Genomic DNA, 576,716 nt, shown 5'->3' with positions numbered 1-576,716 from the left:
GGATCCCGAGCCTCATTCAGTCATCAGTCGTTCATCCTTCTGCTGTGTGGCAGGGGTTGGGGACTCAGTGGTGACCAAAGCTGATGACGGCCCTGTCTTCCGTGGGGCTGACATTCCAGTTGAGAAGCTGGACAGGAGTAAATGAATGAAATAATCTCCAAGAGTGATAAGATGCTGAGGAATACAAAAAACGAGGTGGTGTGAAAATGTTGAGGGAAGCAGCTTCTTTAGCTACCTGGGTCCTGAACGTCTCCCAGGGTAGGAGGCACTGGGGCGAAGGCATCACTCAGAAGTAGGTCTGCTACAGTCTAGAGAAAGAGTAACAAGGGGGCAGGGATAGCACATGCAAAGGCCCTGAGGCACCAGTGGGCTGGTGTGGTCCGGCCAGTGTGACTGGAGCACAGTGGGCAAGGGGACAAGGGTGGGAGGGAGGTCAGAGAGTTAGGCAAGGGCTAGACTGTGAGAACTTTGTAGGCCATGGCAAGAAGTTTGGGTTTTATTCCAAATGACATAGGAAGCTGGAGAAGAGGTTTAAGCTGGGGTGGGACATGACCTGAATTGTGTTTTAGAAATTCAGTCTGGATTATTCTGTGGAGAATCCTAATAGCTAACAGTGGCTACAAGATAGGTAGGCATATAAGGTAGATATTACTATTACCCAAATTTGTAGATGGTGACAGAGAGGTTGATGAGCTGCCCAAGGTCACACAGCTATGGCATAGAAAAGCTGGGATAGAAGCCCAGCGCTCTGGCTTCAGTCTGCATTCCCAACCACTGTACCACCCAGCCTCTCCTGCACAGTCATGGTACAACTGGTCACCAACTCCAGCTCGGACTCCAAAGTATATGCTCATAACCCTCAAGGTGCACTGCCCCAGAGCCTGAGGGAAACACAGGCCCAGAGAGGTCCTCCCAAGATCACTAGCTTAACCTTGGATCCTCGCACCTGCCCCTGCGATCCCTTTGCTGCCTCCTAAATTAATCCAGTGGCTGTTGACTGAGCATCTTCTGAGGGCAGAGCTGGGGGTGGGTGGAAGTGGGGGAGGGAGGTACAGACGAACTGGTCCTAGGTTCTGTCCTCCCCATCATCCCAGCTGCTTTCCCAGGCTCCCTTTCTCCAGGATTGGGCCCCGGGCGTAGACCTGGATTCTAGCCCCCATCCTCCCACTTCCAGGTGCACCGTCTAGTCTACTTCTCTGACTCTCAGCTTCCTTATCTGTGAAACAACCCCGCCCCCCATAAAAGATGCCATCACAAGGCTGCAGAGAGAATGACGGGAGCAAATGAGCAAAAGGGCTGGGCTCACCACCTACATGTGGCAAATGGTCTGCGCATGCGAGCTTTTCTGTTTCTTTTCCTTTTTTTTTTTTTTTTAACCACATCTATTGTGGGACATGACCTGAATTGTGTTTTAGAGATTCAGTCTGGATTATTCTGTGGAGAATCCTAATAGCTAACAGTGGCTACAAGATAGGTAGGCATATAAGGTAGCAGTCCAGTCCCTGCTCTGTCATTTACAAACTGTCACCTTGGGCAGTGTCTTCACCTCTCTGTGCCTCAGTTACTTCATCCGTAAAATGGGAATGACAGCCATGCCTGGGTCACAGGTTTGCTGTAGGAATTAAGTCAGCTGATGCAGATACGGCTTCCCGTAGGAGAGGCAGGCTGGCTGTGGTGAGTGCTCTGGGAGTATTAGCCATGTTGGGACGTTTGGAAGCCAGCCCTCTGGCTGAGGATAGTAGCAGAGTTCAGTGTCACTCTCGTTTCTCCCTGGAACCTGAGGGAGAGCCGTCGTAGCTCTCTGGCAGGGAAGGGACCCAATGCATTGTGACTTCTGGTGGGGAGACTGTTCTGGTGTCACCAACAAGAGGCTCCCTGGGACTTACAGCTGGTGATACATCCAAACCTCCAAAACCTGACTTCTTTCCCCTTCCTTTGCTCCCTGATTCTCTCCCTGGGAAGCTCTGTCCTCTGCAGTGAGGGGCTTAGAGGATTAGGGATTTTCTCCAGCGTGAGACAACTTCACATACAACCTTTTGTTGGTTTGTTTAGAAAGGGAGAGAGAGAGAGAGAGAGAGAGAGCGCGCACGTGTGTGTGCGTGCATGCACGCCCGTGTGAGAGCTGGGGGAGAGGCAGAGGGAAGGGAGAGAGGAATCTTAAGCAGGCTCCAAGCTCAGTGCAGAGCCTGTTGTGGGGCTGGATCTCACAACCCTGAGGTCATGACCAGGAGTCAGACATTTAACTGACAGAGCCACCCAGGTGCCCTAGACAGATAATTAATAGAAAGGGGGAGCAGTTCCCAAACCCAGGCTGGGCCCTATTTGGGGGGCCAGGATTCACTCTACTTCCTGTGGAGTCTGGCCCCTTCCAGGCCCTAGACCTCCCCAAAGAGACCTCTGTCTCAAGAGCCAGAACCCTTCCTCTCTGGCTTCCCTAAGCCCCCAGAGCCCCTTCATCCAATCTTCTGTTTATTCAACAAGTATTTACTGAGGGCCAGGAAGTGTCCTCAGCAGGGGGCAGACAGCTAAGGACACACACAAAAAATTCCTATTCCTTTGGGGTCAACTTTCTGGTTGGAGAGAACAATAAATATGGGAGACATATAGTTCTTTCAGACGTGAGAAGTACCTTGGAGGAAAACCAGCAGGGATGGGCATTAGAAGTGCCGGGTGTGATGGGGAGCTTGGTCTTTTTAGGCCAGAGAAGGCCTCCCTAGAAGGTGATATTTGAGCCAAGACCAGAGGAAAAGAGAGGAGTGGAGGGGGAGGGCTCTCACAGCATTCTGCCAGGTTCAAGTGTATCTGACATGGCCCCTGGGAGGCCACGTGCTGACACCTCCCTAGTCCCCCAACTCAGTCCTCGGTTCATGAGGCCGAAACCTTACGGAGCCCCTCTGGGGCATCAGGACAGGGCTGGGGCTCGGGAGGCACAGACAGGAAGTCTCCATCGCTGCCCCGGCCGGTTTAATGAGGAAGACTCGGCAGCAAACTTGAGATGGTGTCAGCCAGTGAAGGGGGGAGGCCGAGTTGGTGAGATGGGGAAAGTGTGGCTTGGAGGAATTAGCCAGGGCCGCCCCTGGTTTACCTTAAGCAAAAAAAAGAGAGAAGAGGAGGGGAGAGGAAGAGAGGGACGGGGAGAGGAGAGAAGAGAGAAAAGTAAAGCAAAAACTAGAACCAAAGGAAAAATTCACTGAGAAGTGTTGTCAGGGACCCTCCAGGGAGAAGATGGCCCCAAGCGGCCCCAGGCAGGTAAACTACCAGCTTAGTGCCTTTGGTGAGCAAACACACTGACCCAAAGTCAGCCACGTGGCTTTCATCGCTTCCCAGGGCCTGGGAACCTGCTGGTTGGCCAGATCTGGGTCAGGGACAGGGCCCTGGAGCTAGGCAGTGGGGGCGGAGGTGGGGGCGGTCCTTTGTACCCAAACCAGGAGACTGAGAGACAAAGCACAGGGAAAGGCAGTGCCCCAACAGAGGGCGGGGGATGCCATAGAACAGAGATGTACCACCCCAGGCCCTTTGGGGAGGTGACCTCGAGCTGGGGCTGGGGAGGATGAGTGGGCCTGGGGGGGGTGCACAGGGGGTGCAGGGGAGGGCAGAGGGACATGAAAATGGATGGTGTGTGCTGGGAACAAGTCGGGGGAGGGGGGGGATTGAGGGGGAGGGAAAGTGGGGACAGAGTTGGGGGAGGGGAAGTGACTGAGGAGCTGGGCTGCGGCCCCCAGCTCAGGTAGGGCCTAGGAGGACATGAGAAGGAGTTAGGACTTAGCAGAGGTCGTGGGAGCCAGGAAAGCGTAAGGAAGGGAATGTGCTTCCCTAGTCTTTCTAATGACCCTGACTCCTTGGGGGCTGTCCTTCTTCGTTGTATGAGACACTGTTGGTTCGCTGTTGGGGTTGTTACAAAGATGAGTTGAGAGACTGAAGTCTTTGCACAGGGGAGCTGCGCCGTAAATGGCGCCGGTTATTATTACTATTTTATTTCACTATTCTTTTTGCTCCTCCGCTCTTAACCACTGTGACCTGAATCTGCCCCAGTGCATTTTCCAGCAGGACCTGTGGACAGTCAACTTGGCCTCTGAGCCCCTTGGCTGGGTTTCCTTTCAGCTCCAGAGGAACTGAGGAAATAGCAAACAAATTCTGTTTTCACTTAATTGCTTCACATGGCTTCAGGGAACCTTCCCTTCTGGCAGCAAGCTCCAGGAACCGAGGGAGAAGGGGCAAAGGGAGGTGAAGACAGGGCAGGACCCCCTCATCTTCCTAGGGTCTCACTGATGGTCCTGAACAGGAAGCACACGGCCAGCCAGGGAAAGGAGGGGCTGAGTACCCAGGAGGGCGGGGTGGGAGGGAGAAGGGTGAGCAGAAATGGGCACTGAGCCTTCCACCCACGAAACTCCTCCCCCTACACAAAAATCGCCTAACAGACACGGGGAGAGGGAGAGGTAGGAGAAGCCAGCACTAAGTCATACTATGCCAAGGTCTGGAAATGGGGTGGTTAAGGGGGCGGATTGTGGCACCAGACCACCTGGCTTTGAATCTAGGTTCAGCTCCTTGCTACTTTTGACCTTAGACAAGCCACTTCACCTCTGGTGGTCCGTTTGTTCATTTATAAATAATTCAAAAGCCCACTCCATGAAGTTATATTAAATTAAAGATGTTATTGCACTTAAAGTGCTCAAAGCAGTGCCTGATTCAGAGAAAACACTCAGTGAATCTGGCTGCAGTATTATGAATGTTCTTGTCAGGCCCAGGATGGGCGTGAGTGAGATAGATACTGCTTTATTAATCTAGATGCTTCTAGAAGTATGTAAGGGCAAGTATGGGAATTAAGCATTAAGAGTAACCTGTACCTGCATTGCCAGTATGGGGGCTGCAAGCCACATGTGGCTGTTTTTACATTTCAATTCATGAAAATTAAATACAATTTCAAATTCAGTTCCTTCATCACGTGAGCCCATGTTAAGTGCTCAGGAGCCATATGTGCTGGTGACCACGCCCTCTGCCCAGTTCAAGCCTCCCAACACTTGCTTCCATCCACTGAGAATGAAATTCATTATTTTCTTCATGACCTAAAAAGTTCCATGTGACCTGGCCCCTACCTACTTCTGCCTCATTATCTCCTATGGTTCTGGCCACCCTGACCTTACTGAAAACACAGTGATTAAAAGCCAGCACTCTCCAGCTGCATCAGTCACGCACTTGCTGTGTGACCATAAGAAAGTTTCTTAACATCTCTGAGCCTTGGACGATGATGCTAATAATAATGTGTTTTAGGGTTGTTGTAAAAAGGAAATGGGTAGGGACACCTTGGTGGCTTAGTCAATTGAATGTCTGCCTTTGGCTCAGGTCATGATCCCAGGGTTCTGGGACGGAATCCTGCATTGGGCTGCTTGCTCATCTGTCCTCCTCCACGGGATTTGAAGAGGCAGCTTTTCCTGGACAACATTGATTGATGGCTGTGACTCATAAGCACATGGAACCAGTCAGACCTGGCCTTTCCCTGCCCTCCCTTTTGAAATCACCTCCAGCCCCGGAGCCTCCTGTAACCTCTTCTCTACTTCGCTGGCTGCTGTCACCTACCAAGCTGCCTGCAACTCCCAGGCTTTCAAAAAAGAAGCACACATTTCCCTTGAATCACCTGAGGGGGCCCTTTATGTGAAATTCTTTGTTGGGGCGCCTGGGTGGCTCAGTTTTTAAGCGTCTGCCTTTGGCTCAGATCATGATCCCAGGGTCCTGGGTCAAGCCCCACATCGAGCTCCCTGCTCTCTCTCTCGGACAAATAAATAAAATCTTAACAACAACAAAAAAGAATTAAATGAGTAAATGTGTGTAAAGTTCTTAAACCAGGGCCTGGCACTTCGTGTCCTGTATGCACTGGCTATTAATATTAGTGGTTATTGTTCAAACATACCAAAAACTGTCTTGCCTCAGGGCCTTTGTTTTTGCTGTTCCTTCTGTCTAGAATGTTCTTCTCCCAGATTTTACATGGCTTTCACTCACTCTCACTCAATTCAGATCTCTGCTCAAATCTTCTCTCTTTGAGAGGTCTTAACTGACTACCCTATTTAACCCAGAACTTCTCCATCCTTTTCAAATCCACTTTCCCTGCTTTTCAGAATGCTATCTATTACCACCTGAAGTTATATATAGATTTACTTATTGTCTGCCTTTTCCTACTAGAATATCAGGTGCTTGGCAACACCACTGTATTGCCAGCTCCAAGAACACTGTCTGGCATGTTGTAGATGCCAGATAAGTAAGTTTTTGAATGACTGGATGGGCGGATGCATGGAAGGATGGGCAAGTGTGTGGATGGGGACACAGGGGATGGAATACAAAGACTGGTGGCTGAATGGCTGTATTGTGGGGAGATGCATCAAGAAACCAGATGGATGGTGAATTTCAGAGTATTTGAATGGACGAATGGATGGATGAGTGTGTGCTAGCTGGAGCCAATGGATGGACGAAGGGGGGGTGGATGGGTGATGAGATGGAGTGGATGGATGGATGGATGAATGGATGGAGGACAAGTGATGGATGCATGAATGTGTGCATGGGCCGGTGGATGGCTGGATAAATGGGTGGAGTGGATGGATGGAGGGATGGAGGAATGGAGGAGATGGATGAAGAATGAAGAGGGTGGCTAGACAATGGGTGAGTGGATGGATGCATGAACGCATGCCGGAGTAGGTGGAAGAGTGAATGAGTGGATGGAGTGGGTCAGTGACCAGGTGAAGTGATGGACGGATGGAGGGATGAAGGCAGGAGTGGATGGATGGATGGGTGGGTGGGTGGATCAGTGGGTAGAGAGATGAATGACAGTAGCTGGGTGGAGGGGCGGGTGGAGGAAGGAAGGAGTGGATGGGTGGATGAGAGATGGATAGATCAATAGGTGAATGGACAGGGGAACAGAGTGGGTAGCTGGATGGATACAGGAGGGCTTGACAGATGGAGGGAAAGTCCAGGGATGGATGCTGTGGCAAGGAACCATCCTGAACTCTGCTCCTGTTGCTTTTGTTTTCCAGGCCGTCCCCAACTGCTCCTGCCCCTGTGTGCCTCTGTGTCTCTGCTGGGTGGCTTGACTTTTGGTTACAAACTGGCGGTCATATCAGGCGCCCTGCTGCCTCTGCAGCTTGACTTTGGGCTATCCTGCTTGGAGCAGGAGCTCCTGGTGGGCAGCCTGCTCCTGGGGGCTCTCCTGGCCTCCCTGGTGGGGGGCGTCCTCATCGACCGCTATGGCAGGAAACAAGCCATCCTCGGCAGCAATGCAGTGCTCCTGGCAGGCAGTGTGAGCCTGGGCCTGGCTGGGTCCCTGGCCTGGCTGGTCCTGGGCCGCCTGGTGGCTGGCTTTGCCATCTCCCTCTCTTCCATGGCCTGCTGTATTTATGTGGCGGAGCTGGTGGGGCCAAGGCAGCGGGGAGTGCTGGTGTCCCTCTATGAGGCCGGCATCACCCTGGGGATTCTGTTGTCCTATGCACTCAACTATGCCCTGGCTGGTGTCCCCGGGGGGTGGAGGCATATGTTCGGCTGGGCCGTGGCTCCTGCTCTGCTGCAGTCCCTCAGCCTCTCCTGTCTCCCTGCTGGTACCACTGAGGCTGCACCCTGCAGGGACCTCATTCCTCTCCAGGGAAGTGAGGCCCCCAAGCTGGCGAGGCCGAGCTACTCCCTTCTGGACCTCTTCAGGGCCCGGGATAACATGCGAGGCCGGACCGTGGTGGGCCTGGGACTGGTGATCTTCCAGCAGCTAACCGGGCAGCCCAATGTGCTATGCTACGCCTCCACCGTCTTCCACTCGGTCGGCTTCCGTGGGGCCTCCTCCGCCGTGCTGGCTTCCGTGGGGCTCGGCGCCGTGAAGGTGGTGGCTACACTGATGGCACTGGGGCTGGTGGACCGAGCGGGCCGCAGGGCGCTGTTACTGGCTGGCTGTGCCCTCATGGCCCTCTCGGTCAGTGGCATCGGCCTTGTGAGCTTGACTGTACCCATGGACTCCGGCCCAGGCTGCCTGGCTGCGCCCAACGCCAGCGGGCCGTCTGGCCTCCCTGGAGACTCGAGCCTGCCCCAGAGGCCTGTCACTCCACACCCCCCACCAACGACCCGCCAGAACCCAGGGGAGCCAGGCTTGCCAGCCTCTAAGAAAATCAAGACCCTCACAGCCCCTCCGTGGCCTGTTTTGGGCACCGCTACCCCCACGTCCCCCTCCGCCCCGGAGCGCGCCGCACTGCACTGGGCTGCGCTGGTCTGCATGATGGTCTTCGTGAGCGCCTTCTCCTTCGGGTTTGGACCAGGTAGGCGGGTGATCTCTGGGAGTGACTCTGCAGCCCCCCCACCCCCACCCAGCGGGAAGGTCAGGGACCCTGTCGGTCAGGGTCTCAGAGGGACACTGGAGGTGGCTCGACCGAAATGCTAGGGAAGCTTACACTTTAGGGCTCCTTGCTGATGCCGGCACTCCTTCCACGGGCCTAATTTTCTGTTCGTAGACTTTAGTTTTCTTATAAAGGGTCCCTAATTATTTAAGTTTCAGGCTTCATGAAACTTGAGTTTGCCCCTGGGTAGAACACTCAACGGGTTTACTCGGAAGGGGTTCTGGGGGCACCTGCATGGCTCAGTGGGTTCCGTGTCTCCCTTCTACTCAGGTCATAATCCCAGGGTCCTGGCATTGAGCCCCACATTGGGCTCTCTGCTCAGCAGGGAGTCTGCTTCTCCCTCTCCTGCTGCCTGCTGCTGTTTCTCCTGCTTGTGCTCTCTCTCTCTGTCAAATAAATAAAATCTTAAAAAAGAAGGGAGGGAGGGAGAGACGGAGAAAAGGTTTCTTCAGCGGTGTGGGGGAGGCCGCGGGAGGACTGGGTGTCCCGGGGCCTGAGATTCTGATGAGTCACATTGTTGGGGGGCTGCCCGCTGGACCATGGGTGCCAGGCCCCGGTTCCCGCCCCAGCCCATGAGTCCTCCCTGCGTTCCTGTCCTAGTGACCTGGCTTGTCCTCAGCGAGATCTATCCCGTGGAGATCCGAGGCAGAGCCTTCGCCTTCTGCAACAGCTTCAACTGGGCGACCAACCTCCTTGTCAGTCTCTCCTTCCTTGACCTCATTGGTGAGTCCTCTGACCTAAGTCCATGGTCCAGGTCCTTCTGTTCCAGGAACAGTGGCCTGGGTGGGCTCTTCTTGGCTCAGCAAGGTTGCATGGCCATCCGCAGCTGGAAGGTGGCAAGATTCTGATGCTCAGGCCTGGGGCATATACCAGCCCCTGGAGTCAGGGTGGGTGGGGGTCAGCTTTACCCAACCATGTGGACAGATGTGGGGGAGATGGTTCCTTGAAGGAAAAGTGGGGTGCTAGTATCAGCAAAGTGGGGACAGAGGCTGGCAGACAAAGACAAGGAAAGACATGACCCTCGAGGCTTCGATCCCTGATAATTCCAGGCCCCATCAATGAGGGGGCCGATTTGATTGACAGCCTGGGAGTCTAAGTTGAAGGAGGGGAGGAGCCTCCGTCTGGAAGCCGGCTCTGATTGGTGTAGTAGGGGAGGGAACAAAATCCCGGTGGGGGGATGGGGGAGTCTGAAGGCCCGAGCGTGGACCTGTGGTCCCTCCCGGACAACACACGCGTTTGCACAGACGTGCACGCGCATGCACACACACAGACGCCCATTGTTTTTATTGTAGCCCGAAAGCCCTCACATTAAAGCAGGGGAGTTTTTGAAAATTTCCTTCTTGTAGCCGCAGAATGATTCTGTAAATAAAACTGTGAGGAATGTAAAATTCTCCAGGCCCAGCAGTGGGCGGTAGTCCCTGCCCTCACTGGTGAGAATGTGGCTGAGACCAGCAGGTACTGGGCTGCCCGCTTTTCGCCCCCTTTTCTATTCTAAACCGGCTCCAACAGGCTCGTGCCCACCTGCCGGCAGGACACTTCTAGTGTGGGTGACGCTCTGATCTCATATCTAGTCTGGGTGACGCTCTCTCTTCCTACCTCGCATTCGAGCCCCATCTGAACCATGGTGGGGTGCGGTGGGAATGATCTCCGCCCAGAACACCGGAAAGGGTCTCTGAGACGCTAAGATGCTCCTGGCCCAAGGAGCCAATGTGGGAGAGGCTCCTTCCCTGTGAGCCCCAAGGCACACAAGTTCTTAGGGCTCAGTTATGCCCCCATTTTCTGCAGCCAAGCATTTCCTCCTCAAAGGCACAGCACCACCACCACCCCCCCCCCCCCCACCTCCAGCATCCACCCCTCCGTGGGCTGTGGGAAAGCCTGGTACAAGTTCATGTCCACTGTGCTTGTGTCCCAGCCCCACCCCCCAACCCCGTCTTAGGGAAGCCAAGCTTCTTCCTGTTGCCTCAGTCTTCAAGCCTCCCCTTTAAGTGGAGTAAATGAGGAAGAAAGGGAGAGAGGGAGGGGGAAGGAGGAAAGGAAAGAGGAGGGAGGGGCTTACTAGAATGGTACCAGACCCTTCCCATGCCCATTTCTCACATGAGGCCGCCCGTCTTTCCCAAGCCCCCCGGGGAAGTGAGAACCCTAGAACCGAGCCCCGCTCACTTCCAGTCTAGCTCTCTCCCCGCTGGTGTGAGGATGAAGTGGAGACCTGCCTGGTCAGGGGAGGGTGCTCAGAGGCCACGACCTCTACAGGTGAGAATGGCCATGACTCTGAAAGGTTATCTGTGCTTCTGCCTCAGCAAAGCCCTTCTCTGCCCTGGGCTGCCGGACTTCACAGGAGCCGGGGTCGTCCTGGGTCTTCACCCGAGGCTCCTGGAAGAGGCGAGGGCTTGGGAGCCGGCTGGGAGTCAGACACAGGCTACACGGGGTGACACTCTGTTCCCTGGACAGTCACTTCATTCACCCAATAACCAGTTTGGTTTTAGTTTCGGGGCTGGGGTTGGCCGAGGCGGGGTCCTGTAGTTATGCTGCGTTGAAGTGAATGCTGTTGCCCCCTCCATTCATGGTTTCAGATTATGACCTCAGTCTGGTGAGTGTCTGAGAGGTAGGTGACTTTCCCATACCAACCCGATGCCCACGCCTGTGTTTGCGGGTCTGGGCCCTGGCCCTTTGCCTGCCTCTGGGATAGCCAATCAGGCTCCTGCTTTAAGGGGCTTATCTGACAGCTTGTTGTCGTAATTCTTTACATCGAACATCTGGAGAATGTGCTTTGGGTGAACTGATTGGCGTTGCTCACCCTGGAACCAGCCATTAGGCCCAAGCTGCGCCCCTGCTCACGCTTCTGCTCTCCTGTTCCCAGGTGCCATCGGCTTGTCCTGGACCTTCCTGCTCTATGGGCTGACTGCTGTCCTCGGCCTGGGCTTCATCTATGCATTTGTCCCTGAAACAAAAGGCCAGTCCTTGGCAGAGATAGACCAGCAGTTCCAGAAGAGAAGGTAGGAGGACACAGGGCTCGGAAAGGACTCAGCATATCCTGAGCAAATCCGTTCAGGGTTTACTCCGTGTACTTTCCCTTTCCAAGAGGGTGTTTTTCTCCTCCTCCTGACCATGTTACAGTGCCTGGACACTGTCCGTTTTGTCTTGTCTTCGTAAGGGAGCTGTTTTCCTGGAGTTGTGTCTTCCTAAAGCAGAGTTTCACTGGACTTCAAGTCCCAGCTCATGGGAATTTCAAAAACATGCAGTTACGGAATCGCATGAGGTCAGAGTAGCAGGATCTTAGAGTCTTGGAAGCTTAGAGAATAGAGCTTAGAGAATAGAGAATAGTATAACTGTGGCCTTTTAAAGGCACACATGCAGAACTGTGGGCTTAATCTACTCATTCAGCTGGTGTTTATTAAGTCCTTACTATGTGCCAGGCCATGTGTGGATCTTGGGAAATGTGGCCAGGTACGATGGGCAAGGTCCTTGTCCTCATGGAGCTTCCATTCTGGTGGAGAAGGGGGACAGAAAACAAACAAGCCAACAAATGCAGCAACAAGAGCATTTGGCTAGTGATATGTATCTGAAGAAAATGAAATAAGGGAATAGGTTGAGAAGGCCTGATTGTAAGAGTGGGGAACAGTGGGGGTTGTGGCTAAATTAGAGTGGGAGGCCAGAGGGGACAGGCCTCACTGAGAAGGTGCAATTTCAGTTTGTGAGAAGGAGACAGCTATGTAAAGATGAGGGGGAGGAGAATTCCAGGTAGAGGGAACAGCAGGTGCAAAGGCCCTGAGGTTGGGAGTGTATCCCGCATATGCAAAGAACCCCAAGGAAGCCAATGTGGCTGGAACAGAGGGAGGGAGGGTGGCCAGGAGGGGTAAAAGATCAGATCAGCCAAGTTGGCAGGAGCTCAGTCATGTAAGGTCTTTGGATCATAGAGAGGAGTTGAGAATCTTAGCATCATGGGGCCTTGGGCTGTTCAAATAAGAGAATAATAGGAGCATCAGAAGACACCTAAAAACACTACCATCCTACATATCCTTGGCAAATGCCCCTGGTTCCTTCTTGTAGTAAGGGGAGTCGGCAGCACCTAACTGCCCGTTCTATTCCTAGGAGGCCCTAAATGACTGAAAAAATAAATCATTCTAAGCGGGAGTCGGAACTTGCCTCCTGCACTGCCTGCCAAGTCCCACCCCCACCCCCCAGCCCCTGAAGGGATGTAGAACTGGTCCGGCCTAAAAGCCTTTCACCTGCTCCATTCCACCCCAGAGGGATCTCTGCCAGCGGAACACCCCAGTGTGTTGGCTGACCCCTCCACAGGCCCCTTGGCGACCCAGTCCTTCTGGTTAGGAAGTAGATTGGTTGCTCAGGATAGTCTCAATGTGGGGGGTCCAGGGCTGGGGTGGCGGCTGTGCTTCGAGAGGTCATCCAGGGTCCCAGGCTCCTCCTCTCTGGGTGCTCTGCCGCCTCTCTGATAATGACCTTTCCCACATGGCCTATGACGGAGAGCCACCACAGGCCTACAAGAGGGAAGGGAGAAAGGGGATACAAAGCCTGGAAAAGGCACCTGTCATATCCACCAGCATCCTTTGGACAGAACCTGGCTATACCTACATGCGGGGGAGGCTAAGAAACAGGTGCTTTCATTTGGAGAGCCCTGTGCTCCACTAAAATTCAAGGGTACTGTTACTAGGCATAAGGGGGGGATACAGATACCAGGAGCCATCTGGAATCTCTGCCATCCTGACTTTCTTGGGAGAAGATTCCAGAACCCCTCCTCTGGGATGAGGCGCTAAGGAGGCAGAAAGGCAGGTAGAAGCCACATTTGGGAGAAAGCAGGAGGTAATTGAGGGGGAGGGTCAGGCTGGCCCTGGGGACTCGGGGTCGCATGGCAGAGCCTGGGCCAACCTGTGGGGCAAGGAAGCTGAGTCTGCCATGACTTTAGGAGGAGACAGAAAATTAAGGGGGCGTTGCCAGGGTCTGGCAGTCCTCACTTCAGTCCCTATAGTTCAGATATGAGTCCCTGAGTTCAGAGTCCGCAGAGACAGAGACTTTCTACTCTCTGCTTGACAGGTTCGCTCTGAGCTTTGGCCCTAGGCGGAGGTCCGCCCGCATTCCATACACCCGCATTGAGGTCTCTGCAGCCTCTTGAAGAGCCCATCTGCCTGGAAGATGCTAGAACCATGGCTTTAGCAGATAGTCTCCAGTTTCCTGCTTGCCTGGCCCCTGGAGCACGAGTTCTCGGAGGTCCTGTAAGTGATCCCTGCTCCAGAGGAGGTCTTTGGGCCCAGGTGAAAGAGGAGAAAGTTTGAGAACCCAGATGTCTTCCTTTTGACTCTCAGGCTCTGAGGGGTCCTGAGGATCTGCCTTCTTGCCTCAGTGTCCCCACGTCTTTGCACATTCCCGCAGTACTTATAATGACAACATCTCATGGAGGCTGTTGCTTTCTCAAAGAACCTCTAAGATCCCAGCCCTGGAAGGAAGTTTCCTCTGGCCTCACCCCCAAATCCAGATGAGGAGACTATATTCTCTGCTCTGTTTTCCCATCTGGCTGGGACTTTCTGGTGAGGGGAAACCTGCTTTTGTCATTCACCAGCAACTCGGACTGGTGGAGGGAGAAGATGCGTGAGTTCCAACCTTGCTTCTCTGGTGTCATGGCTGTATGACCATAGGCCTCAGCTTTCCCCATATGTATAATGGGCAACCTGGACCAAGGAGTTCTTAAGATCGCTTCCTCTGCCAATGAGCTGGAATTCTAAGTGCTGCTAAGATAGCGCGTATCCAGCATGGCCCCTCCTCCTAAGTGGTGGGCCATCTCTTTAGTGAAGTCAGTTTTAATTAGGGGAGCCAGCCGTAAATAGAATTCCAGAATCGTGGGCACTAAAACCCAAGAGCTTCCACGGTGCATGAAGCCAGCTCCAGGAGCTGTTTCCAGGATGTGCAGGAAAGCTTTGCAGAACGGAGGTGGGTTTGGAGGCCAACAAGCCCGGCTGTTGGCATTGCCTGTCTCCTGGCCGCTGTTGACCTTGGCTTGCTAACAGTTCTCACTAGCCTCGGGTCCCGCATCTGCAGAATGGGGATGATTAAGCCCCCGGGGTGTACTTAAACCCCTGTCTTCCTGCAGGGGGGTCTGCAGCTGGTCCTATTCAGCTAGTCGGGGCCTGGCAGGGAAGGGTGGGGGTGGGGGGGTGAGGTTTCTGCTCACCTTGTTACTCAGGTCCCCACCTGTGGGACATTGTTCAGGGTCAGACCCTGACAGGTGAGTCAGATGGAGACTGAGCAAGAAGTCAGGCTGGAAGTCACCAGAGGAAGGGCCTGGCAGGAGTGAGGTGCCAGATGCTGAGGAAAATGAAGAGCTAAAGCAGACTGGGGAGCCGGTGTGGGACGACGCTTCGTCGTGCCTGCCTGCTTCATACCCACAGGACTCTCGACTTCTCTCCTCTGGTTCTAGATGCTTCCCTTGCACCCAGTGATGGGCAGGAGGCCCCTCCCATTACCTTGTGAGAGCCCCTTCTTACATTTTTGGGACTTTGGCCAGCTGGCTGTTAAACAGCCATTTAAGGATAACTTTAAATTAAAAAGTTAAAACTTTAATTTAAAGATAACTTTTAATTAAAAATTTAAAACTCCTTTTAAATGATGGAATATTTCAGTCAATTATATTAAAAGCCAAAGTAATAAATACTAAAACCTCATCACTTCCTTACTTTGCTACATTTTACTGTCCTCTGGCCTCCTGAGGTGACATGCATGTAGTCTGTCTTAGGAGAGACACAGGGGAGATCCTCCGCGTCTCCCGATTCTGGGTACGAGGCGTCATCATGCCCACGGGGGTGACGTGGCACCACAGGGATGGGGGAACCCTACAAGGCAGCTTGACTTGTTGTTTCCTTGATGTTCCAGCCTTAAGCGTGTGATGGATAAAATGTTAATAATGTAAATTAACCTTGCGCGTGTGTCGGTCAAGTCTGTAGCTGAGACATGGCGAGTGGCCCTAAGAATTGAGGGAATAGTCTTTCACTTTCGAATGCTATTGCCCAAAGCAACATACAGGTGGCTCACATCATCTCTGAAGGTGTTCTGACCCACATCTTCCTTGTTTTACTTTCGTCTGACTCATTAACGTCAACAACGCCTTCCCGTCGAAACTACGCCCGCTCTGCAGAGACGAGACGGGAGGGGCTCCTTTGCTGAGTCGGATTGCTGTCCTGCATTTATTCCTGGTCTGTTTTTGTCAACTGATGGCAAAATTGCAGTGATAGTTGGTTCTGGATACAAGAATTTGGCAACAAATCAATTCATCTGCAAGAATGAGTTGGCTCTATAGAACGTATAAAGGATATTTACGAGAGTGTTATTATTTGTAAATCTGTAAATTTTGTGTAATAAACAGATAAAATCTATACACACACTTACCAGCACACCATTCCTTTTATCTGACCTCATGGGGCCTTCAGATCCAAATGTCTCTACAAAGACCCCCAGGACTCTCTCAATTCCCCTTTCCTGTCAGCCTAGAGAATGCTTAGACTAATCTTAGAGTGGTCAGGGTTATACACTCAGTGGTCAGACAAGGAATGTAAACGATTAGACCCCTGTGGTAAGACAGCAGGGAGCAGTGAGGTCTGTGGAAAATGGCGAACACAGGCCCTCTGTAAAAGGGAGAGCTGACCAATTCCAGCTGGCGCCTGCCATGCCCATCATGGCCTGACCATCTGTACTTTCAAGGAAATCCAAAAGTTCAGACCTTGATGCAAAATTTCCTGATTTACTCATAACGGCAGCTGATTCTTAAGTGAAAAGTAGCTTTTAAGCTCAACAGAACACGCCTGTGGCTGAATCATGCATGGCCTTCCGTTTGTGCCTCGGCTCTTGATAACTTTCCCTCTGAGGCATTCCTCTCCTCTGCATTCCTGAAGCCCCCAGCTTAATGTCTATAAAGAGTCATGGCTTTGGAAATCAATGCCAAGCACATCGAGTAACCCAGCAGTGTGAATTGAATGAGTCAGAGGAGGTGTTCTTGAACATGGAGGATGCATCATGGAGGGAAGAAAGGGTTCGTATCTCAAACATACAGAACTGGCACAGTTAGGTGTGGGACTCAGGTGATGGCTCATCTGTGTAACAGGGATGATACTATTAACTATTTAGAGATGACATATATCAATCACGAGTTACGAGCAGGGACCATTGGTGCCCACAAATGGTTCAGTCCCAGCAGCCCCCCCCGGGAGTGTCTGGCCCAGAGGGAGGAGGATGGAGAGAGCAGGAACCAGGTGGCCGTACATAATTGGGGGGAGGGGCATCAGAGAAACCTAAAAATGTGTGGTACCTGCTAGGTGCCCAGTAGTCTTTAACACTAACCAGAGAAGACGCATGGTCTGTTCCATGATCTCCAGGGCGGGTGATGGGAAGTTCTCTTTCTCCCAGATAATCTCAAAATCACTTCAGGAAAGCATTTTCTTTTCTTTCTTTCTTTCTTTTTTTTTTTTTTTAATTTTTGTTTATTTATTTGACAGAGATCACAAGTAGGCAGAGAGGCAGGCAGAGAGAGCGGGGGAGGGGAGGCAGGCTCCCTGCTGAGCAGAGAGCCCGACTCAGGGCTCGATCTCAGGACCCTAGGATCATGACCTGAGCCGAAAGCAGAGGTCTTAACCCACTGAGCCACTCAGGTGCCCCCAGGAAAGCATTTTCAAAACTCAGTATTATGTGCAGCCTTTTCACACATGTGCCCATCAGAGTACCTTGCTGCTGTTTGCCAAATAGCACTACACAGACTCCTTACTGAATAATTTATTTTTTTAAAGATTTCATTTATTAATTTGACAGAGAGAAATCACAAGTAGACGGAGAGGCAGCCAGAGAGAGAGAGATAGGGAAGCAGGCTCCCTGCCGAGCAGAGAGCCTGATGCGGGACTCGATCCCAGAACCCTGAGATCATGACCTGAGCCAAAGGCAGCAGCTTAACCCACTGAGCCACCCAGGCACCCCCTAAGTAATTTTTTTAAAGTGATTTGCTTTTCAGGATACCTGGTGGTACAGTCAGTTAAGCATCTGCCTTTAACTCAGGTTATGATCCCAGCATCTTGGGATCGAGTCCCCTGTTGGGTCCCTTGCCCGGTGGGGAGCCTGCTTCTTTCTCTGCTTGCTATTTTCCCTGCTTGTGTGCGCTCTCTCTCTAACAAATAAATAAATAAAATCTTACCCCCCCCCCCAAAAAAAAGTGAATTGCTTTTCAACTTAAATGTATTTTAAGAGGAAGTTTTATTAATTTATTTTTGGGTGGGAGGGATAGATGGCCTAATCAGTTAAGCAACTGACTCTTGGTTTTGGCTTAGGTCATGATCTCTCTCTAAAATAAATAAATAAATCTTAAGAAAGAAAGATCTGGGGGACGAGCATCCCAGGCAGATGACCCCACATGTGCAAAGGCCCTGAGGTAAGACTGAGCTTCTCATATTGGAGGGACCTCTAGGAGTGACTGGAGGGGAGAGCAAGGAGGAAGAGGTCCACAAGGGTTGGATCCTGAAGACCTTCCTGACCATAGAAAGCATTTCAGACGCCTCTTTCCTTCCTTCCTCCCCTCCTTCCTTCCTTTCTTTCTGATTTTAAGTGAACTCTCCACCTAATGTGGGGCTCAGACTCACAACCCCAAGATCAAGAGTCGCAGACTCTGCCGACTGAGCCAGCCAGGTGCCCCCACTTTTTCTAAATGGACTGGGAGGCCACTGGAGGATTTTGAACAGTGCATTGACATGGTCTGACCTAATGCCGTAAAATACCTACTGTTGGTGAAGTTGGTGACTATAGAAAATGAGTATCAATTACAGAAATAAGAAACCATAAAAATTCTATGAAAGCGGGGCACCTGGGTGGCTCAGTGGGTTAAGCCTCTGCCTTCGGTTCAGGTCATGATCTCAGGGTCTTGGGATCGAGCCCTGCATCGGGCTCTCTGCTTGGCGGGGAGCCTACTTCCCCCTCTCTCTCTGCCTGCCTCTCCGCCTACCTATGATCTCTCTCTGTCAAATAAATAAATAAAATCTTTAAAAAAAATTTTTTTTAAATACTATGAAAGCAACATGACTTCAACTCTGACTCTTATCTACTGAAGGCCCTACTGTAATGAAAAAGGGAGCTTAGAAAGTATAGGAGAGGCTTCAAGACAAAACAGCACCAACCTAAGACTGTCTTGGTCTGGCTTGGAAGAACAATGATGTGACGCAGTGTATTTGATGTGGGAAACAAAGGCAAAAGAAAAATTATTAAATTTCCTAGTACTTACAGCCCATTGGCAAGTCCTTGAAACAGGCAGGGTGACCTTCCTCTAGGAACTCAGCTGCCTCGATGTTAATACTTCACTAAAGGCAAGAGGCAGTCTTAGCCCAGTGCCCCAGGATCCTGTAAGTCTACCTTAACATATAAAAATTCCTTTGGAAACTTCCTTTATCTCTACCCGGCAAGATGCATGTTGGCAATCATCCTCCAAACTGATACACATCTGAAGGGGCTCAGGACTCAGGTTTTACTCAACAGTAATAAGTGACCTTTTCCCAACACTAGCTAGCCCTCTCAAGGTCCTGGAAGCCTTGCTTCTAAAATTCCTTAGAGACTTACACTGTCCCTAACCCCCTTCCCAACTTGAAAGTATATAATGAATGGGCCGCTCCTCAGGACCCCAGTGCAGCTCTTTCTGCCCCCGGGTCCTGTCCCTGTGCTTTAATAAAACCACCTTTTTCCACCAAAGATGTCTCAAGAATTCTTTCTTGGCCATTGGCTCGGAGCCCGAATATTTTCCCTGCAACTTATTTATATGATGTTTGTGAGCCTAAACCGTTACAAAGGGCCACGGGTCATAAGCTTCTCACTCTTCAGTAGATACCAAAGGTCAGGCAGCCATAAGCATCAAGAAAGAGGTAGCGTTTGTTGTTCCCACATCAGCCCCTCCCGGAGAGCAAGGTTCATGGGGTCACTGTGGACCCAGCTGAGAGTGAGGTCCGTGCAGCAGATGTCATCAGAGGCGGTTGTGCCTTGGGTTCCTCTGGTGGAGGAGAAGGCTCTGTAGATGCCATCGTTATCTGCCTGGGACTTCCGCAGGACTGGCCATCCAGAGGTTAAGGATGCATAGATACCAGATGGGAAACCAAACCTTTCCCATCCCTGAGACCATCACACCAGGGAGGGGAGTTTCCATGCCCACCTTGTAGATCAGGGAACAGAGGCTTATGAGGCTGAGGGCTGACCCTCTCCTCTCCAGGCTCCTGCCAGCCTCCCAGCGACCCAACATCTGCGTGGATGACCCCTCACCAGTCTGGCCCCTCCTGGGGCGTCATCTCTGTGGTCCCACGTTCCACCTGACCTCTTCCACCTCGCATCCATGGGATATACCTTAAATATACTTTAAATGTTTCATTTCAAATATCCGACTTGCGCATCACCATATCCTAACATTTCCCCTAATATTCTAATGCTCCCCAAGGTGACAGTTCTCTGACCTCACCGAGATCTTTGACCTCCGCCTGCCAGTGCCCAACCCCACTGCTTTTCCAGCATCCAGGAAGAGGTTCAAGGGCTTCACTCTCCCTCTTGTCCAAACTAGATCCCAAATCCCAACCCTGTCATCAGCCCCACAGACGCCCTTCTGCAGACCTGCGGGCTGAGAAAGAAAGCTGTCGGAGAAAGGTCATACAACCTGACAAACCAGTTTCACTTGAAACCCGTGAACTCAAGACAGACTCCTCTCATTTAAAAGGCAATATACAGGGGCGCCTGGGTGGCTCAGTGGGTTAAGCCGCTGCCTTCGGCTCAGGTCATGATCTCAAGGTCCTGGGATCGAGTCCCGCAACACACAGCCTCTGTGCTCAGCAGGGAGCCTGCTTCCTTCTCTCTCTCTGCCTGCCTGTCTGCCTACTTATGATCTCTCTCTGTCAAATAAATAAATAAAATCTTAAAATAACATAAAAGGCAATATACAGAATGGGAGGAAATAAAGCTCAGGGACAAGACCTGTGGGCAGAAAGAGCTGCTGCCCCAGGGTCGTGGCAGGTGGCTGATTATATACTATGGAGTTGGGGGAGATAAGGAAAAACAGGAGGGTTTGAGAGAACTTTAATTTGCTAAGGAGGACCTACAAGATAACCCAGGCTTGCCATTGTCAGTTTAAGGTGGTTTTTCCCCCCCCCCTAGCAAGGTATTAACAATAAGATAGTTGGGAGATTCCCGGAAGAATGTCACAGCGGTCCCAACAGGGAGTGGGGGGTAGGGGGAGGTGCACGGTGTCTGCTTCTGCTTTGTTTTCTCCCTTTCTGTTCCCTCCTCAAACCTCTCCCATCCCTTCCATCTCCCCGACTCTTGGCGGCTGATCTGGCCTCAGATTTCACTGGATGAGCACAAGTTCTCGGAAGTGGGACAGACGCTGCCCCCCAAATCTGTTCTCCCTCTTAAGCAATTGCACTAGAGCCCCAGTGTTTAGCTGGAAACAGGGCTGCCCAGACCCCACACTGCAGCCCCCAGATCCCCTGGCAGCCGGATGTGGCCAAGTGACTGAGTGCGGGTCAGTGTGTGTGAGCAGAAGGGCTGAGGACAATATCCAGGCAAGCCCTGGGGCGGAGAGGACTAATTGTCCCCCAAATCCACACTCTCCTTTTGTCTTTTAGCGACAGAAATCCCTTTGTTGTAGTTGCATGCGTGGCTAGTTAGCTAATGACGGATGCCATTTCCTAGCTTCCCTTACAAGAGAAGGGGTCACGTGACTAAGTTCGGGCCAATGGACGCCTTTGTCGAGGTCCTTATGGCCATGCCACCCATGGCCTGTCCCCCAGGTCAGGCCAGGAGGGAACCAGGGCTGGAGGGAACTGGGTGGCCCTGGAGGAGAGAGGGACGGCATCACCCAAGGAGGTCAACAGGCTGCAGCTCTCCTGTACCCGCCACCCTAGGTGGGAACCCCCCCACCCCCGCCTCACCGAGCCCTGGGGAGGAGGCCACAGATGTGAGTTGTCAATCTGAAAGAGATTTTTCTGTAACATCAGTAATAAAAAAAAAAAAAAAAGTTTTAAGACACCATGCCCAAGAAAAGAATTTCTTTTAAAGATTTTATGTATTTATTTGACAGAGAGAGACAGTGAGAGAGGGAACACAAGCAGGGGGAGTGGGAGAGGGAGAAGCAGGCTGCCCACGGAGCAGGGAGCCCGACTTAGGAGTTGACCCCGGGATCATGACCTGAGCAGAAGGCAGACGCCCAAAGACTGAGCCACCCAGGCACCCCTCAAGGAAAGATTTTATTATCTTTTTATTATCTCTAGAGAAAAGGAATTTATGAAATTATTGTCCTAAGAAAAAAGTCTATACCAAAAATGTAGTAAAACAAGGATTAGGCAGATAACAGCAACAGTATTGAATACTCATTGTTTTTCCTAATTTGGGGATGTTTGTCCTATTTGCTAGCTTTTTTTTTAACATGCTAGATTTATGGTGCTTTCTTTTCTTTAAATAAATACTTTCAAACTTAGTTTTGTGACCATAGTTTACAAAACTCCTATATGTTTGTTTGTTTGTTTGTTTGTTTAAAGTGAGACTCCCTGAAATTGAATCAGCCTGGGTCTGGAGAGGAGCTGTGAGCCACAGCCCAGAGAGCCACCCCCAGGATCCCCCTGAAATGCCCAAAGCCTGGAGCTCAGCAGCGGCCGTCATGGAGAAGCTCTAGTGACCATCTTTTTTGGCTTACAAGGCTGGGCGGGAGATTTCCTCCAAAATATCGTCACACGCAAATGTCAGGGCACCTGAATCTTCGTCTCTCCCTGTAGGAGAATCCCTTATATTTCCCTCTAGCAAATTCTTCCACGTTTCCATGCCCAGCCCTTGCTCCTGGGGCCAGGGTGTGAGCTAGGATTAACATGTACTTCTTGAATATCTGGTTGTGACGTTGCCTTCTCAATTATTTGTCCTCTTTAGGACTAGGGTTAGGGAATGTCCAGAAGAATCCAGAATTTATTTCTAGGCTCATTAAAAGAGATGGTAAAAAAAAAAAAAGATAAAAATCAACCCAGATTGTTGGGGCTGTTTGAGCCACTTTCTTCTAGTAGTTGGGAAGCTCTCACACGGAAACTGAAAGTGAGGGGGGCTCCTGGGCGGCTCAGTGGGTTAAGCGTCTGCCTTCAGCTCAGGTCATGATCCCGGGGTCCTGGGATGGAGCCCCGAAGTGGGCCCCCTGCTCAGCTGGCAGCTTGCTTCTCCCTCTACCCCTACACCTCCCTCTGCCCCTTCCCCACTACCCCGCTCATGCTCTCCCACTCTCTCTCTCTCAAATAACTAAATAACTAAGTGAAACTGAAACTGAACAGGCTTAAATTACAAGGGAATTTCTGCTCAGAAATTTACAGGTAAGTGTAGCTTGACGCCTTCCAGCATTTTATTAGTTCTGATTGGGTTAAACATCTAATTCGGAGCCAGCCCTGGTGGGCCAGGAGATGCGGATGCAAATTAGCTTAAATCAAGCAGGAGCTGGCCATGGGGTCCTGTTACTATTCTAGAGGGGCACTTACAAGATATCACACACCAGGTGGCTTAAAACATCAGAAATTTCTGGAGGCTGGAGGTCTGCATCAAGTGTCAGCAGGGCCATATTCTCTCTGAAGGATCTCAGGAAAAATCCTGCCTTGCCTCTTCCAGCTTCTGGCGGTTGCCCACGACCAATTCTTGGTGGTGATGGGGTTGACGCTGCGTCCCTCCCATGCCTCTCCCGATTCTCTGTAAGGCCTCCTTCCTGCTCTGTCTCCGTTTAATTTCCCTCTTCTTAGAAGGAACTTGTCACCGGACTCAGAGCCCGCCCAGATGCTACCTGACCTCATCTTAACTTGATTACATCAGCAAAGACCTTATTTCCAAATAAAGTCACATTCACAGGTTCTGGGTGGATGTCAATTTTGAGGAGACACTATTCAACCCAGTGGAGGAGCTCATCACCCTAAACCCTACAGCTGAGAGAGGAAGAGGTGACACCTCAAAGGAAAATCAGGGTACCTCCGGCCTGAGAAGAGGACTAGATGCTGGTTATCACTCGGCACACTTCTCCCTACAACATGTCAGTCATGTGTGTGTCCAGCTCTGCTTGCACACCCCCACAGATGGAGAGATCACTACTGAATCAGGCAGTTTGTTGCACTGGTGAGCAATCTTCAGGGGGTAACCCTGCCCTGATGTGCACCATAGGTTTTATTTACTGTCTTGGTTATTATTTGATCAAGGATCGTAGGCTTCCCTGGCACAAAGCTGATCTGAAAGGAGTTACAGGAGGGCGGGGTGGAGGTGCAAAGGGGTTACATAAAGAGATGACCAGGTCAAGAGGGAGGGCCCCAACAGGGCACAATGTGTGAAGCAGGAGACCCCGATTTGAGGTCTGCCTCCATTACTTGCTGGTTTTGTGACCTTGGGCAAGTCAATTTGCCTCTGTGAGCCTCAGTCTCCCCAGCTATAAAATCGAGATGGCGGAAGGCCCTACATCAAAGGTTTGCTGGAGAAATAGAAATACCAGATGGGAAATCACTTTCTCAGCTGTGAAGCTCTGTGTGCCCACACGGAGTGGAGATCCTCCAAAGCGTTCTCCTCAGAAGTGGACAGGGCTTTCTGCCCCACGCCAGGGCTGCCCCCGAGATCCCACTCTGACCCAGGGCCAGACTCAGTTTCCATTGTTGAATACTTTCTCATCAGTGGCTTAGGAGGAGGAGGGAATTTCGACATGAGACACAGAGTTTTCATAGAGCCATGCCTTGAAAGTGTTTCCAGACCCTCACATGCTGGGCTCCTGCCAGAATACAGAAGAATGATCATGGATGGTTGGATACATGGCTTTGGAGTTTTTCCACCTCATGAAATTCTGAAGTGGAAAAGCTGACATTTTGCTTTTAATAGATCCTCCCAAGAACGTGAAGAGTTCCCAAGTAGGTTATTAGGTGAAAGCTTCATATTCCAAATAAATAACTTTAATCAAATGTAGTTCTTTTTTTTTTTTTTAAGATTTATTTATTTATTTATTTGACAGGCAGAGATCACAAGTAGGCAGAGAAGCAGGCAGAGAGAGAGGAGGAAGCAGACTCCCTGCTGAGCAGAGAGCCCGATGTGGGGCTCGATCCCAGGACTCTGGGATCATGACCCGAGCCGAAGGCAGAGGCTTTAACCCACTGAGCCACCCAGGCACCCCAATCAAATGTAGTTCTTAAGAATTGTTTTATTTAATGTTATAAAGGGTGGCATACCAAAATATCACCCAGAAAGTCATATTCATATGAGTCTATTTTTATTATGATAGTTGAGAACTTTAACAGTTTAGCACATAACAATATTGCCTATAAAGTCAATACCTTCCACAATCTGTTATTCCCTACTGGATTTGGCAATACAAAGTGACTTCTTTCAGATTTGGGGCGTGGTGTAGTCCCAGCTCTCTGGATTTGACAGACTGGACTGGTGGTTACTGAGACATGATCCCAAAAGCTCTCTCTGCCTCATTGCTGTTCTTGCAATAATAAATACATTTATTTTTAAGCTAATCAATACAATGTCGGTATCTAAAGAGAGTTTTTTAAGCCCCCAGTTTATAGAGAATAACATGTGCTGTGTGCTTCATTGATGAGAGGGATGGATACCCACCCAGTTACAGAACTACCCCTGTCACAGAGTTTTAGGGATGCCAGAAATAACTATAAAGTGGGCATTCCTCTCTTCAACTTTCCAAAAGCCAGTGCCACATCTAAGGCCAAATGTCCACTCCCGTCCGAGTGCCTCGGCCACTGCTGTGTACACAAACTTTCTACTCTGCTTGACCAACCATCACAATATGAACAAGGTTTCTCTCTCTAGGGAGTAGAATAAGAGGCAATTTTAATTTGGTTAATATGCTTTTCTGTATTGTCAACAATTTCAAAAATAACCATATCAAAATTTGTAATAAAAGTTTAAAGAAACTCAATAAAATGTACTACGAACAATAAAGTCCAAGTGAAGGCTGTGGTAGGTTCCATCATTGTTGCGCAATACTCACTCCCTGCCCCCTGCCTCACGGGGTGGGGGCGGGGCGGGAGTCTGATCACGTGACTTGCTCTAGCCAATAGGGGGTGGGCTGAAGTCACAAGGTGCCCGTTCCCAGCCTAGACATTAAGCGGCTTTGGAAGGGTGTTTTCGTTTCTCTCCTCTGGGACCGGGATCCCACATCCCTCTTGCTCCAGCCCGTCCAGCTGGATTGCAGAATGTGTAACCTGTTTCAGACCTGAACCTAACCTGCAGCGTGAAGCAAGGCTTTACCAGCCACCTCAAACCATTCGAAAGCAAAAAAGAAACGTTAGTTTAAGATTTGCGCATTGTTTGTTATGCAATAAGTATCCGCTAATCCAGAGTCCAGTCAGGTAGGAAGTGTTTTTACCTCACTCACTGAGTTTACCCTTGCTGTGCCCAAAAGCCCTAAAATAAAATAACAGCACAGGGGTGGCTTTCAAAAATAGAAAATTCTGAGAGAGACAAAAATACAAAGCACCCACACCCTCCCCCTCCAGGATAGCCCCTGACAGCATCTTGCTGTCCATCCATCTAGCCCCCTATCTCTGATGACAGATGAAGTCAGATTAGGAAGATGGGTAAAAGGCAGCCTCCTCCTTTGAATTGTTCCGTTGGAAACCTTGGGGGTTCTGATGGAAACCTTGGAGGCATCCCTGAGTACTCTTTTTTGCTCTCATGTTCAGTCTATCAGCAAATCCTGCAGACTCTGCACACTCAGCCTGCAGACTCTGCACACTCAGCACACTCTCATTATCCCTCCATCACCACTGATGGTGATACAGGATACCCACCACCACCACGACCATCTCTCACCTACAAGATCGTACTAGCCTTATAACCAGCTCCCTGCTTCGGTCCTTGCCTTCTCTAGACTCCTTTGAGCAGCCACAAGGATCCTTCCAGAACGTAAAATTCAGTCCACGTCATTCTTCTGACCTGATGACCTCATGGCTCCCCCGTCCCCCTTACTCAGAGGAGCGCATACCATGACCTTGTCGGCCCTTCCCTGGATTGCTCACCCTTTCCTCTCTGGCCTCAGTTTCTCTCAATCTCCCCCTTGCTCAGTCAGTTCCAGCCTTCACTGTTCCCCCAACACATCTGACACCCTTGGCTGCCTGTCCTTAACTCTTTTTGTATTTTTTGGTGGGAATGTACACAGGGCAGGACCTTGTATGGCCCACCCCCTTGCTTTCCTATGTCTGTGAGTCTGAAGTCATCTCCTTAGGAATACCACCCCTGGCTACACTAGCTAACACATCACACTCACACATGCACGAGCACACGCACTGAGACTTCACATTCCCGAATCCCTGCTTTATTGCCCCACCTTGGCCCCGGGCCCTCTCCGAGATACTGTATATCTGAATTCCCGCTCACTCGTTAATTTGTTAACCATATCCCCTGCAAGAATAGAAGTTCCACGAGGAATTGCCAGGCATGTAAGTAGACACTTAATGAATATTTTTATTGAATGAATGAATAAATAAGTGACTGTAAAGTGTGTAGAATGTTTCAGATACATAGTAAAGGGGAATAGCTCCACAGAGATTTAAAAAAAAAAAAAAAGATGTTTTCTTCCTCTTACATTGTAGAGGTCGTAAAAAGTGGATAAAACTTTTTAAGATGGGAGACGCCTGGGTGGCTCAGTGGGTTGGGCATCTGCCTTTGGCTCAGGTCATGATCCCAGGGTCCTGGGATCGAGTTCTGCATCCGGCTCCTTGCTCTGTGGGGAGCCTGCTTCTCCCTCTGCCTGTTCTGCTCGGAGCTTCTGCTCTCTCTCTGACAAATAAATAAAAATAAAATCTTTTTTTTTTTAAAAAGATGGAATGCAAATGTATAAAGTCACAAAGGCCACTCGTAGAATAAGCAAGAATGTGACGGATAAAAACAAGAAGGTTAAAGGAAGAAGGAGCAGCGGAGGGGATGTATGTGAGCAAAATTCTGCATCTCTTACCACTGGAAATTGTTTAGAGTGGGTAATTTAAGAAGCAGTACTTTAGATTTATTTCTTTTTAAAAAAAGATTTCATTTATTTATTTAAAGGAGAGAATAAGCAGGGAGATGGACAAAGAGAGAGGGAGAAGCAGGTTCCCCACTGGGCAAGGAGCCCAACTCAAGCTTGATCCTACGACCGCAAGATCATGACCTGAGCTGAAGGCAGAGGCTTAACCCACTGAGTCACCCAGATGTCCCAACATTTAATTCTTAAAGCAGAGGCCTCAATGATGTAAAAACTGGACCTCAATCATATTCTGTATGGCCCAGACATTGCTTTTAAAATTTTCGAGTTAGTTGCCAATTGAAGTTTAGGACATTTTGTATATGACTTTCTCTTGAAAACGATCTGGCCACTCTGGGCCTGCATTCTGAAATCAAGCCACCAGGTGGCGTAGAGTATCAGCCCCTTCCCTTGGATGCAGCTTGAATCTTTGGTTTGCTATAGACTCTCCCCGCTTTTCTCTCCTGGTATAAACAAATAATGGTAAGACTTAAAAAAAAAATAGTTGGGGCGCCTGGGTGGCTCAGTGGGTTAAAGCCTCTGCCTTCGGCTCAGGTCATGATCTCAGGGTCCTGGGATCGAGCCCCGCATCGGGCTCTCTGCTCAGCAGGGAGCCTGCTTTCTCCTCACTCTCTGCCTGCCTCTCTGCCTACTTGTGATCTCTGTCTGTCAAATAAATAAATAAAATCTTAAAAAAAATAGAAACAAAAAATTCTAACAGTAGTTTTCTCAAATCCGTGAGGTCTAGGAGTGTTGCAAAGATAGGAAAGGAGAGTAGCTCATTTAGAATCTTCTACCCTGTTAGAGCGTTGATACGAGTTTAGGGACATGCGCCTTTGTATAATGAAGGCATCAGGTTAAAAAAATTCACTTCAAATATATTTTTCACCTTAGAAAAATTGCAAAACACTGAAAAATATAAAGATCAAGGATAAAAACTGTCCTACCAGTTACTAACAACACTTTGGTGTATCTTTATCTTATCTTTTGTCTTTTATAAATTGAGCTAGTTAGAAATGCAGACAGACATCTGGATAGGTGGATATTTTCACTGAGATCACACTGTATGTAAAACGTTGAGACATTTCCCATTCTAGATCGTTGAGTATTTCACATGAGGCTGAATTTATACCCGTATTGCCTTTGCCAATGTTAAAAACTGTATCAGCAATTTCTCCCAGCATCTGGCTTTTTCTTTACTTCTGAGTGTGTAGAAAATTGAATTATGTGCGTACCAAGTCAACATTCCAGTTTTCCTGGCAAAGACTGATTCTGCCAGTGGAAACAGAGTGTTTTCATTTTCCTTCTCTCTCCCTGTCATTCCATGCTTTTCTGGTTTCTCTGTGTGCATATTTTCCCTCTGGATTTGGCACTGTGAGGTTGCTAAGTTCTTCCAGATTTGGGGTCCAATGTCATCCTAAATCTCTGGGTTTGATGGGCTGAGTCGGTGGTTTCTGACCTATGAAGCCAAAAACTTTCTCTGAGGCTGTCTCTCTATCAGATCGACATCTCGGGACGTGGGTGAATCTGGCTGCTATGTTGCCTTTGGATACCCAAGTCCATTGCCTTCTCCTGGAAGTTCACCTGCACAGTGCTGGGCACAAAATAAGTCCCCAAGATCCTTGATGGTTGAAACCAGATTAGGTCACTTCTGGCAGGAGATATAACAGCTTTGCTCCAAAACAGCCTTCTTTATTAACATCCTCCGATCTGAACAGCATTTAAGGCTTTCTGACAGCCCCTCACCAGTGGCCATACTGACTTCTCTGATCCTGTGGTGGGTTAGTTTTTGAAGATAATCACAATGTGACCCGCAAGCCAGCGCCTGAGGTTTCCAGCCTTCCGGGGCCACCCCTTCGGTAGCCTGACCTGAAGCCTCATTCTAGACGATGTCGGAAGGCCGGAGTTCCCAGCGCCCACCGTCATTGTATTTTTGCCTTGCACCTCCGGGGCACTGAAAGAGCGGAGGTCCGAAGGTGCCTGGGCAGCCCTCCTTCCCCTCCCGCTGCCCACCCACACGCACTCCTGGGTCCTGGTTGGTAGGATCTGTCAGGCAGTTCCCGTAGCTTTCCTTCTAGATAATGATAGATGACAATATGATGATGAGAACAGTCTCATCCCCTAGTCACTTCGAAGCATACCAACGATCTAAATTCAGCAATTAACATGTCACCTCTTGTCACAGTTCCTAATTTTATTCATGTTCCACCTCTCCCCTACCCCACTCTGACTTTTATCCTCCCCACCACCATCGGACTCGGGAGGTGAAGGCCTCACTTGGCCGGTGTTATTAAGGATGCGGCATCGTGCTTTCTGGGCCCAGGGGGTGTTTGCAGCTGATCCTTCTATTATTAGGGTGAGAGAGAGAGAGAGAGAGAGAGAGTGTTGGGGGGGTTCTTGACAACTCCGCCCATTGGGAACATCTGAATGAGCTTCCTGAGATGCAGGGACTGTCTCCTGTGGTTGGCCCCTAGACCCTTGGCCCCCTGGGATCCAGCACCTTCCTCTGTATTCTTCCCATTTTCAGGTAGACCTCTCACTGGGAATCCCAAGTGACCCCAGTCCAGCTGCTTCCATGGGATTCAGAACCAGTTCCTGGAAGAGACTCACGCCTTTGACCCTCTCTAGAGCTACTTCCTCCTGGGGCTGGCAGTCACGCACCATAGCGCAAAGGCTAAGCAGCCACCATCTTGGACTCCGAGAATTTTCTAGGCCTGGATCTGGCACTAGTTTGTTCAGGAGACTGGGGGTGCACAGTGAGGTCCAAAGCAGTGTCTCCCCAAGTCAGCCCTCTCTTTCAGCTTCTCCGACCTCCTCAAGGTAGGCCCTGAGCTAAGGGTCCCAAAGTCAATTTGGACCCATCCCCTTTGCAATTCCCGCACAGATGGAGGGAAGGGCACCTGCTACCCATCGTGTTACTCCTGGCCTCTGGGGTTTCCGCGCAGCTGAAGGCAGAAGGATTCCCATCCCCACCCCCCGCTGCCTTCATCTCTCCTTTCAACACTTCGGACATTCGGGCCCCCCTTCCCCTCTCTGCTCTGCCTCGCACCTTCGACAGCTGTCATCTCCAGCTGGCTTCAACTCCAGTATGGAACACAGCTCCATTTCCTTTTCGCTCTCTGGCCCCTTTGGGATGGTACCGCTCCTACAAGGCGGAGGCCACAGACTCTTTTCGAAGGATGGAGTGGCAGGACCCAGGACCTGCAGCTCCTACCGGGCTCACTCCTATTCACCCTCTCCTCTCTTTGGGGATCCACCCCCATCTCCTGCCTGGCCAATGAGGGCATTTCATCCCCCTGCCTTCCTGGCTACCGTGATTGGCTCAAGATTAGGGGCGTGGCCAAAGCAGAGCCAATCAGAGCCAATAATATTGCATCTTGGGGATGACCGCTAAGGTTGCGGAGGGTGTCTTTTTTTTTCCCCACCGGATTCCTAAGGGACTAGGATGTATTGTCAAGGGGAATCTGGTTGAGAAGGAGGCCAAGATCGCAGGCAGAGGGAAGATAAAGAACATTTCTTTTTTAAGATTTTATTTATTTATTTGACAGAGATCACAAGAAGGCCGAGAGGCAGGCAGAGAGAGAGGGAGGAGGAAGCAGGCTCCCTGTAGAGCAGACAGCCCAATTCTGGGCTCAATCCCAGGACCCTGGGATCATGACCTGAGCTGAAGGCAGAGGCTTTAAGCCACTGAGCCACCCAGGCGCCCCGATAAAGAACAGTTTAGATATGAGTCAATAAATTTCTTTTCGTTCATTTAAGCCAGTTCATGTTATTTTTTTCTTTCACTTGCAAACAAGAGAACTGGGTGATGCTGAGAGAGGAGAATCGTACCCCAGGAGGAAAGGTGATTAAGCATTTCGTCTGCAACATACCTAGTCTTTTTTTTTTTTTTTTAATGATTTTCAAAGAGTTTTATTTATTTATTCGAGGGAGAGAGAGAGCAGGGGGTGGAGGAGAGGGAGAGGGACAAGGAGCTCCATATTAAGCGTGGAGCCCCATGCAAAGACGAATCCCGCGACCCCGAGATCAAGACAGCAATGGAAACCCAAAGTTGGCCACTTAACCCACTGAGCCACCCAGGCACCCATGAAACATGCCTCCTCTTAAATATTTCCTTAGCTTAACTCTCGTCAAGAATTTCATGAAGTCATCTAGTCAACAAATATCTCAGAAGCACCTCAGTTTCCCCGACACCCGCAAGTTACTCACCATTACTCAGATTTTATCAGTAAAGAAATTACACAGTTACTCAGATTTTATCAGTAAAGAAATTCAGGTTTCAGCAAGGTCACGAAGCCCGTGCAATGTCTTCCACTGGGGCTTGCCACCAGCCGTGTCTGACTCTGAAGTCCTTGTTTTCCCATCAGGCCGCACCAACTGCTCTGAGAGGTGCTGCCATTAGCAAGCCATGCCTGGTTGCTTATTGGATAGCATCCCAGGAATGAGCTCCTCCATCAGCAGGGCACAGACTGTGCCACCCCCAGGGGGTTGGCAAGGCCTGTCAAGGCAGGGGTGGGCGACAGCCTCGCTGCCTCCTAGAGAGCCTTGAAATCATGCCTTTGTGGACCAGTGAGTCTGATTTTTCCCAGAGTCTTTCATGCGACTTAACACAATGCCTCGCATCCAGGAGGTTTTCCATCATCATTTCGAGTGAAGGGAACAGTGGGGGAAATGTCTGCTCTGCCATTAGCGCCAGGGTTGTGACTCCCGTGGTGCAGATTGTCCCTGGAAAAGGACTGCATACACATGCAATTCTGTGTCTAAGCATTTATCCCACAGATATATTTGCACATAGACTCCCCATCAGGGCTGCATCACAAGGTTGGGCAGGTTATGCACTGCTCAACATGGAGAGGCACTTTTCACATCATGGGAGACAGAGTAAGAGGGAGATAGCTTTCTTTCTTTCTTTTTTTAAGATTTTACTTTTTATTTGACAGACAGAGATCACAAGTAGGCAGAGGGGCAGGCGGGGAGGGTGGGGGAAGCAGGATCCCGGCTGAGTCGCTGGGATCATGAGCTGAGCGGAAGGCAGAGGCTTTAACCCGCTGAGCCACCCAGGCGCCCCGGGAGATAGCTTTTCACTCTCTACTTTTGTGTGCTGTGTAAATTTTTTGTTTTTGTTTTTGGCATAGTCATATATAATAACAGTCCAAAGAAAAACTTCATATCAACTGTGTGATGCTGTATAAATTTCTTAATACATTGCTTGTCACATCAGCCATTCTTATTATTATCATTGTTACTATTTTTTAGAAAGATTTATTTATTTGAGAGAGAGAAAACATACACACACACACACACACACACACACACACACACACGCCAGTTGGGGGGAGGGGCAGAGAGACGAAGATAAGCAGACTCCCCGCTGAGGGAGAAACCCCATACAGAGCTCCATCCCAGGACCCTGAGCTCATGAACTGAGCTGAAACCAAGAGTCAGAGGCTTAACCAACTGAGCCACAGAGGTGTTGGGTTCTGCTATTTTTAAAGAAAACCTCAGATGTTATTACACCACATAGACACATGAGGGCGCTCCAGGCATCTTTTGAAAGATTTCAGAGCTGAGTGGCTGGAGGCTTTAACTTTCAGAGTGCAGGGGTGGGGGAGAAAATCCTGGGAGTCTCCTACAATAAGGGCTATTCTTGGCTCCATGTTCGTCCCGTGGGCCAGCCGTGTCCGTGAAATAACAGGGCCGATTTCCCGATTGCTTCCCTAGTCCCCTAGTGGAAATCAGGGAGAGAGTCGTCCGTAGGTGGCGGGGGTGGGGGTGGAGAGCTGGCGTTGCCCGAGCAGCCCTGGGGAGCCACTCTTAACCGTGGACCCTTGTGTTCTTATCTATGCAACAGGACTGATGAAACCCACCTCGCTGGGCTGATGTGAGGGGGGACCAGGGACTCTCAGAAACTAAGAGAAGCCTGAACTAGCCTCTCTGTAGTGAAAAACTGGAAAGGCTTTTACTAAAAGAAATACAGAAAGAAAGGGTGGGGGGAGCCCAAAACAATTACCCAAAGTGAAGTCACTTTTATAAGGTCAGATTTTAAAATTCACATCTCTCTCTTTCACGCACACACACACACGCACACACCCCACAACCCATCAGTACTAGGTAGAGACAGAGACAGGGATCGTGGGGTTTATTTTTAAGTAGTCATTAATGTGGTCTGATAGTGGACTCAAGTTTAATGATTTTCTATGATCTCTTCTGCTATCAATTCTGGAGGTGCTTCTCTGTGACTTGGGGATAACCTTATTTAAAGATAACACATAAAATCCTTCTCTGGGGCCCATGGCAGACTGTGTCTCTGCTTGGCAGCTGTCCTCTCTTTCTTCCTGGCTAAGAGAGCTCTCATTTTGTTCCAGCATAGAGCAGATGGCCGTGTGCTCAGTAGAGATGATTTACCCCCTGTCCCAGGAGGTGAGTTGAAATTGGTTTAAATTATTCCCTTTTGCTAACGATTGGTTTATTATTGGGCATATGTGCCTTGGTTCTGGCCAATGAGAAGTAACTGGATATTTCCTGGAGGCTTCTAGGAGCGATTTTGCTGTGTGATAAGACAGAGATATTTGAGAAAATTCTTTTCTATCTGTCCTTTCTTTGGACAGTATCAGAATATATGGAGCTACAGCAGCCATCTTGAGACCATGAGGAAAAGACCAAGAGAACTGGGGAGGCCTGGATCCTCATTTCATGTTTGACATAATGGAGATGCTGAATTCACCAACCCTGGGACCATCTGATTCAGGATTTCTTGTTATATGATATGCTTTTTAAGAAAACTTTACAGTTTAAACTTCTTGTGGATGATGTGATGGGCAGCCAAAAGCACAGGTGATGATACGAACTTCCTGATGAACAGAATGAGGCAATGAAAACGCCTTCTTGGGCAGAATGCAAGCATTTGCATTTCTAACAAGCCCGGAGAACCCCATTTTGCACAACATTTGTCTCAGCTGTTTCTTAGGCTGGAACAGGACCCTGCAGGTTAAGTAAAACTCAGGAGTCGGGCAGATATGTTTCAAATCTCATCTCAGTCCCATGCTGGCTGTGTGACTCAGGGCCAGTGAGTCAGTCTCTTTGGACTCCAGCTTCCTGGTCTGTAAATTAGGGATGATAAAGGAACTCCTGGCTTTCCCCCTCACACATGTTTCTCCACCGGACACCCCCCCCCATCTCTGTATGTGACAGGTCCATTCTTCTAGAAGCTCGGCCCTGAGTACATCATGAGTCATCTTTGTGGGCTCTCATTCACCCATACCTCACACCTGATCGGTCGGAAAAATCTGTTGGTTCCACCCTCAAGGTGGATCTAGAATCAGACTCCTGCTCCTCACCTCCATTGTGGTCACCTTGGCCCAGGCTAACATCATTTCCCTCCTGGACCATGGAAGAAGCATCCCTGTTCCTGCTCAGGACCCCCCTTGGCTCCCACCTCACTCACAGTAAGAGCTGAACTTACTCTGAACTAGCCCGAAATCGCCCCACAATCAAGATAGAGAACAGTTGCATCACCTACCAAAATATCTGCCCCTTTGCCAACACTCCTTTCTCCTGCATCTATTGGCCATCTGTTCTCTGCCCTTGAAGTTTTGCCTTTTCTCAAATGTCGTAGAAATGAATTGTGCAGTCGATAGCCTTGGAGACTGGCTGCTTTGTCTCGGTGTAATGTTTCTGAGATTCATCCGTGCTGTTGCTTCCCCTGGTTTTGTATCATTGAACTTTGGTCTCCCCCGTGCCGCTGTGTATCTATGCTGGTGAGGGTATCTGGCTCATTTCTGGTTTGTAGGGTTTTTTTTGTGTGTGAACAGAGCCTTTCATTTTTCTAGGTTCGACACCCAGAGTGGGATCACTGGGCCATATGGTGAGCGTGCATTTAGGCTTGGAAGAGCCCTCTGGAAGGTTCCCCAGAGTGGCTGCTCCCCTCTGCCTTGCCACCTGTGCTGTAGGAGACTAGAGGCTGCTCTGCATTCCCACATCTGGGATCATCTCACCATTGCCCCTCTCCTCCTGAGCCTAGAACCTGGCACACAGTAGGTGCTCAACAAGTATGCACACAGTAGGTGCTCAGTGAGTGTTTGCTGAATGAATACATGGGTGACTGGAAGCAATCACACTGGATGGTTATCAGGGGTCAGTGGATACAGTTTGTAAAGTGCGTGGCCCAGTGCCTGGCCCTGAAATGCACTCAGGACCTGAGGGGTCACTGGAAACATCAGGGGCCCCCTCCTCAGGGGCAGAGTCCCGAGATCCAGAGGACAAGGTCCCGCTGCTCACCCACCTCCTCTGTTTTGATCTCTGGCACCCTGAGCTCCAGGCTCTGGAGCTAGAAAGATCTTCTCTCCCCAGGATCCGAGGAGGTAAGATCCCCCTCCTCCCTAGCAGAAGCCCCAGAGAATCTGCAAACACCTCCATGAGCCAATGCTGTGGTCTCTCCCCTCCAGCCAAGGGAGAGCCTAGGGAGACTTGGATCCCACTGTATTTTCCTTGCCTCCACACTGCAGGATGGAAAGTCCACAGGCCGAGGAGTGGAGCGCGTCTGTTTTCCTAGCTGGCCCTGTCCCCTTGAGGGGCACAGCGAAGCCCCCCCCCCCCCAGCTCTGCTGCAGGTCCTTCCGGTCGGGCCAGGCTGTTCGGCCTCCCTCACCGCGCCCACAGGGACCTGTGTGCAGAATCTTCTCACCACTTCTGCTTTTTCACAATGACCCTGACCCTTTCTGCTCTTGTTTTTCTAGGTTAATTGAACACGTTCTCCTCTCCTAGCTGTGGAGGCCTGTAGACAGCGCCAAGCACAACAGACCCAGCGCGAAGGGGGCCTGGGAGACCTGCCCCACCTCTGCAGCCTGGGGCCTGTTCAGGCAGAGCCGGGGGACAGGCGTGGGGACCAGGAATGTGAGCTAACCTCACGTGTGCGTGTGGGCTGCAGCCAGCTGGGGTGGGGACGCAGGCAGAGAGGAGGGAGTCACGGGCTCCCTTTCGGTCGCTCTCTGTTCTTCCTCCCCTCCCAGACCCCATGTTCTTATCAGAGCAAACAATCCCTAAATAATTCTTCAATCATTCACGTGGGTATTTTCTGAGCATCTAACAGCAGAGTGTCGGGAGGGGAGGGGGGGTCTCATGATACAAACCGAGAGTGCAGTGGTTCTCACCCAGGGACAGATGTGCCCCCTGGGGGGAGGGATCTGGAGACCCTTTGTTGTCATGGGTCGTCATAACCAGGGGGCAGGGTGCTGCCGGCATCTAGGCCAGAGGCCAGGGATGCTGCGAACTTTCCTACAGGGCAGAGGGCAGCCCCCCCACAACAAGCAGTATCTGGCCCAGAACGTCAGTAGTGCTGAGGCTGGTGGACCCTCATTTTCCATTGTGCGGATGAGAATACTGAGGTCCGGAATAGTTAAGTACTATGTCCAGGGACAACAGGCAGGAGGGGTCAGAGCTATTTCAACACAGAAAGCCGGACCCTGCTGTCCTCCTGTGGGGGCGGGAGCTGGGATGGAGGGGCTCATTCAGAGTAGAGGAGGAGCAGGAGGTGGGTGGTGGAGTTCTGGGGGTGTTCCACAAAGGACGGGGACAGGGGAATTTGGAAAGATTCCCAGGGGCCTGGGGCAGTCTGTCATGATCCCTCCTCTCATCCACGTCGAATACCGGGAAAACCCGCTTCCATACTTTGGCGAGGCCCTTTCCCCTCCCACCCCCAAATGCTCCCCCACCCCCAAATGCTCCCCCACCCCCAAATGCTGCACTTGGGGCCTCTCCCGGGAGGTGCCCTGCAGTACCAGACAACGAGCAGCAGAGGGCGCGAGAGTACCTTCGCTGCCTTTCCATCGCGCTCTTGCTCCGTGTAAATAGGTGTGCCTCAAGGAAAATGCGGAAAATACAAAAAAGCAGAACAAAGAAATCGACACTGCCCCTGTTCCCACCTCCAGGGACAGCTAAATTTTTAAACAGTCAGTGAGTGTTTTCTTCCTGTCTTTTTCCCAGGCAAAGCCGTTTATGCTTTCTGTTTTGTTTTGTTAGTTTTCCAACACAGGTGGACTCAACATGATTTTGTAGCCTAGCTTTTCACGGAATGTTCTATCAGAAGACTTTTGCATGGTCTGACAAGCTCTTCAAATCCTCCGCAGTCGCTGAGTGATGGCTGTGGAGCGGGTGTTTTATGTCACCATGTACCAGGCTGGGTTGTGGGGTGGGGAGTGTCTCCCCTTGTGTGGGGAGACAGACAATACCCAGGGTCGTTTCAAATCTGGAGCTTGCCATGGTGGCAGGGGTGGGGGGAGCACCAAGGTGATATGTTGGGGAGCTCCTGGGTGGTGGCCCCAAGGGACAGTCTTTCAGAGGAAGGGACATCCAGACTGGGATCTGATGATGACAAGGAGTCAGCTTGCCGAAGAAGGAGCTGCCGATGTGGGTTTCCATTGGGGACATGCCTGGCGTGTTGAAGGATAGGCTGGAAGGGGGTCCTGGTCTGGAGAGTGGCGAAGGGAGAAGAGTGAGCTACAGCCAGGCCAGGCCGGCTTGTGGACCACAGCGGCGGGGATGTTGGTCTTCATTTTAAGAGCAGTGGGGGCAGCTCCGGGGGCTTTAAAGACAGCAGTGATCTCTCTCCATCTTCTCTTAGGGCAAAGGAACGGCAGAAGAAGAAAGGGATTGGAGCAGTCCTCCACGAGGTGACCTTGGCTTGGGCCAGGTCGGGGCAGTGGACAGAGACATGATCAGACTTGGGATATGGTTTGGAGAAAGATTCCTGGGGCTTGGTGAGGGATGGGAAGTGAGGGGCAGCAAAGGGATGCCTCTGGGTTTCTTCTCTGTACCTCTGGGGAGGGGAGGTGCCCTTGCTCAACCCTCCCCTCCCTGCCTCCCCGAGCTCACCAGCCTGTGCCCAAGGGGGGCATTCTGCTTTTCTGCTGACACAGTAAGAGAATAAAGAGGAATGTGCTAAAAGAGAAAAATAAAGACTCCGTGCAAGGAATCCCTTGCATTCCACTTCTAAAAATTATTATCTATGTGTTCTTCAGATTGCAAAAATAATGACCAGTCATTGCAGCGACATTTGTAAAAATACAGATCGTCACAAAGCAGGGGACAGTAGGTCCCCATGATACCACCATACAGAGACCCTCAGGGGGCATTCTCAGGTCTTTTTTATACCAGTATCTTTATCAGTATCTGTATCCATGCCTGGGTTTATTCATTCAACAGATTTATTTTTGAGCACCTCCTGTGCATAAGCCCCTTTTCCTGCTAAGGATGTAGCAAGAAATAAAAATGTGGAAACCCCTGCCCTTGTAAAGCTGACATTCTAGGGGGCAATAAGCAAATAGCGGGTAAGTGACAGAGTCTATTATAAGCGGTGGGGGGAGGCAGGGAACAAGGAGGAGGGAGCTACATGCGAGGGGTGGGGGGGTTGGAATTTTAAATGGAGTGATTGGGGAAGGTGTCACTGAGCAGGTGACATGGATTGGTGAAGGGAGCTCGCAGGAGGACGCCATGGGGAGAGAGGAGCACATAAGTGCAAAGGCCCTGAGGAGGGAGATCCCAGCCAGATTCGGGAAGAGCAAGGTCACTATGGCCAGAGCCCAGCGAGCGGGCCAGGCGGACAGCGGAGGTCAGGATAGGGAGGAAAAGGGTGAAGCCAGCCATTGAAAGAGTCACAGCTTTACTCTGAGTCTGTGTGAAGCCACAGCAGACCTTTTATTTCTCTGTAAACATTTTCTTATAAACCAGGTAAAGGCAGACAGTGTGAGGAGGGGGCAGGCAACGTTAGGCAGTCAGGGAAGGCTTCCTGGAGGAGGTGACATTTAAGCTGGGATTTAATGGATCAGGAGGAGGCAGCCATGGGAAGAGTTGGGTTCAACCCGTGTATTTAAACTGCAGTCGTCCTCCTTCCCATGCTCACTGCACTTCTCAATTTCCCCATTTATTTTACTCATTGTCTCTTCACCTTGGAAGGTCAGCTCCCTGAGGGGTGTTTTGTTCGCCAGGGAACGCTAAGAGCTAAAACAGGGTCTGGCCGCAGTAGCAGTAGGGGCGTCATGAATCTCTGCTGGATGAAGGAATGCTGCGCTTGGGTGCAGCCTGAGGTCTCTTGTCTACAGTGAGTTCCAGGAGCCCCCTGGCGATCAGTCAGAACAGGCAAAGGAGATCAACCCAACTGTCGTGGGGATTCAGCGACAGGAGTCTTAGGAGTTGTCCAACAGCGGTGAGGTTCCAGCTGAAACCCAATCCACCGGCTTCTGGATCAGACGGAGTTTGCCTTAAACCCAAGTTAAACCCATGACATAAGCTGGGTGACCTTGGGCAAGTCAATTAGCCTCTCTGAGCCTGTTTCTGCGTCTGGAAAGTGGGGGTGGATAATAGGTGCCTCCCAGGGTTGTCGAGAGGATTAACAAGGTAACATAGCTAAGAGTTCCAAAGATCACGGGATAAATAGGGAGCAGGGCTGTTGAGATCCATCTTTAGAACAACTCCCCGTGGGTCCAGTGTAGGCAGGATGGCAGCTGAGGTCAACATGCAGCTACCAGAAGACCGGGGTCCTGGGGGAAAGGAGCAGGGTCCCTTCAGAGCCTTTGCGCTTGCTGTCCCCTTCCCTGTCGCACAGCTCTCCTCTTCCAACTCCGGGATTCGGGTCTCACGTCGAAGGTCAGCCGCTTGAAGCGGTCGGCCCTGGCCAGCCTGTCTAAAGTCCCTCCTCGTCCCTCCGGCCACCCTCCTTTCCACCCTCTTGTCGGTCAGTTCCGCAGCTCCCATCACACCTGCCCTGTGTCCTGGTGAATGTCCGTCTCGCCCTCCCTGGCCACACGCCCCCCAACTGACTGGAACTCCATGGGAATGGGATCTCCCGTTGGACCACCGCAGACACTTAGTGGTAGAATGAATGAGTGAGTGAATGAATGACTTAGAGTGAGGGGGAGAAGCCGCGGCGCGAGGGAAGGGGACTGGAGGGCGGCCAAGAGGTTGCACTCCCGAGACGGAGTCCAGAGTTTCAGACTGCGGAGGAGGGAAGTGTGGGAGCAGATCCCCAGGAAATACCACGCCTCCGTGCAATATTACAGGGTCTTAAGCGTCGCCTTAATGTGATTTTTGCATAGTGGGAGTAATAAAATGTAGGCGATGTCTGCTCAGAACACACTCCACGATTCAATTTCCACTCTGTTCCCGAGTGTTTTGTTAACTTGTCTGGTCCCCGTGGGTTGAGAACTAGCTTCGCGGCGTGCTAGCATCAGGCTGCCGGGAGAGGTGAGCTGCTGCAGAACTTTCCAGGTCTTTGACAGCAGCCCGCGACAAGAATGACAATTTAAATGGTGCCCCGATACAGACATGAGTGCACAGACTCAAACGTGCATACACACGGGTTACAGGAAACTGTACTTACCCTTCAGGCAACACACTCCATTTTTTTTTTTTTCTATTTCACTATTTGAAGTGTGGGCAAAACCCACCAGCTTGATGGCGTGATCCATTTAATGGGTCACAGCTTGAAAATCAGCAGGATCAATGCCTTCGATGAACAGATGCAGAAACTGAGAAAGACTCAAGGTGGGCCGACAATCTAGCAAATTGGGCAAAGCCAGGGTGAAGGAATTTCTACTTCCCTTCCGTGTAGACGTCTGGGAGCCTGGGAGTCTAGGGGACAGTAGAATGGAGGAATTTCAACCTCGAGGATAAGGATTTTGTTTCAGTGTCCTATCTGCTCCATGAAACCTTCCCTTAACCCCCTCCCTATAAAACCCCCCTCTACTGCCTGATTGTCTTTACACTGTTTATCACTAGCTGACAAGATTGTATGTATTACTTTGGGGTTTTTTTGTTTGTTTGTTTTGTTTTTTTTTTTTGGTCTGTCCCATCCCTACTGTCAAAAACATAATCTGCATGGACACAAGGACTTACCTGTACTGTGTTCCGCTGTGTCCCCAGCACCCGGAAAAGTATCTGGCACACAGTAGGTGCTCAATGCGTCTTTACTAAATGAACAGAGCCGCGGAGCAGCTGGCATCCAGGCTTTGATGAAAGCAAGTCTTGGACCACGCCCTGCTCGCACAAAAAGGCATTTATGAGGTACCATTCAAGCCGGCCCAGAAGCCCCGCAGACTTCCACATCCTTGTTTCAGAGCCTCAGAAAACGCTTTGCAGGAAATGCTCCACTGGGGCGAAGGCAACAGCATTCTAGCAACAGGATTTGTCCAGCATCCACGGAGGTCAGGACGTGGGCCATTTCGGGAGCAAAGCTAGGGGGAGAGCCCTTCGAGGGCAGCGTGCTGTTCCCCAGATCTGCTCTGCTCAGCAGAACTCTGCAAGGATGGAAGGTGCTGTTCCGGGTTGTCCGCTACCCGAGCCTCGAGACACATGTGGCTTTGGAGCCGTTGAAACATAGCTAGTGTGACTGAGGAATGGAATTACCCGTTTTATTGAATTTTGGTCCATTTACACTGGAATTGAAATAATAACTATGTGACTTGTGGCCATACTCAGACAGCGCAGCCCTCCGTTACGAATCCCTGCTCGTGCGAGAGCCGGGAGCAGCTCTCCAATGTTTTCTCCAGTCCCCTTATCTCGAGTAGCCCTGAAGTCACCGAGGACAGTGCATTTCTTTTTTTTTTTTTTTTAAGATTTTATTTATTTATTTGTCAGAGACAGAAAGAGAGCGAGTACACAAGCAGAGTGGCAGGCAGAGGTGGAGAGAGAAACTGACTCCCTGCTGAGCAAGGAGCCCAATGCGGGACTCAAATCCAGGACCCTGGGATCATGACCTGAGCCGAAAGCATTGCCTTACCCGACAGAGCCACCCAGAAGTCCCATCTTTTTTTTTTTTTTTTTTAAGATTTTATTTATTTATTTGACAGAGACAGACACAGCGAGAGAGGGAACACAAGCAGGGGGAGTGGGAGAGGGAGAAGTAGGCTTCCCGCTGACCAGAGAGCCCAATGTGGGGCTCGATCCCAGGACCCTAGGATCATGACCTGAGCGAAGACCTTTAATGTCTGACCCACCCATGCACCCCGAGGACAGCGCATTTCTAACACCCTCTGCTCCTCATCAGTCATGACTTTCACCAATGGCCGCTTATGTCTCAAGCCAGTCAGCAAAGCCTCTGGCATTAACCAAACAGAAAGCCCATGGAGACGTAGAAGGTAGAAGTCGCTGCCTGTGGGGTGCGGTCTCTCTGATTGCTTGATGGGGGCTCATCCCCAGGGAAAAGGTTCCTGATTCAAACAACTGGCCACCACAAGAAAGTGGAGATGGAAATAAACAAATACATTTATGTCCTCCTGTCTCTGCCGAAGTAGCAGAAACGTGGAATAAATTTGCATGTAATTTTGGTTGGGATGGATCTGAGAGTGATAATGGTGTGGGGGCGGAGGAGGGGTCGGTGGGTTGTGGCCCAGCCCTGCTTCCCTGAACAACTCAGTTTTGAAATTGAAGGCCAGGCGAGGACCATACGAGAAATCATCACAGGCAGAGGTAATCATAAGTGCAAAGATCCAGGGGTGCCCTTGGTTGGTTTGAGGAACTGATCAAAGACCAATGTGGAAAAGAAATGAGGACCAACGACTTTCTGCCTGTGTTGTCACAACAAGGTTTTCGGATTTTGTTTTCCCACCAGATTTTCCCACCTTTGGCTTGAGATGCTGGCAAGTACGGGGTTAAGCAAGGCTCTGAAGAAGCCAGAGATTTCCATTTGAAATAAAATCCTTTGTATATGCTTTCTGCTATCGGATCCAGTTTACTATTGATATTCTCTTAAAAAAAAAATAATAATTTCCATTAGACGGAGGCCAGAATGCCCCGTGAAGCCTAGTGGGTCTTCCAATTGATTCACAGAATGAAATCTTATCTAAAATCTTTTTATTTTATGCTATTAAGGACACAGGAGGGAGCAGCTGAGTAAAATTTTGCCCTGCCAGGTTAATGCACGGGGTCAGTTGGAAGTGGCCCCAGGGCTGTCTTAAAAAGATTGTCACTTGTGATTTCCCACTATTTTGTTTCCCGTTACCAGTAATTGAAAATTTTTTTTCTTCCCTTCGGGTGAAGTTAATGGATTGACACCTCCTTATCCACACCTCGGATCTTTACTGGCAACTCCTGCCTGACGCTGACATCTGCCCCTGCCAGGGACCCTCAGGTGGAGTGGGTGGGCAGCGTGGTTTGTACTCCTCCAGCCGGCAGGTGGTAGGGGGAGGGGTGAAGGGAATTAGGGGGTGCCCACCATCCCACGACCACAGGCCGCAGGGCTCAGAGCCCTTGGGGAGTGGCCTCTCTCAGTTGACCGTGGGAGAAGCCAGGGAAGGCAGATGGGAAGGGGTGCTCCTTCTTCGAGGAGTCAGCCCCCGGGGCCGCTGCGGCATGGAGCAAGGCGAAAAAACACAGAAGTTCTACCTGATCCAAAAAGAGGAGACATCTTCCTCCCTCTCTCCTTCTCTCTTCCTTAAGGATAATAAAAGGCTTTGATTTCTGTTCTCCAAATTATGTACCCTCACTAGAGAACATACAGAAAGTGCTGCGAGCCACCGCCCCCTTGACCTCACTGTTCTAGCCCCACCAGGCTCCTCGCTGTCTTTCACAGATTTCTGTACTGCGGTCCCCCGCACGCTTCCCGAAACTTCTCCCAGATAGGCTCACTTCCTCCTCTCTTTCCAGTCTTTGCTCAGCTGTCACCTTCTCAATGAGGCCTTCCTGTCACTGTACCTGAACTTGCAACCCCTCCCCCAAACCTGGCACTCCCTGTCCTTGCCCCCCCCCCGCCCCCCTTTATCTGGTTCTCCCGGTAATCTCCAGCCTGCTCTACATCTTACTTATTTGGGTGTTTACTGTCTCCACCCGCCAAGGAGTTTTGCAATTTTTTATTTACTGCTTTTGTCTTTGGTGCAGAGAATAGGGCGGGGTACACAATAGATGCTCAATAAATATTTATCAATGAATGAAAGAAGGCGGTAGGAAAAGTCACCCACACTTTTCCTTCATGTTCAACTACTGGTTGAACTGGTGAACTACTGGTATCTTGGTGCATTTGCTTCTTCTTCTTTTTTAAGATTTTATTTACTTATTTGACACAGAGAGCACAAGTAAGCAGAGTGTGGGGGGAACAGGCTCCCCACTGAGCAGAGAGCCTGATGCAAGTCTTGATCCCAGAACCCTGGGATCATGACCTGAGCCAAAGGCAGAGGCTTAACCCATTGAGTCACCCCGGCACCCCCTTTTTCTTTTTAATATGCAATCTTTTGCTTTCACTTCTATAGCACTGTTGTTCCATACACAGGGGGTACATTTTAAAGATAGACGCCTTGAGAGAGAAACCGCAAAAATGCCCACAAAGCCTGCTAAATTGCTCTCGAACGGCTTCGTCTACACCGAGGGTAGCAGGCTTACATCTGGGAGGCATGTTGCATGGAAATGGTGTATCTTGGGACGACAGAGTATCATGCTAATTCAGGAAGGTGACACCCGAAGACGGTCCCCCAGGCTCTCACCCCACTTCACACTCAGTCAGTGGCAAGTTGTCATTAAATTAGAGGAACTGCCTGCATGATTTGAGTGATTTTTTTCTCTTTCCTTTTTCGATGTTTTTGATCAAGAGAATACAGGGGAATTCACGTGCATGAGATGGGTGGACACCCAACGTCCTGTATACAGCTCCGATCATACCAGATAAGATCATTTTTTAAAAAGATTTTATTATTTATTTAGAGAGAGAAAGAAAGAGAGGAGCGAAAGCGCATGCGAGCAGTAGCAGGGAGAGGGAGAAACAGGCTCCCCTCCGACAAGGTGAGGCTCCATCAAGGACCCTGGGATCATGACCAGAGCCAAAGGCAGACACTTAACTGACTCAGGCACCCAGGCGCCCCCAGATATGATCTTTTTTTATCTTGTGATATGATCGTTTTTGAATGCTACTTTTTGTCTTAGTGGTATTGTGTCCCTTTTCTACGTTTTGACAAACTCTCCACAAATACCTTCTCTAAAAACAACACACTGCCATCCGGGTATGCGCTCATCCTCTACCCTACTCAGCCTATCCCGTATTCTTGGACATCAGGATTGTTCCTCATTTTTCTCAGCGATAAATAATACAGAAATGAACAGCTCTGTGGACAATTCTCTTACTGAATTTCAGATTCTTTCCTTGGGTCAAAGTCAGGGAGCTTTCTGCAACTGGGGGCCCAGGGAATCGGTGTCAGTAATCTGACTCAGTCAGGAGCTGCAAAGAAGATCATTTTGTCCTGGAAGTGGGGCTCGGGGCTGCCCCCGGCCACAGTGTCCTCTAGTTTAAAAAAAAAAAAAAAAAGTTAAAAAAAAAAAAGAGAGAGAGAAATTGAAAATAGAGCTTCCCTATACCCTGCAATTGCACTACTGGGTATTTACCCCAAAGATACAGATGTCGTGAAAAAGAGGGGCCATCTGTACCCCAATGTTTATAGCACAAATGGCCACAATCAATAAACTGTGGAAAGAACCAAGATGACCTTCAACGGATGAATGGATAAGGAAGATGTGGTCCATATACACTGTGGAGTATGATGCCTCCATCAGAAAGGATGAATACCCAACTTTTGTATCAACATGGACAGGACTGGAGGAGATTATGCGGAGTGAAGCAAGTCAAGCAGAGAGACCCAGTTATCACATGGTGTCCCTTAGTATAGCATAAGGAGATACACGGAGAACATCAGGAGTTGGAGAGGAGAAGTGCGTTGGGGGAAATTGGAGAGGGAGACAAACCATGAAAGTCTGTGGACTCTGAGAAACAAACGGAGGGTTTTGGAGCAGAGGGGGTGAGAGGGCGGGTGAGCTTGGTGGTGGGTATTGGGGAGGACATGTACTGCATGGAGCACTGGGTGTGGTGCATAAACAATGAATTCTGGAACACCGAAATTTAACAATTAAATAAAATTTGTTCTAAAATTAAAAAAAAAAAAAAAAAAAAAAAAAAAAATTGGGAGGAGCGGCAATTTGACCACTAGGGGGCATTGGGTGGGAATACGGGCTAAAGAGAATCAGTATTATCCAAGATATAAATTGGAGCAATAAGGGAGGAGAATGAGTAATAATATTATGCAAAATAATGCATCTCTAAGCCTTCAACAACCCTGTGAGGGAGGGATTCGGATCCTCCCTTATTATTGTTTAAGAAGTGGGAACTGAGGCTCAGAGACGCTAACCGACGCACCTAGCATCACACAGCCGGTGAGCAAGAGAGCCAGTATTCAAACTCAGGCTGTCGGGCGCCAAAGCTCACATCTATGGATATATCACCTCAAAAATCACCACCCAGGTCAAAAGAATCCAAAGTTGAAGCCCGGAAGGCGCAAGCTGTCCCCCATCTGAAGGACAAGAGTAGGCCGGCAACACAGGAGTAAATGGTGCAGAAACACTGAGAGGTGACACAGAGGCTGCTATCCGCTTGTACTAAGGTGGACGCCCTGGTCATTATGGTAACTGCCAGGTGTGGCCATGGCATGGGGTCTTGGTTCCTCCACCTTGCTGACTGCCTGGGATGCCTGCCTAGAAGACTTCGCCACCGAGTCCTCCGCTGGGTGCCATCGCTGACGGCCAATGGGGAGCTCTAGCTGGAGGGGCAGGGAGATGGGCGGGGTCGGGAAGTGTACACCCTGGCCCCGCCCACCTCTCACCTGCACAGGCTGCTCTCCAGGTTCCAGTTCTTCTCTTCCTCCCCACCCCATCCAGCCTTAGTCTGGGGCACTATTCTTTCTGGTCTTCCCCTCCCTTGCCCACACTTCGGAAACCGAAAACTCTATTCAAACGACCCCATTGCATCGTGTCCTCTCTCGTCCTTGGACTCTGACTACTGGAGACGCCTGGTCACTCCCATTTATTCCTCCCTCAGCGTTCTAAGCCAAGATTGCAAACTGGTGGCCCCTGTAGGTTGAATCACGCATGCTGAATTAATTGATCCATTCAGGGCTGGAACATACTTTCAAATTAGTTTGCAACCCTTACCTACTAGGAGGGATCACATGAAGTAGGTGCTAAGTTTTGATCTGACCGCACGGGGCCTGCCCTGGTGGCCGCTGTCAGCCAGCACCCAGGAGCGGCCCATCCATTGTCTTTTAAGAAGGTGCACTGAGGGGCGCCTGGGTGGCTCAGTGGGTTGATCCTCTGCCTTCGGCTCAGGTCATCATCTCAGAGTCCTGGGATTGAGTCCCATATCGGGCTCTCTGCTCGGCAGGGAGCCTGCTTCCTCCTCTCTCTCTCTTCCTGCCTCTCTGCCTATTTGTGATCTCTGTCTGTCAGATAAATAAATAAAATCTTAAAAAAAAGGAAAAGGTTATAAAAGAAGGTGCACTGAGCCACCCATCCCAACTTTCCTATTTCCATTACCTGCCTGCCTCCTTTAGGCAATGAGTTTACGACCTGGACTTGTAAAGTTGTTCAAACATTGCCTGCCTTTATTCGTGGGGGCAGAATCCAGAACTCAGGCTCTGGGGAATAGCGCTGGGGGCAGTCGGTATCAGAGAAAAGCAAAGGCAGTGGTGGCCCAGGAGCTTGGCGGTTGTGGTGGGCTCCTGGGGAAGCAGGCAGGCCGTGCTATAGATCTGCCTGAGTGGGAGTCACTGTGCTTTGATCGTGGGTGAAGCTAGTTAGATTGGGGAATAGTGGCTTCAGTAATTAGCCGGCAGTAAGAGCTGAGCAGGAACGTGAAAGCCTCTCACTGAAAAGTGTCTCTCTGTGATATTGAGTTCAGACGGAACCAGTCAGAAGGCTCTGGATGAAATGGCCACCTTTGCCTTCCTCTCTGGAGGCCTCCATTGGAGTTCTGGGAGCAGGTAATAGGGAGGAGATCAAGGCTCTTGACCTTCTAATGAGATGATGCTGCCAATTTCCCCCGGATTTGCTTATCAAGTTTACCAGCTCATACTCACCAAGTGCAAGGTTTGGCCTGGAAAGCTCCCTTCTTTGTCAATAAGCCAAGAAAGCTATTTGGAAGGTTCTCAACACCCTTTCTCCAAATCTCAGCACAAGACACAGAGCTCGGAGTGAGCGTGCAGAGTCTCCGCGTTCGCTCTGGGGATTACACTGCACGCGGGGCCCCCCAGGGGGCCCACCGTATTCTCGCCTGGAAAGTTCAGGGAAGGTGTGATTTTGCAAGCCTCCTGGGGGACACTTTTTCAGCCTTGAGGTCTGCAAGGAGGTACAGTGATCATTATTAGCATCGACATTTGTTCTGGGGCTGTGACAGACGTCAGACCTAGCCCATTCCGTAGAGCTGGGGGCGTTAGTCATTTCATGAACCTTTCAGAGCCGGTTTGACTCATCTGTAAAGGGAATGCTGGCATCGTAGCTCACTCCCGCCTGCTCAGAGTATGGCTGAGACCAGCACAGCAGCCCCCCGTGGAAACTTAAAGAAAGGCAGAATCTCAGAACTCACCCTAGACCTGGTGACCCCAAATACATATTTTCACAAGAACTCCAAGTGATTCGTATGTATGTTACAGTTTGAGAAGTACTGATCGGATTTCTAGGGCTTGAGGAGTCCATTCAAAACATTGACCTGGTATATACTTATTGAGCACTTACTATGTGCCAGGCTCTGTCACAAATGCTGGAAGTACAGCGGCAAACATGATAGATCGGTCTTGGCCGTCCGTGATGGACTCTACCCTCTGATGGGAAAAGTCAGGCGAAGAGGCAAGACAATTATGTAAAATCTGGGGTCTGCTCGTGATAAGCCCAGAGGAGAAAAATAAAGTGGTGCTCCCAGATGGGAACTGGCAGGGACAACTATGACAGTAGGGTGAGTGACAATTTGGTGACCTGTGAGCAATGACCTGATGGAGATGAGGAAAGGCATGTTCCAGGTGATCTAACAAGAACACACAGACACCCAGAAGCAGAAGCAGATCTGTGCTTGCAGTCTGCACAAAGGGGCGGAAAGAGTGAAGGGAGAGAGGAGATGAGCTAGGACAGAGATGAGGGTAGGGGCAGATGACAGGCAACTGTACAAGTCACCAAGGACCCTTGATTCTCCTCCAGCGAGCAGGGATCCCCCGGGGCCGGTGGCGTAAGAGGCAGCGGCATATGGTAAATATTCAACTAGGGGCAATGACCATTGCGGTTGTAACCGTTGCTATTATTCAGAATGTGCAAACAGGTTGGACTCACCCTTGAGGTTTCAGCTTCGATGTTCCTTTTCCAGAAAGCCTTTCTTGACTGCCCACGCTGGAGGGGGAACCGCCTTCCGAGTGCCCGCAGCCTTCTGAAAGCTCTTGGGTGGGGCTGGGTGTGGAGAGCTGGGGGGTCCTCTTCACGGTCGTATCTCAGAGCCCAGCGCTGGACTTGGCACCTAATAGGTGCTCAATAAATACTTACCATTGAAAGAATGAACAGACACAAAGACTCAGGGTGTGAAAGGGTGGGCGTGCTCAGGAAGGGTGAGAATGTGGCTGGGGAGGAGTGGCAGGTATTGTTAGAAACAAACATTTCAGCGTTGCCCATTCAAGGCACCCTCTGGAGCCTGACGCACAGGAGAAGGTTGGGACCACAGCCCAAGCCATCTCTGGTCACACACTGCTGGGTGAGGTGACCCAGAGGTCACAGGAACTCTGTGCCACAAGATCCTAGCATTCTGCGCCAAATCTGGCAAGGCTCCTGCCCTCCAGACTCAGGGCCACCAGATGGACCATAGGCCCAGGCTTCTCCACAAAGCTTTCCCCAAAACAAGGATGTGTGGGGTCCTATGGGCTGGGGGATGGCCCCACCAGGCAGCACTAGGATAAAAACACAGCGCGCATGCTCCCTGACGGAGCAATCCACTCCTAGCGCCAGAGCCCAGAGCGGCGGTTCTTAGCCAGGACAGTCCTGGGGACAGGGTACACTGGAAATGCCTGGAGATATTTTCAAGATTGTCACAACGGGAGACGTGCTCCCGGCTTCGAAGGGTGGAGGCCAACAATGCCGTTAACCATCCTATGCCATGTCACTGTGGCCCTCATGACAGAGAATTACCTGGTCCAAATGTCAACAGTCCTGATCGCCCCCTAAGGAGCCCTTTATAGACAGTTTTCTAATTGCTCCCTGAATGAAATTTGACGGCCACAACCACACTGCCTGTACCGCAGGTCTGTTCCTGGGCTGTGAGGAGAGCTGTGCTTTCTACCCAAGAACAAGGCTTGTAAGTGTCCCTCGCAGGTGATCAGGTGAGCAGAACAGAGCTAATTCAGATGCTGGGATAGTGCTTGGCCTTGGAAAGGAATTCCTGACCCAGGCTATGACACGGAGGAACCACAAGGACATAGAGCAGAAAGGTGGCTGCCAGGGACTGGGCCAGGCAGGGAAAAATGGGGTGTCATCGTTTCATAGGGACAGAGTTTCAGTTCTGCAAGAGGAGAAGAGCTCTGGGGATGGATGGTGGAGATGATCCCACAATAACGTGAAAGTGTTAAAAGGCCGCTGAACTGTGCACATAAAAATGGCCACGAGGGTCAGTTTTATGTTATGTGTATTTTATCCCAATTTTTAAAAAAAGAGTCATATTTTCCAGCCACCCCCAAGAACCAACTCTTCCCCCCTCCCCCGAAAATGCATAGTAGAGGGGCCCTTGCGCGGGTCACGTGTGTTTTGATGTTGCCAGCAGCACGGCTGGAGCGGGCAGGTGGTGGGTGCCCCTCCCAGGAGGTGTCTGTCTCTCTCTCTCTCCGGAGAATTGTGCCCATCTGGCCATGCAGGGCGGAGGTGCTGATGGAAAGATGCTCGAAGTCATCACAGCCTCACGGATGCCCCACAGCCACACTCTCCGGGATTTCAAGAAATCCATAAACAGCAAGATCGGTTCTTTCCTTCCTCAGTCTATGACTCAAAGCCAATTTCCAAACTGACCCCTTTGCTAGATGCTAGATAATCCATGTATCCTGCCTGCTTGCCGCCCCCCCAAAACCCAAGATTCACTGATGCCCACAAGCCTGCGCTTTATTTTCTTTGCTCTCACTTGTAAATTCTGCTTTTGTTCCTTGAAACAGTCTAGGAACATGTGTTTTCCTTGGGTAAGAACTAGATGACATGCAAATAACTAAGTCTCTGAGTTATTCTTTCACAGTTAGTAAAATGTGCAGACGCACCCCATGGAAGATATTGAAAAAGCTACAAACAATGTCCCAGTGTGCACAGGGCATTGTGGAGTCTAAAAAACACAGTGCGATGCCATTGTATAGGAGTTAAAAATAGATACATACTAAGTAATTATAGGTGTCTTGCAAAACACTCCTAAAAACAGATGGAGACGCTCAAACATACGAGGGTGGGGTAGGAGTGAGGCGTGGACATCAAAGGAGCTAGAGATACTGGTACACAAGATGTGAACCTTGCATAGCTCAGGATGGTAATGTGGCAAGCTCAGGCCTCTGTACCTGGGGTGGAAACCAAAACAAATAAAAATAAAGACGAGGGAACGTAGTCTATTGCAAAGGGCCCCATGTATGATTTTAAAACTCCTACATACATAGCAACGCTTGCATATCTGAGGCAGAGTCCTGCACAATGAAGGAGATACAGAAAGCACATCTGAGCAGCTGGCAGTGAGGGCAATTGGAAGTGGAGGAAGGAATAAGGAATAAAGGAGGAGACACACCCCTGAACGGATCAGTCAAGGGTTGGGACTTGTCTGGAGCAATTGTGATAATATGTCATTAACCAAGGAGGTTGGCTAACCTGCTCAAGGTCCCCAAAACCCCCACCCAAATAGGCATATGGCACCATGCCTGATTCCCCGTATTTGTTAAGACTCCGTTGTTAAAGTGGGTCATCTAGTGCTAGGATGATGTAGTTGAAAGCAGAAATAAGGGAATAAAGCACTGCACTAAAAAAATGCATCTCGGGGCACCTGGGTGGCTCAGTGGGTTAAAGCCTCTGCCTTCAGCTCAGGTCATGATCCCAGGGTGCTGGGATCGAGCCCCACATCTGGCTCTCTGCTCAGCAGGGAGCCTGCTTCCTCCCTTTCTCTCTGCCTGCTTCTCTGCCTACTTGTGATCTCTGTCTGTCAAATAAATAAATAAAAAAATCTTTTAAAAAAATGCATCTCATGTACCCATTTGTGTAAAATTATATCTGAGGAGGAAATTCAGCAAAAGGATTGAGAAAGAAAAAGCAAGAGCTAACTAGAAGACAGAAAAGTGCAGCCAGACTGATATTCAAATCCTTACATCACATTCCAAATTCCCAGGGAAGGACTCTGATTGGTCCAGTGTGGACCCAAGGCCACCTTTGGACCAATCCGCTGTGACCAGGAAGCAGACTCGTTGGATATAAATACATCTGTTCCTGTTTTATCTTTGTAGCTGAGGAGATGAGAGAAAAAGTGCAGAAACCTGAGAGCTGGGGTAGCCAGTCACATAAAGCAAGTTTTCCACTACTTTTTTTCCCCTCTGAATTTCTAGAAACTTTGAGACGAAAGGTTAGCGGCCGTAGTGGAGCATGAACCAAGTAAGATCTGGAGGGAGCTTAGGAGTCAACAGGTGAATGAGTCGGGGAAGGGATATGCAAAGGTTCTGTGGTAAGGAAGGCATAGCTTGGAAGCATCGCGGATCTCTGGATAATTCTAGTGATTGTAAGTGGCTGCACTGGGAGGAAAATAATGAGACAACGCCGAGGCATGGGCGGGGCTGGAGCGTAAAGCACATTGGTCGCCCTTAGGGGGTGAGGAGGTCAGCGAGTTTATGGGCCGATCGCAGAGGGTCTTGGGCGCCATTGGAAGGCTTTGGCTTTTCCAGGAATGCGAGACAGAAGTCACTGGTGGGTTTTGAGTGGTGGTGAGACAGAGTCTGACTTAAGTTCTAACAGGAAGGAGGTACCATTGATATCCGCGCTCCGACCCCCCTCAGACTCCGCCAGGCCATGAAGCAAACAGGTTTCTCGCTCTCTTATCCCGAGGAGTTTCCAGGATGAGGATTTCAGCCCCTCACCCCAAATTACAGTGAGGCCATCAGTCCCCCATCTTAATCAGATCTCTCCCACCCTATTAAGCAATTTGGGGCTGTTTCTAGAGAAGATTTTGTTATTCCCCTAAATCTCTGGCTACCTCGTTTAGACCCGGTGTTTAGGCGGAATGCAATTAACACATTCCAAACCTGGTTTCGTCTGAAATCCAATCAATTGTAACTCGTTTTCAAATCACGCCGCTTTCTCTAATTGTGAGCTCCGGCCTCCACAGAATAGCCACTTAAGTCAATTATTGCCTCGCCTGTATGAAAATTGTGCTATTTGTGTCGGCAGCTCCCCCACATTACTGATGAGCTTCCTTGAGCTAATGGAATAATGAAAACACAAAACAGATTTACTGTGCTTAATAAGAGAAAGAGATAATGAAGGCAAATTAAAATGGAAGCTCAGATCTGCATGGAGAACAGGTAATGCAGTTTCTCCTTCTAAATTAACGCTCGAATTCTCAAATGCTGATGGAAGGGAGGAGGGGGAGGAACTGAACATTCTTTGAGACACGAGCCTGCTTTTGGAGATTGGTTTTGGAGACTGTGGTCCTCTATCCCACTTCCTGGGCTTTAGTCACGGGCACTGTCGGGTCCTAACCCCACAGGTGTACCAAGCCCCTTCCTCCCCTCCCCCCTTCCCACCCCCATTTACTGGAGCAGACTTGCTTTCCACCAGCCACCATGTTATGCTCATTAAATGAACCACTTAATCCCCCCTCCCCCGCCCAAATGATGTAAGCTTGGCAGTGTCATTATCCTCATTTTACAGAAGAGGAAATTGGAGTTAATAACCTGTCCAAGGTTTAAAACTGCACATGGGTCTACACCAGGGTGTCTCAACTTCCCCACTGTTTTATCTGGGGCTGGGTTACTCCTTGCAGTGCTGGGGTGTCTTGTGCCCTGTAGGACATCCGGTAATGTTCTTAGGCTCCATCTGCTAGATGCCGGTAGTGCCCTGGCCCCACAGTCATGGCAGCTAGTGTAGACCTCTGGTTTGAACTCAAGTGGTCTGACTTCAGCCTGTGCCTTTGGCATCTTCCTCTCAGAGCTGATGTCTGCATGGTGCATCTGGAGAACTTAGGCCCCAGGTAAGGGGCCCCTAATCTCACCAAAGGTTTTGTGCCCTAAACATGGCATGAGTGATCAGGCCTTCCTGTCCTGAAGGGACACTGGACATCTCCTTAGGGGAGGACTGTGGACTGGTAAGAATGGCCTCCCATGACTCAGGCTACCCCAGACCACAGGATATTTGCACAGGACTTGGATGGGAACACCCGGAACTGAGTTTGGCTTTCCCTTTATGGCATGTGGCTTGGAGACCAAAGGAAACTGTTAAAAAAATAATACAGAACAAAAAAATTACCTGAGTCTGTGGACTATTAATAATCTGAGAACAACACTCAGTAAGAAGAGTACCTAGCACAGAAGTTGGCACGGAGTAGGTGCTTAGAAAATGATCAGTCTTTTCCTTGTTCCTTTCTGCACTTCAGCTTAGTGCTGGCCTGGCCAAGAGTCTGTTTGAAGTAGATCCCACCCACCACCACCAAATGCCACAGACCACTGTCTGTTAGTGGCTTATCTTTCTTTTCTGAGCCCAGTGCTTTGCTGTGTGATCTTCACCAGGTTGCTTGACCTCTCTGAGCCTCCACCTCCTAGGGGTTTGGGCAGGATCTGTGGATGCCCTTCTAGCTCCAAAATGCTAGGCACGTTCCAGCTTCCCTCCCTCTGTCAACCCCTTCTCTCCTCATTTCCTCCCCCACCCCCACCTCTCTGTCCTCATTCCTTCTGTGTATACTGTTCTCCACACACTTCGTGCACACAGCTGCACACTGCAGACTGGATGATGATGTCCTGGGGCTGGGGGAGCAGGACAGAATCAAGAAGACCCCCTCCTTTTCTGAGGGCTTCAGGCTACATACCAGGGCACTCCGCTTTGCCTATCCAGGAACCTTCTCGCACAGGTAGATCTCAGCTGACGTCTGGTCGACAAGCTAAATATTTATGGAGCTCCTAGGATTTCCCGCCACATTAAGCCCGCTGCTTATCTCTCGTCTGCATACAGCCCTTGTCTGTTCACCTTCGGTCAGACAGGTCCCAGAATCCTCTGGGCTTCAGGCACCGTCTCTCAGGAGGGTGATGAAACCGTGTCCACCTCTAATCACTTCCAGGAATAATAATAGTTCCTTACCTTGTATAGGGTTTCTCAAAGCCATTTGCCCATGTCATCTGACTAGCTTCTCACAATAACCCCATGACTTAGACTTCATTTTGAGTTCTGTTATCGTGAGCGCTAAGCCACCTGTTCCAGGCTTCAGACCCAGGGTGGGGCAGAGCCATGGCATCCCCTGTGGCCTCCCCGGAGGTCTGCTCACTGGGGGCCAGCCTGTCTGTGGGCCTCTGGACAAGAGTATCATCGGAGGCCCACATACCAAATGTCCAATACGCAGAAGTCACGAGCAAAGCTGAGCATGGTTTTCCTCCTCTGACCTTGGCTAAATATATCTGAAAGGCCAGGTTTGAATTTAGAGATCTAGGACTCCTCAGAGTTTTGCACTGGAATGTGCTAGAAGCCACACTGTGCATGGCCTTTTCAGTTTCATGGAGTCAATAAATTTTCTTTATGCTTACACTGGCTTACGCTTCTGTCCCTTATGACTAGAAGTCCTGATAATACGTGGCTGTGGAAGACAGACCAGGGGACAGGAAGGCAGCTCAGCAGTCCCCTTGTGAACCGTGAAGGTCAGAGACCCACAGTAATTTATAACATTTTAGTTTTTTTTAAAAATATTTATTTATTTGACAGAGAGATAGAGAGCATGAATAAGCAGAGAGGCAGGCAGAGGAAGAGGGAGACGCAGGCTCCCTGCTCAATGGGAAGCCTGATGCAGGGCTCGATCCCAGGACCCTGGGATCATGACCTGAGCCAAAGGCAGACACTTATCCGACTGAGCCACCCAGGTGCCCCAATTCATAAACTTTTAGATAAAGGAATAGTAATACAAAGTTGAATGCAAGAAGGGAACCAGGGAAATGTATAAAAGCTTGCACAACACACAGACACGCCACACCTTTTTAAGGTAAGAAAACAGTACAGAAATACCTTGAAATTGTCAGCTGTAACTTACTGTCATCCAGTGTCTCTCACCCAGGGTCGCAACTCCTAGGGACCTGATCTCTTTCCTTTGCAAATGAGAAAGTAGAGGCTCAGAGAGAGGAAGCGACCTGCTCAAGGTCTCAGAGCTAGGGAGAAGGAAGAACTTCATCAAATCATCAAATAGTTATTGATCATATATCAGGCTCAAGAGCTTGTGCTTAGTATTGGGATGCTGCAGGGCACGGGCATCAAACCATGGCCTACTCCCTGTTTTTGCAAATAAAGTTTTATTGAAACAGAGCCTTGTCCATGTGTTTCTGTGTTAATCTGTGACTGCTTTTGTGCTGGGTGGCAGTGCTGAACAGCTGCCGTGAAGGCCACGTATTGTGAGAGGGTTGGCCTCAGTCTTGGTTTCTGACTGTCTATGAGGCAATAGATGAAGTCCTGAAGTTTTCACCATCCTCATTGGAAGACCCAAGGACGCCTGGGTCAGAGGGGCAGGCGCCCGGCTCATCTCTCCCCTTGGAAGGGGTCAGGGCAGCAATCTTGACTTCAGAATCTTTATTGGAAAATAAACACCATTAATGTACAAGAAATTTCATCAAGGGTCCAGTCAAAACATCCCCGTGTGGGATTGATGCCATCCTAATGGGCTCCAGATGTCCCCGGGTCTCAGTGCCCCGGTGACCTGAAGGAGGGAAGCAGGCCCTGGGGGGAGACACGTGGCGGGTTTGAAACTCCAAGATCCATCTTCCCAGCCCAATTTCTCTATGTGTGGGCAAGTGTGGGGGACCCCTTCATCCAGCCCTGCTCAGCTTCACCAGACCCCATCCGTCTCTGCCCTCAGTGGTCTCTACAGACCGTCCTCTCGAATTTATGGGGTCAACCCAAGAAAATGCCCAGCCTGGGGCGTCATGATCCCACTGGCAATGGGAGCTGAGGGTGAGTTCCTGCTAGTCCCCCTGGCCATCCAGCTGGAGAAGCTGGAGGCCTGGTCGAGGCCAAAGGCAGGCCATCTATGGCAAGGATCACAGAAGGAGCCGTGAGAATTGCCAGAGGCCAGAGAGGGAGACGCACGCTGGGGATCAGAAAGGCAGCCCCAGAAATTGCTCCTTGGATTCTTTTTTTTTGAAGGTAACTGTTCAAAAACTTGCCCTTAGGGGTGCCTGGGTGGCTTTGTGGGTTAAGCCTCTGCCTTTGGCTCAAGTCATGATCCTGGCGTCCTGGGATCGAACCCCGCATCAGGCTCTCTGCTCAGCGGGGAGCCTGCTTCTCCCTCTCTCTGCCTGCCTCTCTGCCTACCTGTGATCTCTGTCTGTCAAATAAATAAATAAAATCTTTAAAAAACAAACAAACAAACAAAAACATGCCTTTATATTTAATGACCTGAGCTGACCCCTGGTGGTCACCTCCCTTCCCGCCACACATCTGTCACCACCGGGCTGCAGCTCTACCAGCTCTATCGCCTGCTACTGTTCCCGGAGGTGGGTTCCACCGCCTGCAGCGCTCTTCCCTGCAACATGGGCACTGCCTGCCCGTTCCCTTCAGGGGCTCATGGTGTCATTCCCAGAGCTGCTTTCCCTGACCCTCTCATCCTGATGTTCTGGCCCTTTCCTCGTTGCATCGCTTCTTCACAGCACTTGTCACTACCCGCTGGTAGCTTGTGCGTACCTGTGTCTCTCTCCCTAGATGTGTGTGCCGCATGGGGACTTGGGCTCAGTCGAAGCTGTGTCTCCAGCACTCAGAACAGGACCCCACACTTGCCAGGCGCTCGGTCAACATCTATTGACTGCCGGCTGTCCCGATACGCTCTCCACGTAAGCATGTCTTAGCAGTCCGTGTGGATTATTTCAATAATCTGTCAGACAAGATTTGTGCCCCTGGGAGAGTTGAGGCTCCCCCAGCTGCCTCCACTCCCTGTGCCCCCTACTCTATGCCCCCAGAGTCAGGAGCGGGTGCCTGGGTCCCTCGCTGAGGCAGGTGTGTTTGACGTGCTTCCCGAAGCCGAAAAGGGCCCGAGAGCCGGGAGCATGTCTCACACCCTCCAGCCTTCTTTCCTCACACCCACGGGGCTGCCAGGGTGTGTGTGGGGTCACTGGAGGGGGCCCAATGACAATAAAAGCAATCATACTGGCCAGCTGGCCTGGAGTCCTATTTGAGCCTCACAACAGCCTAGACAGAAGGCTGCATACATCATTACCCCCCCCCCCAGCAGAATAGGAAACTGAGGCACAGAGAGGTTGGATTCTTGCCTGGGGTCCCTCAGCTGGCAAGTTACTTCTTCCTGTGTTGACCCTCTTCCTCCAGGCTCGGGATGCGGATGCCAGCTTTATGGGGCCAGGCATTCCCGTCCTGCAGGGTAGCCAAGGCTGGCCACACCAGGGATGCCCAACACACATCTGGGGAATAAATCGATGTTCAAGGCCCATTTTACCTTTGAGCACATCAAGGAGCAGCAGAGCAAGGGACTTGCTAGGGTCCAAGAAGTCAGCTGAAGTCGCACTGCCCTAGGGCTGCCATAACGAAGGGCCACAAATCTGGGGGCACAAAACAGCAGAAATGCATTCTCTCTCGTTCTGGAGGCCAGAACTGTGACATCACGCTGTCGGCAGGGCTGGGCTCCCTTCCAAGGCTCTAGGCGAGGGTGCTTCTTCCCTCCCCAATCTTCTGTGCCCCCAGCATTCCTGGGCTTGAAACGTCCTCCCTCTGTGTCCACAAGCCTTCTTCCCCATGTCCCCGTGTCCCTCTCCTTCTTGTAAGGACACCGGTCACAGGATTAAAATGCACCCCGCCTCCAAGTTGACTTCATCTCAGGATCCCTAACTAATGACACCTGCAAAGAGCGGATTCCCAATAACAGTCAAACTCTGAGTTTCCAGGTGGACATGAACTTGGGGGACACTATTCAGCCACTACAGTGGCAGAGCTGGAAAGAACGCAGGTCCTCTCTAGCCGCAGCCCCTCAGGGCTTCAGGAACTCTGCGTTGGGAGGTGGGGCGGGCTCCCTGCGGCTGTGGCTGTCAGTCTCCCGTGACCTTGTCAGGAGGGAAAGGGAGAAAATAAACTCTGGGGTTAAGGAAAGCAGTGAGATGATCCCGGCTGACCCCCATAATCCTCTCTTTGGGCTCAGCTTTCCATCATCACTAGAAGGTTCTTTTTTTCCCCCTTCTTCTACAGAGTTTCCCCAGAGAAGCAACCCTTCCAAATTTAATAAACCTCCCCCACTCCCAGCTTTCCCTGAAATCATGTAATAATAGCAGGATGATTTTCAAATGTCTTTCTTGACCCTATGATTGATGAATCCCACTGAGAACAAAGGGGGAGGCAGGAGAGATGGTGAGTGGACAAGGATGCGGCTGTTTGTGTGTTTGAATCTGTGCACGGGTACCTGTAGGTGAGAGTGTAAGCCGCTAGCATGTGCATGTGTACGGGAGTGCCGGGCCAGGAATCTGGGACTGCGCAGGAGTGAAAGCATGCATAGTGTGGCGGACAGGTGAGCGAGCACCTGTGAGTAATCAGAATCTTGCGTGAGAGTGTGTGTGCATGTGCGTTTATGACGCATGCGTGCTTATGTGCACGTGAGCGAGGATGTGGGGGACTATCCTGGAGCATATGGGCCCAGCAGAGGATGTGAGCATGCACATATGAGGACACACGTGACCACGTGTGAGTGTGTGTGTTTACCTGGCCACAGGCCGATGTGTGTGAATGTCTGACTGTGTGTATATGGGCTCTGGGAGTTTGAGCTTATGGGTACATGATTAAGAACGTGCATAATCTTCACGAATGGCAACGATACTCATTGATACTGAATTGTATAATTTTTTTAAAGATGTTATTTATTCGTTTGATAGACAGAGATTACAAGTAGGCAGAGAGGCAGGCAGGGAGAGAGGAGGAAGCAGGCTCCCCACAGAGCAGAGAGCCCGATGTGGGGCTTGATCCCAGGACCCTGAGACCATGACCTGAGCAGAAGGCAGAGGCTTTAACTCACTGAGCCACCCAGGCGCCCCTTGAATTGTATACTTAAAAATTACTAAGAGACTAGAGCTTTAATGTCCTCACCATAACAACAAGAAGAAAGGGATAATTATGTGGGGTGGAAAATGTGTTAACTAACCTTATTGTGGTAAGCACGTCACAATACATACATGATCAAATGGTCACATCGTATGCCTTAAACTCACACAATGTTTTATGTAAATCATATCTTAATAAAGCTGGAAAAAATTCACCAGACCAAAAAGAATGTATGTAACTCTGAATGTCATGTTGATAATCATAGTAATACCCCATCCCCTGCACAGTCTGCTCACTTCCCATTTCCTCTCTGACCTCATCCTGTACCGCTCTACCTCCTCATTCTCTCTCCTTCAGCCACACCAGGCTCCTGAACACAGCAGGGTCACACCTGCCTCAGGACCTCTGCACTTGCTGCTTCTCAATGCTTGGATGTTCTTCCTCCAGAAACCTCCATGGCTCCCTCCCTCCCCTTTTCCTGGCTCTGCTCAACGGTCACTTTACCAGAATCCCCTGCTGTGATCACCACCTTCATGCAGCAGCATTTCCAATCCTCTGGCCCTGGAGTAGGATGGGGTGGGGGTGGAGGTGGCAGGGTGGAGGAGGTAACAGAAGAACATACCAGAAAGAGGGAGTGGAGAGGCGGCCAAAGGTGGACCATGAGTTGGTGACTAGAGAAAAATTTCACTGGCTTGACAAGATACCCCAGATCGCTTAAAATTCTTTGTTGTCAATTTTTGGAAGGGAAATCTTTTAGAATGTTTGCCTGGAGGGGAGTTTAGAAATCATCCAGCTTCATGCTTCTTAAGTGATTTGTGGTCATGAACTAGCATTAATCCTCTTTGGATAACAAGTGACAAAAATATAAAACCTCAGACTGGCTTATGCCAAAAAGCAAATCTGTTGGCTTATGTAATTGTAACATGCAGAAGTAGAATCAAGCTTGGTTGGACACAGGGGCTTCCCTCTGTTATCAGGACTCGTCCCCCTCCACGCCTCAGAGCTGTTCTATTTTGTGTTGGTTTCCGACCCCAGAGGCCCTCTTTGCATGGTGGCCTCAAGTGGCTTTGGACTTCCAACCAGTTCGCTTAGCAACCCGAGTTTGTATCACTGTAGCAAGAATTTGAGGCTGGCTTGAGTCGGCTGCTCCCGCCACAATGATGGCTCAAGGCATAGGGCGTAGCGAACACAGTATTTTTGCCTCTTGCATTTTGCCAAATGCTTTCACCAAACCACCTAACCCTGACTTTTCTCTGGGACAGCACCTTCTCCTGGACTCACAGTCCACAAGCCAAAGGGGCAACCAGTGCTCCTGGCCACCGTGATTGGTTCAGGAAAATCACACGCATCTTGTTCTTCTCAGGCTACTATAACCGTTGATGGAGTGATGTACAGAATACACCTTGTCTCTCACAGTTTGGAGGTTGGAACGTCCAAGATCAAGGTGCAGGCAGGTCCAATAGCTGATGAAAGCCCTGCTTCCTGGTCACAGACAGCCATCTTCTCATTGTGTCTTCACCAGATAGAGCAGCCAGAAGCCAGCTCTCTCCTGGAGTCTCTTTCTAGAAGGACACGAATCCCATTCAAGGGCTCCACCCTCATGACCTAATCACCTCCCAAAGGCCCCACCTCCTAACTCCCTTACATAGGGGATTAGGACTTTCACATCCGAGTCTGGATAGACACAAATGTTTAATTCCCAAACACATGACTTTAGCCAAGCTAAGCAGGCCAATTCAAGGGCATCCAATGGCTTTCACTTGGGCTGGGGTCACATGAGTTGGCTTCTTTCTCCCTCCAGATGTGGCCTCATGGGGGTGTCAGGCTGGGGCTCCATCAGGCACCTCGACATCCCTTTGGGTCATCCCATCCTGGAATCCACCCCATGGAGGCAGCATCCAGAGGTGAAATCATCTGAGCTCTTGCAACAAGGCTGTGGCTGAAGCCAGCCCACCCTCCTGGACTTTCTAGTTACAAAACCCAATAGATTTGGGGGGAAATGGGGAGCTCACGTTGAATGGGTACAGAGGTTCTGTTTGGGATGGTGGCAATGTTCTGGAAATGGATGGTGGTCGTGGATGTTCAATACTGTGAAATGTACTCAATGCCACTGAACCATATAGTTAAAAATAGAGAAAATGGTGAATTTTATGTTATATGCATTCTACTGCAGTAAAAATACCAATAAGTTCCCTTTTTGTTTAAATCTGTTTGAATCACATTTCGCCTCTGACCACCACAAGGCCACAATGTGCTGTTCCATGCCTTCGGTATGGGGAACCATATCTGTCCTGTGCCCCATCCCCAGTGGCTTCCCCTGGCAACTGACAAAGCAGCTGGCTGAAGGTTTGGGCAGGTTCCCCGTGCTCATCTTTGCGGGGTGTCATAGGTGTGCATTGACAGGGGCTCTTGTCAGAGAGCTCAAGTCCGAAGGTGTGACTCAGGCGTCGGTGGCATTCGGGCAAACCACATGGGGGGCAAAGCAGCTTCCCCACAAATCCCAATAGATTCATTCCACAAACAGCCCGTCCCGAGATCCACACCCCTTCCCCTCCCTGGCCCCCCCGGGGCTGGTGAGACCCCCTGACCTGCTGGGCTGGAGGAAACTCCAAAGATTTCCCACCCCAAGGGAGCAGTTCTCTCCTCTCCTATGAGAAAGTGGACCAAGACGGGGCCAGACAGTTGTCCCACTCACCCACTCTGCTTGGCCCCAAGTGCCTTCCCAACCGGATTGTTACCCCCTGGGGCAATTGCATATGATTTCCTGATGACGGGACGGATGCTGTTGGATCCCAAGGCCCAGCTGGGACAGGCAGTAGGGCCTTCCCTCCCTCTCTCCTCACCTTGTCTGGCTCCTTTCCTCAGCCTCCTCATCTCCAAATCGTTACTAAAGTAACAAGCAGCATTTCCGGTCCGGCTGCAACACCTCTGATGGGTTACTGTTGCCATTCTCACCAGAGGACTTGCCCTCCCTGATCAGGGCTAGGAGGGATCTGACTCAGACAGCCCCCTCTCCATCTCTAGAGCTCTCCCTCCTCTGTTCATTCATTCATTCATTCATTCATTCATTCAGGCCACACCAACCTACCTGTCCTCATTTCTGACCTTTTTCTGTTTTGATCTCAGCGGCCCCATCACGTTCATCCCTTTCTGTTTCTCTGACGTGCCCCGCCCCCTTTCCCAGGCTGACCCCCGACCTTTGCACTGGCTATGCTCTCAGCCCAACACACCCTTTCTTCAGAGCCTCCCATGGATGGCTTCTCCTCTGCCTTCAGGTCTATGTCAGGTATCACGTCAGAGGAGCCTTGCTTGACCACCCCCCACCCCCACCCCCACCCCCCCGTCTAAGGTGGCCTTCACCCCACCTGGCATCAGCATTATAGGCTGATTTTCTTTATTAACTGGTGTACTTGCTTATGATCTGTCCATCCCAACCAGAGGAAATGGGGGCGTGGGGGATGTGGTCACTTCGTTTCTGGAGATCAGAGGCAGTTTGGGCCTCAAGTCAGCTTGCTTAGTTTATCATCTGCCTCCCAGAAATGCCAGATTCTTGACAGGATAAACATCGCTAGGTTCCCCCATGACACCCCCAGCCCCAGAGCAGTGTGGGAAGGGTGTAGTTAGTGCTCGATAAAGATCTGTTTGAATCAATGAACACATGAACAAAAACATGATTTCTAGAGCAGTCCTTCTCAACCAAGGGGGGTTTTGCCCACCAGGAGACATCTGGCCAAGTCTGTGGAGATATTTATTATTATTATTATTATTATTATTATTATTGTCACGACTGGGATGTCTACTAGCATCTATTAGGTGGAGAACAAGGATTCTGCTACACATTCTACAATGCTCAGGGCAGCTCCCCACAACAAACGATCACCTGATCTAAAATGTCAGTAATGCTGAGGCTGAGAAATGCTGGTTCAACCATTCTGCAATGTCAGGACTCTGAGTCTGTGCCTCTGTGATTTTGGGGGTTCCCCCCTGGCTGCAAAATGGTTGCCATGACTCCAAGCATCACATACACTATTCCAAGAAAAATAAATTCTCTCTCTCTCTCTCTCTTTTTCTCCTTCTCTCTCTCTCTCTGTCTCTCAGAGGAAAATCTTTCATTATATGGTCCATGACACATAGTGGGCCACATGTTCACCCCTAGTCTAATCACTGTCTAAGGAATACTGAGATGTTATGATTGGCTTAGACCAACTGACTCATCTCATGGGACTGGACCCAGGGCCTTGGAACAAAATCAGGGTTATAGGAGTGACAAAGTAGGGGAAATGGCTGTCGGGTAGTCAACTCAACCAACAGTGTTACTGAAAATTATTTCATTTTTCACTTCTTATTGCTCCTATCACCAAAACCAAAACCAGCCAAGCAAGTAAAAAATGCTTTGCTCTTTCTTCCAGGTACTTCCCACCCAGAACACCACCTTTGCTGACCTGACCTCATTCCTCAGCTTGCTGGAGAGAGGAAGGCGGCTCTTTCCACCATCTAACTGCATTGTATACACCATCAGACTGCATTGTATACAAGTTTGCCTTTGAAGCCTGCTCAATCAGATACCCCTTCCAGGGCCCTTTCAACAAACCAGGCCCCCACTTCCCACCAGAAGACCCTTGCTGGTAAGGCAGATCTAAGCTGCTGGTAGTATCGGCACAGACATCCAAGTTCACCAGAGAGGCCTGATCCCAGAAAGGCAGGTGGGGGTTAAGCAATGAGGCGGCCACAGATGCCAGACAGCTGTGCACATCTTTGGAGCAGAGATGAAAAACAGATACTTAATGTATCTGGTTAGAAATGCGGATTTTCTGGTTTGGTTATGCCTGTCATTTTGAATGTGTCTCTTCTATTATTTACAGCATTTGTGCACCTGACCTTGTCAGTTTCGCCCCGAGAAGCAACTCCGTGAGCCACCCTCAGAGGCTGGCTCAGAGGCGCAGGGGGCCTCCCTGCCCAGCCTTACTTGAGAGGGCCACGTCTGCTCAAAGATGCTCAGGCAGGGAAAGGTTCAGGAAGCTGCAGATGACCTTTCTCAACCCAGGGCAGAGCTGAAGCAAACTGATTCTTTATTTTTTTTTTTTTTAAGATTTTATTCATTTATTTGACAGAGATCACAAGCAGGCAGAGAAGCAGGCAGAGAGAGGGGGGGGAAGCAGGCTCCCTGCTGAGCAGAGGACCTGATGCAGGGCTGGATCCCAGGACCCTGAGACCATGACCTGAGCTGAAGGCAGAGGCTTAACCCACTGAGCCACCCAGGCGCTCCACAAACTAATTCTTTGATTCCACCCTCCTCTGCCCACACCCCCAAACCTGCTGATAGCCCCAACATCCAACCAATACCCAGTCCCATGCTCTCAAGGCTATCCTTGGTTCCTTTTCTCCTCTCATCAGGAAGTCCTGCTAGCTCTTAATAAAACATGTGTCCCAAACCCAACCACTTCTCAGCACCTCCACAACCATCCACCTGGTCTGAGCCCCGGACATCTCCTACTTACCGCACTGATCTCCTGCTTCGGCTCTTGCCCGCTTTGCAAGCCGGTCTCCACACAGTGACCAGAGAGATCTTTTAAAAGAAGCAGCCAGAGCAAGTCCCAACCCTGTTTAAAATCTGCTCATGAACAAGTATTGAATTTTGAATAAAATCTGCATTCCTGGCTGTGGCCTCCAAGCCCTGCACCATTGGTCCCTGGGAACCTCCGCGCCAGCCACAGCTCCTGTCTCTGCCCTAATTGCTGCAGACTTGGTCCTACCTTACAGCATAGAGCTGGCTCCTGTCCCTGCCCGGAACACTCTGCCCTCCGACTGGTCCTGCCATTTCCTGCACGGGCCTCACTCCTTGTCCTTCACAGCTGTACTCAAATAAATGAATATTGCCTTTTCTCCAGATAGATAGATGGGTAATTCACGGGGAGACAGAGTGATGATAAGAGCTAGCTAGCTACCGGTTTGGAGATACAGGTATATGTACAAAATTGACAAACTTGAAAAAAAATATATATATATATATCCCCAAGGATATTAATTGTGTTATTCACCTCCTCCATATCCTTAATTACATTTAATTACATCTGAACACTTTGGGGCTTCATCTCTGGGTGGTCTAGAGGGCAGAACTTGTTGCTCACCTGGAACACAGGTATTTTGAACAAGAACTCTGAGGTTGTGCTATCCAGTTTCAAGTCCCGGCTTCACATTTGCTGGCCGTATGCCCTTACGGAAGATATCTAAATACCTCTTTGCCTCAATTCCCCTATCTTTCAGTGGGGACAATAATGGGGCTCCCCTCCAAGCTGTTGTGAGAACCAAACAAATATGTGTAAAGAGGACCCTGAGATCGTGACCTGGACTGAAACCAAGAGTTGGATGCTTAACCCACCGAGCCACCCAGGCGCCCCATTTTTGATGACTTTTTCCGCTGCAAGTTTTCATTGTTAGAGTCATCAGAATTAAAGGCTCTTTTTGGTGGGAGTTTCTCTTGTTCGTGCAACTTCCCTCCTTGTCCTTTTCAAAGCTCTTCACCTTGAATTTTAATTTGTTGGACCCCAGAGCCCAAGCACTTCCCAATTTTCCATGCTGCCTGTCGGACTCAAAACTCGTGCCTGCAAATCCTGTGTGACCAAGATTTATGTCCATGTCCATAGCTCATGCGTGCCCATTGTCAAGATGGGGTAATTCCTCTTGATGGATTTCTTTAAAAGAAGAGCCTTTTGAAGGCAAAGAAAAAGAGACTGACTGAGAGGTATAGTGGACATCTGTTGTTTGCATCTGCCTAGAATCCGTACCTTTTTCTGGCTACGGAACCCCACTTTCACCTGGGGACTCCCCAGCCCCCCAGTCCTAGGTTGTGAGGACTCATCTCCCTCAATGCAAGTTTTGGCCAATCGGAATAGCTCACACTCCCGGCCACAGTGGTGGGTTCAGCAGTGGGTAATTGACTGAGGTCATCTGAAAACATTCTAAGCCAGGACATTAGCTGGAACATTTTGGGGAGAGATGTCATCTTTCTGCTGAAATTTATAAGCTTAGAGAATAAGTCATGGCATGGCCAGAGGCCACCTTTGCTACGAGATGGGGAAAGCCTGCTTGAAAGAGGAAGCAGAGTTGAGAGAGAGAGAGTCAAAAATTCATTATGACATCACCTTTGGAGCTACTGGATTCAGCTATGCCTAAACCCTGCTACCTCTGTGGTTGCTGTTGTTGTTTTCAGATACGTGACTTAATATAGTCCTGGTTTTTGAATAAGACAGCTTGAATTGGATTTCCATCACAACCAGCTGAAAAGCATCCGGAGTAATACAATGAGCGGTAGGTAATTTACCTAGATGCCTATTGAGAAAAAAATATCCCTATCAGTCATCTGTTGGCCCTTGGGTAACCTCACAGCCTTTCCTTCACCCACTCTGTTCCAGCTACCCTAGCCTCCTGGCTGTTGCTGGAGCATACCAGCTTGTCCCACCACAGGGCCTTTGCACTGGCTATTCCTTCTGCCTAGAGGGGTCTTCTGCCTGATCCTTACACAACTGTTTCCTCCTCATGCTTTAGGACTCTGCTCAAACTCTGACTCCTCAGAGGGACCACCTCGGCAAGCCTATCCAGATGGTGTCCCCATCACCAGCTTTTCAGATTGGCTCAGCACATCTGTGTCATGCTGTCCTGTCTATTCAATTCCTTACTTGGTCACTACTTGTCTCCCCCTGGAATTAAGCTGTTTTCACCACCATAGCCCCATTGTTCCAAACAGTGCCTGGTTTGTGGAAGATTTTCAATAAATATGTTTGAAATAATGAATGAAGGAAGGTTGAGAGGGAGGGAGGAGGTAGGAAAGAAAGGAACTTAGGAGAACAGAGGCAGGGAAAGGAGGAAATGAGGGGGAAAGGGGAAAGAATGGGAGGTTCGTTTCACACAAATGCTCCAGACTAAGAGCCTCTCCCTTTTCCCCACACGCTCAGACTTGGTCCAGAACCAAACTCAGAAACAAGAGCCTTTAAAATCCCATTTTGGAATGTCCCTCTGGCCTGCCACTTAATTAAATGACCCCATAATGAAATCTCTCCCCACTGAGTCCATATTTAATAATTAATTGACCTCTCCAGCCCAGCCACACTCAGAGTCTCATCAATTATGCATCTTTTCCTTCTGCACTCAACACACACCTTCCAGAAAACAGGGCCCAAACAGGAGAGGCTCTGAGTGGTTGGAGGCAACAGGGAGGGGTCCCCCCCGAGGGGTAAAGGTCGTCCACAGTGTTGACCTGCTGGGGACAGATCGGGAGGGATGGGAGAGGGGCAGACCCAGTCTTCGGCCTGAATCTCATACTATCTGTGGGTCCCGCTTTAAGAAGAAAACAAAATCATTAATACAAAATCAGGCACAAAAGTAAATATTTACATAGAAAAAAGAAGCCAATTATTTTCTTAGAAGCTGACACAAACCACAAAATCCAGCAAAAAAAAAATATATTTTTTTATTAACCGCCTGGTACACTTTAAGAGTCATTAATTCAGCAAGTCTTTAAGATTAGTCACTTCACAAGAAAATTTGAAATGCTTTGAGATGTCGTAGTTCATGTAGGGAAGATACTTGGGGCCACTTCCCCTATTGACCACAGATGTCTTGATGATCCCTTCTTTTTTTTTTTTTTTAAGATTTTATTTACTTATTTGACAGAGAGAGACACAGCAAGAAAGGGAAAGCAAGCAAGGGGAGTGGGAGAGGGAGAAGCAGGCTTCCTGCAGAGCAGGGAGCCTGATGCGGGGCTTGATCCCTTGACCCTGGGATCATGAAGGCAGCTGCTTAACGACTGAGCCATCCTGACGCCCCTTGATGATCTCTTCTTATAAATATCATTTCCCACAGGGAGAAAAGAAAATGCAACTAATTCTTTCTTCTAAATTGTTGATCAGGAAAAAAAAAAATGACAGTTTCAAAAAGTTTCCTTTGGTTTTGTAGAGCATGCTAGGTACAGTCACATGCTGTAAACTTAGCAAACATCAGTTTGCTAAGACGATCGTAACAAAACACCACAGAGGGGCTTTGATAACAGAAAGTGATTTCCTCCCAGGTCTGCAGGTTGAAGTCCAAGATCAAGGAGGCTTCTCTCCCTGGCATGTAGACGGCAGCCTTCTCCCTGTGTCCTCACGCGGTCTTCCCATGTGCATCTGTACCCTTCTCTCCTCTTCTTAAAAGGACACACTAATGACCTCATTCTAACTTAGTCACCTCTTTAAAGACCCTTTCTCCAAATCAAGTCACATTCTGAGGTCTTGCGGTCTAAGACTTCAACATAGGACATTAGAGAGGGACAATGTTCAGCCCATAACACAACCATTTGTAGAAGGGCTCTTGAATTTGGGAAAAGTTCTATCACGGGTCTTTCCTACATGACCTAAAATATTTCAAGGCCTTTCAAGTTTTCTCCATACAGTGACTAATCTCAAATTCTCACTAATTGATGACTTTCATCAACTAGTTTGTTGGTGATGTCCATCCATGCACAATAATGATGACTCTGGGACCACAGTGGGCAGAAGGAGTTTTCTGGGAAGCTGTTCTCACACCTGGAGAACACGCAGTGACTTAACCATGCCTAGAGATGGCTGTGAGCCCCCTGACATCTCTCGTACAGCCAACCAAATGCAATCTCAACCAAAGTTCCCTTCAGCCAAGACCCCTAGGATCCCTAAGATCCCTAGGAGAGAGACAATGGTCTTAAGGGATACTAGTCAAAGTATCATAATTGTGCAGATGTTACAAGCATGCAGCCCTGTGACTGTGGTATTAGGGTTCCTCGCAGGGATTTGGGAGGTGCCCAGGCAAGCATGGGGCAAGTTGGAGCATCAATTTCACAGGAAATCTACCTCCAGGTGCGTCTAGGTCCTGAGCTTCCCTTCCCCAAACCCCATAGGGTTCCGGCCAGCCCAGAGTTGCAAAAAGAGAGACAAAGCAAATGAGTCTTTGTTTTGTAATGGGGGTTATATTCATTTCCTGGAGTCACTGTAACAAATTACTACACACTTGGTGCCTTAAAACAATGGGAATGTACTCTCACAGTTCTGGAGGCTAGAAGTTCAAAATCAAGGTGTTGGCAGGTCCACCCTCATTCCTAAAGGGGAGAATCCTTCTTGGCCACTTCCATGGCTTTGGGCAGCACCTCCCAGTCTCTTCCTGCGTCTTCCCCATCCTTCTTCCCTGTGTATCTGTGAATCTTCTCTTCTCTCTCTCAGGGGGACACCAGTCACAGATTTAGGGCCTACCCTAGTCCAGGATGATGTCCTCTTGAGATCCTTATCTTAATTACACCTGCTAAGGCCCTTATACCAGTCCTGGCGAGAGGACTTGGATGTATCTTTTTTGGGGGACACTAGTCAACCCCCTGCAGGGAGGGTCATGGTCTTCGGAGAGCAAACCTAAGCCTCACTGGTTTCATTGGAAAGGAAAGGTCACCTACTGCCAACTGAAATCCCCACAGCATAGCTCTGCTTCAGGGTCAGCCTGATATCCAGCATTTCTATCCAGCACCAGTAGGTGAAGGTTCTGGAAGCCAATGGTCCAGAAGCAGATTTTTCTCCAACACAGCAGAATGGTCCAAACCTCAATCACACTCTCAATTTTCACGACGACGTCCATGCTCACAAGCCATTTAATTAAGGTTTTACTATTCACCCAAGGCTTCTTTCAAATGGTTTTTATTTTTTAAAAGTCAGCCTCATCCAAAGCAATAATATCTATGAAACAATCCCCATAAAGGGTTTTGACATGCCTCTTCTGTTTTCTTTTTGCCCTGTACACACTCAAATGATCAGAGGGTATTGATCTCTTGCTTTGGGGGGTGGGGAGGCGGGCAGGTCTCAAAGCCCTAGTCAATTAATCCTCACAGAAACCCTGGCAAGAGCAAACTTCTTATTATCCCATTTCACAGCTAAGAAAACCAAGGTACAGAAAAGGCATGTAACTCTAGGCAGCTAACACAGGAGAAAGATGGGCTGCCCGTAGGGAAAGGGACAGAGAATAGAAAGATAACAGACCAACAGTCTGGTTCTTGGTGTCTAAGGGGTGAGTTGGAAGGGTAGGAGTGGGGAGAAGAGGGAGAAAGTGGAGTCTCTGAGGAAGGGGCTCCTGGAAGGCACATTGCAGAAATCTTAACCCTTTCCAACACTGCTTCCCTTTCAGTATCGTGATACAACATGAGACTTGAAGAAATGGAGACTCAGTAGGAGATGATGGGAATTCGAGGGCAGCTCCTTCCATCTGGTGGCTCTGCCCTAATGAGCTCAAGGCTGTTATCCCCTTTTGTGCCATAGCCCCCCTTTGGCAAGGCCACCGGCATGGGCCTAATGCAGGACTTGACTCCACGACCCTGAGATCAAACCCAGAGCTGAGATCAAGAGTCGGACGCTTAACCTACTGAGCCACCCAGGTGCCTCATGTGGAGAAATATTTTTAAATTTAAAAAATAAACTATATAGGATCATAAAGGACATCATTTATATTGAAACATGGTTATTAAACTATATCTTTCAACTTGTCACATAGCAATATGTATGCTTTATTAACCCATTTAAAAAAAAACAACAAAAAACAAGACAAAGTGGCAGGTCTAGTAACAACCATAATTTCCAAGTAATGGTGAGTATAAATCTAGGGTCAGTAAACTATGGAGTGCAGGCCAAATTGGGCAAGGCCTGCCACCTGTCTGTGTAAATAAAGTTTTATTGGCACACAGCCACAATCATTTGGTTACAGAATGTCTAGTCTGTTTTGTGATCCAATAGCCGGGTTGAATAGTTGTGACAGAGACCATATGGCCTACCTTATTTACTATCTGCATGTTTACAGGAAAAGTTTGCTATAAACTATGCTTCTGATACACCTGCAACAACTAACATATAATAGGAAAACATTTGTAATTTCTCCTGGGGAAAAAAGTTACAGGCTTTGCTACTACTATTGTGGCTTGCTGACTACATTCATAATTGAAGGACATGATGGTCTCTAGCCAGAGGTACGTGAAAATAGATGCAATTTCTTAAACATTCAAATTCAGGGATACTTCCCCACAAGAGATCTATGGCTAGAAGGCCATCTGTGGCCTTCTAGCCATAGATCTCTTGTGGGGAGGCATTGGACTCATCCCAAATTAGGAAGTCCAGCTTAGGAAGTTCTAGGGCCTCAGAGGTTCCTCCCACCCCCCCACATCCTCTGCAACTACAGCCCAAGAGGGAGGTGAGCAAGTGTGGAAGACTGTAAGAGGTGCCATGACCCAGGCCTGAAGGTGGTATCCAATCCCTTCTACCATATTCTCTTAGAACTCAGTCACTGGGTCCCACTCAGTTGTAAGGAATGAATGCTGGGAAGTATAGCTCAGCTGCATGTTTAACACAGATATTGGGGAGAACTAGCAACAAACAAATACACAGTGTGTCGGATGGTGATAAGAGCCGTGGAGACAAAGAAAGCCAAATCAGATGAACAGGGAATTCTAGCAGGAACTGTGATTTTAAATAGTAAATTCAAGAAAGGCCCCACTGAGAAGGCAACAAGGAACAAAGATCTGCAGATAGTAAGCATGTGAGTTGCCGGGGAACAGTGTTGTGGGTGGTGCGACTAGCACGTGCAAAGGCTCTGTGTTAAGGGCAACTGTGATGATTTTTAATCCTCACTGGGAGTTAGCTGCACTACATATTTTAATTGTTTGTCTGTTTCTCGTCTGTATCCCCAACTAGAATGCCAGCCTCATGCAGAAGAGAATTTTGTCTGTTTCACTTACTGCTGTTTCCCATGAACTGGAGCAGGGCCTGGCACATAGTAGGCACTTTATTGTGATATGCTGCTTCAATGTGGCCATCTAGGCACATACCAGGGAAACGGAGTATGAAAAGAAGATAGAGTGTCATGCTGGAGCAAGGCCACTGGAAGGATCAAATGTTTATTCTTAGGAAAAGAGAATTATTGAAGTGTTGATTTTTTTTTTTTTTTTTTTTTTTTTTTTTTTTTTTTTTTTTTTAGCAGCCATGGATGAGCTCACGTTTTCATTTCGAAAAGTTCACTCTGGCGGCTGTCAGTGAAAACCTGGCAAAGTGTCTGATGCTGGGAACGCAGATTCCGGTCCCCTGGCCTCTGGGGCAGCCACGTGAAGGGGTGTTTGAGAGGTGAAGATGGAACCAGGAGGACCCCTGATCCTGGATTTGCTGAGAAGAGCCTCATATTGGGCCTTTGGAAATTAAGCCTTAATGAGCTCTCCTCTCAATCCCAAAGACCACAGAGGGAGCAGGAGATGTGAAGAGGAGGCTCACCACCCCTTTGTACCCGAGGCCACATTGCTGGTCCACCTCTGTCTGCAGGGCCCTGGGGACCCACAATTATACAAATCAGTCCTGTCAACATCTTAGGAAAAACACAGTTTGCCTCTCCATCAGTCTTTATTTTTAAAGATTTTATTTATTCATCTGACAGACAGAGATCACAAGTAGGCAGAGGGAGAGGAAGGGAAGCAGGCTCCCTTCGGAGCAGAAAGCCCAATGCGGGCCTCCATCCCAGGACACTGGGATCATGACCTGAGCCGAAGGCAGAGTCTCTAACCCACTGAGCCACCCAGGCGCCCCTTGATGTCTTTTAGAGGATGGAGAGTGCTCCAAGAGACAGATGCGGTCAACATAGACATGAATATTAGGATAGAAGTTCAAAAGGCTGCCACAGCATTTCCCATACATACTTGACCCAGCAAAAAATGGAAGTGGAGGGGTCGCTGATTACCACTGAGTGTCTCTCTTGGGGACATCCACGAACTGGGAGTCCCTGGCAAGCTACCACCTGCTGGTTGTCCTCCGTGCCAGGCCGATCCCACCTGGCTCCTCTCCACCCACGAGTGAGGTCCCAGGAGCTGTGATGCTCCTTGGGGCTCTAAGTTCCTGTAGGGAGGAGACTCTGGGCGCGACAAAGGAGTTAGGGGTTCTTCCTCGCTCTGCCTTCTCAATCACCCACTTTCTCCTGCGATCTCACTACCCACCCCCACTCCGCATCCTTCCCCACCCCCCCCCCCCAGGTGGGGAGGCCGCGGTAATGACCCACCCCCGACAGCTGCGCGCCCGCTAAGCTGCCTCTCCCTCCCGGGCCCCTGCCCTCCTCCCCGACGCCTCTGGAGACAGGTTCGCACCTGCTCGGGGCCATTTCTCATCAATTAGGCCTTGGCAGCGCTTGAATGGGGCCCGGCGAGGGCGCGGCCCGCGGCCCCTCCCCGCGCCGCCCGGGGCCTTTCCCGGCGGCCCGCAGCACACAGATGGCATCCCGCGCGCAGCTGCCCGCCGGGCTCGCGGGGGCCACAATCCGCCAAGTGTTCGCAGCCCCCAGGTTGGGCAGGGGGCCGGGCACACCTGCGCCGCGCAGATGGTGTCGCTAGCGGCAGCAGGCACCGGGGCCCCTCCGGGGACCGGGAGGTGGGGGGACGAGAGCGGGGCCCCGCACCGGGTGGCGGTTCCTTTCGGAGCTTGGGATCCGGGGAAGGGGCCACCGAGAAAATGGCATTATCGGAGGGCGGTCGCTCCAAGCCACGCCCTCGCTGCCCCCCCCCCCCACCCGCGCGCAACGGGCCAAGTGGCCTCTCCAGGCTCCCTTGCTGCAAAGGAGTGTGTCCTTTTGTCCCTTTCGGTAACCTAAATGCCCAGCACCAGGGGACTGAGGAGGAAATGTGTGCTCCACTTCTGCCGCGCTCCGACAAGCAGCCGTGGAAAAAATATGCTACAGAGGAAAGTCAAGTCCCAAAGCAATATATTCAGCATAATCCTACTCTGGGGTCCAAGGTGGAATTCGGGCTCCATCGCTTGGGAGCTCTGCAGGCTTGGTCGGGACACTTTGTCTTCTCCAAACTGCGTTCTCTTATCTCTAGCATGGCATTCTAACAGGTTGCTGCAAGAGTTAAATGAGCTTGTGCCTTCAAAATGCCTCGCTTAAGACCTGGCACACAGCAAGCATTTAATAAAATAGTTCTTATTTCTTATTATAAAAATAGCACCTACTCCCGCTTAAGGACTCACACTTTATCAAATTATATAAGATTTAAAGTTAGTGACCCATCTTTCTCCTCCACCTGAGTTAACCATTAGCCACAGTTTTGTGTCTTGCCCCATGACTCTTCCCAAAGTGTATGTACCTGCATAGACTCCAAAATCAAATGAGAGGCAGATTAATTTAGGACTTGAAATCCTGGACTGGAAGGGTGCCTGGGTGACTCAGTCCATTAAGCGGTCGCCTTCAGCTCAGGTCATGATCCCAGGACTCTGCATCTGGCTCCCCATTCAACAGAGAGCCTGCTTCTCCCTCTTCCTCTGCCTGCCACTCTGCCTAATTGTGCGCTCTCTCTCGCTCTCTCTCTCTCTCTGTGAAATAAATAAATAAAGTCTTAAAAAAATATCCTAGACTCAGGGGGGCCAGACTGATGGCACGCAAAATACCCAACTCTGTTGTTACCCTGCTGTGTGTCCTGGGAAAATGACTTAACTTCTCTGGGCCCTAGTTTCCTCATCTATCACCTTGCAGGAAGGTTGTGAGGTTCACTAACTGAGCTAATGCACACAAAACAGTTTGAACAATGCAAACAGAATTATTAGTTTTGTTGCAGATAGTATTTTGTAACTTTTTTCCTGAATATTTCTTAGATGCATTTCTGTGCCAGAAAAGTAAAACAATCGTATTTCTTTTCACAACCTGTTAGAATGTGCCAACCTCCCATGGACCACTGCAGATTTAAGCAGTCCTCTCTGAGAGACTTTGGGGTTGGCTTCCCCAGGCCACGGTGATCGCCACTGAATTTCCATCTTTGTGCCCTGCTGTGGGATCTTCTGTAGAGCCGGGTCCTAGAGGTGATATTACGGGCTAAGTCTCCATGTGGTTTGGCTGTCCCAAGTCTGGAACTAGGGTGAGGTGACTAAAAGACTCAGGCACAAAATTTAAGAAGACACTTAAAAAAAAAAAATCAGTGATCAAGGGGGATCATATGTTAATGCAATATTTTTTAAAAATAAAAAATAATGCTAAAAACAGTCCATGAGAAACAAAAGATCACAATTTTACCCATGGGATCTGCAGCGCCATCCTGAACTCTTCTAAAGCCTGTGGCCAAAAGAAACACGTGCCTCATGCCTCATTTTCTATATTCTTTAATGGCAACTTTTTAAAAAAGATTTTATTTATTTGTCAGAGAGACAGAGAGAGAACAAGCAGGGGGAACAGTGGGCAGAGGGAGAAGCAGGGTCCCCGCTGAGCAAGGAGCCCGATGTGGGACTCCATTCTAGGACCCTGGGATCATGACCTGAGCCGAAGGCAGAAGCTTACCGGACTGAGCCACCCAGGCATCCCATTATAGGAATCTTTTTTCTAGAACATTTATTGAAAAAATATACTGAAAAGTTGAAAACTAGGTGTATCAAACTCCTACCATTATTTTATGTTTAAACATTTTGTGATCCAGAATATGTATCAGTTTTACTCTCCTGACCTTAGTAATGGAAGCACACTCATCAAAATATTCTCCTAATCTACTTCTGCAAAGAAATGACCCATGAAAAAAAAAATTACATAGAACATATATTTCAGGGATGCATATTTTTTCCTTTGGCCTCAGGCTCCAGTATGGCCTAACAAGGCACTGACTCTTTGATTTGCCTTTCTGAAGAATTACAACCATTGACACTCCTACGGACTGCAGACTGGGTTTTTCTAGCATCTTTTGGGATTAAGGGGCTTTCAGTGGGGGGAGTCATTTGGGAGCTGGTGTGCCTACCTGGGCTGGCTTTCTGTTCTCCCTCCCTCACGAGCCATACCCACAAGGCTCTACAGAAGCCCGGCCCAGCTCAGGTTACCTAGACTGGGACTGAGGCCTTATCTCAGATCTGCAAAGCCCCTGTCAGGCCAGTTGGTTCTTAGGGAAAACTTTCAGCTCTGGGATAGACAAACTTGAAACACCCTGGAGCTGCCTTGGGTCAACAAAAGCAGCTCCTGAGTTGCCTAGACGTGGGATCCCACTGAAATGATCTCATTTGTGTTCCCTGGCCTGCTGCATGGCCCGCAGGAGCGGCTCTGCTCCTCTACCTACTGGTTCCCTCCGTGGACGGGTCGCGGCCCTCCCTCCAGTGCTGGGAGTCAGTCACAGTCCCTGGAGCTCAGAGGGGCAGCCAGGAGGGTAAACAAAGAGTTTCCAGGACCCTTTCGAGTCTGTTATCATCTCAGCACATTGTCCCAAGAGAGGTGGGAGCGCTTGGGCCCTCACAGACTTGGATGTCAGCAGGCATCTCAGTCTTATGTCCCAAGCAGGCATAGCCATAGAAGTCAGAAGGACAGTGTCTACCACAGCAGGACTGTTCGAGGTGTTTTTTTATACTACCTCGTTGGTTCGGTCCTCGTTGGGTCCCTGTGAAGGGCTTTTCAGCACCATTTTCCAGATGACATGACTGAGGCCCACCGGGGCTTCCTCCCCTTGCCTTAGCTCCTGCCTATGGTAAGGGGCAGGCTGGGATGTGAACCCCGAGTCTGCTCCCAGTGGCGACCCTGTGAAGTTCTGTCCCTCCCATGCTCCCACTCCCAGAACCCGGCACCACCAAAACAAAACAGAAAACGAAAACCAAAAGACCCAGGCCCCATTTCTACTCACTCTTACCCAGTTTTTGGCACAACTGACTTCTCATCACCCAAGTAGCAGACACCCAGACACCCTGCACCTGTGGGTCCCCTGGAAGCAGTCACTGACTCAGAACCGGAGGGCTCATCATCTTGAGGTAAGAGGGGATGATCGAATGGGAAATGGGGAACGACACAGGAAAGAAAAGCAGCGAACACAGCGAGTCCTATCAGGCCAGCGACCACAGGGGTGACCACATGTTCCCCTATGCTCAGTCCTGGGGAACGGTGCCCCCCCCCACTCAGCTATCCTGCCCACGGGCAGGGGGACCTGGGCTGTTTACACACTAACATCCGAGAGTCCCTATTTGGGGGCTGCTGGGGTAAGGCCTTCCCCACTTTCAGGGAAAGGGGCTCCCAGGTACGTAGGCAGACAGCAGCAGTTCTAGAAGTTCCCAGAGCACCCAGGGGCCACTTTCCTTGTCCCTCTCCTCCTCATCATCCCTTCTGTCCTTGTACACACAATGTGAGGGGCTGAATGCTTGTGTTCTCCCAGAATTTGTAGGTTGAAATCGAATCCCCCCTGCGATGGTGTTCGGAGGGGCAGCCTTTGGGAGGTGGGTCATCAGGATGCAGCCTCTGTGAAGGGGATTCGCGCCCCTCTGAAAGGGGCCCCAAGACCTCGCTCGCTCTCTGTCTTTGCAAGATGCGGATAGGAGACCTGGGCACTTTGCAATGTTCACAGGGTTTTCACCAGAACCTGACCATGCTAGCCTCAAACTTCCAGCCTCTGGGACCATGAGAAATACATTTCTGTTGTTCAGAAGCCACGAGGCAGGCCACATTGTGTCACAGGTGCCTGATCTGACTAGGATGTGAGAGAAGTCAGAGAAGAGAGGAGCTCAAGAGAATGTGTCAGCAAGCAGGTTACCACCAGGGACACTGGGAGGTGGCACAGAACCCGTGCCTCCTATAGGGAGAGGAAGCAGAGCTATATATCCTCCAGACTCCTTCCCCCTGTCATCGGGTAAGGGCCAAGCACGCTTCTGGGGCCAGTAAAGTTACAGGCAGCGAATTGTGGGTGTTTGTAGCCAAAGTTCTTTGGTGAAAGGCCATCAGTTCAAGAGGATGTAGATGGGGCTCCGACAGGGGCTGCTCCAAAGAGCTTACTCATCTGAAGGAAAACCAGATGCCCGCCACCATTCATTAAACACCTACTGTTTGCCCGGCATCGCACTGAGTGATTTCCTTGTAGATTTCACTGCAAAACTTGCTCATGTAGCGTCATATCCAGACGAGGAAGGCAACGTGCAGAGAGGGTAGAAGTTTGCCTAAAGCCACATTCCCAGTGGAACAGGGCGGATTCAGGATTAAAACCAGGTCCACCGGATTTGCCAGACCCAATACTTTCCCCCTTGTGCAGTTTCTCTGGACTTCTCTGCATCTCTGGGATTCGTGATTCTCACCAGTCTGGCCCATCGGGTGATGCGCGTACCACAGCTATTACAACTGCTGAAGTGAATAAAATGCTAATCCTCATCAATAGATTAAACTGAGAAATTCTTAAACCAGAGATCTGCCTGCAATAAAAGCAATTGGGTTGTTTCTTTGTAATTTGACTGCTCACATGAGCCCAGGAACCTGCCTTATAGCTTTACAAATCTGTGATAATTTCCTTCAACTTTTCCATTTTATTGCTGCCATTAAAATCCCGTTGTGTTCTTAAAACAGAAAAAAAAAATGATTAAAACAGATGTGGCTCTTAAAGTTACAATATGAATTTTACAACCCCAGGTTTTATGGTACTGAGAGAAATTTCAGCCACCAGGGTCAGAGGCAAGAAAAATGGGGCCGGATTTCTGAAATGGGCTGAGGGAGGGGAGAGGGGTTCAGAATGACAAAGACAGCCCACGGAGCTAATTTCCTGACGTTTACTTCTCACTCCAACCTTTGGGACCAACTGCAGAATGTCACCTTGGCAGCATTTTCTCTGCTCCCCAAAGCAAAGAGTCCCCACAGCCACTCAGGTTTGACTAAGCCAATTTCCCTCGCTCCGGCTGCCCTTCCCACCCCCTACCCTCAAAGCATACTTTCCAATTAAAAAGTCAGCCCTGGTCTTTGTTTTGTATTTTCTTTTTTTTTTTTTTTAAAGATTTTATTTATTTATTTGACAGACAGAGATCACAAGTAAGCAGAGAGGCAGGCAGAGAGAGAGAGAGAGAGAGGGAAGCAGGCTTCCTGCGGAGCAGGGAGCCCGATGCGGGGCTCGATCCCAGGACCCTGAGATCATGACCTGAGCCGAAGGCAGCAGCCCAAACCACTGAGCCACCCAGGCGCCCCTGTTTTGTATTCTTGAGGCAGGATTTTATCGTACAAAGAGCACCAAGATCTAAGTTCTGGTCCCAGATCTTCAACCAAGGCATCTTTGGATTTGGGCAAATCACTGAACTAGGTGTTTCAATTCTCCATCCACAAAGCCAAGCCAACCTCTGGGTTCTAGGTGGTCCTGTGACTCCATCACCTCATCTGTAAGAGCTCAGTGCCTGGCGCAAAGTACACGGAATAGTTGTTGCCCGAAAAAAGAAATGAATTCTTAAATTTATCTCTATCCTTCCCTTTAGAAAAATGGAGGTGTTATTGACTTCTACTACAAATAAAAAAAGAAAATGACCATGAGATGAATTTCCCTTTTTTTTTTTTTCAAAAAAGTAAGTGATTGGACTGGCAAAGATTTAAAGTCAGTGCTGGCAAAAATGTGGGGAAATAGGGATTCTTCTCTACTGCTGATGGGAATGTAAAATGATACAAATAATCATCACCAAGAGGCTAAATGGGCATATCCTTCGAATCAGCAGTTTTGCTCCTGGGAGTTTATCCTAAGGAAATAATCAGGAAAAACATGAGAAAATACCCACAGCATAAAGTTCAGGGAAGAGAAAAAATTATATATAGATATAGATATAGATATGGATATATAAGGTATCATTCCAATTTGATGTTTTAAAAAAAAAATAGCTGTATCAAGGGGATGCCTGGGTGGCTTAGTCAATAAGCATCTGCCTTTGGCTCCGGACATGATCCCCAGGTCCTAGAATTGAGCCCCACATAAGTCTCTGATCAGCAAAGAGCCTACTTCTCCTTCTGCCTGCCACTCCCCCTGCTTGTGCTCTCTCTCTCTGGCAAATAAATAATTTAAATTAAATTTAAAAATAAATAGGGGTGCCTGGGTGGCTCAGTGGATTAAGCCTCTGCCTTCAGCTCTGGTCATGGTCTCAGGGTCCAGGGATAGAGCCCTGCATTGGGCTCTCTGCTCCCTCTCTCTCTGCCTGCCTCTCTGCCTACTTGTGATCTCTCTTTCTCTGTCAAATAAATAAATAAAATCTTTTTAAAAATTTTTTTATAAATAAATAAAAATAGCTGTATATAAACTAATTAAAAGAAAAACTCCAAAATGTTAAATAGAAGAATTTCTGGTTGGTAAGATTGTTTTGTTTTCTTCATTATATACTTGAATGTTGGCTTCATTTGGCTCTTCCTTCCCGTCCTTGCTAGAATATCACCACATCATTGGGTTGGTCCTTGACCAGCTTACTGGAAACAACAGACCCTGGCTCTATAACTCCCATCCCTCTCTTCCCCTTACCTTGTTTTGTTTTCTTCACTGCTGGACATTGGGCTGTACCTGTGTTTCCTCGCATTCCTCGTCTGTGCCACACAACTTAATGTCAAGTCCATGGGGATGGTCATCCCAGCATCTAAGCAGGACCTGACATAAAGGAGGCACAAAACCGTGAATGGCAACTTGAAAGAATGGATGGTATATGCAAATACATACTGAAGGGTAATCTACTGCAGAGTTGGTTATAATAGGGAAATTCTGAAAACTAACCATCTAATGGTAGGAAACTGGTTAAATGTAACACAGTCCATCTTGACAGTCAAGTCCACATAACACTTTCCTCACATTTTTAAACATATAAATGTGCAAGCATGTTTGCGTGCATATGATTGTATCTTTTCCCCTGACAACAAAAGCAATACTGCTATTTGCAACAAACCAATCGACAGAAATTAGCTTGGGGAAAAAAAAAGAGAGAGAGAGAGAGAGAAAACTTCACACTTACCCAGAAAGTCAACTCACACCTTAAGCTTCAGTCATTGAGTAACTATCTTCCAATATACTTTTTTTTTTCTCATGCTGATACAAACAAATGTCAACATACGATCCCTGCCCTTTCTCAGATTTGATTCAGCAACATACATTACGGATGCCTCTGCAGGTGGACGTACAACTTGTTAAATTATCACTCTATGTCCACGAGGACATTCAGACTGTTTCCAGGGTGTTACCTGTACAACGGATACCGCAGTTAAGCATCCTTGATCATGTCCTGAAACAGTGGGAATTATGTTTACACAGGATAGATTTCCAGTGTAGGATCAATTTCTAACTGTGGCCTTTCTAGGTTAAAGTTTTCAAGCATTTTTAATTTAATAAAGCTGTCATAATACTTTTAATTTAATAACACTTTCATAATATTCTTATGTTAATAATACTCTTTTTTTGAGAGAGGGAGAGTGAGAGAGTGTGAGCACCGGTGTGGGCGGAGGGACAGAGAGAGAGAATGCAGGCTCTCTGCCCAGCCTGGAGCCCAACAAGGGACTCAATCTCATGACCCCAAGATCATGACCTGAGCCGAAATAAGGAGTTGGAGCCTTGACTGACTGAGTCACCCAGGTGCCCCTAATTAATAATACTTTTTAATAATAGTTCAAAAACCACCATAGCAATTTATTCCACTAGGAAACAGTGGATAATTTCTTCACATCTTTATTGGTTCTGGGTGTTATTCATCTTTTCACCTTTTGTCAACAAAGGAATATAAACTACTGTGTTACTATTTAGATTTGCTTGACAGTGAGCAAGGTTGCAAATATTTTCATGTATTTTGGTCGTTCTGTGAATACCCTTTGTTCATTATTGCTACAGAAATGTTTTATCTTTTTTTGTTGATTTCTAGAAGCTCTTTGTAGATTAGAAATATTTATCTTTTGGGCGCCTGGGTGGCTCAAACTTTAACCCAACTCAGTGGGTTAAAGCCTCTGCCTTTGGCTCAGATCATGATCTCAGGGTCCTGGGATCGAGCCCCGCATCAGGATCTCCTCTCAACGAGGATCCTGTTTCCCCCTCTCTCTGTCTCTGCCTGCCTCTCTGCCTACTTGTGATCCCTGTCAAATAAAATTTTTTAAACAAGAAATATTGTATCTTTGTTTTGTCATTTTGTTGCAAGTTTCCTACCATGCTATCCTAAATATATATAGTCTCTGAAGTATTATCCAAATGTTTCTGTTACTTTTCTACTTTTAGATATTTGATCCATCTGGAATATTTTGTATATAATATGAGGTAGAGTCTAACCTACCTTCCTTGTAAATGGGCAGCCACTGAAGACAATATCGTTTTTCTTTTTTTTTTTTTTTAGGTTTTTTTTTTTTTTAAATAGATTTTATTTATTTGACAGAGATCACAAGTAGGCAGAGAGGCAGGCGGTGGGGGGGCGGTTAGGGGGAGAGCAGGCTCCCTGCTGAGCCAAGAGCCCGATGTGGGGCTCGATTCCAGGACCCTGAGATCAAGAGCTGAGCCAAAGGCAGAGGCTTAACCCACTGAGCCACCCAGGCGCCCCTTTTAAGATTTTTTATTTGTTCATTTGAGAGAGAGAAAGCTAGTGAGAGTACAAGCAGTGGGGAGGGTCAGAGGGAGAGAAAGCAGACTCCCTGCTGAGACCGGAGCCAAAGGCAGATCTTAACTAACTGAGCCACCTAGGCCCCCAAGGCTGTATCATTTTTCAATAAAACATCCTGTTTCGGGGCGCCTGGGTGGCTCAGTGGGTTAAGCCGCTGCCTTCGGCTCAGGTCATGATCTCAGAGTCCTGGGATCGAGTCCCACATCGGGCTCTCTGCTCAGCAGGGAGCCTGCTTCCCCCTCTCTCTCTCTCTACCAGCCCTCTGCCTCTCTACTTACCTGTGATCTCTCTCTGTTAAATAAATAAATAAAATCTTTAAAAAGAAAAACAAAAAAACATCCTGTTTCTACCAAATTTAAATGTCACCTTTAAGTAAACAAATAAAGAAATATAGAAATACATATAAATAAATACATGTATTCCCATATATACTTTGATTAGGAGTATAAATGCCCTCTGTATACCCAGATTGATTTCTGGAGTTTCTATAATGTCCTACTAATCTTATTTGTTTATCCTCATGTTTTTCCTTCTTTAGCTTTCTAGAAATATAGCAACCAGGGTCCCAGCAGGAAACACATGGCCCAGTAAGCAGGACTATATGGCAGGGTTTAGTAAAGAGACTATTTGCAAAGGGATAGGCAGGGTTTACGGAAGTTAACAAGCAGTAGCATGGTAAGGGACCAGGACAGGGGTGCTATTATTGTCCCTAGACCTGCAAAAGACCTGGGGTGGTGGGAAGAGAAGACGGCAGGCACTAGCTCACACTTGCTGGCAAGAGCCCATTGTCAGCATTTCCTTCCAGCTACCTGAGACTTCCTATGGGTAACTTGAAATCACCCATGGTGGGAATATTTACACCGAGGAAACTGGCAAGTGCTAAACTTCAGGTCTTCCTACCCCCAGAGCCTGTTGTTAACATTTACAAGCACAGTGCTGGGAGGAAGGGTGCACCAGGATTGGGAGAAGGAATGGACATCTTGAATAGGACACAGTCTGCCCACCGTAGCCCAGCAGGGAAGGAAGGGAATAAATAAGCTCACTTTGATCTTTTCCTACCCTCTGCCCTTGCAAGTACCTCCTTGCAAACACAGCCAGAAGGGTCAGCTTTCAGGGGAATCAGAGAGGGTAGAGAGCATCAGATCCAGATGGAAATACCCAGCCCAGCGCCCTCTGACCGTCTGGGAAGACAGATTGTCTCATCCCCACCCTAAATCCAGATTTTCAAAAATTCCTTAGAGATGTTTCCACATTCCCACCCCACCCCCCACCCAAAACAAACCTTGTTGAGATAAGGATTGGAATTTTATATAATTTAAAGATGAATTTGGGAAGGCTTGGTGCTGTGAAATTAAATCTTCCTATTTAAGAACACAGGGTATCTGTCCACACTTGCCATTCAGTTAGGCTTCTGTTTCTTCTGCTTCAATTAACTCTTAGGGTCGTTTCCATATGTCCATATTTTTATTGTTAAATCCCACTGTATTTTACCATTTTGATCACAGATATGAATGAAATATTTTTCTACATTCATTTTCTAACCTGTTATTCCTAATAAAAACTATTGAAGGCTTTATCTTTAGAGCATAGTCAAGTAATTTATAAATCAATCACTTAAAAATACTCATGTGAAGGATATTTTTTAAATAGCCTCTTGAGTTTTCTAATCTTATAGTTGTATCATCTGCTGAAAAAGAGATAATTTTGCCTCTTCCTTTGAATATTGACACAACTTATTTCATTTCTGAGTATAATCGCATTAGCTAGAAACTCTGAAATAACAGTGTAGACAGTAACTACTCTGCCTTATTTTTCATTCTGCTAGGCCTGATTCATGTTTCACGGTATCACAGTATGGCTACTGTGAGTTTGTAGGAATTATTTTCATTCTATTCATGTAGTCTCTTTCTATCCTCAGTTCTACTTAGAGTTTTTTCTAGCAACAGCTGTGGAATTTTATCAAGTGCCATTCCAGCATATTTATATAAGCCCTGGTTTTCCTCACTTAATTTATGGAGGTAATGATGTAATGAATTACACTGTCAGATCTTCTAATGATGAACCACTTCTGCCCCCTGAACCCCCTGAACCGGACATTATTTGCAGATAATCTATTGTTCTTTAATGTGTCACTGAATTATATTTGCTGACTTTTTTTTTTTTTTTGAGAATTTCAGCATCCCTATGCATAAGTAAATATGATCTAGAGTTTTCCTAATTGTGCTGGGAATGACAAACCTGGTTATTAAGGTTCTTCACTGCTTCGATAAATGATTTGAGGAATTTGGCCTGAATTTCTGCGGAAACATTTTGGTAAATTTTTAACAACTTCACTTTTTCCTGTGGTTAGTCATCTTTTAACATTTCTTACCTCTTCTTGAGTCAATTTTGATTCTTTCCTCTAGATTCTCCATGTTTTTGCTACGAAGTCCCCCAGCTATTTTATTATAATTATTTTACTTTCTCATGTCATTATATTTCTCTCTCACACCCAGTACATAGTATTTTTTTTTGTTTTGTTTTGTTTTTCCTCAAGAAGACTCACAAGGGATTTTGTAGTTCATTTTTCCCACATAAAGAACCAGGATTTGGCCTCATGTTCTGTCAAAGGAGTGGGGTTCTGTGAGACAGGAAGGGACTTGGGGTACAAAGGGCAGTGCAGCCACTTGCCAGCTGGGGGACCCCAAGAAATCATTTCAGCTTGGTGAGCCTTGGGTTCCTAGTCTGAAGAAGAATATGCCTCAGTCCCAAGGCAGTGATGAAGATAAAATGGGAAACAAACAAAGAAACAAAAACCCATAAAGAACTCAGCACAATTCCTAACACACAGTAAGACCTTGACAGCAATAGTAATAGTCTCCAGAAAATTCTCCAGAGAAATAGAACCAAAAGGAGATAGAGGTGTGTGTGTGTGAGAGAGAGAGAGACAGAGAGAGACAGAGAGACTGAGAGACAGAGAGAGAATATAAGGAGTTGGTTCATGTGGTCATGGAGACTGACCTGTCCCAGGATCTCAGGGGGAGACAGCAAGCGGCAGGCCCAGGAAATCAGTTAGAAAGATTGGCAAGAAAAAGTCACCCTACCTGCTCAAATGCCACTGTCCCCACCCCCCAGCTGAACACAGGGGAGTCAGCAGGGCCAATCAACATAGTTGAGTCTCCTGGTCCCAGTCATTGGTTCAGGGAAGGGTGCGTGACCCGAGATACGGAATGAGACTCAATCTTTCGGATTTGTTTGAAATTATTGAGGGAAAAAAGATCTCTTTCCACTGGATTGGCTAAACTGGCAGGACATAAGCATGGAGCCCCTGGAGGTCATCTTGCCATCCCAAAGCCTGCTTGAGAATGAAGCCAATAAAGAAGGAGGAGGGTCAGAAAGATAGAGTGAAAGCAAGTCCTTGGGGCCTTCATTGAGCACCTGGATTCAGCCATGCCTGGAGCCTTTACTTTTGTACTCACCCATTGTATGAACAAGTAAGTTAGTTTTAGTTGAGTTCCTGTCACCTGCAACTAAGAGACCTGAATAACTGAGGGGTAACCTATGAATTTATTAGCAGTTGATTTTTTGACCCAAGGAATCCCTCTCTCTGTTTCTACAGACTACAATGCTTCCACCATTGTGTCCCTAATCCCAGGGTATGGAAATTGTCTCTTCTCTTCTCTGTCTCCCCCGGAAGGCTGCAGCTACTTGAACCCAGAAACCTGGTTTTTTTGTTTTGTTTTTGTTTTGTTTTGTTTTTGTTTTTCATTTCTATGTCCTCTAAGCCCAGTCTAGAGTCCAGAACCAATGGTTACTAGGAATCCACAGTATGGTAAGCCCACTCCTTAGCATTAATGCTTCCCACCACCTTAGGAAGTAAGTAATGTTGGGGAGCCTGGGTGGCTCAGAGGGTTGGGCCTCTGCCTTCAGCTCGGGTCATGATCCCAGGGTCCTGGGATTGAGCCCCGCATTGGGGTCTCTGCTCGGCGGGGAGCCTGCTTCCCCCACCTCTCTCTCCCTGCCTCTCTGCCTACTGGTGATCTCTGTCAAATAAATAAATAAAATCTTAAAAAAAAAAAAAAAAGGAAGTAAGTAATGTCATCCCCAAGTAACAGGAAAACTGAGTCACAGAGTAGACACTTTCTTAGCTATTTAGTAGGTGACAGACCTCAGATTTCAACCCAGGCCTTCCTGATTTCAAAGCATCATTTGGCGCATGTTTGTTGAATGAATGAATAACCCCACAGGCTGACCTTGACATTAATCCTCAGAAATTTAAGCTTGTTAGATCTCACCCATAGATCCTGACATTGGAGAACCTTCAGGATTTTTCTAAAATGTGCCATAGAGTTTGCAGTTTCTAGGACAGCTGTTCCACAGCTGAATTGGTACCTCCTTTTCAACAAGTCTTCAGGGACCCCAATCTGTAGTTCCCTCAATTGCTGTTCTGAACAGCTGCCTCTTACCCCTCCGTTCCCTCAGCCCTGGCCTGTCTTCCCGCTAAAGCAGCTCTCAACAAGTTGTGTTTTTGTTTCCTTTCGTTTTTTTTTTTTTTTTTTGGTTGGGGGGAGTCTACTTCCCAAATCCCTAAGACATTAATGCTAGGACTCCAGAAGACCTCAGTCACTGCTCTGCGGCCACTTTCAATGCTCCTGTCCTGAGTCGTCCGCTCCCTGGCTCCTGTTTGATGCCACTCTGTCTCGGGTTCCTTGTGACACACTGAGTTTGCTTCAGTCCCCACACAAGGCCATGCCATCTCCCGCAGCAAGGTCTTTGCAGACGCCCTGAAGTTCTCCCGCTTGGCCTAAAGCCCTTGACATTGCTTGCTCCTACTCATGGTGCAGAGTAGCCAAATACAACTCCATAGGGAATTCACCAAGTGCCTCCAGATGGGAACATCCGTCTCCCATTTTACCTGTCCTTTATCTTCTGTACTTTTCCTTCATATTACCCAACACACCCCTAATTACCCACATGTCTAGTCCCTGCACCCTTCTAGGCTCTACACACCATGGGGACCAGGACATTGTCCCTGCTGGTTCTTAGCTGCATCCACACCCCTGGAACAGGGCGTGACATACCCTAGGAACTCTTCAGAGCTGAGTCCACCCTTCCTGTCTGTTCGAAGCTCCCAGCTTAACCTCTGCTCTTTCTCCCATGAAAATCTTATCTCCTCAAAGTCAATACAAACAAGGGTAATAAAAACAAAGACTTGTCATGTGCCCACCACACGTTCAGCACTTCTCACAAACCCTATAAAGCGGAGTACAATGATTGTCTCCATTTTACCAACAAGGAAACTGAGGCCCAGAGAGATTAAGTCAGTTATTCAAGGTCACCCAGCTGGTAAGGGATGGAGCCAGACAGTCTGACCCCAGAAAAACCTCATATAACCACTAAACTATATAATAATAACTTCCCAACATTTTTGACTGTGACTCATAGTAAAAAATACTTTTTATATCATGACCTAGTTCACACATATGCACTCACCCACAAAAGACTGAAACAAAAGTTTCACAAGGCAATCCTTACTTTTATTATGTACCCTGCATCCTGGCCCCTTAAAAATATTAAAAATAAATGATGGCCATTTAAAACAAACAAACAAATTAATTAATTAATGATGGCCATGACCCAAGGTGATTTATTGGTTATACATTTTCAGTTAATTAGAATTAGGTACACGCCATATTTAAATATGCAATGCAGCTTTTTATTGGGTTTTAAATTAAAATACTTGGCGCCTTGGTTTTAGCCAACAAAGCCTGTGTCAGACTTCTATCCTACTGAACTAAAAGTAAATAAATTTGTGTTGTTTTAAGCCACAAAACTTGTGGTCATTCGTTACAGCAGCAACAGGACACTCATACAGATACTCAAGAAACTGGTAACATCGGTTGCCTCTGGGAAGGGAGACTAGTTAGTTAAGGGATAGCAGTGGGACAGTATTAGGTGAGAAGTGTGTACTGTTTGAATTTTGAACTATGTTAATTAATGTATTATTTTAACAGAAAATTTTTTCAAGTTTGGGGGTTCCCTTCAAGCCTCCCCTAAACTCACTGTAGAAGTCTGTGATACACTCAATCCCATCTGTGATGCACTCAATCCCACTGGCAACATCAGGTAATTGTCTCAGCATGAACCTCCTTTTTTCCCCAGCTAACTCAGTTCTACCACCATCTAGGAAAAACTTTCTCAGCAGAGCCCCCATCCACGTGGTTTAGATAGGTCTGAGCCCCAGTGGTGGGCATGTGATCCAGGCTCAGCCAATCAGAGCATTCTCCACCCAGCCACAGTGATAGGTTCCAGGGTGGACACATGACCTCATCCTAGCCAATGACTATATTTCCTCTCCCTGTGGTTGGTGAACGGTCGAGAGATGGGTCTGTGATGCAAGAAGAATCTCCAGGATGAAAGAATCAGAGTCAATCTTAAACTCGGGAGTTTTGTTTTAAGTATCAGCAAAAGGAGATGTTGAACTAGCGGCTGTAAACCTGGGGCTGCTGGGTCTATCTTTGCCACCAATTTGGGGAAAGACCATCGGAGAATGAAATTAAGACAGAGGAAATCAGAGCCAAGGGACGAAAAGTGACTACCGTTGCAGTGATTGGACACCTGGATCCAGCTGTGCCTGATGCTACATATACATCCATAGGCCAGTGAAATCCCTTTTATGACTTAGGTCATTTTGATTTTTTTTTTTCTTTTTTGGTCTCTTAGAGCCAAAACAAAACATTGATATGCTCCTTATTTGCAGATGGGGAAACAGAGACCCAGAGGAGGTACTTGACTTGTCCAAGTGCCCACAGGGAGTCTGTGGCATAACTGGAGAGAGAGTTTGTTACTGACTTTCTTTTGTTGCTTTTGCCACCAGGCCACAGTTCACTTCCTCCAACCTCTCCATCACCGCCCGTCCCCACCCTCCTAGCCCTCACACACACCTCCTCATCCTAGAATCTGATCTGATCTTGGACCAGATCTCCTTTCCCAACTTAAGGGAAACAACTGAGACATGCCCCCCTCCATGTGAAACAGAGAAGGTTTTATAAGATGCTCCAAGTCTCCGTATTCGGGAGGTGGGGGTGGGGGGGAGTGGTGTGAGCGACCTGGAGACTATCCCCCAAACCCACACAGCTCACACCCAGCATGGATGTGGGATCCCAGTCTTGGATCTTTGTGCAAAAATCACACTTGGGGTGTTGTGAAAATGTGTAAAACCACCAGATGTTGGACCTGGATGATTCCTGAACTGGCAGGAGTGAGTCCAAGGATGGGGGACGGTTTGCTGGTCTCTCGCGGGCTGTTGTGTTCGTTTCTCGAGAATGTCAGGGATAAGGGAAGGCTCCTATGGAAAAGGGAAGACTTTCAAGTGTGGTGGGGTCTGAGGGGGTCCTTTATTAAAGAAAAAAAAAAAAAGTACCGCTCATGCACTGACCAATCAGAACAGACGCAGAGAACAACTCAACCAATCACAACCATCACCAGGCAAAATCACCGGCTCCCTGAGGTAAGCTCCAGGTCGAACCTTCCTGCTCTCGCCAAGCCTGCACAGTCGAAGCTCCAAGTTGTCGTAGCTCGGCTGCGTGAGCGTCTCCTCCGTGTCCAGGCAGGCTGTGGCCTTCGCAGGCGTTAGCTGGGATCGTCCTCACTCCCTGCAAGGCTTTGAAGTAAGTGCTATGTTACTTTCCCTTAACGGCCCGGGTCGCTGAGGCTCCGAGAGGTTGGTTAATTTGCTGGTGAAGAGCAAGGCTGGGCTTCAGCTCCAGGGTCCAAAGCCCCGGACTGTCCTGGCTCTGTAAATTTGCAGGGCCCGGTGCTAAAAGAGAATGTGAGAACCCCAATTATTAAGGGCGCCTGGGTGGCTCAGTGGGTTAGGCCGCTGCCTTCGGCTCAGGTCATGATCTCAGGGTCCTGGGATCGAGTCCCGCATCGGGCTCTCTGCTCACCGGGGAGCCTGCTTCCTCCTCTCTCTCTCTCTGCCTGTCTCTCTGCCTACTTGTGATCCCTCTCTGTCAAATAAATAAATAAAATCTTAAAAAAAAAATTATTAAGAGGGGCGCCCGGGTGGCTCAGTCAGTTAAGTGTCTGCCTTGGGCTCAGGTTGCAGTCCCAGAGTTCGAGGGATCGAGCCCCGCCCACATCGGGCTCCCTGCGCGGCAGAGCGGGCTTCTCCCTCTTCTCTGACCCTCCTCTCTGCAATCTCTCTCTCTCTCTCTCAAATTGAAAAAAAAAATTAAGAATTTCAAGATGGTGACTGCAGAGCATTATTAACCCAAGTCCGGGACCGACTGCGGGCAGGCCCCGTGGGACTGCAGGTCACACACGTGTAAAGCTGAGCCATGGTTGGGAATGGTGCCCAGGAACAGCCACAGGCCACCTTCGCACTCCACACTCGCACTGGAAGGAGCACCAGGAGGGAGGAAGAGAAGTGAGGAATGGGCTGGGAAGAGATCTCAGCACAACAATGGAATAGTAAGCCCAAGGCTTCAACCCTCCCCCGCCCCATTGTCTTCCTAAGGAGACTCTCAGACCTTGTTTTCCTAACTCACCTCCCCTCGTGGACTTTGGATACGACAGCTGTACTGTTTATCTGTGTTTTGCGCATAAAAAGGATAAGAATTTTCTTGTCATCAGGAACCAGTTTTCAATCCCTTGGGGGCAAAGCTCCCTCCTACCCCGTGTTGAATAGGTGTGGTCACGATGAGAAAAAAAAAAAAAAATCATGGGCTTTTTATGTCTGAGGCAAAGATATACACTCACACCTAAACAGAGATGCAAAGTTATCCGTGTATTAAAATTTCATGGTGGGGAATGATTAAGAAGAAAATGTTGAAAAACGCCTTAAGATAGAATTAGAAGCTCTTCAGCAGTAATTTTGAGAAGACTGAGAAAATGGTCTAGCCTGGTGGTTTGGATTTGCCCAGAAAGACCTACCTGACATTGGGGTGGGGGAGTTTGCAAGTATCATGTGAGTGATGGGTGGTCTCAGGGGCACTGTGGGTGGGAAAGGGGGCTTCTTTCCCTCTGGCCCTGAACCTCAGCAGGCAGCCCATGACCCATGGGCTAAGGGTCTCAGAGTGGCCCACTGGTATGCTTATTTGTCTTGCCACACTTTTTTTTTTTTTTAAAAGAATTTGAACTCATTGCTAATATTTTAAAATTGGGAGATTTTACATAAAATAGGGATTTATGGCTTTTTATGAAAAATCAGAAGATCTGAAGACAGGGGACCCTATTTGTGCCTATTAACAACAGTTGGCTGGAGTTGATGTGTGACTGCCTCGTTCAGAAATGTGTAACCTCTTCAGTTTGCCACAGTCCACACCCCTCCTTAATGTTTCTCAGTGCTGAACTCAATCAAGTGTCTGTTCCATTTGTGAATTTGTACATTACATCATTTTTTATATGACCAGTGTATTTCATTTATTAGAGATTTTATTTAATTGTCAGAGCGAGAACATAAGCAGGGGAAATGGGAGGCAGAGGGAGAAACAGGTTCCCTGCTGAGCAAGGAGGCTGATGCCGGGCTCGATCCCAGGACCCTGGGATCATGACCTGAGCCTAAGGCAGATGCTCAACTGAGTCATCCAGGCACCCCTGTATTTCATTTATTTACACTCCCTGTTTGGCCCCTACGGCAGAACAGAAGAAAGGAGGGAACGGACTATAGGATGGAAGGCAGTTTAATTCCCATCCTTATTTCTGTTTATTAAAGAGTCTTCAGCAATCAGTAATAACTTTTATCAAGCACTGACCATGTGCCCAATTCTATATGAAGCACTGAGCTGTGCTAACTTAATTCTCCCCATATCTCTATGGAGTATATATAATATAATTATCTTCCTTTTCCTGATTAGCATACCTGAGCTCAGAAAGATGAAGTAACTCACCCAAGGTCACACAGCAAGGTAGTGGCACATTCTAGTTACTCTTCCTGTATAACAAACGACCCCAAACTTAGTGAGGTAATAGAGCCACCATTCTGTTGTTCTCATGTATACTGTGGTTCAGAAATTCGGAGAGAGCGTAACAGGGATTGCTTATCTGTGCTCCACAATGTCAGGGTCCTCATCCGGGAAGACTTGAAGGCTGGGGACGAGTTGGTGGCTAGGACTGAAACCACTGACTCCCATGTCTGACACTGGGGACAGATGGCTCAAATTCTCTACACACCTGCCCACCAACTACATCCCCTACCCATGGCCTCCCCTTCTGGCCACAGCCTCCCCACATGGCTTGGGCTTCCTCACATAATGGCAGCCCCAGGGAAGTAGAGCTTCTTACCTGATGGCTCAGGGTTCTAGCCGGAATGATCCAGCAAAGGAGAACAACATGACCTAAGCTTGGAAGCCTGTAGCTTCACTCTCGCCATGTTCTATTGGTTATAAACAAGTCACAAGCTTGAAGATCCAAAAGAAGGGACCGTAGACCCTAACTCTGGATAGAAGGAGGGTCAAGGCTACCTTGTAGCAGGACATGTGAAATGGAAGATATTGTTGCCGCCATTTTGGAAAAATGTAGTCTACCACCTGGCAGAACCAGGCCACAGACTCAGGCCGGTGGCTCCAGGGACACTGTTCTTAACCACTCCACGACATCGTACTAGAAGGTAGTGAGAATCAGGTGAGAGAAAACACAGAAGCCGCTCAGGACAGGGTAGGGCACAGTAAATGCCAAGCTCCGCAAAGGTTGCTTTCCTGATGTTGTTCACTCTCTTCGACTTGCCCCTGCACGATGTTACTTCACCTGTGTCGTACCTGACCACGTACTTCTGGAGACCCTGCATCCACGGGTGGAACCCAGGAGAAAGACTGAAGTTAGTCGCCTCCTCACAATCTCATCTCTGGATGAGAATTTCTGAGACCTCAGCCTGGAAGTGGCTGCGCCGTATGTCTGAAAACCCAGGCAGAGCCAGAGAGCTTTGCCCCCGCCGCAGGCAGGTGACCCAGGGAACTGAGGTTCAGAGTTGAAGAGTTCAAACCCAGCACAGTTCCTGAATGTTCCTGGGCCCCAAAGAGTAACCCGAGAAATTGTTTGTATCAGCGAGGAATGACTTAACTTTTGGCAAATCCTAGAAAACAGCCTCTCTTCCTGTTTCTAGGGGCCTTCCAAAGAAAAGAAACAGTTTAGGTTTTGTTCAGCTCTGTGGTTGACTGTAGAATCCCACCCATGCGGCATGGGGGACCTGTGGGCGAGGTCTCCGCTCCCAGGAGCAGCGGGAGGGAACATTCAGGGAGTGCAAACCAGACTGTTTGGTTTTCTCTGGCCAAGGGGGCCTTCTGAGTCAGCTGCAGAGACCACCGTGGGGTGGAAGGGTCTTAAGCACTGATCGCAGAGTCTCCACTCCAAACGGCATCTTCTGATCCATCCAGGCTTTTCTCCTTCCCACCCCTGGTCCACCTCACCTCATTTCACTTTCCACCACCTTGCCTTTGCACACCCTGAGCCACTTTCCCGGAATGCCCTCCCACAACTAAACAAACCTGTCTGAACTCTCAGTACCCAGGTGCACTCGGTCTACCCCGCGAACCCTTCCCTGGAAACCACAGTCTGGCAAAAGCATTTCTTTCCCTCCCTCAACTCGCTACGCGGTGTAATTCTTCATTCTCTAATCCAGTGGATCATTTTTAGGGAAGCCGTTCTCAAGGCTTGCAGCCTCCTGACCCCTTGACGTTCTTAGAAATTAGAGAGGAGCCCAAAGAATTTTTGCGGACATGGGCTGTATCCATTGATTTTTGCCATACTAGAAATCAAAACAAATTTCAAAAATACTTACTAATTTACGTGAACAAGACAGTAACAAGTCATGTTACTGTCAAGGGGATGACATCATCGTATGTCATGTCACTTCTGGAAAACTCCGCTGCACATTTGTGAGAGAATGGAAAAGGCAAATAATATCTTGGTATTGTTTTATCAAAACAAAAATAGTTTCAACCTCGTGGACTCCCTGAAGGGCCTGGGGGGAGCCCAGGGTCACTGAAGCCCTTTGAGGGTCACTGTCTTAGAGTATTTTGAGGCGCTAAGATCTTTTTCCCTCTTTCTTTCTACACACAAGCCTTCTCATCTCTTATCTATCATTGGGGTAACTTAAGTATTTATTTTGCTGGTCCTGGTTACCATTTAAGGAAAATTAAATAGGTAAGGATTGGCAAGGAAAAGAAAGGGAAGAACACGCCAGGGTACCAAGCACAGATTCTTCGTAAAGACTGCATATCAGCATAAATATTTCTGTCATGCATTGTCCAAGGTACAAGCAGGGACATGGCTCTAGGTATAGATGTGAGTACAAATGTGGGTATGTGTCTGTTACCATAGATGGTGGTCATAAAGTTTTGAAAAATAGTCTATTACAAGACTTTCTGTGGCGGTTCCTCAGTGGAAGGCAGTGTTTAGCCCTGCGTGGGTCATTTTCCCCCAGTGTTCCGGGAAATGGTATTTTGGTTGCACACGGGGCCTGGATTGTTAAATAACACTTTGTCACATACTGATAACATAAATAACCCCTGTTCAGTTATCTTTCAGCTATTCTGATTACAGCCAGGAGAGTGTCTCACTTGGGGTTAGGATGTGTTTAACGCTTGCTGGCTAATACTTGCTAACGGCCCTTTGTAACCAAAACAGAGATAGCTTCCAGCCCAGAGCTCTCAGCTGGCCACAGCATCTAGGTGGGATTGAACAACAGTGTTTTGGTTTCATTAAAAATACATGTATACATACACATATATATAATATTATAGTTATTGCCTATGTGTTACAGTGAGGCTGGTTTTCCCTTTTTTTTTTTTTTTTTTTTTTTTTTTTTTTTTTTTTTTAGATTTATTGATTTGACAGAGAGAGGGAGCATAAGTAAGCAGAGTGGCAGGCAGAGGGAGAGTGGCAGGCGAGAGTAGCTGAGCAGGGAGCCTGACGCAGGGCTTGATCCCAGGACCCTGGAATCATAACCTGAGCCAAGGGCGGCCGTTTAACCAACTGAGCCACCCAGGCACCCCGGGCTAAGAGATTTTTTTTTTTTAAGATTTTATTTATTGACAGAGATCACAAGCAGGCAGAGAGGCAGGCAGAGAGAGAGGGGGAAGCAGGCTCCCTGTTGAGCAGAGAGCCCAGTGCAGGCCTCGATCCCAGGACCCTGAGATCATGACCTGAGCCAAAGGCAGAGGCTTAACCCACTGAACCACCCGGGTGCTCTAATTTTCCATTTTGAATAGAGATGTAACCTTTCTTATCTAAGTGCATTTATTGCAGTAATAAAAGAAATTGACTTAAAGAAATACTTTAAGAAAGTAATTTTGCAGACGGTGTGCATATCAGGCAAAAAGTTTTTAGTCAAGGGCTGCCTGGGTGGCTCAGTGGATTTAAAATCATTAGATTAAACTTGTGGATTTTAAATCATGAATTTTAAATCATTGTCATCTCAATTGCTCCCAACCAGCCAATGATCTTAGTTTCAAATTCAGATTCCCCCCCCCCACCAAGGGAGGATTATTGATGATGCTTCTACTTCAGGCCATCTTAGAGGGTGAGCAATACCCAGAAGGAATGACAAGGACCAAGATCATGAGCTGAGAGTGACCCCATAGTGTCGAAGGAGCTGCCAGGTGCATGGAACCAAGGGAGCCAGAGAAGGGGTCGGAGTTGGGCAGAAATGGCCACTGAGGTCTTGTTCTCCATGATCAGAACTTATGCTTTTACTCTGAAGGAGATGGGAAGCAGCTGGAAGATTCTGCACAGAAAACAGGATGTTCTGTCCTAGGTCTTAGTAGGCTTACTTAGGAAACTTGAAAATAGATCATGGCGGGGGAACTAGTGAGGGTCCCATACAGTGAGCCACATGCAAGGTGATAATTGGCTTGGGTCAGACCAGGAGCTCCACTGGTTCATACAAAGCCTGAAATGCCTGTCACGCAGGAAGAGTAGATGTTGTGAAGACAGGAAGGGGCTGACTCTGGAATGCAGGGGGAAGTCTGGGTCGGAGGTGAACAGTGGGAGCTGTCGCTGGAAGGATGGCATTCAAAGCCCAAAATGTGTTTACTGAATGACTAAAGGCTGCTGCGGGAAGACAAACTTTCCACTGAAAAGGAAATTTGAACTCTAAAAACTCAGCTTCTCAAGAAATGGAGGAAGTGTTTCAGCCCAGGCAGAGAACGTAGAACCCCATCGGACCCCAGCTGGAGGGTAGAGATAGCACACGGGCTCGGGCGCGTTGCTGTGGACTGATTGTGTCCCTCCCACCACCCACAGATGTGGAAATCCTCACCACCCCCCCCAGGGTGATGGGCTTAGAAGAGGGGCCTTTGGGAGTAGACTTAGGATTTGTGCCCTTCGAAAAGAGACCCCACAGAGCTCGCTCATCGCCTCTGCCACGTGAGGCCATGGAGAAAAGACATCAGCTATGGCCCAGGAAGCCAGTTGTGACCAGACCCCGCCACATCCGGAGGCGCCATGACCGTGAACTCCCAGCCCCCAGAACGGTGAGAAACAAGCTGTGTCTGGAATTTTGTTACAGCAGCTTGAACAGACTGAGACCAGGATCCAAGCTGGGGCAAGCCACCAGCCCTGGCTCCAAAACGACACCAGACGTGTCTCTTGGAATTATAACTGAATCAGAGGTGTCTCCTTCTTCTCTAAAGTATTTCCCTAAGACTCTGCCTGCTTCTGGCCTTCCCAGTGCGCTATCAGTCTTTCTCAGCAAGGACGCAGGTCTGAAGAGCTCACCTCTCGTGGCTGATGTTAGTTTAATGGCCACATATTCCTTCCATCCAACATGCACACCGCCTTGCCACATGACTGCTACTTCTCTCATCCAAAGGTTCCATGTATTTCTCTACCCCTTTGAATTGGGGGCTTGACCCTGTGACTTGATTTAACCGATACAGTACCGTGGGAGCCCCCTGTGTAAGCTCCAGAGCTTGTGTGCTAAGAGGACTTGAAGCTTCTGCCTTAGCCTTCTGGGAACCTTGAGGCCATCTTGTCAGGCTGTTGGGCTCTTGGGGGATGAGACATTCCAAGAAGGAGACCTAGGTGCCCCAGTCAACAGCCAGCCAGACATGGGAGGGAGGCTTTCGAATACTGGGTTCCAGCCAGACTCCCGGCTCTATACAGGCACACTGGGGCCCCAACAATTCAGTAGAGAAGCTGCCTCCCCAGCCTACAGAACCACGAGAAGGAAGAAATCATCGTTGCTTTATGCCAGTAAGAATTGGAGTGATTTGTTACACAGCCCTGGATAACGCACCGCTACTGGCCTCATCTTCCTCATCCGTGAAAGGGACTAGCAGTCCCCATCTAGAAGACTTATTCTGCATATTAGCCAACTTCCTGGATGCGGAAATGCTTGTAGTCTGGAAAAAAAAATCAAGTGTGTGTTTATTGTTAATAAACCTAAAGATGTTGATAAAACAATATCTAGGACCCCCTGGAAAGGTGACCTGAAAGTATTTTGGCACAGAAGATAAAGATAATAGCTAACAAAAATAGTGTTTGGGCACCTGCCAGGCACTGTTCTAAGCCCCTTCACGTATTAACTCATTTGTGCTCAGAATAAGCACGTATAAGAGATTGGAGCCATGTTTTTACAGATAAGGAAACAGTTCCAGAGAGTTTACAAGCTTGCCCAGGATCACCCAGGTAACACATGGTCTAGCCCAGATGATCCAGCTCCCGAGCCCTCAAGAGAAAGGGAGGCAGCATCTCTAAGAGAAGCATATCCGGAGGCATTCTAGAGAGCACAGGAGCAGAAAAAGCTGTTTCTCCACCATTCAAATGGGGATCAGCCTCAGTTTCAGTTTCAGGAGGGTTTTACGGCAGGGTTCTGGGATCTTAGTTTCAAAAGCCTTGGTCCATTTGCAGAGAATGGGCTTCCTCTAGACCAAGAAGAGATTTCCACAAGCTAGGGAAGAGAAGAGAGAGTTCCATGGGTTCTAGAGCCCCTGCCGTCCTGCTCCCTGGCAAGGCCCCGGGGGATATGTTAGGATCTCACCGGAGGCTCCTATCCCTCTCCACACCTGTCATTGTGGCCCTGCAGCCCAGCCACGGTCCCCTGCCCCAGGCATGAAAGGGTCATCCGAGCCTTGGTACCTCAAGGGGCCCTGTGGGCTGGGCCAGTAGACCCCTCATGTGTAACTGGTGTGTACCAGTGACCAGTACTGCCTTACTGCAGACTCCCACATCTCCGGACAGCCCAGACATGTGGGCCTGATTAGCCCCAACCATACTCCAGGCTCAGGACTCAGATGGGAGCTGAGGCGTATTTAGGGAGCATTTGAAATCGGCTTACAGCAGGCAAGCAGGGTTGCCTGATAAATACAGGATGCCCAGTTAAATCTGAATTTCAGATAAGTAGCAAATAATTTCTCAGTAGAAGTCCCAAATATCGCTAAGAAGAAATTAGCTGAGCAATGCTTTTGGGGGCTGTTTTTAGTCTGTCTGTCCCCTGACCGCCCTCCTCCCCACCCAGTATTTGGCCATACTTACACTAAACAGTTATTTCTCTAAAATTCACACACAACTGGGTATCTGGCATTTCTGTTTGCTAAATCTGACCATCCTAACTCCCAAGATGTTTACCATAACCGCACACCGCCATGTGTATTTTTTGAGAACGAACCAACTGTTCTAACACTTGGCTAATATTCTCTTTAAACCCATATACTCTTCCATTGAGTTAAAGTTAGTCTTAAAAGGAACTTCATGTTGCTAGCAGAAATGGAACTATCACTTTAAGATATCAGCTGTCTCAAGCAGAGGTAGCAAAGAAAATGATATTCAGCAGGGGTCCAGCAGTGTTATTAAATCTAGCTAAGTACCTTTGCCTCCCCTTTGTTCCCAAAAAAGATGAGTCAGTGTTAGAGAGGTGTTAAGGACACACTAACCCCACAGAGAGACCTGGGATTTAAGAGAATTAAGGAGGGAATACATTTCTCTCCATGGGAGAGGCAGTGTTGTATAGAGCCAAGCCCACATTCCAGAACCTGCTCTCACCTACAATCATTTTGGCCTCACACACTCTGGGAAATGCTGATGGACAGAACATAAAGGAATTTGACACTTGTTGCTTACCTGAGTGTGCGTCTTCAGATTGGAATCCATGGCCCATGACTGACGAAGTTCAAAAATAATGAAATATCTGGGCATTTCAGGTGCATGACCCCACTCATCCCTCCCGACCAGCACGAAAGCCTTCTTCCTTCTCGGTTCTTCTAATGCAGCAGCAGAGATATCCTGTCCCCAAACCACCCAGTCCATCGGTAGCAGGAGCTGTGTTCTTAGGGGCTTCCATTGTCTCCCTGCCTGCATACACTCTTCTCCCAAGCTGCCATGAACCAGGCCAAGAAGGAAAGATCTGAATAAGTTAAATCTTTTAGGCTGTTTTGCCCTTTTCTCCTCCTAATCATCCACACACCACCCCCCCCTCCCCACCCCAGCCCTGCTCCCAAGTTATACAAGACTTGGAAAACTCAAAATGTCCAATTCGAAGGCAATAAAAATTTCCACATTTCCCCCACCAGACAAGAGATTTTGATCTGAGTGTTTCCCACAATTTGCAATAATTTGCTTTATGAGACGCCCCAGATTCTTCTCTCTCCTGATGAGTTACCAAAAGCCAATCCATCTCTCAGGAGGGATGAGTTTTAGCCCAAAGAGAAAACACTTGTGTAATTTCGTAAACACCATCCAAATCAAGCAGAGATGTTCCAAATTTCTCTCTCTTTTTAAAAAATTCAATCAATACTTCTTAATTTGTAATTTTATTTATGATTAGAACAACTTGAAGCCTCCCTAACCCTTGGGGGAAAAACCCCACATCTTTAACCCATTTGTTGAAACATACATACACATTTCTTTCTGGTCTCGTTTAACCATTATCCACGCATGTCATTTGTTGGGGGCAACAATATAGTTACAGTTTCGTGATTTGCTTTTCTACGCTTTTAAAAATATTGTATACGCCATGGGTTGGCAAACTTTCTCTGTAAAGGGCCTAATATTTTAGGTTTTGTAAGGCTCTGGGTCTCTGGCAACTACTCAAGGCTTCTGGTGTAGCATAATAGTGAGTGAGTGGGTGTGGCTGAGTTCCATTGAAATCTTTATGCAAGAACAGGTGGCCCTCCCACCACAGTTTACTAACTCCGGTACACTTTATTTATTTTTTTTTTGTAGAGAGGTGGGGAGGGGCTGAGGGGGAGGGAGAGAGAAATCTCAAGCAGGCTGCACACCCAGCATAAAGCCCGTTCCTGGGCTGGCCTGGGGGTGCGGGGGTGGGACTCGATCTCAGGACCCTGAGATCACTACCTGAGCCAAAATCAAGAATTGGATGCTTAGTTATGCAGGTTAGTCAGGTGGTTAGGAGATGAGGGTTGGTACCAGGGGCTCCTGAGTTCCAAAATGGGCTGTTGCTGTAGGAGTGATAAGATTGAGGTGTGCAAATCAAGGAACATCCCTCTGCGGGGGTTTCTCCTGTACATAATGGGAAGATAAGAGCTGGGTCCAGGCGTTGATGGGATTAAAGCAGCTCCTGGGTGTAACACCCTCAGCCCAGTCCTTGGCGCCCAGGACCATCCTCCAGAGCCGGCCCTGCTGTAAAGACCGGCTCCCTCCGGCCAGGCTTCTTGTTTGTCTTCCATTCCTCCGCGTGTTGGTCCGTTGAGTAAATACACTTTAATCTGCTTTGTTATTTTTCCCAGACTGTCTACTTTAAAAGATCATTCAACACCCTAGAAGAGTTGAGGATGAAGTGGGGGGAAGCTGATTTTCATTTTTGGATGAAATGTCTGAGTAACTGTGTGTGGTGGGTGTTGTTTAAAGACACAATCAACAGTGAAATATTCGTGCTTAGGAAGAATTTTCCTCCCTCCCCCGCATCAAGGAGGCATCTAGTAAAAAGTGGAAATGCATCACAGAATTCCCTGGGAGGGGGCTGGGTTAGGTAGGCTCTTCACTGGAATAAAGAGAAATTAAAGAAACTTAATAAAATCGCAATGGGGTCCTTCGAACCAAACAAAGGAATTTGTTATAGGGAACCAGAGATGTCCTGTGGTTACAGAGTGCAAACAGGCAGGCGGGTCTCAGCAGGTTTGAGACCAGAATGAAAAGCTACTGGGGCCAAGACAGTGGCACCCGTCATTCTGGGCAACACGGTCGCTCCTCTGTGCGGTTCCCTGCAGAAACAGGCACATCTTGATTTTGTCCTTTGAATCTTTTCTCTGTGCAGCCCCTTTCCTCACATTGAGGACTTGAGCCTTATTGTCAGAGGGTAGAGACGAGGCGTTCCTCGATAGGAGAGAGAAGCAGGCAGCCTTGTCCTAAATTTCCCACCTTTGGTTTTGGCCAGGAGAGGGGGGCCTTGAGTCAGACAGGTGTGGGGAAGCCTGGAGAGAGAGAAGCTCCCATGTCAGTGCCCCGGTTAAGACTCGGGAAATAGTCAGTGTCAGAATTCTCAACACAGTGAATCAGACATGGACTCGGAATTTCTCAAAAGTGATAGCTTTAGCCTCCTCGATAGAGGTTTAGTGATTTTAATTAACTCAGCAGTCTACTGGATCAACAAAAATTACTAACCACCTACTATACACCAGGCACAGAGCTCGACACAGCCGTGAACGGCACTGGGAGACTCACACCAGTTACTCAGCATCTAGGGAGAGAATCAAAGAAGGAAACGAGAAACTACCATGCAATGGTATGAGTGTTAATATGTGGAAAGTGCAGGATTCTGGAGAAGTACAGAAGAGAAATCCAGCCCACACTTGAGAATCGGGAAAGCCTCTAGCTATACATGGACAATAAATAAGAGTGAATCATATAAAAGGGAAAATTATTCTTGAGGAACTTTTTAGTTGCAATTGACAGAAACTTTGGTCATATTGCTTTAAGCAAGCAGGAAAATACATTGGCCTGCATAACTGAAATACATTTTGGCCCATGTGAATGGGAAGTCCTTAAGTAGTTATCTTCAGGTACGGCTCGATCCAGATGCTCAAGCGATACCAGAAAGCTGTCTCTATCTCTTGGATCTGCCTTCCTCTAGGTGGCTTCATTTTCAAGCAGGGTCCCTTCTCATGGTGGCCAAGACATCCATAAGCATCTCCAGGCTGACCTCCTGTCCACTCCAGACCTCAACAGAAAAACACCTGACCAACACACACAAGTCCTGAGGTTGACTCTAGTTTGGCCAGGTGTGGATCCTGGTTCATGCCTGTAGGTTGGTCACACCTACCCAAATGATGTGAACAGAATCTGGGGAAAGTAAGTCCCCAAGGACACCGAGATGCTTTTGCCAGAAGAGGGTATTATGCTGGGCTAGAAAATATAACTGATCTCTGCAGAAAGAAGGAAGGCAGGAACATTCCAGATAGAGGCCCTGAAGATCAAAGACAATCTGTGATGCTTTGAAGGAATGAGGGAAAACTCAGGATGTGACATACTATATCTGATCACACAAGTGTGCAGTGTGAGTCTGGGAGGCCAGGTCAGCGAAGCCAGGTCCCAAAGGCAGGTCCCAGCATTCGACCTAAATCTCAAGGGCAGTGGGAAGCCACTGCGGGGTTTGAAGAAGGGCAATGAGGAGTCAAATTGCCCTCACATTTGATGAGTTAAGAGCCTTGTGAGGAGTGGGGAGAGAGGAGGAAGCGTTGCTTTGCTTTTCTTTCTTTCTTTCTTTTTTTTTTTTTAAGATATTTATTTATTTATTTATTTGACAGAGAGAGATCACATGTAGGCAGAGAGACTGGCAGAGAGGAAGGGAAGCAGGCTCCCTGCTGAACAGAGAGTCCGATGTGGGGCATGATCCCAGGATGCTGGGATCATAACCTGAGCTGAAGGCAGAGGCTTTAACCCACTGAGCCACCCAGACACATGGGAAGCATTGCTTTTCAAAGCCAAATCTTGAAAAGACCCCCGTTAGCGCAAACCATGAAATTTGGGGATCACATTTTACAGTGAAAGCCGTTCTGATGATCTCTACTCCTCGAAGTGGTACAAAAACCCAGAGATGCTTTTCCAGGACAAGAGGACCCTTTGCTCCCATGTTCTTTGCAAGGATTCTTTCAAGCAATTTCATTCCTTAGTTGAAAGAGATGTTTGCTCCTACCAGGGGCCACTGGGGCCCCAGTGCCTCCATCAAATGGGCAGTGTCAGGCCACAGCTGTCCTCCACAGGAGGACAAATCCCACCTTGGGAGGAACCCTCGGGGGGCAGCCTCAGTTCCGCTCATAAGACAGTGTCTGCAAGTCTGTTTCTATGCGTAGTTAAATTGCACAGAAAGTACAACTGGATTTGTCCCCGGTTTTCCCATCAGGGACACTATAAAGTAGAGGCGGAAGTTAATTGAGTTCAGAGTTCGCTGTGTCATGTCAGGGAATTGAGACTTTGGCAAGCAGCTTGTGCACAGCATGTGTGCTGGGGGTAAGGTTTGCACACGACCTCCCTGGGGGAGAAGAGTTTTCTTGCACCAGGAGTGCAATCCTCAGAAAACAGGCTTCTGGGGTTCCAAAGGGGCTTTCACCTACCTTACAGGATCAACGTCTCATTTTGCTTCTAGGGACTTCCTTGCAATAGGGCACGTTCATCCTATTCAAGAAAAAGTCATAAAACCCCCTTGCCTCCCAACAAGGGCTGTAAAGTCCAAGGGTGGTGAACAGGGACCCCAGAGCCAGACTGCCAGATCACTCTTTGGCTGGAGCCACAGCATGGATCATTTTCCCCTCAGGGCCTTGATTTTCTCATCTGTGAAATGGCACATGCAATCACACTTCTTCAGAAATGCAACGTGAACACGTTAGGATATAGCAAGTGCTTAGAACGTTGCCTGGTTCGGGGCAAGTGCTGTTGGATCGTTGGTTGTTCATTGAGAGCACTTCTTTGCTAGGGCTCGGCACTTAGTTCTTTATGGGCCTCATTTCATTGCATCATTAAAAAATAATAATAATAAAGATAAAAATGCTGCAGTTTAGCAAAGTTGGATTTACCGTGAACCTGGGGAAGCTGGAACATCAGGGCCCTCCCCTGCCTGCTGGCTTCCATAGCCCTGGGAGGGGACCCTTGAAATAAACTCTCAAGGGCATGTGTTGGGCTATGGGCAAAAGTAAAACCTGATTCCATCCCTATTCTTAAGAAGGACTCGCCCAATCTAAGCTTCAGGCTCTATAAACCTGGGCCTTCCCCTGGAGGTTAGGATTCTTACTTCCTTCTCACCTACGAGAAGATGGGCTCCCGGAGGTCAGGTGACTTGCCCAAGGTCACACTGCTAGAGAGGACCAGAGCCGAGAGGGCAGTGCAAGTCCATCTGGCGTTCACTGCTGCCTACACGTGTGGCCATACTCAGCCATGGAGCTCCCCTCCCCCCCGGACCGCCAGCCAGGCCTCTGTTTCCCCATCAGGGTCTGGCCCAGATGGCCCTCCCAGAGTGTGGCTGTGGCAGGCCCAAAAGAAGCATTTTCTGGGTGAATGGATGAATGATTTCCTAATCTCTGTATCCCACATCCAGTCCAAGGACAATGGCTTCTCTTCCCGCATTGTGGGTGTCTTAGGAATCACAGTGGCATTGTTAATCTGGTGTGACACCCGGCACCACCAGCCCCCAGCCTAGGAAAGGGTGTGGGCTCTCCCTCTTTGGGATCTGAGCTCAGAGTGACACAGATGAGTTCACTCCTGCCTCCTTCCAGAGAGTCTTTGGTCCCGCCTGTTTCTCTCCCTAGTTCTGCAGCCCTCCTGACGTCTAGGAGCATGTGGCATCCATGCCGTGAAATCTTTTACTCACGATCACCAAGACTAGGGTCCCAGGGCTTAAATTCAACAATTGCAATCAAGTGACGCCTGGCCTTTCCCAGCATTTGACTCCTCACCCTGTCCACACATCCGTAAAAGTGATAATTCAGATATTCGGGGAGGAGGGGGGCAGGAGCACAAGTGATTTAAACATTCTGCAGTCCCAGCACCTTCTAAGGAGTGAGTCTCCCCCACAACGTCTCCCCGCAAAGATCACCCAGCTTCTGCCTAAACCTTTCTACGAGTTCATTTCTTCATTTTCTTAGAATGTTTCCTCCTATTGCACTGCAATCTATATTCCTCCTCCTTGCTCCTGCATTATCTGGCCAGTTAACAAATAGGAATCAAATGCTTGTCTTGCTTGCCTTTCTTTGTGTGGAGTCTGTTTCAGAATGGGAAATGCTTGGGATGGGGATGCCGAGGATCTGTATTTCTATCCTGGCTTCTTCCTCCTACTATTCCTCCACATTTTCTTCCCTCTCTTCTTTCTCTTGGGGAAAATTCACCAGTTTACCCACCAGAATCCAGGTAAGTCCCATATTAGGCAGTGCAGCTATTAAGATCACTAGTCCAAAGTCCTTGCCTTAAGCCCAGACCTCCCCTAAATGAAGCAGCAATTCCCCATTCTCATTTACTTTATGTGTCCACATGAAGACTTGCACATAAAATGTTGATGGCAGCATTATTTGTGAGAGCCCAAAAGTGGAACCAAGTGTCCACCAGCTGGTGAATGGATGAACAAAATGTGATCTATCCATACAGTAGAATATGACTTAGCAATAAAAAAGGAACTCGTGTTCTGTGCAACAACACAGATGCATCTAAAATGATGCTGAACCAGAGAAGCCAAATACAAAAGAGAAGACATTGCAGGCCTCTGTCTATTTGAAACTCTAGAAAAGACAGAGCCACTCTGTAGTGACAGCAGACCATGGTTTCCTGGGGCCAGGGTTTGCTGGGGACACAAGGGACATCTGGGGAGTGATGTGAAGGCTTTATTCTTGCTTGTGGTAGTAGTTAAACACAGATACAGGCATTTGTCAAAACTCATCAATGTGCACATTATACCCTATTAAAGTTGATCTTTTTTTTTTTAAACCTGCCCTGACAAGCTCTCAGTCTGATTAAACTCTTACCTGAGCATCATTCAATGACACTGTAAGTTCTGACTATTTTTAAAGGTTAAAAGTTTTTTTAACTTCAAGATTACCTTTTTAACTCTGAAGTTACCCAATAAAATAAAATAATTTCCTTAACAATGTCAAGTATTCAGAAGTGTGTGGAGCAACGGGAGTTGTCACAAGCTGCTGGTGGAAAACCAGCGATTACCTGGTGTGCACAATGCAGCCCATTCCTGGGTGCCTTGAGACAGGTGACCCCAGGACACTTGCATGAGGATGTTCACTGCAGTGTTGTTTGTAATGGTGAAATATTACTGCCGGCAGGGGAGGACTCTGAATGTCCCACAGAATGGAAACTACATACTGCTATCTACAAGCGAACACGATGGCATAGACGAAGGGCCATCAGGATAGAGACATCTCAAAGTCATTGTGGTAAGTATAAAAAGCAAGTTTCAGGAAGGTACCTATTAATGCCATTTATAATGACTTTTATTTTTTTTTAATTATGTATTTATTTGAGGGAAAGTGAGAAAGAGAGATCACAGAAGGAGAGGGAGAAGCAGACTTGCTGCTGAGCATGGAGCCCAATATGGGGCTCGATCCCAGGACCTCGAGATCATGACCTGAGCCAAAGGTAGATGCTCAGCCAACTGAAACACTCAGTCACCCCTATAAAGTTTTTTAAAACATGCACTATAATGCTGTACTTTCTGTATAGATGCATATATAAGTGGTAAAATTACAAAAACAGGAATACTCATAAGTAAATGTTACTCATAAGTACTCAGAAATAATACTCACAAGTAGATATTTATGAATACTCCTAAGTAAAATACTCATTAATAAAAATTACCTTATGGGATAGTGTTGTGGTTAGGGGCATGGACCCTGGAAATAGACAGCTGAGCTGTTGCTTCCTACTCTATGATACGCATCATTTTTTTTTAAAGTTGTGTTTTTCAAGTAATTTACCCAAGAGTAATTATTTCAAGCAGTTTTCCCCTCCTCCATTACTAACACTGAAAGTTGGTCTCCTCTCCTTTCTTTCATCATTTGAAAGATGCTCTTCCACTCCATTCTGTGCTCTGTAGATTCTCATGGGTATTAGTGATCAAGTCATTGCCCCTGTGTGTAATATGCTGTTTTCCTCCTCCAGCTCTCAGGATTTGCTCTTCAGTGTGACCCCTGTATGGCCCTTGTCATCTTTATTTTTCTTGGTGTTCCTTGAGCACCCTGAATCCGTGAATTTGTGTCTTTCATCAAATTGGAGACAGGGTCAGCCAGTTTCTTCAAAATTGTTTCTGCTGGCTCATTCCAGCTCTCCTTTCCTTCGGCCTATGTCTCCCATGAGATCAGTTTCAAAGTGTGATTTGAATCACCTGCAGGGTGAGGAGGTTTAGGGAAGGCTTAAAAATGCAGATTCTTGGGCCCTGCTCCAGACTTTAAATTGATCTCTAGGACTGAGACCCAGAGAATGGGGATGAGTCCCCTCATGTGAGTTTTATGCACCGCAGAGTTTGAGAACGACCACACAGTATTTACAGGATTTTGAGGAGAGGACCCCGTCTTATTCATCTTTCAGATGCTCCTGACTTGTTCCACTGTGGTTCACCCCCACACCTTATACACGGATAGGCATTCAATACACATGCTCACTTTCATGTAATATTTATGCTAATATATGGGATGTATCCATAATTCAAAAGGCATTTCTTATCCCAATCCTTATCTCATCAATAGGTCTTAATGTTGAGGTGGTTGTAGTTCATACCAAGTTGATTAAGACTCAGATTTCTGGTTACAGAAACATAACCTTAACGGGCTTAACCAGAACAAAAGAAATTTGTGAGCCTGTGCAACTGAAAAATCCAGTGCTTGTGTCAGTTTTAGTCACGGCCAAATCCAGGCACTAATAACACATCAGGAGCACCTTTCCTCTCTGGCTCTCACCTCTTCTTTCCTTTAGGTTCGTTTTTTTCACATCCAGATCTCTTCCCATTTTGAGATAAACACTGTTGTCGACAGTTGTGGGCTCACACGGTCCTCATTCTTTTGTTCCCAAATGGAGCAACACTTCCCCCAACAACTCCAAACAACAACCCCCAAAAGACAGACTGGCCTGGTCGGATGCGGGTGCCCATTCTTGGACCAAAGTCGCTGGCTGGGGAGATGGACGACTCTGATTAGCCCTCCTGAGTCACATGGTCAGCCCCGCAGTAGAAGAGGCAGGGCCATGAAATTGATGGCCCCTATGTGGGGGGAACGAATGGATGCTGAGCACACAAGGTAACAGATGTCTCCTTCCACAGTTTTCAACATAATGGATATGAACTCCTGTCGATGCCTTTCAACTGAGAAACTTTAGAATCACATTTGTAAAATGGGCCCCCTCCTTACATCAGGGAGGTTAGAGCAAATTCCATAAACCAGTCATTCTCAACCCTGGCTGTAAATCAAAATCCCTTTGGCATGCTTCCTAAAACTACAGATGCCTGGACCCCTCCCCAGGCCTAAAGAAGCAGAATCCCAGTGGGTATGACCAGACACATTGTATACAATTTGATGTGCTGAATGGTAATGGTTTTTCCCAGCCGGCATACAACCCCTTTCCCCTAGAAACTGCACTTTTCCTTCCAAACCCCTTTCACCAAAATTAGTCCAAGGATTGTGGGGGATGTACCCAGTACTAAGAGGGAGCACATGACACAGGTTTGGCCAAACAGAGAATTTGGTCCCTCTGTCCACAGTCTTCTGTTGGAGGATGGACATTTAATGCAACGTAAGCCAGTGAGACTCAGTCACAGAGTTTCACTGGAAATCTTGAGAAAGAGAAGTCCATCCTTTCTTTCCATCGGAAGCACAAGCCTGCAGGGCCTCAGGGCTATGACACAGGGAGAATTCACCTGAGAGTAAAGCCTTCAGTAGGCAAAATCAAGCTGAAGAGGGAAAGCGATGATTCTAGAGATTCTTGGGGCAGCTGTCCAAGAATGAGCCAACATGCAGAAGATCCTGACAACTGAGAACATCACAGAGAAATGAGGCCAGAGTCCTAAAGGCGTATCACTGCCTCACTTGCAGTCTAGGAGTTAGGAGTGCTTCTAATCTCGCTTGGGAGAGAATTCAGTCTGGGTTGCATTTTTCTATTGCCTGTGAACAGAATACACCCGGTTCTCCATTCATGTTCCAAAGCTTGCTTATTCATTCAGCAGCTGTTTATTGAGAGTCTACTACATGTCAGCACTATCTTAGACACCGGGGATACAGCAGTAATCAAAACACCCAGGCTCCTATTCCTCATGGAGGTTGGAGCTGGGAGGGTTGACAGGCAATTGATGACACTCATTTGCATTCATGCATACATAATTGGGGGTGGGGTTTAGGGTGTTCCAGGTGTGGGAGTGGTCAGTGCAAAAGTTCAGACTTGACAGTATTTTCAAGGAACAGCAAGGAAGCTGCTGTGGCCTAGAGAAAGGGAGGGTGGGAGAGTGGGGTATGAATAAAGTCTAGACCCTCACAGGGGCCAGACTGAGGGGTCTGTGGGACTCTCATCAGGACTTTGGCTTTTTTCCTGAGTGAGAATGAGGCCATGGCAGGATCCTGAGGAGAGGAGGTTCGTGGTTTTGTTTTCTTGTTTTTTTTTTTTTAAGATTTTATTTATTTATTTGACAGAGATCACAAGTAGGCAGAGAGAGAGGAAGGGAAGCAGGCTTCCTGCTGAGCAGAGAGCCTGATGTGGGGCTTGATCCAAGGACCCCGGGATCACGACCTGAGCTAAAGGTGGAGGCTTTAACCCACTGAGCCACCCAGGCGCCGTGGGTCATGGCTTTTGTAGCCTAGGGCAGGTCAGCTCCCTGAGCCTTGTTTGCCTCATGTATGAAATGAGGATGAATTCCGTTCTGCAAACACCACAGTAATAATTTGCAGGCAAGATCCACCCACGAATGCTCACCCATGAACGCTTGCGGAGAAACAAGATACTTGCATCGCTTCCGAGTATCACCCCCACCCCCAGCTCTTTATTAATTACAAAGGGGAAGCTAGTCACTTTGTGGTGGAGAATCCCAGCAGACAACCACCTTGACCAATGATCAAGGTTAACATCATCAGTAGTAAGATCTATCAACATCGCAGAGTCCCTGATAAGGTGTCCTAAGGGTGCAAACAACTTCCATAGATTTCTTGCCAAAAGTTCACAACCTTAATCTGTTCACAAGAAAACATCAGACTAACCCAAAAGGAAAGACATAACTGACCACTACTTACTGCAAGTGTCGGAGCCATGAAGAACCAAAAAGATGGATAAAGTGTCACAGATCGGAGGAGATAAAGAGACAAAACATCTAAATGCAATGTGGCTTCCTAGATTGCATCTGGGGACAGAAAAAGGACAAGAGTGGGAACGTTGGTGACATTTGAATAAGGTCTATAGTTTAGTTACTACCATTGCACCAATGTTAGTTTCTTGAGATTAGAGATCGATACTGTACTATGGCATGTAAATTGTTAACATGAAGAAAAATGTTAACGTTAAGGGAAGCTGGGTGAAGAGTACGTGGGAGCTCTCCATACCATTTCTGCAGTTTTTCCAAAAGTCTGAAATTATTTCAGAATGCAAAATTTAATTTTGGAGTGCATAATAGTTCTTTCCGTAGAGAGATGGTTTGTGGACTGAATGCAGAGAGTCCGCAGTCTGGTGCCAGCTGAGCGTTGTGTAAATGCGAGGGATTCTTACTGCTCGCTCCTTTACATCTGCTGTCAAACACTTCCTCACACGGCACCAACATGCTTGCCATTGCTTGGTGGCTTTTGCTGTCTCCTGCACTCAGCAGTGCCATTTCTGTTTGCGACCAAGTGAATAGAACTCCTCATATCAGTCCTTATAAAGGAAGAGTTTCAACAAAAGCAAAAACGTGCCTTCTGGCTGCCTGCATCACTCCCACCATGAAATAGAAACCAGAGCCTCCTGAGTGCTGAGTGCATGGGACTGACCACCCCGCCCCCTCCTCCCCCGAAGCAGATGGCATCATTTATTTGAAAGGTCCAAGAGGAGAAGGAAGAAAGCATCCACTCTCAGACTGAGCCGCCAAAGTGTTGATGGCAAAGAGGCCACCTTTGGTCTTATCCTGGATCACATTCTACCCTCAATCAGTGGCCTCCAAACTTCTGATTAGGCAAAATATTTTGAAACATCTCCCGCCTATTTATTTTTCACTTAAATGCTATACACATACCACTGTAGTGACATATTCTGTGAATGGTAAAGCATACAAAACATATAAAGAGGAAGTGATGAAAATAATTATTTTGAAAAAATTCTTAATGACAAATTATTACTACTTGAAATGGAAAACAATGTGATTAAATAGCTTTCATTATTTTTTAATTCTTAGTTTATAATTATAAGGTACAGTGCATCTCCCTACTTGAATGGCTGTAATAAATGAGAAAGTAACCTCATAAAGATGTCTTCCAACTCGCTGTAGTTATTTAAAAAAAAGATTCTTTTCATCTTCCAATTTCACACACCCATTTTGCAAAGGTTTTGGTTGAAATTTGTCTGGTTACCTCTATCTTTCCTGAGGTAAAGCTATTGCCCTTGAAAACTAATAGAAAAATACTGAGTTTTTACACTTCTAACCCATGAATTTAAATCCCACCGAAACGCTAGTTTGTGGTGATTTTAATTATATTAGGAAATTCTGTTTCCAAGATTTCAAAGGGTGTGCAGTTTGAGCGTTTCTATAAGTTGTACATCATTTTGAATAATGTAAATATGTCAATAATAAACCCTTATAAAAGATTTTCAGACATGTGTTTTCAAAATGTTCTTTCCATTGTTCAATTTTCTTTTAAAAACAATCGTTTTTTCTTTCCTTTTTTAACTGCCACCTTTACCTTAAAGGCCTGGATTAAGTATGTGGCTGACCAAGTTTCTTGAGGGAGAGGAATGGGAACTCTGCCCTCTTCCTGTGCTTGACTTACTCCTCTTACCTGCTTCCCTAAGGAATCTCATTGGCCACTTGTCCATTGCCATTTGGGAAGGGTTGATTCAACTAACTTGAGTGGTCACAAAGGCCCCATCTGATCCTCCTTTGGCTGTGCCCTCTCCGCGGGGGAGCCGTCAGCGAGCCTAAGGGTATGTGGGCACCCAAGGTCCATCCTCTGTCTCCCAGACTATGTACCCTTGAGCTGTCTGAGCTTCTATCCCACAGGTATCCTCCCCAGAGCTGACTGCCTCACCAGAGCACACACCCTGCAGTCCCCGGGGAGTGGGGGATGCTGGGACAGAGCTTGGACACACTGGCTAGCAAGTGCAAACGTGTGCACAGAGCTCCTCATGGCAGGATGGAGCTGGAGGTAGAAAGAAAAGGAAGGTGGGCTAGGGGTTGGGTAATTTTCCAACCAGAACACAGAGAAGTCCAAGGATTCTAAAACTGAGTCCCTGAACCAGGCACTGTATGTCAGCATGAAGGTATATTTGCAAAAGCATGAGGCTAGAACACATTTGATTTATAATTTTTAAATTTAGATATAGAACAAGTGGGCTGCTTTGTATTATTGTCCTGGGTCCCACAAATTGATAGGGGCAGTTGATGGGGCAAATTGGTGTCCCTCCGCCATCTCTTTTACATGGGCAGCCCCTGGAAGGCCATTTGATGAGGCTCCCCTTCTCCCCTAGAGTCAGGCAGTATCTCACTGGAGCTCACATTTTAAGAGGTCTCCAGTCAGCTGCTAGCCCACAACAAGCCGGTTTACCAGCTTTGAGGCTTTCCCAGTTAGAGACCACTGTGCCCACCAATTCTGGGAAAGGGGGACTGGCATAGATCTCAAAGTCCAGACCCACCAATATGAGATGATTCACTTTGGGGAACTGAGAAAGAGAAAAGTTCTTAGATCCTCCCCAAACCTAAAAACCCAATCTCAAGGCCCACTCTAATGACTTCCATGGCCAACATGAGGGATATTCCAGAAAATATGGGGGGAAAGTGAAAAGTTGTCCAAGAATGGAGAGTGCACCCAAATAATTTCTTGGTAGCTTTTGTTGCTTTTCTCTTTTCTTTCTTTCCTTCTTTCTTTCTTTTTTTAAAGATTTTATTTATTTGACACAGAGAGAGACATGGCAAGAGAAAGAACACAGGCAGGGAGAGCAGCAGGCAGAGGGAGAGGGAGAAACAGGTTCTCCACTGAAAAAGGAGTCTGATACGGGGCTCTATCCCAGGCTCAAACCCTGGGATCATGACCTGAGCTGAAGGCAGATGCTTAACCAACTGAGGCACCCAGGTGCCCCGCTTTTGTTACTTTCCAAGTAGCATATCTTAATTGACCTAGCTTCACGCATCACAGAAATAAACAAATGGGTGAAAATGGGTTGCAGCCAGCCCCTCGGCATTGGAAATTGCCACCTCTTCCCTCTGGATGTCTCCAGCACCCTAAGAAACCCAAGACTATCTCACAGTCGAGGGGTACCACTGCCAACTGGAATATTAAATGTTAGCAAAACAAAATTTCTTTCTTATTATTTTAGATCAAAATGATACTTAGAAGTTCTTGTGCTGTCTTCTAGGTCCCAGTGGATGATCTGCCCTACTCTACCTAGGCAATACTGCCCTCAATCACAAATTCCAATTAGAGGTAACCAAAAAGCCTTGGAGCCAACTTTCTGCTAAAACAGATGCCAAGCAATTAAGGTTTCTCAAAAAAAAAAAAAAAAAAAAAAAAAAAAAAAAAGAAGAAGAAGAATATTCATTAATACATTTTAGTCACAGGGCACATAGGTGGCTCAGTTGGTTAAGTGACTGCTTTTGGCTCAGGTCATGATCCCGGAGTCCCAAGATGGAGCAAAACATCAGGCTCCCAGCTCAGCAGGGAGTCTGCTTCTTTCTCTGACCCTCTCTCCTTTCATGCTGTCTCTCAAATAAAATCTTTTTTTTTAAAAAATGCATTTTAGTCACATAGCTGAAAGAGAAATATAAAGATTTTCAACTCCTGGTAATGAACCTGGAGAAACAGATACAGGGTCACAGCAGATGGAGAAATCGCTTAGAAGTCAAAGAATACAACTTTCTACTTAAAAATATGTTAAGTTTTGAGGCTCTAATGCACAGCACCATGGTTATAGTTAACAATACTGTACTATATACTTAAAAGTTGGTAAAAGAGCAGATCTTACATGGTCTTGCTATAAAGAGATAGTAGTCATGGGAAGTGATGCAGGCCTTAGCTAAGACTAGAGTGGTAATCATATTGTGATACATGAGTATCAAATCGACACACTGTGCACCTTAAGCTTATACAGTGTTGCATGTCAGTTACACCTCAGTAAATCTGGGGGTAGGGGAGGTCAGAAGCCTGGGATCTAATTCAGTTCAACCTCTACCTAACTGTGTGATTGCCTCACTTCCCTCATTTGTAAAATCAAAGGGTTGGACCTGATGCTCTCCAAGTTGAAAAGCTTAGCTATGCCTCAAACGAAGAGCTGCAAACTCAAATTTCTGTAGAGATCGGGGTAAAGAGAAATGAATGAAGAAGGCCAGGTGTGAGACAGCAGGGAGCAGTGGACACTACCCAGCTCCATCAGCCGATGCCATTTTAGGCAGGAATGTGAGCCTCATGTCAACAGATGTTCCAGTTGTTGTTTTTTCCAGGAGAAGCCAGGAATCCAGATGTTAAGTGAAATGTGTTTATTATTAATGATGGCACTTAATTTAAACGCAAAACTCTTTTTTTGGAAACAAGGCAGGGGACCAACAGAATCCGCCCTGAAGTCAGTTGCTTTAGAACACTTTGCACACTTGGAGACATCTCAACTTCACGGGCAACATTAGCGGGAAAGTAGTTTATTTCTGCCCTGTCCTAACACCCTTCGTGTTTGCCTGGGCTGAGGTTTATTTGCCTGGGATGTGGCTCTCTCTAACAGAAAAACATTTGTTTGAACTGTTGGGGCAAATCATCCATTTGCTGAGAGGCAAAGGACAGCCAGCCTTCCCCTCCCCGACAAACATTTCACCAGACCAACTTACAAAAGCATTTGCAGATTTGTTTTTCTTTCTGTTAACCGGGCCACAGTCATCTTGGGAAGGGAAGATGCTCATCTGTCCGGATGGGGTGCAAGGTTCCATCCCAGTGCTGCAGAGCCAGCCCCTACTGGCGAGACCCTAATGATCACAGTGGAAGTCCCACTCAACGCTAACACGCGGTGTCCATGGGAAGACCACCTCTCCTCTCTTGCTCTGTCTCCCACCCATCTTTATTATCTGAGTCCACTTCTTGGTCCACATTTCCCTGTTTTTGGAAGGCTATCAGGTGAATTCTTACCCTCTTTGCTTCACTCAATTTCATGCAAATGATTGAAGCCTAAGTGCACATTTCGAAGGGGAGTCTTTTTTTAATTTGATCCTTCAATCTTAACTTTGCCCTCCAAGCATGCCAGAGATACCCAGAGCCTCAATTTTTAATATAATTTTACAAAAGAATTATGGAGAAGAAAGGAATCCAAATGATGGACTTGATTTTTTTTTAAATAATCAAGCAGGAATTAATTTTTCAAAATAATTGTCTAGAGGTGATTCAATTTCACACACTCTTTAAATATGTATTTGTCAGTGCTCTATGGCTTGAAGGGACAATTTAAAATTGGTGTATATAGTAGGCTCTGAATCATAAATAAAAATTCCTGCAGTTAGGCTTTGTCATTTTTGCTACAAAACTCCATTTTGAAAAAGAAATTCTAACTTCTTGATAAATCCCCTTTCTTCCCCTCCCCCCATTCCAGTGTCTAAATAATTTTATCAGTGGAAAGACAGGATTGCTTTTTAATAATTGCAACCTAGAGATGTTATGACAGGCAGAATTTTAAGATGGTCTCCATGATCCCCAATCCCTGGTGTTGATGGGTGGGAAAAAAAAATCCCCTAGTCAGGGGGCTTGGTGGGAAGGACTTGTGACTTGCTTCTAACCAATGGAATTTGGCTAAGGTGATGTGATGTTACTCCCTTAATAATTATATTATGTGGCAACAGTGATCGATGTCATTCCTGTGATTTTTTTTTTAAGATTTTATTTATTTTTTTGACAGACAGAGATCACAAGTAGGCAGAGAGACAGAGAGGGAGAGAGGAGGAAGCAGGCTCCCTGCTGAGCAGAGAGCCCGATGTGGAGCTCGAGCCCAGGACCCTGAGATCATGACCTGAGCTGAAGGCAGAGGCTTTAACCCACTGAGCCACCCAGGTGCACCATGTCATTCCTGTGATTATGTGTGTGTGTGTTTGTATGAAAGAGAGAGACACTGTCTGGCTAGCATGCACTAGAGTAAGAGAGTATGGCCTTGAAGAAGCCAATCTATGTGTGAACTGCCTATGTTGAGTGTGAGCTCCCAATGGTGAGTGTGAACTGCCTATGGTGAGTATGAACTGTGGTAAGTGTGAATTGCCTATGGTGAGTGTGAACTGCATGTGATGAGTGTGAGCTCCCAGTGGTGAGTATGAATTGCCTATGGTGAGTGTGAATTCCCAGTGCTGAGTGTGAACTGCTTTGGTGAATGTAAATTCCCAATGGTGAGTGTGAACTGCTTTGGTAAGTGTGAATTCCCAATGGTGAGTGTGAACTGCCTACCAGGAGAACTGCATGGCAAGAAACTGCTGGCTGCCTCTGAGATAGAGGACAGGCTCCAGCCAATGGCCTTTAAGGAGCTGGGTCCTCAATCACACAGCCTCAGTGAAATAAAGTGTAAACAGCCTGACTGAGGGTGGATGGGGGTCCTTGTCCAGTTGTTAAGTCTGCAGGTGAAAATGCAACCTGGCTCCACCTTGACTGTAGCATGCTGAGACATTGTGCAGAGAACCCAGCTCAGCTGTGCCTGTACTCCTGACCCACACAAACTTTAAGTCAGTAAATGTGTCCTGTTAGTTGGTGATAATTTGTTACACAGCAATAAAAAGCTAATGCAAAATCTGTTTGTGAGGACTTTTGTAAAATGGTCTAATCACAGAATTCTAACGGTGAAAGAGACATTTAGTCTGACCCCTTCATTTTCCAGATACAGCAATGGTCATGCGCCAAGTTGGTGACAAAGCCAGGAACCTGGAATCCTTACTTCTGGGGAATGGATTTTATCAAAAATCATATACCTAAAACCAGAATCCTGAGAGCTGGCATTTTATTACATGCAGGTCTGTGCTATACAATTTGCATAAGCTATTTCTTCTAACCTAAAATAATTTCTTTTATTTTTTTTCATTTCTCTTTTAAAATGATTGATTTCACAATTTATTTTTAATTACTCCAGTACTATATTAATATATTACCATCTTTAAAAAAATCAAAGAATACAAATAAAGTAAAATTTCCCTTGATTTTTCTTCCATCCTTCCTCTAAAACCAATCCCCCTTCCATCTGAGGAACCACTGGTATTAGTTCTGTGTGTACATTCCCAGAGTATATTTAGCAGATGTTTCTTTTTTCTTTTTTTAAAAAGATTTTATTTATTTATTTGACAGAGAGAGACACAGCGAGAGAGGGAACACAAGCAAGGGGACTGTCCCTTGTCTGTTAATTGGGTTTCTGATATCTTTTGCTGGACAGTTTTAAACCTTTTGCAGTCAAATTTACCAATGTCTTCATTATAGATTTTATCTTTTGTTTGCTTGTTTATTTTCATTATTGCTGTTAATATTGCTCAAAGATTCTGCCCTGCCCTGATTCTGTAGAAATAGTCCTATGCTTTTTTCTAGCACCTTTATGCTTTCTTTTTTTCTCTTTTCTTTTCTTTTTTTAAGATTTTTCTTTTTTTTTTTTTAAAGATTTTATTTATTTATTTGGCAGAGATCACAAGTAAGCAGAGAGCAGGCAGAGAGGAGAGAAGGGGAAGCAGGCTCCCTGCTGAGCAGAGAGCCAGATGCCGGGCTTGATCCCAGGACCCCGAGATCATGACCTAAGCCGAAGGCAGAGGCTTAACCCACTGAGCCACCCAGGTGCCCCAAGATTTTATTTCTTTATTTGACAGAGACACAGCAAGAGACGGAACACAAGCAGGGGGAGTGGGAGAGGAAGAAGCAGGCTGCCTGCGAAGCAGGGAGACTGACCACTAGATCCATGTGGGGCTCTATTCCAGGACCTCACAAGAGTCAAAGGTAGATGCGTAATGACTGAGCCACCCAGGTGCCCTTTCTTTTTTTTCTTTTAATGTGTGCCTTTTATTATCCATGGAATTTGTTTTAATTACTGTAGAGGGGTAAGAGTTAGCCTTTCCAATGGAGAACCAGTGGTGCTGATGGCATCAAGTAATCCACACCTTCCCCACTGAGCGGCACACATTTGCCTAAGTACGGGTTTGTTCCTAAGCTCCATATTTTATTACATTGGTCTATTTATCTGTTTATGCCAACACCTCTCTGTTTTAATTATTATGGCCCCACTATCTGTTTTGATATCCAATCAGCCAATTTGTATTCATTTTCAAGATGTTCTAGTCAGATATTTCCTGTTTCGGTTGAATTATTGAATCAGCTTAGCACATTGAAAAAATAGCAATGCAAGCATCTGCATGTCTTTACATATCTGTGCGTACACGTATCTGTGCATCTGTATGTTGCATGTGTACGTGTATACATGTCTGCGTGTGTGTGTATATGCTTCTGGGTATGGCTATGTGTCTACGTGTCAGTATGTACTCATGATGGTAGCTCTGTCCACTGAGGGAACCTGAGAGCAGAGACAGAACAGCAGCCACAGGAGGCACACTTGGTGCTCAGCTCTTGGTTTCTAGAAATTCTTTTCCACTAAAAGGAACTACAGAATTTTGGAGAAACGCCTAATTCCAGGACTGAGTCAAGACAAGTAGAAGATGAACCTGAACATCTTATTGCGTGAGAAAGGAAGGAAATGTTCAAAGAATAATGAGGCAATATCAAATGGGCACAGAAACCAGGACGCCCACTGACCGCATCTGGGACAGTCTGGACAGGAAAATAAATAAGAGAGTAACAAGTGAAACACCCTGCATAAAAGAGTATGAATAAATAAGTTAATAAATTGGAAGTTTGATGAGAAACAGGCTATGTAGGTAGTCTCAAAGTATTATCCTCACAAAATACTTATTAATTAAAAAGGAAAGAAGAGTAACTTGATAGTGGAGAAGCTTGGCGGACACCACCTTAATTATGTACTGGAGTTAATAGCACCGTTAATGGGACAAATTGAAAACAGGTGCTGTAAAGAACACATCATCGCTTCTACGGTATTCTTGCCAAAGAGAACCTGAATCGAATCATGAGAAAACATCAGAGTCATCTAAGTGAGGGACATTCTGCAAATAACTGATACTTTAATAGCAAAATATTGACACCATATTATAGTATCTAGAGTTATATACTATATATCTCATGTACATAGTATATTTAGTATATAGTATTATATATACTATACTTTGGAACATACTGTTTTCTTTTAAAATATATTTTTATATGTAAATTTTTAAATTTTTTTTAAAGATTTTATTTATTTGACAGACAGAGATCACAGTAGGCAGAGAGGCAGGCAGAGAGAGAGGAGGAAGCAGGCTCCTTGCTGAGCAGACAGCCCTATATAGGGCTCGATCCCAGGACCCTGGGATCATGACCTGAGCTGAAGGCAGAGGCTTTAACCCACTGAGCCACCCAGGCACCCCCTTATTTATTTTTTTTTAAGTAGGCTCCATACCCAACATGGAGCCCAACATGGGCCCAAACTCATGACCCTGAGATCAGGACCTGAGCTGAGATCAAGAGTTGGACGCTCAACCGACTGAGCCACCCAGCTGCCATATATATATATATATATATATATACACACACACACAAATATATATATATAATCTTTTAGTATCAATCTTTGCAAATCTTTTTAATATATAAATGCTTCCCAATGATTCTCTGAGTATTTACAACATGTGTATATACAAATATGTTCTTCTTAAAACGTATAAATGTACTATTTATGACATTCTACCAATGACATTTCTCATATGCATGGATTCACCTCCTTAGGTAGTCAAAAATATGGATATACCAGGTTAGCCATTTCTTTCTGACTTGCCAGTTAGTTCTTCCCTTTTTACTCTTATAACCAACGCTCAACAAACATCATCTTGCCCATGCTAACTATAGAGTATTTATGTGTTTCTGTAGAAAGGAGATGGGTAACAGAATTCCTGGGTGATACTTTCTTTTTTAATAGGTACTTCCAGATTTTTCTCCTAAGTGGCAACACCAATTTGAGTTTACAAGCAATATTTCGCAAGAGAAATCATGATGCACACAAAACTCAGTAACCTATAGAGTATAATGTTGACTGTGGCGGAGTCCTTCACTCTCTGTTCTCCCTTTCTACCACAGTAATAGAATATTTAACTTGCCATTGTCTGCTGAGATAAAGTCTACATTTTGCAAGCTCCCATGCAACTAGGCATGGTCATATCATTAAAAAAAAAAAAAAAAGATTTTTAAAATGTATTTCAGAGAGAGAGCACGTACAAGTGGGGGGGGGGCGGGGAAGAGGGAGAAGCATACCCCCAGCTGTGAAGGAGCCTGTTGTGGGACTTGACCCCAGGACCCTGAGATCATGACCTGAGCTGAAGGCAGACGCTTAACTGAGTGAGCCAGGTGCTCCAGGCATGGTCATATCATTAAGTTCTGACCAACAGTGTGTGAATGAAGATGGTGTGTTCAACTTCTGGGCAGTTCCCTTACAAGAAAGTAAAGAGCTTTACAGCTCTTCCTCCCCTTCCTACTGGCTGGGATACAGATGCAATGACTGGAGTTAGGGCAACCATTTTGGATTATAAAATGGAAGCCACATTTTGATGATGGAGAGCAACAAGACAAGGATCCTGTGTCCCAGATGATTGTGGAGCCACCAAGCCGGCCATCCACTGAGTACCCAGACTTTTAAGTGAGGGGAAAAAAAAAAAGACATCCACTTTGGAGGGATGTCTTTTGGTCACAGCAGTCAAGCTGATATCCTAAATAATAGAGTCGCTGAACGCTGAAAGAGAATTATCTGGTGAGGAAAGCAATTATTTCAATTGGGTCAGAAAAAATTATTTTTTTGATCTTTCCAACAATTCAGTGAGGAGGAAAGTTTCTATATTGGTATTTAGCTGCCATTAATGTTGTGAATTGTTAAAAATTCTTATTGTACAACTATTGTATTCCTCTGGGGATTTTTTTTTTTTTTTTTTACACTGTTGGAGAGGGCAGGCCAAGGGATCAACTCTGTTGAAGGAGCTGGGGGGAAAAAATGCTGTCCAAACCAACTGGGGTTTTGGCAATGAATACACATTTGTTCACCAATTAACATTTGTTTAGATTCCACTGTTTTGAAAAATTAAGTGGTTCAGTATTTTAAATTTGTTTCTAAGCCCAGTGTAACAAATGACCTTTCTTCTCCTTAGGTTACTGAAAAGAATTTTCTTGTGTTTGTGGCTAATTCCTCAATGGCAGAGGCCCAGATGGGGGACAGGAGGGATGCTTAGGTCAAAAATAAACACGGGATGAGAGAAGGATCCTGGATTTCCTGTGTCTCGTTCCGTTGTCAGCCATCCATTCTGTTACATCGGAGTTTGGGTGGTTTTTATAGACAGAATAAACTACACACAAATTCTAGGAAATAATTTTGAATTACCAAAATTACAATTTACCAAACCTAGTTTTGCCCCTTGGGCTTATAAGTTCCCTCTTCAAGTCTATTGTTTTATTTCTAAGAATAGAGTAACAAAAATCAGCTTGTTTTTCAAGAAATCATTGGTTAATATCTGGTCCCATATGAGCTTAGCTAATTAAATGTCTGAAATTTTAAACTACATTTCTAAATTTGGTATTTTGGGTTTTCTTTGCAAGCACTTGAACTGTCCAACATTTGTACTTAATCAATTCTTATAAATCTAACGAATGACATTTATACATCAGATCTTAAATTACCTTAAGTGTTCCAATGATTGCATACAAACTTAGCCAGACTTGAAAAAAGATTGTTTAATTTTTCATTGCTAAAATCATGGCTAAAAAATGTTTCAGCAATGATTCAACTATATTTAATTGCAATCAACAAGTCTGACCAACATGTTCCTTGAGTAGTTTAAGTCTCTTAAGCAGAAGTCTCTTAAAATATGTAAATTACAAAATATGAACAGATTCATTCTTAACAAAAAAATATTAATCTGATGATTTTGGCCTTGTCGAAATTTTTCACATTTATATCTGAATTGCACCTCAGTTAAAATATGCTTCTGATAAAATTCCTTTCCCATTTAGGACATGTTTATAAATATTCCTGGGGTTTAAAGATGCCTGTCTCCCGTCTCCCAGAGGGATTACTACCACCAGTTCCTAAGGTAGCTGGCATTGCTTCCAACTTGACTTCTTAACCTGGGGTCTGTGTATAGAATTTGGGAGTTCTGTAACTTGAATGGAAGAAAAGTATCTTTATTTTTTCCTTTTTTTTTTCTTGAGCTTTATTTATTTTTAAAGAGAGAGAGAGAGTGAGCACAAGCAGGAGGAGCAGAAGGGCAGGGAGAGAGAATCCCAAGCAGACTCTGCTCTGATGGCCAGCCCAACATGATCTCATGACCCTGAGATCACAACCTGAGCCAAAAATCAAGATTCTGATGCTTAACCAGGAGCTCCATCTAGGTGCCCCAAAAGTATCTTTATTTTCATCAGCCTCTAAGTGAAACTTAGCATTTCCTTCCAAATGAATGTGGTGACAAACCCACAGGAGAATTAGCAGGACCCGTGACTCTGTTACCAACAGCAATCACAGGTAATTTCATATTTACATCATGGCTGTTGCAGATATCTTGAGATATCTTTTAATCTCAGCACTGCTGCAAAATTAGGGAAGTTGTAGGGTCTGCTGCTAGATCTTGTTAGTAACTGTGTTAATAAAGAAACTCATATGACTATATCACAACGCGCATATTTTTAGCGAGCTTCAATTGAAGTATAATAAGGTGGGCGTATTTAAAGTGTTAAATGTTATCGTTTTTGGCATCCGTACACAACATGAAACCATCAGCACAATCAAGACATTGAACTTTTCCATCACCTCCAACAGTTTCTTCATGCCCCTCTATAATCCATCCTTCCCCCCTTCTCATCCACAGGCAACCAGAGCTTTGCTTTCTGTCACTATAAACTTATTTCCATTTTTAAGAACCTTACATTAATGGAATCTTGCGTTACAAGTCTCTTCCAGGAGGGGAGGGAGTTTGGCTTTTTGCTCAACATAATGATTTTGAAATTGATCCATACTGTGTGTATATCATACATTCCTTTTTAGTGCTGAGTAATCCACTGTATGGCTGTACCACAGTCTCTTTATTTGCCTGCTAAGGGACAGTGAAGCTAGTTCCTGTTTTTTGCTATTACAAGTTAACTTGCTGTTAACTTTCATGTGTGAGTCTTTGTGTCGATTTGTGTTCCCCCTTTCTCTTGGGGGTCAAATGGCTGGGTCCTATAGTAGAGGGATATTCAACTTTTAGAGAAACTGCTGGACTGTCTTCCAGGTTCTAAGATATGAGAGTCTAGTTGCTCCATATCCTTGCCAACACTTGGTATAGTCAGTCTTTTTAACTTCAGCCAGTCTAATAGCTATGTGATAGTATTTCATTATAGTTTAGTTTGCTTTTGCGTTCTCCTTCTAACTAATGACACCGAGCATCTCTTTGTGTGTCTCTCAGCCATCTGTGTGTCTTCCCTTTTGAAGCATTGGTTCCAAATTTTTCCCTTTTTTAAAAATTGAGTTATTTATCTTTTCACTATGGCGTTGTAAAAATCTTTGTATATTTGTTCTACATTCTCATGTGATTTTTGTATCTGTCTGATGGATCTGTCCTCTGCAGCTTCCCTTTTCTTTTCTCAAGTTTGCCTTTGGAAAGAAACACAAGTTTTACTTTTTAAAAAAGATTTTATTTATTTGTTTGACAGAGAGAGAGAGAGAGAGAGAGAGAGCACAAGCAGGGGGAACAGGAGAGGGAGAAGCAGGCTCCATGCTGAACAGGAAGCCCGAGGCGGGACTTGATCCCAGGAGTCTGGGATCATGACCCAAGTCAAAGGCAGGTGCTTAACCAACTGAGCCACCCAGGTGCCCCAAAGTTTTACATTTTTAATGAAATCCAACTTATGAATGTTTTCTTTCATCCCTTGTGCCTTTTGTGTCCTGGGGAAGCTTTGCCCAGCCCAAGACTGGGGTGACATTTATCTAATGTCATCTTTTAGGAGGTTTATGGTTTTAGGTTTAGGGTTGATTTTTCTGAGTCACATGAGGTTAGAGTCTAGGTAATTTGTTATTAATTGTCATCAGTGTTCAGTTTGTTGGCACTATATGTGCATGATTTTTCTGTATTTAGACGCTTTTTGGTGGTGGGGGAGGATGTCCTGAGACTCCACCAGACTGGCAAAGAGGTCACTGGTCCATGTTCTAGAGATTCCAGCAGAGTAAGAACAGCCGATACCCAGGCAAAGTGTCCTTAGTCTCCGCACAGGAATCCTTTATAGCAGCCCACGTGGTTTGGAGAGACCCTTGCTATGAGAAGGGTTGCTCACTGCCCCCAAGTCAGCTCATGGAAGTTTGCAAACACCTCCCCAGCAAACGTCACATGTTCTTGGTCCTCAGGACATACCAAAGTCATCCTGCTTAGGTAGGATGGTTGTCTGTCCCAGTTTGCCTGGGACATTCACTCTCCAAAAGTCTTTAGATGGACTTTTGAACTTGAGGAGCTCCAATAGTCTTTTCAGATAATCCCTCTGCATTCAGACCACAAATTCTTTAAGAATGTAGAATGACATCTCGTTGGATTGTGGAGATCTCGAATGTGTCGCGGTCAGCATTTCTAAGCTCATTGCCCTGATACGTCCCGAAGACCCGTTGGCTCTGTTCACCATCAAACACAGTAGCTGGCCAAAAACAAGAAGAAAAGAGAAGCCACATGTATCAAAAAGCCAGAAATCTTGTCATTCGATTTGCTTTTCCTCTCTAGGGGAAAAAGAAAGGAAAGAATTGCAGGGGTTTGAAGGAAAGTGCAAGGAGATGACCTGGTTTAGAGCTCTGTGGGTGGTCTTCACGCCAGAATCGGTTTGAGAGCTGATCATGACCAAAGGTCTGGGCAACCATCGAGGCATTTGTTCCATTGCTGGGTTTTACGAGCAAGGGGGTAAGGGCTCCATCTTACTCTCCTCTCACTGGGCATGTTCTCTGTAGTCTGCTAACTAGTCTCCAAAGGGAAACTTGGACTTCATCCCTCTGGGCTACTCTCCATTCCCCACCTGTGAATCCTCTGGGCCTTTGCTGAAGAACAAATTGAAAGGGAGAGCCTAAAAGAAGAAGAGAAGAAAAACTTGATTTTATCTTGAGCTCTGTTCTCAGAAGAATGGGCTTCTGGAACACCCTTATTTCTGTTTATTAATTTCAGGATGGGTGGTAAAGGAAATGGAAAAGGGCCACAAGCCCCTGGTCATTTTGTGTGCACGGCATCAAACCCATGCCGTATCCATCAAACCCATGCCATATCATTTGTATCTGCCATTCATCATTTACTCGGTGCCTACTCATGCACCAGGCACTGTTCTAGGCCCTGGGGATCTAGCCATGATCCCCAGCAAGTGTCTCCTCACATAGAGCTGAGGTTCTAGTGGGAGAGACCACCGTGAATAGAGATAAATAGGCAGATACGAAACTCCGGGTAGCAGTGTGATAAATGTGCTGAGTGAGAACAATGGGGGGCAGTGGGATAAAGATGCCATTTTGGACAGGGAGCTCAGGGAGGGGCTCTCTGGGGCAGAGGCACAGGGCAGAGATCTGAAAGGGTTGGAATGAAACTACTGGCCTGGCTCAGGGAGGCGTAGTGCAGGCCAAGGGAGCAGCCTAAGTGGGGGTCTTGATGTCCCTCTCCATGTGAGAATGAGCATTTTCCATGGAGCACTGGTGATCCTGAAATTCTGGAGCTCTGCCTGAAATTGTACCCAAGAGTGGATAGTCCCCCTATTTGAAGTGGGAAGAATTATAATGCATGACATGTCAACCCAATCCCCCAAACAATTTCCTAAAGTGGAACTGAACACTTAACAATCTAGACCGACTATCCAACTAGCTTGTTAAGATGATAAAGTGCCTAAAGGCTGGCTTCCCGATCACCACGCCATTTACTTAGGTTGTGCACATGGTGACATAGCCACGTCCGTTTGCAGGTCCCCTTCTTTGCTCCTTGGTGCACTTCCCAAAATGTGATTCAGTGTTGTCGCAGTAGTACCTAAAATGTTACTTTCCCTGTGTGTCCTGCTGTCCTACCTGTTATTCCGAGAGAAATGCTACTCAGAGTTTTGAGGATACAAATAGGAGTTATTTTTTTATAAATACTCATCTGATCGTTTTGAGAGTCATGCCTTCTATGAAGTTTAGATATTAAATACAAAGAGGCAGTCTACAGGGAAACTACTGACCAGGGAGATGTTCAAAGTATGCCTGTTTTGTGCCCTTGGGTTAGGGAGAATGTAATATTTTATTTTTTTGCCAAAGGGGGATTTTTTAAATTTCACATTGCCAAAAGCTAGCTCCCCCAATCCCTCCCACATTACATATTTATTGTCTCTCTTTTTCTTTAAAGATTTTATTTATTTATTTGAGAGAACACTACAGAGAGAGAGAGAGCATGAGCTCTGGGGAGGGGCAGAAGGAGACAGAGAAGTAGACTCCCCACTGAGCAGGGACCCAGATGTGGGGCTTGATCCCAGGACCCAGAGACCATGACCTGAACCAAGGGCAGATGCTTAACTGACTGAGCCACCCAGACACTCCTTTATTGCCTTTTTTATAAGGACCCATGGGAAACCTTATCTCCTGTACCAGTATCAGGCAAAGTTCTGATAGCTTCAAGTAGTCCTGCTTGTTTCTATCTGGTAGGCATTGAGATTCGTGAATGCAGGGAAGCCCTTTGAAATTCATGGTTTTCAATCTTGACTCTGCAGAATTGGGTGTTGCTTCAAGACTGTCTACAAGTATCCACAGGAGAGAGGTGTGATACTGGAGCTGGGATCCATCAGTTCCTTTTTCAGTCCTGAACTTCTCCACATGTTTGTTTTTGAGCAAAAGAAAATTTGAAAGCCACTGATGTACTTGATCATCTTTTCCTCTTTGCCTTGACTGCCAGGACACTCAGCATCTGATTCTCAGCCCACCACTCAACAAGCGCTCAGGACCTCCTAGCCCGCATTTTGACTTTCTTTTCTTTTCCTCCCCGTGTTTCCCCTTCACCTGCTTTTCCTGTTTTAGTTATTCTGTTCCCATATATTTATGCTTTTGCATGCTGCCTCAAATCCCTTTTGGAAAGAACCAAGGTTTAAATGAATGCATTAAAAAAAAAAAAAGGAATACTTTTTCTTTGCAGGTGGGAAAGGAATGTGTATAGAAATAAGACATGATAGGACATAGAGAATACACATATGTGCTTGTAGGGTATGTATATACATGTTGGATACTTTGTGAAGTTTGGAGTTTTCCAAGTCAAGCTGGTCTTCTGGCTTTTGAGAACATGTACTTGGAAGACTCTGGTCGGGGGAGGAGGGATTGTTTTACTCCAGGGTAGGCTCACCTGTGATCTACACTCCAAAGAGTCTGCTTTATGGTTTAGCATTTTCGGATATTGTCTGGGATTATTTTGCTGGTCATTACAAAACGAGGACAACTACGTCATAAGACAAAAAAATCAAGGGGGTACAAAGGGACAGGAGGAGGGCTCTGGTACATAGAAAGGCAGCTGCATTTGGGGTAATCTTCAATGAGCATTGGGAGCCTTAACTCCCATTTGGGGTTCTACCTCCTCTGCTGTGACTCAGTGGTCAAGTTCTTATTTTCCCAAAGGTGGGGACTCTCCCCCTCTGCTGAGCACTGGAATCGCCCGGGAGCTTAAAAAAAAAATACTGATGCCTCAGTCCCTCCCCCGAGAGAGTCTGGTTTAATTGGTCTGGGGTGGGGCCTCAGCATGGGGAGTTTTGAAAGCTCCCTTGGAGATTCTACTGTGTAGTGGGGGGTTGAAAACCGCTGCCCTAAGAAAAGGAAAAAAAAAATAAAATTAATAAGCACCTGCCTCCTGTTTATCTCTCAGGGTGCCGTGGGGCGTGGCTGCGATGTATGAGATAATGGGCCAAATTCTGGTGAAGGAGTAAAATGATGTGAGGAGCACAGATTAACCCTTTGTACTCCACAGAGTACCCTCAGCTAATGTGTTTGTTGACATTTCTCCCATGATCTGCAGGAAGAAACCCCGTCTGGCCTGACCCAGCACACAGATACACACACACACACACACACACACACACACACTTAAACTCTAATTGCATGCAGTTCATTTCATATTTTCTAGGCCAGTCTACCCCATTCTATTCCTTTAGGAAAAAAAAAAAAGAAAGAAAGAAATTCTACCCACCACTACTGTTTAGATAAAGTTCTATGAAGGCTCATGGGCGAAGAAAAATTAAACATGTCCGGAGAGCATGAAGACACCCAGTTTATAAGGACTTGGGGCGTTCTGCAAGATGCTATGGGGAGTGAAGATCTGTGTACAGTAATAATGGTTGAGCTTCACTAGTACCAACTACGGTCATGGTAGAAAGTGTGTACAGGCATGGTCTCAGTGAATTATCACCATGATCATAGAATATGGATACTGGTGTCTCCATTTTAGAGATGAGAAAATCAAGGCCAAGTTCATGTGCCTGTTCTGCTTCTAGGAATAGAAAAGTCATCCAGGAGCTACAGGTCTGGTGCTTACTCAGCTCATGGAAAGAGAACAGCCATGCTTACTGATACATTTGCTTCCACCTAAAGTTTTGAGAGTAGAAAGAAGAGAACCAGCTCAGACCAGAGGCGGATGAATGTACAGCTGGGCCTCCAGCACATATAATGTGGGAGCCCTATGGAAGAAAAATAATAAAGTCCAAAATTCGGTACAAAAGTGAATATCTCTTTGAATTTAAGAAAATCCATCATGACAAATAGAGATTTTAAGAAGCTGAAAAATACCACAAACATCACAAAATTCCCAACTCAACTTTTCCTCAGCTGGATCTCCGAAATGGCAGTGACCACCCCCATCTCGCCTATCGGGATCCAGTAGGACAGGGGGAATCAGAACCGAAAGAGACAGTGGTCTTTACTGACTGCAACTGAATGTCAGTATGTTGACAGGGACCTAGAAGTGTGTTCGCAAGGTCACTTTTCATGTCAAATGTACAAAATGTCAGAACCTTAGAAATGGGACCAGCCAGCAAGGGCCCCAGAGCTTAAGGTTCATTCGCTTTCCTAGAGCGCCACAACTGGAATTGAATCTGGATATTAAATCTCAAGATCGGGCGCCTGGGTGGCTCAGTGGGTTAAGCCGCTGCCTTCGGCTCAGGTCATGATCTCAGGGTCCTGGGATCGAGTCCCGCATCGGGCTCTCTGCTCAGCAGGGAGCCTGCTTCCTCCTCTCTCTCTGCCTGCCTCTCTGTCTACTTGTGATCTCTCTCTGTCAAATAAATAAATAAAATCTTTAAAAAAAAAAAAATCTCAAGATCAAGGGCGTTAGGATCAGCGGGACTTGAGTTTCAGCCCTGGGCTCAGCTACTCTCTGCCTTCTTGGAGCTTGGACTTGATCATTGGTAAAATGGGCATGCTTACAGCATCTATCTTTGGGTCTCTTTGGGGGATTTTATGAGATGAGGACGGGTCGGGCACACTGGATAAGCTAGAGTTGCCAGGTTTAGCAAAGAAAATATTGGACATTCAGTTAAATTGGAATTTCAGGGAAACAGTAAGTTTTGAATAGATTACCACCTATTGCATAAGACATGTTTATGCTAAAATTTCTTTCTTTTTTTTTTTTTTTTAAAGATTTTATTTATTTATTTGACAGAGAGAGATCACAAGTAGACAGAGAGGCAGGCAGAGAAGCAAGCTCCCGGCTGAGCAGGGAGCCCGATACGGGCCTTGATCCCAGGACCCTGAGATCATGACCTGAGCCGAAGGCAGCGGCTTAACCCACTGAGCCACCCAGGCGCCTTAAAATTTATTTCTTGATGCTCTGAAATTCAACTTTATCTGAGGACCCGGGTTTTTATTGAGCTTAACAAATGGCAGTGGTTGCTCTTGATTTTGGACGGAAGCATCCTGGGTGCCCCACAGTGAAGTGGTCGGAAGGGAGAAAAGAGCTGCCTAGATTCCATTCCAGACAGTTTATCGTGGGGACGATTATTAAAAAGGTGATCAGGAGAGGATGGAGTAAGTGGGGTGTCTCCGTTGGAGTGTGTGTGTGGAGGGCGGCTGTGCCACTGACTTTGGGTAAGCCAGTTAGGCTCTTGGGACGTCAATTTCCCTATCTGTAAAGTGGGTGAAAAGTAGGTTTATGATTCTGACCGCTCCCCCCACCCCCGTAGCACTAGCAGTGGTCTTGTTCATAATTCAAGTGTCACCTCCCCGGAGAGGTCTAAGATCACCCTCCCTGCACCCCAGCACATAAGTCCCACGCCCCATAATAATTCTAACTTTCTGAAATTACCTTGCTTCTCTACTTGTTTGTGGTCTATCTCCCCATGTGCACAAACGAATCTGCCTGGCTCCAGCTGAATCTCGCGGGGGCTGTACCCGACACGCGGATGCTCAGCGTAGGCTGAAGGAATGAATAAGTGGATGAATGAATGAATGAACGTCGGAGTCACTGTCGAGGTGCGGTTCTCAGGGGCCGCGCCTGGGTTGCGGAGGGAGGGGGTGCGGGCTGTCGGTGGGTGGGGAGGAGGCTGCGCCCTAGACTCCTGCAGGACCGGCAGGAGCGGGCGCGCTCGGCTGGGCTGCAGGCGCGGAGAGCAGCGCGGCGGCAGCGGCAGGGCCGGAGCCCCGCGCCGCGGGTCCCGTCGCCGGGGGTGTGCGCCCGCCGAGCCCAGCACCGCGCCTCGGCGCCCCCACGCGCCCACGCAGCGGCGCGGGGACCGGGCGGGGGCAGAGGGAGGGCCCGGCCCGGGGAGGGGAAGGGGCCGGTCCTCCCCGCGCAGGCAGCGGCCGCGGCAGCGCAGGAGGCGGAGGCAGCGGCGGCGGCGGCAGAGCAGCACGGTGCCCGCCGCAGTCAGCCCGGCCGCGTCGGACCCGCGCCCGCCCGCGCCGGGGCGCCCTCTCCACTGCGCGCGGTGAGTACCGCCCGCGGCGCCCACCTCGGGCCGCCCGCCGGGCTTGGCCGCGCTTCGCCGGGCCCGGGCTGACGCGGACCGGTCGCCTGGCGCCTCGCTCGTGCACCCTCCGGGCCCGGGCCTCCGCAGCTGTCGGGGCGCACGGGGCCCCCAGGGCACCGCGGGCGCGAGGGCGGCGGGGACGGCGGGCGGATCCCGTGCCGGGAAAGCCGGTCTCCGGGCCTCAGTTTCCTTTTGCGCTCGGAGGGCAGCGACTCAAGTTTGCACTCCCGCGCGCGGGACAAGTGCATGGCGCGCCGGCGGTGTAGACGCGGTGGGCTGCGTTTGGACCCTTTCATGAAAGGGCCCGGGTCGTCGGCGACCCAGGGTGGTGCCCCCAGCTCGGTCCGAACCTCAAGAGGCGCGGGGAGCCCAACGCACGCCTGCGAGCGCTGTGTGGGGAGCCCCCGGGATGGGGCGGGAACGGCCGCCCCGCCGCCTTCCACCCGCATTTCTGTTCGAAAGTCCGGCTGTGCCCGGCCTGCGAGGGGCCGGCTCTCGGGGCTTTGTACCCGGGCGGGCGTCCCGGCGCTTGCAGAAGCCGGAGTTGAAAACTTAAAAAACTTTGCCTCCGAAGATTGTTTAGAACGAGGCTAAGGTTTTGCTGTAATGAGAGAAAGTGGAAAAAAGAACTGTTTTTTAGCCTTGCAGCCTGGAGGTTCAACGGCCCTGCTGGCCTTAGCTCCTCAAATACATTTCCTGCCCTCAAATAGTTTGTGAACTCCAGGAATCCTAGGAGAGCTTGACCCGTAAAAAATACTCTAAAAAATACTCGCATCGCACAATCCTCCGAGCGCCTTTCTCAGGGGCTCCAAGGGAAGCGCTTTGGCTGGGAGGGTCGCGCGCCTCCCCAGCGCAGTTACCGTGACTGCTGCTCTGGTCAGAGTTATTTTTGCAAAGAAAGACTGAGGCTGCATCTTTATGGATACCATTTTCTTTTCTCCCCTCTTTTCCCGAAACGCTACGTAATCTTTAATTACATATATATATATATATATATATATATATATATAATGTCGAGAAATAAATCAGCCCTGGTGGAGGTAACTTTTAATGACGAGGTGCAGCGAAATGAGTGAGCATCAGAGTCTGGTTGTTAGCAAGAGCAGAGGGAACGGAGAATGATTTACAAACATCAAGTAAGGATTTGAGTGCTGAATTATGTTTGAGTTACGGAGCTCCCTTCCAAAGGAAATTATAACCAGCGGACAATTGCTGTATTTCCAACTAAATCTGTTCATTTCACGAGCCTTTTTCTTGCTTGAGTGAGATTTCTACTACCAGAGTAATAATACTGAAGTCATAGCCAGATTTCCAGCCTCTGGGCCTTTTGGGGAGGTGGGGGCAGGGCAGGGAGTCCTCCCTTTAAAAAGAATCTTCGGGAAAAATCTTTCAGGCACCTTTACCCAAGAAATGTTCGTGTTTTCCACTTTCTCCCCCCATTTTAAAACCCCTTAAACATTCTACTTCCTTGCATTTAGACATCCTCAGACTAAGTTAATAAAAGAAGGTTGTCGTAAATGATCATAGTTGACTCTTGCTTTTGACGAAACCTAAAATTGTGTTTGCATGAAAAAAATCTCCTTGCCTTTGGAAGAAGCTCTACGTTTGGCACTTTTGACCAATACGGCTAGATCCGAAAGGGCCTGAACTTTTTAAAAGCTGTTCGCAGGTCCCACAACGACTTGGTAGTGAGACCATTCTTCCCTTGTAATTTTAGCTTCGCAATATTAGCTATTTTATCTTAAAGGACTTGGCATTTTTCCTCTGCCTTGAAAACAGCTCGCCTCGTGTTGTAGCTGTGTGGAGAGTACTCTATAAACAGATCAGTCTCTTTCCTAACGTTAAGTAGCTAAAGGAAAGGAAATAAAATAAAGAGATGTTATCCCGATTCTTTGGGATTTTTAAAAACCAGATGCTTTCATCACTTAAGTTCTAAAGTCTTCTTTTCATGCCTTTTGTGTTGTATTAAACACATCATAAAGAACTATGATTTGTTGACTTGTTATAGGATTACCATTTGGCAAAAACACCCAAGACATGCTGTTTCAAATATGTGGTCTTACTTCTGCTTTAAATTGCACGTACAAAATTGCAAGCCTTGTTCCAGACGGATAAATTGATAAAATGCTAGCTGCTGTTGGAACGGGGCAGAAGTCCTCAGCAGAAGCGTTCTGTGGTAGAGCTGAGTACATTTTGAATTGGGGGAAGCTAGATAGGGGGACCCCGGCAGTTTGTGAAAAGGTAGACACGGTCCAAGCACGTCCACTTTAAGACTGCTTTGGGTTCCCCCATGACAAGATGACTCCTTCCCCGCAAAGAAGAAACATTTCCTTATTTTTTCGGTTACTTTTCCAAAGATAACTTGTGTTCGGGCGCGAGAGACCAGAGTTATGCAGAAATCCAACCGTAACCGGCTCAGAACGAGGACTCGTTGCGGCTTTCTTCCACCAGATGTTTTTTAGGTGTCCTCAGCTGGAATGCCCAGTTTGAAACTAATTAGGCCAGCAATAAACTCCTTGTATAATAAAATCGCAGGCCGTTATGGTCCATAAGCGGGGCTCCCAGCATCTCCTGACAGATGCCTCTATCCGGCAGAGAGACAGCCCATAGCTGTCAGCAGGGAATGAAGGGGCAGGAGATATCTTGTTTAGACATTTGCTCGTCCCTGTATATCCGCGCACACCTCGAACAGCATGTTCCCTTCTATGGGGCACGGGTGGTGGAAGTCGTATCTAGGTAGGGTTCTGTCTTTGCTGGGCAGGCCTCCTTACCATAAAAAGGCTCGTGGGAGAAGTTAGCAGCACAACCTGAGGCAGTGGCCACAGGTCTGAGGTGTGTGTGTGTTTACACATGTGTGTGCAGGCTGGGTGAGAAGGCTTTCTCTCCCATGGCAGAGTGAAAAACTCATCTGCTTCTCACCTAGGCACAGAGAAAATGCGAGGCTGTCGGGCCTTATGAGGCATTCCTTGGGGGACAGGAGAACCCCCTTCTCCAAAGATATTTTAGAAAGGGGGCATTCGCCTGCCCATGTGTTCTCCTTACCTGTGGGGTTTCTGGAGGTGAAGTGGCTGGTTATTCCATTCACTCCAAAGGCTGAACCTTGTGACTCTTGCCAAGACTAGGTTTTGCTGGTGGGAGGATTTTTTTTTTCCCCTAGCCAACTGCTCTCGAAAAGGAGTTGGTGGATTCCGCTCAAAAGGAATCTCTACAGAGAATTAACCCCGGAGTTGAGAAAACACAGACTGTTGACAGAAAACACACACATACACACTCACACACACTCCCCACCTTCCTCCCCCATCCCCACCCCCCAAATCATAACAGCTTCCTGAATGGCCCTTGCCCCACACCCTTTATGGTTAGTGGCAATTCAAACAGTCCCAAACAGACACAGCCAAAAGAAGATTCTGGTAGGGAAACAATTAGCAGACACCTTGCTGGAGACAATGCTTTATTTTCGCTATTTGAAGATCTTAACTGGCCTAATGGTGTTTGACTAACTAACACCTCTTCTAATCCGAGGATAAACCCCCTCCATCAGGTGGCAAATACTTGAAGTGACTGGCTCAGACCCACTTGTCCCTGTAAATGAATCAGAGGGGGCAGGAACCCGTTCTTCATGGCATGGGATTTAAAATCAATTTCAAGGTACTAAAGTACCCGCCAGGTGTCTTCAGGAGAGAGAGAGGACCAAGGAAACCATAGGCTTTTAAATTTGTTTTTGCTGCTTTTTGTTTTTCTTTTCCTTTTTTTTTTTTTTTGTTTTGTTTTGTTTTTAAGATTTTATTTATTTGAGAGAGCACGAGAAGGGGAGAGAGGCAGAGGGAGAGGGAGAAGCAGCCTCCCCCCTAAACAGGGAGTTCATGCTGGACTCAATCTCATGACCTTGGGATCGTGACCTGAGCTGAAAGCAGACGCTTAACCCACTGAGCCACCCAGGCACCCTTTTTGCTGCTGTTTCTTCTTTTTTCTTACTCTCCTCCTACGGGTGTCTGTCCTTTCTCTGCATTTGCAAATTTTATCTTTGTGTTGAATAGTCCTGAGATGAAAATGCGTGCCATGTATTGAACACTTGTGTGTCAGGCCTGAATTCTTACATTATTATTATTATTACTAATTAGTATTATTATCATATCCCAACTTTGTTAACAAGGGGACTGAGTCTTAAGTCAAATGCCTCATGAGAGGCTGCAAAGCGAGTGAAACCAGACCTGAGGCCTTCAGACCTCTGCAGACTATGCCTTACCCATGAGCTATGAAAACCTTGGCCCAGAGAACATTCCTGCCCTCTTTCCCTTGGAGAGAGATGCCAAATTAGGCTGGTGTGAAATGCATGGAATGCAGTTATTTTCTGAATCTGCCCTGTTGTTTTGTTGCTGTTGTTGTTTTATACAGAAGAAAAATCATATTGACTATCGAGAAGACACAAACATGAGCCTTTCTGAGTCATGATATTCGGCAGGTTGTGTACAGTTCTGGAAGGGAAAATGTTTATTTTCAGGGGCTAATTTGATTTGTTCCTTCGATACTATAATGTTACGCATTTCAGTTCCTAAAAAGAGTCAATAAATTTACAGGCAGTGGTAAGGCCCTAAAATGTTCCGGTAGGCAGTCCAAATCGAGTTTACTGGAAGGTGCTGGATCGCGATGGGTGGGTTGTTGTTTGGGAGAGAGATTATAAACATTTGGAGAGTGAAGAATAATTTGGAACAGGTGGTCTCAAGAGTCAGGTAACTGGAATGATTTATCTTCGCCACTTTGAAGGTTAAGGGAGGACATCGGTTGCCTCAATGCGGGACAGGCAGGCGGAGGGTCAGGGGGGGCCCATAGGACCCCCGTTTTGGTACAGAGCCTGGCAGGATGGATGAAAGGGTCGGGGCCCCTTCCCTGTTGCCGCTGCCCTTGGAAGATCCTGGTTTAGGGCACAGATACGCCCGCTCATGCTTTTTATTTTTTTTTTTTGCCGGCTCTGCCTCTGTGTTCAGATGTGTGCAGACATTAAAAACAGGAACTCTGATGAATAAATAGATAGCCCAGGGAGACAGGTTTTCATTTTACCAATTTTGAGACTGTGCACACGGTCAGCTCCCTTTGCCCGAGAATGCTAACTTAGCCAGATTTCGAAATGAATTGAGTATTTAAGAGTTTAGAATTTAGTCTATCATTTTGTATCAGTCGTATTGTATCAGTAACATGAAAATCTGTGTGGTTTCAGGAGCACTGGAGTTCTTCCCCACTCTCTTTCCCCTTTGAGTATCTAGTAAAGTTAGATTTTAAAAATCTGCGTGTTCCCAGATGTCACATATCTGTACGTACCGACTCACAGTCATTCCGAGGAGAATTGTGAACTCCCTGTAAATTGAACTGGACGAAAAGTGATAAAATCGACATTTTTCCTCCAAAGAATGAGGAACTGGAGGGTCTGACTACTGTATGCATATAGCAGCTTACTTTTGTCTTGCATCCGCTGAATCTGTCATTTCTCCTTTCTTTTCTATTCATCTCCCAAGAATGGTCTTTCATAACTGAAATGTACAGCTCATTAGCCAAAAGACATTTTAATTTCGTAAAGAAAAATCATGCCAGAGACAGCCGAGTCTGTTTCAACCATTATTGTTCTGTAGCGTGCATACTTTGGGTTTCATGGTAAGATGTGGGTTTGCCAAGAAAGAAAATTACAGCAAGAAACTATGTTGAAAACATATACACTTCTGTTTAAGAAATGGGAAAAACACGGAAAAATTCTGCACAGTAATTGCTTTAACGTGAGTTTTAAATGTCATTGTTTGACTTATGTCAAAAAGTCCCTCTTAGCTAATTCTCACATATGCTGTTACCAAATAGCTCACCTTAAAAACTGGCAATTGTTGGCCTTAACTTTGATGCTTTTTGAGGCTTTAAGAGATATCTTTAGTCCTAGTGGAAAGATTCCAAATTTTTAGATTGTACAGGGCATTTTTTTAAGGTTATTTAGATATCGATTTTATTTTCTTGACCCAAAATAAGAAAATATGGGGAATTCTCAAAAGCTTTTTACAGGCTGCTATTATGACAAGAGAAGCCAAACCAACATGTATTAGGTCATGAGCTCGAAGTTGCATAAATAAGCCCTATGAAGGTCACCAAAACAGAGCGAAAACCACCAGTTCTCCTTACCTCGGCCAACTTTGCATTCCTGCTGGTAAATGTGTTCGGCTGAAGTAAGCGAGGAAAGGGGCTACACAGCCCACGGTCGAAAGATCTTGATTTGATTTGGCTTCTGAGGATGACTGAAGACGTTCTTGGGGGCAAGTGAGGTGGGGGGGGGTGCTGGAATTCCCACCCCCCTCAGACCCCTCCCCCCTCCCAGCTCCGCAGAAAAAGAAGGTTCCGGGGTCACCCCTTCTTCCAAAGCAGAAGTCTCATTCCTGGCATTTGGATCTGCAGCAGCCAGAGGTCGAAATGTCTTTTGTTCCTTCTGGTCAGTTTCTTTACCTCCCATCCCATTCCCGTAGGAACTGCCTGATTAAGATATTTGCTGTTCCCAAAGCAATTTTTTTGTGCCTACGAACACATATGTGTTTTTTAGCACGCGGGGCACGCCGTGTAAGCACGAATCTTCAGGTCTTCGTTGATGGGCAGCTCCATGAAATACACAGAGACAGAGAGAGTGTCCACTGTGTCCCCAAGTTTGGTAACAACCTCAGTGCTGATAGAAATCTCAAGCAGGGAAGAATTCCCCTTTCGGAAGAGACAGAAAGTGTGTCAATGCAAAGGGAGTGTTTTCTTTTGCGGGTGTGTAGTATTTGTATGGGGACTTTTGTTTCAGGGTGTTCTAGAAACCTTTGTCTCTCCAGCAAAGGTATGAATGTCCTTCTTGGTGGGGAAGGTGGTGGGGACGGAGCACAGGAGGCAGATTCCTGCACCTCTGGCCTTTTGTGTGACCAGTACAGTAGAGGGAAGTGGGGACTCGCGGCCGGGATGGTGTCACGCGGCATGACAAGTTGTGACTTGCTGCTTGTGTTGTAAACAGAGTGTTGGCCCCATCCGGCTGGGGGAAAGAATGGAGCCGGGGAGATTATTCACTTCTGGTCTGCCAAGGGCTTTAGCTCTCTGGTGCTGTCCTCTTGCCACCAAGACCACTCCCTGGAGACTTGAATGTTGGGATGTGCGGCAAAGGAGAGGAGAAAGAATGTCTTAAACTCAGCAAATGTCTGAAACTCTCCAAATGTCTTCCGCGTTGCGCTGGCACCCACAAGAAAGACAGAGTGAGGAAAGGACACAGAAGCAGACTTTGGGGGGAGGAGGGAGAGACATTGGAGGGCTTGCTGGTGGTTGGATCTCGAGTGAAGAATTTTCTGACACCTTGAGGCCCCTGGAATGCCTTTCTGGAGCATCTTTAGAAACCTGATTTTGGAAATGTCTTTTCCCACATCTGGGCTGTGCTTTCTTTGTGCTTATTTTCAGCAAATTGGTCTTGTTTGTTTGTTTTTTTAAGAAAACGTAAGATTTTTTTGGAAATAACAAGTAGCCCATATTTATTGAACACTTAGTATGTGCCAGGCACTCTGCTAAGCAAACACATTTCTGTCTCCAAATAGCCTTACGTGGAATGTGCTCTTATTATTGTGTCTATTTTACAGATGTAAAACTTGAATCTTAGGGAGGTAAAGTAACTTGCCCAAGGTTATATGGCTCATGTTGGAGCAAGGATTGAACCCAGTTTTGATGCCTAACCGCAAGGATATCCGGGCTGCCCCCCTTGGTGTAATACTACCTTTCCTCTGCAAGTCTGGCCTGAAGAGTCAGATTTTAAAGTTCGTCTCCATTTGTTTTGCTTGGGGGATATTATCTGGTGGTCAGGTACAAAAGTTGGGCTCAGAAATAAAAGACATCTGCTCATTCTTGCAGAACCTTGAGCCTGTCCTTGTAGAAATCAGAGAAGGTTTAGCGTTGGAGTATGCTGAAATGGTGGCCACGTTTCTGCAGTTAGCTGGCCTCAGCAACTAGGCCTAGGGCTCCTTCTGTGCTAAAATCACAGAGCTGAGTGGTTGCAACAGAGACTGCATGGCCCTTTACGGAATAAGTTTCCTGACCCCTGAGCTATTGCAATATGACAAGACAAATTTTGTTGATAAGGAAGAACATGCTCTTGCCACACTGCATAGACGATGTCACTGACTTTTGACTTGTTGAGTGTCTCCTCCATGCCTGATCCATTGCATGGTGCTGAGGGAGATTCACAAATGCATTCATTCTTTCATTCATTGATTCAGCAGTATTTACAGAGCTGTGTTCCAGGTGCGGGCTAATTACTGAAGGTCCAGAGGTAAGAAGGACCCGATCTGGCCCCTCTGTTAGTAGGATCCTAATGTGTCTCCACCAACATTGCACACTGCCTCTTTTTTACCCTTGAAGAGCCAAAGGGCAGTGATATGACTTCTTGAGCTTCCCAGGACTCAAGCAGCAGGTTGAAGAAATAGACCCTACTTCGTAAACCCTTACTCAAAGAAGCCTTGCTTAATTCAGTAAGAGCAGTATACCGACCGGCTTCTGTGCCTGGAACAGTGTTGTGCACCGTGACCTTCTTTCTGCATTTGTCAAGTGGTGGTGGGGAACAGGTGGTCTTGGCGGGGAGTGGAGGGAATCAGGCTGTCCGAATTTAAGTGTTGGCTTTGACCTACAGCCTAGAGATTAAGAGCGTGCACCCAGGAGCTGGGCTGCTTGGATTCAAATCCCTGCTCTGCATAAACCAATTATTTAACTTGGAGCCAGTTACCAAATTTTCTGTGCCTTGGTTTCTTTTCTTTTCTTTCTGTAAAACAGACTGGATAACTGTGTACCTTCCCCAAAGAGCTGTGGAAATGGAGTAAATACATATAAAGTGTTTGCAACAGAGCATGGCAAACAGCATGAATTAGATCAGAGTTGGTGGCTGTATTTATTATTGTTGTTGTTGTTATTTACAAGCGGCATGAAACTGGGTTTCCATTTCCTCTCTATAAAATGGAGATGCAATAACTGCTCCTAAGGGCCATCGTGAGCATTTTAAACATTTTCTTATTTATCTATTTGAGAGAGAGCGAGAGCACAGCACAAACTGGGAAGAGGCGGAGGGAGAGGGAGACGGAGAAGCAGGCTCCCTGCAGAGCAGGAGCCTGTCACAGGGCTCAGATCCCAGGACCCTGGGATCATGATCTAAGCTGAAGGCAGATCCATTGTGAGAATTTATTTTTTATTTTATTTTATTTTATTTTTTTATTATGCTATGTTAGTCACCATCCAGTACATCATTCGTTTTTGATGTAGTGTTCCATGATTCATTGTTTGCGTATAACACCCAGTGCTCCATGCGGTACGTGCCCTCCGTAATACCCACCACTGGGCCAACCCATCCCCCCACTCCCCTCCCCTCAAAAACCCTCAGTTTGTTTCTCCAAGCCCATAGTCTCTGATGGTTCATCTCCGCCTCTGATTCTCCCCCTACCTTCATTTTTCCCTTCCTTCTCCAAATGTCCTCCATGCTATTCCTTATGCTCCACAAATAAGCAAAACTGTATGATAATTGACTTTCTCTGCTTGACTTGTGAGAATTTAAATGATCTGCTCAAGCCGGATCTTCTTGCCCTTGAGGTTATAGGGAATCACAAACTTGGTCCTCTAGGTCCCTTCAAGTTATTGGTCAGTTGGGTCCTTTCTCAATATCAAGAGACTCTGGGGCAGTGGTTAAGAGCATAGACCATGAGCTAAGACAGACCTGGTTTGAGCCTCAAGCCCCCCACTCACTAACTCTGCCATCTTGGGCTGGGGGCTGACTCTTCCAGCTTCCCAGATGGTGGAGGCCATGGTCGCTGTTCCCTGGGTGGTGGTGAAGGCTGGAAGAGGTGACACCCATAAACCACGGAGCAGGGTGTTTGGCACATAGTAAGCACTCAATAAATGGTAGCCTGTGTTATTATCACTCCCACTCTTTGCTGCTCCTACACCCCCAGGAAAGCATGGAACATTAGTAAATTTTAATTTGAAAATAAAAGAACACATTTTAAAACTGCCAAACAGATTTAAAATAATATTCATTAAACAAAATTAAAATATTCTATTAAAGCCAGACTTTGGGCTCAGACCAAATTTTTATAACCCAAGCTTAAAGGCCAAGGAGTCCCCCAGCCACAATGGGGACATTGTGATTGAACTTGAGACTTCAACGCTGCTATTGAGCAGTCTTTGAAATGCACATTTCCCCGTTAAAATAAAAGGGAAGTCATGGGAAGAAAAAAAATGAGGTTCTTGCTCACCCCAACAAACCTTAATGAATCGAAAAAGAAAAACAAAAGATTTCTCATTTTTTTCTTCTGCTGCTTTATCCTGCCAAAGACGCATGGCCCCCTCCTAACCCCACCTTTGAATGGTTCTCGCTCAGAATGTTCCAGATCTGATATGCTCTACATGCTGAGCTCGTCTAAATGCTGGTCTTCACCAGATTTTACAGATGATGGTGTATCACCGACAGTTGGAGCGTGAGAGCCCTCCTGCCAGGCTTCACATCCCATCTCTGTGGCTCCTGGCTGTGCCTCAGTTTCCCTATTTGCTGAACAGAGATAAAATAGCTCCTGCATCTGGCTGGGGTGAGTGCATCTAAGACTCAGGTACACTTGTCCATGTTTAGCCTGGTGCTATTTTCTGGTCAATGAAACTGCCCCCAAATTTTGGGACTTTGGAGAATTAGAGAGTACAGATATACCTTCATCTGAGAGTTTTTTCTTTTTGTTTTTAAGATTTTATTTATTTACTTGGTAGAGAGAGAGAGCACAAACAGGGGGAGCAGGAGGCAGAGACAGAGGGAAAAGCAGGCCTCCCCCTGAGCAGAGAGCCCATGACTTGACCCCAGGACACTGGGATTATGACCTGAGCTGAAGGCAGATGCTCAGCCAAGGCATCCCAATCTGAGAGTTTTGAATGAAAACCATCTCAGTATGCAGGGAGGGGAAGGGAGAAAGGAAGAAGTAGGTTTTTAAATCTCCCACATGGGCGCCTGGCTGGCTCAGGGAGTTAAAGCCTCTGCCTTCGGCTCAGGTCATGATCCCAGGGTCCTGGGATCAAGCTCCGTATTAGGCTCACTGCTCAGCAGGAAGCCTGCTTCCTCCTCTCTCTCTCTCTGCATGCCTCTCTGCCTACTTGTGACCTCTGTCTACCAAATAAATAAATAAAATCTTTGAAAAAAAAAATCCCCCACAGGAGTTTTGGTGTGTCTGACACTTTGACTAAGCTTGTTTAAGCCTCTCAAAGCAAAATCCCATGACACACCTATTTAACAAATAGGGAAACTGAGGCTTGAACCACTCCAGGGGCTGCTCAGTGATATTCCATTCCAGGAACAGATCCCCACTTGCAGCCCTGCTCGCGTGCACACTTCAGCAATCCAGAGACTTCTCCCTCGCGGATTGGTTATTTGTGTCCGATTCCTACATTTCAGTAACAACCTTCATCCTCACGGAGCCTGAGCCTCTGTGGCTTTTGACCTGCCTTGTTATTGAGAACGAATGGATTCTTTCTTGAACAACAAAAAGAGAAATTGATGGTCGTGGGCTGCGACGTTCTTCTCTAGGGGACATTTTTGGAGAACCTCTGCAGTTTCTTGCCAACCAAGGGAGGGGGGTGACCTCGTCCTCGGACCCAGCCAGGCCCTTGGCTGTGATGTGAGGCCACGACGCAGGTTGTCAGCGGCTGGGGGGCTGTTGAAGAGGGTGTGGGATGGACTCCCCTCTCCGTCGCCCACCTGCTCTCTGACGTAGGGCGGGAGACTCATGTCCTCTGAGCCCCAGACTCTTCACCCGATCATAGCACACGTGCTGTCCATATCGGATTTGTTACACAGCCTCGGGCAGCTGTGGTAGGACACACTTTGCAGTTCTGAGAGCAGCATTCTTAGATGTTACGGAATTGCATTACCTCTCCCCCTCCCCGAAGTACTCCAAAAATCAAGCGAAAGTGAAGGCAGCTCACCCCTGGGAATACTCCTGACTGTTCAGGTAGCTACCTTCTTGGGGTTTTACACATTCGGGAAGAATCTATAATCCTCCGAAGGGCAGTCTTCCTTTTAATGGGGTGCATGTACCCTTTCCACATTAACTTGAAACATGCATGGAACTTTTTTCTTTCTTCGGAGTTCTGTCTGTATTTTATTATGCATTTAGAAAAGATGTAACAGGCATCTCAAACCAACGGTTTCACAAGTTTTTACGGGTTAAGAGAAAAAAGGTTTAAAACTCAAGTCCATCAGGTAATTACTAGCATAAGTGGCACAAAGGACTGGCAGAATTCCTAAGTGACGTTGAAGAAACACCAAACCGAGTGTGTGAAATACCGCCATTCGCAGAACCCTCCACTAGTCAGAATTACAGTTCTGCGCTCTGTTCTCAGGGGGAATAAGATGGAACTAATGAGATCTCTCAAGGATGTTGTTAAAGTCAACTCAGGGCACCTTGAGGTCTGGCCTCATTTAGTCTGTGTTATAGATCTTCAAAAGAAGAATGACTCGCCTTTCAATGAATATCATCTTAATAAAAATGACTTCTGAGTGCCTACAACATGCTGGGACCTGTTCTGAATGAGTATAGGTATCAACTCATTTATTCCTTACAACAATTCTATGAAGGAAGTGCTATAATGATTTCCATTTTAGATGAGGAAAGTAAGGCACAGAGAGGTTAAGTGAGTTGTTCAAGGTCACACAGCAGGTAAGAAGCAGAGCCAGGCTTTTAAGGCAGGAATGTGGTTCTAGAGGTCATCTTCATAACTTCTGCACTCCCCTACCTCTTTAACTGCCATAGAAAGACTCAAACTTACCTTCCTTTTGACCTTACTTAACTGGACAATTTATTACTTCTTGACAGGCATGAGAGAGAAGCAAAGGGCATGTGAAACTTAGCTATAATTTTTTTTCTTTCGTTTTTTTTTTTTTTTTTTTTTTTTGCATATGCTGTGGCTTCAGGTGCTGCATAACACACCTGAGCTGGACTGTCAAGGTTCAAGTCCAGAGTCACTCCTTACTAGCCTCATGACCTTGGTTTACATAACTTCTGGTCTGTTTCCTCATTCTTTTTTTTTTTTTAATATTTTATTTATTTATTTGACAGAGAGAGAGAGAGAGAGATCACAAGTAGGCAGAGAGGCAGGCAGAGAGAGAGGGGGGATGCAGGCTCCCCGCTGAGCAGAGAGCCCAATGCGGGGCTCAAACCCAGGACCCTGAGATCATGACCTGAGCTGAAGGCAGACGGTTAATGACTGAGCCACCCAGGTGCCCCCTCCACCCCCGTTTCCTCCTTCTTGAAGGGAGTCCACATCCTAAGGGTTAACAGCATTCACCTGCAGAGAGAGCCCCTGAGACACAGCCCGTGATGGTTAAATGCTTCTGGTTACCTGTCGAGGGGCAAGGTACTCTCCCTGTGGGGCATAAGCTCTTTGGTATGGCCCGGAGTGGGAGACCAGGGGAGGGTACCCGGAATGAGAGGCTCGAGCTGGCAAGTGGCTCAGGTTTTTTCCAGATGACTTCGGATAGAGCCAGGGACACTGGCTTTCCTCATCCCCACGTGAGAAGCTGCCAGGACAAGTCCTCCTCGGGCAGCCTGGCAGGCAGAGCCGTCTGGGATTAGAGTGTGCACGGATGAGAAAACTGTCCGAGGCTGAGCAGAGACCCTAGTCCGTGCCAACGCCAACGCCAACATAGGCCCTTGCTTCGGGATCTGCATTTCTCTTCTTGTCCTCTTTCTTCCCTGGTGGACAATGCCTTTTGCTCCAGAAGCGTCTGCGTGGTCTTCAGTGACCAGGTGGGCAGACTTCGTGGGTTTGGCTCCTTTCCCTTTCCTCCTCCACCTTACCCGCACCCCCGACCTCTGTCTCTCCCTTTACTCCTGAATATGGAAAATGGAACTTCTTCATTCATTTGTTCATTCCAGAATACTTAGAGGGCACCTGCCGTGTACCAGGAAGTACTCTGGACACGGGGAATACGGTAGAGAACAAAACCAATCAAAGTCTACTTACTCCCTCCTGATTTTTTTTTTTTTAAGATTTTATTTATTTATTTGACAGAGAGAAATCACAAGTAGACGGAGAGGCAGGCAGAGAGAGAGAGAGAAAGGGAAGCAGGCTCCCCGCTGAGCAGAGAGCCCGATGCGGGACTCGATCCCAGGACCCTGAGATCATGACCTGAGCTGAAGGCAGCGGCTTAACCCACTGAGCCACCCAGACGCCCTCCCTCCCAGATTTGCCCTGACGTGGAGAAAGACCAAAAACAAACCCCCAGATATGTAAAGGACACAGAATGTCAGACGGTGAGACGTCTGTGGGGAAACGTCAAGAGAAGGTGATCAGAAGGTGCCCCAGGGTGGGAGTGGGGGTCTCTGAGCCCAGCACTGAAGGACTGAGGGAGCCCTGCTGTCACGGAAGAACATTCTAGAGAGAAGACATGGCAAGCACAAAGCCTTGAGATGGGAGTTGCCGGGCGCCAGCGTGGCTGGGCCAATGAGTGAGGGGTTGAGGCACATGAGGTCACGGTATAGGGACCCCATTGGTTGGGGCCCTGCTCACAATCCAGCAGCCATTCTCCCTCAATCGGGCTGGTCCACAATCAAAGTCAGTATCACTTTTGAATGATTAAAAAAAAATACACAGTACCTAGGGGCCCCCTAGGTGGCTCAGTCGTTAAGCATCTGCCTTTGGCTCAGGTCATGATCCCGGGGTCCTGGGATCCGGCCACATGCTGGACTCCACACTTAGCGGGTGTCTGCTCAGCGGGTGTCTGCTCCCCCTGCTCGTGCTCTCTCTCAAATAAATAAAGTCTTTAAAAACAAAAATACATGGGACACGGGACCTACATCTGAAACCACTAAGTGGCCGCACAGGTAATGAAGTTAATGAAAGGGACGTGGTAACTAGCTCGGCGGAGCGTGGGGGGGGGGGGGGGAATGGTCCTCTGTTCCCAGGTGTTCTGATCTTTCAGAAGACAATGAAATCGGGATTTTCGGAGACACGCCCCGAGTTTTAAGTCAGCGTGAGAAGCCCGCAGAACGCACATCCAGGCTGTCGGTCCGTGACTGCCCTTCCAAGTGCCACACTAGACCTTGGGAATCTCCTTTCCGTGAAAAGCTACGAAGGCTTTATCTTGCTGTCTCTTTTCTTTTTACCAATTCCCGACCAGAAGGATGCCAAGAGATGCTAAACGCTGTTTCCAGGAAAAAGTAGGACTCGAATCTCGTGGGAACGGGGGTGAGGGGGCTGAGGCTTCTTCCAAGGAGCAATCTTCCTGCTTCATTTTTATGTTTTTCTCAGGACGTTTTTCCTGCTCATCCCTCATTGCGGGTAATGACAACGTGGTCCCAATCTGCCCTCCTTCAGGTTTTCATTAGTTTCCTGATGATTATTATTTTGTCATCTGGGGTTGATTTAGGAGTGGTGAAATGTTTGCAGGTTTCATAATGCTTGTCAGCCACTGTTTAGAATGGCAAAGGATTTCTTGTGTTGCGCACATTGCGGGGGCGGGGGTGGTAGTTTCCAATGGCTACAGACATGAAAGAGGGAAAGGGGCAGAGCCCTGAAGGACGGCCACATCAGGGGCGTGGAAGTTGAGTCAGTAAGTTGGGGCAGCAGGGGTGCGAGTGGAGAGCTGTCAGTGCTTTAAAGACCTGACGTGCCCACCGCTGAATTCATAGTGTCCCTTCTTCACCCCAAAGCTGGAGTTAGGCAAAAATTGGGCTAAGGGGGCTACACGGTTGTTGAGATTGTTCTGGATGGAAATAACAGGAAATATCTGGGTTGGCTTAGGTAAAAGAAAATTGATTGACTTGGAGAAATGAGAAATTTGGGGGAGTTCTGGTTTCAGGGATGGCTGGATCAAGAAGTCAAATATTGGTGTTGTGCCCATACCTTACTGGATATCTGTGTCTGGGAGGATTCTGTACTCTGCCATGTGTCACCTCTGGATGTAGGGATGGAGTGCAAGAAGGGTAGGCTCCCAAAGTGAAGTCAGCAACATTTTTTTTTAAATTTTATTTATTTATTTGACAGAGAGAAATCACAAGTAGACAGAGAGGCAGGCAGAGAGAGAGGGAAGCAGGCTCCCTGCCAAACAGAGAGCCCAATGCGGGACTCGATCCCAGGACCCTGAGATCATGACCTGAGCCGAAGGCAGCGGCCCAACCCACTGAGCCACCCAGGCGCCCCAAGTCAGCAACATTTGCTGGAAGGGGAAGGTGGACGGGTTCCTTGTGGACCCCACAACTGGTTTATAATGCATGTCTACACATGCCCTGTCCACTCCTCGTGGACTACAGCGCCGATTGTGAAATGTGTCATTTTTGCAGGCATGATGCTGCATTTACCCTTTACGTGTGTCCTCTCCTTTTCTCTTCAAACACTCCCATAAGGTTGGTGCTTTTAAGACATGCTGCCGTTCTGCCTCCCATATGCTCTTGCCTACAAGCCTAGAGGACTATCTTTTATTTTATGTTCATGGGAGGGTCATCTTTTTTCCTAGCGTCTTGTACTAAATTAGCACTCGGTATCCCAACATGAGAGATGGTCTGGACTTGGGAGGAAAAGTTAGAATGGAGTCGGTGTTCTTTGGAGTGGAAGGAGTGATCCTGGCTGTGCTGTGCTTACCTTCTCCAGCCTCTGGCCATCAGCCTGCAGTTCCTTTCCTCCTCTGACCTTTGCCCTCCGTCACGGCACCCTCTGGATGTCTTCCTGTTCCATCTAGTGGCACCGCAGTAAAGTCCAAGGCAGCACAGAGATCGCAAGCCGGCAGCCAAGATGCGTTTTGTTTGGTCTGCAGAATATTTAAAATAGAAAATAGAGCCAACATCTGAAAATCTGGATGTTTCACACAAGAAGACAGATTTCTGGCTTCCATTAAAAAATCAGAAGATCTGTTAACGCTCCCATATTCCCACATTACTTCAATGGACTGGAGCTGGGAAACCTCTTTTAGGTGGATGAGTCTTAGCTCACCATGGTCCCTGCCCTGCCCTATTGTCTCCCCAACACGGGGGCTCAGTGTGAGCTGCTGTCGACCTGACCATGGGGATGGTGCTGTTGGCTGCCCTACAGTCTATGTAAGAGAGAAAGGACATCTCTCCCGTAGTCAGGTCTCCATCAAAACTCTGAAAATGAAGCGTAAACCAGGTGGGTCACTAGTACAAACAAAACGGGAGGAAAGCATGTGTCTTCGGGTAAGTCAGGGCTCCTCAACCCCGGCACTAGTAACATGTGGGGTTGGCCAATTCTTCGTGGACGACGTCCTGTGCATCCTGAGATGGCGTTTCACATGTCCACATAGGGGCCAGTCCCCCTTTCAGGAGTAAATCGTTCCCGAACGCCGGGCTCCCATCACTGGTTTGGTACGCGGCATTGCCGTCAGGGAGAAACTCTGTTCTTGCTCTCCATGGTGCCCCAGCAGGCCTGCGTAGGCTTGGCAGTAAAGGTTATGAGTTGGCTGATGTCGGTTTAATCATAGGTAGACTTGCCAACCATTGAGGCCGTTTACGACTGCCTGTCTAAGATGTTAGAGAAGGAATTCAGCATTGGACGAGAGGCCGAACCGTCTTCAAGAGTCTTTGGAGACCCTTTTTGCTGCGAGGGGCCATGGCAGATGCCACTTTCAATATTCTCCCAAACACTAGGGTCTGTTGGGGAGCGTGGGCAGCAGTCAAGGCTTGTTGAAGAGTGAGGGTTGGGGAAGAAGGACCAGAGGACTTTGGATGTCTCTTCCAGCTCCGGTTCTGAGCTGCACTCACAGAGGGCACTGTGGCAAGGCCGGCCCAGCGTGTTGCCCTACTGTAACTTGGTAGCTCCTAGGGGTGGTCTGCGGTGGAAACCCAAGGGGGCCCTGAATGTCCAGAGCGGGAGATCAGTCCCCTGAGCTGGTGCTGTGTGCAGTGCGGTGTTTTCTCCTGGGCCTTTTGCCTGTGCCTCGGATCCTATCAAGGATCTGAAACACTGTCCCTGCTTAGGTCTTGCTTCGTTATAACAATGGGTAGCAGGCAACCATCCAGCACACTTTTACTGAATGCCCACTGTGAGGCAGCCGCTGTTCCAGGCACTTAGCAAGCCACTGAGAGCAAAACCCACCAGATTCTTGCCCTCGTGGAGCTTATATTTTTCAGGGATGGCAAAGGACAGTGGACCAGAACACGTGTGTGTGTGTGTGTGTGTGTGTGTGTGTATACACATACATACTGTGTGTGTGTGTGTGTTACAGGAAATGCTGAGTGCTATGGAGAAAAACAGAGCAGGGAGGGGGAAAGGGAGTGGTGGGGTGCAGCCGGGAAGAATGGTGTTTTTCGTCTAATTTTAATTTAAAATCGAATGGTCACTGCAGTGACACGCCAGTCCTCTGGCTCTCTGGAAACAAAAGGCCCTGATTTGTAGCATTTGCCACTTTCCATGGGGTGAAGACTCCCCCTGTGGCCAATTTCAAGCTGGGCTTTCTGCTCCCCCAGCTCCTGCAAATCTAGGGTGGGGAAGGCAGAGCCCTGAGTGGCCCCCGGGTGGGGAGCCAGGGAAGCCAGGAAGCCACCCTCCCCGCAGCAGAGGGAGGGGAGGGGGCCGGGAGCCATGGTATAGGCCATTTCGGAGATTCAGGGCATTTTGGGCCACCCCTGCCTTTGTGGCCTCCACTCTGAGTGAGGGCGAGCGGGGAGCCCCCCGAGGGCTCTAAGCAGAGGAGGGACAGAACCTGGCTTAGAGCAGCATCCCTCTGGCTGGTGTGAGAAGAGCCTACGAAGGATTGGGAGGCTGTGGAGGCCAGAGGTTCTGGTGACTTGGTGGGGGACAGCATCAGGGACAGGGCTGGGGAGGAAAGGGGAGACAAGCAGGTGGGTAGCAAGGCTCGGGATGTATTTGGAAGGTAGAACCAGTAGGATTTGCTGACAGAATGGATCTGGGAAGGGACAAGAGTCCAGGGTGACTCTGGCGTTCGGGGCTCGAGCATCTGGGAGGAGGAGCTGCTGTTTCTCGGAACGGGGATGGGCCATTGGGGAAGCAGCTTGGGAAGGAAGGTTGGCAGCATCTTCCGTCAACCCGGCCTTGAGCAGGTGCTTAAAGCCACACCGTCCCCTTCCATCCTCAGAAGGGGGTCCTTTTAGTATCCTGCCTTAGAGAAGTTGTGGCAGCCACTCGAGAAGGAATGTGCCCGAAATGACCCTGCTGGAACGTGGCCAGGCCAGATGTCCCAGCCCTCCACTGCCCTGGGTCCCACCGTGTTTTCTTGGCTGTCCCATGTCTCCTCTTTGTTTTGAGGAAAGGGAGGAGGCAGAGAAACTTTACGTGGGACCCCCCAACCCCACCCCGAGGAGCTGAGTCCCTCTCCCTTGTGTGGAAAGAGCTCTCCAGGGGTTTCGGCAGGCGTGGGCTGGCTCTGCATGGTAGATCCTTTGCCAGCCCTTTGCCATGAAAAATTCGTCAGAGTCACCCCATGAAGATTAATATTTCATGGCAGAACCCACACTTTCTAAAACATTTTCATTCAATTTATCTAAACTTTTAAAAAAACACACACACAAAATATGCATCCCCATGTTTGTTGCAGCATGATTTTATAATAGCCAAGATTTAAAGAAACAACCTGTGTCCACTGATAGACGGATGGATAAAGAAATTGTGGTTCTATGTTTACAACTGAACATTATTCAGCCATGAAAAAGAATGAAATCTTGCCATGTGTAACAACATGCGTGGACATCAAGGGTGTTAGGCTGAAGTGAAATAAGTCAGATAGGGAAAGACTAATACCATATGATCTCTCTTATCTGTGGGATCTTTAAAAAAAAAATTCAGTAGTCGGTAGCTTCAAAGGCTTTGGTTTTGTGCAGACATAGGCTTAAATCCAGACTCGAGTACTTAATAGCGTGGCTGCCTGAGCCTCAGTTTCTTCATCTGTGGAATGGGTGTGTTGAGAGTTGAGAGTTGCTTGGGATGAAATGAGATAATGCATTTAAGGCATTGAGTACCGTGCGTGGCGGAGTTGACACTTACTGATTGGGGGGCGTGGATCTCAAGACCATTTGAGAGAGGGAATTAGAAAGTCAGGTTTAATTTTTAGACAAAGGCTGGCTTACCTTGGAAGCTGCGGTGGGCACAAGGGGCTGTGAAACTCGGGGTGTCTGAGAGCTTTGTGGTTTGGCCTTTTCTTATTTGGGCGGAGTAGGTCATGGAGGTAGGAGGCCTCTCTCTGTGCTTCTGCTCTGCTCACCAGGCAGCCCGTCCCGGGACACTTACTTGCTCTCTGGGCTCCCGGAGGAGCCGACCTCAGCCCCAGTCTCCTGCCTTGCGTTGTCATTTGTCGAAAGCAGAACAGCATGTTCTCTTGACAAGCAAATCCCCAGATGTGAGCCCATCTGGGGCTGCCACGTTTTTCCGGATGGAATTCCTGACTTGGTGTGTTGTGTGTTTTTTTAAAAACACGCCCACTGCCTCCAAAAACCTCAGCCGGGGAAGAGAAACATTTCTCGTTGAATTACTGCTTTTTGAAATGGTGTCAAATTATGCCCCACTTTCATGGTCCAGATACACCACTCTTTCCACTTACTGCTTTTGCGGAGAGGCTGCTAGATGGCAAAGCGTGGACAGAGTGTAGACCAGCCCTGGTATGCTACAGATGGGAGAACCGAGGCTCTGAGAGACCAAGGCAGAGGTGGCCCGGGGCACTAAGTCCGTCTCAGAGCCTTGGCCAGACCCAGATCTCTGGATTCCTAGCCGGTTTTCTTCCTCCTTCATCAGAGGTCACGAACGAGCAGCCTGTGGCCACCTCTACCCCCACCCCCCAATGTGCTTTCTTTGGCCTAGGACTCTTTTGACTTGAATGAGTTGCCAGCGCTTAAAAATCAGGCGAGTCCGTATAAAAGCCTCGATTTCTGGCTTCTCTAGGACCATGGGGAGCTCTGCATTCCTCCGTGGTGACAGTGGAGGATCTCATTTGCCACAGGTCCCACCCCTCCCTCTAGCATCCCTGGACACTGGGGCGAATGTCACTCGCCATCGTGGCGTTTCCATTCCTGGGTCTCTTCTGGTGGAATGAAGAGGAAAACCACATGTTTCTTGAATTTGTGTCTGATAAGAAACTTTGTTTCTGATAATCAGAAACAAAGAACCAAAAGTCAACTAAAGTGGCTACTTGTTTAAAAGTGAATGGTAGGGTTCCTGGGTGGCTCAGTGGGTTGAAGCCTCTGCCTTCGGCTCAGGTCATGATCCCAGGGTCCTGGGATCGAGCCCCGCATCGGGCTCTCTGCTCAGCAGGGAGCCTGCTTCCCTTTCTCTCTCTGCCCGTCTCTCTGCCTACTTGTGATCTCTGTCTTTCAAATAAATAAATAAAATCTCTTAAGAAAAAATAAAAAAAAAGAAGGAGTTTGGGGATCCTTCTTAAAAAAAAAAACGAACGGTATAGAGCATGACTTATTTATTTTTTTGTGGCAGGGAAGAAAATGTCTATGAATTTAACATGCAAATAATACATCAGTGCCGAAAATCGCCAGCCTCCTCCACTCACTGACGCCACCGTCCCCTCTCTGCCAGTGTTGCGTCTGTGGCCCTGGCATCCCAGGGCCACAAGTCCCAGTTATTTTTTCTTAAGGCAGAATTAAACTTCTCTGACCTAAATCTGCCCCACTTCTCTGAAACCTAAAATACCATTAAACCGAGTTCAGAAATTTAAAAAAGTTAAAATCCTTAATTGCTCAAGAAAGGGCATGGGTGAGAGTGTGTACGTGCCTGTACATGTGTGTATGTGCCCGTACATGTATGTGCGTGCATGGTCACATATGTGATGTGTTGATTTATGAAGGCAGATGGAGTTGGATGGAAGTGTTTTTTCCCCTGGGTCTGGGACCGGCATTTCTGGACTTCACTGCAAATTTAAGCCGGGGTGTGAAGCCAACTGTTTTTTTTTTTTTTTTTAAGATTTTATTTACTTATTTGACAGACAGAGATCACAGGTAGGCAGAGAGGCAGTCAGAGAGAGGGGGAAGTAGGCTCCCTGCTGAGCAGAGAGCCCGATGCAGGGCTCTGATCCCAGAACCCCGAGATCATGACCCGAGCCGAAGGGAGAAGCCAGCTGGTTTTCACTCTCCTTTAATGGTGTATCAGTGGGCAAGGCTAAGGCGGGATTCAGATCGCCTTGCTTTCATTAAGGGGCACTTTGAGGGGGGGTTCATGGAGAGAAGAGTGGGGGATACCAAGTTTTCAGAAGGATTGTCACTTTCTTTCTAGGACAGTTGACCAAGAGAAGAGGGGCTGGCACTTTCGGAATGCCGGCCATGTGCCAGGCATCCAAGTGAAGATTGTCTTCCCTTTTCCAAAGTGAGCTCTGGAACTTTTTTTTCTTTTTTTTAAAAACTGATGTGTTAATTTTTGTGTGTGTTAGGACAAAGTATAGAGAGATGACTTAGAAATTACCTGAATGAGCTGTATTTCTTAGAATGAGGCTCAGTTCATCTAAGGGGGGAAAAGAATCCATTTAAAGAAAAATATGTAAATGGTACAGGTGGTTTGTAGGTGTAACAGATCATGAATGATGTGATGTGATCGTCACAGCACTTGGGAGCGGTCAGGTAGCCAGCCCACCCCTGTGTTTGTAAACCTTCCTAACACCTTGCACTTCCTCAAAGCACTTAAAGTTGTCATTAAACACTTAACTGTGTAATGGCTTGCACAGATCTGTCTGACCCCTTTAACGTAGGCAGTGCCTGGCATTTCACTGTTGTGTTCCCAGCACCCAGCAGAGTGCATGGGCACACAGCAGGTGCTCAAGAAAGAACATTACCCAGACTCCTGCAAAGTCGGAATTGCTGAGGAAACCGAGGTGCAGAGGGACTGAGTGGTTCACTTAACATACCGAGACCAGGCTATGGCAGCATCAAGATTTGAACTCATGACTCTTGGCCGCATGAAGCCTGGGAACTTTAGGTCAAACAGCTACACAGAGGACTCAGACTGTGACAGCTGACCCGTAGCAAAATGAGGGAAATGAGGTGTGTGCAGAGTATTCCATGAAGCTAGACTGGTTCAGTTTAAAGAATGGTTTCTTATTTTAATTTTCTTTCCATTGACGGTGCTAATGGTTTTTTTCATTTGTTTTTGACTGCAAAATTTCTCACTTGTTGTTTTTAAACACTTTACTTGACAGATCTGAATGGCAGCCCTTTTCTGTGGGATCCCCCAGGTTTTTCTGGTTTTCAAGAGATTTTTCTAGTTGGTAGAATCCCGGAGTCTGAGAGTCCTCAAACTCCAGTCTCCCCTTGAGATGTAAATAGGTCAGTCATGAAACCCCTGTCCCCAGCCTCTGACTTCCCCCAGCTTCAAGTCATCGGTTTCCGCTTCTGGGAGTGGAGAGCAGGTATGCATCCCTCCCATCCAGCCCCAGTGATAGGAAGACAGAACCTGGGGCAGTGTCTCCAGGACTGGCCCTCTGACCTCTCCAGGTGGCCGGAGCCTGCCCTTGCATGTGTCCGAGGAGGCACGACTCACCATCCCTCTGGGAGAAACAAGAGCTACCCGGATGCCTGCAGTTGACTGACATGTCTTCATGGTCTCTGCTCACCTATTTTGGCTTAGCACAAGGCACATTTCCTTTTCTAGATCAATCCAGACCCTCTCCTCTAGAGGTTACATCTAACTGCCTGCCCAGCAAGGTTTGAAAGTCTGTCCCTGTTGGCCTCCAGTCACTTCTTCCCAGCCTGGAAGCTGGCCAGCTCTCCATACCCTGCCAGGACATCTAGCTGTAGCCCAGCCTTGGTCAGCTTTTGACTGGGGAGTCTCCGGGGGTGGGGAGGCTGTGCCAGCAGCTGTGGGGACCGGGGGACAGAAACACCCTGGTCCTCCCCCAAAGAGCTCGGAGGCGAGTAGGTGAGACAAGGGAGGCCCAGATGTCTAGTTTAGCATTTGAGGTTCTGGGCTGAGAGCTGGAGAATGACCTCTTTTTTTTTTTTCTTCTTAAGATTTTATTTATTTATTGGAGAGAGGGAGAGAGAGAGAGAGAGAATGAGCAGGGCAGGGGAGGGGGAAAAGGAGAGAGAGGAACAGAGGGAGGAGGGAGGAGCAGACTCCCCGCTGGGCCGGGAGCCCTACCTGGGGCTCAACCCCATGACCCTAAAACTTCAACCTGAGCTGAAGGCAGACATTTAAGTGCTTAACCGACTGAGCCACCCGGGCAGCCCTGGAGAATGACCTCTTATGCCTGCACCACACTTCACAGCTTACAAAGCGCATCCGTGACTTACTCTGTCTCATTTCCACGTTTCTTCCTCGGCACCGGACGATGCCTGGCCACCCCCCCTTCCCCCCTCCCCCCCCCCATCTTCCTTTCTTTCCCTTCCTTTCTGGTTCCCGCTGCATTCGCAGGCCATCACCTGACTCCCCAGTTCCAGGTGTAGACCTGTGTGCCCCGGTGTGGACCTCCATGTCCACAGCATTCCATCCCTCTGCCCTCTGGGGTTGTTCAGGCACAGGTATGAGTTGAGTCGGTCCCCGACCTGGGCTCTTGGCTCTGGTTGGCTTCGCTGGGGGGACTGTGGCCTTCCTGCTGGGAGGCCCCTGGGATTAAACCCAAGGCACCATCCGGAGGCACACGATTCCCGATGACATCACTAGCGCATCTTCCTAACGCTGGGTTAGAGAACGCCTATACCAGGGGTCATTCGATTATTTTTCATTTACTTAAAAAAGTTTCAATGGGCCTTTCTCCCCTAGCTGCAGACGAATACAGTTGGCTCCATTTACCCGTTGCCCTGCTTCCTCTAATCATAATAAAACTCCATTTCATTTTTAAAAGCTCTCTTGAAAGCCTTTTCATAGCAATTGGACTCATTTCTCCGCAACAGTGCTGGCCTAATTTTGTCGATAAGGGATCTCAGGCACAGAAGGGGAGGGAAGAAACTTAGCTTCCCCCTCCCTTTCTGGGGGGTACCCTTACCGACTTTCAGTTTGGGGAAAACCAGTTTTTGATAACTAGGGCACCTGTACCCCAGGGGAGGGGACAACAAGGGGATTTGGTGAACAACCCGAGCCCCCAACTGCATCGTAGAGCCGCAGTTTGGGTAATACTAGTAGTAATTTTAGATGCTTAGGAAAGTTCTGGATGGTGGGAGACGAAAGAGTGAGCTGCCGATACCCACGGGGAGTGGAACGGGGAAGGAGGCCGACTTTTAGTTTTCACTTTGTATACTTTGCTGCACATTTGGAAAACTTAGTAGGGACGTGGCTTGTTTTATATTCAAATAAACAGGGAATTTTGCAATGTAACAGTAGCTGGCTTTCATCTGGGAAAATCAGAGCATCAGACAGTGAATTACAAACCAAACATGAGGGGCGCCTGGGGGGCTCAGTCGGTTGAGCGTCTGCCTTCAGCTCAGGTCATAATCTCAGGGTCCTGGGATTGAGTCCCGCATCGGGGCTCCCCGCTCAGCTGGGGAGTCCGCTTTTCCCGCTCCCTCTGCCCCTCCCGCCTCCCGTGCTGGCTTACTCTCTCCCTCCAGTAAATAAATAAAATCTTAAAAAAAAAAAAAAAAGAACATGAAAAAACATGAATCCGTGAGCGTATACCGGTAAGTATACAGTATACAGATAAGTCCGTAAACAGGGGAGAGGGAGGTTTCCTGTCCACAGTGGAGTGACAAAGGCCAGCTGGAAACATGGCAGAGCGCCAGTTTAGACATACATCAGGGTCCAGTGTTTCTGGTAAAGACGGATCCAGTCGGGAATTATCTGTGGGCACTCAGTCTGGGGTGAGGGTTGTTGACAAGGGGTAGGATATCTGCATGCTCGCGAAAGCTCTCCCCACAGATGGCTTCTTGATTTCAAGGAGGAAGATCGTTCACTGTGTCGTGGAGAAATCAGCCCATTGACTGGGTGTTCAGCATCAGCATGATCAGTGAGGGAAGGCTGGATGTGATGCCGTGAGAGGCACACACCGTCCCCCCATAACGTTCTGGCCAAGAACGCATAACCAGAACCTAATCATAAGGAAGCAACAGAAGAGCCCAGAATGCAGAACATTCTGGTTCCAAAAAGGCACCTGATTCTTCAAAATCGCCAATGTCATAAAAGGCAGAGGCAGGCTGAGGAAGGATTCTAGATTAAACGTGCCTAAAGAGACAGGACCGCTGACTATAGTGCTTAATTCTAAACTGCTCCTGAATGGGAGGGAAAAGCGCTATAAGGGAGGGACATCAGTTGTCTGGGGACAGATTCTAATACTGAGAGAGCATCAGCATGGATTCCGTATCAGCGTTGAATTTGCTGATGTTGACGATGGTCTTGTGATTCTATAAGAGAATGTCCTTTCTTAGGGTTTAGACCCTGAAGTATTTAGGAGTAAAGGGCAAGATGTATGTAACTTACTCTGAAATGGTTCAGAAAAAAATAGATGGGTGTGTGTGTGTGTGTGTGTGTGTGTGTGTGTGTGTGAGAGACATTGCAGTTGACAAATCACATGAGATATGATGCTAACAGCAAGTGCATCTGGGTAAAAGACACACACGTGTTCTTTTTATGAGTAAGTTTGAAATTATTTCCACATGAAAAATTTTTAAATCACTACCAACAAAAGCAATCTATATCTGCCTGTCTGTCTATATGTCTGTCCCTTTATCTGTCTCGTAATAAGGGTGGTACCCGGCATTTACAGAACAGGGAGACAAAGGTGCATTTTTATGCCATTTACTCCTCAGAGATCCCCAATATCTGGCATCTGAGTTACCATGCTCCTCTTCACAGAAGATGAAGCAGAAGCTCAGGGAGGTGAAACTGCCCCCCAAACCTATAGCACATCTGTAGCAAAAGCTGTGTTCTCACAGAAGCCCGTCTCTTATCCAGAACCCACACTCTTACCTACTAAACTGGTCTGTTTCCAAAGCCTGGGACACCTTCCATGTGAGGGTGTTTCAATGTTATGCCAATAGAGCATTGGATTACGTGAAATAACGTGTGGTTTTTAAAAAAAGATTTTATTTATTTATTTGACATACAGAGATCACAAGGATGCAGAGAGGCAGGCAGAGAGAGAGAGAGAGAGAGAGAGAGAGGAGGAAGCAGGATCCCTGCCGAGCAGAGAGCCTGATGTGGGTCTCGCTCCCAGGACCCTGAGATCATGACCTGAGCCAAAGGCAGAGGCTTAACCCACTGAGCCACCCAGGCGCCCCTCACACGGTGATTTTTTTTTTTTAAATCTCCTTTGCATTCCCTTTCAATTCTTTTAAATCCACGAGAAAGTCTCAGATTGGTGCTTGGTGGTTAAGAACACCGAAAACTTGCTGATTCTCACTGAAAAGACAACAGAGTCACCGGACAGGCAGTAGGCTCTGGAGGGGCCGAATATATTGTTTGTGGGTTCACCATATTTATTCTTCTAATTACCTGCTAGTTTGGGGTAACGTTTTATATTTGTGATTTCAAAAATTTCCTTTTTAGGGAAATTGATTTAAGTTTAAGTTTTAAAAACTGAGTCCATTAAAAGAAAATATTAAGGAAGTGGCAGTGACACCATGTCAGGGACATGAATATGACCAGAGTTTGGGAAAGACAAAGGTTTGAGCAGCTGCAGATGGAAACCTCTCTCAAGGTTATGATGTTTTTAGATCAAGGTGACACTTTCCCATTAGTAGTCCCCACTATCTTTTTCTTCTTCTTCTTCTTTTTTTTATAAAAATATTTTACTTATTTACTTGACAGAGAGACAGATTATAAGCAGGCAGAGAGGCAGGCAGAGAGAGAGGGGGAAGCAGGCTCCCCGCTGAGCAGAGAGCCCGATGCAGGGCTCGATCCCAGGACCCTGAGATCATGACCTGAGCTGAAGGCAGAGGCTTAACCCACTGAGCCACCCAGGTACCCCAGTGGTCCCCACTTTCTTAACATGATCATTTAAGAAGGCCCTCATTTGGGTCATTTTCACCGTTCCCTTGTCCCTTCCTTCAAGGTTGTCCTGGGAATAACTGAGCCTTCTCTCTCTCTCCAATATATGACATTTCCATAATGTGTTCTGTCCCGAGTTTCCAGAACCTTGAAGGAATGAAGCATAGGAGTACCAGGCTAGAAATTCAGCAGTAAATGGTATTAGCTCTACACCAAAGTATCATCACCCTAGTAGATTAAACAATAGAAACTTGTTCTCTCTGGAGGTGAGAAGCCGAAAAGCAAGGTATCAGCAACGCCATGCTCTCCCTAAGGTCTTATCTCCTCCTGGCTTCCAGGGGTGGTCGCCAGTCCTTGGCATTCCTTGGCTTGTAGCTGCAAACCTCCCATGTCTGCCTCTGTCATCACACGACCTTCTCCCTGCGTGTCTTCACATGCTTGTCTTCTTAGGACACCAGTCATACTGAATGCAGGGCCCCCTCCTCCACTATGACCTCCTCTTAACTGATTACATGTGCAAAAGACTCTATTTCCAAATAAGGTCACATTCTGAGGTGCTGGGGGTTAGGGCTTCAACAGATCTTTTTGAGGGACATAATTCAATCCATAAAGAGGCTTATGCAAAAAAACTCGAGGAGTGGGAAAGAAAGAGCGATGGCGGCCCCACAAAAGCACATCCACATGACAGAAACACCATCTGTGAAATCAAAAGGTAAATGACAAGCTAGGGAGCATACTTGTGGTGCCTACCACAGAAGAGAGGCTGGTTTTCTCTAACATATGAAACAGAGTTCCTAGAAGTTGATCAGAAGACAGTAACAATAATTTCATAGACAAACAGATAAAAGATAGGAACAGGCAGTCCACAGAACAAGAAAGTGGAAAAATGTTCTGTCTCACTTAAAATGAGAGAGATGCAATTAAAACCACACCCAGAGGATTGGAAACAGTTCCAGGTTTGCTAATGTACTCTGCTGGTGAGACTGTTCTTGCTGGTCAGAGTGTGTGTCTGAATGGCCCTGCACACACTTTTTGACTTAGTGATACCACTTTCAGGAATCCATCTCGATTGTCGTGCAAAGTAGCGTGTGCAAATCTTTAGCATGGCATTATTTGTAACAGTGGAATTTTGGGAACACACCAGATGCTCAGATAGAGAACTGGCTCCATTCGGTACGGTTTATTTGCGCAGCGGGCTACCGTGCACTGTCAAGCAGAATGCAGATACTCTCTAGACACTAATTTGGTTAAAACTTCCGGGAAAATATGACAAAAGGAAGTTGTAGTGTATGTTACTTTTTGTTGAAAAAAAAAAAGTAGGAGTGGAGTGAATAAGAGTATACATGTATATTTCTTCTATTTACATAAAAAACTTGGAAAGGAGGGGTGCCCGGGTGGCTCAATCAGTTAAGCATCTGCCTTTGGCTAGGGTCATGATCCCAGGATCGTCATGGGATCAAGCCCCTTGTTGGGATCTCTGCTCACTGGGGAGTCTGCTTCTCCTGCTCTGTGCTCGCTTTCCCTCTCTCTCTCATTCTTGCTCTCACTCTCTCGGAAAGGAAGTTAATGAAAGTGTCTGAGGAGGGAAAGTGTACTGGTAGAGAGACATTCCTTTATAATTTTCGTTTTTGGATCACATAGATGTAGAACCTATTTTGTTTTGTTTAAGATTTTATTTATTTATCTGACAGAGAGAGAGATCACAAGTAGGCAGAGAGGCAGGCAGAGAGAGAGGGAGAAGCGGACTTCCTGCTGAGCAGAGAGCCTGATGCAGGACTCGATCCCAGAACCCTGAGATTATAACCTGAGCTGAAGGCAGAGGCTTAACCCACTGAGCTACCCAGGCACCCCTGTAGAACCTGTTTTAAAAAGTAATCCAAAATAAATGCAAGACCTTGGTAGGGGAAAGCTTACCATGTTTTGTTGCACATAATTGCTTTGCACATCCTGAAGTCTCTACTTTTACTCTGGGAGAGAGCGTGCACCACGGGATAGACGAGATGAGTAGATCAGTGCAGGTCATCTTGTGGCCCATAGTGGACAGATGAGCAGACATGGGAGCCCTGTGTCTTGGGCAGGGAAACGGCCCGCCTTTACTTCAGCCATTTGCCTTTATGGTAGCCAAGAAGTGCCTCGGAGAGGTAGACTCTTGCTCAGCGTGGCTGTCCTAAGTTGAGTTTGCCAACATCTAAGATGGTCTGAAATTCAGCAAAGTGTGGGAGCAGAGCTGGCGCTATGCACTTGGGCCACCAGAGCCTCTTGGCTCAGGCAGGAAGAAGTTACCCCGATGCTGGTGTGCAGGAGGTTTTGTGGAAGAACAGGAGCTCAGCAAATAGGGTGACATACGAGCCTCCACACCCCGCGATTTCCCACCATGGCGTGGACAGTGGCTGAGTGCTGTGGCTTCAGAGCTGAATTCCCGGCACACTCAGCCTCTTACTGATCATGTGACCTCAGGCAAGTCACTTAACTCCTTAAATCCTAGGCTTTATCATCTGTGAAATGGGTATGTTGATAGTCCCTCTCTCCTAGGGTTTGTGAAGATCAAATGAGGTAATGCAGCGACATGTGCACAGTAGGATTTCAAGCAAGAGAACACGTACAATTACTACAAATAATAGTAACAGATAATACTTATGTCACGCTTGCTGTGCTGTGAGGACACTTTTCTGGGCCCTCCACATATATTTACTCCCTCCTACGACTCTGAAGTAGATATTTTCATCATCCTCACTTTACGGATGAGTAAATTGAGGTATAGAGATTATACAGCTCTGTAATGGAGACAGTGGGACTGGGACTCAGGCGGTCTAGCTCAGAGATCACTCTTTTTGGCTTCATCATTCCGTTGAGTGAGTTCAGGGGTGGGAGTTTGAATGGACGGGAACATGGGAACCCAAAACGGTCAGCAGAAGTCTGGTGGGGCATAAGGCTCTGATCTTCCCAGTATTGCTTTCACCACTCTGTTTTTGTCAAACAAAAATGACGATGACGACAGTAGTAACATCTACCATTTATTGAGCACCTGCTAAGTGCCAAATACCATGAAGGGTGTCTTACGCATCTCATTTTATCGTCAGCTGAGCCCTTTGTGGTAGGTGCTATTGTCCCCATTTTGTAGATGAGAAGACTGAGGTTCAGAGAGGTTCAGAGTCTTAGGTTGCCAATAAGGGCAGAGATAGAATTGGAAGCCAAGTCTCACTGATTCCAGAGTCTGGATCGGTCACCACCCCTAGTCTGTGCCCTTGGGACGCTTTTTCCGGGTTGAGAGCTTTTCTTTGGGTGGCATCTGCCACATCGCTGGGCACATACAATCACTAGTGCTTGGGGTGGTGATATTACTTTTGCTCTTGGAAAATTGACCTCGGTCATGCTGGGGTCTCCCTTCCCTCCTCTGCCAGGTCAGGATGCGGAGGGGAAGGGGATCTTCCAGGCACTGGTTTGTGGAAGGGGTTCCAGAAGGTTGTGTGGCCCAGAAGTGGCTCCACGCCGATGTCAGGGGCCTCTACCTCCAAACTACAAGCAAATTCTTCCCTCCAACAAGAGCACATTGTGTTCTGGCCCTGCTCTCCCACCCGGGCTCTACTTTAAATGCGGATCCTGCTGCCAACAGCTACTTTTAGCAAGGGCAGACTATCATAAGGAGAGAAACATATGAGAAAATAGCAAAATGGAGGCATTGTTCCTGAGGGTTTGGAACAGGCTCAGGGAACTGTGGGGTAGGAGAGGCCTGGAGACGTGCTCTGCCATCACAAATAAGTCGTACAAAAAATAATAATAATAATAAAGTCACTTAAAGTGTTTCCTTAAAGCTGGCAGGAAGGGAGGGCTGGCAGAGCTCACCCTCCAAGGGTTAGGAACCCATAATCCTGGGGACCCTTATCTGAAGCAGCAGGGAGCTATTTGGAGAAGAGAATCACATGTGGAGGCTGGAAGAGGACAGTGAGATTGGTGGAGTGATCGTTAGGGAAAGAGGGCAGAAGAAATGTGTGGCTTGAGAGAAGAGGCCCTTTTTTGAGGAAATCAGAGTTCTCAGGAATGAGCTAGGACCATATGAGTAACGGACGCAAGGATGGTTGCAACTAGTCAGAGCTTCTCATGCTGCAAGGAGTTGCTTCATACAGTAGTGAGTGGACCATCCCTAGAAGCATTCAAGCAGACCCAGGGTGATGTTCCAGGGATGCCAGCATTAAAGTAGGATGCAGAACTTGAGCAGAGAAAAACACTGATTCATGTGCCAGGCCAAAGAGGCTTGAGTGGTGAGGTTTTAATCCAGAAAGTGAAATTGATGTTTATTTAAAGGACTGTCTTTTGAGACTGTGCCCTTCCTATATTTGGGGTGTTCCAATGTCCATTATAAAATTACCAGTCTGTGAAGTATAAAAGTCTGCAAATATCAGGATTAGGCAATATTCAAGTCTTTCCCAATGCTAAGATTCTGTAATTCTAGGAAATATGCTTCTGATTTGGGTGAAACAGGATAGGGCAACGAGTGTAAAATCAAGCCTAAAACTGATACGTCAAGAAATGGCCATGTCAGCATATTATTGAGAGATGTGGAGCTCATTACCAGAAAGAACAGCTGAAAAATTTGACAGCGGCTGGCCCCGGAGTCTGAGGCTGGAGGTGAGATTTCTCTTAAGTATCAATCTTGTACTATGATGCGAATTTCAGAGTGACATGCGTGTATTATATGATCTTAAATCAAAATAATACACCTTAGAAATAAAAGATAAATGATAACAGCTGCCTTTGGATTTTGTACTAAGAGCTTGTTTGCTATTTTGGTACTTAGTCCCGTCTTAGAGATGAGGAGACAGGCTCAGAGAGGGGAGGTGATTCGTTTTGCTCTACAGCGAGGGGGCCTGTCCTGTATTTTGACTTGAGAACCCAAGTCAGACGCATATACACAGTGCTTCTCAGTTTGGCCTGGATGGCGGAAAGGCAGAGTGAGAGACAGCGGATTGTCTTGAAGAGTCTGTCTCACGCCAGGCCCCTTGCGAGGAGCCTTACCTAAATATCACACCATCTCGTCCTCTCCGTGACCCTGAGAAATAATAGTCTTCACTGCGGGGTTTCTCAGCCTCGCACTGCGGATGTCGGAGGTCAGATAATTCCCTGTTGTGGAGGGCTGAGCCCTGTGGGATGTTCAACAGCACCCCTGGCCTCTGTTCGCTAGGTACCAAAAGCATCCCCGACTCTCCCCAAGCTGTGACAGCCAAAGATGTTTCCAGACATTCTTAGATGTTCCCAGAGAGGCAAGACCACCTCCAACTGAGGACCACTGGCTTTCTGTGACCGGGCATGTCCTATATATTGTCTTTTCTTTTCTTTTCTTTTTTTTAAGATTTTATTTCTTTATTTGAGAGAGAGAGAGAAAGCACTGAGGTAGAAGGAGAAGCAGGCTCCCCACTGAGCAGAGAGCCAGACACAGGGCTTGATCTCAGGACCCTGAGATCATGACCTGACCAAAGGCAGATGCTTAACCAACGAAGCCATCCAAGCACTCCTTATCTCTTGTTCTTAATCACCTTGCCATCATGACATCCATTTTAGAGACAAGAGTGTTGAGGCTGGCAGGAGAGGAGAGATGCACCCGGGGTCACACAGTGGTCAGTAGTAGAGCTGAGCATCCAGCCAAGTCTTTTCAACACTGAACCTACAAAACCAGCTGATGAAAATCTGGGCCCAGACTCAACCCCTGGTAGACCCCCAGGCTGGCACTAAAATGCAGATTGAATCTTTTCTTTTTTTAACAGCTGTGTCTTAGAGAGCAGGCGCTGGTGTTTCATGAAGTTATTTATTTAGTGGACATTCTGCTTTACTTTTTAAAAGATTTTATTTATTTATTTGACAGAGATCCCAAGTAGGCAGAGAAGCAGGCAGAGAGAGAGAGAGAGGAGGAAGCAGGCTCCCTGCTGAGCAGAGAGCCTGATGTGGGGCTTGATCCCAGCACCCTGGGATCATGACCTGAGCCGAAGGCAGAGGCATTAACCCACTGAGCCACCCAGGTGCCCCCTTTTTAAAAAATTTTTATTATGATTTTTATAATTTTTTAAAGTCGGCTGAACAGCACCCCATGCAGACGAGGTGCAGAGCAACGGGGACTCTCATTCATCGTGGGCAAGAAGGCTAAACGGTCCAGGCGCTTGGCAGGCCGTTCGGTGGTTTCTGTAAAACTAAACATCCTCTTACCAGACAATCCAGCACATGTGCTCCTTACCCACAGGAGTTACAAACACGTCCGCACAAAACCTGTACACGGACGTTAATAGCAGCTTTATTCATAATTGCCGAAACTTCACGCAACCAACATATCCTTGGCTGGGCGAGTGGGTAAGCAGACTGTGGAGTATTACTTAGCACTAAAAGGAAATGCACCCTCGAGCCATGCAAAGACATGGAGGAACCTTAAATGCATTTTCCTAAGTGAAAGAAGCCGATCGTATATTGCATCATTCCAACTGCGTGATGTTACGTAAAAGGCGGAAGTGTAGAGCGGACGCCTGGGTGGCTCAGTCGGTTAAGTGTCTGCCTTCGGCTCCGGCCATGATCTCAGGGTGGTGGGATGGAGCCCCACGTGGCGGGGGTGGGGGGGGTCCTCATTTGGCGAGGAGTCTGCTTCTCCCTCTCCTTCTCTGCCCCTCTACCTCCTGGTGTGCGCGTTCACTTGCTCTCTCAAATAAATAAAATATTTAAAAAAGAAAAGGCGGAAATGTGAAGACAGTAAGAGGAGCTCTGGTTGCCGGGGGTCAGGGAAGAGGGAGGGATGAGTAGGCAGAACGCAGGGGATCTTCAGGGCAATGAAACTTCTCAGTGCCATACTGTCATGGTGGGTGTCTGTCATTATAGTATCCATTCGTCCAAACCCGTGGAACTTACACCGCCAAGATTGAGCCCTAATGTAAACTATAGACTCTGGGTGATTTTCATATGTCCATTTCGGCTCATTAATTGTAAAAGATGTGCCACTGTGGAGGGGGGTATTACGGATGGAGGAAGAGGCTACACATGGGTTAGGGCCGGGGATATATGGGGAATCTCTGTACCTTCCTGTCAGTTTTGCTGTGAACTTGAACCCGTGCTGAAAACCTTCAGTAGACTGGAAGCGTGGTGGCTGAAAGCCTGGCCTCAGAGCTGAATGCCTTTATTTTGTCTGCTCACCAGCTCAGGAACCCCGGCATGCTACACTTAATGCCTTTGGGCCTCAGTTTTCTCCGTGAAACGGGGCTCATGGTCATAACTCAGGGTTGTTGTAAGGACAGAGATAATCCGAGCAACACGGCCCCTGGCAGGTAGGGGTCGGCATCAGTAAGGAGCAGCTGTTGTTTGCCAGCTTTTAAATCTGTTTCACACAGTCAGATCTGGAACTCAGACCCCAGTGACCTGTTTCAAAGCATCGTTTCTGAAGTGGCTGACTCTGCTCCTTTGCCGTTGGGCCCTGGGGTTGCAATTTGGGTGGATTTTCCGCTGACCACCGAGCAATCATCTCCGGGCTACAGGAGTAGCCAGATTTGGCTGGAGCGTCCCGAGGAGAAGCCACCCAAGCTGATCGAGCATTTGCCTTCCCCACCAATAGGCGTCTCAGGAGAATTATGGAAATATCTTTGCACATGGAAGAGATTAATTCATGTGGCCACAAATAGCTCGAACACTGTGTCCTCAGCGCCGTGATCTCCTATCCCCTGAAATTGACTCAGGGTGCCTGCTCGGCAGCCAGAAAAGCCACAGGGCTGCCTTAACTGCCCAGCACGCTTAGCTGGGGGACCTCTCTGGAATTGTGGGGGGCGGGATGAGATTAAGTGGTTTGATTGTTTTGAATTTCAGCCCTCCGCACACACCATAGCCTACTTCTGCCCTCCCACGCGTCAGCCAAATGGAACTGCCACATGGCTCCCTGAGTTCCCACCTCCAGCCCTTGTCTGCCTAGTTCCTGGACTCAGTATACCCTCTTCTTATTCCCATGACCACTTACCAGGCTTCACATTGGTGAAATGCCATTTTTCAAGCCTGGTGCCATCACCTCAGTTTCCCACTAATGGATCCTAGATGGCTTTCAAGGGTGTGGAATCTGGAATGGGGTTAAAGCCCCAGCTCTGTTAAGGATAGGCAAGGGGCTTACTCTCTGTGACCTCAGTTTGTGCCCTGGTAGGCTGATTGGTACCTTCACCATAGGATCGTTTGGATGAGGGAAGGCACGGTGAGGGCTTGGCACTGTGCCGGTAAGCATGTGGTAAAGACCCTACAGGTGAGCTCAGGGCAGGTGCAGAAAGAGATGACTTTAGATGGCTGGAGGCCATACCTCCAGGAATTTGGCCAGTAAGGAGACAACGTGCCCACATGGATTTAGGCAGCAACATAGGCAAGATGAGCTTAGTGTCAGCTCCCTTATCCCTAGTCCCATGGGGCTCTTCCTTCCCAAAGATTCCTTTAAAGTCGCAAGATTGACTCTTTTCGGTCAGTCATCAGTGCTGGAACCAAGCACTATAGCCAGGGATGGGATCAGGCTCTGATTAGACAGGTTTGGGCCACCTGCCCGTCCCTTTGTAAATGACATGATGGAGCCTAGGAGTGGTGTGCTCCATCCATGATGTGGACAGAGGGAGAGGTAGGAGGGATTCTCCAAGGGGAAGTCGGGATGCTGTTAGAGGAGACAAGATGGATGCTGGGCAGGTAGAAATGTCAGGTGTCCGCCAGACCCTCGAAGAAGATGGCCCGTTGGAGCCTGGTTGTACGGACTGAATAAGAGTTCCTCTGCTAGGATGGAGGAACTGGAGTGAGGGAAAGGGAATTTCAGGCAGGGGAACAGCAGGAGCAAAGGCCCAGAGGCACGAGACAACATGTTTAGGAAACCTAAGGGAGCTCCCGTGAGTGGGGCACGGGGAATGGGACTGGGACGTGGGTAGGTGGACAAAGGTGGAGGATTGAGTAGGGTCCTTGGATGTGAAATGACTCAAAGAGGAAAGAGCTATGGTTCAGTTTGTGTTTAAAATTCATTCATTCATCTAATACCTATTTACTGAGCACCTATTATGTGAATAAACAAAGTCCCTGGTTATATTCTAAAGATATCTAAGGGCAATGACAGGAGACCAGACCAGCGATGCTGAATCTGAGGGCAGGGAGTCCAGTGGGGAGACTGGTGTCCCAGTCCAGGCAGGAGAGAAGGCTTAGCTGGGGGCTGCAGCACATTTCCCCCATCATGACTCTGCTGAAATCCAAATCTGTACTACATAGAGTGAGTGCACAAGGCAGGATTTTCAGGCTCCTGTTTGATGTGCCTTCGGGGCAGCCTGCAGGGAACTGTTTTGCACCATCTGTTTGCATAAGCTGCCACCCCCAGAATGAGCCTAGATTTGAACCCTTGTTGCTCTAGGTACTCCTGCCTGTGTGATGTGTATACCTCCCTGGGCCTCAGCCTCCTCCATTAAATGACTCAGTATGGCACCTACCTGGGGGAACCTTGCTAGCATGGTCCATTTCCATTTATTGGAAATGCTCAATAAATGGTATTAATTACTATTATTACCACGATCTCTACAGGGCAGATCACCTCCTGATAATCATCATGGAAAATGGGGACCATGACATCACGTACCTTAGAGGAGAGGTAAACCACTTAGCGTGTGACCTTGGGCAAATGACGTCACTTCTTTGTGCCTCAGGTTCCTCATCTGAAATAGGGCTAATATTAGTATCTGCTTGTAGGGCTGCTATATGAATTAAATAAATTATGTTCATTGCTTAAAAGAGTTCCTGGCACATGGTACCGTCTCGATATATGTCAGAGAAGTAAGGAATAGTGGTAGTGGTATATTCTTACTGAGTAGGAGGAGAAGTGATATTTAAGGGAGGCTATGACATAATAAAGGCTTATTAAGTGATCGGTATCATCGTTTTCCCATCAGATACTTTGAGGGGAAATGACAGCATCTAGTTTGGGGGACACACAGGACACCATTTCCTCCCACAAAGGCAGATGCTTTTCTCCCAGAACACATGGATATTAAGTATTGCTCCTTGGGTGGGGTGGAAAGAAATGAATTGGGGAAAACGGCTCCGAAGCGTGTACAGACAGGACTGGAGAACGAGGCTGGCCCCTCCCACTGACCCACTTCTCCCAGGATAACGACAGGGGCGTCCCCCAGCCCTGGACAGTTGCTCTCTGAAGGCAGCTCGAGCTGTGTTTCAGTTTCCTAACAGGGATTTCTTTGCTCCCTCGTGCCTGGAATCATTTGTGGCTCCACTTACAAGAGTAAAGCTCTTACGATCAGCCCCAGTTGAGTCCCGGAAGCAGTGATGCCTGGGAAGCAGTTTGAAAAGGTCAGCTGAGGGCAAAGTCCACAGTGATTTTTAAGTGGCCCAGCTGAGTGCCAGGCTGAATGGGGAACCCTTTTAATTTATGACAGTCTTATCCTGTGAAGAAAAAGATAACCCAGCTTTGGAGCAGTTTGATCGCCAAGTAATAAATCTCTTTGTGTTTATAAACAGTACAGATATATCTAGCTCATGTTTCCAAAGGAAAAAAATCTCTGTTGGCTGGGGTATGGGGGTGAACTCATGTACATGAACCTGTAGGACGAACTTCATGGAGAATAAGGATTTTATAACCGTTACACCTTTTTAATTTCCAAGGATTTGATCCAGACTGCCTGACATCCTGACTTCCAAGGCTGTGTGACCTTGAACCTTCCAAGGCTGCGTGACCTTGAATGAGTTATTTCACCTCTCTGTGCCTCCGCTCTAGAAGGGAAGGAATAATACTACTAGCTTCTAGGATTGTTTTAAGAATTCAGTGGATTGCTACACGTCAGGCAGTTAGAACAGTGCCTGGAACAGTGGACTCACTTAGTTACTTTTACCTTATACACACTTTGGTTTGGGGTTAGTGGCAATTTTCTGCCTGGCCCACGGGAAAGCCAGTGGAGAGAATGGCCTTGTGGGTTGCAAAAGAAACCTATAATCGTCTCTTTCTCCTTGGTGTTTTAGCCCAGTAGTCCAATGCATGCACTTCATCATGACTAGATTTTTTTTTTTCTTTTTTAATCCAACCTTTTAGGACATGCTTCCAGCGAGGCATTCTGGAATTCTTGAATTCCAGAGATTTTTTTCTGGCCACATCAACTAACAGAGGAACTCTTCAAACCCGAGAGAAGCCTGCAAACCACTGGTTAGAAAATCGACTTATTTCATTCATTCATTCTGCAAATATGTCTTGTGGGCTTACTATTTGCCAGGTCCCTGTGCCAGGCTTGGGGCACAAAGTAAGCAGAATGTAGTAAAGCTAGCTTTAGGGATCCAGGCCCTGATTTAGGAGCTCTACATACCTCCATCCATTTCATCAGCAGCATCGCAGTCCTGGGAGATAGACTCCCATTTGACAGATGAGGAGACTGAGGCACAGAGGGTTCAAGGCAACCCCACAGACACACAGCTGGTCAACAGAGTTCAGATTCAAACCCAGGCAGCCTGGTTCCGGTGCCTGCACTCCTTTTTCCCTCCAGCTTTTTAATTTGGAAAATGTCACACTTCCAGTAAGTTTACTGGCATGGAACCATGAACATTACGTACCTGTCACATAGATTCACCACCTATTAAGTTTGCCATCTTTGCTTTAGCTCTCTTCCTCTATACATTTGTGTTGAGCTCTTGCAGATCTCCAGATTCTTTACCCCTAAATATTTCTGCATAGATAGTAATTATCTATTGCTGCACAAAGAGTTACCCCCCAAATGAAATGGCTTAAAGAAACAGGTATTTTTTTCTATCACTGTGCCGTGGGTCAGAATCTAGCTTAGCTGGGTCCTCCACTTCAGAATCCGTTGCTAGGCTGGAATCCAGCATCAGCTGGGGCTGCTTTCCGGTTAGGCATCATTACACTCACTCGTTTGCCTGTTGGTGGGAGACCCCAGCTCCTTCCCCGTGGGCTGCTTCATACGGCTGCTTGTAATCCCCTGGTTGGCTTCCCCAAAAGCCACGGATGAGAGAGAGAGAGGGAGACAAAAATAAAAGGCAGGGGGGACAAGGTGCCAAAAAGGCAAAACCGAAGCCACAGTCTTTTGTAACCTAAACTCGGAAGTAATAAATCACTTATGCCAGATATTCCTTGTCGCATTGATCAAACTTGTACTGTGTGAGAGGAGCCCCCCCAAGGGTGTGAAGACCAGGAAGCAGAGACCAGTGAGGTCTCTCAGATGCTGGTTAACATGGGGTGTCTCGCTACACGATCCCAATACTCTGATCACTCTCAGGGCATTTGCTTCTAACACTGTACAATGGTCTCATTTACTCCACATCCATGGCCTTCCTGTTGCTCCGTGGAGTCCTTTCGATGAGATCTTTTATCCAGTCTAGGGCCATGCTTTGCACTTACTAGTCCTGCCCCTTTCCTCTTAATTTGGGGGCAGTTCCTCAGTTGTTTGTTTGTTTGCATTTTTGCTTTGTCTTGCAAACCACTGACTTATTTTTTTTTTTAAACAATCTAGGCCAGTTATTTTGCACAATGTTTTCAATTTGGACTTATTTGATGTTCCTGGTGCTTGCTCAGGTTAAACATTTTTGTCAGGAACATTGGCATCAGTGACATTGTAAATTCTCCCTTTGTAATCTCTGACTTGGGTCACCCAATAGGGAAGATGGTCCTAGAAGGAGTAACGTTCCGTGTGATAAGCGATGCTAATAACTAGGGGGCGTGCAGGATACCACCAAGGACACATAGGACATCTGGCCATATAGACCATAGGGCATCTGACCAAGTTTGCTTGGGGGCAGGGCTTAGGAAGACTTCCAAGGGCAGGTAACAGCACCAGTGAGTGGATGAGTGGCTGTGACCCAGAAAAAGAGGGGGAGACATTCTTGGGAGCAGGAACAGCACATGTGACAGCCTAGAGATGAAGCCCCGCCAACTGGCAGAAATGAAGGAAGTTCTGAGAGGACAGGGGACAGAGACACAAGGATGCCATTGGGTAGAGGGGGAAGGGACAGTAGCCAGCTCCGGTAGGGCCTGGTAAGTCATGTGGATCAGTCACAATCTTAGCTGCAAATAATAGAACCCAATTCAGCTGCTTTAAACAGAAGTGGAGGAAGGGCCAAGGGAAAGGCATGGTGGCCACACGTGGGGGCTGCTCCAGGGGATAGTGACCCTGCATGTCTTTTAGCTGTTAGCATCACTGTTCACACAACAGGTCCCGGACTCTAGAGACCCTTCCTTGGCCCAGGCAAGGATGTGTGGCTGCTGGAACATCTACCCTTGCTGCTTCTGAAAGCCATCAGCCTTTGCCACCACGAGGATGGATTCTACGTGGCCCATCACCTCCTCTGAGTCATCGACTTTTAATCTAAGATCCAGGAGGTTGAATCTGAGTGGTGGGTGCTAGGTCCCATGTCTGCATCCTTATTCAAGGGAGGCTGAGAAAGCAGATTTCTCGCATATATAAAGTCGGAATTCCCCCAGATGGGAGGAGTGTTCAAAAGTAGTGCTAGCCAACAAGAGAGATGGTTGTCCATGTCATATAGTGAAGACTTTGAATGTCATCTCTGAGCCCCAGGACACCTCTGAATGATTCAAAGCAGAAAGTGCAGTGGCCAGACTTTGGGAGGGAACAGAAGAGGGTCAAAGGGACAGCTGGAGGCTGTTGATCTTGCCAGCAATACGTGAGAGTGTGTCCTAAACTTGGTATTGGCTTTGGGATGGAGAGGAGGGATGGATGGAAGAAAAATATCGAAGATGGGAGTCTCCCTCTGATTGCAGAAGTGAGAGGTAGGCAAAGGCAAATGATCAGATTTAGGAACAAAAGAGAGGTCAGAGGCCAGTGTCTTTCAGAGGTGGGGTTATGGCGGTGGGGGCTGTGGTCTGGGATTCCATGCACCGGCCGCGTGAGGATGGGAACTGCTCCTTCACGGGCAAGTTGAATCACGCGGCTCAGATTCTGCATCTCTTAGGAGGGGTTAGTGCTTGGGTTGAAGTTCCAATGCTACTCAGCTGGGCAAGTTGTTTGGACCCTCTATTTCCCCAGTTGCAAAGAGAAACCGGCTAATTGGGCTCTTCCAGACCGACCATTTCAGGTCAGGACCAGAGAGAGCTGAGGTTTGGGGTTAGCTGACATTTTCTTCTTCCTCCTTTGGTAACTTGCCTTGATTGCCCTTTGAGGAGCCCCTCACCCGCTGTGAGGCAGCATGCTTTTGCCTCTGTTCTAATTCGGTGTTGTGCTCTTTCATTATTTCGAAATACCAAATAATGTGGGTTTTGCACAATGGTATAGCATCATCCTATTTTGTTATTTTATCTCTTACCCTATAGTTTCCTGACAAGCTTCCACAACTCTCTCTGCTCCTCGGCTGTGAATTGCCGGTCCCGATCCAAACATTCCTCCCCCATTCCGGGTCCACCTGGATCCGGCGGGGCTGACTCCCATCTGCGCACCCAGGGGCCGACAGGTGACTCGGATCTGGCCAAGGAGCGCTCAGCATCAAGCTGGTGATGGTGATTGGTCCGGGGTTGCCATGTGACCTGAGCTGGGCCAATCAGAATAATTCCCGGATTGTAGCTGGTACTATTTGGGGGAAAAACTAGGGTGGTGTCCCCCGCGCTGGCTCGTCCAGTCCCAAGCTCTTCATCCTCAGTCCGAGTTTTCTGGATTTCAGGTACCTGCCATCAACCAGTGGGAAAGCAGATGATTCTGCTTCTGATCAGTGGCAGGAGGTCAATAGTAGGCTAAGGTTATGTCACTACAATTAATGGCAGTCACGTCACTTCATCTCATCAGGTGGACATTTTGTCATCTCACATTGTCCCAAGAAGGGTGAGTACAGGACAGTAAGATATAGAGAGACCACATTCGCGTAGCTTTTGTTACGGTATACTGTCACAGTTGTTCTATTTTATTGTTAGTTAATCTCCTACTGTGTCTAATTTATAACTTAAGCTTTATCATAAGTGCGTGTGTTTAGGGAAAAAACATGGTATATACAGGGGTCAGTACTATCTGTGGTTTCAGGCATCCATTGAGGGTCTTGGAACAGATTCCCCTGTGGATAAGGGTGGGGGGGAACCGTTGGACTGTCTTTCCACTGGGGTTGAGAAGCTGGCAGAGCGTCAGGCTGAATGCACCAAGGATTATCTTTGCCAGCAGCTTGGAGCAGAGAATGCTTCAGAATGAAGCCAACAGGGGCATCTGGGTGGCTCAGTGGGTTAAGCCTCTGCTTTCGGCTCAGGTCATGATCTCAGTGTCCTGGGATCAAGCCTCTCAACGAGCTCTCTACTCAGCAGGGAGCCTGCTTCCCTCTCTCTCTCTACCTGCCTCTCTGCCTACTAGTGATCTCTCTCTCTCTCTGTCAAATAAATAAAATTTTAAAATCTTTAAACAAAAAACAAAAAAGAATGAAGCCAACATGGAAGAAAACAAAAATGAGGGCGGGGTGGGGGGCGGTGGTGGTGAGTAATGACTTTATTACTTTTAAATCCCTTGATCAAGCTGTGTCTGAAGCTAGCTACTCCTAAGGTCCAGTTATGTGAGTCAATAAGTTTCCCTTTTTACTTAAACCAATTTGAGCTAAATTTCCTGTCATTTGCAACGGAAAGTGTTCTGACTAATACATGAATCTTCCAGAGAAAGAGAATGATTTACTGTAAAGCCTTACCACAGAAACTAATTTGTTTGCAGCAGAAGTTTGCTATGAGAAAGCAGGGCCGATATTCTTAGAAATCAGAGTGCTTTGATTTTTGCCCTCTATTTGTAAGGGGTGGAACAGTGAAAATTCTAGCTTTTCTACCTTCCATAATGACTATTCCAAGGAAGCTCAAGTCCCAGGTCCAATTATTATTGCTGGGAGAGGGGAGAGTAAAATTTAAAAATGTATGTTAAGCATAGGGACAGTATTGGGTATATACTAAATGTTCAGTAAAACTTAGCCATTCGTAATTATTATTAGATGAAAAATATGTGTGCCCAATGTTGTGCCAGGCTGTGGGGGAAGACACACAAGAAAAATGATAGCCGCCCCTCCCCCACTATCTCAGAAATCTTCATAGAGGAGAATAGACTTGCTCTGGCCTTTCAAGAATTCACCCAAATTTAAAAACATAAACAGATAAAGGGCTTTCTAAACAGAATGGGCAGAAACACACATCCGTACTAGTAATAGGTTAACATTTATTGACCACCAACTGTGTACCAGGAGTGACTGTACTGCTTTCTTCATGTCAACTTGTGTGAGATGCCTGATGGCCCTTGCAGTGGCCACTATGATGAACTGTTTTACAGAAGAGAACACAGAAGCACAGAGAGGGGAAATCATCCCTCCCCCCTCCCACTCCCCTCCCCACTACCCTTACCATCATTTGGGTCCTAAGTGGTGACCCAGGACTGAATCCCCGCTGGGGTATCAGGATCCAAAACCCACACTCTTAACCATTCTGCCGTTACTACTATTACTAATAAAATAAATAAAATAACAGAGAACATTAGTTATTGAGGTCACACAGCTTAAGGCCCAGGGACAAAAGTCAAAAGGTGGTAAGGGTATGAAAGAAAAGGCACAAAGATCTAGCCCTCAAGGGGTTAAACACTTTGCTCCATGATCTGTGATGGCAAGGGCCGAGCAAAGGACTCTGGGAGGGGAAGGCGACAGACAGCTGGTGGCATGGGCGGCGGTGGCCAGCTGTCTCCCACTGACCAGGCCTCTCCCCGGCGAGGCCTCAACAGCTGTGCGAGGGGAATGGCGCCTGGCGGCTCCAGCGGCCTGCAGAGCGAGCCGGTGACCCCGAGGTGAAGGATGCGCCTGCCGGCCCCTCAGCCTCCTGACTCACCATCTGTCTCGCCACCTGGAAGTGCCACTTCTGGGTAAACAGGGGAGCAGCCTCAGAATAAACAAGAGGAGTTGTGCAAGGTGCCCCCATCTTTCAAAAGCCTGGCGCCTGCTGTCCGCCAAGGTGTATTTGGTGGAGCAGGTCGGTCGGGGCACCAGCACGGAGAGCAGCGTGCCCGATGGTGCGGCGGGACGAGCTGGGCCGTGCAGTCCCACGGGCCCAGGTTCACATCTGGGCTTTGTCCCCCACCCCAACACACACCTCCCACCCCCTCCTTAGCTGTGTGGCCTAGGGAGGCTCTTTCATCATTCTGGAGCTCAGTTTCTAAATCCCTAAAATAGGGTGATGATATCTCTCTCCCAGGACTGTGCTGAGGCAGTAAACGCATTACAGTGCATAAAGCCTCTAGAACACTTCAGTAAGCCCTGTTAAGAGAGACGGTTCAGCTTGGTGGTTAAGAGAACAGATTCTGCCACCTACGAGCTGTGTGACCTGGAACAGGTTACTTCCCCTCTCTGTGCCTCAGTTTCCTCATTTGTAACATGGGGATGCTCATAGCCCCTGCCTCAAGAATATGCCGTGAGGATTAGATGAAATATTATAAAAGTATTTGAGGCTCAGGGGTTGAATACATGGTAGACGTTGCCTCTTAATGTTATGAAAGTGTTTGTCGATCTTAAAGTGATTGTCACTAGAGGTTTTTTTTTTTTTTTTAGATTTTATTTATCTGTTTATTTATTTGTCAGAGAGAGAGCATAAGGGGGCAGAGTGGCATGCAGAGGCAGAGAGAGAAGCAGGCTCTCCGCTGAGCAAGGAGCCTGATATGGGACTCGATCCCAGGATTCTGGGATCACAACCTGAGGTGAAGGCAGCGGCTTAACCAACTGAGCCACCCAGGTGTCCCTCACTAGAGTTATTATTAATATTCTCTGTAGAACATTCCTCCCAAGGAGGGGGCAGTGGACAGTCTGAGAAAAGGCACTATTTTATAACAGACCCTCTTAGAGAAAAGACGGGGAATGGGACAAAGGGCCCACTGACATTTGGTGACATTTTTTTGTGTAGTCAGGGGAACTTAAGAGCTGAGTTCACCCAGCTCCAAACTGGGGTCTCTCAAAGGGCTCCAGCAACTAGCTGCGCAGCCTTGAAGGTGAACTTATATGGCCGAGCCTGGGGAGCGATGCACCCAGGCTCCAGAGAGAGACTTGCTGGGTTCATGTCCCCTCTCTGACACGAGCTGTGGGACTTTGGGCACGAACAAGTTATTTAACCTCCCTGTGCTGGGTTCCCCCAGCTGTAAGATGAGGACCCCAGCAGACCTGCTTCCCAGGGAGGATTCTGTGGGTGAGTCTACAGAGAGCAGTGGTTCCCAGTCGGGGGTGACTTCACCCCCTAGGGGACATTTAGAAGTGTCTGCAGATGTTAATGTCACAGCTAGAGGGAGGCTGCTTCAGCATCTGGTGGGTAAAGGTCAGGCATGCTGCTGAACGTCCCACTGTGCCCAGGATGGCCCCACGATAGGGAATAATCCAAGCCCCAAGTGTCAGTAGTGCCGACAGAAATCCTGACTTAGTATATGGAACTTAGCATAGTGCCGGTAAATAGTTGGTGCTCATGTTTGTTGAATGACTGAAGGAACTTGATCTCTCCAAGGCTCAGCTTCTCCTGGCATGGAAAGAATATATACATGTGTGTATAACGTGTGTGTGTGTACATATGTGTATCCATCTACGCATACACACATGTTATACACACACACTAAACACACACACACACACACACATTACAGATCCGCCATGAGATTCAAGGAGAAAAATCCATGGAGGTACCCTGCCGGAGGCATGGCCCTCTGCAGACTGGGTAGAGTCCAGATCCGACATCTGGGCAGCATGGCTCACCCAGGAGGCCGGCTTGCCTCAGCTCGACATGAATTTCTTGTCGTTCAAACTGGTTTCTCCCCGAAAGATTTCAGGGGTGACCTGTACGCCAGCAAACAAGGATGGGGCACAACACGCCAAAGAAAACTAGAGTCATTTTGGTCGCTGCAGTTCTCCCTCCTCGCTAATTGCCGAAGCTCTAAGAATTTTAAGGGAAACTTAATCCACACGTTGTTGCCTCCTGTGCACGTAATTCATCAAAATGCTTTTCTGTAACAGAACCTCTCTGTGGCTTGAAGCCCTCCCTGCACTTTTATTTTTATCTTCTTCTGTCTCCACACACCTCCCCATCTCTCTCTTTTCTTGCTCATTAAAAAGATGCCTTTTCTCTCAAGTACAGGAAGTTGGCTTGTGCCAAAAACGAACAGGGTGGATGCTGAAAGCTCCCAGGGTGAGTGAGCTTGGAGCCTCCAAACGCTAGGCCCTGAGCAGCTTTCGGACCAGACGCCTCCTCCCTGTTCTGTCTTCTCTGGGTGGCCCCGGGGAGCCTCAGGGACGGCTTCGGTGTGTGTGGCCAGAGATGCTTACTCCCGCCCTGAGGACAGGGTTGGGGATTGGGGACAGGATGCCCAGGGGTTCCTTCCAGCGGTGGCACCTCTGATTCAGCGACAGGTTCACAGGGCGGCACGAGCTTTGGGCCACGTGCGGCCTGGGTCTCCTGGTCTGGGCTCTGGGGGTTCTGAGGAGCAGTTCAGAGTGTAGGGGTGAGGAGTTTATGGTGGGGGGGCACAGAGTGTGTGTTCGGGCCTGGGGCTTAGCAGCCACTGGCACTGCTGGCTCTTCGGGGCATCTCCTAAACCTTGCATCTTCCTCTCCAAGGTGGAGAGAGAAAGAGCACCCACTCTAGAATGTTGTTGGGAAGATCCCAGCAGCTCTTTGCTAAGTGCTCCCAGCAGGACCTGACGTGTAAGTAGGGCTCTGAACCCTTTGTATGTTTAGGCCTTGCTGTCCTTTGTTTGGCCTACTAGAACAAACGACCATCAGCTGGGTGGCCAAAACAACAAGCACCTATTTCTCCCAGTTCTGGAGGCTGGAAAGTCCAAGATCAAGGCGCTGACAGGCTTGGGTGTCCAGCGAGAGCCCTCTTCCTGCTTGTCCCGTGTCCTCATGTAGTAAAAGAGCGGAGGAGCAAGCGAGCTCCCTGGGGCCTCTTGTAAGAGCACCAGGCCCATTGGTGAGGATTCCATTCTCATGAGCTCATCGCCTCCCAAAGGCCCCGCCTCCAGATAACCCCCTACTGGGGAATAGGCCTCCACATACAGATTTTGGGGAGACACAAATATTCAGACCTTCCCTAATTCCTGCATCCCGTGTAGTGAGAAGAGGTTTCAGCTCAGGAAGGAGGGCAGGAGAAAAGGTAGAGATGGTCCGTGTACCATGTCCTGGCAGGTCGTTGGGTTCTTGAAAAAGAACTTTCCTCTTGCCGTTAGCAGTGGGAAGTTCCTCCCTTTCTCTACGTGGCCTTAGCTTCTCTGGGCCCCAGTTTACTCCTCTGTCTAATGGGGATAATTAGAGTATCTGCACCCTCAGGGTATGGGGGATTGAAGGAGACGTTCTATGTGAAGAGCCTAGAACGGTGCCTGCCATTTCTTTAGTGCAGCTGGACAGCTGGCCACACTGAGCCAGGGAGGCGGGACTCTCATTAGCTCCCTGGTAGACCTTTTCAAAGCTCAAGTTCCCTGTTTTTAACCAGCTTCCAACATCTCCGAGGGTTCAGCCACCTCTCCTGGGCCTCGGTGCTTCTGTTCTGTAGAAGGAGAATGATGCCACATGCTGTCTACCAAGTTCCCAGAGATGTGCCGCGGGGCATTTGCGAGCTCAGGAGCCCTGCTGGAGCGCAGGCTGCCACAGGGGCTCTTACCATCCTCCGCATTCTCCCGGGCTCTTGGGGGACATGGGAAGCTTGGATTTATGTAAACTTTTCATGACGGGACTCCGGTCATGTCAGGGTATTTGCTGGTTTTGGACGAGGCCTGCCTTTCAGTTCCGTGGCCTGCTGGGCCCTTCTGGGTGTGTTGCAGGAAGGGAATGCATCATTTCTCCTACTTGCTGAGTCAGCTTTTGCAGCAAGTTCTTGCTAGGACAGTTGTGTGTTTCGGTTTAGCTTCTCCGACCTTTTGCAGGCTTCGCTGCAGAGGGCGGAGGTGCTGAGACAATCCGAGCAAGTCTTTGGCGGCCAGAAGTGGGCCTGGCAAGGTCTCACTTTGAGGAGACGCTGGGCTGTCCTGCTCCCGCCTGCAGTTCGGTGCCTGGGGTCTTGTGTGCCGGGACTCAGGGTGCACAGAAGACCCTGAGCCCATAGGGTCTCGAGAATTAAGTGTTGACCTTGGGATATGGGTCCCGTTTCCCAGTGGAGGTTAGTCTCCATCCCCAAGGTTGTTTGTCTCAAGAGTCTGCCTGTATTTGAACTTCCTCCTCTGGACCTCGCCCATTGTATCCCAGTAGGACCATCAGACCCTCTGCCAAAATGGGCCCTCAGTGGGGAAGGCTGCTCTCTCCTTACTTCTAAGCTCAAAACCCTGGGAGGTCTTGCCTGTGGAGATGGGGTGCGTGGCTTTGTGTTTTATTACTATTTATTGTTCTTGTTATTTTAACATTTATGAGCACGTCTTAGCTGTGAACTCATTTCTTGAGCGTCACTGCGGTCAAAATCTCTCCAGGGTGCTGGGCCAGGGGTTACTTTGATTCGTTTTTGGCTTTTGCCCTATTTACTTTATTTAAAATATCATCCTGCTTGGGGCTGCCTTTGTTCTAAAGGCTTTTCTGGATATGGCCCTGGGTCCACCCTAAGCCCCTGCACACCATTGTTTGAATGTGACCCGGGGCACGCATGAGCAAACATCTTCTGTAGAGAGCAAGATAGGAGAATTTGAGGCTTTGCAGTCTCTGTTCTCTGTTGCAGCAACTCATCTACAGTGTCATGGCAGGAAAGCCACCACAGAAAACAAGCATATGTGCTGCCAAAGTGAGCACAACACAGAAAACAAGCAAATGAATAAAACTTTATTTCTGAAAACTGATGGCCGCTGGAATTTGGCCCACGGCCATAGTTTCCTCACCCTAATGTCGATGATGGCAGCTCTGTTCTTCTAATAGGATTTCATCTTTGATTCTTCCATGGATCTAAAATGTAAAGTCATTTTTACATTTCAGCCTGATTCTACCTCCTTGTTTGATCTCCTAGAGCAGGAGTCAGCCGCCTATGGCCCACAGGTCAAATCTGGCCACCTGCCCGTTTTGTCAATAAAGTTTTATTAGAACACGGCCATACCCACTGACTTCCGTACGGTCTGTGGCTACTCCCCCCTTGCTCACATCGGCAGAGTTGAGTAGTTGTGACAGAGACCTCTTGGCCCCATAACCTAAAGTATTTACTGTCTGGCTCTTTACAGAAAATGTCCCTCACCCTAGAGACTTGGAGAATGGCTGGAAAGCATCCCTTTTTTTTCCCACATACACAAAGTATACAACCTAACGTCTTCAAACTCATCTCCTTAGGCCCTTGATCCCAAGTTCTCTCGTCTAGTCCCCCCAATATTTTAGATGTTCTTTACTGGACACTAAGCTTTTTCCACTGCTTTTAAACCCTTTTTGACCAGGAATCTCAGAAATGTATCTGTGACAACCTTGTAGTAACATAAAAAAGGAGAACAACACATGCACACAGAAGACACACCCCTACCACCAGCACCACACAAAACACACATAGAAGTAAAAGTTTCTAGAAACAATACTTACTCGTATTATATGCAATACACTCTCATGTTTTCTATTAGTATCAGTCAGGATTGGCTTGACTCTTCTGGCGTAACAAATAACCCCAAATCTGAGTAACTTTAAGTCAGCAGACATTTATTTATTGCTCCTGCTCCGTGTCCGTCATTGGTCTTCTGGAGACTGAAGCTGCAGAATTCACACATTGGCTCTCCAAGAATGGGTCCAGAAGGATCATTTGTCATTTCCTTTAACACTTCTTTGGTGCAGGATTAGGGCTGAGTTCAGGTATAGCTGGATCAGGGCTCAGGTGATGCAGTCAGGATTTCAGTTGCTTTCTGGCTCTGAGCTTGGTTTTGTTCTCCACTGTTTGGGGCTCGATCTTCATGCTGCACATGGATAGATGGTGTGAGTGGCTCCATCAGCACTTCCTGTCAGGCACACAGTAGGTGCTCAGCAAATATTTATTGGATAAGTGGATTGCTTATGATTGGCTTAAACAGTTGATATTTTCAAGTGTGAAGTTGATATCCACTTTAAGACTTCTGTGCATTCATCTATGTACCGCAGAGAAGCTACAAGTGAAGCCCATGGCTTTGGTTTCAACCTCAGGCTGTACCACTTACTCACCACGTGGCTTTGGGCGAGGGTCACCAACCCCGTTTGCCTCCATTCTACATCCATGCAGTGGAAGCTAAGAATAGCACCCACCTCATGGAGTTGCCAGGACATTGAAATGAGGCCACAGTAGTGTTTACCATTTGCTGATGGCTCACCGAGAGTCAAGCACTGTCCTAAGAGATGTACGTGTATTCTTTTACCAAATCCTCACAACCACCCAGTGAATTAGGCTGAGAGGCTTGTGTAAGGTGAGTGCCAGAGTCGGGGTGCACACCCAGCAGTCTGATCCCAGAGCTCGTGCTTTTCCCCACTATGGGTGCGAAGGGCTTAATTAACACAGCGCGTGGCATGTAGCAAGCACAGTAATTGAAAGTCATCAATGAACGCCTGTTTGAAGGTGAGGGTGAGACACGGAAAAGCTGTGCCCAAAAGGAGGTGAAGCCCAGTTCCCACTGCTGAGCGTGGCCCAGCCGTGTCTGTCCAGCCCCACTGACCCCCCTGTGGCAGGCGGTACCTACACTCACCCTGCAGGAACCCCACGCCGTGTCAGTCCCGCTGGGGTGGACACAGGGCATCCTAAGACTTTTATGGAAGAAGCTGCATTCCCAGTTGTTTTAAGATGCAGAACTTCAGCCATGTCCCCAGGGCAATCAAGGTAAAGGAGTCACTCTGTGTCTCCGCGTACGGAAAAATGGGGCTTCGTCAATATTTCCGATTCATTCTATTTCAGTTTTGTGCAACTTACATCACTCCATCTTCAAGTGTCCTCCCATTCTAAGAAACCCAATGTTTGAAGTCCTGGAACTCTGTTTTAAAAAAAAATGTGTTAATACTATTATTTCTAATAGTAAAATGTGGAAAAGGTAAAGAGATAGTTGAGTAATCATAATAGCTTAATGTTTGCCTAATATTTAGTAATGTGCCTCTATTTGGTGCTTTATGTGTACTAATTCATTTATTCTTTTTTTTTTAAGATTTTATTTATTTGACAGACAGATCACAAGTAGGCAAAGAGGCAGGCAGAGAGAGAAGGGGAAGCGGTCTCCCTGCTGAGCAGAGAGCCCGATGTGGGGCTCGATCCCAGGACCCTGAGATCATGATCTGAGCCGAAGGCAGAGGCTTTAACCCGCTGAACCACCAGGTGCCCCTAATTCATTTATTCTTCATGACAACCCTCCAAGGCAGGTTTACTACTAACCCTGTGTTACACATGGGGAAACTGAGGTCCCTCAGTAACTTCCCTTAAGCTAACCCAGTGAGTAGAAGGGTCCCACAAGCTGTGTCAGTAGCCACCACGCTATGTTAATCCAGTTGTGACACTGACCTGAAGGAATATGATACTCTCATAGGTAGTATGTATAAAAAATCCTGAAGTGTGTTCCCCCCATCCCTTTTGCCCTCACCCACCATACTACAGCTGCTCTGTTAAGCTTTCTATTCCTTAGACACTCCCAGCTCATTTCCACCTCAGGGCCTTTGCACATCCTGCCCTGCCTGGTTGCTCTTCCCTTCCTCCTCTACACATCTACTTATTAGTCCAGATCAGGTATTGGCTTACAGGTCACCAAGAGGCCATCCCTGGTCATCCTGTCTGGAATATTTGTGTGCCCCCCTCCACTCATTGTCTATATCCCCCACTAGAATGTCAGCTCTGGGAGCACTGGGACTTGGTTGACTGTTCCATCCCCCAAATCTCGAAGAATGCTGGGCACATAGTAAAAGTTCAATAAATCCTGTGGAAGGAGAAGAAAAAGAAGAAGAGAAAGGGAGGAAAGAAGGAGAACAACTAAAAAAAAAAATACAATCCATAAATTTAGGAGCTTTTTAGTAAAGGAGACATCCCGCTCCCCACACAGCTGTGTTTCTCTCTAAATCCCAACTTATTTTGACTTGTGGTTTATAGACAAAAGATCTGCATAGCAAACAGGCTCTGGGCAGCTAGCTCCCTTTGAGGGAAGACATTCATGTGATCTCCATGCTGCCTTTCTCCAGCAATACCAGGCTGCTGAGTGACCTGTGTTAACACAGCAGCAGTCACATGGACCAGTGCTCCTTCCGCTGAGCCGGGGAGCGACTGAAGACACTCCGATGTTTCACCACCTCATCCTCTTTGTGGTCACCTTCTCAGCCTGGAGCAGAGCTGAGTTCACATCAGCCATCTCGCAGGGCAGCGGGCTCCCATGACGCTAGGCTCTTACTATAAGGCACGCGCCCTGCCAAGGGGCGGCTGGACTGTGGTCTGCGGGTCACAGATTTTTGGCAGAGGACTTATTCTAGGTCCTTTTGTTTGTTGGTTTGCCTTGATTTGGGGGTGAGGAAGAAGCAAGAACAGTACCTTCGGTGATTCTAAAGGTCAGACTAGAATGTCAGCATACCCTGTGGGCGCTTTCTCAGCCTTGGTGGTCATTCTGGTGTTTGCTGGCTGAGCAGGGCTTTGCCTTTTATTTTCTCTTCTTGTCATTCTTTGTTGCATTATTCATTTTCTTCAACACTTGTCCATGTAGTTGTTGTACATTAAATGAGCACCTACTGTTTGCCAGGCAAGCCCTAGCCTGGCATTTTGAGAAACAGAAGAGGTATAAGAACTGACCCTCAACAAATTCCGCATCACCAGCAACAACCCTTGTACTCTCAGGTTCAAATTTCTTGCAACATTTTTCTTTCTTCATTGGTTATTTGGGATACAGGAGAAATTAACATGCTCATCATGAACCAATAAGATGACACTGACATACAAAAAGAAGTGGGTATTCCCAGGTTCCCTCTTCCAACATGAGCACCGTCCATTGTTGGATGGGTGCTCCCGCTTGCCATCCATGGGAATCATAATATGTATGGAAATTCTCTTACAGGTTCATGTGGTTTTCTTTGCCGAAGTTGGACCAGACTTTATGCACTACAACTAACTGTGCAGCCTAGCTTACCTGTTGTGATATGTGACCGTAAGGAATAGCACACTATCATAGGTAGCGTGTATCCTGTGGACATCTTTCCGTGCCAGCACATCTAGATCTTATCTGCCTCCCTTTGGGCCATTGTTTGCCAACCTGTGACCTTTTAGTCTTCCACATTTTTCTCCATATTCACATGTTCCTAAACAGATGGATTTTGGTTTGGTTTGAATTGGTTTTGAGGTTTGTTTGGGTTTTTTATTTTGGGGGGGTTGGGGTTTTCTTTTGTTGTTGGCTTTTGTTTTTGTTTTGCTTTGGTGGGTGGGAGGGCTTGGAGGGGGAAGAAGAATCACTGTTTGTTTTGGTAAAGAACATATTACACGTGTCTTTCCATCTTTAAGTGACATTCATTGAGCGGGCTTCAGGACTACTGGTATAATTCTTACCAATCGTTTCCAGTGGCCACAAAATATGCTATCATATGGAGAGATTATCAGTATCGGTTAGTGCTGTAGCAAGTAAATCCTGTCGTCTCAGGGCTTCACACAATAACAGCTGATTTCTCACTCACATGCAGATCAGCAACAGCGTTCCTAGTAGACATTTGTCCTGATGTGGTCCACCAGGGACTCAGGCTCCTTCTCTCGGTAGCTCACTGCCCTCTAGGGCCTCAGAGGTGAGTCAGATCGGCAGGCAGATGAGGAAAGAACAATCAAGCTTTAGAGTCTTTTTTTTTTTTAAGATTTTATTTATTTATTTATTTATTTATTTATTTATGCTGTCTTTCTCTAGCCATACCATAAATAAACGACAGAGATAGAGAGAGCCCTAGTAAGCAGAGCTGCAGGCAGAGGGAGAGAGAGAAGTGGGCTCTCTACTGAGCAGGGAGCCTGATGCGGGGCTTGATCCCAGGACCCTGGAATCATGACCTGAGCCAAAGGCAGAGGCTTAACCAGCTGAGCCACCCAGATGCCCCAAGCGTTAGAGTCTTTATAGACCAGGCTTGTAGGTTGTGAATATTCCTTCTGCCCATGGTCTGTTGGCCAGAACTAGGCTGACCCTAACTTTGAGATAACCTGGGAAGTAGTCTAGATATGTGTTCAGAAGCAAGAAGAGCCCAGTTTCAGTGCACACAGAAACATCTCTGTCTCAAGAATCCCATGCCTTGGGGCGCCTGGGTGGCTCAGTGGATTAAGCTGCTGCCTTCGGCTTAGGTCATGATCTCAGTGTCCTGGGATTGAGCCCCGCGTCGGGCTCTTTGCTCAGTGGGGAGCCTGCTTCTCTCTCTTTCTGCCTGACTCTCTGCCTACTTGTGATCTCTCTGTCAAATAAATAAATAAAATCTTTAAAAAAAAAAAAAAAGAAAAAGAATCCCATGTCTTATGGACGGAGCCTACGACAGATGCTACCACAGTTACCGCAAACCAGGATTGCTGCATCGTTCTGACGTTGTGATGCTCTTAAGACCTGTTGTGGGCTCTCTGCCCTGTAGAGCGCTGCCCTTCTACCTCCTTCTCCACGCTTCTAGTCCTTTATCAATGTGAAAGCTAATTATGCCGACTTGTCAGGATTTCACTGTAAAAATGAGCCAATTCCTAAGGCAGCAGACCGAACATGGCCCGGAAAGGAGCAGGTCCTAATCGTTAGCGCCCACAAATGTTGCCTGGCAGGGCACAGACCTCCCAGGACCATAGCAGTGGTGACAGAGGTGACTGGGCTGGGAGACAGCCCATGCCTGGTTGGAATAAGACTTCATGATTTTTGATGTGGCTGCATCTGTGTTTTCTATATTTGTGAGAAACACACGACCATGTGTCGTTTTCCACTGACCGTTCACATAAAGCTAGCAACACTATAGAACTAAGCACGAACATTCCCTCGAGGGACTCTCATCTATCCCGCACCATCCAGCCCATAGTAGCTGCTCAGGAAATAGATGTTGAAGACATCAGTGCATCTGAAAAACAGATCTGACTGAGTCGCAAAGATCTCTCGATTTGCATTTGCGCCTGTCACTGTGTGCCATGAGACCCTTCCAGCTAGACAGGAGCGTCTGAACCTCACCCACTGTCAAGATTTTAGGCTGGGTAGTTCTTTGTCGTGTAGAGCTCTCCTGTGCATTGTGGATGCCATACTGTCCCAGTTTTGACAACTGAAAATGTCTCCAGGGACTGCCCAATGTCCCTTGGGGACACAGTCGCCACCAGCACCTGGCTGCCATCAGGGGCATCTCTTCTCTCTTGAGTCTCCAAGCCTCTCAGTCCCATCAACGTCAACAGGAGTTCGTGTGCAGAGGGGTGGTGTGGGGGAATGTCAGAAACTGCTGGCTCAGTGTTTTTCTTTACCTTCTGAAATCTCCAGAAGGGGTTTGTCGAAGGGGTTGCAAGAAAACAACTTTCAATAGGGCTCCCCTGGCCACATCTGGAAGATTCAGGCGAAGTGAGGAAGCCTGAGCTCAGGGCTGGAGCTGCAATCCGCCCAAGTTTTGTTTTGCTTTGTTTTTCTGGCAGTATCAGTCTGGGAAGTGATAACATTGACTTTGGCTGTCGAGCTCCCGTTATGTACTGCAGCAAAGCACTTGCTGTGAATTTGCTCATTTCATCCCTTGACAACCCTGGAGGTGGGTCCTGTTATTATTATCCCATTTTACAGCTGGGAGAGTCACCTTGTCTAAGGACACATCTAGTAGGAGAAATAGCTGGGATTCGATTTTGGGACTGTCTGCTTCCAGATAGTAATGATAAATGTAGCTGAGATGTACTGATGTGTTTGCCACGTGCCAGGCACTGTGTAGAGTGTTTTATGTAGATTAATTTATTTAATCTTCCCTACTACCATATGAACTACGTACTTTTATGATTCCCATGGATGAGTGAACTAAGGCACAAAGAGGTTAGGTGATTTGCCAGTCCTTAAGCCCTATACTCAGGTGAACTAGACAAACTACATCTCAAGGATCAAATCTGGCCCACTGCCTGCTTTTGTAAATAAAGTTTTATTAAGACATAGCTGTGCCCATTCATTTAGATGTAGCTGCTTTTGTAGCCATGGAGTTGAGCAGCAACCAAAGAGAGAGTGATCCACAAAGCCTGAAATATTTACAGAAATATTTTTTGGCCCTTTACAAAAACATTTGCCAACCCCTGTGCTAGGATCTTCCCTGATCACCCCACAGCCTGCTGGATTTGAAGTGTATTTTATAGGTTTAAACAAGAGAGCATTTTGGCAGCTACTGGAAAGAAAACCAGTGTCCCAGGAGGTGCTGTGGAAGTGCCTTCAGAAGGCTGACTTCTCAACTCCATTATGTTCTTTGGGGGTTTGCTTTGAGATTAGCAACAAATGTGAAGTCACCTTCCTCAGGCCTGGGGGAAGAGAGAGGGGCATAAAAATCTAAGACTCCTTCCGCTCAGCTTATTTAACCCAGGACAAGCAAACAGATAAAGGCACAGCTACTTTAGATTGGAAAGAAAAATAAAATCAGTTTGGAGAAAATAAAACAGAAGGACATGCTCAGCCTAAGGGTTCTAGGTCTCATACTCACTGGGGAATTTTTTTAATTGCTGATGTTCAGGCCTCCCCCCCCCCCCCAAAAAAAATTACCTGGATTCAGTTGATCTGAAATAAGGCCTGGGCATTGGTTTAAAAAACAAAACAGAACTCCCAATGTTTTGAAGTTGCGAGTGAGGCAATGGTCCAGGGATGGGGAAGTTGCCTTTGGTTAAGCCAAATGGACAAGCAAGGAGAGTGCCATAGGCAGAAGAAAGAGCATGTGCAAAGGCCCAGTGGCAAGAAGGAATAAGATGCCGGAGGATTCGGCATGACCAGAACTTAGGCTGCCAGAATGCGTGGGGGAGAGACCAGGCTGAAGGGCTGCTGGGGCCTGGGTCAGAGTTCTTAAACCAGTGTTGTTCAGACTATAGGTCTTAACACATTGGTGGGTCGTGAAATCACTTTGGTGGGCCTCAGCCAGCATGGGGGGGAAAAAAAACAATGGAATAGAAAATACCCGTCTGTGTCCCACATGAGGTCAATGTGGTTTCTTGAAACTTTTATTTCAAGTTTTATAAAGGTGTACACTGCACTGCATTGTAAAATGTGTTTCTTAATGTGAGTCTCAAAGATTTTTGAAAGCCACTGTTTTTAGCCCCTGTGAAAGTTTGGAATTTAGCCTGAGGGCAGTGGGGAGCCATTAAAAAGGTTTTAGTGGGGGGCGTGACAAGGTCAGATTTATGTTTAAAAATCTCACTCCCGAGTACATGGAGAACAGATTCATAATGGGGGGGTGGGCAGTGGAGGTTTGGTGGGGGCAGGGCAGGAGGGGACAGGGTGGTTCCTCAGCAAGTGAAGATGAGACCCAAGTCGTTTCTGGCACACAGAAGGCCTGCAGGTAGCTGTTGAAGATACGCGGGCCCCCACTACCATGCCAGGGAGTAGGGGAACTAGAGGGTTGAAAGGCCGAGTTTCAGGCTCTGCTTCCCACCCCTCCCCAGGGAGCCCTGGCCCCGACTTGTCACCTTTCCTGTGGCCCAGGTATTTTAGGCACAACAGACATTGGGTTCTTTGGTTTTGTTTTTGTGGGTTTTTTGGGAACACTTCCTGTTTGTGAAACACTCTGCTAAAAATGCTATCCACGATGAAGTAATTTGATATCCTCACAACAGCCCTTTGGGTGGGTGCTATTATCCCCATTTTATAGATAGGGAAACTGAGGCCCAAAGGGGATAAAGTACTTGCTCAATCAAGGTCACTGTGGTCATCAAGGTGCAGGTCTGGGGCTCCAACCGGGCACTGGGGTCCCAGAGTCCATGTTCTCCGGTGTCTGTGGCAGTTATGGGGGAGCCAAATTGCCCGACTTAGAAATTAGGGGGTAGTAATAGCCGAGTGTTGTCACGTCGGGTCCTTGAGCAGAGCATTCAGTGAGCACTGCGCTCAGAGCAGTGGCCCACTGGACTGCTAGATGCCAGATCGGTGACAGTTAGTGATGCTGGGCGCATCCCCCTACTTGATGGAGTAAGTAAGGAGTGAATTTGGTGTTCAAACCCACACAACCGGTGAGCAGAATGGCGGCTCCGGCTGCCGGGGTTCGAGTCCCGCCTCTGCCGTTTGCTGTCTGGGTTGCTGAGGCAAGGTACCAAGGGTTGACTTCTGTCACGAGGCGCTCTAGGTCAGGGACTTGCCCTGAGCCCAGCCTGCTCTGGGGGCCCCTTTCAGGAGGTAGGTGCTACTGGTGAGGGTCAAACAGGAGTACAGGCGCCAAGACTGGGGTTCAGGCTCCCAGCCAGCTCACTCTTGAGCAACAATATCTCTTTAAAGGGGGCCAAGACGCCAAGTCTGAGTTCTCTCCGCGCCTCTTCAATCCTTAATCCTCTCTCCCTGCCTCCGGCCCACGACAGTGGACAGGATGGGGCTTCAGGCTCGGTGGGGCCGTCAAGGTCCCTGGGCACCCCCGAGCCTCGGGAGTGCTGCAGGCACAGCCTGACACGGCTACGCCGTGCTGCGTAGCTCCTGAGTGTGACCCAGGGTACCTTCTTCACATCTTGTCACCGAGAACTGTTTTCTTTGGCGTGTGCAGGAGACAGGTGACCCCACCTGGCTGGTTCAGGCCCAGGCTTGTTCAGCCTCCCAAACACTCTTGGCCTTGGCCTCTTGACTTCCCTGGTTTGGCACAGCCTTGCCCGCCTTGGCTCCCGTCCGCCGTGCTGTTCCCTGCAAGAATGAGTGGCCCTTCTAGAACGTGTTTGTCCAGTCAAGGTTGATAGACTTCTCAAGCTGCCGTCTGTTGACTTTTCTAAGAGCCTTCTCAAAGCCCTGTCTCCCCTCTTGGGGCGTGGAGTCAGCTAAGACAGCAAGGACACTAGCTGTGTTCACAGGACTGTGTCTGGAGAGAAAGCTGAGGCCCTTATTGGCTGGGATTAGGCAGGTGAAAGAACTGTATTTCTATGGATATAGTCCCTGGTGATTGTTGGGAGAATTTTAAAACGCCATATACAAACACACTGTTCTTGACAACCAGGATACGAATGAGACGAGCTCTCACAGTCTCTTAGATTTTATTTATTCATTCATTCAACAAATATTTATTCAGCAGATATTTCATGCCAGGCACTGTTCTAAGCACCAGGGAGAGAGCAGGAAAAATCTAGTTAGGATCTCTGTCCTCGTGGAGTGTACTAAGCTCTCAAGGAGCCCTGTCCAGTACAAATGGAATGTAAGCTACATGTGTGATTCTACATTTTCTGGTAGCCACATAAAAAATACAAAAAGAAGCAAGGGGAATTCATGTTAGTAATATATCTTGTTGTGTCCGATATATTAAGAAATATCATTTCAATATATAATCAGGATTCTTAAGCTTATTAATGTGTTGCTTGGGTATTATCTTTTGTACAGTCTGTGAGATCTGGAGTTTGTTTGGACTAGCCACATTTCACATTTCACCGGCTTGGGGCTACTAACTACTAACTACAGAGATAAGTGTTATACAACTAAATAATCAGCTAATTATTAAGTGCAGTGCTAATAAATGCCATGAATGAAAATTCAAGATGCAGCCAAAACTCTTCCCGTAAGGGAGAGTGTGGCAGGGGTGGTGGTCAGGGGAGGCTTCCTGGAGGCAGTGGCATTGTGCTATTTATGCAGAAACCTACAGGTGGCAGGGTTCAGGGAGAGATGAGCATCAAGGGCAGAGGGACAGCACAGCCCAAGGTGTGTAGACTGCAAGGTGGCAGGAAGCATGCTGCTTTGGAGGGGCAACAGTTAGAATGCTGGCGTCATTGAGTGTCTGATGTGATACTGTGAGGGAGCCCACACTATGAATGACTGCTGGCACTTGGAGGACCAGCTGCGGCTTGCAGTTGTGTCAGACTTCCAGAAGATTGGCTTGGCCAGTGTCATCTTGTAGGAGATGCCTCAGCTCAGCCAACAGCTCTTGCCCCCTTCCGGGGCAATAGAGCCTGGTCTTGTTTGGTTGGTCATGTGCTCAGGCCAAAAGGATGAAGGCCGATTAGACTAAGGCCCTTTACCATGATCCAGTGCTCACCAGGGAAGCATAAGGGTCAGTCTGCTGGAAGAAGCTGCTAGAGACATTCCTCTAAAATAAAATGAGGGGAGCCTACGGAGGGCGCCCCCTGCTTCCCCACCATCCTGCTTGGGATAGGGTCATGTCAAGTCATAGTGCTTGGAACTGTGTTTTGTGACATCTGTGACCAAAGGGGAAAGCCAAGAGATATGCAGAAGTGCTTTGCACTGTTGGCCCTCTGAGGCCACCGTCACCAGCCATCTTGTGCATAGGACAGCACAGGTCTATGCGGTCGGCTGCCATGTGTGGAAGGAGAGTGCGCCAGGCTTTCTGCAGAGCCCTGTATCTCACTTCATCCTCTCACTCCCTGTCTTCGCCCCTGTTGTACGGCTGAACCAGAACCACACCCAGGCTTTCTGGCTGTTTCTAACCCCCATAGTTTGGAAAGCTCCCCGCCCCCTACCCCCCCCCCCACCCCACCACCCCAAACAGAACATTCTTCTAATATAGAGTTTCTCAACGTTGGCAGTTTGGACCTTTTTGAGTCAGAAGATTCTTTGCTGTGGGACAGTTCTGTGCACTGAAAGATGTTTAACAGCATCCCTGACCTCTATTCACTAAATGTCAGTAGTACTTTACCCAACTGTGACAACCAGAAATGTCTCTGGATATTTTGCCAAGTGACCCCGAGAGGACAAAATGGCCGCCCACTGAGAACCTCGGCTCTAAGAGATGTGTTGCCACCGGCCACCTGGGTAGCTCTGTACCCTTGTTCAGGTTGTGTAATCTCTCTGGCCCTCAGTTTTCTCTTCTGTAAAATGGGTGTGGGGGGGATAGGTAGAAGGACATAATATTATTTACCTCAGGCTTTATTTTGAAGATAAAATGAACGAATATATGTAAAGCACCTAACATGGTGCTTGGTGCCCGATGAGCTCTTTCATAATGTAAAGATCTGGCTCAGAAGTCCGTCTGTCTGACCTGCTAGCTGGATTTTATCAGCATGAGTGAATTCCATGATCCCACCGTGAAATCTCCTAGGATGTTGGCTCTGGGAGTCGGGGGTGCCATCTGTCTTGCCCCTCACTGGATTCTCAGGAATTAGATCAGAGCAAGGTACATAGTAGGTGCTCTGTAGTATTTATTGAGTGAATAAGTCTTAAATCCTTGTGAATATCTATAAAACAATTTTTTTTAGATTTCTCAAGGTTTCTTTCGTTTTGCTCTTCCTTTGTAAAATTTGTTTTTACTATTTTTTTTTGTTTTTACGGTTTTGTTTTTTACTTTATTTTTCCTATAGCTGTGTTTTTACCAACATCAGAAATTACAGATCCTGAGGCTTCTTTAGGCCTGCTGTGAGCTGGGCCAGCTTTACTCGGGAGCCTCAAATCTGTTTTAGTAATCCCCTTGGCCTGTTTTAGCCCCACGATGCACCCTTTTCGGGTTTAATATTTTTCCCAGAAGGTTCTGGCTGCATATTCAATCTTGGCCAAAGGCAGATCTCAGCAGAGGGTGGGTGCTTAAATGTGGTTGAGTTTAGGTTTCAGTTAGAATTTGGAAGTCCCCTCCCCTTTCTGTACAAGTACCATTATAATCCAATTTATTATTAAATGTGAGGGAGAAGGGGGATGAAGAAAATCATGCATGTTCCCTGAAATATAACCCTATCGCTGATTGAATGTTGGACCATAAAAATTAGGATATTATTCCAATCTGTAAGCTAGTTTTGTAAAATATATCTCATGTTCTTCCATCAGGTTTGCTGATTTGAGGCATGATGTTAAAAAACAGATCAACTCAAGGGGTCTTAGGTTGACATGATAAATTTGCAAACACTAACTGCAGTCCTTGTAAAGAATCCATTCTCAGACTTTCACAGTAAGCATGACAGAAGCACAGCTAAAGTACTTAGGAAAATCCAGAGTGGGTATCAATGTATTTTTCTCAAGGGCCACCATTTTGAAAACTCTTCAGTTTCCATTTCTTTCCTGGCCCCCGCTGCAGAAATTGGAGTGCTCTACTTGTTTAAGTGTAGATATAAGTATTTGGAGGAGAGGTCCTCAACCAGGGGTGGTTCTGACCCCAAGGGACACTTGACAATGTCTGGAGACATTTTAAGTGGTTACAAATGGGGAGAGGTGTGCTGCTATTATCTGGTGAGGAGTGGGGCCGGGGTTACTGCAAGACATACAATCCGCAGACAGCCCCAAAGAGAAAAGAATCATCCAGGGACGCCTGGGTGGCTCAGTTGGTTGAGCACCTTCCTTCGGCTCTGGTCATGGTCTCAGAGTCCTGGCAAAGAGCCCTTCATCAGGCTCCCAGATCAGTGATGAGCCTGATTCTCCCTCTGCCCCTTCACCAGCTTGTGTCCTCTCTCTTTCTCTCTCTCAAATAAGTAAATAAAATCTTTTTTTTTTAAAGATTTTATTTATTTGAGAGAGAGAGAGAGCACAAGCAGGGGGAGCAGCAGAGGGAGAGGGAGAAGCAGACTCCCCGCCAAGCAGGGAACCTGACGCAGGACTCGATCCCAGGACCCTGGGATCATGATCTGAGCTAAAGGCAGACGCTTAAATGACTGAGCCACCCAGGCGCCCCAGTAAATAAAATCTAAAAAAAAAAAAAAAAAAAAAAATCATCCAGACCCAAAATCTCAAGAGGGCCAAAGCTGAGAAATCCTGAGATAGGTGTTCATTGCATCAATTAAAATTTAAGAAGAAAAAGAAAAAACAACCAGAAAACCTGTATATAACCTAAATGTCCATCACTTGGGAAATGGTTAAAATAAACTTTGGTACATTGTTTCCATGGAATGCTACACAGATACTATAAAGAGTTAGGTGGATTTATGCGTAGAAAATTGTCCATGGTGTATTTTTAAATGGGAAAACAAATATACAACATAGTTTTTGCTAAAATAAATTAATATCTGCTGTTAGTGATATGAAAGAATTTTGTAGGCATGATAATGGTATTGTGGCTATGTTTTCAGAAAAAGTCTTTTTTTTTTTTTTTAGAGAGAGAGAGAGAGATGCATACTGAAATGTTTATAGATGAAAGTATATTATGGCTGGGATTTGTTTCCAAGTTCTGTGAGGGAAAATGTAGATGGAGTGGACATGGCATAGGATTGGCCATGACTTAGCTGTTATTGGGGCTGTGTAATGGGCAAAGGAGATTCGTAGGGTGAGCCTGGGTATTTTTGTGTGTGTTTAAAATTCATCATAATATGAAGTTGCTGCACACAAACATACACCTCCATAAATGCACTGAAGAAAATCTGGTAGGAGATTATATATAGATTGGGTGATACACTCAAATGTAAATTTGGCTCTTTGTAACAGATACCCATCATAATGGCATCACGAGCCCGAAAGTTTCTTTTTCTCTCATATAAAAGTCTGGACTGACATGGCAGCTCAGCTCTGCGGGGTCAGCAGTGGCCCAGACTCTTTCCACCTTGTTACACCATTCTGAAGGGGCCGCCCTTTACCTCGTGGTCCAGGATGGCTCCCTGTCACGCGGTCTTGCAGCAGGTAGGAACGGGAAAAAGGTCAAGCAAGGTTCCCCCGATTCCTTTCAGGCTGTACCCTGCGTGCTAAATGCATCACTTTCGACTCCATCCTGTTGGCCATAACTTAGGCACGTGGCCACAGCCTCACTGCAAAGGAGGCTGGGAAGTTCCCTCTGGGCGGCTGTGTGCCCTGCTAGGGATCAGAAATTCTTTTATTGTATAAGAAGGTGAGAAGAGAAAGAATACTGGGGACCCCCTAACATACTTTGCCCCAGCATACCCCAAACTGTGAATGATGGTTAGTACTGACCAGTGGGGGGGGGCGTCTTATCTTTTTAAGTTATATGTTTATTCAACTCTCTTAACATGAGCCAATATTTCTTTTTCTTTTGTAGAAAGAATTAAATATAAAACATGCTGTTGCTAACCAGTGCATGCATGGCCCTTGTGTATGCCACTGTGAGGCTGGAGGGCCATTACAGTATCATTTAACTGTTACTTATCGCTATAGTGCCAATTTCAGTTACTGTATTAAATAGGAAGGGTGTAGTAGTGAGAAGACAAAGTCGCCCTCCCCTCAGTAGGTGCACAAATAAATATATAGTGTGTTTTAAGATATCGGTCAGAATTGTAAAGATGAGGGGTGCTTGGGTGGCTCAGTTGGTAAAGCATCTGTGTTCAGCTCAGGTCATGATCTCAGGGTTCCGGGATCGAGCCCTGCATCAGGCTCCCTGCTTGGTGGGGAGTCTGCTTCTCCCTCTCCCCCCTGCCCCAACCCCAGTGCTCTCTCTCTGTCTCTCAAATAAATAGATAAAATCTTTACTGAAAAAAGAGTTGTAAAGACGAATATAGCAGGGTCAGAAGATAGAAGGTAAGGGTGCAGTTGAAAAGATTGAAGAATGGGTTTGATAATACGATCAGGGTAAGCATCTCTGAGGAGGTGACCTTTAAGAGGGAGAGAACACCTAAACAAAGCAAGAGATGAGTCATGAAAAGATCTGGGGAAAAGGAATTGTGGCAGAAGAACCAGCATGTAAAAAACCATGACATGGGAACTAACTCACCAGGTCTGAGTTGTAGCAAAAGGGATAGCATCCCTGCAGGAGAGGGAGTCAGGACAGAGCTCCCAGGAGGTTCAGTTGGAGGGGTGCTAGGGCCCACGTGATATGGGGCCGTGGATGAGGTGCTCTAGGAAGCTGTGTAGGTATTACTCTGAGCCATTATGACCAAAAGATGTTTTTCCTAATTATTTGCAATCATTTTCAAAATGTAGGAGGACATCCCATGGAGACAATGGAATGCAGAGGAATGAGACTGATGCTTGTGGCTATTGTTAGCTGTGGGACCTGAGGCCATTTACTCAACTTATTGGCCCTGGCTTCACTTGTAAGGGTGGAGAAGAGAGTTCGCTCTGGCTTCTCTTCAGTTCTGAGAACTTGACAATTAGCAAGTCATTCATCCTCAAAAAGCCCTAGGCCAAGGGGGCCATCTGCATTCCCATTTAACAGGTAAGAAACTCGAGGCAGGGAAGCCAAGCGAGATCCCATACCATCAGTGAGAGGCAGAGCTGGGATTTGAACCCAAGCTCCCAGGCACTCAAGGGGGCCTATCTTATCATCCCACTGATCCGGGTTCCCGCTGGCTCGTGGGCCGGTGTGGGGCGGGCATGAAGAAAGATCTGTGACGGCAATTTGCAAGAATATAGGTTGCTAAATAAATGTGTTATTGTTATTGTAATGTTCTTCTCGCTCTTCTTTAAAAATAGATTTTTTTACATTTCTAAAACCCTAATGGAATAATCAGTTCGGGCCATGAGCATGAGTGGGCTGAAGCCATTAGGGCAGAGGTTTGCAGGGGCCTCCGTAATGACAGAAGCAGGTGTGTGACCTGTGTTAGGATTAGTGGGAAGGAGACTCGGGACAACTTACTCCTGTGATGTGATGTCGCAGAAAGAGCTCAGCACCACTCTGAGGCTTTTCTGCTCCCCCTGTTAATCGGAATCCTCGTATTTTAAAGAGATTCTGTGGGAAATATGGTAGAAAGAGAAATAAGTTAACAACACCGTGGGGAAGCAAACAAAAATCCAGGACACAAGATACTCTCCAAGACAACTAACCTAGTTTCTTCAACTCTGTTTAAAAAGGAGAGGGAAGGGGGGCGCCTGGGTGGCTCAGTCCATTAAGCATCTGCCCTCTGTTCAGGTCATGGTCTCAGGGTCCCGGGATCGAGCCCCATGTCAGGCTCTCTGCTGAGCTGAGTCTGCTGCTTCTCCCTCTGTCTCGCCCACCCCCCCCAACACACACTCATACATGCGCTCTCTCAAATAAATAAAATCCTTTTAAAAGGGGGAGCTATTTTAAAGTTAATAAATGTAAAGACAGAATAAGCAAACATAATGTATGGATTTTGTTTGGATCTTGAATCTTCTGGGGTTGAAAGACTATTATATTGGTTTTCAGGTGTGCAACATAGTGATTCAACAATTATGTAGTTCATGAAACATTCGCCACCATAAGAGTATCCCCATCTGTCACCATACAACATTGTTACAGTTATGACTGACTGTATTCTCTGTGCTGCACTTTTCATCCCCATGACTTGTTTATTTTATACCTGAGGCTCATATTTAGAACCTCCTTTACCTATATCACCTGTCTCACCACCCTAGATCCTGAATCTTTTTTTCTAAGATTTTATTTATTCGAGAGAGAAAGAGAGCAGGAGAGGGGGAGGGGCAGAGGGAGATGCAGACTCCCCACGGAGCAGAGAGCCCTAGATCCTGAATCTTATAAACCAACATTAAAAGGGCCTGTGGAGAGAGTTGGGAAGATTGTGTATGGGCTGTGTTCAAGAAGGCACGAGGAATTATTGTGAAAGTGTCCAAATTTTTAAATGAAGTACAGCAGAGAGAAGAGACATCAAGTTCGAATTTGCTTTGACGTCACCAAAGAGAAAAATAAATCAAAAACTTAGAAGAAACACATATGGTCAAATCTTGGAAAATGTTGAATCTGATAGGTGCTCGGTGATTTATTTTACTATTCTGTCTGCTTTTGCGTATGTTTGGGATTTTTCCTTAAAAAAAAAAAAACTTCTAGCTCTTACCATGAAACCATCTGACCAAAAAAAAAAAAAAAAAGAGAGAGAGAGAGAAAAGAAACCTCACTGTATGAAATGGCATAAAATTGAGCCAACCTCAAAACGAGAAGAAAAACATTAAAAAAAAAAAAAAGTAGGAATCGGTGCATGGCCCCTTCAATTTCAGGGTAACGATGTAATTAGAGATCAGTCATTAAGAAAGATTAATGTTAAGACATCTGCTGCAGTCAGTGGCAGATGGCAGGAGGGGGAACGTTCAGCGTCAGACTTCCTGGCTTTCAGTCCGTCACTCCCACTTAAGGCTGATTTCAGGCCAGTGACTTAAACTTCCTGTCCTCGCTTTTCTTATCTATGAAATGGGATCTTCATTCTGCTGATCTCGTAGGGACTGTTGGGGAAATCGAGTGACCGCAAACACAGAAAGCACTCAAAACAAGGCCTCGCTTCTGGACAGCATGGGAACTGTTAACTATGTTTCAGCTTCTTGGGAGCACAAATAAGAATTTGGGTAAAATGAAGATATTCTAAAATTCAGCTTTCAGTATTTTCTCCAGTGTTTCTCTCCCACCCATTCCCCTTCACCCAAATTAAAAGGTCCAACTCTGTAGCATCAAAACGCATCTCTCCATGGTCCAAATTGGGTCCAGGTCACTGCGGTGTGCTGCAGTTGGGTGTACAAGAGAGAGGAACAGCGTTGTTGGTGGGTAAGGATGGCATATTCACAAGGAAATGTTTTTGCCTCCGAGGGAATGCTGCCTCTCGCCTGCTGCTTGCTGCCTGCCTTGTGGGGGGTGGGGGGGGGTTGGGGTTCCGCATGGCCTCTAGCCCTTCATGTCGCCCAGCCATCACTGGCAAGGGCGGGCCTTCCCTTACAGTGAGACTCCTTGGTATTTTACTTCGTGCCTCGTTTTGTTGGTTGTAGGTTGGGGCTTTTTTTTTTTTTTTTTTTTTTAATGGCTCCGCATGAGAAATATTCTATAAAGTTTTGCCTTTTTGCTCCAGGGCTTTGCTGAACCCAACCCGAAATCAGCAGAACGTGTGTGGTCCTCTCTCTGTCTGTCACCGCACATTGGGTGCTTTTTTTTTTTTTTTTTTTTTTTTTTTTTTTTTTTTTTTTTTTTTTTTTTAATTTTATTTATTTATTTGACAGAGAGAGACCACAAGTAGGCAGAGAGGCAGGCAGAGAGAGAGAGGAGGAAGCAGGCTCCCTGCTGAGCAGAGAGCCCGATGCGGGACTCGATCCCAGGACCCCGAGACCATGACCCGAGCCGAAGGCGGCGGCCTAACCCACTGAGCCACCCAGGCACCATTGGGTGCTTTTTTGAAGGCCCACCCTTGTGGGCCTAGGAAATATTGGAAAACGCATTATGAAATGCAGTCATCTGAACTTGAGTCGCGTTAACAGCAAAAGAGCCAATCACAAGAGATCATGTACTGTATGATTCCATTTACTACTATTCCCAAATTGACATTTCAGAGAGGAAGAATGGATTCGGGGTTGCCAAGAGTTAAGAGAGTTTGGGGATCTGGGGAAGAGTGTGGGCATGCCTGTGAAGGGAGAACTCAAGTTGTATCTTTGTGGTCAGTGACATAGCCCACTGTCTTGACTGCAGGGGTGGTCACACGTATCTACGTGTGTGAAAAAAACAACGCTGAGCTGCACACACACTTACGCAGCCCCAATGCCAATGTCCTGGGTTTGATGTGGTGCTGGAGTTATGGAAGGTGGCATTACCTGGGAAAACTGAATGAAGGGTACCCAGGACCTCTCTGCACTGTGTTTTGCAACTTCTTCTAAATCTGTAATGTTCTCAAAATAAAAAGTTTAAAAAAAGAGCCCATGGATAGCAAAACTGGATTATGAAAACAGTAGGCCTTTGTTTTCCCATGCTATCAGGAATGAGAGAAACATCGTAAAACTATCCCATCAACCATGGGATAAAACTATCGTAAAACTATCCCATCATGCACCAAGTTCGTATGATTTATGAACTTATCGAGCATGAGTGAGAGAGCTTGTTCTGGGACTAAGACGCCAGACCCAGGCTGGTTTTCCTTTCTTCTTTTTTTAAAACATTTTACTTATTTATCTGGGAGAGAGAGCAAGAGAGTACAAGCAGGAGGAGGAGGACAGGGAGAGGGAGAAGCAGGCTTCCCACTGAACAGGGAGCCTGATGCAGGACTCGATCCCACGACCCTGAGGTCATGACCCAAGCCGAAGGCAGACGCTTAACCGACTGAGCCACCCAGGCACCCCTGATTTTCCTTTCTGACACACGACTCCCTAGAACTTCATCTGCTTGGCTGAACAGTGGGGCAGTGGAGGCAGGTTGCTGAAATTGTTTGTCTTCCTAAGAGAGTTTTGGATAAAAAGCTTTCAGATCAGGGGGTAGAAACCGTGCAGGGTGTGAGGACGAGACATGGCCATTGGCCATAAATTGAACCAGCCACTCTGCGGGGTAATTTGCAAATGTTCTTTGCGATTAGAGCCAGCAATTTGACTTTGGGGAATCATTCCCAGAGAACTGTGGGCATGTGCCCCCAGGAGGGCCTATCCCAGGCGGTGTGGCATTTAATTATAATAATAAAACTTGAGAAACCTGGGGAGTGGTCCAAATAACTGCGGTGTGGACATACCAGGGAATCCTATGCAGCAGTTAAAAAGGATAGGCTAGATGTCTGTATTGTGACATTGAATGAGCACGAAGCTATTTTATTACTCAGGTGAAAACAGTCCCGGAGCAGGATACATGTATCAGTGACACTGACAAAACAATACTATGTATTTTTAAGGAAACATGTGGGTGTTGGGGTTCATGACTAGGAACAGGTCTGCAGAGCTGTTCATCCCGTCAGTAACTATGGCTAGAGCTGGTGGGAGATCGTGGCCAAAGGCGATTTGAATTTTATCTGAAATTTTAAAAGGTATTTACAGATGTTTTGAGATAGTGCCTGGTCGTTAAAATCTTCTCTTAAGAGAAGGTCATACAGTGATCTTCTCAGCAGGAGGAGACACATCCCTACAACTATGAGATCGATGTTCCAGCTCTCTGGGTCTCGCCCATTGATGAATTTCATCCGAGACAGGATTCAAACTCCCACTCTAGAAGTGGAGAGCAGGGAGCTTGTCTCATTCAGCACTGTACCCCCAGTGCTTAGAACAGTTCCTGGCCTCCCCAGAAAATAAGGTGAAGTGAATTACTGAATAACAGCCACCTTTCTTTCTTGATATGCAAGGTAGAGTTTATGGGTCTAAACGATGGACAGCCCAGCTCAGTGAATGGACCAGTGGATGGACTCAGCACCCGCTGTGCCCACCTTTGTCAGCCTTCTCTCTAGCCTTTGCAAAGGAGACCGCCCCTTGTTCGCTACAGAGGGCTCCCTAGCCCCCTACAACTTACTATTAAGTGACACCTTCCCCACTGTAAGGGGGAGAGGCTGGGGGAGGGAGATGTGGACAGGAGGAGGGGCTTGTCACCTCTCCAGGGCAGCTCATGGGGTCTTTCCCCATGGATGCTGTCTGTGGCACAGTGACAGCGGCCCCCAGGTTTCACTGACTAAACTTACAGTTTACTCCTATTCTGCCGTTCGCATTGAATGCTGAGGATGGGGTGCACAGGTACCAGAATGGGGGTCATAGTCTTCTAAGACCATGCTACTCAAAGGGAGTCTGGAGACCCTGACTGCCACGAGCTCCAGGTAGACACCTCCCAGGGGTCACGTGCAGTGGGAAAGAGCATCTCTTCTCTAACAGTCCATCCTGGGCCTCTCATTGGCCCCACTGGCTCATGTGACCACCATCCCTGAGCCAATCCCTGTAGACTGAGGGGAAGGAGATGCTAATTGCCAGCTCAAGGCCTATTAATAATGTCAGTCCCACCCAAGCTACGTAGACAGAGAGTGGGGGAGACGCAGTTCCCCCAAGGAAAGAAAACATGCTTTTACCCCAAGACCAAGTCCAAATGCCAGGACACCCACGACTCCTGCCCTGTCACCACTCCTCCTCCATGCTGTGGCTCTGGGCATGTCCACTTTCTCCTCCTGTTTTTGAATATCAAAGCAGGACCACCAGAATCATTTTTGCAATATATAAACATATCAAGTCATCTCATTATACACCTTAAACTTGCACAATATACTGGTTGTGTCTCAGTCAAGCTGGGGAACACACCTAAGAAGGGGGCCAGCAGGACTGCCAAGGGCATGACAGCCAGGCAGAGCTTAATAGTAAATAACCGTCATTCACAGACAGCTTGTGTTATTGGGGAAGGAGCTTCTGGGATGCGCCAGTGCAGGGTGGGGGTTGGGGACGGTAACATCCAATGTCCACATTCTGCTGACTGTGTCCTACTGTGTGGAGGCCTCATGCTGGGAAGAAGAGTAAACTTGAGGGTCTCAAACTCAGTGCCCAGAGGGGCCTGGCAGGTAATATAAATGTGTACATCATCCAGGGTAGTGACAGTGGCCGTGACCAGCAGTATTTGGCACAAATAGCAGACACTCAATTCATATTGGTTGAATGGGTACATTTATTCATATGGCAATTCATTCATTATACAAGAAATATTTATTGTTTTAAGATTTTATTTATTGGAGAGACAGAGCATGAGCAGGGGAAGGGACAGAGGGACAAGCAGACTCCCTGCTGAGTGCAAACCTCACACGGGGCTCCCTCCCAGGACCCTGAGATCATGACCTGAGCTGAAGTCAGATGCTCAACCAACTGAGTCACCCAGGCACCCCTCCAGGAAGTATTTATTAAACAGTTATCAAAGGCCAGACCCTGCAGGAGATTTGGGGAATGTAATGGTGGACAAAATAGACAAAATCCTTGCCATCAGGGAGTATACAATCTGGTAAGAAAGACAGATGAAAATTAAATAACATCCAAACACTCCCCCAAAATTGGGTGACTGGTGTAGGGAGAGGGACATGGCCCCGTGGAGGCTGGTGTAGGGGATGGGCCCCCCTTGGGGAAGGCCTGGGGAGATCATGGTAGCTAAGACCTCTGAAGGGTGAACAGGAGGGAATGGTGTCCCAGGCAGAGAGAACAGCATGTGCAAAGACCTCATGACAGGAGGGAGCATGGAGTGAGAGAAAGGCCAGTGTGCCAGAATGAGACCTCCCTTGCAGGGAAGCCAGATCAAGGCTGTGTTCTAAAGCCTTGAGGACAGTCAGAGGTTATAAGCAAGGTTGTGACGACGAAGGCAGGTTCAGAGTTATGTTGTCAGAAACTCCTGAGTCTGCTGCCGAAAGAACAACCTGGATGGAGGCTAGACTAGCCCCTCGGAAATGGGCACAGAGGCTGTGGTGGCTGTCCAGGGCAGAGATGGTAGTGACTTGGGCCAAGCGATGCCCATGGAGGTGGAAATCGCTCAGTGCATTCCGTGGATGTTTCCAAGGTGGATTTAACAACACCTGGTGACGGATTGGGTGTGAGAGCTGAAGGAGAGCAAGGAGGGGGCAACAGTCCTGGGCTTCTGGTGTGAGCAACTCCACAACCCCCCGCCCCCCGCCAGATGGGGGAGACTGGGGCCGAGGCGAGTTTGCGATAAGCAGATGTATTTTGAATGAAATGATATGAGGGTGGTGGAGGCAGCCAGAAACGTCCAGGTTTGGGCCACAGCTGTCGTCTATCCAGAAGCCTGTGATTGCTGTTGGCAGGTTTGGGTTTCTAAGCCCTTGAAAGATGCTGGGAATTGGCCCTCTCTGAGGTCCCCTTGGCCGACTGGCCATCTGTCCTCTCCATCCAGCAGGCAGGGCCACTGCTCTCAGCCAAGGTAGCCAGGGCACTCGGGGGGGTGTGGAAAGGTGAGCCACCCACCCGCCTGGGACCCTCCATCTGCTTTTGATCTTTCACTGCCTTTGAAGTCCTCCCTACCCCCCACCTTCCAGCTGTCATCTCTTGGGCTCCTCCAGCAGCCCCGTGCTCCCTCAGTGCTTCTCAGTCCCCGGGGACAGGGGTGGTGACAAGGGTAACAAATGGTGCAAGCCTCTGGCAGCAGCAGGCCAAAGAGAAGGCCAGAGGGCGGGGGCTTTTGAATGCCTCTTTCTTCCCACTCCTCTTGGTCTGGTTCTGAAGCAGCAGGGGTATTGGGGTTTTGCAACGATGCAACGGGGAAACATTTTTTGTAAATGAATCCCATGCCTTTGCTTCCTTTCCCTGACTTCATGAAAGAGAAGCTAAGTCTCTCTCCTCCCACCCTCCAGACTCTGTTGTTAAGACTGTCTGATTTCTCTCTTCCCTCCCCTGCAAAGAGAATAAGCTGTTCTCCTATTTCAGGTCATTGTGAGCAGGGGAAAAGGGGGGTAGAATGTGAGTGAGGGAAGCCTCTCCACCAACTGCAAGAGAATTCAACTCTGCCTGTCAAACTACAGTAGGAACCAGTGGTTTCTAGATGATCCTCACGACAGTTCCTAGTATCTCCCTGGAATGGAACTAAGGGTGTCTTTTGTCGGTGTAGATGCCTTCTCTAACTTAATCCGCACATAACCTACTGGGGAAGGTACTGTTACTTTCTCCATCCTTATGGATAAGGTTCAGAGAATTTGCATAACTCACCCAAGGTCATACAACTGATAAGATGCAAAGTTGGAGTTTGAACCCATGTGTCACATGACAGAGCCAGAGCTCTGACCGGTGGCTTAGTGGATATTGGGCCCTGGGTTCAAATTTTGACCCAGTTTTATTTGCACACTGTGGTTAAGAGCACAGAACTGTCCCTGATGAACATGGATGCAGAAATCCTCAACAAAATATTAACAAATCAAATTCAGGAATACATTAAAATTATCCTTTATCTTGATCAAGTAGGATTTAATCTAGAAATACAGGGGTGATTCAGTTTTCACTAATCAATCAATGTGCAATACTGAAGCAGGATAAAAACCAGATTATCATCTCGATAGATGCAGAAAAAGCATTTGGCAAAATTCACCATCCACTTATGATAAAAACTCAAAAAAGTACAGTTAGAGGTAACATACCTCAAAATAATGAAGGCTATATATGAAAAACCCACAGCTAACATCATATTTAGTGGTGAAATACTGAAAGCTTTGCCTCCAAGATCAGGAACAAGATGAGGATGTCCACTATCAGCACTTATATTCAACATAGTACTGGAAGTCCTAGCCATAGCAATCAGACAAGAAAAAGAAATGAAAAGAAGTTAAGGAAGAAGTAAAACTGTCACTTTTGTAGATGGCATGAGACTATGCATAGAAAACCCTGAGACTCCTCAAAATAACTATTAGAACTCAAGTGAATTCAGTAAAGTTGCAGGATACAAAATTAACATGCAGAAATCTTCTGTGTTTCTATATACTAATAATAAAGTAAGAGAAAGAAAAATTTCAAAACAGTCCCATTTACAATTGCACCAAATGGATTAAAATACCTAGGAATAAATTTAACCAAGGAGATAAAAGACCTATACTCTTAAAAACTGTAAGACATTGATGAAAGAAAATGAAAATGATACAAATGGAAAGATGTACCATACTCACAGACAAGAATTCTTATTGTCTAACAAGAATTAATATTGTTGAAATGTTCATTCTACCCAAAGCAATCTACATATCAATGAGAGGTTACCTCACACCAGTCCGAATGACTAGTGTCAAAAAGACAAGAAATAACAGGTGTTGGCAAGGACACAGAGTAAAGGGAACGATCATGCACTGTTGGTGGAAATGTAGGTTGTTGTTGGTACAATCACTGTGGAAAATAGTGTGGCAGTTCCTCAAAAAATTAAATAGTAATACTGTATGATCCCACTAGTGGATATTTACCCAAAGAAAATGAAAACACTAATTGAAAATATGTATGTACTACCATTTTTATTGCAGCATTAATACAATAGCCAATATACAGAAGCAATCCAAGTGCCCATCAATAGATGAACGGATAAAGATGTGAGATACACATGCATGTGTGCTTGGTGAAATATTACTTGGCCATGAAAAGGAATGAAATCTTGCCATTCTTGCCATGGGTGGACCTAGAGGGTATTACACTAAGTGAAATAAGTTAGACACAGAAAGACAACATGTGATTCATTTGTACATGAAATCTAAAAGGCAAAACAAACAGACTCTTAAATACAAATGTGATGCCCAGAGAGGAGGCGGCTGGAGTGATGGGCAGATTAGGTAAAAGGGATTAAGAGGTACAAACTTGCAATTATAAAATACATAAGTCACAGAGATGAAAAGTACAGCATAGGGAATATAGCCAATAATATTGTAATAACAGTATATGGGGACAAATGGTGACTACATTTATCCTGATGAGCACTGAGTAATGTAAAGAATTGTCAAATCACTATGTTGTATACCTGAAACTAATATGACATTGTATGTCAACTGTATTTCAGTAATAATTAATTAATTTAAAAAATATAGCACAGACCTTAGAACCAGACCACCTGGTTGTGAATCCTGGCTCTACCATTAGCTAACAGGTCACTTTCTGAAACTCAGTCTCCTCATCTCTACCCACCTCATAGGACTCAACAAGCCAATGTATGCAGGGAGCTCTTTGCCCTAGACTAAATGATCTTTGAGTGATCATTAGTTTTATTTCTATTATCTATAAAATGAGCACTATAATCACGGCCAGGTTAAGACCTTCAGAGGCCTCAAAACACCAAAGAGATCAGCCTCCTTCCTCGGCTGCTCCATGTAATTCAATAATAAAACAATACAACCCATAAAACTCAAATCCGAAACTCACTGTGTGCTGAAATTTTAACTTCTTTTCAGATCTGAAGGAGCAGGAGGATGGCTGAACAGGATGAGTTCACCAAGCGGGAATGAGTCATGTTTCCTTGGTGCTTATGCTGTGCACAGACCTAAACCTGTATTTAGTCAACCTGTTGGGAAATAGAGGGTGGACCTTTATATCTCCCGGCATGGTGGAGAGAATTTGAAGGAGGTGATGTAAAGGTGATGGGGGAAACTCCCTGGTGTAGAATGGGTGCCTGGGAAATGGGAGCTATGGTTAGAATTTTTGGAAGGGTTTGCTCACTGAACTGCTCCTACTGCCATACTTGGTGATTAATATTTTGCTTTTGCAAGATAGAAGTACCCGTAAGTTCTAGTTGGCAACGGGAAAGAAAGATTGTCAGGGTCCTGTTTACTTTGTGAGAACTAACATTTCTATTGCTTTGGCTTTGTTGGTGATGCTTATTTATTTTCCTCCAACGGAGGACGGGTTTGAATTGCTGTTGGTATGTTTGAAGTTGAGATCTTGAATTACCTAACAAAGATCTAGGCTCTTTCTTCCTTTTTAGAGTCAATACCATGCAAATTAGTTTTGGGAAGGGCAAACTTCCTAATTGTTATATCTTCATTCTTTTATCATGACAGTATGTTCCTCTAAATCTCTAGTAGTGGTTTTTAATTTCAAGTCTATTTGAAATTATGTCAGCTTTCTTTTATTTGGTGTTTGCTTCATGTGGATTTTTACAATTTTTTGCTCTGAGTCTTTGTGTGTCTTTATATTTAAAAGGGGTATCTTGTAATAAACATGCAGTTAGTTTTTTAATCCAGTCTTGTAATATTTGTCTTTTAGTGGGAGTATTTATTCCTTAAGGTAAATGGACATTAAATGGTTACATTTAATGTAATTATGGATAAATTTGAATTTAAATCTATCTTTTTTCCTATTTGTTCCATCTCTTCGTTTTTTTTTTTTTATATAATTTCTTGCTTTCTTTTGGATTAATGACGTATTTCCATTGTTCCATTTTCTCCTCTAGTAACCTGTTGGCATACACTTTTATTTTTCTCTAAGTCGTTACTCTAAAGATTATAGCATGTATCCTTATAAATTTTAAAGTTTGCTATAAATTAGTACTTGTACCACTTCCAGGAAAATGCAGTGTCCTGAGAACATGTAAACTTCATGTCTCCCCCTCTTATTTACATATTTATCCTTTTATGTTGTTCTCCATCCTTAGCCAAATTTTCATGCTTCCAAAGCATTCTTTTGTAGTGCAAATGTCCTGGTGACAAATAATCTTAATTTTTGTTTGTTTCATTTTTATCTTCATTTTTTATTTTTTATTTATTTTTTTTAAAGATTTTATTTATTTGACACAGAGAGATCACAAGTAGGCAGAGAGGCAGGCAGAGAGAGAGAGAGAGGGAAGCAGGCTCCCCGCTGAGCAGAGAGCCCGATGCGGGTCTCGATCCCAGGACCCTGAGATCATGACCTGAGCCGAAGGCAGAGGCTTAACCCACTGAGCCACCCAGGCGCCCTATCTTCATTTTTTAAAAAGAATTTATTTATTTATTTGACAGAGATAGATCACAAGTAGACAGAGAGGCAGGCAGAGAGAGGAGGAGGAAGCAGGCTCCCCGCTGAACAGAGAGCCCGATGTGGGGCTCAATCCCAGGACCCTGGGATCAATGACCTGAGCCGAAGGCAGAGGCTTTAAGCCACTGAACCACCCAGGCACCCCTTTATCTTCATTTTTGAAGGTTTTTTGTGGTTTTTTTTGCTGGCACAGAATACTGTGTTAGCGGATGAAATTCCATTGTTTTTGGTTTCCATCATACTTGCAGAGAAGTCTTATTATTCCTTCTTTAAAAATAATTTGCATTTTATTTCTTTTTTTTTCCATTTTATTTTATTTTATTTCTTTTCAGTGTTCCAAAATTCATTGTTTATGCACCACACCCAGTGCTCCATGCAATACGTGCCTTTTATTTTATTTATTTATTTGAGAGAGAGAGCAAGTGAGAGAGAAAGCACACAAGCAGAGGGGAGAGGGAGGCGCAGGCTCCCCACTGAGCAGGGCACCCAGCATGGGGCTCGATCAGAATCCCAGGATCCTGAGATCATGACCTGAGCTGAAGGCAGATTCTTAACTGACTGAGCCACCTAGGAGCCCTGATAATTTGTCTTTTATTCACCCTCTGGCTGCTTTTAAGATAATATAGTCTCACATGTGTGTAGTTTGACTATGATATGCTCAGGAGTGTTTTCCTCTGTATTTATTTTTCTTCTGCTTTGCAGAACTTGCTGATTGCATTGGCTTGATGTCTTTATCAGTCTTGGAAGATTTTCCAAGATTCTTGCTAAATATTGTTTCTTTTTTTAATATTTTTTTTTTTATTTGACACACAAAGAGAGATCACAAGCAGGCAGAGAGGCAGGCAGAGAGAGAGGGGGAAAAGCAGGCTCCCTCCTGAGCAAGGATCCTGATGTGGGGCTCAATCCCAGAACCCTGAGATTACAACCTGAGCCAAAGGCAGAGGCTTAACCCACTGAGCCACCCAGACGCCCCACTAAATATTGTTTCTGATTTGTTTTCTCTTTTCTTTCCTTCTGTGGCCCCTGTTACATGTATGCAGGACCTTTTCTCCATGTCCCATATTATTTTATTTTATTTTATTTTTACCTATTTTCCTTTCCAACATTCTTTCTGTGATTTGTCTGCTGACTTATCTTCCAGTTCGTTATGCCTTTCTTTTGCTACCTCAAATCCATAGTTCATCTGCTCTATGGAGCTCTTAATTTCAATTATTATATTTTTCAGTTTTAGAATTTTCATTTGATTTTTATTCTAGTTCTCTAGTAGTAGTATTCATTTAGATCTGTTTTCTTGATCATATTATCAAGGTAGTTTGGGAGTCCATGTTTGATAAGTCCAATATCTGAATCTTATTATGGGTTTGGTTTTTTGTCTTAGTTTTTAATCATTTGGCCTTGTCTTCTTGCATGCCTCATAATTTTTATTAAGTGCTAAACATTGCTTATGAAAAATTATGGAAACTCTGGAAGATAATACCTTCCCCAAAAGAAAGTTACATTTCTTCTGCCAAGTGGTGATACTAGAGGTAAATCGCTTTGAACCAATAAGGGATTATTGGATGACAAATCAGGATCTATTTGGTTTGCCCATCCTCTAAGGGAGTAACTTTTCAGAAGTCTTAGTTAAAAAGCCCAGTGTGTTTACCAACGATTCTCATCCTTGATGGACCATGAACTCCAATTTTCACCTCCCTACTACTGGGAGATTGCCAAAAGCTCTGCTTCATTTCTTGTCTTCTTAGCTACCTCCCTGTGTTTCGCTTCTCTCACTCTCACCCCACCCAGCTTAGGTATGACCAAACTCCTCAAAGGTTTTAATTGTCAGCAATGTCAGGATCACTCCTCTGTGGTTCTCATAGCTGTAGCACCTTTGCTCCTTGAGTTCTAGCTACCTTATCCCTGAACTCCAGTTGCTGTCTCCCCAGCCCAATGAGACTGGAAAACCCTAAGCTGTTCTTTTTTCTTCTGTGCTTAAAAATTGGCAGGTGTTTTGAGGGGAAAAGTGGTAGAAGTCAGACTTAACTCAGTCCATGTCTCATCTCTCTGGGATCTTGGGCCCTCAAGCCCTCCTTGGTTGCTCTCTGATACCTTAAAATGATGTTTTATAGCTTTTATTTTGTATCGTGATAGTGAGATTGAACCAAAATTACAAACTATCCCATCATAGCTGAAAGGTGAATTCAGTTGAAGAGTTTACTACATATTAGGAAAAATGGTTTATTTTTATTTTCTCCAATATTGGAGAAAAATGCAACTCTAAACCATATTAAAAGGAAGATTCCAGATGAATTAAAGACTTAAGCATAAAAGTTAAAATTCTAAGTGAATATGGAAATGTAAACAAATTAAAATATGGGCACATTTTAATATCCTAGGGTTAGAGAAATAATTTTACACCTAGGAAAAAAATATTGGGTAAATATATTAGAAATTTTTTGATTTCCAAAACACCATAAGTAATGAAAACTTAAGGAAAGAAATTTATAGCATCTAAAACCAGAAATGAACTAGCATCTAGACTCTACAAGGCATCCAGCAAATCAGCAAGAAAAGACACACAAAAAAACCCCAATAGAAAAATGGGCAGGGGCACCTGGGTGGCTCAGTGGGTTAAGCCTCTGCCTTCGGCTCAGGTCATGATCCCAGGGTCCTGGGATCGAGCCCCACATCGGGCTCTCTGCTCTGCAGGGAGCCTGCTTCCTCCTCTCTCTCTGCTTGCCTCTCTGCCTACTTGTGATCTCTGTCAGATAAATTAAAAAAATATATATTTAAAAGAAAAATGGGCAAAGATAAAAGATATAAATAGACAGTTCCTAGAAACTCTCATGTCCCACAATTATGTGACTATGTGCTCAAACTCACTAGTAATCATAGAAATGCAAAGTAGAACAACTGTATCACTTTCCACCCATTAGTCTGACAAAAATTAGAAACGTAGACAATGCCAAATGTTAGCAAGAATTTATGAAATGAGAATACTTATGCACTTTTTTAGAAAATAGGCTCCATGCCCATTGTGGAGCCCACTGTGGGGCTCGAACTCACAACCCTGAGATCAAGGCTTGAGCCAAGACCAAAAGTTGGATGCTCAACCGACTGAGCCACTCAGGGGCCTCTGACTTGTGTACTTCTGATGGAAATCTAGATTAGCACAGGAATTAATGAGGAACAGTCTAGTACTTGGTCAAATTCAGTTCATATATACCCAATGACAGAAATTATCCTTGTGTGTGTGTGTGTGTGTGTGTGTGTGTATATATACACATTTATATAAATGTATATATATACATTTTAAGAATGTATGTGCATGTAAATACACATATATAGGTACACGTTTTATATATATATATATGTATCTATATATACGTGTGTGTGTGTTTGTGTATTTTAATGAAGATGTTCATTGCAGCATTGTTTATAGTAGCTGAAATACATGTTTATAGTAAGAAGCCTTCCTTGATGTTTATCGCTAGGGCAATACATAAATACAATTGAGTGACCACAGAGTATGGAATTCTTTTTTTTTTTTTTTAAGATTTTATTTAATTATTTGACAGAGACAGAGATCACAAGTAGACAGAGAGGCAGGCAGAGAGAGAGGGGGAAGCAGGCTCCCTGTTGAGCAGAGAGCCCAATGTGGGGCTCAATCCAAGTACCCTGAGATCATGACCTGAGCCGAAGGCAGAGGCTTAACCCACTGAGCCACCCAGGCGCCCCCAATATGGAATTCTAACTATAAGCTAGATGACTATTCATCAATATGTACACATTATAGAATGGAAAGAAAAAGCCTAATAAACAGGACAAGATCTCGTGCACAGCTCTATTCATGTAAATTAAAACACAAGTCACACATAAAACAATACAACATCACTTTATAAGGGAATGCATTTACATATTTAATACATTAAAAGTCACCATCCAAGATGGAGTTGAAAATGAGAATATATGGGAACGTTTAACAAATTCTTGTTTGAGGAAGCTAATCCTCCAATTATAGATTTCCTCCTTCCCTGTCCCCCTTCTGTCTCTCTTTGCTCGCTCCCTTCTGCAGATGGTAACAGGATGACAACAGAATGACCATGATTCTGGATCAGGTGTTGTGGGGGAAATGAGGTGATTTCCATGTTGGCCTGGCCTTCAAGAATGTTAGGCAAAAGTCAAAGGAGAGCACGCCAAAAGCTTTCCTTAGCAGGGCTCTGTCCCAGGGCTAGAACTCACAAGCACCTTCCTGCTCTGAGCTCCTGAGAATGACAGCAGCACTTGGTAAAGTAAATAAGCAACGCGACCAAGCCCAGAAGTCACAGTGCTCCTTCTTTCCCCATCAGGCAGATGTTTACCTGCTCACAGAAAGATATAAACACTAGGAGCTCACTTGTGTGGAATTCTCTCAACAGATTAAAAAGTGTATATAAAGTACTTCCTGTGTGCGGTCCTGGCATAAGAGATTTCTTTGGTGTTTTATTTTTTTTTTTTTTTAAATCAGTGTTTCGGGCCCACAAAGTTGTGTAGTGGCCACATCACAGTGGTATCCCCACCAGTAAAACGGGAGTTGGCAAGCTTTTTCTGCTGATCGCTAAATATGTCCAGCTGGGCGGGGCTCTGTCACAACTACTGTACTGAGAAGGTGCGGTGTGAAATTAGTCCCAGGCGATCCAACCGACCAACAGGCAGGACTGCGTTCAGAGAGCACTTTGCTTGTGGACTTAACTGCAGTTTTCACAGGTCTTGAAATGTTATCCTTTTTTCGATTTGTTTCTAACCATTTCAAAACACAAAAGCTGGGACACCTGGGTGGCTCAGTCGGTGAGGTATCTGGTTCCCGATTTCAGCTCAGGTTGTGATCTCAGCATTATGAGATCGAGCCTCGTGTCAGACTCCTCGATGGGCGTGGAACCTGCCCGAGATTCTCTCTCTCCCTCTGCCCCCTACTCCCCTTCTCTAAAATAAATAAAAAATAATAGACAATAAAAATGTGAAAGCCATTCTTAGCTCATGGTTCCCACGAAAAGATGGGCGGGATTTGGATGGACCCCAGGGTGTCCACCCCTGAACTAAAATGTTACAAACTCAGTTCAGGCCCCCAGGATACCACTTCCCAAAGTGCCCCCACCATCCCTAGAGTCAGCCACTCTCTGAAATTCGTATTTTTCATCCTATGCATACTATTACCTGTGAATTGCATTTGCGCGTATCCCTAAACAGTGTATAGTATTGATCTATATGTTTCGTACTTCATAGAAATGATATCCTACTTTGGATACCCTTCTGCCCCTCTGCTCAGGACTCTGTCCTGCCGTGTGTGGAGCCCAGCTTGGTCTTTTTCACTCCTGTATGATACTCCACCATGCGCGCCCACCACCTTTAATTTTTCTTTCTCGGGAATGTGTGGACATTTAGGTTGCTCCCCACAAAGACCTTTCCTTGCAGGTACCACCTATTTCCTTCCTCACCATGACCTTTCCAGGGAGGTAGTCTAACAACCCCATTACCCAGACGAGCCAGCTTTTCACTCAAGCAGTTCACTAACTTTCTCAAAGTCATGAAGAGCGACATCAAAATTTTGAATCCGTGACCTTTTCATGGTGGAACCTGAGTTTATAACCTCTTTGCCATCGGTGGGTATGTTGTGTTTTATTAAAGTAATGATAACTGATCCTCCCAACGATGACCTCGCAATACTGATGTGCGTAGTCTTTCTCTGAGGACACCTTGAATCAGCGCCAGTCATTACTGCTTGTAGTTTAGCCCTTTGGAAACCGCCAGGCGTGGTATCATGCACACGAACCAGAAACCTCACTTCCTAACCACAGCGGGTAGGAATTTAGGAGGAATAACTACCGGCCACGGTGCAAGGTCTGAACAGTTTTCAATAAAAAACTGAGAAAGACCCAGGAGACGTGTCCCACAATTTCCTTGCCCTCCGTAGCATTTTATCAACGCCGTAATTCGGGAGCTAGTGTTTCCTTCCCCTTGGTGGGGACCAAAGTGATAGGCTGGGAGTGTGGCTGCCAAGAGGGACTTGTTCAATGTTGTGAATGCCTTCTGAGCCTCTGTCTGTCCATCTAACTAACACCATGTCCATTTTTCCCTCGAAACTGCAGTCAACCCCCTCTGCTCCCTAAGCCTCTGCTTTGGGGAATCCAAACTCCAACTCTGCCTCTCCGCCTGTCCCTCCCTTCCTCTGCTGGGAAGGCTCCCTCGCTCTCTTCAGCTCATTCCGATGACATTTAAAAGAGACCGGAATACAATTTTTCTAATGGCAAAATACCGTATGAAGGAGGGGAAAGTTTTAATCAAGTGGGTGTATTCTCCGGAGGGGAGCAAGCACTTCATTTTAATTCCTCATTTCCCTTTGATGAAAAGTTTAGTGAATTTTTATTATGTAGAATTTATAAGACGGCCGGGTTTAGGTAATCAGCTTTAATATTTATACTCTTAGGGAAAGAAATAGGAATCATTAGTAAGCATGCATAATTAATGAATAAATTATATTTCCCTTTGTTTTCTGCCAGGTACAAGGAAATGCTAGAACTGGTGATCTCACCCAGCCTCACCGTAAACCGCGATCGTCCGGGTAAAGCGAAGCTTAACCGTGCGGATGTCTGGACTCTGAGTGACGTAGAAGGTAGGCCTCCCGGTGTGAGTGTTGGTGGGCCTGTGGCGGTCGCACTCGCCCCGTGGAATTTAGTTAAGGGACTAACAGCCTTCGACACGTGTCCTTTCCCAAGTACCGTCATTATGATGATCTCTCCTCTCGCCGTTGGGATTGTTGCCTCTGGACCCGAACTTTGGCGTGCATTGCTAACAATGCTGCTGTCCTGTCTGGTCATTAGAGGGGCGAGTGTGCTCGTTCGTGTCCCAAACTTCCTGTGCCAAGAAATGCTGACACCTCCTGGGACGATAGGCAGTTTCGGGTGTGTTCCAGGGCCCGGCCCTGGGTGTGTCCCGCAGGGTCAGGGCTCCAGCTCCGAGTCTGTCCCCCAGCACCGTCCTGCCATCACGCATCCTGGCGGGCGATTTGTTTACAAAGGTTTGACGCTGGGACAAGAACTCATCTGCCTTTTGCTTTCGGGTTGGGTTAGAGTCAAGGAAGCAGAGGAGAGTTAAGCTGTTTAAAAAATTATTGGCAAGTGATGCAGCCGAACTAGTTTTCACTAGAACAATTCCAGCTATTGTTTGCCCTGTTTGGGATCTGTCAGCCCTCCTGGGAGAGCTGGGTGGTAGCAGAAGGCATTAAGCTATTATGTTTAACCATTGGACTTAACCCTTTATGTGGCCAGCTTTGGGATTTGATGCTGGTGTCCTGAGATCCCGGGCTGTCTCTCCCGCCCTGTCTGTGTTTGATGACGGTTCGAGGGACAGAAGTGCTACATTACCATCGTGGAAAACCAGAGACTTGTGTCTAGTCAAATACAGCATCGCCAGGAATTTGCTCTTAAGCAACTCCAGGCCTCCAGGGAGTAATCCTTGCTGTCACCAGGACAATGACATTTCCCTTGCATGCTGATAATGAAGCAGGGACAAGCCCACTCAAAGACCACCAGGAGGGTCTGGGATTTCCACCACCCCCGCCCCCCTCAAACCACATGCTGGAGAACACACCCTCATTCTTCTTGGCACTTTGGAGGGTCCATGTTGACCACCCCCCCCGGGGGGGCTCTTTGAGAGTTGGAGACAGTTTATTAAGCCCTGTTCAAAAACAGTCATTCTCTTCTTTCCGAGTGGAGGCACTCATCAACCTAGGGCTTTATTTCAGAGCTGGGAGAGCTAGGAGGAGGAGGAAGAGGAGGTTGGTGGGTGAGGAGGATCCCAGGCTAAACCCCAGACCCACTGCTTCCCAGCCAGATGGCCTCCAGCAAATTGTTTCATCTTTCTGAGCCTCCATTTTCTCACCTGTGAAATGGGGGCATAGTCATGTCCCACTCCATAGCATGCTTACTGCTGCCGGCCACGGTTGGTACCAGGACGTGTGGTACCAGGGTTAAACGTAGCATTGCATGGTCATTCGTTTCGGAGCCAGATCACCACAAGGACCGTAAAACCAGGGTTGCAGACCAGCAGCTCACAGCCAAGTCTGGTCCTCATGAATGCCTTTGTTTGGTTTACACTCCACTTTAAATAAAAGTGAACTTGTAAAAACCAGGAGCGCTCACATAAAAATCTTGAATTTCTACTTGCTTTTGATAATGCTGAACGCTTTAGAGACGCAGGGCCTACATTCCCACCTGGCTGCCACTAGTGGGAGCTGGGGAGCAGCTGTCCCTGAGATGAGTCCCAGCCACTTCTTTCATCCTTAATTTTTGTGAGCATGTACTTAGTGCAGGCACCGTGAAAAGCAGTGTAACTATAGATTAACCCTCCTCCTCCTCTGCCCCGGCAGAGGAAACACATGGCCCTTGCTGTGTACCAGGGATGGATGTCTAACTCACTGAATCCCCACACCCCCTGTGGTTAAGCTTTGTGTTAACAATGAGGGACCTGAGGCACAGAGAGGTCAAGAGATCCTGAGGTCGCTTGATCGAGTTGACACAGTTCAGTGACTGCCAGAATTTGAACCTGAGCCGTCTAACCCTGAAATCTCTTCTCCTAATCAGTACACTATCATGTTTCTCACTGAGTTATTACACACTTATTAGGCTAGGAGCCCATCTTACAGATGCATAAGTTGAGGCATGGGAGAATTAAATATTAAGTAAGCGGCCCAGAGACACACAACCAGTGGCAGGGCCAGGAAACAAACCCAGGCACTCCAGCTCCAGTGTCCCCACTTCTAAACCTCAGACTCACTTTCTCCCAAGCCCTGAAGAGTCCTCAGACCCCAGATTATTTGTCCTCCACAGTGGTAGCACCCACAGACTGTCTCTCTCCTGTCCTCACCCTTTCCACTGCCCTGGAGCAGTTGCTCCCAAATTCAGAGCAGGCAGAGCCAGTAGGGTCAGGTTACGCATGCACATGCGCGCACACACACACACACATGCACCCACACACTTTTCTTTCTCTTGAGATGGGCGATGCGCTCCTGGGCTCGGCAGGGAACATTCTGCCCTGGCTCTGGCCTCTAGTGCCAGGTTCATCAGCTGCCCTTCCAGCCTGGCCTCCTGGGCCCTTCCGTGACAGAGTCATTATTGACTGCAGGGGCCCGGATCCAGGGAGGGGCCCAAGGGGGGCACAAGCCAGGGGGCCTCCATTCAGGGTGTTCTGGAAGGAATCTGAAACCCAGAAATCCCCCGGTGGCTCCCACTGCATTCGTGCTGCTTCGTACTGCCTGCCCCCCACACCCCCAGCCCCCGGCGTGGTCACCCAGCCTCTCTGGAATTTCTTTGCCTCCTCTGTTAAAGGGGAGCAATTGTTCCACGGACCATGTGAGGATGAAATAGTTAAAACATGGAAAGGACTAAGCTTTTCTTAAAAAGTATAGAATACGATCTAATTTCCTTCCTTTCGGCCACCAGGCTCACCTTGTCTGTTGCCGCCAGCCTCTCCAGCTCGGCTCCTCCCCATCCCCTTTGCTCAGTAGACCTAGCCTTGACCTTGTTTCTTTTGCTGTAAATCAGGAGCGTGATGCTGCCCTCGGGGCCTTGGCACGTGCTGTCCCCTTGGCCTGGACCAGTGTCCCCATCTGTGGGGCCATCCCTCAGCCTTCAGGGCTCATCAGGGAGGTCTTTTCCTCTTCCTATCAGAAGTAACGGTTCATTCACTCATGCAACAGGTGTTTCTTCAGCCGCCTGCCCAGCTTTGTTTGAAGCACTAGGAAGTCAGCATACAAAGGCCCCTGACTTCCTGGAGTCTGCCCCAAGGGGCTGGCAGGCCAGAGGCTGATAATAACAGTAAATAAGCAAAATACAGAGCAGGGCAGGCAGTGATACAAGTTGTGGATGGGGGAGGCAGGGGGGAAGCCGGGGAGGAGCCTGGGGAATGCAGGGGTGTGGGGATGTCCCTGGAAAGATAACACTTGAGTAAAGACCTTAAGGAGATGAAGGAGGGTGTTCCTGTTGACGAGGAAGGAGAGCCTGGGATGCAGAGGGAACTACAAGTGCAAAGGGCCTGGGGCAGCCTTGTCCCCAGAGTGCCTGAGAGTGGTAAGGAGGCGCCATGGCTGGAGCCCAGTGAGCCAGGGGCCGTGGGGGAGAGGAGGGGAGGTCCGGACAGTGGCCAGGCTCAGACCTTGAGAGCCACAGGAAGGACCTTGGCTCCTACCATGAGTGAGATGGGAGCTCTGCGAGGGTTTGGCACAGAGGAGAGACCTCTGATCTGTGTATTGACAGGACCCCTCGGGCTGGGCTGGGTGACTGGGTGTGGGGACCCATGGGGAGCCCAGGGGCCAGCGAGGGAGGCATTGCAGTAACCCAGGTGAGAGGTGCCGGTGCCTTGGACCTGGGCAGGGAGAAAGGGCAGATTCAGGACCGGATTTGAGGGCAGAGCCGACAGAACCCGCACCCACATGGTTCTGTGTCCTGTTTCCTTTTCTTCATCATCCTTCTCTCTGTCAGAAGGCACGCGTTTGTTCGCCCATTGTGTATCGTGTCCTCGGCCCGCATGTCAGTTCTCAGAAGGCAGACGTGGCCCACCTCAGTCACCTGTGTGTCCCCCCTGCTGAGAACGGTGTGTGACGCCTCCTAGGTGCTTCGGAAATCCTCCAAATGCGGGAGAACAGAAGCTGGAGCCCTGCCCGTGACCGTGAGCGCTCCCCTCTGTCGGACCCGTGCGCCTTCACACCTCACAGTCCTCACCACCCTGTACCCCTGCGAGAGCCCTTCCTTTTCCTCTGTTTCTCCATGACACACCAGTTTCTGCTCACCAGCAAATACACACACACACAATCCTTACAAAGACTTGAAACCCTGGACCACATCTACCCGAGATCAGTGTCTCTTCCCTTCCCTGGAAGTAACCACCGTGACCTGTTTTGTGTGTCTGTCGAGGCCGTTCTGTAAGAAGTCACATCTGTATCAACATGTGTTTATGTGGCTTAGGTGTGTATATTTTTATATATTTAAACATGTATGTTTACCATAGAAATTATAGTATCGCTAGAAAAAAAATACAAATCTATCGCTTATATAATACATATTTGTTATAACTTGCTCTGCTCACTCAGGACCCACTAAGTAATGATTTATCTCTTTTTTGTTTGACCGCATGACACACCGAAGAACGACGATGCCCAGTTCATGAAGCCATCCCCCTGGGGAGGAGCACGAGGTTATCTGTAATTGTTTGCTCTTACAGACAACGCTAGGGGTATCATCGTGCGTGCTGCTGTTTGAACATGTGTCCTGCTTCTCTAGGCAAGAGGCTGAGAAGTGGAGGGACGGAGTCACAGGTGTCCCCTGTGACTGGTCTTACAGACCCCCCTCAGCCTCATCGCAAAAACCTCCCGAGCCCCTCTGGCTGGTTGGTAGCTTCTCGTTCATTCCTTCGTTTCTGCAGTCATGTGGTCAACAGTTTGTTTGATGCACCTGCTGGGCACGAGGCCCTGGGGACGACCCCCACACACACACTGCCTGCCTTCAGGGCCTTTGCAGGTCACTCTGCTCCCAGAGGCACTTTCAGCGTCTCCCCATGGTCGCTGCACCCCACATCCTACAGGCTTTGGGCTCAGCCTGAGCTCAGTGTATATCCCAGCTCTGTCACTTGCCCCCCGTGTGACCTTGACCAAATTCCTATTCTCCGCCAGCCTGTGTCCTCACCTGGATAGTGAAGATATGCTGGCTGTGTGTGTTTGGTAAATTGTTCCAGAATGCCTGCTGTGAGCCAGCACCTGGTGCGGTGGTGGGCACATAAAGGTAGTTGAAACTGACGAGTCCCCCTCCCAGAGCTTCTCTTCTGGTGGAAGAGACAGGTACTGTCTTTTTAAACCAACAAGGGATTTCAGATGGTGGTGGTTTCTATGAGGAAGTAAAGCAGGGATGTGGTAGGGTGACCTGCAGGTGGGCCAGTGGTTAGAAGGGTTTTCATGTGATTATGCTAAAGCCTTGCGGAGTGCTTAGAAAGCAGCTCAGTGGAGGTTAGCTTCGTGTCTCTCCCTCTTTAATGTGCATAGACTCAGTTGGGGACTTTGTTAAATTGCAGACCCCAAGAGTCCGCATTTCTAACAGGCCCCCTGGCGATGTCAATGCTCTGCCCGGCTTCCCCAGCCACTCTTAGGAGCAAGGGGTTAGCTTGGTTGTGCATCAGAATTACTTTCCAAGTTTTCGTAGCGCGCACATGGCAGGACTCCACTCCTAGCATTGCTGATTCAGTAAAGGTTTGGTCTGGGGCCCAAAAATTTGTGTTTCTGACAAGTTCCAGGTAATGCTGATACTGCTGGCCCCAAAACCACACCCTGAGAACAAGGCTTCTGCACCGTTTTCAAATCTGTCTGCTCACCAGAATCTCCTGGGAAGTTTAAAAAAGTTTTTAAAAAGACTCATGTCCAGATGCCACACCCGGAGAATCTGATTTAATTGGTCAGAAGTATGACCCACGCAATGGGATTTTTCTAAAGCTCTCCAGATGAGTTTATTGTGTTCCAGGATGGAGAACAGTGTTCTTAGATGGTGAATTTCTCCAGGACAAGGACAGTTTTTTATTCCTAGATATGTATTTAAATTATTGTCCCTGATTAGCACACAGCTCAGTCTATGACTCATGGTAGAGCCTTAAAAGTTGTTAATGGGTGGATAGATAGATAGAGCAATGGATGGAAGAGTAAAGGATAGATGGATGGATGATGGATGGATGAAGGATGGACGGACGGGTGGATGGATGAATGGAAGACGGATGGATGGATGGATGGATGATGGATGGATGGGTGATGGTTGGGTGGATGGATGGATGATGGATGGATGATGGATGGATGAAGATGGATGGACGGATGGATGGATGGATGAAGGATGGATGGATGGATGAAGGATGGATGGATGGATGGATGATGGTTGGATGGGTAGATGGATGGATGGATGGAAGATGGACGGATGGATGGATGGATGATGGTTGGATGGATGGATGGATGGATGATGGATGGAAGATGGGTGGATGGATGGATGGATGAAGGATGGACGGACGGATGGATGGAAGATGGATGGATGGATGGATGGATGGATGGATGAAGGATGGACGGATGGATGGATGGAAGATTGATGGATGGATGGATGATGGATGGATGGATGGATGGATGGATGATGGATGGAAGATGGATGGATGGATGGAGGATGGATGGAGGATGGGTAGATGGGTGGAGCGTGGATATGGATCAGTGGAGGGGGGATGCATGAATGGGGAAGGATCATGGATGGCTGGAGGATGGATGGACGGGAGGAGAATGGATGTGGATGGATGGAGGATGGATGAAGGCGTGGGTGGATGAAAGGATCAAGGATGGGTGGGTGGAGGATAGATGTGTGGATGAGTGGGGAGATGGCTGGCTGGCTGGCTGGATGAATGAATGAATGAATGAATACAGGGTGGTCTTGAGGATCACAGATAACTTGAGGCTGATTTAGCTTTGAATCCTTAATAAAGCTTCCTTAATTCCCCCTTATTTATTTCCCTGCCTTATTTCCCTATCTGTAAAATACAGATAATAACTTTCTCATTGGGCTGTTATGGACAACAATAGAGATAAGTCTCATGCAGCCCTTAGCACAGTGTCTGCCTTATAGAAACTGCTTGAGAAATATGAGCTATCATTCATTCCTCTTCAAGGAAAAATTGGATTTGAATTGTATCCTGTCTCCTGGAAGGAGAGGAAAAAATGTTACAGAACTGAGAAAGCAAAACTTAATAAAGAAAACTTTTTTGTTTAAAATGCAGGTATGGGGGTGCTTGGGTGACTCGGTGGGTTAAGCAGCTGCCTTCAGCTCAGGTCATGATTCCAGAGTCCTGGGATCGAGTCCTGCATTGGGCTCTCTGCTCAGTGAGGAGCCTGCTTCTCTCTCTTCCTCTGCCTGCTGCTCCCCCTACTTGTGCACTATCTCTGTCAAATAAGTAAATAAAAGTCTTTTAAAAAATAAAATGCTGATACCAAAAAAAAAAAAAAAGAAAGAAAGAAAGAGAGATACATTTGCAGAGGCCAATGTATCATCTCATTAAGGGTTTCCTCTGAGAGTTAAGACTGTGCCCACAGGACAAGCTGGGCTGTCTACTCTCAGACCTCCTGTTCTTCCTCTGCGCTGGGCATGATAGGGTCTGATTTTCGGTTCCCATCTCACCGGTTCCAGCCTGGAGCTGGCAGGTTTTGATTCATCTCATCCAAGCCAGGTGGAGCCGCCCAGACTTCTGCCCGAGTCCTCACCTGGGGAGACGCAGATCAGCTTCCACTCTCCTACCCTGTAGCCTTCCCCAGCTGGCTTCCTGGGGGTCTCAGCACCCAGCACAACCTCTACCCGAACAGAACAGAAATCCCACTCTGGGGATGTTGGTATACTGTGAAGGAGATTGCCAATCCCCTCTTTATGAGAAAAGGCACGGGCGATTATTAATTATTGAGCGCCTTCTCTACGTGAAGAGCTCTCGCCCCTGGCAGTGTCTCCCGGACTCCCCACCTTCTCCAGCCACTCTCTGTGGTATGTGGGTACCACCTCTCCTGCTGCTGGCTTACTGATTTTTCTTTAAAACAATTCCCTTTCAATACCTTCATTTTTTTTTTAAGATTTTATTTATTTGACACAGAGATCACAAGTAGGCAGAGAGGCAGGCAGAGAGAGAGAGAGAGAGAGGAAGAAGCAGGCTCCCTGCCCAGGACTCTGGGATCATGACCTGAGCCAAAAGCAGAGGCTTTAATGTTCCAGAAATGAAAAGTATTGCTTTTGATAGTCTTGCAGTGGTTCTAATATATGCATTTAGATAAATCGGTGTTGGTTTATGGGCGCCTGGGTGGCTCAGTGAGTTAAAGTTTCTGCCTTTGGCTCAGGTCATTATCTCCGGGTCCTGGGATCGAGCCCCACATCAGGCCCTCTGCTGAGCGGGTAGGGGGCTTTCTGCTCTGCCTACTTGTGATCTCTGTCGTCAAATAAATAAGTAAAATCTTAAAAAAGAATCAGTGATGGTTTAAATAGAAGAGTGTGTATTTACGTACCCTCTCAAATCCTCGCACTCTATGGGATACCCCAGCCTTGTTCCTTGCAGTCCTCAGGAACACCCCTCCAAGGGACAGATGCCTTGTTCACTGTCACATAGCCACTCAATGAGAGTCAAAACTGGGGTTAGTGCTTCTGGACTTCTAACACGGTGCTCTCTCCTGCTGTCCTTGTCCCTGGCCTGAGAGTATTTTAAACCACCCATACAGACGACATGAGCTGACTTGGTTAGTAGACTTGCATCTTTCATAGCAAAGACCCGCATCTAGACATCTTGCACTAGAAACAGTCCCATCCTGTGGGGATCATGGAAGCAGGCCCCTGGGGTCAAATTAGGCAAAATAGTAGTGGCTGCTGCTTTCAGAATCATTAGCTTCTAAATCCTCCCAGTGAGAGGTAAAAAAAAGTGTCAACATTCAAATTGGGCTCATGGATTCAAGTGGCTTAAGCAAGGGCCCCTGGAGAACGGGAAGCTAATATGAGCTTCTGCCCGGGGAGCCCTTGGCAGGTACCTGCCTTTGCAATGCCAGCAGCAGCTCTGCAGGTGTGAGGTATGATCCCATCTTGTGAATGTGGAAACCAAGGCTTAGAGAGAGGAAGGGACAGGCACAAGGTCACGTGGTTATTTTGCTGCAGCCGCAGGATTTGAATTTGGGACCGATCCCTTAAACCCATGTGCTTTTTTAGGGAAGAACTTTAAATTGACAAATTAGAGAGATTTGGGTTGTAGATCTGGCCCACCCACAACAGATGCATGAAAGCCCAGATGAAGGAACAAAGTATGAAGACCCTGCACAAGTTTCTTCACGCAGTCATGTGTACACACGGTCATGCACAAGTGTGCATTCATGCACGTAGACCTAGCTTTATTTGCCTCATTTTATTTTTTTAAAGATTTTGTTTATTTATTTGACAGAGAGAGATCACAAGTAGGCAGAGAGGCAGGCACAGAGAGAGGGGGAAGCAGGCTTCCCGCTGAGCAGAGAGCCCAATGCGGGGCTCAATCCTAGGACCCTGAGATCATCCTAGGACCCTTGCTTGTCTTCTGGGACCCGTATGCATTTGAGTTTGTGACTTCTAGAAGGGAGATTTCTTTTTCTGAACCTGGAATTGGGATACTTTTTAATGATTCACAGGGGTTTTCTTAGCCTGTAGCCCAGACTCTCTCTTGAAGCTCAGAAGTGTGGTTTCCTGGCTTCCTGTGTCAGTCTCACCGGGGAGCTTTCTTTTTTCTTTTTTTTTTCTCCCCTTTCAGGATTTCACTTAAATTCAAGTTAGTTAACATCTGGTGTAGTATTAGTTTCAGGGGTAGAATTTAGTGATTCTTTAGTTGCATATAACACCTAGTGCTCATTCCTATCAAGTGTCTTCCTCAATGCCCATCCCCCAGTAACCCCATCCCCCCCCCACCCCTCCAGCAACCCCCAGTTTGTTTCCTAGAGTTAAGAGTCTCTTATAGTTTGTCTCCTCTGTTTTCATCTTATTTTTCCTTCCCTTCCCTTATGCTCATCTGTTTTGTTTCTTAAATTCCACATATGAGTGAAGTCATCTGGTATTTCTCTTTCTCTGATTGGCTTATTTTGCTTAACATTATACCGTCGAGTTTCATCCATGTCAGTGCAAATGGTAAGATTTCGTTTTTGATGGCTGTGTAATATTCCATTGTATATCTACCCCACATCTTCTTTATCCACTCATCTGTTGATAGACATCTCGGCTCTTTCCACAGTTTGGCTGTTGTGGACATTGCTGCTATAAACATTGGGGTGCACGTGCCCCTTCGGATCCCCACGTTTGCATCCTTTGGATAAACACCTACTAGTACAATTGCTGGGTCATAGGCTAGTTCTAGCTTTAATTTTTTGAGGAACCTCCGTACTGTTTTCACCTGGGATCTTTCTTGGCCTGCAGGCTGGGAGTCTGCATCTTCACAAGGTCCCCAGGGAGTCCTGTGCAGGGTAAGGCACCAGGTGCACTGCTCTGTATCATCCACTTTCTTCCTTTGCACTTGTTCTCATTATAATTAAGCACTTATTTGCATAATCCTTTGTTTGGCGTCCATCTTCCCCACTTAGGCAGTTCTGGACTGCTTTAGCTCATTGTTATAACCCAGTTCCTAGCACATTCCTGGTACAGGTAAGGCAACGAGTAAGTGAATGAGTGAATGAATGAATGAATGAATGGGCTCATTCCAGAGGCCGTGGCCATCTGTTTAGCTAATCCTTCTCCCTTTACCCATGGGAAGCTGAGGAGGAAGAGGAGACTTAAGAGTTTTAAATTCAGAATTAAATGGAGGAGGCTCTGTCTCCCTCCCCCCTCGAGAGCTGGCTGTCCTGTTTTATGTGTCAACCCCATTCCCCAAGACATGTGGTGAGACTCGGAGATCGGCTACCTTGGGTCAGGTCACTAGGGCGGGTTTCACCTCTGGCAACATGGATATGGTTGATGCCCCTTGACCTCAGCCTCGTCTGTCATGGCAAGTTCAGTGGCACTAACAACGTTGAGAACAAGAAGCTGTGGTCCGTGCAAGTCCAGGCTCTAGACCCCACCAGTAGGAGTGTGGGCCGCTGCAGCTTCTGAATATAATGTTTCTGGCACCCTGAAGATGCTGGGGGCTCACCTGACGAGTGCAGTCTGAGGGTCATCTGCCCCTTGTGCCGGTGGCCCCGTGTTGGTGTTGGGGTGACCATAAGGAGTATGACCTCCCCCTAGATTGTGCTCCCACAACTCCCACTGCCAGACTCTGTAACACTCTGGCATCACGCAGGGACTCATGACCATGGTCCACCCACTGCCTGCCTTTCTGGCAAACTGTGGTACCATGGTCATGCCGCCAGCCAGAGCGCCATGCCTGCACACAGCAGCGGCACCCGCACGGCGTGGGGGTGGGATTGTTCCTCTGCTGCATGGAGATCAGGCGCCTGGCCTCCTGCGTCTCCACCCTCAGTGGGTCTCTCTGGCTCTAACTACCATCCAAGGAAAGCTGTCAGGTACAGCGGCATTCAGAAAGTAGTGAAGCGGGCCTCTGGGGGTATCACCGAGAGCCGTCCTGGGCTGTACTGAGGTCTAGGTTGTCACCTACGACTTGAACAGTGATGTCGCACCGGGGCTGGCACTGCCCACAGGATCGTCCCATTGGGCCCACTTCCTAGTTTGCAGACGATAACAACTGCACGCAGGCCTCCTGGTCCTTGTGACCTCCAAGGACATAGCCTTGGGCCACAGCAGCAGCACTGGACAAAAAGAGAAGCTCTCCGCTCCTGGCAAGTCCCCGCCTCCACTCTGCGCCCAAAGCACTGAGCATCCCCGTCCTGGACATAGTCCACCCAGGCCCCCAGAAGAAGGAAGGAGCTTGAAAGCCCCACCTTGTCACAAGCCATCAGGATTTCCAATGAGGTGTATGGCATTGCCACCTGGAGTAAAAGGCAGAAGGGAAGGGTGGCAGGTAGGGAAGGGGGAAGGGGTCATTCCATATATAAGGTACTCATTTTCTAGGTTTCCCTGCCCGGTTCTCTTGGGATGAAAAGTTCAATATGATACCCGCCCACAAAAGATAAAAGCCTGTGTTCAAAAGTCCCACAGCCTGTAAAAGGCACATCTTTCACTGAATACCCGTCTCTCACTTGCACAGTCGTCTGGGGGTGTGCTGGGGCGGGAAGGGGAGAGGATTGTAGGTTTGCATAGCAGGAGAGGGAGACCTGCCCACGTGGGAAAGCCAGGTTGCTCAGCAATTCAGAGCAGGGGAAGCTGGAGTGAGGCAAACATGCAAATCACAGCACAGAGGCTGGGGCAGAAAGATGCTTCAAATTTACAGAACGCCAAGTTCATCCAAGCCCATAGGAATGTTTCCATAAGATGTGATTTTTATGAATATTTACATATTTATTTAAGAAAACATATTCAAAATGTTTAATTCAGTGACTTATGCATTACCAAATGCATTGAGATCATGGGCTTTTACCAATAATGATATTGTGGCTGCTTCGGAATGAGGCAGTTCATTCTCTAGTCCTGGGGGAGGATGAGGACGGGTGCTGGAGGTCCTGCTGGGGCGGCGCAGCCCAGCTAGGGACAGTAGCATTGAGGGAGCACCTACAGCACTTTCCCCGACATTAGACCACGGCTGTTCTCAACACATAGTAAGAAATGTATTTTTTTTAATATTTTATTTATTTATTTGACAGACAGAGATCACAAGTAGGCAGAAAGGCAGGCAAAAAGAGAAGGGGGAGCAGGCTCCCTATCAAGCAGAGAGCCCGATGCGGGACTCGATCCCAGGACCCTGAGATCATGACCCGAGCCTAAGGCAGAAGCTTTAACCCATTGAGCCACCCAGGTGCCCCAAGAAATGTATTTTTGCACACCACTCAGCACACACACACGCACACGCCTGTGCGCACACACACACATTCCACAGCACATTCTCATGTCTGTAACTGGAACAAATGTCTCACCCAAACCCTTCTTACTCTGGGCAATACATGCTGCTGTTGTCTATTTTATTTTATTGTTTGGCTCTAGCTGTTAGTCCCTGAATGGGCTTCAGGACTCCTGCCCTTGACCCTGGGGGTCTGGGACCTCAACAGAATTTGACTCAGCCAAGGTGGCAGTTCAAGGAATGGACTTGGGACTCACATGACCCTGGAATACAAGTCCCAGTTTCAGTGCCCTCAGGCTATGTGGCCTGAGCAGGGTCCTTAGTCTTCCCCTGTTTCTTCATCTGTACAGTGGGGACAGTAACGTCACCTACCTTGTAGCAATGATGCGGGGAATGAGTGAGGTCATGCATATGAACAGTTAGCGCAGGGCCTGGCATGAAGCGAGCTCCTACATGGTCACTGGTCGCTGTCCTTAGGATGAGAGCCTTTGTGGGCTGCAGCGTCCTGGGGCCAGACCACCTGAGTTCAGATCACAGATCCGCCCCTTCTGACCTCCATGGCCTTGGGTGAGTTAGTTAAACTCTCTGTGTTCTTCATCTGTAACATGGAGGTATGTGATTATGAGGATTAACAGTAACTAATCCAGGTAACAGACTTAGAGCTTGGCACATAATAGACACTGAGTAAGTGACAGACGTCGTCATCATCTCCGCATTTAAGCCACACGCATCCTCATGGGATCAGCTTTTCCCCATTTCACAGGAGGGAACACTGAGGTCCAGAGACTTGAGGCAAGCTGCCTGAAGTCTCATTGCTGCTGAGTTATAGAGTTCGAATTGCAAGTTGCTGTTCTGAGCCTCCAGCTCTGGGGCTAGAGAGGCCTAGAGCTCTGGAGACCTTGGAGAATTTCTCAAGAAGCACAGGGACACCCCAGCCACGTACCCCAGGACATAGACACTGCCCTGCACACAAGGGAACATGAATCAGCAGGCTGATACAATCAGAAGATATGTTCTCTGGTATTTGCCAGGGCTTCCCTGTGAGGACATTGAGTTGCTCTGTTAAAGATGACAGAGCGCAGTCCCCAGTGGACTGTCCATGTGTATAATTAGCCTCTTGAAAATCTCCCTCCCAGCTTAATTCCACCACCTGTTCATCCCCTCTTGCATTATTGTCTCCCACTGACAGTCGCATGCATGGTGCCCAGGGGTACACTTGAATGAGGAGCCCAGGCCCCTTCTGTCTTTCTGCTCCACACCCTAGCTGGAGCCTAGGAGGTGAGCCAAGATGTGCCTTCCCCTAAGTGCTGGGGCCAGCCCCACCTGAACCCCATGGACCGAAACTAGTGTGGGAGAAGGAGAACATCAAGGTGATGTCATCAGAAGAAGGGAACTGGATGTCGGCTAATCCAAACCAGCTGGCGTCTGCTATTCTCAGGTTCTTGGGTTGCCTTTGAGGCAGGGAAGGGAGCAGCTCTCTACCGAGAAGTGGAAATGGCACCAGACTGGGCGTCAGGAAACTTGGGTCCGGTGCCAGCTGTTCTCTAATTATGTGACCTAGCTCGAGCATGTTCTTTCTGGTTCCCCGTCCAAGAAAGACGTAAGGTAGAGTGTTCTCCTCTGATGTTTCAAGATGCTCTAGACCCTTCACAAGTGGCCCTTCCATTAGTGCCTGGAGATAGCAGTCACCCAGAAAGGGTTTTCAAGAAGGAGAGTGCTCAAATGTTGTGCCTTGGATGAGCTTTTGTGGTTGAGAAAGTCCCTGGCAGCAGTTCTCTGAGTTTCTTCCCACTCAGGTCAGCGTCTGAAGTCACAGCTTCTGTGGGCCATCACTCTGACAGCTAAAGCCCTTCCAATTTTTCTTTTCCCTCCAGGCACCACCACATCAGCCTCCCCGAGTGTGTCTCAGCTCTTCACAAGGTGAGCACCCTGGCCCAGCTCCTCTTCCTCCCTCTCTTTCTCCGCCTTGCCGGGCAAAGGCTCTGGGGCCAGAGTCCCCGGAGGGGAATCCCAGCGCCAGCACGTGAGCACGTGACTCCAAGGGCCTCAGTCTCCCCATCCTTAAAAGGGGGACCATCACGATGCCTGCCCCATGAAATAGGCTAGAACACGTCAGAAGGACTTAGAATGGAGCCTGGAGCAGAGTGTTGAGTGTTGGATTTTCTCCCTTCTTCTCTTTTGGTGCATCTTTCCTTCTCTTCCCCTCTCCTCTCACCCAAGCCCCCTCCTCCTCCCTCTTTCCTCCTCTCTTCCGGCCCCAACACCCACCCAGCCCTCGTTTGGGCCACATTCTGCAGGGGATGCCAGTCCTGGAGGTGGGTGAGGCGGGGCCCCTGCCCTCGGGGAGCCGCCCACCCAAGGGAGGAGGCAGGCCTGTAAAGCAGAGACCCCCTCCCATGGGCGGGCAGCATCAGTGCTCCACCAGCGGCGCCGTGTGCATGGGGCAGAGCCAGCTCCCTGATGGTCACGGCTCCCTGAGAGGCCTCGGGGAGCTGCCAGCCTGCAGCCCGCAGCGTGGGAAGCCTGCAGTGCTCCCGGCCAGGTGGCCAAGGTGCCCCCGGTCTAGAGGGTCAGCTCGTCCCGATGCGGACGTGCGCCTCCCTTGACAACACTGGAAAAGTGGCTTAGAAGGAGCACCTTCCTCAGCCTTCCGTTCCCTGCAGATGTTTTGAAGGTGCTTAGTAGCAACGGAGGTCTGTCAGATGTACCTAAACTTTCCTTCAAGGCCTCAGGGTTCTGCCCCTCCTTCTCTGGGTTTTCACCATAGCCTCACCCAGTTTAATCAGCGAGAGGGAAACAGCTTCTGATGGGAAGCCGGAGTCGGTGGCTGGGAGTTGCCACCTTCTAGTTCCAAGGACAGGTGTAAATTGGGAGCAGGGTCAGATAAGGTTCTGTGCTCCGCACTAAGTCCCGACCCTCGGGACGCATCCTGGGGCACTGCACCGAGTGGGAACACTGGCGGATAAAACCCTCCAGGACCAGGTCTGGGATCTCTGAGTTAATAAAGTCACGCACTTTGGAACAAGTCCCCTCCACACACACACTGTCTATCACAGTAGTAGTCCGAAAGAAAGAAGGACAGGGGAACATCTTTTTGTAATTCTGTAAAGTTTTGTACCCATCTCACACCTGCCATGAGGCTTCTTATGGAGGAGGAAGTCTGGAAATGAACAGGTTTTACCCAAAGAGTTGTAACCGGAATGGAAGCCAGTGCAGAGATGGGGATCTCACTACCATCTACTGGCAGAGCAGCTAGATACGTGATGTCGGGTGCAGACAGCCCTTGCGCCAGGTGTGGGAGCTCACGGGAGAGAGTGGCCCCATGGAGTGGTGAAGGGCATGGCCTCTGCATCAGCCGTGCACACTTAGTACCGCCCTAGCCTCTCTCAGCCTCTGTTTCCTTATCTGTAAAATGGGAATAGGAATAGTAACTACCTCCAGGGGTTGTCACTGTTGTTATGAGATTTAAATGAGTTAATACACAGCAAGGAATTAGGACAGTGCCAGGCACATAATAGGTACCACAATTTTTAGCTGTTTTTAACACTAAAGGAGGAGGACCCTGGAGGAGATGTTGCAGATGAATGTGATAGAGAAGTGGCCGCTGCTCGGATCAATTGATAATGTCGCGTGGGAGTGCAAACCTAGGCTTGCTGAAGCCTCTGCTGTGTAGGTATGTGTGTGTAAGAGAGAGAGGAAGAGAGAAACCTCATGGTTTGAAAATACCAGTGATGAATTCAAATTTCAAGATAATCAACTACACTAGCCAAAGAAATTATATCCAAGGATCCAAGGACCGCCTCTGGCTCCTGGGCCACCATCTTGTCCCCTTCCTTCTAGAAGAACCCACCTTGACTTGACATTGCCACCTGTAGGGCTGAGTCAGACTCAGTGCTGTCAGTGAGAAGCAGCACAGTTACAAGTGGAGACACTGGAATCAGAGCCCAAGGTTAAATTCTAGATTCTCCCACTTTCTAGCTGTGACTTCAGGTCCCTCCGCTTTGGTTTCCTCTTCTCGAAAATGGGAGTTACAAGAGCCCCCACCCCAGGGAGTTGATGTGAGCGTCTAGTGAGCTATACTGCATGTGTCAGGCCTATGGGACACAATTCGAGCCTGTGGTAAAAACACAGTGACTGGAAGTGCTCATTACATTACAGATATCTTAGGAAGTGGCCCTTTAAATCCTAGGCCTTCATGGAACCTGTCATTCACCAGGGAGAGCAGAATCCCATTGTGTTCTTGGGTTGCATGTAACAGAATATAGGCTCCAGCTGATGTCCGCCCAAAAGGACTTTCTTGGAAAATCCGGCATAGCTTGCAGTGTCCGTGAGAGCAGAGTAATCAGACCTTGAGAAAGACCAAGAAAAGGATAGCTTCTGGGATCCAAGCAACAGGAAGGAATGAAGAAAGAGTCTTCAGAGTGTAGCTGCTGGAATGAACCAATCAGCCCAAGATTTAAATTCCCAGGACAGAACGTGATTGGATGCTCTTCCATCTTGAGCCCACCCCTTGGCTAAGAGCAGGGCATCAGCTGGGAAGGTGTCTAAGTTAGGGTAGATAAGATAGGACAGAGAGGCTGTGGTCATTAGTGGTGTAGACCAGTGACATCACACAACAAAGGCTTGTTTGTGGCTCACCGAAAGAAAGTTCAGTGTGGACTGGAAGAAACTCCCCAAGGCAGCTGTCCTCTAGGTGCTGACGCAGGATCTGGGAGATAATCCATACTAGAGCTCTGTCCCCTCAATCTTGACAGTTGTTGCCAAAAGAGGAGAGAGGACAGGAGAGTCGCAGGGGATGGTCTTATTAGCCAGAACTGGGAGAGGTTTCTACATTCTATAGGAAGGAATCCAGTCCCATGGTGGATCTGACTCAAGGCAGACAAGAAATAAAATCTTCCTGGTGGGCAGGGAGCAGGTGGTGGGGTTATGGACATTGGGGAAGGTATGGGCTATGGTGAGTGCTGTGAAGTGTGTAAACCTGGTGATTCACAGACCTGCACCCCTGGGACAGATAATACATTATATGTTAATAAAAAAATAAAAAATTATAATAAAAAAAAAATCTTCCTGGTGCCCAGGAAGGGGGCAATGAAATGGGATCTGATGAACACGTAAGTTGTCTCTGCCCTGGAAAGAGTCAATACCCAAAGGAAAATGAGGGAAAGGGATGCTGGGCTAGGATTGGAGATTTAATCCTGTCTCTCTCCCTGCAGACCTTGCCCACACGTCCAGCCCGCCACGGCCATGGCAGCCTACGGCCAGACACAGTACAGTGCGGGGATCCAGCAGGCTGCCCCCTACACCACCTATCCACCCCCAGCACAAGCCTACGGAATCCCTTCTTACAGTGAGTACCCGACCAAGCCCTGGCTTTCCCGCTGTGGTCCCCGATATCATGGTCTTTCTTTTGTCCTGTTGCCTCAGTTAAGTGCAAAATGGCAGATGCAGCTAGCCTAGGTTTGGATTGGAAATAGAGGGAAAGGACAGACACATTTAAATGTGCTTCTAGTTCAACAAACTATATCGAGGCCTCTTTTGATTGCAAGACTAAGAAACTCAACACTAGCTGGCTTAGGGAAAATAGAAATTTAATTCCCGGTAGTCCCACCAGAATCCCTAGGGGCCCTCGTTGGCCCGTTGGGTCGCATGGCAATGCTTCAGTCTGGGCAAGGAAGTGAAAGTACAAGAAATAAGGAGGTGAAGTCTGTGGATTGTATCTGAGGGAGAGATGGTTCTCTCAAAGGAAAGTCAATGGATGCCAGGAAGACAAAGGAAGACTGAGGAAGACTCCAGTCTGAAGGCAGGAAAAGACCCATGTCCCAGCTCAAGCACTCAGGCAGGAGTCCCCTCTTACTCAGCCTTTTGTTCTATTCAGGACTTCGACTGATGAGATGAGGCCCACCCACCTTAGGGAGGGCAGTCGGCTTTATTCAGTCTACAGATTCAAATGTAAATCTCCTTCAGAGAACTCTCACACAGATACACCCAGAATAATGTTTGACCAAATGTCTGAGCACCTTGGGGCCCAGTGATGGTGACACATCCAATTAACTATCACACAGGCTCTGGCCGTTACTCATGCTAGTCCTTCGAAGCCGTCATAACTGATGGATCAACCAAAAGCTCTTTTGGTAGCAAATGAGAAAAACTCAGTGTTAATTAGTGTAAGGAAATAAGGGTGTTTATTGCAAGCATAACTGAACAATCTAAGGTACTAGCTTTAGGCAGTGCTAAATTCAGATACTCAAGTGATAATATGAGGCTTCAGTTTCTCTGCTTCGCTTTGGAAGGTTAGCATCAGTCTCAGGCCTTTCCACTAAGGTGCTGAAGACAGCCTCAACAGTGCCAAGTTGTAACTTCCCCCCAAAAGAGAGCTCCTCTTATCTGGGACTTCCTGCATCATCCCAAGGATTCCTTTGACTGGGCTCCCACAGCCATCTCTGACCCAGACACTGGGGCAGATGGAATGCTCTGGATGGCCACACTGGGCTACATATCCACTTATGGAACCAGGAGTCAGGGCAAGCTCACCCAAGAAAGAGAACCGATCTGAATGTGAGGAAGGGGGTGTAGGTAGAAACCACAGGTGTCTAGTAGACAGAATGTAGGGTTGGTTGGCAGGACACCTAGCTTCCAGGACCACGTGCCTCTGATCTCCCCAGTCCTCAGTGTCCTCAACTGTCAACATTAATATCTCATGTCACCTTCTGAACCAGATGGTATGGCTTGAGTGCAGAGACCCAATCTTGTATTTTTTCCATGCCCTCTTCTCCCTCTCTACCTCTGCTCTCCGTGTGTTCTTTTATTCATTCCTTCATGATGCTGGGTCATGTGCCAGCCAGTAGAGGTCAACAAAGCAGAGCTGGGCCCTCCCTGGAGCTCATAGTCTGGAACAGAGGCTAAAAAGTAAAAGCCAGTGGGTAATGTGGGGAGCTATAAAATAGACTTAACCTATAAAATACACTTGACATTTTAAAAACTAATTGCCAATTTTTAAATGTGAAATGCTAACATAAAAAATTGTATTTCTAATGTCTTTAAAAAGAGTGACGATCCGACAGCACTGACCCGGCAGCTTTTGTGTTGGGAATAGGTGCCTCTGAGTAGGGCTGGGCCCATTAGCCTAAATTCGTCATGCTCCCCACCCAGCCCACATGACTCATTTGAATTATCTGCCGGTCCTCTGAAGACATTTGAGTTTGCAACCCCCAGCCTAAAGGGAGAAAAAAAAAATTAAAGACTTAAAAATCTCTGTGTGTTTCAAACTATGATTGTGTGACAGAAGGAAGAGAAGTAGGTCATGAGAAAGAACAGAAGAAGGAAGACTTCATCTCGGATCCAACATCAGGGAGGGCTTTTAGACAAGGAGCTGATTCAGCTAAGAACTGAGACTGCATCCAGGCAGGGGGAGCGCCCGTGGGAAGGCCCCTGAGATGGGGAGGAATTTGGCGAGTCCAAGAAGCCCAGTAGCGAAAGCACAGTGGGAGATGAGGTGGGAGAGGTGGGCAGAGCCCTGGAGGCCTGGGGAGGATTTGGGATTTTTATTCCAAGTGAAACGGGAACTCACTGATGGGTTTATAAGCAGAGGGCTCTATTCTACAATCTGGGTTTTTCCAAGATCACTTTGGCCACTGTAGGGAGCCTAGATCGGAGGGAAGCAGGCAGGCTAGTGGAGACTGAGGAAGCAGATAGACGGGGTAATGGTGGAGGCCTGGGGCAAGGCAGACACAGGAGCAATTCTAGACGTGGGAGTGATGTGTCCTGGGGGAGCAACAGGCCTGGCATTGGTAACAGTCACCAGCAGGGAGCTGCTGCCGCCCTGAGGCCCTCAGTGCTCTGTGTCCTTACCAGAGAGGGCACATAAATTGCCCAGAGTCGTCCAGCTGGTCGGTGGCATTAAACCCAAGCAGCCTGGCCCCGGAGTCCAAACTCTTCACCACCGAGCTCTGCTGCCCGAGTCACTGCCTGTTAATGCTGGGGGATTACCTATGGGATTACCAATGGGATTACCAATGACAGACCTCTGCCAAGGGTGTGGGCACTGTTTCCAACTTTCTGTCCCTCCTGTGCTGGAAGACTTGTGATAAAATCACACTAAGTTACCCCACCTGGCTGAGAGCCAGGGAAAATGAAGCTGTATTATTTTTCGTTGTTAAGGAGAAAAGTAGCCCTATTCCCAGAAAAAGCGTGGCAGGTGGTAAGAGCACGTGTCCTGGCCTCACACGCCACCTCTGCCACTTGCTGGTCCTGACACACTGGGCAAGCCACCTCTGTCTCCTCATTCATGCAGTGGGAGGGATACCAAGTCTGGCCTCCTCACAGTTTTCGTGAAGATTAAATTAGATTATCTATATCAAAGGTCAACTACCATTTTCTGCAAAGGTCCTGAGGGTTACTTCTGGCTTTGAGGACTGTAGGGCTATTCGGCTCTACTACCGTAGTATGAAAGCAGCCCAGCAATATGTAAACAAATGGGTGTGTCTGTGTTCCAATAAAACTTTATTTACACAAACAGGAAGTGAGTCAGATTTGGTCCGCAGACCCTAATCTGTCAGCCCTTGATCTACATGAAGGGCTTAGCTCACAGGGCCGGCCCAGGGGAAATGCTCAGTCAGTGCTGTAGGGCCCAAGCTGCCACACACACCTGGAACGTTCAAGTCACTGAATAATGACAGGGAAGATGAAAAGCTGTTTTCCTTCACGTGCACATGTGCCTGAGCAAGCAGTGTTTGCTTATTGTCTGGACAAACCTTGTTGAATCTTGTTAGGAAACTTTTTTCATTGCTCCTTGGAAAATAGCATTATTTACTTTTGTTGAAAAAGCATCAAGGAAATAACACATTTGAGCAAACTAGAGGGAAGGAGGTGAGGGGTATTCAGTATGGTTTTCCTCAGCTTATTATGCAACATTTAAGACATCTGTAAAAGCATAAAGAGTAATAGCCCAAACGCCCATGAGCTGACCATCCAGCTTAAGAAGTAAAAAACAAAAGTTTTATTTGTTTTACCACTCACAGATATCCACACTCCTGGATTTGATATTTATCATTCGTCTGCATTTCTTTACGTAAAACAGAGGTCAGCAAAATTTTTCTGTGAAGAGCCTGACAGTAAATATTTTTAGTTCCGCGGGTCATACACAGTCTATCACAACCACTCAACTGTTCCGCTGAACTGCAGAAGCAGCCATAGTACATAAATGAATATATGTGTCTGTTTCAACAAAACTTTATTTACAAAAACAGGTAGCAGGTCACATTTGGCGTGGGCTTATGTGGAGTATTATTTTGCATGTTTTACAACTTCATATACATTGTTTCCTCTGGTATCCATTCTTTTTTTGAAAGAGAGGGTGCAAGCCAGCCGGGGGTGAGGGGTAGGAAGGGCTAGGGGAGAAAGAGAGAGAGAATGTTTGGGATACTCAGCCCAGCACAGAGCCTGACATGGGGCTCAATCTCACAATCCTGAGATCATGGCCTGAGCTGATATCAAGAGTCAGACGCTCAACCGACTGAGCCACCCAGGCGTCCCTAGTATCCATTCTTCCGATACTTGCTTTTTCCACCCAACCTATGCTTGTGACATTTATCCCTGTTTATGCATGCTGCTGTAGTTAATTTTCATTGCTGTATAATAGTCCACTATTTAACTAGACCACAACTCATTTATCTATTACACCCAAAACTTAATCACTTAAAACAACACCCTGATATATTATTTCTGGTGCTTCTTTGGGTTGACTGGGTAGGCGTTCTGCAGGTCTCCCCTGGTCTCCCTCATGCAGCTGTATTTGACTGGCAAGTTAGCTGGCATAGCTGAGCCTCTTAACCTGAGCTTTGATCCTATGCTTGTTCGCCGCATGCTGGTCTCAGGCTTCCAGAAGAGCAGAGGTAGAAATTTCAAAGCTGCTTTACACCTAGTCTCCAAAACTCCCATCACTCAGCCACTGCTACCAGTCAAAACAAGTCATAAGACCGGGGGAGATTCTAGGAGTGTGAACATAGACTCTACCTGTTGACAAGAGAAGCTGCAAAATATTTTGATTGTGTTTTTCAATCTACCCGAGTACATCTGAATTTCTTAACAAAGAAGCAGGAGTCTGCCCAGACAGGAAGTGAATCTTCTGGAATTGGATGGTGGGTGACATTGGAAACTCAGGAACCAAACTCAAGAACTCAGTACTCTGAGTATACAATAGACTTCCCCATGTCTGTCTCACAGAATCTTTTGACATCTTCCTGTGTTGCTCAAGAGAGAACAGTGGGCCAGCCTCAGTGCTGTCTCTAAAATGCAAGGGTGGGCTTTTCTTCCAGAAAAGTTTCTGGGGGTAGAAAGCAGGGACTTTCCTCCTTCTTTCCTTTGATCCCCCATGACTTAGAAGCGTTGTCTTTGTTCACAAAACTGAATGGGGGAAAAGGAAGGACCCGTAGTTACCAAACTGGCCCCAGAACTAGAAACGTCCTTTAAAGAGATATAAACAGTATTAAGACAGTATTTAGGGGCACCTGGGTGGCTTAGTCGGTTAAAGCCTCTACCTTCAGCTCGGGTCATGATCCCAGGGTCCTGGGATCGAGCCCCACATCAGGCTCTCTGCTCGGCAGGGAGCCTGCCTCCCCCGCTTCTCTGCCTGCCTCTCTGCCTACTTGTGATCTCTGTCTGTCAAGTAAATAAATAAAATCTTTTTTAAAAAAGACACTATTTAACACCTGTAAGATAAACAGTTTATTACATTTTCAATAAAGATACCATGTGTGGACTACTGATGATAGATCAGGCCCCCTCTCTCAATACAGTCCCTTTTCTAGCCTGTTGCTTATGGAATGCGTGCTGTACTTTGGGGAAACATGTCTGACTTTGGCTGGGGAGGAGGCACATTTTTAACTGTGGCCTTTGGAGAAACAGGTTCCCCACTCAGTAAGAGTGGAAAGTGTGTTAAGTGGCAGCATCTTTGCAGAGGAAGGATCATTCATTTGACACATTGCTTCAAATCCTGCTGGATATTAACCATACATGGTGCTACTCTGTAGGTACGAGGTTGAAAACACCTTACCCTCAGAGCCAGGCAGGAAGAATGAAGCTGACTCTATGTGCAAAATGCGAGCCCCTCTTGACTTGCCTTTCCTTTCCTTACTTTTGACAATGTCCTAGGATGTAAAAAAAAAAAAGTGCAACTGCAACAAAAAAATAACACCTTAAAACCAGCATTAATGCATTAATGTCTCAGAGACAGTGCAGTATTTGTGGTGCCCTGGGGAATCTACCCAGATGGTCTGCTGTCCCATGGGAATGGAGGCACGGTATAGCTAGACCATCTTATTGCTCAGCTGAAGCCCTAAGTCCAAATTTTTTGGTGAAATCTCCTGATTTTTAAACAAGAGGAGCTCATTTCAGATTTTCCTTAAAAAATACACAGGGTCATGCAAAATACATCTATAGGCTAACTTTGCCTGACAAGCTACTAGTTTGCAGCTTTTGGTTTAGAAGCTGATAAAATTGTGTGCTGGTCTTGACTCAGTAGCTCTTCTGTAGGTGATAAGGAAGCATCCTAATCATGTGTTCCTGGTGCTTCTTTTTCCTCCTTCTAAAGGCATCAAGACAGAAGACAGCTTGAACCATTCCCCCAGCCAGAGTGGATTCCTCAGCTACGGCTCCAGCTTCAGCACCCCACCCACTGGACAGAGCCCGTACACCTACCAGATGCACGGTCAGTGTGGCGCTGCGGTCCCTTCCTGTCCACCCCTAAGGCACTGCCTAAGTTAGGCGGCCAGTCATTCATTCATTTACTAGCCAGATTTCTTGAGCACCTACTATGTGCCAGAGTGTATCTAAAGGAGAGCAGTTGACAGAACAGAATAGATATGACACCTGCCCTCATGGCAATTACATAGCAGGAGAGAGAGATTGCCAATGACCAAGGCAACAAATCAACAGCTACTTTTGGAAGAGGTTGAGTGCCATGAAGCAAATATGGTATTTGGCTAGAGAGTGATGGGACGTTGAAGGGTCAAGAATGGTGGGTTATGTAATTGTGGAGGGAGCCATCAGGGAGGACTCTGAAGAGATGACATTGGACAGAGATCCAGAGGGTAAGACAGAGTCAGTGCTGGGTGGACCTGGAGGAAGAGCATTCCCGGCAGAGGGAACACCCCATGCAAAAGCTGTGTGCAGGGAAAGGTCTGATATGTTTGCGGCACAGAACAGAAACTATCAAGGCTGGAGCAGGGTCAGGGGATGTGGAAAGGAGATAGTCTTAGAGAGAGGAGAGTCTTAGAGAGAGTCTTAGATAGTCTTAGAGAGAACTCTGCCAAATCATGCAGAGTCCTGAGGGCTATGGATAGGAGCTGGCTTTGATTTGAGTGTGATAGAAAAAGGCAAGTGCATCATAGACTCAGAGAAATGCCAGGTGGTGGGAGTCAGGGGCAGGAAGGTAAAGAAGCCATAATTCCAGGCAGGAAAAGAAGCCGTAATTCCAGGCAGGAGGTTCCGTGCTCTGCATCACCCTAGGGTGGCCTTAAGGAAGAAAACTCCAGTGTGTTGTTACTCCTACCCCACATCCCCTAACCAGCTGGCTTGCTGAATTCTTCTGTCCCCACCTCTGCTTGTTGACCATCCTAGGCCCCCTTCTCTTCTTAGAGCCCCCCGGGAGCACACTGGGGCTGATGCATGGAGTAGAGGGCTGGTGGCAGTAATTTGGGGGATCCTCCTCCTGGCATTTTTTTTCCTTTCATGAAAGCTGGTAAAAATGACCATCAAGGATCTGAAAAGTAATAGGCAAGAAAGAAAGAGTGATAACAAGGCTATGGCCTAATGAATGATTGTACTTTACTTTAAAAAAAAAAAAAAACTATTCGCAAGTCTTGTCACTTCATCTTTTTAAATTTTTTAAGGAAGTAAGGAGACAGTAAAGATGGATATCAAGGGCAGGCTTTCAGGGAAAAACACTGCAGAGGAACAACAAATGGTCTTAGGAGTTTGGGTAGAGGAAGGAGCTGATGAGAATCGATGAGAATTGATGCCCAGCCCTTGCAATAGCTTCCTCGTAAAGGCCCGCATCAGAGTCTGTTGGTGACACCATCAGCTAACATTGACCCTGCACGTACCCCGTGCCACATGGCGTTGTGTGGATGATCCTACACAATCTTCGTGGCAAAGTGTTGGTGCTGGTTTAGATTTTACTGCATAGGCAATGCAAGCGACCATGTCGAGCCTCTCAGGGGTCTGATGGAATCCTGTCCCCCAGCCTCACCCAAAGCCCATACACGCTCTTCTCTGCTTCTGCTGTCACCTCTAGCTCCCCACAGCGACCTTTCTGAGTCCCACTGAAGGGTACGAATGCTGGGACCCATCTTCAAATGGAAAGTGAATTATGGCACCAATCCTAATAATAAAGCCTTGTGAAGACACTGAACTTGAAGTTGGCATTTGGATCACCCTCAGGCCAGTGTTTTCTAGCTCTGCAAATAGAGATAGAACTTACTGCCTGAGGACTTCTAAGGTTGCGGAGGTTGAAGAGTAAACACAGTCCCCTCCCCCATTTTGACCTTGTAGGATAAGGAGTCTGTTCAGTTCTTTCACTGTATAATATTGAGTACAAGTTCTGTGCCTGCACCCTTTTAGGCCCAGGGAGGCACAACCATCAACAACAACAGTCCGTGTCATGGAGAGGGACAGACAATAATCAGTTGATAAATAAGCAGATAATTACAGATTTTGATAGAGATGGGAAGGACAAAGACAGGGCAGAGCAGTGGGAAGTGATGAGGGGAGTGGTGGTTGATATCACCTGGGTTGTTCCGGAGACCTGAGTGACAAAAAGGAACCAGCCACGTGAGCAGCTGGAGGCTCTCCCAAAGGAGAACCATGAGTCTGGGGGCAGGGAGTAGGGGGGATGAGACTGGAAAGCAAAGCAGGAACTGCCCCCCCAGACCAGGACATATAGAATATGTTATTTCTTCTCCAGCCCTTACAGGAGCCCCGTGTGGAGGGCACCATCACGTCTGTCTTATACATGATGAAAGCAAGGCCCAGAGTGGGGAAGAGACTTACCCAAGCGCACGCAGCCAATAAGTGTTCAGAGCTGGGATTCAGACTTGGGTTTCTAGAATTCCGGAGCTTTTGCTGTTTCCTCCAAGTTTATTTCCTCCTAGTCTATTGCCTAGACTCCTTCAGAACTCTACATAGCATCCTAAGTTGCGTATACACAGTACTCTATTCCTCTGAATCCTCCCAATAGCCCTATGACATAGGTTCTGTCATTATCCCCATCTTACAGATGGGGAAGATGAGGCATAAATTGGTAAAGTAACATGCTTCAGGTCACTGTGGCAGTGGGATTTGAAGACAGGCAGCTGCTCTCTAGAGCCCAGACACACAACCTCCACACCATCCTGCCCTTCCTCCTCCCACAGAACCATCTAGAAGACGATCCTCCATGGATGAGCCCCAGCCTACACCCCACCTCCCCACCTCAATCCCCGCCAGTCCTTCACAAATCAAAAAACATCTCCTGCTCTGTTCCCACTGGACCATGGGAATAATCCAGGTTATTTTCTTAGCATCTTTGTAGCCCAGATGCCAGAAGGGCTGTGGCAGCAGCTGGACTCTGTCCCACTTAACTGCCTTCAGTCTAATGCTAATGGCCATAAACTGCTCGGGAGACAGCCCAGGCATTTTGCAAGCCTGACATATTCCTCCTTAAGTATTTTTTTTTTTTCAAACACAAACACACAGAACGCTCACACACCATGCCCATGTGCTTCCTATTAACTTTTTTTTCAAGTTGTTCCAGAGGAGAAATAAACTCTCAAACTACTCTGTGTGTTTCGGAATGGAAGACCTCAGCTGAGCTTAGTTTTTCAGACGGGGAAGGGAATGAAGAGGGGATGTGAAAACACGAATAGAGTGAAATTGATCCACGTTTAGAAGCTGGATGAGTCTTTCTCCCCTCTAGGAATTTAAAAAAATCATAATTTCATAGAAGCAAAAACACCCAAGCAGGGACCACTGCCTCATTTTACAGATGAGTAAATTGAGGCACTGCCACAGAGTGGCTTCTGTAAGGTCACAGAGCAAGCATTAGATAAACTGGGCTTCCTCCCCCTAGGTCTTCTACCTACTCTCATAAACTTCCAGAAACTTCTACAGGGTCCTCACCCCCTCAAGGCCCTGCTTTGAGATCTCTTTCTGTTTGGATAACACTGCCTCTCCACCAAATATACAACAAACGTAAAAGAGAAAAGTTCACGGTACTCGTTCAGCCTTTGCTCAATTGTTTATTTTCTTTTTTAAGTTCACCCAAGGGTTTTTATAACTGAAATGTATTTCTTATGGGTTTGATTTTTTTGTTGTTGTTTCTTTTTTGTTGTTCTTCTCCTGCTGAAACACTGCAATTCACAGAACTGGCCCCAACTATTAAAAAGAAAAGAAGAAAGTATCTTGAGAGTGTTTGTAAGAACTTGCTGGGGCCATGGAGGGGTTGAGAGCCAGGGCTGGGCTACAGTCAGGCCTCGCTGTGTCCCACACTCTCCATGAACTTGGGGGAGGCACTTGACTTCCCCATGTCTGTTCCCTCGCCCGTGAACTGGCATCCTAGGAAGAGAGGTGACTTCATGGGCCTCTCAGAAGTTCTAATTGGAGTGATTCCTGGGCACATCAGAGGGTGTCCATAAAGGCTGGGTGCTCTCTTTATTATTACTGGTTTCTTGTTTTGTTTTGTTTTGTTTTTATAACATAGGTGTTAAAAGCAGTAACCCTAAAGTCAGGCTAAGTAAACTTCCCAGTTCTGCAATGTACTGGCTTACGACATTGAACCCATTATTTCTCAGTATCTCAGGTTCTTCCCCTATAAAATAGGATACTGGTAGTGCTTACACATGGAGTGTGACGATAATTAAATGAGCTAATTAATGTATGTGAAGTATTTAGAGCAGTGCCTGGCATAAACTAAGGGCTCTACAAATGTTAATTGTTATTACAGTTGACCTTTAGGCAACACAGGTTTGAACTGCACTGATCCACTTAATATACAAGTTTTTTTTCGATAAGTACAGCCATATCAATGTATTTTCTGTTCCTCATGATTTTCTTAATAACATTTTCATATCTTAGCTTAATTTATTATAAGAATATAGTATGTAATAGATATAACACAAAATCTGTGTTAATTGACTGTTTTGGTTATTGGTAAGGCAATGTAGACTATGAGTAGTTTTCTTTTTATCATTTTTCCCCCATCATGATAAGCATACTCTGTAGTAAAGTTCTTGGGGAGCCAAAAGTCATACAGGGAATTTTAATTTCATTTTAACTGAATTTTAACTGTTGACACTCCTCGTCCTCTTGTGTTCAAGAGACAACTGTACCCCTCTCCTGATTGCAAGTCTGATGGTCTGTGTTCTTTCCAAGTTCACCTGCATTTCCTGAACTGTGTTTTACTAAGTAGTCCTGGTAAGAGAAAAGAGGAATATAAATTTGAGACTTTTGAATCTTCCACAATAGCATTAACTCCCCTTCTGGTGAAATCTGCATTATTGGGGGACTTTAACATAGTAGGAGAGCTCTTCAATGGGGACTCCTTTTGTACTTGCCAAAGGCCAGGGACCATTAATACTGTTAATACCAAGGCTGAGAACCCAGCTTGAGCCACTGAGGAGAAGGGGAAGCATGTGATTCGGGGATGTGTAGGAGAATTAAAAGCCCATCAAAAGGGTTTGTAAGCCGGTGATCTCACCCAGAGACTTCAGGGGCCAGTTTGGGGGAGGTGGATTTGTGACGTCTGGCATGGTTTCTGACACCAGAAAGCTTCGTGACTTTGGACAAGTCATTGAACTTTCAAGATCTGTATCTTACTGTTCTGGTACTCACAGATGCTCACTGAAAAAATTGAGAGGTCGGAAAAGTTCATGGTCGGCTGCATCAGACAGATTTGGTAAATAGTGAGCAGCACAGAGCTAAATAGATGTATTTGCTGCAGGACTTTACAGATCCTTTGCAGTCTAATAACACCTTGTGTTTTCTTGAGGAATGGAATTTGGTAGCTAGTTTTTCCAGGTAGAGTTGAATGGGGACCTTCTCCGCAAATGACTCCTTCGTACTCAGTGGGAAGTCTTGGGTGTGATGGTCCTTAGAACCCCTTCTGTGTTAAAGTTGTATGAGTCTTTTATTTATTTATTTATTTATTTATTTATTTATTTATTTATAAAGATTCTATTTGACAGAGAGACACAGCGAGAGAGGGAAATACAAGCAGTGGGAGAGGGAGAAGCAGGCTTCCCGCTGAGCAGGGAGCCCGAAGCAGGGCTCAATCCCAGGACCCTGAGGCTACCCAGGTGCCCCTGAGTCTCTAATTTAAAGAAAAAAAGTGGTGAGTGGTGCCTGGGTGGCTCAGTCGGTTAAGCGTCTGCCTTCAGCTCGGGTGATGATCCCAGGGCTCTGGGATCAAGTCTTGCCTCAGGCTCCCTGCTCAGTGGGTAGCCTGCTTCTCCCTCTCTCTCTGTCCCTCTTCCTGCTTATGCTTGCTCTCTCACTATTTCTCTCTCTCCATCAAATAGATGAATAAAATCTTTTAAAAATTAAAAAAAAGTTGAACCTGCATGTATTTTCTTTTTATGTATTTTAGTTTGTTTCTGCAAAGATATAATTCACTCATCACAAAATACATTCTTTTTAAGTATACAGTTGAGTGCTTTTCCTATATCCACCAAGTTGGGCAACCATCCCTACTCTCTAATTCCACATTTTCATGACACCTCTTTCAGGGTTCCTGCGCCCCAATCCAACTCGAGAGTCCCATACACACACACCAAGCGATTCTCGGATACCAACGTGGTGTTCGAGAATTCAGCTCGATTCTGACACTATCTACCTGGAGGCAGCATCAGATTCCACAGCTTAAGGGTTCGGTCCTGCAAGACTACGTTGTCCTCCCTTCAGATGCCAGGCACAAGCCCTGGCTATTATCTCTCCTTCCAACCGACTGGCTACCGATCGGAGCTTCTAGAGACCCCCTCCTTAGGCTCGATTGATTTGCTGGGGTGGCTCTCAGAATTCAGGGAAACATGTTTACCAGTTTATTAAAAGATAGAAGTCAGTAGTCAGATGAAGAAATACATAGGGCAAAGTCCCGAATGAAGGAGCTTCGTCCTCCTGGAGCTCTGGGCCTGGCTCTGTGGCCCATGGGGGCATTCTGGTTCCCCAGGCATGGAAACACCCTGACAAAAACAAAAAATCTGCTCTCTTGGGTATTTATGGAGGCTTCATTATATAGTAAGGATTAGCTAAGTCATGAGCCTTGGCTGATTCAGCCTCCAGACCCCTCTGCTCCCCAGAGGTCAAGGAGTGGGACCAAAAACTCCAGCCCTTTAATCACATGGGTGGTCCTCCTGGTGACCAGCTCCCACCCTTGCGTAGGTCCAAATGTAACTTCCATTAATAACAAGCACCTGTTTCACCTTAATGGCTCTGAAATGTTTTCAGAATTGGATGAAGACCCCATATAACTGAGAATTATATTTTGGTCATCTGAATGATTAAATATACATTTCTTATGAATTATTTTTTCATAATCCCAGAATGAAACCCCATGCCCATTAGCCATCAGTCTCAGTCCCCCCCCCACCGATATATTTTCTTTTGTAATAAGGGGAAAAGAGATACATTTAAAACTATTCTTCCTTTATATTATTTTTTGAACAGTTTATGTATTTACCTAGTTTGAGTATCTATAGAACTTTCTGCCACCCTTGTCCTACATCCACTCAGTTTCCAAAGCCCCAGTGGTTAACCATTTATTCTAGGTTCTTATGAACCCATCCAGAATTTTTTTTTTTTTGCAAGTGTAGGCAAACATGAACATAGTCAATTAGATGACATGTTTCTATGACAAGAATCAGCTCATATGTGGTTCATAAATAAGGAAATGATGTCAGCTCTGTTTTCAAATAATAACTCTGAAATTGCATTGGTTCATCTGCTTTTCAGATTTTCTCCTTATCACTGTTTTTAAGCAATTTCATTTTTGATGCCTTGGTGTCATTTTCCTCATGATTCTAGTACTTTGGATTCATTGAGCTTCTTTTTTTTTTAAAGATTTTATTTATTTATTTGACAGAGAGAGAGATCACAAGTAGGCAGAGAGGCAGGCAGAGAGAGAGAGAGAAGCAGGCTCCCCGCTGGGCAGAAAGCCTGATATGGGGCTTGATCCCAGGACTCTGAGATCACGACGACCTGAGCTGAAGGCAGAGGCTTAACCCATTGAGCCACCCAGGCACCCCTTCATTGAGCTTCTTAATCTGTGAGTGTTTTTATCAAATTTGGAAGCATTCTGGCCATTATTTCTTTAAATATTTCCTCCCCACCATGTCTTCAAGTTCACTAAACTTTCTTCTATAGTATCTGATCTGCTGTGAATTACACTCAGGGCATTTTTTTCATCTTCAGGAATTTGATCTGTGGTTTTGTTTTTTATTTTTCTTATCTTTCATGCCTCTATTGAGCATGTCCAATCTCTCTTGTGGCTTCTTGAACAAACTGAGTACAGTTATAGTAACTGTCTTAATGTGTTTGTTGGCTAGTTTTGTCATCTGTATCATTTCTGGGTTATTTTTCATTAATTTTCTCCTTGTTATAGGTCGTATTTCATGTTGCCTTTGCATGCATAAGTTTTTGATTGTATGCCAGGCATTGAGAATTTTACCTTGTTGGGTGCTAGACATTTTTATATTTCTACGAATATTCTTGAGCTCTATTCTGGGATGCAGTAAAGGTGCATGGAAATAAGTTGTTCCTCTCCAGTCTTGCTTTAGCCTTGTTAGGTAGAACAGAGCAGCATTTGGTCTAGGGCTATCTGGACCTAAAAAAATTTCCCACTACTGAGAAAGGCTTTCTGAGTGTTCTACCCAATGCCCCATGAATTATGAGATTTTTCCAATCTGGCTGGCAGGAGTAAGAACTATTTTCAGCTCTGTTGTGAGCTCTGAGGACTGTTTCTTCTAATTTTTTCAAGTGGTTCTCCTCTAGTCTTGGTAATTTCCTTCCAGGCTCATCGGGACGTGGGTGGACACCAGAGGGGAAATGTCCACAATTGTCCAGAACACTCTTGCAGTGCAGTTCTGTCTTCTAGTACTCGCTCTGCAAATTCTCTCTGTTACTTTGGCTTCCCTGGCCTTGCAGCTCTATCTGTTCAAATTAGAGAGATGACTGGGTGCCATCTAGGTGGTCCTTCCTGGTACCCGTCACACTGGGGCAATCCTATGACTCACCCCTCATTTTCCTGCTCTCAAGGATTGCTATCTTTCACTCTCTGTGCTCCATATCTTGGGTATCTAGTTTTTAAACTATTTCACGTGGGAGGATAAGTCCAGTCCCCATGACTCAGTCTTGGCCCAAAGTAGAAGTACAGCTGTGTTGGTTTATTTGTACTTCTTCCCAGCACATATGGTAACAGCAGCTGAATGCAAAATACGTAACATGGGTAAAGGCTGCAAGTCTTAGAGGAATACAGTTCTGTCCCTGGTGCCCTGTGTTCTTCCTCTGGCCTCAGTTTGGCCACATGCTCTAGTGTTGAAGAATTCATTTTACAACTTCCCCAATATTTGGTGCATTTTGCCCTGGTTTCCATAATTCAGCACCTCCACTGTCCTTATACACCCTTCCACCAAGATACTTCTTCCTTTTTAAAGCTGAGTCCTCTAATGGAGCACTTCTCTATGTATTACTCTTTTTTGTTGAGATTATTATGGCTTTTGTCAATACTTTGTTAACAAAATTGCATTGCTTTTGAGAAGTCTGCCCAACCCTACTCTCTTCCATAAGCCCTAATATTTCAGTGAACAGTTTTGCACAACCCATGGCCATTCAGGAAGAAATTTATCACATTCTGGCAGTAACACTTGTATATATTCTTATTTTTATAGGCAATGTCCATACACAATCTTCTGCACTTTGCTTTCTTCATTCAGCAATATACTGAAGAACTTTCCAAGTCAGGGTCTAGAAAGAGCCTCCTCTGTTTTCAGATGCCTGTTATTCCACTGAGAGATGCTCTATAAGTGATTTAATCAGTTCCTCATTGGGTGTTTCCAATAACCACCGACATGGCTCTGAATAGCCCTGAATGTGTATCATTTTTGTTTTTCTGCAAGTACATCTGAAGGGCAGGTTTTGCAGAGGTGGAATTCTGGGTGGAAGGGAAAGTCTATATTTAAATTGGGGAGATATTTCCAAGTTACTCTCCATAGTGATTCTACCAGTTTAAACTCCCAGCTGCAGTGTCCAAGAGTACCTATCTGGCCAAACTAGTATGGTCTAGTTATTACATGTTTTTTCCAATCGTATGCATGAAAACAGTTTCTTATCATAACACTGATTTGTGTGTTTTATGAGATTAAGCATCTTTTCAGATCTTTAGCCAATTTGTGGTTACTTTTCTGAGAACTAGAAGATAAGATTTGAAACATTTTGGAAAAGAGAGATGAAATGGTAGGCATACCAACATTTCAGCATATTATAAATCTTCAATAACCCAAATGGCTTGGTTTGGGTACATAGACTGATTGACCAATATTGGGGAGCATGACACCCAGAAAGAGACAAAACATATCCAGAAATTATGTACATGTGACAGATGGCTTCTGTCAGTGGGAGAAGATGGAATAGTCAATGAATAGTGTTGGAACAACTCATTAGCCATCTGGAAAGGAAAAAAATCCATTCTTTTTACTATACACCAGGAAGGAAATTCAAATGGGTCAACAGTTAATTTATTTTCTTCAAATTTTTATTTAAAATCTAGTTAGTTAACATATAGTGTCATACTGGTTTCAGGAGTAGAATTTAGTGATTCATAATTTTCCTGTAACACCCAAAGCTCATCATAACAAGTGCCCTCCTTAATCCCCTTCACACATCTGGGCCATCCCTCACCCCCTCCCCTGCTGAATCAGCAGTTTAAATGTCAAAAGTAAAATCATAAAAGGTCTAGGATGAGAATAAGCAAAATTTGTATAACCCTAGAATAGAAAAGTCTTTTCTAACCGTGACTCAGAAACGCAAAGCCATCAACAAAAAGACAGCAAGTTTAACTACAGATTGGTTGCACGGGAGGGGGGCACATGGTAGAGAACACCAGAAGTAAAGTCAAAACAATAAAAACAAACTAAACAAAAGACAAATGGCAGACGGAAAGGAAACACTTACGTCCCAAATTGCACACAAGTTGTTACTCTTTTCAGAATGATTCTACAGTTCTGTGGATTGAACCTGCTCTGGGATGGGATTCTTCTCAATGAGAAGTGAGGCAGGTGTCATGTTACTGGGAGCGGTGGGACCTGTGGCACAGGGACACTCCACGCCCACTGGGGCCACACTAGAATGTGGTGTGACTAAGCAAATCTTATTTGCAGCCACACTAGAATGGGCCCTCAGGAGGCTAAGTCTTTCCATAGTTCAGGATAATCCCCAAATTTGTATTCTACAGTGAGATCTCATTCTTTTTCAGTATTGGCAAACTGATTTAAACACTCTCTTTAAAATACCTTGTGTGCCTGGGTGGCTCAGTCATTGGGTGTCGGCCTTCGGCTCGGGTCATGATCCCAGGATCCTGGGATCGAGCCTCGTGTCCAGCTCCCTGCTCCGAGGGAAGCCTGCCTCTCCCTCTGCCAGTCCCCCTGCTCGTGTTCCCTCTCTCACTGCATCTCTATCAAATGAATGAGTAAAATCTTTTAAAATAAATAAATAAAATAAAATACCTCGGGAAGCAGACAACCGTGTATAAGGCTGGCATCTTAAAATCTAGTTCCGTATATTCTTAACTGAACCACAGGTCTTGATACATAGAGGTCCATAGAGAAAATTACCAGCCAGGTGGTGACTTGGGGATCCAGAAAAATCACCCCCTTCTAGAAACTCCCCACCTCTGTCCTGTTTTATCATTGAGGCATGTCCCAGGGGAATCGAGTGAAGGGCATGGTTATTTTATAGGATTTTTGTTCCCTTAGTCTCCAAGTTTCTTGGTCATGCTGCTTCGAAGAATGAGGAGGTAGACCAGACCAAGAGTGCAGAGCAGCCAAGAAAAGCTTAGAGAGTGATAGTATAAGGCTCCCAGAGACAGAGGGGACCTGAGAGGGTTGCCATTTTGGCATTCGAATCTAGAGGTTTTTATAAGCTCTTTCGAGGAACTATCTTAAGCATTCTGCGTGTGGGTCCCCTGTGGATTGGCTGCTTAGCTGTGCCCATCAGGGCTTTGATCATGCACCTGTCTCCCTATCAGGTTATTGTTATTGCTGGTCTTTGGGGCTGACATTTGGAGACTAACTGCTCAACTTGTGATAGTGACCAATGTTTTATGGTTGTGTTGTTTCAGGATGTTTAGCCAAAGTCACCCCTGCAGAGGCTGCTAGACGGATTGCTCTTGTGGTCTTGTCTAAGCTGTAAAGCAAGGTGCTGGTGCGGTTTCATCTTAGCTGTCCTGGGTTCTTTGCTTTCTTGCTGGGGACCCTGGCTCCAAATCCCTAAGTGTCCAATTAACTCCTAACCCTTACAGCTGAACCAGGAGCCCTGTGCCCCGCCCCCCCAATGAAGCGGGGTGATTTCCCCACGTCTTCTTGGCAGCAACCAGCTGCATTAGGCTCTTCCAGCCCAGCCAGTCTTGAGCAGACCAAGTCCGCCTGGTCTCACTCTGTCAGTCCAGACAGAAGCCAGGCTTGGCATCCCGCGGGTTCCTGGCCCAAGGTCAGGTTTCCTGGTGTGAATCAGCAACTTTTCTGCACATGACAAAGTGGGTGAGATTTCCCGATACCTCTCAGCATTCTGGGGCCATGTGGCATCGCCACCCTGGCAGTCACCTTCTCGTCACCTTCACCAGCGTTGGCCGACTCACTGCCTCCTGCTTGCACCCAAGTCTTTTAGGTTTAGGGTGTATAGGATTTAAATGGGTAGTCTTTTCTTCTGGTCATATAATAAGATTTGCTTAGTCACCCCATCTCCAAATGCCACTGGAGATGACAGATGGGAGCCGCTGGGGTGATGGGGCATGCATTTGGGGATCAGGAGGGAGTTTCGTCAACAACGACCCATGAAGGCAATGCTGGCTTGTAGACTTCCTGTGATGATGGGAAAGTTCTGCATCCAGAACTTTCGTGCCCAGCATGGCGGCCACAAGCCACTCGTGGTTGTTGAGCATTAGCCCGCACAGCTGAAGAACTGAAGTTGTCTTGTTTAATCTTAATGAGAACATCTGTAAATGTGGCCAGTGGCCACCATGTCTGGCAGTACAGCTCTGAGAGATCATTAAAAGCCAACTCTCCTGGTTTGTGATGGGGCCAGGGAAGGGTTGTTAACAGCTGTTAGAGAATGAATGTGTCCCCCTAAAATCCATCTGTTGAGGCTCTTACCCCCGCATTGTGACAGTATTTGGAGATGCAGCCTTTGGCAGGCAGTTAGTGATAGATGAGCCCTAAGGAAGGGGCCTTCCTGTGGAGATTAGTGTCTTCTGGGAAGAAGGAAAGGGAGATCTGTGTCTCTCCCCCACCTCCCTGAGTGCACACCCCGACGAGAGGCTGTGTGAGGGCATGGTGAGAAGGGGGCCATCTACAATCCAGGAAGAGGGCTCTCATGAGGAACCAGACCAGGCAGCACCCTGATTTTGAACTCCCCAGACTCCAGAACTGTAGGAAATAAATGTCTGCTGCTTAAAGCAGCTGGATTCTGGTATTCTGTCTTGAAAACCCAAGCTGATGGAGATGGTTGGTTTTTCTGAGACACACAAAAGTAGAAGTAGAAACGCAAACACTGAGAGTTGGAACATTGTTTTTTTATTATTTATCTTTTGGAGACACTCCACCTCCTTCTCTTCTTGCTACAGAACTGAGAGCATAGAAAGCTGCCCTCGGGGTCTGCCTGTGGAGCCGAGAGCTCCTTCCTTAGGGCACAGACTGGTCTCCTCATGTGGCCGTGATTGCAACAGATGTTAACGGAGCCTCTTGTTGTGCCAGGCGCCGCACCGGGTGCAGGGAACGTGGAGGTGAGCAAGACAGATGTGGTCCCTGCCCCCATGGCATTTGCAGCCCAAGAAGGGGAAGCAGACAGTAAATGACTGATGGCACAACACAGGTAAAACTGCGCCTGTGAAGTGCATGGGGCGACACCAAGGGTGACTCCACGGCTGTCTGGCTCCAAGCCTGTCCCCTTCATTCTGCAACTGGTCACAAACCAACATGCCCAGGAGCCTGGCCCACAGGTCAACGTATGGGGCCAGCAGGGTGAGGCCCGTGAGGAACCGAGGCTCACTAGCCGACCATAAAGTGGTAGCCGTACGCCACTAAAACTGATGGGTGCCATGCAGTGGCACTTATTCCAAAGTAAACAAACAAAACAAAAATGAAAACTCAGACTACTGGAATTCTGTAAGATCTTTCCCGATTTAAAGAACTTAAACTGGTAGCAACAAATTAAAAAGAGCTACTTCTACCCGTAGGCTGCCATTTTGCTAACCCAGTTCTACATGGTGACCGTGGGGAAGACTGATGTCAGGGCGAGCTCTGAGCATCTCCTGTCAGCTGTGCCTTCAAGCAGCTGATGGTCCAGCCCACAGGAATTGGTGCCCGCCAGTCCCGGCAAACAGCTCCCGGGACTTTGTCTCCTGAACTGACTCTGAGGTGCTGGTGGAATAAGTTCGTTTGTTCATTCATTCATTCATTCAACAAATATGTGTGGAGTAAAACAGGAAATCTCAGCCCTCCCGAAGCTGGCCTTCTGTGGTAGGAGATAGATAATAAATAAGAAAAACAAGTTCTACAGTATGTGAGCGGGGGATAAGAATTAAGGAGAAAACTAAAGAAGCAAGTGCTGGGTTTGTGATGTTTTTTGAGACAGAGTGATCGAGGAAGGCTTCGTGGAGGAAGAGAGTAAAGCGGTGATCTGGGGAAGGTGCAGTAGGGGCCGTGTGCTGCGGGAGAGCAGTCCAGGCCGCATGAACACGTGGCAGGATGACCACGTGGCTGGAGTACAGTGAGTGAGGGATGGTGGGGGAGATGGGGCTGCTCATACAGGGCCCAGGGGGTCAGTAAGAGAACTTCGGCTTTTGCTCTGATTATCCAAGGTCAGGCATGGAGGGGTTTGAATAGGAGGGTGATACGTCTTAGTTTTAACAGACTTTCTCTGGCCATGTGGGAGAAGAGGCTGTGGAGGCAACACAGGCTATAAGACCAGTGAGGAGGCACCTGCCATTGTCCAAGCGAGAGAGGATGGCGCTTGGCTTAGGGGTGATGGCAGAGATGGGGAGACCTGGCCAGATTCTGGATGTGTTGTGCCTGTGATACTGACAGCAATTGGTGATGGATTGGATGTGGGGAATGAACCAGAAATATGCAGGGAGGGTGAGGGGGGCAGAGCCAGGAAGGTCAGCTGGCTGTCTGGCATGCAGCCTGTTCTGGAGGGGAAGCTCTCCCAGCCAGGGAAGGAGCTTCCCTTTCAATCCCAGTTTCCCTCGGAAGGCATTGGGTCTGGGAGGGGAGAGCCGCTCTGTTGTTTTCTGCATAATATAACGAAATACTGTTAAATATTCAGTTAAAAATAATCGAAGACATCATAGCATGGTATAGTCACCATTGACCTCACTATAGTGGCTTTCCTGCAAGTTTTCACAGGCATGGAAATCCTGAAAAAAGAAAAAAATCCTTTGTAGGTATGTGTGGAATGGACTGCTGTACCAGGATCAGGGTTAGCAAACCCTTTCTGAAAAAGAGCCAGAGAGCAAATATTTTAGATTCTGTGGGCCTTATGTCTCTATTCTAATGACTTGTAATTCTGCCATTGTAGCTTGAAACCGTGGATGATATTCAATGAATGGGCAAGGCTATTTTCCAATAAAATATTACTTCCAAAAACAGACAGTGGGCTGGACTTGGCCCTCAGGGTATAGTTCGCTGACCCCTGCGTTGTAGGAGCACATCGTAGAAGTCAGGTCTTTGCCTGTGTGAACGTCTGGTAGGACATTGGAAAGCCAGATGAGACTAGGGAAAACTCTTCATTTTTGCTGGACTGTCGCCTGCCTTGCAGAACATCTGGGACCCCATCACCTACCCATGAAATGCCATTAATGTCCCCAATAAATGTGTCCGCACAAATTTCCAAGCACCCCTAGGGGGCACTACAGTGCCCCTGAGAACTGCTGGTTTATGTGGCAGCAGGTACAGTGGGGAGGAGTGTCTGTGTGTGTAGGAAAGACCATCTGTCATTCACTCAGCAAACATTCAAGAGCACCAGCTCTTATCCGGGCAGTGTGCTGGGTGCAGGCCCTTCAGCCCTGAGCTGGCAATGGAGCCCTGCCTTCATGGGATTTTTGTCCCCATGAGAGGGTATAGACCACATCCTCGTCTGCTGGGGTTGCCATAATGGAATCCCATATACTGGGGGCCAAACCACAAACATGAATTTTCCCACACTTCTGGAGGCTCAAAGGCCCCAGGCTGAGGTACCTGCAGATTTCAGTTTCTGGTAAGTTCTCTCCTGGCATGAGGACAGCCACCTTCTCGCTGTGTCTTCACATGGCATATAGATGGAAAGCCTTCGCTGGGATCTCTTTCTGTTCTTATAAGGACACCAGACCTATAGGATTAGAGCCACTCTATGACCTCCTTTAACCTTAATGACCTCCCTAGAGGCCCCAACTCCAAATACAGTCTCATTGGGAGGTAGGACTTCAATATACGAATTGGGGGACTTGGGGGGAGGGCAGAATTCAGTCATAACAGATGGTGAACAAGGAAATGAGCAAATGGCTTTGGTGAGCACTTGGAGAATGAACAGGGAGATGTGGAACAGAGGGTCTGGGGAAGAGGGGGGTCCAGGTGGGAGGGGTGGGCTGAGCAGGGTCTCTGAGGAGGTGACAACAGAGCCAGTCCATATAAATTAAGGCAAGCAGCCATGGGTCAGGAGTGTTCCTGCCAACAGTAGGGCAGGTGGCTCCTACTGTGAAGGGTGGAGGGGTGGAGGGTGTGGCCAGAAGGTGGGGACACAGGACCTCACAGAACCTTGGGGCCAAGTGAAGGCATTTGGATTTGTCTTGAGAGTACCAGGCAGCCCTTGGAGGGGTTTTAAAACAGGGAGGTTGATAGGGTTTGCATCTTGGAAAGACCAGTTAGCTGCTCTGGCCTGAGTGCACTACAGGGGGTTGTGGAAGAAGCAAGGAGACTGGGAGGAAGGTATCTCCTAGAGACCAGCTCCAGCCTTACCTCTCTCCAGTCCTCGAGGTCAGATACAATGGAGCCAATGCCAAAGTTCACAGAACTTGCTTCTAACAACATCTTCCAGTTCCCAGCAACCCCACTCAGAAAATTCTAGAATTATCCCAACTTATCCTTGGACTCCCCAAGGAACAAAGCTTCAGAGGGGTCTTTGATGTTGCTGCTCTAGTGTCTTTTGTTTTTCATTCTTACTTCTGACATTTCAAGGAAATAGGAACTGAGCTCACACCAGGGTCTGGGTCTGTAAAGTTTGTTAAAAATATGGCAGAATTGGGGTACCGTGGGTGGCTCAGTAGGTTAAATCTCTGACTGTTGTTTTTTTTTTTATTTTATTTTTTCAGTGTTCCAAGATTCGTTGTTTATGCATCACACCCAGTGCACCATCCAATATATGCCCTCCTTAATACCCACCACCAGGCTCACCCATCCCCCCACCACCCTCCCCTCTAAAATCCTCAGTTTGTTTCTCAGAGTCTATAGTCTCCCATGCTTCATCTCCCCCTCCAATTTCCCCCAATTCACTTTTCCTTTCCTTCTTCTAATGTCCTCCTAATGTTATTCCTCCTAATGTTATTCCTTGTGCTCCACAATTAAGTGAAACAATATGATAATTGACTCTCTCTGCTTGACTTATTTCACTCAGCATAATCTCTTCCGGTCCTGTCCACATTGATACGAAAGTTCGGTATTCATCCTTTCTGATGGAGGCATAACACTCATAGTATATATGGACCGTATCTCCTTTATCCATTCGTCTGTTGAAGGGCATCTTGGCTCTTTCCACAGTGTGGCAATTGTGGCCATTGCTGCTATGAACATTGGGGTACAGATGGCCCTTCTTTTCACTACATCTGTATCATTGGAGTAAATACCCAGTAGTGCAATTGCACGGTCATAGGGAAGCTCTGTTTTTAATTTCTTAAGGAATCTCCACACTGTTTTCCAAAGTGGTTACACCAACTTGCATTCCCACCAACAGTGTAAGGGTTCCCCTTTCTCCACATCCTCTCCAACACATGTTGCTTACTGTCTTGTTAATTTTGGCCATTCTAACTGGTGTAAGGTGGTTATCCCAATATGGTTTTGATTTGAATCTCCCTGTTGGCTAATGATGATTAACATTTTTTCATGTGTCTGTTAGCCATTTGTATGCCTTCTTTGGAGAAGTGTCTGTTCATGTCTTCTGCCCATTTTTTGATGTGATTATCTGGTTTTTGAGTGTTGAGTTTGAGGAGTTCTTTATAGATCTTGGATATCAGCCCCTTGTCTGTAATGTCATTTACAAATATTGTCTCCCATTCCGTGGGTTGCCTCTTTGTTTTGTTGACTCTTTCCTTTGCTGTGCTGAAGGTTTTGATCTTGATGAAGTCCTGAAAGTTCATTTTCACTTTTGTTTCCTTTGTCTTTGGAGACATGTCTTGAAAGAAGTTGCTGTGGCCAATGTCAAAGAGGTTACTGTCCATGTTACCCTCTAGGATTTTGATAGATTCCTGCCTCAGGTTGAGGTCTTTTATCCATTTTGAGTTTATCTTTGGGTATAGTGTAAGAGAATGGTCAAGTTTCATTCTTTTATACATAGCTGTCCAATTTTCCCAGCACCATTTATTGAGGAGACTGTCTTTCCTACTGGATATATTTTCCTGCTTTGTTGAAGATTATTTGACCACAGAGTTGCGGGTTCATATCTGGACTCTCTACTCTGTTCCACTGGTCTATGTGTCTGTTTTTGTGCCAGTACCGTGCTGTCCTGGTGATCACAGCTTTGTAGTAAAGCTTGAAATCAGGTAATGTGATGCCCCACTTTTGTTTCTTTTTCAACATTTCCTTAGCAATTCGGGGGTCTTTTCTGGTTCCATATAAATTTTAGGATTGTTTGGTTCGAGCACTTTGAAAAATGCTAGTGGAATTTTGATCGAGATGGCATTGAAAATACAGACATTTTAACAATGTTTATTCTTCCGATCCATGAGCATGGAATGCTTTTCCATCTTTTTGTGTCTTCTTCAATTTCTTTCACGAGTGTTCTGTAGTTCTTCAAGTACAGATCCTTTACTTCTTTGGTTAAGTTTATTCCCAGGTATCTTATGGTCCATGGTGCTGTAGTAAATGGAATCAATTCTCTAATTTCCCTTTCTGTATTTTCATTGTTAGTGTATAAGAAAGCAACAGATTTCTATGCTTTGATTTTGTATCCTGCCACATTACTGAATTGCTGTATGAGTTCTAGTAGTTTGGGGGTGGAATCTTTTGTGTTTTCCATATAAAGTATCATGACATCTGCGAAAAGAGAGAGTTTGACTTCTTCTTTGCCAATTTGAATACCTTTTATTTCTCTTTGTTGTCTGATTGCTGTTGCTAGGACTTCTAGTACTATGTTGAATGACAGTGGCGAGAGTGGACATCCTTGTTGTGTTCCTGATCTCAAAGGGAAGGCTGTCAGCTTTTCCCCATTGAGAATGATATTCGCTGTGGGTTTTTCATAGATAGATTTTATGAAATTGAGGAATGTTCCCTCTATCCCTATACTTTGAAGAGTTTTAATCAGGAACGGATACTGTATTTTGTCAAATGCTTTTTCTGCATCAATTGAGAGGACCATGTGGTTCTTCTCTTACTGATTTGATCTGTCACATGGATTGATTTGCTAATGTTGAACCACCCTTGCATCTCAGGGATAAAATCCCACCTGGTCATGGTGGATAATCTTTTTAATGTACTGTTGGATCCTATTAGCTAGGATCTTGTTGAGAATCTTAGCACCATATTCATCAGGGATATTGGTCTGAAGTTCTTGTTGATGGGGTCTTGCCTGGTTTGGCAATCAGGGTAATGCTGGCTTTATAGAAAGAGTCTGGAAGTTTTCCTTCTATTTCTCCAACTATTGGTTTTGACTCAGGTCATGATTTCATGATCATGAGCTCGAGCCTCGCATCAGGCTCTAAGCTCAGTGGGGAGTTTGCTTGAGCTTTTCTCCCTCTGCCCCTACCCTTGCTCTCACTCTCCCTCAAATCCATAAATAAATCCAAAAAAAATAAAATAAAATATGGCAGAATCAATCTCTCTGAAGGGGGAGGAATAAAAAGAAAACAACAGTGAACCCAAAACCTACAGACACAAAAACAGAGAGTCCTGTTCGAGGTACCAGTCCCACTGGTACCGCTCCAGTTTCTTGGAGACAAAAGTGGTGAGCCTGCTCCCAGCCCAGGCTGTCGGGCCTTCTGCTCAGGAGCTGGAAAAGATAATTAAGGGAAGGGTGAAATACGGCTTTAGGCTGGGAGCCATTGATTAGGTGGGACACACACACACACACACCAACACTGCAAATCCATCTTCGCTCAGAGAGAAGCCACGAGTCAGCCGTGGGAACATAATTTATACCCTTAAAGCAAATCAAGCTTTTTCTACTCCCAAAAGTTCAATTGGTAAAGGAGAACAGGGAACATTCACGGAATTTCTCTGCTTCTCTCAGCATGGCACCCTCTGTCCCTCTCTCTCTGTCTTATTTCATGTCCCGTGCTGTCTGCAAGCCCCGGGCATAATCCTCCAGACCCGAATCCACCTGCCTTTCTCCACTGCTTTTTCATTTTTCATATATTTATTTTCAATCACATAAGCAGTGTCTTTCTTTCTGTGCCCATGCATGTGTGTTTCCTCCTGCAACTAGAGAATTCCTCTTTTTTTTTTTTTTTTTAACAAATGATATCTTGTTGTACATCTTGTTTGATAAATGGTCTTTTGTGTTTTTCACTAAAGAAGATGCTTTGGAGCTCTTGCAAAATCAGTTCAAATCTGTTGTCTGGCTTCCTAGTATGCCATTGAGAAAGCCATACACCTGGGTTTGAATTCCAGCACCACTGCTCGCTAGCCGTGTGGCTTTAGGCAGATAAGGTCTCTGAGACTTGAAATTAGTCGGTAGAAGGAGCCGACCTCGGGGGCTGCTGTGGAGCTGGGTGCCGGTGGTCCATGCACGGGGCTTAGGAGCAGTGGAGGCACTGCAGGGTCGGCTGTTACTGCTCTTACAGATACACCATCGAGTTTAGCCATTCCCCTTGGGTGGTCAATTAGATCATTTCCAGCATCTCACTACGTTTACCTCCTCTGAAGCTCTTACCGCTACTCTTATTCTGGCCCTGGATATAGTCGCTACCCTGGAGTATCAGTTGCTGTACTGCAACTATGGTTGTTAACAGGCCATTCGCTGTCCCTGCTGTCTTGGGATCCTCATCTCTGTGTGGACGTTCGTCTCCGTTTGTGGCACCCAGGGCCCCCCTCCCCCATCTTCAGCAAGAAGCCTCCCCAGGTCTCCCCAGACCTTGCATCTCTGCTAACCTGGACCTAAATTGTGATCTCTAAGAACTGGCTGCTCAAAAGGATTGTGCAACCCCCAAAACCATAGCCCCGGGCCATCCCAGCTGCTGCTCCTTTGAGCCCCAATCAGCTGCCCTTTAAGTTCTGCAGGCTTCTCTGGCTGGTCTCATTACAGACCCCTGGGACCAACATAGGGATGTGGCTGCAGAGAAGTGCAGGAGGACTTTGTCTTGTGGGAGGGGGTTGGATTTGTGACCTCGGAGGCCCAGATTCTTAGAATTTGCTATTGCCAAGGCTTTAACTGCTCTCAAGCCTTGTGACCTGCTCAGGGGTCATCAATCACAGGGACATTTGATATTGCACGTTGGAACAGCTGGCTGATTGCTCTGGCCTGGAACGTTGAGGCAGGTTATTAAAAGGGAGGGCTGGGGAGCCTGGGTGGCTCAGTCGGTTAAGCATCTGCCTTTGGCTCAAGTCATGATGTTGGGGTCCTGGGATCAAGCCCCACGTCATCTCCCTGCTCAGCAGAAAGGTTGCTTCTCCGTCTCCCTCTGATTCTCCCACCCACTTGTGCCTGCTCTCATGCACTCTCTCTCTCTCAAATAAATAAAATCTTTTTTTTAGGGGAGGGGTACTCATCTTCTGTTGTTTGCCCAGCGTGCAACAGTATCAGGGATAACATACTCTTCTCTGTAGGACTGAGCTTTCTCATCTGTAAAATGGGAGAACTGAACTAGAAGGCAGTGGCTCTCAACCTTTTTTGATGACAGCCCACACTAAGAGGGACACTACATCGCAGCCCCGTATGTGATGTGTGGATGTTTGCATGCATGACTGACTACAAAGTCTGTGCAAAAAGAACCCACTCTTACTGTACAATTTTATGCTCTGATATTTTCTGTTTCACTGAAAAAAAAAAAAAACCAACAGAAACAAAACACAGTCCTCTTCTATTTCACGTAAAGCGTTGCCGGTCAGGACGCGTCTGTTGGTTGGTGGCGTCCAGTTTGGGACTCTGGACAAGATCTCTAAAGCACTTGATGGTGTTGGCTTGGGGACAAGAGGGCTGGATTTTTTTTTTTTTAATGATAATTTCTTGCTTGACTTTACAAGTATTCTGTGTTCATTGTGGAATCATTGGAAAAGACTATAAAAGCACAGTAAAGAAAATTCTATTAATAGTCTTTATTCCCACCATCTGATGAAGCTGCTTTATCTTTGGTTCTACCGGTTCCTTTTACAATTTTAATTTAGTGTATATATATATATATATATATATACACATATACATTTGCTCATGACGATATATATATATATATACATATACATATATATACGTATATATATGTATATATGTATATGTATATATATATATATATCGTCATGAGCAAATTAAGATTATATTGAATCCATAGATTTTGTGGATTTTTTAGCATTGCGTGCATTTTCTCATCTCATCCAACCTTCTTTGCAAACATGCTCTTGAGTAGTCGACTTTATAAGACTCCAGTGAAGCAGTGTTCTGTAATTTATTTAACAACTTATAATGAGGGGCACTGAAGGAGCTTCCAGCATTTTCTACCTCCTACAGGGGTCAGGAAACTACAGCTGAATATCCAGCAGCCCTTATTTATAAATAAAGTTTTATTGGAACACCACCACACTCATTCATGTTTGTGTTATCTACAACCGCTTTCTCACTACCCTGGCAGAGCTGAGTAGTTGCAAGAGAGACCCAGTGGCCTGAAAGGCCTAAAATATTTACTATCTGGCCCTTTGCAGAAAAAGTTAGCTGTCCCCGGTGTAAGAGACAATGCCACAAGGATCATATTTATACTCACAATATTGGGCCATGTTTGTCTATTTCCTCCTTCTCAAGGACATATATTAAATGTATTAAAATGTAATTTGGTAAAACCCTGAAGTTTGGCTCGCTTTGGTTCCCAGAATGAAATGTAAATGACTAGGTTAAAATGAAGAAAAAAGACATTTCTTTTTATTTAATAGTGCTGTGGTTGGAGTGACCATGTAATTTATTGCCTGAACCTATACATTTTTTTGGTATGACAGGGAACACCATTAATAATTATGCCAGGACAACAGCCTAATCTGGGGTGGGCATGGGTCTACGGGATATACCCTAGCCATAGAGAACGTATGGAATCTTGTAGAAATCATGCTTAAATTATGATTCTGGAGAGCATGTGGGTCCTGGTTTTCCACTAACTGCTGGGTGACTTGAGACAAGTCATTGTGTGTGTGTGGTCCTTCATGTTCTCCTATGCCAGCTACCCCCAGCACTCTTCGGCAAGTTACCAAAACCCAATGCAAACTAGGTTAAGACTCAGAAAGGCATGTATCGGCTCAGAGAAGCAAACCTAGACGGGGGAGCATGGCTGATCTCAGGGACCCAGAACCAGGAATGCAAACCCTCTTGTTAAGTTACTTACCTTTCTTCCATCAGAAGGACAACAATAATCCTTGCTTATAGGATTGTTGTGAAGATAAAAGGAGTTAGTATTTAAGAACTACACAGAATAGTGCCTGGCACATAGTATATGCTTACTAAACACAAGCAGTTGTGTTTGACTAATTCTGTTATTATTTTCCCAAGGAGTTCTTTATAATGTTAGTATAAGACTCAAGTCCATAGAGTACTTTTGGTCTCTCAAGGACAAGGAATAGAGGGCAAGAAAGCACAAATGTCAAAATCTACCAGAGATAATGCAGATTTCAGAACTGTACTTCTAGAAGGGATGTGAAGGATCATCTAGGCCCTGGGTCAGAAAACTCTCTGTAAAGGGCCAAGTAGGAAATATTTTAGACTTCACCAACCATATAGTCCTTCACAACTACTCAACTTTGTCATTGTAGCATGAATGTGGCCACAGACGATACATAAAGGAATGGCATGGCTGCATTCTAATAAAACTTTATTTACACAAATGAGTCACCAGACCAAAGTTTGCCAACTCTTGGTGGGGTGATTTAGGTCAACACATCCCTAGGTCTGGGTGAGTCCCTGTGGCTGCCAATAGTACTATTTCCAGTTTTCAGTGATCCAGAATGAACCAGAGTGGCAGGGTTGACATTCTTGCCCTTGCTGTGGCTGGGAGGGGTTGGAGGAGAGGCAACTAATCTGGCCACTGAGTTGTGAGCAGAAATGATATGCTGCCTCCAGGCCTTAGCATTCAGCAGCCACTACAAGACCCTCCAAGAAGAGCTCTTTTCTCAGACTGGGATGAGGGCTCCCCCTTTACTGATGTGCCTGAGTGACTCCGGTGAACAGAACCCGTAGCCGTCCTTCAGTGGACGAATAGCATGAGAGAGAAATCAATTTTGATTGTATTTAAGCCATTGAAATGTTGGGATTGTTTATTACCATAGCACACCATGACTGGCCCCAGACTGATTTATCGTTGTAGAGATGGTACAGGAAGGTGGCAGCAAGAGCCTCCCCCTTCTCTCCTGTTTCCATCTTTCTGCTTCAGTGACAAAGCGAGTAGAGAAGTCTCTATTTAGTGCATAGGTTTCTACCACCTTCTAATCCCTGCAAATAAATATTTCATTTTATTTTATTTTAAAATGGGAGGAGTCCTTGGCAAGCCACCATATTTAGCTAGAACTAAGCACATTTGTTTTCTGTATTTTCTGTTTCTTTGTTTTCATTATTGATGGCCAGTGGCACTGATTTTCTCTTTACAGCGGTGACATAAAATCTCCTTTGCAGACAACTTTATTCAAGTAAAAACAATGAGTGATTTTATAGGTATTATGGCTGAGGAGAAAGCTCAGATTTACAAAAATGTAAGTCTGGCTGAAGTTGACTTAAGGAAAACGCTATGTGAGATAACGGGGCAGGTGGTGTAAAAACATGGTAAAAGCATGCAGTGGCAGGGAGATGAGTCAGTCTGGATACACAAATCCATGTCAGTTTCTTCCTCGCACGGGTGTGAAAGTGTGAGCTCAGAGAGAGCACGTGCTCTGGCTGGGGTGACCAAGCTCCCCTGCGGCAGGGCCAGGAAGCATCCAAATTTTGCATTTCAGAGGCCAGACTGCACTCCTACCCATGGCCCTGTCCCAGCTGAAGTCTCAGGGAAAACTGATGAATGCCAGCAAGGCAGCCAAATCCCCTGTAGAGGTAGAGACCTATGTACTAAATAGAGACTTCCCTACTCGCTTTGTAGAGCCATCATCTATGGCTTTGCTTTCCCTGATTCCAATTACCCACAGTCATCAACCTCCGGAAGCAGACAACCCCCCCACCGACACACGGTCAGAAGGGCGGTAGTGGCCTCACGCCATGTCACAGGGCCTCACTGTATGTCACCGTGAAGACATTTTGTCATCTCCCATCATCACAAGAAGGGTGAGGACAGTACATTAAGATATTCTACGAGAGACAGAGAGAAACCACATTGACGTAACTGAGAGTGTACTGTTATAATCATTCTGTGTTTATTATTAGCCGCTGTTGTTCATCCTTTACTGCTCCTGATTTAGAAATTGAACTTCAAGGATGCCTGAGTGGCTCAGTTGGTTAAGCGGCTGCCTTCGGCTCAGGTCATGATCCCAGCATCCTGGGATCAAGTCCCACATCGGGCTCCTTGCTCAGCAGGAAGCCTGCTTCTCCCTCTGCGTCTGCCTGCCTCTCTATCTGCCTGTGCTCATGCTCCCTGACCAAAAAAAAATTTTTTAAGTTAAAAAGAAAAAAAAGAAATTGAACTTCATCATCGCCACGTATGTATGTTTAGTAAAAAAGGTACATGTACGGTTCAGTACTGTCCGCGGTCTCAGACATCTACCGGGGTTCTTGGACTGGAGCCCTCTGCAGACAAAGAATGACTGCATTAGTTTCCTAAAGCTGCCATAAGGCACCATAACCTGGGTGGCTTTAAAGAATATAAATTCATCATCTCACGGTTCTGGAGGCTAGAAGTCTGAAATCAAGACATTGGCAAGGCTGGTTCCTTCTGGAGGCTCTGGGGGAGAGTCTGTTCGTGCCTCTCTCCTAGCTTCTGGGGGCTCCTGACAGCCCACGGCGTTCCAGTGTCTGCCTTGGTCCTCCTGCGACTTTCTCCCTGTATGTCTGTACCCAAATTCCCCTCTTCTGATAAGGGTACTGGTCACTACATTGGGGTCCCAGCCTAATCCAGTGGGACCTCATCTTAACTCATTAACATCTACCAGGACCCAATCGCAATAGGGTCCCGTTCACAGACACCGGGAGTTAGGAGTTGAACGTATCCTTTGGGGGACACAATTCAACCCACAGCATCACCCATCCAGGGTCCCTGCTGGAGCAGCACAAGGCAGGGACCAAGTGCCATGTTCTGTCCCTGCTGTGGCTGGACTTTGCAAAAATTGAAACCACCCAAGCGAGAGAGGTCAGTCAAGGCGTCGGCTGCTCAGCTGGCTTGCATTAGTCTCAGTCTAAGACTGTGGCGGCAAAGGCAGCCCAGACCCAGCAAGTTCGACAAGGAGAAGCTGCCATCAGCAAAGGTCAGGGCTCACTCTTTACAGTATAAATATAACCGCCTTCCTGGCCACCCCCCACCCCAGCCACACAATATCTCTTTCAAAGATCTCAAAACACTGAAGCAGACCGTACCAAATTGACTTTATTGTTTTAAAACCGGCCCCTTCTGTCCACCACCACCCGCCACCCCCTCCCCAAGGGGAAAAAATTTCATACTCGATGTCTCTCCAGTGTACGCCTCCCCCCACCCCACGACCCCGCCACCGCTCTAATGGCAGCTCAGGACCCTCAGGCGGTGACTCGAATAGTGCGTCCTCCTAGCCAGCATTCATTTGCCACATATTCACCAACTACCAGCCTCATCACGGCCCCCATGAGTCAGTCAGTGGCCACCATAGTGATAGAGCAGTCCTGGAGGGCTTCCGGGGACCAGGCACCGGGCTGAGCCCTGTGCTGACATCCCCTCCCTCGCTCCTCACTTTAGTGCTTGTGGCAAGTTCATTGCCACTGGACAGGTGAGAAGACTGAGGCTCCGAGGACGGAAATCACAAGACCCGGGAGGGACATAACCAAGATTAGGGCCGGGGGAAGGGGAGGCAAGCGAGGCATTCTTCCCATCTGTGAAATTCACAGAAGGTTCCAGAAGCTCGGTACCAAGATAAATATTTAGATGCCACATTGAAAAATAGTCAAGGCCAATGCAAAGAAGCTGTGATGAACAAAGTATCAAAATGTTAAAGACAGTTTGCTCATGTTTGTTTCACCAGGTAGCATCAGTGTGCAGGGGCAACCATTGTTTCCAGCCACACAGGGTGGGTCCCTGAGGGTCCTGCTCCTGCCACGTGGGTCTGGGAGCATGTGCAACCCGAGCTGGCAACACAAGGCTTTATATGTAGTCATGTTTCTTGGTTGTGGAGTGTTTAATCACTTTTTTCCACTTGGTTCACAATACGGGAGGTTATTCTGGTAAATGCATCCAGGAACGTGCGTTTTGCTGGTTCGGCACTGACAGGCTTCTCCTCCAGGCAGCCTCCAGAAGTGCCTATCTTTAGGGACACCCAGGTGGGTTGGTTGGTGAAGTGTCTGACTCTTGGTTTCGGCTCAGGTCATGATCTCAGGGTCGTGAGATCGAGCCCTGCATTGGGCTCCGCCCTGGATGTAGAACCTGCTTTAAGATTACGTCTTTCCCTCTCACTCTGCCCTCCCCTGTCCTCTCCACCCACCCCAATCTCTCTCTCTCTCTCTCTCTAAAAAAAAAAAAAAATGTCCCTGTCTTTAACTATTCCCTTCTGGTAGGTTCTACAACACTGCACCCAGGATCTCCTGTAATCCTCATAACCATGCACAGGCATTTAGAAGGTGGTCTCTGAACCCAGACCACCAGGGTCCACATCCAAGCCCAGCCTTTTCACAGCTGTGTGATGGGCAAGCGGCTTTGCCTTTCCAGGCCTCAGTTTCCACCTTTGTGAGATTCAAGTCTTGGATGTCTCTGTCTCATCAGCTGTGCTATCGTACGATCGTCATAAGGACTGGATTAGCCGGAATGTGGGTGAGCAGAGCCTGGTACAGAGACAGTACTGATGGCCATCATCATCATCATCATCATCATCATCATTATCCATGAGTGTTACTATGCTTGTTTTTTGTGGCTGTTCTAGCAAATTGCCACAAAATTAGTGGCTTTACACAGCACATATTTGCTATTTTGCAGTTCGGGAGGACAAAAGTTGGACTCACTGAGCTAAACTCAAGGTGTCAGCAGGGCGGCGCTTCGTCTGGAAGCCTTTTCCACCCCTGGAGGTGTCCACACTCTCTGCCTTGTGGCCCCTCCCCAGCAGCCGGTCAGGTCCTGCTCATGCCACATCACTTTGATCTTCTGTGGTTCTCTCTCTCTCTGACCCTCTCTCCTGCCCCCTCTTCCCCTGATACTGCACTCTCCCCCCATAATCCAGGATGCTCTCTCTGTCTGAAGGTTGGATGATTAGCAACCTTAATTGCATCTGCAAACTTAATTCTCTTTGTCATGCAACTGAACATATTTGTGATTCCAAGACAAGGGGGCCTATCTTTGGGGAATGGAGGGGGGTCCTGTTCTGCTCACCACACACACTCAACTCACTCCCTTGTCAACCATAATTTATTCTCAGCAACCACTGTGCACAAGGTTCAGGGTCCCAGTGGTGACAGAACAGAGAAAAACTTCACCTTTGCACAGCTTACATCCTAGCAGGGGGGACACAGACAATAAGATTCTTTTTTTTTTTTTTTTAAGGAACATTCATGATGTTTTCAACAGTGATGGATTCTTGCAGGAAAAGAGACCAGGGGAGGGGACTGGTATGAAGCAGATGTAACTTAGGTATTGGGGGCGGTCAGGGCTGGCCTTGCCTAGAAGGTGAATTAGAGCAAAGACCACAGGGGCGGAAGGGAAGTCTGGGGAAAGGCATCCCGGCGGAGGAACGCGGCCCACAAAGGCGGCAGTGCCACCTGGAGGTCTGAAAGCAGGGAAGGGGCCCGGTGGTTGAAGGGAGGTCATTGGGGGGGGTAGGAGGGAGAGGTGAGGCCAAGAGCTGACGACGGGCCTGCTCTGGTGGACCGCTGTGAGGGCTGTGGCCTCACCTGAGCGAGGTTGGAAAGGCAAGAGGAAAGACAGGATCCATCCTGGGTTCTGTACAACTTTCCTGGGGCTGCTGCGACAAACAGCCACCCGCTGGGTATATCTCGCAGCTCGAGAGGCCGGATGTCTGGAAGCAAGGTACGGCAGGGAGGTGCTCCCTCTGAAGACTCTGGGGGAGAGTTCTTCCTGCCTCTCCCAGCTCCTGGAGGCTCCTTTCCTCCCCATGTCTCTGTGTCCTTTTCTGTCTTTTATAAGGACACTGTTATTGGGTTTAGGGCTTAGCCCACTCCAGGGAGATCTCACCCCAATTCTTAACTTGATTACATCTGCAAAAACCCTCTTTCCAATAAGGTCCCATTCTGAGGTTCTGGGTAGATGAGAATTGGGAGGGGGGGTGCACAATGCAACCCACTACATGTTCTAGTAAGGTCCACAGCATGGAGAGTGCTCTGTAGGCAGATGCTGGGCTCAGGGAGACCCATGGGAGAAGGTGACTGTCATAGTCCAGGGGAGACGAGAGGCCCGGCCCCTGTGAAGGGCAGGAGCTGGTGAGCAGCCCACTAGTGGCCCTGTCCTCACCCCGGCTGGGAAACAGCTTCTCTGTCCCTAGGCAGGAGGGCCAAAGGTCAGCAAAGGGCCTCTTCTGCCCCCTGCCATGCGGGAGGGGGTCTCACACTTACAGTGGGACAGATCAGCTGCTGCTTCTGCCACAGGAATGTTCCTGGGACAAAACCGCAGAGGCCAAGAGAAACCCTGGGGTATGGGTGTGTGTGTGTGTGTGTGTGTGTGTGTGTGTGGTGGTGGTGGTGGTGGTAAAAAGCATATAACATAAAATTTATCATCTTAACCATTTTTAAGTGTACATTACAGTAGCGTTAACTATACTCACATTTTTGTGCCACAGCTCTCCACGTTTTCATCCTATGAAACTGAAACTCTATCTGTTGAACATCTCATTCCCCCTCCTGCCGCCGCTGGCACCCATCATTCTACTTCCTGGTTTCAAGAGTTTAACTACCTTAGAGACCTCTTAGAACTAGAATCAGTTAGCATTTGCCTCCTGAGGGGCCTTTTTATTTATTTATTTTTTAAGATTTTATTTATTTATTTGACAGAGGGAGACAGCCAGAGAGGGAACACAAGCAGGGGGAGGGCAGAGGGAGAAGCAGGCTCCCCACTGAACAGGGGGCCCAGTGCGGGGCTCAATCCCAGTACCCTGGGATCATGACTGGGGCCGAAGGCAGACGCAGAACAACTGAGCCACCCAGGTGCCCCTGAAGGGCCTTTTTAAACAGGAGAATAGACATTTCCAGAAACAGGAGGGCAGGTGTACACAAAAGCTGTAGAGCAGTGAGTTTCAAACATTTGGACCTAGATCAAGTGTGGGGTAACCATGACCCTGTCTGTCTCCTGCCTGTTTTTGTCCAGCTCAGGAGCTAAGAATGATTTCTACACATTCAGACAGAGGAAGAAATCAAAAGAAGAATAATATTTCATGACACCTAAGAACGATAGGAGATTCAAAATTTCAGTGTCCACAAATAAAATTTTATTGGTACACGGCCCCTTCCATTCAGTTCCATAACACCGATGGCCACTTTCGCACTGCAAGGGCACAATTAAATATTTGCAACATGGACCATGTGGCCAAAGCAGAAAATATTTACCGTCTGGCCCTTTACAGAAAGTGTTTACCTGTTCCCTGATCTGGACCCACAGGAAGAAATACAGTTCTTTGTTATCACGATGCAGGAGCTCGTGTGTGGGCGTGGCTATCCAGGCCTTCCTCAGAGATGTTCCAGGTTCAGTTCCAGATCGCTGCAGTAAAGCAAATACCGCAGTAAATCAAGTCAGATGAATTTGTGGATTTCCCAGTAAATGTAAAAGTTACATTTATACTATACTTGGGCCTGTTAAGCGTGTAATAACATTATGTCTAAGACAACAATATATGTACCTTAATTTTAAAATACTTTATTACTAGGGTCACCTGGGTGGCTCAGTGGGTTAAAGCCTCTGCCTTCGGCTCAGGTCATGATCCTGGGATGGAGCATCCCCCCCCCCCCCCCCCCCCCCGCATCAAGCTCTCTGCTCAGCAGGGAGCCTCCTTCTCCCTCTCTCTCTGCCTGCCTCTCTGCCTACTTGTGATGTCTCTCTCTCTGTCAAATAAATAAATAAAATCTTTTTTAAAAAGTTAAATAAAAGACTTTATTACTAGAAAATGATAAGCGCCATGTGAGCTTTCAGCACGCAGTAATCCCTTTGCTGGTGGAGGGTCCTGCCTCGATGCTTGTGGCTGCTGACGGACCAGGGTTTCTGTCCAGATTCAATGCTGTCACCCCTGTGTTGAACTGTCTCTAGAAAAGGAAGTGTCTGGGGGCCATGAGGAAGGGAGGGAGATCCAGTGGCTTGTCACCAAATAGCACAAACCCTGGGTGTACCCCAGGTGTGTGTGTAGAGCTGCAGGGGCACAGAAGCACCCTGTGGGGCTCCTGCAGGTGATCAGTTTAAACCGCCCCCTGCAGGGAAGTTAGATAAGCAGCAGGGGGACAGCCCTGAAGCAGGATCAGGAGCTCTGCGGACACCTCTGCCCCCAGGGGTGGGAGGGAGGGGTTCACAATTCTGTAGCAAGCTCGCTTTTGATTCTCTGGTGTTTAAAACCCTGATCCTCAGGAAACCCAGGTACAAAGGCAACTTGAACCTGCCATAAAAATTCCCCCCTCCCTAGGCACTTTCTTTTCAGGATGTATTAGGTTTGCTGAATGCCTAACAGATGCACGTAGTACAAAGGTAGTAACATCTGCATCCTGGCCCTGTCCCACAGCCACCCACATCGTGTCCCCAGAAGCAACCCCTGTCACCAGTTTCTTGCGTGTCTTTCCAGAGATTGTCTGTGTGTGTCTAAGCAAATCTGTACGATGGAAACTTTTTATGCAAATGTTAAAAACCCAACCATAAACCGATTGGAGCAGCTTGCTGCTGACAGCCTACTGGTCTGATCTGTCCATCACTGGGGCGTAGTGTCAGGTTCTGGATGTTGTCAGAACCGGACCAGCTGAGGAAGCCACTGGTGAATTTCCCAGCTGGCCTCCATGGAAAGGTGTGTGGGGATCAGTTCGTGGAATCTGCTGTACTCACAGGAGGGCATGTATGGGGGGGGGCGGGTGTGATGCAGATTTTCTCCCTTGGTCTAGAAAGTGTTTCCCCAACTTCAGGCACTCAAACATCTTATTCATGATTTTGTCACATCTAAATACCACCTCTACTGTTATTTGATTTTTTAAAAAATTTACAGGCTTCTTTTGCCTTAAAATAAATTCATTTTAAAAGGCAAATTTATAGCGCTGCCTTCGGTGGAAAGCCACCATTGTTTGCCAGAAATGGAAGGAGTTGGTAAAAATAAAGTCACCAAAAGTAAAACACTATTATTAAATTCTAACTAAGGCTCTGGGCCTGATGCCTGCCTGTGTTCTCTTTGCTAAAAAGAGAGATTAGTGACTGGTAGAGATTTTCTTCTTGACCTAATAATAATTAGTATTTGTTTAATACTGTGTTTCAGGTACTACCTCATTAAATGTTCACAATTACTATATAATATAGAAAGTATATTATGCCTGTATTACAGAGGAGGAAACAGACACAAAGAGGGCCAATAACATGGTCAAGGTCATTCAACTAATGAGTCGTGAAACCAGTATTTGGACCCAAACAGTCTAGCTCCAGAGTCCCAGCTCTTCACCTCTGATCTGGCTAACCGTGAGATACATTACAAGAGAGTTAAAGGGATGCCTGGGTGGCTCAGTCAGCTGAGTGTCTGCCTTTTGCTCAGGCGATGATCCCAGGGTCTTGGGGAGATCCAGTCCCACACTGGGCTCCTTGCTCAGTGGGGCGCCTCCTTCTCCCTCTGCCTGCCACTCCCCCTGCTTGCACTGTCTCTCTCTGACAAATGAATAAAGTAATGGAAAAAATTTTTAGTTAAAAAAAGAATTAAAAAGAAAGTCATCTTAAATTATCTTTTTCTCACTACTGGGGGTTTCTGTCACACTTTGGGACCTCTGGGCCAGCAGAAGCAGCAAAACTAGAAGCAGACGTTAAGACCTAAGTCTGAGTTCTAATCCCGTCTCTCACAAATTTGTACATGACCCTGGTCCTTCAGTCACTGATCCTCAACCCCCCCCCCCATAAAGTACAGAAGTTGGCCTATATTTAAGTTTCTGGTTAGCAGGAACCATCCCTTATCCCTCAGGACTCATGGCCCACATTATCAGAGTACATTCAGCTGCAAGCAGCAGAGAACTCAGTGTTCCAACTTTCCTCTAACTTTCATCCTGTTTCTTGTCACCTCACAGTCACAAGATGGCTGCTTTACCTCCAGTCCTTACCTCCATATTCCAGGCAGGCAGAAGAAGGGAGAATCCAGAAGGAATAATGCTATGATTCGGAAAGCTGAAGTTTTCAGATTTTGTTTTATGGGTTTGATTTGTGTCTTACGGCTACTCTGTGCTGCAGGAAAGACTAGAGAAGTGATGATTTTTACCTGGGTGCATTGCTATTCCAAGTTGCCTCTCTCTCTCTCTCTCTTTAAGTAGGCTCCACACCCAGTGTGGAGCCCAGTGTGGGGTTTGAATTCACAATTTTGAGATCAAGACCTGCGGTGAGATCAAGAGTCAGCCACTTAACGGACTGAGCTTCCCAGGCACTCCAGTTTCTCTTAACAAGAATGGGGAGGAAATGAATATTGTGTAGGCAACCATCAGGCAACTAGAAATGCCTGAAGAAGGAAAAAAAGGTGGGAAGGAGGAGCGGGCTTATCCCTCAGACCCCTACCAACTCTCTAGGACTGTGATCAAAGAATGCTCGTCCTCCCCTCTCTTATGGAGCTCAGTGCCCAAGAGCACGAATATTATATTTTTCCATAAAAGGGCTTTTCTGTGAACTCCTACATGTCGAGGCCACTTTTGTTTTTACTGGCAACCTTACTCCAGGGGAATGAAAGTTCACCACGGTGCAGATGTATATTTCAGTACAACGGGAGGCGCAGGCAGGGAACCCATGGAAAGGGAACTCTGGAAAAGGGGAAGGCAAATGTTCCACTTGGAAAGGTCACATGCAAGTCTCTGGAAGAATGAATGGATCATGTGCCTTCCAGCTATAGCCACGGATAGGACGTGGCCTTAGAGCCAGTGTTACTTGTCCCCAGCTGCCACGGCCATGTGTGTGGACCACATTTTTTTTCATGTGCCCAGCCAGCACCCTTCCTACAGTGCTCTGCTCACAAGGCAGCATTTCTCCTTTCGTTTATGACCTGGCCCGTCTTAGCATTTTCTCATCTCTTTCTAACCGGGTGGCCTTGGACAAGTTTCTTCATCTCTCTGTTCCACAGTGATCTCCTCTGTTTACTGAGCTAAGGATAATACCCACTTCATCAAATTTTGAGAGTTAATATCTATAAGAAGCTCACAGAGACTTCCCTGGCACATAATAAGCTCTCAGTTAATGTTACGGTGTCATCATAATTGTCATATTTGCCCTGCAGTCAATGGAAGGTGACACCTGCCCTATCTGCGCTATCTGCAGTCCTTGAGTGATTGTCTCATTTTTGCAGTGGGCCAGAAGGATAAATAAGTGTGAGAAGGTTTTGGGGATTCCAGAGAAGTTGTCCAGAGATCACACTGTGTTTGGAGAGAGAGGTGTTCATGGGGCTTTTTGGAGGAACAACAGAGCTAGGGGCTGTGTCTAAGCATAGCTCTTCCCGCCAGGGCTTGGCTTTTGGTTTTATGCAACTCCGGGGGGCACCATCCATATCAGAGTCATCATGGGCTTACACAGCACCAGGACCATTGTCAACAGATGGCAGTGAAGTGTCTTGAGAATGTGAAGGGTCTTCTTCAAAGAGGGCTGCTTTCCATATGGTCGTGTCCACACTTCTGTGAGCCGTGGACCCTCATGAACACTTAACATTCACTCTGTCAGTCAACAAATGTTTGTTGACATCTACTATGTCCTGGTCATGGTTCAAGATGCCTCAGGGAACAAAAGACACCAAAAAAATATTTTTGTGATGGGAAAGATAGACAAAACAAGATAACTAATAGAATGAATAAGCAAGTACCTTATCTGGTAAGGTGAGAAATGTTGTCTATAGAGGAAGAACAAAGTGGAGTGGCCAGGAGGACCCGAGGTGTGGTTGTGAGAACCAGTCTCACTGTTCCATTGTGATGGTTGGGCCAGGTCTCGCCAGGAAGGCACAACTGAGCACTTCATTCATTCACCCATTGAATATTTATAGAAGTTGGTTATATCTGCTCTTTCATCCCCTCACTCAACAAGTACATCTTGAGGGCATGCTAGGTACCAGACTCCATACCAGCTTCATAACTAACATTCTCCCATTTCATCTCATGAAAATCCTGGGAGGGAAAGACTGATATTCTCCCAGTTTGTAATGAGCAGATCGAGTCCCAGAGAGGCAAAGTGACCTGCCCAGAGAGTCACATGACCAGGGAGTGGAAGAGCCAGGTCTGAGAAGCTCCCAAGTACACCCTTTCTACCACTTCAGTGTGCTAAACAGATAATCACACTAACTAAGCCATTGCAGTTGTGATCGTTGCTATGAAGGAAGAGTACAGGGAGTTTTGAGGAACTCTAACTGGGCTTAGGTAAAGACAAAGAAAAATAACAGCCCTTGCCTATGAATTGGCCACTGCTGTGTAACAAACCACCCCAAGCCATAATGTACTCTTTCTCACAATTTTTCATCTTGGCTGGGCTCAGCAGGGTGGTTTTTCTGCCCTTCCTGGTGATGTTCGTGCAGTTGGGTTCAGCTGAGATGTCCAGGAAGGGTGTACTCACTCATCTGGCACTTGGGTGCCTTCCTTCTCCTCCACGCAGCCTCTCTTCCTCCAGTGTCTTGCCAGCTTCCTTACAACATAGCGGCTGGGTGCCAGAAAATGAAAGTGGAAACCACCAGCTCTCTTAAGGCCTGGACTTGGAAGTTCCAGAACATCTCTTCTGCCATAGGTGATTATACGGTCAGTAGGTCACAAGACCACGCCACGTTCAAGGAGAAGGGAAAGAATCCCCACCGCTTCTGCAAACAGGGATCAGAGGAATTCTTGGCAGTCCTGTTTAAAGGGGATCTACCACATTCGGTCTTAAACGCTGACTGCAGAGTGGCTGGAAGACAGTGTTCCTGCGAATTTGTCATCAGAAGGAACTTTTGCTTGGACGGCCCTGTCCTTTGCCTCAACTTCTTTACCCAGACAACTGCGTAAGCAGTGGAATCGCTATAAAACCAAGAGAATTTTTCTTGTGGAATTGGCAGGGCCCTATCTTTGACAGTTTTACTTGGCATCCCTGATGTATGAGGATTTGGGAATAGTGTCCAGGTATGTGCTCAGCTGCTTTAACAGTGGTTCAGTGGGACTGCAGTTTATTTCTCTCTGGTGTGACAGTCTGGATGTGAGCAGCTCTGCAGTTAGGAGGTTAGGAGTTGGGAAGCTAAGCAGCCCTCCTCCCTTTCGATGTTGATGGTACCTAAGGTTGTTACCCTTACCCAGGTGACCTAGGATGGCTCACCTAGGATGGCTTCCCTTTCCCTCTGGCCAGCCAAGAGGAAAGGGGGAGGAGGTGGAAGCCAAAAACCCCCCTCCCTTTGAGGGTGCAACCCAGACGTGGCACCCCACACACCTTCTCATGTGACTTTGGCCAGGTCTTAGACACTTGGCCAACCTAGCTGCAAGGGAAGTTGAGAGATACAGTATTTATTCGGGATGGCCATCAACCCAGCTAGAACTTGGGCACTTTTTTACAATGAGAGAGAAGGAAGAACAGGGGCACCTGGGCAGCTCAGTCAGTTAAGTGTCTGCTTTTGACTCAGGTTATAATCTCAGGATCCTGGGATCGAGCCTCGCATCGGGCTCAGTGCTCAGTGGCAGGGAGTCTGCCTCTCTCTTTCTCTGTCTCCCCCCACCTCCCGCCATGGGTGTGTTCTCACTCTCTCTCTCTCAAATAAATAAATCAAATCTTGTAAGAAAATGAAGGCAAGCACAAACACTGGGGGTAGACATCTGGCTTGGCCACCGTGGCTGTCGTAGGAAGCAGCATGCAGATGAGTCCGCTGTGGGCTGCCCACTGGCATTGCCATCCCTGTCTGGGGACAAATGTCCAGTGTGTGGGCTTGGATGGAGGGCTTGTGTTAGGGGTGGATTGGATCCAAGCCCTCCCAGCCAAGTGCAGAGTAAGTGCTGAGCTGCCTTTCCTGGACCAGTCCTTCCTCTGCTCAGAACGCGTCATTAAGTGGCTATAACCGCAACCAGTCCGGCGCGGTGCCAGCTCTGGGCTCGATTTGTCCCTCTAAAATGTGCCACCACTTAAGGGCTGACTGCTAAGGTGAGTACAGAAGTTCAGCAGCTTGGGATGCTCCCGGGGCAAGTTCCAGCAGGTCTGAGCTGCGTCCAGGACGCAGCACAGGCTACTGTTGGAGCTGGCTTGTCAGTCACGGGCTGTGCAACCTTAAACATGCTACTTAACTTCTCTGAGCTTCAGATCGCTTATTTTTAAGAGGTCAGGATTGGAGATGGTGTCTGTCCCCCAGGTTACTGTGAAGATAAAACTAAAATAAACTGGGGCAGCTTCTTCATTTTCTTTAAATTCATTCTGAGTGTTTGTCCAATGGCGTGATTCTTCTCTTTTCAAGTTTAAGTGCCATATTTGATTCCCTTGAATATCCACTTAGACTGTAAGATCCTTAAAGGCAGGGATCATGTCCTAGTCCCCATTGTTTCCCCAGTGAGTAACTGTAAAGCACGCGTGCATGAAAGAGTGAAGAATGAGTGAATGATCCGAGGCTCCTGGGCAAGGGGCAGCAAACACCAGTGTTCACAGACACGGGGCTGGTCACACAGTGAGGAACACGGGCTGAGCCAAAGAAAAATTAGGTGACCCCTGCTGTATTTTTCTGTCTTACTTTCATTAGAGACATGGGTACTGTGTCATTGTGCAATTGGTACCATAGCAAATTGCCACAGACTTAGTGGCTTTAACAATAAAATTCATTATCTTCTAGTATTGGAGGTCAATTCTAAACTCAAGGTATTGGCAGGGTTGTGTTCCTTCTGGAGCTTCTAGGGAAGAAGCCGTCTTGTTGAGGCTGCCGGTGGATCATGGCCCCTTCTTCCATCTCTAAAGCCCATCACCACAACCTCTGCTTCCAGGCCACGTCTCCTCTCTGACGTTGACCTGCCCGTCTCCCTCTTATTAAGACCTTTGTGCTCACATTAGGCTCACTTGGGAATCCAGGATCATCTCCCCATCTCAAGAACCTTAACTTAGTCATCTCTGAAAAGTCCCTTTTGCTATGTAAAGTAACATGCAGGTTCTAGGGATTAAGATATAGACATTTGGGGGCCGTTATTCAGCTAACCACAGAGATACAGAAGCATTTTTTTCATTTTTTAATCTTTTTAATTAATTATTTAATTTGTGAGTTTGAACCCCACATTGGACATAGAAATTACTTTTAAAAATCCTTAAAAATAAATAGAAATAAAGATATCAAAGGATGATGGATTTAGCCTCAGTGTGGGGATACAATGGGGAGGGGTAGGGAGTGTGGTCACATGGAGAGTACATGCCCCCAAAAGGGGCAGCCACTACTCACTTCGAGTGTCTGATTGTAGGTGAGAATGTAAGCCCAGTTTTCCAGAGCATCCCTCAATTTTTTTTTCAAATAGAAGCCCCAGATCTGGATTCTTATGTGAAATTATCAGATTTTATCAGTTTCTTTTTAAGATTTTATTTATTTATCTGAGAGAGAGAACATGCGTGCCAGCATGGGGAGGAGCAGAAGCAGAGGGACAAGCAGACTCTGAGCTGAGCACAGAGCCTGGGACAGGACTCGATCCCACAACCCTGAGATCATGACCTGAGCGGAAACTAGGACTCAGATGCTTTGACCAATTGAGCCACCCAAGTGCCCCGGGTGCCCCCACTTTTACCAATTTTTAAAATATTATGCAGCAGGGACACCCAGGTGGCTCAATAGGTTAAGCGACTGCCTTCAGCTCAAGTCGTGATCCCCGGGTCCTGGAACTAGGTCCCGCATTGGACTCCCTACTCAACAAGGAGCCTACTTCTCCCTCTGCCGCTCCCCTGCTGTGCTCTCTTTCAAATAAATAAATAAAATAATTTTTAAAAAATAAAACATTATGTAGCATTTCCCTGCAGATATTATGAATGCACCAGGTTAGGATGGTGCTGGAGGGGTCTGAGTTACTATGCATTTCACCCCATTCAATAACGGAAGTGAGAGTAACAAGAATAATAACACTATCGATGGATGGCATCTGTCCCAAAGTTGCTGAGGACCAGATGCATTTTGAACATATGCGTATTAACTCATGTGATTCTCACAGTGACCTTGTGAGGTATGTGCTATTTTAATACCCATTTTACAGATGGAGAGAGTAAGGCACAGAGAGATTAAGTAACTTGCATGAGGTCACATAGCCAGTAAGTAGCAGACTTAAATTCTGTCCATCAGAATCTGTTATTCTTTTTTTTAAAACTCTTTAGGGGCACCTGGCTGGCTCAGTTGGGAGAGCATATGACTATCGATCTCAAGGTTGTGAGTTTGAACCCCGCATTGGACGTAGAGATTACTTAAAAATAAAATCTTCAAAAATAAATAAAACTGTCTATTTTGTAAGAAGTTTAGACGTACAGAACAGTTGCCAAGATAGTACAGAGGGTTCTTAGCTTCCCCTACAACTTACAAAATCTCTGTCCAGTGGTCAAAACCAGGAAACAGACAATAGCTCTCTGCTCTGAGTGACAGACTTATCCAAAGACGACCAGTCGTTCCACAAACATCCATTTTCTGTTCCCAGGGTCCAACCCAGCATGTCACATTGTGTTTAGTGGTTGTGCCTCTTCTGTGACAGCCCCTCAGTCCTTCATGACCTTGACTCCTTGTTGAACACTAGTCGGGCATTTTGTCGAATGTCCCTGGCGACCTAAGTCTGTCTGGTGTTTTCTCGTGATTAGACTGAGCTTGTGTGTTTGGGGCTGGGAGACCGCACAGGCAATGCCGTATGTTCCTTCCATCTTACTAGGGGCTACCTGGTGTTAGTCTGCCTTATTATTGGCCACATTGACCTTGATCAGCAGAGTCCCCACGCTATAACCCCTTGGTTTAAATGCTTTCCTTGTGTAGCAAGAGGAGAAAAGATAAAAACATATGTTCCATAGGCCACGCCAGCAGGGCCTCATCTATCCCGTGGGCTGACCTCAGCCATACAGCGTGCTCTGGAAATGTGAGCACCCCACCGAGTTGGAAGATGGGCTCAAAAGCACCCACTGGTGATGGTGGGCACCCACTGGTGATGGTGGGAGTGGGGAAGGGCAACACCCAAATTCTGGGCCTTTGGAGTTACTTTCAGCTACAGAGATTGGAAGAGCTGGCCGGAGAACGGGGAATAAATCCAGCAGAGATGAAAGCCGAGGTCCGCAGCTGCTGGGTCCATCAAATCTTTAAAAGCAACGTGAGGTTTTAGGGCAAGAAGTGAATTATGGCCGTTAGGACCAAGGACAAGACGGCTTTGATCTGAACGTGGAAGATATCTTAAGGGAAGCTGTGGCCTTTGCGTGTGTCATTCCCACATCCTCCCGGGGCACTTCAGATGGGCCGCTTGGAATTTACAGGTCTGCAGAAAGGGCCTCCCTGCTAATGGTAAACACTTGGAACGGGCAGCTTGGTGAGTGGAGCGGCGGAGCTGCCATTCAGAGGGAAGGAGCCCCGCTGCCCCTGCAAAGGTACCTGAGAAGAACGTAGCGTTTTACGAGGCTCTTGGCCCATCCGTCGGGCAGATGGAGGATTTTTATCTTATGAGGCACTGGAGGATTGCCATGGGAGGTCATTTCGGCAAGCACTTGACCTCTCTATTTGAAAAAAGTATCAATTTGGAGAAGGTTGTCTTTACTACCAGAAACTTTAGACTAGAGGGGTCTGTACCGTGGCTTTTTAGGGCCACCCTGTCACAAACCAGATGTTGGCTTCTGCTAGCTTCAGGGCGAAGCCCCAGCCTGCAGCCGACCTCTCCTTGCTGAGCTCTGGCCGCCGGGGAGCTGGGCAAGTGCATCCCGCAGGGCTCCGCACTGCGGTGTGGCCACCATGCGTGTGGGACGCTGGCCTCACAAACCACAACCAAAACAGCCCAGCGAGCCATCTGCCGCTGGGGAATCAGACCCCCGTGCAGCCGCACCAGCATCCGGGGTGCACTGGGAGTGAATGGAGGAGGAAAGGCATTTTCCACTAGGCTAAATCAAACACCCTCTGAAACTATTAAAAACCGTCCGGTGGGGTGGGAATTCACCAGCAGAAAGCAGGCGGGAGAACACTGAGGTGACAAATGATGGACCCCAGAGTCAGACAGCCCCAGGTTCAAATCCCAGCTGTGCCACTTGCAGTCTCGGAGTTGTAAGCTGCAAATTGCGTAACCTCTGTAAGCTTCCGTCTTTCACGTCTTACAAATCTTTGCTCAAATCCAGAGCCTTCTGTGACCACCCATCAGTACCCGAGTTCCCTAGGTCCCACCAGATTCACATGTCTATTCCCTTTCAGCCCCTCCCCGCTAGGACGTCAGCTCCGTGGGGCCAGTGTTTACCTCGTCTTGTCCATGACTCTCTCCTTAGTGCTTGGGACAGGCCGGCACGTAGTAGGTGCTCAGTAAACATCGGCAGAATGATTGATAAGGGATCATAGGAGAGCCTCCTTGGCTCTGTTCTCCCTGTTGGGTGGGGAATAAACTAGGATAAGGACCAGGGGAAGGACTTAGCAGAGTTCCTGACACAGTACGCACTCCATAATCAGAAAACAACGATCCAGGTTGGTTCATTTGCTCTTTTAATTAATTCATTCAATATATGGTTATTCAATGTCTGTTAGATGCCAGCCCCTGTTCTAGAAGCTGGAAATAGTGCCAAGAACAAGACAGACATTCTTTTTGTTTGTTTTTCCCCAAAATTACCTTCAGAGAGCTGCCACGTGCTGCTGACTTTTCCAGAAACCAGGCACCAAGCAGTAAACAGAGACAAAGTCCCAGCTCACACGAGCTTATGTCCTAGTGAGAATAAGACGAACAGTAAATGTGTTTTTAAATAAGGTGGTTCCAGGGCGCCTGGGTGGCTCAGTGGGTTAAGTCGCTGCCTTCGGCTCAGGTCATGATCTCAGGGTCCTGGGATCGAGTCCCGCATCAGGCTCTCTGCTCAGCAGGGAGCCTGCTTCCTTCTCTCTCTCTCTCTCTGCCTGTCTCTCAGTGTACTTGTGATTTCTCTCTGTCAAATAAATAAATAAATAAAATCTTTAAAAAAAAAAAATAAGGTGGTTCCAGGGGTGTGAATTACAGCAAAAGGAAGCAGCTGCACCAGAGTGACTTATAAGGTGCGGCCGGAGTCGGGGGAGGCTGAGGAGCTGGCCTGCCCTGGAGTGGCCGGGGACGGTCACAGCTGAGCAGAGACCTGGCTGACCTGGGGCCACCAGCTGTGGGAGGGGTCAGGACTTCCAGCTCTGGTCCCCAGTCTGACCGCATCTGCATCACCTGGGAGAGGGTTAGTAATACCGATCTCAGCCAGAACTGGCAGAATCTGCTTTCTGATGGGATCCCCAGGGAGTTGTAGGGACATTAACCTTGGGGACATGCTGGCATATGAGCAGATATTGCAGGCAGGGGGACAAGTAAACACACACGTCCTAAAATCTCTTGGTGGCCAGGAAGCAAGAGGGGGGGGTGGCAGTGTCGCAGAAACCCCGCACACTGGGTGGCCGAAATGACAGGAACATATTCTCTTACAGTTCTGGAAGTCTGAAGTCCAGACTCCAGGCTTGGTTCCTTCTGGAGGCCCTGGGGGAGAATCTGTCCGTTGCCTCTTTCCCAGCTCCCGCTGGTTGCTGGCAGTCCTGGGCCTGGAGGCCCATCGCTGCCTCCAGCTTCACCCCGCGCTCTTCCCTCTGCGTCTCCATCCAGACTTTCCTCTTGGTACGAGGACTCCAGTCCCTACGTGAGGTCCCACCCCAATCCAGCAGGACCTCATCGTAACTTGATGCCATCTGCTAAGACCCTGTTTCCAAATAGGTCACATTCAAAGGTCCTGGGGTGAGGACTTGAATCTATCTTTTGAGACGGACACAGATCAACCCATAATAGGTCCGAAAGATCGGGCTAAGTGAGGTCAGAGAAGAGGCAAGTCACAGCAGGCCTGTGGACCCCGTGAAGGGAAGCCGAGGACGTTGTGACTGATGGGGAAAAGAGCTCTGGGAGGCTGTGAGGACAGCGGACGGAGCCAGGGTCGGCGCAGATGCAGGAGAATCAGCGAGGAAGTGAGGTGGTCCCAGGGAAAGAAATGCTAGAGCCGTGGAGGTGGAGAAAAGGGGGCAGTCTTCCAGGGCTTTCAGGGACCCTGTGCACAGAAATCAGCGATGGTATTTAGGTGGGTGAGAGGGGGAGAGGCACCAGGGGCGAGGACTCAGTCCCGTCTCTTTTCCCAGAAGACATCTTTTTTGCACATCTGGCCAGTGAAAACTGGGTGTGTTATCTCTTTGGGGAGGAGGGCAGTCATGCGAATGCCTGGTGCTCTCCCCGTGGCCAAGTGGCCACAGCCCTCCGGCCTCTTGACCATACGACACCAGGCGATGTCCTCTCATTCGGGTCTGCTTAGCTGAGATGCACGCCCCTGAAGCGATCTTTGTCGTCAGGGGAATGTGACGCGCTGATTGGTCCAGGCTGTGTCACATACTCCGACCCTGCCAAATTTCCACCAGAGCAGTATAGGGTACATCTACCCCAGGGCCTTCCCTGGGCACTAGATCAGTGACAATCTCTCTCCATCATGTGTAACTTGTCTCAGAAGCCCTGATATTTATGGATTACCACTCCTGACAGTCCCTCCAGAGGAGATCCTTGGCAGTAAGAACCATGCACTTGGTCTTGGGATCCACTGTGACCCTCTGATCTGTTTCCGCCCCACTGAGTGAAGACACACAGTCCATCCTTCCCCATATTGGATCAGATCATGTCACTCCTCTGCTGAAAATGCTCCATGTGAGGCTTCCGCTGTATCAGAAATAATGCCAGTGCCTCACAGTGACCTCCCTGCAACCAAGCCCTGTTTGATTCAGCCCCCGAAGACCTCTCTGACCTTGTGACACATACCACACCCCCATCTCTCCATTTCATGCACACTGGCTTTCTTTGCACTCCTTATACCTCAGGGCCTTTTTATTTTACTCTTGCCCCCAACCTGAAATGCTCTTCCCCCAGATCTTCTGTGTGGCTAGCTCCTTCTGTCCATTTAGCTTCTGCTCGATTGCCACCTCCTCTAGGAAGCCCTCCAGCTGTGTCGATCCTCTGCATAACTGCCGTGCACAAACAGCAACATTAAGTCTGGAGTGTGCTCTCGATTGCCACTTGCCTTTTCCCAGCTGGCGCCACGTGTTGGCTCTCTTTGCAGCCCAGCACATGTGAATCTGCACGTGGTCGCCTCTGCTCGGCAGCACTGTTGCCCTTCTCGGCCCCTCTCCCCATCTCTGCCCCGACATCACTCCTGCTCGTGCGGCAGAGATGCAGTGACAGGCAGCTATCTGAAACAGCATTCTCAGGAATGTGGATTGTTTTATTGCCAGTTAAATATGCTTTACGCTACCTGTGAATGAGGCCATTGTGACATTTAGCAACTGATTTGATTAAACGCAGATGTGGGCTGGACTCCATGTGCAGCCAAGATGCAGGAAGACGGGCTCCGGGTGCATATTTGGATTTTTTTTTTTTTTTAAGACAGCAAAATAGACTAGATGACTCAGTGCCAGCAAATGGGCATGGATGCCTCCCTCCCCGGCATGTGTGGACCATGCATCCCTGTTGGTCTTAGAGCTCAAAGCTCAACCTCGATCTCCCCAAATCCTTTGTTTTCATCTGGAATCTTCTGTTTGGCCCTACCCAAATTGTTGTTCTGTTTTTTTCAACCTTCCTCCCATGTCTTTATTCCCACAAATATTTTTTTTTTAAATGGTAGATCAAAGGAATACTAGCTAACATTGTTGATATCATGATAGTGATTATTAACACATCAAGTATAATAATCCCAGCTACCATTTATGGAACATTTACTCTGTGTGGACTCTCCCTTTTATATGCCGTATCTTATAGAATCCTCATAATAAACCAAATAAATAAACTGTTTAGTTCCATTTTACATATGGGGAAACTGAGGCTTAGCACTTTCAACCACTGTCCGTAGTCATCAGGGCAAATAATCAATTATGTGTGGATTCTCTGTCGTCTCCCACCCCTTCCAGGCCCCAAGATCCAAGAAGACAGGCCCTAGCTCTTTCCCAAACAGAAATCGTAGCACACACTAGGCAGTCAGCAAATATTTATTGAACAAAAGAGTGACTGCCTAGATGAACACAGGAGGTCAAGGGCAAGGCCAGAGCTAGTCAGGTCAAGGCAGGGCTTGGCCTTCACCACGAGGTATTCTGGGCAAAGAAAAGAAACAGAGCCCCAAACCTGGGGAGATCTGGGATTTGTCCTTTTGTGGTCAAATGGGCTACAGATAGAGTGCCTGGCTGGGTGGGGCTCACTTCTGTCTGCCTACTTGTGGCTTTTCCATTTTACACATTACCTGGCGATAACTTTTTCTATCACCCCTGGCTACACACCCAGTTCTTTTCACTGGCTGCCCTGGTGTGTTTTCAGCAGTTTTGAACACTGGCATCAGTAAGACTTCATTAAGATGAACAAGTACTTGTTTTTGAGTATGATGTGGACTCGGGACAGTAGGTCCCTTGGCTGTGGGCAAAGAAATCATACAGTGGATTCCAAAGCAAGTAGCATCGATGAGGGGCCGCTTTTCACTGGGATCATCCACGAGGCTTTCTTTGCGCTGCCGGGAGTGACACGTCAAGCCTGTGGTGACAGGGACATGGGGTTGGCTGGAGAACCGAGGCAGGCAGTGACCTGTGCTGTTTCCCAGAGCTGCTGGGAAGGCAGGGCCACATGCTGGCTGGGCGCCACGGCTTCAGGGTCAGGCCGACCCGGGCTTGAACCCTGCTCTGCCACTTCCCACTAGGACCGACTTCCTAGGCTTGTGGTCTAGATGAAGCAAGACACTGCTTGTATGATGACTAGCCCTGGGGAAGGAAAGGCTCGGTAAATGGAGGCCGTTCTTATTATTTTATTATTATTCATCTAAGTGCTAATGCCAGTAACTAAGATTTCCAAGGGCTTGGGTTCACTTAAAGCTGAGCTTGGCCCAAGAGAAGGAGGAGAGGTTTTCATGGTGACTGTCATCATCTCCTTGGAAAGCAGAGGGAATCCAGAAGGCAACAAGCCCAGGAGCTCTCGCCCGGCCCTTAGGGAGACCAGGTCTTAGGACAAGGGGACCCAGCCGTCCCACTTCTGGGGACACATCCCAAGGAGACGAACACACAGGTTCACAGGGGATGGCCCAAGGGTGTTCGTGATGTCCTGGGTGGAGATGGAGGTGTACCAGGCAGATACCAAGAACACACACAAAGGGCGGGCAGGGCAGTTGCCAGGACAACAGGGAAGCAGTGCCTCCCGTGATGGGGTCAGAGCCCAAGGACTTAGTGCTGGGCAAAAAAATGGGGAAACCGTATGGAATCTAATGAAACGGAACAAACAGGACAAACTCACAGCAACGTAGACGGGTCTTAAGAACTTCCTGATGAGTGAAAAAAAACGAGAAATCACAGGAAATGTAACGCAGAATTCACAAAAGTTACGTAGCTGCCCACAAAGCACCGGGCACACTTTTTCAGGAAAACATAGAAACAGTGGGACATGCCTCAGCCCTGCTAGAATTACTGCCTATGAAGTGATAAGGAATGAAAGGAAACACATTTTTTATTTTTTTAAAGAGAGGTCTTGGGTGTACTGGTGAGGAAAACGTGTCATGAACTTGAATTCACTTGACAATTAGTCCGCCTGCATTTTGCGGGATGGAGAAAGAGGGTGGGCTGGTGTCCGCGACTGTCCACACGGGCTCCCCGATGCTGGTGGAGGCCCAGTTCCAAGGACATAGAGGATCCCTCTGTGTCTTGTCTAGCAGGTATAAATCTTGATCTGTAAGCTCGGGGAGGTAAAAAGTGGATCTGACTTTATTTTCAGCCTTTCAACAGGATTTCTAGTTGGAGCTACCATTCCCCGGGGCCGGTGGCAAGTTTCATTGTAGTCTTTCAAGGCTTTCCCCAAATTCTCCAGAATTTTGGCCACGGGTCTGGCATCTTACCCCAAGCCAGTGTGTTACGGTGTCCGGGACTCCCCATCCCCCCTCATTGAGACCCAGGCTGCTGCCGACCTGTCCACTCTCAGTCTGTGAGGCTCCTTCTGTCTGGGGTTCTCCGTCGCTGTGTCTTTGCCACACTGTGGGCACAGCAATGTTTCGTTGTTCTCTCCTCCTAGACCAGAGGTCACAAACTGGAAACCCACAGGCCACATCCCCTGCAAATATGTTTTTATTTGTTTTGGGGTGGTTTTTTTTTTTGGCCCCAACTAATTTATATTTGTTGCCTATATATAAACATTGGGAAATTTCATATATAAACCCAGATTTTTCACTCCTTTGGAAAAATCAGAAGCCTGGCTACATTAAATCACACGTCTGGGGACAGAGGTCAGTTAGAGCTGAGCAGCACTGTATCAGGAATGCTTTGAACTGCTAGTAACAAAAAGCCCAACTAATCTTGGCTTAACCCAGAATAACATTTATTGTGCATTTAGCAAGAAGTCTGACCCTAAGATTGGTTTGGTAGCTCATTTTTACCTTAAGGAGGAGAAGCCTGGAGGAGAGAAGCCCCAGGTTCTTTTTATCCTTCCAATCCTTCATCCTCAATGTGTGGGCCTTTTGTTTTTATATTTGTAGCCTCATGTCCCAAAATAGCTGCTGTAACTCCAGGCATTACATCTTTACATAATCTAGGGGAGGAGCTGGCAGGGGAACAAAAGAAAAGTCTTTCCCAGAAGCCCCTTCTTCTAGCTGGAACTAGATCACACAGCCATCCCAGAACTGCAGGGGACACTGGGAAAGCAAGAGAAGTAACTGCCAAGGAGAAAGGAACTGAGAATGCCTGTGGAGAACCAAGCAGTGTCTGCCACAAGCTGCTGCCCCCTTAAATAAAACTGTGCATCCCAGGGGCGCCTGGCTGGCTCTGGCAGTATAGCATATGACTCTTGATCTTGGGGTTGCAAAGTTTGAGCCCCACATCAGGTGTGGAGATTAGTCAAAAATAAAATCTTTAAAAACAAAAAAACTGCACATTCCAGTTTGCCACAATCCCCACCACCCCCTATTGTTCCCCAACACTGATACTATGTGTCAGTTGCCATTTACCGTTGTGGCTGCACCAGTTCCTTCCCTCACCTCCCTCTCCTGTTGGGCCTAGAATGTTCTGAGGGCTGCCTATCTTGGACTCAGTGCACACAGCCCTTTCCCGTGAAGGGGAGGCTTGCTACTTTCTCTGTACCTGTGTGTGGGTACAGAGAATCCCTCTTCCTCGGGACTCCTTGCTTATTCTCGTTTTCTTCCCCTGCCCACCACCTTGCCTTCCCTCTTGCCCTACCCCATTTCTCTAGCCAGTGGGCTCTCCCATCCCCCCAAGAGAATCCTTCCTTTGGATTTCTTAAGCCATTTTGCCTACATCAATCTAATTCTCAGGTGACCCACCAACTGGGGCCAGTATACAAACTCACTGGCCTATGATAACATAAGGACAGTACTGAGAGTAAGAGAGAGAAATTTCTCAGCAGTTAAAGACTAAATTCTGCTCCAGCCACCAGGCACGCAATCCCTGGCGCATCTCAGCAGAGGAGGCAGAGCCGTTTGGGGGTATGGTATCACACAGTAAATTATGTGTGGCACAAGTTGTGTGCCAGTTAGGCAACCATGTCTTTGTCCTTCCCTGACAGTTTGAAAGCATTAGCGTGCACCTCAAATCCTCCCAGGATTTGACTCCAGGGCTTAAACATCAGAACACAAGAGCTGGGATAACTCATTTCTGCTCATTCTTCTGCCCCCCTGTGCATGCCAGCTCTGGCCCCAGGACCCTGATAGGACTGGAAGGAGAAGCCCCAGTTACCCTGACATGCTTGCCCTCCTCCCCTCATCCCACAATGGCTTGTGATTGTGTGGCGAGGAGTAGCAGGGGGAGGAAGGAACAGTGAAACCACATCGTGCCCCTCGGAGCACTGTAGGAGCGCTTTCTCCGCAGGGAAGTTGGAGAGAAGTGTCCAGAAAGTGCACACCTCTCAGCACGTTCCCTAGTATCTCTCCATTAAACATCCCCCATATGAATATGGTTCCCGGTTGTCTTGTCTGCCTTGTAAAACCCCAGTAGCGCATCAGGCTCTGGCTTCACGGGGAATTCTCCAGAATCGGGGTGGGTGCCACCGCTTTTGCATAGTTACCTCCGTGGTGGGGCTGACGGGGTGCGGGGGTCGCTCAGCAGGGAGGGCTCAGCATCTTGGGCCAGTACCAGTGCAGTCAGCACGTTCGCCTCCCAGTTTACATGGAGCGCGTCCCCCAGCGGACTGGCCCTCCTGACAGCAGTAATAAAGGCGGTGGGTCTTTGCGCCCTGACAGCGGTCGAAAGATCCCAAATGCCACCTGTACTGTACGGGGGCCCCTGCACATGAGAGCTGTTCCGTGATCTCGGAAAGTGGCCCACTGTTGCCGCGGAGAGGCGGACCCAACTTGTCTCCCTCACCCCCAACCCCAATTCCGAAGAGCCTTCTGCAGGGAATCTCACAGCCTGGTCAGATGAAGCCGTGATCCTTCCAACAAAGGGGAAGGAGAAAATAGGAAGGGAACGTGAGGTTGGTGTGGAAGAGGTGGGGACAGGCGTGGTTCCCTGGTGGGTGAGCACAAGGAATCCCAGAGCTGCCGATACCATCTCTTATCTCAAAGCCCGAGGAGCACCCAGGAGAATGGCAGTGGGAGAGGTCCTGAACTCCTGGGGCGGCTCCGTACCCCACCTTTGTTGTCGCCTGGGAGGCCAGCTGTGGGACGCTGCTGGGGGGCAGTGGAAGCAGCAGCTTTGTTTTACTTTCAGAGGAGGTCAAAGTCACGTAATAGTAACCAGTTCAGAGTGCACAGCTGGTGGCGTCTAGTGCCTTCATTTTGCAAACATCACCTCTGTCCAGCTCCAAGATATTCTTATCACCCCAGAAGGAAAGCCCACCACCCACGAAACTCTCACTTCCACTTCAGCTCTGCCCCCAGCTCCCAGCAGCCACGTCTCCGTGGATCACTCTCTGGGCCTCTCATATAAATGCAAATCAGACCATAGGTGGTCTTTGACATCTAACTTTTTCCATTCAACTATGTTTCTGACTTCATCCACACTGTAGCAGGTGTCAGGACTCCATTCCTTTTTACAGCTGAATAATGTTCCATTGTCTGCCTGTGCCACAGTCCATTTATCCATCCACCAGCCGATGGACACTGGGCATGGTCTGCCTTTTGGCTATTGTGAATAGCACTGCAGGAACATTTGTGGACAGTTTTTTGTCTGAACCTCTGTTTTCAACTCTTTGGGGTGTGCACCCAGGAGGGGGATTGCTGGGTCACTTGGTAAGTCTGTGTGCACCTTTGGGAGGCATCAGCAAGCCTCCCTCCACAGCAGCTACACACCTTACACTCCTACCCGCAGTGTGCAAGCTTTCTGGTTTCTCCACATCCTCGCCAGCACTTGCTTTTTCCACTTTGTGAGAGTTTGGGGGATTTTTGTGGCCGACCTGGTAGACGCCTAAGAGTAGATGTCCAGCAGCTCAGACGCTGTGGGACAAGCCAGGGAATGTTCCAACACTGAGTTTTTGTAAACTACAGAATACTATCTACCTTGGAGGAAGGACAGCTGCAATGAACAAGTCCTGTGCATAACAACGTGCAATGCAGGGTGTGTCTTTCCTTGGCCCCGAGCCCACCTCCAGGGGCTGGATCACCCAGGACTCCACATGTTCACTGTGGCGAAGGGTCAGGGGTTTTTCCTTCATTTAGTGTAAAAGACAATAAAAATGAATCTCTAGAAGTTGCATTCTGATTGGGGGCAGGGGGAGCAGAAAATGGTTCTCCAATAGGGGGCAAAAACACCTCACTCTTTTGCGTGACTCACAAATATACCTAGATACCAAAACAGATATGCGATTATCTATAATCGCGTAGAATTTCACGGGAGAAGGGGTTAAGTAGAAGAAAAATACCAAAAAGTACGGGACAATCATAAAAAAAATATAGAGAGAAACAATAACATTTTTAAAAAGACACACCAATTACAAGTCCTGATTTTTTAGTGTCAGATTCGGCAGACAAGGGACATCCTACATGCCCTCTCCTGGTTTCTTTGCTCATCCAGAACACCTAGTGAGCAGGTCCCAGCCCATAGTCCACAGCTCAGTAATGCTTTGTAATGCATCACTGCTTTGGATCTGGAACCATCTTAAGTCTCCGTGTATTTATCCACTTGATTGCGTTCTGTCTCCTCCGTGAATGTAAGCTTCAGCCCCTTACGCCACATCCACAACCGTGCCTGACACCGTGATCCATTTCAGTAGGAACTGTATTGTTGATTATTTAAGTAACCTCTGCATCCAGCATGGGACTCGAACTAATGACTGTGAGATCAAGAGTCACAGCCTCTTCCAACTGAGCCAGCTGGGTGCCCCCAGAACTGTATTGTTGAATACATGGATGGATATCCACTTGAAAATCGTATCGCTGAGATGGTGATTCTGGTCTGCAAATGCGTCAGGGGTCCAAGCTCCTTACATCTTCTTGATGCTCAGCCATGTGATCCCAGATGACCCTATTTTGCAGGCCCTACCCCTGCCCTGTAAGGGCATACTCAGGAAATTGTACACATTAATTTATTACCCTCCCCTTGACTAGAACTCATCACATGGCCACACCCACCACACTGGGAAAAGTAGTGTATATCAGGCACGTGCCCAGCTTAAAAGCAGAGACACTATTGACATGAGACAGGAGGGGTGAATGGATATTGGGGGTGGCCCTAGCAGGACTGCGCCATCATTTTAGGAAAGGATGTTCTCCATATCTCACCCTTGCCTTCCCCAATCCTCCCGTGGGCACTCCACCAGCCAGATGGAGGCAAGAAGTCAGTGTTTAACATTCCAGCTCAAGATTGTTCATTTGGAAAACCCACATATTATGGCACAAGATTTCTGGGGCCACATGCCTCCGCCCTCCTGGGTCTTCAGGCAGGGGATGGCTGTCTCCCCCTGCAGGGACTCTGGGAATGCCCTCCGCACACCACAGTTTGTTTGTGGTTGCAAACAAACAAAAGGCTGTTTGGGGGAAAGAATACCAAGGGGCCAGACTGTGACCTGTTTGTTTTCAAACCTGCTCAATGTTTGTCATTCAGAAGATGGATGCAAAAGAAAAGAGAAATCAGAACAGAAAATACTGCGGCCAGGGCTCTTCCTAGGGCAGTGTGTTTCTAAGCTTTAGCAGGTAGGGTCACCATGGTAACCGTGGCCCCAAAAATGATTTAGAATGGAATAGGCTGGCCTAGACCTTCTGCGGATGTGTCTGAACAGGCCATTGAGGACAGAAAGGGATCTCAGCGTGCCATGCTATTGTGGACAAATTCTGTGGGTTCTGGTCCTTGGACCAGGTGTCATGGACACGCCGAGGTGTGGCCATGTTCCTGGTCTTCCTCTCTTCAGCTGGCTGACTCTAACCCAACCTTCAGAGATTAGTGTAGGTGTCACTTCTCCAGGGAAAGCTTCCCTGGCCCCTCTACTCCCTGGCAGGCATTACAGAACCCATCCCGGGGCCCAGCACAGAATCCTTCTCACCCCTGGGTATGGGAAGAGTTTATTTTGCAGATTTCACTTTGGAGCCATTTCAGTATTTTAGGTAATTACAAAACACATCTGAAAACTCCTCAAAGTTGATAGCAAACTTTTATAGACCTAACTGCATATTGAGTTGTTTGGCATAGCCATACAGAAAGGAGACTTAATTTACCCTTATTTTTACTTTTTTCTTTCTCCCTCCTGATGTTCCAAGAGTCCTTTTTAAAATTTTCTGCCTGGGGGCACCTGGGTGGTTCAGTAGGTTAAAGCCTCTGCCTTGGCTCAGGTCGTGATCTCAGGGTCCTGAGATTGAGTCTCCAGGGACCTGGGATCAAGCCCCACATCAGACTCTCAGCAGGGAGCCTGCTTCCTTCTCTCTCTCTGTCTGCCTCTCTGCCTACTTGTGATCTCTGCCTGTCAAATAAGTAAATAAATTCTTTAAAAAAAAATTTTTCCTGCCTGTTCCAAGAACTTCCTGTACTCACCTTCTCAGAGTATGTCTGCTGTGACAGATTTTCTTAGTTTTCCTTCATTTAAGAATGTCTTGATTTTCCCTTTTCCCCTAAAGGATATTTTCTCTGGATGTAGGATTCTGGGTTGAGAAATGTATCACTTCCTTCTGGCCAACAAAAATCAACAAGCTCATTCTAAAGTTGATATGTAAATGCTAAGTTTATACATAGAAGCCAAAACAATCTTGAAAAAGAAGAACAAGGGGCGCCTGGATGGCTCAGTGGGCTAAGGCTCTGCCTTTAGCTTGGGTCATGATCCCGGGGTCCTGGGATCGAGCCCTGTATCAGGCTCTCTGCTCAGCAAGGAGCCTGCCTCCCCCTCTCTCTCTGCCTGCCTCTCTGCCTGCTTGTGATCTCTGTCTGTCAAATAAATAAATAAAATCTTTAAAAAAGAAAAAGAAGAACAAAAGGAGAACTTATGCTATCTGATTTCAGAACTTACTATAAAGCTGCAGTAACCAGGTCGGGATGGAATTGGTATAGGCTAGATACATGGGTGGAACAGGGTCCAGAAATAAACCCTCACATTAACTGTCAACTAATTCTTGGCAAAGTAATGTAATTACTTTGTAATTACTTGTCAAGTAATTCAGTGAGGAAAAGGGTAAACTTTTTACAGCAGTGCTGGAACAACCAGATAGCCATATGCAAAAGATTCATTTAGACCCCCACCTCACACCACACACACAGAATTAACTTACAATAGATCATAGAGCTAGAACTGTAAAATTTCTAGAAGAAAACATAGGAAATAATCTCACCTTGGATTAACCAGTAAAAGCAGAATCCATAAGGAGGATATTGATTTAAAAAAAAGAGAGAGAGAGAGAGAGAGAGAGAGAGAGCGCTGCTGCTCTTCAAAAGACACCACAAAGAAAATGAAAGAACAAGCTATAGACTTGGAGGTGATATCAGATACACACCATGTACCTGATAAAGGACTATGTCCAGAGCATATAAGAAATTCTTACAACAAAATTTTAAGAGGACATACCTTTTTTTTTTAATGGGCAGAAGATTTGAATAGATCTTCATCTAAAAAGATACATGAGGGCACCTGGGTGGCTCAGTGGGTTAAAGCCTCTGCCTTCGGCTCAGGTCATGATCCCAGGGTCCTGGGATCGAGCCCCACATTGGACTCTCTGCTCAGTGGGGAGCCTGCTTCCCTTCCTCCCTCTGCCTGCCTCTGTCTACTTGTAATCTCTGTCTGTCAAATAAATAAATAAAATCTTTTAAAAAAAATAAAAATAATTTAAAAAAATAAAAAGATACATGAATGGCTGATAAGCACATGAAAAGATGCCCAACATGGTTAATCGTTGGACAAACACTACCTAAAACCACACAGAAATACCACTGCATCCCTACTGGAATGGCTATGATCAAAAAGACCAAAAATACCAAGTGCTGAAGAAAACGGAAGTCTCATACACTGCTAGTAGGTTCGTGAAATGGTACAGCCACTCAGAAGACACTTTGACTGTGTCTTTAAAAAGGAAAACATACTCTTGCCACATGATTTCACACTCCTACTCCCTGGGATGTGCCCAAGGGGAATGAAAATATATATCCACACAAGGACTCATAGGAAATGTTTAGAGCCCCTTTATCTGGAATAGCCCCAAGTTGGATGCGGTGCATCCCCATACTCGGTACAATTCAGCAATGAGAAGCAATGAACTGCTGGTCCAGGGATGGGCTTCTGCAGCCTTATGCGGAAGGAGGAGGGCAGATACAAGTACATCTCTCCTGATCCCCCTTCTGTGAAATTTCTAGAAAAGGCGAAACTCCAGAATCAGCAGTGGCTTAGCTGCCTGATGCTGGGGGAGTGGTTGGGGGTGACTGCAGAGAGGCACAAGGGAACTTCGGGGGAGATGGAAATGTTCTGAAACCGCACTGTGGTAACGGGCACACAATTATACGGATTTACTTTAAAAAATCATCCAACTGACCCCAGTGGAGGAATTGTATAGTATATAAGTTATAACCCCCAACAGAACAGTTTATAAAGCAGCAGCAACAGCAACACAGAGAGGTGTTGAAAACTCAAGTCAGACTGCCAGGTTCCCGCCCCAGCAGCTGTCACTTACTCTCTGTGCTCCCTTGGGCACGTCGCTTAACTTTTCTGGGTCTCAGTTTGTCCAGGAAGAGCTCAGAACGGCACCTGAAACACACAAGTTCACCACGGCTCTTCCTGCAGCCGCACTCTTCCCTCCCTGGGCTCCTGCCTCTCTCTCCTGCCAAGCGAATTCTTGCTTAGGATCTGTGCGCTCAGTAGGCGTGAACACTCCTTTCCCAGGCTATGTCCATCGCTGGCACGTGTCCACTCCGGTGTCACCTCGGAGAGGCCTTCCCTGACCACCCAGTCTTCAGTGACACCCTGTGCACCACTCACTCATTCATTCAGTAAATCGCATTTTCTAGTACTAATAATAAAGTAACATTTTTACTCCCATTTTACAGATGGGGCAACTGAGGCTCAGAGGGCAAAAGTCCTTTTGTGCATGTATTTAGTTCACCACCATTCAGTTTACTCATTTACCACCTCGCACCCCTTAGAATGGTCACTGTCAAAAAAAGAAGGAAAAGGAAGGGAGGGAGGAAGAGTTGACCAGGATGTGGAGAATTTGGATCCCTGTGCACTGCTGGTGGGAAGCTAAAATGATGGAATGCTGGAAACAACAGTAAGTGGTTCCTCAAAAAATTAAAAAGCAAATGATTATATCCAGTAATTCTACTTCTGGGTATCTACCCAAAAAGGCTTGAAAGCAGGGTCTAAAAGAACCATTGGGATCCCCATATTCATAGCAGCATTATTCACGATAGCACAATGGACGCAATCCAAGTGTCCACCGGCCGACAAATGAATAAACAAAATGTGGCATATGGTCCTAACTAGGGTGCGCTGCTCAGTGGGTTAAGCCTCTGCCTTCAGCTCAGGTCATGACCCCACGGTCCTGGGATGGAGCCTGGCATCGGGCTCTCTGCACCACTACGCCTGCTCTTCCTCTCTCTCTCTCTCTCTCTCTCTGTGTCAAATAAATAAATAAAATCTTTTTTTTTTTAATATAGTATATGGGGGCTCCTGCTGGCTCAGTGGGTTAAGCCTCTGCCTTCAGCTCAGGTCATGATCTCAGGGTCCTGGGATCGAGCCCCACCTCGGGCTCTCTGCTCAGCGGGGAGCCTGCTTCCTCCTCTCTCTCTGCCTGCCTCTCTGCCTACTTGTGATCTCTCTCTCTCTCTGGCAAATGAATAAATAAAATCTTTGTAAAAATTTTTTTTTTTAATTTTAAATGTCGTGTATGGTACAATGGAATGTTATGCTGGCATCTGCAGCAATATGGACAAAACTCGAAGACGTGATGCTAAATGAAATAAGCCAATCACAAGAGGACAAGTACTACGTGATTCCGCTTATGCGCAGCTCCTAGAATAGTCCCATTCGTAGAGAAAGTAGAATGGTAGAGGCCCGGGGCGGAGGGAGGGGAGGAATGGGGAGTTATTATTTAATGGGGACACAACACAGTTTTGCAAGATGAAAAGAATTCTGGATATGGAAGGTGGAGACGGTCACACAACACCACCAATGTACCGAATGTCACTCAACTGTGTGGTTGGAAATAGTTAAACCAGTTAGTTTTATGTCATGGACGCTTACCACAATTATTTTAAAGATGTTATTTATTTATTTAAGAGAGAGACAGCACAAGCAGGGCAGAGAGGGAGAAGCAGACTCCCAGCTGAGCAGGGAGCCCAATGTCGGGCTCGATCCCAGGGCTCTAGGATCATGACCTGAGCCAAAGGCGGACACTTAACCGACGGAGCCACCCAGGCGCCCCGGCGTCCCACAATTTTTTTAAATAAATATTTTTGAAATGTTAACTCTTGAGAACCAGAATCTTTATGGCATACACGATCTCATTTATTGCTCACCACAACCCTTTGATGGCAGAGTTACTTATTTTATTTCGTGAATTGACAGAACTGAGCAGCAGAGAGATTTGGTAACCTGCCAAGGTCACAGGTTTCATCCCAGGTTGTCAGCCCTCAAAGATCCCACCTGTCTGCCGCATCTTTCTCCTCCACGTCCCTCTCTGACTGTAAGAAACCTCACCTGTACCCGTCCCTCCTTCCTGCAGGCACGGCGGGGATCTACCAAGGAGCAAATGGCCTGACCAATGCAGCCGGATTCGGAAGTGTGCACCAGGTAGACGTCGCTCCCTGCCACTTGTATTCCACTTCCTTAAATAGCCCCCTTAAATAAGGGCACCCCGAGAGTCCACTCCCACCCAAGCCCCCCACCAGAAATGCAGTCTCTGATGCCCGGGATTTAGTGACCACAGGAGTCAGATCATGCACAAAAAGACCATCAGAAAGATACAGGGTAGGGGCAGAGAAATTGGAATTACTAGCAGGTTTCCAAGATGACACAAGCGATATTATATATAACATCTTGCCTGAGCCCGAAATGCCCGTGTCTGTTGAATCTAGCATGTACGAAATGCAAATGCTTGTGCTCTCTTGACCTTCTCAAGCGTGAGGCTCCATCATCTTCACCTCTGCGTTCCAGGGCCAAGTGCCCAGCGCACAGTAGGGGTTTTATAAATGCTTGTTCAATCACACCAGGTCAACCCTGTAAAGATGAACACTGGCCAATAGTTTGTCTTGTTTTCCACTTAGTAAATTAAGAATGAGAGGGGGAACTCTGTCCTATTTGTGCATCTCTTCTATTAAGTCTAAAATTATTTCAAAACAAAACTATTTCAAAACAGTTACTTCAAACATGCTTTCAGGCTGGCATTAAAACAAAATTACCACAAACTAGTTGGGCTTTATGGAATATTTAACGTTTAAATAGGAGGAATGCACTATGTCTTCTTCAATGAGCTAAAGAATCTAAATGATTCAAACCTTGGAAGATTGGGAGATAGTTTCTGTAGTTCTGTATTATTCTGAGTATACTATGTACATGGATAAAATACTCGTAAATACAACAGTCCTTTTTAGTGTGTGGTTCTTCACTCTGGGTGTCTGCCCATTTCACCAAGAGGAGCTTGTCAAATGCCACCTCCAGAAATTCCAATTTTGTAGAGCTGGGGTGGGGGTCCAGGAAGCTGAACTTCCCATGAGTTTTCATAGGGTTTGAGAAGCATTGGTTTATGGTGGTTCGGGGGCAGAATATTGGAGAGGTAGGGCTGAGGGTCGTGGGGGGAAGGGAGAGAAAAAATGAAACAAGATGGGATCAGGAGGGAGACAAACCATAAGAGACTCTTAATCTCACGAAGCAAACTGAGGGTTGCTGGGGGGAGGGGAAGTAGGGATAGGGTGAGTTGGGTGATGGAGGTCGGGGTGGGTGTGTGATACGGTGCGTGCCGTGAAGTGTGTAAACCTGGTGATTCACAGACCTGCACCCCTGGGCAAATAATACATTATATGTTATATAAATAAAAAGAATAAGTAAAAAAAAGAATATTTGAAACAATGACTACTGTGGGAGACTTGGAATATCAGGCTGGGTTAAGCAAAACTTGGTCAAAAGGGGATTGGCATTCTTTGATTTGATCTCTAAGATTTCCTCATAGAAGATTCTGGATCCCTAATGCTGTATAGGTGCTACTGTATTTGTACCTCCCATGAACTTAAAATGTCACCCAGTCTCCTGGGTAATGTGGTCCTTATAGTATGTGTATGTGTTTATAGTATGTGTATAGTATGTCCTCTAGTGTATGTGGTCCTTATAACTCATTCATTGGTTCATTGATTTAACTAGTATTTATTGAGTTCCCCTCCATGCCTGGCACTGTTCCAGGTACTAGGGATATAACAGCAGTCAAGGCAGACACCGACAGAGCCACACCCACATCCCTCAGGGTGCACCTGCTGGGGATTCCCTAGGACCAGAGCACAGGGCAGGAGGGAAGTGCCAGGGAATGAAGACCGCTGACCGCTGAGAGCAGCTCTCAAACAAAGCCTAGCTGGAGACGGTGGATGGACATCCCAGCTCCCTTGCCCCTGGGAAAGATCGTCCTGAGGGTGTTTTATTCCATTGCAGTGTTTCCCAGGGGACTTCCTTCCAGTTCCCACTGAAAAGCCCCCAGACTGGCTGCTTTTTTACTTCGTCTCTTCCCTGTCACACTTCCCCATCCCCCAACTGGGGTCTCTTTCGCCTCCCAAATACTTGCACTTGCCTCCTTGTCTCTGAGTCTGCATCTGGGCAAGTCCCTGCCCTCAGGGAGCTTTTGTTCTAGTGGGAGGGATGGAGACAGGCCCAGGAGACCCACCCATGAGGCCTCTCACCGCTGTCAGCCTGTGACTGGGCCGACAGAAGGTTCAAACAGGCTTCTTCACTAAAAACTCCGTGTGTTTCCCTTTCTAGGACTATCCTTCCTATCCTGGCTTCCCCCAGGGCCAGTATTCCCAGTATTACAGCTCGTCCTACAGCCCTCCTTACGTCCCGGCCAGCAGCATCTGCCCTTCTCCCCTCTCCACTTCCACCTACGTCCTCCAGGAGGCATCTCACAGCGTCCCCAGCCAGAGTTCTGAGTTGCTTGGCGGTAAGTGTAGTCGCTGTCTCGTGGTTATTATTGGCTATGATCTGAGCTCTCCTAGGAAGGGTGGACCAGACATGGGTCCCAGGTGTAACGAACCAGTCACCCAAGAGCTAAATCCAAGCCTCGGATATATTTGGTTGACCTCTCTCTATGTGTGTGTCTTTAATTGTACCCATGTTTAAATTTTTTAACTAAAAATTCTCATTTCTACTTTGCCTTGAGAGTAGATCTGGTCTTCTCTCAAAAGCAAATCTGTATCTGGTCCCTTAGGTCTCCCTTCCTAAGTGACAACATTTGGCTGGCTGAGTAATGTCTGTCCCATTCAGACAGGGCACATGTGATTCCACATCTGGCCAATGTACATCAAGTTCATTACCCACATGGCCCATGCGGGCACTGGAGTTGGTGAGCCCTAGTCCTCAAGGAAGGGAAACTAGTATTTGTTGCCCATCTGCGATGTGCCAAGCATATATCTTGCGGTCTTCTCATTTTACTTATTTGTGTATTGGTTCCACAAATATTTATAAAGCACCTGCTGATTTCCAGGCACTCTTTAGTTTAAGAAATAAAATATAGTGCAACATCGACTTGATTCTTACAGACAGGAATTAAATAATCACATAAATAATTACAGATGATGATAAGGAAAGTCACAATCCTCACAAAAACTGGCTTTTAGGTACTTTCTCTTTTCCAGATAAGAACAATGAAGATCAGAGTAATAAGTAATTTGCTAGTAATTGGTGGAACTGGGATTTGAACCCATGCCTATTGGGCTTCATAACCAGTGCTCCTGGATATTCAATAGCCACACATAGCTCAGATTATGTTATCTAAAACCCATTTCAGAACAGAAGGGCGGGAGCATCAAACCTTGGTTCTCTCACTGAGAATTCTAGAATCTTTTAAAAAGACCTCATGTGTATGTTTTCAATAGCACAACAGCTTTAGAAATCCCTTCTTTTGGGGTGCCCGGGTGGCTCAGTCAGTTAAACATTTGTCTTTGGCCCAGGTCATGATCCCAGGGTCCTGGGATCAAACCCTGTGTCAGGCTCCCTGCTCAGTGGGGAGTCTACTTCTCCTTCTCCCCTGCCACCCCCTGCTTCTGCGCACATGTGCCCCTTTTCTCTCTCTCAAATAAATAAATAAAATCTTTTTTAAAAAGAGGAATCCCTTTTATTGGTCAGGACTTTTTAACTTCAAAAGATAGAAGATGCAACTCAAAAGTTCAAGCAAAAAATTGATTTTTTTAAGATTGATTTGTTCATTTTAGAGAGAGGGTGCACACATGAGCGTGGGAAGGGTAAAGAGAGAGAGAATCTCAAGCAGACTCCCACTGAGACGGACACAGGGCTCAATTTTACCACCACGAAATCACGACCTGAGCCAAAACCAACAATCAGACGCTCAACCAACTGAGCCACCCAGGTGTCCCCCAAAAAGGAATTTTTAAACATACGTAATCAAGAAGTATAGGGATTCCAACCTGGGTCCAGGGGTTCAGATGATAATTTGGGGCTTCGGTCTATTTATTTCCTCTGGCTCTTCATTTTCCTGGGTTCATTTCACTCTCAAACAGGTTCTCCCATTATGGTGGCAAAGATAATCACTGGCTGCTCCAGGATTCAGACCTGCCTGCTTATCTACCCCTTAGAGAGATTTCCTCCTTCCTAACAGCCCCTGGAGAGGTCCCAGGCATGCTTCTGTTGGCCCAGCTTCGGTCCCATACCTGTCCTCACACCAGTCTCTGTGGCTGTGGATAGAATGCTGGGATGAGACAGCAGACCTGGGTCTCATGCCCATAGCAGGAGCTAGAGTTGGGTCATCGTCACCCAACCCCTACCCAGGGGAAGACAAAAGAGACAGTGGGTGGACCAAAGAAACAAGTATCCACAACCCGTGATTAGGGGCTGGAGCAACATACGGGAGCATCCGTATGTCCCGACCCCTGGGTGATGTACATCCCTGTGCAACTAACTCAGAGCCAGTGGGTTCATTCATCCAGTGTGCAAACTCTCGGAGAGCTGCTATGCACAGATCTTCTATGAGATGGTTTAGGCTTATCATTAAATGACATGACAGCAATAAATTAGAATGCCCACATGTAAAGTAGATATCATTGCATTTTGTTCTCTTTCCTTTTCAGTGGGTTTTTCAGAATCCATGGATATTCTGGGGCTTGTAGAAGCTAAGCCAACATGACAGTATGTGGCCATTCCTTCAACAAATACTGGTTGATGGTTAGGAAAAGAACAGTAGTGGAGACTAACTTCTTTTGTTCCTGAGGTTGTTGGCACATCGCTGGGGACAAGTTAAGTGTCCTTGGTTTGGTGACAAATGGAGATAACATGGCCAGGCATTTTTAAGTCAGTTTTGTTTAAATAGGCTCCACGTCCAAAGTGGAGACCAGTGCAGGGCTCGAACTCATGACCCTGAGATCAAGACTTGAGCTGAGATCAAGAGTCAGATGCTTGACTGACTGAGCCATGCAGATTCCTTTTTAAACCAGTTTTTAAGGAAGTTTAGGGCTTATGCATTGATTTCCATCATTGTGGTTTCAATACAGTATTTAATGAATTCATAGTGCCTAGGTAACAACTTCTAAATTGCTTTCTTTGAAGGGTACGAAGTTTAAAAAACTTTTCTTGGTCATGGTACTAAATTATCTTTGACCATCCTGGTTTTCAGAGTGGGGCCACTCCAACCGGCTTCAGAGAGGAGATATAAGCAGGAAATCCTTAAGTGGATGCCACCTTCTATGTATAATTTGGAACTGGATCCCCAAGACTTACTTCCCAAGACTTTGGGCTATGTGGAAAGGTTATCTTTGTTCTCCATCAAGAGCAAACATGAAGGTTCATTGTATCTCCTTGAAATTTTTCTTTATTATGTGCCCCTGTTCTTCATTTATCCCTTGGTCTAAGGTTCAACAATAAGTGGTTGAGATGGTTTTTACTGTGTGTCTAACAAGTTCAAATAAAATCTAATGACATAAATAGTTGTCAGCTGTAACTAAGGTCTCTCGCCTCTTTTCCCCAGTGTCTATTATAAACGAAGGGCACATAAGCAAGCACGTGTGCACATGCGTACACACGCGCACACACACACATGCATGCACTCTCTGAAAATTTCCCATAAAAACTCCACTTTTGAAATTCTCCAGGATCTCCTTGAGTGGTTGGTTTCAAATTCCAGAGCCCCAAGAGGTTTATACATTACCAATAGATGGTGTTCCCTCTCTGCACGGCCTGGATACAGTATCCTGATTCCTTCTCCACCCCGGCTCCCAGCCCAGCCTGCATCGATATGCATTAACAATTATATGAAGTCCCAACAATTTACAGATGATTGCAGGGCAATTCGCTGAGGTGGAGGGCAAAATCTGAACATACAATGTTACTCAAGAGAAAAAACAAATTAGTAGTGGTTGCTTAAGAGCTCTTTTCAGACTTTTCAGTATGATGCAGATTATCTAAAAAGATAATTGGATAGACTTTGGAGCTCCTGATTCTCATGCCTTTGGATTCTAGGACTTATACCGGTAGGTCCTGCAGACCTATACCGGGGGTCCTCCAGACTCCCCCTACCCAGTTGTCAGGCCTTCAGCATCAGACTAAATTATACCATTGGCCTTCTTGGTTTTCCAGCTTGTGAACACCAGATTGTTGGACTTCCTGACTTCTTTTTTTTTTTTTTTAAGATTTTATTTATTTCTTTGACACAGAGAGAGAGATCACAAGTAGGCAGAAAGGCAGGCATGGGGGGGAAGCAGGTTCCCTGCTAAGCAGAGAGCCTGATGCGGGACCTTGATCCCAGGACCCTGGGACCATGTCCTGAGCTGAGGGCAGAGGCTTAACCCACTGAGCCACCCAGGTGCCCCAACTTCCTGACTTCTATAATTGCATGAGCTAATTCCTATAATATATATATATATATAGGTGCCTGGGTGGCTCAGTGGGTTAAAGCCTCTGCCTTCAGCTCAGGTCATGATCTCAGCATCCTGGGATCGAGCCCCACATCATCGGGTTCCCTGCTCAGCAGGGAGCCTGCTTCCTCCTCTCTCTCTGCCTGCCTCTCTGCCTACTTGTGATCTCTGTCTGTCAAATAAATAAATAAAATCTTTAAAAATATATATATATAAATATATTATACACACACACACACACACACACACACACATATATATATATATATATAAAACATGCATCCTATTGGTTCTTTTCTTGGGAGAATCCTGATTAATATACCATGAGTCAAAGAAATAAACAAAAGAAAATGTAAAAGTATTCTGAATTTAAAAATTAAAACATGATATGTCAAAAATTTGTAGAATGTCACAAAAACAGTACATAAAGGGGAAATTTATAGTACAAATGCCTATGTTAAAAAAGAAGAAAAATTGCAAGCCAAACACCTCATCTTTCCCCTTAAGAAACTAGAAAAAGAATGGGACGCCTGGGTGGCTCAGTTGGTTAAGCGGCTGCCTTCGGCTCAGGTCATGATCCCAGCGTCCTGGGATCGAGTCCCACATCGGGCTCCTTGCTCAGCAGGGAGCCTGCTTCTCCCTCTGCCTCTGCCTGCCATTCTGTCTACCTGTGCTTGCTCTCTCCCCCTCTCTCTCTCTCTGATAAATAAATAAAATCTTTAAAAAAAAAAGAAACTAGAAAAAGAAGATCAAATTACAGTCAAAATAAGAAGAAGGGAAACAAAGATCAGAGTGGAAATCAATGAAAACTGAAAGAAGAAAAAAGAGAGACAAAATCAATGAAACCAAAAGCTGATTCTTTGAGAAGATAAAGCTGATAAAACTTTAGATAGGCTGATACAGAAAAAAGAGAGAAGATATAAATAACCAATAACATGAGAGTGGTAGCATCACTATAGACCCTACAGATATTTAAAGACAATAATGCAGTTTTGTGAACAACATCATACCAATAAATTTAATAACTTAGATGAAAGGGACAAAGTCCTTATAGGACAAAAACTTCCAAAACTCCCTCTAGAAGAAATAGCTGACCTATACAGGTCTATATCTTTAATAAGCCTACATCTATTAAATTAATTGAATTTTTTGTTAGAAATCTTCCCACGAAATCAACAGGCCCTGATGGCCTCACGGATTAAGACTACTAAACATTTAAGTAAAATCTGTCAATTCTACAAACATTTTTAAGAAAATTGAAGAGGAAAGAATACTTCTCAACTCATTCTATGCTGCCAGCATGACCCTGATGCCAAAACTAGATAAAAACGTTATAAGAAAAGGAAACTAGTGGTATGTGGGTGGCTCAGTCATTTAAGCATCTGCCTTCAGCTCAGGTCATGGGCCTGGAGTCCCAGGATCAATCCCGGCATTAGGGTCCCCACTCAGCCGGGAGTCTGCTTCTCCCTCTTACCCTCCCCTGTCTCATGCACTCTCTCTCTCTCAAATAAATAAATTTTTTAAAAAAGGAAACTATAGACCAATATCCCTGATAAATGTAGATACAAAATTTCTAAACAAAATGTTAGCAAATAAAATCCAGCAATATATGAAAGAAGAATAATACATTATGTCCAAGTGGGATTTGTCCCAAAGATTCAAAGTTGGTTTAAAATTTGAAAATCAATATAATTTGCCATAATTAATTAACTATTAACTAGAAAGAAAAAAAGTTAATCAAAATAGATGCAAAGAAAGCATTTAACAAAATTCATCATCTGTTCCTGATAAAAATTCCAAATTAGGAATAGAAGGGCACACTTTATTAGAAAAAGACATGCTATGGACTGAATATGTGTATTCCCCTTCAGATTCATATGTTGAAGTCCTAATCCCCGAAGTGATGGTATTTGGAGATGGAATCTCTGAGAAGTAACTAGCTAATGAGGGTGGAGCCCTCATGTATGGGGTTAGTGTCATTATAAGAAGAGACATGAGAGATAATATCTCTCTCTCTCTCTCCACCATGTGTAGATATAACAAGAAGGCATCCATCTGAAAACCAGGAAGAAGATTCTGACTAGGAATAAAATTGGCCAGTGCCCTGATCTTGGACTTCCCAGCCTCCAGAAATTTGGGAAATAAATCTTTGCTGTTTAAGCCACCCAGTCTGTGACATTTTTGTCATAGAAGCCCAAGATGACCAAAAAAGGATAGCTGCAAAAAACCTACAGCTACTCCCCAAGATCAGAAGCAAGACAAAGATGTCTACTCTTACAAATTATAGTCACCATTGTACTGGAGATTCTAGCCAGTGCAATAAGGCAAGAAAAATAAATTAAGTTCTCCGTATTGGAAAAGAAGCAAAACTTTATAAAGGGAAAAGAAATAAAATGATACAGTCACATATGTAGAAAATTAATAGAATTTATTAAAAAGCTAAAACTAAAAAATGAGTTTAGCAATGTTTCAGGGTACTAGGTGAATATATAAAAATCAACTGTATTTCTATGTAGTAACAACAAGCAATAGGAAATAGGACAGATTTGTTTTTTAAAGAGTTATTTATTTATTTAAGAGAAAGCATGGGGGAGGGGCAGAGGGAGAGAGAAACTTAAGCAAACTCTGTGCTAAGCACGTATCTGTCTGTGAAGGTTGATCTCCAGACTGTAAGACCATGACCTGAGCCAAAACCAAGAGTTGGACACCTAATTGACTATACATCCCAGGAACCTGAAAATAAGATAGTTTTAAAGGCCATTTATAGTACTATCAAAAAATATTGGGACACCTGGGTGGCTCAGTGGGTTAAAGCCTCTGCCTTTGGCTCAGGTCATGATCCCAGAGTCCTGGGATCGAGCCCCGCATCGGGCTCTCTGCTCAGCAGGGAGCCTGCTTCCTCCTCTCTCTCTGCCTGCCTCTCTGCCTACTTGTGATCTCTGTCTGTCAAATAAATAAATAAAACTCTTTACCAAAAAAAAAATATTGAATACTTTCATTTCAATGCTATTTCACTTTATTTCATTTCATATTCAGTGCTATTGAATAAATCTAACAAAAGATGTACAAGAGGTGTACATTTAAAACTACAGAGCAGTACTGAAAGAAGAGAAGACTTCAGTAAAAGTAAAGGGCTCACAGCTCAGAGGACTTAATACTATTAAGGTATCAGTTCTCTGGGATGCCTGGGGCGCTCAGTCATTAAGCATCTGCTTTCAGCTCAGGTCATGATCCCAGGGTCCTGGGATCGAGCCCTGCATTGGGCTCCCTGCTCAGCAGAAAGTCTGCTTCTCCCTCTCCCACTTCCCCTGCTTGTGTTACCTCTCTCGCCATGTCTCTGTCTGTTGAATAAATAATAAAAATCTTTTTTAAAAAAGATATCAGTTCTCTACTAATTGATCTATGTATTTAACATAGTCTCTGTCAACATCCCACTCTTTCTGTAGAGATTGGCAAGCTGATTCTGAACTTCATAGGGAAAAACAAAGGACTTAGAATAGTCTCAGTAGGTCTGATACAGAAAAACAAAGTTGGAAGGCTAACACAACCTGATTTTAAGACTTACTACAGAGCCACAGTAATCATGGCAAAATGGGAGACAAGACAATCATGGCATAAAGATAGACAAGTAGATCAAGGTACCAGAATAAAGAATGCAGAAATAAATGCACATGTATTCAGACAAGTGATTTTTTTTAAGATTTTATTTATTTATTTGACAGACAGAGAGCACAAGTAGGCAGAGAGGCAGGCAGGTGGGGTGGGGGAGGAGACTCCCTGCTGAGTAGAGAGCCCGATGCAGGGCTCGATCCCAGGACCCTGAGATCATGACCCAAGCCAAAGGAAGAGGCTTAACCCACTTAGCCACCCAGGTGCCCCAGACAAGTGATTTTTTATAAAATTTCAAGACAATTCAGTGGAGAAAGGATAGTCTTCTCAACAAAAGATTCTGGAACAACTAGATATCTCTATATTCGGAAAAACTGTACTTCAGTCCATATCTCACATGACATAAAAAAGTTAACATAGAATAGATCATAGACCTAAACATAAAACCAAAAAACTTCTAAGGAAAACAGGAGAAAATCTTTATGACTTTGGGCTAGGCAAAGAGTTCTCATATAAGACACCAAAACATCCAAAAAGAAAATAAATTATATAACTTGGCTTCACAAAATTTTAAAACAGTTGCTCTTTGAAAGACACTGTTAGGAGAATGAAAAGAGAAGACACCGTCTGGGGAAAAAAATAATTGCAAAGCATGTATCTGAGAAAGTATGTTGTATTAGAGTTCTCCACAGAAATCAGTAAGAGAGAGAGAGAGCAGGAGAGAGAGATTAAGAGGAGATTTATTGTAAGAAATGGCTCAGATCAGCAAGTCCCATAATCCACCTCCTGCAAGCCGGAGAACCAGGAAAGCCGGTAGTGCAATTTAGTCTGAGTCAGAAGGCCTGAGAACCAGGAGCTTCAATGTCGGAGGCAGGCAAGGATGGACATTTCCACTCAAGAAAGATAATTTGCACTTCCTCTGCCTTTTTGTTCTATGTGGGCCCTCAGTGGAATGGGTGACGCACCCAGAAATAATGCTTTACCCGCCCATCAACTTGACACAGAAGATTAACCATCACATGCATGTAATATATAAGGAATTCTCAAAATCCAAGACTAAGAAAACTAACAACTCAGTAGCGAAATGGGCAAAATTTTTGAGCAGACACTTTACCAAAGAAGACACAGGAGACATAGGGACAGAAAAAAAAATTTCTGATCATTAATTAAGATGCTGATCATTAGTTATTAGAGAAGTACAAATCAAATCCACAATGTGTACCTCTTAGAGGAACTGTAGTTGCGAAGACGGACCATACCAAAGGTTGGCAGGGATGTGGAGCAAACTAGAAGTCTCTTACCCCTCTGGTGGGAGTGTGAAATGTACCCTCTGGTACAACCACTTTGGAAAACCATTTAGCAGTCTCTTAAAAAGTCAAACATAGACTCACCACCTGACCTTTGTAATCACACTGGTGAAAAGAAGGCTTACATGCATATCAGGATCGATGCGTGAATGTTCACAGCAGCTTCATACCGTCCCAGAACTGGAATCAATCAGAATGTTCATCCACAGGTGAACAGACAGAGGATGCTATATCCATGAGACAGAATCGTGCTCAGCAACAGGAAGGAGTGGTCTGTCCATATACGTGACAACACGGATTGAATCACAAAAAAGTAATTCTGGCTGGAAGAAGCCAGGCAAAAAAAGAATACATACTGCCTTATTCCATTTATTTAAAAACTTTGGGGGCGCCTGGGTGGCTCAGTGGGTTAAGCCACTGCCTTCAGCTCAGGTCATGATCTCAGGGTCCTGGGATCGAGTCCCGCATCGGGCACTCTGCTCGGCAGGGAGTCTGCTTCCTCCTCTCTCTCTCTCTCTGCCTGCCTCTCTGCCTACTTGTGATCTCTGTCTGTCAAATAAATAAATAAAATCTTTAAAAAAAAAAAAAAAAAAAACTTTGGGGGCGCCTGGGTGGCTCCGTGGGTTAAAGCCTCTGCCTTGGGCTCGGATCACGATCCCAGGGTCCTGGGATCGAGCCCCACATCGGGCTCTCTGCCTGCCTCTCTGCCTACTTGGGATCTCTGTCTGTCAAATAAATAAATAAAATCTTTTTAAAAAAAAAAAAACGAAACTCTTGAAAAAGCAAACTAATTTCTAATGAGAGAAAGTGTATCAGCGGTCACGTGGGGAGTGGGACTGGAGGAGGAGATCACAGAGGGTTTACAAGGAAACTCTTGGAAGTCATGTAAAAGTGTAAGGAGGGAGAAAGGGAAAGAGGGAAATGAGCCCAAAAAAGGTTTATGTAAATTGCTTTAGCCTGTGTACCTCTGACTGTGAACTTTGACTCCTGGCACTTCGTTCTCAAGAATGTAAAAAGTTGGGGAAAGGGCTGCTTTCAGAGGTAGGAAGGGAAACTCTTTATTTTTTTAAGATTTTATTTATTTGAGAGAGAGAGAGCTTATGTGGGAGGGGGTGGGGAGGAGGGGCAGAAGGAGAGGGAGAAGCAGGCTCCCTGTTGAGCAGGGAGCCCCTACCTGTGGGAGGCTCAGTCCCAGGACCCTGAGATCAGAACCCGAGCCAAAGGCAGACATTCAGCCATGCAGACGCCTCAGGAGACTCAGTATATTGGCTTCCCCCACATCTTACGTAGACATTTCTTAGACGCCGGGTGTATCTCCCTTTTTAAATAATATTTTCCTGGGTTTTGAAGGGATCAACATGTTTTCTAAGCCCCCATAGCCTCAGAACTACCATATGAATCAGGATAAACCTTATCTACGACTCTTAAACATCTGTGAATTTCTCTACTGCCTCTTCCCCGCCGTCCAGAAGAAAGTCTTGGCAAGACGGATATTTGGGAATCTCTCATGCTGTGTCCTGAAAATGCTGGGGAGTTGGAGATGGCCCCGCAGTCCTGACAACGCAAAACCAAGCCTTTTCCTATTATGTCCTTAGTCTGCTAAGAAGTTTTAGAAATATTAAATAAACCAAGTTCAGTCCCTTGGGTTTTGGAGGGAAATCGTCCTTCCAGGGTAGGGAAGAAAATCAGTCCATTGCCAAGTAGTTTTAGACAAAAGCATTTCCCTCCTTATGATCCAAGAACTGGCAATTATGGAAGGAGAGATGAAGTCCTCAGGATGCATTTAGGAGCTAATCCCAGCAGTTGTAAAATGAGAGAGCCGGATGGGGTGCCCTCAGTGGTTCCGCGCCATCGTAGGCTTCTGTCACTCTGGCGACGGGGACTGGCCCAGACTTGGCTTCTGCCTCTAATATTAGTGTCCAGGGTAACACCAATGAATGTCATACTACTTCACAAGTTCAATAAAGACAATAGACTCTGATAAAAAGCCATGTATTTCAAACTTCCGTGCTTAAAAACACAGCACAGCGCAGATGCTGGCTTTGGGACCTAGGTCCCAGGAAGGTACTGCTCACTTAAGCAGGGTCATCAGTCAACTTCCTGAGGGAATGAGCAGGGCAGCCTCTCTGTGCCTTCTAGAAGCTCCAGCTCAGTGGAAGCCACAGGTGGCTGCGTTCTGCCCTGCTCCCTCTCACTGACGCCACATGTATGTGGGCCCGGCCAGAACTTAGTTCCGATTGTTTACTGACGCGTCCTCAGGGCCAGCCCTGTGCTTTTCATAGAGAACAGAACAAGCCACAGAAAGCAACACAGAGAATTCTCCCCGTATACCTCCCACTCACCCAAGCCGGGTGTCTCTTAAAGATAGAAAAGTTTGGGGGCACCTGGGTGGCTCAGTTGTTAAGCTGAGCCTTCAGCTCAGGTCATGATCCCAGGGTCCTAGGATCGAGCCCCGCATCAGGCTCCCTGCTCAGCAGGAAGTCTGCTTCTCCCTCTCCCACTCCCCCTGCTTGTGTTCCCTCTCTCACTGTGTCTCTCTCTGTCAAATAATAAATAAAATCTTTAAAAAAAAAGAAAAGAAAAGAAAAGTTTGCTGCCCTGCTCCTTTGAAATACTGATTTTCTTCCTTCTGTTTGTCTAGGCTTTGGGATATCGAGTTGCAAACATAAAACTCTGCTCCCTATCCCTACAGCTCCCCCAGCGGCCCACCCTCCCTGCCCTACATCTCCCCTCAGGTGTCCCCTTACCCGTGAGGCCCTCCCTGACTAGCTCCGGAGCAGTTAGTAACCTCCCAGCACTCCCCGCCCGCATCCCATTTGTAACACTGGTCCTTGCCTAGTCTCTTAGATCCTCACTTGTTTGCCTAAGCCCCTCTCCTCCCTCTAGAAGTTAAGGTGTGTGAGAAGCAGGGCCTGGGACTATGCCTGCTCAGTGAGCCCTTGCTCCAGGAGGGAATGGTGATGAACAGGCAGCCGGAGGGACCATCCAGAGCAGTTCTGATCCCATGAGATCTTTGCCTTCTGTGCTGCCCCTGGGGCCTAGAACTGTGGACTTGGTTCTGGTCGGGAGATATTTTCCTGGGAGGAGACACTCAGCCGAGCTTCTGATATGTCCACACTTCTGTTTCCTGCACCAGGTGAATATAACACGCACAACGGACCCTCCACGCCGGCGAAAGAGGGAGACGTGGACCGGCCGCCCCGGGCCTCCGACGGGAAGCTCCGAGGCCGCTCCAAGCGGAGCAGCGACCCCTCCCCAGCAGGGGACAGTGAGATCGAGGTAACTCCAGACTGCCTCTCGGGCTTGGGGAGTGTAATCTCCACCTGTGGCCAGAACAGGAGTGGGGGGGGGGGCAAGTTCTGTCCACGCACACAGGGGAGAATGGCCCTTTGTGTCCACAAAGCTCCATAGCAGAGGAAGGGATGCTTGATGGGAAGGGAGAGAATTCTGTTGGCCATGGGAAGCACTGTTGACAGACCAGGCTAGGGAGAGTGACCCTGGAGATAGCAAAGAAAGTAAAACACCGGTTCTCAAGCATAGGCGGTAGCAGATTCACCTGAGGCCCGTGAAAACCCAGAGGGCTGGGCCCCAACCCAGAGTTTCCAATTTGATAGATTCAGGGGCTGGGTGGGGTGCTGAGAACTGCATTTCCACCAAGTTCCCAGAACATGCTGATGCCGCAGGGTTGAGGACCACACTTTGAGAGGCCCTGGTAAAGACACCAGTGGGCAGTGGGCTTTCCCAGCTGGGTTGGAGGGTTCCTAACCCTGGCTACCTATGAGTATCACCTGGGATGCTTTTTCAATTGCAGGTACTCAGGCCCCCTAATTAAATACACATTTCGAGGGAGTTCTTGGGCACTAGCTCACAACCTGAGCTGCACCTTCGAATCTCCTGGGGAGCACTGAGAGCCTTCATTCTCAAGCTGCACCCCAGATCAGTGAAACCCAGTTCCTTGAGGAAGGGACAAAGGCATCAGCATTTTAAAACTCCCCAAGGGATTTCCATCGCGCAGCCCAGGCTGAGAGCGGCTGGTCTGAGGGATGTGCCGATCTTTATTGTAATAAAGCAAGTGTGGAATTATTGGTCAAGCACTGGCATTTTCCCAAACAAAAAAGAACCACATGCGTGAGAGAAGGGGGATGGTTACTAGTGGGGACAGAGGCAAAACGGATGCTCCGGAAAACAGACCGAAGCAACCAATCGACATCTAGGGAGGAAAAATGGGCATCTTCGTGAGTTCATACATCTTCACCAAAGGCAGAAATACAGGAGGGCACATCTGTTGGCTTGAGTGCGCTATGGTTATATGGGCAGTATCGGCAAAGTCTGGGTCCGTGCCAAGAGATCCAAAGGCGTATCCCATCTGTGTTCATAGCCCCGCACAAACTCACATGTGCTAAGAAATGTCATTTTCATCATCTCTTTAATTAAAGTTGATGTAATGTTGACTCTGAGTCCCCATCCCATCAGGGTGGTTAAGAAACCACACCTTGGGTGCCTGGGTGGCTCAGTGAGTTAAAGCCTCTGCCTTCGGCTCAGGTCCTAGGGTCCTGGGATTGAGCCTCGCATCGGGATCTCTGCTCAGAGGAGAGCCTGCTTCCTCCTCTCTCTCTCTGCCTGCCTCTCTGCCTACTTGTGATCTCTGTCTGTCAAATAAGTAAATAAAATCTTTAAAAAGAAGAAGAAGAAGAAGAAATATAGAAAGAAACCCCACCTCAATTATTGGGGTCTCTTGCCCCCAGAATTATATGAGAATCTCAGGGCTCAAGTGGTCTCACAAGACACAGAGCCTCTCGTGTCCAGGACTGGGATGGTGGCTGCTCCCTTCCTCACTGTCAGTACCCACTGTGGTCAAGAAGAGTCCAGCCAGGGTCTGGACTTCTGGGTTTCTGTGCCATATGCTGGGCGTAGAAATCCTTGTTGAAAATGGGAACCTTGGAGGATGAGATACAATCCTTCAGTTGCAAGCAACAGAAACCAGTTCTGGTTGCTTAAGAAAACGGAATCTACAGAAAGGAAGCAACATGGAGAGAAAGTCATCAAACCAAAGCTAGAAAGAACAGTAGCAGAGGCCGTGCTGAGCGATCTCGGGAACCTCGAGGAAGCTGCCCCCACCGGAGAGTAAGTGTGAGATGCTAGCTCCGCTCGACTCAGTGTCCAACGCCAAGGAGACAGCAGCGCTCTGGCCTGGCTCAGGCTTGCCCTTGCTTGACAGATCCACCGAGACAGCTCAGAACGGGAAAAGAAAACCAGAGTGCTCCTATCGGGCAGGGATGGATGCTGGGCACCCAACAACAAATGCCAGCCCCAGGGCTTTTGAGACTTAGCCCGTGTTCACTAGTAGAGCTGTACTAGTTAGCCGATGTTCACTGGGAGAGCTGTACTACTTAGCCGGTGTTCATTGGTAGAGCTGTACTAGTTAGCCAGTATTCACTGGCAGGGTTTTTAAGTGCTTGTTTATGGCCAGTGTCTGTTCCAGCTTTCCCAGAAGGTGTTAAATATTTTGAACACCGTGCTCGTCTCCTTCCCTTGGTCAGCCTCCTGAGGTAGACCAGCAGCCATCCTCGCTGAGAGCCTGCCTCCCTGGGGACCTGCCACAGAGCCAGCGTCCCCACTGCTCGTGGGATGGCTCTCAGGCCAAGGGATTTGTTCTCACTTTTCCTCTAATTCTTGAAGGCCTCTCCTTCCAACACCAAGAAGACTTTACACCATCCCCTCAGCAGGATTAGGTCTTTGCAAAAGGCTAGAAGAAAATTCGTTTGCCTCAGGTTGTCTTTGTTTTTTCTGCCTCCTCTGCTCCTGAGGATTTCCTGCAGCTTCGAGTGGCAGATCTAAGGAAATCACCAAGAGCAGCACATACATTAATGCCTTTTTTTTTTCATTATTCAGTCACTTAATGTGGCTCCTGCTCTTGGTAGGGGTGGGGATAGACAGACATTTTCCGCTGAACTGAGAAGGCTGCAGGAGTGCATGGAAGTCTGGGATTGCGGGGCTCTATCGTTCTGGAAACCTCTGCTTCTGGATTCCAGAGGAAAGAACCACTGGGCAAGAACAGTTGAAAAGGTGCGAGCTGTGTTTCACTTCCGTGCTTAATGTCTGCGTGGAGGGTTTGCCCCGGTCGCACCTCCTAAGTCTTTGGCCGTGTTGCTAATGACGGAAGCCCATGAGAGAGAAGTTATGCAGAAAGTGGAAAGGAGAGAAATTCTGACTGTAGATTAGTTACAATCCCTTGACTACAGGTGCCAGAAACCAACTTGAGCTAGCTTAAGTGAAAAAGCAGAAGTTATTTTAGGGATACCGAGATTCTCGTAGAACCCCAGGGCAGGGGACAGGGGAGTGTCAGCAAGATCCTGGAACCAGGAGGTACACAGGGCAAGGAAGTGTGTTTACCCTTTCTCTCCCCACACGGCACAGCGAAGGTGCCAGAATCCCCGACCAACCATGGTATCTTTTCAGCGCAGGCGCACCCTCATTCCTGGGCTCCACCCTCCTCCAACCTCGCTCTGCCTCTGACTGAAACCAGGTCCTGGAAGTGTGTGGGGTGGTCTTTCCATCTGCCTTCCCTCTCTTCCCTGGAGACTGCCCCCCCCCATCCTTCAGAGCATGTGTCTGCCAACAGCCCCTCAAAGATGAGGAATGGCTTTCCAGGTTCCGATTTCAAGTTTCCAAGGAAAGACCTCTGACTCCGTTGGGATTAAGGGCTTTCCCTGGCCCAGACCACGGTGGGCTAAGGAGTAGGGTCGCCTGCAGAATAGCTACCAGGAACCTACCCACAGCAGATCTAGGGCAGGGGAGGGAGACAAAGGTTTTTCTGAGGGAATGTAGTACATCACTGAGTGGAATCTGCATCCAGTTTGAACATATTGACTGATTTTTTTAGTTTCTCAGTTTCACTGATCCAACTGAGTTAGTTCAAATAAATTAGGACTTAGCATACTGAAACCCAGAAGCCTTTCTTAAAAAACTTTTTCTTTTTTTTACCATGACCCTTAATAAGAACTACACTTACTACCGTGACCCAGCCCATACACACCCATAACTATAACTGGACCCAAAAAGTCATGAAATAATACTCAGCTCTTCTGATTGCTTTGAAGACCCCTGCACTAACTGACCTTTTCCTCCTACAGACCACCCTTCCCTTTACTGTTAAAAGCATGGCAAAGGGCAGTGTATAAGTACAGCCGTTCACCTCCAGAGAAGTTTCCAGGATGGCCCATTCAAGATGGCAGACTGAGTACATGACCTTGGCCTCTGCCCCCAACACCAGCTACACATACAATCAGTCAGGCCCCATGCTCTTAAACATACTGATCACCAGGAAAACCAACAATGAAAAATAAGGCCAGGATAAGGTAGAGGACAAGTGAAAGGTAATTTAAGAAACAGGAATGTAGGAAAATTCTGATTGGTTTTCTTATAAGGATCCAAAGGAGCTCTTGCATCCATAAAATAAGAAATGGAGGCTCTTGGGAAGAAAATAACTCAGAGACAAAGTAAGAGTCACTGGAAATTTTTAAAATGACAGAATCAGAAGTTTAATGGAAGGGTTGGGAGGAAATGTTTAAGAAACTTCCCAGAACACAGATCAAAAAGACAAAATTATAGAGAATATATTTTTTTGAGTATGAGTCTTATCCATCAAAAAAGTCTAATTTGACTGTTGGGAATTCCAGCAAGAGGAAACAGTGGAAAAGGTGGGAAGAAATCATTTTAAAAAATAAGATTGAAAATGCTAGGTGCTGAACAGTATGAATGCCAAAAGACCACACCTGGGTCTATCCTCATGGAACTTCAGGTCTGCAGATATAAAGATCCTAAAGTGTCCAAAAGGGGAAAAAAAGGAAAACCTACATAGGACTGAAGATCAGTGAGACATCACACTTCTCACCAGTCACACTGAGCATCAAGCTAATGGAGGAATGCTTTCCAACATCTAGAAGGCATTATTTTCCAATTGGAATTCTGTACCCAGAGGTACCACAGAGGAAAATCAAAATAGATCAGAAATGTAGGAATTCTACTTTCTAAGCACCCTTTCAGAAGAAACAGCTTAAGGATGTACTCAGGTAAAACAAAGAAGAAAAGCAAGAGAGAGGGGAACTAGATGGTTCAGTTGGTTAAGCATCCAACCCTTGGTTTCGGCTCAGGTCATGATCTTGTGTGCCTGGAATCGAGCCCCAAGATGGGCTCTATACAGATGGTTCAGTTGGTTAAGCATCCAACCCTTGGTTTCAGCTCAGGTCATGATCTCGTGTGCCTGGGATCGAGCCCCAAGATGGGCTCTATACTCAGCGCGGTTTGCTTGTCCCTCTCCCTCCTGTTCTGCTCCTCCCCACTTGCACTCCTTCCCCCCTCACGCCTGTGCTCCCTTGCTCTCTCTCAAATAAATAAAATCTTTTTTAAAAAAAAAGAAAGAAAGATAAGACTAAGAGAGAGCCTTAGGATCCAGGAAATAGAGGATCTCATCTGGAAATGCAGTAAAAAGTAAAAGGACATCTCAAGATGCTACGAGCTCTGCAGCAAGCCTGAAGATGATCCAGTCTACACTGGAACATTCTGTCACTGAGGAGGAACATCTTTGATATGGAGGGTGTGACCAAATTAAAGATTCTAATAAAGCCACATCCTTGGAAACAAGAAAAGAATTAAATCAATTAATAAACTCCTGCAAAAACAAAATGTTATTCCAGACAGGCATGGCTCCTATGTGAACAAACCAGGATATGGCATGATTTTAATTGAGAAGGAGCACTGAAAGTGACTCGGGGGTTAGGACACTGGACACTCAGAGAAGGAAGCAAAATCCCAGCAGTTTCCTTGCCTCTGCAGTGAAACATAATCACAAGATGTGGGTGATCATTACTGGTCACTAACTTTGAAAGCCAACATCTAGACTGAGCACAGAAGATTGAAGTACAGCCCTGGAAGGAAATGTGGTCTGTCCACTTTGGTGGAGGGAAAGGAAGGCTAACGCTGCTCAGATGAGAGTGAGGAGGAGGTTGCGGAGGGGCTGGGGACACCAACAGCCAGAGTCTTCCATGGCGGACTCACTGTTTCAGCTGGGGAGAGTGTCCAGAGTGGATGGTCTCAGAACTAGCGGGGCTCACTTATGGGAAAAATGTAAAGTCCTAGAGAAATGAGCTAAACTCTCATCTTTTGCATTGCTCAGTCAAAAACTATTATCTAAAGTTGGCAAACTGGTAAGCAAAAAAAGGCACAAATATGTTACAGAGGTAAACACCAGAATTACTAAAAAACAGGAGTATTGAGAAGTAGTTGGGCTTACGGTGAGCCGTGAATGCAAAAAGGTAGTGCTTCATTCTTTCAAATGAGTTATATGATTTTTATTGTTGTTTTTGGCCTGAGCTCCTCCATTTTTGAGCTTTTATGTGGAAGGCAAGAACAGGCTTCTTGGTTCTGGCATCTCTGGGTTGATAGGAGCCCAAAATTGGCCATCAGAATACACTTTACATGGCTAAGGTTGGATGGGGACCCAGTGACACATCAGTGAGTCACATGTTTTATAACTTAAAGATAATGTTTTTCAAGATTTCTTTCTCCTCCCGGGGAATTAATTTCTGCAGACATTAAGTCAGAAGCAAGCGAGTCCATTTGTCTCCAGTCTCTTCCTTTCTTTCATCACAGCGTGTGTTCGTGTGGGATTTGGATGAGACGATAATTATTTTTCACTCCTTACTCACCGGGACTTTCGCGTCCAGATATGGGAAGGTAAGAATCCATTTTGTCTCTTCTCTCTCTCTGTCTCTTTTTTGTTGTTGTTTTCTGGGGTTTTTTTTTTTTTTTTTCAACATGACGGTCTGTCCAGCTGGTTTGTCCTGGGAATTGTGGGGGCAGTTTATGAGGCGGCTTCTCCAACAAAAGCTCCCCTCTAGGTCAGTCTGGGTTTGAGTGCTCCTATGGAATGTTCCCTCACCATGTGAAAATTTAATTAGATTCCCCTTCTGTCGTCCCCCAAGCCTTCCTTCCAACACATGAAGTGTTCACTGTTCACTTGATGGGATATAAGTTCAGTCTTCGGCTGTCTCCCTCCTAAGAGCATGAGGATCCATGGCAGCCAAAAACAGTAATCTTAGCTTAAAAAACGAAGTAAAGTATTTTTCTAGTTCCCTGTTGTTTATCTTAGTGTCTCCGGCAGATGAATTCCATTTTCCTTCCGTTTTTCTGAGACGAGGGGGAGGCATCTTGTCTGTTCCAGAGTGGACCTCTACAACAGCTTTGCAAACGTATCGTGGACAAAGTATGACAGGGAACCCTGCAGTTAGGATTTGGGGCAAATGTTATCGGCTGAGCGGTGGTGAATGGAAGAATCATTGAAACCACCTTCATAATGCAAAAGTGAACCCAGCTGCTCACACCCACAGCCTGCCGGTTCTCTGCATTCTCCCCACTGGCTTCCCAGCAAACCACATGTGGGGGCCGTCTCTTTGGGGAGACAGGTGGGGGTGGCGAGGCAGAGCTTTAGAGAACAGGCAAGCTGTCATCTCTGAGGCGAGCGACCTGTTGGCAGCTGCTTCCACGCATGGGTAGGAACCATGAGACCCACCAGCGCCTGGAAAATATTTCTGTTTCTGTTTAGAGACCAGAAATATGATTTGACATCACCTCATGGCTTTTCCAGCTGCTCGTGTTTTTTATGGGGGTTATAACAAGCTGGATGTGTAATTAGCAAGATAGATTTATCATCTGCCATTATGTTGTAGAGAATATAAAAATGGTGTCGGTGGTGCAGAAATCTCTTGCCACGTAGGGACACCGTTAATATGTCTAGCAGTGCCTGCGGGAAATCCGGCGTGCAATCTTGGACGGAGCACAGCTTTGGTAAAGGATAGCAGAGTCCAGAGCTGCGAAAAAGACCAGAGTGGACTTGGCAGGCATTGCAAAAAGTGGGGCCATCCCAAAGGGGCTGCAGTAGCGAGTTACCTGCTAGTCTGGGTGTCAGGGCTTTTCTAACCACCCCGGTAAAGCCCCCACCCCCTAAAAAGCATACCTTCCCCCTTCTTACCTTTAGAAGTAGCCCACTCTGAGGTCCTACAGCTGCGTGCAACAGCTGGGCTCTCAGGGATTGTGTAAGGCTGTGTTATCTCAGGGATGGTCTTTGTGTCTGTGTCACCACCATTCCTGAAACCGAACTTTGAGCATCCTCAAGACAGGGACAAAGCCCAGAGAGCCTTTCTGAGCCCACACCAGGTGATCCTCTCTCCAACCCTAACCCAATCAGCTCCACCGCCCGCTGCGGACCTTGCCCTTTACAGCTGCCTACAGAGGGCTCGTCCCACAGCCCAGGCCCAGGGGAGTCATGTCACTTCCCTGCTGGAAAATGGTCACTGGCTTCCCCGTGGACAAACGCTAATCCCAGCCTCCCAAGGCCCTTCATGGGCTAACTCCTGCCCCCCTCTGCAGCCCCGTTTCCCGCTACTCATCCTAAATTACTTTCTGTCCTCAAAGCTGGCCTCATTCTCTCGCATCTCTGTTGGGTTTCTCCCAGGACGCACCAGGTGTAGAGTGGGAAAGTGAGACGGGGGAGGGGAGGTGGCCAATACACGTTGCACAAAGAGTTAACCACTGCAGGTCCCTGGGGCCTGGGGGAGATTCTGTAGGACACACCTCTGAGCGGACCACCAACCAGTGAGGTTGCTGGGATATCTATTCCATCATAGGCTGAGGGCTTCTGCTGGATTGTTACCTCCCTGCACGTCTGGCCTGCCCCAAGAATGCCACAGAGCACAGCACTCACAACCGAAAGCCTCTGTGTGTACAGAAACGGACACAGCTGAGGGGATATGGGAAACAGGCACACCGGAAGCCTCTGCTGTAATCTAGAATGTTCTAGCATGTTCTTTTACTAGATGAAATCTTACTTTCAGTTCCCATTTTAAATGTAGCTTCCTGGGGCGCCTGGGTGGCTCAGTGGGTTAAGCCGCTGCCTTCGGTTCAGGTCATGATCTCAGGGTCCTGGGATCAAGCCCCACATCGGGCTTTCTGCTCAGCAGATAGCCTGCTTCCCTTCCTCTCTCTCTGCCCGCCTCTCTGCCTACTTGTGATCTCTCACTGTCAAATAAATAAATAAAATATTTTAAAAAATAAATAAATGTAGCTTCCTTCGAGAGTACTTAGCTAACCACTCCCCCTTTATCTAAATTGCAACTCTCGCTATTACTGTGTTTTTCATCTCTATTATGCACTCACCGTCAATCTCCCTTCTAGGCTATACGTACCATGAGGGCAGGGGCTGTGAACACTTTTTTACCTACCCAGCCAAACGGTGCCTGGGCCAGAATTGCTCAATAAATATTTGTTGCATGAGTAAGTCAGGACGATCCGCTGGAATGAAAGCTACATGATGACAGGCACATTTTTTGCCCTGTTTTGTTCATTGCTTTATTCCCAGTGCATAGAACAGTACCCCCCACTTAGAAGGCTTCAAATAAATATTTGTTGAAGGAAGGAAGGAAGGGAAATAGTATCAAAACAAAAAATGCCTAGCTGGTGGCCAACGACCAAATTCAGCCTGCAGACATTTTTGTTTGGCCCCTAGAGTGTTTGAAAAAATGTGAATTTGTCGCCAACATTTAAAAATCAGGAGATTGCAGAGACCAAAACAATCCAGATCTCTAGCTCTTCTTGAAAAATTAGAAAATCTGGCAATCCTACATTCTCATGTGGCAGCAATCAACGGGAGCTGAGTAGTGACTGGCCTCAGCGGTGGGGGGGGGTCCACTCTGCAGCCCAACCACAGCCCCCACTTGGCCTGTTTAACCCACTTATGGGAGCATCCTGGCCCCACTGGCATGTGAGTTCCAACTGTCCTGGAATTTCAGAACCATAGAAGGTCACAGTTGGAAGGACCTAGGAGATCACCCTGCCCAGATAGTCTCCATAGTACAGAAGGAGAAACTGAGGCCCAGAGAGAGTGAGATCACCCAGGAGAGAATAAGAGTCATATTTCAGGCTCGCTTGCCTCCCCGGGAGCCCCCAGCAGGCCCAGGGAAAACTGAGATGAGAATCCCTGGAGCATCCAAGTCCCCTGTGCCATATTCACTCTAGTTCTAGAACTCACCACTCCCTCCTCCAGCTCTCCCCTAGGCGAGGAATGAGGTGGGTTTTTTCTTTTTTAATTTGCAAAAGCCAAGCACCCCAAGAGAGACCCAAAATAACCATGGCTTATACAAGACCATTTATTTCTTGCTCATAACAGTGCAGGTGTCTGCAGCTCAAGCTGGTAGGGCTGCTACACAGCACAAGGCACCGAGGCCCTACTTGTCCTCTGCCATCCCAGAACATCACCCTCGCTGGCAAGACAAAACCTAGCTCGCCCCCATGTGTATGTTCCAGTCAGTGGGAAGGGGGAACAGGAAAAAGAGAATTAACCCCTCTTTATTTTACTTTATTTTTATTTGTCCCCTGTTCTGTTAAGGGCCAGACTCAGAATCTGTATATAGCATTTCTGTTCACATCCCATTGGCTGAAACTTGATCATGTGGCTGCATGTAGCTGCAAGGGAGTCGGGGAAATGTAGTCCAGTCACATGCCCCTCTGGCATTCAGGAATTCTATTATTCTGGAGGGAAACAGAAAAAGTGGATATCCAAGGACAGCTAGTGTTTCCTAGCACAAAGTACCATCTACATCTAATAAAGGGAAGAACAATGAAAGAGGAAAATGTTGAGGAAAAAGATCCCAGAGGGCAATCATATTTGTAGGTCTAAAGCTCCAAAGAGAAATCTTGGCTACAGCAATAAACTTGGAAGTCAGAGAAGTATCGAGAACCCAGAAGAATAAGAGTGTGGCTCCCATTTTGCAGACAGAGTAACTGAGGCACAGGGAGGTGATATAGTCAGGGTATTCATTTTGTTTTGTTTTATTTTATTTTATTTTATTTTATTTATTTGACAGACAGAGATCACAAGTAGGCAGAGAGGCAGGCGGGGGAGTGGGGAAGGCAGGCTCCCTGCTGAGCAGAGATCCTCGTGCGGGTCTCAATCCCAGGACCCTGGGATCATGACCTGAGCCGAAGGCAGAGGCTTTAACCCCCTGAGCCACCCAGGAGCCCCTTTTGTTTTATTTTATTGTGTTATGTTAGTCACCATATAGTACATCATTATTTTTTGATTTAGTGTTCCATGATTCATTGTTTGCATATAATACCAGTGCTCCATGCAATACATGCCCTCCTTAGAACTAAAATACATGGCCTTGACTTTTGGCCCACAGCTCTTTCTCTTTGCGCTTTTCCTAGAAACTATAGCTATGTGAAGCTCATTATTAATAGCTGGTATCAAGCAGAAGTCAATTTGAAGCATGGAGTATTTAAGCTATAAAGATATTTATTGGATCACAGTAATTGAACAACTCAGAGGTATCTGAAGTCAGGTTGGGCTAGATCCAGGAGCACTAGCAGTGTTCTCAGGGCTTGGTCTTTCTGTATCCCTCAGCTGACTTTCTTCATATAGCAACTCCCTGTCAGCAATCCCAACTGAAAAAGAAAACCTACTTCCTGGAATTCAAGCACAGATCCCAGGCTTGAATCTCATTGCCCAAACCTCTGTGGCTCTGATTTGCCATGCTAGATCAGGAGCCAATGCTCAGAGAGAGTAAAGGAACAGGTCAGCTCCTCCCAACTAAATGCACAGAATGGGGGAGGAATGTTTCCCAAAGGAAACTGAAATTCTCTTTCTAGAAGAGGGTGAGGACCATGGAGGTCCAGAATGGGTTCTGAAGGGCAAGACACCCTATACATCCACGCCAAGGCCCCATGGCTCTTTGCTTGTGGCCACTGCATTGAGCACTGCATAGAAAGCAGAAATCATACCAACTGTGGTCCCAGCCAAAGGGGTAACTTGCTGTTTACTTAGGGAAATAAGACCAACAGAGCTAAAATGATTAAGGAATGATTCAAAACAGAGTGTTTGAGTTTTCAAACAGAAACTGGGCTCTCTTCCTGTTCCCAATCAGAGGCATGTGCTGCTCGAGGCTGTCATCTCTCCACTTCCTTTCCATCTCTTCCTACCCAGTGCTCAGAGCCAGAGCATCCCCCTTTGGTAGCTGTACCTCCCTCATCTTGTGGATCCATTAGAAATCCCCGGGAGAGCTGGAGCTGCCAGCAGCCACCGCCTCTTCCCTAACCTCTCCTCCTCCCACCTCACTCCCAGCAGTCCCTGAACTCCATTTTTTCCATCCTGGATCAGGCAAATGCAAGGTGGTCAGGAGTCTTTCTTTCCCTGTGGCCGGGAAAGGACTCTAAGAGGGATTCATCAGCAGTGCCCCCGCCCCGGGGTTCACAGTAGGTCCGCCTTGACTCCTCCCCTTGTGCCTTGCCTTCCAGGCAGCTCAGCACCGATTGGAAACTCAACTCCGGGACCAGTGGTGTGTGTCTTTTTAATAACAGCTTCTGGAGATAGAATCCATGTGCTCTACCTGGACATTTCAATCTGTACAAATCACTGGTTTTTAGGATCTTTAGAGTCGTGCAACATCACCACTGTCTAATTTTAGAATATTTGTCATCACCCCAAAAAGAAACTCCGTGTCCCTCAGCGGTCACCCCCTGTTTCCCCCAGTCCCTGGTCACTACTAATCTACATTTGGTCTCTATAGATTTGCCTTTTCTAGACAGTTTTTATAAAATTCGACAGTACGTGGTCTTTTGTGACCAGGTCTTTCACTTAGCATCCTGTTTTCAAGATCCATCCATGCCATAGTGGGTACCAGGACTCTATCCCTTCTCATCGCTGTGTGATTCTCCCTTGTACGGACTGTACTGCGTTTTGTCTGCCCCTTCATGAGTTGAGGGACAGCTGGGTTTGGGGCTTTTATGAAAAATGCTGCTGCAAGCACCTGAGGACAAGCTTTTGCAAGGACATATGTCCTCAGTTCTCTTAGGTATATACCCGGGAGTGGAATTGCTGGGTCCTCTAGGAATTCTAGGCTTAATATTTTGACCAACTGCTGGACTGTTTTTCAGAGTTGTTGCCCCATGTTATGATCCTCTAAGCAGTGTTTAAGGTTCCAATTTCCCCACCTCCTCGCCAACACTTGTGCATGTCTTTTCAGTTATAGTTCTCCTGATCCGTGTGCAGTGGGATCTCCCGGTAGTTTTGATTCATAAGGCCTTAATGGCTAATTACGTTGACCAATGATGTTTTCCTGTGCTTATTCGCCATTGTAGTCTCCTCTTTAGAGAAATAACTATTCAAATCCTTTGCCCACTTCTCAATTGGTTTATGACTTTTTCTTATTGGCTTTAAGAGATTTTTATATATTCTGGATATATATATGTGTATATGTATCCAGTTTTTCATATATTCTAGATATATACATATATTTTAGAGATGTACAATTTACAAATATATATAAATATATGATTATATATGATATGTATAATTATATGATGTGTATATATATACATATATACACATACATGATTTGCTACATTTTGCAACAGTAGATATGTGATTTGCAGATATGTTTTCCCCATTCAGTGGGTTGTCTTTTCGCTTTGTGGATGGTGTTCTTAGAAGTATTTTAGGTATTTCAGGGGAGAGAGACTGAAATTAAATTTAAAAAGAGGCCTCATGGAGAAGCTGAATGTTGAATAAAGATTTAAAGGGGGGTGCCGGGTGGCTCAGTCAGTTCAACGTCTACCTTCAGCTCAGGTCATGATCTCAGGGCCCTGGGATTGAGCTCCCCATCAGGCTCCCTGCTCCGCAGAGAGTCTGCTTCTTCCTCTCCCTCTGCCCCTCCCGACCAATCATGCTCTCTCTCTCCCAAATAAATGAACAAAATCTTTAAAAAAAAAAAAAAAAAGACTTAAAGGAAGTAAAGGAACAGTTCGATATCTGGTGGAAGAGCAGAGGGAACAGCAAGTGCAAAGGCCCTGAGGCAGAAGTTTGCCTCAGGGTGAGTTTTAGGGACAACGAGGAAGTTGGAGCAGAGCAAGCAAGGATGAGAGTAATAACACACCAGGCTTTTTCTATGAAGTGGGAGCCATGGAGGCTGAGAGTAGAAGAAGGGCAGGATCTGAATTCTATTTCTAAAGAATCCCTCTGGCTGCTCTCCTGGAGAGTAGAGCACAGGGGAGCAAGGGCGGAAGCAGGGAGACCAGTGAGCAGGCTACAGCAACAGTTCAGCTGAGAGACGATGGTTGTGTAGACCAGGGTGGGAGCGGGGGAGCAGTGAGAAGTGTGGCAACCTGGGTACATTTTGGAGGAGGAACCGACCACAGATGAAGAACGCAACACGATTCCTCATTCTCCTGCACTGGGCTACAGAGATGTCCTATTTTCTGTCTAGGCTCTTCCTCTGAAGAGACCTCACCTTATTCATCCCCTATTGCCAACTAGCAAATTCCTCTTGAACAAATTCTCCTATTTTTTGCACAGTGCACTCTGTGCCAAGTACTCTGCTGTGAGCACTGTTATTTAAGTTGGACCTCACATGCAGACGCTGAGTTATTCATACTCTTTGTGCACGCAAAGCCCATCTCTTGTTTCACGGGGGCACGACGTGTGTTTCCCTTTAGGCCCATTTGGATATTCCTCCTTCTCTCCCCATGTTTCAGTGTGGTGGATTCTGTGTGTCTTCCTGTGACATACGTACTGGGATTTTTCGCGTACATTTCTGTCACATCTGTAAACAGCGCTGTTTAAATACCCCATGTTTCTCACTTCTTTCCTTCTGCTCTGTGGTTTTGGATCCTTCCGCGTCACCATACAGCCAACAGCAGTGTTCTGACTCAGTGGCTCTCAACTGGAGGTGACCTGGCCCCCAAGGGACATTTGGCAATGCCCCGGCCATTTTGGGTTTTCACAGCTTAGAGGGGTGCTCCTGGTATCCAGTGACTGGAGGCCAGGGATGCTGGGGAAACATCCTGCAATGCACAGGCAGCCCCCCGCACCACAGAGATTGATCTGACCCCAAACATCCATAGAACTGCCGTTGAGAAACCCTGCCCCTAAGATTCCACGTTAACCTTCTCTGCCTTCCGCACGAGGAGATCACCCAGGCTGCCCAACCTACCCACCCGCATAGACCACACTGTGACAGGCAACCCTCAGGGACTCTCGAGTTTTTTTGCATGTTCTATCCCACTGAATCTCCACCACAAGCCTGTAAGGCATGACTGCTCCTCTTACAACCATTTCTGGAGAAACTGATGCTCAGAGAGGTGGGGGGGAGTCAGCCGTTGTTGCCCAGCTTGGACGGGATGAAAGCCAGGGTGCAGCCCACTGCTCCCAGCCACGCATGGGAGCAGCATCCCCGGCGATCCATGTGCATGTTCTCAGGGTAAAAAGGAAAAGCCGCTGGGGTGAACTCTTCTACATGACCGTGAACTCCAAGGACGGACGGACTGGATCTGATGTGTTCATAGCTTCATCCCCTGGCACCCAGCAGTGCCCGGTACATCTGCTTGACAAATATTTGTTGAATAAACAAACAAACAAATAGCTTGCGGGCAGGGAGTTTTAAGTGCGAGCGATTGCAAGCACTGCAGAAGTGAGAGTCCAGGGCGTCTGCCCTCGAGGGAGCAGATGTCCGCACACATGACAAGACAGGGGCTTGTCAGCATCTCTCTGGGGCCAAGACGCTAGGTGCCAGCCTGGTCTGGCCTCACCCAGAGCTTGGCCCACAGCAAGGGCTCAGCGAAGGCTGTGGAGTATTGTGCAAGGAGCCCATCTAGGCAGGCTAGCGGCCAGGGACATTTTGCAGGTGGGGGACCTGGGCTGGAGCCAGGTGACCCTTCATGCCTGCCTGAGCAGAGTCCTATCCAGAATTTCTGTCCACGTGGTGCCTTTAGGGGGCCATGCCTTGCTGAATCTGAAAAGATTCAAGGTTTCAAACCGATAACGCAGGGCCAAATGTGGCCTAAAGACAGGTTTAGTCTGGCCCCCTGGCATTTCTTGAAGCTCTCAAGTCATTGCTGGTATTTTCTTATATCTCTTTTTAAAAAAAAAATTTATTTATTTTCTTATTTGATGAAGAGAGAGAGAGACCATGAGCAGGGGGAGAAGCAAGGGGAGAGGGAGAATTAGGCTCCCCACTGAGCAGAGAGCCCGATGCAGGGTTTGATCCCAGGACCCTAGGATTATGACCTGAGCCAAAGGCAGATGCTTAACCAGCTGAGCCACCCAGGCACCCTATATCTCCTTTTTTTTTTTTTTTTTTTTTTTTTTTTTTTTTTTTTTGAGAGAGAGAGAGAGAGAGCACACTTGTATGGGGAGGGGACAGAGGGAGAGGGTGAGAAAGAATCCTAAGCGGGCTCCATGCCCAGCACAGGGCCCAACACAGGGCCAATCCCATGACCCTGAGATCATGATCTGAGCCAAAACTGAGAGTCCAGTGCTTAATCAACAGCCACCTGTGCGCCTTGGCAGTATTTTTAAATCTGGATACTTTACATAAAAATCTGGATGTCTCACTTCTCTTGAAAACTGGGGAGGTCTGGCAACAGCAAGCCTGCGTTTTCAAAGAGCGGGGACCTCTGGCAGGATACATGCCCTCAGGTGCCCCTCAGCCCCGTGGGCAGTGGACTGTGGAGCTCTTCCCCTCCTTTGTCCCAGCAGACTCTTACCTCTGTGACCCACCAATGCCAGGTTATTCCCGGAGTGTGTAGGATGTGTGGGGGCAGAGATTACTGGCTCCTGGTTCCCTCCAGGGGCCTTGAAGCTCTGTCAGTTCATTCTAAACTGTGCTTTAGCATCCTCTCAGAAGCGCAGGCCGTCTCCTTCCTCGGGAGCATCTGTCTAGCCACGCTGTCGTGGCGGGGGGATCTGTTCACTCAGAGTACGTAATCCCCTGCCACCTGCCCCAGCTCCGCCTCCTCCAGCAGCTGGAAGGGAAGCAGGGCTCCCCACCCAGTGTCCGCACCCAGGGCTCTCCGCCCTTCCTGACGAGGTCTAAACCCCCTCCCGACGGCTCAGAGCCCCACGGAGCTCGTCACAGCGCCTACTGCTGTGGTTGCTCTCTTGCTGGGATTACCTGGCGATAGAGTCACTTCACCGTCATCATCATGAGGTGGCGAGGACAGACTTTTCGTTCCAGTGACACTGTGCACGCCCCGCCCGGTCCCCGTAGCCCTCCCCATTCCTGTGGGCACGATAGCTTCCCTCTGTCAGGACCCGTGACACTCTGGGGGGTTCTTCACAGTCTCCCAGACGTCCCCAGTTACACACAGCCGTGACCCACTCACTGTCCCACGCGGGTGTTGACTTCCTTCCCCGGCCCCCACTTCTCTACTGTGCCACCCATGCTTCTAGGGTCTCTTCCCAGCTAAACTGCTCACACCAGCATCCCGGGATCAGGAGCTGCTTCCGAGGAGACAAAGATTCCAAGGAGGTCCGAGTGTTCAGACTTCCTCCTGATTTCAGGAATGGGAAGTCCCCATCCGCAGAACCCTGTTGTCCCCTAAGCCCTCCCAGCAACGTGAAGTGTGGCCCGGGGCCCCGCCATCAGCAGGAAGCTGTTAGAAATGCAGAGTCTCGGGTTCCAGATGTGCTGAACCAGAATGGACATTTAAACTTGACTCACAGGTAATTCCTTCACACATTAGTCTGTGCCGCAAGACATAAGCCATGAACTCACTTAGTGACAACTTTTCTCAAAGATCCGGCCCGCCCACCAGCGTCTTTGTGCGTCTGGAAGAGGCTGGGTAGAGCGAGGCGAGGCTGGCCAGATCTGGGCTCTAGGCCCATAGCCTCCCCCCAACCACAGCTCTTCTGCCCCTTCCGACCAGCCACAGCCCTCCCCCACTCCTCAGAGGGTGTCATTACGTGATTCCGGCTCGGATTCCGGAATCCAATACCCAGCGCGGTGCCATCAGGATTCAATCAGATCCAGTCGGCGATACATGGCTGAGCCTGTCCGTTACCGCTTTACAGACTGAGAAGAAATAAAAAACCCCGGTTTTATGACCCAGCAGTTAAAAACTATTTGTAGAAGTTGCTACGGTTCAAATCAAAAGTGCCCTCCCTGGAGGACTATTAGTTAATTCAGAGGCCCGCGGATTCTTTCCTTCTCTTTCTTTTTACCCCGTCTACCTTGAGATGCAGCTCTAATTCGCTTCTGCCGCTCAGACATCCAGCGCTTTCCATCCTTTGACAAACATAAGCCAAAGTGCTTAAGGACATCTGTTTATTTTATTTCTTTAATGAGAAAACCTTCCAATTTCTCCCGGCTCAGCTGTGTTTATTGACTCTGTGTTAGCCATGTGAGGCTAGCACCTTGGAAGTTTAAAGTCCTGGCGGGGCCCTCGCAGCGGCCTCCAGCTCTGAAAGGCAGTCAGCCCTGCCCAAGGAAAACAGAGTCCTTGGAACTCTATAAAATAAGATTTTCAAAATAAATACTGCCTAATTCACTCGGTAGATGTGGATTAAGTCAAGATGAATACAATTTGGAAAGGATTTTCTGAGGAAGTCGGAGATTTCTTTCCCCCACTGGGGGTTAAACCTTGTATTTAAATCTTTGTTTTTCCCCCTCCAGCTCTCTTTTCAGTTAAGTGAAAGGTATTTAGTCTTTGTGGCTAATAAAGAAATGAGGGCTTAGATTGGCCTTGGAGAGAGCAGTGATTATTTTCTTTGTGGGACCGGGGATGGCGACTTTGCGGGCAGCTCCACTCCATCCATTAGGGCCAGAAGCAAGCAAGCGTCTGTGGTTGTCATTCTGGCGGGGGGTGGGTGAAGAAGAGGTTGGAAACACTTGGAAGGATGTCCTAGAGGTGAATGACAGTTGGAGGGGCTGTGGGCAGGGGGTAGTACCCTTTATAGAGTTAATCCCCTATAATAGCGCTTCCTTGAGCAAGTGGGTCTCCATGCCAAGTGCCTCTGCTTATGTATTTTAGGGCATTAAAGGATTATTTCCAACATAAAATATATTTTAGAGATGGTTTGGGGTTGTCAGAAAAGTGCTCATTAGCAGGGACTTTCTTTGAAGCCCTGTGCTCTCTGCTGCTCGGAGAGGGGAACCATTTCCTTGTAGAATCAACTTAGGTTGCGGCTTTTCAAGCTGGTTAAGACCCCTGATTTTCCGCCCACAAATTTAGCAGATGCCGACCGCTTCCCAAGACTTCTTTCGCCAACTTTTTGTTTTGTTTTGTTGTTCCCTTCTTTAGTTCTACCTTTCCGTGAATGCTGAAGGGGAACTGGAAAAAAAAAAAAAAAAAGTAATAATAATAAGGGGGATTTAAATCTATGCAAAACCTGCAACAGATTGTTGGTTGGGCTCAAGTGAGAAGCTCTTTGTCTTCTGTAAATATAGGGGTTGGTGCTCACAATGATAAGGCATGAAAAAAAATCCCAGGCACCCTGCGAACTTAAATAATGGGAACAATTTTCCCTTATGCTTAACTAGCAGGTTGAGAAGCAGCCTTCCCCCTCGCCTCACCTGCACTTTTTATGGTACTTATTTTCCAACAATAGGGCTCTTGAGCTGTTCTAAGATCGCTGGAGTTGCTGTGAGCTTCTGGGGATGAGGGTGTCACTCGGTGAATGGCAGGAAGGTGTCAGCGCGGTTGTGTTGGGGGTTGACTTTGACGGGGAATTAGGAGGCTCCCCCCACCCTGCCTGTTCCCCCACTTCCTCTGTGAATGAGTAAACTTATAGGTCCTTCTGATGGCCAAGGCGGAATGCTCTGACCCAAGTCCCCCCACGCGACCTAGTTCAAAGTAGAAATATGCAGTTGTAGAATTTCTTTGGAAATGTCCATCAACGGATGAATGGATAAACACATCTTGGGATGTTTGTTCATACAATAAAATGTTTTTCAGCTATAAAAATGCATGGTGTGCTGATCTGTGCTACGACACGGACAGACCCTAAAAACGTTGCACTACGTGTAAGAAGCCCAATGCAAACATCGTGTGTCGTGTGGTTCCATTTCTACAAAACATCCAGAATCTGTAAATCCAAACTGACAGAACACAGACAGGCGGTTACCAGGGCCTGGGGGGAATGGACGGACAGGGAGCCTTGTGGGTATGGGGTTTTCTTTTGAGCTGATGAAAATATGTAGGAACGAGAGAGGGGTTTGCTCATCTGTAAAATCGGAATAATATTCCTGCCCCCCAGACCTCAAAAGACCATTTGAGAAGTTGGTTTTGTTTTTTGTTTTTTGTGTTTTTAATAATTTCTTCATCAGGTTTTGGGGTCAAGGTAACACTGACCTTATAAAATGAGTTGGGAGGCATCATCTTCTGTTTTCTGGAAGAAACTATGGAGAATTGGTGCTAATTTTTCTTGAACTGTTTGGTAGAATTCTCCAGTGAAACCATGTGGACCTGAGATTCTGTTCTTCAGGAGGTTTTTAACCGTGACTTCGATCCCTTTAATGCTTGCTGCTAGTTCACCCTGGGCGAGTTTTGGGAGTTTGTGGTTTTCGAGGAATTGGTTCATTTCGTTCGTTGTCAAATTTATGTGTGTAAAAGCTTAAAAAAAATTTTACTTTTATGGTGACTTTCAGTTTGTAGCATCTAACCATACCCAAGAGCCTTCAAGTATAGGGATAAAATCCCTCCCCCCGTGTACCTGATACTGGGTCATGAGTCATCCCCTTGGTCCTCAAGACAAACCCACAAAGGCAGAGGGGGTGATCCCCATTCTACCCAGAAGGACACTGCCCCAGACAGCCAAGTTAGTAAGTGTCAGAGAAGCAGTCAGACCCAAAAGCTCCAAAGGCCATTCTGAGTGGCAAGGCCACCAGAGCACACAACAGCCAATCACAAGGCGCCCACTTCTCGGATCAGCGTTCAGACCTTCACTCCAACCCAGTTCTTCCCTATTCTAGACATCATGCTGGGGAAGGTAAGGGGTCCACGGGCCACAAGTGACTCTCAACGATATTTTTTGTTGCATTTTTTAAATTAGTTGCCAGTATTTAAAATTGGGAGATTTCACGGGGTCCCTGGGTGACTCTGTTGATCGAGCCTCCAAATATTGGTTTGGGCTCAGGTTGTGAGATCAAACCCCACGCTCAGCAGGGAATCTGCTTGAGATTCTCTCTCCCTCCCTCTGCCCCTCCCCCTGCTCATGTGTGCACCTGCACACTCTCTCCCTCAAGTAAATAAATAAATCTTTTAAAAAAATAAAATTGGGAGAGTTCACATAAAAATTCAGATTTCTGGGTTCTCTTTAAAAAAATCAGAAGGTCTGGCCATGAGGCACCCACAGTCCCCAATGGCATCACTTGGCTAGAGCTGCCCCACTCAGTGGGGCCGGTGGGCTCCAGGTTGCTACAGTCCCCACTACCCCCTATTGCCAAGGGCCAGGTATCAGTCATCATTACTCTCCACTGTTGTCTTTCTAGGAAGAGTCAAGAGGAAAGTTTAATATTTCTTGCTGCAGGAGTTAGAGAAGGGCAGACAGCAAGGCCCTGTTACATCCAGCCCATTCTGTTCATTTGTGTGAGCTACTTAGTCCCTGTCAATCTGGCTGTCTTTGGTGCCTCATGTACAGAATGAAGCCCAAATTCTGCGGGCCAGCTTCCAGACCCTTCTAGATCCTTTCATCTCCAGCTCTGAGATTCTCAAGTTTATATTTTAGGCTGCAGCTTTGCAGTTGCACCAAGAAACTCTGGACCTTTATTTATGCTGTTCCCTCCAGCAGGATTGCTGTTCTCACTTGCCACCCATTGGCCCAGCTAATTCTCACTTAGCCTTCAGGTCTTATCCCGGATGTCTCCACCTCCAGGAAGCTTTCCTTGACTGTCCAGGGTTAGGCATCCTTCCTGTGTGCTCCCTTAGCACCCTGCACTTGCCCTCTTACAGCATTTATCACTAGGTGTTTTATTGCCTCGTTACTTGCCTGTCTCCCCAACTAGACTGTAGCTTCTCAAGTACAGGGATAGTGACTGTGTCTTCAGATCCCCACTTTCTAGCACAGCATGTATGATGTGCCCATAATTGCTGTCAAATCAACTTCCATTCAGTTATAAGTAACAGAAACTCAACTTAAGCTGACAAGCAGAAAAGTAAATTCATTGGCTTTTATAACCAAAACGTTCAGGGCTTTATTGGCTTCAGGTGCGGCTGAATCAAGGGGCTCAAGCAATGTCAGCAGAACTCTGTTTTCTTTCATTTGCAGTGGCAAAAATTTCCCCCTAGAAGCACAAGACCAACATCCTGCCAGCTCAGTAACCCCAGTAAATAGAGACTACCTCTTTCCCAGTAGCTCTGGCTAAGTCCCAGACAAGGTTCTTCTTGACCTGGCTGGAACCAGTCACCCTGGTCGTAGGGTCAGCTTCCTCGTAACTACACAGATAGATGTGCAGAAAATCAGACTCCTGAAAAACACTTAAAACAATGCTGTTATTAGGAGATGGGCTGGATGCTATGCAGACAAGAACAGCAAACACTCTCTTCCACATGCATGTTAGAAGCCACATGGAAGCCAAAAGCCTGCATGGTCTTACCTGGCATATAATAGGTGTTCATTAAACTTTTGAAGATGAAATGTAATATGGCCAGTTACCAGGGTCCATGCCCTTACATGTGGCCCTAAGGGGTCTGGTCTGTTACCTCTATGCCCTCTCTTGTACTCCTCTCCTCCCCCACCCTGACCTAGCCACACTGGTCTCCTGACCTGCCAGACACACGCCCACCTCAGGACCTTTGAACACTCGGTTCCCTCTATCTGAGATGCTCCTCTTCCCACATGGCTTCTTCCCTCTCCCCCTGAAAAATCTTTTGAAATGCCACCATCTCAGCAAATACTTCCTTAACCATTCTATGAAATTGCCACACCTCCTACACAGCCCACATACATGACACCAATTCTTTGCCATATTTTTTTTCTGTAGTGTTTTCCATCACCTGGCGGAAGTGCAGAATGTGCACTGCTCAACTCCAGGAGGCACCACTTTCATGGTGGTCTATGTGAACGGTCCCCCTGGAGTTATGCAGTGCACAACCTGTGCAGCCATACATACCATCCCTACCATCAGACATACTGCAAATCTTGCTTTACTCATTTATATGACTGTTTTGTTTGCTGATGTATCCCAATGCCTGGAACAGTGCCTGACACATAAAAGACACTCAGTAAATATTTGTAGAATAAATGAAAGGATGGGTGAATGAATTTCTGTTGCTCTCAACAACGCTGCACCTTGTCAGCTAAGGTGAAGTGTGAGGAAAGAGGAGTCCTGTGTCCTGATGGATGTCTATGAGCCACATGCAGTGACCTCTAGCTCCTTCTCAGAACCCTTCTTAGATGCTGGGAGTCCAACCGACAATATGCTGAGCGCTCTGACACCATTTTAGAGGAAATTGATTTTGCTACTGGAAATGATCGTTAGTTCTCACCTATGCTCCTCCCATTCTTTAGGTTCCCTGGTAGGGGGGGTTAGAGGACCCTTGACGCTGTTCATCATACCATGACACACCATCAGTGTTTGTAAGTTGTTTCGCTTCTCTGCAGACTGAACCCAGGCCAGTATCGCCTTGTGCCAAACCCCCTCACTTGCCTGATCCTCAACGCAGAGAGACCTCTGGGCTGAGAGATGACGGTCCAAGCAGCCACATCCTCTAGAGCTAAGTGACAGGGGAGGAAAGGATGGGATTGGAGCAGACCATCCTGGAGCTGAGTTCCATCTGTTAGGACGGTGGGGATTCACTGAGCCCCAGACCTCCATCGTGAAATGGGTATAATAACAATACCTACCTCCCTGGCTTTTTGGCTGGATAGGATGGCATAGTGCTAGGAAGGCAGCCCAGGTGATCAATTCTGGATATAAATCAGAGGGCCTCACCCGATTATTCCACCTGGCTCTTTCCTCCCTCTCCCACTTAATGAACTCACTCCACAGCCTTCTTTCTATTCTCTGACATACAGAGCTTGTTCCTGCCTCATGGCCTTTGCACTTCCTGTTCCTGCTACCATAAGCATCCTGGGGCCAGCTCCTTTGTTTCACTAGGGTCTTTGTCCCTGTGTTAGAGCCTCGGAGAGAGCTTGCCTGCCCACCGCAACTCTAGTAGCCTTCCCCCAAACACACCCACACACAGTCCATCTTCTTGCTCTCTCTGCTTCTCTCATGTTTCATTTTCTTCATCTTCATGTTTCATGTTCATCTTCATGTTTCATTTTCTTCAGAAACATGTCCCTAGCTGAAATGGAATGTTTTTTATTTATCGTGGCCCTCCCCCTCCACTAGAATGTGGGCTCTTTGCAACAAGGGACATTCACTGTCAGAGAGCAAAGAGACAGTATAGCGTAGTGCTCGACCACAAGAGTTGGTGAACTCTAGAGTTGGCCAAAGCTGGCCTGCCACCTGTTTCTTTTTTAATAAAGTTTTATTAGAACACAGGCGTGCTCAACCATTTACATATTGCCTGTGGCTGCTTTTGTGCTGCAACAGCAGAGTTGAGTAGTGGTGGAGACCATCTGGGCCATAGAGCCTAAAACACTGGCCCTTTATAGAAAAGTTCACCTGGTCTAGAAAATTTCGCCTCTGGTCTAGAACCTGGGTTCTTAAGCCAGACTGCTCAAGTTCAAAGCCTATTCTGTTCCCTAGCCATATGACCTCAGTCAAGTCATTTTGCCTTTCTGGGCCTCATTTTCCACCTCTACAGCATGGGTATAGAATCAGTAGCAGCTCAACATCCCTGGGGGAGGATTCAGTGAGTTAATACATGGGAAGTGCTTGGAACTGAGCCTGCTATGTAGCAAATGGTCTTTGTAGGGTAAATGAATAATAAATATCATAATAACTAACAATAAGTGAAGAAATAAATGTCTTTTGAAGAACCAAGTCCTCAGAAGCACATTTCTGATTGTGTAAGTATGTCCTCTCAGGGCATGATAAGCCCGAGTAGCGTGATCCAGGCAAATAACGAGAAGCCGAAGACTCCCGGCGTTGAGGGCGCTGGGTGGAAGCAGTGGATACTTGGTGGGCGGCAGGCCCGGTTCTAAGCACTTATGTGAACTTTCAAAAATGCACTGGTCTCCTGTGCCATCAAGTGGCCCTTGGTCCTGGACAGTGACTCCCTTAGCATAGGTAACCATCTCCTGGGATCTGTCTAGAACTTTCCCGATCTTAGCACTCAAAGTCCAAAGTCCCAGGAAATCCCTCAATGTGGGCAAATCAGGACAGTGGGGTCCCCTGCCCCACATCCAGATCTACTTACTTCTGGTTTTTTGTTTTTGGGGGGGTTTTCTTGCCTTTGAATTTACACCTTCGGAAAGTGCTTTAGAAGCTGCCAGATACCTCCAGCTGAAAGAACATTTTTTGAAGGCTATAAACAAATTCAAGAGTCTGAGTTGTTGGTTAAAACTCCCAAAGAGGAGCCAGCTTAGACATCTTTGTTTGTTCTTTTCAATTTGAACATGATTTTATCATTTGCAGTCGGCTTGGCTCTTTTGTGACTCAGTGGTGAAGGGATTTATCCTAGTTTTTTTGGTAACGGTCTCGTTAGGACAAATAGACCCATTTGCTGAGCTAAGAAGTTTTTTCTCTTTTCTGTGTTCTCCTGTGAAACTGCCAAAGAAGCCAAGTTGTTGGGTGGGTTTTTTTTTAACTTCACTGTTTAAACATGTGAATCAAACTATTTTTTCTTTACAACCATCATTTTCTTGTCTTCCTCTTTTAAACAAGCTGATCTGTTTTCCAGGAGTTTCCAAGTAATTAAACCCAATTAAAATCATTAAATTCTTTCTTTTAATGACAACTTTATTATTAAAAGCAAACCACAAGGAGGAGATTTAACTGGCAAAGCCCTCCATTGTGTGCTAATCCGTCCCTAACCTCTGGCTGACACTTCCACGAGATAAACCCCACAGAAGAGTGAGGCTGCTTTAATGAATAGCTTTAATTAATACTTTTCTTCCTTGTGGCAGCATAATTATTTGTTCAGCTTGTAAACAGCTACTTGGCAGTGATTTCTTTAAAGGCCCAGTTGGCTTGCATGGTGTGATGGCTTTGATTGGTTTTGTGTGTTTGTGTGGCTTTTTTTCTTTCTTTCTTTTTTTTTTTTCCTTAAAAGAAGGGGAGAGTTTCCAGAATAGGTGCAGGAGCACGTTGTCCTGAAACCTGGGGTGTCAGGGTGATCCACAGAGAAGAAAAAGCAGGGCCAGCGCAGGTGGCGGGCTGCCTATATTTTCGAGAACCGTCTCCAGAGTGGGCAGGTCTGCAAGCCTGGGCAGGGTCCCTGCCAGACACAAGCCCGGCGAGTGGCAGTCGGGGTGCTAAAAGGAGGGAGGGCAGGAAACTGCAAAACGCCAGGCCAGCCTCCCACCCCGTGTCTCCCCTGGCCTTCCCTTCGGGTGACAGCAGGGGTGATGCTGGGTGTGGCCAGAGAGGCCCCAGAGGAGCGAGTCTGTGAATAAGAGTGACGAGCCCACAGGCCACGTGTGTCCCCAGCCTGGCACCCCTCTCAGGTGCTCTCCGTGTGTCTGCTCACTGACTTACCGTCGCTCGGGGCAGGTGCTGGAGTTACCCCCACCTCCCATGGACAGGAAACGGGCCCACGACGTGCCCACAGTCACACACGTTCTGCGGGCCTAGGGCAGAGCCCAGGTGCGCCGGCAGGTGTCAGGCTGCAGCGGTGGTTCTGAGCCACTAGGTCACACTGCCCCTGGGGATACAAAAGTGGCACCTTTCACTCAGCTGGGTGGGAGATTTAGGTGTGAGTTTTGTTGTTATTGTTGTTGTTGTTGTTTTAATTTTAGTTCATCACTCAGGAAGCAAACTTCATTAATAAGGGTGCTCACTCTACAAACACAATGTTCATTGGCACTAAGGATGAGAACTGTCATTTTTTTTTAAAGATTTTATTTATTTATTTGACAGACAGAGATCACAAGTAGGCAGAGAGGCAGGCAGAGAGAAAGAGGAGGAAGCAGACTCCCTGCTGAGCAGAGAGCCCGATGCGGGGCTCGATCCCAGGACCCTGACCTGAGCCGAAGGCAAAGGCTTTAACCCACTGAGCCACCCACGTGCCCCCCCGTCATTATTTTTTAATGGTTTAGAGCAGTGGTTCTCTGCCAAGGGTAATGTTGTCTCCCAGGACCCCGTGACAAAGTCTGGAGGCATTTTTGGTTGTCACAACTGGCAGGGGGCTGGGGGAGGCGGGCACTGCGCACCACAAGCACCTGGTGGGGAGAGGAGGCCGGGGTGCTCCCACGTACCCTGCAGTGGCCAGGACGCCTGCCATGACAAAGAATGATCTAGATTAAATGTCAACAGTGCCAAGGATGAAAAAAACCCTGATCTATGGAATCTTCAATTTTTTTATTCTAGAGATATTTTGTAAACATGCAAAAGTAATTCTTTTTCTTTTAAGATTTTATTTATTTATTTGACAGAGAGAACACAAGCAGGGGTAGTGGCAAGCAGAAGGAATTGGAGAAGCAGGAATTGGAGGAGCAGGGAGCCCAATGCGGGGCTTGATCCCCAGACCCTGGGATCATGACCTGAGCCAAAGACAGACACTTAACCAACTGAGCCACGCAGGTGCCCCATAAATTACCCGCCCCTAATAGGTGGCTTCATTTACATTGTTTTTAATTGGCTAGCTACATTAATTAGTTATCATGGTGATCTTGACTGTTGACCATGCCACGGAAGCTTTTCCAAAACACACGTAAGGGGCTAAGAGTTCTTAACCAAACATTAGCTAGTAAAGAACCTTGCATGAGTATCTGAAGACCCCTTCCCAAGTCCCCAGACACCAACTTTGATTTGTGACACAAGTTTCTTTAAGAAAATGCCTCATGAGGAGCATGAAGCAGGGTTAACTCATTTCACCATCCAAGAAGCTTTGTGCTAAGTGTTCAGAAATCCCCAGGTGCCTCTTTCAAGCCACCAGGACTCCCACACCCTGGGAGCATCCAAGCTGTGTCTGGAGCAGAAAAGGTAAGCAGACAGTCCAGGACAGCTTGCCTCTGGGACTGGTTCTGCTCAGAGACTGGAACTGGATTTAACACTTAGGATGTCAGACTCTCAGCTGCTCGGAGCAAAGACAGGACTTTCCAGTCCTCATGTCCAAGGACCAATCATGGCGTTCCAGCAGAGATGCCCTAGTTAGGAGGAAAGAAACGTCACTGGGACTCACCGACCGTGGATCACTGTGAGAACAAGGCAGTGTGCACAGGGTTGTTTTTTGTGCGATTGTTGGATGGCCAGCTTCTGAAAAATACTTTCAGAAGCACTGCATTTGATAACCATTAGTGGATCTAAAGAGACTCAAGGGGGCGCCTGGATGGCTCAGTTGGTTAAGCGACAGCCTTTGGCTTGGGTCATGGTCCTGGAGTCCTGGGATCGAGTCCCACATCGGGCTCCCTGCCCAACGGGGAGTCTGCTTCTCCCTCTGACCTCTCTCCTCTCATGCTTTCTCTCTCTCTCTCTCTCTCTCTCAAATAAATAAAGAAAAAATAAATAAAGAAAAAAAAAATTGAAAGAGACCTTAAAGTCAGTGACCGAAATGAATCTTTCCACCGCATATCTCCTTTCTGACTTCCACAAGGACATCCTAAAAAGTTATGGGCTGCCAGTAAGTGGGGGAAAGGCTGGGCAAAAGAAGGATTCGGAGACCTTCGGGGGTGGCTAAAGCGATCTGATTTCCAGCCTCAGCCAAGGTGTCTGGTTCCCGCAGCCTGGCCTGGGAGGCAGGCAGGAGGCAGCTGAGAAATGAGGGATTTACCGGGGGGAACTTCTCGTTTCCATATCAAGTCCAGGAAATGAAAGGCACAAATGCTCAGAGGCAATAAGGGGACATCCTTTCCCAGCCCTGGGCCCTCCTTTTATCCTCTCAGAAGCCCAGCAGTTATTAGAAAGGCGAGCCAGCCTGAGACCTGAGGAAAGAGGCGGGGCAGGGGCCTGTCATTTCTCCCAACTTTGCAAGTGCAATTTAATTAAACGAACCATTTATTTCATTAAAAGTAGAGATCAACAGTTTTAAATCAGGCATTTGCAAAAAGAAAAACCTCGTTACAATCTGCCTTAAGCCTCCTCTCCCAAATAAAATACTTTGTGCTGTTAGTTCCTGTGAAGACGTAGTCCACGAGGAAACTGGGTAAGATTTGGGTTTCTTAGATAGTCACGAGTTTGCAGCCCAGCTCTGCCCCTTACAAGTAGCATGACCCTGGACAAGTCACTTCATGACTTTGCATCTTGATTTTAATGTAAAACAGAAAAAAGAAGATTCAAGGGGGAAATGTATTAATGTCAGTGAAATTCACAAATGCTGAGACATCCATTTAAAAAATACTTACCTGGGCACCTGGGTGGCTCAGTGAGTTAAAACCTCTGCCTTTGGCTCGGGTCATGATCCCAGGGTCCTGGGATCGAGTCCCACATTGGGCTCTCTGCTCGGCAAGGAGTCTGCTTCCTCCTCTCTCTCTGCCTGCCTCTCTGTCTACCTGTGATCTCTGTCAAATAAATAAATAAAAATCTTTTAAAAAATAAATAAATAAAAAATACTTACCTGGAGCAACTGCTGTTTACTGGGCTGTGTTCCAGCCTCAGGGGCCATGGCAGGCAGTAGCTCTCCCAGAGCTTGCCTTCTGGTTGAGGGAGAAAGACCAAAAATCATAAATAAGAAAGAACATTTCAGAACATGCTAATGCTATGAAAACCTATACCAGGGTGAGGGAGGGAAGTAGAGTGAATGTGGTTGGCATCAGGGTTAGATGGAATGATCAGAGAAGGCCTGTCTGATACTGAAAGTGGGAACCAGATGTCATTAAGGAACCAGCCATGAAAGCACCTGGGGGAAGGAAATTCCAGCCACAGGGAACAGCAAGTGCAAAGGCCCTGAGGCCAGAGCGGGTTTGGCAAGTTGAGGGAGCAGAGAGCTGGGTTGGGGAGAAATCGATGGTGGCTGCTAAGAGATGTTAGCTTTACTCAGAGGGCCAGGGGAAGTTAGTGGATTTTAAATGAGGAAAAACAGTTCTGATTTTTGTCTTAACAAGAGTACTCTGGCCGCCTCATAGACCCCAGATCTGGGCGAGAAGAGAAGCAAACTATATATGTAGCCCAGCACACAGACACAGTTATTCTCTTCCTCCCACAAATCTCCTTCTCTTGGTGAGGGACTAAAGGCCCCGGGGAGGGGCACCTGGGTAGCTCAGTGGGTTAAAGCCTCTGCCTTCGGCTCAGGTCATGATCTCAGGGTCCTGATATCGAGCCCCACATCAGGCTCTCTGCTTAGCGGGGGCCTGCTTCCCCCTCTCTCTCTGCCTACTTGCGATCTCTCTCTGTCAAATAAATAAATAAAATCTTAAAAAAAAATAAATAAAGGCCCCTGGGAAATAAGGTAAAGCACTAAGCATGGGGCTTAGCACTTAGCAGGCACTCAATAACCAGGAGAGCTGTAATAATGAGTCTGCTTATTTGGAGGAAGCGTGTCTTAATCCCTCACTTTTGAAGCAAGCGGGGAAATTGAAGTATAAGGACAAAGTGAAAACTGAAGTCCTGTGGCAAACAGGGACATTTGGAAACTACAGCCACATGGGCTCTGCTCCCTCCCTCCCAGCGCCAGAGAGTGACCTGCCCTGAAACACATTGCAGTGACTTAGGGGCTGGGCCCAAGGACCCAGGGGGCATCCTACAGGACCAGCCAGAGAGTTCTTGGCTTTGTGCAGGACAGGAATCTAATACAGCCAGGAAGAAGAGAGCCCCGTTGACTGAATAGCGTGAGAGAAAAGAGTAGAGCGGACAGGGTGTCTGGGAGACTCCGAAAAGGAGAGGTGAGTCTCCCTGCCACTTGGGGTTAGGGGATTACACTGGACAAGGGTCCGGGATAGATGTTCCTTCAGGAATCCAGGGTAAGGTCCCATCCGGGTGAACAATGAGTGTTATTCCCTAAACCACCCAAGGCAGGGGTGTTGATGCCGATGTCAAATGCGGTTTGTTCGAAACTAATGTCTTCGAGCTCGGGATCCGGTTCTTACATGTTTTCAGGTGTTTGGGGGCCTAGGACGAAACTCTGAGAATGATTCACTCTCTTGCTTCCCCCTTGAGACGGGGACGTCACTTCTTTGGTTGACTCAGATGCAAGGTGAAATGTAGAACAGGAGTAAACGGGGCCTAGCAGAGAAGCAGCAGAGAGAGAGAGAGAGAGAGAGAGAGAGCCTTTCCGAACTGCTCCCCTATCTTGGTAGGGGACAGTCGACAGAGTGCACTTGGCCTCTGGATTTGAGTCACTACTTCGCCTCCAGATTTTCCTAAAGCAGATTTCAACTTAATCACCCCATCGAAAGCCCCTTTTTCATTTTTAAAAAAAATTTTAAAAGCCCCCTTTAAAGTAAATAACTTAAAATGCCCCATTTACTACACTGAAATGAAAACCTAAATAATACAGCCCACCCACTCAAAACATTAAAAAAAAAGCATATAGTATCGTGAATGTAACATAATGAAAAGAAATAAAAGAAAAAACATTTTTAATATCTATTTCAATATGTAAACACCCAGGCCTGACCACCATAGGAGACACAGTGAAGGAATGTGGTACGTGTACCTGCTTCTCATTAAAAAGATTTGCATTTAAGAGAGGAAAAGCCAGAGCCATTCTGAAGGAGTGGAACTGGGTGTTTATGGAGTTTCTATCACATCAGCATGACTGGTTAAATCAGTGGCCATTGGGATTGAACTCAACCTCCAGCCCTTCTCCTCTCCCCCCAGAGGTCAGGGAGTGGAGCAGAAAGTTCAACCCTCTAATCCCTTGTTGGTTTCCCTGGCAACCAGCCCCCCATCTTTTTAAGATTTTAATTATTTATTTGACAGAAAAAGAGATTACAAGCCGGGGTAGCAGGGAAGGGAGAAGCAGGCAGGGAGCCCAATGCTGGGCTTGATCTCAAAACCCGGGGGTAATGACCTGAGCCAAAACCAGGAGCCACCCAAGCATCCCTTCAGGGATTTTGCACAAGGCATTTCATTAACATAAACTCACTGTGGTCCAAAGGGTCTTGATCTGAACAAGACACCCAGTTCACCTTCAGTGCTCTCATCACTTGGGAAATTCCAGGGTTTTAGGAGCTCTGTGCCAGGAAAGGGGACAAAAACCAAATATATATTTCGTATCACACACTCCCAAGTACTACTAATCACCCCACCCCAGCCAATTACTATGACCATGAAAACCACCAGTCCTTCTCCAGGAGCTGGGCCGCCTCTGCCGAGAACCACTGCCTTAAATCCTGGTACGGGAGACGATGTGCCCAGAAGGGCAGCATTTTGTCATTTCATCTTCGCCTGATGTGGAAGGCAGACCAGTGGCCCCTGAAAGATCTCCACGTCCAGTCTTCAGGACCTGGAACTGTTACTTTCTATGGTAGATGTGATCACGAGGGTCCTTGCAGAGGGAGGCAGGAGATCAGAGCGCAGAGCAGGAGACAGCAGGACAGAAGGAAGGCGTTGAAGCCGAGGCACTGGGCGGGCAGGTGGCCTCCAGCAGCTGAAAAAGGCAGCCCAGGGAGCTCACACCGCTGCTCATCTTCGTGCTTACCTCCCAGCTACAGTGACTGGAACTGATTTGCCATTTATGGCATGATAAAAAACTCGTTTCTCAACTATATGCATTTAAGTTAGAAAAAAGCAGGGAGGGTAGCTGAGTTAAAGGAAAATGTTAAGTTAGCCCAGTTGCCCTGCGGAGGACAAAACTTACAAAGGTGTAACGAGTATGGCCGTGGGTTGGAAGATACCAGGTTAAACGAGTGCGTGGGAATTTCCAAGAAGGGAAAGTTTTCTGATGGAAGATTCTGGCCCCTTCTGCTTTTTGCTTTATGGTACCCAAGCACCAGGGGAAGGTCATCACACATGCATTATCCTCCAGGATTCCTGGGAGGGACTCGTTGACTGTCTTCAGATGAGGAAACTGAGGCCCAGGAAGTATGAACATCTCATCCAAGGTCATGTCCTTGGGTTTGGGGGGGGGGGGGTTTGAACTCAGGTCCCACGAATTGCACGGTTCATGCTCTCGGCGATTTTGGCTCCATGGAGCTGCTTGTCTGTGGCCACTTGCACGCACACGTTTGAAAATGGAGACAGTTTGGGGTCATCATTTGCCGGAAGCCAGTTGCCTCATTAGTGCTGTGTGAAAGACAGATTGATGTTCTCAGACCAAGATAATTACTGGATCTTGGTTTATATCACCTTGGGAAGGGGTTGTTAAGAGGTGCCATCAGAAGACAAGACATTCAGTCTTTCTAAAGTGCCACGTGGCAGAACTTGATTGTTGTTAAGATGTGGAGAAACATTTGAGCTTGACCACTGGACACTGGCAATGTTGGAAACACCCAGTTTTGCCCAGACATGGGGAGACAGCCAAGCAGAGTCAAGAATTTTAGATTATAAGTGACAAAAGCTCAACACACATTAGTTTAAGCCAAAAGGGAAAATGTATCTACTCCTATGACCAATATGTCCCAAAGGGGACTTCAGGAACAGTGGGATCCAGCCCCCACATAATTTTGTCTGAACCTATATGCCCTGTCAGGGAGGCTCTGCCAGTGTGGTGACAAAGATGGCTGCCAGCAACTTCCGGCAGAAGTTCTCCCAGCTCGCACCGGGGTTGAGAAGCTGCCACTTTCCCAGCAGTTACAGCTAACGTCCTGGTGCCAATTCTCAGGGGCTTCCATTGGCCAGATGACCGACCATCCGTCACAATGGCTCAGCCCAGGCCTGGGTTACGAAATCATCCTGGGAGGCCAATAATGGGTATTATTTTTTGCTAAAAATTAATAACTGCTTATTTATAGACTTGAAAGTTCATTCCTAGAGAGATTAGGTCTCTGCACAATATCATGCCACTGCCCCTTTACCTCACTAGTCGGTGTTTCCCTCAAGACCACCCCCAGGCTCGATGAGCTGCTAGGAGGACCCACAGGACTCAGAAGAGCTATTATGTTCACAGTTAGAGTTTATTACAGTGAAAGGACACAGGTTAAAATCAACAAAGGGAAAAGGCACATGGAAGAAGATCCAGGAGAAAGTAGAGACCACCTTCCAGAATCCTCTCCCAGTGGAGCACAGACGTTCCAGAGACTTCCGCCGGCACTGATCTGACAACACATGCCTGGTGTGGCCAACCACTGGCGCTCATCTGAGCCCTGGTGTCCAGGATCTTACTGGGCTCTGTGCTGTAGGCACACAGCACCTCAGCGACCCAGACTCCAGCCCCCCAAAACAAAATCGGGCACTCTCCCTAATTCCATTGTTAGCAGACACCATCCGATCAACCTGTGCTGCATAGCCCAAGGACTCAGAGCTCATCCTGCCAAGGATCAGTCTTAAAGAGGACCTGCTTAGGAATGCAAAGGGTTCTAGCAACATGGGCCTGCCTAGTTAACCCTTTCCTGACAGACGACCTCCAAAGCTTCACAGCAGGGACCCCACAGGAAACCAACCAAATGGCTCAGCTCCTGTGGAGACTGCTGGATGCTGGGCCTGGTCCATCAGGATATCCCAGGGGCGACGTCACGCTTTTTTCCAGTCACACAGCTGAATCATGGAAGGTAGACACGTCCTCAGAGCAAAGACGCCCTGACAGGCATCATGGCATAACCAGAGGATTGTGGACTATGGTGTCAGATCAGACCTGAGTTCTAGTCCCAAAGCTGCCTCAGGAAGAGAGGCATTTTATACCATGACCCATCTCTGCCCCTCCCCCACCCTCCCTCTGTCTCAAACACACACAAAAACACACTCCAACTAAAATAGAAGTTCACCATTACTGGGAATGGCATACTTGGGTATTTGTCATCTATTCTGGGCATTGGCAAACTTTTCCTATAGGGGTAATAAGGGGCTCTTAGATGGCTCAGTAGGTTGAGCACCTGCCTTTGGGTCAGGTAGTGATCCCGGGGTCCTGGGATTGAGCCCTACATTGTGTTCCCCACTCAGTGGAGAGCCTGCCTCTCTCTCTCCCTCTGCCCCTCTCCCTTACCCCATCCCCACTCATCATCTTGCCCTCTATCTCAGGTAGATAGATAGATAATAAATATTTTAGACTTAGGCTAGGCTCTGTAGCAACTATCAGCTCTGCCACTGTAGCACAAAAGCAGCCATAAACATTAAGTGGACAAATGGGCATCACTGTGTTGCAATAAAACTTTATTTACAGAAACAGACCGTGGACCACAGATTCTCTTATATTTCTTCCATTCTTTTTTTTTTTTTCCTTTGGTAATGCTGGCCATTAAAGTAAACTTTCAGTAACAATTATAACCAGCACTTTGAAAAAGCCGTTTGATTCTTACAACAACCCTGTGTGGTAAGTAAAACCCCATTTTACAGAAGACAGACTGAGGCGTGCTGAAGTTAAGTAATGGTACAAGGTCATCTAACTGGTAAGAGGTGGAATTGGCCTTGGACACAAGCAGTCTGGCTGAGAGCCCACTCTCTTAGTCTCTACTCCAGAGCATTCAAAAAGTAGCTGTTAACATTATCACTTAACCAGCCCCGAAATAACCTTAAGGCCTTGAGTCACCTGAAGTTTCAGGATCAGATTAGGACGAACCCTCCTTTTGTTCAAAGGGTTGTTGTGATGTTGAATAAATAGTGTGCGGATCTCACTTCTTTGAATGAAACATGCATTAAAACCATCTACAACCAAAGCACTACATGCTTAAAAACAGAAAACAGGGTTAGCTCAGAGAAGAGATTTCTATAGTGGACAGGTAGAGTTACTCATTTAAATGACTGGTTAAAAACTTGGACTCCTTTTGAAATGAAAATGTTGCCTTCTAATAGATAGAGGAATGGGAAGTAGACGTCCAAGAATATGGCTTGAAATGGGGATCTTGTACATTTGGGCATGATGGAGACTTGGTATTAAACAGCCACTGTTGTCTTAATTAACCCGAATAACATTTGTGTTCAGAGATAGAAACCTCCAAGAATCGTAGGCTGTTTTCTTCATTCGAGTTTGTTTGACGTCAGATTAATTTCCTTTTAGGAAAGATTTTCGTTTTCACGCTCTTACTGTATCCCGTCCATCTAGGAGACACAACCGTGCGTGCATCACAAGACAACTGAGTTACCGATCCACAGGGCAGATCTTAGAGCAGCCCAGGTGAAGAAAGTTCCTGCCATCCTCCTCTTGTTAGAGAACTTCACCAGGAAGGCGTAATAATTAGATCCCAGAGCTGCGTCCAGGTCCACAGCTCCCAACCTGAGGCAAGGTGGCAAGGCTTTGGAGCCTACACATCTGCCTCCTGAATGAACGCTCGCACAGCACAGCTCGCCATGTCACTCTCTGTGCCGCGTAGAACACGTAGAGAAAATCTCAAGTGTCTTTGATTTGTCCCCTCTCTGAGAGAACCACCCCAAACTGTCAAGTCAAACAAAGATGACGTTCCGTCCACCCAACACCACCTGCCCCCAGCACGGTCCTTTGATGGACAAGTTACAAATGGAAGCCTATTTGGGGAGGAAATATCCCTTTTTTCAGTTCTCCCTTCTGGTTTAAATTGATCATTTGTTAAAAACAATCTGGGTGTGCTGTTGCTTATTTAGGAAATGAACCTAAACAAGCTGATGATTTTTTAATCCAAAGAGTATGTCATGATTAAGAGATAGGTGGTTTTCGTACAGTACCATCTGATTTGGGGTGTTCGGGTGTTTTGGGTTACAGACACAGGTTCTTGGCGTAAGGGTTCGAGGACGTGGCCTGGGGGATTTTGACAATGACCAGTGCTGGTGGAGTGTCTGCTGCATAAACCTCACCATGACCTTGGGTATGAGAGGGGTCAGAGTGAGTTTGAATGGGTCATTGGCCTGTTTGTAGCTGAAGAACGTGGCGTGAAGGTTTCCCTGTGTGAGGGTTTATTTGACAGGGTGATGTGCTAGATCAGAAAGAGAATCCCCCTCCAACTTGCACAGAGCGACTTTAGCCAACAGACCAAGGCGGTGTGTTTGTGGAGTAAATTAGGAACAGATTGGGCAGGTAGCAAGAGACAAAACCAGGGGCTTTCTGTTGCCCTCACTGTGGATGTGTTTCATGTCAATTACTGCAGAGTCCCCCCCACACACACACCTTTTGTTTCTCAGTCTTTGCAATCCTGGAAAAACATTTTCTACTTGGATAAAGTGGTCTGGCTCAGGGTCACACTTTGTATTACTTAATTCCTGGGACAGTTGGGCTCTTCCAGACTTTTCTGCCTCTTACAGCTAGTTTATATCAAATTCCTTAAAAAGAGGTCCCACCTACAGAATTCAGAACAATCCCCAGCCAGCATGAAGGCAGATCTTAGGAAAACCTGAAACAATGAGAATTCTCCAGGAGTAGATGGGCATTCTAAAGGTTCCCCTCAGAAACATCTGGGTGTTTTTAACATTTTGTTTGAAATTTTTTTTAAGATTTTATTTTTAAGTCATCTCTGCACCCAACAGGAGCTCAGATATACAACCCTGAGATCAAGAGTCTCACATTCCACCAACTGAGACAAGCGCCTCAAAATTTTGTTTTAATTTTGATTATATGATAAGTATGTGAATCCCTTCTCTTTCAAAACAATTTAGAATATTCTAGCTCGTGCTAAAGTTTACGTTCATCTTTACCTCGAATTCCTGTCCCCTCCACTGTGCCTTCCAGAAGTAGTTACTGTTCTGACCCTGGGTATAACCTTCCAGAAATTTATAAATATAAAGTGACTATGGAAAATAGGTAGTAGCATTGTGTGTGTTTCTAGTAAATGCCAGTAACATGCAGTACATAACTTTCAGAAAACTGTTAATTTCACTTGGTATTATTTTTTGACATGTCCCTATTAATATGTGGAGATGTGGTTCATTTCTTTCAATTAAATTTCGTTTTCCACCGAACGAATATACTACATTTTATTTCTCTAGTAACCTTTGGCCAGACAGCTAAATTGTTCAATCTTTGGTATTTACAAATAATTCTGTAATGAAGGACTTTTTACATGTCCCCTGTTCCTCTGATGGGTTTTTCTCTAGGGAATTACTCAGTATGTTCCCTTTTATTTTTAATTTTGCTTTTTTAATCTAGGAAATCCATGCATAGAGTTTAAAACTCATATAGATCTACAAAGGAAAGTGTTAGAGGAAACAGCAGTCCCTAGTGGACCCCACACATACCGTTTCTTTCTGCCCACAGGCAACAACTTCCAACCCTTGCTGATTCTTTTGGTACTTATCTCCAAATTTCTAAGTAACCTGCTTATGTTATTACTTCTTGATTTTTCAATTCCATCTTAGGCATGCTCCCTGACTTCCCAAATTAGAAGATGAGAATTTAGCTCTCTTTCCTCACCCTGGCCCCCATCACACATATGCAGACTTCCTCCCCACATCCTGCTGCTATCATTAAGATGTCATTTCAGCTGTATCAATATTGAACATTTGCCTTCTTCTAGCTACACAAAATACTTTTCACAGACAGCCCATCCCATACGCAATAATTGCTTTTCCTGGTTGATGCGCTGGCCTGGGAGCAGACATTTTTCTATATAAATTCTTTCAGCGGATGAGTGTAGACGGCAGCTTCTCTCTCGTCCAGCGCACGAAGCCTGCTCACCCGTGGTTGGGTGCACGGCTTCAGAACGTACAATCGCGCAGGGGTGAAATGGTTCAGGGGTGAGTCATGTGTGGAAACACCCCCCCCCAAAACCATTTCCCGGGTCACACACCAATTCCCTGCTTGACCCAAAACGTTTGCTTTCCTCGTTTTTTCTTCATTTCTCGCTGAGTACCCTGCCGCCTTCCAGCCAGGACCCAGAGTGCTAAGCTTTGGCTTCTGGGGCCCTCATGAGGTGTTTCACCGAATTTCTGTGTTCCTGGGCTTGATTCTTCACAGTTGTGTGTGTGAGCTAAGATCACCAGCTGCATTTTTCCCCCCTTTTTTTTCAGGGTCAAGAAGGGTTTATGTCGTTAATTATTTATTTTTTATTAGAAGTGAGACAGCCTCCTGGTGAAAAATTCAAGCAGGAAAAGATGTATACAAGGTCCCCTTCATGCCTCCTGGCACCACAGCCTGCACAAGCAGGGCTGCTCTGGGGCTCCATGACCTGAGTTCACATCCCAGCACCCACTAGCTGCAGGGCCTTGAGCAAGTTACCTAATCGTTTTGGGCCTCAGTTTTCTCATCTGTAAAATGGGAAAATAATAATGCGCAACTCATAAGTCTTTGTGGGGCCTAATTGAGTTAATTTGTACAGTGGCACAGAGAAAGCACTTAAAAGATATTAACCTGGACTATTACCAAGTGTTGTATATCCTTTTAGACCAGTGGTTCTTACCTTGGCCACACATTGAAATTAGGAGGGTGGAGAGATTTCCAAATGTCTGATGCCTGGACTCCATCCTCAGAAATTCTGATTTTATTGGCCCAGGAGAGGGCCTGAGCATCAGGATTTTTTACGTGCTCCCAGTCATTGCAGTGTACAGCCAGAACTGAGAGCCATCGTGCTGAGTATTTTTCACATGTATCAGTTAGGATAGGTGAGGTAACAAGCATCTCCAAGACATCATCCACTTCTCTTTTATGGTATATGCCCGTCCTGGTTTGTTGCAGCTCTGACCCACATCATCTTGTCTCTGGAACATTTAGTCTTGTGAAGTAGGAGGAGAGAACATGACCAACCATACACTGGCTTTTATTGGGGTTTTGTTTGTTTGTTTGTTTTATTTTTTCAGGGTTCCAAGATTCATTGTTTTTGCACCATGCCCAGTACTCCATGCAATACATGCCCTCCTTAATACCCACCACCAGGCTCACCAACCCCCCACCCTCCCCTCCAGAATGCTCAGTTTGTTTCTCAGAGTCCACAGTGTCTCATGGTTCTTCTCCCCTCTCTGATTTCCCCCAATTCACTTTTACTTTCCTTCTCCTAATGTCCTCCGTGTTATTCCTTATGCTCCACAAGTAAGTGAAGCCATATGATCATTGACTCTCTCTGCCTGACTTATTTCACTCAGCATAATCTCCTCCAGTCCTGTCCATGTTGCTACAAAAGTTGGGAATCCATCCTTTCTGATGGCGGCGTACTATTCCATTGTATCTATGGACCATATCTTCTTTATTCATTCATCTGTTGAAGGGCATCTTGGCTCTTTCCACAGTTTGGCAATTGTGGCCATTGTTGCTATGAACATTGGGGTACAGGTGGACCTTTTTTTCACCACATCTGAATCTTTGGGCTAAATACCCAGTACCATGCACTTGATTTTAAAGCTTCAGACCAGAAATGAAACACAACTTCTGCTCACATATCATTACCCACACAAGTCACACAGTCACATCTGAGTCAAACAGGGAGGGTATATTTCAGGGGTTGCCAGACTTTTCCTACAAAGGGCCAGATAATAAATATTTTAGGCTTTGCAGGACACCTGGTCTCTGTGGCTCCTGCTCTCCTCTGCCTTTAAAGCTCCAAACTTGCCATAGACAATACACTGTTGAAGAATGGAAAAAGTCAGGGGCGCCTGGGTAGCTCAGTTGGTTGAGTGTCCAACTCTTGATTTCCGCTCAGGTTATGACCTCAGGGTCATGGGGTCAAGCCCTGCATCAGGCTCCATGCTGGGTGTGGAGCCTGCCGAAGATTCTTTCTCCCTCTTCCCCTCCCCACACTTGCACACACATGCACTCTCTTTCTCTCAAAAAAAATTTGTTTAATGTGGAAATTCATTCCTAGCTTATGAGCCATATGCCAACAAGCAGCAAACCAGATTGGAGCCATGGGTGTCGTGTGTGGGTCACCCTCCTACAGGGAGAAGCTCTCCAGGAAGAGACCCCAAATATGGGTGAAGAGTCCCGCAGTCTATCACAGCCTGTGTATAGGGGAGAGGGAGAGAGAAGGGACCCTTTTACTGCACAGTTTTTCCTTCATATCTTGGTGATAGTTTTACATCAGGAACTCCCACATGACTTTGCTTTTTTAATGGCGGCCTAGATTTCCGGGGTAAGGATGGGCCATCATGGGGTTTTGTTTGTGCGCTTGTTTTTATAATTAATCCTCCTGCGAGGTCACCATGATAGTGCACGTATCGGGAGGAGTCTGACGACATCCACAGAGACCATAGTAAAGAGACAACCAACATACAGGTCGGCTCTCGCGGTGGGTTTTAGACAGTCTGCACTGCTTCCCTGCAGTCTTCTAGGCCTCCCTGGAAGGGGAAAGGCTTGGGGGGGCCCTCCTTTCTTGCTGCCATTCCTGGATCTGGCAACGCTGAGCACAGTCGCAGTTGCAGGGACATTTGGGGGAGAGGGCTAGTAGAAACTAGGGGCGCCTAGAAGGGAAATCTCGGAAGCCGTCAGGCATCGTCACCCTGACCGCACATGGAGACACACAGCTGAGACCACGTGGAAGCCCATCAGGAATGACCCTGACTGCCTGTCAGCAGGGGGATGGGAGAGAGAGGCGCCGCCGGCAGGTGACTCTGTCCTTTCTTTCTACCAGGACACCACGACGTCGGTGCGCATCGGCCTGATGATGGAAGAAATGATCTTCAACCTTGCAGATACGCATCTGTTCTTCAACGACCTGGAGGTTTGGCACCCCCCGCCCCCCGTCCCGCGTCATAGTCCCCATGCTTAACGACCTGCGGCGGGTTCAGGGGAAGAGATGCGGCCTTCTCTCTTTTCTGCTTTTCCTTTTTCCTTTAGAGGCTAGAAACTTTTGCTGACAACCCCCAAGAAGGCACAACGCTGTGGCCAGCGACAGTTTATTGAAAACACACTTGGCCAGCTAATCGCCACAGCTGCCCCATGCAGCCAGTGGGCTTCTCGCCACTCTGGCGGCGATGACCACTGGCGGTTTCGCTAATCCAATTAAGGCCATGCGGTCGCTTCCTCCTGAAACTTACTATTTAATAAGTTTATTGAGGCAAATTAGTACAGATCCTCCTGGGTCAGTAATAATTAGCAGTGGACCAGGATGGAAGCTTTTAAAAACAATTTACATTCCCCTGAAAACACGTTTTACAGAGAGAGAGAGCAAGCAGAGGGACTGGTGCTTATTTAGTGTCTGCTTCTGTGCCCGAAGCAAGTAGCAAAAGAGATAGGAAAGGGGAAGGAGGTAGCATCAGAAATGAATTTAACTCCTTTGTTTATATCCAGCCTGTGGCAGAAAGATTTGAGAAGGATTTCAAATGGAAAACATATTTAAAATTGAATTATAAAAGCAAAGCAAAGGAATAGAAAGCTAAGTTAATTAATAAGGGTAAAGCACTGTACCAAAAAATCTAGCTGAGGCCAACTCCTGCAGTGAAGTTCAGAGTTAATCTCTCTGAGCTCCCTAGTAGCCAGAGCAAGGAGGGAAATACAATGCATGACTTACCTCTGATGAAAGAGCAAGCAGCTTTCTACAAGGTGAGAAGGGGTTTGGTGTGGCTTTGTTGTTGTTGTTGTTGTTGTTGTTGTTTTGGCTGATAAGAGGATTAACTGAGGGATCAAATGGCTTTGCAAATTGTATTTGTGTTTTTGGTTTACCAGATTGAAAAATGAAGGTAACTTAAAATTATCCTGTGTATGAAAGAACAGTCCAGTTTATCTTAGCAGGAATATTTCTTCCTGGAATCAAAAATCCCTGGGACTAGCCTGTGAAGTAGAAATATGAAGGCTCTGAATTCAGATCTAGCCTGGTTGGCCCCGAGCATGAGTAATACGTATCATCAGGAAGGTTTTCCTTCCCTCACCACCTCCCCTCCAGCAGCCCTGTTTGTTTCCTATGATTAAGAGTCTCTTACAGTTTGTCTTTCTCTCTGATTTCATCTTCTTATTTTTCCCTCCCTTCCCCTATGATCCTGTGTTTTTGTTTCTTAAGTTCCACACATGAGTGAGATCATGTGATAATTGTCTTTCTCTGATTGACTTATTTCGCTCAGTGTAATACCTTCTAGTTCCATCCACGTCATTGCAAATGGCAAGATTTCATTTTTTGACGGCTGCGTAGTATTCCATTGTGTATATATACCACATCTTCTTTATCCATTCATCTTTGAAGGACATCTGGTCTCTTTCCATAGTTTGGCTATTGTGGACATTGCTGCTGTAAATATTGGGGTGCGGGTGGCCCTTTGGATCACTACTTTTGCATCTTTGGGATAAATACCGAGTAGTGCAACTGCTGGGTCATAGGGTAGCTCTGTTTTCAAGTTTTTGAGGAATCGAAGAGAGGATCTATGTAGAAAGTCATTGATGACAAAAGAGAACATTGGCATGGTAGGTTTTTCTGTGAGTATCAAGCCCAGGAGTGTCCCTTCAGCCAGATGCAATGTGCAGGCCCGCTTTACAGTGACCTCTCGTGTCTTGGGGAAAAAGAGGGAGCTGGGAGGGAGGGAGAGAACAAAAGAGCAAAACAAACACGGCAGTTGAATTCAGCAAATATTTATGGAGCGTAATGTAATACAGTCGGCTGATTGCAAATCACAAAACCTGATGAGCTTTAGCCAAGGAAGAGCGATTATTGGCTCTCTTTAGTTGAAAAATCCAGACTGGTTTTCGTTTCTCAAGATCTCCTCCTTAAAATGTTGGCTCCATGAGGGCAGGAACTCCAGCTGTGTCACCTTCAATGCCTGGGGCCTCGGCAGTAAACAGCCAAACAAATCCATAAATGAGAAAGTCCGTTTAATGAGATGGTCGTGAAGAAAATACGACAATGAGATATGACAGTGAGTGATGGGAGAGAGGTGTAGGCTGTGAGGAGGTGGTCAGCATTTCTCGAGGGAGTCAGGAGAGGCCTCTGGAGGAGGGGACACTTGAGCTGAGGCTTAAAAGAGGACAGCAGCCAGCCAGGTGGAGATCTAGAGAGGTGGGACCGGCACATGCAAAGGCCCTGGGGTGGGAAGTGTGTGAAGGCCACAGTGACTGTAGTGAATGAGTGAAAGCACAGTGGCGACTGGGATAAGAGAGTCTTGAGAGGGAGGTGTGGGCCAGACATGGGTCGTGGATATCAGAGTTTATCCTATGTGCTGTACACAGCGTGGGGCCAGGGAGCATTAAACAGGAAAAGCTGTGTGATCTCATTTATGTTTTAAAAGGACTGCTCTGGCTGCTGCGTGGAGAATGGGCAACAGGGGGCAAAGGGTGGAGGCTGGGAGACCAGCAAAGAAATTATTGCAGTCGTCCAAGCAACAGAAGAAAGTTGGTTGGATCAAGGCTTCGGGGTTGCACTAAAGCCAAGAGGGCTCCTGAGGGGTTGGATGGGGGATGAGGGAGAGAGAAGAGTTGGGGTGCGGCGGGAGGCTTGGCTTGACTAGGGTTACAGTGCCATCCTCTGAGATGGGCAGATGTGGGAATGCAGGGGGGAAACCCATCCTTCTGTTGAGGGCACATGGGGTTGGAGGTGTCTGTGACACCCGGGGAAGATACCAAAGTGACGGCCAGAGGTAAGAGTTAAGACCCACACAGTAAGAACGCCTGACACACAGTGGGCACTTTATTGGTGTGGGTTGAACCTGAGCCTGAGGGCCAGGTGTTTTGCTGGACTGTTGTGTATTTCAAGGCAATGTCTTTAGCCCCCTCGGCTGTTCCTCATTGGTTCCGAAGCGGAAGCCACCTCTCCTGGTGAAGGATTGAATTCCCAGCTGGAGCTGCCCAGGGAAGCCAGTTTGCTTTTACTCCCTAAATGCTTTTCAGAAATGTCCCCGGTGCCAGACGGCACCCCAGCAGAACTGAAACCGTGGTGCCCATGTTAAAACCGTTAGCTTGCTGGGGCAGGAGCCCCTGTCCAAGTCCACGGGGCAGCCTCCCGGTGCTCCCCAGGGAGACTGTGGGAGTCAAGAGAGGGCCATGGCCCACCCAAAGCCACGAGACCAGCCCCTGCATGGATGGTTAGGTGTTAGGGGCTGAAGTCAGAAGACCCTCTTCTCTGCTCGGAGCCTGCGGGGCCATCTGTAAAGAAGGGAGTCCGCTCTCGGTCGCAGCAGCAGTTTCAGGGAAGCCCTCCCCCAAGGGCTGTGGGCTCAGGGACAGATGAGACCAGCAAGATCCCCGCCCTTAAAGCACTGAATTTCCAGCTGGGGAAGCAGACCTCAAACAACCAAATATTTAATGTCAGATAAAGTGCCCCAAAGAGAGACCAGCAGACTCGGTCCTGGAGCTGTTGTTTCACTCGCTACGACCAGGTAAGGCTTGTGCCACCTTGGAGCAGACACCTGAACCAGGTGACGGAGCAGGCCACGTGGGTGTCCGGACAGGGAGAGTGCAGACCAAAGAGCAGGGCAGAGGCCCTTAGACATGGTCCGAGCTGGCAGGTTCCGGAGACAGGGAAGCCGGCACAGGATCAGGGAGGGTGGCAGTGGGAGTGGGAGCGCGCTGCAGACCACACGGGGCTCTGGGCCATCCTGAGGCTTTGGCTGATCTTCCCAGGGTGACAGGAAGCCGCTGGGGGGGTTTAAGCAGGAGAACACCATCTGACTTACGTTCCGAGGCTCTCCGTCGGGCTGCTGGGTGAACAGACCAGAGAGGGCAAGGCTAGAAGCAGGTACCTGAGCTCCGTCAAGTCAGGCCCCCAGCCTCCCATGTGAAAGCAGCCAGGGGGAAGACTCCAGAAACAGGGTAGGTGCCAAGGTCAGCTGTACCTCAGGCTCTCCAGGACACCTGTCCTGAGCTCCGGGCAAGCACCTTCTAATCCATTCCATCTGCCTTGGCATCCTGGCTCCGCCCATGCCTGGCTGTGTGCCCCGGGCAGGGGTCTCCCTCTCTTCTGCCTCATTTCCCTCATGTGCTCCACAGGTAGAAGAACAACCGAGCTTCCAGGTTGTAATGATGATGGGGGAGAGATGAAATCCGCCCACACACAGCCTGACCCGCCGCACGTGCCCAACAAGCAGGCGCCTTTCCACCAGGGGTGCAGCGCGTGTTCCGGGGCTGGGCGAGGGCTGGGGGGACTCCACAGTACCAAGGCAAACTGTTTCCTTTAAATTGTTAGACGTTGTTTATCTTACTACGAGCTAGAACAATACAACTCCTGATTTCACAATGATTCAAAAGCCGTGCATGCAACACAGAGATACGACAAGGTCACGGACTCCAGCTGCTGAGCTTGGGCATAGATTCCGCCAACCAGCTCCCCGCTCCAGGCCACCTCACCTTTGTGCAGGAGCAGCTTGGAAGCTGGGCCAGAGGACGCGTCATCCAAAACGTTGGCTGGATTGCGGGGCAAGGTGCGGGTTCAACTGAAGCTGGTGCGCTTATGGCTCAAGAGCTGGGGAGACCATCCTCGGGGCTCACTGACCTGCACTCATCCAGAAAAGCCCTTTAGTGGGGAGCCTCCCGAGCTGCCACTTCATACAGGGCTATAGGACCTAGCCCTGCGGCCTCCATTCAGCTGAGCGGAGACTCTAGGGAACACAGCTCTCTTGGCTTTGACTTCCTGGCTCAGGCTGCAGGGGAGGAGATGCCGGTCAACATGGCCCCGGGGTGAACAAAGCATGGCGGTTCCGCATTAGAGAAAGTTCTGGCCTCATTTTCCCTGTCTTTCCTCTTTGTCCTGCTTCTGCCTTGGCTTCTGTGAAGAGTACATGAACCCCTGAAACTGAATGTAACATATCTGCATGTGTGCAAGCGTGCGCCCCTAGAGAAGGTGGTGGGAGCATCCCATTCCTCTAGGGTTAGGATTTGCCCCAATATTAAGCCATGTAGCTTTGGGAGATGCAACAGTTCGGTTTCTTCTTCTATCTCCCCATAAACCCAATGAAACCAAGAGAAGGCAAAAGAAAGTATACTTGGAGCTGAATTAGAACCCAGCTCCATTGTAAAAAGAAATTTTGGAGTGAATAAGAGACCTCAGGACTCTCTGCCCAGGGCCAGACACCTGCTGACACCCTGCCGAGGTGTAGGCTGGAAGGTGAGGAGCACGGGTTGCCCCCTGGGCTGGTTCAGTGTGTTGCCAGGGGCAGGAAGGAAGCAGAGTCCTGAGAGCTCCCCGCCCCCACACGCATGCGTGCTGGGGGACTCGAGCACCCGCAGGTGCCGTCCACAGCTGGGAGGCCCTGGCATTTACGCCCAAGCTGGTCTCCACCTGTCCAAAGGCTGGGTGACAGCAGGAACTTGCTGTGGCATAGAAAGCTCTTTCCTTGATCCACCCCAGGATGAATGGGGTGCTTGCAAAAGCAAGGTTGGCAGAGAACCGTGACCTTCAAAGCAGAGAAAACACCCAACGGTGGTGGTGGAGGCACAGGCGTCGAAGTCAGACTTTGGTGTGAACCCCGTTTTGCTGTTCACTGAGTGATCTTAGACACAATGTGACTTCACACATTGGGGCAAATCCTGTTCTGCACCTCCGTTGCCTCTTCTGTACAACGAGGATGAAAACATACCTTGTAGGCTGTTGTAAGATCAGAGCTGGAGTGCGTACAGTCCTGCTCTTGGGCCCAGCTCCTCCGCTGTACGAGGATGCCCTGTGCTGGCACGCGGACTCTCTGGCCTGGCTAAGTCCCCAACAGTGACAGCAGAGACTGGGCTGTTTGTAACCAGATCCGCAGGGTTGACCATCATTTGCTCTCTGCCCCCTGGAGACCCGGAGCCATGAAAGGTCTCCGCCAAGCCTTGCAAGTCATGCGGAGAGATGGGTGTGGCTAGGAGCAAGCCCAGATCCAGACCTGGGAACGGATCCTCTCAGTGGTTGTTCCCAGACCATTCCTGGACCCCCTGAGACTCTGCCTGTGCCCACTCAGCTTCAGGGGCCTCTGGGCTCTCCCTCGTTGGCAGGTTAAGGAGGTAATGTAGGCAGCCAGCCACTTTACAGTAAGTGTGAAGCATTTCTAGTAAGTGCCTACCCAACCCGAATGCCAGCACAGAGGTGGCATGCTCTCAGTAGATTTTGAAATGTCTTTGATGGGTGCAAAAAGTCAAAGGACAAACTGCAAACCTCCCCTGTCTCGTGGACCTTTACCAGAGACAATATGAGGCAATGGTTGAAGGCAAAGATTCTGGGGCCAAATGGCCTGGGTTCATAACCCAGCTCTGCAGTTAAAAGCTGTGTGACCTCCGGTGAGTACTTAACCTCTCTGTGCCTCTGTCCTCATCTGCAAAACAGGAGTAATTATAATTCCTCCCTCATAAGATTACTCAGAATTAAATGAATTAATGTATATAAACCCTCTAAAACATAATAGCATGATGTAACTGATGGCTATCAGAATTATTAGTTTTATTTTATTATAATTCTTTTCATTATCGTCATGTGCATATAGGATCCTGCAAAGGTGCCAGGAATTTGTGACAACCCTGTGCAGCCCGTCATGTTTCTTTCCCCCCATTTTACAGATGAGGAAAGTAAAGGTTAGAGAGGGTTAGGGATTTGCCTAAGCTCATGGCAGCTGTAAGTATTAAGCCCAAGATTCAAACCAGAGTTTGCTGGACTCCAAGGCCTGCACTCTTAAAAAATGCAAATCTTCAAGACAAGAATTCGTTCTTTCTGTTTCAAGATACTATAACTTTGGTTAAAAATAGATTTGAAAATCTAGAGCTTGTTGAAAGGCTGAGATTGGGTCAGTGGTGTGACTGGGAGCGTTTCCAAATTCCAGCAAGAAGGCGCTCAGTTTGGGCAAGAGAAAGACGTGAAACGGAGGCCGTGGTGAGCCAGGGCCAGCTCAGTGTCTGGGAGAGGGTGGGCGCTGTTACTGTGTCCTCTCCACGAGCACACACTGTCGGGGTTTGCAACACCTTTATCCTTGTCATCAGTGTGTTTTCCCTAGACCCAAGGGCAGGGCCATCCTGCCAGGAGGATGTGTTTGGAAATGGGAAGGAGGGTGCCAGTCATCCCGGGAAAGGGAAGAGCTACTGGCTTGCCGCAGGCAGGACCCAGAATGCCAAATAACCCGGCCCCGTGGACTGCCCTGCGCGTGAGGAACTGTCACACCCAAAAAGCCGGCGGCAGCCCCTAGAGAATCATGGCGTGGAGGCCTTGAGAGCTGCCGGCCGGCTGCGCGAGATTCCTGGATCACGCAGTGGACAGCCCAACCCAGGCTTCAGGCAGCTGGCTTTTACTTGAATACTAAAAAGAGAAAAGAAAGTGTTAAACGTATAAGTTTTTTTTCCTTCTCATGTCTAGGGGTGGAAACGACTGAGCCATTAAGCCAGTGATTTCATAGGTGATATTACTTAGGATGAGGTAAACGTTTTATTTATTTTTTTAAAGATTTTATTTATTCATTTGACAGAGATCACAAGGAGGCAGAGAGGCAGGCAGAAGGAGGGGGGAAGCAGGCTCCCTGCTGAGCAGAGAGCCCAATGCAGGGCTCGATCCCAGGACCCTGGGATCATGACCTGAGCTGAAGGCAGAGGCTTTAACCCACTGAGCCACCAGGCACCCCTATTTTATACTTCCTTAGAGTTGAGGGTAGGGGCCGAGGGAGGGGGAGGGAGAGAATCTGAAGCAGACTCCATGCCCAGCGTGGAGCCCGACTTGGGACTCGATCCCATGCCCCTGAGATCATGACCTGAGCCAAAATCAAGAGTAAAATGCTTAATGGACTGAGCCACCCAGGGAACCCTGAAATGAGGGTTTTAAACGTCTGAAAAGGAGAATAGATTTCAAGATAAAATGAGAAGTAAACGAAAGCGGCTTCCATAGATCAAACTCCAAGACGGTTGGTTCCACATGAAGGACCAGAGCCTGGAACCACAGCCATGGAGGCTCCCACTCCCCAAAGAGGCCTCGCACTGGGAAGAGAATGGGGATGCCACCCCGGGATCAGAAAGACCCAGGTTCAAATCCCCATCCCACTCCTTCTTAGCTCTAAGACCTTGAACAAGGCACTGAATTTGGCCGAGTCACCACTTCTTCTGCAGGTCCCTGTGGGACTGAAATGAGGAAAAGCCTTCAAAATAGGTCATTCTCCCATTCCCGCACTTTTGCTTCCTACCACGCAAGGAGCGCTAGCATTCTGGAAAAACCAAACCATGACCATTTAAAGGCTGAAGTCCAGCATCCTTTCTTCAGAAATTTAAGGAGAAAAGAGTAAACTAGAGTATGATTGGGTACGTCACAAACAGTAGTGGTGAATATTGGAAAATTGTTCCAGTCGTAGAAATTATGTTTCGGTAATTAAAATCTCTGTGTGATAGCAAATGTATTTCTTACTGAAAGTCATGGTCAAAACCATTTGGAAACCGATGGTCTAGAGCAGTCCCGTCTGGTAGATTTTTCTACAGTGCTGTAAATGTTCTGTCCAGTACAGTGGCCACTGGCGACGTGGGGCTAGAAAGCCCTTGAATTATGTCTAGTGCGACTGAGACCCGGAATTTCTATCGTATTTAATTTTAACTCGTTTTTTAAAGAATTCATATATTTATTGGAGAGCTAGAGACAGGGAGGGAGAGCAGGAGCACGGAGCAGAGGGAGAAGCAGGCTCTCCGCTGAGCAGGGAGCCCGACGTGGGGCACACAACTTGTGTAACCCTCGTTGTTACACATTGTCTTGGTCGGCTCGGGCTACCACAACAGAATACCACAGACTGAATGGTCTAAGCAACAGAAAGGAACTTTCTCACAGTTCTGGAGGCTGGAGGTCCCCAACCGAGGCGCTGGCAGATCTGGTTTCTGGCAAGGACTCTCTTCCTGGCTTGTAGAAGGCCACCTACTCCTCGCGTTCTCGTGGCTTCTCCTCAGTACGCGTGCAGAGACTGAGAAAAGGGGCTCTCTGACATCCCTTCCTTGAAGGGCACTAATCCTATTAGATTAGGGCCCCACCCTTCTGACCTCATTTAACCTTAACCTTTACTTTCTTAGAGGCCGCAGCTCCAAATTCTGGGATTCAGGGCTTCACCTTATGGATTGTGGCGGGAACACACACATTCAGTCCAAAACACCCATTTTACAAATGAAGAAACTGAGGCACGGAGAGGTTATGTGAACCAGAGTCACACAGTTGGCGGTGGCGGTATCCAGACCCAGGCAGCCTGGCTCCGGAGTCTGAGGGCTCACCCACCATGCTCTGCTGCCTCTCCCACAGGAGTGACGGCCATCTGGTTGGGGAAAGAAGGTTCCCCAGACTCAATACAGTGCTGTAGACAATGGATTCATAGGGAAAGAGAGAGCAGAGAAGGTTGGTGTAGCCAGGATGACGTCTGGAGAAAGACAAGCAAGGTCCGACAGCAAGAGGAGAAGAAACTCCTGATGTAAATGCACAAGACAAAGACAAAAGCTCCCCCAGGAGTTAACACAGCGTCTTCCCATTGTATACATAAAACAGAAGCCCCACAGGTAACAACAGAAGCCTGAGGACCCATGACGGCGCCCTCACACCCCACCCAGAAGGTGGACAGAGCCATAGAGGATCTGAATGCATTTCTAGAAAGAAGGACACTGGCCACGGCAGGAGCTGGGCGCAGGACACAGCCAGGAATGATAAACACGGCCACAGCCGCAGCTGACACGTACCTCATACTGTCCATGGGGCCCACCGGCACTCATTCACTCAGGCCTTTCGCCACCGCAGATGCTAAATACGGGGGCATACCCCCATTTCTGAGATGGGAAAACTGAGGCACCACGATGCTAACTTGCTGGGCGCAGACATTATTGAGCTCCCGTCTGGGCAGCACACGTGCATTTCCTCACATGTCACCGCTGCCTGCGAGGGACAGTTCTTTGGCTCTGTTTGACGGATGAGGAACCTGAGCCCAGAGAGATCCCACTGTACGAGCACCGTGCAGGTGGAAGCCCAGGCCAAGCTGACTCCAGCACAGTTTATTTTTTAAAAGATTTTATTTATTCATTTGACAGACAGAGATCACAAGTAGGCAGAGAGGCAGGCAGAGAGAGAGGGGGAAGCAGGCTCCCCACTGAGCAGAGAGCCCGATGTGGGGCTCGATCCCAGGACTCTGGGATCACGACCTGAGCCGAAGGCAGAGGCTTTAACCCACTGAGCCACCCAGGTGTCCCTCCAGCACAGTTTTGAGATGAGCCAAGGGGACGAAGAAGGCACACGATTGGCAGAGAGCCAGGAAGAAAAGTCTTCTCTAAGAAACAAGAGGGACCTAAAGGTTTGGGGCCAGATTCTATAGTGGCCGGGTGCGCAGGCAGGCCCAAGGGGGAGCGTTTCGATGTGCTGCCAGAGTTTCAGGAAGGATCTCACTAGAGAGAGTCCGGAGGGGCTGGAGTCCGGGCAAGCTGCAGACAGTCCGAGGGCTGCCGGCTGCTGCGCAGCTCTGCGGGGGAGTGAGTTCTCCGCGTCAGCCCCGAGCTGCTCTCCCAAGCATCCCGGCAGCCGGCCGACCATGCGGCGCAGCCCACGGCCTCTTCGGTGCTCCGCAGATGAGTCCCCAACACTTAGACAACACATGAGCGACAGCCCGGGTTTCCCTCCCAGGGAGCAGGCCCTTCTCCCGCCCGTCTAGAGGCCGCAGGACGCGATCTCACTTGGAAACATACCTGCCTCGGAAGAGGAGGGGTGGCCGGGGAGTCCACCCGGCCGGTCACAAGAGTGATTTTTCTAAAGCAAATTTGTCAGCAGTTTCCTTTTGGCATTCGTGTCTCTAGGCAGCCGAGGACAAAAAGGAGCGGGATCAGACCTCAGCAGCGCAGGCTGGGGAAACCCCAGCTGTCGCCGGCTTAAGCGGAACGAGTCTTGATACGTCCCTGAACTTGCTGTTCGGAACTGAACGACAACGGGAAGGCCAAGTATCCAAGCCTGCGGGAGGCCAGGAGAAAATGAGCCGGCCTTAAGTTACGTTTTTATTAGTAAAACAGGAAAATCAAAAAGACCATGAAGGAAGATAAGCATTTGGCAAGTATGAGCTAGGAAAAAAGGAAAGAGGTAGAGGTGATAAGCCACATCCAGAATGAAAGGCTGGATGTTACTGTAGATTCGAGGGAGGTGCGTTATTTTTAAGATTTTATTTATTTGACAGACAAAGATCACAAGTAGACAGAGAGAGAGGAGGAAGCAGGCTCCCTGCCGAGCAAAGCCCAATATGGGGCTCCATCCCAGAACTCTGGGATCATGACCTGAGCCAAAGGCAGAGGCTTTAACCCACTCAGCCACCCAAGCTCCCCGAGATGCATTTTTTTTAATTAGAATATTGTACAGTATTATGCCAATGGACTTGAAACCTAGATGAGGTTGACACTTGGCAGGAAGACCTAAATTACCAGAATTAACCCAAGGGGAAATTTAAAAATAAATAAACCAATGATGGTGAGAGACTAAAATGGCAATTAAGAACGTAGTCTCAAAAAAGGCACCAGGTTGAGCTGGTGGTAAACAGGAATCCCACCAAACATTCAAGGAAAGGATAAATCCCATTTAGCACAAATTACGAAACAAAGAAAAAGATGAGAAGCTCTCCACCCCCCATTTTATGAGAGGACCCTCCCCCGGAAACTAAATCTGGACGTCGAGCACAGGACAAACGGACAGATCACCATCATTGCCAGTGAAAGGCGGGACACCCCTGCGGGTCCCGCAGGCACTCTCCCCTGCGCCTCGTGACTCTTCACATGAGTTCCACTTAGGCCTTCTTTGGGCTTCGATTTTGGACGCCTGGTAAAAGAGGGATCTGGGTTGTAACTGGTACTATTTCTCAGGCCTGCCACATGCTTTGTGACACACCTACAAATGGGTATACTAAGCATGTTTCGTAATTTTTTTAAAAAGAAACTGGAGACTTTGTCGCCCAAGAGAGCCCTGAAACGCTGACACTCTGGTGGCGATGGCCACCCCAGACACCCAGATCTTGGGTTCTGTGACCATTTTCCGGGAAGAGGAACCAGGGCTCCGTGGAGAAGTGGCTGATTCTAGGGCTGGGCCAAGAAATACCCATAATACATGTGGAGCATCTTAAGGTGTCAGAAAGTAAGGAAGTGCTCCAAAAACCGCACGGGGACAGAGGATGTCAGAGGGACCCAGGAGCTCCCTGGAGGAGTTCTGAGTAGCCAAAGCTGGAGCACTTGGGCTACAAAAACAAGGAACACACTATTGGACTCTGAGTATTAAAAAAAGCACCTGTGAGTCCATAATGATACAGATAACGATTAAAATAATAAATAAGTGGAGGGGAATAGGGGACTCTCCCATGCAGAAAATTCCGAATCATTTATTTTTTTAAAAGATTTTATTTATTTGAGAGAGAGTACATGTGGATGGGGGAGGAGAAGAGGGAGAGAGAAAATCTCAGGCAGACTCCCCAGTGAGCACAGAGCCAGAAGCAAGACTCGATCTCATGACCCTGAGGTCACGACCTGAGCCGAAACCAAGAGTCAGATGCTTAACCGACTGAGCCCCCCAGGACCTCCTGGACTCATTGATTTAGATTCTCCATCCCAACTGTGCACTTTGCATGGTGACTTCCTTTCAGAGAGATCAGTATGGAAAGGAGAGGAGAGTCACCTTACAGTGGATGAAGCGGATGGAGACCACCTGAGCCAGGCGGTCAAGGTCACCATGAGCAGGGGAAGTCATGTTGATAGGATGCACCTTTGACATGATGCAGTGGGAATGGCACTTTCTCCTGCAGGCCTGCTCACCGAAACCCGTAACCCCATCTACCCAGGAGAGAAACAACGGGCAAATCCCCGCTGAGAGACATTCTGCAAAACAGCTGGCTGGTACCCCTTGAAAGTGTTAGCAACTCCAAGGAAAGTCAGAGAAACTGTCACAGCCCAAAGGAACCTAAAGAGAGAAGAGGACAGAATGTGGTGTGATGCCCTGGAGGGCATTCTGGAAGAGAAAAAGGACATGAGGGAGAAAACTAAAGATTTCTGCATAAACAATGGACATTAGTTGGGCTGGCCTATCTCGGAGGAGGCCCAGAGATGACAGCCGTGTGCCCAGCCAGAAGGGCACTATCCTGAAGCCCCGTTTCCACGAGGACTGACAGGAGCAGGTGGCGACGTGGTTCCAGCAGCGGACGTGGCAGAGCCACAGAGGCAGGGCCCAGCGAGCCAAGGCACCCTGCTTTGACCGTGCCCTGCATCAGAACCCATCTGGCCCATTGCGGCCTGCCCCCCCCCCCCACCGCCGGTGAGGCATTGCACCAAAGTCCAACTGGCAGGGGCTTTTGCTTTGAAGGGTTACTGGTGCCTGGCATCCCTGAGAAGGTGGCACAGACCATTGGGATCTCAGTGGCTCCAAGAAGGCCGAACATGTCCACATGACTAGCTCTGCCGAAGAACTCGGATTGGGCACCCAGCTGATGGGCCGGGTCATGCCCACACGGAATGTCCATGCGGAGAGAGTCGGGGTCCTCCCAGAGGAGAAGAAACGCAGGCTGTTCGTCAGTCTTCATGTGACCCGTGCCAATGCCCTGCTCTTCGGCTTCCGGGCAGAAAGGGCCAAGGAAGCTGCAGAACAGAATGTTGAAAAGAAAAATTAAATTGCCAATCAACTTGTGATTTAAAAAAAAAAGAAATTGACATTAGTTAATAAGGATATAGTAGTAGTTATTAGTTGTGACAGGTGCACCACCCAAATATAAGATGCTAGGCCGCCTGGGTGGCTCAGTCAGTTAAGCGTCTGACTCTTGGTTTCGGCTTAGGTCATGATCTCGGGGTCCTGAGATCAAGTCCCACATCTGACTCTGCGCTCACCATGGAGTCTCTCCCTCTCCCCCCGCCTACTTCTCCTCCTCTCTCTCTTTCATAAATAAGGAAAATCTTTAAAATGCATATATATGTAAGATGTTACATATATAACGTGTGTGTGTGTGTGTGTGTGTGTGTAATGTTAACAATAAGGCAAACTGAGCTTAGGATATATGGAAACTATATTCGCAAATTTTCTGTAATCTAAAGTCATTCTAAAACTAAAAGTTTGATGGGAAGTAAGCCACCCAGGGTCACGTACCTAGAATACGGCAGGGCTGGGATTGAAGCCCAGGAAGGGGCGTTTGAACACCGCAACTGCAACATCCGGGAGATGAGAACCTGAACGTCGCTACCAGTTCTCTCCTGCCCCCGCTCCCGGAGACGCATGAGTGCACGGCGTCCTGACCTGTTGGTGGGGTTTGAGTGAGGAATGCATTTCTCTGCTCTGCTTCTAAATTGCCTTATCTCCAGGGTTGGCCGTCCATGAGCCTCTCTTGCTGGTGAACTCTGTTCCTCTTTGACCATTACTGTGCCAGGCACAGAGTTCAGGCCTGTAGGATTCAAATTAGTGATAATAGCAAGAATTTTCATTTTCTCTCCTTTTCAGAGTGCCTGAGCTCTACTGACTCATTTAATCCTTGCAGTACTCCAGTGTGGTAAGTAGTGTTCCATAGCCCAGTTACAGATAGGAAGCTGAGGATCAAAAAGGTTCAATACCTTGCCCAAGGTCATTCAGTTCCTGAGTGGCAGGGCCAGAACCTGGGGTCCAGAGTCTATGCTCCTAACTGCTATATTCTCTGATGGATGCTATCTTTAGAGTTTTTCAAAATTCCTGGATAAGAGTAGAGATTGGCCACTATATCAGACCTAGGTAGTTCTAGAGGCCCCACAAAGTGGGAAAACAAAGACAAGTTATTTGTCCCGATGTAAGGTGGTGTTGGAGCCGTTTTTACAAAGAAGATTTTAATCAACAGAGCCTCTTCAGGCTTTTGGCAACTGGAAAGGGAAAGAAAAGCATTTGAAATAGAAGGGACAGCAGGTGCAAAGGCCCTGCAGCGGGCGTGTACCAGTTGTTGAAGGAATAGCAGGAGGCTGCCGTGTCTGCAAGTGCAGTGAGAGATGGTGGGAGGTGGAGACGGGTTGCAGCACCCAGGGCCCCCCTTTGTGAGGACCGGGCTTTTATTCCAAGGGAGGTGGGAGCCATTGTGGGGTTTTGAGGAGAAAAGGACGGGACCTGACTTAGGAGGGAACAGGACCCTTCTGGCTGCAAGATGTGGACTGGCCTGGCAGGATGGAGTGTAGAAAGGGGAGAAGCAGGGAGAGTGAGGAAGTGACCCAGGAGTCTGACTTGGAGGTCCCCAAACTACTTCTGTAAAGAGCCAGTCACACTATCTCTGTCTTGACTACTCATGGACAGTAGTAAATGAATGAACTTGATGGTGCTGCAATAAAGCTTTATGTGGGGGCACCTGGGTGGCTCAGTGAGTTAAAGCCTCTGCCTTCAGCTTAGGTCATGATCCCAGGGTCCTGGGATCGAGCCCCACATCGGGCTCTCTGCTCCATGGGGAGCCTGCTTCCTCCTCTCTCTCCGCCTGCCTCTCTGCCTATTTGTGATCTCTATCTGGCAAATAAATAAATCAATAAAATCTTTTTTAAAAATTAATAAAGCTTTATTTGCACAGGGAGGCTGTAGTTTGCTGAGCGCTGATCTCGGTGGGAGATAAGGAGGGCTTGGAGCTGATGGGAGCCGTGGAGGAGGTGTGAGTGTCAGATCGTGGACATATACCAACTACACATTGACTTGTTGTGAATATTTATTGACCTATGGTGGACATACATTGATGGGAGAGCCAGCAGGATTTGCTGATGGGTTCATGGAGCAATGTGAGGGGAAGCAAGGAGCCGGGGACTGTTCCAGGACACAAGCAGGATCCAGCCTAGTGTCGGGCACATAGTAGGTGATCAGTAGGTCTGTGTGTTAAATGAGCCGTGCGGCATTTCATGTACCTGTACCTCCTCTTTCCCAGTGATATGTTAAGTACCTGGAAGGCAAGAGCCACTTTTCATCCTTGAAACGTCTCTGCTCTTGACCCATGCATTGTGTGATACGGTTCTGGGGCCACAAGAAGTGTTTTTACAAATGGTTTTTGTAGATCTGGGCTCCTCCTCTCCATCACTGTGTAGCCTGGGGCACTGTATCCGTTTGCTGGGGTTCCCAGAACAAAGTACACACACTGGGTGGCCGAAACGACAGGAACACTGTGTCACGGTTCTTGAGACCACAAGTCTGAGATCAAGGTGCCGGCAGGGTTGGTTCCTTCTGATGGTGGTGAGGGAGAGTCTGTGCCATGTCTGTCTGTCCTCATGTTCAGCTGGCATTCTCCCTGCCTGTGTCTGTCTCTGTGTCGACAGTTCCCTTTTTTATAAGGATGCCACCATACTGGATTAGAGCTACCACCCTCTTGATCTCACCTTAACCTGATCATCTACAAAGAGCTTATTTCCAAATAAGGTCTGTTTGCAGGTCCTGGGGGCTGGGGTTTCACAATCACAACTCAGCCCACAACGGCACGTTTCTGCACTTCTCCCCACTTCGTCTTCTCCTCCGTGAGACGGCACGTCAACAGCATCGCCCTTAATACAGGCAAAGTGCTGGGCACCTGGGTGGCTTAGTCGGTTAAGCATCTGCCTCCGGCTCAGGTCATAATTCTAAGGTCCTGGGACCAAGTAGCCCATCAGGGCCCTTGCTCAGCAGAGCAATCTGCTTCTCCCTCTCCCTTGATTCCTCGCCTGCTCTTGTGTTAGATCCTGTCTCGTTCCCATGAAACATTTCCTGTTTTCAAAGGCAATGCATATGTACATTATCCTTATAGAAAAAGAGAGAGCAGAGGAGGGAGAGAAGGCGGGAGTAAGCATTCTGATGAACTTAAAGCCTCCTTTGACCACTAACCCAATCCCAGTGCCTTCCCAGATAGAACTGCTGCTTCCAATCAGATGTGTAAGCTTCCAGATCGTTCTTTTTCTATTTATGTATATGTATATATCCATATAAAATATTTTACTTTGTTTTTAATGGATTTTTATAAATACAGTTCATGCTTAAACAACATGGGTTTGCTTGTTTTAGGATTTTTTTATTAGAGAGAGCGAGCAGGGGAAGGCGTGCAGGGAGAGGGACAAGCAGTCTCCACACTAAGCACAGAGCCCAACATGGGGCTCGATCTCGTGACCCCGAGATCACGACCTGAGCCGAAACCAAGAGTCAGATGCTCTACTGATTTCTGATTGAGCCGCCCATACATGAGTCTGAATTGCATGGATCTACAGATACGCAGATTTTTTAATAAATACAGCACAGTCCTATATTTATTAAAAGTAAAACGTATTTTCCTTATGATTTTAATACTTTCTTTTGTGTAGCTCACTTTATTGTAAGAATATAGTATATAATACATATAATATATAAAATATGTGGCAACTGTTTATATTACCAGTAAGACTTCCAATCAACAAAAGCTCTTAGCAGTTAAGTTTGGGGGTAGTCAGAAGTCGTACACAGATTTTTGACTGTGTGGGGGTCAGCGCTCCAAAACCCCATGTTTTTCCTAGGTCAACAGCATATGTACAGTGTGAACCTGGCTGTATTGTTCCCCAGGTTTCTCTTTTTCCCCGCACACAATGGGATGTCTTGGGAATACGTCCATGTGCTAACATAAAAGTCTCCCTGACTCTTCTGACCTGCCAGGCAGGAGTCTGCTGAATGGACGTACCACGGTTTATTTAGCAATGATCCAGTTGAGGGAACTTGAGGTGTTTTCCTGCTTTTCACTGGGATGATGGGCATTTTTGCACAAGCCAATGTGCAGGTGTTTCTCTGGATCAGAAAATGTGAATTCTCCGTGGCTGGAATTGCATGGAGGCCCAGGCTTCTCACCCAGGTCCGGGCATCAGAACCTTTCCTCTGTCTTTATGAGCGGATCCTGCTCAGACCCCGCAGCATGGCCACACTTGACCTCGAAGAGGCAAGAAACACCCTAGGCTGTGAAAAGCCAGCACCCCACCTCCAAAGCCTGGCCCCCACGCAGGAGAATTGGGGGGTGTAGGATCTTCCTCCCCCAGAGCTCCCCTCCTCGGTACTGTCGCACCCCCCCCACTGCCAGCCCAGGCCCGGCGGGTAACAGGATCCAGGTCAGCTGGTGGAGTATGAGGTAGCGTCTAGCTGAGCGCCATGGTATTTTATGAAGCCCGAAATGTGATCGCTACTGTTGTCACACTTTAGCGCCCCCAACAATCCCCTTGCAAATGAGAAAACCAGAGCCTCCCACATGCCTTTCCCCTGACATCAGGGAAAGCACAGGGAGCCCTGCCCAGGGGCCTGAGCCCGTGTGACCCCCGGAGCAGCTTTTGAGCTTGAGGGAAGGACTGGAGAGCAGAAGGAGGTGTTTTTCCAATTTCAGGCAAAGCCATGGGCGGGGGGTAGAAGTCTGCTACTAATTTTGTTTTCTCTCTGCCTGGGTCTTCAAAGTCAGCGTTGGCTTTTAAAGACCATTTTCAGGAACATATTAGGCTTGCCGGTCGAGGACCCTTCCATCTAGGTAAGATTTCTGCAGCTCAGAGGGCTCCAACTAGCAAGCCCACTGGGGCCATGTAAGCCGTAACGTGAAGGGCAGAAAACCCAGACGAGCCTGCAGAGCCCTGGAAAGGGCCAGGGACGGCTTGGGACGGATGAATGCAAGCTTCACACTGCCAGAGCGTGTAGAGTCTGAGTCGCCAAAAATCTGGAAAGACAGAGGAAGGGAGTGAGAACAAGAGGGGAGAAGCGAGGAGAGAAGGAGAGGTCTCCCGAGTTTACATATTGGCTCTTGTTCCAAAAACAAAAATGTTTCAAGCATAGCGTGGGCAGAGTGAGCCCAGTCTCCAGGCCGGCTCGCAAGCTCGTCCCTAAGTGAGCTTATCAGCACAGAAGAATCGTCAGCCTGGTTCCTTTACCCCTTGACAGCAACACTGTCCACTAGAATTTTCTGTGACGATGGGCGTAGCCAGTGGCCACATGTAGCTACTGAGCACTTGAAATAGGCCTAAGGAACTAAATTTTGTATGCTGTTGAATTTAAGTTTATTTAAAAATAATTATCAATAGCCACACGTGGCTAATCACTACTGTATTAGCGTGACTGTAGAACCTTTCAAGCTCGGGTGTGTACCGTTGTGTTCTGCTATTTTAGGAAAGGTCTTGGGGAGACCTGAGACCGCCAAATATCGATGAGAATTCCGGGCCCATGGGAAGAAAGGAAATGCAGAATGAGGAACAGTAGAGGTTTGGGTGTAAGCTAGCTCAAAGAGCGGTCACTCCGTAGCCTCAGTTTTTTTCCCAGTGCTCCCCAAAGAGCTTCTCAGTTGGGTTCGCCACTTAACATCCGCCATGTTCTTTGCCGTCTGCCCCTACTCCCACCTGCCCGCATGGTGGAACCTCCCCACCGTCCAGGCCCTTTCCATCCAGGCCTGTCAGAGCACGCTGCTACCCAGGCGCTGGCATTGTCCCAGGCCCACGGATGTGAGAGATCCCAGGTGTCAGGACTCAAGGTCACACTTTGCCACAGGGCTGTGGGCCAGCGTGTGCCAGGGACTCTGGAAGCGAACCTCACCTTCCGGCAAACCCCTTAGCAATCCAAAGCCCATTCAGGGGACCAGAGAGAGGACAGTGGCCACACCATCCCTTTCTCCCAGGCTCCAGCCTTGGTCCCCACAGAGTAGCCCAGGCCGCCCCAAATGCCACTGTCCCCAACCCCACATCTCCATAACAACATGGTTACCCCATAGGTCTTTAAAAATTAATGAGGGGAGGGGTTCCCATCATTCCCATCCCCTGCGGATCTCCTATTCTTGAAGATAAATTCAAACCTCTTCCTTAAGTAAAAAGAGGTGTGCTCAAAATGTTGACAACGCCATTTTTTTCCCCAGATTCTACCCACCCATCAACCAGCCAGAGATGTCCCCACCAGCTTTTTTCTTAGAGGTCAAACTCAGAGTTCCATGTGCTTCCCCTCCCCCTTGTAGTGTTTTCCAGGAGACACCTGCCTCCTGAAATTACCTTGCCACCAAAATGTGGACACTCCTGAATCTTAACACAATAATGGAAACTACCATTCATGCCACACCTGCCATGTTCCGGCCCCCGCGCTAGGTGCATTTAGCCCAGCACCTCCCTTCTCCTCACGCCAAGCCCGTGAAGGAGCTTCCTCTGTCTCGCATTTTTCCAAGGCAACCTTGGAGGCTCAGGGTGGTTATGCCACTGGCTCGAGGTCACACAGCCAGGAGGTGGTCAGATTCCAGAGCCTGGGGTTCACCAGGAGCCGGAACAGACGCAGCACGCTCACGGTTTTCGCCTGGCCCTCCTGCCACCTGGCTGGACTTCCTGGCGGGGGCAGAGGTGACCCCTCTGGCTGGATGTTGCGTGTAGCTTCAGGGAGGCGGTTCTGTGACCCGGTTGCAAAGTGACAGAAATCCAACCCCACTAGCTCAAACCGAAGAGCCCAGGGAGTCGTTTCCTGTGGTGGCTGTAACTGATCCCCACACACTCAGTGGTTTAAGCTGAGTGTTCCCTTATCGTTCTGGAAGCCGGGTGTCCAGAAGCTGTCTCAATGGGCTGAAGACGCTGGCAAGGCTGGTTTCCTCTGGAGGCTCTGAGGGGAGGAGTCTGGGCCTTTTGTGGTGTCTAGTGGGTACCTATATGTCTGGGCTTGGGCCATCCCAGTGCCATCCCAATCCTATTCTCTCCGTCATCCAATACCCCTCTGCTTCTCACTCACAGGACCCCTGTAATTACACATAGGGCCCACCTGGATAATCCAGAATAATGTCCCCATCTCAGGACCTTTAACTTAATCCCTTTGCAAAGTCCCTTTCGCCATATAAGGAGCCTGGAATTGGGGCATGGACATTTGGGAGATGGGGGGGGGTATTAATTACTCAGGTTACCGTGGTCCGGGTGGTCTGGTTTCTGGCTTCAGCTGCGGCTGGATCCTGGGGATCAAATCCTGTGATCAGGGCCTCATCCCTCTCCAGCTCTCAGATCCGCTTTTCTCCAGGCTGAATCCCACCACCTGGCAGCTGCGCTAGAGGAGAAGCCCCCTCCCCGAGGTCCCAGCCAGAGTCCCAGGCCGGCCCTCACTGGTCTAGTTTAGACCACATGCTCCCCTTTCACACCATCACTGAGGCCGGAAGGCTCCTGGGTCCCTCTGATTGGTTGGGCCTGGGTCACGTGCCCACCTCCGTCATCTCCTCCCCTCGGTCTTAACTCACCCGTACTAAGATGTTTGCCCAAAGAGAACTGAGCCGTGTGTGAGTGGTGGAGAGCAGCAGGGCACGGGAGTCTGTGGAATGGCAAGCCTCATACATTACACATTATGATAAGTACCCGATCAGTGCTGGCCACAGATCACGGGACACAGAGGGGGCCTGGGGAAGGGGCTGCCTCTGGAAGTGAATGCTTGATCGATCCAAGGTTCCCTGCACGAATGAAGGCAGAAGAGCCTTCCACGCAGAGGACATACCTTGATTAAGGCAAAGGCTTTGACCGCAGGGCCGGGATACCCATATGTTCTCACACACCCAAGGGCAGAGGCAGGTGGTCCCGTTTTGTGCCTGTCCTCCCAATGCAATCTTAACAGCAGTCCCTTTACTTGCAAAACAGTCTGGGTGTGCATGATAGATTACACGATCACTCCCCCTCAACAGCCAACCTTGTTTACAAGGGTCCCAAAGGCAACAGAAGGCATGAGACTTCATGGGAGTTCACCTAACCTTTAGGAGCAAAGCTCACAGTAGAATCCAGGACTCCTGACTCCTACGGCAGTGCTCAGCTTATGAAACTGACTCGCTCTCAGAGACTACAGTCACACTTCCTCTTTTTCTCCTCTTGCCACATTCTCCATAGGACTGTGACCAGATCCACGTTGACGACGTCTCATCTGATGACAACGGGCAAGACCTGAGGTAGGAATTTGGGGAGCCCAAACTGCCCCCTTTTGATTGGTTATTGAGCTTGCCTTCCACCAGAAGCGGAGAGGAGAGGCGGGCTGGGTTATGAGGGTGAGCGTACCTGCCTGGGTCAGAGCCCCAGGTCGCAGCCCCAACCCCCAGCCTGCAGCCTCCTCCGCATCACCCAGTCACAGAGATTTCCAGAGACTCTCTGTCACTCTGCTTATGTTCACCTCTCGGCGATTTCTTGTCAGCTGCCTAAAGTAATGCATGCATACTGGTTAAAAAATAAAAAAATCAAACACCGCTTCTGACCTTGCCTCCCAGAATCACCACCACCAAGAGTTTGGCACCCCTTCTTCAAAGGCTTGATTGCTTCATTAGCATATGTATATTATTTAATATAAATGTTGATACAGTCGATACTCAAAAAAATATTTCTTGACCAAGTAAGCGGTATGTCTAGTTTCTAGGGGAACACCCGGGTAGGACATGGGTTCCAGAAATAAGGTATCCCACCGCTCAAAACGAGACAGCTTTCAGAGGAATGTGGCTGGAATGTTCCAAGCCTGCCCCTGAGAAAACCTTATAAAAATGGAGCCATAGTTAATCTGTGCTTATCCAAAATTATCCCAGCCCAGTAACTTCCGCCCCATCAAAAATATTACTAGAGGGGCGCCTGGGTGGCTCAGTGGATTAAGCCGCTGCCTTCGGCTCAGGTCATGATCTCAGGGTCTTGGGATCGAGCCCCGCATCGGGCTCTTTGCTCAGCGGGGAGCCTGCTTCCCCCTCTCTCCCTCTCTGCCTGCCTCTCTGCCTACTTGTGATCTCTCTCTCTGTCAAATAAATAAATAAATAAAATCTTTAAAAAAAAAAAAATAAATAAATAAAAATAAAAAAATAAAATAAAAAAAAAATTAAAAAAAAAAAATATTACTAGACTGCATGGTGTTTTGCTTATGGGACCAGGAACTTCACTTAGTGTTTGCTTCCTCAATGATTCTTCCATCTTTTCTCCAAAGAAAGAAATCAAAGCTTCTGTCACTGGGCCCTGCAGGTCTTTTCAAAGCCCAGCAGTACTAGGAGGGATAGGCAGGCGCCTGCTTCTTATTAATTAGCCATTCTGAAAATCCCTCGCAGTCAGGACTGGCAAGGAGCAAGGCTCCAGTGCCAGCCGGGGCTTCTCTATTTGTGGAGTAAATAAACCCCAGATCAAGGTTAATTGTGCCCTTTCCATGACGTCATAGCTGGGAACCACTCTTCCCTTCACGGCAGTGAGCAACCGGGATTCCGTGTTTATAACATCTCCCCTGTAGCTGGCTGGTATGGGACTGAGAGCAGGTTCCGCTGAAGGCCGTCTCATGCTGAGCTGTTTGGGACCTCACTTCCAGAACCCACCATCCAAGGATGGTTTTCCCCATAGACACCAACTTCTTCATGCATTCATTTGAGAAGCCTCTTTTGAGTACCTACTGTGTGCCGGGCACCAAGTATCAAATACCCTTTCTTGTTTACTTAAGTTCGCAGCAGAAACCCACCTTGGTAATGCCCTTACTTTGCACCAGGCCCTATCCCAGGTGTCTTTTGTGCATTAACTCCCTCCTCTTCCCGGTTACCGCAGGGAGCAACACATGCTCTTCTCTTCCTCCCCATTTGACAGCTGGGGAATGGGAGGCACAGAGAGGTTAAGTAACCTGCGGAACCTCACACAGCTGGTACGTGGGGGTGGTAGGGTTCATGAATGTCCTTCCCTACCCTCCTGTTTTCTGGGCAGAACATCCAGGGACCTCCCCCAGGGTGTCCTCGGAGTTCTTAGCATGTTGTGTTCTTTTTCAAGAACCAATTATCTGGCCTTTCCACACTACTCTGAGAGGGATCCTTAAGGCATAGTCCTGGGTTCCCTTCATGTCCCAAGCCCTTGATGTCCTGCCACTGGGGCAGGAGGATGTCCTCAAATTCCTTGCAGCCGGAACTCACTTAGGTGGCACCAACCTTGACTTCCACACGGATCTGTACATGCACAGAGGGAAGAGTATTGGCGCAGGGCGCCTGGGTGGCTCAGTCATTAAGCATCTACCTTCGGCTCAGGTCATGATCTCAGGGTCCTAGGATCAAGCCCCGCATCAGGCTCTCTGCTCCGCAAGGAACCTTCTTCTCCCTCTCCCACTCCCCCTGCTTGTGTTCCCTCTCTTGTGTTCTATTAAATAAATAAAATCTTGGGGCGCCTGGGTGGCTCAGTGGGTTAAAGCCTCTGCCTTCAGCTCAGGTCATGATCCCAGGGTCCTTAAAAGAAAAATAAAAGAGCATTGGCGCATACATCATAAATCTGAAGAGAACGTGGGAGAAGCCCCACAGGCAGCTTGTCACGTGGTCGCCGTTGAAGACTTGGCTGATGGCCATGTCCTAGCCTCTGGGAATACTGGCCGGTGAGCTGTGTCGTGCTACTGCTGCTGCTGCTGCCGCGGGGGCCAGTCCCATGGCAGGCCACCTCCCTCCCAGAACCTTCACCAACCAGATCCACACAGCCTTCCAGCAGCCATGACTGATCCCGGAGCTGACGCCCAGCCTCTCACGGTGGTCAGCCCTAGGATCAGTAGCCACCAGAGGGGCCACTCTGCCTACGATGGCTCTGTGTCACAGACTCTCCCCCACACCATGTGGACCCTGCCACCCCATCCAGCAACAAGGGAGCTCCCGAGGTGGGTCCGACGTGGTGGGTGTGCTGTGGCGGGTGCTGGCCCAGGAGGTCCTGCGTGCCTGTGGCACCGTCTCCTGTGAGCACCCGCGGAAGGTCACACCTGATCGTGGCTTCTGCAGAGACTTCTGAAGAGACTGAGAAGGGAGAGCAGGCCACTGCTTGAAAGGCCATGACCAAGGAGGAGTTTCGGGGTGAAGGACTGTTCTGGCTCCCAAGTTCACTGCTGCTCGACATGAGGCTGCAGACGGGTCCTCAGAGTCTACCTCTGAGGCCCTGAGGATCAAGTCAACCGGGCCAGTGTCCTGGCCTGCATGTCCCAGGGAGCCCCTAAGGGTCTGGCCTCTGCTCGAGCAAGGCTGAGCCCCAGGCACAGTACCAGGGGGGTCACAGTGGCATGTCCCATCACGCTGTGGTCGGGCGCTGGACACGGCAGATGCTGCACAGGGAGCGTGACCCAGCACCTCACACTTTCCAAGTGTCCTTTGATCTCCGCAGCAGCAGAGCCCTGAAGCCCAGGGACGGACGTGAGATACCATTTCCAAGTTTTGCTTCATTCCTGCTGCAGCACGTCTTTGTAAAAAAATAACATGTCTTTATTTCCACTCTTCAGCTCATCGTAGAACATCTAGAAAGTGCGAAATAGTACAAGAGGAGGGAAATCAGCCAGACTCATTCCCTGAAACAGCCAGAGAACCACACTGACCCATCTCCTCCTGCTCTTCTTTTCCAGGAGGAGACTCAGTGGGGGTTGGGGGGGTGGGCACAGAGGAAGAGAGAGACCATCTCAAGCGGGCTGCACGCCCACAGTGGGGCCCCATGCGGGGCTCGATCTCACAACCCTGAGATCACGACCAGAGCCAAAATCAAGATTCCGACGCTGAACCGACTGAGCCACACAGGTGCCCCTGAGAAGAGACTCATCTTTGAAGCTTTGGGTCCTGCTCGACACACATCCCTTGTCACGCTCTGGTTTTCCCCTGCAACGCTGTGATTTTGCAAACCTCCAGCAAGGTTTCTGGCAGAGGGGAAAGAAGATGGGGGTCTCTGGCACGTTGGGGTTTTCATTCTCACGTGCTGGTTGCTGTCAGCGGCGACTCGCCCCCACTCCCCTGTTCGCGTTCCCAGCTGCCGCCTCTGTCGTCAGCTCCGTGAGACCCTCGGACTCGTCCCCAGTCCACACAGAGCGCCGCTTAGGCCGGCATGCTGCATCCGGACCGGAGGATTGTGTCTGCGAAGCACCAGCAATCAGCTCTGCCTCATTTAACAAATCAAAAAAAATCAAGCTAGGATTATTTCTGTGAAAGACAGGGAGATGTCACAGGTGGGAAGAAAGGGCTGGCAGCCAGGCCTTCCAGGGAACACGGAGCAGCGCTGATCTGGGGATCGAAGTAGCAGGAACTAACATGTTTCCTTCTGGACTCTTTTGTCGGGATGAACCAGCTGCAACCATTTTTTTGGAATTCCCTTCTAGCTTCTAATTCTAAAGGGGGCGGGGCTTATCCTAGCCTGGCCCCCGCGCGGGCTTCACGCCCACCGCCCCCCATCCCTGTCTCTCTCCTCCCTCCCCCCAGCACGTACAACTTCTCGGCCGACGGCTTCCACAGCTCGGCCCCGGGAGCCAACATGTGCCTGGGCTCCGGCGTCCACGGCGGCGTGGACTGGATGAGGAAGCTGGCCTTCCGCTACCGGCGGGTGAAGGAGATGTACAACACCTACAAGAACAACGTCGGTGGTGAGTGGTCGGAGCCCCCCCCCCCCCCCCCGCTCCCCGGGGCGACAGGCGGTTGGGGGGGGGACTGCCCTGCTCAGGCCGCACCCCTCACCGAGGCAGGGTCAAGGGTGGCCATGGTCCCTTGCATGTGCAGACAATAGCTTGCTCAGTGCGCACCTTCAGGGCACGCTCTGGAAGGGGACACGAGCATCTCCACGTCCTCACTCGGGGTTGCGGGGAGATGCAGGAATAGACGATGCAGCCTGCCCGGGATCCCGCAGCCCACGGGCAGTGGAGCGGGTTTGGGGGCCAGCCTCCCACCCCACGGCTACATCAGGTGTGCTCTGAGGCTGGGGTGGCCCGGCCACCTGTGTTCCAACACATCCTGGACGACTCCGGCACTCGCTGGAGTTGGGGGACCGGTGGCTTCAGCCCCTGCTGCCCAGACAGTGGGCTGCGGACCAGCCGCGTAAGCATCACCTTTGTTGTCAGACTCTAGGGACCCACTTCAGGCCACTGGGTCAGAATCAGCATTTTAAACAAGATTCCCAGGTAAGCTGTTGGAATCGCTGAAGTTGGAGAAGGCCTGGAAGCTGCTGGTTCTCAAACTGGAACCACCTGAGGCATTTCCAGCTCTGATCTTGGCCTGGCGGCAGCCAGGGTTGGAATCCCAAGGTTCAGGCCCTGATGTGCGGTCAAGGTGAAAGCCGCCGGCTTCTTTGCCACCTCTGCCCACACTCCGTGGCCTCTCACACCCAAGTCTGTGGACGGCGAGAGTGAGGCAGAGAGCTGCAGGCTCAGCCCTGCCTGCTCAGCTGCCCTGATGCGGCCAACGGAGTCGGCCAACCGAGGCCACCCGCTCCTCATCTAGGTTAAGCCCCAGGAAGCGCCCAGGGCTCCTGTCGGGCTGCTCTGCTCTCCCCTAAGCTGAGGGGAAACTGCCCAGTGTGTCAACAGGCGAAGGGAGCCTGCAGCAGGCAGGATACGGTGGGGAGCCCCCCTGCCCCACCCCAGTTTCTGCATGCTCCCTCCCCCACTCCTCTCCCCCAGCTCTCTCTGCATCACAGAACTAGCCTGGTGAGGGCCGCAGTCTCCAGCCTGGGGGGTCACCACACAGCCCAGGATCCCGAGGGTTTGGGAAGTTGTGCTCAGAAGAGAGACATCCCCAAGAAACAGGATGAAAATAGAAAAGGCTTAACAGATCCACATCAGGAGGCAGGGCTGGGTTCAGAGGCCTTTGCCTGATTTTACACCTCCCTTGAGCGGGTTACTTAACCCATGTGTGCCTCAGTTTCCTCAGGTGTAAGGTGAGACTAACGATGCTGCCCAACTCCTAGGATAAATGTCAGGATAATACGAATTAACACATGGGACTGGCTTGGAACTGTGCCGCCGCGCAGTGAGCATTTCTTGAATGTTGCTCTTGTCTGGGGAAGGAGATCAGCCTGGGGAAAAGCTGTGGGTTGGGGGCAAGCAGACAGAAGCTAGAAGCCTACTTCCCTAGCAGGTGCAAAGTAGGAGGGGTTGTTGACCAGCTGGCTGCCCGCGGAAGCACATGTGAAGCCTCTTGTAAACTCTATGGTCCCGTGCGCCCAGCAGTTTGTATCATTATTAAGGGCTGTGAGCGAGGTGCAGAGAGAAGGCGAGCCAGAGACCTTCTACAGCAGTGTGTCCCAGGGAATCCCTTCTCCCTTGAACAAATACCGATTCGGCACCAACCGCACACCAGCCCCTGTGATAGCACCGCCCAGGGGCTGGTTCCGCAGTGGTGAACAAAACCAGCTCGGTCCCTGCCCTTGTGGGGCCAACAGCATGGTGAGCAAAGCAGACACTGAACACACGATCACACAGATGTGTGTGAAATCCTGGTTGTGACAAGTGCAATGGACAAGGGGCGCAGGGTGTTGGGAGAGTGTAAAATAGAGACCTGACCAGGGCGGGCCTTCCAGATTCCAGAAGAAATGACATTGAAACGGAGTGTGAAGGACTTAGCCAAAAGGGACGATAAGATATGAAGAGGGGTCTAGGCTCTCAGATGAGGTGTGCAAAGGACTTGGTGTGTCAGGGGACAAAGAGGAAGCCACTGGGGAGGGAACAGAAGGACAGCAGGGCAATGGCAAGAAATGAGACCAGGAACTAAGCAGGCTCAGGGGCCGGGGCTCTGGAAGCTTAACTTTATCTCAAGGGCCTTGATGGCTGACAGACTCGACAGGTCTAGACAGCCTGCTGCCTTGGTGTCCCTTCTGTCTCACTGTTTCCTGCGGTGAGCAAGTCTGTTGACCTCACTAAGCCTCAGCTTCTCCACCTGACTTACACAGTGTTGTCAGTTATATCTCAATTTAAAAAAAAAGAAAAAAGGTCCACCTCTAGGGTCACGGTGAAAATGAATGAAAGAAATCATTAAAAGCCCAGGCCATACACACAGTAAGCACTCCATAAACGTTTTCTTATTCATTTTTTATCTTCACGGTAACAGTATAAATGCTATGATCTGCATTTTTTTGTTCCTCTGCATATGCAGTGCCTATTACAATACTGAGTACACAGCAGGGACTCCCACATTCTTTGTTGGATGGATGGATGGGCAGAGGGAGGGAAGGGCGGACCAGTGGGTGTGTGGATGAATGTACCAGTCACGGGCGAGGATGACTGATCAATCCATCCCAAAGTCAGATTAAAATTACTGGATAAAGTTGACCTTGGGTATCCTCTGATTTGAAACCTTGGGGTACCTGTAGCTAGACTCCCCTTCCCTAGCCACCACCCCCCAGACCTCTCAAATGATAAATACCACGTCTTTATTTCCCTTATCCATAGGTTTGATAGGAGCTCCCAAAAGAGAGACTTGGCTACAGCTCCGAGCCGAGCTGGAAGCCTTGACCGACCTCTGGCTGACCCACTCTCTGAAGGCGCTTAACCTCATCAATTCCCGGTAGGTGGGAGCCTCCGTTTGCCTTCCTGCCCTTGAACTTTCTCCCATTGGAGGGCAGGGGTTCCTCCGTTTCCATACTTGGAGAATTGGACTCTCCCAATTCTCACTTGCACACTTTCCGGACCTTTGATAAAGCTGAGGTCTCACACGGAAACATGGACACCCTGCACCACCGCTGAGCAAACAGGTGCTGAGACTTCTCGGGGTCCAGCAGAGCCAAAGACCTTTGCACGTAGGCTGGTCTGTCCCATCCACTGTTGCCCACAACACCTGCTGGTCACAACAAAGCCCTCTGAAAACCATTGCTGCAGACCACCCGGGGGGGGGGGCGATTACAAGGTAATGAGGGTCTGGTTTCATTCCTGGCCTCCCAATAAATTGCCTCTTGCTCTTTAACAAGATCATCTGAGCCAGAGAACAAGTAACTCTCTGCACCAGCGTCCAAAAATCTTGTGACCCAGCATGTGAATGGTGACAAGATGCTGGCCCATGAGCCAGCTCAGTCCCACGGATATGTCCTGTTTGATACACATTTTGTCCCAAAGACTGGAAAAGGAATCCATAGCTCCATATTTCTAGGTTCTGTCAAAATATCAGAACTGGCAGGCGTTTTCCAGTTTGCCCCAGTCCTCACCGCTCCCTGTTGTCCTACACTGATCCGTATTCCTCATTTCTCTCACTGAAAGGTGGCTGCAGCGATGTGTGTGTCCTTACAAGAAGCATTTGTTTTACTTAAGTATTACATTCTAACTCTGTAAATAATATTACAGGATTGCATCTCAATGTGCCAGGTAGCCTCAGGCCTAAGAGAGGAATAGCTGAAGGAACTTTGGGCCTCCCCTCGCCTGAAGATGACTTAACCAGAGCTCCAAACCCCACCAGAGCTCCTGCCAACTCCAGGCTCATGCTGCAGAGTGAGGAGGCCTGGCCTTGGTGTTCTGACCGAAGTCTTCTTTGTCCTCAGGCCCAACTGTGTCAACGTGCTGGTCACTACCACGCAACTAATCCCTGCCTTAGCCAAAGTCCTGCTGTATGGACTGGGCTCCGTGTTTCCTATTGAGAACATCTACAGTGCAACCAAGACAGGTAGGGAGAACCCAGCCTCGGGGTGATGCAGGGAGGAAGGGTGAGGCTAGCTCTTCATCCCGCGTTTGGGAAGCTTAAGGAGAACAGCACTAAGGAAGTTAAAGAACCGGTCTGTGGGCACGACTCGGATCCCCAGCACAATCCCGCAAACCACTCGCTTTAACCTCAGCTCCCAGAGAAAGTGGTTAGGGGCATCGCTTTCTGAAGTGTGGGTATTAGTGAGGATACCTGCAAACCTGCTGTGACAGACACACGCCGAATACAAGGGCTTACATCAGAACCCAAGCTCCTTTCTCTCGCGCATGTCAACAGACTAGAGGTGACTGATGCAGGCTGGTGGGGCAACTCTGTCCTCTTCCCCCCTTGTTTTTCCACCATCCCCTGCGGTTTTATTCTCGTGTGGTTAAATCAGAATCGTGCCACACTGTTATTCCGACGTCTGGGAAGAGGGGAAGGAGGAAGGAGTAATACATGTCGAATGTTTTAAAGCCAGAACTCCGTTTGGGATACCTGGTGCTTCTACTCACCTCCTATTGGCCCCTGCTTAGTCACATGGCCACAAGTAGTGGCATGGGAGGCTGGGAAATGTAGTCCATTTCTACAAATGTAGCTAAGTGCCATGAACATAGGTAAGTCATGGTACTCTATTACTAAGAGGAAAATAGGGGCGCCTGGGTGACTTAGTCAATTAAGCATCTGCCTTCGGCTCAGGTTATGATCTCAGGGTCCTGGGATGGAGCCCCACGTCCAGCTCCCTTCTCAGGAGGGAGTCTGCTTCTCCCTCTCCCTCCTGCTCATGTTCTCTGTGTCTCTCTACCAAATGAATAAATAAGATCTTAAAAATAAAAAAGAAAAATAGCTTCCACCACAGCATGGCACATGAGGTGATTTTAATTTAGGTGGTACAAGTTGTCAAATAACCTGGAATCTAACCTTGAACCACACAGAAAATTTGGGTTTTTCTTCAGTTTTTTTTTTTTTCTCTTTTAAGGAGAGAGTCTCAGTTTAGTGTTATCTTGCTTTGACACCTCTCTTAATGCTTGATAATCTTTATTAGCAAAGAGAACAAGCCTTAGGCTCAGAGCTTCCATCAGATAAGAGAATTTACCTAGAAATGAACAGCATCATTTATCATCAGGGCAAGTCCCATTGGTTTCCCAGAGGGAGGAGCTGGGGTTTATTATTCTTACATCACCTAAAACTATGTAATAATACAAAATAAATCTAGTTAAGATGCTTTTTTTTTTAAGATTCTATTTATTTATTTAACAGAGAGAGAGATCACAAGTAGGCAGAGAGGCAGGGGTGAAGCAGGCTCCCTGCTGAGCAGAGAGCCCGATGTGGGGCTCGATCCCAGGACCCTGAGATCATGACCCAAGCTGAAGGCAGAGGCTTAACCCACTGAGCCACCTAGGCAACTCGAGTTAAGATGCTTTTAATTAGAAATTTTTAACCTTGTTTTTTTCTGGACCAATAACAAAAAAATTGTAGTACTGGGAAGCATTTCCCCAGAGCAGTTTTTACCTTTACTCAAGTTCCAGCTCTAAACATTACAGAAAAGTGCTTTTAGGTTTTTAGGTTTTAAAAATCATAAAACTCAGGCCCTGACGCCCACAAGAGCTTCTGCAGCAGGCCTTGGTCACCCTGTCATTGTCTTTCTGCACGCCGTAGTCATGTGCCTTTGCAGGCTTCTTGAGAACCTCTTTCTTAAATACTTTTTATCTTTAAATGTGGGAAAATATACGTAGCATGAAATTTATCATCTTCACCGTTGCTCAGTGCACAGTCCAGGGATGTGAGCCATGTTCACACCGCGGTGCCACCATCCCCACCGTCTAGCTCCAGGGCTCTTTCCATCTTGTAGACCTGCAGCGGGGCCTGCATTTAACAGGAAGTCCCCGTTCCTGCCTGACCCCAGCCCCCGGCAAACACCCTTCTACTTTCTGCCTCTAGGAATGACTGCTCTGGGGACCTCGTAGAAATAGAATCATAGAATATTTCTTTTGGTGACTGGTTTATTTCACGTAACATAATGTCCTCAAGGGTCCTCTCTATGATGTGGCCTGTGTCAGAATCCTGTTCCTTTTAAAAGCTGAGTAATAGTCCATTTATGTCTGTGCTACATTTTCTTTATCCATTCATCCGTCTAAGGACACTCGGACTGCTTCGCCCTCTTGGCTGTTGTAAAACAGTGCTGCTATGAATATGGGTATACAAATCTCTCTTCAGACTCTGTTTTCAATTCTTTGGGATATATATCTGGTGCTAGAATTGGTGAGTTGTAGGGTGATTTTTCATTTTTTGAGGAACTGCCATACTGTTTTCCGTAGCAGACGTACCATTGTGCATTCCCACCAGTAGGGCCCATGGGTTCCAGTTTCTCCACATCCTCAACCAACATCTGTTCTGTTCTCTCCTGTTTTGATAATAACTATCCTAATGGGTGTGAGGGGATTGGGTTCTTTAAAATTATTATTAACAGATTATGTGTTTGTTTTAGGGGTACAGGTCTGTGATTCATCAGTCTTACACAACACCCAGCACTCACCACAACACATGCCCTCCCCAGTGTCCATCACCCAGCCACCCCCACCCCCGCTACCCCCTCCACTCTAGCACCCCTCAGTTTGTTTCCTGAGATTAGGGGTCTCTTATGGTTTGTCTCCCTCTGGTTTTGTCTTATTTCATTTTTTCCTCTCTTCCCCTAAGATCCTCTGCCTTGATTCTCAAATTCCACATATCATATGGTAACTGTCTTTCTCTGATTGACTTATTTCACTTAGCATAATACCCTCTAGTTCCATCCACATTGTTGTAAATGGCAAGGTTCATTTTTTGATGACTACGTAATATTCCAATGTATGTATATGTATGTGTATGTGTGTGTGTGTGTGTGTGTATATATATATATATATATATATATATATATATCTGAATTCTCAGATACTAACCCTTTATACACACACACACACACACACACACACACACACCACATTTTCTTTATTCATCTGTCAATGGACATCAGGGCTCTTTCCATAGTTTGGCTATTGTGAACATTGCTGCTATAAACATTTGGGTGCATATGCCCCTTTGGATCACTACATTTGTATCTTTGGGGTAAATACCCAGTAGTGCAATTGCTAGGTCATAGGATAGCTCTATTTCCTACTTTTAGAGGAACCTCCATGCTGTTTTCCAGAGTGGCTGCACCAGCTTGCATTCCCACCAACAGTGTAGGAGGGTTCCCCTTTTCCACATCCTCGCCAGCATCTGTCATATCCTGACTTGTTAATTTTAGTCATTCTGACTGGTGTGAGGTGGTATCTCATTGTGGTTTTGATTTGTATTTCCCTGATGCTGAGTGATGTTGAGCACTTTTTCATGTGTCTGTTGGCCATCTGGATGTCTTCTTTGCAGAAATATCTGTTCAGGTCTTCTGCCCATTTCTTGATTGGATTATTTGTTCCTTGAGTGTTGAGTTTAATTCTTATAGATTTTGGATACTAACCCTTTATCTGACATGTCATTTGCAAATATTTTCTCTCATTCTGTCAGTTGTCTTTTGGTTTTATTGACTATTTCCTTTGCTGCAAAAGCTTTTGATCTTGATGAAGTCCCAATAGTTCATGTTCACCCTTGCTTCCCTTGCCTTTGGCGATGTTTCTAGGAAGTTGTTGCGACTGAGGTCGAAGAGCTTGCTGCCTGTGTTCTCCTCAAGGATTTTGATGGATTCCTGTCTCACACTGAGGTCTTTCATCCATTTTGAGTCTCTTTGTGTGTGTGGTCCAGTTTCATTCTTCTGCATGTGGCTGTCCAATTTTCCCAACACTATTTGTTGAAGAGAATGTCATTTTACCATTGGATATTCTTTTCTGCTTTGTCAAAGATTAATTGACCACAGTGTTGAGGATCCATTTCTGAATTCTCTGTTCTGTTCCATTGATCTATGTGTCTGTTTTTGTGCCAGTAGCATACTGGCCAGTACCAATCTTGATGAATACAGCTTCATAATACAGGTTGAAGTCGGAATTGTGATGACACCAACTCTGGCTTTCTTTTTCAACATTCCTCTGGCTATTCGGGGTCTTTTCTGGTTCCATATAAATTTCCATTTATATGGAAATGTTCCATTTCTTTGAAAAAAAAAAGTTGATGGTATTTTGATAGGGATTGCATTAAATGTATAGATTGCTTTAGGTAGCATAGACATCTTTTTTTTTTAAGGAACTAAAAAAAGGAATTTGTTTATTGAGGGCAAGAGGATGCAAACAACATAAAAATCGAAAGCTTATCTGACTTTTCTTTCTCTGCTTCTCAAATGGGGGTTGGATTTTACTTGTACATTTTCTGAGGGTCCCCAACTGCCAATGGAATCCTTTATACCGGGGGAAGCTGTGGGACAGATTCCTTAAGAGACCCTTCAGAACTCTCATTGGGCAGGAATGGTGCTCAAAATCGCCTATTTCTTTCCTTCTGCTTCATGTGTACTACAAAAAAGTCATTGCATGCAATGGTGAGCCCTACAATTAGTGAGAAGAAGCTCTGGAAGCCCACTTTGCCATCTCGGCACTGGTCGAGGTCCTTCATTATTTTGTCCACGGCCAGAGGGTCTTTCTGATTTTCCAAAAATCCAGGGAACACCTTTTCCATGAGTACTCGCAGGTCCTCCTTTGTTAAGTAGCCTTTATCACCAGCAAACTTGCGAAACGTGAACATCATGGTTTCCATGGCATGTTCCATTTGAGACGGCATTTTGGTGAGGTCTGTTGGAACCTTGGCCCAAGGCACAGCAGGGATGAATGCCTGGCTGGGACGTGCGGCCAGTGAGCCTAGCATAGACATCTTTTTTTTTTTTTTTAAGATTTTATTTATTTATTTGACAGACAGAGATCACAAGTAGGCGGAGAGGCAGTCAGAGAGAGAGAAGGGGGAAGCAGGCTCCCTGCTGAGCAGAGAGCCCGATGCGGGGCTCAATCCCAGGACCCTGGGATCATGACCTGAGCCGAAGGCAGAGGCTTTAACCCACTGAGCCACCCAGGCGCCCCAAGCATAGACATCTTAACAATGTTTGTTCTTCCAATCCATGAGCGTGGAATGTTTTTCCATTTCTTTGTATCTTCCTCAATTTCTTTTATGGGTATTCTGTAGTTTTCTGAGAACAGATTCTTTGCCTCTTTTGTTAGATTTGTTCCTAGGTATCTTATAGTTTGGGGTGCAGTTATGAATGGGATTGACTCCTTAATTTCTCTTTCTTCTGTCTCATTGTTGTATAGAAATGCAACTGATTTCTGTGCATTGATCTTATATCCTGTTACTTCACTGAATTCCCATATGAATTCTAGCAGTTTGGGGGTGGGGTCTTTGAGTTTTCCACATAAAGTATCATATCATCTGCAAAGAATGAGAGTTTGATCTCTACTTTGCTGATTTGGATGCCTTTTATTTCTTTTTGTTGTCTGATTACTGAGGGGAGGACTTCTAGTACAATGTTGAATAGCAGTGGTGATAGTGGTCATCCCTGCCAAGTTCCTGACCTTCGGGAGCAAGCTCGCAGTTTCTCCCACTTTGAGAATGATATTTGCTGTGGGTTTTTCGTAGGTGGCTTTGATGATATTGAGGTATGAACCCTCTATCCCTGCACTGTGAAGAGTTTTGATCATGAAAGGATGCTATACTTCATCAAATGCTTTTTCAGCATCTACTGAGAGGATCATATGGTTCTTGTTCTTTCTTTTATCAATGTATCAGATTGATTGATTTGCAGATGGTGAACCAACCTTGCAGCCCAGGAATAAATCCCATGTGGTCGAGGTGAATAATCCTTTTAATGTACTGTTGGATCCTATTGGCTAGTATTTTGGTGAGAATTTTTGCATCCATGTTCATCAAAGATTTTGGTCTGTAATTCTCCTTTTTTGATGGGGAGATTCTCCTTTGTCTGGTTTTGGGATCAAGGTAATGCCAGCCTAATAAAATGAGTTTGGAAGTTTTCATCCCATTTCTATTTTTTAGAACAGTTTCAGGAGAAAAGGTACTAATTCTTTTTTAAATGTTTTGTAGAATTTTCCTGGGAAGCCATCTGCCCTGGACTCTTGTTTGTTGGGAGATTTTTGATGACTGCTTCAATCTCCTTACCGGTTATGGGTCTGTTCAGGCTTTCTATTTCTTCCTGGTTCAGTTTTGGTAGTTTATACATCTCTAGGAATGCATCCATTTCTTCCAGATTGTCAAATTTGCTGGCGTATAGTTGCTCATAATATGTTCTTATAATTGTTTGTATTTCTTTGGTGTTGGTTGTGACCTCTCCTCTTTCATTCATGAGTCTATTCATTTGGGTCCTTTCTCTCTTCTTTTGACCAGTCTGGCCAGGGATTTATCTATCTTATGAATTCTTGCAAAGAACCAGCTCCTAGTTTCATTGATTTGTTCTACTGTTCTTTTGGTTTCTATTTCATTGATTTCTGCTCTGATCTTTATTATTTCTCTTCTCCTCCTGGGTTTAGGCTTTCTTTGCTGTTCTTTCTCCTGCTCCTTTAGGTGTAGGGTTAGGTTATGTACTTGAGACCTTTCTAGTTTCTTAAGAAAGGCTTGTATTATTATATACTTTCTTCTCAGGACCACCTTTGCTGTGTCCCACATATTTTGAACAGTTGTGTTTTCATTTTCATTTGTTTCCATGCATTTTTTCAATTCTTCTTTAATTTCCTGGTTGACGTATTCATTCTTTAGTAGGATGCTCTTTAGCCTCCATGTATTTGAGTTCTTTCCAACTTTCCTCTTGTGATTAGGTTCTAGCTTCAGAGCATTGTTGTCTGAAAATATGCAGGGAGTGATCCCAATCTTTTGGTACTGGTTGAGACCTGATTTGTGACCAGGATGTGATCTATTCTGGAGAATGTTCCATGTGCTCTAGAGAAGAATGTGTATTCTGTTGTTTTGGGATGGAATGTTCTGAATATATCTGTGATGTGCCTCTAGTCCAGTGTGGCATTTAAGGCCTTTATTTCCTTGTTGATCTTTTGCTTGGATGATCTGTCCATTCCAGTGAGGGGGGTGTTAAAGTCCCCTACTATTGTTGTATTATTAATGAAGTGTTTGATTTTGTTATTAATTGGTTTATATAGTTGGCTGCTCCCATGTTAGGGGCATAGACATTTAAAATTGTTAAATCTTCTTGTTGGACAGAGCCTTTAAGTATGATATAGTGTCCTTCCTCATCTCTTACTATAGTCTTTGGCTTAACATCTAATTAATCTAAGGATTATCACCCCAGCTTTCTTTTAATATCCATTAGCATGGTAAATTGTTTTCCACCCCCTCATTTTAAATGTGGAGGTGTCTTAGGGTCTAAAGTGAGTTTCTTGTAGACAGCATATTGATAGGTTTGGTTTTTTTATCCATTCTGATATGCTGAGCCTTTTGATTGGGGCATTTAGCCCATTTACATTCAGGGTAACTATTGAAAGATATTAATTTTGTGCCATTGTATTGCCTGTAAGGTGACTGTTACTGTATATTGTCTCTGCTCCTTTCTTGTCTACTACTTTCAGGCTTTGCTTAGAGGACCCCTTTCACTATTTCCTGTAGGACTGGTTTGGTGTTTGTAAATTCTTCTAATTTTTGTTTGTCCTGGAAGCTTTTTATCTCTCCTTCTATTTTCAATGATAGCCTAGCTGGATATAGTATTCTTGGCTGCATATTTTTTTCATTTAGTGCTCTGAATATATCATGCCAGTCCTTCCTGGCCCACCAGGTCTCTGTGGATAGGTCTGCTGCCAATCTAATATTTCTACCACTGTATGTTACAGACTTCTTGCCCTGAGCTGCTTTCAGGATTTTCTCTTTGTCACTAAGACTAGTAAGTTTTACTATTAGATGATGGGGTGTAGACCTATTTTTACTGATTTTGAAGGGGTATTCTGTGTGCCTCCTGGATTTTGATGCTTGTTCCCGTTGCCAAATTAGGGAAATTCTCTACTATAATATACCTTCTGCCCCTCTCTTTCTTCTTCTTCTGGGACCCCAATTATTCTAATATTGTTTCATCTTATGGTATCACTTATATCTCAAATTCTCCCCTCGTGGTCCAAGAGTTGTTTTGTCTCTCCTTTGCTCAGCTTCATTATTCTGTCATTTGGTCTTCTACATCACTAATTCTCTCTTCTGCCTCATTTATCCTAGCAATAAGAGCCTCCATTTTTTATTGCACCTCATTAATACCTCTTTTGATTTCAGCTTGGTTAGATTTTAGTTCTTTTATTTCTCTGGAAAGGGATTTTATTTCTCCAGACAGGGTTTCTCTGATCCTTCCATGCCTTTTTTGAGCCCAGCTAGCACCTTGAGAATTGTCATTCTGAACTCTAGATCTGACATATTACCAATGTCTGTATTGATTAGGTCCCTAGTCTTTGGTACTGCCTCTTGTCCTTTTTTTTTTTGTGGTGAGTTTTAATGCTTTGTCATTTTATCCAGATAAGAATAGATGGATGAGAGAACAAAATACTAAAAGGGTAGCTGTGACCCCAGAAAATAAAATACTAAAAGGGTAGCAGTGACCTTAGAAAAATATACTCTAACCAAATCAGAAGAGACCTGAAACCAGGGGGAGAACAAAGGGGGAAACAAAAACACACAAAATACACACACACACACACACACATACATGTATATATTTTAGACTGGTGAATAGAACAGAGCCACACACGATTTGGGGTGTATTTTGGTCTGTTAGAAGAAACAACCTCTCAAAATTTTAAAGAAAGAAAAATATATATATACAAAAATATGGGTAAACATGATGAAGGGATGGAATATGACTGTAAAGATCAAAATTCTAAAAGATTCTAAAAAAGGAATTGATAAGTTGATTGAAAAAAGAAAAAAAAGGAAAGAATGTGATCAGGCTGGAGACTAGAACAAAGCCATGTGCTACATTTAGGGTGTATTTTAATCCGTTAGAAAAAATTGTTTCCCACATTTTTAAAGGAAAAAAACCCCTATATGTATACAAAAAAATAAGGTTAAATACAATGAAGGGATAAAACAGGACTATAACAATAAAATTTTTTTTTAATTTTAAAGGTATTGATAAAATAGTTTTAAAATATTAAAATGGGAAAGAAAAAATTTAAAAACATAGAATAAGAAAAAAATTTTTAATTTAACTTGGAAAGGCAAAAGGATCATGGGAAAACTATGAATTCTATGTGTTGCTTTCCCCTAGCTCTGGAGTTCCACAGTGATCAATGAGCTTGGTCTTGGCTGGATGTTCTTGCTGGTCTTCTGGGGGAGGGGCATGTTGTAGTGATTCTGAACTGTTTTTGCCTGAAAAGGAATTGTACTGCCCTTGCCAGGGGCTGGGCTAAGTAATCCGCTCGGGTTCTTGTGTTCATGCTGGGGAGCTTTTGTTCCCTGAAGGCTTTCTGCAGAGCTCTGGAGGACAGGAATGAAGATGGTGGTCTCCCAGTCTCTGGCCCGGAGGAGCTGAGAGCTGGGGGCCCCACTCCTCTGTGCACCCTCGGAGAAAAGCGGTCAATCACTCCCATCTCCCTGGTCTCTGGCCACGCTCCGAACTCCCCCAGCCTGTGACTGAGCGTTTCTCTCTCTGGTGCACAGCCCCATTTGGAGTCTCCAAACCCAGCACATTCCTGCCACGCTGCTCTTCCAGCAGAGGAAGGTGGGTCTCCCCAGATCTGCCACTTGTGGGGTTCCTGCTTGAAGAACAGTGACCCAACTCTGCCTCAGATCACGGTTAAGTAACCCCGAGCCGAGAGCCCACTCCTTGTCTCTGTCTCTGCAGCTGGCTTCCCCGCTCCAATAACTTGCAGCTCTGCTACAGACACCCCCAGTCTTTCTGTGACCCCACAGGACCTGAGACCATACTGTCCCCACGAGGGCTCCACCCTCCACCCCTTAGCCCCTAGAGTGACGTCCCTCAGTGGAGCAGACTTCTAAAATTTCCAGTTTTGTGCTCTGCTCCACCACTTGCCTGGAGCCGGCCCTACCCCCTGCTGTCTGTCTTCCCATATGTTACCTTGAATTCATTTCTCCGCCTGTCCTACCTTCCAGAAAGTGGTCGCTTAGAATTGTTGCTATTCTTTGCTTCAATCTCCTATTGAGTTCGTAGGTGTTCAAGATGGTCTGATAGCTATTTAGCAGAATTCCTGGGACCCGACGAAATTTAGGTCTCCTACTCCTCTGTCATCTTGGATTCTCGATCTAGTGTTCTTTTTAATATAGTGATTCTATTCTGTCTTTTTAAATGAATTCATTTCAGTAAAAAATAGAAGTGGGAGTTATTTTTTAAGATTACATCACAGGAGTTCCCAGATTTGGTCACAACGGTGAGGGTAGTTCTGGAATGTTTGAGAAACTCTGGTCCACAACGACACGTCTTACGACCTGACTCATGAACAGGGGATCCATTCAGTGGCCAGATGAGTATGGAAAACCCACAATGAACATGAACAGGCCAAAGACTCCATTCAGTCCTATGATAAAAGTTTTAAAGCAAAGTTTCATTTAACAGCACCTTTCTTCTGTAGATTTTGCAAGAAAGGAATCCGTAACCCAGGCACATCTAAAATTTCCATTCAGCCCATTGATTCTGCCATCAGGGACATGTTAGAGCAACTTCCTTCCCACTTGGGGAGACTGAAGGTCAACACACTGAGGGTAATCAGAGTTGAGACCGCATAGAAATTTGGCCTCCAGCTCCCAGTTTTAACTTTTTTAAAAAGCATCACTTTTTTCAATGGTCAGTTTTCTGCTCTGATAAGGCCACATAACAAACATTCAGTGGCTAATGGTATTTATTTCTCTCACACGTTTGGGGAACCCACTGTGGCTCCACTGGGACCACGTCCAGGTTCTGGTCTGTTCTGTATATCCTCTCCCTGTGGGACCATCACTCACTGCGGCCATCAGGGACACCTTCTTCTCCTGACAGACGGGAGAAGTGAAGGGAGCCAAGCCACACCACTCACACACACTTCCCATGGCAGGTCTCTAGCGTCCAGCATTGGTCAAAGCAAGTCACATGGCCAACTCGGTATCAGCAGGGTGAGGAGTAGACTCCACATCCTGTAGCAAAAGGCTTGGCAAAGTAGTGATGCAATTCTGCTACCTCAGAAGACAGGATTCACAGCTCTGACCCGCTCGAGGCTCCCACGGAGAGAAGAATGGTCCCAGCAGGGCTGAGTCCTACCTAGAGCAGCAGAACAGAGTAGCCCAGAGCTCAAGCAACTGGGGCAGCCTAGGTTCAAATCCCAGCTCTGTGCTTGCTAGCCGGGTGACCCAGGTAAGTGGCTTCTCGGTCTGTAAAAACGGATCAAAATCCCCGTAAGCGTCTGACACAAGGGGGTAGTACATGTTCCCAGCAGAGCACAAGTGCTCACAGATAAGAGCTGTGTTGTTATTATAGTAACTTACTGTCGATGATACTCCTCTGCTCTTCTTCGGGGCGTCTGCCAGCCTCAGTTTCTTTATCTCTAAAATGGGCATTCTGTTCATTGCAATGCCATAAGGACTGCCGGGATGACAGTAAATGAATAACCTAACTCAGTACTTCCCAACAGAGTGCAGAAGCATTGTGCCTCCCGGGAGATCTCTGGCAACATCTGGAGACGTTGTTTTATTTTTCACCTGCAGGAGGTGTCACAGGCATCTCCCGGGTGGAGACCAGGGACCCCCCCACCCCAGGACCAGGGCAGCCCCCTCGGCAAAGCCCCGTCCTGCCCCACGTGCCAGTAACGCCGCGGCTGAGCACTTCCAATGTGGGTACAGCGGGTACCGTGCTTGGCAGCGCACCTCGCAGACAGTAGAGCCGGGGAGCGACCACTATTTCTGGCACTGCTGTTTGCCTTTTTGTTGCTACACTTGCTGCCCCGAGGAGAGACCCCCAGGAGAGGGGGGGTCTCTGAACACTGCTGCCCACCCACCTGGGAAGGAGGCAGATACAAAGGGGTGGTTATCCTTCGGGTGGTCATCCTCGGGGAGCAAGGAAAGATCTGGGCAGGAGAACTGCCCTGAGGGCCAAGTTTGTCACCAGGCTGCCACTTGGATGCCTCAGTCACGTCACCTGATGTCCTCCTCTGTGAAGGGGGTCAGGCACCCTGCACCAGCCAGCCGTGCAGACTCTGGAGCCTGCTTCGAGCCTCTGCACTCCCTCTTCTGTGTCACCCTGGGCAGGCCACTGAACCTCTGTGCTGTCACCCCTCACGTGGGGATGGTGACCGGGCGCATACTGCTTGAGGACGACCCGATCAGTGCTTGGCCCTCAGGCAGACGGCTGCTCCCAGCAAGCTCCTGGGCTGCGGTGAGGGGTCCCCGCGAGCCTCGTCTTGTCTTTCTCCCCTTCTTGCATGCGCAGGGAAGGAGAGCTGTTTCGAGAGGATAATGCAGCGATTTGGCAGAAAAGCCGTCTATATTGTCATCGGTGATGGCGTGGAAGAGGAGCAGGGGGCGAAGAAGGTACTGTCCGTCTGTCCGTCTTTCACGCTGTGCTGCTTCTCCCCTGGAGACAGGCTCGTGGCTCTCCTGGGCTCTCCCAGGATTCCCTGCCCCCCACCCGGCGCTGGCTGGGTCCCCTCCTTCCCAGGCTCTTAGCTCCCCCGTCCCTTCCCATTTGCAATTGCAGAAACATCCTGAGTAATTTCCTTCTGCAAATCCCCTCAGTGCCTCTGGCTGCCCCCCCTACTAGTAGCCCTGGATTTTTTCTAGGACAACTGCTCCGGAGCCCGGAGACACTCTGTCAGGCAGGCTGGTGGGGGGGCTGGTGCACGTGTGCACGCTTTATTTCATACTTACTGATCATATGTTCCAGGAACCCTTCCCAGTTAATAAAGACAGCATTAAGCTAATGAGAAAGAAAATCCTGCATTTGTGATCTTGGGCCCAGGAGGAGAGGGGCAGGGGGTTCTTGTGGCCTCAGCTCTGCTCTTGGAAAAGAAACAGCTGCCAGAGTCCTGGGTCTGGACCTGTCAACAGCATCCCAGAGAGGCTGCCACCCCCCACCCAGAGGCCTGGGAAGTGGATTGTTAATGTCACAGAGCTTAATTGGGAGGACCTGGTTTCCCCCTGCCCTCCCCCAGCAACAAATTCCAGGGAAATGCAGAAATGTTTAGAGTCTCTGTGGACAAAGCCTGAAAAAAGAGGGAGGGCCCCAAGGGTCCCAGGAGAGGGCCTGGGGGCAGAGCTAAAGGCCTTGTCACCTGCAAGGTTCCTCCCCTTCCCAGCTCCCGCAGACTCCGCCTCTAGGCCTCACACTCCAGCAGGACTACAGAGGGAAGAAATCCCTGACCAGCTACCACTCTGGCCTTCCAGTGACACGGGAACTCCCTCTACAGCTGTCCATAGTCTTTGTTCGGGGCCTTTCTGACCGGGGTCTTCATCGCAGACACCGCAGCTCGTGGATAAGCTCTGTTAGTTGAGCATCTACTGCGTGCCAGCAGCTGGAGCCCATGCTGGGGAGCCTGCCTGGAGCAGGAAGGTCAGGCTCTCACCCCTCACTCAGCCCCAGCCTGGAGCAGGTGGGAGACACAAGAGGGTAACGTGTGTAAGGTGGTGACCAGAGCTTCAGAGAAAAATAAAGCAGGGACTGGGGACAGATCGGACTGTGGAGGTGGGGCAGGTGGCCAGTGGACACAGTGGTCAAGGTAGGCCTCGCTGCCAGGTGACATCTGAGCGAAGAGAGGAGGAGAGGAAGTGAGCCAAGGAGGTATCAGAGGGAGGGCAGTCCCAGAGAGGAACCAAGAGATTCCAAAGGCTGGAGGCTAGAGCTTTGTGCAGGGAGCCAGCCTGGTCACGGCCGTGGGCTGCAGGGGTGGGGAGTGCCAGGAGGAGAGGTCCCGGAGGAAACCTGAGCACTTTTTCAAACATATTTAAAAATGAATGAATGAATTGGGACACCTGAGTGGCTCAGTTGGTTAAGCGGCTGTCTTCGGCCCTGGTCATGATCCCAGCGTCCTGAGATCGAGTCCCACATCGGGTTCCTTGCTCAGCAGGGAGCCTGCTTCTCCCTCTGCCTCTGCCTACCACTCTGCCTGCCTGTGCTCTCTCTCGATCTGACAAATAAATAAATAAAATCTTTAAAAACAAAACCAAAAAATGAATTGATTTAGCAAGAAAAATATTAAGTAAATAATTGTCATAGAGATGATACACTAGGACTGTCCAAGGCAGTAGCAGGAATCACACGAATTACCACGAATTATTGGTGTTCCGGAAACACCTTGCCAGGTCAAGAGCACGGTCTGTGTGATGAGACTAGCCCCTGCCAGGGGCTCTAGAGCCCCCTCTCCAAGTTGAGCTCTAAGTCCGAACTCTGCCCTCAACCTGGAACAGCCATCGGAATAAAGCTTTGCTTCAAGCACAGTTGGCCTGGAAAACCAGCCTAGGCCTGCGGCCCCCGGCTCCCCTGCCCTGCCCTCTGGCCCTTGCCCGGACAGGGACAGGGACCTCAGTGGAGCAGCCACTGAGATGCTCCTGCCTTCTTGCAACTGGAGAGAGTTTGTTAGGGCAACATAGGAAATGTTTTGAAATGACCCCCTTACTCCGCTGAAATGAAATACAAATGGCCATGGGCACTAGAACCACAATGGCCAAGAAGTCAAGATCGAATGGTATTATCAAAGAGAAATAAAGGGAAAGTTATTGACACTCACAGTAACATGCGCTTCAACATGTAAGTGGGCACAAAAGCCCAGTGCTTGGACCCAAGCGTGCCGTGCCCGTGAGCCGGCCAACACGGGGGACCCAGGTGTGCAGTCTCGGCCACTCAGGAGCCACGTGAGGGGCTATGGCCCTAACCTGATCTCTCCAAACTGCTAAGCCAGTCGTGGAGAGATTCGGAATAAAAAAATAGTCTTCCCTTGCTTTACACAGTAGCTGCCCTCCTAGAAATACAGGTTTTATTAAAAGCATGGAAAGGATACTCTAGATTTCTACATGATGGGTCCAGTGCTAAGAGCCCAGGCTCAGGTTATTACGTCAGGTTTGTATATATTCTCTGGACTTTCGACAATCAGTCAGGTCCCAGGTGCATGAGATGAGGCAGGACCCCACCGGCACTGCCCCCCAAATCAGGAGTCCAAATTCATACCTCTAGAAACTTCCACAGTGACCCCTGGGGGCGGCAGGCTTTTTCTCCTTTGAGAACAGCTGGTCTCGACTGGCCTTCCTGTACCAAGTGGGCACCTCCCTGGCCTCACCCTCCCGCCAGCCCGGCTCCCAGAGAAAGATGCGACCAGGAGCGCATGTGCAACCCTAAACGCTAGCTCTGCCATTTGGGGCTGTGTGGCCTTCAGCAGGTGACGCCCCCTCTCCGAGCAGCCCTTCCTCATCTGTCACAGCTGCCGGGACCAGGCACCCAGGGCTGGGTAGAGGAACCCTGCAGAGGGAGTCCCCAGCAGCCCGAGCCTCCGTCTTGCTCCCCGGGACGGTGGGGCGGGAGAGGCGGGATAACACAGCCCTTGGAAGCGGAGCAGCTTCAGTCCCCGGTAGAACCAGTGGAGAAAGAAAATATGAATGCTAATTTGCACAAAAGGTGAGAACTCACCCACATCTCTTCGTTTGCTCAGAGCCCGCAGGAGACGCTTGTGACCGAGACAGGTGCAGGGGTGGAGAGGATGGTCTCCAGCAGGGCGGGGCGGGGGGGGGGTTCTCAGCAGGGCCAGCGCCACCCAGGTTCTGTGGAGCGGGGCTGGGGTGGCCAGAGACGCTGGACGGCAGTTTGAACAGCAGAGCGAACCGGCTCTCCTGTCTCCCATAAGACACATGAGGACCCAGGCTCTCTCCGTCTTGTTGCTCTGCCTGTCCCAGGACTGCTCTCTGGTCACGGCCCCCCCATCTGCACGGCGGCCCTACAATGGAAAGGGGGAGGCTGCGGCATCCCTAAGGGGACAGGGGATACGGGGGGACAGCACGGCTGCTCAGATCCCAGTGGCCAGTTCTGGGTCACATTATCACACCTTATGACGGTGCTAGCTGGCAGATGTCGCCTTTATTCTCAGCCACCATGTCCCCAGCTAAGAAAAACAGGGCTGCTTCTGAGAGAGGGGGACACTGGGGGGGGGGGTCTCCATCACAGCTGGCGTGTGGCAGGGTGGTCACTGGCACCTAGGAGCGCCTGACCTAACCACAGGCCCGGATCCCTCCTCTTGACTAGTGGCGTCATGGTTTTAGTGAATCCTCAAACCCCCCTGCAGAGCGGGTATCATCTGCTTCATTTTACAGAGGCTGCATTTGAGACTCAGAGAGGTTCGTTAACATACCTCAGGTCACACAGCTATACCTGCAAACTAATGTGTTTTGCTCCAAATGCCAAGCAGGCTGGAGGTGGACCTAGGAGTTTCAAACACTCTGTCCCCACCCCTGAGCTGGTCAGACAAGAGAGGGAGTCCACCAGAGAAGGCCAGGGTGCACCACACACCCCCATACACTGGCCTCCCCTGAAAACCTCTGCAACTATCTGAAGCAGCAGCCCCAGCCCATTAGCAAGAAACGCTGCGCACCGGCCGCTCTCCCGACCCGATAGATGGGAGTCATTAGGCCAGGCTGCTGGGCACCTGAGCAGCGTGAAATACTGCGACAGGACCAGGGGCTGGGACTCTCGGGGCTGACAGTGTTGTTAATATCTCCATTTTAGTGGGTCATTTGTCCCTACCTCTCCGCAGGTGATAAATCCACGCGTGCTCTACGCCTGGGATGGAGGTTCTCTTCTACCTTTGCTCATTTCTTCCCAGAAAAATGAATTACACTCTTTAAAGGGGGACAGGATTGGCTGGGCAGGAACCAAAATCCATCTTTGCAGAGACAGGAAGGTTTGGCTGGGGGAGGAGAGGGTGGAGAGCTGGGGGAGCCGGAAGGCGTTAAAGAAATGGCATCTGTTGCCCGTGATGGATAGTATGCGGCTGCTTTTGAGCGAAAGAAAAAGAGGTGTTTGCTGAGAACTTTGAGAAGTCTGCCTTCCTTCTCGTCCCCCACCCCTTCTTCATTCCTTCTCTGTGTGTTTCTTGAGCACCTACTATGTGCCAGGAACCCTACTATGCTGCAGTGAACATGACATTCCAAGCTCTGTCTTCAGGGCCTTTGCACTTGCTTTGTCTTCTGCCTCAATTATCTCCCCCCAAGGTTTACACCTCCTTCTTGCCTTCTGCTGCCTGCTTAACTGTCACCCCCTAGAGAGGCCTTTCCAGACCCCAACTATCAGAATAGTCACCCTCCCCCAGCTGCTTTCTGCCCTGCCTCCCTGTTCTGTTGCCTTCATAGTGCTCACCACAACACAAAACCACCCTGTTCATTTCGTAGCTGTGGATTTCTTCTGTGACTCCAGTGGGGACCGTGTGTGTGCATGCTGGCTGGGCAGGAGGCCCCCACCCCAAGCACACGGCAGGGGACCTTCAGACACAGTCCCTGCCCTCTGGACCATCTCCCCATCTCAAGATCCCTCATTTAATCACAGCCACCAAATCCCTTTATTCACAGGTTCTAGAGATCCGTTGGACATCTTTAGGGGCTATTATTCTGCCTACCACAGAGCAGAAAGATGAAGATAAACGATGATATAAAGAGTTGGCAGAGCAGTAAGTGCAGAGCTCCCAGAGGCAGAAAAGAACTTGATGTGCTCCACGAGCCAAAAGGATGCCTGTATAGTTGCTATATGGACATGGCACCTCACAGGGCAGAATTCCAGGCATCCAAATATTCATCAAGCGCCATCTGCTCACTCAGTAAATAATTTAAGGCCAATGACTATCTTGTGGAGGCTCAGTATCATAGCTGCGGGTAGCAAAAAGCCTATGTAATGGTGAGTTAAACACTTGCTACCCAGTAAGATTTGAAACAGTTGTGCCCTAGGTTGTTGCGGTGGGTCAGAAATTCACCAAGCATCACTTCCTATCATTCCACTCTACCTTTCTAACCATCTTCGGCATTTTCGGATTTGTTGTCTCGTGACCTCAACATGGCTACCACAGCTCCAGGCATCACATGGTAACGTGACAGCATCCAAATAGGAAGGGAAAGTAAGGAGGAAGCAGTTCTCTCCTCAGGTGCCTCCCGTTAATCCTAGAGGAAAACCTTTCCCAGAATCCTCCCCACATTCCTCACTGGCTTCGGTGGATCCCAAGTCAAGAGGGAAACAGGACTGGGGCATCTGGGTGGCTCATTCAGTTAAGCGTCTGCTTTCGTCTCAGGTCATGATCTCTGGGTCCTGGGAGGCTCATTCAGTTAAGCGTCTGCTTTCGTCTCAGGTCATGATCTCTGGGTCCTGGGATCGAGCCCCACATCAGGCTCCCTGCTCAGTGGGGAGTCTGCTTCTCCCTCTGCCGCTCCCCCGCCACTCATTCCCTCCATCTCTCTCTCCAAATAAACGAAATCTTTAAAAAAATTAAAAAAAGGTTGGGGGAACAGGACAAATCCCTGGCAAACAAGGCTGGGGTTGTCACAGCTTGCTTAGACAGTCATAGCTCATCCTCTAGATGTGGGCACAGCGCTGCCAGATTCTGAGTCATGGCAGCAAGAAAGAAGAGAGAGCGGTACTGGGCAGGCAAGACCTTCAGCCAGTGATTAAATTCTCCAGTGATAAAAATGCAGTCAGTTGTCTTCTCCGGAGCCTGACATGACCTCTCTGTGGCTCAGTGTCCTCGTCCGTGAGCTAGGACAGAGTGCCTCCCTGAGCATTCGTGACCAGGTTACACGAGGTCGTGTGCGCGGCCCAGAACATGCACACTCACCCAGTGTTACGACCGTGGGATGACCGTGACCGTGAGGGCAGTTCGTTCTGGCGTGCGGCAACTTAACTCTGGTTAGATCAATTCTCTTCTTTCTCACTCTCGTGCCCACTTGGAAAAGGTGCTCGTGGTTTTGTCTGGGCAGTTCGGTGAGCTAGAAAACAAAGCACTAGCCCAGGGTCTGGCTCCGGAACAGTGGCCCTAAGACACTCTCATCAGAGACACTGGGTGGCACAGGCTGACACCGTGGGATCCAAACCCTGCATCGTGGCACCGAGGGACTCACTAGCCAGCCCCCCTCCCCCAGCCCTGCACACAGACACACGCGCCCCACGTAACGGTATTCCTCGCCCTTGTGACCTCGTGTGCCTCGATGTAATCACAGTAGCCGCCCTGAGCCACCGTGCCAGGCACTGGGAAGAGCCACCGCTGCTGTGGGCGGCAAATAGGCTGCCCGGTGCCCGGGCAGGAAGATCAGCCGCCGCCCCCCAATCCGCCGTGCCCGTCTGAGCAGCCCAGGCTGGGACGGGCTCCGGCCACTGGGAGACGAGCTAATGGCAGGGACAGGTGGGGGCCCCACGAGCCCCCAGCTGAGACTTTCTTCTCCAGGTGGCAAGATCCGGGACAACATTTTAAGAAGAAACGGCCGTCTCACTGCCGGATTCCCTCCCGGGTCAGCGCGCCACCTGTGCCCTAAGACCTTCCCAAAGATGGGGAGAGGGTCCACCCGTGTGCCAGGCTGCTCGGGATGAGCAGAGCCGCCCGGGCTCCGAGGGAATGCACAACCGTGCAGCCCAACCGGGGGCCACCGGCCAGTGCCCCCATGGTCCAGGAAACGTCCGCAGGACCCACAGCCTGCGGGGATTCAGGCTCAGGCTCTGGCCCTGGGCGGGGGCACTGCGGGGGGGCGCGGCGCGGGGCCCTAACCCCGCGGCTGGTGTTCTGTGTTGCAGCACAACATGCCCTTCTGGCGGATATCCTGCCACGCGGACCTGGAGGCGCTGCGGCACGCCCTGGAGCTGGAGTATTTATAGCGGAGCCGGGGCCTCGCCACCTGCCATCGCGGGCGCATCCCACGCACCCAGCCACGCCCTCGCCGTCCCCGCCTCCCCGCCAGATGCCGGACGCCGGGCAGGGCCCCTGCGGCCGAGAGGACGTGCCTGGTGACCATCTCAGCGGCTGTCCCCGTAGTGCGAGCTCGGGTCCGGAGACGCGGGAAGCCCACAGCGGCTCTGGAACATTTCACTTTGGAGAAGAGGACTGGCTCGGAGACCAGGCCTTCCTGCAAGACCCACAGAACAAAAGCGAGGGATTGCTGATTTGGGGGAGGGGGGTAATGAGGAGGGGACAGGCCTGGGATGTTTTTGTTGTTTTGTTTTTCTTTTTAATTTATGGACTAATCTCATTACTCCGGTATTACGCTCTTGTACCTGTGTTGTCGGTTTTCTTAGTCGTTGGTTTGGTTTGGTTTTCTAACCTGGCATGTGGGCTGGGGCAGCTGGCATTTAGTACTCTCTGCTCCAAGTTGTGCTCTGGGGGGACAATCATTCTTTGAACAATTGGTGAGGGAGGCGGGTCGGGGCTGATGGGAAGACTGTTGCTTATTTTTGTTTTTAAAGACATAACCCGACGTCATGTGGACAGTGCACGTGCCTTATGCTGCCATCTTGTTTTCTAGGAAGAGGGGACCCTGGGGAGGAGGCGGTACTTTGTGACGGATAAAAGGCATTAAATAAAACCACGTTTACATTTTGAAGTGGGCTAGGGTGTCCCTACTTTATGACCATGCTCGAGGCTTCCATTAGAGGCAGTAACAGAGGTCCAGCCATCCACACAGAGGAGGTTTGGGTGAAACAGACAGACCTGCCCCTTATTCCTGAAATTAACTACCCAGGTTGTCAACCACAGTTCTGTTGTGAGGACTCAATGTCCCACGGTGGTTTTGATGGAAGCTAGGATTTCACAGTCTGTAAGGTAAGTGTTTTTGCCTGGATTCTAGAGGACCCAGAACTCCCAGTGGTCAAGGATAGGGTCTTCCTCATTCTGTATACTCAGTCCCCATCACAGTCTGACACAGATACAGCACTGAGGGATGATGGATGGATGATGGATGGACAGACGGACGGTCAGACAGACAGACAGCAGATGGGATATGGATGGCGGTGGGAGGATGGATGGATGGGTGGTAGATAGCTAAGATTCACTGGCCCCAGGCTGTTTAATCATCACTGTTTCCCCAGGAGTATCTTGCATCTCTTGAGAACAATTTCGGAAGTAGAGGAACTACACTATTCAGCACTCACAAACAAAAGCCCATGGCCTCCCAGAAGTCTGAGCATGACTTGAGAACTTCCTGACCAGCCCAGACAGAGACCCAAGGAAGTCCTCAGATCAGCTTCTGGGTGTGCCTATCCAAGGGCTTTAGAAATCAGAGAGCAGGGACGCCTGGGGGGCTCAGTTGGTTGGACGACTGCCTTTGGCTCAGGTCATGATCCCGGGATCGAGTCCCGCATCGGGCTCCCAGCTCCATGGGGAGTCTGCTTCTCCCTCTGACCTTCTCCTCACTCGTGCTCTCTCTCACTGCCTCTTTCTCAAATAAATAAAATTTAAAAAAAAAAAAAAAAGAAAGAAAGAAAGAAATCAAGAGCAATCATTTGGATTTCTTTCCCTTGCAAAGGAACGAGACACAACAGAGGAGGCATAAACCAAACAACAGAATTCTTTGGCTTACTTGACTGAAAAGTTTAGGGATGTGTGACCTCAGACACCCCTACCCCAAATGCAGAATTCAAGACACGGCTTTAAGTTTTTTAACTCAGTCTCTTTCTCTCCATCTTTGGACGCTTCAGTGTGGTTTCATTTATAGGCATATACTTAGAGTAGAAGATTTCCACTGATACAGCACTAACTCTTAAAAGGACAACGGTTTTGGAAAGTCAGGTTATATCTATTATGTGAGTTAACAAAAGTCCTTATGATTCAAATATTTTTTTTAAAAGATTTTTTCTTTATTTATCTGACAGAGATCACAAGTAGGCAGAGAGGCAGGCAGAGAGAGAGGAGGAAGCAGGCTCCCTGCAGAGCTCGATCCCAGGACCCCGGGATCATGACCTGAGCCGAAGGCAGAGGCTTAACCCACTGAGCCACCCAGGTGCCCCTCAAATATTTTTAATTGGTTCTTCCTAAGTTACTTGTCACCCAAAGCATCCCAACTTACATAGCATGTAATAGTGTTATTAGTAGTAGTGTTCCATCACACAGGCTCAGATTTCTACTCAGAATATCATTCATTCATATCACCAACTCCTGGAGCTGGGTATTTGTCACCAGATATTACTCAAGCATCTAAAATGCACTGGCAGGGGCATTTTATTTTTTAGAGGGACGCCTGGATGGCTCAGTCAGTTAAGCATCTGCCTTTGGCTCGGGTCATGATCCCAGGGTCCTAGAATCAACCCCCGTGTCAGACTCCTTGCTCAGCAGAAAACGTGTTTCTCCCTCTCCCTCTGCCTGCCACTCTGCCTACTTGGGCTCTTTATCTCTGTCAAATAAATAAATCTTTAAAAAAAAAAAAAAGATTTTGGGGGTGCCTGGGTGGTTCTGTGGGTTAAAGCCTCTGCCTTCGGTTCAGGTCATGATCTCAGGGCCCTGGGATCGAGTCCTGCATCACAAGGAGCCTGCTTCTCCCTCTGGCTGCCTCTCCCCCTGCTTGTGCTCCCTCTAACAAATAAAATCTTGAAAAAAAAAAAAAAAAAAAAGAGAGAGAGATTTTATTTTATAAGTAATCTCTCCATCCATTGTGGGGCTCCAATCCACAGCCCTGAGATCAAGAGTCACCCGCTTTACCAACTGAGCCAGCCAGGGGGTGTCCTCCCTTTTTTCCAAAAAATAAAAAAACTACTACTTGGGGCACCTGGCTGGCTCAGTCTGTGAAGCATGCAACTCTCTCAGGGATGTGAGTTCAAGCCCCACCATGGGTGTAAAATAAAATCTTTTAAGAAATAAAACTGCTTTAAAAAAAAAAAAAGATTTTATTTATTTATTTGACAGAGAGAGATCACAAGTAGGCAGAGAGGTAGGCAGAGAGAGAGAGGAGGAAGCAGGCTTGCTGCTAAGCAGAGAGCCCGATGCGGGGCTCAATCCCTGGACTCTGGGATCATGACCTGAGCCGAAAGCAGAGGCTTTAACCCACTGAGCCACCCAGGCGCCCCTAAAACTGTTTTAAATTTATAAAAAGATGGTCACTGAGATACACTGAGATACCACTTTCCACATTACACTGGCAAAAATATTAAAGTTCTGGGACTCCTAGTAACAGCATTGCTGTGAGGCCCCTCGCAGATTGCTGGCAGAAGCTGAAACTGGCACAAATCACCAAGAGGGGAAGTTGGCAGTGTTTACCCAATTTGTAAATGGTATCCAGCAATTCCACTTCTGAGAACTGATCTATAGATCAGATCATGTGGGTATGAAAACTCCATTCAGATTTATTTTCTACAACATTGTAATAGCAAAGAATGAAAACCACCTAAACACACGTCAGTTGTGCACAGGTTAAAGGACGGCATGGTCACAGGGTGGAATACTACGCAACCATGAAAAAGAACAAGGCTCTTCCCTACGTATCAGTCTGGGAAGGTTGCCTAAACACATCACTAAGTGAAAAAGGGCAGTTTCAGAACAGCATGTATCACAAGCCACCTTTTGTATAAAAATGGAGAAAAAAGTAAAACCTGTAGGATCCTTCTGCAAAAAGAAACTTTGGAAGAAGATACACGAAACTAACGAAAACGGTGACCCACGGGAGCTATGAGACATGTGGGCATAAGTGGGAGTGTGCCTTCCTTATATACTGAATGCTGAGAGTCGGCTACTGTAAGAACGTCTTGAAGATCGGATGTCAGTTCCAGAGATTTCTCGGTCACAGCTGGTTGCTGTAGGTAGCTGGTTATCTAGCCAGTTTCCCCCAAGCGGAAGCACTAGCCCTTTCCTGCGGGACTCTGGGTGCAGGCAGGAGGCTGAGGAAAGCTGGTCCTTGTTGCCCATCCCAGCAAGCCTGGTCTCTGACATGCCACCATCACCAAAAGCGGGGCAGTGAAGGTCTCCGAGGTCAGAGCCGGGGCCGCTGGATAAAGCTCTATCCCATTTCAGAGCCACGGTGCTAGCCGTTCATTCTGCCACCAGAGGAAGCCGGGGTCTACCATTCCCCAGGTGCTCTACCCCGTCCGTGGCCATGGACGTGAAAACAGACCAAGGCTTTCCCGCTCCCCCATGGAGCGGACTTCCCCGCAGAGGGCAGAGGACACAAGCAGGCAAACTGACCGTGAGCCCCAGACTTTCCCACTCCCCGCCTTGTCCTGCAGGAGGAACAGCAGAGCGCCGGTGACCACAAGCCCGACCCCAGCACTCGCGCCCCAGCTCCCCACGCACAGGCTTGTGCCACAACCCAACTCCCCTTCTGAGAACCACCTTGAGGGCAGCAGAGCAGCAGCCGGGGGACCCTCACAGGGAGGAGAATGGGGATCCTGGAGGCCTAAGCCAGCCAATTTCCAAAAGCCGGCCAGAGGGGAGCCTGGGTGGCTCAGAAGGTTAAGCGTCCAACTCTGCATCTCAGCTCAGGTCTTGATCTCAGGTTCGGGAGTTCAAGGCCCTCACTGGGCTCCACTCTGGGTCCAGAGCCTACCCCAAAAGGGGGAGGGGGAAGCCTAAGAACATCCTTTTGAAGGAGATCCCAGGATCTGTCCAATGAAACATTCAGGGTCCGAAAAGCAGCAGATAAACACTGAGGGTCTTTTTGTTGGTTGAGATTGTGACTTCCCGAGTACACACGTGGCGGTGCTGGGTCAATGAGGAGGCTGCTGTCCTCTCAGACACTGGCTGGAGTCCAGGAGGCAGCGTTGGGGTGACGAGGCCCAGAGTCACCGGAACAGTGTGGGGACGCTGTGGACAGCCTGCTCCCCTCCAAGCAGGTGGCAACTGAGCTCAGACCTGGCTGGTGAGAAAATCCAGGGCAAACACTCCAGGGGGAAAGAAGGAAGTACAGAACCTGTGGGCAAACAGAGCTTTCAAGTTGGAGGGAAAGAAGGGAAACCTGGGAAAACTGGAGGGGAGGTCACAGGTCATGGGGTCAGAGGGGAAGACCCAGGCAGATGTGGTCGGATCCTTCTGGTCACGGATTTGGAATTTTACTGGGGTCGAGATTTTATTCTAAGTCCAATGAGGACCCACGAGAGGATTTTAAACAGGAGACTGGCATGATCGAATTGGTATTTTTAAAAATGGCTACTGTGGGGACAGTGGTTTGGAGGGAGAAGGATAGAAGTAGGGTGTCCAGGGGTGCCTGGGTGGCTCAGTGGGTTAAGCCTCTGCCTTCAGCTCATGTCATGATCTAGGGTCCTGGGATCGAGCCCTGCATCAGGCTCTCTGCTCAGCAGGGAGCCTGCTTCCCCCTCTCTCTCTACCTACTTGTGAACTCCCCATCAAATAAATAAATAAAATCTCAAAAAAAAAAAAAAACAAAAAAAGTGTGTCCAGTCAAAAACAACTGGAATTCCTCATGAACTTAAATAATTTTAAATTTCATCTTATAACCTACAGAGAGTTTCCTGCACAAAGTTCAAGCATGCACCTTGATGTATTTTTACCTAGGATCACACTTGGGTAACCACCGCCCAGATCAAGATGGAAGAGCTTTCTAGGAACCCCTAAAAGGTTCCTTCACAGCCTCTCCCAGCCTTTATCCACATTCCATCACTGTCCTGATCTCAGACCAGTCTCCCCGTGGTGCTTTCCACGGCCGTTAATGCTAGTAGCTCCGCTCGGGGAAAAGCTATTCCGCTGATGACCACCAGAGGGCAGTGCGACCCCGCAGCTGGGCCGAGCCGCCCTCCAGAGCCACCCGAAAGCCGGGCCTGGAAACAATGCAAGGCTGCCCTTGAAAGGATTCAGAGAGCATTATAAAATTCAGCATGAAGTATGTGGCCCCAAATGAGTAGCCGGTAAGCTCTGGCCGTAGGTGAGATGCCCTTGCAGACATCAGCCCTCTCCACCGGTAGCAAAGTCAGCAGAGTTCTGGGCCTCTTCCGCTTCGTCCCTTGGATCCCCGATGGCCACCTGCTGTTGGTTGAATGAGAAGCTGCAAACCCAAGCCCAGCTTCTAACACTAAGCACCTGCTATGTCCCAGGCACCACGCTAAAGCCCTTGACCCACATTAGCTCAGGTCACCCCCTGAGCTAATGGTCAGAGGTCACCCCTCTCATGCCCTCAAGAGAGCCTGGGGCAGACAGAGCCCTGGGCCAGATGGCAAAGCCAAGGGTTTGATCCCCAGCCACAACTCTGGGTGAGCAATGACTTATTCAGATTCAACCATTGCCCCCCACGCACCCCCAGGGCTGTGCTTTCCTGAATGGAGAGGCGGAAAAACTGGAAACCCTTCTTAGTCAGGGGTCTGGAGCACTGAGGGCCCACAAATCAGCTCCGTTCACAAGAGACCCCTATTTGGTACTGAACTAAGTAGGGGAGAAAGCGGGCTGCACAGGGGGCAACCGGCCTGCAGGTGGAGAGCAATGCTGTGTGGGTCAGGCCGCAGGAGCTGGAGCAGCTGCTACAGATCAACAGCGGGGTTTCCTCATCCTGGAGGAGCAGCACCCCGAGCCCGTGCCCCTGCCCGGCCACCCCCCACCCCACCGAAGGCCCTGCCATGGAGGCTCCCTCGACCCTCCTCCTGAGTCTGTCAACACTCATCCTGTATCAGATCCAATCAGGGACGCACCCAGATTTGGCCCATGAGTTAGGGGTGAGGTACGTTTTATGGGACTTAGGTCTTCTACGGGGGTCAGAGGAGTTGGAAAAGCGGCGCCCCGAGTCACCAACGAGGCAAAGAGAAGCCGTGGGGCATGTCCAGCCACCAAAGTGAGCCCGCAGCGAGGCGCCGGAAGAGAAGCCGACGCGGAACCTTGGCCTCCGCAGCCAAGCAGCCAGGGGCGGCGGGCCCGCTGCTGGTGTCCAGGAGTCAGAACAAGACCGGCGTGTAGCCCAGAGGCCAGCAAGGACAAGCTGGCGTCTGAGGGCACGTCTGCAGCTGTCCTAGCCACAGCAGCCTCGCAAGAGAAGGAGCTGCTGCTTCCCTTCCGCCTTCAAAATCACATCTGAGTCCCGCGTTAGCTCCGTTCTAACTCGGCACCATTCGAGGGAAAGGGATTCTGGGAAATGTAGTTCCAGCCCAGCCGACAGGCCTCGGGGCCCCACTACAGCCTGGTTCGCTTACTACACCCCCTCCGCTGTACCTGGCCGGGCGAATTCTGCTGGCCAAAATTCTGGCCCGGCTGACCGATACTCTGGGAAGTTCTGCAGGGGCCGCTGACAATGCTTGTGTCAACCCAAGGCCTTGTGTTTGGGCAATTTCCTACCTTAGGCATCTGCAGACGAAACGTCCTGAATCCCACTTTCCCAGCCTTCCTTGCGGTTCGGACGTAGGCATGTGACCTAGATTTAACCAATCAGAGATCCCCAGCTGGAGATTCAGCCAATCAAGTACCCCCAAGCGCAATTTAGACTCTTGGACCCAACGAGCGCAACCTGTTTTGCCCCGTCCAGGTTCGCTCGCACGTGAAAGCGGTGGGATTCTGCCACGTGCGTTCTGACGTGTGGGATCCAATCTAGCAAGGAGGCAGGACGGACAGGCCCAGTATCACCGGGGAGAGCTGCAGTGTCGGGGCCCAGTGGCCGTGAAGGGAAGGTCCTGTGATGTAACTTGGCTGGAGCCTCCCTGAGGTCTGTGAGTCCCGCAATATCCTTTAATGAGTTCCTTTCCTGCCAGATTACCTAGAGTGTTGTATGCAACTAAAACTCTGACCCCCTTTAAATTCATGGAAGCCCGGAGTGTCAGTCTCCCAGCTTCACAGAGAGAACAGTACCCACCCCGTGGACAGTGGCGGGGAGTCCGGAAAAGAGGGTCCCCGGAGGTCATTTCGTAAACTGACCTGACCGCGGTGTCGCAGTCATGGGGGGTCCCGTCTGAATCCCGACTCTGGTACTAACCTGTTGTGTCACCTTGGGGAAGTCACTTCCCTCATGCTGCCCTGTGCGGTTATCATGAAGACCAGAAGATGCCAGCATGGAAAACCTTCAGCCCACCCCAGGGACGGTGGAAGAAATGTGGTGACCTTTGCTTCCCCGGATGAAAGAAAATGCAGGGGGTGTCCCGATGTGCTCTGATATGAAAGCTTAAGTTTGGAAAACATTTCTATGTGTGAAACACAACTCTGATTAATGCCACTGGATGCCTGGGTGGGTCAATCCGTTAAGCGTCTGCCTTTATACCTCAGGTCATGATCTCGGGGTCCTGGGATCAACACCGGCATGGGGCTCCCTGTTCAATGGGGAGTCTGCTTCTCCCTCTCTGCTCCTTCCCCTACTCGTGCGCGTTCTCTCTCAATTTTTTTTTAAGAAAATGGCTAAAAGGGAAAGTTTTGTTATATAAATGTTTTACTACAATTTTTTTTAAAAAATAATGTAATATACCCCCAAATCACTGAATTACTTCAAATGGGTAGATTGTATGATATGTGAATTTTATCTCAATTAAGCTGTTAAAAAAGAATAACACCCACCTGGCTTGCCATCTGCTTTGGAGCACAATGGAACCCAGCCTCTTCCTCTCTCCCTCTCTGAGCCCATCAGCCCCACCCCCCACCTGGAATCCCTCGGCTCTGGCCCCAGGGGCCTGCCTTCTCTTCCTGGAAGATGCTGGGTCCCCACCTCAGGCCTCTTACATTCGTTCTTCCAGCGGGGACATTCTTCCAACCAGGTTAATGGCTCTCGGGTCTGACTGCCCAGTAGGATCACCTGAGAAACTTTGAAAGGACAGAAGCCCAAACCCGAGCCCAGAGAGTGGGATGTCATTATTTGGGAAAAGCAGGTAGGGTCTCAGCATTTACCTGTTTGTTATCACAAAAAAAAAAAAAAGAAAGAAAGAAAAAAAACCTTCCCGGGTGCTTCTAACGTTCCGCGGAGAATAACCAAGAATACCAATCACAGCTCGGTTCACCTTCCTTCCAGTTTCTGCTCAGGGACCAGCTCCTTTGAGAGGCCGTCCCCAAACACACCATCAACCTCCCTTCCACGCCCCATTTACTTACCTTCAACATTATCTGTCCCACCTAGGATCATGTTATCTGCATAGTTGACTGCTTCCCGTGGGGAATGTCAGATGAGGACAGAGGCTGCACCTGTTTTGCAAGTACTGTGTCCTCAGTGCTTAGTCCAGAGTGCTCGGTAAGCATCTGTCACCTGAATGATCGGCTTTGGCCCACCTCTCTGTCCCCCGTGGTCCAGCTGCGGCTCTGGGGCTGCAGTTCTAGGCAAGGGCCACCAGGTGGCGAGAGTGCCCGATCGCGTTATGGTCCTCCGCAGCCGCAGCCAGTCCTGCCCGACACCAGGCCATCCTTAAAACGTAAGGAAGACCATGGCAAACCCCTCTGTGTCCTTCCTCTTCTCGTTCGTCGATCCAGACTCTTCAGGCATCTGAAAATACTCGATCGGGACTAGCGCCAGCGAGGAAGTCTCCGCACCCTGTCTGGAAGCTTGGAGTTGTCCCTCTCTTGTCTGGTTTCTCACAGACCCTCTGGTGCAGCCCAGGACTCCCCCCACGGGACCCCCAACCCTATGGCCAGTGTTCGGGGACTATCTGAGGACCCACTCCTGGGGGCTGTGACGTGCACTGTCCTCTTGCAACCCAGGGTGATGGACCCACAGGGCAATGAAGAGGTGTTGGAGATAGCCCCAGACCTCAGGATAAGTAAAAAAAAGCCACGAGACAGGAGGGTGTGTGTCAAATGCTGCTGGTTATGTTCCAAAAAGAGAGAAAAAACTGCCTCCCCACAGGGATCTATAAATGCACAGACTGAAGGGTGCCTAGGAGAGGGACCAGGGAGAGCCAGGGGGCTGGGAGCACACACGTCTTTCCAAATAGGAGGCACGGACCTAGTCAAATATATAGTATGATTCAACATTTTTTAAAAACCACCACTTTCTCTTCACCACCATCACTTCCTTCCGTAGGAGACTGCAGCTGAGACCTGGGTGCAGGGTCGGGGTGCTGGGGAACCTCACAGTGAGAAAGGCTCAGAGGTTGCCCCTGCTTAAATGCAGCCCCACCCAGAAACAGTGCATCCTTCCAAGCCCTGGCAACACAGCTCACCTGTGAGTGGGACACACAAGATGGAAGTCATAAATATGTATTAACTTTGCTCAAGGATATGAAAACTAGTAAGAGGCTGGGACAGAGGACAATGAGTGGGGGGAGAGGGGAGTGGCTGCTTCAGAGGTGACACCTCAAAGGCAATCCCAGATGCCAGCCACAGAAGGGTGTGCCAGGCCAAGGGCACAGCAAGTACAAGGGCCCTGGGGCCGGATAGGGGCCGGTTTGCTGGAGCTGAAGAAACGGGATACTGTGGTCCTGATTACCACCTCAGCCTCATTCTCTAAGGTAGGGCTGTGTCCACTGCCCCTCTGTGGTCTTCAGATGAGACAGCAAGGGGCACATACATGCCCAATTAAAGGAAGCTGAGGGGCACCTGGGTGGCTCAGTGGGTTAAGCCTCTGCCTTCCGCTCAGGTCATGATCTCGGAGGTCTAGGATCCAGCCCCGCATCGGGCTCTCTGCTCACCAGGGAGCCTGCTTCCCCCTCTCTCTCTGCCTGCCTACTTGTGCTCTCTGTGTCAAATAAATAAATAAAATCTTTAAAAAAAAAAAAAAAGAAAGAAAGAAAGAAAAAAAGGAAGAAAGCTCAAAAAATTTCTAACCCAAAAAAAGATGATGGCCTATTTGCTAGAAAAAGCATTCAGTAGCAGTCCAATTAGAATTTCACCAGCTCCATGGCCTTGAGCTAGTTACTTCTTTGGGCCTGTTTCTATAAGAGCCCCTGGCAACTCCCATCAAGGTGGCCCATACTCTCCACATGAATATCAGGGACCACTGACCCTACATGCCGTGCCCTCCCCACCTCCACTCCTCCCAGCCATACCAGCCACCCTGCAGGCCATCAAGCATGTCAAGTTTGCAGTGAATACCCCAGGGCCTTTATACCTGCTGATTCCGGTCTAGGATGCTCACCCACTCCAGGTCCCCACAGCCAGCTCTTCATCCAGGTCTCAGGTCAAACCCCCAGCATGGGTTCTAGTGAGAGAAGTTACCTTCAGCCCTTGGTGTTATTTTAAAATATGCCCATTTTTGGTTCGATCCTGGGTTTTAGCACCATAAATAAATTGAATTAATTAATTATTAATTAAAAAATAAAGTATCCCCATTTTGTTCCTTTCCCAGCAGTGGTCAGCAAATGGCCTACGGCCCATCCTCTGCTTTTTGTAAGGCCCATGAGCTGAGCATGTAGTATTTACATTTTCAAGTGACTGATAAAAAAATCAAAATGTTTTGTGACCCCACAGAAGCCAAATGACCAGGGAGGGTGAACCCACGCCATATTAAGGTCGCATGCTGGCCACGCCATTCCCGAAAGCTCAGGCCCCAACCATCGCCATGGGAAGACTGTCCCCCTCCCCCTTCTCACTGTGCAAAGACCAACCAGGATTTCCCTTCTGGTTGGTGTGTCCCTGTCAACAGCTTCCAAGGAACAGGACTTCCTAGGAAAGGTGCCCATGGGCGGCCCCCATTATGTGCCCACCACCTGTTGAGATGTCCTTGACTTCCTGTGCTGGGTCGTGCAGACCTGACACGGCCATCCCAACCCGATGGAAAACTGCAAATTGGAGGACGACCAAGCCATTTTTCCAAAAACAGTTTAATTAAAAAAAGGTGAAGAATCTGAAAAAACCGGGGGGGCGGGGGAGGGGCAGAACCCAAAAGAGCATAACGGTGCGAGTCCACTGGCTCAGTCACAAAGAAACGCCATCATCAAAAAAGATATTTAAGTTTAATACAAATTTTATACAAAGAAAATGTGAAAAAATACTTCCATATGCTAAAAGCAATTATGCTTCACAAATAAGGCCAGCTAGGCTATTTTTTTTTTTTTTGACAACTGCAATTCACAAATGTTCTTTCTCTCTTTTTCTTCTAATACTCTGTGTAGTTCTTCTCTAATATGGGGAACTAGCTGGAAACTGTACACAGTTTGCATCCTCTTATCAACAACGAAGAGAAAGTAAACAGGACTAAAATGTACAACAGAATGTACTGGAATGATATCGTACAATTAATTTTCTCATATACATACATCACCTTTTGCTTTTGTTCAATGCTTTTTGTTTTACACAACATACAAAATGGTACTACAGTATGCGTAGTGTAACAGACAGCACGGCCGAGGTCTTGCTTTCTCTCACACTGCCTTTGTTTCATGCTTACATAAAAACGTAAAATTCCATTGTATAAATAATACATACATGCTCTTCATCCCAGACTCAAATGTCCTCTGCGTGCATCTGGCTTCTGAGTGATCGCTTCCAAGAAGCACAGCATCACTTACCAAGTATGTGTGAGTGTGTTTAAAAAGGAACCACAAAGCAAAGAAAAGGTTTCTCTTTGTTTCGGAGCTTACGACCCTCACGCTTTCTCCGTCCTCTCCTGCGGTGCAGCGGAATGGGGCTTGTTTCCGTCTTCTGGAAACAAGGACCTTTTTTCTTCCCTTTTAGGAGTAGTCATCATTGAAACCACACAAAATAAACTAGCTTCTCCAGGTGTCCTTCCGGTCCTGAGAGCTGGCGTCACCTAACACAGGAACGTAGGATCAGAAAAGGGCCAATGGCTTGATGGGATGTGCGCACAGCGGCACAGGACCTGTGCCCAACCCCTGGTCCCGATGCCCTGCGTACAGACGCCTGAACGCCAATGGCTCGTGTCCCCCCGTGGCACCCACGGATGAGGGCCTGTGTGCCACACGATCCTAGGACCCAGGCTCCATGCCGCGGTGACAGAGGAGCTGAACGACCATCCCTCCTCCAACGTCCAAACATTCTTTTTGTTGTTGGGTTTATTGTTTTTTTAATTGTTGTTCTTTTTCCTTTTTTTTTTTTTTATAAGTTAAAGTCAATACAAATATAAAAAGGGGAAGGTACTCTAGGTTCAAGGACATCCACAAATTGTACATTATTTACACCTAAAGCATAGGTTTCGTGTGGGTCCAACAGTCCTTAGTCGATGCTAATGCCGGAGGCTATGTAGTGTAGGCGGCCCTGCGTGCCAAGGGCGAAGGCCAAGTCCGCGTGTCTGGCGCTCTCCAGTCTGAAGGTGGCTGCTCTCCTGTTTCACGTTTCTTTGCTGCTTCCTATTGCCCTGGTGTCTGGTTTTTTTTTCCTCCATGGCGTGGGTGGCTTATGTCGTGACTTGTCCCTAGTCCCAGAAGGTGTCCAGCCGAGACTCTTTCGGGAGGAGGCTCTTCGAGCTGGAGCTGGTGTTGTGCTCGGAGCGTGCGGCTCCTCGCTTCTCATCCCCGCTGCTCCAGCAACTGGACTTGCTGCTCCGGGAATGGTCTGTGGAAGAAAAGCAACAGAAGGGGACGTTGAGCATTCCCGCCAGCGGCCCCGAGGCACACCTGTCCCAGCCCCGAGCCTCCTCTGCGGGCTGCCGCTCTGCCCGCCCGCCCAGGCACCCCAGCCAGTGCCTCCGACCGCTCCCCAACGTTGGGGGAGTTGGGGGGGCGGTCTCCAGAGGACAAAGGTAGAACGATTTCGTGTTTTAGGATTCAACAGCGGATCAGAGAAACAGCAGGCTGTCACGCTGTGAACATCCAAGACTGGGGAGGGAGGGAGGTACGCAAGTGCCAAGGAGGGCAGGTCCCATGCCGCACCCGGAACCGTGAACCTGTATTACATGGGGGACCGACACCACCCACCCCGGGGATGCTTCTGCGTCCCAGCTCGGCTGCTGCGAAGTGGCACTGAAATCTGGCAACTGATTTACTTCCTCCTCTTAGTGGAGTTTCTTTAGTCAATTCATAGACAACTTGAGAAACAGACCTACAACCAAACCACCTGAAGGAGAGGACCACCAATGGCTAAGTCCGTCCAGAAACACAGACCCATGGACTCCCAGCAAGGACAGGCTGAGGGGTCACCGAAGGACACAGAACTAGAGATAAGACCTAGGACGGCTTCGAGGACGTGGGTACCACAGGAGCTCAACAGTGGTAGAGGAATCTAGAAGAGGTTAAAGCAAGAGCCAAATGAGGCCCCTGGAGGCTGTCGCGTAGCAAAGCTCAGCTTGGCCAGCATGGCCGACGGCGACAGAGCCATCAGCACACCGCGAAGACCCCGTCGCGCCCCGGATGGTCTGCCAAGTTCAGAGAGGCTGGGACGGAACTTTGATTTTAAACTTCCTGAGGTGGGATGATCTTTAACTGGAAGAAGCCAACGGTCAAGCTCAGAATGAGAAAGAGTGGGGAAGGGACCAGATCAGAGCCGGGGGTGACGCTTCTCACCGCCTGGTGAAGAGGAATGCGGGTGTCTGGTCATGCGTTCTGGTTTTGGAAGCTCAGTAATGAAGAGAACAACAAAAATCTCCAAAAGTGATGTGTTCAGTCAGGAGGGACGTCTTTTTAACCACCTGCATCAGTCTTGCCAGAAGAGGGGGGATTCGGGGAGACAGCACTGGGGTCAAGGGCAAGTCTTCCCAAGACTCCTGAATCCACCTCCTCTTAGCATTCGACCCTGTACGTGACACCCAGCCGGGATGGTTCCGCAGGAAGGTCTACGGGGAGCGGTGCAGCCGGTCATCCGCCAACGTGAGAAAACCCTACAAGAACGCGGTCAGGCGTAGGCCCCTGCACCAAGGAGCCAGGCCAGCCAGGCCCGTGTCTCTGCTAAGGGGACACACGGCGATGGCGGGAACGGCCGATCGCTGCAGGGGAGAATCAGCGTTAACCCAGGGCCCTTTCTGAAAAAGAGCAAGGACGACCCCTTCTAGAAGCCAAACCATGCATTCTGGCTCTCGTTTCCTACTGCGGTTTTCTGTGGCCACGTGAGGCACAGCTAAGAAGTGCAAGAAGGCAAAAGAACAAGCCCCATCTATCTGAAGATACAAGACATATCCATGAAGAGAAATGAGCGCGCGCGCACACACACACAACATGCACCGAGGCTTCTGCAGGCCCGGAACGCTTCCTGGCAGCTCTGGGGACACGGTCCTACTTCCCCTTGTGGGCCGGGCAGCTGGGGTGCAGGCTGCCCGGCTGTGGCACTCAGGGTGTTGGCAGGCTGCCTGCCACACCGTTGGGGACCGAAGAGCTGGTCCAGGCAGCCTCGGAGACCGTCCGGGAGCTCGGGAGCCCCGAATCCTACCACCGGCTACTTGTGTGCATCAAGATGCCGCCCGCTGTTCTCAGAACCGTAAGCTCTCTTATCAGCTCCCCTTCTCCAACCGGAGCCACACACAGGGGACTGGCACCCTTTCACTGTGCACACGGAGTTGCATGCAGGGTCCCTGGCCACCAGCGGTGTGACAGGCGGATAAGGTGCACAAGGACTGAAAAGCAACTCTATGAGCCACGAATTCGGAAGCAAGTCAAAGCACACCTCTCAGAACCACCAGCTCCGCACACAGCCTAATTCCACCAGGGAAACAGGGACCAGAACCATGCTGAGGCGGAGAGCATCCCCCGAGGGAGAGGATGACTGAAAGGGAATCACGACTCCTCTGACCACCTGCCGGAGGGTGGGAGGGTGAGGAAGGTGCCCTGGCCAGGACTGAGGAAGGGGCTACAGTCGAGGTATCGAGGGGCCAAATCCACGATGACGGGACCCTAAAAAATTACATCTGAAACCGAAGAGCCAAAAAAATCAATGATATGAAAGGGCTTTCCGAGTCCATGAGGGTCATGGGGTCGAGCGAAGAGCTTGGTGTGGAAGAACTGAAGGTCGGACAAAAGGATAAAACAAACTCCAGGAGAAGGAACAAGTGCGCCCGAACGGGCACATAATCCTGGCAGCCCCAGCACCTCCTCGGCCAGAAACGGCAAGCTCGGGACGGTGGGAACCCAGCCTTGAGGTCTCCAGCTCCGCCGCCAGCCACGGTCACAGACAGATGCACCTGTTCTGGACAATGAAGATGGGAGGTCACAGCGGAGCAGAGGACAGCCACCGAGGGAGGGGACAACAGACTCCATCTCCAGGTGACAGAACCAGAACTAAAGAATGCACATTGTATCTGACCCAGGGCACCCCTAGAGCATGTAAACAGTGACACAGGTCACCAGGGAGGAGGGGGAACAGAGAGGTCATCGATGAGCCCAACTCTCATCTTCTAAAGCCAGAAGTCAAAAAGAAATGTGGAAAACGAACATCCAGAAACAAACGGACAAGGAAAGACATTATTTGTACATAAGGAGGTAAGTACCAGGAGTATCAGTGGGGACTGGGCCTAGGAACGGTCCTCCTCTGTACAATTTTATTTTCTCTAACTACATGCATGTTTTGCTTTAAAATCTCAAAATTAAAATTTGACAAGCAAGCAGCAAGGAAGAGCATTCTCCCTCCTCCTCACCCGCCCAGCACCAGGAGCCACTTGGAGCTCAGGAGCCCCCAGTAGGTTTCAGAGCCCACTCCCTCCCCTCGGCGAGACTCCACCGCACAGCCACCGCCCCCGATGGCAAAAGCCAGCAGAAGTTAAATGCGAAATACAAGGAATTCAAAGGGGAAGCAAACAAGCCCGTCTTTCCGCTTTTGCACGATCTCCAGCACAAACCGTTTTGTGGGAAATAGAGGAAAATGGTAAGATGCCAACTCTGTTGTCCTGACAAGGCCTCTGGGCACCTCCCACGCATGTCCCTCCCGATCATGTTCCTGGATGTCACAGAAACACTGCCTGAAAATACTCTGCTTCCTCCAGTCTCTAACAGTGAACTCTGGGGTGCTACCCCACCCTGCTAATATGCCTCCTGTGCAGCCTCGTCCCCCGTCCCAAACATGGATGTCTCCCGAGTGAGGGCCCAGATGTACCTCTTTCTTTACCCAAGACCTGCCAAGAAGATCCCTTCTGCTGTGGGGATCCTGGGACTCTGACCAATCTCGTCCTTGTGAGACAAGGTCTCAAAACACCGTTTAGAATTAAGACGTCCACAGTGATTCATGGCTCAGAAGTCAATGGTGACTGCACTGGGACAGAAACCGCACGGCGTGAGCCCAGCAGTATGTGAGAAAGCGAGAGAGAAAGGCTGGAACAAGTCTTAGACATCGACCTGGACTGGGGACAGAGACAGGTTGTGGTAGCCACTAGCCACATGATGCTATTTAAACAAAGTAAAAGAAAATGTTAACTGCTATTCCTCAATCTTCTCGGCCACAGTTCAAAGGTCCAACAGCCAGATGTACAAGCGGCTCCCGGGGGACAGCACAGGTGGAGAACGAGGCCATCTCTGCAGAATGTTCTAGGGGACAGCACTGCTCTAGGGGGAGACCCAGGGTGTCAAGGAAGGGACCTAGAAGTACAGGAGGCTATTTAAATGCCATGGGAGGAGGTGCCTGGGTGGTTCAGTCGGTTAGGCGCCCAACTCAGTTTCAGCTCAGGTCATGATCTTAGGGTTGTGAGATCAAGCTCCACGCTCAACAAGGAGTCGGCTTGGGGACTCTCTCTCCCTCTGCCTCCACCCCTCCCCACACTCATGCGCACGTTTTCTCTCAAATAAATAAATCTTTAAAACTAAATAGACAAGGGGCACTTGGGTGGCTCAGTCATTCAGCATCTGCCTTCGGCTCAGGTCATGAACTCAGGGTCCTGGGACTGAGGCCCTCGTCAGGCTCCCTGCTCTGCGGGAAGCCTGCTTCTCCCTCTCCCACTCCCTCTGCTTGTGTTCCCTCTCTCGCTGTCAAATAATAAAAATCTTCTTTAAAAAAATAAAAACAGACAGACAGCTGACAGCCACGGAAAGGAAGCAACTGAAAGTAACACATCTGGCTATGAGAGGACAGGGACGGAGGGAAAGGCCAGCGCAGCTGCAGGAAGGTTCACAGGCTGGGGGGCTAGACGGCGAGGCCGCGCCTGGCTGGGGTCCTCTGAAGGGACAGGCAAGGCCAAGTGCTGTCCATGACATGGAGGGAGAGCGGAACAGGGGCTGCTACCCAAGGAATCTGGTCAGGTGAGCAGGCCGATGAAAACGTCTGCTTCTGAGGTCAGTGGTCAAGATGCATGTGTGGGGGTGTGTGTGGGTGTGAGTGTGCATGGTGGAGCGAGCGTGTCCTCCTGCACAACCTTCTCCGGCTGAGCTCTGAAGCTTGCGTGCAGACAAGAAAAAGCAAGACGGCCGGCCGGGGTCTGTCCAACGTGGGTTTCTGCCAGACAGACACTGCGAAAACCAGAAGGCCTGGGAGGCGGGGTTACAGGGTGCTGCTGGGAGCAGCCACGGAAACGAAGGAAGGAAAGAGGGAAGTGCCGAAAGGAAAGAGCAAGGAGGTCCAGAAGCAGGGGCAGAGGGGAGAGGCCACACCCACCGGAGGTCCGGAAGGGGGGGCGGAGGGGAGAGGCCACACCCACCGCCGACCGTCCCCACACACCAGCGCCTTAGCAGTTGGGCTATACGAAATTGCTCACATTCGACCCTTTCTGACTCACAGTTTCATACGGGCCAACCTAAGCATTCAGAGCACCGAGGTGGCCTCACCCAGGGGACTGGACTGAAGTCCTGGCCGTGATCGTCACTCACGGGGTTACTCGTGCATGTGACTCCACCTCTCACGGCCTCACCGTCCTCACCTGCTTAACGGAAATAGGTACGTCTCTCCCAGAAGCTGGGAATAAACGCGCTAAGGTGTCTGTGTCACACTCTTCCGTAAGCATCAATTAAGCGCCCCTCTGACGTCCCCGGTAGCTCTAGGAGACGGGAGCTGTCGGCTTTATTCCTCCTACAACCTACGTTCTCAGGGAGAATTCTAGATCCTGCCCTCCCTCCCCCTTCCCACCATCCTGTCACCGGACTCCTCGGGGATAATTCTCTGCCCGCTCTCTGCCCCCACCCACCCAGGACCCAAATCACCAGCACCTCCTGGGGCGAACCCTCCTCTCCTCCCACTCGAGACAGCCATGTGCTTCAGGTCAGGGGTCCGCCAACACGCCCAGGACCAAATCCACCCAACACCTGAGTTTTCTAATACAGATTTTCCTTGGCACACAGCCACACTCATGGGTACCTCGGGGACCGCTCATCCTATCCATGTCCGCCTTCACAGATCTGACACAGACCACCGGGCCCACAAAGCCTAAAATACGCACTCGCTGACCCTTTAGGGAAAGTTGGCCAACCCCTGGGCTGGGTAATACCTCGTGTCACCTCAGACGTGGAATGTGACCGTCCCCCAACCACGTTCCTGCATGCAGTCCTCCGCACTGCACCGGGTTCCGGACAGCAGCCAACGTCCCCAGTGGCGCGTTGAGCCCACGTCCCCGCTCCAAAACCCCAGCAGCGCCCCCCTTCTGAAGCGATGCTCCCCGACCCTGCCCTTTCGCACACCACCGGCACAATTCCCACACAGCCACAGTAACCCTAACATACTGCCCAGTCCGTGTTTTTCTTTTTAGCTCACTTTAAACGTCAACGAATTTTAAATCATGACCTACATCACCAACAGCAAATCAACCATACGTGCCACAGAAAGAAGGCAGCTCGACAAATAAACATAACGAAAACCACACTGTAGTACGCAGGTCGAGGTAGACACCACGTCTGCTCTGCAAGGATCAGAGAGGTGCGAAAGGCATCGTAGCACGAAACTGAACTGTTCTTGGAATTTGGTCAGAGGACTAGAGGGAAGGAAGCAGGGCATGATCTCGACAGGCGGTTCAATGTGATTTAATCCCAACTTCACCTTCTCCCTAAAATCGGCTTGGGCCACTCCCTCTCACCCCCTTCCCTCAACCTGAATCCCACTCCCCAGCTACGGATGCTAACAACGGCCGTCACCTCCTCCTCGGCGCACTGAGTACACAGAAGGGAAGTAACGTGTGCTTTTCTGCTAAAAAGAACCATCCAGCAGACAGAAAGATCCTGGAGCTAAGGGACGCTGAATAAAGCGAATTGTCCTCAATGGGGACACCTTCTGCGAATCCTCTGGAATCACCCAAAACTGGTTTAGTTGGGAAGGGACAGGAAAAGAGACCCTTCGGGCTAGAATGGAGGACAGCTCAAACCCCACAAAAGAGGAAAAATTTCTACAGGAAGATCAAACACCTAAAAATTTCCTTTAAGGTCTCACCTGCCCTCGCCCACCCAACGCAGGAGGTGAGACCTCAGGAATAGAGTTCCAGGTGATTTCGCTCACTGGGGTCATTTCCCTGAGGGCAGAAGAAATGCCCAACCCCACCCCAAGTCAGCAAGAGAACCCTCGTTTCAAATCAAGTTTTATGGGGAACCCCAAAAATAAAGCAAACCCAGGGTAACAACTGATCAGTTTGGAGAGAGGCCTGAAAGCTGCCTTGCCCGGCCATTCCCTCACCCCAACCCCAACGACCTGCCCAGGGCACCCCCAAAGATCCCTAAGGATCCACAGTGGTTGGAAAACCACTGCCATAAACCCTTAAAGTTTTCCCTGAGAAAATGGCTTCCCCTCTGCCCGGGAGGAATGGTGAGAGCACGGTTCACCCACCAGGGGGCAACATACCAGAGCCTTGGTTGGAGCCTAAGAGAATGGAGGAGGGCGTCTCCCTGGAGCCAGAAAGGTCGAGGGTCTAAAAATACAAAAAGAGAGAGATGGACACAAGGCGCGGGGGCCAATGTAGCCCCCCAGGGAAGCCTAGGGATCCATGGGGGTGCTCATCACCGCCCCCAAGGCACCTGTGTGCCCTCTGCCTGGCAAGCTCAGGCAGGGGAGGCCAGGTCAGCTGGGGCGGCCCTATACCTGTGCTCGGTCTCCCAGAATGAACAGGCTGGAACACAGTATCGGGGTGGCCCTTCCTCAATTCTACAGCCTTAGCTTCTAGAACATTCACTGACCTACCTACCCTCCAGAGTTTGGCCCATGTCTAAAAAGGTAGTGCATTGCTTGAAAAGGATTCTCCGCATCCATTTATTTCACATTAACCCCTTCCCAGGCAATATTATCAATGAAATCAAAGGGTTTGGGAGGATGGCATAAAGACTTGTTCTTTTCCTAATACACATCGAAATAAATACATAATGCTACAAATGTAAAAACGTTATCAAGGTGCCACCAAAAGTAACTGTTGCGTACAACCCATGTGACATCCAACACACGCTGGGAGCTAGGAGGTGCAACTTTTGCTCTCCAATATGGCAGCGACCGGCCTGATGTGACTATTTATATTTCAATTAATTAAAATTAAAACTGAAAGTGCAAGTCTTTGCTTATACCAGCCAGGGAGCAAATGCCCCCGGCGGCTGGCGGATCCAACGCTGGGCAGAGGAGACACAGAACACTCCCATCACTGCAGAAGGTTCTACTGGACAACGCTGTTGTGAACTGTGAGAGTCCCGGAAAGCAGCTGCCAGGTCACAAGAATGTCCACTCGGGCTCGACGTCCCTCGGCCCCGGCCCGCACGCCCACTGGTGAAAAGCAGCTAAGACTGCGCCCTCCCCCCACAAGCAGCAGCCTGCCTGCCTTGACCATGTGCAGACACGCCTCCTACCACGTGGGACTTGCAGAGGTGGCAGGCATGGGGACGGGTGCGCAGACCCCGCGCGGCCCCAAGTGTTGGTGTCACTGACCCAAGGCGAGTGGCTACTCACCGACCCGCTGTCCTTGCTTTTCTCCGCTGGCGCCTCCTTTTCTTTCGAGGTGCTGGCTGTTTCCGTAGGGGCAGCCTGAGTGCTGGAAGAGCTCCCCTGCGATGGCTTGTTTAGTGTCTCTGAGTTCACCTCGGCATCTGCTTCCTGCTGAGGGGCCGTAGCTGCGGGGGGTAAAGAAGAGAGAAGCCATGGGTGAGCCGAGTGCCACGGCTTCCAGATCGGCAGGAAGCCCCACTCTGCGTGAGGCCCAGAAGGACTCTGACCCACCACCCACCATCCGAACAGAGGCAGCTTCTGTGCAGCCCCACCCAGGGGCTCTTCATAGTTTTCCAGAAGCTGAATTCCAGACTTAGTGTGAAGATGTGCTCATTTTTAACAGCTCATTAATTCAAGTTTTATTGAGTCATCCTGGAGACAAAAGCATCGTGGCAGAGCAGATGAAGCCCGTGAGCAGAGGCAGCTGTGACGGCTGACCCAGCCTCACTCGTTCCGCAATTTCTCATTTCACACCTATTCTAGCCCCTGGATTTGCTTCCTTCTAAAGCAAGGCAGTGAAGTCCACGTGACCAAAAAAAAACCAACTCAGTGTCTAAGGCAGAGAGTATCTGGCTGGAGAGGGCAGAAGCTGGGAGCATCTGAGAGCAGCTCAGAAAGACGGACATTATAATGCCACAAAGGAAGGAAAACTGAAGGACATTATGGGCATCTTGTCAGAGTAACAACAAAAGGGTCATCAGACACATACATTCCAGAGCTTAGGAGAATCTAACTTCACTGTACGAAGAAACATAAAGTAGCCATTAAGAAGACATCTCCCGGGGCGCCTGGGTGGCTCAGTGGGTTAAGCCGCTGCCTTTGGCTCAGGTCATGATCTCAGGGTACTGGGATCGAGCCCCACATGGGGCTCTCTGCTCAGTAGGGAGCTTGCTTCCCCCTCTCTCTCTGCCTGCCTCTCTGACTACTTGTGATATCTCTCTCTGTCAAATAAATTAATTAATAAAATCTTTAAAAAAAAAAAAAAAAAAAGACATATCCCTGAAGGTAAAAGGATCTGACAATGTATGGTTCAATATGGCCTTTTGAAATTTAACAAAAGAGAACATCTGTCTAGAGTAGGAGCGGCCATACTAGCGCTACTTAATTTTGTCAATAAAGTTTTATTGGAACACAGCCACGCCCACCATTTAACACACTGTCTAGGACTGCCGTCTCCCCAGATCAGCACAATAGAGCAGTTCCAACAAACCACATGGCCCACAGAGCCAGAAATATGTACTCTGTAGGCCTTCACAGGAAACGTCTGCCAACCCCTGGCCCTGGGAGTGCTTCTCAGTCCTGGGCATTCACATGCCACCTTCAAAAAGTTTACCAGTCTAACAGACACACCACCTTAACAATTATGTCATTTTTAATTAAATGAATTCTTTAAAATGGAGGCTTTTGGAGCACCTGGGTGGCTCAGTAAGTTAAGCATCTGCCTTTGGCTCACATCATGATCCCAGGATCCTGGGACTGAGCCCTGAGTTGGGCTCCCTCATCAGCAGGGAGCCTGCTTCTACCTCTCTAGCTCTCTCTGCTTGTGTTCTGTCTCTCTCTTTCTCTGTCAAGTAACTAAAACCTTAAAAAGAAATAAAGAAGTGTCCAACTCTTGATTTCAACTCAGGTCATGATCTCAGGGTCGTGAGATCGAGCCCCAAGTTGGGTTTTGCACTCAGCAGAGCCTGCTTAATATTTTAAGATTCTCTGTTTATAGCAGCAATGTTCACAATAGCCAAACTGTGGGAAAAACCTAGATGTCCATCAACACATGAATGGAAAAAGATGATGTAGTATACGAAAGAATACTACGCAGCCATCAAAAGAAATGAAATCTTGCCATTTGCAACGATGTGGATGGAACTAGAGGGTATTATGCTGAGCGAAATAAGTCAAGCAGAGAAAGACAATTATCATATGATCTCCCTGATATGTGGAATTTGAGAAGCATAGTGGGGGGTTGGGGGGTTGGGAAGGAAAAAAATCAAACAAGATGGGACTGGGAGGGAGACAAACCATAAGAGACTCTTAATCTTACAAAACTGAGGGCTGCTAGGGGTTGGCGTGGAGAGGATGGTGGGGTTTTGGACATTGAGGAGGGTATGTAATATGGTGAATGCTATGAAGTGTGTAAGACTGACGATTCACAGACCTGTACCCCTAGGGCAAATAATATATTATATGTTAATAAAAATAATAAAAGATTTTAAAATTCTCTCTCTCCCTCTACCCCTTGTCCCCCACTCATGCTCACTCTCAAAAAAAAGCCTTTTAATTCTAAGCACATAAAGCTAGTATGTCATAAATAAAAACTAACTATAAAAATTAACTTCTAAAATGTTACCAATAAATTCTAGCTAGACAGTGTGTCCTACTGGAGGCTCCTAGCCTGAGGGCTGCTTGTTCTGTGTTAGAAAGAGAGGACAAAGATTAGTTCCAAACCAACACTTGTTCCTCCACATGAGAATTAGGAATCTAGGTTACTTTATTAAAGCTTTGAGTCCAATATTATTGCAAAAGCAGGATTTCTCCACGTTAGTGCAATTGGCCACTCTGGGACAGATCATTCGCTGTCAGGGGCTGCGGAGGGAGGGGAGCTGTCCTGTGCATTGCAGGGAGCTTGGCGGCATTCCTGGCCCCTCCCCTCCGGACATCAGTAGCGCCTGCCTCGGTCAGGATGGCCACAACTGTCTGCAGTCATGCCAGTGTCTCGGGGTGGGGACCAAAGTCACCCCGTTGAGAACCACGACACCTCCCATGAAGCTACCCTCAGCCAAGTTAATAGTGAGGAGGCCCCAAGTTCAAAAGCTCACGCGTCAGCTATGTGCGAGCACGAGACTGGCAAGCCACCCAGCTTGCGGACCTGCGGGCCACGGGCGAGCCGGACACCCACCGCCAGCCACACCCCCGGGGCCAGGATGCACCCCGCGTGGCCATACCAGACTGGGTACAGGACTTCATGTGCTCGGGCCAGTGGGCCTGCTGGCAGGGGTAGTCACAATAGCTGGTGTTCCAGCAGCAGTAGAAAATGGCCTCCTTCTTGCAGTTGGCGCACCACTGCTTCTTCTTGGTCTCGTCCACCGCCTGCTGCTTCTCCAGCTCCAGCTGCTTCTTCACCTCGGCCATGAGCCGGTCCCGCTCCTGCTCCAGGCTCTGCCGCATCTCCGCCATGGTCAGCTCTGGCAGGGGAGGGAGGAGGACACCGGCGTCATCAGCCATCCCCCAGCCCAGGACAGGGAGGTCTTCACACCAGATCAGAAAGGAAGCCCAGGACATGGGTTCCACCAGACAAAAACCTGGCTCAGAGGTGCCTTGGCTGTGTGACCCCCTCCCCGCAGGGAGAGAATCCTAGCCTGGCCACGCCCCAGCATCTACACCCGCAGAATGAGCACTCATCACACTGATCTGCGTGTCACCGTGAGTGTCAGGTCCCCGGCACGCAGATAAACCGCCCCCTGATGCCGTGGGAAAACCTCAAATAAATTTCGAAGCAACTTCCATGAAGCTCGCTTTGAGTTTTACCATCAGTATGAGCTTTCCTATCCACCAACACCTACACAGCCCCCAGCCTGCATGTGCAGGTGTGTTTTCTGACCACCTGTATCAACTCACTTCATCTTCACACTCACCCTATGAGACGAGCTCTACTACGATACCCCTTTCACAGGAAAGGAAACTGAGGCACACGGCTAATTAGGGCAGAGCAGGCGCTGGATCTTGGACACACTTTCTGTTTAGTGTGTGCAGGGGCGGTGGAGGAGATCGACCACACAGGGCCCCGTGACTGATCATTACGGTCGATCAGCTATCGACCCGCTCTGTCTACTGACACTTCCTCCTTTTACTTCAGCCAGAAAGTCCCTGCACGATTCCCTGAGAGGGACCTGTACGCCAACAGAAAAATAAAGGATCCCTCCATCGTTAAAATGATCTTCCTGAAATTAACACACACACCCCTCTAAAAAACACCAGGACAAGATGGGGGAACCTAGATGGCTCAGTCGGTTAAGTGTCCAAAGCTTGGTTTCTGCTCAGGTCTTAAGCCTTACATCAAGGCTCCGTGCTGGGCGGGGAGTCTGCTCCGAATTCTCTCTCCCTCTCCCTCTGCTCCTCTCCAAACTGGCTCTCTAGTATACGTGTGAAGTCTCGCTCTCTCAAAACTTATTAATTAAAATTTAGAAAAAAAACAGAAAGTAAATTAACCCCTTCCACTTGCGCCAGATGGCCTCTCTGCCGCTCACCACTGCCTTTAACAAGGAGCCTGCAGACCCTGGTAAGTTCTGGCCAGCACTCATGTATTTTTTTCCAAATGTGCAGCCAATTATTTAAAAATAGAGAGATTCGGGGTGCCTGGGTGGCTCAGTGGGTAAAGCCTCTGCCTTCGGCTCAGGTCATGATCGCAGAGTCCTGGGATCGAGCCCCACATCGGGCTCTCTGCTCAATGGGCAGCCTGCTTCCACCACCCCACCTGCTGCTCTGCCTACTTGTGATCTGTCAAAAAAATATAAACAAAATATTTAAAAAAAAAAATGGAGGATTCTACATAAAAACAGATTCTTTATTAGAGAAACAAGAAGCCACAACATTCAACTGAACTTCCTCCACGGGAACCGCCTGAGGAGCGGAGGGGTCCTTCCCGAGCAGCTCCATAAGGATTTGTGGTTACAATGTGTGATTTCGGGATCTGTCACCTGTGAGGAGGTGGGCACACCTGTGCATGCTCTCCCTAACACGGAACACGCGACAGCTGCCAGCCTCTGGACTCTGGGGCTGACATTACATGCCTCTACCTTTGTGGGGAAAGCCTTCAACAACATGGACATGAATGGCAAGCCACAACAGCACCTAGGCTAAGAAAGGAGCAACACTGTAGCCTCCCCCGCAGGGTGGGGCAGGCACAAGGGGTCTGAGACTTTGTTAAAATGCCCAGTACTCAATAGGCAGGAGGAATCGTCTGGAGCCACAGCGCCCAGACCGGAATCCCAGCTGTGGGACTCCCAACAAACTTGCCCAGCGTGTCTGTGCCTCACTCGCTTCACTGGAAAATGGGCTAACAGCCTTGTCTCAGAAGGGTTTCCGGGACAATTACATTCAAAGTTAATTCACAGAGAAGGACTGAAGACCGTTCCTGGCCCAAAGTCAGAATTCACGACTGCTGCTGTTACTGTTTCGCTACTGATGCTGGCACCTTGCAGAGGAAAGAGGAGAACATGCCCTCACACCTGCTCTGGGATTCAGACTCTCCAGGATTCTGTGGTCTCCCCAACAGTGGGACATCCCCAAGCCTACTTCAGACTCAATCCACACCTGGACCTGCCTCCACAGCTGCAAAGAAGCTCACACCCCATAACCGTCCGCAGTACAGACCACCCCGCCGGGCCTCACCTAGGTTGTGTTTCATTTCTGAGAGCTCCTGCTGGTGCAGCCACTGTAGCTTCTCTATCTCGATCCTCAGCCTGCGAATCTGTAACAAGAGAGAGTGGGACTCTTAGAAGGCACGTCTGGGGGGCGGCGTTAGGCAACAGGCTTAGAACTTGACCTCCAGCTGGAAGAGTCAATGCCACGCGGTGGACTGAGGCACAGGCAGTCTGGCTGCTGCAGTCCAGAGAGGTAGGCATCCGTGCGTGACCCAAATTCAAGAGAAATTCGGTTTCTGAAAACCAAATACAATTGATCTTTGACAACATGGGGCGCGGTGAGGTCAGGGGGCACCAGTACCCAACCCAGTCAAAATCTACATGTACCTTTTGACTCTCCAAAAACTTAACAGCCTACTCTTAACCAGGTAGCCTTACCAAAAACAGAAGCAGCTGATGAACACATACATAATGTGTGTTAGATGCTGTATCTATATAATCAGGTAAGCATAACACAGTATTAAGAAAATCACAAGGAGGGCGCCTGGGTGGCTCAGTGGGTTAAGCCGCTGCTTTCAGCTCGGGTCATGATCTCAGGGTCCTGGGATCGAGTCCCGCATCGGGCTCTCTGCTCAGCAGAGAGCCTGCTTCCCTCTCTCTCTCTCTGCCTGCCTCTCCATCTACTTGTGATTTCTCTCTGTCAAATAAATAAATAAAATCTAAAAAAAAAAAAAAAAAAAAAAAAAAGAAAATCACAAGGAAAACACACAGTATACAGTACTGTACTGGAAAAAATCTACATATCATGGATGAGCCCAGTTCAAACCCATTTTTCAAGGGTCAACATCACAAGCAGTCCATCTTTTCCAAGAAATACTGGCTCCAGAAAAAGCCACGTCAAGTAAAAACAAGGGGGAGACAGGGCGCCCGGCCGGCTCCATTGCTAGAATATGGGGACTCCTGATCTCAGGTTTGTCCACACTGGGCACAGAGTTTACTTTAAACATGAATGAATAAATAAATGATGAATGAAGTAAAAACAACGACCAGATTTTCATAATAAATTAAAACACGAAAGGTTTGATTAGAACTTTGGTCTAAGAAAAAATGAAACTGGGGTGCCTGGGGGGGCTCATTCCATCGGGTGTCTGCCTTCAGCTCAGGTCATGATCTCAGGGTGCTGGGATCCCTGCTTAGTGGGGAGTCTGCTTCTCCCTCTCCCTTTGCCTCCTATTCCCTTTGCTTCTGTTCTCTCCCTGTCCAATCAATAAATGAAAACTAAAAAAAAAAAAGCTTGAACAAATAAATATAGCTTTGTTTTACCTCTCATCTAACATTTTAGGTGGAATCCACGGTCATTCCCCTGAAATTCCAAAGCTTAACGTCTCTGGAGATCAAAGGCTATTTTTTTTTTTAATTTTTTTTATTTATTTATTTTTTTTTTTTTAATTTTTTTTTTTTAATTTATTTAGTCAGAGAGAGAGAGCGAGAGCGAGCACAGGCAGACAGAGTGGCAGGCAGAGTCAGAGGGAGAAGCAGGCTCCCCGTGGAGCAAGGAGCCCGATGTGGGACTCGATCCCAGGACACCGGGATCATGACCTGAGCCGAAGGCAGCTGCTTAACCAACTGAGCCACCCAGGCGTCCCTCAAAGGCTATTTTGGAGGGTGGGGTTAAGTGTTGTAGGGAAGTCATCTGGAGGGGAAAATTAAACTCGACCTGAACTGCTATGAGGCTATTCACAGAGTTTGAGGACCATAGTCCTTCTCTACAGCGGTGATGTGGCCCTCCGTACTCCCTCCAGGACAGTGCAATGTCTCAAGACATCTGGCCTGACCCCACTGAGGGCTGCTACTGCCAATAGGAGGCAGAAGCCAGGGTTGCTACTAATCGGCATACGATGGACAGGGCAGCCCCCATGTCAGGGAATTATCTGGCACAAACGTCAGCAGAGCTGAGGTTAAGAAACCCTGACTCATCCCGCGTGCTGTGAACAAGCATATTTCACAGCAGAAATGGGGTGGGGTGTGCACATTGCCTTTTTAGATTCCGAAAAATTCTGCCCATGTCTGGACCCCAAGGATTCAAAGGAGACATTATGGATCCGTACTTACAACCACATGCCAATTCTTAAGCAGAATAAAAAAAAACAAGTATGGCAGCGGGGCGGGGTGGGGGGGTATGCTTTACTAAGCCAACACTGCCCTTTCTTGTTTGTGACATCCTTGCCATAATCAAAAAGGGGGTCACACATGAGCAAAAAAAATCTAAAGGGGCTCACTGATTCCTCTCGGGACCTCTCTCAATGTTTATATTCATACTGTTCTCTGTTTAAAGCCCCATTAGAATACCTTCCTGGACATTTTCTCTTCTGAGGGCCTGCCTAACCCTGCCAGGCCCTCGTAGGTCAATGGCTTGCGTGGAATTTCCACGTCTGCAACCTCACTGGGAAGGATCTCAAGAAGTCCTGCCACTTGTCATTTCACCTGGTGACCCTCCCCTCCCTCAGCATCTGGCTCACAGTGTATCAGCCTAAGGAAGGCAGTTCAAGGACGTCTATTTTCATAAACGGTCACTTGGTAAGTGGACAACTTAATGTCTTAACCACTCCACTCCCTAGACAACCACATCATTGCGGAGGCTCTCAGTACGTGAATTCTTAGACCACAAGGATCACTGGGATTAAAAAAGCCCACACGTACAGAGAGCCGGGAGACAATTACACATGGGGCCAAAGGAACTGACTAGGAGGTGATCTCGAGCTCCAGTCGGGGGCCATCCTCTGCTCACACAGAGCAGGGTGTGTCCCCCCAGAGCCTGCCTTTCTGGCTCAATGAAGAAGTACCCTCCCACCAACCACACAGTCCACAGAGCACCGTGGAGGGACTTCCAGAGAAGCCGCATCCTGGCCCCCCTTACAGCAGCCCATAAAACACTCTTAGCGAGTAAGGAATTACGTGTCATCGCTGACCTCGGCTATCGTGCTTCCTGTAGTGTTTTTAGAAAGATCGTTGTAGATCTCGGTCATCGTTCCTTTTATTGCATCCATCATCTGAAAGACAGAAACAGAAACAACTCCGGTGATCACCTCCCTGAGGCTTTTCAAGAGGACATACATCTAAAATCGACCTAACATAAAGCAGCGGTTTGCAACAGGGGGGCTATTCTGCCCCTCACAGGACATTTGGCATTTGTAGTTGTCCTGGGTGGAGGTCAAGGTTGAGCTAAATGGCCTACAGGACACAGAACAGCCCCCCCAACAAAGACTTCTCCAGCCCAAAATGTCACGGGTCCTGAGCTTGAGGAACTGGGATAAACCAGGAGGATAGTGATGAATCACCTATAAATAAAGCTACTTCCTGTAGCCACAGGCTCATCTGGAGGGAATGAATGTGGGCCCCTGGCATGTTAGATGGGGCCAGAGCTGTGGGTTCGAGGCAGGGGACGTTTCCTTTTGTGATTGTTCCTTCCTAATTCCTGCCCCTTCAAACATAACAAAACAAAATCCACACAAAAAAACAGAAATAAACAAAGAGAACCACCGTTTTATTGAGATCTCAATCATACATCAATTTGGCCATTCAGAGGGCGCAAATCAGTAGCTTCTTGGAAATTCAGAGTTGTACACCGGTCCCCATGGTTCAGACCTTCCCAGAACCCCGAAAAGAAACCATGCTGCCCTTCAGCTTCCCCCCTTGAAGAGCCCCATGCCCGCCCCCCACCCCCGACCACTGATCTGTTTTCCATGCCTAAGGATTTGCTTCATCTAGATATTTTGTATCTACGGAGTCAATGCGGACCTCCATGACTGCCTTCTTCAACTCAGCACAGAGTTTTCAAGATTTGTCTGTGTCACAGGGCCTAGAAGGACTGCATTCCCTTTTACGGACGACTACTGTAGTGCACGGCGTGGACACAGCCGATGGCTACCTGAAGGGCATTCGCTCGCTGCCTTTCGAGTCTGCTTCCCACCTTCCCGCGCTCTCACCATCGAGCCCTGAAGGCAACAGCGAGTTTGTGACATCAGCTCGTGTCCACGCCGCCAGGGGCCAGCTAGTTATAAGCTGACTGAACAGTGTCTGTAGGATGATTTCTCCCTCCCACTTGCTGGCTCACCTCATGCCTGTCACAGGAGGAGGAGGAGGAGGAGGAGGAGGAGGGGACAGGAGACCAAACGGGGCCTCTAGGCCTGGGCTGGCCACTGCCAAGTGTCCACTGTGTTTTGCAGCTGGCTCTGAGCCGGCGAGAAGGCAAGACACAGACCCACCCCCCTTGTATCCGATCCCTGAGATTTGCTCCCACTATCATCCTCCCCTGAGCCTCGGTTTCCCCACGTAGAAAACAAGAATGACTACGGTGCCCCATGTAGGGTGAGCGCAAAAATGACAAGAAATCCACGTAAAGATTATGGTTCAGGGTAGGCATTCAGAAATGCCTGCACATCTTTCTCCTACAGAAAAAAAAATACACATGACCTGTAACTATGAAACTGCCAACCCCCAAAATACCCCCAAATTCACCCCAAAATGGGAGAAAAATGAATACAGTGTCTGTTGAGATTTCCGCTCCTAGCTTGTTCCGGGGGCCACACAAGCACACTGCCAGGACAAACACTTTGCGCTTTACACCGTCACTCTCTTTGGGCCTTCCTGTCCCGCTGGACCAACCATGTCGATTTAAAATATTAGAGCTAAATGGCTTTACGAGAAAACTTTAGAAAGCGGATGAAACTCAATACATTACTAATGCAATGGTTACATTCCATTTTAAAGAAATCATGGATTTGTGGACAGACTTTCACTCTTTCTTCCAAATATAGCCAAGAACGCAGCATTACTGAAGGGCACCCTTCTGCCAAAACACACAAATCTGGGTCTTCGACTCCGAGACAGGGAAGTTCATCAGCTCCAAAAGTATGTCACTGTGTTCATTTTCTTAACTGCAAAGACAGTGTCTATCAAGAAGTTCATCCCTTAGTTTTGCTATAAGAGCAAAAAAGGGCAGCCAAAGGTCATGGAATAAAACTAGATGCAGAAGCTCCGAAAACTAGCTAGAGCCGCTCGGTGGGCCTCAGTTTCCCCATCTGTAAATAGGCAGCGTGGACCAAATCAGTGAAGGTGGTTACAGCTGGTCTACAAGTAGAACAAGAGAATACCACCTTCTTAAATCAGTAATGAAAACATGACCCCCCCCCCTTTCCAATCTCCTGTAACTCTGCACATCCCGTTAGGAAGAAAGTCCCAGCTCAGTGCCAGTATGAACCAAACACTGATGACCATCTCTCCTTTTAACCAAAGGAACACAGCCTTTGGGCTTCAAGCTGTGACAAAAAATGATGTGGCAATTTTATTTTAGTTCTTCAATAAAGTCAATTTAAATAAAATTAAGTTCAATAAAAATATAAAATCAGTAACTAGCTGGCAGACAGGTAAGACTAAAATCTTGAGAATGGCCATAAATGACCTTGAATACTTGCTGTTCTGACATTCAGTGACTATGACAATTCATGCATTTTTTTAAAAAAGGTTTTTATTTGTTTGTTTGATGGGGGGGGGGGGAGGTCGGGGAGTGGCAGAGAGGGGGAGAAAGCAAGCACAGGCAGAGGACATGGCCAGCAGGGGAGATGCAGGCTCCCCACTCAGCAAGGAGCCCAGTGTGGGGGCTCGATCCCAGGACCCTGAGATCTGAGCTGAAGGCAATGGCTTAACCGACTGAGCAACCCAAGTGCCCCATTCATGCATTTTATTCAAAAGGATAACAGACATAGTCAATGAGTGACAAAGTCATTCCTGAGACCAGTTTCGATTCTAGCTGGGGTTAGGGGGCGACTGGAGAAGCAGGGGGACATGAGGTAGGGTTGCTTAAAAAAGCCACGTGCAGGAACAACAGGTTCATGGACAGTGGACCTCTGTGGTCGGTAGGCTTCACGGGGATTCACAAAGCAGGAGACCTAGCGCAGCCATGCCAACTCCTGGCTGCATGGGACATGTCCTCTGTTGCTACGTTTTGTGGTAATCTGTTATACAGGGATACCGGATACACCTCAAAGAAAATGACCTACAAAAACCCACCAGTAAAAGATGATCAATCTCTAAAAGGGAGCCTACCTTCAACACAACACAGTAACGCAGCTCTTCATCGTGAGACGTCAAGAATCCTAGATACAACTATTCCCAACGACTGTCACTCCACTCTTTCTAGAAACCTGAATATTTTATTCATTGTTAATAAGTAATTGATTCACTTGTGAAGTGTAAATTATCATTACTGCCAGCTTAGTAACATGCTAAATACTCTTCTTAGGTTACAATTCATTAACTACTTTTTGTTTTTAAAGATCTTATTTATTTATTTCACAGAGATCACAAGTAGGCAGAGACAGTTCAGGGGAGATGGGGAAGCAGGCTCCCCACTGAGCAGAAAGCTTGATGCGGGGCTCGATCCCAGGACCCTGAGATCATGACCTGAGCTGAAGGGAGAGGCTTTAACCCACTGAGCCACCCAGGCGCCCCTCATTAACTACTATTAATAGCCACAGAAAACAAGCAGCCTGATAAAGAGGTGTCAGGTACCCACAAGGAACTGCTCGACAACTCTGTATCGACACCTACTGTGCCGGGCGCTTTTCTAGGCCCCAGAAGTAAGGCAAACAGACAAAACTCTGCTCTCGCGGAGCTGACATTCTGGTGGTCATTCCGCTACGAAACAGTCTGTCACATCGACCTGCACAAAACACCAGGGCGCGCTCCCGTGACGGTGAGAACGGCTCCAGGAAGTATCCGCCTGAACGCGACAATGAGCACAGAAGCAGCTGCCTGCTCAGAGAAGAGCCTGCAGCAGAGGACACCCACGAATGAGCCCACTGTGGGGATTCCCGCCGCCATGCCCCGGCGACTGGGCGCATTGGGAGGAAAGCGACGACTCCCTGGGCCATGTGGTTCCTGGAAAACCCTAGAGAGGTCGCACCTTTACACATCTCCTGCTTACGACTCTTGCTTTGCTCCACGACGCTTCTAAATACAAACCCACCCCCTGGTCTGTTGTTAACTGACAGAACAGTAGCTTGTTCCAGCGCTTACGAAAATGGTCTCAATGAATGATGTGAATACCGAAAGGGGATTCAGACGTCATGTCATCTTCCCCGCGGTGCACTGACTATAGCATCAGAGCCCTCAGAATAAGATGCGGTACATTCTAGATTTCTCTGCCTGGATCCAACTTCAGACCCAAACAGAAGAATGCGGGCTGCGAGGGCCTCAGGAAATACAGGGTCTCCCCACCTCAGCACCCTGGAAAGCCTGCAAGGTCATGATCCTCCTGGCTCCCATCAGAAAGCGGGTCCTCTTGACACCCCCACCCCCACCCCCGGGCGCCACAGGCACTCACTTTGCTAGTGTACTTGGCAATGTCCGCAGCGACGTCAGCAGAGGCGGTCGCGATGGGCAGGTCTGCACTGACTGAGGATGCGAGGGTGCTCGTGGACCCTGAGCTGGTGACCAGGGGCGATGACTGAGTGCTGGTCACCAGGGTGATGGTGGCGGTGGATGGGCTCTGCGTGATCTCCTTCTGCTGGACGGCTAGGAAAGCAAAGCGTGCTGGTCACCCCACAGTCACGGGAAGGGCCCGACCCAGCACGAAGCTACGCAGAGGGACAGCGGTCCCGGACGTACAGCCCTGGTCTACATTCAAGTGACAGACATTCTCCCCTTGACCAGACTCTGGCCAGGATCCTCTCAGCCTTTCCTGGGACAAGGTCTCAAGCATGACCCATAAAGCCTTGTGTAAACACGAATGCGGTTTCTAACAGTTCAAGGTTGCAACCCTAGGGTGATCCCAGACACCGCTAACGTGCCTGCCTGAGAAAACCAGGCTGCCAAATGAATTTACTACTTGTTTCAGCCAACACCCTGCACAAAACACAGCCCCTGTTTTACGGCCCCTGTCTCCCAGTCCCTACGGGAGGGTAGGGGCAACTCCATGTGGGTTTCACATGGACCAACCCCCACTTCCTATTTTTTTTATAGAATTTCACATCCTTGATTCTACTGGAGTCCCCACTCAGCCCTTCCCTATCCCCCCGATCTCCCTCTAAAATGCCGTCACCTCTGTACCGGCTGGGGTTGGCTTCAGTTCATCCTAGACTTTTTTCTGCCTATCCTAACAGCACACACTGATTAAAACCTGTCCTTATACATTCACTAGCATCCAGGCTAGGACAATCTGGAATCTCAGAACCACACCCATCAATGGGCCTCTGCTTGACAGCACCTAAGTTCCCCTGGGGAAGCCTGTAACTCTTACAGGGCACAAACACAGAAAAGACTGGAACTAGTCATCCCGACCTCAACTATCCTCAATTCACTTCTGCTCCACTAGCTCTTTCCATACCAAGAGCGTCCCAGCTGCACTCCCACGGTGCCCGTCCAATCGGTCAGGCCTCCTTCCCCCAATCTTCCAGGGGTTCTCTGGGGCTGGTTCAAGACCTGGCTAGCATTCAACCCATAGCTTCAGCTCTTTACAGCTCTACTCACGAGGGGACACTGAATATGTGAGAGTTTCGACCAAAGATCCCAAACACAAAGAATCAAGATGCGGGCCTCCCTGAGGGACAAGCTCAGCACCAGCGCTCATGAAAGCTGGGCCAACGGGTACCCACCCAAGTAGTGCCAGAAGGAATGACTTCAGCCATTGGTGCTTGATGCTGACTCTTCTTCTGTAGGTGGCTAATCTCTAGTGATTAAGGTACCCTTTGCTACCAACTCCTCACACCGGACCCTTCCCAAAACAATGCCAAGAGGTTCCCGGGTGTGCACAAGAAAACTTACAGAAAGGTATTCACTGTAGCACTGTTTACAACAGAAAAAAAAACAAAAAAACAAAAAACAAAAAACTGGGAGCAAACTAAATGCTCACCATCAGGCAAATACTTGATTTAAATCAACTGTGGAAATACTATGCAGCAGTCCAAAAGAATAATGTAGATAGAGTTATTATGTACTAACACGGATGAACCCCTAAAACATGCTGATGGGTAAGAAAAAAAAAAAAGAAAAAGAAGAAGAAGGGGGGAGGAAAAAAAGCAAGTATGGTACCATTCTTATGTTTAAAAAAAAAGAAAAAAGGAAAAAAAAGTGCTATTTGTATGGAGGGTCATATATATGTAAATATATATATGCGTACATGCATCAAAAAGGTTTCACGGTTAACAGTGGCCACTGAGAAAGGGTGAAGAATGAAATGGAAGTTTGGTCAAGACAACAGACTGCGGGGCAAATATTTTACCCCTTTCTAAAAAGCCTATATGCATGTATCGTTTCTAACAACAGAGGGGGGTGGAAATAAAAGTGGGGAAAAAAAAAAAAAAAAAAACAAGTTGCCAAACGATTTTTTTAAAAATGCCACATGGAACGCGCAAGGCCTTCAAGATACGACGGCCACAAAACAAAAAGGAACTGAAAAAAAAAAGAAAAAGAAAGAAAACGGTTCTGTCTCTCCTGTCGATGTGGCGAGAAGGGAGCGGGCGCCACGTTGAACAGAAGGGGGCGTGGTACCTTTCACAGCCTGTCTGGTCTGATATCTCGTCCCCTGGGAAGACTGAGGCTGCTGGGTCTGCTGCTGGGTCTGCTGCTGGCGTTGCATCTTCTGCATGTGCCACTTTTGGGAAGACGTTTGAAACTTACTTGACGAGTTCCACGCGACCCGCTGCACGGCCGGGGCAGTCTCCTTCGGTAAAAGCGGCCTCTGCTTTTTCACCGGGCTCCCCGTGGTGGTGGTGGTGGCGGTGGCGGTGGCGGCGGCAGCAGCAGCGGTGGTGGCAGCGGCGGCGGCGGCGGCGGTGGCAGTGGTGGCCGGGGCCGTGACGGTGGACGTGGTGCTGGTGGTGACCATGACACCAGCAGTGGGAGTTTGGGAGGAGGAGCGGGTGAGGAGTGGAGTTTCGGGTGGGGACTGGCTGCCCGCTGTAGTGGATGGTGGAGCTTTACCTACGACTAAAGCCGACGCATGAAGACAAGTAAACGAAAAGTGGAGATCGGACTTGGCGTGGCCTGCGGCGTCTCCCTATGCCAGCACATTCTGGGTCAGAGAGAGCAAGGCCAGCCACGAATGCCGAACAAACTCAGTACAGCCAGGACCCCCCCACTACCCGCTGCAGTGCAGGCGCACATCTCACCTCGCGCACGGAGGTCGCTTCTGCACACCTGTCTCAGAGAGTCGGCCTGCTCTCCTGAGCACCTGCCCACATCTGAGACTGCTATCAGGGCCTCTGGGAGAAACGGGGTGAACTGGACTCAGCCCCTGCCCTCAAGCAGCCCACCAATGAGTGATGAACAGAATTACTGCCCGCGGTTTGTTTTATAATGAAAACCAGGTTAAGCACTTTCGGAAAGACCCAGCAGAAGTCAATCCAGAGATAAAGAGAATCTCCTGTGGCTAGGAACCTATAAAGTGTGTAGCCCCAAGAACCAGGTGGCTTCCCAAGGGCCAAAGCACTGAACACCATGAAGTCACCCACAAAGAAAGTCTCCCTTGACCTCTCACTCCCTCCGGGATTAAGTCCCAGTGTGCTGCTAATGGCCTTGACCACCTGACACTAAATGGAATTCCCACCCACACCCAGAACCTATTGCCAAGTCAGGAGACTTGCTTTTGTTGTTGCGGTTGTTGTTTTTATTATTTATTTTTTTTATTTTAATTCCAGCAGAGTTCAGGTACAGTGTTCTCCTTGCCGCAGGTGGACAGTATCGTGATTCGACAGCACTCCATGTGTCTTCGAGCTTATCGTGGTCAGTGCCCACCTTGCTTTTACTCTGACCATATTCCCACTACCACCTTCTAGCAGGCTTCTAGTACTGGTTTACCTCTCGTGCAGTGTAAACCTCTCGTGCAGTGGTCAGACCTACACCTAAAATGATTCTGCAAAACTTAAGTGGCTTTAAGTAAAAATATCAAGAATTATACAAGCAGGACTTGGGACGGGCCAAACTACTGAATGTGAATGACAAGTTTGGGAAAAGCTGCCTTCCAGAGTCTGTCTTCTGGGAAGGGCGGGGGGACAGGGGTGTGGCAGGGGGGGGATAGGATTTCAACAGGCAGAAGTGAGAATTTGGGGCGGGTGACAGCATCAGCCAAGACGTGTTTAGGAATAGGCAGCATTTCGGTCAGTCAGAGTAGGCAGGGAGGAGTGGACGGAAGGCGGGTTAGAGCCAGAAGCACTGAGCAGCCCAGAAGGGGTGGCCCCGTGGCGCTCATCTGTAAAGCGGGGGAGGGGACCCTAAGTCAGTCATCACCACAGAGGTCCCAGCCACCAGTGGGGCAGGTCTGACGCCCCTCCCCGAGAGGATGCCCAGGGATCACGCCCAAAACACGGGTACAAGGTCAGCACCCCCATCAGAGACAACAGAAGGAGGGTATGTCTGTTCTTTTAGATTTATGTGACCTGGAGAAGACCTGACCTTGATCATCCTAAGGAGGATTTTCAGTAAGCTGGGTTTGAGGAAGTCAAGGACATTTTTTCCTTTAAAAAAAAAAAAAAAAGCTGAATTTCCCGACTCCTCCACACGAGGGGGGGGGGGGGGGGGCTTTCTCCATGGTCATCGCATCTGCCGGACCCTCCTCTGTCCTTCTGCTCCTGAGTCCCCTCCAGTTCATGGGCAAGGGTGCAGGTGGAGCCGGAAGGGCCCCCCCCCCCATGCAGGGAGGATCCTTCCCCAGCGTGACAGGACACGCCAGATACTGGATGCTGCCCCTGCACCTGGCAGGTGGGGAGGGGGCTCTGAACCCAGGTTTCCTAGGAACGGTACACCAGGGTGATTCCCACTCCCGCCGCCCCGCCCCGTGGTTTCTAACCTGCACATACACTCTCCCTGCCTCCCTCTCCTCCCAGGTGACCAAAAAAATATCCTGTTACTGTTGAGGAGCAAGCCTAGCACCTCTCCTCAGACAATAGGTCCTCCTCTTTCTACTGATTTGCAGAAGCACACAGCTAGCTTCACAGATGGGCTGCTGCTCTGCAGTGACAACAGCTGGCCCTCTGTTCCAAATAAAAACCTGGAATGTGCAACCCGAAAAGGATTTTAGGCTTAAGGCACCCTCTGGGGTTACTACTTAGACACTACAATATTTTGATTTCTAGAAGATTCTAGCAGTTTACAGAAGGGGGAAAAAAGGCCACAGGAAATTCCATTTCTCCTAGAAATTTGGAGTGTATTGGATCTCTTAAGCGCTAACATTCCAGAAGCTGCCCCTGCTTATCAACCTGTTTATTGTAGAGTTTGTTCATAGGCTTTCTGAGAAAAGGATGGAAAGTACTGATGTTGTAAGGTAAACACAGCAATAGCAAGGTCTCTACGGAAGCTCTCTCTTTGCTTCTATCCTGAGTTCACCAGCTAGAAAGCAGTTTTGCTACCAAATTCTATACATAAGCTTCATTCCCAGCTGAAGGTGAACTCAAGGTTACCATAGCACACTCCAGAATGCCCTTCACTTCATAAACTCGTAAGTGAAAATACAACATTGAGAAAAATGCTCTACTGCAGAGTCTGATACAAAGCTCATTCTTCAGGGTGCCTGGGTGGCTCAGTGGGTTAAGCCTCTGCCTCTGGCTTGGGTCATGATCTCAGGGTCCTGGGATCAAGCCCCACACTGGTCTCTCTGCTCAGGCGGGAGCCTGCTTCACCCCTCTCTCTGCCTACCTCTCTGCCTACTTGTGATCTCTCTCTGTCAAATAAATAAAATCTATAAAAAACAAAACAAACAAACAAAAAAACCAAAGCTGATTCTTCAAGATCAAAACTACCACCAAAGGACTCCAGATTAAAGACTGGTAGGTCTTTGTCCCAACCCCTGGGACAATGCCCTACCTGAATTATGTTTTAGAATCACCTTTAGCTTAATTACATACACCACACACATGGGGTTTCCCAGACATAATTCCTCCAGACATCAGTGCAAGGAAGAACTGTGTTTCATTTAATCAACTGGGATTATTATTATTATTATTATTATTGAAAAAGAGGAGATCCTTTAAAGGACTGTATTTCCCTTGTTGCTTTGACTGCTAGGAAGCTCACAGCCAAAATGAAAGCCCAACTGTGCTAACTCTGAAAGCTAGAACATATTTCTGTGCATAAAAACGTTTCCAGACCGCTTCCTATTCTACTTCCATCTTTCACAGACTTTATTTACATTTTGTTTTGTGGTTAAATATTCTTGTCAATCTGTTACAGAGTCTTTCTGGAAGGAGAAGAGTCATAAAACCAAGCCATCCAAAGGTACCTTCTAGAAAATAAGGAACAGTGTAACTATTTCATTCATAGGGGCACTATGCCATCTCTGTATCCAAACATTCCCACAAACCACATGGAACAAATGCTACCCCCCCCCCATTGTTTTCTGCCACATCTGCCTCAAACCGCAATCCACAACACTTCATCTGATTTTTCAGAGGTCATCCGGAAATCTAAGGTTACCCGGAAATCTAAGGTTACCCAGGAATGGTGTGCTATTCTGGACTCCTGCCCCACTCAAGTGCTTCTCTTTCTCCCTCCACTGCCCCATTCAGAGACATTCCATCCTCTCCTGAATTCTCGCACCTTAACAACAGAGATTCCACAGCAAACCAGGAGGACAAGAACACAGAAGATAGATTCTCAAGGCCATCCCCAACTCGCTATAAGCAGCCAGGCTCAGCAACCCCCAGGGGGCCCAGAATCACATCTTACTCAAGAGTTTGGTTGAGAAGTCTGCTGTCAAAAGTTGGGCATGGTCCAAAACTAAGCCTAACCTTTCAGGTGTTCACAGAGGACATAATTTTGTACCTATGACCACCAGCTTGTCCTTAGGCAATCTTTTTCCTGGGCCCGTAATTAATTCTTCAATTTTATCTTTCTCGGGCATTGGAATCACCTCATACCCAGGTGCCAAACCAACTGGAAAATGTGCTGACTGCTTTGACCCAGGGAAGAACACCTTTCCCATCATCCACATGTTCCTTCTGGAGGGTCTGCCAACATGCCTGGGCCACGCAGGCTTGTGGGCAGTTACTGCTGGTTCAGCCTGTAACAGCACCAGTGGAAGCACCACTGGGATCAAGCAGTGGTTCTCAGCTAGAAGAGACACTAACCTCCCAGGGAACCAAGGGCAATGTCAAGACATCTCTCACTGCCATAACCGAGCAGATGCTCCTGGCATCTGGTGGGTAGAGGCCCAGGATGCTATTAAACATCCTCCAATGCACAGACATGAGGTATTACTCTGCACAAAATGTCAACAGCTAAGAAATCCTGGACTCGGGTCAGCGAAACACACATGCCGTGGAACACCATTTCAGGTGCCCACCATCCAACACCTTCCCCAAATCTATGGCACCAAGAAGCACTCAGCTTTCCGGTACCACCTCCCCAAATGATCTCCTAATTCTAGTAAGAAAATGCCCTGGGGAGGTGCCTGGGCAGCACAAAGGGAAGAAAGGGAGCTGACTCCTCAAGATCTTTGAACCGAACTCTTCTAACAATCTCAACCTTGTCACATGTCCAAATGTGGACAAACACTTTAGGGAAATGAGTAAGCCTACTGGGAAAGCAGGTGCTTCGCCTAAAAATGACCTTGATGTTAGAAACACCTACCGTTTTTCACTTTTCTGGGCTCAAAATCAACCACCTTGGGTACTAAGCAGATGCAAAGCCGGCAGGCCCTGTAGGGGGCCATTGTCAGCCCTGGGCCTGATCAGTGACTTAGCCAGGTGACCCTGACTCAACCAAAGCTCCACTCTAGTATCTCTCTTTGCGACGTCGGAGGGTCACTTAACTTCTGGAAATACAAATTCAAGGTGGCACTCTAAACCAAACCAAGAAACCAGAAACTGGTGCGATCACTTACCATCCTGCTTGGGAGATGTTTCTTTGGGTTCCTTCTTATTTTTACGACCCTCCCGCCCAGAATGGTCTTCTCCTAAATCTATGACAAGTTCACTTTCTGAATCGGAGTCCAGGCCCAAATGTACCGTTGGGGAATCGGTCTCATCCTTCCCCTTCAGTTTATCCTTTGTGGAATGAGGGGAAGCTTTCGCTTTCTCTGAAAAGTCCTTCTCGGGCGGGGGGCTTGCCTTTTCCTTCACTGAGCCCGGATCTGCTTTCTCGCTGGCTGGTGATGTGCTTTTCAGCTCTTCCTTAGTCTCCACTGGGCTGGCCAGTTTGGGCTTTTTTTTGACTGCTGATGGCTCTTTGTCCACCCGGCTACCCTCTTTGTCTTCTGCGTCTTCTGGCTCATTCTTGGACTTCTGCTCATCGTCACTGATATACTCACTATCGCTACTATCAGACTTCTCGGAATCTTCTGAATCGCTGTGCTCTACGGCCGTGTAAACATCTTCCGAGATTTCATTTATGCCTAAATTCAAAGAGAAAACCCAGCATGTGGCGTAGTCACAAAATAAAGAGCAGGACCTAAAACGCAAACATTTTCCACGCCAAATGCTGGAATAAAAAAAAAAAAACACATTTCAAATCTCATCACACTGGCCGGGTGGGCTTACCGGTGAGCTGCAGCAGACAATGGAACTCAGGTTTGCAAAAGGGTTTCAGTTACTGACACTCCGAGATGACAATGGACCAGACAATGTAAACTTTCAATTTATCCGGAGCTACATCTCTGCGTCCCTGATAACTCACTGAGATGTAGAGGATGGGAGAAATGGAAGGGAACAACAGAGAGAAGCTATTAAAACGGATCCATTTTACAGATCAGAAAATAGAGGCCCAGAGAAATCCCTTATTCTAGGACCAAGACAGAGGCAAGGCTAGAACCCTGGGCTCCTGACAGACCACTAGCACTCTTCCCACAAATTCCCAAAGCATTCAAGTCCTTTTCCCTTTGTCTCCAGAACTCCAAGAAATAAGCCAGAGCCTTAAAGCAAAGGCTGCCAACTCAAAGCCCAAGCCACATCGGGCCAGCACACATGTTATGTAGGAAGCAAGAATTTGGACCAGCAGGTACATTGTTGTTTGCTTTTCACTTAGAACGAACGTACCTCCCAATTCACAAGAAAGGAAATTTCACGCAGAACTCAAGACAGCAGGCTTGTATGCAAAGAGCAGAGGATCTGGCCCCTCTGGGTCACAGGCCTGCAGGGCCGTGGCTGGCTAGAGCCATGAAGCCCCTGGCAGCTTCCCTCAGGGACGCACCACCTCCGGCTGACCCAGGAGCCCAGCCCTCCTCCCTCCTGCTCCCTGCACTGATGCCGCATCAAGCCACCATCTTGTCTGCCCTGTTCTTTCACTGACAGCGGAGTCAAGAGCAAAGTCACATACTTGCACATCTCTAGCCAACGCTAGACAAAATGCAACGTGGCAGGCACTCACACACATACACATAGGAAAAAATATATTCCATTTAACCCAATTCTGTGTCCTGCTCCCAGTAAGGACGGTCATCTGGCCACAGGTATACAATACTACACCCTAAAAGTCTAAAATAAGAAAAACCCAATTTGCTCTTCATTCTAGAGCAATGGCCACCATGACAGGGGACAGAGGGAGTGGGGGGAGGTGGTCACTCTCCTGACCCAGACACACTGAAAGGAAACCTCAGACAGATAAAAGCCATAAGCAGCCTAGCAGAAACATTATGGAATTACATGCCTCCACCAGGGCTTGATCCAAACCAGGAGAAGCCAAAATACCCAAACTCAGACGTGGTATAACGTCTGGGACCCTAAGGGTTATACTACTGTAGTTAAGTCAGACACCAGGACAAGTGTGACCACATATGCGATAAGAAAAGCTTGGATACCAGAGCCCAAAGGACATGAATTCAAATCCTGCTCCTGTATTCACTGTGTGACCTAAACTACTGACCTAGCTCTCTGAGCCTCAGTTTCTTCATCTGCAAAATGGGACGGATAATGGTTTCATCCTCCAAGGACAAGCTATGCACCGTGCATAGTACAGTGCAAGGTGTGCAGGAAACGGTGAACAGAAATCTTAAAATTCTTATTTACATTAATCATAAATTGAGGAGTTAGACCAGCTGCATGGAAGGACCCAGCGTGAGTATTTAAACAGCCTGCAAAATTTCAACCACACTATTCAATGTCCTAATCGAACAGAAACTCCAACAAGAAATGTCCTCCTCTGGCCTTTCTGGAGGGCCCCTGACTATAGCTTACTCATCCCAAGGTCCGCAGCACCCAGAGACTGCAAACCTCACCACGGGGGGCTCTCTCTCCTGAGGCCAGCCATCAGCTACTTCTCTGCAAATACTCTCCTGGCTTTGTTTACTAAGTCAACAGACATTCCAGAGCCATCTATTACGTACACAAGTACTGTGGAGAACATAAATGCTTGTAAGGCGGGCTCCCTCCACTCTAGGAGCTTCTAATCTGGCTTCCAGTCTAGAGGGACCCCCACCCTCCCAAACACAAAGAGACCGCTGATGCTTCCAAGCCATAAAGCGCCACAGGAGGCAGCAGACGGGGAGGGGAGGGCAATCAGAGGAGACTTCCTGAATGAGGCGATGCCTGAGGTCAGCCTTAGGGAAAGCATGTCGGGAGGCAGCGTGAAGGCAGGCAGCACGGGCAAGAGGGATGGAGGCAAGAGGCACAGAAGCAGGACGTGAGTGCCTGGTGGGAAGGGCTCAGTCCGCAGCAGAAAAGTCTGTGTTGGACATGTGCGTGGGACACTCTGCGTCCTGACACTAGGACCCTGACGTATGCTGAAAAGGGAGCACAGGGCAAACTCAGGAGAATCACTGCCCTTGCAAACTGCCCTACCACCTGCACCTCAAGTCTGCAGGCAGCCACAACCAGAGCAGATGCTGGGTAGAATTGGCAGAACCCTTCTGGACCGCTAACTGGCAAATCTGAAACACTGTGCCGTGAGAGGCTATTCTTCCGTTGCACAAACAGGGCCAAGGTCAAGCAGCTGCCAACAGCAGCCGGGATCCAACTTCGGCTTCGTCCGGGCAGTGACCCCATACAAAGAGTCAACAGTGACGGTGGAGACCAACAGCACCTGTGCGAGCAAACCGAAGCACGTACCTAATTGTGCTTTGCAACTCTCTATGGTCTTGTCGAGATTGAGCTGGAACCTGCTCCGGATCTGCCGCTTGGGCGAGATGAGGGGAACAGGCGCCGTCTGCTGCTGGACCGACTCGCTCAGCTCCTTCAGGTCCATCTCGGCCTTGCTCCGATCTGAAAGACACGGTCACAGCCCCGTCAGGCAGGCGCTGGGTGGAGGACTAGGCAACGCTCGTCGCTTAGCTTCCTTCTCGTAAACACGCGCTCTAGAACACGGCAGGGAGAGAAACCTCCAACCTTCTCACTGTCTGTCCCAGCAACATCATCTGCTCGACGACGGGCTAACTTGGAGATAATAGCCCGAGAACACATTTGGCAGGTTTACCCAGTCTACTGAACAGTTGCCTGGGTGGCTTTCAATATTTAAAATGCACAATCCCAGCCAGATGGTTGTCTGCGGAACGCTGCGTCATCGGGGAGCTCCGAAGCCAAAGGTTACAGTAATATATTCAATCTCAGTAGCAGCAGATAAAGTCACACCAAGTCTGGCCAGAGTGTACTTCTAACTCCAGGCCCAGATCAGAGAGGGCTTGTACCCAAGGGATGTGGACCGCCTCCCCCACCACGCCCACCCCGGAGCGAGCGCACGCGCGCGCGCGCGCACACACACACACACACACACACACACACAAGAACTGGAGGCCCGGTTCCTCGTTTACCGTGGAGTCTTCACTTTTCGTTCCTAGCTGATCTAGACAGGAGCTCAAGTCAGAAAAGGAGGGCATGTGTCGGATGGACAGACCCCTTGCTTTTGAGCCAGGCATCCATCTGAAGACAGATGAACAGATTAGCCCTGGATATTCAACCTGTGTCTTCTCGCTCAGATACAGTGAGAGCTCCTGGCCTTAGTCCCAGGCAAAGGCCTCTGACGGAGGACTCAGGGCCAGGGGTCCAGCCAGCCTCCCCAATTTTGCCACGGGCTCCTTATAGGACCAAGTGGAACAGATTCCAAGGGTCTGTGAGCTAGCATTGCTTGAATTCCTTCCCCACTTCCTCCAAAACCCCCTAAAACAGAAGAAAGGGACAAAATGAAGGTGTCTGCACGGGCTGAGAAAGCAATGAGACCTCACAGACCCCCCTGCTGGACCACCAGGGCTGCTCAAAACCTTCCTTCTCTGCTCGTTTCCATCATGACCCACGCACCTTCCCCTTCACCCAGGAATGAGGCCGTCTCTCACCCTGCACACCCAGAGATTTGTTCCCTTAAAGCGACCGGAGAGAGGCAGCTTCCCAAGGCCCCAGCCAGCCCACTGACAGCTAACCAGAGCCACAAACAGCTCCAAGTTGATTTCACCACCATAATGAGGTCCTGACCAAGGTAGGATTAGGAAGGGCCCTTTCCCAAAAACATACTGGGAGGTGGGGGAGCCCTCAAAGAGGTTCCGGGTGTGAGTTGCTCACAGCAAGCAGATACCATCTTTCTCCTGCGAGACATGGCTTCATATCCAGCTGCAAGTGAGTGTATACATGTGCGTGGGCATCCGTGTGCACGTGTGTGTGCAGGACTGGCCATGCTCACCAAGAGGATGGGGTGAAGGCACAGGGGAAAAACCTTCATGCAAATTAACCTAAGAAGCATCTCAAAAAGAGAAGGCACAAGCCAAACAGAAATAAAACAGTAACTGGGGGGTGCGGGGGGGGGGGGAGAGGAGGAGTAAGAGAAAAAAGAAACCCCCGATTCAAGAGCAGTACTGGCAGGACTTAAGGTTCCAACAGTTGAGCTGCGGATGTGACAGGAAAGGGGGGAAGGCGGGGGAAAGGCTGTCTCCTAACTTCCGCTTTCAGAAATGAGAAAGTGGGCAGGATTCCTAAGGGAAAAGGCAGCCTTTCAAGTATAAAGTTGTCAAAGAAAAAAATCTCACAAAACCACATTCCTCAGTAACGTTCCGCAAGCCAGTTACCCAAAAAACACCATCTACGCTACCCGGAGTCAGCCAAGTTTTTCTATAAAACCGCCAAAGTGACCTGGGCTCTGCGGGCCATGCAGGCTCTGCTGCCTAAGTGGCCCTACAGGACCTGTTAACAAACTGAGGACACCCTGTTCCAATAAAACTTTATTTACAAAAACAGCTGGACGCCAGATTTGGTCCAAAGGCTGTAATAAAATCTGCCATCCCCTCTTGTGATGTTAATTGCAATCTTATCTGCACAATGAAACCACCTACAGAGCTCTAAAAAGAAAAAAAGCCTTGGTTCCCGCACCCCACCCAGAGAATGTGAATTAACTGGGGGGTGGGGGGGCGTCTGGACACTGGCCCTGTCCAGACCCAAGGCCAGGCTGGTTCATTCCATTGAGCCCTTGAGTCCATGACTCTTGATCTCAGGATCATGAGTTCAAGCCTCACATTGGGCAGGGAGCCTACTTAAAAATAGTAATAATTAAATTTTTTTTTAAAAGTAACCCAGATGATTCTAACTGGTAGCTAAGGCTGAGAAGCCCTGTATTAGTTCAATCTTCTATGTGAGTTTAAAAAAAAAAATCCTCCTGGGGTGCCTGGACAGCTCAGTCAGTTAAGGCTCAGGTCATGATCTCAGGTTTAGGGGATCAAGCTCTCTCTCCAATACATAAATAAATAAATCTTTAAGATAAAAGAAAACTCCTCCTGATTTGCCTTAACCTTTGTATCTCCGTGTTAACCTTCTAAACCTAGGGCTCATTAAGAGACCTACAGCTCGCCAGAACACTCCTGTGTGTGCGTAACTGTATGTCGAACAGTAAACGCAATCTTTTAACTTTAGCCTAAAAAGGCTGCCCTCGGAAATACTCATCATCAGGAGGAATGAAAAAAAGGCAAAGCACCTCCTTTTACAGTGAAGGTTTCTCTGGTCAATAAGCCACAGTAATGTTTATCCTAACAAGAACCCACCAAAAAGCCAGGAAGGGCCTGGGATCAGGTCCCTGGGAGCAGAACTTCAGGAGTGTAGCCAAATCTAATTAACTTTCTTGAAATTCAACTGCGTTTTTAGTTTCCCTCGCCTTCACAGGGAGAAAAGAGCCGCCTCTCTTTCTTGTTTAGCTAATAGTGCCTTATCGGGACTTCCTCCGCCCCTGCCCTTCTCTATCAGGAATATCTTCAGAATCCACCTTTGCTGCCAACATTTTGAACTTTTCAGCTGATACGAAGACAGCTTGGGCTATAAATGGAAACCAGGGTGAAAAAAATACCAAGGCTAGAGAAAGAGACATGATCTTACATTTCTGGAGGGAGCATGTATCAGAAGCATTCCTTCAGAGGGCAATTTGGCAGTATCTCTCAAAACGTCAAACACACAGGGCCTCTGACCGGAGATTCTACTTCTAGGAATTCATCCTATGGCTATGCTCCCACATGGGGTAAAAAGCTCTTCACTGCAGCTATTTTCAACAGCAAAACATCCTAGAGCCAATAAGTAAGTCAACACTTCACCTTGAGGCGGAACAAAATACTGCTGCTTACAGGAAAACCCTATCGGATCTTTATGTGCTGTTCTAGAAAAGCCACCCTGTTTAATGAGAACAAAGGGGACAACTGGAGGGGCACATGAGCACTGGTGTAGGGGAGGAGAGAAGGATATGGAACACAGATCGGAATATGTGTGTTCTTGGGGTTTCTCAATGTTGGCACTATTGGTATTTGAGGCTGGGTAAGTCTTTGTGTGCGGGGGAAGGGAAGTGGGGGGCTGGCGGGGGAGGGGCATCCTGCACATTGTAGGCTGGTCAGCGCTTTCCTGGCCTCACCCACCAGATGCCAGCAGCACCCGTATCCCAGTTGTGACCATAAAAATGTCTCAAGGGCCACCTCCAGACGGCTCCCGTGCGGCTTCCTCTTGATCTCTACACCTTATTACTGAAAAGTAACACCTCCACAGATGGCCAAACATCCCCCTAGCAGATAAAAATCACCCAGGTTGAAAACTCCTGGTATACATATAGAAGAACTCTTCAAGAGGACTGAGAAGAGGTAACTGTGGTCCTTTGTTGGGTGGGGCACAGAGATGTGACCAGGTTACAGACCAACTGGGTTTTCATTAAACATCTTCTGTCCTCTTAAACTTCTCTTAACATGTGCCTCCATGACTTAAAAAAAGAAACTCTTTATAAGAAAAATTTAAAAAAAGAAAAAGAAAAAAAAAAGAAAAATATAAGCACATCTTTTTCAACTGAAAAAAAAAATTGATTTCTTAGGGTGCCTGGGTGGCTCAGTTACGTAAGTGTACCTCTCTTCATCTGGGCTCAGGTCATATCTCAGGGTCTGGGCTCTGGGCTGCTTGGGATTCTCCCTCTCCCTTTCCCTCTGCACCCTCCACCATGACAGACAGAAAGGGAAGGAAGGATGGCAGAAAGGAAGGAAGGAAGAAAGAAACAGAGATTTCCTTTGTTCCAAAGGGCTGGGTGACTATAACGGATGGACTTCCAGGAGCTACAAAATAGTGGCTCCTTCAAGGGAACAGTACCGTCCAGCCCAGAGACCCTGGTAAATATCTCTTATCGATCAACGCCAAGCAGAGTTGTCCTCACGTCACCCACTGGAGGAGTGGGGGAAGGAGGATCAAGACAATCTGTGGAAAGCCTGGGTCTCGAACACATGCTCTCCAGAGAAAGAAAGGCGACCTCGTGACAGCTGAGGGAATCAGCAAGCAGCAGTGCGCCAGGTCTGACAACTTCCCGTTGCTGTCAGCATCTCTCACTGAGCACCAGACACATGTGTGTCACCAACAGGATCACTCAACTGCTGTGTTTGTTCAGCCCAAAGCAAACACCCTGCGTGATACAGAGGAGACAAGATTCCTGGAGACACAAACAGGAGTCTGGAAGACGAAAAGAATCAGGCCTTCCTCCTCTTGTTCTTACTGATGACTTATTTTCCATACAGTCATAGAAAGGGGCTGTAACCATCCACCAGCCTTCTGCTCCATGTTTCAAAGCCGCCAGGAGCCCTGAGACAGCCAATGAGGACCCGGTGTCTCAGCAAACAGGTGACAACAGCCTCTGCAGAAGCTCTCCCCTTTGTTATGCACCAAAATTAAGTCTAAGAATCATGTACGCAGCTGATGACCCACGGGCTGGGCTTCAGTATTCTGGGTTGGACTTACCTGTTGTGACTAAAAAGAGTTCTCATTGTTAATGCAATTGATTACCGATTTTTAAACACGAGTGTTCATATAAAAATCTGCATTGCTGTGTTTTCTTGAAAACTCAGCGTCTGACAACACAGGTTCAACTAATGGGAGCTGCATCTTTCAAAAAAGCAATCCGTCTTCCGCAGGAGTGCCCATTCGAAATCCTCACCCTACCCCCCATCCCCTGCCCACCCCACAGCTAGGCCAACGTAGCCAAAGGCACGAGAAGCCATGTCCGGGGCCCACCAGGTTCCGGACACAGCCCTGTCTTGCAGCGTGGCAGCTCACGTATCGTGGCTGAGAGCACAAACTACAAGGCAGACAGGCCTGAGTCCACACAGGCCAAACATGACGGCAAACCACAGGATCCTGGCAGAGCAGCTAACTTTGCTTCACTGTGCCTCAGTTTCTACTGCACTAAAATTGGACTGTTATCTACCTTGGAGACTGCTGTGGTTTTTTCAATAGTTTTAATTTACAGAGAGTAAAATCCGGGGGGAAATACAGTTGTGGGAGCTTGAACACCTCACTATAGGTGTGTATAACCAGTGTCATTGGTCAAGACCTCCCTGACCCCAACTCCATGCCCCCGACCCCGCCTTAAAAAAAAAAAAAAAAAAAAAAAATCACTCAGGATTTCCAGCTCTCTAATTTGGGTCTTTTCCAGTCTTTTTTTTTTTTTTTTAAATGAAATACCGTTTTGTTAGATATAATAATGTTGTCAGCATCCCCAGCACAGTCTCATTTCTATCTGCTTAAAGTAGTTATACAGATACCAGACATGAAAAAAAAAAAGCCCCATGGGATGCTGGGATGGTTCAGTGGGTTAAGTGTCCGACTCTTGATCTCAGTTCAGGTCCTGATCTCAGGGTCATTGAGTTCAAGCCCTACACTGGGCTCCATGCTGAGTGTGGAGCCTACTTAAAAAGAAAAAAGAAAAAAAAAAGAAAGAAAGAAAAGTAGCCCCATACAAAGCATCGGCCCCAACCTGGGCAAGCTCTTGAGGATTATTTAGAACTTCCCTCCACTGTCTGATCCTTCTACTCAGCCACAACACTTCCACCGGTCCCTCTCTGATCCTCTTCCCATTAGGTAACTGAAATGCTGGCCCATAAAACACCTGCATTCCCAATGCTTTCGTTCCCACTGACAAACAAGGCAAGTGTCCTAGAACAGAAGGAGCTGGGGGCAGGGGTGGGTGGGCATCTGCACAGGAGCGCCTCAGGTCCCACCAGGCCCACCCACCGGCACACACAATGAGAAGAAATTCTTCACCGCCACCACCACGGATAGGCCAAACTGAAAGACACCCCACCCCACCCCACCCTCACAAGGATGTCCAAGACGGCCCGGCTTAGGGAAACGAAGTGGCCACACATGACTGGCAGAGAGAAGCGTGACCATGAGAACTACCTCTGCACACTGTTCCTTTTCAGGGTGTGGAGGTGGAGGGAGGGTGTGAGAAAGCAAACCACACCACGGAGATCAACGAATGTTCCCCAGGGGTGCAAATGGGTCCGCTTCTGTGCAAGTGAGCAATTTGCACCAGCAATTTGCATCTGAGCTGGAGCCCCGAAAGTTACCATTCTGCCTGCCAGACCACATCCGGGCTTCACTAACAGGGGAGCCAGGGTAGACCAGGTTCTGGGCTCTATGGACACACGAGCTTCCTCCAGCCTGGCCGCCTACTGGCTCTGGGATCCTGGGCACCTGCAGCCTCCCCACCCAGACCCCCCGTCTCTCCATCTGGAAGGGCACTGGGGCACTGGGCACTGCAGGACAAGATCACCCGGGAGAGTACTGGCCTCCAGAGGCTGTGAATTCCCATGTGAGCACCACTGCACACAGGAGGCTGCCCTCCCTCGCTTCCCAAAACCCTGGGCTCTGAGTCTCCCTTCCCGGCTATGACAACCAAAAACGTCTCCAGACTTTGCCAAGTGTCCCCTGGAAGGGGAGTGAGGGAACGACCCGGGGGAAGACAGCTGCATAGGCTATCCCCAACACAGCACCCAGCATGGTCCTTCAAAAACGCTGTCAGCTCACATCCCTCCGATGCTCCAACAGCCCCACACCAGGGTCCGTGCCAGGGTCCACAGGGTCCACAGGGCTGATGGACCTCAGCTCCTCACCTTTCCCCCACTCACCCACTGGGACAACCACCTGGGCCTTCCCATCAGCATCCCTTACCCTAAGGCCTATAAATCTCTAGTTACTCCTTCGAGGCTTTCCTTCCAATACAGGGATGGCTGGTTTTTCTTGCCATGCCAATCTAGGTTTAAATACCACCTCAAGTCAGCTCAGCGGGCAGCCTGTGAGATGGGAGCCAGCTTCTCCCTCTCCCACTCCTCCTGTCTTCCTTCTCTAGCTGTCTGTCAAATAAATAAACAAAATCTTTAACAAAATACATATATACATACCACCTTGCGGACACCTTCCCGAACTACTGCCTCTTCCAAACCACACCCAACCTGCCTCTCACTCTCCTGACCACATTAGCACACTTGACCTTCTCACAGGGGGATCTGTCCTATTTACCTGATCTCTCTCTCTCTCTTTCTAGAACCCAGCGCTGTGTGAGAGGGGGCCTTCTCTCACAACCCAGGGCCCTCACTCACCATTCCCTGCCCTGTCCCTGAAACAGCACACAGCATGTAATTCTCAATAAAAATCAACAATCATGATGGAATGAATCAATAAAATAACTTCACAAATGGATATTTAGCATTTCTGGTGATAAATTTTTCTGAAAACTTTCGCCTGAGGTAGTGATTTAAAACACACACACACACACACACAAAAACACCGGGGGCGCCTGGGTGGCTCAGTGAGTTAAAAAGCCTCTGCCTTCAGCTCAGGTCATGATCTCAGTGTCTTGGGATTGAGTCCGACATCGGGCTCTCTGCTAAGTGGGGAGCCTGCTTCTGCCTGTCTCTCTGTCAAATAAATAAATAAAATCTTAAAAAAAGAAAAAACAAACAAACAAATGAATTCCAATGGGGGCAGGGGAACAACCTACTAAGTCTGGGTTAAAGACCAGCATTTTTTAAAAATTTTAAGAGAGGGCGCCTGGGTGGCTCAGTGGGTTGAGCCGCTGCCTTCGGCTAGGTCATGATCTCAGGGTCCTGGGATCAAGTCCCGCATCAGGCTCTCTGCTCAGCAGGGAGTCTGCTTCCTCCTCTCTCTCTCTCTGCCTGCCTCTCTGCCTACTTGTGATCTCTCTCTGTCAAATAAATAAATAAAAATCTTAAAAAAAAAATAAAAATTTTAAGAGAATTTTAAAAAAAAAGCATCAGAATACACTGCACATAGAAAAAGGAAATACTATTCATAAAACTTTATATACATCGTGTGTGTGTGCATAAAACATTAAAAGGGTGCCTGGGTGGCTCAGAGGGTTAAGCCTCTGCCTTCAGCTCGGGTCCTGGGATCGAGCCCCACATTGGGCTCTGCTCAGCAGGGAGCCTGCTTCCTCCTCTCTCTGCCTCCTTGTGATCTCTGTCTGTCAAATAAATAAGTAAAATCTTAAAAAAAAAAAAAAAAACCATTAAACATACATACACACATAGGAACCCGAGTGACCTAGTCGGTTAAGTGTTAAACTCTTGATTTCAGCTCAGGTCATGATCTTAAGATGCAGCCTCTTGAGAGCCTCCATGCTCTATGCGGAGTCTGACCCTCCCTGCGCTCCTGTGCACGCAATCTCTCTCTCTCTCAAATAAATACAACTTTCAAAAAACACATATCTAAGAACCAGGTTACTATGGTCAAGGACATGAAATGGCTATGAACACTAGCCTAAGGTACTTCGAGATGAAACAACTCTGCATGTCAGCAAGCCCCAGGAAATCCCTTACTCGCTCCTCTTCCCGAACTCTCTGCATCTTTGGCCAGTGTATACCTTTTATGTATTTTGCAGAGAGAGAAGAGTTCGGAGTTCAAGAACCACATGCAAAAGAGGACATCACAACTGGCAGGACTATTCAAAACTGTTGCAGAGAGAGATTTCCAAAAATTCCCACTGACCCAAGTTAAGATTCAGGATGCTTCCAGTGCTGGAGGTTTTGTCCGTTTTCGTGGTGATGGGTGTTGATGCTTGAGGGGAGAAAGTTTTCGGGCTGCCAGATAAACTCCCCGCTTGTCCCGTCTTCGCAGAGGCTGGCGAAGCTGGAAAAGGATGTTCATTGTTACAAAACGGATTTACAAATAAACAAATCAAACTTGTGTGCACAGGGGGAGAGGAGAGGAATCATCTTTGATTTCAACAAGCCCCCTCCCAAGCACCACAGACGAGGCGCAGCAAGAAGGGCTGACCGTTCATGCCAAGGGTTCCCAAGCTTTAACCCAATGTGAAACCGTTAGAGCTGCAACGGAAGAAGGCCTCCCCTTTCCCGGTCATTCTGTTCAACACAAAACTCTAAGACAAATCAGCTAAGCTGCCACTGAAATTGGTTTGGCCCGTTCACGGGTGTAAATCTCAAAATAAACATGGATTACACCAGCCCCCAGCACAGGTCCAGTGGCAGAGACCGGAGCCAGGCCTACAAACGGCAAGCCGTCCATTTGGGGGAGCTGAACAGGCCGGCTCACGCAGTCACTGCACCTGCCAGAAGCCAAGTCGACCCCTTGGGAGATCTCTGGCTTCCCACGTCTAAGGTTCTGTGATGCTGAATGAAGCCAAACCCGGCACCAGACAGAGTGAGCTGGGCAATTACTCCTTCCTTACTATGCTCCAAACTTTTACAGGAGGAGAGAGAATCCTACCTAAGCCCGAGTCTTTTAAAAATACCTTGTAACTACCTACATATGGACCCCTGGGCTTCACCCACTGAGCTGGGGGTAGGACAGAAACCAAACCATGTGACAAAATGTGTTCAGTGTTCAGATGGGCCATGCCTCCTGGAGATCCTGGAGATCATGCCCCTTGGCCTAAAGAGTCCGTCGTTTCTGCTACTGTCCTGTTACTAAATTCATACCAGACTATCAAATGGCCAGCCTTCCTCAGATGCACAAGAACCACGGATTTTGCAGTGGTCTGGTCCTTAGGAGAAGCTGTGGATGGTAAAGGGGTCACAAATCAGGACATCCTGAGGATTTCAAAAGAGCTCGGACACTGCTGAACGCTTGCGTCGGTTTGCTCACCTGCCACGTGGGCGGGTACTGAGAATGAGGATCAACAGGTGAAACTCACGTACCCACGCAGCTCTAGCGCCAGGCCCTGTCAACACGACCGTTAATGTAACAGGGAGGGAACGAGCAGACACAGACAGAGTTGGCCACAAGCATGCATCGGAAGCCAGATACTGGGCTTTAAGTCCAACTCTGCAGCTGCCTGCGGGGTGTCCTTGGGCCAGTTACCTGACGTCTGTCAATCTCCTTTCCTCCTAGCCTCAAAGAGGCACATTGATGTGTAATACAAAAGGATAGGTCAAAGTCCCTACCTCACCAAGTTGTAAGGATCAAATAAATTCATCATCTACCCAGTGCCAGGCATCGGCTAAGTACTATATTATTATTATTTGCTGTCTGTGTAGTAGTATTTTCTATTTTCCCATAAACCTGAAGGGCTTTGGTTTCAATCATCTGAACAAGTACTTTTTGGCCACGGGTGCTTTTGCCATACAGGACGCACCAGGTAACGTCTGCAGACATTTTTGGCCGTCACCACTGGGGGAGGGGAGGGTGCCACAGGCATCGAACAGATGGTGAACAGAGACGCTGCACAGCATCCTATAAAGCACAGCCCCCCAAAACAAGTAATTCTCTTTGGTCCCCAAGGTCAGTAGTGCTGAGTGATAAATCCAGCAAGAGGTGAAGTGGGGTTGTCTCCAGGAACCCTTCTCCTCATCTTGCAAATGAGAAGGGCAGGTAGTCCTTAGCAAAGGATCCATGAACACTTCATATTTCATGAATTACATTTTTTTGAATACTAAATTAAGTGTGTTTGACGGAAAGGATGGACAAACGCGGTAAGGACGGACAAGTTCTGTCCAATGAGAGCGGCACTCGCTGTTACTAGCCTCTTACCAGTCACTGGAACCCCAACAACAAGTAGAACTTAAGCACTTGACACACCAAAAAAACAAAACAAGAAATGGGAATCATTAAAGGTAAAGGCATTTCGAAAGGCGTGAGCCTGTGAGCAACAAAACAGATAGTTTTCTTTATTACTCATTCACTTATATTCTACCTGCTTCCTTTCCAAAGAGATTTGCAGTTCCCTCCCTGGGAGGATGGGAGATCAGGGCCTCAAGCACTGCGTTCTCCCGCACAAACTAGCCACCACGGGGAGCGGGAGGGTCCTCTACCAACCAAAGCCCTGTGCACAACTTCAAGGCACCCTGACCAGAGCGCCTAACCACAAAGGGTGAGCCGTAACAAAACCCCACAGGCTGTCCCACACAGAAATCAATCATGTGAGGCCATAGTTCTCAGCTTAATAATAACAGCTCCCATGGAAAGAATTAAGAAAGGCAGGATGCAGGACGCCTTGGTGGCTCAGCTGGTTGGGCAGCTGCCTTCTGCTCAGGTCATAAACCCAGTGTCCCACACATCGGGATCCTAGCTTGGCAGGAACCTCTGCCTCTGCCTGCCCCTCTGTCTGCCTGTGCTCGCTCTCTCTTTCCCTCTCTCTCTCAGAAAAATAAACAAATAAAATCTTTAAAAAAAAAAAAAAAGGCAGGATGCCTGGCTGGCTCAGTCGGAGGAGCATCTGACTCTTGATCTTGGAGTCTGAGCCTGTATCTATATTGGGTATAGAGATTACTCTTAAAAAAGAAAATGAAATCGGGGGTGGGGGGGGTGTGAGGAAGGAGGGAGAAGCCAGCAGGTGGTCTAGCAGAGCCCTGCCCTACTTGTGGTCCTGCAGAATTCAGCAAGCACAGAGACAAAGCTGTTGTTTTGCAATCCTGTAGTTAAAACATAACTGGAACAAGACTTTAATTTCACAGAAACATAAAGTTTCCTCTGTTAATGAAACTTAAATATTGAAGGTTTTTAAAGAAATATTTCTTAATTTTTTTTTCCCCCCAATTTCAACCCAGCAGTTAGACAAGAAGGCAGGTCTGGTTCACTCTCCCCCCAGCCAGCAAAGGTCAGGGCCCCCCTCACAGACATCTGGGAGAAAAATGACTCATGTAATTGGGAAAGGGACAGCACTGAGGTCACCCAGCATCACAGGGTCCCACACTGCAGAACTCTCCTCGTGGAAAGCGATGGTCCCTGCCCATACCTGAGAACCACACACCCCTCATCACCAATTTGTGAAATACCGCGTACCTGCCTAACCCCCCCCCCATATCGATTACTGCTACGACCACTCACCTAGATGTTCAAGGCCAAACACGTCTACACTGCCTCAATTCCTCCCTTGCTCTCCTGCCTCAACTTCCTCCACTCCTCACCAAGGCCTCTGAAGACCACTTCCAAAATACAACCGCCAGCTCCCCTCCGGTACCCCTGCCCACTGCTATCAGCCCCATGCACACATTCTCAATGGGACAATATGGTCCTCAAACAGCAGAAAGTGGCTCTTGGTCAGGGGAGGGGAGTGAAAAAACTCTTACTCTTTATATGCATGAAACAGACACATGCAGTACATAAACAGACCTGCAGTATTTTCAAATTTCCTGATGGTTTCCCCTAGGTACACACCCCCAGACCGAAAAGGAGTACTCAACTCCCGGGGTACAAATGCTATAGCAGCACTATTCACAACAGTTCAAAGGTGGAAACAATTGAATGCCCACCAACATACTGACTAACCGGAGTGTCCACAGTAGCCCGTTACTGAGCCATGAAAAGAAATGAGGTTCTCGGGGAGCCTGGGTGGCTCAGTGGGTTAAGCCTCTGCCTTCAGCTCAGGTCGTGATCTCAGAGTCCTGGGATCGAGTCCCGCTTCGGACTCTCTGCTCAGGAGGGAGCCTGTTTCCCCCTCTCTCTCTGCCTGCCCCTCTGCCTACTTGAGATCTCTGTCAAATAAATAAATAAAATCTTAAAAAAAAAAAAAAAAAAAAGATGGGGCGCCTGGGTGGATTAGTGGGTTAAAGCCTCTGCCTTCAGCTCAGGTCATGGTCCCAGGGTCCTGGGATCAAGCCCCGCAAGCCCCACATCGGGCTCTCTGCTAGGCGGGGAGCCTGCTTCCTCCCCTCTCTCTCTGCCTGCCTCTTCGCCTACTTGTGATCTCTGTCTGTCAAATGAATAAATAAAATCTTTAAAAAAAAAAAAAGAAATGAGGTTCGGATGCGTGTTGCAAAGGGGAGGACCCTGGAAACACCCACTCAGTGAAAGGAGCCAGACACAAAGGCCACATTTTGTACGATTTCCCTTAACTGAAGTATCCAGACCTTAACTCAACTTCATATGGCAAATCCGTATGAACAGAATGCACACTGATGGTCTCCAAGGGCAAGTGAGCGGGGGGGTGGGGGGGTGAGGCTTCATTAACAGCATTTTATCTGGGAGTGACATACATGTTTTGGAACTAGAGAACAGTGGCAGTTGCACAATACTGTGAATGCACTGAACGCCAATGAGTCGTACACTTTAAAATGGTTCATTTTAGGTCATGTGAATTTCACCTCTGTTTAGGAAAAAAGTCACAGGAGGATGGATAGGAAAACATGTCGAAAACGGTTCCTTACAGGATCGTAATGAAAGAGCTGGCTGGTAAATACTGCCTCTGCCTATCATTTCCCACCAAGACCTACAGGCTTCCCATGGGTCCCCGCCTCCTGCCACAGCTCTTCTCCCCAGCAGCTGTCTGCAGAGCAGCCGGCCATACCACTCATCCACCTAGAACAGCCCAGAGGCGCGGGGAACCTGGCTGGCTCAGGTAGAACTGAGCACACCATCTCTTGATCGTGGGGTTGTGAGTTTGAGCCCCATGCTGGGTGTAGAAGGTTACTTAAAAATAAAACCTCTTTCAAAAAATAAATAAATAGGGACGCCTGGGTGGCTCAGGTGGTTAAGCAGCTGCCTTCGGCTCAGGTCATGATCCCAGTGTCGTGGGATCGAGTCCCACATAGGGCTCCTTGCTCAGCAGGAAGCCTGCTTCTCCCTCAAACACCACTCTCAGGGGCCTCCCCAAGCAGCCCCATCCAAGGATTGAGGTCAAGATGCCTCTTGTTTACCATTTCCCTTTGGCCATGAGAACATCAGCTCCAGGAGAGCAGGGGCCCTGCCTGGCACCCAGGATGCCACAATCTCCGACACACTGACAGAATGAGCAGATACATGAGCTAATGGAAGACAGCGCTGTCCCCCACTCCTCTCCTGACCACCGACATGTCGAGCAAAAAAAAAAAAAAAAAAAAAAAAACGATACTGGCAACCAAAGGGAAAACTTCATAAAAAGACATCAGTTTAAATAATCTCAGTATTATTTGCTATTGAAAACAAGGTGTGTGGGGTGCCTGGGTGGCTCAGTGGGTTAAAGCCTCTGCCTTCGGCTCAGGTCATGATCCCAGGGTCCTGGGATCGAGCCCCACATCAGGCTCTCTGCTCAGCGGGGAGCCTGCTTCCTCTTCTCTCTCTGCCTGCCTCTCTGCCTACTTGTGATCTCTCTCTGTCAAATAAATAAAATTCTTTTAAAAAAAAAGAAAAAGAAAAAGAAAACAAGGTGTGCTAAGAGAATGACTGATGAACAATCCAAAGAAGAGACAGAAATGCAGAACTCGATCCCAAGACCCTGAGATCAGGACCTCAGCTGAGGGGAGATGCTTAACCCGCTGAGCCACCCAGGCGCACCCATCCTACATCTTTTTAACATGCATCTTTTTTTTTTTTTTTTTAAATAGATTTGGGAGTCAACTGCAGGGAGGAGGTTTTGTTTTGTTTTGTTTTGTTTAAGATTGTATTTATTTATTTGTCAGAGACAGAGAGATCACATGCACAAACAGGGGGAGAGAGAAGCAGGCTCCCCACTTGAGCAAGGAGCCCAATATGGAACTCAGTTCCAGAAACCTGGGATCAGGACCTGAGCCAAAGGCAGACACTTAACTGTCGGAGCCACCAAGGCATCCCTCACAGGCTCAAGGTTAACTTGTTTCAAGAAAAAATAACACCTCGGGGTGCCTGGCTAACTTAGTTTAACGTCCAACTCTTGATTTCCACTCAGGTCATAATCTCAAGCCAGGCTCCGCACTAAGCAAGGAGTCTACTTGGGATTCTCTCTCCTTGTCTCTCTGCCCTTCCCCCACCTTTTGTGTGCTTTCTCCCTCTCTCTCTCTAAACTAAATAAAATATATAAAAAATAAAAATTTAAAAAACACCTGGTGTCGAGGGTAGGTGAGGAAAAAGGAACTCTTACACGAGTTGTAAAGCCTATCAGACAGGGGACATGAACCATGAGAGACTATGGACTCCAAGAAACAAACTGAGGGTTTTCGGGGGTGGGGGGGGACGACAGGTGAGGAGGGCACGTACTGTATGGAGCACTGGGTATCATAAGCCAAATGAATCATGGAACACTACATCAAAAACTAATGATCTACTCTATGGTGACTAACGTAATATAATAAATGAATTAAGAAAAAAAAAAGGATCGTAAAACCTTTTAGGACAGCAACTGGATGATGCTGATATTACCCAAAATTAGACTGTACAAGATACACAGACAGCAAGGTCCCAATGCCAGGAGCTCATCCCCCAAATGTACATGTCAAGTGCCAGGGAGACAATACACATGAAGGTTCATTGCGACAGTACTTCTGACAGCAGAGAAACGGGAAATGGTATGTAAGTGTCTATTAACTGGAGAATGGCTAAGCAGGTAAAAATACCATACAACCCTCAGAAGAATGATGCCGACCTACATGATCTGACAAGGCCTAGTCCCCACAGAAATATGTGTAGAAAAAAAAAGAGAAAGTTAAAAATCAAGTGTGTACAGAAACACCCCCAATATGTGTAAATGTTTATCGAAAAACATGCACATCTTCAAATGAATGAATACGTACCTATTTTTGGTAGAAGTACATTCCACAGACAGTTAATAGTTATACATTTAGAAGAAAAACTGGAGTCGGGCTGAGGGGATAAATGAAACATGACCTTTTTTCTCCTTTTCTTTTTGTTCTAAAGATTTTATTTATTCATTTGTCAGAGAAAGAGCACAAGCAGAAGAGCAGCAGGCAGAGCAGGCATAGGAAGAAGCAGGCTCCCCGCCAAGCAGGGAGCCCGATGCAGTATTCGATCCCAGGATCCTGGGATCAGGACCTGAGCTGAAGGCAGATGCTTAACAGCCTGAGCCAACCAGACTTCCCTGACCTTTTCTTTTACATCTGGTTTTGTTTGTTTGTTTGTTTGTTAAGATTTTATTTATTTATTTAAGAAAGAAAGAGAGCTTGAGAGGGGAGATCCCGGAACTCCAGGATCATGACCTGAGCCCAAAGCAGTCGCCTAACCAACTGAGCCACCCAGGTGCCCTCTTTCACATCTTCTGATACTGCTTTAATCCTGCTGGGTTTTATTTTATCTTAATTTTAACCATGTAGTGTCACCATCATCCTCCCAAAAAAAAAAAAAAAAAATCAGCTAAAGATCTTTAGATTATGGGTCATTTCGTGCTTTTAAAACTACTTTTAGGGGCACGTGGGTGGCTCAGTTGGTTAAGCGGCTGCCTTCAGCTCAGGCCGTGATCCTGAGGTCCTGGGATAGTGCCCCCCATTGGGCTCCCCTCTCAGCAGAGACCCACTTCTCCCTCTCCCTCTGCCTACCACTTTGCCTACCTATGCTCTCTCTTTCCCTCTGTCAAATAAATAAATAAAATCTTGGGGGGAGGGAAACCTACTTTTAGGGTACCTGGGAGGCTAAGTAGCTTGCACTGCTGCTAAGATAGGCATGTAGCTTGATCATGTAGCTTGCACTGCTGCTAAGATAGGCATTAAGCGTCTATCTTCAGCTCAGGTCATGATCCCAGGATCATAAGATCAGACCCCACCTCAGGCTCCCTGCTCCTACTCCCCCCACATCTGTCTGTTCCCTCTCTGGCTATCTCTCTCTCTGTCAAATAAATAAAATCTTTTTAAAAATTAAAATTAAAAAACTACTTTTCCTGTGGTCTTTGTTGGGGGGAGAGATTTTTAAAACAAGGGCAAAAATATATTTGCTAATAGAGATAAATGTAAATGAAGGGGGAAAAATTCTGGAACTCTCTGACTCTAGTGAGGTTCAATGTATAGGTTCTTAAAAACATTAAGTCCGGCTTCACATGTAACCACTTAGACGAACGTGTGAAACAACAGGTTAGTCAAAATACCTACAATTTTGGGGATTACAAAGTTAGTAGAGGCGTATATACTTAAAACTTGCATTAAGGGGCGCCTGGGTAGCTCCGTGGGTTAAAGCCTCTCTCTGCATTCCGCTCAAGATCATGATCTCAGGATCCTGGGGTCAAGCCCCACGTCAGGCTCTCTGCTCAGGGGGGAGCCTGCTTGCCCCTCTCTCTCTCTCTCTCTGCCTGCCTCTCTGCCTACTTGTGATCTCTCCATATCAAATAATTAAGTAAAATCTTTAAAAAAAAAAAATCTTAAAAAAAAAAAACCTGAAGGAACACCCAACTTTTTTTTTTTAAAGACTACCCGATTTTTAACAGTTGTTACCTCTCAGAGTAGAATTATGTGCTATTTATTGCATAATATTAAAGCTTAAAAGGAATACTTTATAGTCGGGGTGGGGGGGCAATACAAAATTAAAATGTAAATATGGAGGCATTTCAAACATGAGCATATGGCAATCAGAATTTTGTTATCAGCGTTAAAGTCAAAAGGGTGCTACATTGACATAACGGTCCTCAATGAAACTGCAGGGGCAACTGCATCCCCAGGGGAACACTCGGCAATGTCTGAAGACCTCTTTCGCTGCCAGCTGTGGGCAGGGGTAGGGGCCCTGGCATCTAGCACACGGAGCCCAGGACAGTTGTTTACAGACCCTGCAAAGCACAGATGGGCCGGCAACAGAGAATCACCCGGCCCCAAAGTCAACAGTGCAGAAGCGACTAAGCACCCAGTTTTAAATCGCGCTAGACATTTTCAAAAGCAGAAAGACATTTGGAAATGCTCGTTTCAATTAAGCTTTGACATGGATGCCAATCCTTTTGTAAAGCCATAAATCTTGCCCAAAGGAAGAACTAATCGCCTTTGAAGTCACAAATAATTTAATCAGATTTTATACTTTGATGTACAATTCACAAGTGTGGGCTAAAACGTATCATTTATTAACTACATTTACAAAACTCTAGCCTGTGCTAAGTGCTATTCTGACTCCATGAAACAGAGGAGTTTTAGAATTAAATTAGAAAAAAGAAATACCCTTCCCTCCCACAGACCCTCCCACACCGGGGTGCGGGTGTGGAGGAGTCAGTGATTCAGGCCAAATTTCCTCTACTTATAAAATCTTGGAAGCAACCTACATCTTCAAAGGGCTGTAGCTTGCACTGCTGGTGGCCTACATAGATGATCAACCCAATAGGGCATCATTGTTAAATCCAAGACAGGACAGAAGCTCTGTTTTGAAGGGCTATTGAACTAGCATGGAAAAATATTCAGAACACAAGGTTAACTTTAAAACAAAAAACAAAAAAACAAAAAAACCCGCACAGGTGCCTGCCTGGTTCAAGCCGGTGGAACAGGCGACTCGATCTTGGAGTTGTAAGTTCAAGCCCCTCAATGGGCACAGGGTTTACTTTAAAAAAAAAAAAAAAAAAAGGAAAATAAAACCTTAAAACTGGCTACAACAGATACTGCAAACAAGTGATCCAAGTCCAAGAAGTTTACGGAGGCACTAGATACACTATAAGGATTTTTACAAACTGGAGTCACTAAAAAGTTGGGGCAGGGGGTGCTTTGATGGCTCAGTCATTGGACAACTGCCTTCAGCTCGGGTCATAATCTCAGGGTCCTGGGATCGAGCCCCGCATTGGCTCCCTGCTCAGCGGGAAGCCTGCTTCTCCCTCCGCCTCTCCCCCTGCTTCTGTTCCCTCTCTTGCTGTCTCTCTCTCTCTCTCTCCCCCTAATAAAAAATAAATAATCTTTTTTTAAAAATAAAATTAAAGAAAAAACTGGAGTAGTCCACATTAAAAATATATATATATTTGAGGCTGAGTCCGCATCTCCACTTGGCTAGAACCAGCAGGAAGAAAAGGCCCCCAGGACACTACTGAAAAGGCATGCTTCAAGAACACAGCATTCTCAAAGGTCCAAGTGATGACATGTTAGTGGGGTATAAGGAGCTTGCTTTTTTTTTTTTTTTTAAGATTTTATTTATTTATTTGACAGAGAGAGATCACAAGTAGGCAGAGAGGCAGGCAGAGAGAGAGAGGAGGAAGCAGCCCCCCTGCTGAGCAGAGAGCCCGATTCGGGACTCGATCCCAGGACCCTGAGATCATGACCTGAGCCGAAGGCAGGGGCTTAACCCACTGAGCCACCCAGGCGCCCTTTTTTTTTTTTTTTTTTTAATAAGGAGCTTTTTTTGTAATGAAATGCTCCAGCCCACCACGCATCGAAGAGTAAGTATTGGTTTAAGAAGTAAGAACAAGGGGCGCCTGGGTGGCTCAGTGGGTTAAAGCCTCTGCCTTCAGCTCAGGTCATGGTCTCAGGGTCCTGGGATCGAGCCCTGCATTGGGCTCTCTGCTAGGCGGGTAGCCTGCTTCCCACACCCACAGCCCCCGCCTGCCTCTCTGCCTACTTGTGATCTGCCCCCCTACCCCCGGTCAAATAAATAAATGTTTTGTTTTGTTTTTTTAAAAAGAAGAAGAAGTAAGAACAAGCACCCAGCCTCATGTGATGGTCATGAGGAAGGAAGCAACTTCCTGCTACAGAGAGTTCATCCCAGTCCCTAACGCTTCCCAACCCTGCTCATTCTCATACCTGCCTGATCCCTGAAAGTATCTGAGTTTTCAACGTCATCGCATGACTCATACACCAACACAGAAAAAGTTCTGAAAACCTTCTCTAAGGGCTTGACTGGGAGGTGGGGTGATCTGTGACTTTCATCTTATAGATAACCATTACTGTGTGGCAAGTATGTCTTCGCGAAAAAGAGCATATAGAACATTTTCCCTTCTCCCTGAACAGTAACCCATAGTGGAGCTACAGGGGGTGGGGACAGCCAGGGACTGGGACTCTTACCCTAATACATATTCATGACTTAAGTCAGGCTCCTGCAGGCAGATTTGGCAAAGGCATCAGTTCTGGCCAAGAGGTCTAGATCAAGGGGGAAGCAGGAAAATTACTGCGAGTATAAACCACTCTGCCCAGTAATCAGGACACCAAGAAAGGCTTATCGCTAAGCAAACTGCTCCTTAGAAAACAAAACTGAGTTCTGTGGGTTACAGACACCTGATTCTAAGTTCCTCAATTCCCCCACCCCAAAACAAAAAGGAAACCTTCTAAATGCTCATGGCAATTTTATTTAATAACTTACTTATTTCAATGTGTGGTCTTAGATTGCCGGCTACATAATTCTAATTGCTGAAACGAGTAGGGCTTTTCTATCCCATGACCATCTTTTTTTTTTTTTTTTAAACCTAATTTTGGATAAATCACAATCTCATGTCAATTATACTCTCTGTGACTCAGGGGGATTTCAACCAATAGTCCACTTCTCCTTCCTGAAAATGCTACCATCACTGCTAACAGCAGAGGGCGCTGGGGTGCAATGAAAAAGAAAATGGATCTAGACTCAGGTCAGGCTGTGGGAACACAGGCTCCATCCTCCACCATCCACAGGGACCTCAACTGGCCTTCTGTAAGATGGGGAGACTGACTCACAATGCCTTCTGAGTCTGTCACAGAGGCTAGCAAACCAACCTGGGGGCCAAATCTAGCCTCACAACCTGTCCCTCTACAGCTTGCAGGGATATTTACCATTTGTCAATGGCTGGAAGAAACCTAAAGGATTCACAGTTCATGATACACACACTTGAAATGAAAGTCTAATTTCAGTGTCACGGCCATACACTGCCTGGGGCTGTTTCACTAACACAATGATGGTGTTGAAATAGCTGCATCCTTGTGACAGAGACCCACAAAACCTAAAATATTTACTATCTGGCTCCTTACAGAAAAGGGAACAATCTTTAAGATTTAAATGATTGGGAGTACTGCCTTCTCTACCCACAACACTCACTGGCTGTCTATCTCGTAATTAGCAAAATAATCCACGCACATGCCGGCCAGGGGACCATATTTTAGGAAAGGGACCTTAAAGTCTGCTGAAATGGAGAATCTCATTTACCGCTTAGAAAAGCCATTTGAATAGCGAGGAATTCTGTCAGGAATTCTAATGCCAGTTCAATCTTGCTATGTCCCCGGGAAAGAGAGAAGCTTAATTAAACACATTATACATGCTCTCAGATTCCTCTAAAACTGTGTTTCCTGAAATATGGATCAGGATAGCCAACAGCAGTTCATAGACCAACACGTTCTATTTTACAAGTTAGGTATTAATTTCGTTTCTATTAGAGAAAAAAATGCAACAAGCAATTTAAATCTATGAGTTGATACATATTATTCAGCTTAGGATAAAACAATGTTGCAGGTTTAATGTTTAAGTACATAGTTAAAACAGAAGAACTAGCATATGGCAAAGCTGATGCCGATGAAAGTTCAGACAAGCGTGATTCAACAGGACTGCTGCCCGGTTAGAACACTTTCTCAAAAGCAAGCTCTCAGGGTTTCTGGGTGGCTCAATGGGTTAAGGCTCTGCCTTCGGCTCAGGTCATGATCTCAGGGTCCTGGGAATGAGCCCTGCTTCCCCCTCTTTCTCTGCCTGCACCCCCTGCTTACTTGTGATCTCTCCCCTCTGTCAAATAAGAAAATAAAATCTTACTTAAAAAAAAAAATAATAATAAGCAAGCTCTCTAGGAGAGGTAACAGGCTGCGAAGCTGGTGTTTTGTCAGCCTGGCTTAAATGGAATCATGTCACGCAATTAAAGTAAGCTTTTAAGAACTCTGGTCTGAAACTGAGAAGCAAAAGCAAATTTCTGTTCAGAAAGTATGTCAGCAGAAGTTGCATCATCCTAGAACAAAGCTCTGGAATGCAACTGAGCGTCTAGGACCCCACAGCTAGGGTCAGAACTGGGGAAAGAGATCGCAGCCTTTATTTAGAAGAACCAAAAGCCACTGGCACTTAACTCTCTACCTACAGCCATTCTGGGAACTACAAGCAGTACTTGAAAATTACCTATCTACTGAGAACAAGAAACACCACAACCAAAATGGGTAGAATTCCTTGACCTCCTTCAACTGAATAGCCATCATTTTGCCTTCTGGAGACTTTTGGGGACTTTTGCAGTCTCTTGAAGATCGGGTGCCTGCTCCTTAAAGAGTTCTCCCGTAAAGGGAGGGACGGAGGGACGGAGAGATGAGGAAAGAGGCAGGGGGCGGGGAGGGAGGAGGTCTGAAGGGCTACCCAAGCTCAAAACATTGGTCAGAAGCCTAAAACCCATGGTTCAATCTTTAGATGTGCCTTCTTCAATCTGGAAAATATCCTAAGACATTCTGAGCTGACATTTAATAATTGGGGGTTTTATATAAAAATGCAAATTACCCACCTCTCAGGAATAATGAGAAGATCAGAAAACCAAGAGGCCACATTCCTCTATGACAACCATGGGCTGGAGCCCTCAAGGTGGGGGTGGGGGGCATAGGTCCAGGGGTTCACCAGGTCCTGCCCCCTCGCCCAGTCTCCCCAGCCTAGAGCCTGAGGGTTGGCTGCCTTTTTACCAGCATGCTCAGTGTAGAAACTTCTCAGTGCCCATTCTCTCTGAGCTAGACCCACAAAGAATGAACAGTGAAGGCCGTGTTTCAAGAAAAATGAGAGTAAACCGATTTCCTCGTGGAAATAATATAGTTCGTAAGGACTGGATGCGCAACCAGGTAACAGTTGGGTAGAAGGGATTCCATTTAAGTCACCATTCCTTCCCTCACACTCGGCCAGCATCCCTCCTGTTCGTCACCTCTCTGAATCCGTGTAGGCATTTGCTGAGCAAGCCCCACAAGAAATAAGACAGCAGCCCACATCTTTGGAGCATTTACTATTTTAGGCACTGTTCTGAGCGTTCTGTGTACACGCCTTCCTTCAACCCTTAATGAGAACCGATGAGGCAGGTCCGCTCCTAGATCACTTACAAATGAGACGGAACATCAAGACATTGACTATCGCGGGGTGCCCAGGTGACTCAGCTGGCTGGGCACTGGACTCTTGATTTCAGTTCAGGTCACGATCTTGAGGTCGTGACATGGGGACCCGCCCCAGGCTCCATGTTCAGCATGAGTCTGCTTCCGTTCTCTCTCTCCCTCTCCTCCCTTCCTGCACTCATGCAGGCTCGCTCGCTCTCGCTCTCTCTAAATTAAGGAAGTAAAATCCTCGGGCTCCTGGGTGGCTCTGTCATCAAGTGTCTGCCTTCAGCACAGGTCGTGATACCAGGGTCCTGAGACGGAGCCCCCATCAGGTTCCCTGCTCAGCGGGAAGCCTGCTTCTCCCTCTCCCAGTCCCCCTGCTTCTGTTCCCTCTCTCTATGTCTCTCTTTGTCAAATAAATACACAAAATCTTTTTTAAAGAAGACACTAAGGGGCGCCTCGGTGGCTCAGTGGGTTAAAGCCTCTGCTTTCAGCTCAGGTCATGATCCCAGGGTCCTGGGATCGAGCCCCAAGTCGGGCTCTCTGCCTACTTGTGATCTCTGTCTAATAAAGAAATAAAATCTTAAAAAAAAAAAAAAAAAAAAGATGACAGTGACATTAAGTACCTTGCCTGATAAGCTGCGTGGGCCGAGACTGGCAGAGCTGGGGTATGAGACCAGCAGCCTCATTCTTCACCACTATCTCTGCAGCGAGTATAACCAGGACAACCTTTATTTGAGGAGTGGGCGTGCTCCTGGGAGAGGACATTATTGCTGACCTTACACCCTGCGCTAATATTTGAGCACTACACAATGGGAAGGTGTAGTCTGTACAAATAATCTTCTGATTAAAATTACATTCTTAAGGGGCGCCTGGGTGGCTCAGTGGGTTAAAGCCGCTGCCTTCAGTTCAGGTCATGATCCCAGGGTCCTGGGATCGAACCCCACTTCCTGCTTCCTCCTCGCTCTCTGCCTGCCTCTATGCCTACTTGTGATCTCTCTGTCAAATAAATAAATAAAATCTTTTTTTTTTTTTTAATTACATTCTTGAGAAACACACTGTTACGGGAAGTTTTGCTGTGATGCTCCAGGAGCCACATGACCTGACTGCTGAGGGATTACTGGCCACCTCTGCCCACTGCTAGGAATGACCTCCATCTGCCCTGGAGGGACCCCTTCTCTGCTTTCCTGATTCCTAACAGCAAGAATCCCCCTGGGTTACCTTGTTAAAATTTTAAATACGCTCAAATGGAGCAAAATCTCACAGAGCTCCCTCTTGAGCAGGGGCGCTGGCCAGCTGGAACCAACAGGTGTGGCCCCCACGGAAGCCCCATGTCCCAGGGGCCTCCTCCCCATCTCCCATCCCAAGCTGACCTGTGCTCTTGTCCAGGAAGTCCATGGACTCCTCACTGGCACTGAAGTGGCTCGAGGTGGCCTTCTTCTCAGCATCCTGCTCCACGTCGGAGCCCGTGTGCACAGAAGAGTTTGTACTCATGGGGGAGCGGGGCATATCCGACAGGGAGATCCTGCGGCCCGCGCCCCCACTCAGCATGGGCTTGCTCATCAGGATCTTGGGGGACGCCGTCATGTCGAAGTTGAGCTTGACCTTCTCCTGCTTGTCGATCTTGGCGGCACCGGCGCTGGGGTTGCTGGGGTCGAGCAGCATTTGGTACTGGCTGTTGGGGGTGTAGGGTGTCCTGAAGGGAGAGTAGTTAAAAACCCCAAACTTCCTGCGGATGTTCTCCACGTACACCTCCATCTCTTGCATTGCACTGTTGAAGATGCTTTTCGTCTTTTTCACAGAAAAAGGAATTTCTTTAGACATGAGGTAGCAATTATTTATTGGAACCCAGGCCCTAGGAGTGCAGAAAAGAAAGTAGAGTTGAAGTCAACTTTGGTCTTTTCTGAGATTTCCTCTTTTCTTTTTCAAGTTTTTTTTTTTTTTTAAATGCACTGTATCGAGGTATGTTTAAGTGTTGGGCACGGGTTACACTGTCGATCTCTACAGCCTATTAGTCGTAACTGAAATTTTATGCCTGAGGATTACTAAACCCCCTTTTCCCAACCCCCACCCCTGGCAAACTACCATTCCATCCTTTGATTCTGTGAATTTGACTATTTTAGGAGATAACCTCCTGTAAGTGGAATTCACGCAGTATCAGTCTTCCTGTGACTGGCTTATCGCACTTAGCACAATATCCTCCATTCAGCTATGCTGTCCCATCTTTTTTTAAGGCTGAATAGGAGCCCCTGATACGTACATACCAGGACTACTTTATCTGTTCATCTGTCGATGGACATTTAGGTTGTTTCCAGAACTATTTTCTCCTTAATGCAAACCAAATTAGCCTGGTATGTTGGCCAAGATTCTTTATCTTTCTTTCTTTTTCTTTTTGAGTATTTTGTTTTTGTTTTTGCCAAGATTCTTAAATATGTATGTTCTTTAAAAATGACTTGGTTTGGGGCACCTGGATGGCTTAGTGGGTTACAGCCTCTACCTTCAGCTCAGGTCATGATCCCAGGGTCCTGGGATCGAGCCCTGCATCGGGCTCTCTGCTCAGCGGGTAGCCTGCTTCCTCCTCTCTCTCTGCCTGCCTCTCTGCCTGCTTGTGATCTCTCTCTGTCAAATAAATAAATAAAATGTTTGGAAAATGACTTGGTTTCAATGGTGAATACATGATTAACCATTAACCCAGGAATGTTCTGTCATAAGAACAGAATACCAACACCAAACTTGGTGAAAACATTGAAAGATTCCCAGCTGTAGTTATTTTCATCCATTAAAAAATTAATAAATCCCTTTGGCTTTGGGGGAGTAGAAAGTAAGAAAAAGTCACTGTGGGCACCTGGGGGGCTCAGTTGGTTACAGGCCTGCCTCTTGATTTTGGCTCAGGTCATGATCTCACGCCCTGCATTAGGCCCTGTACTGGGTGTGGAGACTGCGTTAAGATTCTCTTCCTCTCCCTCTGCCATTCCCTACCCTGCCATGAGTACACTCTCTTTAAAAAAAAAAAAAAAAAAAAAAAAAAAAAAAAGGAAGAGGAAGAGGAAGAATTAGAAGAAATGTTTTGGGGCACCTAAGTGGCACAGTCCACTGAGCACCTCACTCTTGGTTTTGGCTCAGGTCATGATCTCAGAGTCGTGAGAATGAGCCCCATGTTAGACTCTACACTCAGCACAGAATCTGCTTGGATCCTCTCTCCCACTCCCTACACCGCATGATCTCTCTCCCTCTCTCTCTCATAAATAAGTATATCTCTTAAAAAAAAAAAAGAAAGGAAACAGGCCTTGCATCCAGGACTGCACCTCCTAACATGGAATTAGTCCCGAAGTGCACTGCTCTACGCTCAAACATGAAGAGCTTTCCTATCTCTGGTAAGAGGATTCTGGGGTTCTATGTGGCACCAGAAGGAAATGCTAGAAAACCGTAAACCTGAGAGGACGTCGCTGGCTTCAAATGGCAGGTATCCCATGTGGAAAATAACAAACAAACAAAAAAAAACCCTCCACCTCCCATTCCCAGCTGGTTTTGTCTTCCTGCCTTCAGCCCCCGCCCACCACCCAGGACACTCTGCAGCACCTTCACGAGATGAGCTGCTTTTCTGGAATTAGTGGCCGAGCCGCCATAGGCAGGAGACGGCAGCGTAACCTACCACTGCTCTGGGTGGACGTGGAGCCCGAACATGAACAGGACAGACCGTGTGACGTTTGATTCCCCAGCCTTGAACCCAAACCCATATGTAGCCGGAAATCTGGTGCAAATGAGCTTGTTCTGTGGAGGCCTTTTGGATTTCGCAGACCATAAACTCAAGCCAGACACAAAGTAATGGGGAGCAAAATGGATGGTGGCGGGACGGACCAGTGTAACACAGGGTCTATGCGAGCACCTCACAGGGGGCTGCGCAGGGATCTCGACCCCTCGCTGCGGAGCCTCCCAGCTTTTTTGTTAAGATTTTATTTATTTATTTGACAGACGAGTAGGCAAAGAGGCAGGCAGAGAGAGAGAAGGAAGCAGGCTCCCCACTGAGCAGAAAGCCCAATTCAGGGCTCGATCTCGGTACCCTGAGATCATGACCTAAGCAAAAGGCAGAGGGTTTAACCCACTGAGCCACCCAGGCGCCCCACCTCCCAGCATTTTAAAGAGAAGCAAAAAATACGGACCGCTTCTATTATATTCTACCCAAGTCTTAACAGCTGCCATCTCATTCCTATTTTGAAGAGAAAGCAGCCCAGGAAAAATCAAGTATGTGGTTGCAGCGGAATTCAGAGCACAGGCTGGGGAGGTTTGCCACTCCCGATGATAACTAGATCGTGACACAAACTAAAACCCAACACCCCAAAAATATCTAACTGCTCTCTCAGCGTGCTGGAAATTACCAGCTTCTCCTCCACCCCAGCTCGCTGCCGGCATTCCGCAGAGACCTGAGGACGCACATCTGCAGCCAGAAAGAGCGAGGCAGACAGAGCGGGAGCCCGATGCCCTCTGGGGGAGACCGTGTGGCTGTTCCAACTGGGTGAGCAGGAGTGTGGACTAGACAGGACGGCTCTGAGCAGCAGCCCGGATCCCCCAGCTGCCCCCTCCGCTCCGGCGTCGGTAGGAGGGAGGATGATCCCCTACGTGGAGTGGGGGTCGCGGGGAGCAAATGAAATGTACCTCAGCCAATCCCCAGAGCCCCAGGAGCCCACCAGGCAGCCCACCAGGCAGCCGGCCACTGCAACTGTGCTCCCCCCACACCTCTGCCTGGGGCCGGGGTCTCCACTGCCTTCCACAGGGGTCTCCGCCAAGTGATTTCAGGAAAGCATTCCCTTTCCTTAGAGCAGGCCCAGGACAGAGTTAAAGGGAACTTAGATTTGCTTAACAAAAATAAAGTCTCTGGGGGCAATGTCATGAGAGGCCCCAGAGTCGCACAGCTGAGCTACTCCCTACTCGGGGCCTCCGGTTTTCTTCTCAGTAAAATGAGAATAAAGCAGCTTCTGCAAAAAAGCACTTAGAACAATGCCCTGCTGCAGAGAAGGCACTCGCTTCCTGCCAGCTCCCTCTTCTGCGGCTCGGCAGGCGTTTGATAAAACATTTCCTGGATTTCTATATGGGATCGTGTGTGTGTGTGTGTGTGTGTGTGTGTGTGTCTACAAAATCAAACCCCCAAAGAGCAAAAATTTTTGAAGGACAAAAAGCACACGATGAGATTCTCCAGAACATGCCTTGATCTGCGTGAGCACCTCCCCGGGCTCGCTCTAGTATTTAGTAACTAGACGATGAACGCACGGCAGGCTGCGCCGTCTCTCGTTCCGCCTGCCTCGCCAATGTGGCGTACACGTGTCCAGGCTTACGGTCTGCTCCACAACCCAGACGTGCTCCTGACAGAGGGACAGCATCTCCCATTTCCTTAGCCTCCACGCTGCGCTGCTGGGTCTGACCAGCTCTGCTTTAAGCACATCTGCTGGGAGGAGGGGCTTCGGGAGCCACACTCCTAGAACTCCAAGGTTCTGTTACTCCAACACCTATTCCCCACTGCCGTGAAGTGTCCTTAACCTCTTCAAGGGGCTCCCCTTCCCCAAAAGGAGCCAACAGAGTTCGGAGCTCTGCACATTCCAAGAGAGCATAAGACGCCAAGAAGGTTAGGCAAACCTCAGGGACATCAGACTTGGGTTGCTGTCTTTTTTCACAAACATAACAGGGGCAGGGAGGGGTCAGCTTCCATGACGGCTCCTACCCAGAACCAACCTACACCAGCAAGTTCAAGGGAAATGGCCTCTGGACGAGAGGACTAGCAGAGTTTCTGTCCCCTACGCCACCTTCAATAGCTGTCTGACAGGCAGGACGAAGAGGTCTATGCAGAATGGGCTAAGCTGACAGCAGAATCAAAGACGCCAAGAGTCTAAGAATATTTGGTGCATGGGGGCAAGTGCTGATTTCCCCCACCCACCTATATCCTAAATATATGCACACTGGGTCATATTAGCGAACGAGAATAATCCCGAATCATCAAGATGGTTAACACTTGCCACGCTATAATGAAGCACAGGAAGACACGCGACCTGCTACGGATTTCTCTTGCTCTTCAAAGAAAAGGCAGACTCTAACCACAGCTTGTGTGATCAGGCCCTGCGCCCTCCCCCATCCATCTCTGACCAGCCTCTCCTCCCTCCCCCTGTCCCATGCTCCTGATTTTCCCAAGCACAGCAGGTTGGCTCTGCCTGTCCCTCCACCCAGACCTTCACTAAGCCCCGGCCATTATCTCCTAATCTGAGCTCATCTTGCCTGTGTGTTTACTTGTGTATTATCTATCTTCCCTAGTAGGATGCCAGCCTTCTGACAGTCGGGGACAGTGCCTGCCTGCTCACTCCCACATCCCCAGCAATCAGCCCATGGCCTGGCCCACAGCAGACACCAAAAGACGTCCAGTAATGTGGTCAAAAATCAGACAAAGCAAAATACTTCTTATTGAACCCAGGACCATCTCGGCAAATTCCCACTGCCTCCAGACAATGGGTTTCTAGCAAAACTCACTCTTTCGTTTTGTATTTGCAAGACAACAGGCAGAACTAAAGAGAGTAACAGCTCAGATTCCAGTGTTTGAAATTATACACTGTATTTTCTGTATATTCTGTGGGCATATATCATTTTTAGAGTATGTATTTTAAGTATTCTCCCCAACACACTCAAAACACTTTTTCAAACTGTTTGGTGGGGCTTCAAAAGGTTTTTGCCTCGTTTAATCACAACACAGCTTGACAAAAAAGAACAGAGATATTAACCATGGCTCATCTGGGTCTACCTGTTGTTCTCAAGCACGCAGGAGCGGGATCTGCTAGGAGCTAGGGACAATTCACTTCCCTGTGAGCAAGGGAAAGGGGAGGGTAGACAGGCCGGTGGGGAGGGCTCCCACCTGCGAAAACAGCCACCTCTTGTAATTTCCTATCTTGGCTTCAGAGAAAAGGCAACAGGAGGGAACCACCCAGCAATGATAAAGAGATTCATTTACTGGCAATCTGGGGAAATACTTCTGATCTCCGAAAGCATTATTTTAAAAAGCAATTTGCATGGCGGTTTAATTGACTCTGGAAAATCCAAAAAAGAACAGCCCAGCACTTAAAATAGCCATGGTGCTGTTTTCATCAACACAACTACGAAAGCAAGATTCTCTTAAACATACCTGAAAACACGGAAGCCCACACAGTATCAGGCTTAACACAGCACAGGACTGTACTTTTAATCACAAGATCACTGGCTGGCATCATGACAATAAACAACACAGTAAGACCTGGACCCCTCGCATCCATGACAGTATCAAAGGTTCAGTTCAAGTTAACACTTTTGCGGACGGTTTGAACTCCCACCTGTCATGTTGTCCAAAGAATCGAGCATCAACCTGCCCATCTTTATCCCTCAGAGCTTTTGCAGGCCAGAATGGAAACCCCTTCAGTTTTGCCCAGACCAAAGGATGTGGATTGCTCTAGAAAAAGAAAAAAATCCAGAGTTTATATGTATTTGACTGCAGGACACACATATAAAGCTTGGTGCAAGAGGATACAGCAAGGCCACCAACTGAACGACAAAAGTGCCAGGCAGGGTCTCCCAGGCTGGGGTTCCCTAGAAGGCGTGAGGCCAGGAAGCCCCAGGCAAAGCTGGTTCTGGGGGCAAATGACAAACAGAAGGACAAAGCACAGAGGAGACGAGGCTTGGACCCTGACTCTAATGCTATTACCCCGGTGGCCGTGAGCAAGAGTGACCACCTTCTCCTGCAACAGGGGACAGCAATGCCAGCACCTTCTGTTAGGTTAGGGGATTAAATGTGCATTATATGTGGCAGGTAACAAGGGGCAGCATTAGCTACCCTTGTCCTTCATCGAGGCTGCCCAGAGCATTAACTATGCAGCTGTTTATTTCCAAAGGCAGGAAGAGCCATAAACCATGTTCTACTTTTCCACTTTACTTGCCTAATCTTGCCCCCCAGTAACCTCCACCCCTACCTCCTCCCAACCTCCCACCAGCCCACCCCAAGAACATACTTCTCTCTGCAGAACACCAGTCTGGAAAATACAGATCCATGAGGAAAACTGGGTGATGTTTCTCTCCCCGCTCCCAACCCAAACCACCAAGTTGCATGGAGTCAATGCAGAGAGGGATTTCCAAACCTCCCAACACAGACCAGAAAGAACACACTCACCAAACTCTCCTCCCTACGTGCATTACCATGGGGGTGCCCCTCCCTGATGAGCTTCTCCTTGCTCTCTAGCCTACAGTTGGCCCGGGGTTAATAAACCCAGGGAATCCTAACACTCCCTTCGGCACATGAATTTTCAGCCCAAAGGTTTATTCTACCTAGATTATTTTCACTCTGCTATAATTTTATCACTAAAAAAAAAAAAAAAAAAAAAAAAAATCATTTAAAAAAAACTTCACCCCAAGTTTCACCAAATAAACTGCCTAGACAAAGTGGCCTTGGGTAGCCATGTAAGGCCTGGGGCTCAGAAAATGAAGGAAAAGAAGTGCAACTTACACAAGGCTCACAAAACCAGTTGTCTCGTTTTTGGCAAGCAGCTAGGTAACACTCCGGACATACTTCAATTTCATTCATCTGTAAAGGAAAAATACGTTAGCATGTGTCATCCCAGGGGCCTCACGTCTGGAGGAGGTCAAGGAATACATGCTGGTGTCAGCAGTGGGGAACACCTTCGACAGGAGTGCAACCACGTCCCACCAACCCCCATGCTTCACCTAGCCCACGCTGCCAACACCACCACCTCCTCTCTCTCTGGACCATGTCCGAATCAGCTTCTACTTTTGTGCCCACTGCAGTCCCCAGCCTAAATGTCAGTAGTACAAGGCTGAGAAACTAACAAGGACATCTGAACTTCTGATGAGCTTCGCCAAGTGTGAACAAGCCTTGGCCCTCCTGAGCTCCCCAACCACCTCCAGCCACGGCTCTGGCCTCTGCTGACTGTGCTTGATTCCCACACATCTCCAACCGCACCATCCAGGGCAGGTGGTGAATACCATACTGCCCTTTTTATCCCCACTTATGACAATATGAAAATTCTGTAGTTTGGGGACCGTCCTTCTCCCTCTTGAAAAAGTACATTCCCGTAGGGGCGCCTGGGGGCAAGGTCAGTCATTGAGCATCTGCCTTCGGCTCAGGTCATGATCCTAGGGGTCTGGGATCCAGCCCTACATCAGGCTCCCTGCTGGGCAGGAAGCCTGCTTCTCCCCTCTCCCACCCCCGCTACCTATGTTACCTCTCTCGCTGTCTGTCTCCCTTTCAAATAAATAATAAAAACTTTAAAAAGAAAAAAAAAAGGTACAATCCCCTAAAATATCTAAGTCTGACTTAGAACCAAGAGCCCCAGGAGCCCCTTTCTGGGATCGCAATTCAAACTCTACCATTTCCCAGCTCTATCATTTTAAGAACAGTTGTTCATCTTGTCGGAGCCTCCATCGCCTTCCCATTTCCTCATGGACAGAATGGGGAAGCGAGGAATCGCTACCAAACAGATTCTAACAATTACAGGACGTAAATGTGAAGCACTTCAAGTGACACAGACATCAGCACATCAGTGAACACTGACCAGAGATCTGTCGGGATCACCAAAGGGTTCCACAGGTGCCAATGCACAAACTTCTCACCCTCCGCCCTTTGAAGGCAAGACTGCTGTTACCCCCAACGTGACGGTTAGAGAAAAGGAAGCCCCAGAAAGTCAGGACACCTGCCCCAGGTCTCACTGCAGCAAAGTGGCAAGGCCCGAGCAGAGGTGGTTCACCACTGTTCTGCGTGTTGCTAGCACTGTCCCATCATCAGACTTGTTTTCCTCTTTATCGCTACTCCGCAGAAGTGCCAGACATACAGCAGGTGCTCAGTAAATTATAACTGTAACGTTGTAACTATAATTGACTAACTTAAAGGTCAGTGAGTAAATGAGTGCATAAAAGAACAAAAGAATACATGAATGAATGAATGATGGCACCTAGTTCCTCCCCGACTCACTCTACTTGTGCGCTATTCCAAAGGTACTGGGTGAATCAGGTCGAGGACAGCCCTGGCTTTGGAGCCAACATAGTGGCAATGTATTGCCAATAGGCAGATTCAGAAATGCCAGATAAAGAGCATCTGGGTTCAGTAAATTTGACCTCAGGGCAACCCACTGATTAAAAGCCTAGGCTTGGGGCGCCTGGGTGGCTCAGTGGGTTAAAGTCTCTGTCTTCGGCTCAGGTCACGGTCCCAGGACCCTGGGATGGAGCCCCGCACTGGGCTCTCTGCTCAGCAGGGAGCCTGCTTCTCTTTCTCTCTCTCTCTCTCTCTCTCTCTCTCTCTGCCTGCCTCTTGGCCTCTTGTGATCTCTGTCAAATAAATAAATAAATAAATAAATAAAATCTGCTTTAAAAAATTGGACAGTGAGAAACACATACCTCATGCTCACAGATTTTGATGACTACTTTTGCTATCTGCGTCAATTTGTGATTTCCTAAGGGGATAAGAAAATATGATTAATTCAAATAGAAACAAGATTAGTAACACCCAACCATGGGATTACACTTCCACTAACAAACAACCTTTCAACTTGCTTTCCCCCAGGATTAGGCTTCGAAGGCTAAAATCCAGAAGATTCTGGCTCCTGATATTGGTTCAATATGTGACTTCTCCCAAACACTGACCTATCTTAGGTGCCTCCGAGTCATCTCTGAAACTGGGCTCACAGGTTAATATTTCGAAAATGCTTTCCCATTTGAAAGGCCCCAATTAGTGGAAAGGAGCCTCATTCGCCCATTGTTCCAGACTCCAACCCATGAAGGGTAACAGGAGAAGGAAAATAATTAAGCAGCTCTGCTGTGCCGCATGCTTCGAAATACACGTTCTTATTAACTCCTCAAGAACCCATGCTAAGAAGCAGGTAAGAATGTTCCTATTTCATTAATGATTAAGCCAAAGCTCAAGAGTCGCTGCTTACCCAAGACTACTTAGCTAATGAGTTGAAAATCTGGCCCCAGAGCTAACTCAGGATAGCCAAGACAAGGAAGATAAGACAGCCAAAATGCCATGCTTTCCACACAGTTAATTTCTTAGCAAAAAAATGTTACACACAAACATACACACACCCATCCCTATATTTCTGGCTTGATTTGAAAACTCAGAAGATCTAGAATTCTGTATCCAAAAACCACTGGGGTGTCCACGGGTGACCCCTTCAGACCAGGTAGCAGTCCATGCCCCTAGTTCTTCAGTCTCTAGTTCTCCCCTCAGTCAATGGCCTTCCTGGCTCATGCTGCTATTTTTCTGCCACCTAATCTCATTCACTTGTTTATGTGACCTTACCAGCCTTTCTATATATTTAATACTGCTTACATGAATTCTAAACCATGTGCCTCTTTTTCCCCTCCCCACACCGTGGGCCCAACTACGGAACTAATAATGCAGACCCTGTGCTTTGAGCAGACAGCCACCCACACAACCTCTTCCCCTACACATCAGAAAACAATCAACACTAGGACCATACAGGAAGAACACACAACTGTGCTCTTTAAGATCTTACAACCAAAAAAACAAAAAACTTAACATCCTGGTAAGGAACTCAAACAAATTAAATTACTACCATCCAGGAAGTGTGATAAATACTAGCATAGGCAAGTACAAGTACTGTGAGATCTCCTAACAAGAGCACCAAGTATGGTCTCAGTCCATAAGGGATGGCTCCTTAGAATACTGACAGGCTGACATTGAAGGGTAAGAAAAAGTCATCAAGGGAGAGCGTTCTAACAGGGAATAAGAGGAACAGAATGGAGAAGGACACTGATTGAGCTACCTGACCAGAAGATACACAGAGAGGACTATGGGAGAAGGTAGGGCAATATAAAAAGTGCCTTGAGAAAAGATTTTAATGGGAATCCTCATCCATTCTGTCCAGAAGGCTCAACCCACAAAAACGCAACTGACGCAACTTTATCAAGAGTACAAAGAACTTCTAAAATGCAATAATAAAAACACAAAAGATTTGAATACTTATTTTACCAAAAGAGATAAACAAATGATTAATAAGCACATCAAAAGATACACAATACCATGAATCCTAAGGGAACAGCAAATGAATACCACCTGACCTAAGAGTTCACGCTTCCAAGGATGGCAAAAATAAACAGACAACACCAAGTGCTGGCAAGGATGTAGAGGAACTAAGACTCTCCTATGCATGGCCAGAAGAGTATAAAATGGTACAACCACTCTGCGCCAAGTTTGATAAAATATCTTGTAAATTTAAATAGAAACCTATTCAATGAGCCAGCACTGCCACTCCTAAGGATTTACCCATGAGAAATGAAAATGTATGTCTACACAAAGACTTGCACAAGAATGTTCACAATGGCTTTATTCCCAACAGCCCAAAGGTGGAAAAGAACCCCAATGCTCCTTCAAAATCCACAAACGGAATAGCTAAATAAACTGTATGTGGATACAGTGAAAAACTACTCACGGTAATTTAAAAAAAAAAAAAAAAAAAACGGATACACACAACAACATGCATGAATCCCCAAAAAAAAATTACATGGCATGCAATTAGCCCAAAGAATGCACTACGACTCCATTTATATGAAATTTTAGAGGATGTAAAACTACTTATAGGAACATAAAACACCAAGGAGGGTGAGTTTACTGGTAAAGAACAAGTGGGACTAGAATAGAGTGATGGAAATATTCTAGATTTTATCTGAGGCTGTAGTTATATTTGAGGTGGTTACACATCTATCAAATTCAGAGAATGTTCTCTCAAAATCTATGCATTTTATTCTAGGTAATTATTCCTCCATTAAAACAAAGATTCTAAAAAAGTCAGCAATATCCTATGGCCACAAGCCACTATGGAAACCAGCTCATCCCTTAAAATGCACAGAGTCACCATACCCTATTCGCACATATTAGTGATCTATACGCACATATTCTCAGCTTTTGGTCCTGGCATGTGAAAAAAAGAACACGATTTTTTTAGGAAGGGCGGGAGACCGAACACGGCATGAACACTGTCTTTCTTAGCAGCAACCTAAGCCACCCACCTCCATTGTAAATGATGCAGTTGTGCAAAATCCATTTCGCATCAGCCAGGAAAGCCTCTGTGCATCCATACATTTTCTTTTTAGCGTTCTGGGGAGAGAAGCCAAGGAGCAGAACAACCCTTCAGTCTGTACAAGCCACAGCCACTTAACACCTGCGTCCCCACATCATTTTCATAGCAGTCATTTGCCAAATTAATTAATGCTTTTACCCATTTCCCAAGATGCTATTATATTTGAGATCTAGAACTCCATAAAAATGAAGTCACTGAATTCATCGCTAACCTGAATTGTTTCCTCTTACAGCAGCTGTCATTTATCAAGCAACCCCTTTCAAGAAACCAGGATATTTTAATAACTGACATGGTTTTTATTCATTGTAACAGCCTCACAGAAGCCTTGTGACTAAGAACGCAATGACACACTTACTATCATCACCACGTTACAGACAAGGATATTGAGGTGTGGGTATGCCAAGGAACTTGTGCAAAGTTCCAATGCTATTAATCTGTGAAGCTAGGATTCCAACCCCTTCTTTTTTGAATGCCTTCGTTTCTTGAAAACCATGAGGGTGTGTGCAATTTTTCAAAGCAGGTTTCATTCAGCATTTGGGGGCCAGCAGAAAAGACAATATAAGGTGTTCTCCTCATCCGTGCTTTTCACTACCCGGGTGTCTCATGCCAAAAAATTTGAAAATTAGCACCAGGGTAATATGCACAATCTAACATGTTCCAAGTGTAATTTTCAGGATGGAATTGTAGCCTGAACTTTTAAAAGCACCTTCAGGCATTAAAGACATATCCGTGACAGTAGAGTAAGTTCTAGGAAGCCCCATCTTTATCAGCAATCTGAAGGTTTCCCAAACACTTAATTTTCTCTTTTCTCCTTCCTGCTGCCCTCATTAGCACCTCTGAGAGAAAGAAAAGAGGAGGTAAAGCTCAAATCAATCAAATCACTGATTCGTAGAAGTGTGACTTTTTCAGGTCAATTTTTTCAGACAATCAGCAGCAGAAGTAATATTTGGAGCTAATCAGTGGAATTCAACACTCCATTACAATCCTTGGAAGAATGTTACAGAAGTTAAGGGATCAAGAGTTCTTCCATCCAAATCAAAAGGGTACGGAGGAAAGGCAGAGAAACCATCTAACTTGAGATGGGGCCCAAGAAGTGAGGGAGGGTCTTTAGTCATCTCGGTAACTGTGGCTACAATGGTGAGGTTCTCTGATGGAGGCCAACCTTTTCCAATGTACAAAGGTCCATAGGATGGAAGATGTATTCCGCATAGTCAGGATGCTGTTCCAAGGGAACAGGCTTCTGGAATGCATCTGTCTATAAAAGAAAATATGGACACACACACACACACAGAGACACAAACCCATCATTACTGTAGAAAACAAAGCATTAACAGTAACAAAGTACTTCCAAAATGGAGACAACTTTTCAGACAATAGAATTCTAGTGGTTTCCACAAAGAAGGACCTTGGGGAGTACTAAGCTGGTTCACCTTCTAGTTCTGCCTGGTTAACAATAATCATGGTGGGGGGGGGATCCTACTTTGTTATTTGTATCATTTTCAAAATACATCCCAGTAACAGTTCCAGTTCTGCTCTATCAAGATCCACAAGAACAACAGACCATCAGCTACTTTGACCTGAACTCTGAATAAGGCTTATTATTATCCTGCAAACACCCATAACCAAAACAAATGGACAGTAAAACGTGGCCATACCCAGAGATAACACACTTAATGAAGTTCCCCCTTAGTGCCAACAGATATTTTACACTTAGGGGGAAAATTCAGACAAGTGAGATTTTTGCTCTTCCTTCGAGAAGCAAATATTCAACACAGAGACCATGTCAAAATTTTTCACTTTGCACCATGCTTGCATGAATCAGCTCAAAGTGCAAGGCCCAGTTTGTTGATGGATGGTTTTTACTCATCAATATTTAAAAATCTGCAAGATTTGTAGTTGGGGCATCTGGCTGGCTCATTAGGTAAAGCATGCGACTCTCGATCTCACATTGGGTGTAGAGATTACTTAAGAATAAATCTCAAAAAAATAAAATAAAATAAAATAAAATAAAAATAAAAAATTAAAAAAAGAATAAATCTCAAAATCAATCAATAAATCAATTATTATCTAAAATATTTAATTAAACACCAAATGAGGGCACCTGGGTGGCTCAGTGGGTTAAAGCCTCTGCCTTCGGCTCAGGTCATGATCTCAGAGTCCTGGGATAGAGCCCCACATCGGCTCTCTGCTCGACGGGGAGACTGCTTGCCTTCCCCTCTCTCTGCCTGCCTCTCTCCCTACTTGTGATTTCTGTCAAATAAATGAATAAAATCTTTAAAAAAAAAAAAAAGAAAGAAAGAAAGAAATAAAAAACCAAATGACAGCCAAGCAAGGCATCTGAAAGGGCTACCACTTGTTGTCAGTGGAGCCCTCTTCTACGCAGAAGGACAGTGTGTGGCCACTGCAAGTTACAAAGATGCTTCAATATCATCGGCAACTTTCTGCCCCGATTAATTTTATATCAAACAATTTATGTGAGAAATTAAGGCCTTCTTCGATTTTTCTCTTTGGTTTTGAAGTCTGCAGTGTTGACAACCCTACATGAATCTGTTCTTTTTGTGCAACAGTTTCAGCAGAAATAATTTAGCCTATGGAAAAGCAGGAAGTAACTCCTTGTCACTCAATATGAAAAAGAAAAGACTGCAGTTTAAAAAAAATAGTTGTTTTTCTTTCCAAACTGAGGCTATCCATGCTTCTGCTTCCATTGACGGAGATTTTGTTACAGAGACAAATAGATTCCCGATTTAGCAACACCCAATTGGCATGCTCTGAATTATTTTCATGGTATCAAATTTCAGAATATAATCTCTAAACAAAAGCTTGTGGTTTTTGTTTTTAGGTTTTGTAATTTTTAAGAAATTAAGCCAGTGTCTACTCGATACCCTGGAGGTTCTACAGGGCTGCATATTCCCTTGACATAGAAAGCAGACTCTGGAGAGTTTAACAAAGGGTCACCACTAGCTCATATTCTCCCTCTGTGCAAATGGGGAAAGGGAAAACCCTACCCTTAAAGTTTCTCTAGACTGGTCTGCACAAAGAATGTCGTAACATGTTGATTATATGGCCACACCATATTCTTTTTAAGAATGAGGCATTTTACGGTCATCCTCCTAGAAAAGGTCACCAAAAAAACTAAAACGACCATGACTGTGATGTGCCCAGGACTCTGGGGCGGGTAACCACTAGGAACCAGGGCGTGCAAGCTAAATATGGAAGCCTTACTTTCTCATCTGGATTTCCTTTAAGACAGCAAAGGCTGTCCATCAAATCCTACTTCAAAATTGAAGGAATGAACCGAATCTCACCCTTTATGGGAGTCTCACTGGTTGAACTGCACTTGGAGGTTCCATCACACTTTGATTACCAACAAATCGGGCTGTACTCTGCTGTCTCACTGAAATGGAATGTACTACTTCCCAAGGGAAGCAGCACAGGAGCTCCTTACCCAACGGGGTCTGGGTAGGAGGTTTCATTTCACAACCAATCAGAATTTTAAATCCCCGCCAACTTTCTACTGCATGTCATTCCCCAGGTAAACTCGTCGGGAACATGCAGTGCTCGCTACAGAGAATTAACTGAATGTCATTGTACTTTCTATTTAATTTTTAGGTATTTGAGCCAGGCACATAAAAAGACCCAAAGAGTATGCACAGGTGTCTGGAAAGCAAAGACTACTCAGAACAAGAACGTTAACAGAGAAGAACAAAAGTCACTATTTTCCATTTACACTTATACCAAGAGGAACTTTCTTCTTACCCCTGGCTGTTTCATTTTCTGAATGGCAAACTTGAGCAGGTAGGATAACTGTTCGATGGTGAGCATGGTCATGGCTTTACTCTGAGTCTCGATGCATTCTGCTACTGTAATCTTCTACAAGTCAAAATCACACAAATTTCAGTTAGAAGAAAGTTACTATCCCTGTACAAAGTTCCCTTTCCTCCTACTTTTCAAACCAGCTCATAATAAAAAGTCTCTCCCATTCAAACGAGACTAGTTGTTTCGCTGGAGAAAGACTCCAATCCAGCTTGCCCATACATTGGGTCAGTGGATAAAAATGAAGAGACCCAGTAATCCACAAACGATGACCTTATCTGGAAATGTTTTTTGCTCACAAAGATGACATAACCTGAGAAAGGAGGCGGTGAGCAGGAACCTGAAAAATCGTCAGGATTACAGCTGTGGGTTCCAAGAATGGGATGTGAAAGGAAAGACCACTAATGGTTTTAGGGTGATCTCTGCACACAATGAATCATTCGCTTAACTTGATCCTCTCAGCGTTCTGGGCTACCTTTCAGGAAACTGACAGGGCATTAACTCAGTGACATCACTGATGGAAAAGGACAGTCTTCCCCGCAGAAAGAATCCAAGGGATGGTAGAGAACTAAATATAAATGTGACTTCATTCTGTCACCACGGATGTGAACCCACTCAGGACATTCTGGCAAATGACACGAGATGCATCGTCTCGCTGTCTGTCTCCATGGGAAATGTCATTCTGAAAGGGAAATTCCCATCAAAGAAGAGGCCCAGAGAAATGTCTGAAACCAGACTCTGCTATGTCAATCTGCTACCATATCCCAGAACTTCAGACTCCTTATGTAGCAACACCAAAATAGCAAAGCCTGATGATGTCAGGAAACACTCCTTAACCATCTGTGTAGGGAGAGCTGAGAGAAGTTTTCTCCAATTAATCTTGATTTAGTTTTCATCCTTCATAGCTCTGGATCCTCCAAAAAGAACTTTCGGATGTGTCTGGTTGGTTGTCGAGGAAAAGGGCAACACAGGAGTGGCTCAGAGGCTGCAAACAGTACACGACACACGTCCTTAACTGCTTAGCTTCCCGAGCCTGAGACAGCTAGCCAGGTGCCTGCACTGCCAATGCACACTTGGAAGACATTTGAGGCCTTAAACCTTAGACACGGAACACCTGTTTGTCTGAACTGCTGTTCGCTTCTAGGTAGCTATCCACGGCAACCACTTTCACCTCTGCTCCATCCCTGATCCTTTCCCTCCCGGCCAGCAGTGCCCGGTTCCCATGAAATAAACTGAAATTGCCAGAGAGGCATTTTCAAGATTTTTTTGCATGAAGACAGGTCCGGTGCTGAACAATGAGGCCAAGGACAGAATCAGCAGAAGGCTGTAGGGCAAGGTCCTTCTGCTTGATAATAAAGGGTTGTAAAGAGAAACACTCCTCCTCATAGAGGGATTTTTGTCTAGGCACAAGTGATAAGAACCCCAGCAGCCACCTTATGGCCAAGGGGTGTGGGAGGGGACACACATTGCCTCCACAATGAAACAGAAAGGGTCGGGCTGTGCACAAACTCTGGCTTTGCCCTGCCTCTGGGTTCTTTCTACACAGGAGAATAAATCCCTACTGTTCCCACCACAACCCTCAAGAGCTGTACTTGCAGCGGCAAAAGCCACTGTCGTTTCTGCAAAATTACTCAACAAGTGGGAGAGTTGGGTCAAGACCAAAGGAAACTGAGGAAGGTTCCATGGACCACACCAACAGTAGTGGAATCAGGCGAAACTCTGCAACCAGAGGGCATCGCTGAGCAAAGGGGCGCCTATCCATCTCTCCTTCGAGTATCCCAGAGCACTGGCGGCCATCTTCCTCAATTTTAGGGGCAGAACACCACTAAAATGTCATCATATCGATGTGATGTCTCATCTCTTTTCATGAAGTTCTTATTTTTCTCCTTTCCCAACACAAAAGCAGCACCAAAGACACCATCCTATAGCCTGCTTCCTTTCCTCACGAAAGACATCAAGGAGAACGTTCCATTTTGTACACAAAAAGCTTCCTTGTGTGAGACCCAGTTCTAACAGACCTTCGAATCCAAGTGCCATTCCCCATTAAATGACTGCGCAGATGACATCATTTGCAGCATCGTGCAAAAGCGTCGTCACTGGAAGTCACCAAGAATGGAAGATGCCTCAGAATTGTGGAAACGGGAATAATTGTTTTAATAAAGGAAAATGGTCAGGCTTTCCTACAAAAGACACACGTTCTTCATCAAGCCAGCGTGGTTCTACTCAGGCTGTGCCTGCTGCCTCCTGGCTGGAAGGTGGCAGAGCGTGCTTCTCAAGTCTTCCTGAGGCGATCCTGGTCCACTTCACCTGACACGGAAACACCTTCCCCCGGCTTTACTCCCAATTCCTCCTCTCCAATTCATTTTATTTGGTTTTGGTCCTCTTCTCCTGAATAGCAGGTCACGCATATCCCTTTCTGTTCAAGGCCTGGTCCCTAGTGCCTCCGGGGCACTCGAGAAACGGTTGTAGCATGAATGGAAGCATCAGATGATGAACACACGAAGCAACCAACCCAAGCTGGTCTTCTCAGCCCAGCTCCCACCGATGATTCACCGGTGCAAGCAGGAGACAGCATCCAAGAAGAGGAAACCCAGCATGCGATCGTCTCAGAATACGTGAATGGTTAACAGCTCTTAAGCGGACTTCTGAAATGTTCGTTACAGCAGAATCAGAGAAGGCTGCAGATCCCAGAGTGATCCAAAGACCCAGGAAGAAAGAGAACCAACACTCAGTCCAACGGCCTTTGCGAGAGCAGCGACGCTCAGGCCCCCGCCAAAGCTGGTCCCAAAAGGGGATGGCCAGGATAGAGCAAGTGGAGGGCAAGAAATGCCTTCTTTTTCCCCCGAATCTGGATTATTCGAAAAATTTAAAATGAAAGGAAAAAAGAGAAAGGAAAGGAAATGAAGCAGATAATGCATTCATTCGTCAGGAACTAACCTCACATTCAGGACAAAACCAGTCCCCCTCTGGTTCCGATGTCAGTCTCAGACACTTAGCGTGATAAACCCGGGGACAGAGCTCACAGCAAAGGACTTGGCCTTCCCGGTGACAAACCCAGCAGTAGAAATCATTCCGTCCATCCTGCGGTACAACATCAACAGGGTCTGTGGTGAGTGGCTGCTTCATATAGTAAAACGGACCATGTCTTAGTTCTGACTGAAATGTAGGCAAGAAAGACAGGTTTGGTTTCAAAACAAATGTGCATTCTCAAAAGGAATTTGAACAAATACATCAATAACAACAAAAGAACATCACAGCATTCCACACATCCCTTAACAAGCTAGCTTGGGTTACTCTACTAAATACACAGTCTAGAGGTCATTACATACTACACATTTTTATTTCCTCTCCCTCTATTTTCAGAGCCTATGGATTGAAAAGCTGGTGTCTAAGATTTCAGAGGCTGCACCAGCAGAATAATACAATGGCTATAACCCAGGCATACCCAGGTTCAAATTTTAGCTCTACCAGCTGCATGACCCTGGGCAAATCTCCACCTCTCAGCTTCAACTTTCTCATCTGTAAAATGGGGATGATAATACCTAACACCGTGGTATTTGGGTTGGGAGTCGATGGGATGATAGAACATATGCATTGAACACAGTGCTGCCATTACCGATAGACCAACAAATGAAGCCAAAACAAAGCCAACAAAACTATGGGAATTCACCCCAGGATTATTTCAACAGGCTCTTGGAGAATAAGTCAATTGGATTTGAGTCACACCCCTCCCCCCACCAAAAAAAAGCATTTTTTTTTTTTACTTTACGCCCAACGCATAAAGTATCTGAGCCAACCAGAGGCTTCCTGAAGCCATAATCTTCAACAAGATAGGTCCTCATATTTGCAGAGGTGCTAGATCTCCTATTCAGAATCACCAATAGCAGAAAGATGACAGAAGTGGCCAATTCATGGGAAGCAAAACCCCTTCCTGCTCCAGAATATCAAGAAAAATGTTTCCCTAATGATACATTATAGAATCCAGCAAACCCACATTCCGAACGCCTAAGATCACTCAAAAGAAAATCATCAGGAAAATACCTACTGGAAATCAGTAACAAATAGAAGATTTAAGAAGTACTCTTAAAAAATTCTGGGGCTGCCTGGGTGGCTCAGTTGGTTATGCGTCTGCCTTTGGCTCAGGTCATAATCCCAGGCTTCTGGTTCTCTGCTCAGCAGGGAGTCTGCTTCTCCCTCTGCCTCTCCACACCCTGGCTTGTGCTCTATCTCGCTCACTCTCTCTCTCAAATAAATAAAATCTAAAAAAGGAAAGGAAAGTGGGGAGGGAAAGGAAAGGAAAAGGAAAGAAAGTATTAATTCTGAGGCTGAGGGCGGGCACCTGGGTAGCTCCGTCGGTTAAGGATCCCACTCTTCATTTCAGCTCAGGTCATGATCCCAGCATCATGGGATCGAGCCTAGCACTGGGCTCCACACTCGGCGTGGAGTCTGCTTGAGATTCTCTCTCCTACTCCTTCTGCCCCTCCGTCTCTCTCAAATATATAAAATAAATAATTTTTTTTTTTTTTTTTTTAAGAAAAGAGGGATGCCTGGATAGCTCAGTCAGGTAAGCCACTGCCTTCAACTCGGGTCATGATCCCAGGGTCCTGGGATCGAGTTCCGTATCAGTCTCCTTGTCCAGCAGGGAGGCTGCTTCTCTCTCTGCCTCTGCGTGCCACTCTGCCTGCTTGTGCTCTCTCTCTGACAAATAAATAAAATCTTTAAAAAAAAAAAAAACTTAAAAAAAAAATAAAATAAACTCTGGGAGCAAGTGAGTGGCTTGGCCAGTTAAGCATATAATTCTTGATCTCAGCTCAGGTCTCTATCTCTGGGTTTTGAGTTCAAGCCTCACACTGGGCTCTTGACTTGGCCTGTGCAACTTTAAGAAAGTTACTCAACCCTCTCTGAGCTTGATTCCATGGATAATGGCTCCGGCACAACCACAGGACCTATCTTTTGACAGTAAGCTTTTCTTCCTGTCCTGTCCTTCAGCAAAACATTACCGTTTCCTCCTCAAAGATCTCATATGTTGGTTACAGCTGCCTAATTTCTGTTGACACTACGAATGGGATCTTTCTCTATTCCATTTTCTAAGTAGTCATTGTTGGTACCTGGAAATGTGGTTAGACTTTTTAAGCCTGACCTCCGGTATATACAGCTCTAACATCTTATTGATTAAAAAGACCTGCTCTCAGCAACATCGGTTTTGTCTGTTCTTCTCTAGTATTTTTACACTCCAGGGACACCTGGGTGGCTCAGTGGGTTAAGCAGCTGCCTTCGGCTCAGGTCATGATCCCAGCGTCCTGGGATCGAGTCCCACATCGGGCTCCTTGCTCAGCAAGGAGCCTGCTTCTCCCTCTGCCTCTGCCTGCCATTCTGTCTGCCTGTGCTCGCTCTCTCCCCCTCTCTCTCTCTGATAATAAAAAAAAAAAAAAAAAAAAAAAAAAAAAAAAAAAAAACCACTCCTTTTCTTTTCTCTTTTATTTTAATGGGGCCCTTATTTTATCCTGGGGCACCCCCCCCCAAGGATAATGGGAAAGAATGGTCAAGATTACAAGCAATCATGTCTTCTTCCTGATTTTTATGATGAGGTTTTAAGGTTCTCGAAATGCTTGCTATTTCTACACTCCTTTTGATCACGCCTCCCAGATGCTTCCTTAGCAGATCCTTGTTAATGCATCGTTCAAAGTCTCCCTACTCTCATTTCTACTAGGAAAACAACAGAGACCTTTTTTTCGTTTTTTAAAGATTTTATTTATTTGACACAGAGAGCACAAGCAGGCAGAGCGGCAGGCAGGGGGTGGGGGAGAAGCAGGCTCTCCACTGAGCGGGGAGCCTGATGCGGGGCTGGATCCTGGGATCATGACCTGAGCGGAAGGCAGACACTTAACTGACTGAGCCACCCAGGCGCCCCACAACTAAGACTTTTAAGGGCAACTGCCTAATTCCTGAGCCCAGTTATTTCCCTGGTTCAGTTCAGATACAGGCTCTATACTTGGGTTTCCAGGGAGTAACACCATTACAATTTTCTCCCCAAGTGTTCAACATACTCTCATACATTCTCTTCATTTTATCCTGACAACTCCCCAGAGAGGGACTCAGGATAGACCCTACTGGCCTCACTTGACAGATGACAACACTAGGTTATAACAACCCAACTTTTCCTCGCCCTGATGCCCTATGTAAGACAATGTGAGGTGAGGAGAGACCCTCATGATGACGTGATCCTCTCAGAGAACATTCTCTGTAGGTCAAAATAACTTCTTTCACACAAAGCGCTGTGAGGGGGGGTGGAGGAATCTGAAAATTAGGAAAACAACTAGAAATACCACAGAAGGGGACATAAAAGGAGAACATGGCAGGGGGCAGAGAGGGGGCTCTGACCTTCACACTACTGTTGTTCAGGGCAGAAAATTCTTTGAGGGACGGGGTCATCTTGCACACTACAGCAATGTGTGGCAGCATCTGTAGCTAGATGCCCGGAGTGTCCCTCCATCCACACAACTATGATGATCAAAAATGTCTCCAGGGGCGCCTGGGTGGCTCAGTGGGTTAAGTCGCCACCTTCAGCTTGGGTCGTGATCTCAGGGTCCTGGGATGGAGCCCCGCGTTGGGATCTCTGCTTGGGAGGGAGTCTGCTTCCCCTTCTCTCTCTGCCTGCCTCTCTGCCTACTTGTGATCTCTCTCTGTATCAAAAAAATAAATAAGATCTTTAAAACAAAACAAACAAACCAAAAAAAAAAAAAAAAAAAAGTCTTCAGATATTGCCAAATGTCCCTAGGGAGCAAAACTGCCCTTGGTTGAGAACCACCGATATTCAGGGTCCCCTCTCTGCCTAGGAAATTCTTGGTGCATTTGGGGCAGAAGAAAAGGTTGAAGGGGAGTTTTAAGGAGGGGAGCAGGAAGACGACCAAGAGGAGGTCAAGAAAGAAGAGGGAGGCGAGGTGTGGAAGGAAGAGGAGGAGATCCTCAAACGGAAAGAGAATTCTCCACATGTCAAGCAAGCAGGATCTATTTCTAACCTGAGTGAGGTCTTCCAGAATACTTTCGTGGCTTTTGCAACAATGCAGTAAGCCATAGTTCATTGCCTGACTTCCTTTCAGCAAGTTAATAATAGCACAGGAAGAGCCGATCTAAACGAAACTGGAAGAATCGAACAGGCCAGCCAATCTTCCTGACTGGCAACCCAGGTCCCTCCTGCCACGTCTGCTGTTAAGCCCTGCCCCCCCTTGTCCTTGCCCTCACCCCACACCTGGTGGGAGTGGGTGCTCCTGGTGGGAAGTCCTGAGGAGTGTGGGCCAGGCTGCCCCAAACCCTCCTCAGGATGTTCCCTCTTTTTTTTTTTAAAGATTTTATTTATTTATTTGACAGAGAGAGATCACAAGTAGGCAGAGAGGCAGGCAGAGAGAGAGGAAGGGAAGCAGGCTCCCTGCTGAGCAGAGACACCCCCCCCCCATGTGGGACTCAAGAAAGAGGGAACAGGCACTCCTGTTCCCTCTTTCTTGAAGCAACATTGTTGTGGCTCAGAACCAGCCGCCTGGTAACCTCCGCATCCATCAGAGATCTGCCTCATGGGCCGCTTGCATTTCCTGCTCCATAAAAATAGTCCGATAACAAATATGGGACATTTAAAAAAGGAAAAACCTGGGGTGCCTGGATGGCTCAGTGGGTTAAAGCCTCTGCCTTTGGCTCAGGTCATGATCTCAGGATCCTGGGATCGAGCCCTATGTGGAGCTCCCTGCCCAGCAGGAAGTCTGCTTCTCCCTCTCTCCGCCTAGGTTCTCTCTTCGTGTGACTCTTAACTAAGTAAAGAAAATCTTTATAAACAACAACAACAAAAAAGAGGCAAATAGCTGAAGGCTTTGCAGGTCATGTGGTCTCTATTACAAGGACTCAAGTCAGCTACAGTAGCAAAAGAGCAACCACAGACAATATGTAAATGAAAGAATGTGGCTATGTGCCAATAAAACTTTATTTTCAAAACCAGGCTCTGGCGGCATCTGGCTCACAGGCTGTAGTCAGCTGACACCTGGTCTGCGTAAAGCAGAGACCGGGTCCTCTGGTGGGGGTGAGCACGGGGTGCATGTGGGAGACACGGGAGGACCACAAGCTCAAATTCTTACATGGACCACAGAGGTAACACACATGAAATGAAAACAATCCTGGTTCCAGCCTTTGTTCTTCTCCACTTAAAGCACCAACGCTGCAAAATATGTCTCTGCTCTAAGAAAAACTGCCCAGCCCTGCAGTGTGAGCAATGTCGCTGGCATTTAGCCGGGACGTTGGCGAGACAACAGCGAGCAGCAGAACTCGGGCCCATCTTAAGGGGCAGCCCCCGCTCAGCTCCAGTGATGGAGACAGCGAGGCGAACACACACCCCCAGTGCGGCCAGAGCTCAGGAAGAAGCCAGCAAGCCTAGACCCCCCCTCAGCTGTCCCCACTGTTAATACACTACCCCAGCCCAACAAGGAACTTCTGTGAGTATTTTTTAGTTGTTAAGACAATGCACGGGCCTGACAAGTAAGACCTAGCTCACCCACTTATCTAGCTCATCCTATACTCAAAGGCAGTGAGGGGAAGCCCCATCATTCCTTTTCCCTCTTTGATCGAAAGTATACCTATGGCCACCCAATCTGTTAACAGATTCTCAAGCCTTTAATGATGGGAAGGAGGGGTAAAACCTTTCAGAAGGGAATCTTCCTAGTCAAATGTCCCAAGAACCAAAAATTAGAGTGGCTATTTTGCAGTGAAGGTCCTAAAGTCATTCGCAGAAAGATACTTCTTCGGACATCTACCGCAGGGTATCTGGCAACCTGATCTTCCACAAAACGCCAGGAATGTCCTTCCAGGCTTTAGGCTGTCTCTCCCCAGCCCAATCCCAAGAAAAAGCACCTCCAAGTTTTCAAACCTTTCCTACAGAGTGAAACCACTAGACCAAAAGGCTATTTAAAACTAACTGTAGGGGTGCCTGGGTGGCTCAGTGGGTTAAAGCCTCTGCCTTCAGCTCAGGTCATGATCCCAGGGTCCTGGGATCGAGCCCCACATTGGGCTCTCTGCTCAGCGGGGAGCCTGCTTCCTTTCCTCCTTTCTCTCTCTGCCTACTTGTGATCTGTCTGTCAAATAAATAAATAAAATGTTTAAAAAAAAAAAAAAAGGTAATTGTAGGGGCTCCTGGTGGCTCAGTCGGTTAAGCATCTGCCTTCGGCTCAGGTCATGATATCGGGGGTCCCGGGATGGAGTCCCGCATCAAGGGAGTCTGCTTTTCCCTCTCCCGCTGCCCCTCCCCACCCCCCCACTTGCACATACATGCTCTCTCTCTCTCAAATATATAAATAAAATCTTTTTCAAAAAAATTATAGGGCAGGCGTCTGGGTGGCTCAGTGGGTTGGGCCTCTGTCTTTGGCTCAGGTCATGATCTCAGGGTCCTGAGATCGGGCCCCGCATCGGGCTCTCCTCTCAGCAGGGAGCCTGCTTCCACCTCTCTCTCTGCCTACCTGTGATCTCTGCCTGTCAAATAAATTAATAAAATTTTTTTAAAAAATTAATTACAGGGGCATGTGGGTGGCCCCATCAGTTGGGTATCAGCCTTTGTCTTGGGTCATAATCCCAGGGTCCTGGGACTGAGCCCTGCATCAAGCTCCCTGCTTGGCGAGAAGCGTGTTCTCCTTCTCCCTGTCTGCTACTCCCCCTGCTTGCTGTCGCTCTCTCTGTCCAATAAATAAATGAAATCTTTAAAATAATAATAGTAATTATAAGCCTTAAATACTTGTTTTTCCAAAAAACAAAGTGTGTTTTAAGGTTCTTCTTACAACTCCCCTAAAAATTACTGAATTCCTAATATATGAAAAATGGATGAAATAAGGTCCAACCTTAAAAATTCAACTCCTAGAGGCACCTGGGTGGCTCAATGGGTTAAAGCCTCTCCCTTCAGCTCAGGTCATGATCCCAGGATCAAGCCCAGCATCGGGCTCTCTGCTCAGCTGGGAGCCTGCTTTCCCCACCCCACCCCACCCCCCGTCTCTCTCTGCCTACTTGTGATCTCTGTCTGTCAAATAAATAAATAAAATCTTTAAAAAAAAAAAAAAATTCAACCCCTATCTCCATTTGGTAATAAAAAAGTCTACCAGAAAAGGAAAAATGGGTGGGGGTTGCTTGTTTTTATAAGCAAAGAAAAGCTTTATCCCTTTTTTTTTTTTTAAAGATTTTATTTATTTATTTGACAGAGAGATCACAAGTAGGCAGAGAGGCAGGCAGAGAGAGAGAGGAGGAAGCAGGCTCCCTGCTGAGCAGAGAGCCCGTGCGGGACTCAATCCCAGGACCCTGAGATCATGACCTGAGCCGAAGGCAGCGGCTTAACCCACTGAGCCACCCAGGCGCCCAGCTTTATCCCTTTTTTGAACACAAAAAATAAATTAAAGAAAATGAGAAGAGGAGGGAAGCATATTGATATACGCCGAAATTCAAAGGCACCTGAATGCCTGAAAGAGCCGGAATCAGTAGGAATAAGCAAAGCAAACAGAGTTTGACAATGGGGAGGGTTGGGGAAGGTGGAAAACTAGAACACCCGGTGTCTAACGGGCAGGCTCAGCAAAAGAAATGAAATCTTGCCATTTGCAAAAACATGGATGGAACTAGAGGGTATTAGGCTGTGCGAAATTAAGTCAATCAGGTAAAGACAATTATCATATGATCTCCCTGATATGAGGAATTTGAGGGGGGCGGTGTTAGGGAAGGAAATCTTGAAACAAGATGGGATTGGGAGGGAGACAAACCAGAAGAAACTCTTAATCTCAAGAAACAAACAGAGGGTTGCTGGGGGTTGGGGGCTAGGGAGAGGGTGACTGGGTTATGGACACTGGGGAGGTTATGTGCTACAGTGCTATGAAATGTGTAAGCCTGATGACTCACAGACCAGTACCCCTGGGGCAAATAAAACATTATATGTTAGTAAAAATAATTTTTAAAAATTTAAGAAAATAAAGGGGCAGGCTCTACTCCACTCCAACTATTGCTGGATTTTTCTGAGTTTCTGTAAGAACCCAAAAATATAAGTTGTTACTTGAAATCTCATGATCTTCAAATGGTGGTGAATAAGAAATTACACTACTGGTAAAACCCAGCACTTACAGACCTACAATTTGCTTTTAATTCCATAATTTTGTAATGCTATAAAATTCTAGAAGAAAGAAAGAGGAAAAGGAAAGTGTCCAGAAGAAATTTTTTTTAAGGGATTTAAGTTCCCCTTAAGGAAAAACAGACTGTTACAGGAGAGAGGCTGCTGCTACAGTGCAAATATTATGTACTAGAATGAATTATGGGGTCAAGGGTCAGGAACGTCACTTCTTTGCAGTGAAGCCCGTTTATCCTCTGCCAACTCCTGACTGTTTGGCCCCAGGGAGTTTTAGGCTGAAAAACAAACCTACAATCAGCCTTTCGATGTTTCCAGCCCAAACCCCTATTTTACAAGATAACTAAATCTCAAAGATGGGCAAGCAACTGACAGGATCCCACTCTGAGTCTCCCAGACACAGTGGGGCTAGAAAGAGCCAGATCTCTAGGACCCGACGGCATTTCCCCTGTGCAACAGTCCCATAAACTCTTCTATTAATACTGAGGATGACAAATTATTGAGGAGCGTAATCGTGCCCCATGTCCAGCCCCTCCCAGTCCCATCTTTTCCAAACCCAGAGTGTGCTATATATTCACGAGAAGCAACTCCAACCCCCCACTGTTGTGACAGCACCCACCAAACACTGGCCACTTTCTGGAAGCTGCCAGTCTGGAAGGGGACACGGACTGAAAAATGTGTCCCTGAGGTCATGAGCCTTCAGTGTTACAGAAATGGTCCTAACACATGGATGGGGACGGGAGAAGAAAATGCATGGACTCCCCAAGGAGATCCGCTTCCAGAAAGAGAGGTACAAGCCACACTCCAAAAAGTGTGATTCACGTGAGCACACACAGGGAGAGGCCAAAGGAGAAGGCTTTCTACAAAGACCGGACACTCCGCCTCGTGCCTTCCTGGTACCTGGTAAGGGAGAGTTTGCCCAGGAAGTTAAATTATTAGCTAAGTTAAGGTTTGGGGATTATCTGTGGCCTTCCTGTCTCTTTCTCTTCTTATTTTTTTCTTTTCTTTTCTTTTCTTTTTTGAAGGGAGAAAATCTCTTCTAGGATCCAACCCAGTGTGGAGCCCGAGGCAGGGCTCAACCTCAGGCGCCTTGAGATCATGACCTGAGCCAAAAATCAAGAGTCAGATGCTCAAGCAACTGAGCCCCGAGGCACCCGTCTGTGTTGCTTAGTCTTCACTGCCAGCAGCTATGGGATAGCTTCTGGGTGACAGGGATGCGTCATCAGTGCTTCAAGCCAGACCGAAGCAGCTTCTGAGGCCGAGGAGACACCTTAACTTCTCTGAACCTCCGTGTTTTCATCTGTAAAATGGTCACAATGCAGCCCTTTCCCACGGGATTATTACAAACAGGAGCTCAGAAAAATGCCTTAAAACAAGAAGTGGCACATGGCCAACCCACGCCTCTTAGTAGTATTATCACCAGCACATTGCATGTGCTTCTCAGTCCCTGAGACATTTATTCAGGACCCATTTCTTCTCTTTTAACGGGATTCCCATCTCATTAGACCTTTACTATCCGACACAGTAGCTATAAGCCACAGGCAGTCAACAAATTAAAATTAAATTAAAAATTCAGTTCCTCCAAGAAACAGACTCTTAACTAGAGAGAACAAACTGCTGGTGACCAGAGGGGAGGTGGGGGGTGGGGATGAAGTCAAGTGCACGTACTGTGAGGAGTACTGGGCGTTGCAGGGAAGTGTTGAACCACCACACTGTACGCCTGAAACTGACACTGCGCTCGATATTAACTGGAATTTAAATAAAAACTTAGGGGCGCCTGGGTGGCTCAGTGGGTTAAGCCGCTGCCTTCGGCTCAGGTCATGATCTCAGCGTCCTGGGATCGAGCCCCGCATGGGGCTCTCTGCTCCACAGGGAGCCTGCTTCCCTTTCTCTCTCTCTCTGCCTGCCTCTCTGCCTACTTGTCATCTCTGTCTGTCAAGTAAATAAATAAAATCTTTAAAAAAAAAAATTTAAAAAATAAAATAAAATAAAATAAATAAATAAAAACTTATTTTTTGGTTAAAAAAAGAAAAAAGAAAGGAAAAAAATAAAAATAAAAACCCAGTCCCTGGGTCACATTTGCCATCTGCAGGTGTTCAATGGCCACAGGTGGCTTGTGGCGATTACACACAACAGCACAGATCTAGAACATCTCTGTGGCTGCCGTTTCATTACTTCACACCAAGCTCGTGTGATTATTCCACTTGGGATCGAGCCTGGCTTTGTTTTTATTATTACGACTGACATGTGTCGCTCATTTCATCACCACACCCCGTGAAATCCCATTCCTCCCATTCCAGTGGCTAGGCCAACCAGGCACGAAGAGGTTAACTTGCCCACGGCCACACCGCAAAGGCAGTGCTGGCATTTCGCTATATAATTTTGAGCATGGAAATAGATTAGTGTGCAGAAATGCACCCCTCTCCCAGTTCTGGACATTTAACCATTGCTAGGTTCTTCCCAGGAAAGCGACAACCTTGTTTTATTCAACCTCCGATCCCCAGGGCCCACTCTGGCACACCGTAATGCACGAGATGGATGAAGGCATCCCGAGGAATTCCTACCGAAATGCTCCCAGAACCACTGGGGCATTCTGCTTCCTCCAGGGCTAGGAGATCTGATGTTGTGGACCACTAAAGCATCTACCATTTTTTTTATATCAGAAGAGTATTGAGCCTGCATCAGAGAATTTTAAAGCTAAGTCTCTTAAGATCTAAGACAGCTAATGGATGTTCCTATCTGGCTGAGAGGTGTCGGCTGCAGGTGGACGGGTTCCAGAAAAAGACTCTGATCGCCCCAGGGGTGATGCGCAGTGAGAGGAAATGGTGACCAATTACCAAAGAGGACAGTAGACAATGGGTAGAGCCAGCAGCTGCGTTACCACAGACCTAAACCTGTTATTTTACAGATGAGAAAGCTGAGACCAGGAGGGGAGAGCCTGCCTCAGCCCCATTCTACCGAAATGGCCTAGCAGGAAAAACTTTTCAGGCCACCTGGGGAAAACAGCCCTAGAGTGTTAAGTTAAGAAATCCAAGGAAAATCCCCAAATCCTATAGCACAGTATCTTCAGCTCATCTGGGTCACTGCCCTGTCCCCAAAACAGATCTGGAAAAGCCACTGGAAATTTCTACACAAACCCATTTGGAACTGCCCTTCTTGTCTTATACAAATGACAGCTGGAGCAAGGCAGCTTGTTAAATGCCAAGAACACAGGCTGTCAGAAACACCCGGAAAGCTACAGCACTGCTCACTACCGCCTTTGTCCTGCTGGTGTGGACGCCATTCCCAGCGGCCCTTTACCTGCTCCTTATTGTTATTGTTCAGTAAGCCGGGTTTCTTTTTCTTTTTAATGGGGCTTGTGGATGTGTCCTGTGGCGAGTGGCCATTGGAAGAATGCGGAGGGCTGGGGAATTTTCTTTTCTGGGCTGTTCTCTCTGTGGAGCCAGGATCTGAAAGAGACACACAGGACCACGTATTTTAAAGCAGTCATCAGGGAGGCCGAGGCCCCCCAGGGAGAGGGTGTGTGGGACACAAGACATTCCGACCCCAGACCCAATGCCGTTGTAGTGTTCATTTGTTCATCTTCCTAGAATACACTCCCTCCATCCTTTTGGTTAACGGTCTCAAAAGTCACACACTCTTTCTTCAGTCTGCATACCATTTTTGTTAAAATTTTAATTCACTGCTATAGTAAAAAAAAATTGAGAAACTTCACATAATCACCTAGACTTCTGGCTTTTCTTAACAAAACAAAACACACACAAATTGGGGCCTGCGTGGCCTTATGGTCCCAGACTGCTCTGTGTATCAACCAGTGAGCCATTTATTTAGTTGGAAATGTACTCACCATTTTGCCAAAATCCCCACCCTTCTCTACAGTGTCCCTGCTGACCGTGAGTTGTGTCACAGAGACCCTAGTACCATCCTCATCCCAAAGAAGTATTTCTCCTGTACCCATGCCTGATGGCAACAGCCAGGAAACCAGGAAGGGCAGCCCAGAAAGGCCACACACTTCCAGAAATCAAAGGCATACATACTTCTTTGTGAAAGACAACAACAGTGATGGTGGTGTGCTTGTTTGGGACTTTCCTCCAAAGGGGTCAGACACAAAGGACGTTCTCCTGGTTTCTCCTCTGTGATGCGCCAGCCCACCAACCCTTGCCGATTCATTCCCTCCCATTTTTACTCTCCCAGCGTCTCATTTAAGCCCAGAGACTTCCACCAGCACCCCATCTTCACCTGCAAGGCCTTGGGTCCACTCCATGCCCTCCGGCTGTCTCATTAGCGTCAGGACGAAGTAAGGGCCCAGGGTGGTGTGCCTTACATTCTGAGAAAGAGAAGTTACAGGCACAAGGAAAGACAGCTACGCGAGAGCACAGGGGATGGGGTGGGATGTGGAATCCAGAAGGACGACTATCCCCAACGCGAAACTGACGATGTGCCTCCTCCAGTTTTAACTCACAGGCAAGCCCCAGCATGCGGGACGCGCCGTGCGTCACCAGCCTCTGCGTGTGGACAGGGGCCCCTGGGCAGATGAACACGGCCCAGTACAGACACGTGCAAGGCCTCCTAGGGGTCTCCTTCTGCCTGAAAGACCATCTTCCAAGCAGGCTCATTAAAGGAGACCGTGAACGACTTCGGCAAAAGCTGATCCACAGGATGGAACGTTCCCGTCTCACCGGGCAACTTCAGAAAAACCCCGAACAAGTGTTCCGGGTGCTGCACTGACACACAGCCCCCTGAGGAAATGAAATGCTAACCACAGGCACCTTGAGGGAGACAGACCCCAGAGTTCGGAGGATCATACCACACGTGGAGGCCCAGAGAACCTGAAGGGATGGCCCCGAGGCACATGGGGAACAACCCTAGGGTGTAAGAAGGAAAATCTCCAAATGCTACAGCACAGGAGCTTCAGCTCAGTTGGGTCACTGCTCAGCAAGTTTAACAGGAAAACTTCCCGAAAAGGCAGAGCCTGGACCTGGCGTTCCCCTAGAGAGAGCCTCCTCTCTCTCATGCCCAGCAGAGGTCCTTACCCCTCTCCGCCCTCATCGGTGAAGGCTCACTTCCTCCACCTAGAAATGCATGCTACGGATACAGTCACAGGAAGCAAAGCACCCCTAAGGTGATTCAAATGAGACACCGAGTGTTGTATCCCCATCTGGAAATAACGACCATGTCCACAAATCGAAGACTGGTCTAATAACATACCATAGGCACACACTAGAATATTCTTTCTTCATTTCATTTTTTTACATAATCTCCTGCCCAACGTGGGGCTTGAACTCACAACCTAGATATCAAGGGCCACATGCTCTATCAACTGAGCCAGCCAGGCGCCTCCCCCCCCCATAGAGTCGAATATTTCCCAGCCATTAAGAATAAGGAGGCACCTCTATGCAAACAGATCCATGACTATCTGCGAGCTTCTGCATCAGGCAAAAGAGCAGGACACACTGAGCGCCATTAAAAGACTGACACGCACACCCTCCAAAAACAACGTTAGAAATCTAACTTTGCACAAGCCTAGAACATTCCCAGATGAACACAAAACTACTACGGAGTTCTCAACTGGGACGAGCGGCTGCCCGGGGGTAGGGAAACATGCAGGAGAAAGGGGAGGGATCATTTTCACTGTGTACCCTTGTAAACTGTATTTATCATGAGTGTAGATGACTTTATCAAAATAAATTTAAAGTGAGGCATTTAGGAAGTTCAGGAGCATGCAAAAAGGCAGCAGGTACAAACCAAAGCCAGGAACGAGCAAATGACGGAAGGCCTGATTCAGGAAAAACAATGTCACCGGATGGACAAAGCTGGGACCCACCACCATGGGCTTGGGGACTGCAGTCTGGGATTTGTTCAGCGTAGAGCTGGAAAACCCAAATAACCCTGCTCAAATGTCAGAGGATGTGTGATTAAGAAGGGTGTTTTGGTTGGGTGCCTGGGTGGCTCAGCTGCTCAAGGGTCTAACTCTTGATCTCAGCTCAAGTCTTGAGATCAAGGTCTGAAGTTCAAGCCCCATGCTGGACTCCACACTGGGTAGTGGAGCCTATTAAAAAGAATTTAAAAAAACAAAAAACAAAAAAACAGAAAGGTGTTTTGGGGGCCCCAAGGAGATGCATCCCAGAAGAAATGGCACCTTGACCAGACAACACTGAAAGCAACTAACTAGGCAACACTTTTGATACTTGTTACATTTTGTTTCATTTGAGGATAGGTATTTTATTCACTTCTTTATTTCAAAGATTTACTTATTTGAGAGAAAGAGCACGCGCAGGGTGGTGGGGGGTGACATGGGGCTTGAAGTGGGGCTCGACAAAGGGCTCCATCTCATGACCCAGAGATCATGACCTGATTCGAAGTCAAGGGTCAGATGCCCAACGGAGCCACTGAGGATATTTTAAAGAGGAAAGGACATGAGCAAAAACATATCAGCAGAAAAGTTAAGGGCACATTCAGGACAAAAACAACTCGTGTCTTTCCATGTTTGTTAATGGAGCACACTGATTTTGGAAGGGACAGCTTTCCTCGTTGCAAGGACCACCTGGGCATCCTCCTACTCACCGCCAGCAGCGCCCCCAAACACACTGACAACGAAAGGCACCCCCACGTCCTTCCCAAGCACTCAGAGAGGGGTGGTACCAGCCTCCTGAAGAATCACTGGGCTAGAACAGGAGAACAAGGCAGATGATCCACACAGCATAGCCAACACTTAACACAGCCTTTGGGAGCCAGAAAGGACAGCAGCCCCTCCTTGAGCATCTAAGTTACCTGCCAGTAGCTGAGAACCCCCTGGGACGATGGATCCCAGGAAGCAGTCTCCACACTAGCAGCAGTGGCACCTGGGAATTTGTAAGAAATGCACATTCTCAGGCCCTACATCAGAGCTATAAATCAGAAACTCTATAGAGGAAAACCTGGCCATCTGTGGTTTAAGGAGCCCTCCAAGGAATTAGGGAGCACACTGGTTTCAGATGCTCTAGAATGGTGTTAGGGGAAGGCATTCGAAGCTCTTTCTCACTCGTGTGGAACAGGATTCACTACTGGTAAAACCCACCTCCTCTCCTGCCCCAATGCCACCTGAGGGCTTGGCCTGGGGCTAAGGGAACAGAAGCTGGGCAAGGAGGCACAGCAGGAGAATAAAGACAGCGAACACAGGAGAAAACGCCAGGCTCCATCTACAAAATGGGAGAAGGGAAAAAGAGACCAGGCTGAACTTCTCCTGTGCAGTCCGTGAACGTGTTCCCAGGACCCACAAACCACATGCCACGGTTCTGTACAAGGAGGCAACTTCTGGTAGGCCACGCCTACTCTACCTAAGTGAGTCATCAACACTAAAGATTAAAACTACACAACCAGACCACCTTAAGGTCCCTTCTGAACTTTGAAATTCATTAATTCCAGCGGAGAGAGGGGAGAAATACACACAGAAGCAATTTGAGCCAGAGACAGCATTTTGTCCAAGCCCAGCAGGAAACCAAAGGGGAAACTGGAGTCCTGCTCAGCGAGGAGGGCTCTGACCAAAGGCTGCCCGTACAGGAGAGGACCCCAACCTTCTAATCCCAGCAAACCACAAAAACCTCAGTTCTGTTCCTGGCTACAAACACACCGACTCCCTCCAGAGCTAATGAGAGATCGGCGGCTGCGTCCAAGGGGCAAGAGTGGAACAGGACCCAAGCAAGACACATCTGTCAAAGGCAGAGGCTTTCCACGAGGCTCTGGAGGACAAAAGCGAGAAACACCAACTGGCTTCACAGACCTTCGGAAGTCAGCATTCTGAGTTAGAAACCAGACCACTCCTAGGCCTTGGGTGGTGACAGAATGGTGGGCGTGGGCTTTGCTGTAGCCATGGCAACAAAGCCGCCTGTGTAGGACCTTTTCCAGAAAGCTGAGTCAAGTTTTTTTTCCCCCTTCTTTAATGATTTAATTCTGACGAGGATTTATTGCTAAATGCATCTCCTCTATAAACTTGGAAGGCTGACAACAGCCACCGTGGACTGAATCACCAGGGAAATGGCTCAGCCTAGATCTGAAAGTCCTTTCTGTGAGGCAGCAGGGCCTGGCGCCATTCCACTATGGGACAGGCCCACCAGGGACCCTCTCTGCCTCCTACCACCTCTCCCTCAAAATAAGTCTGGTTCTGAAGGAGTTAACATGGGCAAGGGAGGACAGCTCCTCCAGGCAAAGGACAGAGCTGTGACTCAGGAGAACAGCTTGGCATGGAGCAGGAAACAGCAGAACTTTCCCCTCCTGTGACATTTCAGTGAAATCTTAATAATATGGGAAGGCCTACGGGGTATTAGGAACCAGGCATTTGATGAGATCCTTCTCCAACCTGTGTCTCGTGAACTGCCAGAAATAATCCCACTCAGCCCCTCCGAGATGTCCCCTGACCTAAGCGACACCGGAACTTCAAGATAACCCAGGCTTTTAGCTTTCCTGAGCCACAAGTATTAACAGCTGAGGCTTTCTCTTATTACATACAATGTAGGGGGCCTTGTTCAAAATCCCTTTGGTGTACTTCCCTCTAAGTCACTTGCCCAAGAGGACACAAGAGGCCAGGCGGCTGGGATTTGAACCCAGGTGATGGGACTAGGAGGCTCACACAGGGCCTCACACGGAGAAGATGGCCTCCTCACACAGGGTCTACGTTTCCCAGCACACTCTCATGGGCCTTTTTCCCTCACAACTGCAGGGGGCGGCCTGGGGCTTCTTGGCAGGGTGGTTGAATTCCCCAGGAACTGCATTCACCTCGCCATGGTGGCACCACCCGGAGGCCCAGACCACAGAACGGCTGGGTGGGGGCAGGGGGCCTGCGAGGTCATTTCCGCTCCCGCGGCGCCCCTCTCCCCCCATGTCCCCCTTCCATTCTCCAGCCAGGCCTGCCAGACTGGGCCACGGCGGCACCCCAACCCCCACCCACATCCGGCACCTGAGTCACCGCCTTTGACATTCTCCAGAGTCTGGGAAATGACACACCATGACAGGGAATTGTCTCCTCGGGAGAGGGAAAGGGCCCCCGCTGAACTGCCAGGCGCTTCCCCCGGAGGATCAGCCCTCTGGCGTGTCTCTGTGGGCGTTAAATGTCCTTCATGATGTGGACGGAGAGCCTGCCGGGCCTGAATGAAGAGAAAGCCACTCAACAAACGGGCCTTGTGGGCCACAAAGGAAACGGACAGTCTCACACAACACGGGACAGCTGGCCACCCCACCCGGAAGTTGGACCGCACGTTCAGAGAAACCAGGTCCCAGCAGTGCAGCTCAAGGAAGCTACTTAACCTCTCTGTGCCTCTGTCCTTTGGCAGAATGGAGATCAGGGCACCTTAAGGAATTACAAAAGGATTAAATGAGTCTAGTCCTGGGAGGCTCTCAGCATAATGCCCGCAAAGAGTAGCACTCCAAGAAGGATAGATGTTTTTTTCAAACCAACAATCATCCCTCCTCCTCCTCCTCCTCCTCTTCACCTCCTTCCCCACCCCTCCCATTGCAAAACCAGGCCTAGTCTCCTCAGAAGCGCCTGTGAAGGTCAGAATTCTGGAAACGTGGAGACAGGACCGAGCCCAGGACATGGCTTCTCCATTTCCATCAGACTGTGAGCAGTCGGGCTGGCCTCCCGGAGCTGCGAAGGCACGGTCGGGCAGCAGAGGCCTGCGCCGGCTCGGGCTCCCGAGGGCGCGCGCAGACAGCACTCCCGGTCCCTGCCAGCCCTCTGCAGAGCCCACTGCCAGCAAGACCACTTGCCGCTCTCCCAGAAATGGCAAAGCGCAGCTCAGCTTATCATGTCAGCGTGGTGCCCAAGGACAGAGAGCAGGTACCCATGCAGGCCTCTGATCCCCAGGAACTGGAGAGCCTTCTCCAGCCAGTAAGTATATCATCATGAAAGCAGAGCCTGGAATTTCCCTCGGGCCCAGAGCAGAAATGAGAAACGGGGAGCGAAGTTACGGGGACGAGAAGGGGGCAGCGTTTTTCTTGCAGCAGATAATTCCCAAGCCACGAGGAACCCAGGAACGAAAACAAGTAATCCGTTCACTCTCGGAGTGTCTAGAACCGCACCCCCTGGAGACAGGCTACAGCCTGCCCGAGGGGCCTACACAGCCTCCTCCAGGACAGCCAGGCTTCTCCAAGGCCTCCCTGCCTGGGAATGTGAACTTCTCACCCGGACCAGGAAAAGAAGGGCTGGATGGGAATGAGGCCATGGAACAAAAGGGTCATTCTCAACATGAGGGGAACTGTCACTGTCGCAGGGATCCCGAGGACCTCGGAGGCAAAGCAAGCGAGGGGCAGGGAACCCTGGGAAGGGGCGCTTACCTGCCATTGAGAAAGCTCTGCTGCTCAGAGGCCCTCCCCTCTCTTTGAAAGAGAACTGAGGCTCTCCCACGGCAGACATTCCTGCTTCCGGATCCTCAGCAGCCTCTCCCAGGGGGAGGAGGAAGAAGCAAAGAGGACAGGCTAAGAGTCACCACTTACCAGGCCAGCCCCTGTCTTGTACGCACTAGGTGGCCCAGCGCGAGAAGGTCACCCTCACCTCTCTGCAGTGAGGCAGTCTGAGGCAGGGGACGCGCCTTCATGTCCCCAGGCTCTCGGCTCTAATTTATCACCCTCGACAGCCAGCAGCTCGGCTAAGCCCAGAGTCCTCGCGCACTCACCCAGGAGCCATTTACTGCACCGGGTGGGAATAAATGCCGCAGATCGCCATTGTCCCACTGGCTGGAGTGGCAAGTCCAGAAGGGAGTGTGGTGGTTCACAATGGGAAGGTGTTTTGAGCTTTTTCTTTTTTCTTTTCCTTAATAATTATCAAATTAACTTTACTTCTCATATGCCTCTCCTAGGGGCCGAGAAAGCCATCCCCCCACTACCCGGTGTCCCTGTGTTTCTCCCTCTCCCGGTCCCCACCCCGAAAATCAGGCAGACAAGAGAAGGGGGCGGGGGAAAGCACATTCACATGTTAAAGGAAAGCCTCCAAACTCGGCCCGCCGGGCAAGGGCTGAAATTGCCGGCCAGCCCGGGAAGAGAGGCTGATTTACAAGTGAATTCACTGTGTTGCCCTCAACAACTACAGGCAATTCCAATCACCCAGCCCCTTCTCCCCCTCCGGGGGATGAGGCCTTCTGGAAAACCGACAACAACTCAACAGCAATTTCCTGGTTCAAGAATGCCAAGCCCTTTCACACTGCACAAAGTGGGGGGGTGGGGGGGGGCCCAAGGCCCAACCTCAGGCCAGAAACCACTGCACCCCACCCACCCCCGCAGCAGGCCCAGGCCCAAAAGGCTGCATGCGTCCAACGTGTGTACATGTTTGAGGCCCTTAACTCTGCCAAGTCACCACAAAGAAAAGTGTGGAGTAACCGGCTGCCTTTGGCCTTTGCTACGTAGCTGGTCGCGCGGGGAGGGCTCCTCTGGTGACGCAGACCGTCTGCATTTTTTATCCGGGCTGAGCCTGGTCCCTACCCCACCCCTCACCCCCAGCGCAGCTCAGCTTCTAGAAAGCTCAGGTGATGGTGGGTGGCTTTCAGATGGCGGCAGGGAGCCGCGGCCATCGGAGAGCCAGCTCAGAAATAAAAAGGCAACTCTTGTCTGTGGCAGCTGACGTGGGCAAGTGGGCTGAGGGGAGAGAAGGGAAGTGAGGAGGCTCAGATGAAAAAAACGGGGGCGGCTGGACACCCGGCGGCACCCGGCGCTAGCCTCGTGCAAGGGCACCTCAGGCAAAACTGGGGAAAGTGCTAAGACCCCGGGGGAAGAGGGGACAGTTAGCTCATGGTGATCCTTTGACTCAGCAAGGATTGCAGACTGAAATGCAAAAAATCGTCACGCAGCCATGAAATGGAAGGAAGAAGAAATCTCGGCTTTCTGTCCTGGCATGGAACAGACTCTAAGTGAAAAAAGGCCAGAAATAGACCCGAGTGAAAGAAACTGGGTTTGCAAAGGCCTGGAGGAACGCACCCGGAAATCAGGAGATGCTAGACTCGTCTTTTGGTTCTTTCTGACCATGGGTTGGGCCACGTAAAATATGTTTAAGTGGCGATGAGAGAGCATGGAGCTCACCCCATGCCAAGGCCCACCTCTGCATTCCCAGGCACCCAGCACGTGGAAGCAGCTCAGGACATGGTCCCGGCATTCCCCAGGAGCTGCCTGGAGGAGGCCTGGGTGTTCAGAACAGCAGAGAGCAGTGGTTCTCACCAGGTCTCCCCAGGAGACACGTGGCAACGTCCGGAAACATTTCTGGTTGCCACAACAAGAGAAAGAAAGGAGTCGCTCCTCGCCTCTAGTGGGTGGGAGGCAGGGATGCTGCGGACCACCCTACCCGGCACGGGACGGCCGCCCCACGACAGAATGATCAGCCCCAGGATGTCAATAAGGGCCGGGGTTGAGAGATCCTGGTGTCAAGAAGCTTCCGCTAAGCTGTGAGTGGCCAGGCAGGTCTGACCTTGTGTAAATGCGCCACCCAAAGAGGCATCTCTACCCATTAAGAGGGAACGTAATGCCTAGTATTTTACCAGACTGCACATTTTAAACAGAAGAAAACAACGGAATCAGTCAGTCAAATATTCGAGTCACTGAGCAACTCCCAGACATCTAGCCTAACCAGGGAACTGTAGGGAGAAGGTCCCCGCCCTGGAGGGAAGGCAGAGAAAATTATAATAATATTATAATATATAATATATAATAATAATAATAGCTGACAGTTGGAAACACTGTTCTAAACACCATCAGTGTATTTACTCACGGCCTGGGTTCTACCAGAGGGTAGGTACTGAGTATTCCCATTTTACTGACGAAGAAACTGAGGCCCAGAGGAAAACAGGCCCGCGATGAAGTGGCTGGCCAACAGCAAGCGGATGGAAAATATATTCCACACAGTATGTGAGACGTATCGATTACACACAGACAAAAAGCTGAGCAGGAGAAATACGAGGTCTGTGAATGACACGAGTCAGAAGAAAGGGTGTAGCCAGCCAGAAAAACATTTCTGTTTTCCTCTCAAACAAAACTCGGTGATTCACACCTACTATTTCTTGAGACGTGATCTGATGAGTCCTCTGAGGACTCCTTCCCGAGGGGTGGGGTTTCTGCATGCATCTGTTAGAGGCGGCTCAGACAAGCACACGTATGTGCTCAAGGCCACCTCCATCGAGGAAGCACGCGGGCGACTCACGGCAGCTGGCTCCCACCCCAGGGCCCTCACTGCACCGGTCAACGGGCTTCCCTACCGTTTTCAGTGCTACCTTGCAATTCTCTATCACCGAAGGCGTGCTTGCTGTGGGCCAAGGACAGCCCAGCACTATTTATTGTTCAGTGTGTGGGCCCGGCAACCACACCACTAGGTCTGATTCCAAGTACCGCCACCTGCCAGCTGTGAATCCTCTGGCAAGTTCCTTGGTCTCTTTGTACCTACGCTAATTCAGCGACAACCAGCAGAATCTTTCTAAAAGGGTTATTAGAATTCAAGGAGACAGCACATGTCCCACGAACAGCATCTCACTTTATTGTGAGAGCTCAAACCGGTTTCCCCAACTCTTTCCATGCCTTCCCCGCTGATTTGCACCAAACTAGCTCTTCTCTGACTGTTTCTGAAAAGGTTCACTGAAGGGCGCCTCCGTGGCTCAGTCCACTGAGGGGCTGCCTTTGGCGAGTCATGATCCCGGGGTCCTGGGATCGAGCCACATGGCAGGGAGTCGGCTTCTTCCTCTCCCTCTGCCCTTCCCCCAGCTGGTGCACACACTCTCTCTCTCTCAAATATATAAACAAAATCTTAAAAAAAAAAACCAGTTCACCGAAGAGAGTCAAACTTTCACAACAAGTCCTCTGGCTGGCACAGATTCAACCAAGCCAGGCTCAGCATCTCCTCCCCGATGAAAACCCCAACAGTCCAGGTGGCCCTCAGTACCCCATCCCTCCCTTCCCCACAGAACTTCTTCCCTCTGATTCCTCAAGTGAGGCTCTCAAAAGCCGGAAGAGGGCTGGCTTCAGATGGCTAGCAGGCTAGCTGTCTGCAGAAGGTATTATGGGGCCCAGCCTTGCAGGGTTCACGCGGTCCCAGGCACAGAGCAAGTGCCCTGCAAAGGGGTGTTCCTCCCCTGCCCATCTTCTGCCCGTTCCTGGTCAGTCCCACCTGCACTGCTGCCTCCTTGGTCTGAGCACCAAAGAGCCAGGAAATTAATTCACCTACCCTCAATAGCAGACTTCTTCCAACCTGAATAAGATGGGCAGCCCCTGCTTTAACTACGTGAGGGACTTACTGCACAAACCTAACAGTTATCCAGACCTACAGGCCCTCACGCAGCTGCTCACCTGCTCTCCTCCATCCACTGAACCCTAACCACAGTGGCCTCTCACAAGACAAACTCCTGTGCACTTGCTGACGTTTCCATCTAGAATGTTCTATGCTCAACCTTCCCATACCTGGCAACTTCAGCTTTTGGCTCAAACCTCACTCTGCAACCTTCTGCCCTCTTACCATCCTGGAGAGAGAGAGAGAGAGACTGTGTGTGTGTGTGTGTGTGTGTGTTCTTGCTGTCTTAACAGCGATCTCTCACTGAAAATTATCGAAAATTATTTTCTTCTTTTCCTGATTCACTTATTTTTCTGTGTCTCCTCCAGAAGGTGACCTCGATCTCGGTTTTTCTGTCTCTCTTTGCAGTGGCCCAGCGTGTGGCACCGGGCCTGGCTTTAGGGCCTGGCTCAGAGGTGTCCCCAAGGGCACACATCTGACCAGGTAAATGAGCAACAGGAGAGGGTTAGCAAAGGTCTGAGGTGTGCCAGCAGCCGTGACTCACAGGAAACTCCTGATCTCTGTCCCCAGCCTAAGAATTTTCTAAGAATTTCTCCCAGCAATCCACGAAGGCAGGAGCGGTATGAAGTCCATGGGGAAGAGGACATCAGAGAGGACCCGGCCATTTCAGGGTCCAAAACCTAGAAACCAGAGCCCCAGAGAGTGAATTCACATCTCAACAGGTACTCTGCATTCTGTTTCTTGCCTAAAGAGCCCATTTCCCCCAAAAGGAGGGGATTAAGGATTTAAATACCGGGCGGGATGGGGCGGCCCAGCTACACACAATTACTGACAGACCAGAGGGGGAACTCAGGAGGTTTTTCACAAGCCCCCTATTTCCCAGCTCGGCATTCTTCCTGCTGAGAGCTATTGTCTCGGAGTCATCTAGAGTTAAAGAGGGGGAATGACTTTCTCCAGGGAAAACATGTTCCCTGCTGGGAGACCCCCCACCGTGATGACCATTTAACCAATTTTTTTCAGTCCCGATTCTTGCCCTTTTTCGCAGCAGATCCTTAGAAAGCCCGAGGATCTCTTTTCAACCCCTCCCTTAATCCTGGCTCGGATGTAGATTCTGTCCCTGCAAGAGGATGCCAGGACCCAGAGGGGGCGTGAACACCTCTCCAAGCGTGGGCAGGGCAGGTTCACCTTCCCTCCATCCCGCTCTCGGGTTTGAGTCGAGAGAACCTAAATCTGTCCCCACACCACCAAGCTTGACTGGAGGCTAGATTTTAAACACACGTGTATTCAATTCCCAGCAACAAGTGTGTCTGGTCCCAACTCAAGACCTTGCAACCTGTTTTCAGCCTGCTGTGTCTGGCTAGGTTGGTTCTTGGAGGTGGTTGAAGAGATGTAGGACAAAACCAGGTCAGTCTCATTAGGAACAGGGACCTAGTGACAGCTGACATCATGATCCGGGGACCTCAATGCGACGCAGTCGGTCTACAGCCACTGCCCGGGCTGCTGGTAGCCCAATGAGGGACTGACTGCTGGCAGAATTCAGTCCGCTCACAGCTGGGAGACACATTTTTTAAAATTTCAGTCACCGACATTTTAAAATCGGGGGACACGGCATCTAGAATAAATCCAGACTACTAACTTCTCTTAAAAACAAAAACAACGGAACAGAAGACCTGGCCACACAGGGACGGTCCCCTTCTCCACACAAAACATCCCTCCCGGGCTGCCCACCCCCTTAGGACGCAACACGATATTCCCCATTTGCCAAGGCCTCCATTATTTTTTAACTGTCAAGATAATTAAATCTCACCTTGAAAATCTCTTAAAGGCAGCGTCAAGCAGAGAAGGACAAGGCAAATGCAGGGAGAAGAGTTATGGGATGCTCTGCTAGGACAGCCAAGTTCCAGACAGTTCAACCTCAGGGGAGCAGAACTCACCACCCCAAAATACAGCTCTTTGGCACAAGCATTAATTCAGGTGGGTTACTTTAAAGAACCTGGAAACAGGGCAGCAGCTCTGAAAACACCAAGTAAAAATCACCCTTTTGCAAGAGATGTTTTAACAAGCATCAGAAAAATCTCCATTTGTAAGAGTATCTTCCCAGCGACACCAGGAAAAGGGGAATGACTAAATCTCTCGAAACTCTTATCAATGGAGAAGACCACAACTTAAATCTGCATAACAACCTGACCCTTGTTCCCTGTAAGTCTCCTGGGGACCTCCCCTCATGGACTCCCCACCCCCAACACCTTCTGTCCTGTTGCTAAAGACGGTGTCTGTTTCAGGTAATGGCTTTGGCCATAGCAAGGAGCTACCCTCTTTCTGGGCCTGTCATATGAACAAGCATTAATAAACTTGTGTTTATTGTTTTCATCCTGTTAATCTGTCTTACATCAATTATTAGACCAGCCAATGACTCTAGAAGAAGAGAGAACTTTTTCGCCCCTATAGTGTAAGTTAGTTTATATTTTTATAAGGGGGTAGAAAGGATAATTGAAAACACATCAAACTGTTAACACCGGTTACCTTGCTTGAGAAGATTTTTAGCTTATTCTTTGTGTATACTTTGCCTAGTTACAAATGAGATGAGGGACCATTTGGAAAGATAGTTTCTCTCTCTCTCTCTCTCTGCTGCTTCTCTGCTAGGCCCCATTTACTCCTGTTCTACATTTCACCTTGCATCTGAGTCAACCAAAGAAGTGACGTCCCCGTCTCAAGGGGGAAGCAAGACAGTGAATCATTCTCAGAGTTGAGTTTCGTCCTAGGCCCCAAAACACCTGAAAATATCTAAGAAGAACTGAATCCCGAGCTGGAGGACATGAGTTTCGAACAAACCACCGGCATCAACACCCCTGCCTTGGACGGTTTAAGGAGTAACATCTACTGTTCACCCGGATGGGACCCTACCCTGGATTCCTGAAGGAGCATCTGCCCCGGACCCTTGTCCAGTGTAAACCCCCAACCCCAAGCAGCAGGCGGACCCACCTCTCCTCTTTTCAGAGTCTCCCAGACACCCTGTCTGCCCTACTCTTTCTCTCACATTATTCAGTAAACTCGGCTCTCTTCCTCCTGTCTGTATTTGATTCCTATTCTTCCAGAGGCCAAGGATCTTCTTGGTGCAGTCTTGTGGGACCCACTCTGGGTCCTTAGAATGGTCTGCCTATATCTCAAAGAGATGCACTGCCTTTCTTGTTGGAAAAGGAAATCCAGTGATCCATTTTCTTCCCTTTATGAGTTAATATTTCGTGGGAGATTTTTTTTCTTTTTACCCAAAAAACACTGAACAGCTACTACAAATCACTAGCGCCGTGGTGTTCCCAGACAGACAGACAGACCTGGTACAGACCTAGTGGCAAGCGAAGAGACACATAGGTAAATGAATTCGACAACAGAGGATTTATTTTGGGAGGCCGGGGAGTCGGCGCCCCAGCATACCCTGGGCTATTTGCCTCCAGCTAGCATGTCGAGATGCCAAAGGGCCTGGCAAAAAGTCGGTTCAATGGGGCCTGGACAAGAAATGCCAACTTGAGGGGTGCCTGGGTGGCTCAGTGGGTTAAGCCACTGCCTTCAGCTCAGGTCATGATCTCAGGGTCCTGGGATCGAGTCCCGCATGGGGCTCTCTGCTCAGCAGGGAGCCCACTTCCTCCTCTCTCTCTCTCTGCCTGCCTCTCCGACTACTTGTGATTTCTCTCTGTCAAACAAATAAATAAAATCTTAAAAAAAAAAAAAAAAAAAGAAAGAAAAAAAAGAAATGCCAACTTGAGAACACAGGGAGATAGCCATGCACACCCTTGGCAGAAGTTCTGGAAAAAACTAGAGGCCCAAGAGAGTCTGATCAAGCAAAACTTCATCCCTGATGTCATAATTATCTATTCAGCGTACTCTATGCTGCGCCAATCCCGGACTAGGTTATTTTCACCCGCAGCACCCGGCACAGCACCCAGCACAGCACCCCCCCAAGGTATTAAAGTTCCAAAGCAGTGCTGTCCCAACAGTGCTTCCTACGATGACAGCAACGTTCTACACCCACGCCTGCCCAATGAGGCTGCCTCAGCTCCACGCGGCAACTGGGCAACTGAAATGCGGCTGGTACTACTCTCATTTTTTTTTAATTTTAATTAATGTAAATGTAAACAGCCCCACAGAGCAGACAGCATAGCAATAAGCAGCTCTGTATTAAGCAGTCAAGAGAGCCAGCCAGACAAGCAAGCAGACAGGACCTCCTGAATCCTCCAACCCCATTCCCTCCTGGAGGGATTTGCCAGGTGTCTTCAAGGCATCATGATCTGATGCCTAGACATAGGTTGATGGACTTGCGTTTGATTTCCTCCTCAGTCTAGACTGAAAATTCTCAAGCCTTTAGTATGTGTAAGAATGCCTGATCAGAGCTGATTACTGTACCTTCTTGGGCAATTTAAGGGACTTTCCAGGGTGATTTTGATTTGGAAGCCAAAGGACTCCATAGAAGGAGGTGTAAATGATGGCTTAGTAGGAGGGGGAAGGGCGTGGGTCCCCAAGCATGTGGAGAAGGTGAGGGCAAGGCAGTCACCTGGAGAGCAAACCAGAAGGACCTGCTAAGGTGTGCCTCAGCGAGGAGCAGGCAAGAACCTGAACTATCCCAGGGTCCACACTTGGCATGGAAGGCTGTAGAGGGCCATGGGCATGGCAGGTCTGCAGGGATGCTGACCCAAGCCTAGAAAGGACAGGGCGTAGGGCCTTGAATCTCTCTCTGCTCAAGACTGTAGTCTTTAGAAGTCCTTGGAAATTTCAAGCAGGAGCAGGACAATCGGAATTGTGTTTTAGAAAGGGCCCTACCAGAGTGGTATTACTACTTCGGGAAGGAAAGAATCAGAGGGAAGGGGGCCATTTCCAAGAGTGCTATGTCCCTGGGGGGAAAGAAAGACAGGCCACCAATCGTTCCAGAGAGAGCAGACATCTGAGCTTGGGTAATTATTTCCAGGCACGGATTATGCTGGAAACAAAGCCACCCTCTCTAGCTGAAAGGCTGCTTTTACTTCGTTCTCCAGGATAAAAGTTCTAGGCATCTGATAGACAAAGTCAAGCCATTCACTCATTCGTTGGAAATAAATATTTATTGCACACCAACCAGAATGGGCACGGTGGTAATAAAAGACCCACCGGCCATAACACCCACCGGCCATAACGGGATCAAGAAAAACAAAAGGCAGGACCCACCCTCATTGGGAGCCTTCGACTGGGGGGGGGGGGGCTGGGAGGTTAGGAGAGAAGAGAGGGGCGATCTCCCAGGTAGGAGCAAAGACTCTATGGTTACAGATGCCACTCTCTGATCTCGAAGATCGTTGTGGCCCAAGTAGGAGAGAAAAGGGGAACCCAGAGCAAGCTGAAAGGGAGGACAGAGGCCAACACGTGGGGCTTTTAGGATTTTGATCTTCAGCCTCAAACTAAGGAGAGAGAGCACTTAAGGGCTTCAAATAGGAGCCGCTTCTTTCAGAAGGACTGGGAGGTGGACGGCACAGAGACCTAAGGAACAATTAACAAACCACTGCCGTCAAGAGGGATAACCTACAGAATGATATTTAGGACCTAACACTGTAGGAAAATGACACAAAAAAGGCAAAAGGACAGAAGAATTAAGAGTGAAGTCCCTTATCTCTGACCTAGAGAATTTATCTCTATCTTATCCATCACCGCCTAGCAGGTGTTTTGTTGAGGGTGGGAGGGGTGGGCGGGAGGTGAAATCAATTAGGGACACATCAAGTTCGAGACACCCGTGAACGACAGACAGGTAGGGAGGTCAGGTAGACGGCTGGCCCTCTCTGCCTCATGACTCAGGAAAAAATCTAGGCTGGAAATAAAAAATGTGTGAGTCACAAAGCGATGAATGTGGGCGAGATCACTCAGGGAGAGAACATGCCGGGAGAGGGGAGGCCAGGGCCAAGCTTTCTACAACGCCAACATCTAACGGCTGACGAGCAGAGAGGGGGCCAGGAAAAGCAGGACTGAGGTGGCAAAAGAAGAGCCAAGGAAGAGATGGTTTCCAGGAGAAGGATGAAGGGCACCGTCCAGTGCGTCTGTCAGATCGAGGTGGAAAAGTATGGAAAGCTCCACGGGAAAAGGCAACAAGCACTGAGTCTCCAAGAAGCTCCGTCCACAGGAAGCTCACGGAGAATGCTAAGACGCGCACATGGAGGGCCCACGCAGAAGGCACAACGGAGCTAGCAGGACCAACTGGGAGGTGAGGAACCCAAGAGACAGGAATACAGACACTTCTCGTAAGAAATCTGGCTTTAAAGAGGCCAGACACAGGGAGAGTGGCGAGTAGAATCACGCAGCGTCAACAAGAGGGTAGGTGGGAGACAGTTCCGTGTGCTTCCAAGTCTAAACGTTCATCAAAACGTTCAACAGACTTGCCCTAGGACCCCCAGAACCCCACTCCTCCTACCTACATTTATAACCAAGAGAAACGAAAACATCTATCCCCACAGACACGCGTACAAAATTTTCACATCGACATGTACTCAGAGTTGCCAAAAAGTGGGAACAAGTTGAACGGATGGATGAGTGGAAACACAAAACATGATATACCCACAACATAGCATTCTTCAGCCATAAAAAGAATAATGTCCTGAGGCACATGGGTGGCTCAGTGGGTTAAAGCCTCCGCCTTCCCCTCAGGTCATGATCCCAGGGTCCTGGGATCGTGCCCTGCATGGGGCTCTCTGCTCAGTGGGGAGCCTGCTTCCTCCTCTCTGTCTCTGCCTGCCTCTCTGCCTTACTTGTCTGTCAAATAAATAAAATCTTAAAAAAAAAAAAAAAAAAAAGAATGATGTCCTGACATATGCTACAATGGGGTAAGTCTCGAAAGCATTATGTCTAAGAAGTCAGACACAAAAGGTCACAGACTCTGACTTCGTTTATATGAAACAACCAAAATAAACAAATTCACAGGGACAAAAGGCAGACTCGTGGTTGTCAGGGGCTGGGGTAAAGGGACAATGGGGAGTGATTATTAATGGGGATGGGGCTTCTTACTGGGATGAGGAAAATGTTAAAAATCGATCGTGGTGACGGATGCACAACTCTGAACATATTAAAAACCAGTGAAGTGTGTACTTTAAAATGGAGATGTGTACAATATGTGAATTGTATCTCAATAAAGCTTTTGGTTTGGATTTGTTGTTTTTTTTTTCTTAAAGTCTGTGAAATTCTGGGTTTCTAGGTTCCCAGGAGAGCTGGAGATGGGTAGAAGGACCTTGGGGTAGGGGTCGGTAGGGCCCTACGATATTGCCCTCCACCCCCACTAGGAGACGTGGACTCTCCAAACTTGCTCCCCTCAAGTCAATGGTAAAGGACCCACCATCAAGGGAAGAAACCTATTTGAAAGCTTCAGGCAAAAAAAAGGGCCAGGATCTCTCAAAGACCTTAGACCTGGTACCTTAATGCTACGAGCATTTAGAGCAAGAAAAGGACATGGTTCTTTTTAAACTAATGTTGAAAATGGTCCATTTTAGATCACAGTCTTCTGGAATAACAGAGGTCACATAAACATAATAGCATGGGTCAGGCTTCAGAAATGCCCCCCCCCCAAAAGAAAAAAACGAGGCAAACACAAAGTTCTCCACAAGTGAACCACAAAACATAATTGCACGCACAGGGCGACAGGATCCCACGAACAGATGCACAGCCTATGACACTCTGGCCGAGAGAGGGTAGATCTCTCATTTGGAAAGCCATTCTCCAACATCTGCAGAGTTCCGGGACATGTTAAACCTTCTTAGGAGAGTAACAGTCTGGTAATCTAACTCACAAATAAATGCTTTCCGTTGCACAGTACATGCATGGGATGGCATTTCTTGGGCTACAGAAGAGCCAAAATACAGTTAAAAATACTGATGCTCATTTTTTAAAAGAAAATTCTCAGTACTGCTGCATCACACTGTGATTTAAGAATGTTTACGGTTATATTTTCTTAAAGAGTTTCCTTAGGGGGGAAAAAAATGACAGAAGGTCTCTATCTCATAGCCATCCTCATAAACAATCCCTTTGTGAAACAGTCTTCATTTACATACAACAGTGAGAACAAGGATCCTGTACTAATTAAGGTCTGGGGCTGGTTAGCAAATTGCTGTAATTGTATTTTCTCTAGCATCCTGTCTCAGAAAACATATCCCTAACCCAGGCAAATCTCAGCAAGAATGATACTGTTCAAGATTTTAATATCTCGGGCTTCCGCTGCATCTGTGCACAGTTTCCAAGTGGCTCATTCCCTTGTGCGGGTGACATTACACAGACATTTTTAAAAATGGTTTCAGCTTTGGCAGCCTGGCATCCACACACCACAGTCATTACCGCAAAATGCACACAGAGCAGGATCAAGAGGCAAGCAGCCCAAACAGGGGAGCCTTTGTATGGAGACGTGAACTCCCAGAGACCATCATTTTTCAGACTTCAAGTCCCTGGCCTTGGAGGGGCTTGCTCTGAGTCATGCCTCGTGTGGCCAAAAATCCTGCAAGGAGCTTTACTGTGAGCAGTCTCCTGCAGAGAATGCAAACTGACAAGCCACTTCTGACCCAGAGATGTGTGCTGTTGGGTTTGCCCACGTGGGCTCTGAGAAACTGACCTGCACCAACCACATCTCCCAAGTCAGGTGTTCTTATGGGGGGGGAGGGGCGGGGGGGTAGATCCGGGCAACACTGGCCGAGCCACAGTCCTGCTGGTGAGCAATCAGATGGATGCACACTCCCACATTGGAGAGCGGACAGGAGCACCCCGAGGCGCCAAGTCAGCTCATTTCACTCATCTACCTTGCAGACATCTGACTTAGCACCCTTGGGATAGAGCACTTGGCTCTATGTACAGAGGTTGAAACTCAAAAGACAAAACCTGACCCCAGTTCTCCACTTTGCCACTCGATTAATCCCACTGAGCCTCCATTTCCTTGGCTGTAAAGTGGGAATAACGACACATCTACATCCCAGCGTTACTGCAAAAGTCCAATGAAGTAGGGCGCCTGGGTGGCTCTGTGGGTTAAAGCCTCTGCCTTCAGCTCAGGTCATGATCTCAGGGTCCTGGGATAGAGCCCCGCATCGGGAATCTCTGCTCAGCAGGGAGCCTGCTTCTGCCTGCCTCTCTGCCTACTTGTGATATCTCTCTGTCAAACAAATAAATAAAATCTTTGATTAAAAAAAAAAATGAAGTAATAGAATAGCATAAAATACCTGGCACCCAGTAAGTACTCAGAAGACACCAGCGTGGCCAACACACTTGACATCTAGACGGTCCTTCCAATTTGTACCTGAGCCTCTACCCTCAAACACAAATGTCAACCTGACATCTTAAAAGCTGGAAAGCTTTGTCTCCAGAGAACTAAAAGGCTCCAGTAAATGCCCAGGCTGGGGTGATGGCAACGACTGGCTTGGGGATTATTCAAGTTAATAAATGGGTATGTGTCATGGATGTACAAACTGAAACTTAAGAAAACCCGAAGGGTCACAGGGACCAGATATGGGAATAGGATGATAGAATCCTGAGTCAGTTATTGGAGTTTCTGCATGTCCCAAGCAGAGGACAGCTCGGGGCCCACTCTCCACCTACAAGTAGGGAATGATGGTGCCAGTTTCCCAAGATGCTGGAGTGGCCACGTCACCTCCTAAAGAGCCATCTCCTCCCTGGCAGGGGCAGTTGGTGGGACCAGGTGTCCAGACACCAGCCCTTCCCTGGCCAAAGGCCAGATGCTCGAGACCAGGTGAGCAACTCTCCCAGGGGACTTTGTCCCGTTGACTGTGAGGAGGCCATACACTGGCTCTGCTCCCCAGAGCAGCCCTGGACCTCCGGCCTTCCCCCCAAGCCTGTGAGCCAAGGGACCACCTTCCATCCATCCTTTTCCTGCTCTCATTAACCAGAACGGCCTTCTCTGACTCATAACCCAAGAATCCTGACTGGATGGTGTCGGGAACAGCGGGCTAGAGGAGTCAGTACAAGTTCGCTGGGTCCAGGTCATCCCACCGTGGACTTCAGAGATAATCAGGACTGACGACAGAGGTAAGTCAGCCTTTACAACCAACCCACTTTGACTCCACCACCTCAGCTCTCCGCCACCTGAGCCACCCAGCATGGCTCCAGGCCTCTGTGAGCGTAATCCATGCGCCTGACCCAAGGCTCTAGACACAAATGCACCCCCTCACCAGGCCACCCACCCCTGCAAGACAGGAGCTCAGCTCCACGAAAAGAATGCCAGCCAAGGCGGTCCCTGGGGGAAGAGAAAGGTTTTCCTCAAAACCAGGGGACCCCTTCCATTCCCTCTCATGGTTTCCCCACCACAAGGGCCCTGGGAAAATCAGTCCCAGCCGGCCGCAGCAAACTTCTCCTAATGTCAGAGAGGCCAACAGGACAAGGAGCTGGCCTTCTGCGAAGCCTACAACTCTTCACAGTTGAGCATGGCTCTCCCCTATTCTCCACGCCCCCGTCCTAGAGGTTCAAAATGGGAGAAACAGTAGAAGGTGGTAAGTAAGGCTTCTACCTGACAGGCCCATCCATAGAAGCTCATTGTTCCTCCTCCTCCTCGGATCGAATCCCGCCTAACGCTTCTGAGAGCGCACGCTATGGCCCGGTTCTGAGCCCTCCGGTTCTGAGCCCTCCGTGGGTGTGAGCCAATTCAGTCCTCCCCACAATGCTCTAGTTTTTCCAAGCCCGCGGATAAAAGGAAACTGAACCGTAAAGAATAACCCAGGCAATGGGGCGCCTGGGTGGCTCAGTGGGTTAAGCCTCTGCCTTCAGCTTGGGTCATGATCTTAGGGTCCTGGGATCGAGCCCCACAACGGGCTCTTTGCTCAGCAGGAAGCCTGCTTCCTCTCTTTTTCTCTCTCTCTCTGCCTGCCTCTCTGCCTACTTGTGATCTCTATCTGTCAAATAAATAAATAAAATCTTTAAAAAAAAAAAAAAAAAAAGAATAACCCAGTCACGGAGGAGGCCAGACTGGGAGCCCAAGGAGTCCGGCTCCAGAAAAGGTTGTTTTTCCTTTTTTTTTTTTTTTTTTTTTTTTTAAATCTCTATACTAGAACATATGGGTGGTTCAGTCGGTAAGCGTCTGCCTTCTAGGGTCCTGGAATCGAGTCCTCCTCACGGGGCTCCTTCAGCAGCACAAGTCTGCCTCTCCCTCTGCCTGCTGCTCCCCCTGCTTGTGCTCTCTCTGAGAAATAAAATAATGCAAAAAATAATAATAATAAAAAAATAAAATCAATCAATAAACCTCTGTGCCACCCTGCTGCTAAAATAGAAGGGAGTGGTTGAGCACCGCAGGCTAGAGCCTGGAGAGAGGGGGAGGCTACATTCCAGCAGAGGAGACTATCAATAAACAAACAGGAAGTACAAGGTCACAGAGAGGGCTATGAAGAAAATCTGGAGTGAGTTTGAGGAGCCTTCTGGAATGCCATAAAGGTTCAATTCTCTCGATCTGTGGGTTGTGGTCCCACAAGTGTATACGTGTGTTTAAGTTTATCAAGCTGGACACTGATGATTAAGAGTTAAAATGTACCAGAAAGCAGTAAACACATGGCAGATGGTAAGAGGCAGCTTTCTCAGCCCAGGAGTGAGAGGTTACAGACAAGGGAGAGGAGAACGCGGCAATGATCCACATGTGATGAATCAGAACTGGAGACAAGTGTACGAACTCATGTTCAGTTTAATGGAGATAGAGAAATCGTTAGAGTCGTGTGTATACACACGGGTCAGTATACACACAGACGTTGCCCTGCTCTGTTGGCCAAGAGGATCAAGAAACAGAGACATCTCCGTAGCAACAAGCACACTGAGGAACCAGAGCCTGGTTTCCAATGCTACGCTCCAGTAAAAGGAACCAGGGTGCCCAAGGGAAATTGGCTAAATCCAGGGCCGAGGCAGAAAATACACAAGATGAGCCCAGTGCATCTTTTAGTGGCTAAAAGTGAGAAAGCGTTAGTCAACCAACCCATCAACCCCACTGATAACAAAGGGACATACACAGGAGCTAATGAAAGGGCGCCTCATGGCCCCAGCTGGACCATCTTTTCAAAGATTTTATTTTTAAATGATCTCTACACACAGCGTGGGGCTCGGACTCCCAACCCTGAGATCAAGAGTCACACATTTCACTGACTAAGCCAGCCAGGCACACCCTTAGAGCCAGAACATCTCAAGCAACAAAATAAAGCAGCCCAACGGACTACAACCCAAGGTTTGAAATAACAGTGTCATGCTGCTACAAATGACTCAGTAAAGAATAACTGGGAAAAGGGACAAATCTGTCAAAGGGAAGACTTCCAAATAATTTGGGTACAAGCTCTGGCCTAAGGAGGTACAGTGTAACCCCCACTCAGTAGGTGTGGGTGGGCGTCGTGACCTCCTTATGAAGAATCCGGCACAAGAGGCTGGTGACCTGACCCGGCCAGCCAGGTGGTCAAGATCGATAGCACCAGCAAGAAAGCACACCCGAGGTTCGCCTGGGTGGCTCAGTAGGTTAAGTCTCTGCCTTCAGCTCAGGCCATGACCTCACGGTCATGGGATCAAGTCCCGAGTTGGACTCCCCCACCTTCCCCTCCCTGCCCTGATGAGTAGAGAATCTGCTTCAAGATTCTCTCTCTTTCCCTCTGTCCCTCCCACCCCGCCTTGCTCCCTCTCTAAAAATAAATGCATAAATCCTTCTTTCTTAATGTATCCTTGATATGATGCGATGTGATGAAAATGCTACTTTACTCGATGCTCTTCCTCCAAAAAACCCGCAATCCCAGTCCCCCGGAGTCCAGTCATGAGGAAGACATCAGATAAACCTCAACTGAGGGACATCCCACAAAATACCGGAGCGGTACTCCTCAAAACTATCAAGGTCACCAGAAACAAGGGAAGTCTGAGAAACTGACAGCCAAGAGGAGACTTAGGGACCCCTAACTATATGTAACTTGGTTTACTGGGTGGGACTTCAGAACAGAAAAGCGACCTCAGTAGAAAACCCAAGGGAATCTGAACGACGTCCAGACTGTAGTTGATAAGGACATACCAACAGAGACTCATCAACTGTGCCAAAGGCGCCATGCTAGTTGCGATGTTTGTTACGGGGAAAAGCTATCACTGTGCGTAGTTGTGCGGGGAGTGGGAGAGGTGACATGGGAACACTCTGCACCATCTTCCCGACTTATCCAGAAACCTAAAACTGCTCTAAAATTACAAGTTATTTTAAAAATATAACAGAAAATGACGAAATGGCTCCTCCGTACTGGGTGGCCAACAGAGGCCTCCAGGAGAGAGAGTCTTAACGATGAATCTGGGAGATAAGAAAGAGAGGCAGCAGGGTCCAGAGCAGCATGTTCCCGGCAAAGGACACAGGACACACAAGCCCCCCCGAGAGGGACCAGAGGGGAAGGAGGTGGGCAGCTGAAGTGCACTCGGGGAGAGAACCTGGTAGACTCCCAACAGAAGGTCAGAGGGTGAATGAAGGTAAATGGGTTGACCCAGGCAGGGAGGCCACACTGACCTCCAACTTGAGCCGAAGGGCACTGGAAGGTCAGCGGAAGGAGTTTGCAAGATACGCCCCATCTGATCCATCTTCTAAGCGTACCCTAGCTGCTGGAGGGAGACCAGCAGAGTAGGACAATCAAACAAGGGCACCTAGGGGGGTCGTCCCTTCAGGTGCCACGGTCCCTGGGAGATACAAGCTGGTAAAGACCCAGGAGGATCCAGGGGGCTCTGAAAGATGAGAGGGCGGCTCTCCTCTCTCTGAGCAAAGCAGGCCTCCCACCCCGATGGATGGTCCCTGAGTCTGACCCTTTTGGAAAAGTCTCCACAGGGATGCCTGATGGCCCAGCAGGGTAAGCATCTGCCTTTGGCTCAGGTCATGACCCCAGGGTCCTGGGATGGAGTCCCACACTGGGCTCCTTGCTCAGCGGGGAATCTGCTTCTCCCTCTGGCTGCTGCTCCCTGCCCCCGCCCAACCCTTGTGCACACATGCGCACGCTCGCTCTCTCTCTCTCTCTCTCCCTGGCAAATAAATAAATAAATAAATAAATAAATAAATAAGGTATTTTTAAAAATAGAGAGAAAAGAAAAAGGAAAGTCTCCACATCGACCAACGGGCATTCCTGGGCAACCAAGTGCCCAGGAAGGAAGCGCCGCCTTGGCGGTAGCGAGTCTCTCCGTTGGATGCCATCCCATATTTACTATGGGGTTGCTAGGCAGAGCCTCAGCGTCCTCACCTGCAAAATGGGAACAACACCTTCCACCTCCTAAGGGGACTAAAATAATTCAAGAAAAGGCTCCTGATACAAACGCAGCCCTCGTAAATACAGTCAGCGAGCGCTACCTCTACAAGAGAAGCCCAAGGTGGAAGGATCTTAGAATCTGACCCAACACCCCATTTTAAAGGTAAGAACATGAAGGGACAGAGACAGAAAGTGTGCAAGTGAGGAGCCCAGGGAGGACAAAGATCCCCATGTCCCCCTCTCTGGTCTCTCTGTCCCAAATTCCATTCTGACCACAAGGGGAATGAGACATGCTCACTCATCAGAAACCGTCTCAAAACCCCTCTTCGGGAAAGGTTCTTTCCTTGCTCAAAACCTCCCCATAGCTCTCCTGATCATTACAGGTGCTGCTGGCCCAGCGGGGGGGAGGGGGGGTGACTGTGATGAAGAGGCAGCAGCTCTTGACTAGGCCCACCTAGGCCCACCGGGCACAACGCCTCAGTCTGCCTCGCCATGGCTCAGGCACACCCTCCCCCACTCCCCAGGCACAGACCACCCACCCCTGCAGCCTGACCTTCTCACCTAGGGCACCCCCACACACACCCCCAAACCATGCCGCCCCCCCATCTGTGAGGCCATGCCCCAACAGCCCCAACAACAGCCAGTTTCCACTTCACAGCCCTCATTATCCGACCCTCATCTTTGCGCCAAATGAAAGGGCTATCTTATAAAAAGCCTCAAAAAGCTTTGTTGTTTTAGATGCCTCTAGGGAGCCACTTCTTATCATGCTCTCTGGCTGGATTCTAGAAAGATCTAGAATCTTTCTGGCAGAGTCTAATAACCCTCCCCCCAGCCCTCCCTACCACCCCCGTATCCCTCAGCTCGGAGCAGACACTCAGTGACTTGTCGAAGGAATATCCTCACCTTAGTACAACCATGAAGCTTGGAAATGAGCATTTTCATCAACCAAAGATGGGGAAAATGCTCCAGTAGCTCATTCCTAAAAACACCCTGAAGACAAAAACTGAATTAACTACTTCCTTCTGGGAAGCCTCCTACAACCTCACACAGACCAGATGAAAAGTACTGATCCCACAACTAGAAGATTTTGAGGAGGGGCCCCTGGGTGTCTCTGTGGGTTAAAGCCTATGCCTTCTGCTCAGGTCATGATCTCAGGGTCCTGGGATCGAGCCCAGCATAGAGCTCTGCTTACCCCCCTCTCTCTCTGCCTGCCTCTCTGACTGCTTGTGATCTCTGTCAAATAAATAAAAATCTTAAAAAAAAAAAAAAAAAGATGATGATGATGATTTTGAGGAGTCTAGATTCCAAATTAAAACAAACATCCGTGTTTGCTCTAATTTGCTAACTTTTGTCCTAAATGCAAACACTGGCCCCAGCATTCCAGAAAGTCCTACATTTCCTCTTTATCTCTAACCAAGACCACCGTTTTCCAAGGAAGTGAGCCAACCTTGTTTCACTTCCATGATTCCAAAGAGGCCTGTTATTAAAATCAGAAACCCAGCAGCAGCTGGACACTCTGGTTGCTTCTAGAACATTCTCTATTTAAGTAGTGAATTCCTGAAAGTCACCCTGCAGAGAGGCAGCGAGCTACCCTCCACCTCGGTCATGATACACACGTAAAATATACTGAGGGGACGATCCCCATACCAACCCCCAACAGGCAGAGACCTACACAGACACACAGGGAAAGGAAATCAAAAGGAGAGGGATTTCTCCACAAATTAGGCCCATCCATCAAAGGTTCCTCTCAAAATCGGAGGAGTGTTACAGCCACGGAGCTGAAGCCACACTTCACTGCACGACGACAACCAGAAAAAGAAATTCCAATTTCCTCCTCTGCTCAGGAATAAGATAATACAAGATTTTTACTCACCTTTGGAGCGAGTAGAGATATCCATGCCCTCTACCACCTCCTGTTCAGTTTTTATTTCCTCTTCGGCCAAGCTGAAACAGAGCAAATTATGTTCACGTTTAGGTAGACTGAGAACCTGCCCCATGGGGGCCACTGTTAAGTTCTAACAACAAACCCACATTGAAGACAATCCCCCATCCTTATGCAGGGCTGGGGGGGGGGGGGGCCCACACTGTATTTTCAACAATGTGCTAAGACTCCTAAAGGAGTTCTTCAAACCACTAGGTTGTTCTTTTTTTAAGTCAAATTACTATTCCAGTTGTCATGCTGTTGGGGGATGCAAAAAAAAGCACATTTTTAGACACACAATTACAATCTGCCCCCGTGGGCCAATGAGAACCCAGCCAGCAAGTAAACAAGTTACCCCTTGTTAACACCAGGTTCAGGTTGGAGGTGGTTCGCAGGGTACCCCAAGTTCTGATCTCTGAATTCTGCAAGGCAGAGAGCACTTCCCAGACCTCCTGGCTAATTCTTACAATCTCCCAACGAGGCAGAACAGGAAATACATATATATATAGGTTAGACTGCAAAGTAGGAGAATATGCCCAGGTTAGAAGCAAAAGGCCTGGTCTCAGAACATTCAAACCACTTATTCCAGGAATTAGGCTTGGGGTGTCCATACCCCCCATCCTCTAGAGGTTTCCTCTCTGTTGCACGCATGGCTTAGAGAAAGCATTCAGCACTCTTGAGCTGTGACTAATTATCCCCCACCACAAAAGTGGAATGAGGAAGGATTATTTAAAAGACAGGCTGAGAGATGGGGGTTGGAGGGGATGGGTAGCAGGAAGCAGGCCCCTAGGCTGGGAAGGTCCACCAGAATCTTCTCTTACTCTCTCAGCTGGAACTCCCCTTGAGTAAGAGTACAGACCCCTTCACCTGTGTTCCCCCACCCCCACACACACACCTTCCAGGCAAGCCAGTAGAGTTCTGCTTATTTACAGGTGCAAAATGTTTTGAGGTGCTGGAACCTTCCAAGCCTTCAGGCTGACATGGCAGTGATAAGAATGTGAGCAAAGTACTGGTAGCGGCAACTCCATCAGCCTGTGATTCACCATGAAGAAAATGGGTGCATCACCAATGGATACGGCCGGAATTTTCCATTTGGAAGACTCAGAGCCAGGACTGGAGGGAGGGCTGAGCGAGAGAGGAAGGATTAGAATGTCCCTTCTGTGGTCCGTGGTCTGAGACTGTGACAAGACAAAAGATGAGTCCAAAAAGGCCCGGAACCTCAGGGTCAGATGGAGATGGCTTTAGGAGAGAGCCATGTCTCATACCTAGGGCAAGAGGACTCGTGATGGGAACCAGAAAGGAAGGAAGAAATACAGCTCAGAATAAAATTAGAACTTCCACACCTCAAACTTAACTAGTCCCAGCAGAGAGAAGAAAGGGAGTTTGAAATTGGAATATTAACACATTAAGCGCTCTGATACGGAATCCTATTAACAATTTCATTTACACTGTGTCTGTGGAGAAAGCTGGGACACCAATCGCCAAAGAAACAACCGGCATTTTGTCACAAATGGTTTCCATCAGAAGCAGACTCTTAAATTTAAACACTTCGCTAACATGCAATATTACGAGGTGATTTGTGGAAGGTGATTTTAGCACGAATACTTTTACTCCAACTTCAGAGACATTCTCAACTCAGAAACACACACTGCCAGCAACACACACGCCGCCCAGATGAGTACTTGCTGATGGTTTCTTGCCTGGGGTGACTGGAAATACATTTTCATAAAAAAATATACACATCTATCAAGCAGCCCTCAGCGATGGGGAGATGGTCAACTTGAAAAGAACAAATAGCAACCTTGATCTTTCTAGCCATTAGAATTCTCCTTCCCTCTCTGAAATATGTGAAATCCTGAAGTTCCTACAACCGATCCCTTATTCTGAGGGACAGAGAAAAATGCTCATCTGGGATCCTATCCAAAGGTACAGTGATAAAACAGTTAGGCAGAACAGAGCCCTTAAAACCCAACTGAAGGATTTCTGCAGTGATGAAAACATTCGAAGGTGTACTGTATTGATCATGGAGGACTGCATTCCCAAGAACAATTATCTGGCTTGTGGGAGCCCAGGAGGAGAGGGAGTCCTTCAGGCAGGGATGCTGCTGAGAAGCCAAATGCAAACTAGTTGGGTGGTGGCTATTTGCTGCTGCAGAAAAGAGGGGAGAAAAGTAAAGCGGTTTTATCTTTCCAAGTATTACAAGTGGGCCCCATAATCACCTAACTTTAGCAACAGCACCACCAGCTTCAGCCAAGGATTTCGAGCACAATTTCAGAAAACCATCTTTTCTTGCAAATCAGCAAGCCATCCTTTCAAAGGGAACCCATGCACACACATGCACGCGCGCACACACACACAATAACTTGCATTTGACTAAAGGAAATTGCAGTGTCTCTGCGTTAAAAGGGAAAAAAACTTCACTTACAAGAGCAAAGACCAGAATGCAAAATGAGTCATACTGAACAGCCACATCTAAAGGGACTTCCTTTTTTCTACACCACTGATCTCAGGTTTTTTCTGGTGGTTGTTGTTTGTTGTTTTTTTTTTTTTTTCTGGTTTAATGTTAAGGACTGGTATGTTATTAAGGGAAAAAAATTATGACTATTACATCAAAAGTGGTAGTGAGAAAAGATCTGTACCTATCTGAATGACCCACAGATCATGGTCAATTTAGGTTAAAAACTGTTCAGTCGTTTGGAGGGAAGAAAAAAAAAGTCAAATAACAATAATTGTTAAAAAGAAAAGGCAGCTGCACCTGGAGAAAAGACTTTGAACTCTTGTCATTAACACATTAAAGTCTTAGAAAATACACAGCATCTTTCCTATCTGCTAGCTTCCAGCAACTACAATTATTTTAAATCAAAAACAATGGAACAACAAGCCCTTGTTTCAAACTGACATTACTTTTTTTTTTTTTAAGGTCCACTGGGGAGCTGGGGGCCCACTAAAGAAAAGGGTAAAATTAGCTGCAAACCGAACAACAGCCTTTCACCCCAATAGTAAAATACACCATCAACTAGTTGTATACAGGGTCTGTTCCCACTGCCACCCCTCTCGCACTCACATTTGCCCTAAGTCACTTGCCTCTGGATTTCACAAACTGATACGTTTCAGGCAATTAAAGAAGAAATAACAGCGTCTGCAAATACAACCAAGACTTGCCCATCCAGTCCCAGAAAGAATAAAAGATGTGTCCCCCAGTGCCTGAGCAAGAAAACCCAGGCTTGCTTCTTAACCTGCATGCATTGAAAAAGAGCAATTAAAAGTTGCAGAAGAAGTGCATCACCTCCAAGATGTTTTAAGCCCTCTGATTATTAATTCTGAGGACTCAGGGCTGATCCGTAAGTCCCAGGAATGCCATCCCCTCAACACTTTTCCAGAAGAGAGAGAGAAAGAAAGAAAAAACCATCTAGTTTTGACAGGAGAGAAAAAAGAAGGGAAAAAAAAAAAGCCTGGATACACAATGCCCAGACATTTCCTTTCCCCAAGTGCCCCTACTATTTGACTTTTAACCAAGAATATCCAACCCAGCTAGAATATATAACCAGCATGCACAAGACTCTGGTTCTACAGAGGAAGCTCTCATCGCACAGCAATTCCAAGAATCATGCATCATTCGCAAGGACTTTTCCTGTAGCTTTTTACTTTCATTCAAAATACCAAACTGGTCCAGGCTGTAAGAAATATTTAATCCCCAAGACACAACATCTTCCTCTGCTAGATCACAAAAGAGTGAACATCAAAATAAGAAAACCATGCTTCCCTAAATCTGCAATTAATTTTTTTTTTTAAATTGGGGGGGTGGGGGGAAGGGAATGGTTAGCAGAGCAGCTTTATGTAACACTCACCTAAAACAGGCAGAGTCATCGGGAGCTAAGCTATTTATGCAGGATTCTTAAAATGGCGTCTGGCAACACTGCCTCATTCCTGTATCGAAGCTAAAATGGTAGCAGGTTGTTCAATAGCTGCGGCTCTCTTGTGGAAGCAGCCCTGCCAGTTTCAAAGCCACCTTCCTAAATATCAGAACTAGGAAAAGCTCAACCAAAGGACACCAACAACCCAACGTTTAGAAGCTTAAAAAAAAAAAGAAAAAAAAATCTGCAATGACAGGGGGAGTTTGTGAAGTCACAGGTTCCTGAGGAAAACCCTTTCCTTTTAGATCCTGAGGCTCTGAAGATGGGGGCCCCCTTGCCCTCAAATTAGGTGGGTGGGAGGTTAGGAATTCTGCAGCCCTGTGGCTTCAAAGGCAGGCAAGACAGGTGTCTCCACAAATGCAAAAATGTTAAAGGGAGCAAGCTGGGGAGGGGGAGGAAGCCCATGCCCCCCTCTTGATACATTAGAAACCAGCTCTGCATCCCTACCAACAAGGAGCTAGGTGAAAGCAAAGTGTGGCAGGGACAGCAGCCATCTGAGAAACCAAGCTAGAGGGCTGCACCCCTGTTCTGAGGCCAAGGTAAAAGAAAAAGGCTGTTTATAAGCCTGAAAACGGCCACCAAACAACCCAGCCAGTCCTAAGACAGCTAACCTCAAGGAAAGACAATCTGCATCTGCAGAGGAGGAAAAAAAAACAGTCAAACACTCGCTGAGCCAATGCACGGGATACTCACAAATCAGATTTTTGTCCACCCCCAACAGAGCCCTGAAAATTAACAATGGGTTTTGCAAAACCCGCTTTCAGAGGCCGAACTAGCAGCCTTGCAGTGGATAATGTAATTTACTGGTACAGGTCTGAGAATTGGCCTCACCACTCTGGCGCTGAGTGGGGAGTTTCAAGGTGACTGCTTTTTAGCTCCAGGGGAGAAAGGAGGGCATGGTGCCCAAGGCTGTGCCGGGGCAGGGACGGGAGGTTGGCTCCTCGCCGGCCGGTAGGTAGGTAATCTTGATGAGGAGGGACAGGCTGACAGCAAAGCCAGCCGCACTGCTGACATGGCTCCCGCCTGCTTGTTTATCTGTAAGGAGAGTGGGGAGTGGGGGGAAGGGCAGCAGAGCCTTAGCAACCTGGAGCCAAGGGTGAATCCTCACTTGTTTTGCATTTAAGATCAAGGAGAAAGGACTTCTAAACGGACTCCCTTCCTAAGACTTACTCTGCAGTGGGGTGGCCAGGCCCCTTTTGCATGTACCTTTCTTTCCAGGGTCAACCAGAGGCAAAGCCAGATCTGGGGCGGCTGACAAATGTTTGTTGCCTCTGCCACAGGAGAGAGAAGGAGAAAGAAGGCAAAAGAAACAAAGAGATCACACATTGGAAGTGGTTGGACTTTTTTAAAAAACCTACCTTTGCCTCCAGGGTTTTCTGGGTCACTGTCATCCCCGCTTTTTAAAAACGTGACTCATTTTCCCCCCTTCTCCTATTTAAGACCTGAAGAAGTTCTTCCCCCGACAGTTCTCCCAGGGAAAGAAAAGCGGGAATGTTTTGTTTAAGAGAAAAGGGGTTACAGGACAGAAAAAAAGAAAAGAAAAGAAAAGAAAGAGAAAAAGCCATTGTTTGCATCCTTAATTTATAATCCGAGAGGCCCCATTGTTTCTTTCTTTCTGACTCAAATCTTTGAGCTGTTAATTATAAAAGTAACTGGACGCAGCTCCAACAGGCGAACTATGTTCATGCGCAGCAATTAGAAAAACTCTGTAGAAAGTTTACTGAGTGATTATATATAATTAATTCCTAGTTACAGACAGAACACTGACCATTTTCTGGAGCTAATAAAAGCAGTTACTCCCCCTCCCCCACGTGAATGCCACTTAATTTCCCAAAGCAGAAAAGTGAATCCATCCTGGAGGGTCTTGAAGGAAAAAAAGAGAGAGAGAGAGAAGAATCAAAAGCTCCAGTGTTGTCTGTCTGTTCCTTGCAGCTGTGAGGCATCCTCTTTAGGGACTGAGGAGGCAGAAGGAAAACGGGAAACAGCCCAAGTTCCGTGCCTCCCTCTGAAATTTATAACTGGGGCAGAAGATCAATCTACCTTGATGTAAAAAAGGAAAAGGGGGTGATGGGGGGTGGGCAGTGGGCGGTGGGGAGGGAATGCCCCAGGACTGGAATGTAGGAAACTCTTCAGCTTGGCAGAGAGGCTTCTCCTAAAAGGAACAAAGATGGTAGAAACTTCCAGAAGGCCCCTTCTCAGTCTGGCCACTCCAATTGTCAATCTGTAACCTTTCCTCCAAGTCTATTGGTTCAAAGGCTGGAGAGAGGAGCCCCATTGGGCTGCTCTGTAAGCCAGCACTGCTGTCCCTACCTAGTCCTGCTGCAATGCAAACATCCCCCCCCCCCCACTTAGTGAAACTGGGAAATAAGCTACTTTGGAAGCAATTAACTTTTTACAGACTCATGCTTGGTGGTGGCCACAGTACCAGAGGAAAGCGGCCAGCTTGGTCCAGGGCTGGGAACTTGCTGGGACTGCACATATGAAAACAGACCTTGGCTTTGCAAACCTGTGGGAGCCATTTTAATGCAAGTTTTTAAAGGACAAATGCCTTGCCCTTAGGTTTCCTTCCAGCCCAACAAACACGCCATTATGCAAACGTTGAAGGCACCAAACCAGGAATCTTGTGATTAGATACTGCTTCTAGGGAGGCCACAAGAACCTCAATATGTAATTTCCATTTACAGCCAGGAGATAAGAACAAAGAAAATAGCTAAGTGTCTGGACTGACTTGTGTGGGGTAGTAGCACTGTTCAGTTCTAAGTACACAACATCATTAACTGCCTGCACTTCGTAACTCGAAAAGCTGGCCTGGCACGGACTTCTCTTAACTCAGAACTGGTACATTTCTCGTTATTAAATGAGCCTTTTTCCTACTGATGCTAAAAGGTGGGTGCCTGGACACTAACTTAAAGGAAAACAGATTACTGACTCCATAAAGTTGGCATAAAACAACAATTCAATGTATTTCCAGCATTTACAGTCATGCTAGATTGGTCTCCAGGCTGGAAATTTATGTAGTGAACTTCTGGGCAAATTCCGAACCTAACACTAAACAAGCGTCTACTTTTTTTTCCCCACTCTTAAGTTCTAGCTACAGCATTAAGAGATCAGGGGAAGTGTAAAAAGTGAGAAATAAATCATAAGGCAAGCGTGCATACAGATGTGTGGGTCAGGCTTGGGAAGAGGCCAAATCTGTTGTGCAAGGAGTCCCAAAGCAAACCAAGTTTGGTGGTGGGTGGGATTTTACACTACAAGTACCCTAAAAGGGAGTGCTGACATCCCTGCCCCCACACACCAGCACCACTACCAGGTTCTGCCCTCACCCATGTTTCAGGCTCTGTGACACTAAGAACAAGCACTGTCGTTACATTTCACAAGCAGATCACCTACCCAGAGTTCTAGCTAACATCCACACAATCCCAATTAAAGGTCTCCAGTCAAGTCACAATGAACTGAACATTTCTCCCCTGTCTGAGGGTAAACAGGAAGTGTGATCTTCAATCCTAGCAGCAGGTTATCAGGAAAAACAGTGGATTCAAACAGTCACCTAAAATCAAGACACTATTAAAAAGCCCTTATTTGGTTCCTGCTAATGAAAGCCCCCCCACACACACCACACCACCAATTGCTGTAGCCAAGACCCTCTGTTACAAACAGACCCCAAGTGTCCGCCAAACTCTTTATACATGGTCACAGAGGAAATGGATTGCTTTACTTACCCAACAAATGTTCAAGCAACCGTCTCATTTTTCCACAGTTAAGAAGAGAGAACAGGCTGGCAGATTTGGGACTTGATCAAAAAGGAAATTTTTTTTAAACAGTTACATGGGATTATTAAACACACACACACACAACACCACAACCCAACAACTGAATATGGAATGCCGTCATGAGCCACAGATAGGATTTTATTTCCTCTGCGCTCCATCACCCAGGAGGGCAGAGGAGGATACAATGTAAAAGAGGGAAAAGAAAATGAAAACCAGGAGAAAAGATGCATTAGTTCATTGAAAATCATGCAAGAGTAGAAAGCTGAGGAATTCAAAAAAGAGTCCTCACAGATTTGTTGCAGGATGTTGTCCAAGCTCCCTCCCCCTCTACACACAGCCCCCCCCACCCCCATTCCCTACTCCAAAAACTTCCTCCAAAGCCTAGAAAACACTTTCAGAAACATTTGCTGGCTGTAGGCTGGCTTGCAGAAGAACACTCTGTATCAACAGAAGTCAGGAAAAAAGGCTGAACAATGTAGTTGGAAGTGCAGCAGCCCTACAGGGAGAGAACAGACCATGAAGACACACCATCACCCACCTAGGCCCCAGGAGCCAGGCTCTCTCCTTAGCACTGCTCTGCTGAGGGCTTGGTTCTTTTTAAAACACACGTCCTCTCTTGTCAGAACTTACTCCAGCCTTCCCAGAACCTCTTTGGAGAGGTAAACTTGCCTGCTTTGCTGTCTGCCATGAGCTCTCCTTGGAGAGGAGCCTGCTTGCTTACCTTCCATTTTCTTCCCCCAGCAGGCATGTGACACAGGAGAAGACAATAGTGCAAGGGGGGGGGGGGTGGGGGAGAACTGCTGAGAGAGAGAGAGAGAACAGAGAGAGAGAGACAGAGAAAGAAAGAGAGAGAAGAGGAAGAAAAAGAAAAAGAAAAAGAAAAAAAAAAGCTTCTTTTTTGGCATTCCAGGATCTAGCTTCAAACTATTCCAGAAACACCATGTCCTGGTGAAGAAAAGGTGTGCCAGGCCTTTGCTAGTTTGCAAAATCAAGCTATGGCTAATGGCTCCTTAGCCATGTGACCCAAGAAAGCAAAAAAAATTCTCTCTAAACAGTTCCAAGTTAACCTAAGTGCTGTGGGGGTGAGTGTGGCACGGCCAGCCACAGAGAAATCACACTGCTCGCCCACAATTCGGATGTCTCAGAGGGAGGGGGAGAAAAGATGGTTAAAAAGTCGAGCTTACCTCTGTGGATGCATTGTTAACACTGTGTAATGTCAATACTTATAAAACATGGAGGACAGGCTCCTAGTTCTCACAGAAAAAGGGTTTGGCACTTCGGCTTGATGATCTGGCCGCCTAATAAAAGCTCATCCCCGATTGGCTGCCCCGGCAAATCGGAGTGTAAGGCCGCCCGGGATTGGCTGAAACACTTCCTGAGCGATTATCTTTGTGAGGCTCTGGTGAGCAAGAGCCATCCTGTGCATAGAAAAAGACAGGCTAAGCTAGGCCTTTTGCTGCAAGAAAAACTTGGGAAAGGGGCCCCCAGACGCACTTCTCCCACACCCTGGCTCGATTTCCCGGCACGGGCAAACCAGTGCAGCCAGCCTGACCTGCTCCAGCAAAGCCTGAGGCCCGGATGCCACTGGGAAGGGAGTTTTTGGGGTGAGCTGAAAGGGCTCACCCTCACCTGCCCCCACAGAAGCGGCTCTTGGCTGGGAGGAAGCCTGGCCCTTTTCTAGAACAATCCAGCAGAGTGGTTCTTCCCCCCCCACCCCGGAAGGGGGGGAGGGGCAGGGGACGGCAGAGGGAAGCGGAGGAGTGGGGAGCCCCAGGAAAACAGCCAGCGGGGGTTAAGAAAAAGGGGTTTGAGGCAGGCCTCTGGGGAGCTGAGGGAACACAGACAGGACCGCCGAGCCCCGGAAATCGCTGCAGGGCAGCCCTGGCTTCTCAGAGCAGAGGACTCGGGCTGCTGGGGAGAAGGGAGGGAGCAGAGTGGTCAAGTTTGCATAGTCATTGTCAGAACGCCTCCTGGAAAAGCAGGCCAGAGAGCCATTTGCCCGCGGAGAATCTAACTTCTCACCACTCCCCCCCTCACCCAGGACTCCAAGGAAAACCAAAATGGGTTCCTGCCTCCCTGCCAGGATGCCAATGGGGGCCCCCCTCTCCGTCCTTACCCTAAGAAAAGCCCAATGCGCTCCTAGCAGGCCACATGCCTAGATCTACAAACTTCCCTTCCCCTCCCGGCCCCCTCCCCCACCACGGAGGCCTGCTAAACCTGTCAGTTAAACAAAAATCTGACTTCCGTATTAGTCTGCAATGCCTTCAGCTTCCTGCCTATTAACCCTCTCTCGGACTCTGGGCCTGGCTGGGAAAAACTAGGCCCTGAGATCGCAAAAAAGGCCTGTGGAAAAATACCAGCTGCAGCTCTCCCGGCAGATGCAGAAAGAGAGAGAGCGAGCGAGCCGCTGTCTCTCGCCTTTGCTTCCCAAGGAGGCGTGTACCTTCTGAATCCAGGGCACAGGCAGTGCCTCTCGGTCTGAGAAGCCATTTAAATCCAGAGGGAGAAAGAAAGATGTCAAGCCCAGCGAGGGAACAAGAACCCCCATTATTAGCCAGGCCTACACCCACAGCTTAGCCCTTCCTGCTACAATCATCCCTGTATGTATGTTCTTGGGGAACTGGGCCCTCGGTGGGCAGACAAATCCCATGAGCTTTATAAGGATTCTTGCTTAAATTTATTTCCACAGAGAACGGCTTCTTTTCGTCCCCTAAGGCAGATGGAATAGCGACTTCACACACAGACCTACTCTTGGCAGCCCCCCCCACCCCCATCTCTGGCACTGCTCCCCAGTAAAATATTAACTAGTTTTTCGGAGCTACTTATAATTCCACCCATTTCAATAGTATTAGGAGGTCTTTGCCTGTTTCCTCCCGAAAGCTGCCTTTGTAGTTGGTCTGTACCCTGAGAAAGAAAAGGCAAAGGCAGAAGGATCTTAAAATGTCCATGCTTGCTTGCTTGCTTTTTTTTTCCCCCCTCAAAGACAAGGTGCTTAATTAACAAGATTTTTTTTTTTTTTTTAATAGCAAGCTGGAACAACAGAAGCTAAACAAACACCATTCTTCAGAGGCTGGAGAAAGCTTCCAGAGGTGACGCAGCCATATGCCAGGAGGTAAAACTATGGCCCAATAAAGTCTCCCCTCTCCTCCTAAAATTAGGACTCATGGGCTTTCTGGTCCCACACCGTTCGTTCCCACAAAGAAAACGTAGCGCTGATCGCCTGCTCTCCCTGCCCCCACCCCCCCCCCCATGGACAACAGATGCCCACCTCGTGCACATAAATTCTTCCTGGCTGGGAATCTTCTATCAAACAAATACAAGCCAGGAACCCACACAGAACGTACTGCAGGGGCAGGGCCCAGCTTTATGAAAAGGAAGGGGATTTTGTTGCTGTTGTGTACTGGCAGGGAGGGACACCTCCATCACCAGGCCTGACAAAGGTCCAGCAGTCAGGACAACAGGCCTGGGCCTCACTAGAAGGGAGGGGCCCCCTCTTCCTGCGGGTGGAACCGAGTACAGGGACACCAAGTCAGGGACAAGAGGTGGAGGCCGGAGCTAATCAGACGGTGCTGTGTGCTGTCCCTCCTGGCGGCGTGGGCAGCAGCCCTCCCCCACCATCCCCTAGGGAACACTGTCTACCTCTGCGGGTGCAGCTTTTGGGGGAACAGACATGTCTCTGAGTCTGTGGCAGATCTCGTGTGCCACCAGCTTCACGACCCAACGAGGAAATGAAATATGCCACTGGTGCTCGTGGTGGATTTTAACCTGGGATTAAAGCTTGTTGCATAAGCAGCTGCAGCGTCCGGCGCGCTTCCCCCACCCCCCTCTGATCACTTGATCACTTGAAATGTTTTCTGGGGCAAAGAGCAGGAAGCAGCCGACTACTCTGGCAGCTCTGCTCTGTCTGAGGAATGCTATTGGCATTCGGGTAAGTCTGAGGTTATCAGAAAGACAGCGATTGGGCTGGGGACAGAGACAAAGGTATGGTGGCAGATGGAATCCTGGGAGGGACAGGGGTTGAAAAGGAAGCCTGGGGCAGGCCTACTAAGGGCCAATCCTGTGCTTGATGGAATGTGCCTGATAGGCCAGAAATAAACCAACGTTGCCAGCCTCCATCCAGAGATCATTCCGTGGCCCTTCTCAAACACCCCCTTGCACAAAGTAGCCCCAACAGCCCCGGCATGCTTGCCCTGGGTCCAGTAGAGTGCAAAAATCATCGCTTTGCCCTGATGACTCCGTGAGGTACGGAGCATTGTTGGAGATTTGCAACCCAGCCCAGAGAGGTGACTTGAGAAGCACAAGGTCACACAGCTGGCAGGTGCCCAAGACCAGATTTCCAACCCAGTTAGGACTCCACAGCTCTAAACTCGGTACCTTCACCTTCCTCTAAGGGAAAGGACAGAAGAGAAGCCGAGCCAAGCAGAGCAGAAACAAGGCTAAAATCTACCCAAGAACAGCAGGATCTGCGTCTTCTTTGAGGAAATGGACTCCTTTGAGAATAAGTTTTAAGTACTGAAGGATGGAGCTAGGAGACCTTCAGCTCAGACTCATTTAGGGCCCAGAGAAAGCTCCTCTCTCCGTAGAAGCCTCCAGCAAGATGTTAAGCACTCTGCTATCTCTAAAATGAGGTTTTTTATATTCCTGGAAATCAGTGGTTCTCAGTTAGGGGTGGGTTAGCCGCCCCCTACCCCAGGGGATATGTGGCAATGTCTGGAAACTTGGGGGCTGTCATACTTGCGGGAGGAGAGGTGCTACTGGCATCTGGTGGATTGAGAGCAGGGAACATTGCTAAACACAGAGACCCCACGACAAGGAATAATGCTGTCCAAAATGTCCACAGTGCTGAGGTAGGGAAATTAATAAGCAATGAACTAATAAAAAGATTAAAAACATGTCTCTCTTAATATTCCCAGGGGATGGAGAGAATCAGGAGACAGAATCAGGCTTACGGAAGCCAGACGGAGTGTCTCAGTGATAAAGCTGGCCTCAAAGGAGAGGAAGGGCTGACCCGGCTCCCTTCCCCAGGCAACTTACTGCCGAGGAGGCCTCGCTGAAACGGCTCTCCGCTCCCGCTGGCCTGCAGCCAGCCGAGCAGCGGGAGGAACCGCGTCGGCAAGCTGCATCCCGAAGATAGCCCGCTCCCGGACTAGCAAAATAAGCACACTCCGAGTTATCTGCCTCGAGCTAGCAGCAGGCCGCCCGTCCGTTATGTGAAACGGGCGGGACTGAGGCAGGGAAGTGTTTTAAATATCTTGTTTTGTTTTGTTATTTTTTGGCCAATTGGAACCGAGGCCGGCTTCAGGCACGGTGACAGAAGGGCTCACCTTCAGAGCATGGAACTGACCGAGTCCTGTTACAGCCACAAAGACGTAATCAGGACTTGTCCCTACCTTGGAGAAGAGGTGCCCTCCGGAAGGCTTTTTTTTTTTTTTTTTTTAAACTTCTTCCTAGGAGGGGCTGGTTGGTCGGATCCAAAAAATGGAGGGAGGCGGAAAGGGAAGGGGGAGGGGAGGGGAGGGGTGCGGGGTACATGACCATCAGGCAGATGGCCGCCGTGTGGGTGCGGAGAGACTTAAGAGATGCAGGAAGAAAAGGACAATCAGAAGGACGAAGATTCAGGACCTCCCCTGACCTGCTCTTTTTGTCCCCAGCAATCACCGTTATGGAAAGGGGAGCACGTGTTTATTTCCTGTTTGTTTCTTTGTCCCACTAGACCAGTGGCAATGTCAGGAGACATTTTAGGCTGTCCCATCTGGAGGAAGGGGGCTGCTACTAGGATCTGGAGGGTCCTAAACACTCTACCAAACACAGGACAGCTCCCCCCCACCACCGCTACAACAGAGAACTAGCCAGCCCTGAGTATCCCTAACGCCAAGGCTAATAAGAAAGCCTGCTGTAAACGGAAAGCTTTAGGAAGGGAGAGCCTGGTGTGAAATTCTTCACCTTTGCGCCCTACAAGTGGCAGAGCTCAATTAAACGCCACCTCCCACCTGGACAGAAGCACTCGGGTCTCCCACCTGAGCACCCGCTCCTGGTCTCCTACCTGAACAGGGCAGGGGAGTTAGACTGGGAAGAAACTGGAGTATTTACACACATGCACAGGCTGCAAGCAATCCTTTGCTAAGAAGTCAGACCTCATCCCTTCTCTGCTCAAAACCCATCAGTAGATTCCACCCAAGTGGTAAAAATGGCCCACCAGATCAGTGCCCTGCTCCTGATCGCTGACTCCACTGCGTTCTTCTCCACTCCCAGGGCTCACTCTGCTCCCTCTCCTCCCGCCACCCTGAGCCTCCTCCATCTGTTCTTCCCACCGCCTAACCATTCCCTCCCTCCTGCAGCCCTTCCCCGGTGCTCTCCAACTTCCCCTCCCCCAGACCATCTCCCCTGCTCCCCAAGCCACCTAATAAAAGACAAGCCCTGTTTCCTCCTGGGCCTACACGTATCCGCCTTCCTGCCTTCTCCTCTGCCATCACTGTCTTCCCCTCCCCGCGCCTTCCCAGATGCCTCCCCCCTGCCTCACAGCCATCTTCTTCCATGTTAATCTTTTCTCTTTCCACATCAAGAAGCAGAACCGTGCAGTGACTGAGTGCGTCGCTGCTGGCATCAGACTCTCTGATGTCTGGGTGTGAATCTTGCTGCCGCACTAGCCAGCTGCCCCGCCTGGCTTGAGGTACAGAATTCTCTGTGCCTTGATTTCCTCATCTGTACAATGGGAACAATAATAATACCCACCCGGAAATCCACTGCATCAAGGTGGAAGGTGGTCAAGCACGAGTTGTCACACAAGACACAGTGAGCACTCATGCACTTGCTTTTACCACGTCCCTCTGATGACTCTTAAAAAGGAAATTTCTGGAGGCTTCCAAGTCATTTTTCTTCCTTTTCTCAACATCAAAATTTCCAAAGGAGGGTAAGGATAAATCCCACTGGCTGGCACGCTCCAAGCTTTATGTCCAGTGCTATTCCAAGCACTTATCCTCCCAAACCTGCAAGATGGGCCCCATATAGTCACCATATATTCATCAACCCATTTCCTTGATGAGGAAGCTGAGGAACTATTAATAGTCCCCTCCCATTAAGAAAACATCTCAGGTGCCTGGATGGCTCAGTCAGTTAAGCCTTGGCCTTCAGTTCAGGTGTGATCCCGAGGTCCTGAGATCGAGCCCCACATGGGCTCCCTGCTCCACCTGGAACCTGCTTTTCCCTCTGTAGCTCCCCCTGCTTGTGCGTGTGCGCACGCGCTCACTCTCTCTGTCTCAATCTGTGTCAAACAAATAAATAAAATCTTAAATAAATTAAATCTTTTTAAAAATCTTAAAAAGGGGCGCCTGGGTGGCTCAGTGGCTAAGCATCCATCTTCAACTCAGGTCACAATCCCAGGGTCCTGGGAGCGAGCCCCGCATCTGACTCTCTGCTCAGCAGGGATCCTGCTTCCTCCTCTCTCTGCCTGCCTCTCTGCCTACTTGTGATCTCTATCTGTCAAATAAATAAATAAAACTTAAAAACAAAAAACAAAAACCCTTAACTTTATAAATAAATCAGTAAACTTAATATTAGGAAAATTCTGGAAGACTATGACCTGCCAAAGAAAGATTAGTGGGCGGCCCATCCAGGCATCCCCATTGGGTCACCTGCACCTTTCATTGTTTCTGGGCTTTTTACAGCTCTGACACCGCACAGAAGGCTAATACTAATGCAAAGGCTCCCATCCACAGACATGCAAATTTAGCCCCTGGAATGCAATTGATTATTGGCTTGTGGATATTGGGGGGTCTTGCTAATTTTTGCATCTATTCATCGTAAGTTCATGTCAGCATTTCCTGTATGAGGACAGCTTTGACTCCATCTTTGAATTAGCTGGACGGTCATACACGTGCCCTCATTAATAATGAGTTACATAAAACACATAAAACGTGTTCATTTCAGGGACGCCTGGGTGGCTCAGTTGGTTAAGCAGCTGCCTTCGGCTCAGGTCATGATCCCAGGGTCCTGGGATCGAGTCCCACATCAGGCTCCTTGCTCGGCAGAGAGCCTGCTTCTCCCTCTGCCTCCGCCTGCCTCTCTGTCTGCCTGTGCTCGCTCTCTCTCCCTCTGTCTCTGACAAATAAATAAAATCTTTAAAAAAAAAAAAGTGTTCATTTCATATTTGTACGCAGCTGGTTAAAATAAATTCTTTTGAACAGTAATATCTTTTAAAAGAAAAAAAGTCCTCATTCACTTCCAAGAACCAACGTCAACAGGCTGGTTAGTCTCAGGTTCACTTTTCATCGATCTCATGCTAACAAACATCTGATGTCGAAAATGTCAGAGGTTCCAAAACACTGCCCTGCCCAGCGACTGAACCTCCAAATGCTGAAGCTTCTCTTCCTTCGGAATCTGCTCTCTCTAGGCCATCCGACTGTCTGTGTGGCCTCTAGAGCCAGCCTGTTGGGGATGGGGCAGGGGTAGGGGTCCAAGCTTCCTCCCTAAGGAACTTTAGCAAGTTATTTTGCTTTTTTTGTGCCTCAGTTTCCAAGTCTGTGAAATGGGATTCTCGTCCCTGCATCAGACAGTGTGGGTATGATTTAACACAGGCATGGAGTACCTGCTCAAGAAATGTTGGATGATTTTGCTTTCCTTGAAACCATTTTGTCTACTGCCACAACAGATTCCAAATCTAGTATCCGGGTCTGACCTCTTCCCTGAACCCTAAATCTCGTGTCTAACTCCTGGACCCGCATTTTCTCGCTGCTGATCAAGGCAGTCTACAAAGAGGTGGGAAGCACTTCCTCTACCTGGAAGCACCAGACTTATGTCCTTTGCTCCTGCTTTCAAGGAGCTGTAGGTTGAACAGAGGAGAGGTTAAGCGCAATTAAATGAGTACATGAGAAAGAGACAAAAGAGCCAGTTGAGATCGATGCTATGAAGAAAAACAAAACAGGGTGAGGGTAGAGAGAAATGACTGGATAGGAAGTGGGGGGCGTCTGCTTTACACAGGTAAGAAGGGCTCTAGTGAGGGTGTGACATTTGAGCTAAAGGCGGTAAGAACTTTCTTGGTGGTGGGAATAGCAGGTACAAAGGCCCTGAGGCAAGCCTGAGCTTGGTAACTTGCTTATTTCTGAGACACAAAAAAAGACCACGTGTGGCGCCATGAAATGAGGTGCAGAGGAGTTGAGCGTGGAGGTAAAGTCAGGGACAAGGTCACCATTCCATCTGCAATCCTTCTACTACTCAGACTCAAAATATTCCAGAATGTTCTTTACCTTCCCATACCCCACCCTTTACATTTCCATGCATCTGCCAAACAGAGCACTTCAAAACAAACGTTGGATGCTATCAGTTTTCCTGCTGTTTCCGAGAATCCTTCAGCAATTTTCCATCACTTCATGCAACCCTGACACCCCTCCATCAGGACCTCTTTATCTGACTCCATACTTGACTCTCCCCCCTCATCTCCCTCTATTTTTCAGTGAAGCTGGAAAGTGTGTCCCAAGTAGGACCCACCATGATTCTTCCTCCACGTGTCACTTACTAGAATAACAGCCCCCCTACAAACCCAGGTGGCACCTCCTATCCAGTGTCTTTCCTGCTTTCTCAGGCTCCTGACCTCCCACACCAGCAGAGCACATACCCCTCCCAGCCTGTGGGGGGGCTTCTCAGCATGGGGGCTGCTGGGACCTCCCACCGATCAAAGCAAACCCAACTTCTTGACTCCCTCAGCCTGACCCCTCCGCCGGGCTCCACAGTTCGGTCCCCAGAATCAATCACCCCAAAAAGCCCTCTCAGTCCCAACCATGGACCAGCCTGGGCACTGGGCCTCAGTGTTTTCTGAAAGCGACTCATCTGCTAGTCACCTAATCCCTTTGATGGGTGCCGCCATCCCATTTATAAGACTGCTCCTGCCTGTCCCTAGCAGCTCCCAATCCTTCACCATAGAAATGTCTGGGAATTCTGCCCTGGTTCCCAGGAGTACATGTTCTAGCCCCCCCAGGGAATCACAGTTAAGTCAAGGCTTTGAATCCTGTTCTAACTGGTCTCCTGCCGGAGGGATCTGGTAACAAGACATCACCTGCCTGTTCAAAGCCTTCCATGGGCCACCCTATTCATGATACAGCCGAAAGATGAAAACAACCCCATTGTCCATCAGTGGATAAATGGATCAACCAATGGCTAAGTATTCCGCGCAAGGGAACACTATTATTCAGCCTTAGAAAGGAATGAAACACTGACACAGAAGAACATGAATGCACCTTGAAATCATGATGCTTTGTCTAGGAAGACAGACAACAAAAGCCACATATCTAGGATTCCATTTCTATGAAATGTCCAGAATAGACAACCAGAATAGGCAAATCCATAGAGATATAGAGACGTAAGGCAGAAGGTTACCAGCACCTGGGGAGACGGAGGGATGAGGAGTGACTGCTTAATGGGTACTAAGATTTTGGGGTACCTGGGTGGCTCAGCCGGTTAAGTGTCTCCCTTCAGCTCAGGTCATGATCTTGGGGTCCTGGGGTCCAGCCCCGTGTTGGGGTGTTGCGCTGCATGGTGTTCCGTATTCAGAGGGGTGTCTGCCTGTCCCTCTCCCTCTGCCCTCCCCCTGCTCCCGCAAGCTTGCGTGAATAAATGAATAAATAAAATGTTCTAAAAAGAATGGGTAGAGATTTCCCTTCTGGGGTGATGAGGAAGCTCTGGGTCAAGTCAGCAGCGGCTGTAGACACTGTGAAAGTACTTGACGCCACTGGCCTGTATACCTTAAGGTGGTTCAAATGGCAAATTTTCTATCATTTATATTTTATCACAGCTTTAAAATACCTGCCAGGGCCTTCCCAACTCACTTAGGATAAAATCCCAAATCCTCCGCCCGCCCTCCCTCAACTCCCACCCATTCCACACCCTCCCCCACTCCACTCCAGCCACCTGTCTGCCATCTTGCTGTTTTCCAATGCAACTACTACTTTATTGGGGGGGAGGGTCCCTCTTTTGACCTTGAACTTGCATTTGGATCTCGGTCTTGAGTCGTTCCTGTTAGGTTATGAGCTCCGGGAGTATAGAACTGTGTCTTACAGATCATGGGTCCCCTTCGGCAGCACCGTGACTATTAAGGGAACTCAGTGCTTAACGAATGACTAACAAAACGGCGGCTCCATTCTGCATGGTTACATCCACTTTCTAGCATCATGCCTTCATACCTTCCCATTTTCTTTTCTTTTTCTTTTAAGTAAACCCTACCCCCAACATGGGGGTCAAGATCAAGATTGAGAGTTGCATGCCCACTACTAGGCTAGCCAGGCACCCCTATACCTTTGCATTTTAAATCACCACCTTTCAATCCCTGCTCAAAACCCTCCAAAGGCTTCCCATGACTTCAGAACAGGAGTCCATGACCTCCAGCCTTCGGGCCACATCACCTGCCCAACCACCTGTTACCTTCTGGCCCTCAAGCTAAAAATGGGTTCTCACATTTTAAAATGGTCAAAAAAAGGGACCCGGGCTGGCTCAGTTGGTGAAGCATGCAAATCTTGACCTTGGGGATGGAGGACAGTTCAAGCCCCCACATTGGGTGTAGAGACTACTTAAAAATAAAACATTTAGGGGCACCTGGGTGGCTCAGTTGGTTAAGCCTCTGCCTTGGGCTCCAGCAGCAATCTCAGGGTCCTGGGATAGAGCTCCACATATGGCTCCCTGCACAGTGGGGAGTCTGCTTCTCCCTTTCCCTCTGTCCCTCCCCCTGCTCATTCTCTCTCTCTCAAATGAATAAATAAAATCTTTTTCTAAAAAATGAATAAAATAAAATCTCTTTAAAAATGGTTTTAGATGGGGCGCCTGGGTGGCTCAGTGGGTTAAGCCTCTGCCTTCGGCTCGGGTCATGATCTCAGAGTTGTGGGTCGGGCTCTCTGCTCGGCAGGGAGCCTGCTTCCTCCTCTCTCTCTCTCTCTCTCTCCTCTCTCTCTTTCTGTGCCTACTTGTGATCTCTGTCAAATAAATAAAATATTTAAAAAAAAAATGGTTTTAGAGGGGCACCTGAGTGGCTCAGTGGGCTAAAGCCTCTGCCTTCAGCTCAGGTCATGATCCCAGGATCCTGGGATCCAGCCCTGCATCGAGCTCCCTGAACAAGGAGCCCGCTTCTTCATCTCTCTCTCTCTCTGCCTGCCTCTCTGCCTTTTTGTGATCTCTGTCTGTCAAATAAATAAAATTTTGAAATCTTAAAAAACAAGCAAATAAATAAATAAATAAAAATTTGAAACTAATAATAAAAAAAAATGGTTTAAAAGGGGCACCTGGGTGGCTCAGTGTGTTAAATCCTCTGCCTTCGGCTCAGGTCATGATCTTGGGGTCCTGGGATCGAGCCCCGCATCAGGCTCTCTACACAGTGGGGAGCCTGCTTCCCCCTCTCTCTGCCTTGCCTCTCTGCCTACTTGCGATCTCTGTCAAATAAATAAATAAAATCTTATAAAAAATGGTTGAAAAAATCATAAAAGTAATTTGGAGCATGCATAAATTAATGAACTCCAAATTTTGTAGTGTCCGTAAGTCAAGTTTTCCAGGCACACCAGCACAGGTGTTCATTTATTTGTTATCTAGGGCTACACTCCAGTAACAAGGCCAGGTCAAATAGTTGCAACAGAGACCAGACATGGCCCTCAAAGCCTACACGACTATGGTCCTTTACAGAAACCCTTTGCAATCTCGCTTTCATAAGAAAATGCTTTCTCAGAACCGGCCGGCAGAGTGCTGTGGGGGCCGGTTCCTGCTCTCCTGCCCTCCGATGCATCACAGGTGACCCACACCCTCCAGCTCTGCTGGCCTCTTTCCTTAGCTCCTCCCCCAACCTCCCCCAGCACTTTGTTTCCAGGCTTATTCCTACCTCAGGTCCTGAGCACAGGCTGTCTCCTCCACCTGGACCGAATTAGATCGCATGGTGGCTTCCCCTCATGACTCAGGTATCATTGCAAAGGTCACCTCTTCTGAGGGGCCTTTCCTGACTACCCATCAGATACCGAATCCTGTCTGTTTCCTGGGACATCAGCCTGTTACTGACTTCCTAGGACTTAGCACAATATGTAAGCACCTTATTCCTTTGTTGACTGTGTGTCTGTGTACAGAGGCAGGGACTTTGTGTACCCATTCACCAGTACTCCCTGGGCCAGCACAGGCCTGGGGCATAGTAGTTGCTCAATAAGTATTTGTTCACAGACTCTTTTTCTTCTTCCACAAAGCAGTTTCTATAACAGATCTTCCATAGATCGGCTCTGGCCCTAATTCCCTAATTTGGCTTTGGCCCTTCTTGCTGAATCTATCAGGTAGAATCGTAGTCATAATTTTGTACATGAATTTATTTATTTTTAAGATTTTTATTTATTTGACAGTGAGAGAGGGAATACAAGCAGGGGGAGTGGGAGAGGGAAAAGCAGGCTTCCCGCTGAGCAGGGAGCCCGATGTGGGGGTCAATCCTAGGAGTCTGGGTGGGATCGTGACCTGAGCCAAAGGCTGATGCTTAACCGACTGAGCCACCCAGGTGTCCTTTGTACATGAATTTAAAAGGTTAAATACCAGTAATTTCAACATATTTGAAATATAAATATAAATATAAATAAGCTAATTCTCCCCTTCAATTGTTCCCAGCACTCCAGCCACCTTGACCTACCTTAGGGTTCTCAAAATGTGCCAGTTGTCTCCTGCCAACTAGAACATACCCCTTACGGACCTTTGCACATGCCCTTTCTGCTTTGGATCCTGGACCCAATGTCACCTCCTCTCCGAGGCCCCCTAGGATCACATCCTCTCACAAAAGTGGTTTCCTGTTCTTCCCAGCACTTAGCACATTCTGAAACTCAGCGCTGCATTTGCTTTTCAGGGAAGCTTGTCGTTTTCATATTCCCTGGCATGACCCCAGACTCTAAAGCAGGCCTGGCACTGGGGAGTCTCATCAATGTCTGTTCACTGGAGTGAATGTAATTCCTCGGGCTTCTGTACATACTTTTTTCTTTCTTTTTTTTTTTTTTTTTAAGATTTTATCTACTTCTTTGTCGGTGGGTGGGGAGCACAAGTAGGAGGAGCGGCTGTAGAGGGAGAAGTAGGCTCCCCACCGAGTCCCGATGTGGGACTAGATCCCAGGACCCTGGGATCATGACCTGACCCGAAGACAGAGGCTCAACCTTTTGGAGCCACCGAGGCGTCCCTGTGCATGCCTTTTAAATAGTCTGCTTAAAACTGGGTACCAAACATAAACTTGCTAAGTGACTGGAGTGACTTATATGGGCTTCAACTTTCTCCTACAGCCACCCCTGCCTCCACCAACCTCATTGTCATGACGACACCATCAGCATCAGCACCAGCACCAGCATCTCGGCCTCAGAAGAGGGGCGGGCGCCAGCGGGGGCCTTTGTGCGCCCGGCATTGTTCTGAGCACACTTCCTGTATTAATTAACTGAATCGTCCCGACAGCTCTACGAACCAGGTGTTCCTGCCCTCATTTTGCAGATGAGGAAACCGAAGCACAGAAAGATGAGGTCATCTGCTCATCTGGAAAAGCAACATGTTCGCAAGAAAAATGAAGTCCAAGCCCTCTCGGCCTCTAACATCCCAAGAACCTACTACCATTACAGAGATGGGGACCGAAACAGGCTGAAACTCCCAAGGCAATCAGGGACTGATATAGCCACAACGACAACAACAAAAACACACCAGAGACAAAGAATCTCAGACAGAGGGCAGTCTGACCCAAACCCAACTCCCAGGAGCTCTTGGGCCACCAAGCTCCCTCCCAGGCACTTCCAGTGCAGTTCTGAAGCCCCAGACTTGAATGTCACCCTTGACCTCTCCCTCTCCCACCTCCCAGCCCAGAGCTCTGTGGGATCTACCTGAGCTGTTTGAATCGCCGACTCCGGCCGCGTAGCTCCATCCTGCAGAGCAGCGGGCCGGCTCCAGAGCCACCATTATCTGTTATCTGGGCAGGAAGGGAACAGCCTCCCACCAGCCCCCGGGCTCCAGGCGGATCCCATCCCCCACCCTGAGCGGCCAGAGGGATCTTTTGAAATTTCAATTTGGGCCAGGACACACCCCCCTCCCCACCCCCACCTCTAAACCCCTTCAAAGGTTTCCCATTGTTCTCAGGCCAAAGTCTCAAATTCTTCACTAAGCTTTCGCGGGCCTGCGGGATTCCCTTCTGCTGCTTGCTCTCTGGGCTCCCAGTGCTTGGAAGGATCTGAGGCCAGGCTGGCTGGGTTCAAATCCTTACACTTCCATTCTTTCACTGTGTGACCTTGTGCAAGTAACTTAACCTCTCTGAGACTTTACAATGTGGATAACGCCTCCCAGAGGGTCATCAGAACTAAATTAGTTCCTGTAGCAAAAAAAGGTTATTTAGCGTTGTTTGGCACTACTTGGTGATCACTGTTGTTATCAGGTAACTCCTACTCATCCTTCAAAACCCAATACAAAATTAATGTCTTCAGGGTAGGCTTTGTGGACCCGTTTCCCAATAAATCAGACACAGTCACCCTACTGTATGTTTCCCTCATGGTGCTTATGGCAATCGTGGTTTAATACCTACTACATGTTTAATAACTGGGTACAAATTCCCTGATTGGTTTCTTATTTAGTGTCTGTTTTGCCCAATTCTGTATCTGTCCTGCACATAGCAGGTGCTCAAAAGTAATTTGGTGAATGTTGAGCAGGAAATGGCCACATGAGTCAACTCCAAGGATGACCAGATCTCTAATTCTCAAGTAAAAGCATGAGCAAAGTCCAGTTCTAATGAGGATGTCAGAACCCTGGAGCCTGATGGGGGGGCCGGGTTACAAAAGGAAGCGACAGGGGCGCCTGGGTGGCTCAGTGGGTTAAGCCTCTGCCTTCCGCTCGGGTTGTGATCCCAGGGTGCTGGGATCGAGCCCCAGGCGGGTTCTCTGCTCAGCGGGGAGCCTGCTTCCCTTCCTCTCTCTCTGCCTGCCTCTCTGCCTGCTTGTGATCTCTCTCTCTCTCTCTCTCTCTGTCAAATAAATAAATAAATAAATATCTTAAAAAAAAATACAGGATGCTCATGTTTAAAGTTGAATTTCAAATAAATGCACAGTTTTTCTAGTCTAAGTATATCCCATGTTTCATTGGGCACTCCTGACCCTCTGGTCCCATCACACTCTGCCAGCAGTGTGTGCACTCAACTAACTTTCTGTTTTGGAGTCCTGAGCCTCGTGGAAGGACCACTCAACCCTCTCGGTCTGTTTCTGCCTCTGGATAAGGGACTGAATAGCACTAGCCACTTAAGGTCAGTTAAAGACTGCAGCTCTCTCCCACTCCATTTTTCTGGACACCATCTCTAAGGCCCTCACCACAAACCCGTGTGAGTTATGCAGCAAGGATGGCTGAATGCGTTTTACAGAGGCGGAAAACTGAGGACCATTGGTTCAAGGAAGGGCCAGTAAGCCAAGTCCCCAGTCTTCAGGATTCTCCTACTGAAAGCCCTTCTTGACTCTCTATCAGATGTGACTATGCAGTAAACTGGAAGCTACAGAAGGGCAGAGACTTGTCTTTGGGTTTGGGGATCGACCCCCTGCCCAGAGGCCAGCACAGCACCTGGTCCTTATTAGGCGCTACATAAATGTTTATAGAACCAATGAATACAAACCCACCAGAGTCTCCATGACGTGGTAAGAGGGTGAAGCTCTTGTGTGCTCTTCCCGTCTCCCTTTCTCTCTCTCTCTCTCCATGTGCTGGGTCTTGAGCCCAGATCTGCCTTCCTGTGCTCTCTCCATGGTACCAACTAAAAGGGGGGGGGGCGCAGGGGAAGGAATGGTTAAGCTTAAATGGGTCCAAAATGAAGCAAAACAACAAAATGTAGCTTCAAAAAGCAAGAAACACGACCTTGGAATGTCAAAACAGCCATGCTGGTTGTTTTCTCGCTGAGAAGAAGGGACCTTGAGAACTTAATTCACCACAGTTGTTTTCAGCAGTCATTAAACACCTGCCATACCCTACCATTTGCTGGCAAATCGCCCTGAAACAGTAAGGGAATAAATGAATTCCCAGGAGAAAAGGAGTTTCTAGGGTATCTGGGGAGATGTGTGGAATCCAACCCGGAGAACCCTGTGAGAACACAGAGCTACAGGACGGACTTACTGAATAACGCTCCGGAGAATCAGCCACTGGATAAACAAGAGCACCCCCTGTTCCTGTTCCTAATGGCCCCCACCTGGACTTGAAGTCCGACATGAACGCCGGGGTCTGACTCAGGCAATTATTTTCTATTTCCCACCAATGTTTTCTTTTTTCAGTGCTAGGGATGAGATGGTTGAGGGTTTGAGACCCGTTTCATTGGGAGTCACGCTCCTTGTAATTAACCAGAAGCGACTTGGAGGCATCTTCATTAGGTTCTTACCTTTGGGGCACTTCCCCTGTGACCAGTGCCAGCCTGGTCACGGGATCTCAGCCTGACCAGGGGACATTTCTCCATGGACTTCCGCTACCGACGTGCTCATCTGGAGAGATCCTTGAGCTTCTCTGGGAGGCTTTATCTGGAGATGCCCAGCCCCACCCCGCAGTCACCCTCTATGACATCACGCTGCTGTCCCGAGCACGGAGGTTATCAGCAATCACACCACATGCTCCTCTTGTTTATTGACTTGTTGGCTCTGGGTCTCCCCAATGAGGCCCTCAGCACCACCGAGACCAGATGCTGTCTGACCAGTTCACTCTGGAACCCCAGCCCCACAGCCAGCGATGGGGCTAAGCCTGGGGACAGGATAAATAATAGCAATAATCCTGACTGCTGGCTGACTGCGGACCAGCCTTTTGATTTTTTCATCTGTTAAGCCACTGAACCCTCACAGCGTTGTGAGGCCGGCATCTTGATCCCAAGGCTTTGCACTGGCAGTTCCCTCTGCCTGGAATGCCCTTCCTGCAGATGTCCACAGGCCTCTTCATTCAGGACTCCGCTCAAATGCCACCGACTCAGGGGCCTTCCCCCAACCCTCCCTGAAGCCAGCACCCTTCAAACCCAGTCCCTGCTGCTGGCGGGTAGAACTGTGTCCCCCCAGAAAAAGATATGTTCAACTTACATCCCCACACCAATCGCTTAGATTGGGGCCTTTTCGGAAATAGGATCCTTACAGAGATAATCAAGTTAAAATGGGGTCAGGAGGGTGACCCTAATCCAATATGACAGGTGTCTTTATATAACAGGGAAATTTGGACACGGGGACGGACAGGCACAGAGGAGAGACGATATGAAGAAAAGCACAGCAAGATCTTATGGAGACACAGCCTTGGAGTGAGGCGTCTTACAAGCCAAGGAGAGCCACAGTTGCCTGCAACCCGGCAGAAGCAAGAAAGGGGCTAGAAGGGGCGCCTGGGTGGCTCAGTGGGTTGAAGCCTCTGCCTTCAGTTCAGGTCATGATCCCAGGGTCCTGGGATCGAGCCCCGCATCGGGCTTTCTGCTCAGCGGGGAGCCTGCTTCCTCCTCTCTCTCTGCCTGCCTCTCTGCCTGCCTCTCTGCCTACTTGTGATCTCTGTCTGTCAAATAAATAAAGCACCATTTAAAAAAAAAAGAAAGAAAGAAACGGGCCAGAAGCATTCTTCTTCAGGGCCCAGCTCACAGTTTGGTTTCAGACTTCTGGCTTCCAGAATGGTGACACAGTAAGTATCTGTTGTTTCCGGCCACCCAGGTTGTGGTGATTTGTTAGGGCAGTCCTGGGAAACCAGTCCACCTGCTTTATTTCTCTTCCTTGCTCTGATCACCACCAGCCCACTGCATAGGCTTTACTCCACTGTTGACTCCCGGCACCCATATGGGAACACGAGTCTCTCAAGGCCACGGTCTCATGTTTGCACAGCTGTTACAAGGCCTCGCGTTTATTTGTTCCTTCAAGAAGTATTTATTGAGTGTCTACTATGTGCCAGGTCCTGCTGTAAGTGCTGGAGACACAGCGTGAATGCAGCAAAGACAAAGATCCTTGGATTTTTAAAGCTTATGGCCTATTAAGAAGAGACAGATAGGGGCGCCTGGGTGGCTCAGTGGGTTGAGGCCTCTGCCTTCGGCTCAGGGTCATGATCTCAGGGTCCTGGGATCAAGCCCCACATCGGGCTCTCTGCTCAGCCGGGAGCCTGCTTCCCCCTCTCTCTGCCTGCCTCTCTGCCTACTTGTGATCTCTCTGTCAAATAAAAAAATAAAATCTTTAAAAAAAGAAGAAGAAGAAGAAGAAGAAGAAGAAGAAGAAGAGACAGATAATAAACAAAAAATGTTGAGGAGGACTATGGAGAAAAAATGGAGCAGGAATGGAAGTGGGGAGTTGGGGTGGGCAGCAGTGATAATCAGGGTAGGCAGAGGCCACAGTAGGAAGCCGCTAAGTCAGGGCCTAAAGGAAGTGAGGGGGTGCCTGGGGAGGGCCTTGCAGGTGGAGCAGTGGTTTCTAGCCTGGGGCGATTTTGCCTCCCATGTTTGGCAATTTCTGGAGACAGGGAGGTGTTACAGACACTCACGGGGAATGGCCAGGAATCCTCGTGCTGATGGTTACACAGTACCCAGGACAGCCCCAAACGTCCCAGCACGAGGCCAAGAAGCACATCCCCAGTCTCTCTGTGCACCTGTGTGCAAGTGCACAGTGTTGAGCCTGCGGGAATAGCAGGGAGCTCATTGGGCTGCAAGGTTGTGGAAGAAATAGTGGTGGATGAGGTCAGAGGCTACCCAGGAAGGGAGGGACAGAAGGACAGCCCGACTGCAGGGCTCGATCCCAGAACCGTGAGATCATGACCTGAGTGGAAGGCAGAGGCTTAACCCACTGAACCACCCAGGCGCCCCAGGTGGGCTTTTTTCAAACATGGTCGCTGTTCGAAGGAACTCCGTTTTTCATTCCAAATAAGACAGGGAATCTGGCAGCTTTTCAGCAGAGAAGAGAGACAGACTGACATGTTCTGAGTGGTTAACTTGGCAGTGGGGTTGGGAACAGATTGACTGAGGGGGCAAGGGCAGAGGAGGGAGACCAACGAGGAGGCTGTTGGAATATTCTAGGCTTGAGGTGAAGGTGGCTCAGAGAGGGTGGGGACTGTGATGGGGGAGAAGGTTCCAGCTCTACTTGGAAAGCTCAGTTGACAGGGTGCGAGAGAGGCATGGGCGGCTTGGGGAGCAGGGCTGGGGGGGCGGTGTTTGGCCAGAACAGCCAGGAGGACAGGGGTGGAGCCCACAGGATGGAACAGCAGCAGGAGGGCAGGCTGGGGGAGAACAGGGGAGGGGAGGGAGGAGCTAATAGTTCTCTGGGTGGAGCCGTCCTGGAGGCTATTGGATAATGGGGTGCAGGGGGAGTTTGCAGTGGGGCATAAATGTGGGTGGCATCAGCATGTAGATAGTATCAAAAGCCACAATAGAGGGGCGCCTCACCGGATCAGTCAGTAGAGCATGTGTCACTCGTCCTCAGGGTTATGAGTTCAAGCCCCATCTTGGGTGTAGAGATACTTAAAAATAACACCTTTAAAAGGAAAAAAAAAAGCCACAATACCAATATATGATCTAGAACAGGGGGTTCTAGGTTCAAGAGGATGGTCCAAGGGCCAGTCCCTGGGGCTTTCCACAGCTAGTAGTTTCAGCTACAGTGAGCCAACAAAGATGATGAGAAGTTTCCAGTGACAGGGGATAAGAATCAGGACAGGGGTGTCCTAAGACCCCAGGAAGCAAGTGTTTGAAGGAGGAAGCAGTGACCCCCTGGTCAAATGCTCCTGACCAGTCAGGCTGGGTGAGGCCCGAGTACTGACCACGGGTCCTGGGAATATGGTGGCCACTGTGATTCAGGTGACTGACAGGCAGGACTTGACCAACTTTTCTTTCTTTCTTTTTTTTTTTTTTAAAGATTTTATTTATTTATTTGACAGAGGTCACAAGTAGGCAGAGAGGCAGGCAGAGAGAGAGGGGAAAGCAGGCTCCCTGCTGAGCAGAGAGCCCGATGCGGGGCCTGATCCCAGGACCCCGGGATCATGACCTGAGCCAAAGGCAGAGGCTTAACCCACTGAGCCACCCAGGCGCCCCATGGACTTGACCAACCTTTCTTGATACGATGTCTCATATGATCTCAGAAGCTTGCCACTCCCAGCCATGGGAAAGAAGCAGAGAAAGGTGTGGGTTCAGTTCTGGCTGAAAATTGGGCATTTTCCAATTGTGTGACCTTGGACAGGTTCCTGCCTGCCCCAGTAACCCCCAGCATTGTCAGGGTAAATGAGATCATGAAAAGTAAAGAGGCTGTCATCCTTGAACACGGTGAAGTCCCTTATAAAGGCCAGCAGTGACTGTTGCCAACGGAGCATTTATGCAAAAACATCATCCTTGAATTCAACTCTCAAGGTCTTTTGGCTTCTGTTGACATCATTCAGCAGAGAACAGATTGAGAATTCTCAAGCTTTCAAGAATGTGGCATCCTGTTCATATGAGGTCAAACCTTACTGCTTCCAGGACACAGAGATTATATTAATTTAACATTTATTTATTTAATTTAAATATTTTATTTATTTATTTATTTGACAGACAGAGATCACAAGCAGGCAGAGAGGCAGGCAGAGAGAGAGGAAGCAGCAGGCTCCCCACTGAGCAGAGAGCCAGATGTGGGGCTTGATCCCATGACCCTGGGATCATGACCCAAGCCAAAGGCAGAGGTTTTAACCCACTGAGCCAGCCAGGCACCCCTAACATTTATTTTGAATAGGAAATGCATGTATGTTGTAAAAATTAAAATACAGAATTTTTTTTTAAAAGATTTTATTTATTTATTTGACAGAGAGAGATCACAGGTAGGTAGAGAGGCTGGCAGAAAGAGAGAGAGAGAGAGGGAAGCAGGCTCCCTGCTGAGCAGAGAGCCCGATGCGGGACTCGATCCCAGGACCCTGATATCATGACCTGAGCCGAAGGCAGCGGTTTAACCCACTGAGCCACCCAGGCGCCCCATTTTATTTTATTTCTGTATTAAAGATTTATTTATTTGAGAGAGCGTGCATGAGTGGGAGGGGCAGAGGGAGAAGAAGACAGAATCTCAAGCTGACTTCACACTGGGCTCAGAGCCCGACTCGGGGCTTGAACTCACGTCCTGAGATCACGACCTGAGCTGAAATCAAGAACTGGACGCTACCCCGACGGAGCCACCCAGGCGCCCCTGTTTTATTCTTTTTAAATGGCTGTGGAGTGTCCATTGCACTGTGTATCATCATTCATTTAACCATCTCCTACTGAGGGACATTCAGGCATTTGTAGTCTTTGGCTATTACAAACAACACAACAATAAATATACTTATTCCTCTGTCTTGGGCAAAGGTTGCCCACAGGAAAACTCCCTAGAAGTGAAATTGCTGGCTCGACGGGTCTCTGTGTATTTAAGCTTTGCTGAAAATACCAGCAAAGGGGTGTGTCTGTTTAAAATTTGGTATTATTGGGGCACCTGGGTGGCTCAGGGGGTTAAAGCCTCTGCCTTCGGCTCGGGTTATGATCTCAGGGTCCTGGGATGGAGTCCCGCATCCCGCATCGGACTCTCTGCTCAGCAGGGAGCCTGCTACCCACCCCCCTCACTGCCTGCCTCTCTTCCTACTTGTGATCTCTTTCTCTCTGTCAAATAAATAAATAAAATCTCTTAAAAAAAAAAAGTAGGCGATTTTTTAGGAGCTTCATTTTGTGTGTATTGGGATGGGGGAAGATTTGGGTGACAGTGCACAGGGCGTGAGACCTGAGGTGGCTGGGTCCTTAGGGAGGAATTCCCCAGCCCGGGGCTAGACATTCTAAGGAACAGATGTGCCTCCTCCTGACAGAGATGGGTCTGTCCTGCTGGGAAGACAGCAGGAGGGATAGGATTTAACTGTTCATTAGCAGAATAGGTATTTGTCAATCCCCCACTATATTAGTTCAACGTTCAGCCCTCAGGGCACACAGAGAGCTATTTCTCAAAAAACCTAGAATCTAATGGGAAGAGGTGAAGTCAAACGTCAGTATGAGAACTGACTTACAAAGCCAGAGGATAAAAAGAGTGACAGTATATGTGGGTGCTGCCTAGTGAGTAGCACATATAGAATGCTATTTTTTTTTCTTTAAGATTTTTATTCATTTGAGAGACAGAGAGAGCACAAGCAGGGGGGAGAGGCAGAGGGAGAGGGAGAAGCAGACTCTCTGCTGAACTTGGAGCCCGACATGGGGCTCGATCTCAGGATTGAGATCATGGAGATCATGACCTGAGCTGAAGGCAGATGCTTAACTATCTGAGCCACCAGGAGCCCCAGAATGTTCTTTTTAAACAAAATATTGGGTGGGGGGGGCGCCATGGTGGCTCAGTGTGTTAAAGCCTCTGCCTCCAGCTCAGGTCATGATCCCAGGGTCCTCGGATGGAGCCCCACATCAGGCTCTCTGCTCCAAGGGGAGCCTGCTTCCTCCTCCCTCTCTCTCTCTGCCTCCCTCCCTGCATACTTGTGATCTTTCTCTCAAATAAATAAATAAAATCTTAAAAAAAAAAAAATTGGGTGAGCTTGGATGTCCAAGCCTATGACAATGATAACATCTGATTTACTCTCCAGTGGCATCAGGGTCTGGGCAAAGCCGCATGGGCTCATGTAAATATCAGAATGAACCCCTAAGATAAGAGGCATTGTTGTGTCTGATTAGAGATGGGGAAATTGAGGCTCAAGGAAGTTCATCCAGCGTTACCCAGCAAGTAAAGGAGAGAATCGGGATGTGAATGTGGTTCTTGCGGATACTAAGGGGGAGGGGGTGGGCAGGTCAGTGGTCAGACTGCAGGAGGTGCCTGAGAGTCTGGGAGCTCCGCTCCTGTACAGGTGAGTCTTGGCAGGGTTACTCTAGGAGACAGAAGCCAGACACAGAAGGACAGAGGCCACATGCGTCCGCTCACAGCAGGCACCGAGATAGACAAGTCCACAGGGATGGCTAGTGAAGGGTGGTGGCCCAGCCTGGAAGAAGGGGGGATGGGGGGCTAACATCTGATCCCTGTGGAGTTTCCCTCTGGGAAGGTGGAAAGGTTCTGGAAAAGGGCAGTAGTGCCAGTGGTACAACCATGTGAATATACTTATCCACAGAACTGTACACTTAAAATGGGGAAAATGGTAAGTTTATATTATGTATGGTTATTATGTATATTTCGTATGTATATTACATATGTGGTATGTTTTACCACAACTTTTTTTTTTTTTAAAGATTCTATTTATTGGGGCACCTGGGTGGCTCAGTGGGTTAAAGCCTCTGCCTTCGGCTCAGGTCATGATCCCAGGGTCCTGGGATCGAGCTCCACATTGGGCTCTCTGCTCACTGGGAAGCCTGCTTCTCCCTCTTCCACTCCCCCTGCTTGTTCCCTCTCTCACTGACCGTCTCTCTGTCAAATAAATAAATACAATCTTTAAAAAAAAAAAGGCCTGGGTGGGGATGGATGGGTGGAATAGGTGAAGGGGGTTAGGAGCACACACTTGTAGTCATTTTATTATTTTTTTTTAAAGATTTTATGTATTTATTTATTTGTCAGAGAGAGAGAGAGAGAAAGCATAAGCAGGCAGAGGCAGAGAGAGAAGCAGGCTCCCCGCCGAGCAAGGAATCCCACATGGGACTCGATCCCAGGATTCTGAAGGCAGCAGCTTAACCGACTGAGCCACCCAGGCGTCCTACACACTTGCAGTTATAAAATAAGTCATGGGCCCCTGTGGCTCAGTCAACGAAGGTCTGACTTTTTTTTTTTTTTTTAAGATTTTATTTCTTTATTTGACAGAGATAGCAAGAGAGGGAACACAAGCTTGGGGGAGCTGGACAGAGAGAAGCAGGCTGGAGAGGGAGACGCAAGCTCCCCAGTGAGCAGGGAGCCTGATGCAGGGCTCGATCCCAGGACACTGGGATCATGGCCTGAGCTGAAGGCAGACTGTCAACGACTGAGCCACCCAGGTGTCCCTATCTTTGCCTGGAGGTAGGTGTGACTGCAAGAAGGCATGTGCGCAGGTACGTGTGTACAGATCCCCACACACACTGCCACACCTATCAGCAGAGCCTGAGGCCTCATTTCTATTTTTTAATTTCTTAAGATTGTGTGTGTGTGTGTGTGTGTGTGTATGTGATGTATTTCTTTTTTAAGATTTTATTGATTTGAGAGAGAGAGAGTAACCCACTGAGCCACCCCCCAGGCCTCATTTCTAAATAAATCGGAATCTGGCAGCTCCGGGGCACCCTCCCCACACTCTGTGGAGCAGGAGTCCAAGCCACCCGCAAAACCCCCAAAGCCCGGCTTCCTCCACCTGCTGGGTAGCCCAACCAGCCTACTTGACAGAACCACGCTTCTACCCCTGGTCAGGCCACGGTCTGTTCTCTGTGACAGGGTGACCGTCAGATCTCATCCCTCCTCAGCTCAGAGTCCTCCTGGGTCTCCCAGCCCACTGGGAGTGAAGTCTGAATCTTCACCATGACTTTGGGGTGATGGAGAAGTTTCAGAGCTGGGCGCAGTAGTTGGTGCACAGAGCTGGGAACGTCCTATGTGACACTGAATGGCTCCCTTTAAAATGTTGTGTGGAGGGGAGTGCCTGGGTGGCTCAGTGGGTTAAAGCCTCTGCCTTCAGCTCAGGTCATAATCCCAGGGTCCTGGGATCGAGCCCCACATCAAGCCCTGCATCGGGCACTCTGCCCAGCAGGGACCTGCTTTCTCTCTCTGCCTGCCTCTCTGGCTACTTGTGATCTCTGTCTGTCAAATAAATAAATAATATCTTTAAATAAAATAAAATGTTGTGTGGAGTTTCACATCAGTAAATGATTTACAAAAAATTTTTGAAAGCTGGCTGCATCCAGCAAAAATACTGTGAAGATTTTGCAGCCTGAAATGAGAGCTTACTTAGGTTCACTTATGACCCTAAAGAGAACCTGACAAAGGCTTCAAGAAAGAAGTCTACACAAATTCAGAAACAAACCACTTTTTTTTTTTTAAAGATTTTATTTAATTATTCGACAGAGACAGATCACAAGTAGGCAGAGAGGCAGGCAGAGAGAGGAGGAAGCAGGCTCCCTGCAGAGCAGAGAGCCCGATGCGGGGCTCGATCCCAGGACCCTAGGATCATGACCTGAGCCGAAGGCAGAGGCTTTAACCCACTGAGCCACCCAGGCGCCCCCAAAGCACTTTTTTAAAGTAAGCTCTACATCCAATGTGGGGCTTGAACTCATGAGCCTGAGATTAAAAACAGCATGCTTTATTGACTTTATTGATCCAGAAACAAAAACCATTAGCATGCCCCACCCACAAACCCTACAGAATGTGTGCCCCCAAGCCCCACTCTCTGATCTCAACTCCCTCTCACCTTGTCCAGCTCACCATGCACCTCCATTTATCTGTCTTCACATCACAACCCTCAGGGCTCCAGGGCCTTTGCACTTGTCACTTGCTCTCCTTGGCATGTTCTTCCCTCAAACACTTTTTTTTTTTTTAATTCTATTTATTTAGGGGTGCCTGGGTGGCTCAGTCATTAAGCATCTGTCTTTGGCTCAGGTCATGATCCCAGGGTCCTGGAATCAAGCCTGCATCGGGCTCCCTGGTAGGCAGGAAGCTTGTTTCTCCCTCTCCCACTCTCAGTGCCTATGTTCCCTCTCTCACTGTGTCTCTCTCTGTCAAATAGATAAATTAAAGATTTTATTTATTAAAAAAAAAAAAAAAAAAAAGATTTTATTTATTTAGGGCATCTGGGTGGCTCAGTCACTTAAGTGTCTGCCTTTGGCTCAAGTCATGATCCCAGGGTCCCGGGATGGAGCCCTACATTGGGCTCCCAGCTCAGTGGGAAGCCTGCTTCTCCTCCCACTCCCTTTGCTGTGTTCCCTTTCTCTTGGTGTGTCTCTCTTTATCAAATAAATAAAGAAAATCTTAAAAAAAAAAAAGTGAGGTCATGAGGGTAGGCCTTAACCCAGGACTACAGGTATCCTTGTAAGCACAGCAGACTCGGACACAGGGAAGGAAGGGTATCTTCTGGGGGAAGATAACGTGACGAGACGCCCCAGCTGGTGTGTAGGAGCAGAAGAGAGAGGCCTGGGACTGATCCTTCCCCAAGAGCCCTCAGAAGGAAACAACCCTGCCAACAGACACATTGATCTTGGACTTCCAGTCTGTAGGGCGGGAAGATAATTCATTTCTGTGGTTTTAAGCCACCTAGTCTGTGGCCCTTTGCGATGGCAGCCCCAGCAGACGAAGCCACTTACCACCACCTGTCCTACCCGGGGGAGCTGTTTCCAGTCTGCTAACCTGCTCTGAGGGCATCAGGGTTGCTACCTGTTTTGATCCCTGCTGTGGGCCGAGGGCCTACGACAGTGTCTGGCTCATTGCAGAGCAGGGGATGCATTTCCAGAAGTGAGTGAGCAAGAGCCTGTTGGAGGGAAGGGAGCCGTGGGGGAGCTGTGAAGGGTGGGGGCCGCCCATGCAAACCACGGTGGGGGGGGCTTCTCCCGTCTGGCCCCTGCTCTCCAAATACACAGAGCTCTGCGTGACATTTTACAGGGGAAGAAATCCAGGTTCAATTAAAAAAAAAAAAAAACTTTATTTTTATTTTTTATTTTTAAAATATAACTCTCTTACCATGATGGTGGACTTTTTTTTTTTTTTTTTAAGATTTTATTTATTTATTTGACAGATCACAAGCAGGCAGAGAGGCAGGCAGAGAGAGGAAGGGAAGCAGGCTCCCTGTCAAGCAGAGAGCCCGAAGTGGGACTTGATCCCAGGACCCTGGGATCAGGACCTGAGCTGAAGGCAGAGGCCTTAACCCACTGAACCACCCAGGTACCCCCCCCCCCCAAATAATCTTAAAGAAAGAAAGAAAGAAAGAAATCCAGGTTCAGAGTGGGGAAGTATTCAAGCTGACTTGTGACCCCCAAAGACACCAGAACTGTTAAGGCTATCTTACCTGGAAAACGGGCTATTGCCCGTGTGGTTAAGCTACGAGGGGAGACAGAAAGGGACACTGCCCGAGATTAGCCAGCGGGCCCTGAATGCAGTCACGCATATCCTTCCTTGTAAGATGGGGACCAGAGGAAAGAAGGTGATGTGATCATGAGGCCAAGACCAGAATGATGTGGCCATAAGCTAAGGAAGCCAGAGGAAGGAGGGAGCAGGAACGGAGTCTCACCTCGTTCCTGCAGGGGGAGCACAGAGCCGCGGACATGTTGATTTCAACCCGGGGCACTGATTTCAGAGGTCCGGACTCCAGAACCCTGAGAGAGTGCATTTCGGTTGCTTTCAGCCGAACAAAACCAAAAGCAACCCAGCTCTGAACAGGGCGTCTGAGCCTCTTCCCCATCTGCTGCCCCTGCCCCGGACAGCACCACCTTCCCCAGCGCCGAGTTCTCCGTGCGGTTACCTTCCTGCTCCACTGACATCCGCTCCTGTCCTCCAACCTCTGTACCTTCTCTCTGGGTAGCCAGAGCCACCCAACCGCCATGTTTCTCCCGCCCTGAAAAGCCTTCCCCGTCTTCTCACTGCACTTAGGACCTCTTCCAAAAAATATATATATATTTTTTAAAGTAAGCTCTACACCCAACATGGGGCTTGAACTCATGACCCTGAGATCAAAAGTCCCATGTTCTACTGACTGAATCAGCCAGGCGCCCCCTTGGATCACTTCCCAAATTCTTTTTCTTTTTTTTTTTTTCTTTTTTTTTTTTTTTAAAGATTTTATTTATTTATTTGTCAGAGAGAGAGCGAGCGAGAGCAAGCACAGGCAGACAGAGTGGAAGGCAGAGTCAGAGGGAGAAGCAGGCTCCCTGCGGAGCAAGGAGCCTGATGTGGGACTCGATCCCAGGACGCTGGGATCATGACCTGAGCTGAAGGCAGCGGCTTAACCAACTGAGCCACCCAGGCGCCCCTCTTTTTTTTTTTTTAAATATTTTATTTATTTGACAGAGAGAGAGACAGCGAAAGAGGAAATACAAGGAGGGGTTGTGGGAGAGGGCGAAGCAGGCTCCCCGCCAAGCAGGGAGCCCGATGCGGAACTTGATCCCAGGACCCTGGAATCACGACCTGAGCGGAAGGCAGACGCGTCACAACTGAGCAACCCAGATACCTCCCTTCCCAAATTCTTTTTTTTTCTTTTTTTTTTTCTTTGAGATTTTATTTATTTATGTGACAGAGAGAGATCACAAATAGGCAGAGAGGCAGGCAGAGAGAGAGAGAGAGGAGAAAGCAGGATCCCCCTGAGCAGAGGGCCCGATATGGGGCTCGATCCCAGGACTCTGGGATCATGACCTAAGCTGAAGGCAGAGGCTTAACCCACTGAGCCACCCAGGCGCCCCTCCCTTCCCAAATTCTTAATACAGTCTGCGAGGCCCAGCCTTGGGGTCCAGAACTGAAATGCTTGCAGGGGTCCTACAGGGTAAGGAGTGACAGCAGAAGTTAAAACCAAATCTACTGGGGCACCCGGGTGGCTCAGTGGCCTTCGGCTCAATCCTAAGATCCTGGGATCATGACCTGAGTTGAAGGCAGAGGCTTTAACCCACTGAGCCACCTAGGCACCCCTGATTTTTTTTTTTTTATGGAAAACTACTTTTTAAAAATATTAAACTGAGGACGCCTGGGTGGCTCAGTTGGTTAAGCCGCTGCCTTCGGCTCAGGTCATGATCCCGGCGTCCTGGGATCGAGTCCCACATTGGGCTCCTTGCTCCACGGGGAGCCTGCTTCTCCCTCTGACTCTGCCTTCCACTCTGTCTGCCTGTGCTCGCTCTCGCTCTCTCTCATAAATAAATAAAATCTTTTTTTTTTTTTAAATAATTTTATTTATTTATTTATTTATCAGAGAGAGAGAGAGAGCGTGAACACAGGCAGACAGAAAGGCAGGCAGAGGCAGAGGGAGAAGCAGACTCCCTGCCGAGCAAGGAGCCCGATGCGGGACTCGATCCCAGGACGCTGGGATCATGACCTGAGCCGAAGGCAGCTGCTTAACCAACTGAGCCACCCAGGCGTCCCAAAATCTTAAAAAAATATATTAAACTGAATTCATTTCTAAAACACATCAAACAGGCGAGAGTCTGCATGGCTACTCCGTGGGCCGCCCCTGTACCATAAACCACTGGTCTTGACCATGGGACCAGCTATCAGGAGTCCTGCTGGCCTCTGTCAGACTCCCCTGAGTCTCGGGCTAGTTTTAGTTTCTCTTTTCTTTTCTTTTTTTTTTTTTTTTAAGTTATATTTATTTATTTTTAAGTAATTGCTACACCCAGTGGGACTTGAACTCACGACCCCGAGATCAAGAGTCACATGCTCTTCCAACTGAGCCAGCCAGGCGTCCCTCATTTCATTTTTAGTGTCTGAAATTGAGCCCAGGCTCCTTCCTTCTGCATAACCTTCCGGCTTTTTCCTCTGAATATTACCCCACTTTGCTTCCCTTTGAGCCTATTACTGACTCACCTAATTCTCAACTTCAGTGTTTTGTTTTTTTTTTTAAGATTTTATTTATTTATTTGACAGAGAGAGACACAGTGAGAGAGGGAACACAAGCAGGGGGAGTGGGAGAGGCTTCCCGCAGAGTAGGGTGTCGTGTCCCATGCGGGCCTTGATCCCAGGACCCTGGGATCATGACCTGAGCCACCAGAGGCCCCTCAACTTCAATGTTATTATCCCAGAAGAGCCTTCTCTTGCCTCCCCCAAATAGATTAGCAACCCCCCCTCCAGTTTTAATCACCCTTTACTCCTTTTTTTTCCTAGCACTTACCACATTTATAAGAATAGATTCCTTGGGGAGATCATTTCTAGAATGTCAGTCTCCCCATCCCAGATGGTCACCTCTGAAGTGCACAGACCTGGGCTGTCCTGGCTGGCCTAGCCAGGACAGGTTGGGACGCTTGATCTCAGGGTCGTGAGTTCAAACCGCACATGTGGCAGAGTTTACTTAAAAAAAAAAAAAAAAACCCTAATTAAATAAATTAATTAAATTCAGTGCACAGACCCGGCTGCTAGGCATGGCCATGTGACCAAGGTATGCCCCGCTCAGCCATGGGGCTCTGACGTCATCACTGACCAGAAGGTGGCGGGGGGGGGGGGTGGATTGGTCTCTGGGACTGTCTTCCTTCCTTTCCTTCCTGAGCAAGGAAGCAGAGAAGCTGCTTAACTCCCTCCTAAGTATCAAGGTGCTAGTCTCCTTGAGGGTTTCCAGGCTGGGACCAGGAGGATGAGGGGATGGCCTGGCACCGACCAGACAGACAAGCTCACTCAGCCTCTGGGGATGGCCAAGCCAGAAAATGGAAAGGACCAAGTGAGGTGGGGACTCTCCCTGCTGGGAGACAGGAAGCCCGGCTGAGGGTCAGGCAAGGCTGAAATCGACACACCTTCCTGCCCTGGGGCTAAAGGAGTCTGGGAGGGAGCCACCTGCTCCCGGAAATGCTTGCTCCCGCAACGGGGGAACGGGGAACCCACCAAAATAGCTTGTTTATCAAGGCTAATAAGTTGCTGGTCAAGACTCACTTTGCTGGGCCCACTGGTCCAAAGCTATTAAGTGAAACTGCTGATCGGCACCAGTCCCCTCTCACGAGACCTGTCTTGCAAGCCCTCCGTGCTAGCCCCCAAGCCCCGTGCTCCCTTGACTTCCCCCTTCTGAGACAGGAGGACTCTCAACACAGGTTCTGCTTGAATAACAGGTTTTTCTGGTGGCTGTTGGGAGGCAAAAAGCTGACATTCCAATGACTGTTTCCGGGCCATCTGGCGCTTACTGCAATGGGGCCGCCACCCGATTTAGAAAGCAGCTTACCTGGGCAAGTCCATTCTGATGTCAGCATGTTAAGTGTAAATCATACACCGTTCTGGTTCCTGAGAAACCCCTGCTTGACCCCACAGTTCAGAGTGGCTGCTGTCCCTCAGCGGGTCCAATGCTGCTGGCTGCTCTGCTTTCCCCTTGGAACGAAATGACTGTTTCTTGGAGCTCTAGTATGAAGAATTATTATTTAGAGATAAACTGTATGCAAAATATGCATCTTTAAAAAAAATTATTTATTTATTTGACAGAGTGAGACACAGTGAGAGAGAGAACACAAGCAGGGGGAGTGGAAGAGGGAGAAGCAGGCTGCCCTGGATGTAGGGCTCGATCCCAGGCCCCTGGGATCATGACCTGAACCGAAGGCAAAGGCTTTAACCCACTCAGCCACCCAGTTGTCCCAAAATATGCATCTTTAATCGTTAGCATCACACTAGACACCTGGCCTGGGAAGACCTATTTCTCCTGGTTTGCTTGGGATTGTTTCAGTATTTTGTTTTTTAGCTGTTTTTGTTGAGAGAGAGCTTGAGCAGGGAGGGGCAGAGGGAGAGGGAGAGAGGGAATCTCCAGCAGGCCCCACCCCCAGTGCAGAGCCCGACTCCAGGCTCCATCTCCCAATCCTGAAATCGGGACCTGAGCTAAAATCAAGAATCGGACACTTAACCCACTGAGCCACCCAGGCACCCCTGTTTCAGTTTTCTAAAACTGAAATCCCACATCCTGAGGCCCCGTCAGTCCTGGGGGAACTGGGGCAGTTGGCCACCGTAGGAAAGAGCTGCTCTGGGAGAGGCACACTGGGACCCAGGCTGACCCAGGGACCCATGGAGACAAGTGTCCATTACTCCTTTCCTGAGAGTCACAGGCTCGAGTGAGGGGGTTGGTGGACAGACTCGGTTACAAAATTCATATCCGCATAGAATGGGCAGAATAGTCCCGGGAGGTGCATAAAGATGTTGTTTCGGGGGCTGTGAGCCTGGGCGTGGGGGGGCTCGGGAAGCCCCTGAGGAGGGACTTCACTCCGCTCTTCTGAATCCTTTGGTTTTGTGCTGTGCAAATGTATGCCTGTTTCGGGAAATATACCTATTTAGAAATAAAATGTTATTTGGGGCGCCTGGGTGGCTCAGTGGGTTAAGCCTCTGCCTTCAGCTCAGGTCATGATCCCAGGGTCTTGGGATCAAGCCCTGCATGGGGCTCTCTGCTCAGCAGGGAGCCTGCTTCCCTTCCTCTCTCTCTGTCTGCCTCTCTGCCTACTTGTGATCTCTGTCTCGCTGTCAAATAAATAAATAAATAAAATCTTAAAAAAAATTATTTATCACACTTTCCTTTGCAAAAGGTGTAGATCTGTGTGTATGGGTAAATCAGAGGGACTTAGAGTGTCTAACTACACCCAATCCACATGTGAGTTCTCCAAATTAATCTGCTTTTCGCTGTAATTTCAAGAAATTCTTGAGCGCAGATGGGAGCTGTGGGATTCCTTTGTTTTCTCCACAGACCCCTGAACTCACGGGTAGGTATATAGGGCTCGCTGTGCCTTTATGTATTCCTTTGAAAAGTTTGCCAGGAAGGCCCAGAATCTCAACTTCTTCCAGTGGCTACACTTCATGCCCGAGGTAAATTGCTGATTAATCATTAACTCACTTCCTCCAGCATGCATTTCTGTGTTGAGGTATTTGATCTCTTCGTAAGGGGAAGGCAATTCTGTTGCTGTAACAGGATGTATGCTTTTCTGTAAGTCAGCCTGGACAGACCCCGTCCCTCATTCTGAGATCAGCTGCAGCAACTCTTTGAGCAAGGGGACAAGGGGGAGGCCAGCAAGGCTCGGGGGCCCCACATTTAAGGAGGCACTGGCTGTCAGGCGCCCACGTGGCACAGGCAGGCCCCTGAGAGTGTGTGCCTCCTTAAATGCTGGTTCTGGAAGCCTCCAGGCCTCATTCTGCTTTTCTGTCCAGGGCTGATGAGTCCTGACTGTGACTGACCAGGAAGTGGCCGGTCCACTGACATTTAGTGTTCCAGAGTCTCTGGGTCCTCGGCTATGAAGAGGGGTTCTAGTAAGGGACCTCACACTGGGATTTGCCCTGTGCACAGCAGACCGCAAATGCCTCTCAGTTTGCTGCTCCTTTTACCATTTCTGCCCAGAGCCACGCCCCAGGCCAAGCGCTGTCTGTAGTTTACAGACCCAGTGGAAGCTCCTGTTGCAATACTGATTCTGCAGATGAAGAAACCAGGCTGGGAGCGTAGCCGAAGCGGGCTCTGACCCCGGGCCTCTCCGAGCCCAGCACTTTCCTCATTACCAAACACGGAGGCTTTCTTATAAATAGCAACATGGTACAGATGCTTCCAGAAATTCTGGATTAATTGGTCTGGGGATAGGCCCAGGCCTTGATATGCTTTTCAAGGAGCTCAGCTGATTCTAATGTGCAGCTAGATTGAGAACCATTGTTCTTGAGGACTAAAAGCTTTAGACTAGCTCTAAAGAGAACTCAAAGGGGGCCTTTTTTTTTTTTTTTTTTATGATTTTATTTATTTGACGGAGAGAGAGAGATCACAAGTAGGCAGAGACAGGCAGAGAGAGAGGGGGAAGCAGGCTCCCTGCTGAGCAGAGAGCCCAATGCGGGACTTGATCCCAAGACCCTGAGATCATGACCTGAGCCGAAGGCAGAAGCTTTAACCCACTGAGCCACCCAGGTGCCCCAAAGGGGGCATTTTAAAAAAAAGATTTTATTTTAAAATAATCTCTACACCCAATTGTGGGGCTCAAACTCATAACCCAGAGATCAAAAGGCCCGTGCTTTACTGACTGACCAAGTCAGGCACCTCTCAAAGAGGGCATTTCTGGGGCGCCTGGATGGCTCAGTGGGTTAGGCCTCTGCCTTTGGTTCGGGTCATGATCCCAGGGTCAGTAGGGAGCCTGCTTCCTCCTCTCTCTCTGCCTGCCTCTCTGCCTGCTTGTGATCTCTGTCAAATAAATAAATAAAATCTTTAAAAAGGGGGGGGGGCATTTCTAAATTTCAGCCACTAAAGAGGTGTGCGTGTGTACACATACACATTACACCCCAAGTCAGGACTGCAGCTTTGCAGTTAGTAAACGGATGTGCTTCTCTCCCCCTCAATCCCAGCTCTCCTTCTCAAAGGCTGTGAATTGGGGTAAATCTCTTTACCTCTGTAAATCAACCAGAGTCCCATCAGAATCCCCTTAAGCAATGACTGAGGGACCCACCCCCACCCCCTGGTTTAAGAAAAAGGTCTGATGGGGTGACAGGGAGCTTAGGTCTGGGTAGGGATAATAATTTGCATTTCAGGCCAGGTGTGGCTGCTGCTGCTGCTGTCCGTCCAGGGAACACACTTGAGAACCACTGCTGTTAGCTGATTATAATGAGGTTCACCAAGTCCCCCTTCAGATCAGTCCTCAGAGCCTGCAAAGTGCTTCTCCTGGCATCCTCACAGCAATGGGGTCCCACTATTACCACTGTTTCACGGAGGCAGTCACATAGGCTCCCCAAAGTGAAGTGACACGTCCAGGGTCATGCATCCAGAAAGCTGCCGAAGTGCTGGGTTTGAACAGAACTAAAAGCAGGGCAACCCCGGCGCCATCCATCCCTTTGCAGACGCCATAGCGAGCTCTGGAACCACTGATCGAGCTCACATCCGAACCCGCGCGGCACTCCCGGGACTGCGGCCGCCAAAAGCCTTCCCGTCTCCCTCGCGGGGAACACCAACGCCCCGCGGAGCGGCCTGCGTTCGACTCCGTGGAGGCCTGGCGCCCCCTGGTGGGCGTTCTGGAAACAGCGCCACGCTCCCCCGGCGGGGCGCCCTGCTCTCCAGCGTGAGTCACCGGCATGCTTCGGCCTCGTTTTGAACACGGAAAATATTATTCAGTCCATTCCGTCCTCCGAAAGAACTCCGGGTGTTGAAAGGGGGTGGGGACTTCAGAGCTGAGGAATGTAAAGGAAGGGCGGTGGACCGGGCCCCGGGGAGCTCAGGGGGCTGGGGTAAAAGGGTAAAGATGGGGAAAGCCGCAGCTGAGAACAATCCAGACTTTCACCTTTTGACCTTCCCAAGACTCCTGCTGAGGAATTTTCAGGACTGGGCCTCCTGGAGTGGCTGCAAAAGGCCAGCTTGTTCTCCCAGTGCCAGCGTCCGCTTGCTGAGCTGGTCCATTTCTGCTTTCATGTATTCATTGAGTAGGTATTTTCCGGTGCCTACTATGTGCCCGCACTTTTCTAGGGGCTGGAGATACAGAAATGAACAGAATAGACGGGATCCCTGCCTCCCTGGATGCCCTCCCACTAGAGAGCGAGGAATGAATGGATGAAAGAAAGGAAGAAAGAAAAATTGGAGGCAAATGAAGAAGGGGATGGGGACCTCACAGAAAAGATGGTATTTAAGCAAAAAACGTGAGGGAGGGAAAGAAAAAACAAAAAGGGGGGAGGGAGGAGAGGGAAAGAGAGAGGCAGGTATGTGGGTGAAGAGTGTTCTAGGAAGTGAGAATGGTAGGAGCAAAGGTCCTGGGGCAGGGGCCCCTATCTATGTATGTTTGAGGACTTGGACTAGGTTCCCCCCCCCTTTTTTTTAAGATTCTATTTACTTATTTGTCAGAGAGAGAGAGAGCACAAGCAGGCAGAATGGCAGGCAGAGGGAGAGGGAGAAGCAGGCTCCCCACTGAGCAGGGAGCCCCACTTGGGGCTTGATTCCAGGACCCCGGGATCATGACCTGAGCTGACTGAGCCACCCAGGCGCCCTTGGACTAGGTTCTTGAAAATAAAGTGGGATGTATTTTTTACTACCCAGGATCCACTTGCTCTGTTACTAATTACACTAAACTGACTCACTTTAAAAAACAAATACTTATTTCAGCCTGATCAGGGTGGGTCAAGGAGAGCACCGGGGGTGGGAAAGAGTGAGACAGTAGCTATAAACAAGCCGCTGAGGGGCGCCTGGGTGGCTCAGTGGGTTGGAGCCTCTGCTTTCCGCTCAGGTCAGGATTCGGGGATTCTGGGATCGAGCCCCGCATTGGGCTCTCTGCTCAGCAGGAAGCGTGCTCCCCCTCCCTCTGCCTGCCTCCTCTGCCTACTTGTGATCCCTGTCTGTCAAATAAATAAATAAAATCTTTAAAACAAAAAACAGGGGCGCCTGGGTGGCTCAGTGGGTTAAGCCGCTGCCTTCGGCTCAGGTCATGATCTCGGGGTCCTGGGATCGAGTCCCGCGTCGGGCTCTCTGCTCAGCGGGGGGCCTGCTTCCCTCTCTCTCTCTCTCTCTGCCTGCCTCTCCATCTACTTGTGATTTCTGTCAAATAAATAAATAAAATCTTAAAAAAAAAATAAAACAAAAAACAAACAAAAAAACAAGCCTCTGAGAGAGTTTACTTTAAAAAAGAGTAGAGGGGCATGCCTGGGTGGCTCTGTGGATAGAGCATTTGACTCTTGATCTTAGGGTC

The 576,716-nt window shown here is 48.0% G+C and overlaps 4 protein-coding genes, 2 long non-coding RNA genes and 1 pseudogene across 26 annotated transcripts in view; 5 read left to right on the top strand and 2 right to left on the bottom strand.

The window, feature by feature from the left end:
* SLC2A10 (solute carrier family 2 member 10) overlaps positions 1 to 15,736 on the top strand; it is a 16,410-nt gene extending 674 nt beyond the window's left edge. The window contains exons 2-5 of the mRNA XM_004746278.3: positions 7,020 to 8,279; positions 8,958 to 9,080; positions 11,215 to 11,350; positions 13,407 to 15,736. Coding sequence (XP_004746335.1) covers positions 7,020 to 8,279; positions 8,958 to 9,080; positions 11,215 to 11,350; positions 13,407 to 13,485 — 1,598 coding nt within the window. The 3' untranslated portion in view covers positions 13,486 to 15,736. The remainder of the gene's footprint in view (positions 1 to 7,019; positions 8,280 to 8,957; positions 9,081 to 11,214; positions 11,351 to 13,406) is intronic.
* Positions 15,737 to 132,572: 116,836 nt separating this feature from the next.
* EYA2 (EYA transcriptional coactivator and phosphatase 2) lies at positions 132,573 to 405,885 on the top strand. 2 transcript variants are annotated; one of them, XM_045082132.1, is made up of 16 exons: positions 132,573 to 132,829; positions 217,185 to 217,297; positions 231,984 to 232,029; positions 235,323 to 235,456; positions 241,697 to 241,813; positions 299,297 to 299,364; positions 301,534 to 301,711; positions 313,686 to 313,828; positions 320,201 to 320,284; positions 354,918 to 355,007; positions 376,928 to 376,986; positions 381,241 to 381,401; positions 384,198 to 384,312; positions 385,277 to 385,398; positions 397,769 to 397,869; positions 405,083 to 405,885. In XM_045082132.1, the coding sequence occupies exons 2-16, from the start codon at positions 217,195 to 217,197 to the stop codon at positions 405,161 to 405,163; spliced, it is 1,602 nt and encodes a 533-aa protein (XP_044938067.1). In that variant the 5' UTR covers positions 132,573 to 132,829; positions 217,185 to 217,194; the 3' UTR covers positions 405,164 to 405,885. The 2 variants fall into 2 exon arrangements, with proteins under 2 accessions (XP_044938067.1, XP_012908676.1); XM_013053222.2 differs by lacking the exons at positions 132,573 to 132,829; positions 231,984 to 232,029 and having other exon boundaries at positions 217,184 to 217,297.
* Positions 367,632 to 368,958, top strand: LOC123392618 (annotated as a pseudogene).
* Positions 389,848 to 390,150, bottom strand: LOC106005267 (protein S100-A10-like). Its single transcript, XM_013053223.2, has one exon. It carries the CDS (start codon positions 390,148 to 390,150, stop codon positions 389,848 to 389,850), a length of 303 nt encoding a protein of 100 aa, XP_012908677.2.
* An 11,028-nt stretch (positions 405,886 to 416,913) lies between the features above and the next one.
* Positions 416,914 to 557,068, bottom strand: ZMYND8 (zinc finger MYND-type containing 8). Of its 20 annotated transcripts, none has more exons than XM_004746254.3 (23): positions 556,950 to 557,068; positions 556,204 to 556,334; positions 531,862 to 531,932; positions 504,852 to 505,000; positions 493,364 to 493,582; positions 490,370 to 490,483; positions 487,776 to 487,868; positions 486,543 to 486,630; positions 483,909 to 483,964; positions 482,005 to 482,082; positions 480,842 to 480,957; positions 474,875 to 475,356; positions 459,406 to 459,546; positions 450,244 to 450,396; positions 447,087 to 447,596; positions 441,761 to 442,198; positions 439,596 to 439,786; positions 435,181 to 435,261; positions 432,240 to 432,318; positions 429,794 to 430,033; positions 426,819 to 426,979; positions 425,733 to 425,799; positions 416,914 to 418,619 (listed from the first exon to the last, which is right to left on the bottom strand). In XM_004746254.3, exons 1-23 carry the CDS (start codon positions 557,022 to 557,024, stop codon positions 418,480 to 418,482), a joined length of 3,873 nt encoding a protein of 1,290 aa, XP_004746311.1. In that variant the 5' UTR covers positions 557,025 to 557,068; the 3' UTR covers positions 416,914 to 418,479. The 20 variants fall into 20 exon arrangements, with proteins under 20 accessions (XP_004746311.1, XP_012908659.1, XP_004746314.1 ...); XM_013053205.2 differs by having other exon boundaries at positions 493,364 to 493,507; XM_004746257.3 differs by having other exon boundaries at positions 441,890 to 442,198; positions 556,950 to 557,067.
* On the top strand, positions 516,092 to 518,848 carry LOC123392617. Its single transcript, XR_006607359.1, has 3 exons — positions 516,092 to 516,503; positions 517,607 to 517,755; positions 518,425 to 518,848. It is a non-coding gene; the product is annotated as an uncharacterized LOC123392617 (long non-coding RNA).
* Positions 542,002 to 546,798, top strand: LOC106005266. Its single transcript, XR_001178503.2, has 3 exons — positions 542,002 to 542,193; positions 542,620 to 542,705; positions 544,507 to 546,798. It is a non-coding gene; the product is annotated as an uncharacterized LOC106005266 (long non-coding RNA).
* Positions 557,069 to 576,716: the final 19,648 nt, after the last annotated feature.

This window comes from Mustela putorius, unplaced genomic scaffold (genome assembly GCF_011764305.1).
Source record: "Mustela putorius furo isolate JIRA1106 unplaced genomic scaffold, ASM1176430v1.1 tig00000592_pilon_pilon_pilon, whole genome shotgun sequence".
Classification (NCBI taxonomy): Eukaryota; Metazoa; Chordata; class Mammalia; order Carnivora; family Mustelidae; genus Mustela; species Mustela putorius.
The sequence above is the reverse complement of the archived record's forward strand: the minus strand, read 5'-3'. Positions and strand labels throughout refer to the sequence as shown.

Excerpts from the sequence above, each read along its gene's own strand:
- LOC106005267 (XM_013053223.2), bottom strand. The coding sequence starts at position 390,150 with ATGCCGTCTCAAATGGAACATGCCATGGAAACCATGATGTTCACGTTT.
- EYA2 (XM_045082132.1), top strand. The coding sequence starts at position 217,195 with ATGCTAGAACTGGTGATCTCACCCAGCCTCACCGTAAACCGCGATCGT. Across the intron at positions 235,457-241,696 it reads CTACGGAATCCCTTCTTACA|GCATCAAGACAGAAGACAGC; the intron begins GTGAGTACCCGA and ends CTCCTTCTAAAG. Across the intron at positions 241,814-299,296 it reads GTACACCTACCAGATGCACG|GCACGGCGGGGATCTACCAA; the intron begins GTCAGTGTGGCG and ends TCCTTCCTGCAG.
- ZMYND8 (XM_004746254.3), bottom strand. The coding sequence starts at position 557,024 with ATGGAGAAATGTCCCCTGGTCAGGCTGAGATCCCGTGACCAGGCTGGC. Across the intron at positions 531,933-556,203 it reads ACCACGTCATGGAGACTCTG|CTTGGCCGAAGAGGAAATAA; the intron begins GTGGGTTTGTAT and ends GCTCTGTTTCAG. Across the intron at positions 486,631-487,775 it reads ACCTTTGTACATTGGAAAAG|AACGCTAAAAAGAAAATGTA; the intron begins GTTGGCCTCCAT and ends TTCTCTCCCCAG.